A 576,182-nucleotide genomic window follows, 5' to 3' on the forward strand; every position below is an offset into this window, starting at 1 on the left:
GGGCCGGATTTGGCGGAACGTATCATGTCCTGCTGTGTCCCACAGTCCTAAGCTGATCTGGATTCCATCCATGAATACATCAACGCCAGTGTTTTCATAGACAGTTGGTCTGTAGCTGTCTGGGAAAGTTTCAGAAGTGAATCGTACAAGAAGTGCAGTTTTACCCACCGCACAGTCCCCGACTAGTACGCATTTCACTGAGGTCTCTGCCAGCCCATTCATCCTTCTGTCTCTAGTGGTGTAGTTATTGTAAAATACAGTCTAATATTTCGAAACAAGTCTCAGCGGTGTCCAACAGATGATGAAGTCATTGCTGTATTTTCAAGTCTGGAGAACTGTGAGGACTAAGAGTAAAAAACCTGCATTCTGAAGTCTTCCACACGCTCTTCGTCTTGTGATGTGGTGATTTACTCTTCAGCTCTGTAATCCAGTTTAGGAACTGAGGTCATTATGTACCATTAGAGATATTTATGACAAATCCAGAAGTGAGAAGTCACCCAGTCGTATCTTTCGTTCGACCGTTGTACTCTTTCTGGCTCCTGCACAACTGAAGGAATGCAAAAGTAAAATTACTATTATGCAATCAAAAACAACAAGAAATGTTTTCATACAATGACATTTTTCATATGGAACCTTAAAATAGATTTAAAGAAATAGCTCACTGAAAACACGGTCCAAACCTGTATGACTTTGTTTCTTTTGTATAACACAAAAGAAATTACAATACATCGAAATACATTCGTTTGTGTTCCACAGAATTAAGCAAGTCACATAAACTTGAAATGACGTCAGCATTTCTTCATCATTTCCTCATCTTCGTTTGTGACCCTGACCACAAAACCAGTCATAAGGGTCAATTTTTTTAAATTGAGATCCTGAATAAATAAACTTTCCACTGATGTATGGTTTGTTATGAAAGGACAATATTTGACTGAGATATTTGAAAATCTGGAATCTGAGGGTGTAAAAAATCTAAATATAGAGAAAATCGCCTTTAAAGTTGTCCAAATGAAGTTGTTAGCAATGCATATTACTAATCAAAAGTTAGGTTTTGATATATTTACAGTAGGAAATATTTCCATGCAACATGATCTTAATATCCTAATGATTTTTGCCATAAAAGAAAAATAGATCATTTAGACCCATACAGTGTATTTTTGGCTGCTTCTACAAATATACCCGTGTTACTTAAGACTAGTTTCGTGGTCCAGGGTCACACTTATGTTATAAATATGTCTTTGAAACATTAAAGAAATATTACATCATACAACAGACAATCACTAATTTTTTTTACATTCTCCTCATTTTTCATAGATGATAGTAACATACGATACGATGTCCGCTATACTACAGAGCACTGTAAACCTTTCTCGTTATAAGGCCTGGGACAACGCTTCCCATCAACAACGGCCCTGCTATCGACTAAAGTAGAATTTAAGAATTTTTGGCTATGAGCGTTCTAAAAATCACTCATTTTTTTACATTCTTTTTTTTCATAGATGTAAAATATGATACGATGTCCCGCTATACTACAGAGCACTGGAAACTCCTCTCATTATAAGGCCCGGGACAACGCTTCCCGTCAACAACAGCCCTGTTATCGACTAAAGTAAAATTCAAGAATTTTTGGATATGAATGTTCTAAAAAATAATGTTTAACTGTAAAACCACAGCATATTTGTTTGCTTATTTAATAACTCTATGTTCCAGTGCTGGGAAGGACAGTTTTGACATAAGCTCATAGATGATTCTCGAAATGGCAATGGCTTGAACTTCCGAGGCCTACATGGCTGTCATGAGAGAAAAGTGCACTGATGATTCAAACAGCTGCTCCAGTTAATACCACAAAAGGCCAAATGATTGTAAGATTTTCTGTGAGAAAACACTTTTCGACTCTGGTATAAAAAATACTGGAAACATTGTCAGACAGATTATTCTTAGGTAGGCCTGTAATCTAGCAAGTGTTTAATAGTCTCTACGGGTTCGATACATTTCGGTGCCAAAATAGAAAATACTGTATTATAAGCAATTTCAACAATTATATCTCAAGCGACAGCTGAAACACATCAGGATTTTTAAAGTCTTGTGTGTTTCTTGAAAGAAATACTATGAGTATTGGAAAAGTAATCTAAATTTAGAGGATTACAATATGTTCGGTGATGAAGTACACTCCATATACAAACACACACAATGTTTTTAGGCTCTGAAGCATCATAAGGTATAATAAAAATATAGATTAAAAAACAGCATTGTATTATTATTTTTAATGTATTTTTAAAATAGATATGTTAACAAAAAGTATCAAACTTTTTTTTTTTTTTTTTTTACTGAAGGCCTTGTTAACCATGCTACATTAAACCAGGGAACAAGAATATTTCAATTTTTTTAAAGACATGAAAATTATTATCATTTTTTTTAAATCTCAATTTCAATTAGCATTTATAAAATTATTTGTCTAAATTTGAACTGGTTTAGAACCTTACAGATAACGAACACTACAAATACCAGGTATAAATTGTTGATCAATTCATGCAGACAAGTTTATAGATAGAAAATACATTTGTAGATTTATAAAATGGATCCACAGGCAAAATATAGTTATTAAAAATATAGTATTACAAAGAAAGCAACTCACCTCTTTGAACTCGTCAACCGTGAGATTCACAAGCGCAAATAATGCTCAGTTAAGCATCTTATTTTGTTTAATTTACTTAAACGTTAAGAAAAGATAAGACCTTAGTCCGGTGCTGCATATTTCTCAAAACTAAACTGTTAAACTCAGGAAATTCAAACACTATTGAGCACGGAGAGATTATATATGCCTTCACAGATGGAGCATATGTTGCATCCTCTAGTAGAGGGAAGTGAAATGCGAGGCTGGGCTCTTTTCTCTGTAAAATCGTACATCAAATCTCTTCTAAGCTTCCGCTGTGACGTTCTCCGCACATCTACGGTGTCGAGTCTCACTTCTTCTGCAGTCAAGAACTCATTATGCATGAAACAGTCTAATCCAGCAAGGAAAATAAACAAAGATACAAATAAGTACAAGATCAAGCCCTATGTTAACCCTCATGTCCTGATAAGATTTATTGTTTATTCTTTGTTTGGGGTACCCAGTGCTATCTGTATCCAAGTTAAAAATTTCCAGTTTAAATTATTTTAGCACAAAGTAGAGACATTTTAGAGAGGACTGTCAAACAGTATAGTATTGAAACAGCCATGAAGTGAAACAGAATAATTACCACAATATCAGAACACTTGTTTAGGTTATAAAAGGCCATTTAGTTCTTTCTTGGACTTAGAATTTGTGTTTACCACTGATAAACAAACACAATGCTGTTTTCAGATTTTCAAGGGCATTGAACGTTTCTGATCAATACAGCAAACACGTTGTTTGTTTAATAAAGCCTTCTATTCAATTTTAGATGGCATGAAGTAATTCGGTCAACAGTGTCGCCCTCTGATGGCGAGGAAGTGCACTCCATTCACTTCAACAGCTGCTACTTTCATCATGGAGGAATCTGACCTTTACTAATTGAAACAAACGACAGCTACTGAGCGTTCAACATGCTGAGTTATATTTTCCCCCACCAACGGTTTCTACTGATTAAAGGGGAAATGTAGAGAAAAAGAAACGAGGATGTAGAATTATGTTCAGCTGTGATTTTGAGCTCAAAGCGCATTCTACGCTAAGCCAACTTTTAAGTTAAGCTTGTGAGATTTTATTTTTTTTCTCGATTCCATGTCTATTTATAAGTATATACTGTACATATAAGGGGATAAAAATGCAGCTGAATGCCTTTTTTTAGCACAATTGTAAACTTGGTTTAAATTCAGTATTTGCTTGCATTCATTGTGTACTTCATTAAAATCATTAAAAAATGTTGTAAGTTAATAAATTTTTAAATTTCACATTTAAAAATATAGTGTTTAATCATTTCTAAATATGTATTCAAATGAAAAACTTAAAAATAAGTAAGCAGGTGACCTGCAATATTCTAGATACATGTATATTTAGTAAAGAGCCATACAGGACCTAGTGGGTAAACCATGGCAATACAAATTAAAATGTTTTTTTTTTTTTTCCCCGACCACAAAATGACTCTAATTTGCCTATGTGCACTGGAATTTAAAACTCCTTTCTCTATTTAACCTTAAATACTACACTAATTTTAATATAATTAATATAAATATATTAATGGACCATAATTATTGGACAAATAGTATTCAGGACTAAATGATCTCCTTAAAGGGGTCATCGGATGCAAACTTCACTTTTTCATGTTGTTTGAACATTAATGTGTGTTGGCAGTGTATGTACAAATCTACCCTATAATGATAAAAATCCATGCAGTGGTTTTTAATTAATCTGTAAAAATAAAATTCCCTTTTTCAAATCGAGCCATTCTCAGATGCCTGTCGGTGTGCCGTCACATTGACAGAGGCCCCTCCCATGACAGTTGATTGACATGAGCTCTTACCTCAGACCAGCTGTCACAGTCCAGTAACTTTCGTTGTTTCGATGCCGTTGTTTGAATGCGCCTGCCGATCTACATATATGCGTCTATGTTCTCGCAAATCATTCGTGATCCAGCTTCACTTACAGCAGAAGTGTGTATAAGCGTTTTTTATGAATCTTTGCGATCGCATTTCCTTATAACGTGGTAGTTAGGAAGTTTAGCAGCTAAACGCGACTAAATGTGGCTAAAGTAAACAAGATCGTCACTCCACAGAGAGAAGAGAGGGGCGGGGTGAGCAGAGCTCATTTGCATTTAAAGGAACAACCCCTTAGAATGAGATGATTTTTGCAGAGCTCATTTTGGCAAGGTAAAAAAGGGGGTTTTACAAAACTATTGAGAATTTTTAATCAAAGTATATTAGAGACTTCATTAAGACCCTAAAGAATCATATCAACTTGTGGAAAATGGGCATCCGATGACCCCTTTGAAATATTAAATGAATATTATTGAACTAAAATATAGAATATTTATTTAACTGAAAAATAGTTAAACTTTATGGTCACATTATCAGTAAGCAATACCTGCGGGTTAAATACAAGAAAACCAAATTAACCCTTACGAAAATTAACCATGGTTTTATTATAGTTAAAGTGGAGTAACCATGTTCTTTGGCGCACTGATTATGGCGCATTTGTATAACCATAGTTTTTCTACAAATACCATGGTTAAACTATGGTTAGTGTAGCAAGACCATGGTTAGTTTGTGGTTACCATGGTTTAACTATAGTAACCATGTTTTTTTGGTATTATCTGTAGTAAAGCCATATTTAATTTTCGTAAGGGTTGCCTCTCCATCACTCTCCAGAATAAAATTATACTGTAAATGTCATCGACGTAGATATCAAAGCATAATATGCTGTAATGTTTACCAAAAAATGCTGCAAATATCTGTATAGTGAAGCTGTCGTTTCTACCCTACTTAAACACATTCAAATATACTGTCAACGCTGGTTTGTTTTGAGAGCTTCGTGAATCACGTGACCGCGTGGTGGTGACGCCGGCGAGATCAAAGATTGTCGCAGCTCTGTTTTTCAACGGCTCTGGCATTAATGTGAGAGCTACATTTTACGATTTACGCCACATTACGTGCGCCAGTTGAATTTAGTATTAAAACGTACAACATTTGAAAACTGAAACTTTGTTTAAAATCGCAAGCAGGGTTGCCAGTTTGGCTTGAGATTTACATGGGCGGAGTGAAAGCGTGTCTCACGCCAAATGCGTGAGAGTTGGCAACCCTGGCTAAGCCCTAGAGAGCTGTGCTGAATAAATTACATTTTAATTTCAAGAAAAGAATCATAGCTTGTTCGTTAAGACTTTATTTTTCCTTCAGTTTTTCAACCATAATTTCTAACAAAAATAAAACAAATTTTACATATAAAATCTTCTGAGGTTCAAAATATACAATTTCACAAAAATATCTTTTTTAGGACAAATTCTTACAGGTAAGAATTGTGATTTGCATAGCAGCATTAAGATGTTTATAAAATATGTGTGGTATTAACATTTTAAACTGGAAATATAAAAAAAGGCTGAGCTAAAAAATAAATACTAGCACAGCGAAGCAACATAAAATGTTCAATTCTGATCTAGGATCTGTCCGAGCTGCTCACAAAGAAACTAAAATGCAAAGCTGACTGAGGATCAGCATTTATATTTCCAGAAACTCTATTAACATATTTCTATAGATACCCCTACACTGAAGAGAATAAGCCGTTCTCATTCCTATCTACATACACAACATCCTATGTCTGACGTTGTACTACAATTACAAACCAGAAGTATGGATCAAAAATAAAAAAAAAAATGTACAATTATAAAATTAAATATCAAACAAGTACCTGAATAACAACACTTTTGTTCTATACGGTCTGGATAAGGAACAATGTGTGGCCGTTATATGTATTATGACTTTGGATTATGTATAAAAAAAACAAATTACATAAAAGTGATTAGGATCTGCTGATCCCTAATGTCCTCATAAAGAGGCATCAATAAACATTCAATAAAGAATAATATGTATATACAGGTCAATACAATATAAAACACTAAATATGTAGTACCTTGATTTTTTATGACTCTGGTAAACTCTTACATAGTTACAGAAAGACATAAAAAAAATGGTGTATGTAGTTAAAAGACAAAAGAACAATATAATTACTGGCCCTATTAGGACACTCTGAATTAAGGCAGTGGAAGGAGAGAAATCTAAATGTAAATGTTCACTGTAGCAGCTCTTTGTGCAGTGTGACCAGCACCAATCCGGTCTTAGGCTCAGTAAAACTGTGAGAAAGACGGAAAGAAATTACAAAATGTACACATAAAGACAATGCGTAATGCAAGTAAAAAAAACATCTAATTTCAAAATGTCACAAATTAAGTGCCTAGAATGTTTCTTTTTTTTTTTAAGATGTTTTTTTGGCATATTTGCCTTTATTATGATAGGACAGATCATACAGGACAGGAAGCAAAGAGGGAGAGAGAGAAGGGGACGGGATCGGGAAATGTCCTCAAGTCGGGATTCTGTATGTCGGTGCACTGGCCACAAGGCTATCGGCGCAAACACCTACAATGTTTATGTTAATGTATATTATACATTTTTTAATTGTTTTACCTTGATTAATTTTTTTTTTTGGAGTAGTTCAATTCCAGGACAAAAATTTATAGATAATGTGTTTTTTGACATACCCTAACTGCCATGAACCGGAATACACAGTTCACGCAGAGCTAGACAAGTTCAAACTCGAGGGCACTATAGAAGTCCACTACATGGAGAGAAATCCTGAAATGTTTTCCTCAAAAACCATAATTTCTTTACGACTGAAGAAAGACATGAACATCTTGGGGGTGAGTACATTATCTGTACATTTTTGCTCTGGAAGTGAACTACTCCTTTAACATATATATAATTTATATTTAAAAAAATATTCATTTCCATCAGCATTTAAAACTATAAACTATAAACAAAAGATTAGGAACGTTACAAACAATGAACACTTTGTGTATCAAGTCTGGATTGTTGATAACTTTATGATGATAAAATAACCTAATTTAGAAAAACAGATCCGCTGAGGTTACTAAGAATGTTTGAGAATATTTTAATGAAAGACCAAGATATATACATGAACATGTATATTTTTAAGTGTGACTTAAAGGGACAGTTCACCCAAAAATGAAAATTCTGTCATTAATTACTCACCCTCATTTCATTCCAAACCTATAAGACCTTTGTTCATCTACAGAACACAAATTAAGATATTTTTGATTAAATCCAAGAGCTTTCTGACCTCCACAGACAGCAACATAACTGACACTTTCAAGGCTCATAAATGCAGTAAGGACATCAAAGTCAATGAAAACTATTTTAAAGATGTCTTTACTACCTTTCTGGGACTTAAACGTGTCAGTTGTGTTGCCGTCTATGCAGAGTCAGAAAGCTCTCAGATTTCATCTTAAGGTAATAAATGACCGAATTTTCATTTTTGGGTGAACTATTCCTGAAGTGTGTGTCCAAACATTTTGAATACTTCATTAGCAGGACCTAGAATGTATTTACACTAAAAGATGTTCTGTTCTAAGTGACAGAATGACAGCAGCAGTATGCTGTACCTGTAGTGATGATTTTTGAGGTAGTCTAGTACAGCAGGCCTGAGGCGTGCCACTCCCCCTTGGCTGCGATTGCCTCTTCCTGTGATGATTGACAGCTGAGGCTGACACAAACCCTGACTGAATTCTACAAAAAAACAAAAAAAAACAAACAACAAACACCACATCCATTAAAGATAATTTTAGGCTCTGAAACAAAAAAAAAACATCCAACACCTGTACAATCCCTCTGCTGTATACAATAGAAAAACTATTGTATTTAGCAATATTGTATGTATGTTTGTGGTTCACGTACCTAAATTCTTATCTGTGAGAACCTGACCAAGATGATGAAGGGCTTCATCCACATGCAGTCCATGGAGATCTAGAATATTCTGAGGCAGGAGTGAAGCATTCACTCGCTGGAATATTTGCATGGCTGCTCTGTGATTCGCCTCACGCATCTTCTCACCATGCATGTGACCCTAGCAATTTAAACAAAGTTGTACATGGAAACTTTCTAAGTATGAATTCTGATCAAAGGATAGCACTGAACTCAGCATGCATTTTTTAAAAAGCTAACAGACATAGGAAATAAAGCTCAACAGTAAGGGTCTTGAAAGTTCAAATAAGATTTAATACAAAAAACTCGGTAGAACCTCTGACACCCAGAATGGAGACAAATCAGTAATTCCCCAGTTTATGAAGTTTAGGAATTTGCAATTACTGCTTGTAAACTTGAAAAAATGTAGATTTCTATAGAGTGCACTTTGTGTCTTAAAACTATTATTTTGTTTTTCAAACAGTTTTTCAGCACACATTAATAACATTCATCTCTTGAACCTGTTGTGCGTAAAAGCTGGCCACGTCCTTGCGTCCTTGACGATGAGCTTCAGCTGCCTTGTTAAAACACTCTATCTGTTGACGTCTCTGCAGTGTTGCTTCTGTGCGGAAGTCCTCATATTCCGGATCCTCCGAATCCTGAAATTGAGCCGCTTCCACCTCCCCATCTTTCGGTTTCCATTTCTGAGTGAGTGAGTCAAAAAGTGTCAGCACAGGGTTTTTGTTTCATTTCAGTATGCTGTATAGTCTCATGTAGCTCACCCGCTCTTTGCTTGGAGCTCTGTGTGCACCATTACGCTGAGGGGCAGGTTCAGGGGCCACTACGTTTTTGACTGGCCCGTCATCAAGCAGAGCATGCAAAAACTGTTCGGTCTGCTCCAGAGAGTAACTACACAAACAGATGGTGAAGAGATATTTGCTTTTAGGTTATTTCGGCTTTCTTAATAATTGTTTCTTGTCTCACAAATAAAAATAAAAAAGCTTAACCGAGAAGCTCAAACCAAAATAACATTATTACAACGAACAAATCATTATCCAACAGTTCCATCACGATGTTTCATATTCTCACTTGTGATCTCTGAAGATGTCCCTGAGGAAATGTCTGTCTATGGTGGGGAACATGGAAAACAGCTGGTTCTCTTTCAGCTTGGCTGCACCGTCTTTCTTATCCAGGTCCCTCCGACTTGACCTGGACTAAAACCCAAAAAACAGCTCATTTTCACTGTTATTTTTTTCACAGTTCTAGGCAGTGATTATGTGTGCTCCTATGTGTGACTTACCTTCTCCATGCTGTCTTGCATCACCTGCTCTTCAATCATAATGTCCCTCAGTGAGACAGGAGCATAGGATGCACTCCAGTGATCCATAAAAGGAATTTCTTCACGCGAACCTAATTGGTCCCTCAGTCTAGTTTTGCTTTCTTGCGATTCACCCCAGTGGACAGGACCTTTGTTACCATGGAGACACAAAGAGAGATGAGGAGCAAAGAAAAGAAAAAAATATTTCCAGAGCAGTTTTCACAAATTGGGTACAATTTGGTGTCTCATGACATTTTTAAAAGCATTAGATACACAAATCCATTACTTGTTTTTGTTGTGAGAACTATTAGATATGTTAGATAAAGTATCATTAATATACATACTCTACCAGTCAAACATTTTTGAACAATAAGACTTTTAATGATTTATAAAGAAGTGTTTTCTGCTCACCAAGCCTGCATTTATTTGATCCAAAGTGCAGCAAAAACAGTGACATTTTTAAATATTTGTACGATTTAAAATAACTGCTTTCCATTTGAATGTATTTTAAAATGTAATGTATTCCTGTGATTTCTGAATTTTTAGCATCATTACTCCAGTCACATGAACCTCCAGAAATTATCCTAATATTCTGATGTGCTGCTCAACAAACATTTATTATTATGATGCTGAAAACAGCTGAGCACAATCTGAGTTTCTTTGATGAATAGAAAGTTTGGAAGAACAGCATTGATCTAAAATAGAAATCTTTTGTAACACTATAAATGTCTTTATCATCACTTTTGATCAATTTAAAGCATCTTTGCTAAATAAAAGTATTAATTTATATTATTTCTTTCAACAAAGAAAATTTGAGTGGTATAGTGTGTTACAACAGCGTTTTATTTCAGATAAATGCTGGTCTTTGAACATTTGTATTCATCAAAGAATCCTAAAAATAAATGTACTCAACTGTTTTAAATATTGATAATAATAATAATAATAATAATAATAATAATGAAAAATGTTTTTAAAACAGCAAATCAGCATATTTGAATGATTTCTGAAAGATCATGAGACACTGAAGACTGGAGTAATGATGCTGAAAATACAGCTTTGAGCACAAGAATAAATAACATTTTAAAATGTATTCAAACAGAAAGCAATTTTTTTAAATAGTAAAAATATTCACAATATTACTACTCTTGCTGTATTTTGGATCAAATAAATGCAGGCTTGGTGAGCAGAAAAAAAAAAAAAACATTATATATATATATATATATATATATATATATATATATATATATATACACACACACTACCGTTCAAAAGTTTGGGGTCAGTAAGACTTGTAATAGTATTTAAAGAAGTCTCTTATGCTCATCAAGGCTGCATTTATTTGATTAAAAATATAAAAAAAAAAAACAGTAATATTGCCAAATGTTTTTACAATATAAAATAATGTTTTTTATTTTAACATACTTTAAAATAGAATTTATTCCTGTGATGAAAAGCTGAATTTTTATCAGCTGTTACTCCAGTCTTAAGTGTCACATGATCCTTCAGAAATCATTCTAATATGCAGATTTATTATTAGAATGATCAGTGTTGGATAATATCAACAGTTGTGCTGCCAGATATTTTTTGGAACCTGTGATTTTTTTTTTTTTTTTTTTCAGGATTCTTTCATGAATAACAAGTTTAAAAAGTACAGTGTTTATTCAAAATATAAATATTTTATAACAATGTAAATTATTTATTATTAACTTTTAATAAACTTTTAATTATTAACTTAATACATCCTTGGTGAATAAAAGTATTAATTTCTTAAAAAAAAAAAAAAGAAACAATAAAAATGTACTGATCCCAAACTTCTGAACGGTAGTGTATATATATTATATATATATATATATATATATATATATATATATATATATTTTTGTATATTTGTATATTTGTATATTTATATATATATATATATATTTTTTTTTTTTCTCTTCTTTTAACTTTTTCCACCTCAGATGTTTCCAACAAAGCATACAAAAAAAAAACGTAAAAAAATAAAAACATAATCAATTGTAGTAAAACTGTATTTTAACTACTGACTAATTTTCATTAACAAATGTGTAAACAGTGATATCCCGAATTTTTCACACTACAGTGGCCGCAAAACAGTCACTACCATCATACACCTCTGACTGCATCCTCTCCTACATATCATTTTTTTAATATTATATGCATTTTGTCTCTGCAATTTTGATAACTTAATGCTTATTAGTAAAAAACAATAATTAAACATGATAATAATTTAAAATTTAGATTAAAAAACAACTTATAAAGGATTTAAGTTGACCTAATTTTGTATATGTCGAAAGAAAAGAAAGAAAGGACCATTAAAATATAGATCTGGGTCTGACTGCCCACCATGGCCACCCAAGATTAAACTGGAAGAGATGTAATTCCTGTCTTAATGCTTTATTGTATCACTACTGATTAGTATATGATGTACATCAGTAATCACTTTGAGTTTGTGTGTGTAAATAAGCTGTCTCACTCTCTTGCATTAGCTGATAGGACAGAGCTGCCTGTCTGTGCTTCTCCTGCCAAAGACAACAAACACTAGGTAAGTTTTACATGAATTCAGAATCAGTCACATCAAACACCCTATGCTGATTTTGTAGGTTACATAAGAAAATCAAAATATATGAATTTACTTGGATAGTCTCCTTCCACTTTTGGTGCAGCAGTTTGGCCAAGTTCAGATCTATCTGCACTGCACAGTCATCTGGTGAAAACGCACCTGCAACCAGATGGAGTTCAAAGAAATTTTAAAACAATGTATGAGTATTGATGTGGTTACTCTTTTCAAAGTAAGAGCTTTTCACATTACTGTAATAAAAACAAAACTAGAATGACAGTTTTAAGCCGAACTTTAATGAAGTTCACTTCCAGCACAAAAAAAATTACAGATAATTTACTCACCCCCTTGTCATCAAAGATGTTCATGTCTTTCTTTCTTTAGTCGATAAGAAATTATGTTTCTTGAGGAAAACATTTCAAGAATCTTCTCTATTTAATGGACTTCAATGGTGCCCATGAGTTTGAACTTCCAAAATGCAATTTAAAAGCAGCTTCAAATGGTTCTAAACAATCCCAGCCGAGGAAGAAGGGTCTTATCTAGTGAAACGAATGGTCATTTTTGAAAAAAATTGACAATTTATATACTTTTTAACCATGCTCATCTTTTCTCGTCTCTGCGATGGGCATGCGTAGTCTTTGTAATCCAGGTCAATACAGTTAGGGTATGACAAAAAATTCCCGTTTTTTGTTTTGTTTTTTTTTTCTTATTTTCTTCTTTAACGTCAAAATCCCCCTACGTCGCTGTTTTACTTTTTAAATTTTTTTTTTTTTTTTGTAAAGGGTGTTTGATCATCTTTGCATGTTCACTTTGTAAACAGTGGGTTGGTACTTCTGCAGCGATGTAGGATGATTTTGAAGTTGGGAAAGAACACAAGATGGGAGTTTTTACCCTAACTGTCTTGACCATATTGAACCAGAAAAAAAAACATTCACGCAGACTTAGACAAGATGAGTGTTTGAGGTTAAGTAGTATATAAATTGTCAGTTTGTTTAGAAAATGACAGATTGTTTTGCTAGACCCTTCTCCCTCGGCTGGGGTCATTTAGAGCCATTTGAAACTGCATTTTGAAAGTTAAAAATTGGGGGCACCATTGACGTCCGTTATATGGAGATAATTCCTGATTTTTTTCCCCCTCAAGAAACATAATTTCTTATCGACTGAAGAAAGAAAGACAGAAACATCTTGGATGACAAAGGGGTGAGTTAATTATCTGTAATTTTTTGTTCTGGAAGTGAACTTCTCCTTTAATAAACAATAGTTTAGTGCAATGGTTCTCAGTTCTGTTTAAATAGGAAAAAACAATGCTTCATGAAAACCAATCATATAATCACATAGTTTATCAACTTTGAAAAGGAGAGAAAACACTTCCTAATATCTTTTGTTGCTGTTGTTTAAGACTATGGGTCCAATAAAAGTTTACCATTTTTGTAGCAAATTCATGTCACTTAGAAGGTAGCCAAATTAGTAAAATTCCATCATGTAAATGTAGGTCATGTAAAAACCATGAATAAAACTTCTGAAGGTTTGAAAAATATAGACCCACACTACACTGAATACGAGTTAGTGGTTTGGTGTTATTTTGGGTCGCCACTTGATGTCACGTGAATGTTTCACTGATTCACTGAATCGTTTATTTGACATATTGATTAGATGTTTTATTACCTGGACTGACCCCAACAGGTCCAAAAAGCTCAGTGAGCTGCAATGCAAGTTCAGTTGGAAGTTTCAGCTCCAAGGTTTGAATATCCATTGAACTTGGCTCCCTTCCCCCCTGTGCAGTTCTCTTTCTCTCCTTTTCTCGTTCCTTTCTCTCCTCCTCCTCTTTACGCTCCATTTCGTCAACCTGCCACAGCAGTGATTGTGTTATGGCATTCACCTCTGCTCTTGTCTCCTCATCCTCCTTTTCCTTCTCTCCTGCATCCTCTTCACTCCATTCCTTCAATGCTTCCTCTAGGCATTGAACTTTCTCACCTTGTGTCACTAATGCCTCTTCCTGCTCTGGACCTTGCTGACCTGTGTTGTCTGTCTGTTGCTCATTAGCTGCTGTAACCTCCAGTTGTACTTCAGCGCCTTCTGTCGCCTTTGTCTTGTCCATGCTTGCCACATCAGAACCTTCAGCTTCACTTTGTGAACTCTGACCTGGACTCCAATCATCATCAGCTTGGCTGACGTCACTAAGGTTAGTTTCTTGGGACTTGGGACTGATGCTACTTGCTGAGCTGTTGCTGAAGTCATCAGAGAACACAGGTCTAGCCTGGACACTTTCTGAGCCTGTCACAGTTGGTGGTTCTATAGATGGTTCACATGACTCTTCTTTAGGAACCAAAGACCCCAAGTCAACTTCTTCATCCTCATCATCTTCTTTATACAGTCGTTCTCCAGAATCTAGTAACAAGTTGGTTGTCCACTCCATATCTTGATGGCACTTCTCATAAAGGTCCTCCAGAATATCGATGGAGACACGTCTGAAATGGCGGTGGAGAATCTCAAGGTTTTGCTTTTTAGAGTTAGATTCTCTAAAGTCATTCTCTTCCACCTGAGAACCCTTCTCATGGACCACACGGTACGGCACTGCCTGTTGGCAGGCAGACTCTTGTTCATTTGTTTTTGGGGTGAAACGCAATGAGTTTCCCTTCAAAACAAACACACCGCTACTAGATAAGTCAGAATCTAATTCAGAACACTTCTGCTGGTCAATTCGCCAAAGCAAGGCAAAGTCCTGAGGTTGCGTTTGGGTTTGGGTTGAGGCACTGGAACATGACTCCACAGGCAATGAAGCTGGTTCCGCTGTAGGTGTAAGATCAGGGGCCAGATGTGAAATAACTGGAGATTGTGAGCAAGGTGATGAAGTGCTTTGATTGGTGAAGGTAAGCGCCAGTTTACAAGATTTCCCCACTCTTCGGCTAAGCCCTCTTCGTCTCTCCAGACTGCTCTCAGAGTCTACGGCAACCTTTGAACACAGAGTCTCTTGGACATTTGGGCTTAACCTGCATTTATCTTCTGACAACACATTGTCCTCCTGCTCAACCTCATCCTGTGTGATCTTCTCAGCAGACACCTGACTAGACTGCTCAGTTGGGTCTGCTTTTGGTTTTAATGGACTTGAAGAATTAGAGTAATCTTTGCATGGGTCAGTGCACTCTGGGAACGTTCTCTCCAGCACACAGTCTGGGAGTTCAGGCCAAACCACAGTCTCCAGTTTCACATTACCCTCTTTTTCACCAAAGGAAGGGAAATGCAGAGTAGCACGTTCACTTGGAGCTGGACTTTGGTAAGAACCTGGAGGAGGGTGTATTCCACATTGCAGTAGATCTACAAGTTTTTGAAATTCAACTGTATTCAGTTTATCAGTATCAGAATGCTTGTCTTCATCAGCAAAAGTGTTATCTTTATGTTCAACAGCACTGGATTCCAAAACAGTGCTCTTATTCTTTCGTCTTCCTTGACGCTGACCCTGAGATTCCAGTGGCCAGTCTCCCACAAAATCCAACAGCTCTGGCCGCACTTTGTCTTCAGAAAGAGACTCACCTTCACATCCCTCCTCCTTATCTTCCCCTGTAGAGTCAACACTGGGGTCAAAATTCACAGGTTGATCAATGGCACTAGTTCCTAGGGCACTTCTATCTTTTACTCTGTCCCTCCTTACACGTTGAGCAATGGACTCTGAAAATGCCACAGGCGGCTCTGGATACGTTTCATGCGCTGACACTACAAATTCTTCAGTTGTCCCGCTACTCAAATTTCCCAATTCTTTTTCCGTGTCCACAAGGCAGGCATCTAGCTCTAAGTCTAACCCTTCAGCATCAAGCAGATCAGACTGAGGAGTCCCAGACCCTTCCGGAATGTTCTCATGAAACAAGACCGATTCCTTGGAACTGTAGGAGCCCGTTTCACCTTCTTCCTCACCTGTAGATATGGTACTGTAAGTCTGGCTAACAGAGGACACATCGGGCAGAGATGAGGAAAGGTTTGTGTTGAGTTTGCTCAACCCAGAGTCACCAACAAGATCTGGATGACTGAGGCCAGGGGGTAAAGATTGCCTGGGAAGGGAATGAGAGGAATACATATTGTTGTTTAAATATATAAGAAACTGCTACAGCTACATGAACATAGCTCATGTTTTTTTATATTAAAACACAGCAAAAATACTGCAAAGCAAGATTAATTCATATACTCACTGGGGTTGCTCAGTTACTAAGTGGGCTGAATCCACAATACTTGGCACTGGTTCCGGTCTTTGTGAATTCATGATGCTCTGGACAGAGACAAATCGGTCATACCGTTCTAATATGCGTCGGATCTTCTCCTTTGTTACTTGATGCCTTGTGCGCCTTTATAAAGAGGGCAAAACACAGAGATTTCACAAACCTTCGTGATCGTGAAATGACTTAAAAGCAATGGATCACAGTTGTAAGTTCTACATACATTAAGGGCAACTTGGTCAGACTCTTTAAAGAGAACTGTTCATGAATTGGTAAGTAAAGACCGATATTTCTGGATTGTGGTTATGTTAAACATACTTCTCCAGCTCTCTGGGTTTAGTTTTCCACCAAGTATCTGGCTCACGAAACAGCACCTTATATCTGTGTTTCTGTGCCTAGGAAAAGGAAAAAGTAGGCCTACAGTCAGTTCAATGGATGAATGTCTCTGTACACTGTAAAGTATGCAATTTTCTGAAGTTAAACTAATAAATAAGATCTACAGCAATGTATAATTGTGTATAATGAATCATAATACATTACAGTAAAATGTTCAAATTGAAAAATTAAACCTGGAAGAGCCACGGCTGATTTTTCACAATATGAAAACATATGGTCATTGTCTGACATTGAACATTAATAACTTATCTCATACTACACGTTTTAAAATAAATTGCTTACCATGGCAACGTATGGTTTCATCTCCCAACATTGCATATTGGTGTTGTCTATTATGATGGGTGTCTGGCCTTTTTCAAAAGCCTCTTTTGCTGAAATAGTAATCACCACAAAAAATGCAGAAAGATTATATAAAGTTTAAAAAATAAAGTGTGTAATTTTTGCCATCAGCGGAATAGCCAATTTCAAGCCAATTTCAGCCAATTTGACTTTTCAAAACAAATTCATCCGTCTGCCATATCGTCCCTCACCAAACTCAAACTACTGGTTAAGCCAATGTTGCCATGTCACGTTGATCAGGTCTCCCAAACAATCAAGCAATGTTTTACAGTGATATGAAGTTGGAGAGTGAACAGTTTCACAGAAATTAGCATACAAATTGCTGACTTATAGTTGTTTCAGAATACTAAGCTGGTATAGATAGTCAATTATAAAAAAGACCTGAAAAAAAAAAAAACTGGACACATCACCTACCAAAACAGACTGTGTTTTCAATGGGAAGTTAAATAATTTAACGCACAGGGGAATAACTAAAAATAACTGTATACACCTGACATTTTGCTTTGGCTTTAGCTAAACAGGCCTGTAATACTCACCTCTCTGGTGATTCCACTCGTGGGCCTCTCCTAGTAAATTTGGCTCAAAATAGTACTGTCCATTTTGAGTAAAATAATCATCAGTGCTTAAAACAACTCCTCCAGGGTTCTGCGCCAACATAGCACTGGACAACAAAGAGAGACAAAAACGAATGCACTTTATCTATGAACATACCCTACAAGCAGAGTGGACAGTATAATTCTCATCAGTCAGGTGAGCATGGTCTCCGAGTGGAGTCATTCTTAAAATCTAATTAAAATTTAATCGAATCTAATTTCAGTAAAATCCAATTAGAATATATGTGCTGATATTCGTTACAGCAGTGGTTTTCAAACCGGTCCCGCGAGCACCCCCAGCATTGCACGCTTTCTGTGTCTCCCTCATCTATCACACCTGATACAACTCATCTGCTCATTAGTAGAGACGGCAAGACCTGAAATGGTTGTGTCAGATAAGAGACACCTACAAAATGTGCATTGCTGGGGGTGCTCGCAGGACCGGTTTAAAAACAACTGCGTTACAGCATACTTTCGATAATAGTCATGCATTATTGCTTTCACAGTCTGTATGCATACCAGACTGTGAAAGCAATAAAGCATGACTTTTATTTATTTATAGTTTACTCAAAAATTGTCACGAATTACTCACCCTCATGTCATTCCAAACCCATAAGACCTTCATTCAGCTTCAGAACACAAATTAAGATATTTCTGATGAAATTCAAGAGCTTTCTGACCATGCATAGACAGCAACGCAACTACCACTTTCAAGGCCCATAAAGGTAGTAAGGACATCGATAAAATAGTCCATGTGACATTAGTGGTCCAGACATTAGTGGTTTTACCTAAGAACGCTGGCACCACACTCATCTGTCATGATACTCTCATAAAGACAGTCGAAGACTGACACAGAAGAAAAGAAAAAGTTAAAAAAAAAGATGTTATTTTTGTTTTCTTTGTGCACAAAAAGTATTCATGTAGCTTCATAATATTATGGTTGAACCACTGATGTCACATGGAATATTTTAATAATGTCCTCACTACCTTTATTGGACCTGAATGTGTTGCTGTCTATACAGGGTCAAAAGTTTTTTTTAATTTGTGTCCCGAAGACGAACGAAGGTCTTACAGGTTTAGAATGACATGAGAATGAGTAAACAATAACAGAAATTTCATTTTTGGGTGAACTATCCCTTCAATGTTTTCTATTTATTTAAAATAGAATTTAGTTTCCTAAATGTTATTAAAAGTTATTGTCCAAATGCCAATCTGATGTGATTATCTTCTGATGAAAATTAAACTAAAAACAAAAAGGTTATCTTGAAAACCTGTTGTGTAATGCAATACAATATTGTGATAATATATAAATACCATGAAAAAAATCTTTAACAATTATAAAAATAAAAACATCTAACACCACCACATGGCATAATTCCTAACCATGAAGCATTACCAAAGGACAAGCCATCTAATTCTGTTAGCACCAATCTAAATTGCTCAAAAATCCATTCTCAAGTTATTATAACTTCCCCCTAAGGAAATCTATTTTCTCTACATAATGGAGTGTTGTACGTCATGAACTGCTCTCATGGATTAAATTGTTGGACTAGAAGTACATTATACTCTTTTATTTCTACCAAAATAGAAGAGGTTTCCTTTACACCTCTTTCCAAAAAAAAATAACATATCCCAGATATGTGTGTTCTTGTTTACTTGGCAAGGGTGGTTTTGCCTGATCCAGGAGCCCCTCTAAGTAACACCAACAACTGCCCTTCCAATTTAAGTCTGTTTCTGGGGGGCAGAGTCCATGACTCCGGTACAGTTGCAGAAGGCTTCAAAGGCGCTTGTCTGATAGGTCCACGAGCCAACCACTGAGAAGCAGGGATGGGATTAGAGTTCCAAGGTGTGGGGTTAGGAATGACAGGTGTAATGAAGGCTGGCCCCACAGCCCGGGGATGAAACTCAGTAGCCTGAGTGTTCCAGAACATGGCAGGTGTACGTAGTGCTTCCTGATGCTGCTTTGGGGCTGTGTGGTTACGGAGTTGCTCAGGTCTGCGGTAAACCTGGAAGGCTGAGGGCCGTGGTTCAGCAGAGGTGGCCTCCAACGTTAGGTGACTAAAGTCAAGAGATATGGTGTTGGTCTCAGGCATATGAACCCCACCAAAACTTAACTCATTCACTGGTGAACTACCGCCACGGGCCTCATCGAGCCCGGGGTCAGAGTACTGATCAGCCTGCTCTGGTAAAGTCTGGGTAGCTGGAAGCTGAGTCTGGGATGTAAGAGTCAGCGAGGAAAGAGGGATTGATTGAGAAGGAGGGGGCAGAGAAGACAGAGGTATGGAGGAGACCGCAGGATGCGAGCTAGTTTGTGTCTGCTGTAATGTTAATGTTTGAAGCTCCTGATCTAGGAGAGCATCGAACTCTTCTGTCAGGTGTGTTTCAGTAGGACTGAGCTCTGCTTGAGATGCAGGCTGGTTTGAAAAGGCAAAACTCTGCGCTGTTCCACTCAGTGGGTTTGTCGGAGTGGGGTTGGTTCCCAGGAGGGCGGCAGCCTGCTCAAACCCTGAGACAGGAGGAGGAGGTGGGGGTGTGACCTCAGCAGCATCTGACAGCTCCAAAAGGGAATCCATCGCATTGTCCACTAATGCAGAGAGGAAAAAAGATTATTTCAAAAAAGCAGATTGAAGCAGAAACTTTTTGCACTCTAGCGGTTAATAAACCAAACTGCATGCGTCTTGCAGAAGAACATTGTAGTCGGAGCTACTTCTCTCGGTTTACGTCTATGACAAATCATGCAGGTACTAGGCTACTCCACAGCAGTTCCTTCCAGAACCAGTCTGAAATAGCCTTAATATAAAAACTTATTTTAAGTGTACTCTAGTGATTCAGGATAAGCCAAAAACATGGTTTGGAAAATGGATTCATGATTTACTTGCGTATTCTGTAAATTTTGTACATTTTAAACACAAAACGTCACAGACTGGAGCTTTAAGAACAAATATTTTTATGTAAAGAACATATATTTTTAATATTATTACAATTTAAAAAAATCTATTTAAATATATTTTAAAATGTAATTAATTGCAATGACAATGCTGAATTGTCAGTAGCCATTGCTCTTTAGTGTCACAAATCATTCTAATATGCTAGATTTGGTGCTCAAGAAATAATAATATTTCTTATTATTATTAATGGTGAGAACAGTTTTTGCTGCTTATTATTTGTAGAAACTGTTTAAAGGTTTGGGATGAGTAAGGTTTAGAAATTAACTTTCAGCAAGGATGCATTCAACTGATCATAATTTCAAATAAATTATCTTGCTTTTAATTTTTTAATTAATCAAATAATCCTTGAACAATTTAGAACAGTTGACACAAAATATATTAAGTAGCAAAAACCATAAATATTATAAACTACATCATAAGAACTATGATATATATTCGAGTACCAATAAAAATTAATTATTTTGCATCAATTCAGCAATATATAAATTACATTTTAAAATACATTAAAAAAGAAAACCGTTGTTTTGGTTTGTAATAATACTTCACAATATTACTGTGTGTAATGTATCTCTTTTCTTTTTGCGCCATTGTAAAAATGTGTCTTACAAAAACATTTTAAAAACGTTAATTGTCATTATCATTATAATAATTATTTTAATTAACTTGTATGTCATGTCATTTTTCATTTTAAGAATGTAATTACATCATGTCAAGACAACGTCAACTCTCAAGATTTTAAATATAATATAATGATATAATAATAATAATAATAATAATAATAATAATGTGACCCTGGACCACAAAACCAGTAGTAAGTAGAATAGGTATATTTTTAGCAATAGCCAACAACACATTGTATGGGTCAATATTATTGATTTTTATTTTATAAAAAATAATAATAAAAAATAATAATAAAAAATAATAATAATAATAATAATAAATATATATATAGGATATTAAGTAAAGATCATGTTCCATGAAGATGTTTTGTAAATTTCCTACCATAAATTTATGATTAGTAATGTGCATTGCTAAGAACTTCTTTTGGACAACTTTAAAGGTGATTTTCTCAATATTCAGATTTTTTTACACCCTAAGATTCCAGATTTTCAAATAGTTCTATTTCAGCCAAATATTGCCCTATCCTAACAAACCATACATGTTGTTGCATGGTACATCAATGGAACACTTATTTATCCAGCTTTAAGATGATGTATAAATCTCAGTTTAGAAAAATTAACTGGTTTTGTGGTCCAGGGTCACATATATAGAAAACATATTAATATTAAGTAACTACATAAATCTGGGTGAATGTGGAGCTTTTGATGTAGCTGGTGTGTAGATGGTCTAAGATTGCCATTAGGAGGTCCAACTGGTCTTTAGCCATTTCTGACCATTAACAAACCTTCTACCAGTTGGTTGTACCAGATCAAGATGGGAAAGCTGGCTTTGGAACATAGTAGTAGGTCAGGCAGCTTATGACCATCTTGCACCAAGTGAAGACCACAGAGAAACCAGCTACCACGTTCCAAAACAAATCTACCAGCTTGGTTTCCCTACAGATAACAGTAACAGATCTATTTAACTATATCTTTTTGGATTGCGTGCTGTCTCTTGCAATGTTCCCAAATCTAACATGAATCAGCCACCTGCTAAAATGACTGCCAGAGGTGTCCATTTACACTTACCTTTAAAATCTGCTTCTGAGAGCACCATGTAAATAACTTCTGGATCTAGATGTGAAAACATCTCCTGCATGTTCTGGATGATTTCATCCCGGCTTTGAGATTCCAGCTGACCGCTCCTGAACTGCGTGGATCCAAAGTTACTGTATGAGGAGTCCGGCCGGGTCACAATAGATCCATTTGGCCCGGGTGCTCGACTCTCGGAACCGCCGTATTCAGCCGCATTCCACGGGGCTCGAGAGGGACTCTGTCCGTTTTTCTTTTTCTTTGGCATTCTGCTGTGACCCCTTCACAAGACACCTACGATAAATCCACTGTTTACAAGTTTTACTAGAGGAGGAAGCAAAGTAAAAGAAAACCAGACGAACAACTCTCAACATAGAGTAAAAAAAATACTGCAGCGCCTCTAGTGGATGGAAACAGAATGACTCCGGCTTGTTTTATTGATAGGCAAAGCAAAATTACATAGATAAACAGAAATAGAACGGGATTTAATGCAAGTAGGCTAACACAAACGAGGAATTTGTCTTGGTGAAGCCTCCAGGACACAGGTAAGAATACAAGATTAAATAAGAGTAAATACACAAACTGCCGTTCAAAAGTTTGGGATCAGTAAGATTTATAGATTAAGATATAAGATATCTTTATATAAGATTTATATAAGATTTAGATTTTGTTTTTTAAGAAGTCTCTTATACTCATCGAGGCTGCATTTATTTGATCAAAAATACAGAAAAAACGGTAAAATTAACATTAAAATGTTATTATAATTTAAAATAACTGTGTTCTATTTTAATATATTTTAAAATGTTATTTATTCCTGTGATCAAAGCTGAACTTTTAGCAGTCATTATTCCAGTCTTCAGTCAGTGTCACATGATCCTTCAGAAATCATGCTAATATGCTGATTTATTATTAATGTTGAAAACTGTTTTTGCTGCTTAATATTTTTTGAAACCTGTGATACTTTGTTTCAGGATACTTTGATAAATAAAAAGTAAAAACAAAACAAAAAAAAGAACAGCATTTATTCAAAATAGTAATCCTTTGTAACAATATGAAAATGAATAAATTCAGCAAGGACCAAACATCCAACATTGTGTATCAAATCAGCATATTAGAATAATTTCTGAAGAATCGTGTGACACTGAAGACTGAAATAATGGCTGATGAAAATTCAGCTTTGCATGAAAGGAACAAATTATATTTTAAAGTATATTTAAAGTATATTAAAAATATATTAAATTGTAATAATATTTCACAATATTACTTTTTTTTCTGTATTTTTATATCAAATAAGTGCAGACTTGGTGAGCATAAGAGACTTCTTAAAAAAAAAAAAAAAAAACATTACAAATGTTACTGATCCCAAACTTTTGAACTGCAGTGTATGTTAAATATATAAGTATAAGAAGTGTAGGATTACACCAAAATGTAAATTAATAACATATGTTTAAATATTTGAATATTCTTTTAACAAAGTTATTAAAAAGTAATTCTGTTAAGCTGTTTTATCCCATGTCTCAAGAATACTATTATGTGTTCTTTATATATCATACATGTTTGGAAACATTTTTTAATTTTAGTACATTTTTAAATGTTTTTAATGTTTTAAATGTTTTTAATGGAGTCTCTTGCTACATTTATGTGCTCAAAACAGTAACAGTAAAAACACTAATATTGTGAAATAATATTACACTGTAAAAAAAACTGTTTTCTATTGTAGTATATTTTAAAATGTCATTTATTTCTGTGATGCAAATCTACATTTTTTAGCATCATCTTTTTAGTGTCACATGATCTTTTAGAAATCATTGTAATATGCTGATTTTCTGCTAAAAAAAATCTTATAAATGATCATTCAATATTATTATCAATGTTGAAAACAGTTGTGCCAAGAAATGTTTATGCAGAAAACACGATATACTACTAAACTTTACTAAGGATTACATTTTAAATAGTAATATAAATTCACAATATTAATTCTGTTTGTACTTTATTTTTAATCAAATAAATGCAGCTTTAGTGAGCATAAGAGATTCATTAAAAACATTTAAAAATCATGTTTCACTGTGAAATTCACTCTAAATTAACTATTAAACATTACATTGTTGCACTATTATTTTTACTAATTCTTATATACATTTCTTATGTATTAGATTTGGGGGGAGTAATTAAAAAAGGTATACTATGCTGTTGTAGTCTACATATACGTTTTTTTCACGACATGTAGAGGCTCGTCTTCTCTGATATTTACGGTACACCAAGTTCAGTGTCGCGAGGCGTTTCTTTTCTAACCTGTATGGTAATATTTCTCCCTCCATCGGCGCGTTGCAATACCGTCTTTCAGCCGATGGGGTCGCTGCGCCTCCACTTTCCACGCGAGGACGTTCACACAACCCTGTATGAAAGAGACGGAGCTTTGTGCCCGAAACTAAAAAAAACACCCAAACCCGAACCCGAACCCGAACCCGACTCATGAATTAAAACAACGACTTGTCTGTGAGGTAATGACCGGGGAATGATTTGTAAGCGGTTGTGTTGCAACTGGGGTCGCTCGAAGGAGTTTAATTCACACAGTTTGTGTGGGATGATCAAGTTGGTGGTCGCTGTTTGCCTCGCTGAGTGAACTTATACAGAGAAAACAAGTAAACAATTCAGATATCTTACCGTCTAAAGTTAGGATAACGGTCGGAGTGGAGTAGTGTCGAGTGAGAGATATGGAAAAAATGTTTTTGGGGTAACAGGAAGCGGCGGTTTGGGATTTTAGTAGGTAAATGTGAGTGTTGGCTGGATGTTTGTTGAATAGTTTGAGGCCTGGAGCTGACGGCTAGGCCACTAGCCGCTCAAAGAGCTCTTTTACTCTCTGAGGCGCTTTTAAACGATGTTTTATTAACCAAGTAGTATGTTTATGTCTGAACGTGCATAATATGTGGAGACCATTGTCAGGAGAGCTTTAAATGTACAGATAGTAATGCGTTTTAGAGTAAAAGCGCGGTAGCGGAGCGGGTCTCGTTAGCGCCCCGGCTAGTATTGCTATTAGCTTCATTAGCTTCGTGCTTTTATTTGGGATTTTCCCGCAAACTGTCGTCTGCAAGGTTTTCGTGTCATTGCTCGGTTTTAGGGGTGTTGGCTACACGTCCAGAAAGCATGAGACAGAAGTGCACAAGGTGTTTTTTAGTGTTTTTGTAGTGGTGTGGTGGGTTTGTGTGCTGAACTTTAGTGTTGTCGCCTATAGAGGCCAGTAGAGGACCGTCTGTCTGTCTGGAGAAGGATGATGGAGTTCCCGCAGCAGCCTCAGCAGCAAAGACCAGCGGGGGACGGAAAGATCATCTACCCACTGGGTGTCAAAGAAATCACTGATAAAATCAGCAACGATGAAGTCGTCAAACGACTCAAGGTAAGAGACAAAGTGTTGACACATGCACACACATCACTGGAATAAACACATTGAGCTTTATATCAGGTTTAATTCAAATAAGTTACCAGTTAGACACTGTATTGGAAAACACAAGTGCATGACTTGGGTGTTATTTATATAATGTCCTGTCTGTACAGTACTTCATGGCGTGCATTCTCACGATTTCCTGTAACGGGTTAAAGGCCAGCTGTGAGCTTTTTGTTCTAGATAAATCCACTTTTGACTCATAAACGGCGTTTGGTGAACGTACATGGATCAGTAATAGTGCACTAATGATGTTTGCAATATGCAGCTCATTTTCTATATCTAGGGCTATGAACATGGAGGCTAAAGGTTAAATGAGTAGCTCACCCAAAAATGTGCTGAAAGATGACTCACCCTTAGGCCATCTAAGATGAGTTTAATTCTTTTTCAGAACAGATATGAGGAAATTTAGCATTACATCACTTGCTTACCAGTGGGTCCTCTGCAGTGAATGGGTGCTCACAATAATCCACAACACAATTCCCTTCCGTCGCTTAACATCTCGTGAAGCTAAAAGCTGTGTTTTTGTAATAAACGAATCGATCATTAAGACGTTTTTACTTCAAAGCAATGCTTACGGCTACGACTTGCTTTCACCAGTGAAAAACATCATCTTGTCTGAAGCAGGAGAGGAATACACACAGATCAAACACCATCTACAGTCAAAAACAGTTTTAAACAAATATGAAAGTGGATTTTGATATGAGAAGACAACAGGGGATGAACTTTTTCCACTGGAGGAAGTGTTATAATGGATTATGGAATATTTTGGCCAGAAGCTATGGTTTAAAGTTAAAAAGTCTTAATGATTAATTCAGTACAAACATGCAGCTTTTCACTTCTCAAGATGTTGACTGATAGACTAGAGTCAAGTTGTGGATGATTGTAATGATTTTGTCAGCTGTTTGAACTGTCTGACGCTACGCATTCACTGCAGAGGATCCATTGGTGAGCAAGTGATATGATGCCAAATTTCCTGCCAAATGGCCTGAAGTGGCGAGTATATTTTGTTAGCCTACTGTGATCAGACCTTGCACTTTGGATATTTTCTTTCTATGAAAAAAATCATTAGATTTGCACTGAGGAAGTGAAGGGTTTTATTTGGGTCAGTAAGCAACTAATTTCTTGCTGTCATTTTCAGTGCATAATTGATGTTTGTGTTCTTTCTATTTGTATGCATGTGTATGGAAGTCAGTGGAATAGAAAGTGTGGTATTATTTAGAAGAGCTTTCAAAACAAAACTTTGTTTATTGCTTTTTTTTTTTCTTACTGTTTATTTTTAATTTTTCAGATTTTTTCTGAAACAGTGCATTACTTGTATGATTAAAGAATGGGTTTCCCATTTTCAGAGGCTTAAATGAAAGATTGTTTGCACTTGCATTAAATGTGTGGTTAATACTTACTCAAAAGTACATTTTTAATGCTGCTGATTATGTTAAGAGATACCCTTAGCCCATGGCTCAATACATACCTCGGTTTTTAACCACACTTTTTTGGTTTGGTTCTGATGGCTTGGCACAGTAGGGTTTTTTGTTATTCGATGCTTGGATGACAGGAAGAGAAAGAGGTTAAGGAGGGGGAAAATGCTATTTTTTTGTTATTGCAATGCTCTTGCTTTATTTGACTTAAAAGCAGAATATACTTGAAAATAAAACCCCCATCTCAGGTTCAATATTTCATGCATCGTTAACAGTGAGCTGCTTTGCCTGCTGCAGTATTTTATCCTCTTTGCGTATGTCTTCAGCATCTCTGGCCTCTGTTAACAGCTTTTACAGACTTTGCAATATTTCGACACAAATGAAATTTTGGGAAATTATCATAATCCAGAACAGAGATTGGCTGAACTAAAACAAACAAACAAAAAAGAAATAAAACACACCAATTATTTAAATGAAAAATTAATAAAAGCGCAGTTCACAAGCCAAATGGTTCAATATTATATTGAAAACTGTGGCAACCCAAATATATATACTTTTTTTTTTTTTTTTTTTTTTTGAGCCCATGTCTCTGAAAAACACTCTATACATCCCTGTATAAATTGGATTGATTTTAATAACTTTATAGCTTTAATGTATTGAAGTGTGCTGTAATAACTTTTTGTGAAAAAATGTACTCAAACATTAAATAATGAATTCAGTTAAGTCAGATATAATAATTATGTAGTTTAATGCATATTTTTATTGAAATGCTTCTCTCTAGAGTAAATTTTTTTCTAACCTACTCTGGAGTGTTTGGTAGGGTTGGCTATCATTCCTAGTTTTGATTCCAATAAATTAAAAAGTCAATAAAAATTAGGTCAAACATTTTTATTCTGTTTTTTTTTTTTTTTTACCAAGCTTTCTGTTGCAGCTAAATAACATGTGCAAAAACCAGCGACCTACAGAACACTTAGGGCTAAGAAGAACTATTGCCTATAGTTTTAACAAAAAATACCACAGCAAAAAAAACAAATAATGACTAATATCAATTTCAGACATTAAATTTGAGGCAAGTAAACAGTCAGTAATAACATTGGAACATGCAAATAAATTAGCAAGAGCATAAATAAATACAATTGAACAAATTACAGGTACAGAAATTTCAATCAAAAGCTTAAAAACACTGCATTGTCTCTCTTCATAAATAAAATATAGATTAACTGACTAAAGTTACGAAAGATATTCAGTCAAGATCAGTGAATGATTTTTTTTTGTTCATGCATTAACATTAATGACAGGTAACACGTTTATTAGGTTAAGTTAGGTTACTGTCTCTTTAACACCTAACGCACACGGATCTAAAAATGCTTTTGCACATGTGTTTTCTCTCTCTCTCTTTTAAAAAAAAGCGTTGTCTCTCTCATTTGTTTGCTTTCACTTTTACTTTCAACAAAAAATGGCTGTGTTTATGATGATATACTGACGTATTTTGTGCATATTGGGCGTTAAAAATGAAAGAGAAGTCAGGTCCGCCCCGGAACAACTTTTCCTGCAGTGGAAATGCGTGGAACGGTTGGAGAACGGAAAACCTGCACCGGGACCGTTGTTCATGCTTGCGTTTCAGATGTGTGTGGTTCACACAAAAAGTGCCAAACTTCATGTGCTTGAATCGTTTGATTTTAAACTTTAAAATTGCATTAAAATGCGAACGCAGGAATCGTTAAGCGGAACCGTAATGCGTGTCTTATCGAATACCCTGTTCTTGGAAATTTGGATTTTGCTGTTTAGAACCGGTTCTCGATACCCAACCCTAGTGTTTGGACAATGAATGACTTTCCTGAAGTAAATGTTGCATTGCATTGTTCACAAGCTGTATTATTGACATCTTTCCCTGGTTAAAACAATGATTGAGTGATTACATGGGACCTGATTCTTTTCGTTAAGTTGTAATGTTTCTTTCAACACAACTTCTGGAGTTCATTCAGGTTTATTTTGTGTTAACTAGTAGTAAAGGTGAAAATGTGATTTGTTCATGTGCAATCCACGCTGCTGCTTGAACTGAGGCAGATAGGTACAGCAATCTGCATCAAAGCGACACTTATTGTTTGAAATTTGTTATAAAATTGACAATGTAAAAGTTTGGACATGGTTTATTGGAATGATTGGATGGAGGGTGAGCTATGTTTAGTGACGTTTTGTTCAAGCATCAACTGAAAACAGTATTGACTAAAAGATCTTTCATCATAAATATGAACCTCAACTGAAAGAAAATTGATTAAAAGTGATTGGTTAAATTTGATTAAAAATGATATTATTATTATTATTATTTATTTATTTTTTTTTTTTTAATAAACTTTTAAACTTTTTTTTTTTAAATGTAAGAGCAGGCCCAGACATTTTTTATCTTGATTCTGCAATGTCTGTTATGCTGCTAGATGTTGCAAACTGGTATTTATCGTTGTATGTCAATCTGTTATCATCTTAAACGGTGGTTTGAAATGCAAATGGCTCTCCCGAAGTCTGCTTAAAAAAAACCTTTTTTTTTTTTTTTTTTTTTTTTTTTTTTTTTGGCTGGAGAAATCAAGTAAGCATGCCCTAGTGTCACTGTGTCTGGCTGGTCAGGAAGCTCAAACAAACTAGTCAATGTTTGATGGTATCGCAGTGTTTATACACTTTACTGAAATTAACCTAATATTGCTAATATTAATAACTTGCTAATATTAGTAACTAAAGTTCAGCGTATGAGACAAGGGAGCTTCCTTCACTGTAGAAATAATAGTGGCATGTAAAAAGTCATTTGTTTTCTGTGTTCATCTCTGGATTGCTAATTCTTACTTATATGTTATTGCGAATGAAAGTGTGCATGGGTTTTTTCCCCACATTGTTTGAAATAGAAATAAAAATGTAATGTAGTATAATATAGTGGAGATATATTAGTGCATTGTTGCACTGCTTCATCCTTTTGGTCCTGTATTTCTGTGAAGTGGTGTGCGATATTGACAAAGACAAGACCCGGCATTAATGAGTGATTAATTGAGTCTTTGACTGAAATTATTAATTCAGAATAGCTGTGTCTTTTAGAAACGAACCATGTGGCTGTGTTTATGAATGAATTATTGAATCATTGACTCTAATGATTAATTTAGAAACACATTCTTGAAACACTGCAGTGTTGCTCTGAGATGTACAGAAATGTTCTGTTCCGGCTTTGTTTTCCGTTTGACGGAATATTGTGTCTAAAACGTGATTCACTTAATGTTAAACTTAATGTTTTTTGAGCTGTTGTAGCAAAGTTAGTATCAGATTCGTGATCACGCTCACATGCTAATGTTCATGAAAACGTGTCTCTTGCTTGTGATATTACTTAAGTAGGGCCCTATGAAATTTTTTCCCAAATTCTGTTTTTTCCATTTTAATCTTTCTGGATTCTGTTTTTTCCCATTTTAATTTTTCTCAACTCCTTAGTTAAATAAAGTTTTATTAATCAAAGAGCATGTCTAATTAATTAAAATCATGAAACTTTAATTAACATTATCACAGTATAGTTAACATTATCCCTTTAATTAACATTAATTTAATAAAGGTTTAACAAAAATGACATGTTTAGGGCCCTATGAAATGTTTGTTGTTTTTTTCCTCACCATATGTTTTATTGTTATCAAATTCTATGTTTTAACATGTCTAATTTGAATGCATACTTAATTTATTCAAATTCTTAAAATAGCCTTATGAAAGATTTTTTTTAAACTCAGAAATTCTGTTGTGTATTTAAAATGGTTAAAATTCTGGTTATCAAATGAAGGCATAATACATTTCATTTATCTTTTAATTATTGAAAATTAAGCAAGCTTTTTTTTTTTTTTGGCTAACAAAAGAGAAATTACAATTAAAATTAAAACATGGAAGAAAAGTTGTGGGATTATACCCTAAAAAATGTTTGTTTCATTTTAGTAGTAGTAGTAGTAATAGTAGTAATATATATCTGGCACAATGTCTTCAAGTTAAACCAGACTTTTATTTTGACGGGTTGCCATGTCTACCTTTCAGTGTGTGTAGTAAACAAAACCTCTTGTCTGCGCCATTCATTAAAACACGCGGAACATATAGGATTCACATTTAAATGTTATTTTTGCGGCGTAATATTTGCAGATACTAGTCCATTTGGCGGTTTGATGTAAGTGTAGTGACCTACTTTTGATTAATTCATTCAAACTTTGACAAATTCTGTGACATTATTCAGTAAATTCCTTTTTTATGACTGGATTTCGCGATTCCGTCCGTGTTTTCGTCCACATTTTCCGCATCACAGAAATCATAGGGCCCTACTTAACTATGTGATATCTTATTAAAAAAAAAAACTATACAGGGTTTTTTTGCTTTACATTACTTGAATTATATAGCATTCTAATAGGCTTCAACGTGCAATGAATGCTTTGGACTTACAGGACTTGTTTTTTGTTTGTTTTTCAAAGTGATATACTTGATGTCAGTTTGCATATCAGTAAAGCAATAATTACAATATTGTGGACCATAAATGTCACACATTTCTACTGCTAAGTGTTTGTAAGCCATTAACTTTAAGTGTTTTATACTTGAACACTTTCATATGCAACTAAGAGAAAAGTGCAACTTGTAAACTCTCTCTAAAATGTTAATTGCAATCCTACATGTCAACTTGTCATGTATTGTTTCTTAATGTGTTTTGTGTTGTTACACAACCATTATGGCAGTTTTGAATGGACAGATATGTTTTCAACACATCACCATTAAATATACCCTTTCAGCTAATATTTTCTCCACTCTACAAACAAGGATTTTGTGGAAAATGAGATCTCATAAATTAAGTTGTCCGTTTTGTGAACTAAACAAAAAATTAGGTCAGCCCGTTCCCCCCTAAATCCAGTGGTGATGGAAATAAACGGGAAATCCGAGTAAAATATAGCCTAGTGCCACAAGTTGTTTTTTCTCTCACATGTATTTGGTAAACTAAAGAACTCTGGGCTTTTTGTAGCAGTCAAATTATACAAATTTCCAGAGATTCTTTCACTCTAGCTTTGCTTAGTATTCGCTTTTTAAAATGGTAAAAATTGTGTTTGTTAGGGAGAGTATCAGGGCCTTTTGTAGGAAACTGGAATGACTGCTGGGCTTCCTGCTTATGTCAGTGTGCTGTTTTGACTGAGGCTGAAGCTCAACTGCTTTCGCTGAGCTCAGAGCTCAGGCTGCCCTTCCCCCACTTCACCAAACATGTGCTCTCACTCACACACATACACAGGCGCCAGAGAGAGGTAAAGTAGAGAAAATAATTTCTCCTCCTGGGTCCTAGATTTATAAGTGTTAAGTGCTTATAACAACAAAATACTCCATGGCCATCTCAATTAAATATTGTGCTCTTCATGCAGATTAGCCTAATTATATATCTGTACCAAAGTATGACTATTGCTTTTATGAAGAAGTGAATCCGTTTAACAACAGATCTAATCCCCACCCTGAACTTTAAAAAAAAAATAAAAAAAAATCATTAATTCCATTTCATATGTGTCACAATAAGGAAGAAAAGATCTGTCACTGTTTCCATTTCATTGTAATGGGCCATTACAATGTTATTTTTGTCAGTCAGTAATTATTCCAAGTCTTTATTTTAGCCAGGCAATAGACTTGAAATTACTATTAGGGAATTTTCTTTCCAAGCATTTAACATGTTCTTTTTTTACTTTTTTTACTTGATTATAGTGGACCTAAAAAACAAATTTCTTGATCAAAGCTTTCTTTAATCACTTCATTCCAGCTCTGTTCCTCACAAGTAAGAGAAACCCACTATGAACAATCTTGGAGTGAAAAAGGAAACACTCTGACTTTCAAAAACCATGCTTCTTGCTGCTGCGTAAATCACAGCTCCACCACCGTTTCCACTTCCACTCAGCACCACATATATAATATGGAACACTGTGAACACAGACAAGCAGTGTGATGCAAACATTGAAACATTCTATGCTATACAATGGCATTATTCGTACACCTATCAAGTTTTCAAAATAAAGTCCCCAGTATCCTATATTTAGATATGATGCATTGATTTCCAAAGTCAGTGCTTAATAAGCCTTATTTGTGTTCTGCTGAATTCAAGGTCTGTGTGTTTATGGGCTATACACCTGTTGCAAAACAAACATGTTTTTTGCCTTTGACCTGAAAAAGATGATCGTTTTTATTTTGCCAAGCTACAGTTTGGCTTTGATGCAGTAAAAGTTAGTCTATGTGAGCTGTTTCAAGCTGCTTGTCTTTACTCCTCTGTCTGTATTGGCTGTGTAAGGCCATGTTTACACTAGTGCGTTTTCATTTTGAAACACAGGCAGACAGTGCTGAAAGCCTCTAATGCTTATCATTAGGGGTGGGGGGAAAATCGCATATGATTCACATATGAATCATGATTCAGTTTCTAGCGATTCTCGTTGATTCACAAATTTCAAAAATCATTTTATATACAGTATAATTACCCAACAATATAATTGCGAGAGAAAGCATTGAAATAGATTTTTTTTCCTCCCATCACACATTTACTCCCTTAGAGGTTCTGTAATGCATATAATTTCCTGTCGAAACACAGTATTTGGATTCAGGTGTTAATTGGTGTGTTTGACATCCAGTGTGCACAAAAAATTTGATGAGATATCATGAATTGATATTTAATCGAATTGTGACCCCAAGAATTGATAAGAATCGAATTGTGAGGTACCAAAAGATTCCCACCTTTACTCATCATATTGTGTGTAAATCAGTGGAAAATGTATAGAAATTGTGCTTCTGTCTACAGAAATGTGAAGTTAACTTGTAAAGATATCAGTTTTTCTTCAGATGTGTTCACATTGGGCTAAAAGCCTTAATGGACGCTGTTGACCCAGGAGACCCAATCAGGGAGCGAATGTGGGCGGGCAGCCAGCCTCATTTTCAAAAGTTTCATTTTTGGTCAGTTCCCTGAAACGCTACCCAAAGTAAAACTGTTGTCCTGTCCTGTGCCCAAGTATTTACTAGGGATGTAACGAGATCCGATGTGTCTCGTGAGATCTCGTGGCGATATCCTCATAAAACATTGTGCAGTGTTTACATTAGAGCTGCACGATTAATCTCAATTAAAACACCCACGCAATCTTATTCCTGAATGACAACGATTTAGCGATGTGAAACAGTCCTAATACACATCGCAAGTGTCAGTGGAGCTTGAGAAGCACGTTTTGTCGTTGCCCATGTTAATGAATCAGAGGGTCGGGGTAAATGTGAACGCAGAAAGAGCAGCACAAACAGTCTTTTCAACCACATTATAATCATTATTTCTGTGTTACAGACATTTAAATAACAGAAGTACTTGGATAAAAGTTTATAGTTTGGGTATAAACACATTGTCTACAGTAGCGATCAAAACGAAATCTTAAAGGGGTCATTGGATGCTAAGTTCACTTTTTCATGTTGATTGAACATTAATGTGTGTTGGCAGTGTATGTACAAATCTACCCTATAATGATAAAAATCCATGCAGTGGTTTTTAATTAATCTGTAAAAATAATATCCCCTTTTTCAAATCGAGCCGTTCTCAGATGCCTGTCGGTGTGCCGTCACTGACAGAGGCCGCTCCCACAATAGTTGATTGACATGAGCTCTTACCTTAGACCAGCTGTCACAGTCCAGTTTAGCGGCTAAATGCAGCTGATGTATACTAGACCGTCACTCCACAGAGAGAAGAGAGGGGCGGGGTGAGCAGAGCTCATTTGCATTTAAAGGAACAACCCCTTAGAATGAGATGATTTTTGCAGAGCTGATTTTGGCAAAATAAAAAGGGTGTTGTTTTACAAAACCATTGAGAATTTTTAATCAAAGTATATTAGAGACTTTTCATTAAGACTCTAAAGAATCACATCAACTGTTGGAAAATGGGCATCCGATGACCCCTTTAAGAAAAGTTTAAAAATCTCGTCTGGTCTCGTCTCGTGGGATAAGTGTCTCGTCACACCCCTAGTATTTACTCTAGGTTTTTACTGGCCATTCACACAGAACACGTATTTGCATCTAAAACGCGAGATGGAGTGCTCAGGAATGGTTTAAAAATGCGAGGTGGAGAATGCCTACTCTGCCATGTTGCCATCAAATACAAAAACAAAAACAAAAAAGCTTGCAGCACTTGCCCTGCCTCTCTGGTCTTCTGATTGGTCCACTGTTTTGGAACTGACATTGATGAGTGGCGTGTACAAGTTTAAATTATTTTTACTTGACGCAGCGTCTTAATTGTGCCACTCACGTGCAAGAAGACGCAAATGCAACAGTCATACATGTCTGTATAATGCCGTCTAAACACACGGTAATTGGTTTTTAATGGGAAAGTATTAACAGGATTAAAAACTAAATAACCGACATGGGAAAATTATGGTGGTTAGAGGTTCTGAATTTCTGTTTCGATTATTCATTCAGCCCTACCTGAAGTTTGTACAGCTTGATGAGATGGAGGAGAGAGTGGTGTCAAACCGCTGCCTGCCACAGGCATGGTTTTGAGGACTGTCACTTTTACTTTCTTGTTCCCTCAATCAATGTTGTGTCTAAGAGCAGTCATCTGCCACTGCAACAGTGTGTGATAAATTGGTAGCAATTCATATGTCTGCAAAATGTAGTAAAACTATTTGTGCTCCTAACTACTTTGTAACTATAATAATGTAATACTCTTACCTTTTAAAAAAGTAAGGTAGGTAGGTAGATGCATTCACTTTATTGATGTAGATTTAGTGAATGTTAATGTAGCTATTAACCTGAAAAATTGTGTCCAGGTGTTGTCGTATTTTTAAAGGAGAAGTCCACTTCCTGAACAACAATTTACAGATTATGTACTTACCCCCTTGTCATCCAAGATGTTCATGTCTTTCTTTCTTCTTTGAGGAAAACATTTCAGGATTTTTCTCCATGTAATGGACTGATATGGTACCCTTAGTTTGAACTTCCAAAATGCAGTTTAAATGTGGCTTCAAACGATCCCAAATGCTGTTGTAAACGATCCCAGCCGAGGGAGAAGGGTCTTATCTAGTGAAACGATCGGTTATTTTCATTAAAATTCAAATACTTTTCAATCTCAAACGCTCGTCTTGTGTTACTCTGCCTGAGTTGAGTGGGTTGAGTACATTACCTGTAAATTTTGGTTCTGGAAGTGGACTTCTCCTTTAAATAGTGGTTATGTCTTAAGGTATTTTGTTAAATTCATGAGAAATGCACAGGGGTTTTTTTTGTTTTGTTTTGTTTTTTAGGTTTTACAGTTATGCAGTGTGGTTTTAGGTTTTGTGTCTAAAGTTTGGATAAATTAGCCTTTTACAAAATTAATAAAATGGTTTGAGATACTTTATTCAGTCTTTAAGGGAAACTGTAAACGGGTTTTAAATGATGCCTCTCTGTCTTATAGCTGGTGGTTAAGACATATATGGACATGGATCAAGACTCAGAGGAGGAAAAGCAGCAGTATTTGGCTTTGGCTCTCCACTTGGCCTCTGAGTTTTTCCTGCGAAACCCCAACAAGGATGTACGGTTACTTGTGGCCTGCTGTCTTGCTGACATCTTCAGGATTTATGCTCCAGAGGCCCCATACACCTCACATGACAAGCTCAAGGTATGACATGTACTCCTCAAAGGACAAACTTCATATCTCACATATGACTTTATTAATAAACTGACCTCTTTCTTACGGCTCACAAACTGGTCACGCACTTGGACCTCATGTCGAGCTGTCGTTTTCCCTTATCCTGCACACAATCACATCACCCAAATGAAACACAGAATTGAGATTATCTCTACAGTTTTTTTGTTTTTTTTTAAAGAAGTCATTAATTTTCTTTTCTTTCATCATCTAGGAAATTTTTCTCTTCATTACACGGCAGTTGAAGGGATTAGAGGATACCAAGAGCCCTCAGTTCAACAGATATTTTTACTTACTAGAGGTGAGATGTTTCATTCAATCAGTCACAGTTTATTCATTTCATTTAATCATAGTTTTTCTTCATAGTTTCACAAATAACTGGTTGTTTATTTATGCGTGTTTTACATTTACTTTCAGGCACGTTGGATTATAAGCCAATATTTGTTTTTATTTTTATTTTTAGCATGTAGTCTGATTGCCATAGCTAAAATTTTACATTTTCATTTGCACAGAACCTGGCATGGGTGAAGTCTTACAACATCTGTTTTGAATTGGAGGACTGTAATGAGATCTTCATTCAGCTTTTCAAAACCCTCTTTTCTGTCATCAAGTGAGTTTAATTTTAAGTGAGTGTAATCGTCTCTTCAGTTACGCAACTGTACTCTTTTTGATCAGGACTTTTCCCTTTTCCAGTAACAGCCATAATCAGAAGGTGCAGATGCACATGTTGGACCTGATGAGTTCGATCATCATGGAGGGAGATGGAGTGACGCAGGAGCTGCTGGACACAATCCTCATCAACCTCATCCCTGCTCACAAAGTAGGCAAACATCTTATTACGTCCCAGTCTTATTTCCTAATCCAGTCTCAGATGGCTAACCAATGTCTGGTTGTACCACTTTCTGTGCTTTAGAACTTGAATAAGCAGGCATATGACCTGGCCAAGACTCTTCTGAAAAGAACGGTTCAGACCATTGAGACCTGCATTGCCTCAGTGAGTCACAAAATAATCATCCATTTGTATTTTTGTCCTTTCAGAATTTGATGCATTTCAATGATGTAATGAATTCAGTTAGTTTGAGTAATATGACAGATGTTGTATTGACTTATTCTCTTTCTTCTCTGTAGTTCTTTAATCAGGTGTTGGTGATGGGAAAGTCCTCCGTGAGTGATCTGTCTGAGCATGTATTTGACCTCATTCAGGAGCTCTTTGCAATCGACCCTCTGCTTCTTGTCTCTGTGATGCCACAACTTGAGTTCAAATTGAAGGTGACGAAATGCACATAGCTTACTTGTGCACCAGCTTGCATACAAGCACTTATTGGAAGGCTGATCTGTTTTTTGTTGTCTGTTTAGAGTAATGACGGAGAGGAGAGGTTGGCTGTGGTTAAACTGTTGGCTAAACTCTTTGGAGCAAAAGACTCTGAACTGGCCACTCAGAATCGCCCACTTTGGCAGTGCTTTCTGGGAAGGTCAGAGCTTCCTGCTATTTAAAAAACTGGAATATTTGGAATATTTATCATTCAAGGGTTTATGGAATTCTGATTTTCTTTTTGTTTGCCTCCCAAAGGTTCAATGACATCCATGTTCCTGTGAGACTGGAGTGTGTGAAGTTTGCTAGCCACTGCCTGATGAACCATCCAGACCTTGCCAAGGATCTTACAGGTGTGTTCAAGGTTAATGTGATGTCTACTGATCTTTTTATTTTAGGTATTGCTTGACTTTTAAACATCTTGTGTAACTGTCATATCAGATTTTTTGAAGGTGAGATCTCATGACCCAGAAGAGGCAATCAGGCATGATGTCATTGTGACCATCATCAACGCAGGGAAAAAAGATCTGAACCTGGTGAATGATCAACTCTTGGGCTTTGTCAGAGAGAGGATGTTGGACAAGAGGGTGAGGAAAATTGACTTTAAAAAAAAGAATGAATCGTTCTAGATGATTAGGGTGGTTTTATTAGTAGTGCATCTGCAAAAAGCATAAATTCTTTAGAGTAAAAAGTCATTTTTCTGTTTTTAAAATTATTTTTGTGTGCGCACCGTTCTTCATGGCTGAACAATTTGGGTATTCACATTTGGCTCTTTATAAGAGCCAACTCAAACCTCTTTTAGTAACAAACAGTGTTCATACAAGGTGCTTGAAAGACTTGAATTTGACTTTTTGAAATTTAAGGCCTGGAAAACCCTTGAAAATAGCAATAATCCTAAAGAGGTAATTTAAAAGTGCTTTAATTATTGAAAGACAATGGGCCTCATTCATGAAACACGAGCAGGATGAATTTGTGTGTACATTTTTAAAAAAGCTGTTCTGATGTAAACTTTCGAATTCATGAGACTGTTCATATTTTCAAAATTGCTAGTTGGTACGAAAGAAATGTACACCTGCTCTCTACCAAATGTATCTGTGAAATACGCATTTAATTTTGTCAGTAAGAACATATCTTTTCATGTAAAATTCACACTATTTAAAAAAAAAGAAGACCATACCTTTTTCGCTTATTTCAGTTAATGTCCAAAAACAATCGAGCTAAGCCAGTAGTAGTACTGACATTGTTGCATAAACATGGCTGAAGACGTGGAAAGGGGAACGGAAAAAACGATTCACTTGAGTGAGTAATTTACGCTGGAACTACTCTGATTGATTCAAACTAGTGACTCGGATCATTCATTTCAAGCAATTCACTAGCAAAAAACGGATCAAAATAAAAGAGCCATTCATTTCGAATTTTGACATCGCTTGTAAACGATTCTAATAAGCACTCAGTGATGGGTGAAACAAAGCTTTTTTGAAACTCTGAATCGGTTAAATCATTGCTTGTCAAAATGATTCACTCTTTCCAAGCGCTCCAAACAGATTGTGTATTGCGAATAGTTTGATTGAGATCAGAATGGCTTCATGAATCATTTTGCCAATTGAATGAATCAAATCAAATGATTCGCTATACTCGATTTGAAGTCCCGATCTAAATCAGATGATTCGCCATACGTCCTCCAAGTCCTGATCAGATTTTTTTTTTAACGGTAGAAAATATCAAACCGTTAAGGCAGTACAGTTTTAAAAACAAAACAAAGAAAAAAAAAAAAGTATACACAAATCTGTGGTTTTACTATAGAAAAAATATAGTATACTTTGTAATACTTTAGTGGTCATACTTTGCATGTGCTTCACTGTATTTTTGCCATTTTTTTTTTTTTTATTAGTATGTTTTTATTTATTTATATCTGTTTTTAAGAATTTGAAATATAAGACATTTGTTCGATAAGTGAGCTCTTTGATTGAAGTCCTTGAAAATCAGAGAAGTAGTGCTTAATATCCTTGAAAGTCCTGAAATGTCATTTTACAGTATCTGTACAAACCCTGAATAAAGTGAACAGAATTTAAAAAAAATAAAAATAAAAATAAAAATCTTAGTCTACATTCCCAATATTTTTGACATTCAATACCGCTATAAAATTTAGAGTTTTTTTTTTAATTTAAAATTATTAAATATGTTAAACATTACGTTACAACATATTAAAAAAAAACAAAAAAAAACATGACCTATATTCTGGTAAATACAATAAATTGCATTGCGATTTGATAATCACACTCAACTCATGTTACAATATTGATTTTATTTTGATATATCATGGAGCACTGGTTCAAATCCACCTAAAATGTAAATGAAAAGGGAACTGAGAAAAAAAAACAGAACCCCACATATCCCTGAGTTTCAAGACCTCTGGTTTAGATGAAATTAAATTATGTTTTGTTTTAGTGGCGTGTGCGTAAAGAAGCGATGATGGGTTTGGCTCAGCTTTATAAGAAGTACTGTCTGCACCATGAGGCTGGGAAGGAGTCCGCTTTGAAAATCAGCTGGATCAAAGACAAACTCCTACACATCTACTACCAGAACAGCATAGATGACAAGTAGGAGCCACACACACACAGGGTTGGGTATGGTATCGAAAATCCATTCCGATTCCAGGAATCGGATACTACTTGTGAAATTAAAATTTCGATTCCGCCTATCGATTCCTCTTTTTTTTTTTTTTTTTTTTTTTTCTCTCTCTCTTTCTTTTTCATCTGTGAGGACCTAGCGATCTGCCAGGTCCTAATGGCTAATGCTAATGGCTACACTTGCGATAAGAAGTTGAAAAAGCAAAGTAGCCTATAATATTTGTGATAAGCAAAACATGTTGCAATAGATGTGTCACCACCAATATGGCAAAGCATTTTAGTTGAAAAGATCGTTAAAGATCACAAACACGATTCAAATACCAACGTGATTCTGTTCCTAAATTACAATTATTCATCTGTTTGATTCCTCAACCTGTTTTTTGGCAGCATACGATCAATCAAGATTTGAACATTCAAATCTGTGCTTGTGCTGCCGCAGACCTAAAGAGAGCCTCCCACTGTCATGTATATGAATAAAACAGTTTCACAGTCTTTTCAACCACACAGTTCATTATTTCTGTTACAAACATTCAAATCACATAAGTACTGGGATAAAAGTTCACAGTCTGGATATAAACTCTGATATGCACGGCAGAGATCAAAATAGAGTAAATCGTCCTTTTGAAAGCTAATTTGACATCGATAAAGATTTATCGATTACGTTTTTATGCCAGTATATGGCAAAAAGGGGGCTGTTAATAATGTATTTATCTTTGATCATTCATCCAGTAATGAACCAAGTAAATCTTGAGTGAATTACTGAATCATTTATTTATAAATTAGGCCTACATGTGAATTTTTTTTTTTTTTTTTTTTGTTTAGTTGTCTAATGTTTTTTTTTCTTCAGAATCATAAGAGAACCACAACTTCCATTTAAACAACAACAACCCAATTTATCCAGAATCATGCAGCTCTATTTTGCAAACAGCTCTTAAGTGAATCTTGTTTTTATGTAGCCTGTTGATTTTTGTTCATGGTATTCAGCTGCAACTAAATGTTTAGCAAAAAAAGAAACAGAATAAATATGCTTGACTTCCTCTTTTATTCACATTGGAATTGAAACTGGGAATCGAAAAGAATCTGAATCGGAATTGATTTAATATTTTAACGATACCCAGCCCTACACACACACACACACGTGTGTACACACAAATGATTTCATGTGCTTCACTGACTAATTTATTGACATAAAAACAGTGAGGCATGTTTCATATGGAAACCCCAGGTTCATAAATTGTGTTTGTGTATTAGGTTGCTGGTGGAGAAGATCTTCGCACAGTACATGGTTCCTCACAGTCTGGAGACTGAGGAAAAGATGAAGTGTCTGTACTACCTTTATGCCTGTCTGGACACTAACGCAGTCAAGTGAGTCTTAATCGACTGTTTTAAAAGCTGATCAGATTGCCAAGAGAGAGTCTGGTTCTCATCTGACAGTTTTGGACAGTATCGCTGTACTTCTATTAACAGCACTCATCTCACTGATGTGTTCAATTATGTTTTTCAGAGCACTGAATGAAATGTGGAAGTGTCAGAATATGCTGAGAGGGCTGGTTCGAGAACTGCTGGATTTACACAAATTGCCTACAGTAAGTTACAAAAACTCTAATACACTCTCACTTACATACATGGCTCTATTTTTTCAACATGCACATACAAACACACCATAAAAAGACAGTGATAACTCACTCACCCTCATGCTCTCCTTATTTGTTAAAGTTATAGTTAACCCAAAATTTGTATTTACTCACAGTTGTCTTGTTTCAGACCCGTATGCAGTCATTATTTTTCAGAAACACAAAATGTCTGCATACTGACAGCTCATGGTGGTGACTAGGTCTACAGTATATGAATATAAATTGAATTGTGTGCTACATTCCAAATCCCAGGTCATACTGTAGATCTTTGTAGGGAGCAGGCTATTGTTTGACATAAATATACATTTTTCAACATATTCTGTTTTCTGCTGTATTGGTCCACTATATTGTTTCAATTAAAATGCAGCAAACTCATCACTGCATGTGCTGTTAGTTTAACAGGCTTTTGGGAATACACTATGCACCAGTTACATGTTATCACATTAGCATAATTTCCATATTAACATATTTGTGGAAGAACGATTGCAGCATTTTATGTAGATACTTGCGTAGAATCTTAGATATTTTCCAATTTTGTTTTTAAAAATTTCCCAGTGATGTTAAAAATGGTGTTGAATACCAATATTTTTTAAGTTATTGTATCAAACTTAAAAATTCCAGTATCATGACAACAGACAGATATTTGTACATGCTGATAATTTTCAGCTTTGCTGAAGCTTGCATTTATTTCTAGGTGAAGTGTTTCTTGCATGTCGGTATGAGTCCTTTGCGTATTGTATAATTTTACTAAAAATGTTCTGAGGGACATTGAGTATGTGTTGTCAAAGTGAGTTATCATTAGCTAATAATAACTCAGAACTATATTGTGGTGGTAATCAAATAAGCATTTTGCTTTTATTTTGTGACTGTATATAATGCTCACATGGATTTTGTTTCTGTGGATAAGTGACTTGTTTTTTCTCTTCCTGCAGTCTGAAGCAAACACCACAGCCATGTTTGGAAAACTTATGACCATTGCTAGTAAGCATAGCTATATATATGCCTATAAATGAACAGTTATTAAAACCAGCAGGTTTTACAACGTGTAACTCGTATCTCTTATTCTCAGAGAATCTCCCAGACCCAGGTAAAGCTCAGGACTTTATGAAGAAGTTTAATCAGGTTCTGGGCGAAGATGAGAAACTTCGTCTTCAGCTTGAGCTACTCATCAGTCCCACCTGCTCATGTAAACAGGCTGAACAGTGTGTGGTGAGTATAACAACACTTTCTCCTCCAATCACATTCAACACTGTACTTTCCAGGCTCACATGAGAAGTGTTCATATATAATGTATATAACGCATATAACGCATAAGACCTGTTCCAGTCAACAATATGTTGTAGTATTAAAGGGGTAGTTTACCCAAAAATGAAAATTCTGTCATTTAATTACACAATCTTGTGTTGTTCCAAACCTGTAAGACCTTAGTTCGTCTTCGGGACACAAATTAAGATATTTTTGATGAAATCTGAGAGCTTTCTGACTCTGCATAGACAGCAAGGGTTCTACCATGTTTAAGGCCCAGAAAGGTACCAGGAACATCGATAAAATAGTCCATGTGACATCAGTGGTTCAATCGTAATTTTACGAAGCTGCAAGAACGCTTTTTGTACACAAACAAAATAATAATAATGACTTAATAATAATAATGAAAACAATAACAGTTACTTTCCTCTAAATATAAACAAAGCACGATGCACGTGTGTTCTACGTCAGCAGCAAGCGTTGTTTACATGCGAGGAAAGCGTGCAATGCGTTGTAATGCTCTCCAAAATAGCACTAGGGTAATGCTGCTATTGAAGTTGTTATTTTTGCGCACAAAACACATTTTCTTAGCTTCATAAAATAACGATTTAACCACTGATGTCATATTGACTATTTTGTGGATGTTCTTGGTACTTTTCTGGGCCTTTGATGTGGTAGTACCCTTGCTGTCTATGGAGGGTCAGAAAGCTCTCCAATTTTATCAAAAATATCTTAATTTGTGTTCTTAAGATGAACGAAAATCTGATGGGTTTGGAACAACATGAGTGTGAGTAATTATTGAAAGAATTTTGATTTTTGGGTGAACTATCCCTTTAAATATTAAACGGATATGTCACCTGAGAGTGGTTATTTATTTATTTATTTGTTTATTTTCAGAGGGAAATCACACGGAAGCTCACATTCCCCAAGCAGCCCACAAACCCATTCCTGGAGATGGTGAAATTTCTGCTGGAGAGAATCGCACCGGTGCACATCGACTCTGAGGCCATCAGGTAGGCGATGAGGTCAAATAGAAAAAAAAAAAAGGATATTATTTTATTTTTATTTATTTATTTATTTTTGTGAGGGATGAGTCCATTAATTTCCACAAATGCTGTCGATTAAGTGTCCTTACTACAAGAACAAAAACTACAATGCCCAAACAAATTCCAATTTGAGCACCTGCAGACAATCAGCCCTAAAAATCAAATCCAAAAAGCACATCGGAAATGATGTACAGGATGAAGCACAGTCACAGAGAATGCATGCACTTTGTTTAAACAGCAATATCGGATATGGATTCCTATCAGTGCACCTGCAGATGTAAAGTGAGAACATGAATGAGAGGGGAAGAGAAACTGACTGAGTGGGAGAGAGATAAGCGCAATATGGGCCATGTGCTTTTTTCCTCTCAATGGTTGTGTAACAGTCTGAATAGCTTTTTAAGGGTGAGACATCTAGTGAGGGTAAAGTGTAACTGCAGGTATTGTGTAGACTTTTTGGATCACCAATAATGTGTGTGCATGTGTGTGCCTAGCGCCCTGGTTAAGCTGTTAAATAAGTCGATTGAGGGCACTGCTGATGATGAAGATGAGGGAGTAACCCCTGATACTGCCATTCGTGCTGGACTTGAGCTGCTTAAGGTACTTTTTGTAACTGCAAATGCTCTATTTTAAATATGATGGAAAAACAGGATTTCTAGCACTTTTAAAATGTAAAGTTTGAAGTACAATGTAGACATACAATCACATTAATATAAAAATATTACTATCAAAATAAATATCTGAAAAAAGGGCTCTTTTAATATATTTTAATGTAAGTTTGCTGTTTTATCTGTCCTTACCTCAGGTTCTGTCATTTACTCACCCCACTGCGTTCCACTCAGCTGAGACGTACGAGTCTCTGCTGCAGTGTCTGAAGATGGAGGATGATAAAGTGGCAGAAGCAGCAATACAGATCTTCAGAAACACAGGACAAAAGATTGAGACAGAACTGCCACAAATTCGCTCGTATGAACAACTCCCACATGCATACACATAAACTCTTTAGAGCCTGGACCAAAACTTTAAATTCACTCAGTCTCATCAGCTTTATTAATACCAAATTCAAAAGTATAGTGTGGTAAAATGTTGTTCTGTTACTCTTTGTGCAGGACTCTAATTCCCATACTACATCAGAAGGCAAAACGAGGCACCCCACATCAGGCCAAACAGGCGGTCCACTGCATCCATGCCATCTTTCACAACAAAGAGGTCCAATTAGCTCAGATATTTGAGGTAAATCTAAGTGCATAAATGCATTTCTTATAATGACTGTCAAATCATGTCAATAGTACAATAATGTTTTTTTCAACATGAGAATTTTTCAAATATTTTTTTTTTCTGTCTCTCGTTCTAGCCATTGTCTCGCAGTCTAAATGCAGACGTGCCTGAACAGCTCATCACTCCGCTTGTCTCTCTTGGACACATTTCAATGCTGGCCCCGGATCAATTTGCGTCACCCATGAAGTCGATCGTAGCCAATTTTATTGTGAAGGACCTTCTGATGAATGACAGGGTGAGCATATTAATGTGGTGTTCTGCTTTGAGCATGTATGAATGCTTTTATTGCCTTGCATGTTAAATGAACCCTCTCTACTTCTCAGTCTGTGGGAAACAAGAATGGGCGGCTCTGGACAGCTGACGATGAGGTTTCCCCTGAAGTGCTGGCTAAGGTAAAATTTCTTAAAGTAATCAGTTTAAAAAACATCTCGTGGTGATTGGTGTGTGTATTAATGTGCATGTGTGTTGCCAGGTGCAAGCCATTAAGCTGTTGGTCCGCTGGTTGCTGGGAATGAAGAATAATCAGTCTAAATCAGCTAACTCTACTCTCAGACTCCTCTCAGCCATGCTGGTCAGTGAGGGAGACCTCACAGAGCAGAAAAAGATCAGGTACTAACTGGGTGTCAAGAGTGATTATGTGTGTAAATTATGAAAGCTGCCTGAATATGGTTAATAGGCCACTAACACATGTGTTTGTGGACACAGCAAGTCTGACATGTCTCGGCTGAGGCTTGCAGCGGGGAGCGCCATCATGAAACTGGCACAAGAACCCTGTTACCATGACATCATCACTCCAGAACAGTTCCAGCTCTGTGGACTCGTCATTAATGTGAGTTCAGCACAAGACTACTTGGACACACTTGGAACACAACATTGAAAACAAGATTTTCAGTTTTAAAAAATTAAATGATTAGGAATGTAACAATATCAAAATCCCACAATACAATAATATTGTGATATGAATGTCTATTTAAAAAAAAAGACAAAGAAAATTTTAAATGTTGTACATTTTAAAGTTAAATTATTCCGTCTTTGAGAGTTCAAAATTAAGAGCTCCAACTCATGTTCTTAACTAAGCAAACTTAAGTCAGTGAATTGACTTGTACCTGAACTTTAAAGGGGACTCAACCCTCTTTTTATTTGTGATATACTGTTTTTTTAAATTACATTCATACTGGTGTTTTAGGAAGCCAAACAAATTAGAATATAATAAAAATAATAACAACAATGACAGTAATAGCCATATTTTGTAAAACAGTTGCACTGCAAAATAAATGAAATTGACTATATAGGTATGTATTTTTTTTGCTTTACAGTAGAAAAATTACAATACTACTTTCCTAATTTCTGTACTTAAAAGAAATATTTTGAATTTGGACTGCAGTGACGTTACTCATTTAAACTAGCAGTTCATACTGCACTATTTAAGCTTTTTGATGGAAACTGCAGTAGAGCTTTTATTTTAAAGGAAAATTCCAGCTTTAATGAAAACAGGCTTACAAAAATGCATCTCAGCGCAAATCTAGTGAAATGCTGTAATCATCTGCCATGAAAATAAAGTGTAATTGGTGGCCGTTGCATTCCCAAATGCACTAAACTCACAGCACATGCATTTATTCACTGTGAGCGGAGACGTTCTGAGATGCGGAAAACACTGGATCATGAGCTGATCGCCTCAACAATGTGTGCACTTTGCTTTGAAGTGCGCTGCAAAAATAGACTTGATGAAGGGATTAAGCAATATTGTGCTTTTGGTTGTAGTTTGTTTGAGAGATACTGTGCCGAAGCATGACCCAAACACACATTTATGTTAGAAAAAGAGGTTTAAAAATATTTTAGAAACTACACTTTTTGCCCAGAAGACCTATCATTTTATATCGTCACCGTGACCATGGTAATATTAAGACAGTTTTGCTATCACTATATCACGATATTGATAATATCATTACATCCCTATAAATTATTCTTTTCAGGTAATAGCTAGCTTTAATATTCTATACTGCTTTGTTTAAATAAAATTAAAACTTCTAAACTAAAAATAATCATTTTAAATGATACAGGTGAATTTAGGAATAATAAGCATGTATTTACAGTATGAAAATTCATGATTAGATTTGCTAAGGATTACATTTAAGTGTTTACATTTAACTTTACTGTCATCTAATGCTCACTTAATCTACAGTTAAATATCCAATATCGACCGATGCTGATAAAGTGAAAATATTAGCTTGAATATTAAAGATTTTCCTCGTAGATGGTGGTACTAGTAATGCCAAGGTCATGAGTTGCCAAGCTCAATATAGCTACAGGCACTATAAATGTAAAATGAATATCTTAAATGCAGTGTAGTTTGTTCTGCCAAGTCAATTATATATAAAAATCTTATTAATTAAATAAGATTATTAATTAAATAAGATTAATATCATTAATTACTCACCCTCATGTCATTCCAAACCCATATGACATTCATTCATCTTTAGAACACAAATTAAGATAATTTTGATGAAATCCAAGAGCTTTCTGACCCTGCACACACGGTCTTGTGAACGAGCAGCAGAGACGGACACAGAAATTGTTAAAGTCGTTGTTTTTTTTTTTTTTTCTTTGTTCAGAAGATGAACGAAGGTCTCACGGGTTTGGAACGACATGAGGGTGTGTAATTAATGACAACATTTTGACTTTTTGGTGAACTGTCCCTTTAAAGAACATGAAATGGGAGTTTTTCGACATACCCATACTGTCATGAACCAGAAAAAAACAGTCCAGGCAGAGTAAGACAAGACGAGCATTTGGCATTAAAAAATATATAAACTGTATTACTTTTACTAAAATAACCAATCGTTACGCTAGATAAGACCCTTCTTCCTCGGCTGGGATCGTTTACAACTGCATTTGGGATCATTTGAAGCCGCATTTAAACTGCATTTTGGAAGTTCAAGATCAGGGCACCATATCAGTCCATTATATGTGGGAAAATGCTGAAATTTTTTCTCAAAAAACATAATTTCTTTACGACTGAAGAAAGAAAGACATGAACATTGTGTCCGACAAGGGGTTGAATAAATTATTTGTAAATTGTTGTTCAGGAAGTGGACTTCTCCTTTAAGACTATTTCGTAACAAGAAACATCAAATAACATCAAAGTTACAGAAGTGTATATTACCCACAACTTCATCTTTTCAGCTTTTTCCTTCCCTTTTTTTTTTTTTTTTTTTTTTTATAGGATGAGTGCTATCAGGTGCGGCAGATCTTTGCTCAGAAGTTGCATGTTGCTCTGGTAAAGCTGTTGTTGCCACTGGAGTACATGGCTGTGTTTGCATTGTGCGCTAAAGACCCAGTGAAAGAGCGCCGTGCTCATGCCCGACAGTGCCTGCTCAAGAACATCAGTGTCCGCAGAGAGTACATCAAACAGAACCCCATGGCCCATGGTAGATACAGTTTCTCGTTTTTGTTATCACGCATGCCATACTGTGGCAATAACTTGAGTTAAGGCAATTTCCTGAAAATACTGAATGACCAAGATCTAAAAATCTTGTTTGATTTTCAGAAAAACTGCTGTCACTCCTGCCAGAATATGTGGTGCCATACATGATCCATCTTCTAGCTCATGATCCGGATCTTACCAAACCACAAGATTTGGAGCAGCTCAGAGACGTCAAAGAGTACGAGTTTTAAAGACAGTTTTAACACACTTTTGCACTGCACTTCTAAACACTGACAACTGAATCTTTTCTTTTGACGCAGACACTAAGGGTTTTCATAGGATGTATGTTTTAAAATGAATTCAGACTAATTCCGATGACTTTTTTTTTTTTTTTTTTTTTTTAGGTGCTTGTGGTTCATGCTGGAGGTGTTGATGACAAAAAATGAGAATAACAGTCATTCGTTCCTGAGGAAGATGGTAGAGAACATCAAACAAACAAAGGATGCTCAGGCCCCAGATGACCCAAAAGCAAATGAGGTTTGTCACCATTAACTTGTTTACACATAATGTTTATGTATTTCTGAATCCCAGTGTTTTTTACTTTGTTTTCATGTTTTTACAGAAACTGTACATTGTATGTGATGTGGCATTATTTGTGATTGCAAACAAGAGCACTTCATGTCATCTGGACTCCCCAAAAGATCCCGTGCTGCCTAGCAAGTTCTTTACCCCACCTGATAAGGTAACAACTGTTCTGACTATCCGCAGTGACGCTTTACATGTTACCCTACTATGAAACTCATTTTGTCTGTCCCTCTCTACAGGATTTTATCAATGATAAGGAATATCTGTCACCAGAAGCCAAAATAGTTCTGCAGACAGGAAAAATCCAGGTAGGTTTTTTCACCTCTGCAACTATATGTGACCCTGGACCACAAAACCAGTAATAAGGGTCAATTTTGTGAAATTGTTTTCTTCTGAAAACAATAAATAAGCTTTCCTTTGATGTGTGTTTTGTTAGGATAAGACTTAGCAATGCATATTACTAATCAGAAATTACGTTTTGATAGATTAATGGTAGGAAATTTACAAAATATCTTCATGGAACATGATCTTTACATAATATCCTAATGATTTTTTGGTTTAACAGAAAAATTGATAATTTTTGCTATTGCTACATATATACCTGTGCTACTTACAACTGGTTTTGTGGTCCAGGGTCTCTCATGTGAATAATACCCTGATGAATTTCTAGAAGCAATGTAGGTGCTCTTTATTTTATGCAAAAATAAAGTTACAGTTTGTAAGAGAAAGCCAGTTTCAAACTGAATATAAAAAATTAATCTAATTTATCTAAAAAAAAATTAAAACAAAAATATACACAACTGTCAGTTTAGGGTCAGTAATAAAAGAATTTGAAATCTTTTCGAACAATATAAAAGCCCTTGTTTAATGCAAATATATCAAGTATGTGTATTTTAAAAAAAAAAAGTTGAAAGTGTGTTCAGAGTTCAAAGTAGTGGGAGATATTTTGCGGGGATCGATGATGTAAACATTTGTTTTGTTAAAAAGATGCAATTAAACTAACTAACAATTGAATGCTTTGACTCCATTATGTTCCACATACTTGCTAAAATGTTTCAGCCACCACCAAAGCAGACAGGTGTTCTGGGGACAGTCAACAAACCTTTAACGGTAACAGCTCGTCGACCGTACATTAAAACCACCACCTCTGACACCGGAAGCAATGCAAGCACCAACTCCCAACCCAGCTCACCCGCAACAAATAAGAGCAGGTTTGTCAGAATTTCTTTACTTTTCATTCACTATGATGGCATTTATCCAGCATTGATTATTCTGTTCTGCAAATAGTATTTCACATTTGTTCTTTCTGTATCATAAAGGGATGTGAGTTCTGAGGCCTCAGAGACGGGAGCGAGGGAGAACGAAGAGAATCCTGTAATCACAAAAGCAGGAGTTGTAAAGAAGGTCAGATACATGTCATGTAAACGCTTAAAAATGCTGCACATTCACATTTCTGTCATCCCTTATTCAGTTTTTTTTATATACCTTTAGGAGGAGCCTGCTCAGCCCAGCGGAAAGAAGCGTGCTGCTCCTGCAAGTGACGGCACAGAGAACAGCATGTCTTCAAACCCTTCAGTGGGGACACAGCCTCCTGCCAATAAACCACGACGTGGTCGACCCCCTAAAAGTGCTGCAGGCGGTGCCACACCAGATAAAGAGGCTGGAGCTACGACAGGAGGAGGGGCAGGACGGGGCCGGAAGAGAGCAGCACCTGCCCAAGATCCCGCCACCGCAGCCTCAGCTGATTCAATCAGTGGCAAGACACCAAAACAGCAGAAAGAAGCAGAACCGAAAAGAGCAGTGCCACAGAGACAGATTGACCTGCAAAGGTAAGTGAGTGCAACAGAATGACTTTTTTTCATATGCTATGCATAGTATGATAAGAATCAATTGTACTTTTATTGGAAATGAATCTGTCACTAGACCAGGGATAGGCAACGTCGGTCCTGAAGTGCCAATGACCTGCAGAGCTTAGTTTCAACTCTAATCAAACACACCTAAACAAGCTAATCAAGGTCTTCAAGGGGGTGTTTCATAAAACAAGTTTACCAAATAAGCCAGGCTTATGCCAGTCAGTCTGATGTATTGTCACTTGATTTTGGCTCAAAATAAGTCAGACTAACTAAAATAAGCCTGGCTTATTTGGTAAACTTGTTTTATGAAACACTCCTCAGGATTACTAGGGCTACAGGCAGGTGAGGTTTTTTTTTTTCAGGGTTGGAACTAAACTCTGCAGGACATCAGCACTCCAGGACGTTGCCCATCCCTGCACTAGACTTTCCAAGTTACCATCTGACATTTCTACATATGCCTTCACACCAATTCTGAAATTTTTTTTTTTTTTTTTTTTTTCTGTATGCTAAAAAAAACTTTTATTAATATATATTATTGTAATATTTAATTGTTGGGAGATGTTTCTGGTACCAAGAGTGCAAGTATTAACAGCTTTGGTGGCAGGGATAGAGAGTAGTGAGATGTTATAAAATGGAAAGTTATGGCCCTAATTATATAATTATAATTATCTTAAATCATAATTAGCATAAAGAAATTAATTAATACTTTCAGTCAGCAAGTATGCATTACATTAGACTTTCACATTTGTTACAACTTTAAAAGAGTCCTGTTCTTTTGAACTAAAGTGTCAATTCACACAAATATGTGTATTATTTATATTATTTAAAACATACTATTTATATTTTTTTTTTAAACAAAAAATCTTTCTTAAAAAGAAAGAAATGTTTCTAAAATGAATGAAAAAAGAAAACGGCTATTTTACATTATTATTGTTTTATTATATCTGGATCAAATAAATGCAGTTTTAGTGAGATTCTTTTAAAAACAAGTATTAGTTTACTTATCGAAAAAACATTTTTTGATAATTTATTCAACCCCATGTCATCCAAGATGTTCGTGGCTGTCTTCAGTCAAAAAAAAGTTAAGGTTTTTGAGGAAAACATTCCAGGATTTTTCTCCATATAGTGGACTTCAATGAGGATCAACAGGTTGAAGGTCCAAATTACAGTTTCAGTGCACCTTCAAAAGGCTCTACATGATCCCTTCAAAAACCCAAAAAATGCAGCGGGTCCACCAGACCCACAAACACTGGCTGAGTAACAAAAATATGAACACCATACAAGGGTTAAACCACAAATGCTCACCTTGCACTAGCTATGCACGTCTGTTACTTCACACAAATTGGAATGTAATCACATTGGAAAGGTCACGCATGGTTAGTTCTTCGCCTGTGTACTCCAGTTCAACAAGTTAGGGTAGGGGAAGAAAACTCCATGTCATTTTCTTCTACAACTTCAAAATCGTCTGACATCATTGTTTTATTTTTTTTTTTTTTGCTTTTAAGGGTGTTTGACTTTCTTTGCACGTTCTCTTTGTAAACACTGGGTCTGTATTTCTGCTCAAGCTAGGCCAAGATATGAGCATTTGTGGTTAAAAAGTACAATTCTTTTTATTTATTTATTAATTTTTTTTTTTAAAATGACCAAATCACTAGATAAGACCCTTATTCCTCAGCTGGGATTGTGCAGGGCCCTTTGAAGCTGCATTTAAACTGCGATTTGGAGCTTCAACTAATTCTTTAATAGTCCAGTGTCCAACCCCAAAATTTTAAATGGTGGTATATTCATGTATCCTGCTATTTCTTTTCTCCATTGTGCCATTCAAAGAGAGTTACATTTATGGGGGTTTTGAGTTTATTTTAAAGTTAGTTAATAGCACACATAAATTTGCTTGTAGCCCCATAAATGATAAACCCTCTTCTATTTGTTTTTCATTGAGCACATCAACGGCCAGAGTGCATTTAACTTATTCTTACATGCAAATCTTTTTTCAGAGAATGACACATTTGCATTTAATTTGCATCAGTGGGAACCGTGTTTTTCAGATTGGTGTGAACAGCTCATAACTCTGTCATCTTTAGCTGTTATTGAAGTCTTTTATTTGAGGTTGAGGCAGGTGTTTCTTTTGTCCAAGATCAGTGAGGGTAGCACAGCGAGATCAACAAGTGTCCCAAAAGACATATGGAAGTGAAGGGGAGACAGAGAGAGAATTTGAGTCCAGCCCAGAGTATGTACTCTCACTCACGCAGCTACAGGAGCAGCATGAGGAGGCCATTCACAAGCAGTTGAGGGGCCCAACAGTCCCCAAAAAGAAAGAATCTACCCATGCAGCAGAACAGGGCGAGCTGTCAGTGAGTGTATGAGAGGGAGCCTCATTTGAAATTTTCTTGTAGCAATTAGTTTAGAGCCTGGTTTCTCAAGTCTGGCTCTCGTTGTCCACTTTTCTGTAGAGTTTAGAGATCAATCTCGACCTCAGCAGGTTGCATCAGTTGACATCACTGTTCCAACGAGCATAGTGTAAAGTTACCTTATGTCAAACTTAAAAACATTAGACATTAAGTAAAATGATACCTTACATTTTCAAAACAAAAGGCATTTTGTTTTGTTTTTTTTCCTTCTTTTTTTGCCATAATTGACAAATGTTAATGTGAAGTGTGATTGACAGGAACGTACTTAAGTTGTACTTTAAATTCTGCAGGAAAGTGGAACTTGAGGGCCAGAGTTGAGAACCCCTGGCTTAGTGGAATAGTTTACCTAAAAATTAATTTAATTTAATTACCTCAAAAGGGAACCCCAGGTATTAAGGGTGTGTTCACACTTGTAGTTTGATTTGTTTGGTTAATTTGGTCCGAACCAAAAAGGAAAATAATACATTTGGAACTGGTCTACTTAGCGTTCACATTGGCATTTTTGACAGCCAACCTAAAGATACCGAACCTAAAGGCATAGTGATATGTTCGCGACCTGACTGGTCGGGCTGAATGACGTGTATTTTGTGAAGGAACTCGCCAAATACCCCAAACGAAAGGAAAAGGTGCGTTTGACTTAAAGCAGCACTGCGGGTTTATGACATCAAAATACCCATTCACTAATCGGTCTGCTCAGTGCCGCTTTAAGCTGAATACATCTAATGCTGTCTGCTGGACTAAGCGTGTGCATTGTTGCGTGTATATGATTTTATTTTTACCACCTGTGAAATTACAAAGAGCTCATAAAAGACACTTTACCTCATCATTGCTCCACGTTTTCCCTCTGCTCATTTTGTTTTGGATACACCGCTTGTTCCCTTCATGAGATCATTTCGCATAGCATCGCATCTTGTCATTACTTCCTGTTTTTGGTTCGTTTAGAAGTATTTGGTCCATGTTGCATTCTTTCTTCATTCGAACCGCACCAGAGTTCGTTTGGAAGCGGACCGAGACCCATCTTTTTTAGCAGTCTTGGTCTGCTTGTTTGTGCACCAGGGTTCCGATGTCAGCGTTCACACTTACTCAAACCGCACTAACAGATCAATCGCACCAGAGTTCGTTTTAATCAAACCAAACATGACACGTGTGAACACACCCTAAGATTTATATGGCTTAATATAACATACATGATGTCTCTTTCTGAAATATGTAGTAGAAAACCCATGAAAGATTTTTTTAAATCCACATTTTATACATATTTTTGACTATGGGGAGCACCATTATTTCAATGACTTGAAATGGTTGCACTCGGTGAGCTACTAGCACTACCTGTTGCTATTTTTACCTCAACACAACTCGTAAAATACTGATACAATGCCACATTGTGTGGCTTTTGTTTGTAATATTCAGTCAAAGGGCAACAAGAGAAGTGATGTAAGTCTTCACTGCTTTCCTACTGATAAGAAGAGAAGAAAAAAATGGGAAGATGCCTGTGGACGAATAAAACTTAGTAAAGATGTGCGTCTTTGTTCTCTCCACTTCAGCCCTGATGCCTTTGAGGCTTTTAGTAGATTACGGCTACTAAAAGAGCTTACAAATGGCAGAGACTAGAAATGCTAGATGCCATCCTGGAAGAATGTAAACATGCCAATGCTTGTCATGACACCGCAGCCACTAGAGTAGCTTCTCAGTGCAGATTTCACTCGAAATTCATGGGTGTTTAGACTCTTAGTGGGGAAAACTGATTGTATGGCATTTGGTTTAAGCTTCCGCTTATATCCATTGCCACCTGTAAGCCCTTTCAATAGCTGTAGTCATCGTATTCACATTTTATTTTCCAAGTTGTGTTGCGGTAAAAATAGCAACAGGTAGCACCAGTAACTCACAGAGTGCAACCATTTGATGTCATCAAAATAATGGCACCCCCATTAGTCCAAAATGAGTATAAAACAATGTTAATTTTTTAAATAATGTGAATGTTTAATGGGTTTTCTATTACATATTTCAGTAAGAGACCATTTGTGTTATATTAAGCCATACAAGTCTTAATACCCGGAGTTCCAAACTTTGAATTATGTATAGGCTTATGTTTTCTATACAACAGTAGCATCATAGTAGTCATCTATATGTCTTGTTTTATATTCTTTTATATAGTTTTAAGTCTTCTGATATCATACAACAGCTTTCTCTGAGGAACAGACCATTCTTCACCATAATGCCATACTCTGCTGTAATCTAGATTGATTTATTTAGATGTTTTTCTGATTTCAGGTAAAGCGTCGGTGTGTGAAGACAAGGACGGTCAGGCAGTAAAAGGATCGGGTGCTCCAACGAAGAGACGCATCCACTTATACATCAAACGCTCTTCACAAACCTGAACTGTCATTACCCCACAGCTCAAGACGAATGAGGAATGAATTCTTTAGATTCAGATGTTCAAACTTGTATGTAGAAACAGATCTGTTTCTCTTCATTCGTTTTATTTTCATTTTTTGTTTTGTGTTGAAATTGTTCTCGTTGCTCTTTGCCTCTCTGTCCGGAGCCATTTTTAAAAACAAACATTTGAAAGAAAAAAAAAATCTGTTTTAATCTGCTATAAGGTTGCTTATTAAATACCTGGAAAGATTTTTTTACTGTTTTATCTCCCTCTCCTCTTTTAATCCTCTATTAAATCCAAATACTGTCCACAGATTTCTTTGATTTCAAGAATTTATTGAGGCTCACGTCCTGTATTCGATTAGTTTAACTCTATAAATTTAAGTGCAAAGACTACAAGATTGTATGATTTGATAAATGCTGCTATTTATTATACTGTTGCAAGGGGCACTCTGTAGTTGCTACATGAAGTTTGTTCAAATTGCTTCACGTTTAAATAGAAAAACTTTCATTTTTCCCCACGTTTATATCTTTTCCCAAGCACATTTACACTACAAGATTTTTAATGTGTTTTTTAAAGAAGTCTTTTCTGCTCAACAAGCCCGCATTTATTTGATCCAAAGTACTGCAAAAACAGTACAATTTTGAAATATTTTTACTATTTAAAAGAACCGATTTCTATTTGAGTATGTTTTAAAATGTAATTTATTCCTGTGATTTCAAAGCTGAATTTTTAGCATCATTACTCCAGTCCTTCAGAAATCATTCTAATATTCTGATTTGCTGCTCAGAAAACATTGTTGAAAACAGGCGAGTAGTTTAAGTTTCTTTGATGAATAGAAAGTTCAGAACAGCATTTATCTGGAATATAAATCTTTTCTAACATTTTAAATCATCACAATTTAAAGCATCCTTGCTAAACAAAAGTATTCATTTCTATCATTTCTTTTCCCAAAAAAAGAAAAAAACTATACCGACTCCAAGCTTTTGAACGGTATAGTGTTACAAAGCTTTTTATTAGTTAAATGATGACCTTTGGATCTTTCTTTCATCAAAGAATCCAGAAAAAAAATGTTTTAATTATTGATAATAATATTTCTTTAACAGCAAATCAGCATATTCAAATGATTTCTGAAAGATCACTGAAGACTGGAGAAATGATGCTGAAAATTTAGCTTTGATCACAGGAATAAATTACATTTTAAACAATACTCACATAAAAAGCACTTATTTTAAATAGTAAAAATATTTCAAAATTGTACTGTTTTTGTATTTTGGTTCAAATAAATGCAGGCTTGATAAGCAGAAGTGATTTTAAAAAACATTAAAAACCTTACTGTTCAAATTGACTGGTAGTGTATATTTCACATGCATTTTCAATTTAGCATCTACTGATGTAGATGTCCAAACAGGCACAGAGCAGAGATTCACAGACCACATGAGTTAAAATTTTTCACTTTTTTTTTTTTTAATTCAAAAGAATATGACAGTTTCACAATAAATAACCATGCTTGTACGGCTCGAGTAGGTTTTTTTCTGCCTTGTTTTGTAAAGGAGCTTAAAGTGACTAAAGCCAGAGCCCATGACCTGCATTTCTCCTTTGACATAAGTTTTTGTCCTTTAATTCACTTCTTCGTGCAATATTGAACAAGGTGATCACTACAGGAAGACAGTCTTCTTGTTTTTTGTTTCATTTTTGATTTTCATACAAAATATAAATCCAGCCATCGATGGTGCATTCTAGAGATGAACAGTACTTTATCTCCCCCCTCCCCAAAAAACTTGGCTGTATGTACATGAGAAAGGTGTACGAAAGCAACTAGCTGTGAAAGTGGGGGGGATTTGGAAAACAGATGGTATATGGGAATGCTAGCAGTTAGAAGTAGAGCTCATAGCAAAGGGGGAATTAAACTTTTTAGCAATTCACCCATAAGAAGAGAACGGGTAAAAACAGGTTCACAAAGCATTGTGTGGCAGTACTCGCTCTTGGCCCGTTTGCTTCGAAGCATCGTTGTAGACTAGAAAACTCTAGCTGTTTGATTCATGCTTGCAACATCGGTTATGTGCGAAATATGCTCGAGTGGAAACTTGAATACGATTTCGGTATAAGAAACGCACCTCGCCTTACTCTCGCACCAACATACTTTGATGCCAAACTGAAGGTATCTCACCATATTGATTGTTCCACAAAAAAGCCAATCGTTTTAAAAGAACAGAAACTCTTATGTCTTCACTTTCTCATTTCTAGATGTACAAAATGTTTAGACTTAAATGCAAGTTGTTTCATACAATACATTCTTCAAAAAAAGAAAAAGAAAAAAAAAAAAAAAACTCGAGGCAACTCAAGGTGTATCTGTCCGTTATCAAGTTGCAACCCCTACAGCTGCCTTGAAACGAAAAAAAGTGTTTGTGACCAATCCCGCATCGTCCGTCTTTTCAAAAAGAGGGAAAAGTGAGAAGGCAATCTTGCTTTCGTTAAAAAAAAACACAAAAAATAACACTTCACCCAGTAATTTTGAAACTGTGTCTGCACTCATAACATAACACCATGTCATCTGGCCATATCAACTGTTGTACAGACAGATTAGTGCAAAGCCAAAGAAACATTAAAAAAAAAAAAAATTCAACTGAGCAAATAAAATCACACATTTGTTCATTGTAAGAAAGTCTCAAGTAGAAGGGGTATTATTAATCTCAAAGATTTTAGTTTTAAATGCTAAATATCCCACTGAAATAAGCAGATCCCAAACCAATTTTATGGTGTACAGGTTGAAAAAAAATAACATTCCTGCTATTTTGTCTTTTAAATGTACACAACCTTAAATATACTAATTTACATGTACTAACATAGTTTCACAGATGCAAGTGGCTTTCTTTAAGCATGAAATGACCGTCTTCGTTGGGTTTCTTTAAAGGGAAGGTGGCTGCCTAAATTTAAGTGGGAAATGATTGTAGCAAGGCAAAAACTAAAATTATGGAAAGGAAAAAAAAAAAAAAAAGACTGGACCAGACAAGGGATGTGAACATTTGCTATGAGAGACAGAAGATGACTCTTGCCGTCTGACTGCTGTCTTGTAACCCAAACATTCATTCTGAACACAAACCAAGATGGGTGACACGTGAGTGTGTGGATGGGTCATGAAGCAGGAGGGGTTCGAGGAAAATATGGCCTGATGAAGAGAACTGGATGATCAGTTGCTTAGTAGCAGCTCTGTCGCTGTCTCCACGTCCCATGATTTTGAGGACAAGGCTACTATTACTGCATTCTGTTTGAGAGAGACAAAGACAGAATGGAACATTTGTAAGCAACAGTAAATTTGTGGAATTAACTCTTAGATGATACACCAATTTGAGTAAACATCACTGAAAACAGCTGAATAACAGCCATCTTGACACAACAGAACAACACTTTAACTCATTCAGAATAACTTTGTTGAACTGAACTGAAATTAAAGAATAATTTAATTATCCTTTCAATAGTGCCTACAAACTAGTATTCTGCATATTTTCTGTCAACATATACTACCGGTCAAAAGTTTGGGGTTGCTTGTTTTTTGCATCCTTGCTGAATATATTTTTTTTATGCATTAAATTGACAGCAAAGACATGTATAGTGTTACAAACGAAATGAATGCTGTTTTAATTTGAATTCATTACTGTATCACGGTTTCCAGAATAATATTAAGCAACACAACTGTTTTCAATACTTATAAGTTATTGAGCACCAAACCCAAGTATATAAAACTGCAGACCGGAGATCTCCAAAATGGGGCAGGGTCTCGTCGCGCAAAGACTTTCCCCATTGGCTCTGGCTTCAGCCTATTGTTATTGACTTACATTTCAAAACTAAACTTTATAAAATAAACAGTTTGTAGTTGTTCTCAAAGAAAATAAACTATGCTATATAAATAAATATGCTCAGTGAGAGCAGAGCTCCAAAGCTCGTGGCCAGTGGTTAATGATATAAACGGGAATCGCCCACGAGCTCTCCCGTGAGCCGTCCCAGTGAAGCGCAGTGGAAAGGTTTTACTTTATCACTTTGTTTTAAGCAACAGGGGCATCCCAGTTCTTGAAATTCACAGGGTAGGAGGGGGTAGTGATGCTGAATGTAACTAAAAAGGACCAATTTTCCGGTGAGGTCTGGTTGGGGAGTTACAAAACGGCCCGACGATCTCATATCGCATAATCTTATTAACTGTTTATCTGCCACGCTATTCAGCGCCAATCCCAACGTGCAGTCAATTTCACTGGTTAAGGTTAGGGTAAGGTGTGGGGTAGGTTTAGGGGTTAGCATTTGTGTATCATAGTGTAGGAAATCAACACTGCGACTGACACAACCAATAAAATCTTCAAAATCAGCTGTGGGGCGGAGTATAGTTTAGGAACTATACTCTCATTCCAGTGTAATAATCAAGGAACTTTGCTCCCGTACCATGGGTGCAGCAGGCGCGATGATATTATGCAGCACCTGAAAGTGACCGGCACTAAGTTTGTGTAGATGCAGAGTTGCAGCCAGCAGAGTTGACGGCTGCGTAATATCATTGCGCCTGTTGCACCCATGGTACGTCAGCAAAGTTCGTTGATTATGCCAAAATTAGAGTATAGTTCCTAGCCATATCGACCTAGAAAATCGCAACTTTTAATTTTTCGTCCGTCTTTATACACGATGTAACTACAAAAAAAGTCAAGTTTAAATAGGAAAAATATCAAAACTCTTTATTTTTAAGCGAGATGCTAACGGTCTAATCGAATTCAATGATCTATGCTAAGCTATGTTAAAAGTGCTACCGCCAGACCCGGCGATCGGCTGAATGGATTCAAAAACAGTAAAACTCAACTGTTTAACTCTAGGGGAGTTGGAAAATGAGCCTATTTTCAAAAAAAAGTGGAGTGTTCCTTTAAAGGATCATGGAAGACTGGACTAATGGCTGCTGAAAAGCTGAAAATTGAGCTTTCTATATTAAAATACAGTTACAGTTGAGGTCAAAAGTTTACATACACATTGCATGTTAATTATTTTACCAAAATAATAGGGATCATACAAAACGCATGTTATTTTTTATATTTAAGACTGACCTAAATAAGATTTCGCATAAAAGAGATTTACATATAGTCCACAAGAAAAAAACAACAGTTGAATTTATAAAAATAACCCCGTTCAAAAGTTTACATACACTTGATTCTTAATACTGTGTTGTTACCTGAATGATCCACAGCTGTGAGGTTTTTTTTTTTGTGTAGTGATAGTTGTTCATGAGTCCTTTGTTTGTCCTGAACAGTTAAACTGCCCACAGTACCTTAGAAAAATCCTTTAGGTCACACAAATTTTTGTCTATTTGAACACTTTCCAACAATGACTGTATGATTTTGAGATCCATCTTTTTACACTGAGGACAACTGAGGGACTCATATGCAACTATTACAGAAAGTTCAAATGCTCAAGGATGCTCTAGATGGAAAAAATGCATTAGGAGCCAAAGGGTGAAAACTTTTGAACAGAATGAAGATGTGTACATTTTTGTTATTTTGCTTATATATATATATATATATATATATATATATATATATATATATATATATTTTTTTTTTTAGTACTGCCCTTTAGAAGCTACAGAACATAATTACATGTTTCCCAGAAGACAAAAGTTAAATTTAAATTTACCCTGATCTTCAAATTCAAAAAGTTTTCATCCCCCAGCTCTTAATGCATTGCATTTCCTTCTGGAGCATCAGTGACCGATTGAACCTTATGCAATAGTTGCATACGAGTCCCTCAGTCATCCTCAGTGTGAAAAGATGGATCAAAAATCATACAATTACTGCTGGAGAGGGTTCAAATACACAAAAATGCAGAAAAACCAAAGAATTTGTGTGACCTGAATGATTTTACTGAAGAACAGTGGGCAGTTTAACTGTTTAGGATAAACAAGGGACTCATGAACAACTATCACCAAAACAAAACAAAAAAAAAAAAAACAGCTGTGGATCATTCAGGTAACAACATAGTATTAGAAATCAAGCCAGTATGTAAATTTCTGAACAGGGTAATTTCTATAAATTCAACTATTATTTTCTCTTGTGGACTATATGTAAACATCTTTTATGTGAAATATCACTAAATAAATAAAAAATAACATGCATTTTATATGATGCCTCTTATAAATAATTAACATTTTGCAGATGCTGCAAGGTGTATGTAAACTTTTGACCTCAACTGTATTTTACATTCTAATAATTTTTCACTATTACTGTTTTTACTCTATTTTTGATCAAATAAATGCAGATGAGTTAAGAGATTTCTTTAAAAAAAAAAAAAAAAAAAAAAAAAAAAAGAAAACAAACAAAACATTTTACCAACCCCAAACCTCTAAACCAGGGGTGGCGAACGTCGGTCCTGGAGAGCCGCAGCCCTGCATAGTTTTGCTTCAACCCTAATCAAACACACCTGAACAAGCTAATTAAGGTCTGAAGGGTTACTAGAAAGCAACAGGCAGGTGAGTTTTAATTAGGGTTGGAGCTGAACTCTGCTGGGTAGCGGCTCTCCAGGACCGGAGTTCGCCACCCCTGCTCTAAACCATAGAGTTTTTTCTGTCAACATATGTGAAAACATTTACCTAAAAAGATGGATTCAGTTTCATTGTGTAATACATGTCTGAGTGAATACTTCACAGATGCTAGTCTAGGGGTCTGCAACCTTTTTGACTTTAGCTTCAAAATATTAAGGTTGAACCACTGATGTCACATGGACTATTTTAACGACGTGCTTACTACCTTCTGGGCCTTGAATGTGTCAGTTACATTTCTGTCTGTGCAGGGTCAAAAAGGGCAGGGTCATTTTCATTTTTGGGTGAACTATCCCTTTAAAGGCAACACATGCCAATAGTGCCACACATCCCTAAGGTTGCAAACCCCTGCTGTAGTCTGTGCATTTGAATTTTTAACCACAGTAGCAGCTGTCCACTTTCAGCACTTACTTTGTCAAAGCCCATTGCACAAAGTTTGTCTATTTTGCGTGTGTACTCGGGACTGGACACGGGAGCACCAGCGTAAACGTGAGACCAGAGACGAGCCGTTTGTTTGAACATTTCTGGATTCTGCTTATACTGCAAAAAACAACAACAGTGACGTAGTTGAAAGGGTTTGCAATGCTTTGTTATTGTACATTCTTATTCTAACAGGCACGTCTACCTGATTGGCTACCACAGCGTCTTGAGGATCATCTGGCTCTGCTGCAGCTAACAGAGCCTGTAGTGAGAGCAGAACTGTTCGCAGAGTCATAGCAGCAGCCCTGTGCACAGGAAGAGAAGACAGAATAAGATGATGAAGAAAGAGTACAGAAAAGGGAACAAGAACAAGTTATATTTGGGGAAAGAAACAGCACCGTGTCAGACACGGTTATGTGCTTGTTGACAATAAACTACACTGTCATGCTTATTAATTATAAGCACTCACCACTGGTCTTTTAAAATGTCCAAACATATCGCCCCAGTAACTGAACTTATATTGGGATGCCAGATCTTAGTAATAAACCGCACCTGAAACATATGAATGAAAAAAGGTATTTTAACTTCAAAGTCCTCTGATCTTTCAAATCAAGTCAACTTTAACAAACTTTGCTTTGTTAATGCACATTCCTGCTCTTATAACTCTTCTATAAAACAAAACAAAACAGCTTGAATTATTACCCTGATAAAACAGGGTTTATTTTCTATACACAGTCTGTTTACAGAACAGGACTGACACAGTAGATCCCTGTCTTCAAGTTCACATAACACGAGTGAAGTTACAAATCTTCAGTGTGTTATGTTGGTCCAGTTCAGGATGGAATACACTACAGAACTAAACAGATTTTAAAACACCAGTTGTCATATACTTGGCAACTTTTAAAGGGTAACTGAGAAAAACTGGGCCTCATACACTAAAGGACTGAGAATCAAACTACCAGACATTCAAGCTGTTACAAACATGTGCCTTGTAGACACATATAATGATCGAATTATGTGTTTTTAAAATGATCAAATATATTTGATATCTTCCAAATAGACAGAATCATAAAACCCTTTCACACAGTAGTAATACCAGTAAATTGCAGTAAAATTACCAAAAAGATTTAAATGCAAAAAAATCTTCACACAGGCATTGGCATTCCGTCTTTTTACCGGAAAAGCACCATTCACACATCAGTTTCAAAATACCGGCACATTCTGTGACATCATTAACCGGAAATGACCTAAAAATAGCTGCGCCTCCTGGTGTTGTGTGTAAACATGCTAACGTCGTCAGTATTTTGATGAGGTTTCATTTTTGTGTTGATTTTGGCTGATTTTGGCCCAGAGACATCATATTAGACGACTTTTGCAAACAGCTCTCTGCATCAGAATGTTATGATTGGCAGAGAGTAGACGTCTTACGCCAGCACGTTCTGAACTTGTACATGCTCATACCGAAAATCTCATTCTGTGTTCACAGAGCACATTACCGGTAATTTACTGGCAATGTTACACTTCTCATACTCAACTTCTTTGTTCCACAATTTACCGGTATTTTTGAAACGGTTCTGATCTCTTAACCATAATTTGCTGGTTATTTACCAGTAAAGACTGTATTTGTGAAAGGGACTATATTCTGAATCTAAAAAAAAAGAGTGTGTCCATCATACACTACACAATTTTCTATAAAATCTGTCAGCTCCGACTGACATCTGCAGACTGGTTCTGATTTTCAGCAACTATCTTTGACTACTCCAGATTTTAAACCTTGAAATCCAGGCAAAAGTCATGTAGTATTCTAACCTTTAACCAAAGGTCAGTAAAATCACTTCCTGAACATCCTTTTCATATATTCACTGGGACATAATTGAAGTTTTACTTGATTTAAAAGATAAGTCCACTTCCAGAAAAAAATTGTACATATAATTTACTCAACCCCTTGTCATCAAAGCTGTTTGTGATTTTTCTCTCTTCAGTTGTAAAGAAATTATGTTTCTTATGGAAAACATTTCAGAATTTTTCTCCATATAGTCGACTGCTATGGTGCCTGCGAGTTTGAACTTACAAAATGATCCCAGCGGAGGTAAAAGGGTCTTATCTAGCAAAACGGTTATTTTCTTAAAAAAAAAAAAAAAAAAAATTGTGTACTTTTTAACCTCAAATGCTTGTTTAGACTATTTTCTGCGATGCGCATGCGAACTCTGTAATCCGGTCAATACAGTTATGGTATGTCAAAAAACTCCATCTCATTTTCGCCTCCAACTTCAAAATCGTCCTGAATCACAGAGACTACGCTTGTGCATTGCAGAGAATAGATATATAAACTGTAACATTTTTTTTTAGAAATTAACCGATTGTTTCGCTAGATAAGACCCTTATTCCTTGGCTTGGATCATTTAGAGCCCTTTGAAGCTGCATTTAAACTGTATTTTGGAAGTTCAAACTCGCAGGCACCATAGAAGTTCATTATATGGAGAAAAATTCTAGAGAGTTTGTTCTTGTCATTTCCAGTCAGGTAGGTGAAATATTAGACTAATATCTTAATACTGCTAATACATATATTTACCACCTATTAACTTTACTTCGTAAAAATTTTGCGCCCTTTCCTGCTTACTAAGTCCTTCTCTATATGATTTAGCAGCTTTCTATATTTCTATTTGATTTAGCAACGGGTTTTTTTCCTGTGGTTTAGACAGCATAAATTAGCAGAACAACGTATTCAGTAGTACTTTAACCGTCCAATCACTGCTGCCGTTTACATCCGAGTATGACCAGTATGGCCACGCATCCGGGTAACCGACCAAATCATGACATAAGTGCAAACCTCTATTGAAAATCCTGAATTACTTAAAAATACATCTGATTAATTTTACCTTAAACATTACTAATATTACCTAAACATCAAATATCAAAAAAGATTACCTTGGGTGGGTTAAAAGGATATGTCTCAGGAATCTTGATTTCTAGCTGGTATCTGCCCCCTGCAGTGATAAAAGGCTTGTAAATGATAATCTTAAACAGAACATTAATATATTTTATATAGAGAACACTGATGAAATAGCCTCACTACCTTCATACGGTGTGTCTGGTGGTCCTGCTATTTCTCCCTTTAACTCTGTGAAGTTTTCATCCACCAGATCTACTTTTATTTGATTCTTACTTGTCTGTCGTTAAGCAGAACAAAAATAGAAACAGGGGAAAAAAGATTATTAACCCAGTTAACTTTTGTGCATTTAACATAACTGTGATAGGAACAAGATGGCAGCAACAAGCCTTTAGTTAGTGAAACAAGCTTGTTTCTTTACTTCAGCTGCCCAGAACAAAGAAGTGACCAGTTAAGTCTGTGAGACTGTTTCAAAACAATAAGCAGCCTAGGTAGACAGCAAGAAAGGTGTCTCTGGTTCCACAAAAATGCTGTCCAGGTAGGCTCCTCAATATGGGTTGAAACAACCATAGTGCTGCACTACTGAAACTACTTGAACAACCTGGCAGCCCTGCTAACTGACACTAACACATTAAACATGTCTGGACACGACCAATAAAAAGTATTTTTAAAAAAGAAACCTGTTTATATTAGACAAACACGAGTGCTAATATTATAACATACTAAAGAAGGGTTAGTGAAGCTAGCAGGCTAACTATGTCAAATAGCAAGTTAGCTCCACAGCTAAAGAACGGCGTGTGCAGTCAGATATATAGCAGTACTTTAATGTGTCCATAAATGGTTTTCACATTTCAGTCAAAGCTTTCGACTTAAAACATCAAAAGAAGCACATTTGTCATATCTTTGACTTCCGTATCTAAAGGCCATCATATGACAGTTCATGCTAACATTAGCATAGCAGGCTAAGCTAGCTCATTGGCTTCTGGATGTTTATCCCCAAAGTCCTTTTGTTTGCTCTTAACGGGCAGGAAAATAAAGTAAAGTAACGTTTTGCAAACCTCTTCGCTTTTCAGCACTTCTTTGAACTCTCGCTTGATCCTTTGCACAGCGATATTTGCCATGGCTGATTGATTCCTCTCTCTCTCACTCTCTCTCTTTCTCTCTTCCGCTGTTTTTGAGCCTCCAGTCCGCAAAGACTGATAGTGCTTCACTTTCACACCCCTCTCTCGCTCTCTATCTCTCTCTCTCTCTCCTAAAACAGATCGCTGAGCTCCAGTACAAACACTGGCGAACACAATGAGAGTCTGGAAAACTCAAACACTACACTAGAACACTGCGTTTGTCCTCTTTGTTGAATCAGGTGGAGATATTACGCAGCAGAAAAGCAGTGCTCTTGACAGATCCAGAATGCATTCAGATCTAGTATCAGTCCCATATGGCATGGTCTGTCACATGATATCGTGCTACTAAAGCTTGGATACATACTGTCCAAGTGTCCATCCTCACCCCTGCACTGTTTTTGCTAAGATATTGCAATATAAATAGTAATAGTAAATAGGCATAATAAATAGGCATTTTGAATGAATTCGGCAATGTGTAATTATCTGTTAAATAACACAACCACTCAAAAAGTTGGGGCAAGTGATTTTATTTATTTATTTAAAATAAATTTATATTTTTATTTTGCAAGAATGGATTCAGTTGAAAAGTGACTAAACACAATCAAAAATGTTTTTTGTTTTCTAATTAATTTTCAATTTTATTTGAAAAAACACCATTCATTTAAACTTTCAGTTCATCAAAGGATCCTGGAATTCATCAACAAAATCATGATTTCAACAACAATATTAAGCATCACAGCTACTTTCAGCATTGGTAATAATAAGTATTGTCTATTGAGCGCCAAATCAGCATATTAGCATTTCTGAAGCATATTATTTGATTATTTGAAGACTGGAGTCATGGCTGCTGAACATTTAGTTTTGTCATCACAGGAATCAATTACATATGTGACCCTGGACCACAAAACCAGTCTTAAGTCGCTGGGGTATATTTATTGCAGTTTTTCTTTTATGCCAAAAATCATTAGGAAATTAAATAAAGATCATGTTCCATGAAGATATTTTGTAAAATTCCTACTGTAAATATATCAACTTAATTTTTGATTAGTAATAACAGCCTTTAAGGCGATTTTCTCAATATTTTGATTTTTTTGATTGCATGTATTCAAATAGTTGTATCTCGAACAATCTCCTATATCCAAACAAACAATACATCAACGGAAAGCTTATTTATTTAGCTTTCATGTGATGTATAAAACTCAATTTCGAAAAATTGACACTTATGACTGGTTTTGTGGTCCAGGGTCACATATATAAAATAAAATTTTATTTAAATACGTATTAAAACAGAAGGCAAATTGAATTATTTATTTCACAATATTTTTACTATTACAGTGTTTTTTGATTAAATAAAACACAGTATAGCTTGGTGACCATAAAAACTTCTTCCAATAACATTAAAAAAAATCTTATTAACACCAGATGTTTAAATGGTAGTGTGCATAATGGATTATATATTGTAATCAGTCGTTGTTATTGTAAAAGGTTGACTATTTTAGTATGTAATGTTAATCATGTTATATGTGTGTGTGTGTGTGTGTGTGCACCTGGTATTTATCACGTTATGGGGACCAAATGTCCCCACAAGGATAGTAATACCAGTAAATTTTGACATTTGTGAGGTCCCCATGAGGAAACAGGCTTATGAATCATGCAGAATGAGTTTTTTTGAGAAAGTAAAAGTGTGCACAGTCTCCTGTGAGGGCTAGGTTTAGGTGTGGGGTAGGTGTAGGGCGATAGAAAATATGGTTTGTACAGTATAAAAACCATTACGCCCATGGAATGTCCCCATAAAACATGTAAACACAACAATGTGTGTGTGTGTGTGTGTGATGTGAACTGATGTGAAATTAATATGAATTAGGCTAGGAGGAATATCTTTACTTTATTTAAGGCATAACTGCTAGAGTGATAAAGAGTCCTAAATAATTAATAAATATGTTTAAATTAAATATGTTTAAATGAATAGATATGTTTAAATATACTCTTTAAAGAGTCAAACTTTTAAGACACAATGTTGATGACTTTTGTCTATAGTGGATTTTATTTTGATATACAAAATCAACATGATTAAAAAAAAAACTTATTCTAAGCAGGACGAAATATCGCTTGACATGAATATTTTTATTCATCTTCAAAGGACCTTTTAAATGACTGGCTTTACAGTAAGTAGTTATTGTTTGCAAAGCATTTTAGAAAAAAATATTTATAATTCTCTATTCACCATGGATTTAGACTGTCAAAGAATTGTATAGCTGTTTCCGGAAAGCATTATACAATAAATCTCAGTCTAATAAAACAAACTTGTCTTGGTAAAAGAACAAAAAATGCAACCTGCTAAACCTGTCTGGAGTGCAGGCAAATGAACCTATAAAACTAGTCTATAATTAGTCCATAGCCTTCTCTCTATTGCTCTATTGTCACTTATTCAGACAGGAAAGATTATTTATGCAAATAAATATTTACAGTTAATTGTAACTGTCACTAAGACTTTACATAGGTATGTGCTGGTTGTTAGTGAGTTTTCATTGTACAATGTTGATTTAGTAATTTTGGGCATAAATTAATTTCATGTTAGAGTAGCCTACTTTTTTTCTTTTTCAAAATTAGCCTGTTCATTTCTATATGTGAAACCCTTAATGCAGTTTAGATAGGGTTACATACACACTTCACTCACACAGACACACTCCTGTGACAGGCAGTGATGGGCACTGCAAATTTACTTTACTTTTCATTATTTACAGCATGCAGCACGCCAGCAAAATGTCGATACCCAATAAATAGATGATGCGCTCTGCGAACGGTGAGAAAAGTAACGGCATTTCAGTGTTTACCAAAAATATGCGACATTTCACGTCATGTAGCGACGTGGCTCTCATCTGTTAATTCCGCCACCCGAATGTACGAATCCTACCATGGTAAAGGCTTCCTTCATGTATAATAATGAATTAGGTCCAGTCGGCCTGACTGATTTGCAGAAGTGTAGACGCTGACGCGCTGAAGTCTTACCTCATGAATAACAATTAGGCTGCGCAATTGGACGCCTCAGGACAGATACAAAGCAACGTCAGCGCAGGCTATTTAACATTCATGAGCCAAGCCTTCGCCATAGTAACATTCCTACTTTTCGTTTCCCAGATCCTTATCAAAACACAGACGGAACATCAGCCGGAGCTGGGGCCCATTGCCAAACACCAGTGTACACAGGGCGCATTTGCACTGGAGGCTTTCAGGGGTCAATATTCACATTGCTGTCCTCCTGGTTTGAAGCGAATGGTTTTAAATCTCTTCTAGTGAGTTGTCGAAGTCATCGGTAAGACATCTGTGTATCCACATCTTGTTTGTTTTGCACTACGGTAAAAATCTATTCCATTTATGTTTTTGAAATGCTGTCTCTGTTAAAATAATTACACTGCGTTGATGAGTAAATAAACAATCTTTCTTTGAAGACGCTAATAATACCGCAAATTGCTTTAAGCAAGAATATTTTCGGCATCTTACGATGGGAAAGCATGACTTTTATTGTTTGTGTATTACTTAAACAGTGTACATTTTGTGTTCATGAGAGTGTTTCGTGTTCAGATAGGCAGTGTTTCAGAAGTCAGCCGGCTGAGTTGAAGAGGAAGCAAACAAAACAACCAAGATAAAACAAAACGTAGCCAACTGATAAGACAAGAAATTTGCATCAAACGTTTGTAAGGCGTCGTATTATTTTCTGGAAAATTAGTAATTCACTGTTTTGAGTAAACTTCCCCTTTCAGGTAACCCTTTGATTTCTCTTCATTTGTTTACAGTTTCCAAGTTTCGGTCATGCCTAAAATGCCAGATACATTCGCTTATTAAAAACACACGGATCAAAACGGAGAGGTTTTGACAGCATTAAAATGTCTAGATGGTGTTAGAACTAATTGTTGTAGCAAACAAATGTATTTAGGAATGGCTATTTTCACTGCCGTATTCGATTTAGGAATTAACTTAAGAGTACACCCACTCCAGTCGCGCGAAGTTGATTTAACGGGAGTGCGCAGTGAAGTAAAACTTTCAGAGCTTGCACTCATTAGTTACCTGCATGCAACTGACAACCTTCACACTTATCATGTTAACATATTAATGCAGCCTATGAAATAATCATATTTTTACTCATGTTAACATTTAATCAGGAGAATTTTCAATTTGTGTAATATAAATTAATGAATACTATTTGTCATTTAATCGTCAGTTTTTCGTGTGTCTTGGGCCAAATCGAAACTGCAACAACATAAAAGAAATCCCTGAACAATTTGGTGTTTGGACATTTCTTTTCTTTTTTTTTTAAATGATATTTCAGGTTGTTCAATCATGTTCATGAAGTAGTCAAACAGATTTGATCCATATACACTTTTACTCATAAAATAATAATGAGTAGCCTACTGCCACATTAGATGAAGCTTGGGAAAGGAGAAAAAGTCTAAATAACACAATGTTTTTAGTGTAGATCATCAACATAGTCAGTTCATTGGGTATTTAAAGTAGCCACAGCTTTGTGTTTATTTGGATTTCAAATGTGAGTCATGCTAAAATCCTATAGACCTTCCCAGTTTTGAGTCTTTATATTTAAAATAATTCAGTATTATTGAGGGTGTAGCTTTTATACATTTCTGGAATCTATGTGAATTCTGTGTTTTATTCAGGAGAGGATGGCAGAGGGAGGTTATGACCCCTGTGAGTGCATCTGCTCTCATGAACATGCCATGAGGAGACTCATCAGCCTGGTAAATTCTCCATCTCTTGTTTTCTCTATCTTGTTTTTGCATTTCAAATAACTATTTGTAATAATGATATAAAAAAGCAGAAGAAAAGAACTTACTCTTGATTGTGCAAGTAGAAATTGATATTTTGAATTTTAACTTATTGATACTGATCCATATGAAAGAAAAGTGAATGACTATGATTGAGTTTGAAATTGAACCTGTCCTTACATTGGATTTCCCTTCTTTTCTTGGAACAACGTTGGTTATTAGAGTAGTAGTTTTTACATTTTCAAAGGGGGTCTCATGTGCATTTATAAATGAACACAAAACCAAAAAAAGTTTCATTATTTGAGTATTCCTGTAAATAACCGTGAACTAAACTATGCAATTAAACCTCCATTTACAGAATTTTGTGCGGAAAAAAAAAAAAAAAAAAAAAATCATTATTGGGTATTTTTCTTGTGATTCTATAGCTATAGAAAAGTGATGTCAGGAAATTTTATAATAGAGAGAAAGAGTTTACACTAACTATATGAATTTTACACTGGCTAGCGAAGCTATGATACTAATAAATAATTGCTAAAATGTTTGTTTTGTAATGGTGTGAAAAACCACTTAATTTGAATAAGTCTGTTGTTTCATTTGGATGTGTGCCAAACTGACAGGGCTTGTCTGTTCCAGTGGTTTGTCGATTTTAAATCCTGTAGTGGCCTATGTAACTACATATCTTACGTAGTTATTTTATCTTTTAAACTGATGCTACAAGTGTGGAATACTTTTGCTATTGTAGTTTAAATGAATGGCCAATAGAAGGCGCTAGTGCTTCTTTGGTTCAGTTAGATCAGCCAAGGAGTAACATTTGGTAAATTTTAAGTTTTTTGTTTTTTTGTTTTTTTGTTTTTTTTTGAGCCAAAATTTAAAATCCAATAGGTTTTGGCCTATTGAAGACAAGATATAATGCTTTTTTTTGGGGGGGGGGATATATATATAACTATATATATATATATATATATACATACATACATACATACATATACACACACACACACACACACACATATATACACACAGTGTTGGGGGTAATGCATTACAAGTATCGTGAGTTACGTAATAATATTACTTTTTTCAAATAACTAGTAAAGTAACGCATTACTTTTGAATATCTAAGAAAATATCTGAGTTACTTCTTCAAATAAGTAACGCCAGTCACTTTTTTCCCCATTTATTGATTGACAAGTCTCCTGTCGGAAAAATTGGGAGTAAACATGATATTACTGTATTCTAGACTAAATGTGAACATGCATTAATTCATCTCACTCACAAAAAAAAACAAATTCAGTATTCCTCAAAATGAATAAAAACAGTGAAATGCAAACTCAGAAAATGACCCAACCCTGCAATGATTAAATATGTTAAATAAAACAAATATTCTTTATGTATTTAGTCCCATTTTATTAACCAATGTCTTTGCTGCTCACCTTCAATGATGCAATTCAACCATACTAATAAGCAAAAATTACTTTAGCTAAACAAACATTTGTGCTTCCTCTTTTTTTTTTTATTTGTAGCTGAAGAGTGATCTATCGCATAAATTAACTTTTCTTTCAGCCTGAGGTGAATTAATTTCACTTTTGGTGTAAAAGGGCTTTACATTAGAATTGTTTTATATTAAAAACAAAAAAGCAAGCCCTGCCCAGATTTAAAAAGTAACGTAAAAGTAATGTGACATTTCTTTTCATAAAAAGTAAATAAGTAACGTAATTAGTTAATTTTTCAGGGAGTAACGCAAAATTGTAATGCATTACTTTTAAAAGTAACTTCCCCCAACACTATATAGATATATAGATATATCTAGAGAGAGAGAGAGAGAGAGAGAGAGAGATGGATGGATGTATGCATGGAACTGTGATTTTACAGAGGGATACACACACAGATTGTTTCTAATTAAATTTGAAATCAGTAAATGTTTTATGAATTAATATAATGTCCACATGTCATCCATATAGTATGTTCTTTGATTAGCCTTTGTGATTCATTTCCAAGCTGCGACAGTCCCAGTCCTACTGTACAGACACAGAGTGCCTTCAGGAGAGTAAGTCTGTCTGTCCAATAAATAAATAAAAAGCATGTCACACTATAGCACACATTCTGTATTTTTTAACATTTGAGTCTTGTGTGTATGCAGTGCCAGGCCCCAGCTCCTCCGTAGAAGGGGACATCACTCTACCCATGATTATTATGGGATGGGTAGTTGTAGCTCTCGTGCTCTTTCTGCTCCGCCCAGCCAGCTTGAGGGGTCCTTCAGCCAGCGGCAAGCCCTCCGGCCCCCATGGCGTAAGTCATGACAGATAAATTCCCTCATAATGATGGTCAAACTGTGTCAATTATCACTTGCATTACTGGTCAAAAGTTTGGAATAATTACCCTATGTATATATATATACATACAGTGGTGGCCAGGCAGTTATTTCTATCTTTTGCTGTAGTGTGTCAGTAGGAAATATCAGTTTATATTTCCAAACATTTATTTTACCATTAATTGTAATAATCCAGTGAGATTTTTGTTTGCACAATGAGTCTGACATCTGCCAGTGCTTCACAGAGATCTGATCTCATCATTATCCAGTCTGTCTGGAATGACATGAAGAAACATAACAAACGGAGACAGACTAAATTCAGAAGAACTGTGGCAACATCTCTAAGATGCATCAAGAAACCTACCTGCAAAGCTACAGTACTGTTTTTAAGTTTTTAGGCACTTGTTTAAAAAATGTTGTAAAATGAGGATGAAAAATAGTATTTTATGTAGATTTTCTTTATCATTTAACTTCTATTAACTAAATTAAATCAGCATTTGGTGTGACCAGATGTTGCTGCAGTTCTTCTGGATTTAGTCTGTCTCTGTTTGTTCTGTTTCTTCATGTCATTCCAGACAGACTGGATGATGATGAGATCAGATCTCTGTGTGAAGCACTGGCTGTTGCCAGACTCCTTGTGCAAACAGGAATCTTGCTGGATTATTACAATTAATGGCAAAATGAATGTTTGGAAATGTAAACTGAAAATTCCTACTGACACACTACAGCAAAAGAAAGAAATAACTAACTTAAAAACATTTTTAGCTGGTCAGAATACTAGTATGTTCTCCAAAGCTGCATTTATTTGATTAAAAATACAGTAAAAACAGTAATGGAGTGAAATATTATTATAATTTAAATAATGGTTATTGATATCGATCAACAGTTTTTGGTGCTTAATATTTTTGTGTAAATCATGATGCATTTTTTTGATGAATAGAAATTTAAATAAACAGCATGTATTTTGAATAGAAATGTTTTGTAACATTACAAATGTCTTTACTGTCTCTTTTGATCAATTTAATAAGTCCTTGCTGAGTAAAAGTATTAATATTTCACTTACCCCAAACCTAAATGTATTGCATAACGGTTACCACAAAAATATTAAGCAGCAAAAAACGTTTTTCAAGATTAATAATAAAAACCTGGTTACCTGAGGACTAAATCAGCATGTTAGAATGATTTCTGAAGGATCATGTGACACTAAAGACTGGAGTAATGACTGCTAAAAAATTAGCTTTGCCATCCCAAGAATAAATTACATTTTTTAAATATATTAAAATAAAACATTTATGTTAAATTGTAATATTTCATAATAGTACTGTTTTATGCATTTCAATCAAATAAATGCAGCCTTGGTGAACATAAGAGACTCAGCATAAAACATAAGATCGTAATTATTCCAAACTTTTCACCAGTAGAGTATAAATGATCAGTAAAATGTGAAAGAACAGTAATCAGAAAGTGTAGCAACTCAACATTGTCAATTTACATTACTCCTTGAGTTGTAATTCTTGTAGTCACTGGATGGAATTTTTTCTCCTCATTTAGAATCCTGGCAGAGAGCCACCAGCACCTCCTGTGGACTAGAGGTTTTCCACAGCAAAAGATTTGATCTTTTAATCCAGCTTCCACCTGATCAGCTACTGTGACTAATATAACTTGTTCATTTCCTTAATCATCTGTCAGTGTTTCAGATTCCAGATTCTTTAGTCCAATGAGGGGAGGGGCGGATCTACGCGTATACTTTGATAACAAGGTGTTTCTACAATGTGTTACATTTCAAAACAAGAAGCAAAAAGAGAAAGTTGTCCTAGTGGTGAAAACGCTGAATGGTTGGAGTCTAAAGTTTCCTGGGTTTACATATCTCTGTCTTCGATTTTGTACTTATTATATTTTTATTATAAAGCATTATTATGTATTTAACAATATAAGCCTATATAATGACATTTGCCCTAGATCAGCCTGAGTTCAAACTGCGATCTAGAGTAAAGGTTACCTACAAATTAGGTGTCGTCAAAAGATTTGGGTTATTTTTGAGTAGACTGAGGTGAAGAGGATAACGTTTCTTGTTTGGAGGTACCCAAATACATTCCAAAGCTACGATGACTTCACAGACATGATGTCAGTGGTCCATGTAGGAGAATGAGCCTTGACTCTGCATTGACTCATTCTAAACACAGATGTAATTGAAATGATTCAAAAAGTTAAGATTAACCAAGACCACTTCTTAAGTAAAACTTTTGTGTGAGAGGAAATAATAAAATGGGTGTATTCCAGTTTTTGCTTGTAGTCATGGCTGTGTGGATGTTGTCATGCTCTGGGATCTGTTGACCACAGAGAGGCGGCTGATCTAAAGCAGACCTCTCCACCCTGAAGACTTTTACAGTCTGTTTACCCTTTATGTATAAAAATCGCTAGAGCAATTGCTAGCGTAGCCAGTTGAACGCCATTCTTAACTTGCATTTGCTCAGGAATCATTATGTAGCTACACTAACTAAAACAGTAAAATAGTATGGGTAGCTGTCGAATTTCAGTGAAAAAAATATAAAAAAAAAATATATATATAAACAAAGTAATCTTTCAAAATAAGATTTAAATTGGGAATTTTGGTAACATTTGTGAAGAGTGAGATTTCCTTTTAGTGTAAATCTACAAACAGTAGCACTTTAGTTGTGGCATCTTTACATTTGTGTACAGAATGCAATGAAAAACACCAAAGAGAGGATGTAAATCTGCCCCATTTCGAGTGTGGTGTCACTTTCTCAAACTTTTGTCTCTTCAGTTCTCTGAGAATGTTAGAATGTCTTAATTGCACAAAAGTAAGCTGGTTCATGTGGCTGGACTAATGATTTCTGGGTAGATCTGTTAAGGTGGTGGTCTGGATTTCAGGGCATGTAAATTCTGTCTATGTACACTGTTCTAATGAAACTGCTCTATGAGAAAGGGCTTGATCTATGCACTTTTGGTTACTACAAATAAATATGAACAACAGCATCAGGTCGTGACTTTTCTTTTTTCTTTTTTAAATGAGGTAATATGAATATTTACTGGTGGTGGCTAGTCTTTTTTTCGTATATGACTGGACTCTCAAGAGTAATTTCTGCGTCAAACAGACCACTAATGCGTTCCGTTGATGTTACGTCACCGAGATGTCTCAAGTCACTGATTGGCTGCTTCTGGCGCGTCTGCGTTCTCCACACTTAGCGTTTCGCTGTAATGACATTCATGTCAAATGAAAAGTCGGAATAATCAATTTTGGCGTATTTGTTTTAACAATAACTGAATTAGAATTAAATAATGAGAATAAACCCTTCTAGTCTATGAACGATTATTTGTTCTGCTTAAATAGAAGTCAAAATAAAATTTCGAACGTTCTAACAAGACTGTTAGTTTGAAAAGAACGACTTAATGACCCGGAAGCAGAGTTCGGCCCCTCCCCTCTCTGATGTGTTTACGTTGCTATCCCCCTCCCGGTGGGTGTGTGTTCGTAAATGTGTGTGTGTGTGTTCTGTGGGAGTTTATGTATCAAGGATATAATAGTTTTATTCATTCGCGAACAAGGCACCTCAGACGGAGGAACCTTACCTGCATACTGCCCTGAGTCAAACAGAAGAGTGTTTTAGCTGAAGAGCTTCACTGTGAGACAAGGTAAGTCTGTATAGCTATTGAAATCTGTTGTATACTTCAAAGTATATCACATTGAATTTAAAGTTGTGATTTTGTGACTGAAGCTATGATACAGAATCTAAAACTGATCGTATTCTATAAATCTTTAAATGATAAAACCATTCAGTTCTAAAAGTTGAAAGAGTTCCCGTGTTCATGAGAAGATCTTCATTCAAATCATGAATCATTTAATGACATTTTACCTGTTAAAAACATCAACAGGCAACAGTTATAAACTTTTTTTGCGAATACAAAGTTTGCGTTCTTTCTATCTGTCTTTGATGTGTAGCATCTGGTTCTTTTTATTAGTTATTCATGGTTGTTAAAGCAGAGCCACTTTAACTACTTGAACGGTTCCGTCTTTTGAGTCGGATTTTTTTTCTCAGTGATTCTTTCGATCTGGTTCGCAGAACCGCTCTAAACGATTCATTCGGATTGTACCAATGGAGTGAGATGTAATTTACTTAAACTTATACATTTATTTTATAATTAATTTAACAATACTTCGTTTTATTAACATACACGGGAGACAGAGTTCATTTTAGAACTGAGAATAATTTTAATATCATTCATTAGGAGACCGCTGAATATATATAATATAAAAGAATCATTGAATCAGATTTTGGGATGAACTGTTCAAAGGAACCGAAACATCGCAAAAGAGTCGAATTTCTAATCACTACTCCATCCCCGGGGGTCAGTAATATGATACTTACCACTGACCACCTCATGAGGCCCTGGAACTCTGTGAAAGAGAAGGAACTGCCCTGAGAAAAGTTGGCTGGTTTATAAGGGGCCATTCATAATTTGTCTCATAATCTGCTGCACCTTGATTCCATCTGTCTCTTTTTTTCCAGATGTTTCAGATTAAGAAGATTTGCTGTATAGGCGCTGGGTATGTTGGAGGTCCGACATGTAGTGTCATTGCAAGCATGTGTCCCGAGATCACAGTCACAGTAGTGGATGTTAATGAATCCCGGATCAAAGCCTGGAACTCTGATACCCTGCCCATATATGAGGTAATACAATTAAAGGAATAATAGGTTTAAACCCTGGTTAAAGGTGGACCCTGATACACTACAAGTCATTAGTTTTTGAACAGTAAGTTTTTTTTATGTTTTTTAAAAAAGTCTCTTTTGCTCACCAAGCCTGCATTTATTTGATCCAAAATACAGAAAAGCAGTAATGTTGTGAAATATTTTTACTTTTTTAAAATAACCTCTTACTATTTGAATATATTTTAAAATGTAATTTATTCCTGTGATCAAATCTAAAATTTCAGCATCATTACTCTAGTCTTCAGTGTCACGTGATCCTTCAAAAATCATTCTAAAATGCTGATTTGCTGTTCAAGAAACTACTACTACTACTACTATTATTATTATTATTATCAATATTTAAAACAGTCAAGTACTTTTTTTTTCAGGATTCTTTGATAAATAGAAAGATCCAAAGATCAGCATTTATCTGAAATAAAAAGCATGGAGTCAGTATAAAAGTACAGTTCTTATTTATTTAATATATATTTTTTACTTTTAATTAATGCTTTCAATTGATCAACAGTGATGATAAAGACATTTAGAATGTTACAAAACATTTCTATTTCAGATGAATGCTGTTCTTCTGAACGTTCTGTTCATCAAAGAAACCAGAAAAAATTCTACACAGCTGTTTTCAACATAATAATAATAATAATAATAATAACTCTTTTTTTGAGCAGCAAATCAGAATATTAGAATGATTTCTGAAGGATCAGCTTTGAAATCACAGGAATAAATTCAATTTTAAAATATATTCAATTAGAAAACAGTTATTTTAAATTGTAAAAATATTTCAGAGATTTACTGTTTTTGGTGTACTTTGGATCAAATAAATGCAGGTTTGGTGAGCAGAAGAGACATCTTTAAAAACATTAAAACTTTTCACTGGTAGTGTATATTTTCTTCATTAAAAATATTTTTACTATTACGTAAGTGAATAGTACAGTATACAAGAAATACTTCATCCATTCACAGATGTTTCTACTGAGAATTCTGTATTGCATGGTGAATCAAACGTGTCTTTTCTACTTGCTGTTGTAGCCGGGCCTGAATGAAGTGGTGTTGTCCTGCCGTGGGAAGAACCTCTTTTTCTCCACAGATATTGACTCAGCCATTAAAGACGCAGATCTGGTCTTCATTTCTGTGAGTGTAGCCAACTATTTTAATGTGGTTTTTGCATGTAGGTCTGTACACTGACCCTAATATCAAATGTCATAATATCTCTGTTCAGGTAAACACCCCAACTAAGACATATGGTATGGGCAAAGGTCGTGCTGCTGACTTGAAGTTTATCGAGGCATGTGCACGACGGATTGTGGAGGTGTCGGACGGGTATAAAATTGTTACGGAGAAGAGCACGGTGCCAGTCCGTGCAGCTGAGAGCATCCGCAGGATATTTGATGCAAATACCAAACCCAGCCTCAACTTGCAGGTATGTTTGTGTGAGCAGCTGAATATTTCTGTGCTGATATATGGGGAATCAAAAAGCCTCCAAAAGCCTCAGGCTGAAGCAAAAGTAAATTCACATATAGTAGAATGCAGAATAATAAAGTTCAAATAAAAAAAGTGAATTTTTGCTTATTAGTATGGTTGAATTGGATCATTGAAGGTCAGCAGCAAAGACACTGGATAATAAAATGGAATTAAATACATAAAGGATATTTGTCTTATTTAACATATTTAATTATTGCAGGATTGCGTCATATTCTCAGTTGCATTTTACTGTTTTTATTCATTTTGAGGAACACTGAATCTGTTTTTTTTTAATCAGTAAATGGGGAAAAATATAATTTGAAATTACATATCACATAAATTACATTTTAAAATATATTAAAATAGAAAACAGTCATTTGTAGTAATATTTCACAATTTTAATGTTGTTACTATACTTTATATCAAATAAATGCAGAGCATAAGAGACTTTCTTAAAAAACATCTTACTGACTCCAAACCTTTAAATGGTAACGTGTGTGTGTGTGCGCACAGTATTTAATTGTATGTATATTTGTGTAAGTGTGTGTGTGTTCACTCAAATAGGACACAATGGGGGTATTAAAAAGTTAAAGGAACTTGTTTGTCTGATTTATATTGTAAAAATATGCTTCTACATTAGTTTGACATTTTACTTAGCCATCATCTATTTGCAAACATAATCTGGATTAGGCTTTTATTTTGAAAGGGATTTCCTACAAAGTTTGCCAAAGTTTTTGCGTCTCTCAAGTGAACTAATAAAACCAACTGGATTTGCAGACCTTAAGGATTTGTTTCACAGTTTATTCAGCTTCTCTGTGTTAAAAAAATGACCTTTTCCCGCCTTTGATTACAGGTTCTCTCTAACCCAGAGTTCCTTGCGGAGGGTACAGCAGTGAAGGACCTGAAAGACCCAGATCGTGTCCTGATTGGTGGAGATGAGACTCCAGAGGGTCAAAGGGCCATCAGTGCTCTCAGCGCAGTTTATGAGCGCTGGGTCCCAAAATCACGTATAATCACCACCAACACCTGGTCCTCAGAACTTTCCAAACTGGTATGTATAGTCTAAATGTAAGATTTTTAATCGTAGCCATAAAGAAGCCAAACATTTCTAATAATTTGATATGTAATACCTATTTTTTTGTGATGTATAAAAAAATGCTTGTGTTTTTAGGCAGCAAATGCATTCCTGGCTCAGCGCATTAGTAGTATAAACTCCATCTCTGCCTTGTGTGAATCCACTGGCGCTGATGTCGAAGAGGTGGCCAGAGCCATCGGCATGGATCAGCGCATCGGTAGCAAGTTCCTCAAAGCCAGCGTGGGTCAGTGCATTTATTACCATTAGCATTTGATATTCCCATCTTAATTCCTCATTATCAGTGTTTTTTATGATATGATGGAATGAGATTCAAGCAAATGAATGAGAGTTTTGCTTCAGTTGTCCTTGTTTTTGTGTCTACATCAGGTTTTGGAGGAAGTTGTTTTCAAAAGGATGTGCTGAATTTGGTGTATCTGTGTGAGGCACTGAATCTACCAGAGGTTGCGTCATACTGGCAACAGGTATACTTCAGTTTGAATACTTAGCATAATATTTAGTAATTCTTGATGGCTTACATTGGCTTTGCATGAGTCATTATTCAATGGAAAGATGCATTAAGTCAGGCTTAGCTTCACAAAATATAATGGTTGACTGATCATGTCACAGCAACTATGAATATGTGAAGGTGCACCTGAGAAGAGAATGGAGATACAACTATTTGAAAATCTAGAATCTGAAGGTGCAAAAAAATCAAAATACTGAGAAAATCACCTTTAAAGTTGTCCAGATGAAGTTCATAGCAATGCATATTACTAAACAAAAATTAATTTTTGATCTATTTATGGTGGGAAACTTAAAATATCTTTATGGAACACAATCTTTACTTAATATCCTAAAGATTTTTGGCATAAAAGAAAAATTTATAAATTTGACCCATCCAATGTATTTTTGGCTATTTCTACAAATATACCCGTGCAACGTAAGACTGGTTTTGTGGTCCAGGGTCACATATTAAAATAGAAAAAAAGTTATTTTAAATTATAATAATATTTCACAATATTACAGGGCTTTTTTTTTTTTTGCTCATGTTTACTCAAATAAATACAGCCTTGTACAGCCAAATAAATACAGGCTTATTTAAAAAATTTAAGTATTTATAAAAATTAGTTTGATTATTTTTGTCTAATCTTTTACTCTCTGCTTTCTAATGTTCAGGTGATTGACATGAACGAATACCAGAGAAAGAGGTTTGCCTGTCGGATCATCGACTGCCTGTTTAACACTGTTACGGGGAAGAAAATCGCCTTGTTGGGTTTCTCCTTCAAGAAGGACACGGGAGACACTAGGTACACACAGGGATACTTTGAACCTGTCTATTTTTATATATGACAACTTTATTGCGTTCATTTGCTGACAAGTCAAAATCTGTGTCTTTCACTTTTACCTACAAAACAGACCATGAGATGTCAGAGCATAAGTTATCCATTAACTTTGATTGTGCAATGAAGGTTACACATAGATTTCTTTAGTTTGAACTGTATCCTACAAAAATCAGGCAGACTTAAATTTTACAATACATGCATACACGCACCCGTGCCACCCATGACCTTTATCTTGAGTCATGTATATGTCATGCCTATGCATGTGGATTCAAGCCATTTTTTTTTTTTTTTAAACTGCCATTCATATTTTATTTCAGTCAGGAATGGGGCAGGAACACAAGCGTAAAGTGATGTTATGCAGCACGATTTAAAAATGACTCATGGTTTTAAATTTCTGTCATTAATTACACACCCTCATATTCAAAACCAGTAAGACCTTTGTTCACTAAATACTTCAGTCCATTCTTTCACAGTGATTATTAGTGATATTGCTTCTAAGTAACTCAATATTAACTGGTTATTTTTATTTATTTATTTAGTTCAGTCTCAGTCTTTTGGACACCACTGTGATATTATGAAAGCTTCATTAAACTGACTGAAAATATAATACAATTTTATATATTGTAGTATTTAAAGATATTAGTAATTTAAAGGAGAAGTTCACCTCCAGAACAAAAATTTACAGATAATTTACTCACCCCCTTGTCATCCAAGATGTTCATATCTTTTTTATTCAGTTGAAAAGAAATAGTTTATTTAGGAAATAAATTCAGGAATGTTCTCCATATACTGGACTTCAGTGGTGCCCTTGAGTTTAAACTTCCGAAGTGTAGTTTAAATGCAGCTTCAAAAGGCTCTAAACGATCCCAACCGAGGAAGAAGGGTCTTATCTAGTGAAACAATCGATTATTTAAAAAAATAAATAAATAAATAAATTGACAATTTATATACTTTTTAACCTCAAATACTGGTCTTGTCTAGCTCTGCGTGAACTCTTCGCATTCCGGTTCATGACAATTAGGGTCAAAAAAACGTTCATCTCATTTTCTCCTCCAACTTTAAAAGTTGGATGTAGGATGATTTTGAAGTTGGAGGAGAAATTAAATGGGAGTTTTTCGACCCACCCTAACTGTCTTGAACCAGAATACAGAGTTCACACAGAGCTAGACAAGACCAGAATTTGAGGTTAAAAAATATAAAATTTATATAAATTTACATAAAGACCCTTTTAAAGACCCTTCTTCCTTGGCTGAGATCGTGTAGAGCCCTTTGAAGCTGCATTTAAACTGCCTTTTGGAAGTTTAAACTCAAGGGCACCATTGAAATCCATTATATATGGAGAAATGTTTGCCTCAAAAAACTATTTCTTTACAAATGAAGAAAAAAAAACATGAACATCTTGGATGACAAGGGGTGAGTAAATTATCTGTAGATTGTTGTTCTGGAAGTAAACTTCTGCTTTAATATATTACTAATTTTATTTAAAGGAGACCTATTATGCCCCTTTGTTACAGTATGTAATATTAATCTTAGGTGTTGTCACAAATCTGGTCGGTGCTCTGCGGACCTCTCGCCTCTCACTCCACGTTACAGAATACTCCGTCACTTGCACTGGGAAAGTCCGGAGCTTTATAGGAAGCCTGATTGGTCACGGGGGCTGACGCAATCAGTGCGGTGGAGGATGGGAGATGCAGTCCGAAGTGCAAAGTAACAGTCAGAGTGAAATGGAAAGGTGAGAGTGACATCTGGTGGTGAGCGGTCCGCAGAGCACCGACCAGATTCGTGACAGGTGTCCCCAGAATGTGTCTGTGAAGTTTCACCCCAAAATACCCCACAGGTCATTTATTGTCCACCTTTTTCCTCAACACGGAAGTAATCCTATGAGTGAAACTTCCCTATAGAGAAATTACAAGAAGAATAACAACTTGCAGTAAACGGTAAAACTGTTTGTGCTATAAACCAGTGTGCTCATAATTAAGATACATTAAAATAATATGGCAAGACAACTAATTTGCAATATCAAGCAGCAGAACCAGCTGTTTTGTACAGCTAAAACTAGCTGGATGCGGATGAGACCGGAAGCCACACCCATAAAATTTACAAATGGCTCACTTTCCCAGTAAAAAAAAAGATGGATATCATTTCGAAAATGCCCATTTTGAGTGGAAACAGAAACACGCTGTTTTCGTGCATGTCTCTTTAAATGCAAATGAGCTGCTGCTCCCTGCCCCCTTTTCCAGAACAGAGCTGTGCTTTTACAGGTTGTACCTCAGATACTCTGCCAAAAACAACTGTTTGGTTTTGATTATCATTGCTATCACGCTAAAATCATGCGTTTTAAAGCCATATCAGTTTAAACTTCTGATATACAGTTTTCTGAGCGCAAACATTTAAAGCACACACACAGAAAGCAGCTGTCACACGGCATGTGTGTACTAAACTAAGTTCTCTTTCATGTCTTATTGCGCTTAAACTGTCAAATACACACAAATTTATGTTAAAAACCTGAGTTGCAAAACAGTCGGTTATGTCTGTGAAGGCAAACAGCTGGAAAAGAAATCACGTTTATATTAGATGTGTGTGGCAGCAGTGTAATATACAGTAAATAAATCAATAATTCTACTGCTCTCTCATCTTCTCTGAGGCTGGGGCTCTAAATAGTGTTCTGTGCTCATCTGTGCAGCCAAAGACAGAACAGTTAGCATGCTTTGCTTGAAGTTTCGTCATGGTGTTGGTCTCTTGCGAAAACACAATGGCACAACTTGGGTGGAAATGTGCAGATTAGGGGCCGGGAACATCATAATAAGATCCCCTTACCACTTTACACAGAAGAGTGAAATCTGAGCAGCTCTGGGGTTTTTTTTTTCACAAGCATGCAGAGAAAGACGTACCAAAACAAATTTACTGGGTTGTCCTTTTTCACGTTTTCTGAGTTGGTAGATGCACTGGGGACTCGATTATAGCACTTGAACACACAAAAACTCATATTTCCATGATATGTCACCTTCAACAATGTTACATTTATGACTTTGACATACTTTTACCTCAACTGTTTGCTACTTTTCCGTGTTATCCTAATCTGGCTGTAAATGGAAATCTTGTGTTGTAAGTCCTTCCTGTGTGTGTGTGTTTCAGAGAGTCCTCCAGTATCTATATCTCTAAGTATCTGATGGACGAAGGAGCCAAGTTGCATATTTATGACCCTAAAGTGCTGAAGGAGCAGATAATCCAGGACCTGTCTCAACCCAGCATCTCCGGAGACAACCCAGAGAGAGGTATGTGTGTTGAGAAGATAAAACCATGCTTTAGGTAAAGTGTATTTGAATGATGGGAGAGGAAAGGAGTGCTGTGTCATGCTGAATGTCATGTAGGAGAGGCGCTCTCAAATAGGAATGCAGGAGAAAGTTTGTGTTTGAGTGTCTAATTTGCCATGACTCATTCTCTCTGCAGTGTCTGATCTTGTCACGGTGACGTCAGACCCATATGAGGCATGTGAAAGTGCACATGCCCTGGTCATCTGCACAGAGTGGGACATGTTTAAGGTAGATGGCACAAACACACACACACACACACACACAAAACACAAACTCCATGCAGATTTAGAAGCCACTGACATAATATTTGATTCATACTTTGAAAATAAAGCGTTTTGATTTACAAAAGCAGAAATGTCACTTTCCCTATTGGAACAACACAATATCAGCGCCATATTTATTAATCATATACATGTATTTTTGTGCTTTGCAAACAGTGCATTAATGGCAATGGTTTACAAAAAGGTTCATTAGTTAACATTATTTAACTCCTTTGGTTAACATGAACTAAGAATCAGCAATACTACTACAGCATTTATTAATCTTTGTTAATTTCAGCATTTACTAATTAATTATAAAAATCACAAGTTGTGTTTGTTAACATTAGTTAATGCATTGTGAACTAACACAAACAATGAATGACTGTATTTTTTAACAAACATTTATAAATAGTGTAATAAATGTATTGTTCATTGTTCATTCATGTCAGTTAATACATCAATGTTAACAATTGATACCTTATTGTAAAGTGTTACCGCATTAATTTCCAGGTATTCTGGACATCTTCTTACTGTTTTAGAATTAATAATTGTTTATAAATGTATAAATCTAAAAATATTAATAATTAGTATTTTTTAACAATTTTAAAATAAAATAAATTATAAATCTAAATGTCAATATATTTAAAATACTAATTAATACAGGTTTAGTTTTTATATTTACAAATGTTTACTTTTTACATTTACATATATAAATGTGTAATACAAAACTTTTTTTTAAACAATCATTTTAGACTGAATACAAAACAATATTACAAAAGTAAATTAATTAATGTTTGGTCATATATTTATTCATTTAGAAATGTAAAAATGTATAATACAGTAATGTAAAATAATATAAATAATAAATATTTGGTTTATATATTTATTAATTTAGAAATGTAAATACATTATTATACATTTAAAATATTCTAATATTGTAAATAATAATTTAATAATAATTAATAATAAATGAACATTATAAATAACACAGTAATTATATAATAATAGAAATAATACCATTAAAATATTATATACAATAAATGTTTGGTTTTTTATATTTTTATTAATTTAGAAATGTAAATACATTATTATACTTTTCCCATTACATTTACATTTCTGTGGGGGGGTTTTTGTTTTTCTGTTGGGTCAAGTAACAGTATTGCTGGGGTAAGAAATCTGAACTATTAGCCAACAAGTCCTTACTATCAATATTATAAATAATAATTTAATAATAATTAGTTAATATTCTAAATAATACTATCATTATATAATAATAAAATAAATAATACTATTACAGTATTATAAATGTTTGGTTATTATACATTTAAACTGTGTGTGGGATAATAAATAATATAAATAAGAAAAATGAATATTCTAAATAATACTATAATCATATAATAATAATAATAATAATACAAGCAATACTATTCCAAATTATAAATAATAAATGTTTGGTTATACATTTTTAAAAGTAATATACATTTACATTTTTTTAAGTGTAAATTGAAATTGTTTTTTGTTGGGTCAAGTAACAGTATTGGTGGGGTAAAAATATTATAAATAAATAAATAAATAAATTAATTAATACTATAATTAATACTATAATTATATAATAGTAATATAAATATTATTATACTATTGTAATATTATAAATAAATATTTGGTTTATATATTTATTAATATAGAAATGTAAATACATTATTATACACTATTAAATCACATTTTTTACAAAAAAAAAAATATTACATTTACATTTCTAAGTGTAAATTAAAATGTATGTTTTTGTATCGAGTCCAGTAAAAATATTGGTGGGGTATAAATCTGAACTAATGGTCAACAAGTCCTTACTTTTGTGCTCTGCCATGGTACTGAATGATTACCAAATTCATATATTATAGTTTATGTGGTACTACAATGTAGTTGCAAAAAAACAAACAAACAAAAAAAAAAGAACAATGATATGTCTAAAAAAGATTAGTGAATTATTCCACATGTTTGTTTTTAGGATCTGGATTATGAGAAAATATACCACAAGATGTTGAAACCAGCATTTATCTTTGATGGTCGACGAGTCCTGGACCATCTGCACACTCAGCTACAAAACTTTGGCTTTCAGGTGAGTGGATAAAATGTTTTGGGCTGTACCCAGTTTGTCACGTTATTAAGTGGCATAGTTTAATGTTGTGTGTTTCGCATAGATCGAGACCATTGGTAAGAAAGTGACGACCCGAATCCCCTTCACACCAACTGGAGGAGTTCCACGAATCAATGAACCACCCGTCAAGAAACCCAAAGCATAAACACCACCTCACACACACACACACACACACGCATGTGCACTTTACAATGATTAAAGTCTTTTGCTGAAAAAAACCAAAGTAACGTGTGACCGTTGCTGGAAATCTGTTTGTAAAAATGCATTTGCTCTGTGTGTGTTCAACTATCTTCAAAAATTATTTTTAGGACAGAGTGATTTAATGCACTTTGTCATGTCTTAGTTTTTTAAATCATTCTCAATTTTTTTTTAGAATTTTCTCATGTCTGTGCCATTTTGGAAAATTGTAACATGTACATTAACTGTGCACAAAAACAGTAATGCATTTTAACATCCCAGTACTGTTTAGTAGTATATTATTGTTTACAGTTATCAGTGTTATAGATTTTAATGGCAAAATCATCTACTTATTTGAGAGCGAGGTTTGAAAGAGCAACATCAGAAGGAACAGAAACTTTGATGTTAGGACCAAGTGGGGCATAAAAACACTGTAAAACATTTGCCTTAAATTTGGCATATGATAGCGTTGTCAAAAAAACGTTTGTGTCAACCAGTTATTAATCCTTTATTAATCCTCTGATATGTATTGTTTGACCTGCACTGTGTATGATATTGAGTCACAGTTGTAGCTTTTATACAATCATCTCTTACTGTACAGGTTTGTAATAGTCATGTGCAATTATTGCAGAAATGTATTTCTTAAATAAATATGGACCAATGAAAAGAAGCAGTATTGTCTACTCATTTCACAGGTTAAAATATGGAAGCCAATAATGGCTGAAGCAAAAATACACAATTAACATGATCTTTGACAAATGATGCACAACATATAGATCTTTCACCCGTTTCTAAAACAACATTATGTTTGTAGAGCTACTGCAACATAATGAATTTTATTTTGTAATATATTTACTTAAAGCGACAGTTCACCCAAAAATGAAACTTCTGACATTAATTACTCACCCTCATGTTCCAAACCAAGACCTTCGTTCATCTTCAGAACACAAATTAAGATATTTGTGATGAATTCTGAGAGCTTTCTGACCCTGAATAGACAGCAACGGAACTGACACGTTTCAAGTTATTTTGATTTTCTTTATGCACAAAAAGTTAGTTTCATAACATTACGGTTGAACAAATAGTCACATGGACTATTTTAACAATGTCCTTACTACCTTTCTGGGCCTTGAACGTGTCAGTTGCATTGCTGTCTATGCAGGATTTCATCAAAAATATCTTAATTTTTGTACTGTACATGAATGAAGGTCTTATGGGCTTGGAATGACACGAGGGTAAGTAATTAATAGCAGAATTTTCATTTTTGGGTGAACTATCCCACTAGTTTTTATACTGTAGACAGATGATGTTCAGTAGGTTTACTCTGCTGCTTCTGTGGTTCCTTCGGTCTTCCTCTTTTCCAGCAGATTCTTCAAAAAGAACTCACCTAAAAAAAAAAAAATGACACAGTATATTTAAACAAATACAGTTAATGATTCATTTTATTGAGCAAATGATTCATTTTATTGATGGAGCTGTTGTTGCCCCATGACAAAAGATGGGGATTTAAAGTCGCATACTTAAGGGCATCTTGCACCAGCCAAGCAACTGTCATTGAAAAAAAAGGGATAGCTAACAGATACCATTATCTGGGTATTAGCTGAAGCTCCATGAATTAAAATTTGTTAACCGGTTTACCTGCTTTGTAAGAGGAACGCACAAGTGGCCCACTGGCTGTGTAGACGAAGCCCATCTCCTGCCCAACCTTCTCCCAGTATGCAAACTTCTCAGGAGTAACATACTCTTCCACCTTCAATCAGACACACATTTTCAGACTGATGCATTCAAGAACAGAAAATAACACTCTCAATAACAGGCGTGTGATTTAACAGAAAGAAACTAAAATGATGTATGAAACTGAAAACGTTGCCTGCTGCTTTTGAATTATTAGCTCTGGAACACTTCTCACTCTGGTAAAATTTGGTCCTGCTTAGATCTGCCCAACATGTAAAGTGGCCAATCAGAGTTTGTTTCTATGCAACATCTATAATAGATTACTTAAAGGGGTCATTGGATGCTAAGTTCACTTTTACATGTTGTTTGAACATTGCAGTGGTTTTTAATTAATCTGTAAAAATAATATTCCCTTTTTCAAATCGAGCCGTTCTCAGATGCCTGTTGGTGTGCCGTCACATTGACAGAGGCCGCTCCCACGATAGTTGATTGACATGAGCGTCTTACCTCAGATCAGCTGTAACAGTCCGACCTCCATGTTTTGATGCCGGAGCAGGGATGTAAATTAGTCAAGAATATCTCTGATTGAGCGATTGAGGTGTTGTGTTGCTGGATGTAATAATGAACATAGTGGTCGTCATGTACTCCTGACATCTCAGCCACCGAAGATGCAGTAGATTACATTTGTTTGTGACGGGAATGCGCCTCCTGATCTACATATATCAGTCTATGTTCACGCGAATCATTCATGATCCAGCTTCACTTACAGCAGAAGTGAGTATAAGGGTTTTTTTGTGAATCTTTGCGATCGCCTTTCCTAATAATGTGCTAGTTAGCACGTTTAGCGGCTAATTGCGGCTAAATGCGGCTAAAGTAAAGAATCTCTCCGAGCAGCTCGTCACTCCACAGAGAGAAGAGAGGGGCGGGGCGAGCTGAGCTCATTTGCATTTAAAGCAGCCTCGACCGGAATGAGCTGATTTTGGCAAGGTAAAAATCTCGAACAATGTCATCTTCGCATTAAAAATGACGTCACTGAGCAAATTACAGTTAATGACAGTTGTCATAAACATGCATAAAACCTCCTTCATATTCATGACATGTGTCATGTCACGATTATGAAGGTGCTATGTCAGTCTTATGCACACCTCTTCAAGTAAAGTGTTACCGCCGGAGCAGGAATGTAACCTGACAAGAATATCTCAGATGTTCATGTGAATCCAGCTTCAGTAGACAGATACAGCAGATACAGAAGAAGTGAGTATAAGTTTTTTTTTTTTTTTATGAATCTTTGCGATTGTCTTTCCTAATAACATGCTAGTTAGCAAGTTTAGCGGCTAAACGAGCCTAAATGCAGCTAAATTAAATAGGCTCATCACTCCACAGAGAAGAGAGGGGCGGGGCGGGGCGAGCAGAGCTCATTTGCATTTAAAGCAACAATCCCTCAGAATGGGATGATTTTTGCAGAGCTGATTTTTGCAAGGTAAAAAGGGTATTGTTTTACACAACCATTGAGAATTTTTAACCAAAGTATATTATAGACTTTTCATTAAGACCATAAAGAATCATATCAACTTGTGAAAATGGGCATCCGATGACCCCTTTAAAGCAACTGTGTGTTTAGTTTTTTACCTTAAAATATCAGCTTCAAAATCATTCTGTTGGTTGTTGGTACACTGACTTCTGATAAGGCAAATGGCTTGCGTTTCTTTCCCATGCATTTCACTTTTTTGTTTTTGCCTTAAAGGGGTCATCGTTTGCAAAGTTCACTTTTTCATGTTGTTTGAACATAAATGCGTGTTGACAGTGTGGTAACACTTTCCTTGAAGAGGTGTGCATAAGACTTACATGACACCTTCATAATCGTGACATGACACATGTCATGAATATGAAGGAGGTTTTATGCATGTTTATGACAACTGTCATTAAGTGTCATTTGCTCATTTATGTCATTTTTAATGTAAAGATCAGTGTTGGGGAGTACCTAGTTACATGTAACGGAATTACGTAATTTAATTACAAAATAAATGTAATTGTAATTAGTTACAGTTACTGAGAAAAAATGTGTACTTAAATTACAGTTACTTTTGAAAAATGCCAGTGATTACAAAGGGGGTTACATCTGAATTTTTTCACACACCCACCCCCACTTACAGACTCAATTGACTTCTTTCTTAAATTGCATTGACTGCTTTAAAATGAGACACCAATGTTTCAGGAGTTTAGGACACAGAATAGGACACACGCTTATTTGATAACTGTTTTATTTCCTATTTAGGTTTATGCATAAACTTTATTTTTTAAGATTGTTTTTTAGTGTTTTCTGTCATAACTATGCAAACATTTGATTTCAAACCCAGTATCATAGCTATTAAACTATTTCTTGTTATGATGTTATTTATGTTATGATCTTGTTATGACATATAGCGCAACTGCGTTCACGGTGACCCGAGTTCAATTCCCGTCTCGAGGTCCTTTGCCGATCCCGCTCCCCTCTCTACTCCCAGCTCTTTTCTGTCAACTCTGTACTGTCCTATCACAATAAAAGGCATAAAAAGACCAAAAAAATAAGTAAAAAACAAAAAAACAAACAAAAAAAAAGTCTGAATTTGTGGTGGCTGTGCTCTAAATTTAATCATTACACAGCTCAGACTCAATTGGGGCAACTTAATTCATAGTTTTTCTTGGTGGAAGCTTTGCGTTTGGTTAGCTAATAGAATATTAAAGCTTAATTCAATATTATGTAGACAATTTCTTAATTCTGTCATCCTGGTATCGTGGACTCGCTCTATTGTTTCATACAAACGCAGTTGCTGCCTTTTTTTTTTTTTTTTTTTTTTTTTTTGTACGCTGTAATGGATTATAAGATAACTAACAAACTAGTACTACTACTTAATATTTCTGTGGTGAAATGTTGTGTAAGAAAACTGGTATGGCTGCACCGTATCCCTAAAATGTCTAGTTTGAACTTGCCATTGGCTAGCAACTGATTTCTTCACGGAAGCTTTGTGTTCAAATATTTCAACTCAGATCAGTGTCTAATTATTTCCTTTTATGGCAAGCAGCTGTGTAATAAGTGAGATAATGTACATCCAGCCAGTTGTTATCACAAAATAAAGATGTATGTTATCCCTTACTTATTATAATCTTAATTCAAGTAATAAAGGATTTTGAAAGTGACAGTAATCAGTGTTGAACGCTACTGTAAGGTTAACTCTGCCTGGTTTGTATGTTTCAAAATGATTAACAGTTGAAAATATTAGAAATTTAGAAAAGTAATCAAAAAGTAATTAAAAGTAATGTTACATTACTTTTATAAAGTAATTGAAAAGTTACACTACTTATTACATTTTAAATAGAGTAACTTGTAATCTGTAACCTATTACATTTCCAAAGTAACCTTCCCAACACTGGTAAAGATGACATTATTCGAGATGCCTTTGTTATGACAACTTGACATAAACCAATACATCATAACCCGTCAGTGTCTTTATCATGACAACTTGACATTACCAAGACATCATAACCTTTCATAAATCTGTCATAAACATAGCATAGCAGATTCATTATCGAACTTAATAAACTACTCAGCTTTATGGGTTAATATTACATTAAACCGTCATTTGGTTGGTTTTGACAGTCGTGAATTTTTTTCGGACCACTTTTTTTTCAGTGGTACAAATTGAATTTATCCTTAAAATGGCATTAAGGCTAATACTCTGTCAAATGATTTTATAACAGTGTCATTAATATTTTTCTTGACCTGAACTACAGTGGTACAAGTTGAATTTGTCATTAAAATGTCATTAAGTGTTAATACTCATCATGAATATATATTTTTTTTCCCCCTCCAACAGAAGGTCAGATAATAGACCATTTCAAATGTTGCAAAAAGATTAACTGGTGTTATAGAAGTAAATTTAATCATCCAATAATAATAATAATAATTAATAAAATTAATAAAATTGTATTTTATTTCAGAGCGAGAGTGATTCACCCAAAAATTTAAATGAAAACAGTACAATGGTGGGTTAAGTCATGCAGAGTTTGGTCCATATCACTGCAAAAACAGTTAAATACAGCATCCCACACATTTATATTTTCTTGACATGCTTTTTTACATCATGGAAAAGTCTACCCAAGACACCACCATAATGGCGTATACCTAACCAGTGGTGCCACTCTATCATTGTGATAAAAATGATTTCCTCTATGACACCATATGTGACCTTGGACCACAAAACCAATCAAAGTGTCAGTTTTTTGACATTGACACTTATACATCATCTGAAAGCTGAATAAATAAGCTTTCCATTGATATATGGTTTGTTAGATAGTGTGCAAAAAAATCTAAATATTGAGAAAATCGTCTTTAAATTTGTCCAAATGAAGCATGATCTTAGCAATGCATATCACTAATCAAAAATAAGTTTTTGATATATATTTATGGTAGGAAATTTACAAAATATCTTCATGGAACATGATCTTTACTTAATATCCTAATGATTTTTGGCATAAAAGAAAAAAATGACCCATACAATGTATTGTTGGCTATTGTTAAAATACACCCGTGCCACTTAAGACTGGTTTTGTGGTCTAGGGTCACTTATTACCAATTTGTAATTCTGCCATGCACGCTCAATATGCTGAGTATGAGCAACAGTCCCTGGATCAACAAAATGTCTTTTATGGCAGACAGAATACTGACGATATCGGTACTACGTAAGCTGTCTCTTATAGGCACGCCATTCATCTGAAAGGACTGTGCTGTATTTTATTTTTTTTATTTCAATCACTGGAATCCAGTTTATGTCAAGTTGTCATAACCAAGGCATCTCGAACAATGTCATCTTCGCATTAAAAATGACGTCACTGAGCAAATTACAGTTTATGACAGTTGTCATAAACATGCATAAAACCTCCTTCATATTCATGACATGTGTCATGTCACGATTATGAAGGTGCTATGTCAGTCTTATGCACACCTCTTCAAGTAAAGTGTTACCGCCGGAGCAGGAATGTAACCTGACAAGAATATCTCAGATGTTCATGCGAATCCAGCTTCAGTAGACAGATACAGCAGATACAGCAGAAGTGAGTATAAGGTTTTTTTTTTTTTTATGAATCTTTGCGATTGTCTTTCCTAATAACATGCTAGTTAGCAAGTTTAGCGGCTAAACGAGCCTAAATGCAGCTAAATTAAATAGGCTCATCACTCCACAGAGAAGAGAGGGGCGGGGCGGGGCGAGCAGAGCTCATTTGCATTTAAAGCAACAATCCCTCAGAATGGGATGATTTTTGCAGAGCTGATTTTTGCAAGGTAAAAAGGGTGTTGTTTTACACAACCATTGAGAATTTTTAACCAAAGTATATTATAGACTTTTCATTAAGACCCTAAAGAATCATATCAACTTGTGGAAAATGGGCATCCGATGACCCCTTTAAAGAAGTTCACTTTTTCAAGAACAAAAATTTGCAGATAATTTACTCACCCCCTTGTCATCCAAGATGTTCATGTTTTTCTTTCTTCAGTTGATAAGAAATTATGTTTCTTGAGGAAGACATTTCAGGAATTATCTTAATATAGTGGACTTCAATGGTGCCCCCAAGTTTGAGCTTCCAAAATACACTTAAAATGCAGTTTTAAAGGGCTCTAATCGATCCCAGCTGAGGAAGAAGGGTCTTGTGGATCTAGCGAAATGATCGGTTATTTTCTAAAAAAAACACAGTTTATATATAACAAATATATTTATATTTATATTTTATTTATATTTATATTTACATATAATAATTATATATAAGGCCTCTAAAAAGAGTTAGGGTATGTTGAGAAACCCCCATCTCATTTTCTTTTCCAACTTCAAAATCATCCTATATCACTTTTTTGTAATATTACATTTTTTTTCTAAAGGGCATTTGATCTTCTTTGCACGTTCACTTTGTAAACACTGGGTTGGTACTTCTGCAGCAACGTAGGATCATTTTGAAGTTGGAGGAGAAAATGAGATGGGAGTTTTTTGACCTACCCTAACTCTTTTTAGAGGCCTTTTAAACTGCATTTTAGAAGTTCAAACTCACAGGCACCATAGAAGTCCATTATATTGAGATAATTCCTCAAATGTTTTCCTCAAAAAACTGAATTTCTTTACAACTGAAGACAGAAAGACATGAACATCTTGGATGACAAGGGGGTAAGTAAATTATCTGAAAATTTCTGTTCTGGAAGTGAACTTCTCCTTTAATTATTATAGTGTAGATGTGACAGGAAGTAAAGTGGAAGAGTTTTGTTGTTTTATTATCGACACACCTTGAGATGGCGTTTGGTTGGTTGCATGTACTGCCCCAGTGTTAGACAGTCCACCCCAGCGTCCCACAATTCTGCAAGAACACAAAGAACTCTCGTATACTGATATATGCATATTTATGTACCTCCTGTGATATATCGAAAACATCTCTAACTCTAATATGATCTACCTTTCAGAGCTGCATGTATCTGTGCGTCTGTCTCTCCAAGCCCCAGCATGATGGATGTCTTCGTGAGTACACTGGGTTTCACCTTTTTAGCATGCCGTAAAACACTCAGTGATTGGTCGAAGTTTGCACGGGGGTCACGCACATGCCTTAAGGTCAAAGAGCAAAGATTAAAAGTGAGATCTGCAATGAAATGTCTGAGCTTTAAATGATTCTAATTCACTTTATAAAATGGACTAGATATTTCTGCCATCTGGTGGTGATTATATATACCAGAAACAAAACATATAAAAATAAAAAATATTTATCCAATGCCATTCAAAAGTTTGGGATTAGTAAGATTTATGTTTTTTAAAAAATTCTCTTATGCACATCAAGGCTGCATTTACTTGATCAAGAATACAGACACAACTGTAATATTGTGAAATATTATTAGAGTTTCAAATAATGGTTTTCTATTTTAACATATAATTTATTCCTGTGATGCAAAACTGCATTTTTCATCAGTCACTGGGACAGTCTTTAACATCACATGATCCTTCAGAAATCATTCTAATATGCTGATTTATTACTTTTATTTTCAATGTTGTAAACAACTGTGGTGATTAATATTTTTTGGAACCTGTGATTCTTTTTTTTAGGATTCTTTGATGAATGAACAGAAATCGTTTCTAACAATATAAGTCTTTGCTATCACTTTTTATTAATTTAAGACATCCTTGGTGAATAAAAGTATGAATTTCTTTCAAAAAAAGAAAGAATAAAAAATTACTGACCACAATCTTTTAAAGAATAGTTTATATAGTTATATAGATTTCTATTTTAAATAAATGCTGTTTTTTATGTTTTATTCATTAAAAAACCCTAAAAAAAAGTATCACAGGTTCCAACAAAATATTAAGCAGCACAACTGTTTCCCACATTAATAATAAATCAGCATATTAGAATGATTGAAGGATCATGTGACACTGAATACTGGAAATGATGCTGAAAATTCAGCTTTGCATCACAGGAATAAATTTTAAAATATATTCACCTAAAACAAATATACACACACAAAACAGTTATTTTACATTGAAATAATATTTCACAATATTGCTGTTTTTGCTGAATTTTTTTTAAATTAAATAAATGCAGCCCTGATGAGCATAAGAAACATCTTTAAAAAACATCAAAAATCTTACTAATCCCAAACTTTTGAACGGCAGTGTATATTAAATAAAATATAAAAATAAAACTGAAATAAATAAATAAAAAAATACTTTTTGAAGGCAAAAAACATGTGCGCTTCTGGAGTTACAAACAGCATTAAAAAACATTCTTTAAAAAAATAAATAAATAAACAAAATGATTTTAAAAAAAGCTACCGACACAGACAGAACTTTTTATGCAAGCACACAAGATCCAGACTGTACCAGCACAATTGCACTAACCTCTGTAAATCTCTGACGGTCTCTACATTGTGAGCATAAACATCAAGCCCAGACAAAGCAATTTTCTCCACTGCTGCCAGATCACCACGGAAATCAGGTGTCAAACACTCTACCAGGATTTTAGGGTTCCTAAGAGATAAAAGATCATGTTTGAGAGAAACAGATGAATGAGCTGATTCCAAAAGGTCAGACAAACTCTTTATTTCATATTTGTACCTTTCTTTAAGGTTGGACACAGTCTTTGCAAAGTGTTCAGCCCCACCATCAGGAATGTCTGTTCGTTATAATAAAAATATGGTCAGAAGTCAATAATAATTTTAAAGACGCAATGAAAACAAAATGAAAGTTTTGAGCTTCCTCGTCCATGTCTATTCACTTCTATATGTCATTTATTGTATATGTCATCTACTTCTAAGTGTCTTCTATATGTGATAATCTCATTTAAAACAAACTTCCTCTTAAAGGAGAACTCCACTTCCAGAAGAACAATTTACAAATAATTTACTCACCCACTTGTCATCCAAGATGTTCATGTCTTTCCTTGTTCAGTCGTGAAGAAATTATGGTTTTTGAGGAAAGCATTTCAGGATTTTTCTCCATATAATGGACTTCATTGGTGCCCCAGTTTTGAACTTCCAAAATGTAGTTTAAATGCATCTTCAAAGGGCTCTAAACGATCCCAGCCGAGGAAGAAGGGTCTTGTCTAGCGAAACGACTGGTCATTTTTTTCGGAAAATAAATACTTTTATACATTTTAAGCACAAAAGCTCATTTAGCACAGGCTCTGGGATGCACGTTCATGACACTACATACTATTGAATCGCATCGAAAGGTCACGCGGGGCACCAATGAAGTCCAATATATCGAGAAAAATCCTGAAATGTTTTCTTCAAAAAACATAAATTTCTTTACGAATGAAGACAGAAAGACATGAACATCTTGGATGACAAGGGGGTGAGTAAATTATTTGTAAATTGTTGTTCTGGAAGTGGACTTCTCCTTTGAGGGAGATCATGGCTACAATGTAACTTAATGGATGAGCCCTTTAATGTTTTAGTTTTAAAATGAAATACATCAATGAGGAAAACAAAGTGCATGGCAAAAATTCAAGGCATTTCATGGAGTCTTTGCTGTTTTTTAAACATTTTTTCTCACCATCTCTATCCACTGATGTGAGTACTACATAGTCCAGACCCCATGCTGCAATGGCTTTAGCTGTGTTGTATGGCTCCTCAGGATCAAGAGGTGGCGGACGTCTCGCTGTTTTAACTGAACAAAACCTACAGCCACGTGTGCATGTGTCCCCCATTAACTACAGCAAGAGTATGGGAAATCAAGTGGAGATGTTTAGTCAAGAGCATAACGTCAAGATATCGTCCTGGCTGCTTTGCAGATCCAATACACTTACCATAATTGTTGCTGTGGAAGTGGCATACTCTCCTCCGCCCCAACATTCCCCAATATTAGGACAACGGGCCTCCTCGCAGACCTATAGCAATAATAACAGCTACTTCATGTACCACTGGCTTATAAGCATCATTTTAAAATAACAGAATGTCCAAGCTGCTTTTTTACATACAATAAAAGTGGATGGTAGCTATTGTTGTTTAGAAAGATTTACAGTCAATAGGAAAATAAAGTCTGTTTATCACACTAATACTATAGCTATATACACTAATGTATAGGCTTGGGGTGTATAATTTTTTTTCATGTTTGTGAAATAAGTTTCTTATGCTTAACAAGGCTGCAATTGTTTGATCCATCTAACAGTGTCACATAATCACATATTTTCAGGATACTTTAATGTATATACAGTCATGGCCAAAAATATAGGCACCCTTGCAATTCTGTCAGAAAATGCAATGCTTCTCTCTGTTGCAGTTGCAAATGTTTTGGTACTCACGTTTATTTTTTTCTTTTGTTTGCATTGGAACAACCCAAAAAAATAGAGAAGAAAAGTCAGATCTAATACAATTCCACACAGAACCCAAAAAATGCACTGGACAAAATTATTGGCACCCTTAACTTAATATTTGGTAGCATCCCTTTGGAAAAAATAATTGAAATCAATCGCTTCCTGTAACCATGAATGAGTTTCTTACACCTCTCTACTGGAATTTTGGACTGCTCTTCTTTTGCAAACTGCTCCAGCTCATTCAGATTTGAAGGACGCCTTCTCCCAACTGCTGTTTTGAGATCTCTCCACAGGTGTGCTGTGGGATTCAGGTCTGACTCATTGCTGGCCATTTCAGATCTCTCCAGCGCTTTGTTTGTAACCATTTCTGAGTGCTTTTTGAAGTGTGTTTCGGTCACTGTCCTACTGGAAGACCCATGACCTCTGGTGGAGACGCAGCTTTCTGACACTGGTCACTACGTTGTGCCCCAAAATTCTTTGGTAATCATCAGATTTCATGATATCGTTCACACAGTCAAGGCATCCAGTGCCAAAAGCAGCAAAGCAACCCCAAAACATCTTTGAACCTCCACCATGTTTCACTGTAGAGACTGTGTTCTTTTCTTTGAAGGCCTCATTTTTTTTCTTTAAACAGTGCCATGATGTCCTTTACCAAAAAGCTCTACTTTTGTCTCATCTGTCCATAGAATGTTCTCCCAGAGAGATTGTAGTTTTGTCACATAAGTTTTGGCAAACTCCAGTCTTTGTGTCAGCAGTGGTGTCCTTCTGGGTCTCCTACCATAGCGTGCCTTTTCATTCAGATGGCGACGGATAGTGCGTGCTGATGCTGTTGTACCCTGTGTCTGCAGATCAGCTTGAATTTGTTTGGAAGTTAATCAGGGTTCTTTATCCACCATTCAAACAATCGTTCGTTGTAATTTTTCATTAATTTTGCTGTTCCGTCCACGTCCAGTGAGGTTAGCTACAGTGCCATGGGCTGTAAAACTCTTGATGATATTGTACACAGTGGACACAGGAACATTAAGATCTCTGGAGATGGACTTGTAGCCTTGAGATTGTCCATGTTTTTCCACAATTATTTCTCTCAAATCCACAGACAACTCTTTACACTTCTTTCTTTTCTCCATGCTCAGTGTGACACACAACACAAAGGTTGAGTCAACTGGTTGCAAGTGTGATTACTATATTGCCCACACCTGTTAGTTCCCACAGGTGTGTCTAAATAGAAAATTACAGGAGCATCACATGCTTGAAAAGGTGCCAATAATTTTGTCGAGTCCATTTTTGAGTTCTGTGTAAAATTTTATCAAGTTTGACTTTTCTTCTCTGTTTTTTGTGTTGTTGCAGTGCAAACAAAAACAATAAGCATGTGAATACCAAAACATTTGCAATCGGAACAATTTTCTGAGAAAAGTGTTGCATTTTCTGACAGAATTTTAAGGATGGTGACTGTATAAAAAAATTTTTGAAACAGAATCTTTTCTAACACTTTTTTCTTACTGTCAATTTTAATGCATCCTCATTAAACAAAATTATTTTTTCTTAAAGCAAAAAAAAAAAAAAATCTTGCTGACCTCAAATAGGAGAGTATGCAATGCTCAAGTCATATGTCATATATGATGGGTTTTTTGTTCTTTGTGGAGCTTGACAGCCTCTTGTCCTCATCCACTTTCAATGTATTAAAGAACTGTGTGCATTGTGACCACTGTGTCAGGAAATTGTGTGAAGCAGTTGAAATACCAGGCATGTTTTTAGACACTCACTGTGTGCAGGTTCAGTTCTCTAAGTGTGTTCTTCAGTTTGTTGTAGTTCTTTCCTATAGGGATCTCTGTTTTTAGCCATGGTGGTAGCCTCAGCCTGGCAAAATAAACACAGCTGGTTATATCATATGGACTGGACTCCATCTATCTGTGTGTCTGTCTATCTGTCCATCTATCCATCCATCCATCCATCCATCCATCTCTCATAAAAAGTATTACATCTTAATTCTATAAAGAATAATGTATCATTTTTTGTTATGCAAAAATCTCTAAAGCTGATGATACACAGGGCAATTTTTAGAGCAAAGGGCTGGGCAATGCTGTCGTCAACAGGCAATCAGGTGAAACAGATCCCACGACCTATTATCCAGATAATTTGTTGCCCATTCTCAATATAAAAAAGTGCCAAAGCAAGATCGATTAGGCAACACTGGCAAAAAGTTGCCCGGCAACATTGCTCAACAGGTTGCCCCATGTATCATCACCCTAAGGGCACAATCAAAACTTTGCTGGAAAAACTGTCGCACACAATCTACTACATGCTTTCTGTCATCTGAATGAAAGTTTTCAAGTAGAAGGCCTTTTAGTACAAGTCTAAAAACATCCCCCTTTGTGCAACACGTTTTATTTTTTATTTATGCATTTACTAATTATTATTTGATATTATTAGAAATATTTCAAGATGAGCAATTACTGGACTGAAGCAACATAGGGTGTTTTTATAAATGGTGAAGAATAAAAGGTAAGTATAAAATATGATATATCACGTTTTTGAGGAATGTTTATTTGTATGTCTCAATCATTATTGTACTGCATTGCTTTGATCATAAAATTAAGCTTAAGTTTAAAGGCAACATATCATAAAAATCTGCCTTTTTTCGTGTTTAAGCTCTAAAATCGGATCCCCTGTGCATCTACCAACCCAGAAAACATGAAAAAGAACCACCAAGTAAATTTTTTTTTGGTAAGCTTTTCTCTGCAAGCTTGTGAAAAAATGAGTCGCTCAGATTTTGCTCCCCTGTGACGTAGAAAGGGGATCTTATTACAATATTACCTCCCCTTAATATGCACGTTTCCATCCATTGTGCCACCATTGTGTTTTCGCAAGCGACAACGGTGTACCAATTCTAACGCTGTAGCAAAAGTTCAAGCACGAGCACAGAAAAAAATTTTGAGTCCCAGCCTCAGATGAGAGAAGAGAGCAGTGGATTTATTTATTAATTTACTGTATATTACACTGCTGCCACACAGATCTAATATAATCATATGATTTCTTATCCAGCGGTTTACCTTCACAGACATAACTGCCTGTTTTTGTAACTCCTGTGTGTTTTTAACATACACTTGTGTGTACTTGACAGTTTAAGTGCAATAAGACATGAAAGAGAACTTAGTTTACTACTCACTTGCAGTGTGACAGCCACTTTTTTAATATCATGCTGTACATTACATTAATTCCATAAATTGTTCTTTACCAGACAGTATTGACAGTGGCCCTCCAGGACAGAGTTTGGACTGATTTTGTGATTCACTGTAAATCAAGGGTGCTCAACCCTGGTCCTGGAGATCGACTTTCCTGCAGAGTTTAGCTCCAACCCTGACCAAACACACCTGAACCAGCTAATTAGGATCTCAATGAGCACTTGATAATTACAGACAGATGTGTTTGATTAGGGTTGGAACTAAACTCTGCACGGAAGTCGATCTCCAGGAACAGGGTTGGGCACCTCTGCTGTATAACCTAATTCCTTTTTTTGCCACGTTGGTATGGTGTTGATGGCTATTCTAATATAATGACGCTTTGATAAAAACCATGGTACTGAAAGATTTCCATATTCATGCACCAAAAAGACAGAGACCATGTATATGTTTACCTTTCTCCCTTATGTCTTTTCAGGTTGCCTCTGTATTCCTCCCACTTGCTCTTTTCTGACAGATCTCCAGATATGAAGTCCTGCAGGTTCAGTCCATCCTCTTTAATGTCTTTCTTCCTCTCATTGAGCGTGGATGACGTGTTGGCAGCAGTGGTCAGTCTGCTACAGTAAACCTGGGACCACAAGCACAGACAGAATCAGAGCACTCATATTTAATATAATATGTGACCCTGGACCACAAAACCAGACTTAAGTCGCTGAGTTGTATTTGTAGCAGTAGCCAAAAATACATTGTATGGGTCAAAATTATTGATTTTTCTTTTATGCCAAAAATCTTTAGGAAATTGAGTAAAGATCATGTTCCATGAAAATATTTTGTAAAATTCCTACTCGAAATATATCAAAACTTAATTTTTGATTAGTAATGTGCATTATTAACAACTTCATTTGGACAACTTTAAAGGCTATTTTCTCAATATTTTGATTTGTTTGCACCCTCAGATTCCACATATTCTCATAGTTGTATCTCAGCCAAATATTGTCCAATCCCAACAAACCATACATTAATGGAAAGCTTATTTATTCAGGTTTCAGATGATGTACAAATCTCAGTTTTGAAAAATGGACCCTTATGACTGGTTTTGTGGTCCAGGGTCACATATTTAAAAACTTTCATAGTACGATCATCATCAACCAGTTCAGTTCGCGCAGACATAAATATTGAAACACTGTTAATAACACAACGTGCGTAGAAAACATTAAACGCAGTTTAATATATTATACACTGTTATATTGCAGTAACTTCTGTGCTGGCCTGCACTGGTAACGTAGTCGACACTAAACTAGTTGGCATTATATTTTTGTGCAAGCAGTCATACAACTAACACAAAACCAAGAAATCACTCACATTAGACCCCTCAAAGCATTTTGACTGTAAAATCAGATGATTAGACGAATACCGAACCACAGCGCCACAACTTCTTCTGATTAACGCCATGACTTTAGATCCAGCTTGAGCTTGTCATTGACAACAATCGCTCTGACATCGACTAACTCACACTGGACGTTCATGAAAGACTTCAAATTTATATATATATATATACCTGGCCGACCTGTGCATACATTTTCATAAATGAAATACATAACAATAAAAGCTTATTTTATAATCTGTATGACAGTTCACCTCATTAACTTTGCTTCACTAATTTGATTTACAATCTCTGTAATCGTTAGGTCGTGCCTTGGAGACTGGCGATGACGCAAAACGTACTGGTTACATTTACGTCATGACGTCCTTCCTCCTTCCTTTCCCCCTTAATCGGCGAGGTAAGAACATGGCGCATCCTGTTCTTGTGTATTTTAATCAACTACAATCTGCATTAATGTCAAATCCATCGGGTTTTCTCAGTGTCCCAGGATTTTGTTTACATATCCATGAAAATATCTGTAGTTGTATTAGTGGCAAAAACCCGATGCTGTTTGATTATCGAAGTCTGTCTGGTCAGTGTTTATCTGTTAGCCAGATTTGCAGGCCGAAGCAAGCATAACTCATTCATTAAGCACATTGAAATAAAGCCATGCTTGTCTCATTATGACATTAGTAATGTTAAAGTAGCCGTAAAACCGACTGAAGAGTCACAAAAAACGACAACTTTGTTGTCAGAATGTAGTTAACAGTTAATTCCGATTGATGCCACCGGGTTTGCACTAGGCTATCTGGTTTTCTGTACTGATAAATGAAGACACCGTGACGATAATTCAAGGAGTTGTATTAAAACAAGTACATTACAGCATTCGCTGACCGCTTTTGTGCTTGTTTTATTCAGAATGAAGACCATTCTCAGTAACCAGACAGTGGACATCCCCAGCAACGGTATGTCAAAATTCCTGTGATACGTCATAACCATTCTCACACATTTTCTCCCTATCTGTCTTTAACTTTTACTAATTTTTGACTGTTTCCTTGCAGTCGAGGTGTCCCTCAAGGGGCGCACAGTTGTTGTGAAGGGACCCCGTGGAGTTCTCCGCCGGGAGTTCAACCACATTAACCTGGAGCTCAGTCTTTTGGGCAAGAAAAATAGAAAGGTTAGCACTTTTGATACATGGAAACTAATCTGCATTAAATAGAGCACAACTCTACCAATAGTTAAATTTATATTTGCCCAAATATCAAATGCTTGAATCTGGCTACCTTCTGAATATGATTCAAAAGTGTGTTGTGCAGTTTTGTGAGGCCTATGCTTGTTTTGCGTACTATGAATGTGCCTGACAATTGTCATTAATTACTCACCCTAATGTCGATCCAACCCGTAAGACCTTCATTTATCTCCAGAACACAAATTAAGATGTTTTTTAAGAGATCTGAGAGCTTTCTAATCCTCCACAGACATCAGCGTAACTGAAAGGTATGTAGTAAAGACAGTCCATGTGACAACAGTGGTTCAACCAAAAGCTATGAGAATAATTTTTGTGCATAGAAAACAAAAATAATGGCTTTATTCAACAATTTTTCCTCCTTGGAACTTGTCAGTTGTGTTGCTGTTTGTGCAGGGTCAGAAAGCTCTCAGATTTCATTGAAAATATCTTAATTTGTGGTCCGAAGTTGAACGAAGATATTACAGGTTTGGAACAACATGAGGGTGTGTAACTAATGCGTAACTGTTCCTTTAAGAAACAGAATTTCAGCAAACAATCTGTTTGTTTCAGCTGCGTGTGGACAAGTGGTGGGGTAACAGGAAGGAGTTGGCCACAGTCCGCACCATCTGCAGTCATGTCCAGAACATGATCAAGGGGGTCACCCTGGTAAGTTTTTGATTTGATTTCGGTACCTTTGTTCTTGGACAAGGAGATCCTTATGCTAACTGTGTATATCATCTCTTTAATCTCTTTGCAGTCTTATTAAAAATTAAAAAATGTGAACTGTCATGTGATGTATGTTAATTTTATCCCACAGGGCTTCAGATACAAGATGCGATCTGTATATGCCCATTTCCCCATTAACGTGGTTATCCAGGAGAATGGCTCTCTGGTGGAGATCAGAAACTTCTTGGGTGAGAAATACATCCGCCGTGTCCGCATGAGGCAAGGTATGTATATAGGTTTTTTTTTTTTTTTTTTTTTTTTTTTGGTCTGTATTAATGTACTGTCTGTCACCACAAAGCCCCTAATTATACTTTAAAAATTCCTTCTTACACTGATGCACTGATACACTTGTTTGTGTAGGTGTGTCATGTGCAGTGTCTGCTGCTCAAAAAGACGAACTGGTTCTGGAGGGTAACGACATTGAGCTGGTGTCAAACTCAGGTAAGCATCTTCAAGATGGTACAGTGTCAGCCTTTGACTAGAGAGGTGCATGCAACTCAAGACCCCATGGACATACACTACCAGTTCAAAAGTTTTTGAACAGTAAATGATTAATGTTGTTTTTTTTTTTTTTTTTTTTTTTTTTTTTGCCCCTTGCATTTATTTTATCCGAAGTACAGCAAAAACAGTAAAACTTTGCAATGTTTTATTTAAAATAACTTTTCTACTTGAATATATTTTAAAATGTAATTTATTACATTTTTATTAATTTCAAAGCTGAATTTTTAGCATCATTACTCCAGTCACATGATCCCTCAGAAATCATTCTTCTAATCTGATTTTCTGCTCAGAAAACATGTTGAAAACGGCTGAGTAGAATATATATATTTTTTTTTTTTTTTTTTTTTTAGGTTTCTCTGAAGAGATTTTAAAAACACTCAATATTACTGTTCAAAAACTTTTGACTGGTATTGTATAAGACCTGTTTGCACAAGGGTCTATGAATTGTTTGCATTGCTAATTCAAGTTAAAATAGTTCAAGTTAAGACTGTTTGGATTCAGTTAGAGGTTGATTAGCTGTTTTAATTAATCCCAGTTTTATATGCTAGAAAATATCTTTTTGAATTATCAGAAGTGACTCATCCAACATTTTCTAAAAATAGCAATTTGTTTGTCCAAATGGCTATTATTTTACTGGACTGATTGTGGAAACCCTTAAACTAAGCCTAAACTGTACTCTCCCTCCCCTCACCTTGTCTGTTAATTTGCACTTACCTGCAGGTCCTGATGAAGTATTGTTTAGACTGTTTTGCCAAAAACATTTTTAGCCTCCTTTCCCCTTTCTGAAATTCTTAACCTTTGGTTGCATAACCTGAGAAGTGATTGAAGGACTGTCTGTGATTGGGTAGAGTGTGTGTGCGGGCATGCATGAGAGAGAGAGAGAGAGAGATGTGTATGCAAGTTGTGTGTGTGAAAGGGAATTTGTAGTTTAGTGTGTGTGTGTGCATGCCTCACCTCCCTAGCATCTCTTGTTTCAGCTGCCCTCATCCAGCAGGCAACCACAGTGAAAAATAAGGATATCAGAAAGTTCCTGGATGGTATTTACGTCTCTGAGAAGGGCACTGTAGTGGATCCGGAGTCGTAGAGAACACGTGAGGTTAGAACCATCCGTCGTCCAGTGCGTCAGGAGCCGCCGCTGCCCCTCGCCTCTTTCAGCTCTTTTCTGTGCCACTTGTCCTGCTTTTGTCATTGAACTTGTCTCTTCAGTGTTTTTCATGTTCATTGTTAAATCTGCTGAGGTTTCTTTGCCAAAGTGCCAAATGATACCATGTTTAGATTGAATTGTCCATGTCCTACACATCAAATGGCTTTACTGCACTTCATCTTTTATAGGGCTTTATTGCACGTTCACGTTCATCTAAGCATGATGACACTTAACAAGGCGTTTGACTCCACAGATATAACCACTGGCTTGGTTTGCATGTTACATGACTGATTTCTGTACAGCTTGTATGGCACGTGGGAGTTCTTGGGTGCACCGCCTTGTCATCATTTAGACTGGTTTGTCTAACACTTTTTCTCTTTGGTTTTCTCCATCAGCTGCTCTGATTCAGCAGGCCACCACTGTGAGAAAGAAGGACATCCGGAAGTTCCTTGATGGCATCTATGTCAGTGAGAAGGGCACAGTGGTGGAACAGCAGGACGGCTAAGGGCTTACTTAGCCTCTGTAAAATCTGTCAATAAAGACCAACTCCATTTTTCAACCACATACGTGTGCGCATGTTTTATTAATTTTAGCACAGTTACTCCAAATAATGCATGGCAGGTTTTATTTTGGAGGCGTCTGTGTGTAGCGAAATGTGGGCTGTTTGTATTTGAAAATCTTGTCTTGTACTTGCAATTCAGGCAGTTTATGTACTTTTAACGCATTTTAAATCTGCATAGGATTTTTTTGCATTACCCAGTGGAATGAGAGCTTATGAGACTTTGTTTTTCAACTTAAACTATAAGAAAACACCTAATTTTTTACTGTTAAATCAAGTTCCTTTTGAGACCTTTTTTTTTTTTTTTTTTTTTTTTTTTTTTTTTTCATGAGAAATTTCAGTACATCATTGCATCAAATTTATAACCGCATGTAATGTAAAATCAGTGGATTTAATTAAATGCCCTAGAACTTATAACTCAAATGAAAATTTTGTTGCTTTCCTTTAGTTATATGTGACACTGGACCATTTAAGTTGAACTGGTATATTTGTAGCAATAGCCAACAATATGTTGTATGGGTTAAAAAATTATCAATTTTTCTTTTATGCCAAAAATCATTAGGATATTAAGTAAATATGATGTTCCATTAAGATACCGTAAATATATCAAAACTTAATTTTTGATAGTAATATGGATTGCTGAGAATTTCATTTGGACAACTCTAAAGGAGATTTACTCAATATTTTACTTTTTTTGGCACCCTCAGATTCCAGATTTTCAAATAAAAAAATTAAGTTAAAATTGGGTTTGTCTGTCAGTCAATATGTTGACAAGCAATGTAACTGTTTTTTCCAGACATTTATGGAGACTAAAAATGCATTTAAGGCAAGGGGTTTCAAACTGTCCTACAGGAAAAGAAGCACAGGGGCATCCATGGAAATGTTTAAAGAAAATGTTTAAAAAATGTCAAAATAAATCAATAATAAAGAAAAAGTTTAAAATTAACATAACACTTTACAGTGAGGTTCATTAGTTAACTACATTAACATTGAGATGAACTAAGAATAAACAAGACTTCTAGCATTTGTTCATCTTAAAATTAATTTCAGCATTTACTAATGCATTATTAAAATCACAAGTTGTGTTTGTTAACATTAGTTAATGCACTGTGAACTAACATGAACAATGAACAACTTTATGTTTATAAAAAGTTTAATAAATAGAGCAATAAATGTATTGTTCAATGTTCGTACGTATTACCACACACACACACACACACATACATATATATATATTTTATATAGAAAATAATAGATTTAGCAGTACAGTGTCATAATGAGTAGGAAAAACGTAATTAGTAGAAACTAAATATTTTACAAACAACATTTAGACATTTTAAATAATACATTTTTTTTTTACAGTAAAATGGGTCTTTATACAAGAAACTATACAGAAACCTTTAAGATTTTAGAAAGAAGGTCGCTCGCACGAAGATATTACATATGAAATAAGAGATATTATTTTTATTAATATGAATTTATTAATGAATCTTTTAATAATATATTTAACACATATATATTTTTTTGCAATTTTTTTAGTTCTTAAAGTACACATTAGAATTCCATTATTAACAGCTGGTGTTATAGTGTTATTCCATCAAAAAAATTTAACATCCTTAGAATTTTATTTTACAACGTTTAGTATCAACACCCTCCAAAATAAAACATATTACGAAATGTTTTGGTGTCAAGCACTGAGCTCAATCTGCTCCGCGCCTGTCTGTTTCTCCCTCCATCTGCGCGTCATCACGCTGCGCCTGACTTGAGTATCATTGGCGCCAAAGAAGACTGGAGAAGCGTTACTGTCCCGCAATTTGTCAAAAAATAAAGAAACGCTATTGACACATGCTTAGAAATGGTGAGTCACCTTATTAATGAACCATCGGTATAAATAATAACACAATCAGAGACGAGCTCATTGCAGCTGATCAGGCTGTTTGGCTAAAGAAAGTGCTGTTAGCTCCAACTTGCAGCTTTCCGTGTTAGTTAACAGACTAGTGCTACAAAAACAATAAAACATACCAAGGCTATGTATGAACTTGGCAGTTAATGTTTCCATCCTTGGCTCTCACGAGTGCATTTGTTTACTTTTTGGTCGTGCAACATTTAAGCATTTAAATTAACCCTAACTTAACGGTTAAGATCGACTGACTGCCAATAGACAGTCCATTATGAGCTGCTGTAATACTACGTAACATTACATTACAGATGTTTACGTTTTGGTGTAAACGAAACACCTGCTTCCTGTTTGTTATTGTCAACTTTGAAATGTAAACATGCAACAAAACATGCTCAGCCTGCGGTTACTATGGTACTTGCTTTGGATAGCACGTTTAGTAGCTTATGCCATTATAAAACAATAATAAAACTGCTTAAAATGCCATTAGTACTTTTATATATATATATAATTCACGTGTTTTTTCAGGACATCCGGAGGTTTTTTGCATCCACCAAACCTGCAGCCCCCAAACCTTCAAATGGAAGCACCAGCACGGATGAAGAGCCGAAGAAGAAACAGAAATCAAAAACCAAGGTATAACAACAGTCCAGTGTCTTAAAATTGAATGACAGATTCACAAGGCTGTGATTTGCGCAGAACCTATTAATACAAGATGGCATTTACAGTGTCGTTTCATTTTTATTTTCTCTTTATTTACATGAATTTGCATGCTGATGTTTTATGCATTCTGCACTGCCTCACAATCTCCTTTCTCTCTTTAGGTCACAAGTCCCACATCTGATGAGAAACCCTCTGGAAAACGAAAGAAAAGAGTCATAATTGATTCAGGTTCATAAACAGCATTTTTCAAATATTGGTGAAAATATTATGATGGCCGCCGTGTTCACAATTGTGGTTATCGAGTACTTTTTTAACACCTGCTCTGTGAATCATACTGATGATAATGTCACACTATTTTTAGATGTTCTCCTCTCTCATCTTATCTTAGACTCTGAGGATGAAAAGAAAAAGGAGAAGAAGACCAAGAAGGTCACTAAAGAGACTGATGCCCCCACAGTGAAGAAACACCCAGTAACTTATGTGTCTGATTCTGGTGAGGGAGTCAACAATCAAATTTCCACACATGTATAATATAATGCTTTGAATCAATTGTTATAACTTGTAGACAATAATTTATACTCCTCTTTATTTTTCCAGATTCGGATGATACGTTTATGACTCTGAAAAAGAAGAAACCAAAAGAAAATGGAACAGCTAAAGGCAAAAAAGAACCAGATTCAGGAAAAGCAAAACAAGCGAAAGTCTCATCCAGTAAATCCCCGACCAAATCCCCAAGCACGATCTCAAAAGGAGGGGTGAAGAGCTCTCAGCCTACCATCTCCCCAAAGACTGGACCAACGCCACCAAAACAAATGCCCACTTCTGTAATGGCCTTCTTTGGGAGCTCAAGTGTTCAGAGGTCAGACAAGAAAATGGTGGCCAGTGCCAGCACTAAAAGGAAGGCAGTGAGTAGAGTCGATGAAAGTGTATTTGTGCTTAAACTGTAGAAAAATTCTAACTCATCGCTGTTTGGTCCTGTCCAGCCCACGCAGGAAACTGATGAGTCGCTCAGTGATGAAGCCATTGCGAAAGAACTTCAGATGGATGAAGACATGGAGGTTGGTTCAGGACACCAGACACATGTTACTGTATTAATCAGAATTTGTTCATATCAGAATTGTGTAAGGTTACATTCTGTTATCAAAAGCTTAAATGAGAATTAAGAAGTTTAAATATGATTCAGAATTACTAAAATTAATTCAAATAAATATCAAGCACAAGCATCTGCACGAGAGATTTCCAGAAGAGCATGTAAACGTGCGTATCTTCATAACCATGTGTACAGGAATATTCCAACAGCTTTTTTCAGAATAAAGGCTTATCCAGAATATACTTTAATTGAAAAATGTTGCATGCAACTGTGATCACTGTTTTTCATAGCTAGTTTACTATCATATAAAAAAATGAGTACATTTTCTGTATGTACACTACCAGTCAAAAGTTTTTGAATAGTAAGATTTTTATTGTTTTTAAAGAAGTCTCTTCTGCTCACCAAACCTGCTTTTATTTGATCTGTAGTACAGCAAAAAGCGTAGCATTTTGAAATATTTGTACTATTTAAACTATATTTAAACTGTTCTCTTTGTATATATTTTAAAATGTAATTTATTCCTGTGATGTCAAAGCAGAATTTTTAGCATCATTACTCCAGTCACACGATCCTTCATAAATCTTTCTAATATTCTGATTTGCTGCTCAAAAAAACATTTATTTTTATTATGTTGTTGAATATAGCTGAGTAGAATGTTTTTCTTTTTTTTTTTTTTATTGAATAGAAAGTTCATAAAAACAGCATTTATCGGAAATAGAAATCTTTAGTAATTTTTTTAAATGTCTTTAGAAATGCTAATCTTTGTTTCTTTCTATTCATCAGAAAATCTTGAAAAAATTCTGCTCAACTAGTTTAAATATTGATAGTAATAATAATAAAAATGTTTCATGAACAGCAAATCAGCATATTAGAATGATTTCTGAAGAAATGTGACACTGAAGACTGGAGATGAAAATTTAATGAAAATTTAGCTTTGATCACAGAGGTAAATTACATTTTAAAATAAATTCAAATAGAAAGTAGTTATTTTAAATAGTAAATATATTTTACAGTATTATTGCTTTTGTTGTGTTTTGGATCAAATAAATGCAGGCTTGGTGAGCAGAAGACAATTCTTTAAAAAACATTTAAAATGTTACTGTTCAGAAACATTTGACCAGTAGTGTATGAACACATAATGCATAACCTGTGTATTTTTGTGTTAGTTGGAAAAGCAGATCCATGATGATGAGGAATTTGCAAGAACATTAGCCATGCTGGATGAAGCTCCCCAACCGAAAAAGGTTGGTGAGCAGTATTTGTCTCTATATTTTGTCCTAAAACTACATATCCTTCTGATTTAAACATGCATATTGTTCATTTTTGTCCTAACTATTAATTTATTCAAAATACATTAAAAATGCAAATCAATTCAAATTGAAAAATGACCTTATTATGAGTATTATTAATATTAAGTTATGCTTATTAATATTTAAAAGTCTTGTCTCCAAAGTCATTTGATGTGGCCCATAAAGTAGATGTGTTATGCTGGGTTAATTTTTATTTTAATTATTTGCTTTATTCTTTCTTAGGCTCGGGTGGACACTGTCTCCCCCTCCAAGAGCAGCTCTCAGGCTACTGCCCCAGACACCAAACCCAAAAAGGACCCGTCCCCTAAAAAGAGTCCTGTAAAGGCCAGCTCCAAACTGGCTCAGATGAAAAGGCGACAAGAAGAAGTGGAAGAGCAAAAGAAAAAAGACAAGGTTAAGATTTCTCCTAAGAAAGAGCCAATCTCACCAACTAGCTCAGAGCGGGCAGCTACACCCAAAACAGGAAGTGCTTCTGCAGGAATGACAAAATCAAGGAATTTTTCCACACCTAAAAGTGACGGTGAACCCAGTAAAATCTCACCAACAAAACCAGAGGTATATCATTTGCATACGTGGCTTAATTTAGGTTTAATTTGATTAAGGGTCTAAGTTAAAAGAGAGTACAAAATATTTGGTTTTATGTTAAATGCTTTTCACAATATATGGTGTTTTAAAGCAGATTTACAAAAATAGGGCAATACCTTGTTTTGCTGTGCTAGTGAGCAAACCAAAAGGATCCTGTGTCTCTGTTATTTCAGAATACAAGTCCTGAGGACCTAGAGAAAAAACGGGCAAATTCATCAGCGTATCGTAACTATCTGAACAGAGAAGGACCACGAGCACTGGGGTCTAAAGAGATACCACAGGTAAAAACACCTAAGCAACTAAAGGGCTATCATCTCATTGCTATTTATGATTATCTTTTAGGAATCAGTTTATACTTATCCTTTAAACTGCTTGAACAATGTTATGTGTGTGTTTTAGGGAGCAGAGAACTGCCTGGAGGGTTGTGTGTTTGTGTTGACCGGTGTGTTAGAGTCTATGGAGAGGGATGATGCTAAGTCACTAATAGAGCGATATGGCGGCAAAGTCACAGGAAACGTCAGCCGAAAAACCACTTACCTTGTTCTGGGACGAGACAGTGGAGCCTCCAAGACAGAGAAGGTCTCAATTTAAATTTTTTCTCTTTATTTGAACATGAGTGTTGCTTCTCCGTTTCTTTTTCAATATATTTCTAATTTACCTTATAATTGAATTCAATGTAATTATTGTAGCGATGTGCTAATGTAACTTCAATGTTTATTCCTTAGGCGGAGAGTTTGGGCACTAAGATCATTAATGAAGATGAGTTGTTGGAACTCATAAGAACAAAACCAGGCAAGAAGTCAAAATACGAGATTGCGGCAGAGGCAGAGGTACGGCAGCTCCCATCAATCCTTGTTTTTTCATTTGCACTCATTGCGCGCTAGGGCTGCACGATATATATAGCAAAATAAAATCCATATAGTGATATAGCTTAAAGGGATAGTTCACCCAAAAATTAAAATTCTGTCATTACTCACCTACATGTCGTTCCATACTTGTAAAACCTTCGCTCATCTTTGGAACACAAATTAAGATAATTTTGATGAATTCCAAGAGCTTTCTCAAAGCAATGTAAATGAAATGTTTTCATATCCAGAAACATAGTAAGGATATTGGTAAAATAGTCCATGTGACATCAGCGGTTCAACCGTAATTTTACAAAACTACGAAAACACTTTTTGAGCGCAAAGAAATTAACAAAACGAATGACTTTATTCAACATTTCTTCTCCTCCATGTCACTATCACCTGCCATTATCGAGAGTACCTTTATTAGTAACTATTAACGCGTTGGACCTTGTTTACGAGCAGAGGAATCTACAGGCATGCATTGTGGGGAGAAGAATTTTTAAATAAAGTCATTATTTTTTATTTTTTTGCACACAAAAAATATTCTCATAGCTTTGTAAATTTATGGTTGAACCACAGATGTCACATGGACTATTTTAACAATGTCCTTACTACCTTTCTGGGCCTTGAATGTGGTAGTTGCATTGCAGGGTCAAAACTCAGATTTAATAAAAAAATATATTATAAAAAATATATCATTAAAAATGCTTATTTATTTATTTTTATTTAGTACTGACCTGAATAAGATATTTCACCTAAAAAATTTCACCTTTACATATAGCCCACAAGAGAAAATAATAGTTAAATGCATTTAAATGGTCCTGTTAAATCTATTCACACTAAGGACAACTGAGGGTCTCATATCTGCAGATATTACAGAAAAATCAAACGCTCACTGATGCTTTAGAAGGAAACACAATTTGCTTTTGTCTTCTGGGAAACGTGTCTTCTGTAGCTTCTGAAAGGCAGCACTTAAAGAAGAAAAAAAAGATATTTAGGCTAAATAAGATACGTACACATTCTGTTCAGAAGTTTACACCCCTGGCTCTTAATGCATTGTATTTCCTTCTTATGCATCAGTGAGTGTTTGAACCTTCTGTAATAGTTGCATATGAGTTCCTCAGTTGTCCTCGGTGTGAAAAGATGGATCCCAAAATCACACAGTCATTGTTGGAAAGGGTTCAAATACACAAAAATGCTGGAAAACTGAAGAATTTGTGGGACCTGAAGGATTTTTCTGAAGAACAGCAGGCAGTTTAACTGTTCAACTGTTCAGGACAAACAAGGAACTCATGAACAACTATCACTAAACAAAAAAAACAAACAAAAACATACTGTAGCTGTGGATCATTCAGGTATGTAACCTATTATTTTCTCTTGTGGACTATATGTAAACATATTTTATGTGAAATAGCTTATTCAGGTCAGTACTAAATAAAAAAAAAATAACTATATAATAATTAGTATTAGTATAATAAAAGAATGATCCCTCTTATTTTGGTAAAGTAACATTTTGCAGATTCTGCAAGGTGTATGTAACCTTTTGACTTAAACTGTTTCTATTTCTGTAGTAAAAGAAGTTTGGATTAAGTTTTGTAATACTTGTACTCCCTTTCTGAACACCTAAATTTTTCCCAAAATATTTAGTCCTAAAAGTGTGGTTTGTACTCAAAAAAGTAATTTGTTCAGCTTTATAAAATTATTTTTATTTTCTGTTTTTGCAGTGTATTTGCAGATGCACTAACAAAATCACCCTAGTCAATAAATATTTCCAAATATAGCTATTCAAGTCATTTGGTCAAAGTGTCCTCTTTATTTTAATGTTGAAATATGTGTTCCAAAAAAAACTAAATGTGTCTGTTTTTTTTTGTTTTTTTTTAATATTGTGCAACCTTTTCGCACACACTGGAATTTGGTTCATTTGGTACAAGCTGTCTGTCTATTTTCCATATTACAGAATAAATCCTCTAAAACAAGGACTCCAGTCTCTAAGGGCAAACCCACTACTCCATCCAAGAAGGCCACACCACAAGGGCCCAGCCCCAACAAGAGAATCCCTTCAGCAGGAAAGTCTAAGCCTGGCTCTGCTTCTAAATCTCGAACACTTGGCGCCTCTCGTTCAGAGGTCAAAAAGAGTTTGAGCTTTGATCAATCCAAGAGCACATCCCCTGTATCCCACTCTACCCCTGAGAGTGAGGGTAGCAGCCTGTTGTGGGTGGATAAGTACCGCCCCCGTAGTCTGAAGAACCTGATTGGGCAGCAGGGGGATCAGAGTTGTGCTAACAAGCTTCTGCGTTGGTTACAGAACTGGTATAAACATCACAGCGGCAACACAAAAGCACCATGTCAGTATTTAAAATTTGCTCCTCTTTTATGTTCGCAGGCAGTGAATATTTGGGTGGTTGGAATATAACAAGATTTTAGTTTAGAGAATGTGTATATATATATATATATATATTTTTAGTCATGTTATTTAGACTTTTATCCACCTCTATTAGTTCATTTGAAATAGCTTGTCATAGTACAAGTGCAATTGTCCTAAAATATCAGATAATATAAACTATAAGAAAAGAATTGGAAGTGTTGTTTCAAATGGTTTTATTTGGAGTTTAGCATACTACTCATACTACTGATTCTGCTAAATTTCATGTCAACTACCCATTTTTTTTTTTTAATAGTTACATACTAATTTTTAACAGTAGTATGCACTTAGCAGTATATCCTGTGTAATATGACTATTCCGACTATTCTTAATGTGTTTTTTCCAATGCACCGTGGTTAAAATTCTATTTAACCAATTTTCATTGTTTTTGTGTCTTTGTCTTTTTGTGAAGTAGCCAAATTTGGCAAGTTTGGGAGTAAAGATGACGGTTCTGGATTTAAGGCCGCATTGCTTTCTGGGCCTCCTGGTGTTGGGAAGACAACTACTGCTGCTCTCGTCTGTGAGGTCAGTTCATTCTCACTCATCATTTATAAATGAACATTTTGTTTGACTGTTTCGAAAAAACCTGCATAATCGTTTTAAAGTGTTTAACATGGGATCAAGAATTAAATCATTAGTGAGTGATTGTAAACGCGGTGTGTCTGTTTTTACAGTTTCATTGCATCGGTTAATTCGTTAATGGTGTTCCATATGTGTTTGTAGGAGTTGGGTTACAGCTACGTGGAGATGAATGCGAGCTGCACCCGCAGTAAGAACAGCTTAAAGGAAGTGATTGCAGAATCACTCAACAACACCAGCATTAAGAACTTCTATACTGGTAATTAGTTTAATTAATAGCTAATTAATCAGGTAGCATCTGTGAAATGGCTTGGAGTTTAACCTCAGTGATTATAATGTAAACACTGTATGTTTCTGTTTAATGCTGTCAGGTGCATCTCAGACAGTGAGCAGTAAACATGTCCTCATAATGGACGAGGTGGACGGGATGGCGGGAAATGAAGACAGAGGAGGAATACAGGTAGGCATACACACACACACACATACTCTCTCTCATTCAATTGCATTATCTGTCTTTACCAGAGGTGGTGCTCAAGGAGCAAAAGTGCACTAGATGGTGTTTAAACCTTATGTGTTCTGTGGCTGTGTGCAGACTGGAGCATTATCTTAAAAATACTGAATAGGACACAGTATTTGTTGTATACTGCTGACATTTTTACAAATAGACCAATTTGGAGTAGACGTCACAGTTGCGTCACTTGCATTGTGGTGGCAGAAAAATACTGATAGCAAGTGGAGGGGAAGAAGCAGAATTCATGGAATAAGATAAAAAATGTATTATTGTGCTTTTGGATGTCAGAATCAGAATGCAGATCATTTGTATAGAATATTGTCATCAAAGACAGTATTTGAAACTAAATGCAGATGTTTAAACAGACAGACTACGGATGAAACCTGCTATGATTACATTACTTTCAAAGCATACATTTTTTTTAATGGGGTCATCGGATGCCCATTTTCCACAAGTTGATATGATTCTTTAGGGTCTTAATGAAAAGTCTATAATATACTTTGGTTAAAAATTATCAATGGTAGTGTAAAACAACACCCATTTTACCTTGCCAAAATCAGCTCTGCAAAAATCATCCCATTCTGCAGGCTGCTTTAAATGCAAATGAGCTCTGCTCGCCCTGGCCCTCTCTTCTCTCTGTGGAGTGGTGAGCCTGTTTACTTTAGCCACATTTAACCACATTTAGCCGGTAAACTTGCTGACTAGCACATTATTAGGAAAGGCGATCGCAAAGATTCATAAAAAAACCCTTGGCTTATAGACCACGCTATGGTATATAACGTGTGTAACAGTTGCCATTGTTCCACAATGAATGTTTCAAACAGTAGTAAGCTACATTTGTTACAGGATCTCATCACATTGTCAACTGCAAGCTCACATTTATTTTTGAGTGCAACACCTAAAATTCAATCAGCAACTGATGGATACAACCAAGTCTTTGCCTTGCATTCTTCATCTATCAATAATCCATTACACTCAACTGTGCGTCACAATACATGAGATAAGATCTGTTCTGTTTTCATTTAATCCCAAATTGAATTCAGAGAGTGCAGTCATGGTTATTTTGAACATTTTTATGCCCCCCTCTGTTTTTTTTTTTTCCCAGTTTTGATTAAAAATGCTTTGCATAGATTTGGCATCCTTTTATTCATCATGAAGGTCAAGTCATTGCAATGTGGGATACACTAATCCATACAATACGCTCTGTTCCATGCTGTTCATTTTGGGCAAATGTATTAGGTGTTCTGTGCAGACAGAAAATGTACATATTGTGTGCAAAATATAGACTATATAGTGCAGTCTTGATAAGAGTAGTGTGGCTGTATACCATTAAACTGGTACATGTGCACACCAGTGTTTCCAGTGCCATTGTGACTCTTGTGACTCTTCTTGACTGTTGTGCTTGTCCTTTGACCCACACAGGAGATGATTGGTCTGATAAAACAGTCAAAGATTCCCATTATCTGCATGTGTAATGACCGCAATCATCAGAAGATCCGCTCGCTGGCCAACTACTGCTACGACCTGCGGTTTCAGAGACCCCGCGTTGAGCAGATCAAGGTGCTCACTGACATTTAAAATGATTCAATCAGTATTTTATATAAATTCTACGTAGTTATATTTTTGATTGGTGTCACATTTGCTTCTCTAGTTAATGACCTAGAAATAGTGCAGAATCTTAGGTATTTCTTGTTCATTTTTGCATCGTAACTTTTTTTTTTTTTATTTATTGAAATGTTTATTTCCAGGTTTAAACATCCCAGTTTTTTTCTGTAGAAATAACAGTAAATTATGCATGATTACAAGCAACTACTTACTAGTTATTACTTATAATACTGTAACCAGGGCACCTTCACATAAAGTGTATTAAAAGAAAATCTTATTTTAGTCAATATCACACTTATTGCAGTAAAAATGTATTAAGCTTCCTCTATGTCTGTTTAGGGGGCTATGATGTCTATAGCTTTCAAAGAGGGTCTGAAGATCCCACCCCCAGCACTTAATGAAGTAATTCTGGCGTCCAATCAGGATATTCGGCAGGTATGATGTTAAACAAATTGGTTGTCTTTGTCACTGATTCAGTGTCTACTATAGCAGCCTGTATTAGCACTGCAAAATTATTGTATTTTTATTCCTAGATACTGCATAATTTGAGCATGTGGTCTGCTAAAGACAAAGTCATGACCTATGACCAGGCCAAAGCTGATGCTAACAATGCTAAGAAGGACATGAAACTGGTACATGTGCACACTTTAAAATGCATTTTACAATACACACTGTACAATCATCATGCATTGATGACGAGTAGACTGTGCAGAATGACATTATCTGTTTGTTGTTTTCAAACGCAGGGTCCATTTGATGTGTGTCGGAAGGTGTTTGCTTCAGGAGAGGAAACCGCCCACATGTCTTTGATTGACAAATCAGACCTTTTCTTCCATGATTACTCTTTAGCACCACTGTTTGTTCAAGAAAACTACCTGCATGTCCGTCCAGCTGCTGCAGGGTAGGTTTTAGACTCGCACACAAGGACAGTTTTCTATTCCAGCTGCAGATGAAAGTGTGATGGTTTAATTGCAACAATTGATGTTTATCAGGGGAAACCTGAAGAATCATTTGGTGTTGTTGAGTAAAACAGCAGACAGCATTTGCGATGGAGATTTAGTGGACAAACAAATCCGCTCCAGACAGACATGGTCTCTTCTTCCCACACAGGTAACATAGTTTCCTGCCATTATCTTCTCATCAGTGTTAACCAACAAATCCTCAGTCAACAGCTTTGATTGCTGTAGCAGCGTCGAGATAATCAAGCCGTGAAGTGGCCATTTTCAAAATGACATTTTTGAGGCAGAAATGATGAAACAAAAATTCCTGGTGCAGCACTGATTTGTAACATATTACAAAATCTGTTCACATAGGTAAAGTGTTTACACATAGATTAGTGAAAACAAAACGTTTTTCATAAACCGGTGCTTATTTTTTTCCCCAGGCGATTTATGCAAGCGTGTTGCCGGGGGAACTGATGCGGGGGTATATGAGTCAGTTTCCGACCTTTCCCAGCTGGTTGGGCAAGTTCTCATCAGCTGGCAAACACAGCCGCATCATACAGGAGCTTGCTTCACACATGAGCCTAAAGTGAGAAAACACACATAAACACTGTTTTCTCACTATTTCTTTTTCCATGTCTGAAGTATGCACTCCTTAAACCATGTTTATGCTTCCCTTGCCTCTTTCTCATCCTGCAGAACGTTAAGTAGCAGGGAAGCAATAAATCTGGATTACCTGCCGTATTTGCGCTCAGCAATATTAGAGCCTCTTCAGTCGCAAGGTGCAGAGGGAGCCAGTCAGAGCGTGAAGCTCATGGATGATTACAACATCATCAAAGAGGATGTTGATAACATGATGGAGATCAGCACATGGGGTGCACAGCCAGATCCTTACTCTAAACTAGACTCCAAGGTGTGTGTGATGTTTTTTTTGTTTTGTTTTTTTTGTGAGAATAATGTAGAGTTCTCCTCCAGGACAAGAAACCGGTGGTCCAGTTGACAGTTCATTGCTTTGACAGATGCCTGTTCAGTCTGAGTTAATTGTTTTAACGGTAGAACATCTGGAGGTGCTGTATGCCACACTTTATCCCCATCAGCTGTTTTCTTTTCCTTTCTGCAGGTGAAAGCTGCATTTACAAGAGCCTACAATAAGGAATCCCATCTTACGCCATACTCCTTACAAGTGGTTAAGAAAAGCCGTAAAGGTGCTGTTGACCCTGAGCTTATAGGAGAGCTTGATGGTGAATCCCAGGTCCAGGAAGAGGAAGAAGATGATGGGGTTACCGCAGATGCAATGATCAAGGTAGATATCAAAATGGATGGCAATTCAGTGGCTCTCATTTCGATTTTCGGTCAGTTTTACAATCATGTTGACCTCAGTAACATAACATTTGAAAAACATTTAAAAGGTAAGTTCATCCACATTGTCAGTTTTCATCAGTGACTTATCTTCATGTTTTTCAAAATGCGTAAGACTTTTGTACAACTTTGAAACAAAAAATTAAGGTATTTTAATGATAACTGAGAGAGTTCTATCCCTCCATCAATGCAACCAGATCCTTGATCCTTCAAAATGCTCATAAAGACATTTAAAGCATAATCCATATGCATCAAGTTTCAATGGTTCACCCAAAAATGAAAATTGTCATTAATTACTCACCCTCATGTCGTTTCAAACCTGTAAGACCTTCGACCCTCTGACCCTGCATAGACAGCAATGCAACTACCACATTTAAAGCCCAGAAAGGTAGTAAGGACATCATTAAAATAGTACATAATATAAAACATCATTGGTTCAACCTTAATTTTATGAAGCTTTATGAAATTCATTTTATGAAGCCTTGAACATGGCGTTGGTGTGTATACAGGGTCAGAAAGCTCTCGGATTTCATAAAAAAATCTTAATTTGGGTTTCAAAGATGAATGAAGGTCTTATGACATGTGGGTGAGTAATTAATGACAGAATTTTCACTATTGGGTGAACTGTGGAGGAAAAATTGATTCACAAATTTCAAAAATCGATTTTCTAGTTTATTAAATGCTAATAATAGCATGATGTTGTTGAAACAAAACAAAATAAATATATCCTAAAAAAATATATGTATTAATTATTGATCTTTTGTTATGATAGGAAGTGATTCAGGACTACCTATACTTTAGACTGGTGTTTTTTCATATTAAAATACTGGTGCTTTTGAGGTCCAGTGTGAATAATGACCCCAAGAATCGATTTGAATCGAATTGTGAGGTACAGAAAGTTTCCCACCTCTACTATCCCATTAATCCATGTCTTTTGAAGAGACACAGTTATTTTATTTAGTGGTCAGATTTAATTTAGAATATTTAGTTAATATTGAAATGTTAAATAGTTTACCCAAAAATGCTAATTGTCAGCATTTACTCATGCTCATGCTCCAAAGCTGTGGCTTCCTTTGTTTCTTGGAAAATACAATGTAATTTTTTCTTTTTTTCCATACCGTTGTAAAGAATGGAGACTTAAGCTTTCAGGCATAAAAGTATAATAAAAGTTATTTATATGCTTCATGCTCTATATTCCAAATCTTCTAAAATGATTGTGACCGGTCCACCAAGTCAGCGAGTCAGTGAACCAATCTTATCAAACAGATTTGATGATAATTTTGCATTGGTTTTGAAGCTTGAAATCTTAAGCACCTGTTTTTAATTGGGAAGTAAAGAATTGTTAAAAATGAAAGGAACAACATGAGGGTAAGCAAATGATGACCTTTTTTCAACTTGGGGCAAACTATTTCTTCAAACAGTAAACAGTTTAAAGTTTGTCACAGAGTCTTGATAATTTGAATCCCACAGAATTCAAACTCTCATTTTAAACTTTTTGTTAAATGTAATTTTTTGACTGTAATTAGGCATAAAAACAGCATAATAAAGTTAACATACTTGTTTCTTCAAAAAAAAAAACAGCAACGCTACAGCCAGTTATTCTGCTTTAGAAATGTGCATTCCATGTTAGAATGTCTGTTTTTGTTTTGGTCTGTATGGTTCCGCCCATTGTCAGTTGAACCAATATTATTTTGACACCCCGGGTTGCCAGTTGGTGGAAAATGCAGCGTAATGAAGCCATGGAAGGCTTGTTAATGTCAACGTGTCAACGGATCATCTCTTCCTTTTTACTAGTTATAGCGTGAAATAAACACAACATCAGAGGGCATATTGTTGAACATCAGAGGGCATATTGTTTTAGCTGCGGAAAAACTCAAAACACACCATTTTTCAAATTGAAGTCCACCAGTGATAAACATCTCTACTGTCTGGTCGGACAGGAATTTTACATTCATTAAGAGTGGTCAGATCACCTGTCAGTCAACCTCCTTGCGAAGGGTCAATTGCACTCCTTCCTGTTGGGTGTTTATAATGTGACAACCTGCATTTTACTGCACCTTTATGTCTACATGTAATTTGTGATATGCAAGTTTATTAAATATTTTGGCCAATTTGATTGATTGTTAACAATGAGTATACTTTACTGACCAAAATTTCAAACGCAACACTTTTGTTTTTGTCCCCATTTTTCATGAGCTGAATTCAAAGATCTAAGACTTTTTTTATGTACACAAAAGGCCTATTTCTCTCAAATATTGTTCACAAATCTGTCTAAATCGGTGTTAGTGAGCACTTCTCCTTTGCCGAGAGAATTCATCCACCTCACAGGTGTGGCATATCAAGATGCAGATTAGACTGCATGATTATTGCACAGGTGTGCCTTAGGCTGGCCACAATAAAAGGCCACTCTAAAATGTGCAGTTTTACTGCTGGCCATGCAAGAACTGGGATGTTTTCAGCTTCCAGGAAGCTGTACAGATCCTTGCAACATGGGGCCGTACATTATCATGCTGCAACATGAGGTGATGGTCATGGATGAATGGCACAACAAAGGGCCTCAGGATCTAGTCACAGTATCTGTGCATTCAAAATGCCATCAATAAAATGCACCGGTCTTCGTTGTCCATAACATACACCTGCCCATACCATCATAACCCCACTGCCACCATGGGCCACTCGATCCACATCATTGACACCAGCAAACCGCTCACCCACACACGACGCCATACACGCTGTCTGCCATCTGCCCTGTACAGTGAAAAACCGGGATTCTTCCGTGAAGAGAACACCTCTCCAAAGTGCCAGACGCCATAGAATGTGAGCATTTGCCCACTCAAGTTGGTTACGACAACGAACTGCAGTCAGGTCGAGACCCCGATGAGGACGTCGAGCATGTAGATGAGCTTCCCTAAGACGGTTTCTGACAGTTTGTGCATTAATTCTGTGGTTATGCAAACTGATTGTCTGAGCTGTCCAGGTGGCTGGTCTCAGGTGATCTTGCAGGTGAAGATGCTGGATGTGGAGGTCCTGGGCTGGTGTGGTTACACAAGGTCTGCGGTTGTGAGGCCGGTTGGTTGTACTGCCAAATTCTCTGAAACGCCTTTGGAGACGGCTTATGGTAGAGAAATGAACAATCAGTTCACGGGCAACAGCTCTGGTGGACATTCCTGCAGTCAGCATGCCAGTTGCGCGCTCCCTCAAAACTTGTGACATCTGTGGCATTGTGCTGTGTGATAAAACTGCATATTTTAGAGTGGCCTTTTATTGTAGCCAGCCTAAGGCACACCTGTGCAATAATCATGCTGTCTAATCAGCATCTTGATTTGCCACACCTGAGGTGGATGGATTATCTCAGATTTGTGAACAATATTTGAGAGAAATAGGCCTTTTGTGTGCACAGAAAAAGTCTTAGATCTTTGAGTGGGGGCAAAAACAAAAGTGTTACATTTATAATTTTGGTCAGTGTACAATTACCATCTGTAAATTCATTCACAGAATTCCACTTTTACTCCCAAAATCAGCATAGAAAACGCAGATACAGTCTGCATATTCCATCAGGTCCTACATATAGGCAAGATTTCATCATAAATCATTCAAAATGCTACACTATTATTTACCTGATTTCTGTTTTTTTTATTTTTTCATTCTTACAGCAGAAGAAAGCTAAACCAGCAAAAGACGTCAAACAAGAGAAACCAGGGGCTTCTGGGAAGGGGAAAGGCAGAGGTAAAGGAAAGGCCATGAAGTGAGATAAACACGAGCATACGAGACAGAAACTCCTCCTCTCTCTCTCTCTCTGTCTGTTTTCACAAAGATGTGAGTGGCTGAATGACATCAGCTCTATAAACAGAACTTTTCTGTCTGTGAGTCATACTTGTGCACTTCCTGAAAGCCATCACTCAGCTTAAACTGCTTTCAGCAGAATGGACACTGCAGGGACCAGGAGCTGGGGGTGGACCACACATTTTCACAGAAGTTATTATATAGTTCACAATTCATCAAGGGTATCAGACTTAACACATGCATCATACTGTTAACACGTGGCATTGACGCTATATTCATCTCAAAGGTAAACAGTATTAAGGGCACTTAATGTCACTGTAATCGTGAAACCCTCATGACAAAGTACACGAGTATTTTAATATATTAGCCTCAGTTGTTCACGATTTAACACGCATACATCCTCTTCCAGACTTGGATACCAACTGTACTTGCTGCATGTCAGCTAGCAACCACACATTGTGTAAATATGTATCTGCCATATTAGCTTTTTTCCCTTTGTTACTTTGAATACTTGCAGATAAATATATATAAATAAGCCCTTTCTTAGTGTTTTCTATGGCAGTGATTTTGGATACAGATTGATAGTGTCTGATATTAGCCTGAAGATTATTCTGTAAATGACTAAATGTGTGAGATTCAAGAATTAAAACAAGAATTATGTCGTAGAGATGTATTGTGTTTGCTTGTTACAGTTATTTGCATTTTTTTTTTTTTAATAAAAATTGCAGTATTGCACTTTCAATACTTAATTTGTAGTCTAACATGAAGACATCAACAGACAAGTATTTACTGCAATAAAATAATTTATTTTGTATACAGGTAAATTTACAGTAGAAAAAGACAAATCTATGAGTGGATGAATGTTGATTGTCATTTTAAAGAACAGTGAAGCACTGATTTACATGTGGTGCATCTGACAACATATACAGACATCATACAGATATAACTGTTTATTATTGAGCTACAGTCAGAAAATATTCCTATATATTAGTCTTGCTTAAAATATTTTTTGCATGATTAATGACAGCCTAAACATGTAACTAAACACTTATGAATAACTATACATAATGTAAGCTCTTAGTACTATGCCGGTTATATGTTCATGTAACTCGCGACGAAGGCTGGAAAGTGGACATTAATGGTACAAATCTGTGTAGTGAAGCAATACAGTACAAAAAATATGATAGCTGATATGTATGTGTAAAAGAATCACAGTTTAGCACAGTGGTTCTCAGCGTTTCCATAAAGCTTGAAATTAATTGCGGATAATACCTATACTCTAATATTGGCAACCTTGGTAAATGCGAGCAAAGGCGGCTATGAAAATAAATCTGCATTGTTTATTTTTCTGATCTTTTATTCAAAACATTCACAATATTCTAACCTTTCATTGAAGTAAAATAATTGAAAATGGGGAGAAACTCACATTATAAAATAAATGTTTTTCTCCAATTCATGTTGGTCATAATTATTGGCACCCCTAGAAATTCTTATGAGTAAAATATCTCTGAAGTATATTCCCATTCATGTTTACATTTTTGTTTTTGACTAGGAGCATGAAATTGTCCAGCCATGACTTCCTGTTCCACAGTATTATAAATATGAGGAACACAAAGGCCAAATTCCCTTAATCACCCATTACAAGGAGTAAAAACAAAGAATACAGCTCTGGTGTGCAGAACAAGATTGTCAATCAACTAATAATGGTGCAAATCTGCCTGGATGAGGACGCGTGTCTATATCGTCCTAATCCACGGTGAGGAGAGTTTGAGTGGCCAAAGACCCTGCAAGGATCACAGCTGGAGATTTGCTGAGATTAGTTGAGTCTTGGGGTCAGAAAGCCTAAAAAATATATCAAACAGCCCCTGCTGTTGTTCAGGAGGGTTTCAAGAAAAATCCTCCTTACTCATCTAAAAACTCCAGCATATTCAGTTGTCAGATACGACTGGAACTTCAAACTGGCTTCTATTGTTTAGATGAAACTAAAAAAAGAGCTTTTTGGCAGCAAACCCACCCAAACAAGGATAAAAAGTAGCCCAAGGCCATGGTTAAATATACTGCTGTATTTTTAATGTTGTGGGTCTTCTTTCCTGCTGGAGGTCCTGAACATCTTGTTTAGATTAAAGGCATCATGGATTCTATCAAATACCAACAGATAAAAGATCTCAACCTTACTGCCTCTGTAAGAAATCTTATAATGGGTCATGGTTAAATGAAGCTTCTGCTATGGCCTGTGAATGGAGCTGTGCATGGAGCTGTGAATCTGAAGGAACCTGGAGAGGTTCTGTATGAAGGAATGGACTCTGATCTCTTTTCAGGTGTTCTCCAAACTTATCAGGCATTATAAGAGAAAACTCAGAGCTGTTATTTTGGTAAAAGGAGGTTGTAACAGTTGGGTGCCAATAACTGTGGCTATGTGAACTAGAGAAAAACATTTATTTCATAATGAGATTTTTCCCCCACTTTCCATTGTTTTATATCAATGATAGGTTAGAATTTGTGAATTTTTGAATGAAAGATCAAAAACAAACATTGCAGATTTATTTTCACATCCACCTTTGCTCATATTTGTCAACCTGGACCACAAAACCAGTCATAAGTAGCTCAAGTATATTTACAGCTATAGCCAACAATACATTTTATGAGTCAAAATGAACGATTTTTCTTTTATGCCAAAAATCATTAAGATATGAAGTATCTGAAACCAGTAAGATATTTTGTACATTTTTCTAGTGTAAATATATCAAAACGTAATTTTTGATTAGTAATATGCATTGCTAAGAACTTCATCTGGACAACTTTAAAGGCAATTTTCCTCAATAATTAGATTTTTTTGCACACTATTATTCAGATTTTCCAACAGTTGTATCTCAGCCAAATATTGTCCTATCCTAACAAACAATAAATCAATGGGAAGTTTATTTATTCAGCTTTCAGATGTACAAATCTCGGTTAAAAAAAAAACCCTTTATGACTGGTTTTATGGTCCATGGTCACATTTACCAAGGGTGCCAATATTAGTGGAGGGCACTACATATATATGAATTAAACAACTCTAAATTGTATAAACTGTATGTATATATATTGAGGGAAAATAAGTGTTTTCAATTTACATCTAGTAAATAATTATCATTTAAATAATTTTAAGTCATCCTACAAATGCCCTGGTTGAGAACCACTGGTTTAGCACTAGTCTCTATTGGCTTCTCCCACTTTACACACATTTAATCCAAGATATTTTTGAGATTAGAAAACACTACATTTTGGGATTTTTCTATCTTTTTTTTTTCATAAATACTTGTAGAATCTCCATCTGTGTCTAACACTCAGTAATACATCTGCTGCTTGAGGTCTATGCGAAACGTCTTGACAGGACAGTGACATTATCAGCATGATGGTAGTCTTTTTGAGAGTACTTGTAGAGTAACTGTCCCGCTGGTTTGTCTAAGGAGCTCAACAGCTTCAGAATGAGTGACACCCTCCAGACTCTGACCATTTACTGTCAGCAGCTGAACACCGCGTCGCAGACGCCCGTCCTCCACCGCGGCTCCCTGTGGAAACAGAGCACTGTCACATACGCTTCATGCTCAAATACACAAATAACATGATTTTCTCAGTCAGATGACTGTATTTCAGGAGGGGGTGTGTGTACATGCTATGATACGTGCAAACTGAATGTGTGTTTGGACATGTATTGATCTCTTTGGCGCGCTGCAGTCGAGATTGACTGAACTCGCAGTTTTTAGTTACAGTCTCTTTCTTGTGTACCTTGGGAAATATGTTCTTGACATAGATGGGCAAGTCACCATGGGAACTGCCAAATCCTCCTACAATGCTGAAGCCAAGCCCAGCAGAGCCACGTTCAAGAATGATAGTCTGGAACTGAGAACTTAAACACACACAAAAGACATATAGAATTTAACCCATTTTTTCCCCAGACACCCTATTGGCAAACAGGGCAATGATTAATCTCTTAGTACAGTTAGAAAAAGGAAAAAAGCAAGCATAACACTTCTATTGAACAGCGTGTCTGAATAGTCTGGGTGCCCTGGAGGGGAAGTCCTTTATCAGAGCTTTAGTGTGTAGAATTCTGCTGACTCAAACGCCTCTACAGAGCTGCACACGCAAACTGGCTCTGAAATATCCACAAGCAGACGTTTCAGTAAAAATGTGCAATTTTAATATATCTCGTGAACTCATTGAAGGCCGCGCTGGGATGAAACCAGTAATAACTCTTAAATGAAAGGATAAATCTGGACCATTGTCAGCAGACCAGGAACATAATTGACTAAAGTCCTGTATGATATAACCTAAAAGTTTTGTCCCAGGACCTATGAATTTAATTGGCTTTCTAAATCTTATTAGAGTTCCTTAATTTAATGTATAGACCAGCGCAACTGGTATGAAGTGCCCCACATTGAATATTATCATCCCTAAAAGGATATACCCTACTATTCAGAAGTTTTGGGTTGCCAATATTTTGTAGCGTTTTAAAAGGTCTCTTATGCATACCAAAGCTGCATTTATTTGACACAAAAATACAGAAAGAAACAATAATACATTCGAAATATTGCAAATTGTCACATGATACTTCAGAAATAATTCCGTAGTTTGGTGCTCAAGAAACATTATTTCAAAAAAGAGAAGTAAATAAATACTGATGACAAACTTTTCACATACTTCACATACATAAATGTGCTGCCCACATACACAATACATTATAATTCTTTAAGAAATACATAAATATATGATTAAAAAACATAATAAATTAAATAAAAATGATTATTTCTCAATACAATTTAAACCTATTATAAAATATAGTACTTTTATAGTATCACTATTAATTTAAGCATTTTTTATGTATTATAATGTAATTATACAGTTGAGGTCAAAAGTTTACATCCCCATTTCAGAATCTCCAAAATGTTAATTATTTTACCAAAATAAGAGGGATCATACAAAATGCATGTTATTGTTTATTTAGTACTGACATAAATAAGATATTTCACATAAAAGATATTTACATATAGTCCACAAGAGAAAATAATAGTTGAATTTATAAAAAATGACCCCGTTCAAAAGTTTACATACACTTACTGTGTTCCACAGCTGTTATTTTTGCTGCTGGTTTTTTTTGTTTTGTTTTTTTTTTTTGTTTAGTAATAGTTGTTCATGAGTCCCTTGTTTGTCCTGAACAGTTAAACTACCCACTGTTCCTCAGAAAAATCCTTCAGGTCCCACACATTTTTGGTTTTCCAGGATTTTTGTGTATTTGAACCCTTTCCAACAATGACTGTATGATTTTGAGATCCATCTTTTCGCACTGATGCTCCAGAAGGAAACTTTTTGAATTTGAAGATCAAGGTAAATATAACTTTTTTGTTTGTCTTCTGGGAAACATGTAAGTATCTTCTGTAGCCTCTGAAGGGCAGTACTAAATGAAAACATTTATATTTAGGCAAAATAAGAAAAATGTACACATCTTTATTCTGTTCAGCAGTTTTCACATTATTAAGAATCAAGGTCATGTAAACTTTTGAATGGGGTCATTTTTATATGTTCAACTGTAAACATCTTTTATGTGAAATATCTTATTCAGGTCAGTACTAAATAAACAATCACGCGCATTTTGTATGATCCCTTTTATTTTGGTAAAATAATTAACATTTTGCCAATTCTGATGCAGGATGTAAACTTTTGACCCTTAACTGTAAATATTCATTTCAAGTACCTCTGGTGGTTGTGGGTATTGTAATTCTCTGAGAGTCCATGTGAGGAGTGAATAGCTCCATCTGCACAGTCACTTGGCATCACCTTTAATCAAACACACAGATTGTGACATTCATGGTAAGATGTGCTCTGTGTAGAATGACTGAACACTTGATTATGTTTTGAAATGATTTGATATGCGTGTGACGATACATACCTGCAGTGTGACGGCTCCGCTGCTGTTTCTCAGGAGAGTACTTGCCTCAGTAACTGAGAGACGTTCAGTTGATGTACCGTTAATGCTGATGACCCTGGCACCCAGCTGAAAAATCAATTCACAGTTGATTATTTTTGAGGGTGGTGGGAAGCAATTCCCATGAATGAGTTTTCACTTTAGTGTCTGTGACATTTACATTTTTGGTAGTAGGAACTAGACATTTATATAAACCAGTATCTAATAAAAAATGAATCCTGTATAAAAACTAGCTAGTCAGACATCAAATGTCTGTATCCATTAAAATGGTCATTTTGGCCTGTTTCATCATGACCTCCTTGACTATATACACTACCTAACTGATTTTTAATGTTTTTAAAGAATTCTCTTCTACTCACCAAGCCTGTATTTATTTGATCCAAAATACAGCAAAAGCAGTGATATTGTGAAATAATTTTACTATTTAAAATAACTGCTTTCTCTTTGCATGTTTTAAAATGTAATTTATTCCTGTGATCAAAGCTATATTTGCAGCATCATTACTCCAGTCTTTAATCACATGATCTTTCAGAAATCACTGTAATATGCTGATTTGCTGTTATTATTATTATTATTATTAATATTTAAAACAGTTGAGTACCTTTTTTTCAGGATACTTTGATGAATAGAATATATATATATATATATTTTTTTTTTTTTTTTTTTGGGGGGAAACAAATTATAAAAATTAATACTTTTATTTAGCAAGGATGCTTTAAATGAATCAAAAGTGATGATAAAGATATTTATGTTACAAAGGGTTTCTATTCATGAAAGAAACCTAAAAAAAAACTACTCAGCTGTCTTCAACATAATAATAATAATAAATGTTTTTTAAAGCAAATCAGAATATCAGAATAATTTCTGAAGGATCATATGACTGGAGTAATGGTGCTATAAATTCAGCTTTGAAATCACAGGAATAAATTACATTTTAAAATACATTAAAATAGAAAACAGTTATTTTACATAGTAAAAATATTTCAAAATTTTACTGTTTTTGCTGTAATTTGGATGAAATAAATGCAGGCTTGGTAAGCAGACTTTTTTTTAAAAAACATTAAAATCTTACTGTTCAAAAACTTTTGACTGGTACGGTACAAAAATATAAAATCATTAAACATAATCAAATTTAACAGATTTTCCTAAAATTATTTATTTAATTTAGTTCATTGCAGTCAAAACTTTTTTATTATTAGCAAAATTTAAAAATATTTAGAAATAATAACATTTTAGAAATTTTTACAACCTTTTTACTTCCTCAACCATTCAACCCTGTTATCCAAATCATTGTACAAAAAAAGTCAAAATACATATTTGTATTTTAATTTATTGGAATAATAGATCTATAAACACAGTTTCATTTAGGCTAAATGAATAGAAAAAAAAAGGTAAAATTGTGAAACATAATTTAAAACAACTGTTTTCTATTCTAATATATTTTAAAATGCTATTCTTTCAGGATTCTTTGATGCATAGAAAATTCTAAAGAACAACATTTAAAAAAAAAATCTTAAGTTACATAAATGTCTTTACTGTTACTTTTGTGTCCATGCTGGATGAAATGATTCATCTTACAGACCCCAGCGTTCTGAATAGTAGCGTACGTATAGTTTGATGTACATCGTAAGATTTACGATGATTAACAATTTCTTTTCTCCTTTTTTTAAGATTTATTTTAGGCATTTTTGCCTAACAGTATAGAGTATAGACAGTATAGAGACATGCCAGAAAGCCATATGGGAGTGGGAACTGGAAAAGAACCATGAGCCGGGCTCAAACTTGGGTCTACAAAGTGGTACAATATTTTAGAAAGCTGTCCACAAGGCTACTGGCTCCATCATAAACATTTTCCAAACATATGAAAAAGGGGAAAAAGGCTTTTAGCTCCTATAACATATTCTGTACCCATCAAGTGTCAAGCATTCTCTACCTGCAGAAGTCCTGCGCGTGCTGCAGGTGTGGTCGGGTCCAAGTTGGAGATATAAATCATACCATCTCCTTGTGTGCCTCTCAATCTCAGCTCCACAGACTCACATTCATGCTGGGACAGAATCACAGCAACCTTACAGTTACTTACTGCAGAAACATTGCATTACTGCTTTCAAAGTGCAAATCCAAACCCACCTTCTGAACGGTGACAGTTCTGATGTCCACATTTTCATCCACAGCTGTGGAAACAGATGAAAACATTGACTCACTGATGAAGAGGACTGAATACTGAATAGTGAATAATTGCATGATGTGACAGATACTCTTACAATCATGTGCGCTGAGAGAGGAGAGAAGAGGGACGTCCACCTCGCCCACCTGCCACAACACAGTCAGAACACAGACACTGTGTAGATTGTGCAATGTCTAGATCTGAGATGAATATCACTGAGACAAGTTGTGTTTGTGTGCTGTAAAAATGTGTATAGTATACACACTGTGTCAAAAGTGTTTGGGGTTGATTATATTTTTAAAATATTTTTAAAAGAAGTCTCACCAAGTGCTCAACAGGATTTAATCAAAAATACAGTAAAATCATATTCTGAAATATTATTATTTAAAATAACTGTTTTCTACTTGAATATATTTTCAAATATAATTTATTCCCGTCATTGCATCAGAAATCATTAATTGATTTGGTGCTCAAGAAACATTATTATTATCACTGTTGCTGCTTTTATTTTTGTGGAAACTTTTTTTTTTTTCCTGATTGAAGACATAAATAGAAAATTCCACAGAACAGCATTTATTTGGGAGATTTTTAAATAACATTAGAAATATCTTCACTCTCAATTTTGATCAATTTAATATGGAAGAAATAAAGGTAATTGACTTTTTCTCGCAATTCTAACTTTTATTCTCAGAATCGCGTGATACAAATTCGCAATTGACTTTTTCCACAGAATGCCGTGATACAGCCTTGCAATTCTGACTTTTTTTTTCATCGCAATTGTAAGTTAAAAAGTCAGAATTATATATAGAATTATAATTTCATTACTTTCCTATGCGCTGTGCATTAACTTCTAACGTTATAAACTGTCATTTTATTAAGAAGTATTTCAGATGTTTTTTTTGTTTTTTTTTATTTGTTTTAATTGGTCTTCCTTTTCTTTCTTTTCATATTATTAGTCTTTTGTACAATCTCTTTAACTATCAAAAGCTTTTTTTGTGGTATTTGTGGGTTCAAACTCACTCCAAAGAATTCCACCTTATTTGATAAAATTACAGAAATCTGATAACAAAAAATCATGTCAGAATTGTGTCTTTTTCTCTAAGAATTGTGAGATATATATCACTTTTTTCCCTCATAGAATTGGACATTGTAACTCACAATTGCAAGTTTATATCTAAGAATTCTGGGGGGAAAAAGCCTGAACTGCAAGATATCTCAATTCTGTTTTTTTTTTTTTTTCTTGAGTTTATATCACGCAATTCTGAGAAAATTCTGAGACTTCATTTCTCTGAGTTTGGAGTTTATATTTCGCAATTCTGTCTTTATAATTCACAATTGCAAGTTTATTTCTCACAATTCTGAGAAAATATCATAATTACATGAATCATGTGCTGTGCAATACCTTCTAACTGTCATTTTATTAAGAAGTATTTCAGCTGTTTTTTTGAGAATTTAGTTTTAACTGCTAATCATTTTGTTTTAATTGGTCTTCCTTTTCATATTATTAGTCTTTTGTACAACATCTTTAACTATCAAAAGCTTTTTTGTGGTATTCGTGGGTCTCACTGCAAAGAATTTCACCTTATTTGATAAAATTACAGAAATCATGTCAGTCATTGAGCAATAGCTAAATTTGGCTTTTTATTTCCGTTCTTTCGGGAATCAATTCTGTCCATTTTCTTGTCATAATGGCCTGAACTTAACCAAACCATATTTTGATCCCTTTATAAAAATATAAGAATTATAACACATGAACATTTATTTGTTTTAGATCACCAGGTTCAAAAGGTACTGGAATGATCTCTTTGTACTGTATAAAATGTTCACCTGATCTCCATATGAGTAGTGTGATGAAGCTTTAAAACGTGCCACCTCCAACAGCACAGACCCACTACACCTCTGCAGCACACATACACAAAGAAAGAGGATCATAATTAGCCTTTATGAAGGAAATGCATTAATTAAAATATTCCTGAGAGAAATGTATTTGCCTGCACCTGCAGCAGTGCGCTCGCATAGTCCTGCGATGCAGCTCGGATGTCCTCTCCATTCACAGACAAAATCTGGTCACCTAGCAACAGCCTTCCATCCAAGTCTGCAGCCCCTCCCCTTGTTATCTCAGACACAAAGATTCCAGTGTCATTCCTGCAAGACATGCAGACAAATATGAATTCAGATGAATCGCAAAACAGCTGACTCTATGTATTATTTATGATCTATAGTGTGCAGTTTTCTAATGTAATTATACCCCTTTAAAATAGCCCACCTTTTTCCCACAATGCGAAGCCCCAGTCCCTGTCCTGTTTTGAGCATCAGCTCCACACTGAAGAGGTCCCACATGTCTTCAGGTGTATGGTTCTGGAGTGTGTGTGTGGAGTGGTTCTCTGTCACAGGGTCTCTGTAGATACACAATCGCACACGCTGCGGACTCAAGCGCAGGACGCTCAAGGCCTCCTCATGAGTGGCCATTCTCAGATCAATGCCGTTCACCTAGATAACAATAATTACACTTAAGAGCTACTCAGAGATCCTTGGATGGGCAAAGCAGATTAAATATTTTACCAGTTCGAATATTCAGTTAGGGTTTAATCTGCACTGTACCTTGTTGATGTCAATCTAAGGCATGACAGTTCTCGACAGTTAGAATTGTTACTCTGTATACTTGATTGTAAACATCTAGGGTCAATGGAACTTCTTTGTGAAGAGATCAATAAACTACATTCTGTACAACTTCACTAGTAAATGCTAGACTTCCGTACCTCTAGTATATGATCTCCTGCCCACAACCGACCATCTCTGTGTGCCGCACCATCCTTATTCACTTCATGAATCATTATTATGCCCTGACAAAGAAAGAAAGAAAGAAAGAAAGAAAGAAAAAGAAAGGAAAGGAAAGACAGAAATTATGTGAAAGCATTTTAGTGAAAAGTTGATTTAGTAAAAAATTGACAGTGATTCTTTAACAACACCATGCACTCGAGCTGGCATGAACCTAAAAATACTGCAGAATCTTTAATAATTTTTCTTTCCTTTGAAATGTTTTAAAATCCAAAAGCTTTGTTTATTTCCACATAAAAAAGCCCTAGGGAAAGAAAGACATTGTTTGAACTCCCATTTTTTGATTTCTGGTGATTGCAGCATGTTACTTCTATATTTATTTTTAATTTAAAGGAATATTTTATAAGCTTTATCAAGAGCAATTCTGGCCTTCTGTCAAATACTACAACATAAAAAATAATTTAGACCCATCCCTCAGTTCACAAAAACGAGCAAACAGCATGGTTTAGACAACTTTACAGATCAAATAATAAGTGTTTTTCTACTAAATAATTAAAAGTAAAAAACAAACAAGCAAAAAACCCTTCATGTTTTAAAACCCTACTGTCAACATATCCCACTCACTTCAACTGTGAATGACTTTCGTTTGATTTGCTTTTAATTAAAGGGGTCATCGGATGTCCATTTTTAGTTGATATGATTCTTTAGGGTCTTAATGAAAAGTCTATAACATACGTTGGTTAAAATTTCTCAGTGGTAATGTAAAAAACACCCTTTTTACCTTGTCAAAATCAGCCCTTTTTAGAGTGAGCCGTTCTGTTGCATTTGCCTTTAAATGCTAATGAGCTCTGCTCACCCTGCCCCTCTCTACTGTGGGGTGACAAGCTGTTCTGTTTATAGCTGTTTGCAGCCCTTGTCTTTAGACACATTTAACCGTGAAACTTGCTAACTAGCACATTATTAAGAAAGGCGATTTGCAAAGATGCATAAAAACCCCTTATACTCACTTCTGCTGTAGGTGCATCATGAATGATTTGCACGAATATAGACGCATTTATGTATATCGCAGTGCACATTTCCTTCTAAAACGAAAGTAACGTCAATCCTCTGCGTCAATACAATGGCAGTCAGAGTGTTACAGCTCAGGGCGGGTCTAAGGTAAGACAGCCTTGTCAATCAACTATCTTGGGAGTAACCTTGGTCGGTGTGGCGTCACACAGAGAAGAAGCTGAGAATGGCTTGATTTGACAAAGGGGATATTACTTATAAAAATTTAAAAAAATACCACTTGGTGGATTTTTATCATTATAGGGTGGTTCTGCCAACACACATTTATGATCAAACAACATGTAAAAGTGAGTTATGCATCCGATGACCCCTTTAAAGGCATAGTTAACCCAAAAATGAAAATTCTATCCCCCTCACGTCGTTCTAAACCCGTAAAACCTTTGTTCATCTCTGGAACACAAGTCAAGATATTTTTGATTATATTTTGCACACAAAGGAAAAAAAAAAAAGACTTTATTCAACAGTTCTTCTCCCTTGGGTCAGCATCTACTGCCATTATTGATAGTACCACAACACATTATATTTGACCTGTAATATTTCTTTGAAGGATAGTTCACTGAAAAAATTAAATTCCAACTTTATTTTTTAGCTTTGTCTCCACGCAAAAGCATTGTATGGCTTCTGAAGTCACATGAGCTACTTATATAGTGAATTCCTATAGCTCAAACACTAAAGCATGGCAGCAGCAATGCCAAGACCATGGGTTTAATGCCCAAGCAATGCATGAACTGATAAAACGGATATCTTGAATGCAGTGTATGTTGCTTTGCTTTGGAATGCATAACAGCATGAACATTCTGCTAAATATCTTCTTTTGTGTTCCATGTGAGAAAGAAAATCATAAAGGTTTGGAATGACATGAGTGAGTAAACGATGACATGACATTTTCTAGGGCTGGGTTTTGACAAATTTCATGATTTGATTTGATTTAGATTCACAAGCTTGTGATTCGATTTGACATCGGTTATTTTGGATACATATCAGGTACAGTACATGACAAATTTTCTCAAGGAAAAGAAGCTCAACTAATGCTGTAAAATATACAAGAGTCAGTTTGTACTACATTACTATAATATTGAAGGTTAAAATTAACTGATTGGTATACAAACGCTTAAATTACATGAAGCAAATAAATAAAGTTTTGATAATAAAATTATAATTACATAATTATATTTCTACTCCAACTCGTTTTTTTGAAATATAAACATTTAAAAGATGGCTGTCATATAAAAAAATGTACGGATTTATATAAACCAACTAAACACTTAAGAAATTATAATGAATATGTTATTTGGTGCATGTATTTAGCAAAATGCTCCTCTCTATAGAGTTTATGGTCACCGAATATGTTTTATCAGAGGTAAATGTGACGTGTTTGCATGGTTGAAACACTGATTGAGCAATTACATGAGACAGGATATGGATTTTGGTGAGTTGTATTCTGTCTTTTAACATACATTCGGATATTTATTCATATTTATTTTGTTCTGAAACTGGTAGAGGAGAGGAGATGATCAGTTCACGTGAGCTTCGGGCTGACGCTTCTCTACAGCAATCTGTCACGTCACATGAAACAGCGCCAAAAAGCATTGTTGTTTGAATACTGTAATAAAATGGACAAAAATTTTAAATCTGAAATTTTGTTTCATATCAAAAGTAAAGCACAATGCTTATTTGAGATTTATTGGATGGGAGGTGTGCTACAATGTTCCGTTCATTAACTAAAACAGGCTAGACTAACTGATTCTTGGGATTTAAAAATCGATTTAGAATGAGAATCGAGAAATCAATATTTTTTACCCAGCCTTAATATTTTCATTTTTTGGCTGACTATGGCAACTAAAGCAACTAATCTGATATTCAGATTTACACTGAAGATGCTGTTTCAACACTGTGAAGTCTAATAAACTTGGTTTTATTTACAATTTCTCACCAGTGCTGTGTTGCAGCCTCCTACTATGCTGAGGCCAAGCCCTGTGGTGCCCTTGCAGATATCAATATTATTCATACAGCCAGGTATGATGGGACATGTTAGGGGGTCAGAGCTCACAGAACACTGGGCAAAATAAGAAGCGCTGTGAGGCCCCGTGCAAGAGCTCTGATTGGCTGTGGAGCCGCAGTGGATGTTCTCATCAGCTGATGAAATGCCAGTTGATGGAGGAGTACAGTAGCTGGGGGACATGTGACTGGCAGGATGACATGTGGGTTTATGATTGGATGTGGCATTGATTGGAGCAGGAAGACCGATGCTGAGATTCTCTGAGGAGCAAGACTTCAGTTTATCCTCTCTGCTGATCCTTCCATCCTATCGACAAACAGAAACGTGAGGATAAAGAGAATGAGAATGAAGCAGGCAGATGTGCCATGTTTTTGTCTAATATTCGATTTGACTTTTTTTTACCTGCGACAAAGCTAAATGTTGACCTTCTTTGACCTGCATGGCAGGAGATAAAACAGGACAGTTGTCCATCTAAATAGATAAAACTCTTATTAGATGACAAGTGACAGAAGATGTGCAGTAATGCAGATATGTGGTAACAGAAAATTCAAGAGTATTTCATCAAAATTAAATAAAAAAATCAAAGAAAAAAAAATCAATAACTCGTCAGAAACAAGCAGCTAACTATGCAAATATATTGTAATGAACATGTTCATAATGGTTTTTTCGACAATGATTTGATTGGTTAATGAAGTACAGCTCTATAATTATTGTGTCTTTTACTATTTTTAATAGTTTTATTAAGTATTTTAGTTTATTTATTCATGTGTGTGTGCCTGGTGTTTTCTACATTATTGGACTAAATGTTCATACAAGGATAGTAATACCAGAAATTTTTGACCTTCTGGGGATATTTGTTTTTTTTTTTTTTTGGTCCCCATGAGGAAACAAGCTTAAATGATTGTTTTTGAAAATGTAAAACTGCAGAAAGTTTGTGTTAGGAGTGAATCTAGGTGTTGGATTAGGGTAAGGGCACAGAAAATATAGTTTGTGCAGTATAAAAACCATTACACCTATGGAATGTCCCCATAAAACATGGAAACCCAACGTGTCTATGTGTGTGTGTGTGTTTGTGTCTTCATTGCCTCCTTTACTGGTCCTGTAGTCATTTGGTTCTGTGCAGGTTTATTCCTGTTGAGAAAATTAAATATGTGCATCAAAAAATGTGACACATACATAGGGTACAACAGGGCTAAAGGCACCCCGGGGTAAAAGGCGCCCTTGATATTATTTTCCTCTAAACCACTAGATGGCACAAAAAAATGGCACAGAACTTTCTAAAACATTAGCTTTTCAAGATGCACATGCAAATTTGTGTGATCCTTGATGTGATCGCAGGCTGCAGCACAAAGTTGATTCTGTGCTTGCTTGATCTAATATTTGATTTTTTTTTTAAATGTAGATTTAAGTAGCAAATGAGAATCACTAAAATGGATGCATAGATTTTGAGACAAATGTCTTCTTAATGATTTTCATTTTTGTTTAAGATAATTAAAGCAACAGTTCTTAAATAACGAAAGAATATGTAAAAGTATGGTATTTAGGGTAAAAAGCACCATTGCTGTTGGGGCTAAAAGGCTCAATAATTAACATGATAATTAATAGATGGATGACTTTTCCATTTGTTGACATGACATGTTTAGATTCAGTTGGTAAATATCATATATTATGTTGGAAGTCCATCTTAGACATAATCACCATGTTTAGAATGAAACCATCATATTTAAAAACATGATATTAACAATATCATATAATAAAATATCATTTGTTCTTACTACTGTACATCTATATTAAATTATTATGGGATCTCCTGCAATGCTTTCAGAATATTTACTTTTTAAAATGATTTTGTTTCTGTATTAAAATTTAAATTTTTTATATTAACATTTTAATGACAATTTATTTTTATTTTTCAAAATAAGCAGAAAATAGTACAAACTTTGCTAATGTGATTGTTTTGAACAAGTATTAACTTAGACATTAAAAAAAAACATTACTGTGTGCCTTTTGCCCCATGCTGGCAAGCCTTTTACACCGTGTGTGGGGTAATATAACCGTATATATTTTTTCTGCAATAACACATTTTACACATTTTTTTAAAGTGTGCCTTTAGCCCCGTTGTACGCTACTAAACACACACTATACATAGATATACAGTAGGATGCAAAGCCTGAGACCTTGTGAAAATGCGTCTAGTTTGATTTAAAATTGCATACAGTATTCATGTGCATATGCAGTGTGTTTGAGTTGGCATAGACCTAAAATAGTGCAGAATATCTTCCTTTCTTTATTTCTGCTTGTTTCAAAAAGTCAAATACACATAATCTATGTACATAAAGTGTACACTCTTAAAAATAAAGGTGCTTCACAATGCCAACGAAGAACCTTTTTTGTCTAAATGGTTCCATAACCACAAAAGGTTCTTCGTGGTGAAAGAATCTGAAGATGGTTCTTTAAAGAACCTTTGACTGAATGGTTCTTCGTGGAACCAAAAATGATTCTTCTATGGCATCGCTGTGAAGAACCTTTTAAAGCACCTTCATTTTTAAGAGTCTATATTAAAATGCATGCAGAAGACAGCTTGTGTTAATTTGCATTCATGTGAAGATGTCTCACCTTGTGAGCAGAATTCTGACTTTAGCTGGAGCATTGCTGATGATTGCTGTTGCATTCTGGTGGCTGCGTCCATACAGCACTTGTCCATTTATCTGCAAAATACACACATAAACATTCTGAAGATTAACACTTGACCTTAGATAAGACACTGTGATTTGCTTTTTCAGTTATATTGGGGAGACTGGAGGCAATTGTAAAATTTTTAATATCGTCCTTCACATAACAAACGCAAATCTACAACATCTATAATAGTTAGAATTCGATGGCATCAGACCTTAGACAACAGAATGGAAATACTGGTCATCCCACACTGCACCCAAAAAAGCTCAAAATCATTATTTGTTGAAATGAGCATTATTATCATTAGAAATTGTATGTTATTAATTATAAGCAACATATACAGCATAAAGTCTTGCTTGCACAAATTGAATGTTTCTATTGGCCAGAGTTCAGGAGGTCGTTCTCACCTCCAGTAGTTCATCTCCCACCCTGACCCGACCATCTGCGGCAGTGGCCCCGTCTGGTTTGATCTCTGACACGTACACACTCATTCTACCACGTGCTCCATCTCTGTTTCCTGACAAACACAGTCCCAGTCCAGAGCTGTGTGAGCCACAGTCCAGATCAAACATGTGCAGCTCTCCAGGCAGACTGCCATACCTCTGCTGCATGCGGCCTGCTCACACACACATACATAAACATGTAGAAACATCCAGTGGACACACTAATGGAGACACTGACTTGTATGCATAGCTAATGATACTTCTGAACCCCCTAAGCTTATTATTTGGTATGTTTATTACGCAGGTTTCCTAGTAGGGATGGTTCACTGCTCTTTACAATGTAGGTGATTTCAGGTTTTCCTGTCTTTAAGTCCCCTTTATGTAGGTGAAACCTGAGCCACACATAAACATACTCCAGTAAGAGGCCTGCTCCTGCTTCTGCTCCTGCCCGCTGTGTTGATGTGAAGCCTCTTCTGGCAAGGGTGGTCTCTCTGGAACCCTCTGTACTCCATCTGTTTCTGTGTTGACTTGCCTGGAGGGCAGTTTCAGGAGGGGGGGAGCTAAATGTGGAGGCTTCCCCAACTTCCAGTCTTCTGTACGCTACAACAGCACCATAAAAAGTGATTATATGCGCCAGAAAATACATTGTTTAATCAGTTCTCATTTAAAGGGATAGCTCACCCAAAAATTTAAATTCTGTCATTAATTACTCACCCTCATGTCGTTCCAAACCCGTAAGACCTTTGTATTTTTTATGAAATCCAAGAGCTTTCTGACTCAATAGTCAGCAACGCAACTTCCACGTTCAAGGCCCAGAAAGGTAGTAAGGACATTGTTAAAATAGACTACTTTTTGTGCGCAAATAAAACAAAAATAACGCTTTTATTCAACTGTTTTTTTGTCATGGTAGAAATTGTTAAATGATTTTATTTCGGTTTTCTTTGCGCACAAAAAGTATTCTTGTAACTTCATAAAATTAAAGCTAAATCATGTCACATGGACTATTTTAATGATGTCCTTACTAACTTTCTGGGCCTTGAATGAGGTAGTTGCGTTGCTCTATACAGCGGCAGAAAGCTTTTTTTGAAAAATATATCAATTTGTGTTCCCAAGAAGAACAAAGGTCTTACGGGTTTGGAAATTAATGAGGGTGAGTAATTAATGACAGGATTTTCATTTTTGGGTGAACTACCCCTTTAAATCTGCTCAAGAGTATTTTACAACATGGCTGACAAAAAATAAGTGTGCATAATTGTATTAAATTTGCACCTGTAGTGTTTTTTAAAAACTTGTAGATAATATAAAATTAATAAAATAAAAGACCACTTAAGTGAACTTAGGTGAACTTAGTACACTTTGTAATAATGTCAAACTAAAAGTCTTACTTTAAAGTCGAGGATATATAATGTTTTAAAGGAACACTCCACTTTTTTTGAAAATAGGCTCATTGTCCAACTCCCCTAGGGTTAAACATCTCACTCAAAAATTACCAAAGAGTTTCGATATTTTTCCTATTTAAAACTTGACTCTTCTGTAGTTACATTGTGTACTAAGACAGACGAAAAATGAAAAGCTGCGATTTTCTAGGTCGATATGGCTAGGAACTATACACTCATTCCGGCGTAATGATTAAGGAACTTTGCTGCCGTACCATGGGTGCAGGAGGCGCAATGATATTACGCAGCTGGCAACTCTGCCGGCTACAACTCTGCATCTACACAAAACTTAGTGCCGGTCACTTTCAGGCGCTGCGTAATATCATTAAGGCAGCAAAGTCCCTTGATCATTACGCCGGAATGAGAGTATAGTTCCTAGCCATATCAGCCTAGAAAATCGCAACTTTTAATTTTCCGTCAGTCTTCGTAAACAGTGTAATTACAGAAGAGTCAAGTTTTAAATAGGTCAAATATCGTTATTATATATGGTCATTTTTGAGCGAGATGCTATCTGTCTAATCAGAATCAATGATCTATGCTAAGCTATGAGCCTATTTTAAAAAAAATGGAGTGTTCCTTTAATGTCTTTTGTTGAGCTTAGTGTGTTGACTAACATACTAAAGCACATGTAAAGTAGTTTTAACTGGTGTTTTTACGTTGGTAACGTTAAGGTTACTGTATTTAATGTACTAAACTGCAACGTCATCATTACAAATGTGTAATTACAAAAATATTACAGCACATTACATACAAGTTTCAAATGAAATGACAAGTTTACTGTTTACTATAAATGTTGTACATTTAGCAGTACACTTTAATCAAATGTGACCCTGGACCACAAAACCCTTTTTTTTTTAAACTGATTTTTATACATCATCTGAAACCTGAAAAAAGACATAATGAAAATCTGGGTGCAAAAATATCAAAATACTGAGAAAATCGCCAAAAATGGTCCAAATGAAGTTCTTAGCAATGCATATTAATAATCAAAAATTAAGTTTTGATATATTTATGGTAGGAATTGTACAAAATGTCTTCATGGAACATGATCTTTACTTAATATCCTAATATTTAAAGAAAAATCGATCATTTTGACCCATACAATGTATTTTTGGCTATTTCTACAAATATACCCGTGCTACTTAAGACTGGTTTTGTGGTCCAGGGTCACAAATAAGTTCTGTTTTTAACGTTATGCTAATGAGTACCTTCACAAGGGTAGTGTTCGGTGTGCAGAGAATATATGTGGAGCCCATAAAATGTTATTTATATACATATATTGGATTATTACTATGCAAACAAACATTACAGACCTTAAAGGGGATGGGACTGAAGGGGTAGGTTGGGGAGAGATTATTGGGGATCTCGGGTTCCTAAAGAGGAGAGAAACCTTTAAATCAAAATATACATCACCTACAAGACACTAATGATAACCAGCATAAGCAAAAACACACCTGATGATTTTGAGAATTTGATCTTGACATCTTGTCATCAGAGCAGCTGTCAGTAGCTGAAAACTAGGCATAAAGAGGGAATAAATGTTTTACCTACTCATGTTTTGTCTCGTCTAGTGTATATCCTAACTGATTATGTGTGTGTATGTGTACATTATCTGTGCATTACCTCAGGACTCTGCACTAGTAGTTCTACTTTGTCTCCTGCTCTACGGATCGCTTCGACCGTTTCTTCATGAGTAAAATCACTCACATCTACACCTTGAACCTGCCAACACACACATTAAAAATGTAATGTGTGAAATTCTTTCTCCAGAGTCGCTCATTCCTTTTAACATACTTCTACTTTCAAGTTAACTAGTTTGCCCCAGATTTTCTTTAAACTAATCTTGTTATCTAGTTTATTTAGGTCAGCGTAGGAGTGATGCATTAGCTTATTATGACCAGCAGATGGAGATCATCAAACATCATCCAAATCCAATCAGAGTTCATCAACACTAACTTGTCTCAGCCTCAAGCCTTCTGATGTATATTTCACACCAAAATAGCAAGCGCAGATTAACATCAGCCATTCCAATCTGACTATATGACTGTATTTTCTTTTTTAACTCACTTTTATCTAGTTTCAAACCTGTATGACTTTTTTCTGTGAAGCACAAAAGGTGATTTTTTTATTCAGTGTAATTAAAGTAAACATGGATCATGATTGTCAAGCTCCAAAACATAACGTTTGGGATCAGTAGGATTTTCAGTGTTTTTTAAAGAATGTCTCTTATGCTCATCAAAGTTCTGTTTATTTGATCAAAAATACAGAAGCTTTTCATCAGCCATTACTCCAGTGTTCAGTGTCACACAATTCTTCAAAAATCTTTCTAATATGTTGATTTATCATCAATGTTGGAAACAGTTGTGCTGCTTAATATTTGTTGTTTGGAACAAATTTATTTTGAATAAATGCTGTTCATTTTAGCCTTTTAACATCAAAGTTCCAAAAGAATATCTGAAAGAATATCAAGCAGCACAACTGTTTCCAACATTAATAATAAATCAGCATATTAGAATGATTTCTGAAGAATGATGTGCCACTAAACACTGAAGTAATGATGCTGAAAATACATTTTGCATCACAACAATAAATTCTATTTTAAAGTATATTAAAATAGAAAACCACTATTTTAAATGGCAATAATATTTGACAATATTACAATTGTTTTCTATTTTTAATCAAATAAATGCAGCCTTGATGAGCAGAAAAGCCTTCTTAAAAATATTAAAAATCTTACTGATCACAAACTTTTGAACGGCAATGTATATTTATATACACTGTTACCTGCTTTCTGCTTTTATGATTTCTTCACAACTTTTTTTATCATTTATGTTCATTATATGAAGCAGAGAATTCATAAAAATTCTAAATGATAAAATATCAACATTCTAACTGATAAAAATGATCCTTTTGTGCCCCAAAAAGGTAATACAGTTTTGGAACAATGGAACAAATTTCAAATTAGTTTTCAAGGTTTACGGGATTAAATCTTTATAGCAAGTAAACTAGATAATAATTATATTACTGATTTGTGTATTGGACAACACTTCATTTAACAGTGCCATTGTTATATGTTACATATACTTAATAACAGTAGTAACAGCAAATTATGCATAATTGGAAACAATTAACCCTAATCCTAACCCTATAAGTACATGTTGTTAATTAATATTACTCAGTACTTAACCGTGTAATTACACAGTAACACGAACAAAAGAAGGACATTTTGTACTTAAACTAAAGAAGGAATAGTAGCACGTTATCTTGCAGTTCTGTTTCATTATACTTACTACAATAACTGGGAGATAAGTAGGTACTAACCCTTATAGTTACCTTATATTAAAGTACATTGTAAATATATTATTTTTTACTATAGTTGTAAGTTATTTTCTGCCAGTATCTGTATAAATATTTCTGTTTTGTTATTTTTCATAAACACACACAAACACATACACATTAGGGTGACCGCACAGCATTTTCATCCCTTGTCCCGCACGTTGCATATTGAGAAAATGTCCCGCATTTTCACCAGTCTGTTGGTTTTAACGATCAGATTAAGAAAACATCCATGCGTTCTTTTGCCTTTTTAAAAATAGCTTTTTACTGCTCTTTACTTTTTAATAGCTCTTTACTGCGCAAAGGATTTGTGGACTTCATCAAGTGATCTAGCACCACCGACGGAAATGGTCGAGCGCACACGGAAAAACGCGATATTCTCCATTCATTTGAACCATTTAAAAAAATCGATGCTGCTTTCTCAGACACGACTTTCTGTGGGGTGCATTAATCTTCTCTCGCAGGTGGATTCTCTTTACTCTCATTAAAAAAACGCGCTTTCTGTCGCATATGACAATGGATGTAATCAGTATAGCATAACAGCAGAAAATGTATCAGTCTCACACGTGTCCCGCATTGTCCCGCAAAAACACACTTATGTCCCACAACAGCTCTATTGCCAGGTGGTCACCCTAATACACACACCTGAAGAATTCGGTCTCCTTCTTTCAGAGTGCTGTTGCGTGCAGCTGGACTGTCCTCTGCGATGTGTTTTATGAAGATGCCCCGTCTCATTTCTCCATTGCTCAGTCGACTGCCCATTCCACGACCCCCGACCACACTGAAGCCAAGACACGTGCCCCCAGCCCTCAATAATGTTACTCTAGGATAATAAACACAACCATATCCACATTACACATGAACATATTAAAAGTGAATATCTCAATGTTTTGTTAGTTTATGAAATACCTTCTTGGCTGACTCCATGAACTATGATCCTTCCCATGTGTCTCTTCTTCATCTTTTTTTCTGTCTTTTTCTCTCCCTCGTCTTTGTCCGTTCTCACTCTGCAAGACCGCTCTTTCATTCTTCACCTTTTGCTCTCTTTCCAGACTTTCACTGCTCTCTCTTTGCTTTATCTGATTGTGGCTATCTGTTCTTTCATTCTCTTCTTCATCTTGAGTCTTTCCATTCACTCCTTTACCATCCACTGTACTTTGTTGTTCGGAAATGCATTCTCTAACACAAAGCAAACAAGCATTAGAACACCATCAGAAACAAGAAAACAAACAGACAAAAAGATTTTCAGACTTCTTACAAGGGTTTAAAAGGTAGGTTCTGTGAGTGCTTGGGCTGGACAGTAGTTGTTCTGTGTTTTTCCATTTCCTCTTTTGATTGGGCATGGCTGGCTCTGTGCATGTCCAGGAAGGCAGCAGGTACATATGTCACACTGATACAAAAACACACAAGAAACAGCAAAAATGGGTTTAATTAAAATTGTTTTGATAAAAAAAATCCAATTTCAACAACCAAAGAAATGTGCTGCTGGCTAGAACATTACATTTTCTAACATTTAAAAATGTTTTAATTAGTTTTAACGGACAAAATCTGTAAAGATTACAGCACTTATAATTGAAAAATCTAATTAAAAAAAAATCTTAAATAGTTAAAGAATTAGTTCACTTCCAGAATAAAAATTTCCTGATACTTTACTCACCCCCATGTCATTCAAGATGTTCATGTCTTTCTTTCTTATGTCGAAAAGAAACTAAGGTTTTTGAAAAAAAATTCCAGGATTTTTCTCAATATAGTTGAAGGTCCAAATTGCAGTTTCAAAGACGAGGGAGAGAAAAGACAGATGAAAAGATGAAGAAGAGACATGAGATGGGAAGGATCGTCGTTCATGGAGTCAGCCAAGGAGGTATCCCAAAAACTAACCAAACATTGAGGCATTCACTTTCAATATGTTCATATGTAATGATCCCAGCTGAGGAATAAGGGTCTTATCTAGTGAAATGATCAGTCATTTTCAAATATACTTTTTAACCACAAATGCTCGTCTTGCACTAGTGCAACTTCATGCATTACATAGTCACGTTAGAAAGGTCATGCATGATGTAGGCGGAAGTACCAACCCAGTGTTTACAAAGCAAACGTGGAAAAAAGTCAAACACCCAAAAACAAGGTAAAAGTTGGAGGAGAGAATAAGATGGAGTTTTTCACCCTACCCTACCTTTTTTAACCGAAGTACACAGATGAAGCACTAACTGCGCGTGAGCTTTCCAACGTGATTACGTAATGAGTGAAGTTGCACATCGCAGAGCTAGTGCAAGATGAGCATTTGTGGTTAAAAAGGATATGCATTTTTATTTTTTGAAAATGACTGATTGTTTCGCAAGATAAGACCCTTATTTCTTGGCTGGGATCGTGTAGAGCCCTTTAAAGCTGCATTGAAACTGCAGTTTGGACCGTTGATCCCCATTGAAGATGGAGAAAAATCCTGATATGTTTTCCTCAAAAATTTCTTTTTGACTGAAGAAAGAAAGACATGAACGTCTTGGTTGACATGGGGGTGAGTAAAATAGTTTTTATTCTGGAAGTGAACTAAACCTTATACTAACAATCAAAAGTTTGGGGTCAGCAACATTTTTGGATGAAGAAGACATGAATAATGCATTACATTTAGTGGCAGTAAAATCAGCTATAATGTTACAAGAATTCTATTTTTTAAGTAAATGTTCTTTTGAATGTTCTATTAATCAACAAATCCTGAAAAAAGTATCACATTCCTAGTGAAAAATAAATATATTAAAATGCATTTAAAATACATTTATCTCATGCTAAGTATACTACAAATACTTTTACATAATATGTACTTCATAAAAATACCCTGCAATTGTATTTTAGTATACTAAACTAGTATATTTAAAGTCTACTAAATTGGAACAACTAATTTTGTACTTAATGCACTTTAATTGTGTGGAAGTAGGGCTGAAGTCCATCTAAAGGTATACTTAAGTATATTTAATTGTGCTAAAGTGGAACTATTGCAAGTATACTGTAGGTACACTTAAAAAAAATTGCATTTAAAGACATTATTTAAATATTACACAATCCTCATCAATAGTGACATTAAAACATATTTTAGGCTTAATATTAAGAAATGTGCATCGTGCACAAGTACTTCAAATAAAGTTTAATTACAACTTTTTTACTTTACAACTTTTTTTTAATAATTTTTATATCAGTAAATATGGTAATTGACTTCAGTTATACTTAGTATAAAATAAATGCACTTTTACTAGGGTTGAAACTGTGATACTTTGAGGATTTTTGAGGATGAACAAAATGTTTAAAAGAACAGTTATTATAAAAAGCGTAACTGAAAATAATAAGAAATCTGACCCTGGACCACAAAACCAGTCTTATACGGATTGCACGGATATATTTGTAGCAATAGCCAAAAATACATTGGATGGGTCAAATTTATTGATTTTTTTTTTTTTTTGCCAAAAATGATTAGGATATTAAGTAAAGATCATATTCCATAATGATATTTTGTACATTTTCTACCGTAATTATATAAAAAATTAATTTTTGATTAGTAATATGTATTGCTATGAACTTCATTTGGACCAAAAGGCGATTTTCTCAATATTTTGATTTTTTTGCACCCTCAGTTTCCAGATTTTTCAAATAGCTGTATCTCGGGCCAAATCCTAACAAACCTAACATCAATGGAAAGTTTATTTATTCAGCCTTCAGATGATGTATAAATCTCAATTTCGAGAAATTTACACTTGGTCCAGGGTCACAAATGTTTCTTTAGCACCAAATCAGGATATTAGAAGGATTTCTGAAGGATCATGTAAAAGTGAAGACTGGAGTAATGATGCTGAAAATTTGGCTTTGCCATTAGAGGAATTAAAAAAAAAAAAAAAAAAAAAGATATATATATATAAACCAACCGTTATATTAAATTGTAATAATAATTCACAACAGTGCTGTTTTTACTGTATTTCTGATCAAATAAAGGCAGCTTGATAAGCTTAAGAATTTTCTTTTAAAAATATAAATATCTTACCAACCGCAAACTTTCAGAATGAATGAATGAATGAATGTTTGTTTGTTTGCTTGTTTGTTCATATACATCTAAAAAAACTTGTTTTGTGAAACAATGACACCACTTGTTTGATATATAATAATAAATTTTATTGCGAAAGCTTATCCTGTATTTATTTGAATTAAATTTAGATAAAAACTAGACGTCAGTGTTAGTTTCCCATTTAGATAAAGCTTGGTAAATGTGTGTATGTAAGCACCTGAGATCAGGTCCAATCAGTGAATGTCTGCGCAGCATGGCTCTGGCTTGTGCGTTGGTCAGGTTGGTGGTAGATTCTCCATTGATGGCAACAATTCCATCCCCCACTGCCAGTCTCCCATCTTTACTGATTGACCCGCCATGAACCACAGAGCGGATTATCATGCCTGAACCATCCCTTAAGGCACTCACTGTCATTCCTACACACACACACACACACACACACACACACGTATCATGTACATAGTCTCCTTACGTTATGTACTTCTTTTGTCATATGAATTTTTAATTTGATATTTTCATTCATTACCTTTTACATCTTTGCATCATGAACTGTTTTACTGTTTAAATTCAAATTTAAAGTTCCTTTCTCACAAATTACCCCATATGAGTTAAAAAAACCTTTTTTGTGACAGTGGAAATGTATAACTATAAGGGCTTTCAGATATAAACCTACACCGACAAATATTCACTGAAGCAAAAAGTGTGACAACTAGCCCTAGGCTCTCCCAACAGTGAATATTTTAAGAATATATAACTTCAGTCATTTTTATTTAAACAAGATCATCATAACCAACAAGAATGTGAGTTAAAGTGTGGGTTTGGCCAGGTTCATAGTTTAACCACATCAGACAATTTTGCTCTAAACTGTCATTTCCACACCCTGTGAAGCCCTTAACTGTCCGTATTTATAATTCAAACTCTCTTATTCAAAGCAAATGTAAGATTATTTCTAAGTAACAATGAAAGTGTCAGCGTACTATGTAGAATAAGTGCATTTGAGAGGGTCTTAATACCCCTCACTCACCTTTATGGCATATAAAGTGTTGGCTTTGACTCAGCGTTGTATTAAAATCACAGCATGTGCCTTCAACAATTCATTTTACGAGTATTACGTTGAGCTAATGAGCTTCAAACAGTGCTGATGACTTTATTGTGGGTGTAAAGTGAATGGTCGGCTTCGTACACATTTTTGCGGCTACAGATCTGTCTAAATTGCTCTCAATTAAAAACCACGCAAGACTATATTAGATATAATAAGCAGATGATTTATGAATAATTAGGAGTCCATGCAAAGAAAAAAAACACATGCAACATGAACACTAACAAGCAAGGAAACACACACCAATCATGGAGACAACACTATGGTCGTAAAGAATTTGAGATTTCATTGATTTGAAGTTTTTATTTTCAATTTGAACATCCATTTATCATGTTTCTTGTCTGAACAGTCAAATTACAGTACAATCATAGTGCGCTAGTTACAGAAGTGCACATCTGACCATGTAAAGCACAGCACAGGACAGAGATGACACATGAAAACACCAGAACAAAAGACACACAACACATAATGATTTATAATCTCTATTCCATCATCCGACATAAATAACTGACTCATAAATTACTGACTGTAATGTTAATAAAAAAAAAAAAATTAAGATGAAGTGAGATGCTGGAATTGATGAATTATATAATACTCATGCAGAGCTTTGTGTCAAATCGATGAATATTCATTAGAATAAATACTTGATCAAAAAGAAAGAAAAAGAGAAAGATCAAGTTTTAATGAAAACCATGACTGGTATATTCTTCTCTGAGCTTTATGATTATGCCAAAGAGATGGTGTAGCTGCATAGATACTGTACACTGCAGGGCTCGACAATTATGATGGCCTGAGGCCAGTGTGAGGGCTTCGGGGCAGTTGACAGGACTGTCACTTACCCTACTTACTTATTGGGTCATGTGTTCTGTGATGTATTTAACAGTATTCCTGCAAAATCCTCCTAAAATCAGTAATATTGTGAAAAATTTTTACTATTTAAAATAACTGTTTTCTATGTAATTTATTTGTGTGATCAAAGCAAAATTTTCAGCATCATTACTCCAGTCTTCAGGGTCACATGATCCTTCAGAAATCATTCTAACATGCTGATTTGCTGTTCAAGAAACATTTATTATTATTATTGTCAATATTTAAAACAATTGTGTACATTTTTTCAGGATTCTTTGATGAACAGAAAGATCCAAAGATCAGCATTTATCTGAAAGCTTTTGTAACATTAACATGTAACATTTTTGGGAAAGAAATAATAGAAATTCATATTTTTATTTAGCAATAATAAAGACATTTAATATGTTACAAAAGATTTCTATTTCAGACATATGCTGATCTTCTGAACTTTCTATTCATCAAAGAAAGCTACTTATTCTACTAAGCTGTTTTCAACATAATAATAATAATAATAATAAAAAAACTCTTTTGGAGCAACAAATCAGAATATTAGAATGATTCTGAAGGATCATATGACTGTAGTAATGATGATAAAAATTCAGCTTTGAAATCACAGGAATAAATTACATTTTTAAATATATTCAAATAGAAAACAGTCATTTTAAATAGTAAAAACATTTCAAAATGTTACAGTTTTGCTGTACTTTGGATCAAATAAACGCAGGCTTGATGAGCAGAATAGACTTCTTTAAAAACACTAATCTCTGGATAGTAGTTTATTAATAATTTAATCAGTTAGATTAATAATTTAATGATGAGTTTAATGACGCTCAAGAAACATTTCTTACTAGCAATTTTGAAAATAACTTTATTTATTTGTCTGTTTGTGTGTTTAGTTGAAACTGTTTTGATAAATAGAAAGTTAAAAAAAAAACAGCACTTGTTTTTATTTTTAAAATTTTAGTTTTTTAAATAATTAAATACATAAAAATACTGGAAATACTGTGAAAATAATGTTCAGGGAAAGTTGAAATCTGAACTAGTAGCCTGACGGGGCCAGCCAAAAAAAAAAAAATAAAACAATTGTTTTTGTTGAGCCCTGTAATGCGTCATGTACAGTACAACTTGACTGAAAACATCAGAGAAAAATATATTCTAAGAAATCACAACTCTGTTAAAAAACATACATACAAACTAATGCTAGTTAGCAAAAAAGATATGTAAAACATCATATCATATACTAATACAAAACTTTACATCCCTACGTAATATATTGCATGTGTAGTTTTCTTTTTGTGAGGTGTGTTTGAAATCCACACCCAGAGTTGTACCACAGACAAACACATACAACATCTATACACACATACAATCACACATTACAGATCTCTCACAGAATTCACCTCTCTGTGAAATATACTGAGGATGTATAAGAAGACAGACAGGAAGAGTGTAATGAACAGGGTTAACATACCCAGACTGGAGTTTCCCCTGACTATAGTTATGGTTCTCTCATAGCCACTTGAGGGGATGGAGACATGCTTAGCATCAGCCTCCATCTTGCTGTTCTGAGAGTGGGAATTTGTCTAAAACACAAACAGAGAAAGCATCAGGCATCTTTATTCAGTGAAACGGCCTATTTTCGGTACATGGAAAGCAAAAAGGATCTCTGGAGCTGCTAAGAGCCCTTTTAAACATCTGTCCTACAGCAATGCTTCATTTCCAGTGCTGAAAGTGTTTATTTAGTACACAGGCATCCAGCTCTCGAGAGAGATCCCAGGCGAGTCGGTGCCAGTGAATGTGTGACTGAATGACATTCATAGCAACAAGAACAATCCTCTGATGAGCAATTTCTTGCACTTTTTTTTCAAAGTTGTCAACAGATGATGTCAGATACAGTCCTTGTTGTCAAGACAAGAAATGCAGTTTTCTAATGTTCACTCACTTCTTCCAAATCCTGACCTGAAGTATCCAAACCGGAACATAGCTAAGGTCCAAAATAACCTCTTGCCAAAGGTCAAATGCAAGTAAAAATGCATTTATTTTTGAACGATTTTCAACATTTAAACAGAAGTCTCCTATGCTCACTAGGGCTGCATTTACTTGATCAAATACAGTAAAAAAGCAGCTATTATTGCTTCAAAATGTAATAAGTCATTGGTAATTTTACGGTTTCTTAACTAGTTGCTTATTAGCATGCATATTACTAGAATATTAGCCATTTATTAGTACTAACTAAGTACATATTAATGCCTTATTCTGCATGACCTTATTCTACATCCCTAATCCTACCCAATACCTAAACTTAACAACTATATTACTAACTATTAATAAGCAGCAAATTAGGAATTTATTGAGGGAAAAATCATAGTTACTAGTGAATAAGTGTTCCCTATTCTAAAGTGTTACCAAATTATTAAACAAATTGTCAAATAGAAAACTGATTAGAAAAATTTTCAGTCATTACTCCAGTCTTAAATCATTCTAATATGCTGATTGGGTGCTCAGGAAACATTTTTTATTATTATCAATGCTGAACAGTTGTGCTTCTTAATACTTTTGAGGAAACTGATTTTTTTTTTTTTTTTTTTTTTTAGAAATGAATTTACATTGCCAGTCAAAAGTTTTTGAACAGTAGATTGTTTTTTTAAATGTTAAAAAATGTTGAAATATTTGTACAATTTAAAATAACTGCTTTCTATTTGAATATATTTTAAAATGCAATTTATTGCTGTGATCAAACTAAGTTTTCAGCATCATTACTCCAGTCTTCAGTGTAACATGATCCTTCAGAAATCATTCTAATATGCTGATGTACTGTTCAAGAAACTTTTTTTTATAATTATTATCATCAATATTTAAAACAGTTAAGTAAGTTTTTTCAGGATTCTTTGATGAATAGAAAGATAAGCATTTATCTGATCACTATACCATTCAAAGTCAGTACATATATATAGACATACATACATACATACATATATATATATATATATATATATATATATGCTTTAAGATGCTTTAAAGGAGAAGTCCACTTCCAATTCACGTATATGTACTCACTCCCTTGTCATCCAAGATGTTCATGTCTTTCTTGAACATGCAAAAAAGATCAAACACCCTTAAAAAAAAAGGTAAAACAGCGATATAGGACGATTTTAAAGTTGAGGGAGAACATGAGATGGGAGTTTTTCGACATACCCTAACTGTCATGAACCAGAACAAAAACAGTCCGAGCAGAGTAAGACAAGACGAGCGTTTGGCATTAAAAGGTATATAAATTGTATTATTTTTATAAAAATAACCAATCGTTTCATCAGATAAGACCTTTCTTCCTCGGCTGGGGGTGAGTAAATTATTTGTAAATTGTTGTTCTAGAAGTGGAGTTCTCCTTTAAGTTGATCAAAAGTGATGATAAAGACATTTATAATGTTACAAAAGATTTCTATTTCAAATAAATTCTGTTCTTCTGATCTTTCTATTCATCAGAGACCTGAAAAAAAATCTACTCAGCTCTTTTCAACATAATTAATGTTTTTTGAGCAGCAAATCAGAATAGTAGAATGATTTCTGAAGGATCATGTGACTGGAGTAATGATGCTAAAAATTCAGCTTTGAAATCACAGGAATTAATTACATTTTAAAATATGTTCAAATAGAAAGCAGTTGTTTTAAATAGTAAAAATATTTCCAAAATGTTACTGTTTTTGCTGTATTTTGGATCACAACCTTTGACTGGTAGGTAGTGTAGTGTAATGCTGTTCTATAAATATATTATTGTTAATTTTTAATTTATGTTTGTTCATTAAAAAAAACATTTATACAACCTGACATAGAATAGTATATGCAGAAATGGACGTTAGCCCAGATGAATAAATATCATATAACCATCATGTTAGCTTCAGAATCTTACTGTAAAGTGTCTGGTAACAGATAAGTGGAATAATGTGCAGTGTTTATCACCAATATGCAGATGAATAAACAGATGTACAACAAAAAAAACTGCAAAATACATGAAATTCTACAAACAATTTTTTCACCACTGGCAGACGTGACAAAAAAGTTAATAATATACATCAGTGCAGACAATAACAATAATAACAAGACCAAATGAACGAGTACTGTACACACTTGCGGTCCGGAGTAAACCAAAACCCTCATGTGAATAAGAGATGATGTCACACAAATCCTGTCAACAAATATCCTCCCCAGTTAAACCCTGGCAGCTAGAATGACCACACTAAATTAGGTCAGTGGAAAAAAAAAAACACTTTCTCTTTCGCCTACTAACTGCTTGAGTGCAGCTTGTTCAAAACAACCACTGTTTACAAAATCGACTGCTGTAGGAACCCACGAAAGTATATCATTTTGAAATAGGAAATCTAAACTTTACACTGTGCTGTAAACAAACAACCAATCGGGTTTAAGCTTGAAAAACAAATGTCAAGAGTCTGTGAAAAGAAGTTGGTTCATGTAGCTCAGATGTTACTGCACCACAGCACTATTACGAAACAGATCACATTAGTATTAAAGCAGGTAAAGCAATATGTAGCCTACCTGCAAAGTGCCGTGCTGGTTGTTATGTTCTGAGTGGCTGTTGCCTGTTATATCAGCTCCTGTGTCCTGAATGTCATTTTCCTGTCAATGACAATGTTGTATTAAATCTTCTACTCAGAACTCCTGTCCTACTTCTCTCTTTATCTGGACACAATCTCATACGCACTCGACAGACTCTTAACTTTGCAAGAAAAAGTAAAAAACAAGTTCCCAGCACTAGCTAAACCATGAGTCGTGGGACACATAAACACAAACGCACCACTTGTTTTAGAAGGCTGGTGTTAGAATTCAAGATACATTAATTATTGAAAGATTCCAGTAACCAGAGACTCATGAGCCACAGTTAGCGAGACCCAGCTCACAACAAAGACCACCATCAAACTAAAGTGGATCTACACTAATAAAACTGTAAAATAACACCCATAAAGGCCAAAGACATTAAACTGACTTGGAATATACAAACTGACAGAGGCAACGCAATGAGATATTCTAAACAAAAATGTTCACATAGTGTGCAATGAGCATCCTGGAGTCTTACAAAATAAACTAACATAAAACACAATTTGAATCGTCTACTAGCAATGTGCAGCAGTGCATACATGTACTGTAGGAAAATTGTCAAAATGGCTAAATCACGTTTAATATTGAACTATATATATTTTAAATACACACAATTAAAAAAAAAAACATGGGTTTACAGCCCATTGTACTGTAGCTAACCACCCTGGACGTGGACCAAAGAGCAAAATTAATGAACAATTACAACGAACGATTGTTTGAATGGTGGATAAAGAACCCCGATTAACTTCCAAACATATTCAAGGTAAAAAAAACAAAACAAAACACTATATATATATATAGTATATATACATACATATATATATATATATATATATATATATATAAAATGTAAAATTTAAATAAAAAATAATGAAAAAATAAATGTCTGAATCTGAATATTTTTGCAGCAATCCTAGCTTTATTGGAATGAACCCCAAAATAATAATAACAAACAAAACATTTTCATCTCAAGTAAGAATATTTAACCTGTTTTTGGCCAAAAATATAAAAAAAGAAAATGCAACACTTCTCTCAGAAAATTATTCCAGTTGCAAATGTTTTGGTATTCACACGCTTTTTGTTTGCACTGCAACAACACAAAAAAACAGAGAAGAAAAGTCAAACTTGATAAAATTTCAACCAGAACTCAAAAATGGACTGGACAAAATTATTGGCACATTGTTAAAATTGTAATTGAAATAATAGTTTTTCAAGCACCTGATGCTCCTGTAATTTTCTATATAGACACACCTGTGGGAACTAACAGGTGTGGCCAATATAGTAATCACACTTTCAACTAGTTAAAATGGAGAAAAGTTGACTTAACCTTTGTGTTGTGTGTCACACTGAGCATGGAAAAAAAAAGTGTAAAGACTTGTCTGTGGATCTGAGAGAAAAAAATGTGGAAAAACACAGACAATCTCAAGGCTACAAGTCCATCTCCAGAGATCTTAATGTTCCTGTGTCACTGTGTGCAATATCATCAAGAGTTTTACAGCCCATGGCACTGTAGCTAACCTCCCTGGATGTGGATGGAAGAGCAAAATTAATGAAAAATTACAACAAACGATTGTTCAAATGGTGGATAAAGAACCCCAATTAACTTCCAAACAAATTCAAGCTGATCTGCAGACACAGGGTACAACAGTGTCAGCTCGCACTATCCGTCGCCATCTGAATGAAAAGGCACGCTATGGTAGGAGACCCAGGAGGACACCACTGCTGACACAAAGGCATAAAAAAGCAAGACTGGAGTTTGCCAAAACGTATGTGACAAAACTACAATCCATCTGGGAGAATGTACTGTGGACAGATGAGACAAAAGTAGAGCTTTTTGGTAAAGGACATCATGGCACTGTTTACAGAAAAAGAAATGAGGCCTTTAAAGAAAAGAACACAGTCCCTACAGTCAAACATGGTGGAAGTTCAAAGATGTTTTGGGGTTGCTTTGCTGCTTCTGGCACTGGATGCCTTGACTGTGTGAACGGTATTGTGAAATCTGATGATTATCAAAGAATTTTGGGGCGCAACGTAGTTAGTGTGAGAAAGCTGCGTCTCCACCAGAGGTCATGGGTCTTCCAGCAGGACAATGACCCGAAAGACACTTCAAAAGCACTCAGAAATGGATACAAACAAAGTGCTGGAGAGTTCTGAAATGGCCAGCAATGAGTCAGACCTGAATCCCACAGCACACCTGTGGAGAGATCTCAAAACAGCAGTTGGGAGAAGGCGTCCTTCAAATCTGAATGACCTGGAGCAGTTTGCAAAAGAACAGTGGTCCAAAATTCCAGTAGAGAGGCGTAAGAAACTCTGAGTTTGTTTGGGTGTAAGAAAGAGGTGGGTTCCAAATATTAAGTTAAGGGTGTCAATAACTATGTCCAGTGCATTTTTTGGGTTCTGTGTGGAATTGTATCAGATTTGACTTTTCTTCTCAGTTTTTTTTATTGTTCCAATGCAAACAAAAAAAATAAATAAATAAAAAATAAACATGTACCAAAATATTTGCAACTGCAACAATTTTCTGAGAGAAGGGTTGCATTTTCTGACAGAATTGCAAGGGTGCCGATATTTTTGGCCATGACTATATATATATATATATATATATATAGTTAACATTAGTTAACTACATTATTAAAATATAACATAACACAATAATAATACATTATTCAAATCCAAAATTTTATCTGTTAACATTAATTAATGAACCCGAGCTAATATTATCTAACAATTTGTTGTTCTTTTATTAATTTGATAAAAGTTAATAATTAATAAAAGTTGTTCTTTTATTAATTAACATTAACAAAGATTTAAAAATACTGTTACAAAATTTATTGCTTATTGTTAGTTAATATTAGATAATGCATTAATTAATGTTAACTAATGAACATTATTGTAAAGTATTACCAAAAAAAATAAATAAATAAATAAACAAAAAGACAAACAATAATATACAGTCAAATGAAAATTTATTCAGACACCTTTAACATTTCTCACATTATCACAGTTTATTCGCTATAGTTTAGAAAACGGTAATAAAATATGACAAGAACTCACAGTTAAACTGTGTCAGAACAAATTCATCTTGATAATGCCATCCTTCTGTTAGACTGTCTCACAAATGAATTAGATTGAATAGCTGTCAGCAGTCAGCTGTTAAATTTAAGTACACAATTAGATAATACCAATTTAGGTCAACCAATTACCAAGCAATGCTTAATTTTGTTCAGTCCGTGGTGTAAAATGTTCGCATTAGCAATAAAAAAAAAAACACTTAAGCAAAACATGGACAGGTCAAAGTGTTTGAATAATTTTTGGTCCTACATTTTTGGATGAATAATTTTTTGGATAAAATATGTCACAGTTTACTTTATTTTGCTGTCCTCACTTACATAAGTGAACTATAGTGTATAGTAAAAAAATATTAAAAAATATATCTGGTGTCTGAATAATTTTTGGTTTGACTGTATGTAACTGTATTAATGGATTTATATGAAAATCTGAGTAAAAGCATTTGAAAAATGACAATACATAATGAAGGTATAGAAATATGTTTCCAAGAATAATAAAACCCCTCAGACATTAAAATGCCTGCAGCTGAAGAAACTATAGTTACTTGAGTAGTCAAAACAGCCATTAGTCACTGACAACTGATGAACATGCTTATCATTACTGCAAATTATACAAGTCAAAGTGGTACACACTGAATTCTCTTCAAATAAATCTTGCCTGACATTTTATAAAGGCCTGGATGACTCACAACTTTCACAGACATACAATATCTTGGATTCTAGATTTCTCCTACACTGCTTAAGATTGTAATTGTTGCTGTCTATCTTGTGAATGTTGCTAATTGTGAAGTGAACTGAGAAATTTACCGGTAAGGGTTTGGTGACTCCGATTCGTACAGTGCCCAGAGCAGTGCTCTTCAGGACATGAACGGCCTGAGCCAGACTCGCATGGCTCAAGTCAGTCCCGTTCACGAACATCAACCGGTCGCCTGGCAACAAGCGGCCATCTCTCTCTGCCAAACCGCCTGCTACAAGAGAGCGGATCACTATCACAGTATGCCCTGGGTTCATGGGGTCCTGAGAGAGTTTGAGAAAGTGACAGCGCAAGAGAGAAAGAGAAGAATAGTAATAAATTAGGAGTCACTGCTGCCATGTTGTAGAGGGATTTCAAACCAACTGGGACTACCCAAACCAACTGATGTGGAGCTCATACTCTGCTGCTCTCTTGTTGTAGTAGTATTGATACACACACACACACCTGGTAGTCTAGTATACTGAATCCCAGGCCAGAATCGCCTTTTTGCAGCTCATAGACTTGAATCTCGTTCTCCCACATGGCCTGATGGGACAGCACAGGAGCTTCTGTCTTCCAGTCATCCTCTCTGCGTGCAAAGAGACCCCCAAATGATTTCTGCTCGGCCTGTGAGAAAAAGCAGACAAGTCAGTATTATTTTGTTAAAATAGTACCGTAATTTTATGAAGGTACGAGAATACTTTTTGAGTGCAAAAGACACACTTTTGAATGCACGTTGAGGACGGACATGGGAGAGAAGAAATTGTTGAATAAAGTTGTTGTTTTTGTTTTCTTTGCATAAAATTAAGGTTGAACCACTGATGTCACATGGACTATTTTAACAATGTCCTTACTACCTTTTTGGGCCCTGCACATGGTAGTTACACTGCTGTCTATGCAGAGTCAGAAAGCGCTCAGATTTCATCAAAAATATCTTCATTTGTGTTCCAAAGATGAACGAAAGAATTTTCATTTTTGGGTGAACTATCCCTTTAAGTACAAGTAGTGCTCACTTAATACAATTAAGCACACAAAGGTAGTGCATTGTTCCTTTTAAATATCATGATGCACAAAGACACAGGAAACCTTTTCATGAAATTCTGCTAGTAGTTCCTTGAGAGTGAGTTGCACGTCGTCATCATCGTCATCATCTTCCTCGCTGATTGTGGGTGGGATGAGACGACTGCAAACCACACAAACATTCACGGGAAGCTCCTTCAGCAAGCTCACAACTTCCTTATGTGTCTCACCAATCAGAGAGAACCCGTTCACCTACAGACAGAACAAACACATCAACTTCGCTTGTTCTGCTGAAATGATCCTCTGGGCTTTTCTACTGACAGGAAGGGCTATTTTTAAGTAGCTGTCATGATTGATATTCATGTGCAGTCAGCACTGAATAAAGTGCTATGCATAGAAAACAGAACGCAGAAAGAAAGATGAGCCGTTCGGTTATTATGCATGCATGTTTTAGCAAGGTTTATGATAAGGGATTACAACAGCGTAATCTATAAACAACAGTATTATCTGTGTGTAATGCTTGTTTGACTTTGAAGTATAACCAAATATAATTTCCATTCATATTATTTTAAGTAAATAAATTTTTGTGTTTGTATGTGTAATGATATGTGAAATATTCTATATGAATTATAATATAATATAATATAATATAATATAAAATGAACCTCTAGCAGTTCGTCTCCAGGCCGAATGATTCCCGTCTGTCCAATTGGACCCTCTGGCAGTATAGAGCAGATATAGTGATGACCTTCTTTAGCCTCCAAACTCACACCAAGACCACTGCTCTCAGAGAATTTCTGTACCTGGGCCACCTGCACACACACACACACACACACACACACACCCCAAAGACAAACATACATACAATGTAAATATAAATGCTTTAAACACAACGCATTAAGAGCCGGGGGGTGAAAACTTTTGAACAGAATAAAGATGTGTCATTTTTCTTAGTTCGCCTAAATATCATATTTTTTTCATTTAGTACTGCCTTTCAGAAGCTACAGAAGATACTTACATGTTTCCCAGAAGACAAAAGTTAAAGGAGAAGTCCACTTCCAAAACAAAGATTCATAAATAATGTACTCAACCCCTTGTCATCCAAGATGTTCATGTCTTTCTTTCTTCAGTCATAAAGAAATTATGTTTTTTGAGGAAAACATTTCACCATTTTTCTCCATATAATGGACTGATATGGTGCCCTGATATTGAACTTCCAAAATGCAGTTTAAATGCAGCTTCAAATGATCCCAAATGCGGTTGTAAACGATCCCAGCTGAGGAAGAAGGGTCTTATATAGCGAAATGATCGGTTGTTTTCATTAAAAAAAATACAATTTAAAAGTCTTTGCAAAGAAACATGCAAAGAAGATTAAACACCTTTAACAAAAAAGGTAAAACAGCGATATAGGACAATTTTGAAGTTGAGGGAGGTCATGAGATGGGAGTTTTTCGACATACCCTAACTGTCATGAAGCGGAAAAAAACAGTCCAGGCAGAGTAATACAAGATGAGCGATTGACATTAAAAAGTATATAAATTGTATTATTTTTATGAAAATAACAAAATTGGGGCACCATATCAGTCCACTATATGGAGAAAAATGCTGAAATGAAATTTCTTTACGACTGAAGAAAGAAAGACATGAACATCTTGGATGACAACGGGGTGAGTACATTATATGTCTTTGTTTTGGAAGTGGACTTCTCCTTTAAATTTACCCTGATCTTCAATTTTTTTACCCCCCAGCTGCATCTTGTTTCCTTCTGAAGCATCAGTAAGATTTTGAACCTTCTGTAATAGTTGCATATGAGTCCCTCAGTTGTCCTCAGTGACAAAAGATGGATCTTAAAATCATACAGTCAATGTTGGAAAGGGTTCAAATACCCTTAAAGGATTTTTCTGAAGAACAGCAGGACAAACAAGAGACTCATGAACAACTATCACTAAACAAACAAACACAGCTGTGTTGTTTACATATAGTCTTGTGGACTATATGTAAACGTCTTTTATGTGAAATATCTTATTCAAGTCAGAGCTAAATAAAAAATAACATGCATTTTGAATGATCTCTCTTATTTTGGTAAAACAATTAACATTTTGGAGATTCTGCAAAGTGTATGTAAACTTTTGACCTCAACTGTATATATAGATATATAAATATACAGTAGACATGGACATACATAAAAAACAGGCATATATAGAGACGCATACTGACATAAACATATGCTGACACACACTCTCAAATCTCAGCCATGGAAAGTAACTGTCAGCTAAACAGGAGAGAATACAGATGAGACGCACCATGACTTCATATTGGGCACCCAGTTTGCTTTGCCACTTCTCCTTCAATATTTCCTCCTCTTCATCAGACAGCTTGCAAACTAAAACAAAATTTCCAAACAACAGACAGCTAATAAATAAATGACAACATGACTGAGGAGAAGACTAGACTAGAAAAGACAATGTATGTTTTCATCAGTTACACTGTGAAAGAGTCAGAATTTCTTTTTCACATTTTAGTTATATCTACATTAGAAATAATCAAGCAAACTGAAGAAATCTTAAAGGAATATTCTTTGTTATTTACAGTTTAATGTCTATGGACAGTATTTGTGACATGCTGTTGATTACACTTGATTGCATAGCAGAAACAAATTGTAAATGTAAATAATAATATGCTTATAATTTAATGATGTACAGTTAGGAAAGCAAAATAAATATAATTATCAACTTTTGATTAAATGCTTGTCAAATTCAAACAGTATTTTGGCATAAAAGCTAGAAAAGACATTATAGCTAAACTACAGATGGTGATTAAACAGCTGTCAAAGTGAACAAAAATATTCAAGATAAAAAAAAATATAGCCCAGACTACATTAAACACAAGACAAAGGATTAGTTCTCCGAAAAATGAAAAGTTGCTGAAAATTCACTGACTCTCAGGCCATCCAAGATGTAGATGAGTTTGTTTCTTCATTGGAACAGATTTAGAGAAATTTAACATTACATTACTTGCTTGACAAGGGATCCTCTTCAGTGAATGGGTGCCGTCAGAATGAGAGCCCAAACAGCTGATAAAAACATCATAATAATCCATAATAGATGGACTGGAGTCATGCTGTAGATTATTATGATGTTTTTATCAGCTGTTTGAACTCTCATTCTGATGGCACCCATTCACTGAAGAGGATCCATTGGTGAGCAAGTGACGTAACACAAAATTTCTATTAGATTAAAATGAAAAAAATCCACATTATTTTATAGATATTTTGGACTATAGGGGGCACCACTATTTCTGTGGACGTCAAATTGGTTAGCTACCGACGCTACCTGTCACTATTTTTACCATAACACAACTCGGAAAATAGAATACTGATACGATGCCACATTGTGCGGCTTTTGGTTGTAATTATCAGTTGAACAACAGCAAGACAAGCGATGTAAGTCTTCACATGCTGACGCTTGTCATGACACCACAGGCACTGAAGGAGTTTCTGAGCATGGACTTAACTCAAAATCTGGGGGCATTTAGACTCCTTGTGGGGAAATAAAAAAACGGATGGTATGGCATTTGGTTTGGCTTATATCCCTCGCCACCTGTAAGCTGTGGTCATCGTATCAGTATTTTATTTTCCCAGTTATGTATTCTGAGTTGTGATGGAGCAAAAATAGCATCATAGTAGCGCCAGTAGCTTCCAGAGTGCAACCATGTGACGTAATCAAAATAACGGCGCCCCCAATAGTCCAAAATATGTATAAAACAATGTGGATTTTTTAAATACCATAAATTTTTCATGGGTTTTCTACTACATATTTCAGTAAGAGACATCATTTATGTTATATTAAGCCGTACAAGTCTTCCCTTTAAATCACAATTATATCAACTATTAGTTTTACTAGTACACTAACAGACCTAAGGTGCAAATTAAAATGAGTGGCTCTAATAATTAATTAGTCCATTGACACAGAATTGTAAATAACCAAGAACACAATGTCATCTGTTCTTACATGAGGACTGGTTTCTGTTCTCCATCTTGGACTGTAAATAACAGGCTTGCGTTGACTCAACTAAGGTCACAGAAAGAACAAACAGAAACAGAAGCTGTTATTAGAATCAAAGTAGGGTCAAAGAGATACTAAGGCTTCATACAGAGAATGGGCCAAAGTGAAACAGAACTCATAAATCAAACACAGTGTGAATGAGAGCAACTAAACAGAAGTGAGAAGAGTTTCACTAACTGCACTCTCTGTTGAAGTTGAGGTCCCGGCGTTCAGTATAGAAAACTTTCCCTGGGGGCAGAACTGGCTTTGGCTCTGGTAGACACGGAGGCAGTGGAGGGGGAAGGAGACCCAGAGGGGTTAAGGGTCTTTGGGACATTGTTTGTGTTCCAGATGGTAAGCCCTTTCTCTGAATAGAGATCTTCACTTGTTGGCCAGTCATGTGCAGGATCTCCTCCACTTTCTGTTTACTGCAGTCATACTGACTCTGACCATCCACCTAAAACCACACCCCAAAATAATCATTTAACAGTTAATATAATACCTACATTGCCTTGCAAACAATTCAGACCCCTTCATGTTTTGTTATGTTGCAGCCTTATGTTAAACTGCTTTAAATTACTTTTTCCCACATAAATTTACACTCCATATACCATAATGACAAAGCACAAAACAGATTTGCAAATTTATTCAAAATAAAACAATGAAATAAGTACATTGCATAAGTATTCATACCCTTAACTCAGTACTCCACTGGAGCACCTTTACAGCCTCAAGTCTTTTTGGGGATGATGCAACAAGCTTTGCACATCTGCATTTGGCAATTATCTTCTATTATTCGACTCACCTTTTCACCTCTCAAGGTCTGTCAGCTTGGATGCGGTCTGACAGACATTTTCAGCTTTCTCCAGAAATATTTGATTGCATTCAAGCCCAGGCTCTGGCTGGGCCACTCAAGGATATTCACAGAGTTGTCTATAAACCACTCTTGCTGTGTGCTTAGGGTCATTGTCCTGTTGGAAGGTGAACCTTCTGCCCAGTCTGAGGTTCTGAATGCTCTGGACTGGCTTTTCAATAAGGCTATCTCAATAATTTGGTGCACTGAGCTTTCTTTCTACTCGGACGAGCCCCTCATTCCCTGAAAAACAGCCCCACAGCTGCTACCAGCACACTTTACTTTTGGGAAGGTAGTCTGCAGGTGTTAAGCAGTGCTTAGTTTTCTTCAAACATGATGCTTGGATTTGAGGTTGATCAGAACAGAGAATCTTGTCTCTCACAGTCTGAGGGTCCTTTAGGTGCTTTTTTTGCAATTTTGCAAAGTGAGTTTTCATGTGTCTTCACTGAGGAGAGGATTGAATTTGGACACACCCCCATAAAGACCGGACTGGTGGAGTGTTACAGTGATGTCCATCTGCATATATGATCATGGAGCTCAACTAGAGTGACCATCAGCTTTTTGGTTACCAGTATAACCAAGCCCCTTCTCATCAATTGCTCAGTTTGGCCAGGAGGCCATCTCTAGGAAGAGTCCTAGTTGTCCTCCATATAATAGAGGCTACATGCATCTGTGAAGCCTGTTTCCGAGCTCTACAGGCAGTTATTTTGACCAGTTATATTCTTGCTCATATGCATTTTCAGATGTTAAGTGTGTGCCTTTCCAAATCATACTCATTCGAATGAATTTTCCACAGTTCCAAAGTGTAGTAACATCTACAAGCAATATGAGTGCTGCTGAGCTTAATGTCAAGTCTTCCAGAAATGAGTATGAATACTTATGCAATAGAATCATTTTAGTTTTTTATTTCTAATAAATTTGCAAAATTGCTACTTAAAGTAACTATATTATTCACAGTTATTGTGGTCAAGCTATTGCTGGCTTGACCCATATGTTTTTTAGAATAAAACAGGCAATTATAGCAATTTAACATATCTGAAAGCTATCCTTTATCATTTAATAAGTTTTACTCTAAACTGGAGTCTAAACTGCTAATGATCAGGCTTCTCTTTAGTTTATCATTAACAACAATTTAGAACATGAATTATATTTTCACAAAAAACCCATTATAACATAGCATTATAATTATAATAGTGTCACGTTTAGCTTCATCTTTATTTAGTGTGAAATAACACCAGATGATGTGCTTGTGTCTTTCAGAATTTCTGCATGTTAAGATAAATAGTTCCAATCCTAAACAACCATATGCTAACACAGTTCATTTTTTCACTTCAAAGCTCATGGTACGTATTGATTTTCATGCTAAATAGCTCTTGCTACAACATCAGTATTGAAAATATTGATGCTTCAGAAATGATTTGCCCATCCCCAGCTGCTTTGTCCGTCCATTTTATTACAAAGCAAGCAAGCATTTTTCAGAAATGTGCCTTAACGTAATAGTAATGTTGCTTGTGGTCATTTTAACCTTGGCAAAACACATCTAGGAAAATATAATTAAGAAAATTACATCTGACAGAAGTGTATTTCCACAGTGTGTAAACCAGTCAGAGAATCTCATCATGTGAGAAGTCATTGCATTATTTAATGTTTCATATCTGAGGTCTCTAAAACCCCAAACATAATTAATGCAAAACTTTTCATCGAGCATGTTTGAAGTGTGTTATGAAGCAAGTTGAAATTCTCTTTATAATAAGCTCTCATTAGAAAAGTCATTAAGTATTAACGTGATACTTCAATGTTAAGTGTTTTTTCAAGTTGCCGAAATGGCCCTGGGGTCTCTGAGACCCCAAATAGAGCATGAGGGTTGGACTAATGACACATTTACACAAATACAAACACAAAACTAGCAACAATGTAATTAATCATACATAGCACTACCATTCAGCCTAAAACAAACAGTACAATGTAAACAGCCTTCCCACACACACACACACACATGACAGAAACAATAACAGGATTAATAACTGCTATAACAAAATGTATTCTTTACATGAAAAGTAAAGACATATAAAAAATAAAGATCTGTATTAAACTCACAGCAATGATGTCATCTCCAATGTGAACTCGTCCATCCACTGCATTTCCTTTCAGTATGCTCTTTACTTCAAATCCACTGGATTCTAAAACATCCAATATTTATTTGATCCTTCACATTTAACATTCTCAGACTGAATATTAAGAAAATTATCTCTTGCTAAATAAAAACAGTAAGAAATCATACTGTACCTTTGTTCAGATTATCCAGAGATTTGGAGATGTTGACACCCAAACCATTTTTGTTGTTATTGAATCTGACACCAAACTCTTTTTCTTTTTTTTCTACTAAATCCTGCAGAAGGATAATGCTTTGTTTGTTATTGGCACAACAAATTAGCACATCAAACAAGACATAATACAGCAGCATTTATGACAAAACGTAATCAAGATTAAAGACTTGCGTGTGATTAAATTTCATATTTTACAACAAACTCTAGATCTTTCTATTATGTTGACTCTCTCACTTAACCACAAGCTCCTTGTGTGTCATTGTCAGTGTCAATCAGTGTTTGCTGTGATTTTATTGAGCGGTTTAAGGAGTAATTTAAATTTAATTCATTTTAAATGTAAATTTTGTCATGTTTTATTTACCTTTATGTCATTCCAAACCTGTATAAAAAATTAAAAAGAGCAAAAGAAAGTCTTTAGGTTTGGAATGACATCAGGGTGAGTAAATAATGATAAAATCTTTATTTATTTTATAAGGATTGTTACGCAGCTTTTTATCATACAATAACAGTTTATGGTGACCTTTAAAACTGACAAAAAAACCATAAAAGCACTATAAATGTGGTGAAGGAGAAACAGGAGGAACAGAATGCAATTCCTAAAATTTATTCCTTGGAGGAACGAATGTCAAACATGTTAAAAAATACATGAAGGTGAGTAAATGATAACAGAACTTCATTTTTTTAATGGGCTATCACAATTTACATATACAGTTGAAGTCAAAAGTTTATATACACCTTGCAGAATCTGCAAAACGTTAATTATTTTACCCAAATAAGAGAGATCATACAAAACGCATGTTGTTTTTTATTAAGTACTGACCTAAATAAGATATTTTACATAAAAGATGTTTACATATAGTCCACAAGAGAAAATAATAGCTGAATTTATAAAAATGACCCTGTTCAGAAGTTTACATACATTTGATTCTTAATACTGTGTTGTTACCTGAATGATCCACAGCTGTTTTGTTTGTTTAGTGATAGTTGTTCATGAGTTCCCTTGTTTGTCCTGAACAGTTAAACTACCCACTGTTCTTCATTCAAAAAAAATCATTCAGGTCCCACAAATTCTTTAGTTTTTTCAGCATTTTTGTGTATTTGAACCTATTGCAACAATGACTGTATGATTTTGAGATCCATCTTTTCACACTGAGGACAACTGCGGGACTCATATGCAACTATTACAGAAGGTTCAAATGCTCACTGATGCTTTAGAAGGAAACACAAGGCATTAAGAGCCGGGGGGTGAAAACTTTTTGAATTTCAAGATCAGGGTAAATTTCACTTATTTTGTCTTCTGGGAAACATTTACGTATCTTCTGTAGCTTCTGGAGGGCAGTACTAAATAAAAAAAATATGATATTTAGGCAAAATAAGAAAAATGTACACATCTTCGTTCTGTTCAAAAGTTTTCACCCCCTGGATCTTAATGCATGATTTTTCCTTCTGGAGCATCAGTGAGAGTTTGAACCTTCTGTAATAGTTGCATATGAGTCCTTCAGTTGTCCTCAGTGTGAAAAGATGGATCTCAAAATCATACAGTCATTGTTGGAAAGGGTTCAAATACAAAAAAATGCTGAAAAACCAAATAATTTGTGGGATCTGAAGGATTTTTCTGAAGAACAACAGGCAGTTTAACTGTTCAGGACAAACAAGGGACTCATAAACAACTATCACTAAACAAAAAAACACAGCTGTGGGTCATTCAGGTTACAACACAGTATTAAGAATCAAGTGTATGTAAACTTTTGAATCGGGTCATTTTTATAAGTAATTTTTTCTTGTGGGCTATATGTAAACGTCTTTTATGTGACATATCTTATTCAGGTCAGCACTAAATAAAAAACAACATGTTGCAGATTCTACAAGGTGTAAACCTATTACTTCAACTGTATATGTGAATACACACAGAGACACACAGACACACATTTACGATCAGAAGCATTTTGCACCTGTTTCTTTTGTGAGTCCTGTTGCTGGGCAATGGTAGGTGAGAGGTCACCATCAGTGGTTTCCCTGGCAATGATAAGTCTCACATGGGAACCAGCAAGACGGAGCTCACGTGCCACTTCCTCACTCCCCATGGTGGACACGTCCACATCACCAATTCTGAGGAGAAGATCACCACTACGTAATCTCCCGTCCTGTGCGCACAAACATACAACCACAAATGTCAAGGAATTTTCATTTGCATTTAATTTTAATTAGTTTGTACAGTCCAAAAAAGTACTTAATTAAATAATAGTGTGTCTAAATCCATGATGATTCTCTCATACCTTTCCGGCTACACCATGAGGAAGAATGGTTTTAACCATGGTGCCAGTACTCCTCCCTCCAATGATGCCAAAGCCTAGACCTGATCCGTCATTCTGCAGCTCAATATGATGAATTTGTCGAGGCTGTGGAATAAAATTTAACGAGTGGAATAAGCCTAATTATAATATAAGAGAGACTGGGGCTAGTTATCACACTTACTCCAGTGAATATTTCTCAGGGTAGGTTTATTTTTAAAAGTCATTTTCTGTATAGGCAAATGGCTTAGTCATGGCTTCAAAAGCTATTGAATTATTGAATACAGCTACAAATCATTTAATCACATGGGAGAATATTGATTTTGATATAAAATGTTCCACATTGAGCAGACAAAACACAATAAATGTAACCACATGATGCCACTATATCGAGGCAATTATACAGGAATACTTTGACAACAGACTTTGCTCGGGCATTTAAGAATGACCATAACAACACTTCAGATGTTCTGCAACAAGATTGGTCTGCTGGTTAGTCAGGTTATGCTGTCCCATAGCGCAAAGTCACATGACTTTTTTAAAGAAGTCCACTTCCAAAACAATATGTACTCACACCCTTGTCATCCAAGATGTTCATGTCTTTCTCACTTCAGTCGTAAAGAAATTACGTTTTTTGACGAAAACATTTCAGGATTTTTCTCCATATAATGGACTGATATGGTGCCCTGATTTTGAACTTCCAAAATGCAGTTTAAATGCGGCTTCAAACAATCCCAAATGCAGTTGTAAACGATCCCAGCTAAAGGAAGAAGGGTCTTATCTAGCAAAACAATTTGCTAACGATTTTTTTTATTTAAAAAATACAATTTAAATACTTTTATTCTCAAACGCTCATCTTGCCTTGCTCTCCTTGAACTCTGTGTATTCTGGCTCAAGACAGTTAGGGTATGTCAAAAAACTCCAATCGTATTTTCTCTCTCAACTTCAAAAATCATTTCAAAATCATCCTACATCACTGCAGAAGTACCGACCCAGTCTTTGCAAAGTGAACATGCAAAGAAGATCAAACACCCTTAACAAAAAAGGTAAAACAGAGATATAGAACAATTTTTGTAACAATAGCTGTTTCCATCACCCTGTTTTAATGTACATTTTAAAGTATGACATCAGAAATGAGTGCTGGGAAAAAAAAGTTTTTTACACTCACTTGAGGTGAATAAATTCCTCCATGTGCATCAAGAAATTATGTTTTTTGAGGAAAACATTTCAGCATTTTTTTCCATATCAATCCATTATGATTGATATGGTGCCCCGATTTTGGAAAGCTTTTGGATTTTGGAAAGCTTGTTGTGACATCATTGTGGTCCATTAGACCACGTTGTGACATTGCATGCGGAAAACAACGTTGTAGTCCAAAGGAGCCGTTCGTTGTAGTTCTTAAAAAGGGATTTGGAGTGGACTTTGAGATTTGTAACTTTGTAGATCTTTTTTTATGCCCAAAGATACACACCACACACTGACTAAAGTTCAAAAAGTGAAAAAGCATAATAGCACCCCTTTAATAGGAGTAGACTCGTTTCTCCACCATTACCAGGAAATCCTCTGCTGTCTCTTACTCTGCTTTCACAACAAACAGCAAACCTAAAAACCTCACTTAAAAAGCTAATGTATAACATCTAAAATGTTAGATGTACTGCACTTGTGGAAATGTAATCAAATTACTGTGGATCAATAACAGATTTAGGCTGCATAGTAAAATGGGTCAGCTATACAGCATTACAGTGTAAAATATGAGGCAAAATATGAGACAGCTCTAAGACACTTCAGGGGAACATTTAAGTCTCTTAAGGGTGTTTTACGCACTATGCTAAGTAGAATTGGTAAAATTTAAGAGATATAATAAATAATTTTAAAACAAAGGTTTTTAAGGAGACTTACACTGAATTGACGATAAAGGCCAGAGAGATTCTTGGAAAGAGTGTGGCTCTTCTGTGGGGGGTTGGTTCTCTGGCTATAATTAAGGTTACCACAGTAGCAGCTTCCTGAAGAACCCGGAAAGCTTGTTCCTGTGTTACAGAGGATTCAAACAGCTTGCCATTCACTGCTAGAATCTGATCACCCTCATGTAGATGTCCATCACTAAGACAAAAGAATGGGGTAAAGAAATGTCCAGAATAATGTGCTTCTTATCAATTACGGTTTGGTATCCTGTACTTGCATCCTTGTCAGTACCTGTATGCTACCGAATCTGGCTGAATCTTCTGTATGAAGATACCATGACCTCCACTGCTTTCAGTCTCCAGACCAATAATGCTGATGCCCAAAGTACTTTCGCCCTTCTCCAGGTCAAATCTAAGCACAGTCCGACCCTGAAAGAGCAATAAATACAAGGGTTAAGAAAGAATGGATTCAAACTACTGATTTTAGGAGATGTAGTGTTCAAATTATAGTATTTATGAGAGTTTGCGCGTTCAGTTTGTTACAGCACATGTATCTCAGTTAGTCTAAAGGTTTTTGTTTTCTGAATTATGCTGGTACCTGGGCCATGGACTGCAGCACTGAAATGTCCTCCGTGATGCAAGGGGCAAAAGTCACATAATTGAAGGATCGACATCGGTCATTGCCCCGCTGGGCTGAGAGGTAGGAGTCTCTGTACCTTAGATTGCATGAGGGGCGGGACGTGCTCATACCATCTGGTTCATCACTCATAGAAAGAGGCGTTCTGGGGGAAACCTGTACAAATACACAGCTAGAGTAATATGGGTTGCACTCTCTGTTTGTAAGGCCTTACTGGGATGTAATTTGGCATGTTCACAATATTAAAGGAGAAGTTCACTTCCAGAACAAAAATTTAAAGATAATTTACGCACCCCCTTGTCATCCAGGATATTTATGTCTTTCTTCAGTCAATAAGAAACAATGTTTCTTGAGGAAAACATATAACAAAAAGTATATAAATTGTCAATTTGTTTTAAAAATGACAGATCGTTTTGGTAGATAAGACCCTTCTTCCTCGGCTGGGATTGTTTAGAGCCATTTGAAGCTGAATTTAAACTGTATTTTGGAAGTTCAAACTTGGGGGCACCACTGAAGTCCATTATATGAAGATAATTCCTGAAGTTTTTTCCCTCAAGAAACATAATTTCTTATCGACTGAAGAAAGAAAGACATGAACATCTTAGATGACAAGGGGGTGAGTAAATTATCTGTAAATTTTTGTTCTGGAAGTGATCTCCTTTAAGACAAAATGTATTGAATAATATAGTGTTTACCTTTACTGATCTTTGGTCACTTCAGTTTTAGCCTTTTAATCTCATGTCAGTATTAATGGTAATAATACATCAAGTATAAACACAATACAGGAAACACGATATATAAAAATTATGGTTATTAACAAACAATTTACTACAACTTTTGCCTCAATAAACCACTAATTTGCTGCTTGTTAATAGTAAGGTAGTTGTTATGTTTAGGTACTGGGTAGAATTAGGGATGTAGAATATAGACAATGTGTGCTTTATAAGTACTAATAAACATTCACTAATAAACTAATAAACATTCAATATGCTAGTAATATACATGCTAATAAGCAACTAGTTAACAGTGTGAATTGGTCCCTATACGAAAGTGTTACCAATTTAAATAATAATGTTTATAGTATCACAAAAAATCTCTATTACAAATAAATGCTGTTATGTATGTATATATATATATATATATATATATATATATTACTGATTTACTGTATTTCTGACCAGATAAATGAAGCCCTGTTGAGACTTTCAAACTCAAAACAAAATCTAAAAAATGTTACCAACACCATACTTGAACAGTATTTTTAAGGCAACAACATACTGGCAATATATACAATACACAGACAAACAATTGACAGGATCGATGTGAAAAAGAAGTGCAGTCTTTAGATTTGTTTCATGCTGGAGAGCTGCTAACAGCTCAGTTATTCACATAACATTCTCTCCTAAAATAAAAACAAGTGTAAATGTGAACACTGCAATAAAAGTCTAAATGATTAAATTGTGTCGGGTAAGGCATTTGCTCATTGTTATAATTCAGACAGTCTGCCAAACAACCATTTATTCCAACTTGGTCAAAAGCCTGTGTATATATTTAGTTTAAACAAGGGGTTATATTTCAGTCTTTCAAGTTTATTGGTGCAATGCACAAATATTTTGTAGGGTACAAGCCATGGCCGTTGCTTAAATTGATTTAAAATACTGTGCTTTTTAGTAGTTTTACTTAGCTTCTATATTTAATCTGTATTTAACTGACTTTAGTGTTAGTGCAGCAGACTTAACTGTAGACAGAGCATTTGAGAGTGTCTGCCACTTTCTATTTGGCGTGTGGTGTTCAGGTTTAACATACTAAATTATCTTAATCAAAATATAAACACAAAAACATCATGTTTAGGGGTAGGAAAATGAAAATCATTAGCTCAGTATAAAAAGTCCAAATGAAAAGTTGAAGGAAAGTCCCCACCATTCTAGAAACGTGTGCGTGACTTGCCGACCCCGGTCTCTCTCCTTTCAGCACAGATTAAGTGGTCAGCTCAGGTAAGTAGCTTATACAACCTCAGTTTTGTCCTTGCTGCTGTTTTCAAAGAATCATCTCTTTGAAGGTGAAGTCCACTTCCAAATCAAGGATTCACATATAATGTACTCACCCCCTTGTCATCCAAGATGTTCATGTAATTTTTTCTCCATATAATGGACTGATATGGTGCCCCGATTTTGAACTTCAAAAAGGCAATTTAAATGCGGCTTCAAATGATCCTAAATGCAGTTGTAAACGATCCCAGCCGAGGAAGAAGGGTCTTATCTAGCGAAACGATCGGTTAATTTCATTTAAAAAATACAATTTAAATACTTTTTAATCTAAAATGCTCGTCTTGCCTTTCTCTCCCTGAACTCTGTGTATTCGGACTCAAAACAGTTAGGGTATGTCGATATTTATCGTATTTTCTCCCTCAAAAATGATTTCAAAATCATCCTACATCACTGCAGAAGTACCGACCCAGTCTTTGCAAAGTGAACATGCAAAGAAGATCAAACACCCTTAACAAAAAAGGTAAAACAGCGATATAGGACGATTTTGAAGTTGAGGGAGAACATGAGATGGGAGTTTTTCAACATACCCTAACTGTCATAAACCGGAAAAAAACAGTCCAGGCAGAGTAAGACAAGACGAGCGTTTGGCATTAAAAAGTATATAAATTATATTATTTTTATTAAAATAACCGATTGTTACGCTAGATAAGACCCTTCTTTCTTGGCTGGGATCGTTTACAACTGCATTTGGGATCGTTTGAAGCCGCATTTAAACTGTATTTTAGAAGTTCAAAATCAGGGCACCATATTAGTCGATTATATGGAGAAAAAATTCTGAAACGTTTTCCTCAAAAAACATAATTTCTTTACGACTGAAGAAAGAAAGACAGGAATATCTTGGATGACAAGGGGGTGAGTAAATTATTTGTAAATTGTTGTTCTGGAAGTGGACTTCTCCTTTAAATACATCACACATTATACACACAAGCATTTACCAAGGATATGGTATGCAATCAGACCTCTCCTTACAAATAATATTCAAATACATAAATGTAGATTTCGATTTAGAATGCTCATCTGAATATACTGTACATTTTGTTAAAATATATTTTTATGACTAAAACAAGGTATTTAAAGGGATAGTTCACCAAAAATAAAAATTCCATCATTAATTCATGGTACTTTCGTGAATGCACATCAAAGAGTGACAGAATAAAGTTGTTATTTTTGTTTTCTTTGCACACAAAACGTATTCTCGTAGCTTCATAACATTACGGTTGAACCATGTCACATGGACTGTTTTAACAATGTCCTTGCTACCTTTTTGGGCCTTGAATGTGGTAGTCGTAAGTGTTGCTGTCTGTGCAGGGTCAGAAAGCTCTTTCATCATCTTCATTTGTGTTCTGAAGATAAACGAAGGTCAGTTATTTCAAATATAATTTATGAACCAAATTTATTCAGCTAATTTACCATTTAAAATAATATTCATACTGATGAAATTTGTATGAGAAGACAAATTATATTTTTATTGAATGCATTACTTTCATCAAACTCTTGGGGATATGGCGAGACCTAAACAAATTCTTCTTAAACTAATTCTTGAAAGAATGAATTGTTTGGCAAGCAAAAAGTCAAACCCAGACTATTTCAGAAAGATGACAAAAACTAGTGTACAAAAAAAGGTCTATCTTGGCTGACCATATGCCACAACAGCAGGCAAACAGCACAGCTGGCAATTCTGTTTTTATTTCTCCTCATTGAAACCTATAATTAAAATAAGCGTTTGAAGTATAACCAATGTAATCAACTATTTTCCTTTATAAGTAAAGGCCTCATTACATTTGCTCCCAAACACATGGGTGAGAAAACAAGCCTATTACATCACAGAATCCAGACAGGAAGTGATAAGCTTGATTAAAGAATGACTCATATAAACAACTTATGCTTATGATTATCCACGGCGAGTAGCCTGACCAATGCACAATAAGCACCAGGATTATCTGATATATAGTTTTGCTGAAGTAGCTACATCTCATGGCATATTAGTAAACCCATAAACATGCAGTTTTTCATGACAAACAGCCAGTTTTAGTGCTTCATTTACTGGAGTTGCTCATCTGGCGTCTGCTGCTCCTCTCATTTCGGCCTGCTAGAAGATTCTAACACAATCAATAGTGGTTGCACCAAATAAATCTGAATGTAACATCCACTGTGTCTATTTTTATGATGATATCTGAGAAGCTAAATTACCTGCGCTGCTCTTTGAAAGCTTGGGATAACACAGGCCGTTTTCAAGAGAACATTTCACATCATTACTCTGCACCATAACACGCAGATAGACACACACATATAACTCACATACTGTGAACCCAGACCACCTTCGAGACTCTTTAGCCTAGTATCCTTGAATAACCTCTCACGCCTCCCACTCATATCTGCTGGGCTTCTTTGACCTCTTTATGCTCTGGAAATGTAGTCCCCTGGGTCATTGTGGTTTTAAACTAAGCACAGTAAAAGTCAAATGTCAAATACAAGCTCAGCTTGAAGTTCAGTGCATTTAACTAATTTTACACGAATATTCAAGGGAGTCTCCAATACAAGTTAGACTCATTCGACAGCATTTATGGCATTATTTCCAAAGCATTTCTGGCATTATTATGGCTTTTTTTTTTTTTCAATTTTCAGCATCTTTACAATGCTGTCTTTGAACTTCCGTTCGCAGGAGCTCTTCTATGGCATTGCTGTCTAATATTTATTAACTGGTGAAATGGATTCACTTATTGTTGGGTTAATGAAAGTTATCATGTGTATGTTTGAAGCAGTAGTCATAACAAATGTCACAGACTGACGGGAAGATTTTAAAATGAGTGGTTAACACGGGGAAGGAAGGATGTGACGTGAGGCCAAGTATGGTGACCCATACTCAGAATTTGTACTCTGCATTTAACCCATCCAAGTGCACACACACCCGGAGCATACGGACAGCCATATTGCTATCACTGTGGCACCCGGGGAGCAGTTGGGGGATCGATGCCTTGCCCAAGGGACTCACCTCAGTCGTGGTATTGAGGGTGGAGAGAGTGCTGGTTATTCACTCCCCCCCACCTTCAATCCCTGCCGGACTTGGAACTCGAACCCACAACCTTTCAGTTACAAGCCCAACTCCCTAACCATTAGACCATGGCTGCCTAACTCGTAAGGTCTTACCTTCATGCTGTGGAAATGCAAACTAGAAGGCTAAAGACAATGCGTGCAGTGCTGAAAAGAGGTGTGGCTACATAAGATCTATATGAAGAGTTCAGATGCAAAACCAGCTAAAAGCCATCTCGGTCAAAAATGAGATAATGATACTGAGTGAATGCTCTTGACACATATTATACGTCCATCAAATACTTTTTCTTCAAACTCGCTAAAATACCAGCCTCAGCCCAATCAGAAGTACCAGTGCTTACATAGAAACCTATTCATCTGAGCCTGATAAAAATGCATTTTTTAAAGAAAGATGTCAGATGGATTTAGCTGGTTTTGCATCTGAACTCTTCATATACTTTTATACAGTAATAAGACATAATTTTAAGGATGTGAGGTACACTTTTGTAAACAATAAAATTCCGCTGGCGAAATGCAGTCATTTAAAGGGGACATCGGATGCCCTTTTTTTACAAGTTAGTATGGTTCTTTAGGGTCTTCATAAGACGTCTGTAACATACTTCTGTTAAAATTCCTCAATGGTTGTGTAAAACAACACCCTTTTTACCTTGTCAAAAACAGCTCTGTTCACAGCAACCTGTTTCGGTGCATGTCTCTTTAAATGATAATGAGCTCTGCTCACCCCGACCCTCTCTTCCCTGGAAGAGGAGAGGTGATTTGCAAATAATCATAAAGTATATGTGAGACTTCTGGATGTACAGCTGGATCACAAACAGTGGGTACTGATCCATGCTCCTGTTTTTAGCAAAACCTGCTTTGAATTGTCCGTTGTTCAGAAAGCAGTCTGGAGTAAAATGATTTGCGCAGACATAAACAAATTTAGGTAGATTTTGACGTACATTACCATCAAAAACAAAACTAATCCTCTGCATCCTCACCTGTATTGCTTGCGAGACATTGTTGTTGCTACATCTGCTCAAGCGTGGAGAAAATGGTGGACAGTGTACAACTGGCTGTGGGTGGAAATATGTTAATATGGGACAGGCTGCCAGTGGCAGTGGGCGGGGCTTGAAAATCAAAACAGCTTGATAACTGGGACTGTTCAGGTTTTTGGGGGATTAAAAAAAGGAGTGAATTTTGCATCCCATGAAAGGTGAAATATTTCTCCATGTAGATTTTTCAACTAATTCAAGTTTGACTATTTCAACATTTTCTAACTTTAAACATCCAAATTGGCCACTTTAATCAATATAAGCTGATTATTTTGGAAGTGACCTCAGTACGCAATGTTTCATTCACATTACACTAGTGATAATGGACAACAAGCCTTCTTAGCTCACGAAATTTCAAATAAGTTTAGCTAATATGACTCTTCTGTTTATTATTTGAACTGTAAAGCTGTTTAAACTACAATTTTTAAACTATAATCTTTATGGTTAATGGTTTCTTGGTAACACTTTACTATAGGGACCAATTTACACTGTTAACTAGTTACTTGTTAGCATGTATATTACTAGCATATTGGCTGTTTATTAGTACTTGTAAAACGCATATTCTGCATGACCATATTGTACGTCTCTAATCCTACCCAATACCTAAACCTAATTTACTAACTATTAAAAAGCAGCAAACTGAGTGTTTATTGAGGCAAAAGCTGTAGTTAATGGTTTGTTAATGCGTGAACTTGACCTTAAAATAAAGTGTGACCGGTTTCTTTATGGTTAATGGTTTTCATTGTCATGGCAACAAAGTTGTAAAATTAGCTATAACTTTACACACTTTTTCTTTTCACACTAAAATCATGTTAAATGTCTTGTGGCTTTACTATTGGAACAGGGAGCATATTAAAGGATTAGTTCACTTCCAGAATAAAAATTTCCTGATAAATTTTTGAGGAAAACATTCTGGGATTTTTCTCCATATAGTAGACTTTAATGGAAACCAATGGGTTGAAGGTCTAAGTTTCAGTGCAGCTTCAAAGAGCTCTATACGATCCCAGCCAAGGATTTATATACTTTTAATACATTTTTAATGCTCGTCATGCACTAGCTCTGTGATGCACTGACCTCCGTGACCTTATACATTACGTTAATCACATTGGAAAGGTCATGCACAGTTAGTTCTTCGTCTGTGTCCTCTGGTTCAAAAAGGTAGAGTAGAGCGTAAAACTCCATCTCATTTTCTCCTTCAACTTCAAAATCATCCGATATCGTTTTACCTTTTTTTTTTGTATAAAGGGCGTTTGATTTTCCTTGCACATTCGCTTAACACTGGGGCAGTATTTTCGCCTACTTCATGCTTGTGTGATTATATAATGTGTGAGGTTGAGCTAGGGCAAGATGAGCATTTGTGGTTAAAAAGTATATAATTTTTTTTTTAAGAAAATGACCAGTCATTTCGCTAGGTAAGACCCTTATTCCTCGGCTAGGATCGTGCAGAGCGCTTTGAAGCTGCACTGAAACTGCAATTTGGCCCTTCAACTTGTCAGATCCCACTGAAGCTCACTATATGGAGAAAAAATCCTGGAACGTTTTCCTCAAAAACCTTCATTTCTTTCTGACTGAAAAAAGAAAGACATGAACATCCTGAATGACATGCGGGTGAGTACATTATCAGGAAATTTTGGATGTGAACTAATCTTTTAAAGTTATTAGACTGGTCCCATTCACTTTGATTTTAAGTGCCTCACTTAACCCATATTTTTTCTTTTTTAAAGCAAACAGGGACAACATTATGCCACAAACATCGTCATTTTAACTTGATCTGAAATATTCCCATAAGAAAGGTTTTTTTCATGTTTAGTTTCAACTAAAAATAGGCTCTAAGCCAGAGATTACGTAATCAGGCAGGTGAATCAAAGCACTGTTCGCATCAGGGAATATCTGAAATGATGCTCCCTGGGTGTATAAATGCTCTATAAAATATACTTGCATGTAAATCGCAATTTCAGGTAATAGTTGGATATCAGCATAAAATATGCTTTTGTTGAACACGCTTATGCATTTACTAATTATGCAACTACTATCAGCCAATTAGATTTAAAAAACTGAGAAATTTATTTACACTGTTTAATATCTCTTAGTGTCAGTGTTTGCTTTTTTTTTTTTTTGGGGTCATGCACTGTGATGATTCTGTTAATCTCTGACCTGTTGTTGCTGATGCTGTTGTCCAGTCTCTTGCATGACAAGTATGTGGTGGAACAGGGGACTCTGTAAGACACTTTTAAGCAGACTGAGTTTTTCCTCAGCAGGCAGTTCTCCCCTCTTCTTCAGCCTCTCTTGCAGCCGCTCCACCGCCAGCAAAGCACGCTTTGTGTCTATACACACACACACACATACACATAAATATATTAATAACATGGGCACATGCAATGACATCAGCTCATACTCCAAATGAGAGTGTGCAAAACAAGCTGCATGTAATATTCATACATATGCACGTTAACTCACAAATATTTAATATCATAAGTTGTGAAAGAAGACGCATGATAGCTAAAAATAACATTGTGGTAAGGCTTCACACATACCCATCATTTTCAACTCTTTGGGCGCTGAATTACCACCACTCTGTTTATGACATCTGCAACAACACAAGCAAATTCATGTCATAATAGCAATCAAACTTTTGAATAGACACAAAACCACAAAAACAAACAGGTTTGTCTCTTTCTCACCTTACTCAAAAGGGATTTACGTGAATTGCGGCATCTTAATCACTAACTGGCATGCACACCTGACAGTCCTTACCTGTGACGGCAACGGTGACGTTTGGCATGAAGTGAGAGTGACGCAATTTGCCAGCGCTCTGTAACTGATGACGGGCTTTATGAATGGCACTGACGGTTCACTTCATATCTCACGGATCGCTCTGGTAACGCCTGCTGTAATCTGTTATTCGTGCTGATGTAATCTGGGTTGGAGTCTCGCACCTCTACGGGAGGTTCTCGCGATCTAGACGCGCTCATCGTGTACTGCGCGAACGCTCGTGTTTGCGCTGCGCTGCTCCGGTAATGCGCTTACCGGGGAGGCTTAGCAGCTGTAAACGGACTTAAACTGTGAACGACGGTAATTACCCGGGACAGATGTCCTTACAACCTACCTGATAGGGCTGTAAGCGCCTGGCGGTGGGCGGTGATGTGGACAACAATAGTAACTAAGGGAAAACAAAGCAGAAGGGTTTATTTTAAACGGGCGAATCACAGTTAAGCTGTTAGATGTGTAAATATGAAAATAAATATGTATGTTCAGTAGTTCTGAACCAGAGGGCCTCGGCAAACCTCCAAGGGGGTCGTAAGATTTAAAATAAGTCATTTATATAGCCTACAACAGCGACCTAACTGGAATCATGCATTTTATTTGTTTAAAGAATTTGCATAAATTAACAAGTGTACACAAATATATTATTTTCAACATAACATTAAACATATCAGGGTGCGAATTAAGATCTGGAGACCAAAGGAGGTAAAAAAGGCTTCATTTCAGTAACCACAAAAGTTATTTTAACATAAATTGGGGGTTACCATAGCAACAGATTCTCGGTTAATAAAAAAACTGTACTATCAGTATTTACCAAGTTATTATAGATTTACACCTCACAAATATATCACAAAAATCGTTAGTGTTTTGTTTAAAATGTCTTTAAGATAGTTAAGGGCCGTATTGCTGCTTAAACCTCATAGCGGATAAAAATATCTGAAAACATTAGGTGATCAATTTTTGTTGTCCGTCATATAATTGTACAAATGTAGCTCATAAATGCATAATTACGATTTTAAAGCAAGCTGTCCATTATGAATAGAACATGGGCTCAGTTTCAAAGATAAGGGCAACAAGAGCAATAAATCCGATTGCTAAAAATAGGTAAAATCAGCATGTTATGGTTCAGGTGTAACTGACAGCTGCGATCCCGTTTTATCGCTTGTTGTCTATCAGTCTACATTCGTTGCGTTCTCACTCTGTACCGTAAAGATCAATAAACGCTGAATGCTCAGCCCACATTTACCTTCAGATCAACAGGTTTCCCCCGCAGCTCATGAAAAACTGCCTTTCGAGGACGCCTCCTCGGATGATTAAAAGCCGGGGGTCAATTTTAAACATTTTCAAATGTCGAAAGTCGCATTAGAGACAGCCAACATTATTTAGACAGCCTAGGCTTTGCGTGAGAGTGATAACTGGCTGTCACCGCGCATGTCCGCGATGCGCCTTTGATGCTCGTGAGTTTAATGTAAATGGATGTTCAGGCCTCTCCCCCCTCATTTAATGAAATAACAGAGACATCAGCTCTTATTACTGTTGCTCATGAGAGACATTTAAATTAGTGTACTATGTCTACAAATTATAATTTGCCAATGTCATATTTCCTATTATGCAATATTTCCTCATTACAGTAGTAAAACCGATGGAAGCTAAACGGCAATGAATATATAGCCTAACTAACTGCAGGACCATTCCATGAAAAGGACAATTTCTTTGTTTCCCTCATACAGCAGATACATCCAATGAAACCTATTAAACATCTCCTTCATATTATTCCACATTTTGTTATGCAGACATGGCTTAATAATAATTATTATTATCATTTTACATCCGTTTACAATGTGAATGTAATAAAAACAAACAAACAAACAAACGACAACAACAACAACAACAACAAAAAAAACACATAGTTATAAGTGCATCCCATTTCTCATCTTTGAGATGCTTTGATTGGAGTCCATGGGAAATTAAGTACTACTAGTCAAAAGTTTTTGAACAGTAAGATTTTTAAAATGTTTTTTTTTTTTTTTTTAAGAATTCTCTTCTGCTCACCAAGCCTGCATTTATTTGATCCAAAATACAGAAAAAAAACAATAGTGAAATATTTTTACTATTTAAAATAACTGTCTTCTTTTAATATATTTTAAAATGTAATTCATTCCTGTGATCATTACTCCAGTCTGGCATGAGTGTCACATGATCCTTCAAAAATCATTCTAATATGCTGATTTGCTGTTCAAGAAACATTTATTATCAGCAATATTTAAAACAATTGAGTACATTTTTTCAGGATTATTTGATGAATAGAAAGATCCAAAGATCAGCATTTATCTGAAATAAATGCTTTTGTAACATTATCATTCAAAAGCAGTAATTTTTTTATTTTTTGGTAAAGAAATGATAGAAGTTAATACTAATTATTTAGCAAGGATGCTTTAAATGGATCAAAAAAAGACATTTATAATGTTACAAAAGATTTCTGTTTTAGATAAATGCTGTTCATCAAAGAAATTAGAATAAATATAGAAGAAGAAAATAAATATGGAAATACATTTAGTGTTTTATAGCATCATTTTATTTAAAAGGCTTTAAGTTGTATCTCTGGGTTATTCATCAACAATTACCATCATAACTCCTTATTAGAATGATGTAAATACAATTCTGTGGGGTATTAGGGGAAAAAAATCCATAAATAATCATGCTGCTTTTGTGATTATCTTTGTCATTTTAATCACTTTATTTTACATTTTGTTACGTTTGTCACTGAACAATATTAAAATGCTTAAATTTCAACCCTGTTACCATGATTTTTTTTTTTTTTTTTTTTTTACAGTAAATTGATTAATAAATATTAAAAACTGGACATGTGTAGAGTGTAGATTTACTATATTTTATAACACATTATAGTGTCCTGGCTACAAGGCCTAGTATATTGACAACATGTCAACCCTGTTACTTTTAGGCTAGGCTACTTAGACATCCTATCCCATATTAGATTAAAAAATGTTAAAACTAGTTTGGGATGGCATTGGAGTTTATTACGCAAACACGTGCGTAAAAGACATTTAAAGGAGGAAAATAAACATAAAAAAAAAGAAAAGGCACACTGCACCGATTTCGCGGAATGACCCCGCAGGTGATAGGAAGGTCGACCCTTCAGTGCCGTACGCGCTCTCGGCCAGCAGAGCGTGCTCAAGTCCTCCAGTCCTCCCAGCTCCAGATTCACCGCCCCTCTCTTATCCTCCCTTTCTTTTCTCTTTCCCTCCCACCCTCCATCCTTGAATCAAGCATCACTTTGCTTCCAAATTGGCTTGTCATTTTCTCTCGGCGCTCGTTCCCTTGCTGTCGGGTCGCACGGACGATCTAGCGATGGACTGGCGCTGATCTCGCGGATTGTGCCATCGCTGGACCCACTCTGCGCATTTTCCTCTTATTCCAGAAAAACACTGATCGGGATACAACACAGGGCTCTGATCCCCCGTGTCCACCATAGATCCAGTGGGTTTGGGGGACGAAGGATACTCGATATATCCTGTTCCTCGCTGTGGTTCTTCAGGAGGCTTCGAGCCTCATCAAGGCGCATCTGGGAACGAAAGCTCAAAACATCATCTGCGTGTTTTATTCACACACGGACACACTGTCACGGGAATTAAGGAGCATTCTGAGACCACACAGCCCGATGCTGCTGAACACATCCGGAGCTGACTATTATTCCAGTGCTTTATAAGATGCGGTGAGTCGATGCTTTTAAACGAGGTGACGTTATTTCTTAAGAGCCAATAAATCAATAACCGATGGACGCTTTGAATGGCAGCGGCAGCGAGATGCTGTAGTTCACACTCCTCAAACTCTCCACATCCTACAGCTGAATTATGTCGTGTGTGTGCGTGTGGATGAGTGTGAGGGGCTTTGGACACAGGATGCTTTTTGCCGTGTGTCGTGCGTGGTGTTTTAATGGGCGTCGGTGCGCGCGCGCGCGTGTTTGAGTGTACAAGTCGCTGTCTTCAGCTCTTGACGTAACGAAACGATAGCTTTCATTTGTTTATTAGAGGCAGAACTGAAATAAAATGACGTTATATTGATGGCCTATATTCACAGGGTCCTTTCAGCTTTTATATAAGGAGAAGATTGTCAACGCCTCGTTCGACTTAGTGTCTTTCTCGCTGTATAAATGCATGTGTGTGTTTGTGTATAAACAGGCGATGCGTTGGTTTGAGAGAATCTAGAAGAAAAACAGCAGAGCATCTTAAAAATAAACAGCCTTGGAAACGTCAACAGCGATTCATGCAACTAAACACCGTCAGATCTGTACCGAGATCATATGACCTTGATTCATTGAGTAATAAAGACACATCTCCTATTCATGTCACCCTGATGTCATGAAAATTGCAGTACATGCTGGATCATCATATATATGATATAACCAGTCATGCTGGGCCGTTTGTCACTTGTCAGTAATGGTTATAAAAATAATAACTAGAGTCAAGTCACTTATAGATGTTAAGTGTTTGTTTACCTCATCTGGATGACCCATTTTGGAAGGAAAAGATCAGGGACTGTGTTCCACTGATTTGCAGCATAGTCACCATGCATGTCTGGCTTAGAATAGAAAAAGACAGACAGGACGAATTGACAAATTACCTTACAGATTCAAATCAAAGGCCTTTGAAAAATACCAAATTGTTAATATTCTGTTTATCTTATAATTGCAAATTAGAGATTTGATTCCAAGCTTGGTCCCCAGTCGAACTCAAAACTTAAACTTAGAGTTATTATTAGGTTTATCAGACGAAGTAAAAGTTATTCGCTTCAAAACATTTCTGTGCTAAGTCTACATTTAGCAAAAAGAGATGCATTAGACAGTTCACCCAAAAAAATGAAACTTCTGTCATTATTTACTCACCCTCGTGTCGTTTCAAACCCTTATGATGTTCTTTCTTCAGTGAAACACCAAAGGAGATGCTAGATTGGATGACAGCCTCAGTTTGCTTTTATTTTATGGAAAAAAGATGCACTGAAAGTCAATGGTGACTGAAGCTGTCAGTTCCTTATATTGTGCGCAACATCTTCTTTTGTGTTCCTCAGGAGATACAAAGTTAAACAGCTCAGAAACGACGTGACAGTGAGTAAACGATGACAGAATTTGCATTTGTAGGAGAACAGTCCCTTTATGATTCGATTTGGCAGAATTATGTGATGCCACTTGCAATTTACTTTCTACTTGCTCTTCAAAGAGCAAGAAGCTACTTAGTTTAATAGTTTAAATAGTTGGATAATTGAAAGTGTATGACATTTAATGCAAGAGAACAGGTCAATTTAAATGCCAGTGAAGTGAAAGATCATTTACGAAGCTGGTAAAGTTTGCACAGCTATGTGTTGGTACTGGTGGTTTTCTTTGTATAAATGGGACGTTTTTAGATTTGTGTGAGTTTCTGTTTTCTGTCAAGATGTTCCCTCTGTTCTCTTGTTTTGTCAGTGGGTGGTGTGCTGAATTTCGTAGAGAGTTCACACGCAGGGTGGAGCTGTATTTTTCAGATTGGGTTTTATGGTTTGCTCTATTTGCCTTGATGGGGGTGTTTTGTATTTCCACTCTTAATGTCTTCAAGCTAAAGTGTGTAATTTCTGCACCACTAACATCACCAAATGGAATAACAAAAATAATGATTGTTTCAGATTTCGCCACCGTCCACCCTTGGTTGGCCAAACAGATTCAAACTATTGCTTAATATAATGTGTTTGTGATGTCTGGATAACATTCTTTTTAAGTTTCCATAACCTTCATATAACCAAGGACATACTTAAAGGGATAGTTCACCCACAAATAAACACCCTGTCATCATTTACTCACCCTCTTGTTATTCCAATTGTCTTTCTTGAGTGGAACATAAATTAAGATATTTTAAGAAATGTCTCAGTGTTTTTTAATTTGTCCATACAGTGGAAGTCAGTAGTAACCAAAACTGTGTAACTAACATTTTTGAAAATATCTTATTTTGTGTTCTGCAGATGAAGGCGGTCATACAGGGTTGCAATAACCTGAGAGCAAGTAAACATTAATTCCTTAAATGGTAAAAGAACTATCCCTTTAAAACAAACTGGACGTATCATAAATAACATTTTCATAACATGATGGGAACATAGATCCACATTCTATATGTTTGTTGGAATATGTTTTGAATGTCACAGCATGGGTCAAAGTGTAATTTGCAACACTTGCTTATTATCAAACAGAGGCCGGTGGGACACATGCTCCGACAGATTTTTTCATCATCAAAGGGCGACAAGCACAGCATGAAGGATGCCTTTCGCTTTGTATTACGGGTCTGATTGCATGAATATACAAACAGCGTTTTGTGACTGCATCCTGATGTCATAGATCTGTGATAGAAAGTCCATGTGTGCGTTCACAATTGTTCAAATATAAACAAATGAAATCCAGTTCATCATACTGCTCTAGAACAATGCATGATTAGATGTGTAGCAGCTGTTCAAAGCACACTGAGTGCATGTGTTTGCAGCAGTGTTCTAGCGAGTGCTCCTCTTCTCATTCTTTGAATGTCCTTCAAACTAAAATAGTGATTCGCATGAATAATAATGAATAATCCTCATCTCGATCTCTTTCTCTCTCTCTCTCCCTTTCACTTACAAATTCATCCATTTTTATACACACTCAGTACAAGAACTGAGAGCTGCTGAGTGTGTACAGGCCATGTTTAAAGAAGTGTGTGTGTTAGATCTGATTGAATAAGGAGGTCACCAAACAATGACGGTGGGATTTGGAATGGACTTCTGAAGGACTTTGATTATTTTAGTCCCAACAGGAAATTGAGAGCAACGATCCCATGTGTGGAAGTGTGTTCATGCTTTCATTTTCATCCATTTGCAAGGTTAAAAGGTTTTTAGTGGGCTTAAGTGATGAGATGAATTATTGCGGTGTAGTGTCACAAGGGTGTGCCATAAAAAGTGGAAAATGTTAGTCTTTTATTATTATTATTATATAGAATTTTCAATATTTGAAAGATTACTTCACCCAGAAATTAAAATTCTGTCATTAATTACTCACCCTGATGTCGTTCCAAACCTGTAAGACCTTTGTTCATCTTCAGAACACAAATTACCCTGCATAGACAGCACTGCAACTAGCACGTTTAAGGCCCAGAAAGGTAGAAAGGATATTGTTAAAGTAGTCCATGTGACATCAGTGGTTCACCCTTAATTTTATGAAGCTACGAGAATACTTTGTGTGTGCAACGAAAATAAAAATAATGACTTTCTTCAACAATTTCTTCTCATAGTGCCTGGACTTAGAACCTGGTTGTGCTGCTCCTTATGAACATGTGTCGAAAACTGACACGGAAGAGAGGAAACTGTTAAATAAAGATGTTATTTTTGCTTTCTTTGCACACAAAAAGTATTCTTGTAGCTTCATCAAATTACAGTTGAACCACTGATGTCACATGGACTATTTTAATGATGTCCTTACTACCTTTCTTGATCTTGAACATGGTAGTTGCGTTGCTGTCTATGCAGGATCAGAAAGCTTTCGGATTTCATCAAAAAATACCTTAATTTATGTTCCAAAGATGAACGAAGGTCTTGGAACGGTGGAATGAGGGTGAGTAATTAATTACAGAATGTTCATTTTCGGGTGAACTATCCCTTTAAAAAGAGGTTGAAAAATAATATTAGTAATAGTAGGTTGGAAATCTAATATAAATATTCCGGTTTTGGTTTCATTGTTATCTTAACGGGTCCATTGACAATTCTTTTAGCGCTTGTAAGAAATAAATATTTGAAAACAACAACAACAACAAAAATAACATTATTGCCAAATTATGAGATAATCAATAAAAAGTCTGTTTATACAGACTTTTAATAGCTTAATAGTCCCTTTGCAGGCATCATAAATGCATTCTAATAACTATCATTGTAAGCACTATATATTAAATACTAAACCAACGAAAAACATACAATGTTTAATTTATTTTTGTGAAATACTACTGACAAACTTATTGTGCGTCTTTAACTACACATTGTGAGTCAATAACTGCACTGATTTCTCAGTTAGTTGTAAGTTGTATATGTTTAATAATTCACTAATCAAATAAGTAGTTGTTCCAGACTACACCAGTTATGCTGTCTGATTTTTTATATTCACTAAAATAATTTGCTTAACAAGTTGCTGACTCTCAAACTCATTTGTTTGATAGTCAAACTACACTGGTAATACTGTAAATGATTTCACTAAAAACAACCGCCCCATAAGAATCATTTGATCGGTAACACTGGTCATGCTGTCTGTTTTCAAGACGCTTTGACAAATGAAAAACATTTCTGCTTTTAAAATGCTTGATTTCTTTTCCATTCATTTGCACTTTATTTGAACAAAAACACATCCTGTGTGAACGCTAAAGAAATGTGTTTGATCAGAGTGTGGTGGAACATAATTATAGAGCGTTTTTTAAAACCGTCATGTTGTTCAGACAATCCACCAGCTAGTTGGGTTTGAAAATACGCTGTTTTGCACAACCCTACATATGTGTGTGATGTGTGAGGTCTTCACATATGCAATCGCTAGCATGTTCAGAGCATGCTATGAGTCACAGCGTGTGATGTCAAGTGCTTCAAGCAAAAGTCAGAGCAAAAATAGTGATGGTGATGTCACCAAACACAGCTTTCTCACAGTGGTGTGTTTTAATGGAGTCCCACAATCCCATGAACCCTAACAGCATGACAAGACAAACGTAGTTCTGTAATTCCAAAATATGTTCAGCAACATATTAGAATTTAAATATGAAAACTAAAAAACAGACAGTTTTATTTGTGTATTTAACATATACTAGCCTTATTGCTCTTATTGTGACTTAATCAACCACTCATTCCAGCTAATAAGCAACTTGTTAGACTTTAATAAGCTGAATAACATCTGATAAAGTCACATGAGCTGGAGTTGTTAAAGATCAGGCTACAGAATAATAGAGGTGTAGCAGTGGAGAGGCACACCTGTGGGATTGTTGTGGCGTAGATTTGCATGAATGGAAAATTTGCTTGTAAAATTCGCTCATTATCATCATGCTTCCTTTAATGCTTTGTCGTTTTGCACAGTGAAACCGTTGTGAGAAATGACTCGTGCATTATGCCCTTGCCCACAGCTTAAAAGACCATAGTTATGTCATTTTACAGGCGACGAACAACAGCGAAAACTAGAGATCATTATATAGATTTTAATGCAATTACATTTCTGTCCAGTTAAATATTTAGTACATGCTTTATCAGTTTGCAGATCTCTAGGAATCGAACCCACGACCTTGACAGCAAAAGATAAGTTAATGGTGCTATGAATCAAAAGTACCAAGCATTTCTATAACTGTTTTACATGCGAGTCTCTTTGCGAGTGTAGCTCAGCATGACACTAATGTTAAATCCTTATGTCTGCCGGTCTCTAGACTACCCTCAGGTCTGCTGTAGTGACAGGTTCAGGGAGAGTAAAGCAGCCTCTGAGATAAAGCAGCTCTGTGATTGATTGATCACCCTGAAGTTTGATTGCTCCATGCATCGATTGCTCCCGGCTGTGTTGGCAGCGTTCATTGTTGAAGTCAATGGCAGCGTTTTTTTTCCTGATCAGTAATGAATGGCACAGGAAACGTCAACCTCCAGTTGTTTCCTATTTCAGCTTTTGGACAATGTGAGCTATTTCAAGAGTGAAAAAATAGCTCAAAGTGTTTAGCTTAGCAATGGGTGCTTTTTGTCCAAAGTGCTCTTGATTGGTGTGGGGTATTTTTTTTTTTTCTAAACATTTATTGTTCATTCACCACAAAACAATTTACAGCAGGCATCTGCACCCTGTGGGGATTTACCTTATAGTGTGGCAACAATTTAAAGAGATAGCGCATTCAAAAAGGAAAACGCTGTCATCATTTACTCATTACATTACCCTCGCAATTCAGTCCAAACTGGCACGGATTTCTTCTTTCCTTCCCTCAAAAAATATTTAGGCCTACATATACGATTTATGTATTGAATTGCATATAAAATGTTCATCTGGAATTATAAAGTTTTCCTTAGCTAGCCACAATGGACATATTATGCTGAGTCTAAGCAATTAAGCAAATAAAACATTTTGAAAATATGATTATTTAATTACAACCAAATAGATGCAAATAGGTAATGGTGAGAGCACAGAAAGCTTACCTGTTTCTTACTTGTTTCCTTTATGTATGACTGACAAATATAAGTAACATGAAATTTATTAGTTTGTAATTAGTTATAATCCAAATGGATGGATTTTTTTAAATATGGAATTCACATACATAAATCTAAATTTTATGTCTAAATACTCATACACACACACACACACACATTTGTTTTTGTGAATTGTGGGGACTTTCCATAGACTTTTATAGTTTTTATACTGACCAAATGATATTGTCTATCCCCTGACCCAACCCTAAAGAAAACATGTTTGCATCATTACACTTTCAGATAAACATCATTTACTATTTTTAAAAATTTCTTAACATTGTGGGGATCAAAAGTTCAGGTTTTACTATGCTATGCTTTTGGTCCCCACAATGTAGCAAAAACAAGTACACACACACACCACACACACATGGTTTGCATCCCCCTTTCAGAATAATTAAAATTGTTACTTATTTTACCCAAAAAATAGGGGATCATACAAAATGCATGTTAATGTTTATTTAGCACTGACCTGAATAAGATACTTCACATAAAAGACATATAGTCCACAAGAGAAAAAAACATGGTTCAAAAGTTTACACTTGATTCTTAATACTGTGTTGTTACCTGAATGAACCACAGTGTTTTTTGTTTAGTGATATTTGTTCATGAGTCCCTTGTTTGTCCTGAACAGTTAAACTGCCCACTGTTCTTCAGAAAAAAACGTTTAGGTCCCACACATTCTTTTGTTTTCCAACATTTTTGTGCACTTGAACCCTTTCCAACAGTGACTGTGTGATTTTAAGATCCATCTTTTCACATTGAGGACAACTGAGGGACTCATATGCAACTATTACAAAAGGTTCAAATGCTCACAGATGCTTTAGAAGGAAACACAATGCATTAAGAGCTGGGGGGTGAAAGCTTTTTGAATTTGAAGATCAGGGTAAATGTATCTTATTTTGTCTTTTGGGAAACATCTTCTTGTAGCTTCTGAAGGGCAGTACTAAATGAAAAAATATGATATTTAGGCAAAATAAGAAATATGTATACATCTCCATTCTGTTCAAAAGTTTTCAACCCCAGCTCTTAATGCATGGTTTTTCCTTCTGGAGCATCAGCGAGCATTTGAACCTTCTGTAATAGTTGCATACGAGTCCATCAGTTGTCCTTAGTGTGACAAGATAAATCTCAGATTCATACATTCATTGTTGGAAAGGGTTCAAATACACAAAAGTGCTGAAAACCAAAGAATTTATGGGACCTGAAGGATTTTTCTAAAGTACAGTGGGCAGTTTAACTGTTTAGGACAAACAAAGGACTCATGGACAACTATCACAAAAAAAAAAAAACACAGCTGTGGGTCATTCAGGTAACAACACAGTATTAAGAATCAAGTGTAAACTTTTGAACCATGTTTTTTCTCTTGTGGACTATATGTAAACATTTTTTATGTGAAATCTCTTATTCATGTCAGTACTAAACAAACAATAACATGCATTTTGTATGACCCCTTTTATTTTGGTAAAATATTTAATATTTTTAATGATTCTGAAAGGGGGATGCAAACTTTTGACCTTAACTGTTTATATATCACATTTTTTATCATTTTTTAATCGTGATAAAATCCCACCTAACATTAAAGTTTTTAAATATACTATTATATTGCAATAGTTTCACATTCAATCTTAAAATAAATGTAGAAACAACATGGAGACAGTATATTTTTAATATTTTTAAAATATTTTTTATGACTGAAGGTGAGTGTCATTGATACCAGTATTACTGATGAAAATTCTATTTTCATAATATTTAACTATTGACTATAACCATTCAACATTACAATTTTAATTGAATTATCAATTTATTATTTATTAGACTTTAAAAAAATAACAATTTAACTGAACTTAAAACAATCTTCACATAAACCCATTATTTACCTGTGCCCTTCAACAAGTAGGAAATGTACAGAAATTGATTAACGTTATCAAACACTAAATAATAAATATAGATGAATCCTCAAAGCTACAAAAGTAATAGTTTTTCTCTTTTTTCTTTTGTTCTTTGATTAATAGATATCACAGCAACTGGATTATTAGGTTATTTGGCTGCTATTACTTTAAGAGCTACCACTGCTGAACGTGAATCTTACACCAATGCTCGTAGTTTCATTTGCGCTTTAATAGAAATGATACAGGCTACAGTGCGCGCTGCCGCATTTGTGTGTGCAACTGAAGCACGCATGCTACGAGCACAGTATAATGGCTGACAACATCTCATCTGAGCGCAGTTCAGTTGTTCTACTGAACCTCCCTTGTCACCTGTACCTTTCCCACACTCGTTTGACTAGCGCCTGGCACTGAAGTGAATTTGGAGTGCGTGTCTGAAATGTCTGCCATTTGATGTAGTCATAAAGATGTTCTGTGACTAAATAAACACTTCTTGTCAAGAAAAAAAAGAGATAGAAGCAGCAGTTGTGAGTGGGTTGGCCAACCCTAGCCCTGCCTATGCGTTAAATATTTTTAATGCCGTTAAACTGGAAAAATGAATCACCTGTGTTAACATGCTAATCTTGACAGCTCTTATAACGATGAAAAATGCTCTTTTCCATACAGTGAAAGTACATAGGAAGCAGCATGACCAGTCCCATGAAATGGGACTTTGACAGTTAAAAAAATTAGGCATCGTTATTGTCCCTCTCGCAGCTGGCAGTGTATCGTCACCATAACAATAACTTGCTGCTGTTGCTGCCCATATGACTCATGAACTTGCAGGTTTTCTGAAATAATATGATAGCTTTGTGTGAGGAACAGATTGAAATTTCAGAGTTTATTTATAGAAAGTCTGCTGTAGCTCTGAAATCTCATTTGAGTTTGTGTATATTCAAATACGGCATGTCAAAACACATAACGCTGGCTTCGAAGTTAATGATGCTAAATGCCATAATGCACCAGATTTGAATATGTAAATGAGATCTGGAGCACTGTTATGAGTCCCTTATCATTCTTTTTTGTTGCTTTAGAGCTCGGCAGCTAAATTAAACTAAACTAAATTTCTTTTAGTCAGGAGCATCTTGAAGGTAAATAATTTTCATTTTTGGATCAGCTATTCCTAAACATCATTCTTTGTAAGAGAACAAACATATACATTTGAAACATATGCATGGACGAATTGTTCAGAATAAGACGTATAACATGCATTTACAAAATAGATTGAGTGAATTTTCATTTCATGCCTGTTTTGACAATTTTCAAATTGTCAAAGTTCAAACCAACTGTCAAATGCTCAGATTAAGTGCTTTTTTTTCAAAATTTGAACAGAATCACATACACATTTAAAAAGAGTGCTTGTGAACTTGCGCATTGATGTGAGCTGAGTGACAGTGGGTGGTATATAAAGTGCTGTTGTTAATTTAAACGTCACTAAGCAGTGGATTTGGCTGTCCTTAGAGACCAGCTTACTGGGAGGTACCAACTCTGTCTGTCATATTCCTTCGCTCTCTTTCTCTCTCTGTCTCTGTCCCTCTCTCACGCTCTCTATGTGTGTTTTTTTCTCTTTCTGGTAGCCATCTGTTATCCTTGTGTTTGAATCTTAAATAACTGCTGCTCTTCTGGAATATTCCCCACATGGATAAAGCCTCCTGCATAGTTCTCTATATACAGGGAAGAAAAAAAATCATGAGAGAGTGAGAGAGCGTCCATTACATTGTTTTATTGAGCCACAGAGAAATGGAAAAGAGGAATCTGCTGGGCCAAAAGATTCATCCTCTTCCAGCTTTTTGCCTAATTAGCCATTAAACCAGTGAATGAGGGATACGCTCTTCTAGTGTATGTGTGTGCGTGCCCCTGTTCAGTCCTATGATATGTTGTTTTTGGCCTCCATTAACAGTTCATCGTCATCGCTCACATCTATAGTATAGTGTTATATTGCTTGTGGGAACTGAGATTTCAGCAAAGAGATTTTTTTTGTCAAGTACACCACTGAGGGTCTGCCATCAAAACCTGTATTTCTGTTAAAATGGTGAAGTTTGGTTTGAATAAGAGTGTTCATGTTAAAAAAAGAGAAGAATTTAGCTAAAACACACATGGAAATGTATCTTTTGTAATAATGTTGATTTTATAGAATTAAACAAACAAACAAACAAACAAAAGAACACGTCTGTACCATTTTCATCAAAAGTGTATTTTTTTTCTACGTTATGTTGATATAACCATCAAGGAAAAAAAATTATATTATTATAGTATCATTATGATAGCACTTTACAGTTAGGTTGATTAGTTAAAATTAGTTAGTTAATGAACTAAGAATGAACATACTTTTACAGCATTTATTAATCTTAGTTAATTTCAGCATTTACTAATGCATCATTAAAATCACAAGTTGTGTTCGTTAACATTAGTTTATAATGCACTGGGAAATAACATGAACAATGACCAACTGTATTTTTATTAGCTAACATTAATACAGATTAATAAACAGTGTAATAAGTGTATTGTTCATTGTTCGTTCATGTTAGTTAATACATTAACTAATGTTAACCAGTGACACCTTATTGTAAAATATTGCCATTATTATTAATGTTATTTTACAAATATCATCAGTTGATTCTTAATAATTAGTAATCATCAGATTACTGCAATAAATAAAAAGAAAACATGATTTTAAATGTTTCTGGAGACTTGCACCACATGACATTTTAACCTGAGCTAACTTTTTGTCATAAATTATCTTATATCTCAATATAATTTTCGGTTTTAGTTTTTTCTGCATGTTTGTTTTTAAAATATGAATAAATAGCTTTGTTAAAACATTTTTTTTTCTAAGAAATAATAACAAAAGTTTATGCCAAACTGCATAATATTGTTTTGTGGAATTTTATTTTATTCTTTATTTATTTTTTAAAAATATTCTTTTAATGAGGCTTTTAATGAGCCCATATATATATGTATATGCAACCTGCAAAAATAAATACTAGCTGATTTTTGGTTTGAAAATGCTAAAAATTCATATAAAAAAATAAAAAATTAAAAAAGAAAAAAGAAATAAAATGTTAGTATTAGCATTGTGTTTTCTGGTGTTCTTCAAAATAATTGTATTTTTATTTAATACTTATTTTTTATTTTAAAATATAACAGTATTATCACACTTCATTATATTGTTTATTATTTTATTTAAAAAATAAATGGTAACACTTTATTTTAAGGTGCCCTTGATAAATGTTACATGTACTATTATAATTACAATAATTACAATACATAATTATGTGCAAGTACCCCTAAGCCAAACTGTAACCTAACCCTAACCATATAGTAAGTACATGTAGTTAATTAATGTTACTCAGTACTTAAATGTATAATTACACTGTAACAAGGACACCTGAAAATAAAGCGTAACCAAATAAACAAACAAAATAAATTGTAATAATACTATTATTAATTGTTTTATTTAATGAGTCACACTATGTGAGCACCAACCCAAATCTCCAGATGCTCTCATCAGAACCACACCAAATACATGTGACCCTGGACCACAAAACCAGTCATAAGGGTCTTTTTTTTTTTTAAATTGAAGCTGAATAAATAAGATTTCCATTGATGTATGGTTAGGATAGGACAATATTTGCCCAAGAAAAATCTAGAATCTGAGGAATCAAAAAAATCTAAATATTGAGAAAACCGCCTTTAAAGTTAAGTTCTTAGCAAGGTGTATTACTAAACAAAAATTAAGTTTTGATATATTTGCGGTAGGAAATTTACAAAATATCTTTATGGTACATGATCTTTACTTAACATCCTAATGATTTTTGGCATAAAAGAAAAATACAATGTATTTTTGGCTATTGCTACAAATATACCCATGCTATTTAAGACTGGTTTTGTGGTCCAGGATCACATATATATGACAAACAGCAGAAAAGCATTATGTCATTGACCCTTGTGGTCCTGTCCATAGTATCCTAATTGGCCGTCTGTGGTGCATTATCTGTTTGTGCACGTCCGCGTGCAGCATATTGAAGGTCAGGTATTATGTGTGACATAATGAAGCAGTGAAATCGAGGTGTCTTGGCCTTATCGTTGCGGTTACACACAGCTGACTGGTTACCAATGGACCGACACCCCCATTAGTTCTGCCGTGTCAGGGATGCGTGCGTGAGCACGCGTTTGAATGTGTGTCACGTTTATGCTGTTTCCAGGATATGACTCTTTAATTTTACGCATGAGGGAACTGGATGCACCGCTGTAGCGTATATCACGAACGCACACACGGACACACGACAAGTAACATTAACTTATATCCTGTGGCTGACACAGTTCAGCCTGATTTATTTAAGTCTGGCTCAAGTTTAGTCTCTCTGTGGCGAGTAACTCAGGTTGATGTGCAGAGTTCGTTCTGTTGGGATTATTGCAAAGCTCCTGAAAAACAGTTTCCAAATTGCAGATTCCCAGTGCTTTTTTTCCCAAACGGTGTCCATTTTGGCAAAAAAGACACAATAATTTTCTCCTCATGATCCTGTAGTGCTTCATCTCTATATTATGTCTGGCTCTCACGGCTGTCGTTCTTCCTCTCCTCTCTTCTCGGACAAAGCACAGTCTTTCTCCTCCGCAATCTCTTCTTGTTATTGCCTGAAGCTGCTGTAGCATTTTGCTCTCTCTCTTTCTTCCTCTCTCTCTTTCTATGCGCATTGAGCCATGTCCATGATGCTCATTGCCTCCAGTCCCGTAATACACCCAATTACAGAGGGAAATAGAGAGAGAGAGTTAGAAACAGAGCGAGAAATGTGACCACCCATTGTGAGAGAGAGCAATGAGAGGATAGACGGATGGGAATAGAGGACATATGCTGTGTTGTTTTGTCAGAATGAGGGTTTAAATATCAGAAACTGGGTGTAAAGGATGTTTGGGCGGCAGCGATGCTATTTACCTTATAATGGTGGAGCATGAGGTCTCTCCCGCCCCCTTTTGCCTGTGCTTCCTGTCACGGATGGTGCTGTCAACATGCGCGTTTATAAGAACAACCGGGACAAAATACGGAAATAATAGACACAATGAGTAAAAAAAAGGAAAAGAAAAACATAATGAGCGATAACACTATGAACAGAAGAAAACATGTATATTTTGTGTTAGAATGGCATTCAAAGAGTGAAGCTTATTCATCACTGTCTTCTGCGCACAGACGCCCGCATTTTAAATCCATTACACACTGAAAGACGCCATTAAACAAAAGCTCTGTGGATTGTTATGAAGCCCAGTTGCTCATCAGATGTCTCTGTGTGTATGTAATAACCACATTTTCAAATGTAGCTCTAAAGACCTGTAAACTCTTGGACGAACAACAAATGGATGTCTTCCTAACTGACCGCTTTTAAACGGGAAGATAGTTGTGCGGTTATGTGTAGCACTCTAAAAAAAAAAAAAAACTTGAATCAGCATCCGCCCACATTCAGTGCAGTGTTTTACAATGACTTGATCTTCAGGCTTTTATGTTTTCACATTTCCTCCCTCTGGAGTGGTGGTGGGATAATGGTTAAAGATCAGAGCTGGTAACAAAAGATTGAAGGTTCAATCCGGGGAATTAGTGACACAGGAAAGCAGAGTTAGAAAGATCGCAGACCTGCTCTGTTAGCGCAGTGCCCTTGAGCAAGACACTTCACACCGGACCGCTCAAAGGGGAACTGCTCTGCAATTAGTGCTCTGCTAAAACAACATATTTTCACGATCGAATAGTCTGTTGCCTGAACGACTAGTGTTCTTAAAGAAGCACTGAATAATTAGGCTGGTTTCGGTTTCACCTGACCCAGATCCGACGTGCGTTTATATAAGATGCATTCCAACGTTTAAAAACAGTTCGACCGAGTGAAAAATGGAACAGAATGCAGAGATCTGAAGACTTTTTTGAAAGTCTGACTATTTTTAACATGAACTGCATTGTGATTAACAGGGTCCCTATGCAGTGTGCACTGCTCCAGTTGAAGTTGAAGTTGCCTTCACTTGACAAAATGTGTTGATTTGATTACATAATAATGGCAATATATACATGTCAAAGTCAGACATGCCGCTTTGCCAGCTGTGATGCCTGGTTACTGGTTTAAACTTGGCCCAGGTTTTTAAAAGATTTTTGGGTCAGCACACTTTAATAGCTTCAACAATTGATTGCCAATTAAGTTTAGAGTACAATGAATTCAGGTATAAACTGTTTATGTAATAAAATATGTTTTCGTAGTTTGTGTTGTCCCTTATCAGTGCAAAATTATCACAAATTAAAAAGGATTCATGCCAATATTGTCCAAAACCCCACTTTTCTAGGGCGTTTCCAAACTTTTGGAGGGCAGTATATATATATATTTTGGGTCAAGGTATTTTATCTTCGAAATATTATGCTTTTTAACATTTGTGACTATTATAGCACCAGCTGTGATCCAATCTCCATAAAACATTGCATGCTTGTTTAGAATCAGGTCACATGTGCTCAGCAGGTTTTGTGAGATTTTGGGTAAATTTGGACAGGCCTCTTTTCTAAACGACTGAGCTTCCCAAAGGGCAAATTTCGACATTTTTTGATAATTATTGACGTAGAGAGTCCAGAGAATTGTACTGCAGTGTTTTTTTCCAGATTGAGTAAAAAACCTAGGACTAGTTCACAAAAGTTTTTTTTACATCTTCTCAATCATTTTAACAAACATTTTGATTGTCAGCAGTGGTGCTACAGTGGCCTGGAATGAAGAATTCTATCATATAATATGATAGAATAAATGTCCTTATAGACACTTCTCGTGCTTAGTGATTTTCATGTTGATATGACAAATGGTTGCATAGCTATAGACTTTTTTTTTTTTTTTAAGTTTTTTTCCTCTTATAGCACTACCAAGTAACCAAGCTCTGCAATTTTTGTCAAGTGACCTCAGTTTGCTGGAGATATCTCATTCTATTCAGGAGTTATAGGCATTTTATTAATAGTGACCCTGCCCCTTTTGAATGTTTTGGCGTCCCTTTGCATCTTTTTTTTGATAATTATTGACTTACTTAATACTCTCCAGAGAATCTTTCTACACTGGTTTGGTTCTGATCGGGCAAAAAACCTAGGACTATTTCGCAAAAGTAGGTTTTTCAAAAAATCCAAAATGCCTGAAAATTTTGCCAAGGGCTCCAACGACATAAGACACTTCAGCCTGCGACTGATGGTTTAGAAGTTATGAATGATTCTGTACTTTCGATTACTGTACTGTCCCTGTCAGGCCAACTGGGGCGATCCTTGATGATGTTGTCGGTGGTGTCTCTCCAAGTTTCAAGTCTGGTCTGCATGATCAGTTTTACATGGAAATTGCTGATCCTTGGCCGTTCTGTGCGCTTGAACCCCTAATTACCATACATTTAACTGTAATACAATAGTTGCATTGTAACTGTTGTCTCTCACGCACTTTATACCCTAGAATAACCGAGTACTATAACACCAGAGCCTCACATTAAATTCACTATGTTTATTTTACTCAAGCATCTTTAAATGCTGGAGTGATGCACAATGACTGGTGGGAAAAAAAATTTCCCTTCATTTCCTGTAAAAGGATGTATCAATGTTCCCTTTTCCCTGTGCCATTCGGAGTGCCCTTTGAACTGAACATGTTTGCTTCCTTTGGATTGGAATCTCACAGAATATGGTGGAAATTGAATGCACCAATGCTTTTAGAAATGCATTTTATCCCTTATCCCAACTATAGCTTCAACCCTGCTCCTGGAGACCCACTCTCTGGGAAAGTTTATTTCCAAACTGCTTCAGCACACCTGCCTGTGTATTTCCAAGCAATCTTGAGGACCTTGTGTCAATTGGCTGCTTCAGGTGTGTTTGATTAGGGTTGTAGTATAAACCCTTCAGGATAATGGGTCCCCAGGAAACAAGGTTGAAAACTTAAAGGGATAGTTCACCCAAAAATGAAAATTCTGTTGTTCAACTTCAGAAGACAAATGAAGACATTTTTGATGAAATCCGAGCGCTCTCTGACCCATAGACAGCAAGGGTCCTACCACGGTCAAGGCACAGAAACATGGTACTCTCAATAATGGCGGCAGACTGTCCCAGGAGAGAAGAAATCATTGAATACAGTCATTATTTTTATTTTTTTGTGCACAAAAAGTATTCTTGTAGCTCCGATTGAAGCACTGATGTCACCTGGACTATTTTAATGACGTCCTTAACTACGTTTTTGTGCCTTGACCGTAGTAGGACCCGTGCTTCTATGGAGGCTCAGAGAGCTCTTAGATTTCATCAGAAATATCTTAACTTTTGTTTCCGAAGATGAACGAAGGTCTATGGGTTTGAAACAACATGAGGGTGAGTAATTAGAATTTTCATTTTTGTGTGAACTGTCCATTTAAGAGTTGTATTTTAACAGATCAGAAATAATTCTGTATCTGATAAACTGCATCAAATTAATTTGGTTTGAAGTCATGATGTAACAGAAGCAGTAACAGATCTTTTCTTCCTTATTGTGATGTTTATCAGTGAAATAGATTATCAAAAAAAAAAAAAAAAAAAAAAAAAAAAAACACAGTTGGGCAGTGTGTTGGTTCTGTTCATCAGTTGTTAATTAGATGGAGATATATCTGAGTTTGATCGAAGAAAGCGATTCGTTTAAAGGGATAGTTCATCCAAAAAATTTATTCTGCCATTAATTAGTTAGCTTCATGTTGTTCCAAACCTGTAAGACATTTGTTCATTTTCAGAACACAAATTAAGATATTTTTGATGAAATCCAAGAGTTTTCTGACAATCCATAGATAGCATTGTAACTGAAATGTTCCCAGGCCCAGAAAGGTAGTAAGGACGCTTTTAAAATAGACTGTGACATCAATTCAACCATAAATAACCAGCGAAGCTACAAGAATACTTCTTGTGTGCAAAGAAAACAAAAATATCAACTTTACTCAACAATTAAAGGTCTTGCAAGATTTCAGTTAAATTGCTCTCAATGGAGGATCAGATAGCTCTTAGATGTTATTATAAATATCTTAATTTATATTCTAAAGATGAACAAAGGTTTTACAGGTTTGGAACGACATGAGGGTGAGTAATTAAAGACAGAATTTTCATTTTTGGGTGATCTATCCCTTTAAGCCAACTAAATGATCGGTGAAGTCTATCATATGTCACTAGAGAATAATCTGTCCCTTAACCAGAAGATTGACTGGTGCCATTTTGATTTAAAAAAGTATGATGTAATGAAAAATTATATTAACGGTTCACAATAAAATCAATTTAGATAATAGATATAGTGAGTTTCCCTTTCATGTCGACTTTAAAGGTGAAGTGTGTAATTTCTGCGCCACTATTGAGTTCCAGATATTGATTGTTTTCTGGACTGGACTGGACTAGATGCGAAGAGGGGCCTTGGAAAAACGATCGCAATTTCAACCGAGGGGCCTGTGATGAAGGTTTTTCTCATAAAATAAAGAGTTCTATCTCAACATCACACTATTGGCAATAATTGGCATGTTTTGAGAAGGTCTCAAAGCCTTGAAAAGGGCTCAGCGTTGGCACTCTTTAGAGAAACCAGCCTATGAGCAGTTTACTTCTAGTTGTCTCTGCATTAAATTGGCATAGGAAAGAGTCTTTTAACAGTGAAACAATCTTTATAAAGGTAAAAATTGTATACAAATTCACAGATAATAAAAGATTACATGGAAACACTAAAATTATTTAAATCAAATAATAAAAAATGCTTCATGTGGTAACATCTAAATTAACTAAATGAGCCTGACGTCATTTAGGTTACACTTAAAGTGTATTTGTTAGCATCAGATTGGTTATAAATAGCTGCCTAAGATAATAGCTGCATGTTACCATTTTTACAGTTTTCTGCTGCATGGTGCTGATGCGTGTATCATTTGACATTTGAGTTATATAACTTGCTGTTTGCTATGCTGTCAAACCAGTGCAAACTGAGTAAATGTGTGTTTCAGAGTGAGAAAATGGCATTTGAAAGGCAGGATGCATCTTTCACTATTAAACGAGTGGCAGGTGTTTCCAACTTCTCCGTACACACACATACACACTCACACGGGCTGTCAGGACCTCTGTCTTCACAGGCCACTGAGCTAAATGCTAAAGTAGTCCTATTGTGTTCCATTAGTCGTCACTGCCAGGGGTGCAGAAGCTTTTGTGCCCAAAACAATACACGCACACACACACCGGCAAAACAATGAGGCCGGGCGACTGCCATTCCTTTGAGACACAAAAAGTGGAGACAGACTATAGAGTGTGTGCGTGAGTTTGAATGTGCTTTCTCATGACTGCGTCGCAGTGTTTAATTGTATAACCATCTTCAGTGTCCACTTGCACGCGTCATACTTTGGTAATTCGCTTCCTTTTCTCCATTTTTTTTCTTAACTCTCAGAGGTCTTCATCCGTTGATAAGCGAAACCCTGCAGAATTGGAGTCGAGCTCTCCAAGACAAACATCCATTCTGACACGGAGTACATAAAGTCAAGTTCACACTTAAACACACACACATACACACACACATACCCTGCTGAGGGACTATGAGAGTATTTGCTGTTAGTAGCAGGGCTCTTGGGTAGAACTGCATTTGGACTTGTTTAATTCCAGGAGGGAGCGACACACTATTAACAATAACTGCTCACCAACAGAAAAACAACCTGATTAGAGATGAACAGAGGGAGTATGTAAAACAAACAGAGCACATTCGATAACAAAAGCTCTAGCTCTAGCTCTAGCTCCATAATGCCTGTTGTAAGCACCATATGCTGTTTTATAGGCTGCTATGTCTTCCATATGTTCAACCACACCCTCCTACATAGTAACTCTTGCAGATTTCCACTTGTATTTAAAGTATGTCTTTGTTAAGTGCTAGGATAGTGATTGTGTATGTGTGTGCATGTGGGATGCATAATTTAGCGTAGCATTGGGCTCTGTCTGCACACTCAAACAGCGGCAGCATTGAATATTTCATCACACGGATGCTGCTTTTGCTCTAACGGTCTTTGAGCTGTGTATGTGTGAGGGTGAGTGGTGCACGGAGGCTGCCCAACTTTTGACACTGTGCAGCCCCACTTGCAGGAGGAGCAAAAAGTGTATATTCATGTTCCTGAAAGGATGTTTTCTTTCTTTCTCTGTCACCCTCTCCACTGCATCTCTATATATTTTACGGCATGTTTGGCTTTGCCCAAAAATGAAAATCTGTCATTAATTACTCACCTTCATCTTGTTCCAAACCAATAAGACTTCCGTTTATCTTCGAAACAGAAATTAAGATACTTTTCATAAAATCTGAGAGCTTTCTGACACTGCATAGACAGCAACACAACCATTTTCAGGGGCCAGAACGGTAGTAATGACATTGTTAAAATAGTCCATGTGACATTAGTGGTCCAACTGTAATTGAACCTTTGAGAATACTTTTTGTGTGCTAATTCAACAATTTCTTCTCTTTATATGCATGATGTTATACTGCTCAGGCCCCGCCCATGGTCGCTGATGGACTGTCTCGTATTAGCATATTTGCAAATATATTATATATTAGCATATATTATTTAAAGAGACATGCCCCGAAATGGGTCGCTGTGAACAGAGCTGTTGTTGACAAGGTAAAAAAGTGTTGTTTTACATGACCAATGAGGAATGATGACATTTCATGAAGACCCTAAAGAATCATACCAACTTGTGGAAAATGGGCATCTGAAGTCCCCTTTAAATTTCAACATTGGCATTGTACACTTACAGCCAGATTTTTCTAAGCATACGTAGCTCGCATATGCACACTGATTTTTTCCACTAATTAGTTTTTCCACAAGGTGGCAACACTGCGCACTGTTGTTTTGCAATCGAAAAACAAATGGAAAAGTCAGAAAAACAGCAAACTACTGAAGAATTACTCTTGTCGCCTTGCGACTGTGACAGTTGACATCGGTAAGCGGTAGCAGCGACTTTTTAAAAAAAATTATATTTAACAGTCTAAAAAATGAAAAAAGGGTGAATAACAATAAAAAATAGCAATGTGAACTATCTATAAAATTGCATGTTAGTAAAATATAGGGTACACTGGGGCTAAAGGCACACGCTAAGAAAAAAATTGCTTTTCACTGTGCCCAAAGTGTATGATTGCAGAAAAATGTTTGTACTGAACATTTATGGAGCAACAGATTATGTCTGAAAATAAATCATACAGTTTGTTCATTTTGATTTAAAATCTTATAAATGTATGGGTGGCAACGCTTTTACCCAAAACATAGGGGTACTATTTTCTGCTTATTTTGATAAATAAAATATATATTTTTTTGTCCAATATATATACTCTCATTAAAATATGTTAATATAAAACATATATTTTACAATACAGAAACAAAATCATTTTAAAATGTAAAGATTCTGAAAGCATTGAAGGAGATCCCATAGTAATTGAATATAGTATAGTAGTAACAACAAATGATATTGTATTATATGATATGATATAATGTTTTTACACATGATGGTTTCATTCTAAACATGGTGACTAAGATGGACACCCAACATAATATATGATATTTACCATCTGAATCTAACAATGTCATATCAACAAATGGAAAAGTCAGCCTTTTATTAATTATCATGTTAATTATTGTGCCATTTACACCCAACAGCGGGGGTGCTTTTTAAAACTGAAAATCATTAAGAAGACCTTTGTCTCAAGATATATTCAAGATTGTTAGATCAAGTAAGCACAAAATCGACTTTGCGCTTCTGCCCGCAGTCGTGTCAAGCATCAACTAAATTTGTATGTGCATTTTGAAAAGCGGATGTTTTGAGAAGTGCTACACCACGTTTTTCTGCCATCTAGTTTAGAGGAAAATAATATCAAAGGCGCATTTTACCCAGGGGCACCTTTAGTCCCGTTGTATCCTATAACAACATTTGAACCACTTTAAAGAGTTTATTTTTTAACATTTGTATTGTTAGATATTCAAGTAAGTTGAAACCCAAAACTTACATTTAAGTGTAATCCAGCATTTTCTTTTAAAAAAAAACCAAACAAAAAATCCTATCACCAGCGCGCAATGAATCTTGGGATAGTCTTGGCTGCAAAGGATCCATTTGTTGTATCTTTTGCGGTCTGGGAAATGATGGCCACATTTGAAGGAACCTTTGAAATTGGACAGCAGAATGTGGCACATTCGGTCTTGGAATGCAGCCTTCCAAAGATGCAGCCTTTCAATTGCGGCACAGCTAAAAACTGACTGTCGAGTTGACGAGTGTTTGTATTATAGATACTCGCAGCTCTAGATTAAAAGAGTACAAAGACATTTGGTCTCATTCACTAATAATTGAGTGGATTATTTGTATTTATACACAATCGAGAACCTCTCCCAAAGCATTTCCAGCTAATTCACAACATGTGCGTATGCACATGAATTTGTTCTTAACCTTGTTCTGATGTTAATGAATTTGTGGGATTCTGAATGAGCGTTTGTGTGCCTGAGGTTATTCATTTGCATAAAACACGCCCAAAACATCTCCATATAGGGGTTTTCTGCACAGCCTTTACTTTAGAGCTTTTCTTTGCTCTCAGCAAATATATGATGCTCTAAACTTTGAAAGGCTACGTATTTGGCTCGCAGGCCCGTCTGTCAATGACTTTATTTACATTACATTTACATTTAATCATTTAGCAGACGCTTATATCCAAAGCGACACAAATGAGGGAAATAGGAAACAGGCAATGCTGGTGTATGAAGGCATGCAGGGTTTCTTACCAACTTCAAAGCCAACTTAACTTTATTTCATTATAATAATGAACATTTCTACATTTTATGTACTCCTTTTATCCATTCCTTCAAAAACCAATTTTATGAGGCTATTTCCAGATTTTTCCATTAACCACCATTCCGCACACAGTATTGTGGGATATCATTGGCTGTGAATTATTGTGAAATATCCATGCTCGGTCTGAAATCGCTCACTCGCTCACTTGTTTATATGGCAAATGCCGCCAAGTGCACTACATGTAGATGTAGTGAACAAAAAAATTCAGAATTCAGGAACTGATCTGAATATGAATAATGATGATGATAATAATCTTGTCACTTTGCAGTAATACTTTACATACATAATTTAACATTTTTGTGGCTTCATGAATGATATAATGCAAAAAAAAAAAAAAAAAAATATATATATATATATATATGGGCCATTCTACAGAATTGGTCCAAACTGCTGTCCCACAACCAAAAAACACATTTAAAAGCATTTAAGACATTTAAAAAGCATTTAAAGTATTCAAATCTTAGATGTTTACTAATATCCTTTTATTATCTCTTAAAACCCACAATAATATTTAAAATATTAGTAAGCTTAATATATATAAAACCATCATTTATTGAGTACTTTTAATTGGCAGGTGCCTCTCCCAAACTCTAACCCCTAAATTTCAACTTAATTTTACATTTTTTTTCCATTGTTGTTTTTAAAAGTATCTCTCTGTTATATTTTCTTTGTAAATTATGAATTTTTATTTGAACAAAAAGTGTTATGTCACCACCGAAAAAGTGTGTTTAAGTCCATTGTCAGCCGGTCCATTGGCCCTGATTTTAACTACACCCCTACATTTATGATTAGGAAATAGATATGCCCCATTATTTTAAGGTAAATGTGTTCAAAAGTCAAAAATATCTGTGTGTAACTTTAAGAAACATCACTATCGAATGTAGTTATGTCATCATTGTTTTGGTAGTGACAAAAGGGAACACATAATCCTCATATTTGGGGGAAATTAACAAAATTTTAGTACAGTTATGCAAAGTTTTTGTATTTTAGTATGTTTTAGTATGCAATTTAAAATTCTGTAATGTGTGGTCGCAACCAAAACATTAGCGTCACTACCGAAATTGTGCAGTCACTACCGAAACATGGGTTCCCCTTCAGTCGTTTCACTACGACGTTACATCCCCTATGTAACGTCTCCGTTCCCTCCTTCAGGGAACGAGGGTTACGTACGTAACCTAGACGTTCCCCTTCAGTCGTTTCACTACGACGTTACATAGGGGATGTAACGTCGTAGTGAAACGACTGAAGGGAACGAGGGTTATGTACGTAACCTAAACGATGTTCTGTCAAAAATAAAATATACTGAATTATCAACTAAGATGTTTTCATATTTTTTGGTTCAATGTATATTAAAACTAATGAATCCTTAACTTTGAAATCAGTATGATCAACTTTGTCTTTCAAAAAGAAAAATTGGATTCAAAATGCAAAAAATCTCATAAATTACACTTGAAATACACTTAAAAATGTAATTGTTATTGATTTACCTCTAAAAAAAAGTAGCAAAAAATATATTTACAATGTAGTGTTTCGGTAGTGTGAAATTTGGGGGGGAGGATAAACATACCAAAACTTTCTGAAAATACAGTATGAGAATTAACTGCACAACTACTAGAAATGTGTGCCTTGGATATTAAACAATTTGCATACATACAAAATTTGTGGAAAAATACACTTTTTTTCAAGCCATTTCCAACTTTGACTTTGAATCAATTCTGTAGAATTGCCCATATACTGTATATACATTACAACTTTGTGGTTTCATGCATGATATAATACAAAAAATCTGTCTGACCTACGTGTAAATTATCAGCTGTACACAGTAAATCAGAAGGCATTATAGAAAAATGAGCTATATAAAGAATAAACTTCCAGCATCCCACATGGTGCCTTGCCTTGCCTATATAGGGAACAGTTAGTGATTTTGGACTGTTCTGCTCAGAAATGACCAGATGGAGTAGGCAGAATGTTACGTGAGCACTGGATATAGACATAGTACACGGTTGCCTTCCTACCCTTGTATACTGCCTGCGAAGACAGCATTTTTCAGATTTCGTACCCAGCTTTTATCTCTCTCTCTTTCTCTCTCTGTCATACAGTGTAAATTTAGTCCCGGCATAAAATATTAGTGAACTGGAGGAGAAAACACGTAAATATTTCACCACTTCACCCAAATCCACAATAGTGAATATTCATCTTGAATAATTAATGAAATGGCCTTAATTATCAGCTCCATCATGCTGAATCAGGCTGAGCATATTGAGCACTTTTAGTGTTGCATAATTAGAGAGCTAGATCACATGTTGGCAGAAAAACACAGGGTAGTAACTGGAAATCATCATTTAGAAGAATCAGAGGTGGTACTGTGGTACAGTTATGGTAATATTATATTATAAGCATTGTGTTCCAGGCATAAATTTCTGTAAATAAAACTGGTAATCAGGAGTGAACTTCAGTTCTGAATTTGTAAATTAACATCTGCTGAATGTTGTTTTATCATCAGGGAACACTGCAAATGAGAAAATTCTTTAAAAAAGCAACTTCCAGATGACAATGCACACATCAGGCATATTCATAAAACTAAATTAAAGCACATTTATGTGTAAATTGTTTGTGTATTCATTAATGATTGACAAACAAATTCACTTGGTTCATCTTAAATACAGCCAGTTGAATGTCTCACATGAGCTATCAGAGATCACTTTCTAAAGGCTTTTATCATGGCACTAAGCAGTCGATGCTACCTTAACCTTTGGCCATGTTAGCAAAGTTATTCTTCTAACCATAGCTTTAATCCACGTTAGCCTTGAGATAGCGATTGAAGCTTTTCAAAACCTGAAGCAGTGCTATTCCTTTAGAATTTATCCACAATACTACTGTACAAGCCCCTGCGTCTCTATACACCCACTGGAGACATTCAATTCTATCCATGTTAGCCATTGGCTGAAGTAGTGTTTAGCCTGTAGCTGACTCTAGATGAATGTGGAGTGACAGGACTGTGCCAGTGCCCCACTCTGCCCACTGAAGTACCCAGCAGACAGCAAATCAGGACAAAGCACTTCAACAGTGAGTGCACAAATAAGGGTGTTTGATATCTGATAAAAACAAAATGAAAAATAAAAGGACAAAACTATAGCTTCATCCAGCATTTTTCTTTGTGGAATGAATTGTTGGATGAATGATTTACATTCATGAAATGTATTGTTTAATAACATTAGGTGGTGGAAATTACATTTTAATATTGACATTTTAAAAATTACATTGTGGTGGAAATTGCCTTACTTCATAGCCAGCATTTTATGCATTTGAAATACACAATTAGAAAACTGATTTTGCATAATTTGATAAAGTGACAGATTAATAAGAAATGTCACACAACCAAATATACTTCTCAGAAGTTACATTTATTTATTCTTTGGTTTATTCACAAATGCCATTATATGCTGACAATTTTGTTTTCTTGGCAGCCTTGTAAACCACCTTCTGAAAAACTTGAGAAAATCACGCCACAAGAGTTGTAATGAGTGTTAATTAGTTTTCACACAATAAATATTGAAATGGTTTGTGTAGATGATAATATTCTAGTCTTACCATTTTAATTGCTCGATTTCTTTTATGTTTTTTTAAAGATTGAAAGTCTGGATCAGGGACAAGGGTCAAACCATTTGAGTTCGGCATAAAAGGCATTTGAAAAGCAAAAATAAAAACGGTGAAGGCATAGTAATGTGACCTTCACAAACAGAAAAAAAGTCAAAAACTCCTCGTTTTAATAAAAACGAACCACTGCAGCAGAATTCTGGGTAAAGCTGCAGGGAGGAAAAAAACTACCAATACAAGAATGCACTTCAGTCACTCAAAGCCAAACACTTTTAAAGTAAATATGTCTCATCTCACTAAATTGCTATAAAATTGTTATGTTGCAGTATTTTAATTACAGTTTTTCCATACGAATCAAGTTCCTTATATTTCTTTTGCATTGTCTGTACAGCGTGTACATTATGTATTCATGCAAGATTGTATAAGTGCTTGTATTTTTATGCACAAACGTTGTCATAGTCTTTTATCAGTGATTCGGTTTGTTATTTTATGTTTGTGCATGTGTGTGTATGAGAAACTGCCAGAATCTGTAGGCATATGAATGTGGCTTTTGTGTGTGTGTAAGAAAGAGAGGGAGCGAGAGAGACCGGAGTGCTTTAGAAGTAGATTGTGGGACATAATAAAAGATAAATCAGAGAGACTCAGTCGTATTGGCAGTATGAAGAGTGAGCCAGAGACAGACACAGAATCTATTATGAGAAAAGGCTAAAGGAACTCAACCCAGCGCACTCAGCGTGTACGCGTATGTGTGTGCCTTCCAGATTAATAGTGATTTCAGCATGCTGAATTCTGAATTATTGAAACATGGGGAAAATGAATAAAGATTTATGCCTCTTTGAGGCACAGAAAGAGTTTCATAAACATGCCCTCTATCAGAGCAAAAAGTCACCCGCACCATCATTATAAATCAAAAACTCCCTTTAAAGTTTTTCTGTTCTTTAGTGAGAGACAGAGAGAGAGAATGGGTGGGGCTTAGGGGTGGGGCCAGCTGAAATTTGATTGGCTCATTCGCTGGCTCTGTCATGACTTGGTATTGGCAATGAGATGCCAAACCAGAGACCCTCTGGCTGAAACTACAGTAAATGAGCCGAACCGTCCCAACCGTGCAGGACAATTTGAACTATCCTGCGTGAGCTACAAATGTTGTTAACTCGAGGGGGATGTGAACCACACAACCCCTTTGAGTTCCTGCTCTGAATTCTCAGTCAAACACCACAAACAGCAAGGTGTTTAGTTGTAAGAAGTCTTTTAAACCTCAGTTTCTCCTTTAAACTAAAGGGCAGTTGCTGAAGGGCATTCAGAAACAAACAGTAGACTCCAGACCAAACATCCAGAATTAGAAAAAAAGTAGAGATACAGAGATATTAGAATTCTGGTCCATACTTATGAATTGATAATTATTTTAATGTTAGTTAAATGATAATAAATGGCAAGTATTACAATTCTATGCTATTTTGTCCAAATACATAAAAGCTAAAGCAATTTTGTATTTTTTTTTATTCTACAAGTGAATTTAGGCATCACAGTAGGCTCTCACTAATAATTATTTTGGTAATTGAGTAATCGGTTGATAATTCTGTTGATAAATTGATTAATCAGATAATTCTAGTAAATTTTTTGTGGTAATACAAATAGACCTGCACGAACAATAGCCTTTAAAATTACTTAAAATACATAGCAACGAGGGAATAATATTTCGTTCAAATAAAGTATCAAACGCAAGTAATCATATGGTTTTATTGATCAAAACTGTTAAAATACATCATGTATTAACATTAGAACTAATGTACAGTGTGCATTATATCAAATGCCTGCTAGGTTTATCACTTTACCTTACAAATCTAATGAAACGACACACGGTGCGTTCCAAGATGAACGTTATAAAAAACTCAGACTCACAGCAATATGCAGAGATGTAGTTTGAGACGCTCCAAACATGTAAACCTGCATCACATTTAATTTTAATCTTAATTCACATTTAAGTGTATTTATTTAATGGAATCGTAGCATTTGCAAATTCACAATAGCATGATGGATTACTGTGATTTTTAAATAGGTTTTATATATCATACAGCCTTGCAAAACGGTCTAATAATTTGTTTCATGGATTCTCATCCGTACAATGCGCCACATGGTATTTTTGCAGGATTTTTGAAAATTGAGATTGAAAATTACAAAAGATTACATGTTAAAGGTCTCTAAATTATTAGTGTTTTATTACCAACATTTTCGAAACATGAAACAAAGACGTGCAAAGCCAGTGAGTTTAGTTCACCAGTGTCAAGCAAGTACAGTTGAGCTTCTTTTCACCATATTTGATGTGTTCTATTCTATATGTGTTATGTGTGAATAAAAGGCCAAATTAACACCTCAGAACATATAGTATTAAACCACTCATTCATTTGGATTACATTTACAATGTCTTTATGAACATTTAGAATCTTGGTAGTGTGGAATGTCAGTGGATGGACTAAAATAATGAGAGAATATTATTAGAAATATCCTCATTTGCAATTCCTAGTGAAATCAGTATGTTTTTAACAAAATGTCCATCAACCACGCAGCATGGAAACGTATTTGTTCCCTTATTGTGAGGAGGGAAACATAAAAAAGAGGTCAGTTCTTTTTTTCCCCTCTCTGCATGCCACCAAAAATGCATGAGGAGGAATGTGAGGCATAAAAATAGGAGATATGGGGAGAGATAGAGTGATTGAGATAGAAAGAGACACAGGGAGGAATGGGGAGAGCGAGATGGTGGGGGGATACATGGTCGTGTCTTTCTAATTGTGTGTCATTATTGTGAGAATCCCTGATTTGAGGGTTCAGGCAAACTCTCATTTAGAAAGAGAGAGAGAGAGAGTGAGGTTTCTGCTCTCATTACTGGACACACAGAGCTGCAGGGGTTGATGGGAGCTCGTAAGGTCATGCCATGCCAGACAGAAATTGCCAGAATGAGACTGAGGCATGCAAGCATTTTTGTGCCATAAATTATAGCCAAACTCTACCAAGTATGTACGGCACCCCCGCAGCACAATCGAGTCAAAAACTGCCATATGGCATTATAGATTATCTGAGTGAGAACGGGAGTGACAGCAAGCGTGTGTGTTGGGGGAGGGATTGCATATCAGCACGTACAGTAACGCAGTCTACCGCACTCTTAGAGTAAGTTCATGACTGCAGGAAATGAACTTGGAAATTGGCTGACTTTACTTGTCAGTTTCTATCAAATATGGATCCATCTACAGTGGCCCCAAAAGTATTCAAACACTTCAGCTACACTTGAAATTTGGCGTCACTTTAAATAACAACTCATCACACCAAGTGGCATATAATTTAAAGAGAGACAACCCAAGCGTACTTTTAATTCAAAACATGTTTGTTAAGTTTTAAAGAGTGATGGAAACTATAAAAACACTGTAACATTTACGCCTCAAAATGTCCTGCCTCTCTAGAAAAATGCTGTTATTAAAAATAAGCTGACAACAAAATGCCTGACAACACAGGGAGGTGTACTTTAATGCATGGCCGCCCACATTTACACGCCAACGCCACCTATTCAGTGTTCAGATACTTTATCTGCCCAGTCATGGTGAGATAATGAAGTAGGATCAACAATGTTGTTCCTAACACTAACTGATAAGTATAAGAGCAAAATAAGGGGAAGTTGGTCAAACCTTGTGCTCTTCCGGACTGGGTGCTTTTGAGATGATTCACGATGGTCTAATTTTCCAAAAATATACTAGTTGACTAGTTTATGTGCACTTTTTTTTTTTTTTTTTAATCTTTAAGCTTATTAGAAGCAGTGCTTTAATTTGCATGTAATCAACAGTGTGCTGAACTACTGCGATATACAGTCAAACGAAAAATTATTCAGACACCAGATATAATTTTTGATTTTTTTTTACTAGTGGGTGCAGGACACTATAGTTAATTATGTAAGTGAAGACAGCAAAATAAAGTAAACTGTGACATATTATACCCAAATATTATTCAGACCCTTTGACCAGACCATGTTTTGTTTGTGCATGTGGTTTTTCTTTAATTGCTAATGTAAATTTTTTACACCACAGACTGAACAAAATTAAGCATTGCTTGGTAATTGGTCAACAAAGTATTGATAGTTGTGTAAATATTTTCATACTAACAGTTGTCTGAATTTTTGGTTAATTGGAATCCATTACATACCTTTCAAATCAATGTTATCTGACATTATCAAGATGAATTTGTGCTAACACAGTTTAACTCTGAGTTCTAGTCATATTTTATTACCACTTTCTAAACTATAGTGAAAATGTTGAAGGTGAGAAATGTTGAAGGTGTCTGAATAAATATTGGTTTGACTGTAAACCAATAATTAGGCCTGACTGATAAATTGGCAGTATAATCTATGCTATTTTGTGTGAAAATGTATGAAAAATGGATATTTGTTTTAGATTTGCCATGATGACAGTTATTCGAACAGTAAAAAGACATTTAAATATAAAAATAGTGGAAATGAACATGAACATGCACAGTTGGAAATGAACATGCACAACTAAATATACATTTCTTCTAAAGAAATCTGTTATGCTCATGAAGGCAGCATTTATTAAAAAATATAGCAATACTGTAGACTGTGTGCTGTTTTAAATTATTTTTAAATTTAATGTGATGGCAAAGCTGAATTTTCACATCATTACTTCAGTTTTCAGTGTTACATGTACTTTTAGAAATCAGTCTAGAGAAACATTTCTTTTTATTAGCAATATTGAAAACAAATCATGATACATTTTTATTTTAAGATCATTTGAGGAATGATAAAAAGAATAGCATTTATTTAATAGAATGTTTTGTCTTTGTCACTTTTGATCAGTTTAACGCATCCTTGCTAAATAAGAGCATACATAAAAATAACTTCTTGAACTTACTATGAATATTGAATGAATTTGACAAAATATTAAATATTAACCCAAAAATGCTAATAATGGCTGATAGTTTGCATAGTGAAACACTATGCGAAGTTATATATTTTAATTCTTCCTGTTTAATGCATCGCTACTACAGTTACACACAGTCTTTGTCTAGTGTCACAGTATGAGCATTGTGTTTTTAAGATGCCATGTCACATTAAAACCTGTCAAAAAAACCACAAAAACCCTAATCTCAAGACCCCCTCATTCTGTCTTGTTCTGTCCAGCTGTTTTTAAATGCAAGATAATCATCACAGTTACTTATGTAAACACCTCCAAAGAAACTTGTCCTATCTGTGACAGGTAAAATTTGAAATCAGCTATAATTATACAGAATGTTTTTAAGACTTAAGAACAATTATACTCTCAGTTGGTCACACCAACTCACTACTTTCTTTGTTTTTTTTTGTTTTGTTTTTTACTGTATTTTTGCACATCCCTAATGTGTATCACCTGCCACTCTGTAAATTCTTCCAAAAGATTCAAACTTTAGAAATGATGGTTGAAGTTTGTCATCTTCAAAAATAACAATGTTGGATTATCATAATTTGTATCTGCTACTCTTGGCATGAATGTTCTGTGCAATGATTGGTAAATTGACTTGCAGCCAACTACAGATTGCTCACACATCATGTGTTCTTTAAGGAACTGAAAGGCTAATGAGTGAATAGTGGAACCCCTGACGGTCTTCCTCAGATGCCCACTGGTTAATCAGTATTATACATACTAGAGTGGCCACACATTGGTTATGCTGAAATAGCTAATTGGGTCATTAAGTGATTAAGATTAGCATATGGTCAAATGGATCATGCTAAACAATGAAATAAGTGAGGAACTGACTCATGAAGCATGAACATATTCTGCAGTGTAAAATCAAAATTACCTACTCAGAAAGAAAGTTCACCCAAAAAAGATCATTTAAACACGCTGGTTTCTTTTGTGGAACTGAAAAGAGAAATTTTCAACAGTCTTTTTTTTTTTCCAAAACAGCACTGAACCCCATTCACTTTTTTTAGAGCTCAAAACCATGTAGAAACAAGGTAAAATAGCAGGTTGCTTCAGAAAAACGTTAGTTTTAGGGTTTAGGCGGTACGCGACATTTTATTTCCAAACTGCAGGGAAATTTAAATGTGCTTTTTAGCGCCACTCACTGGACATTTTACTTTGAAACTGCCATGAAATGTGCAAAAAGCTATGGAAGCCACTTTCTGCCACTGAATAAAAAAAAAAAAAAGGTTATTGCGACTTTTTATCTCACAATTCTGACTTTTTTCCTCAGAATTTGTAAGATATAAACTCGCAATTCTGAGAAATGAAGCCAGAATTGCAAAATATAAACTCACAGTTATGACTTTTTTCTCAGAATTGTGTGATATAAACTCACAATTGCGAGAAATAAAGTCCGAATAAAGAATAAAGATAAAAAGCTGCGGAAACCGGTTTCCACCACTGAATAAAAAGTAAAAAAAACTTATTGCAACTATTTCTCTCACAGTTCTGACTTTTTTTCTCAGAATTATAGTTATAAAGTCAGAATTGTAAAATATAAACCTGCGGTTCTGAGAAATGAAGCCAGAATTGCAATATAAACTCACAATTGCAAGTTATAAAGTCAGAATTGTGAGATATAAACTTGCAGTTCTGAGAAATGAAGCCAGATTTTCAAATTCTAAATTCAATTCTGGGTTAAAAAGTCAGAATTGCAAAATATAAAATATAAACTAGACTTTTTTTCCTCAGAATTGCTTGATATAAGCTCAAAATTGCGAGAAATAAAGTCAGAATTGCGAGATAAAAACAATTGTGACTTATTTTTGCAGTTCTCAGAATTGCGACTATTTCTCAGAATTGCAAGACATAAACTTTTTATATCTCTCAACTGTGAAATAAAAAATCAAATTGCCTTTTTTGGTTTTTATTCAGTGGTGGAAACAGGCTTACATAAGAAGAAACGTAATAGCGTGAAAAACTGAGGCATTTTTCAAAATACGTTTTTAGTTTACCACAGAAGTCCTAAAGGTTTAAAACAACATGAGGGCGGATAACTGATGTCATTTGTCATTTTTGGGTGAACCATTATTGTAGAAGAATCATGAAAACTGACTGCTGTAAACTATTCAACCAAGCATCATTATTTAAAGTAAAGTGGACTAGTAATTATGTGTGTTATTTTTTTATTTTTTTAGTATCAAAGTACTTGTCACAGACATACTCGCATTTGTGCATATATGGTACACATGATTGACTGCCAGACTGACTGTTTACCATAAACACAAAATTCCTTGCTGTGTAGTTGATAGTCATAGATCTAAGACACACACTAATTTGACCGGGACTTTGCTGGTAAAATGATTACATGGTCATTTGATCACACACACACATGCTCTTTACTGGTACCGGGGCCATATTTCCATATGTTCCTGTTTATAATGTGGGACATCTGCTCGAAACCCTCCTGTTCACTTTAGTTAAGCAGCCATCAATCACTCAGACAAAGAAAGAGAGTGTTTAAGCTACGTGTGTTTATGTGCATAAGAAGGAAGACAGAGTGTGCGACTGTGTGTTTCTAATGACTGAGTGGCATTGTTGAGTGTTTATGTAAGTTTAATGAGACAGTGGCTGTATAGTGCTTTATTTTTAATAAGGTAAAGATGTTCAGTGGAGGCAGGCCATATATAACTATCTGTGTGTGTGTGTGTGGGAGAGGGAAAGAGGACAGATGCATTAAGCTGTTGTAGGAGGCATTAGCAGAGCACCACATGTGTCTTCTCAGGAGTATTGTCACAGGATTTTCATCCTATGCTGTCATGCCCCTGTTTTTACTGTTAGACATTGCATAGCTACTGGCATTTTCGGATATGTGGATGTTTAGAAATACACTTTTGACGTTCAACTTTTTATTATCTCTAACAGTGTATGTAGTTTTCAACACATTTCAATTATATATTGTTTCATAGCACTCTGTGCCTATTTTTAACTTTTCTTCACCTTTGTGTTGCTAAGGCTTACTTGCCTGATTGGAAATGATGTACAAGTGATATTTACTTACACAATAATTGTTTAAATAGTTAATTTACCTCCTGTTTAGGTCATCATTTATATTTTGTAATAGATTTCGCTAACACTTTGGTATAGGGACCAATTCTCACTATTAACTAGTTGCTTACTTGCATGCCTATTATTAACATATTGACTGTTTATTAGTACTGACAAAGCATATATTCTGCATGACTTTATTCTACATCCCTAATCCTAACTAATACCTAAAGTTGACAACTACCTTACTAACTATTAATAAGCAGCAAATTAGTTTATTGAGGCAAAAGTGGTAGTTAATGGTTTGTTGATAGGGAGAATTGGATCTTAAAATAAAGTGTGACCACTTCCAGAACAACAATTTACAGATAATGTACTCACCCCCTTGTCATCCAAAATGTTCATGTCTTTCTTTCTTCAGTCGTAAAGAAATTGTTTTTTGAGGAAAACATCCCATCAAATGATCCGAAATGCAGTTGTAAAGGATCCCAGCTGAGGAAGAAGGGTCTTATCTAGTGAAACGATCGGTTATCTTCAGAAAAATAATACAATTTATATACTTTTTAATGTCAAACGCTCGTTTTGTCTTGCTCTTCCCGACCTCTGTTTTTTTCCGGTTCATGACAGTTAGGGTATGTTGAAAAACTCCCATCTCATGTTCTCCCTCAACTTCAAAATCGTCCTATATTGCTGTTTTACCTTTCTTGTTGAGGGTGTTTGATCTTCTTTGCATGTTCACTTTGCAAAGACTGGGTTGCTACTTCCGCAGCGATGTAGGATGATTTTGAAATGATTTTTGAAGTTGATGGAAAAAATACGATCAGAGTTTTTCGACATACCCTAACTGTCTTGAACCAGAATACAGGGAGAGCAAGAGAAGACGAACGTTTGAGATTAAAAAGTTTTTTTTTTAATGAAAATAACCAATCATTTCACTAGATAAGACCCTTCTTCCTCGGCTGGGATCGTTTACAACCGCATTTGGCGCCGCATTTAAACTGCATTTTGGAAGTTCAAACTCTGGGCACCACATCAGTCCATTATATGGAGAAAAATGCTAAAATGTTTTCCTCAAAAAACATAATTTCTTTACGACTGAAGAAAAAAAGACATGAACATCTTGGATGACAAAAGGGTGAGTACATTATCTGTAAATTGTTGTTCTGGAAGTGGACTTCTACTTTAAGATTGAACGTCTACAACAAGAATGAAACAAAACTGGTATGGATATAAAGCATTTAAATATTAGCTGAAACAAATGATTCAATTTCAAGACACTTTGAATGCGACTTTTATATAAACAAGTTTAAATCTTGAAAAGTTAAACTACTTTCTAACTCTAGGAGCATAAAAGTGCCTGAAGTTAAAGGAAACACCTACACGCTCATTCTTTTTTTGTCAAATGATTAACTGCTTGCATGGTCAAACACACACACAACAATCAATAATCTCTATTAAATATTATGGATTTGTTTTTCACTGTCATCGACTTCATTACACAGACATGATTCAGAGACCAGCTAGGTTGTCAAGAGATATGACAGATCATTACATCTGGGTTCAGCTGTATCATTTTCTCTGCTTTTGAGCTGATTTGTTATTAATGAAAAATATTATGCTTAACTAACCTTAAAAAAACATCTCACGGTTAAAGACAGCATTCACAACTCATTTAACATGTCACACAAAATGTATTCCATAGTCTTTTGTCGGCGGTTTTTGTGTTTATCTGTAGTATTTTTGATTGTTGGACTACGCACACATGCAACTAGAAGTATTTCGGACCACGAGCGCCGCATATGAAGTCAAAAGTAGGTCATCCTTGATGTTACTGGAGATCTTTGCGTTCTGTTTTCTAGCTGTCTTTGAGTACAAGAACACATCCTGTTCTGAATGTACTCAGTTGGTTTGGGAAAAAAGTAAGTTATTACTGTTTGATTATGGAAATAAATATATTTTTGACTAATGTGCAAGGATGCATCTTGCGCAAGCACCCCAGCGACATTTAATGAGAAAATAAACAGCGTCGTTTTTGATTTCCTGTTGTTTTTGAATCGTAACACTGTGTGCAACAAAAGTGACCTTTAGCTGTAACATTAACATTCTCTTCGCTTGCTCTGTGTTTGTCCTTCCTGCTTTAGGTGTGCGCGTCAGAGAGGAACTCCATGGCTAATGTGAGACGCATCTTCAGCGAGTCAGTGCAGAGGTCATCAGGGTCATCGGCGGTCATGTGGTCCACACGCCTACTTTTCTTCTTCGCCCTCTTCACACCCGCCACGCTCGGTAATACGCACACACACACACACAAAAGCCAATTATTTCCTTGTTGTGTTGTTTTCGCCGAGATGGATAAATGAGATGTCTTACTGCTTTTATTTGATTAGTTGGCCCCCAACCTTGAAGTGCAGACTGTCAGATGAAGACGAGCCAAATGAGAGCGAAGCGCGCAGCTCTCAAATCTTCAGTGAAAATTCCACAAAGTTTTTGCGTCTTATTAAAAGTTTTGGAAACTATTAATTGAGACATCTCCTCTCGCAGCAATAAATGATTCATGAGCAATCACTGAATTTCACAACCACTGCACATCCGTTATGATCAAAACATTCACACATACGCAGAAACGCGCTCGCACGCATATGGGGGAGAGAAATTCGAAACACACAAACAAAAACAACTCCAAAGCCTTTTAATAGATGGCTGCTTTTTGCCAAACACCATAGTGAAATATGAAATATAGCTGGATTATTTTCCAGTGAACGAGCCATTTTATGGCCCGATCCATAACTATAAAAATTGTGTGTGAACCTGTTAAAAGTGCGTGAGATAGAGTGCAGATGTAAGGGGATCTGACAGATCAATAAGCATAGATGCAGACGTCTAGACGCTTCGTGTGTGTGCGCCACATGTGAGCGCGACCCCGTGTGCGCCAGTCGGTCCCTCAAGGGGACCTTTAGCGTAACCGTTTGAGCTCAGAGGACACTGGGGGATTGGCCATTGGGGGAACGGTTTAAAAACATCAAGACACAAGCGCTCCCTCATCGACGTTCTCTGTATCTCTGCAACGCACACTTTCATTCAGCCACTCTCCTTTTTTTCTCACTGTCATCGATTGCCTCTTTTCCCTGGCACTCACCTTCCACCAGTCTCAAGGGCGCTAAAACACAGTTCCACCTCGACAGCAGCCTTCCTGCCTCCACTCAATTCTATTTAAACCAATAACCTACATTATAGCCATAAGCCATTTCACTTCTATACATCCGCCCTGCCCACACACTCGTGCACAGTCATTTCTGCTGGCCTTTGCTTTCTTTTAGAAGCAGAATGGCTCTTATGTGAGTATGTGCGTGCATGTGTGTGTTGTTAAATCTCAATGGAAACGATTGCGATGGCGACGGTTAAATCCTGGATCCTGATTGGATGATGATGTGGCGTCTCTGCTGTCAGTATGTATGCTAATTGGAGGCAGCAGCAGAATATGAAATTAAATCGTGCACACAGTCAAGTGTCATTCACATCCCTGAGATTAATTTCATAAGAGCGAGTGTGTGAGTGTGTCTGTTTCTGTCTGTCTGTGCCTGTGTACGCATTAGAACGCAGTTTATTGTGTTGGTGTTTGTCTATGGCTATACGTCATGCGGGGCAAGGAGTGTGTTGCTACGGTAACAGGAAAGGGGTGGCGTAAAGAATGTAATTTTTGATTTAAGTGTCTGCGTGTGTGTGTAATTTAAAGAAAGGTTATTACTGAGGACATGATAACTAGATAGATGTGACTTTGGGGTGCACATATGAGATCTTTCTATTGTATAATGAAGAATAGTTCTCCTCACAATAACTACATGCCGTCTTTCTAACACACTACTAAACTGGATTATTTTATGTTTGAGAGAGAGAGTGTGTGAATGAAAGATGAAAGATGTTGTGTTTAAATTTGTTTCGTAGTTTGTTCAACGTAATATTTCTCTCTCTCTGTCTGTTTCTTTTGCAGTTTTAAGTCGTGCTCCAGTGCCGATGGCTGTGGTGCGTCGAGAGCTGTCATGTGAGGGTTATCCTATCGAACTGCGCTGCCCGGGCACCGATGTCATTATGATCGAGAGCGCCAATTACGGGCGCACAGATGACAAGATCTGTGACTCGGACCCCGCTCAAATGGAGAACACTCGCTGCTATCTGCCTGATGCCTACAAGATTATGGGCCTCAGGTACAGAGAAACATTCACATGCTTTGTACTCTATTGTTGTCTCACAGGTTGTGTTAATATGTGCGTGTTTGTGTGTGTGTGTTAGTGTATGGCTACGTACACACTGCAGCTAAATGAGTCATTCCATCACGGAGGACCATTTGTGTTCGCAATGTTTGGTGAAATTATAAACCTATTAGAATAAAAATGTTTCTTTGGAATATGTAAAAAATTATGTGTATTTTTATTTGCGTGTAGCCAGTCACAGAAAATAAATTCACTCTAAAATTAAAATTCTGTTATTAAGTACTCACCCTCGTGTCGGTCCAAACCTGTAAGACCTTCGTTCTTTGGTACACGAATGGTTTCTTAAAGAAGAAAAAGAGCTTTCTGATACTGAACTCACGGCGAAGGAAGAAGTCGTTATTTTGTTTTCTTTGCGCACAAACAGTATTCTTGTAGCTTCATAAAATTAAGGTTGAACCGCATGAACTATTTTAACGATGTCCTTGGTACGTGATTGTTGCATTGCTGTCTATGGAAGGTCAGAAAACTCTTGGATTTCATAAAAAAAAATCTTCATTTGTGTTTTGAAGGCCTTACGGCTTTGAAACGACATGAGGGTGAGTAATTCAAGACAGAATTGCTACAATAAACTGTGTATTGGTTTGCCCATTCACACTGGATTAGTCACATTTATATGAAATTAAATCAAGTTTTAGTTTCATTGAATTGAACTGTATCTGTGAATTTTGATTAATCTTGTCACACTGCTTATTAATTAAAAAAAATAATATAATTTATATTATTTATTATTAAACAGCAAAATGAAAAGGAAATTATGTCATTTAAGTTTTGAAAGGAGACTCTCAGCATTTTTACATAATTAGTTTAATCAAGCTTGTTCAGATTTCTCAAGCAGAAAGAAACAGTTTTATGTAATTTGTTCTATTTATATAAAAGAATCATATTGTTGGCTGTTGAATACTAATGGTAGGAGGCCATAACATATAAGTCTTGTTATTGTTAACTGAAGGTGAAACTATCAAATTGTTTTAGGCTGTCAAACGTTTAGTCGTGATTAATCAAAATCCGCATACAAAATAAAAGTTTGAGTTTGCCTAATGTATGTGTGTGTAATTATTATGTATATATAAATACAGAGAGTTATAAAATAAAGAGAGTTATGTTATGTACAAATTATTTTAATTTATATATAATATAAATTCTATAAAAATTATAATAAATGCATATACTTGTAAATATTTCTTAAATATATACATGAATGTGTTTGTATTTATATATACATAATAATTACACACAGTACACACACAAAAATAACATAGAAAATAAAATAATAGAAATATAAAAAAAATGAAAATTAATGACAAAAGCACATAACACAATTGCTAAAACTTAAACTAAAATTAGAACGAAAGCTGAAAATATGAAAATGAAAACTTATATTAACTCTTTTCCCACCAGCATTTTTAAAAAGTTGCCAGCCACTGCCAGCATTTTCTGCTAATTTTCGCAAGAATTTTATGGCCCCCAGAATATTTTGTTATATGAATATCTGAAAATACAATAGAGGGTTTGCACTTATGTCACGGTTTGGTCAGTTACCCGAATACACAGGCATACTGGTCATACTCGGATGTAAACAACAGCATGGATTGCACTGTTAATATACTACTGAATATATTGTTCTACTAATTTATGCTGTCTAAACCACAGAAAAAAAAACATGTGGAAGCTGCTAAATCATATAGAGAAGGACTTAGTAAGCAGGAAAGGGTGCAGTATTTTGACAAACTAAAGTTAATAGGTGATAAAGATACATATACGAGCAGTGTTAACATATTAGTCTAATATTTCACCTAGCTGACTGGAAATGATAAGAACAAACATGAATGTTGTCAAGATTCTTGCCCTGGAAATCCTGGTTCAGTTTTCTTCTTGATTTTTAATAACTTTTGGTAGTCTATAGTACTGCAAATGTTTTCCCTGGTCTGACTAATTAGTACAGACCAAAACATGAAAATAATTGACCATTTTCAGCAGCAATGATCAGCAAAATTTGCGAGTTCCGTTCAGTTCAGTGGCATTGTTTACATTCAGTGCCGCCAATATGGCCGATTGATGACACGTTGTGAAAACCCTCTATACATCAAAATTAAGAACTACTTTAAAAAAAAAAGTTTTATTCTAGCTTCAAGCATTCTTTTTTGTATCAACACTTGAATGTAGGTAAGCTGAGAAAATCGTTTTTATCAAAGACTACATCTGAATCATAATTAGTATGATGATCAAAGCATAGATGCTTCTCAGTCCTTTACCACTTCCTGGAGTGACATTTCACTCAGTAACATTAGGCAGTTTTCATTTATATGCTGTTGATGATCACATTATTTTTCAAATGCATATGCTTACATATGAGATCGCTCGTTTCTGTGTCTTCCTCGCAAGTGTTTTTCATTGGGAGATTCTGGACTCATTTAGGAGATGCGTAATAGCGCCTCCTAGCATATATAAGTGAAAACATGGCAAAAATGGAAAATTCTGTGTTTGGCGGAGAAGTGTTGTCTCGTAAATAACGGAAAACTCAGGCATAATAGTTAAAAAATAAAGCATTAATTTAAATTTGTATGTTATATATGTTATTTAGATTTTATGTGACTGACTGAATGCTTAAAATGTAGCTGAAATTTACTTTACATTTAACCTTTCCATAATGACTGTGACTGTGAATGACTGTGAGCACAACCACATTCTTCAACCCAAGTCACTGCTGAAACATTCAGGCAGTGACAATCGCAGCTAGTTGGTAATGCAGTAATGTTGCTACTGAGTTATCACTGTGTCAACTTGGAGTGAATCCTGCATTCCATACACACATGGAATAATAATTTAGGGTATTTATTCCCGCATTTAAATGTGGTTGTCACTCCCAAAACTTTGCAGTGTGTACATGGCCTGTGTGTTAGGTTTCAGCTGAGCTCATTGTGGAGTGCGAAACTGTCAACACTTTGATTTGTAGGCGTAATTAGCACATAAGAGCGTAATAAAAAACAGGAAAAGACATTGTGCTTCAAAAGCAGGTGTTTGCCATGCAGAACAATGTGAGCGTATATTTGTACAGCGTATATTTTACACAGCACACGGAATTAATCAGACATACTCATTTGAGATCGTCCACATTACATAACAGCCCAAACATCAGCCTTCGAACATATTAGCCATTTCATTTGTTTGGCAGGACAAATGAAGTCTTTGCCTCCAAACTACAGAGGTACAGAGAAAAACAGAACCCACGCAGAACAAAACCCCATTAGCATCTGCGTCATCACAAGAAACATTATCGTTTCGTTTCCAGCTAACGTTGAGAGCACAGCCTGCTATCTGTATGACCTTGACTTTGACTGGGCATGACAACCTGGCACCCCATGGCACAAGAAGAAAGATGTGGGGAAATGGGCTACGCATGAGAATAATCACAAACTATGAACGGATGTGTCGTGCTGCGTAACGGCATGCCTTGCCCTCATAAAAGATTCATAAAAGTGCCGGCTTCTACTGTATGTTTTTAATTTGGAACTGGACAGATTTGATTATACAGTTTTTTGTTCATTCACAATGACTCCCAGTGTGTGTTTGTGTGTGTGTAATCAGTGGAAACGTGTAAGGGAGAGAGCACCATATCCTGCCCTGAGGTTGCCTGTTATACCACCTGCCAGCTGCCACACACACACACACTCATACACACTGCCTCAGGGTAGACCAGACTGTAAGATCCAATTAGCAAGGCCATAGACCATGCCCAGAGTCAATGTGGAGGAAATTACCATTTATGAATTCTCTTTCATACACACACACACACACATATACCTGTAACACATGCTTGCGTTCTCTTGTGAGATTCGATTTAGATGTTTAGATGCTGGCAGGCTGCTTTTATCAACACACGAGAGATAGATTTTCAGTTTCTATAACTCTGAACTGCTAACGTGCAAGGGACGCTTGGTATGTAGCAGTGTATAATTCCTATAGAGGAATTAGGAAACGTTCCATGAAACGGAAGACAAGAGAAAGATTTTGCCTTTTTTCTCTCTCTGTCCTGCTCGGCTGCTTTTTATAGAAGCTGTGGCTGGAATCACACATCATTTATCATTCTCCACCTCATCTCCCGCTCTCCCTCTCTCTCTCTGTCACTCGCTCTCTCTCATTTTGTCTGACCTTTACATCTCACTCAGTTTGGGCTAATGTATTCACAGAGTGTGTGCGTATGTGTGTGCCATGGCGGGCTAATGCTCTAATCAATGAGGGGAGGTAATTGGAAGGTGATTGTTTGGGAGCCCCTTATCCAAGATCTATTGGCAGACATAATATATTACACAAAGAGATTTCAACTAGCAGGTCTGATGCAATTCAGAGGAGAGAGAATAGAACTGATTTCACACGATGCATGCTAAACAGCTGTTCCAAAAATGAAAATGACAAGAGAGCCTGTGATTGGTCAAGGTATTTGATTTTCTCAAATAATTGATGATGGTACACTGCGTGTGGAAACGATGTTGGTTTTGTTCAAAACAAAAAAAGTCATCTAATATCATATTCGTTCCCAATTCAGTAGTATGCAAAATATCATGCTTCTAACTGTAATGCAAAAAAAATAAAAAATTATGCTGATTTTAATAAAAACAATTCTGTCCATTAAGGACAGAATTTTTAATCACTGTATTACAGTAATATATATTTTTGCACATTACAGTAAGAGATATTGGGGGTGAATGTGCTTAACTGTCATGCCAATATAAATAAATAAATAAGTGGCATATACCAGTAATATATCAGTTTTCTTATATAATATATCATTTTTTATTTTCTTTTGATTATTTCTTTTGAGCATAAAATACAATATGACCAGCACATTGTCACACAAAAATAATTTGTTACACAACAATAAACATATATAACAATAAAATATCTAATTTCTTAATATTTTCTTTTGATTTTAAAGTAAAATATGATATGACTGGCATATTGTCATATTCACCCCTAATGACCAGTTAAATCGAAATTACAGTTATTTAAATGTCAATAAAAATAAAATATAATATCTAATTTCTTATTATTTTCTTTAGATTTTTGAGTAAAATACAATATGACTGACACATTGTCATATTTGCCCTTATTTAACCAATTAAATAAAAATTATAAAAATACATAATATCTAATTTCTTATTATTTTCTTTAGATTTTAAAGTAAAACATGATGAATGGCATATTGTCATATTTGCCATTAATGACTTATTAAAATTAGTTGTGTAATTTACAGGTCAATAAAAATATATAAAATCTAATTTATTAATATTTTCTTTTGATTTTAAAGTAACATACAATATGACTGGCACATTGTCAAATTCACCTTAATGACACATCAATAAAAATACTTGATATCTAATTTCTTAATATTTTCTTTTGATTTTAGAGTAAAATACAATATGACTGGCTTATTGTCATATTCGCCCGTAATGAGCATTTAAATTAAAATTAGAGTTGTGTCATTTACACATCAATAAAAATACTGGTAACACTTTATAATAACTGCACACTATGAATCATTAATTAAGCATTAGTAAATAGTCAACTCATCCTTTATAAAGCATTGTCCCAATGTTAATAGTCATTAGTAAGCAGTTTATAAATACAGCTATAAATGCCTTGTTCCTGATTTATAAGCATATCTATTACAAAGGAGATTTAAAGGCTCAGTTGTCTACCTAACAGAAAAAATAAACAAACACAACACAGAGGGATACGGAACTCAGAAATATAATATAAACTATATTTCTGTGTTCTGTATCCCTCTGTGTTGTGTTTGTTTAACTTTTCTGTTTGAAAGATAAATGAGCCTTTAAATCTTCCTTGTAAATGCTTTACAAGGTATAAATAGTTCTCATCTTAGATGAGCTCACAAAAATAGATAGCTGGCAACTACTAAATGTTTTATACTTGACTTAATCATGAATTACAGCAGGAATAGGTCTGAGCAACATGTTACACATTATCATGTGTCTAAATAATAAGATTTATAAATGAACATTTAAATAGTTTTTTAATAATTTACTTACACTTTCTAAATTATCTTATGAACCACTGACAACTAAAGAACTAGTTTGTAAATAATGTAATAATTTAGAAATGATAAATTGATCATTAATGAAGTATGAAAATACAATTATTAAACATTATAGATATGCTTAAGAACAAAACATGTATAGCTGTATTTATAAACTGCTTACTAATGCCTATTAATGTTAGAACAATGCTTTATAAAGGATGAGTTGACCATTTACTAATGCTTGCAAGTATGATTCATAATGTACAGTTATTATAAAGTTTTACCAAAATATTATATGACATCTATTATTTTCTTTTGATTTTAGAGTAAAATAAGATATGACTGGCATATTGTCATATTTGCCAACAATGACTAATGAAATCAAAATTAGAGTTGTGTCATTTACAGGTCAATAAAAATACATCATATAACATCTCATTTCTTATTGTTTTCTTTTGATTTTAAAGTAACATATGATATGACTGGCACATTGTCATATTATATATATCATATTTGAATATATTTTTATTGATGTGTAAATGACACAAATCTAATTTTGAATTAATTGGTCATTAAGGCGAATATGATATTATATTATAATATCTAATTTCTTAATATTTTCTAAATATTAAGTATTAATAAAAATATGATACTTTTATTGATGTCTAAATATTGATGTATAAATGACACAAATCTAATTTTGATTTAATTTGTTTATTAAGGCGTTTATGACAATATGCCAGTTATATCGTTTTTTGCTGTAAAATCAAAAGAAAATATTAAGAAATTAAATATTTTCTTTTGATTTTAGAGCAAAATACAATACGACTGGCATATTGTCATAATCGCTCTTAATGAGCAAATGACCGTTCACAAAAAGCTCAATTGACAGGAAATCTGACCAATCATAACACTGAATCTGCCGTCATGTCTGACAAACAAATCAGACAGGAGAGTAGATTAACTTTGGTGGACTTAAACTTGAAAAACATTGTGTATTGCCATCTTTTCACGGTTAAATTTAAACGTTATGATGTTCATTCATGTTCATTTCATGCTTTAAGTAAATATGAAAAGACAGTTTGTTCACCTGTACAGCTTAAACTGAGACAATACAGTGTTCTGTCACGACACAATAAAGAGACACAAAACGGTATTTATTGTTTGAATTCTTAAAAAATGACAAAATCTAAAAGCTGAGACTTTGTTTCATACCAGAAGTAACCTGCTCTTTCTCATCTGTTGGCGTGTTGTCAGTTTACTCTTTGCTCTGCAATGTATTTTTCAGTGCGTGAGAACATGATGTGTAGTGCGAGAGTGACATTGTTTGTCAGACATAGCAACAGTAACTAGGGAGGGAGGGTTTTTGCGAACAGTCAATGTGTCATTTACACAATAAAAATATATAATATCTAATTTATTATTACTTTCTTTTGATTTTAGAGTAAAATACGATATTACTGGCATATTGTCATATTCGCCCTTAATGTCAAAATTAAATCAAAATTTTACAAGTAAATAAATAAATAAATAAATTAGAAAATATATATAGCTTTTCTCTTTTTGGAGCTTGCATCTGTATCTTATATGCATGTACTGTTGTACTGTACATTTACAAATTTATGTCAATTTTTTTTTTTTTTTTTTTTAAATAACAAAACTAGCAATACTATGTACTGTAGCAAATTCAATACAAGTTCATTCAGATTCGTCAGTGTGCTGCTCATGCTTATTTATTTATTGATTAGAGATTTCCCTTCCTAACCTTCTATTGATTGTGAAGAAAGGAGATTTGTGGTTTTGCCAACATGTGACGTAAACTAAAAGCTACTGGCTGTTTTCAGAGGAGACAAAGTCTTCAATATGTTCCCAACTTACTGTTACAAAGTATGTAAACACTAAAAAGAAAACTGCACTTGGCAAACCATTTCATGGCTTTTAAGCCTATTTTATTTTTTTTTGTCGACATCTTACATCTTTATTCAATGATTTCGACAAAGTGGGACAATGTGGAATTCTTTCTTAAAGCAGATGGTTTTTAAATTTATTGCTGTCACTGTCGACAATCGAACCCATTATCTTGACATTGCTATTATGATACTTCGCTGTTGAGGTACAAGGACACTCATAACTATAAAAAAATACTCCACCTTATCGGACCCTTGTCATCAAATGATTGCAAATCATGATATTCTGTGTGTGTTGGTGAGCGAAGTAGGAAACAATTACTCACACACATACTGTAGGAAACCCTCTGACATCTCAGTCAGGTGATGTTTTTCAAGGCCAGTGTCTCTGTACGTCTGGATGATGCTGATGTATTCATGTGACACGCACTGTCCCAGTTCATTCAGTCATCTCTTCAGCATGTCTGATTGGACCGTTCGCATACACCCAAACAACTGTGAACACAAATCTTAAACACACAAGACCCGAGAAAACATATTTATAGGTGAGGGCATTGAGGAGGCTAATGGCTGTTTTGTGCATGCAAATCTTTACCTTTAAAGAAAAAGACAAAAGAATCTCCTCTCCTTCTAAATTAGGTCATATCTGAGTGTAGCACACTGCCACACAAGAACTGTCGCCCCGGAAACCAGAGATGCCCCACAGCACTCTGGGAGTATGACTGTCACACTCACTCAGCACAGCAATTAGGGCCCACACACACACAGACTCAAACTGTAACACACACTTAACATACCTGCATCTATACACAAATGGCAAGATACCAATTCTATATAATATCCCACTGTCTGACAGGTTGAAAAATAAGAGGCAAAACGCATGCACACACCTGAGTCCGTCAGACAGCCGCTTGTCATATAATGATTTCGTGAAGCTAAGGTTGGAAACTTAAAAAGCTGAAGTGTGTGTTTGTGTGCGTATGTGTGCATTTTAAGTGCCCCATGGGTTTGGACTGGAAGGTTTCCATGGTTACCCGTTAAGGGAGATGTAACTGCGCTTTAAGATTCTTGTGTGTGTTTGTACATGTGTCAGTTGTGTTTTGTGTGTGTGTGTTTGTATTTCTATAGGGTGTAATAATTATGAAATATGACAGAGATGTCATGTGCTGGTCATCCGTATGAGTGCATGTGTTCCTGCCAAGCAGGATTTGTCAGAACTGTCTTTCCCTCAGCTTTTTTGTGCCAGAATTTGTTCTGCTCTGTATTTTCAGCCTTACATGTACATATGACCTACATAAGACTTACATTTGAACAACAGCATGTGTTCTCCTATGGGGAGCCCACATTTTGAGTCTTTCAGCTTCATTGAGATTGTTGAGTAAAAGTTCTTTTTTCTCTCATTTGATGAAAATGGTATTTTAGGGCTCATTAATTTTTATTGTACATATCGAACAAGTACATACGGTTCATATGCCTAATGTCAGACTGATATTGAATGAATTGAACAGATAGTTTTGCTTTATCTGTCTGCATATATCGTTTTCTCTTTCTCTCTCAGGTGTAACAACCGAACTCAGTGTGCGGTCGTTGCTGGCCCTGATGTTTTTCCTGACCCGTGTCCTGGAACGTACAAATACCTGGAGGTTCAGTACGAGTGTGTGCCATACAGTAAGTTCTTGCACACATACAGATTAAAGTAAACTTTGTACAGCTTCACTATTGCTATTTCTCATACTTAGGGACTTGAACAAACCTCTAATTTTAAGTATTAAACTTTGGTGCATAACTCATTCATTTGTGCTACAGGCTATAGACATGAATTATGTTGAAAATTGTGTGGCTTGTTGAGAAGAGGCGTGCTATTATTTCTAAAAGATCCATGAATGCGTCAAACTTAAATTAATATTCTGGGTTTAATACAAGTTAATACAATCAACAGCACTTGTGGCATAGTGTTGCCATTGTGTTACTATAAAAAAATATTTAGATTTGCCCTCAAGGTTACAGTGGAAGCAAAAGGCAATTTTTTAAGAATAACAAACAGAAATGTAAAGCTTATAATTTCATGAAATCACCTGTATTAATTCATTTTCTGTGTATTGTTTGACCTGTAAAGATATTTTTAGCATTTTATAGCTGTTTTAGTGTTTTAGGGGTTTTAAGAAAGTTTTACATTTTTAAAATTGAATAAAACATTGTTAATGCCCTGTGGCCATGCATTTGAAACAGTCAGTATTTTAACATTTACAAACTGATCACATTCACATGCACATCCTCGCTGTAACCCAGATTTACAAAAAAAGGTAACACTTTACAATAAGGTGTCATTTGTTAACATTAGTTAATGTATTAACTAACATGAACAAACAATGTACAATACATGTATTACACTATTTATTAATCTTTGTTCATGTTAGTTCGCAGTGCATTAACAAATGTTAAAGGAGAAGTTCACTTCCAGAACAAACATTTACAGATAATGTACTCACCCCCTTGTCATCCAAGATGTTCATGTCTTTCTTTCTTCAGTATTAAAGAAATTATGTTTTCTGAGGAAAACATTTTAGGAATTCTCTCCATTTAGTGGACTTCTTTGGTGCCCATGAGTTTGAACTTCCACAATGCAGTTTAAATGCAGCTTCAAAGGGCTCTAAACAATCCCAGTTGAGGAATAAGGGTCTTATCTAGCGAAACGATCGGCTACTTTGGTAAAATTACTTTTTAACCTCAAATGCTCGTCTTGTCTAGCAGCTCTGCATGAACTCTGTATTTTCCGGTTCAAGACAGTTAGGGTAGGTTGAAAAACTCCTATCTCATTTTCTCCTCCAACTTCAAAATCGTCCTACATTGTGGCAGAAGTACAGACCTAGTGTTTACAAAGTGAATGTGCAAAGAAGATCAAACTCCCTTCACAAAAAATGGTTAAACAGCGATGTAGGATGATTTTGAAGCTGGAGAAGAAAATGAGATGGGAGTTTTTCAACCTACCCTAATTGTCTTGAACAGGTTAAAAAGTATATAAATTGTAATAAAAAAAAATAAAAAATAACCGATCAGTTTTCTAGATAAGATCCTTCTTCCTTGGCTGGGATCCTTTGAAGCTGCATTTAAACAGCATTTTGGAAATTCAAACTCGCAGGCATCATAGAAATCCACTATATAGAGAAAAATCCTGAGATGTTTTCTCAAAATATTTTTTACGACTGAAGAAAGAAAGACATGAACATCTTGGATGACAAGGGGGTGAGTAAATTATCTATAAATATATCTGTTCTGGGAGTGAACTACTCCTTTAAGCTCTGTCGACAACTTCATTTGTGGAATAAGGATGATTACCACAGAAAATGTTTTAGCTTTATCCCTACCTTTTTTTGAATAGCAGAAATTGCGGCTATAGAAACACTTGGAATGTGAAGATTGCATTTTTTACATTAATTATTCAGTAACAGCCTGTTTATTATTTGAATTGCTCTTTTTGAGGTAGGAATTCTTTTCTTGGTAGATGAAAGCTATGCTTTACTGATGTAATTCCATTGTGATTCCTGTAAACACTGCTTTACCGATAGTTACGTCATGACCCTTTCTGGTATTATCGCAAGTATGGTGTGATATTTCCCAGGTTTACTGGCTGTACTGAGGTTAAGTCGTCATGACAAGCTGGTTGAAATATTGGATATAACTTTAGCCAGATGGCCAGTACACGATTCACATGCCAACACATATAATGTGTGGCTGTACTTCAGTCTTTTTTTGCCTGGCCGTCTGTACTTTGTAAGTGCCTCATTGTACCTGCAGTTTTTGGTGTTCTTTTTTAAAGAAACTGTGGTAATGGACATTAAAAATGAATATTTACACCACAAATAATTTCGATTTTGAGCTTGGACATTGAAGACAGGAGCATTTTCTGAAATGTAGCCCTCACAAGTACAGAAAAAAACTAGTGCACTCACATGTACTTATATAAAGAGCCTCAAGACCATAATAATGACTCCATTAGTTCAGGTTTTTATTCACTGAGTCACTGTCAAATTTGAATATCAAATTGATTAGAAACTTTTGTACTTTCCTAACAGCTTAGCATTGCAGTGATTGCTACCTGGCATCTCAATCAGATCTGTCACCAAATATGAACTTGTACCTGACAGAAAAATACATATGAATGTACTTCTGTCGCATTTATCTGCTGTCGTCCGACCTCGTCCCTTGCCATGACTCACGGGAAAAGAGCCTGTCAATCATCTGAGGGTTGAGCGATGTGGTTTCAAGTTCTCACGGTTTCTGTGGGGTTGGTGTTCCAATCTGGGGTGGCCATGGCAACGGTGACGATAAATCAGTATCGTATGACTGCGGCACTGGCAGGAGGAAAAGCCTGAATACACTTACACACTTTGTCTCACCTACACATTCGCATACACACACATACTGATTCACAAATGGGTGGAATAGCAGAAAGACGGTGGAATTTCTTGCACAGAGCTAAATGACACAAAGGACACACAGGCAGGATGCACACACGGTTCTTTTTGACCATAAATCGTCCTGCGCACATGGGGTCGTGAAGTGTGTGTGAGTGCTCATAAGTGCATACATGTGTGTTTGTGACCATCTGGTCAGAAAAAAGCCTTAAACATTTTTCCACAGGCCCACTAATTAGTGGGGAGGTCCATCATACGTACAGACATGCACACAAACAGTCTCACATGCACACACACAGGCAGGTAATTTAATTACTTCAGTCTTAGAAACCCATGGGAATATGTTCCAAATGTTTTCTTGAGGTTTTCCTGGCTTTCTCTTCTCCCCTGTGATGGAGGAGTTGGCAGAACTCCAGTCAACCTTTCTGCTTTGGCCTCAATATGGGATGTCTGTTTTACCTACACACTCAAAAAACATCACCTCATATAGATACTCAGTACCTGCTCCTTAGATCTGTGTGATTAACTACTGTCTTTATGGAGGGAATAAAGTAGTTTTTAATCCTGCGTCTCTGTAAGTCGTCTTATTTACGTTAAATTGATAGTTCATCCAAAAATGAAAATTCTCTCATCATTTACTCATTCCAAACCCAGCTTTTTTTTCTTCTGTGGAAGGCGAAAGAAGATAGTTTTAAAAATGTTCCAGCTGTTTTTATCTGTACAATGTAAGTCAATAGGGTCAAAAATAACCCAGCTGATTTTCATTGTATGGACAAAAAGAAAAAATGCAGACATTTTCTTTTAAATTATTCTTTCTTTCATCTTCTCTCAAATTATTTTCTTTTGTGTTACACAGACAAAAGAATTTGATCTATGTTTGGAACAATATGTGACCCTGGACCACAAAACCAGTCTTAAAGGTGCAATAGGAGATCTTGGAAAATGCTAACTTTGGCCTGATAGAACCGAAAGCGAACGTCCCATCCTCCCAGCAAATCGCTGTCCAAAGCCACGCCTCCCAAACGCACACAGACTAGACGACCAGAGACAGCATTACTAACATTACTACAATACATTGTAACAGAGTTAAAAAGTTAAACAGCCCAAATAGAAAAACTGTGTGGTGCTAATAACTGCACAGGAGACGGGAAGATGGCGGATTTTTCCTGAGTTTAATAAAACGCCTCACGCGTCGATACAGTCATCCACATACATGGGGATCGCGCAAGGAAAAATGCACACAAGCATGCATTCAACTCAGGTCACAATGTGAAAGGAAATATATAAAATAAAGAGAGACAGATGTCGGTAGAGCGAGTCATCTTTACCTTTCCAGAACATACAGACACACGTTATGCACATGTGCTGTTGTCAGTCTGCCACAAAACTAACGTAAATGCTCATTTCTTGGTCCTACGCCTTCCACAGGATGTATAAACACATTGGATGTATAAATACATTTAGACCACTTAACTTAATGATTGCTATCGGGATGTGAAGAGACTTTCAGCCAGCGCAACAAAAAATTTTTCTGAAGACAATCACCTATTGCACCTTTAAGTAGCACGGGTATATCTGTAACAATAGCCAAAAATACATTGTATGGATTAAAATGAATAAGAATAAGAATAAAGATCATGTTCTATGAAGATACTTTGTAAATTTCCTACTGTAAATGTATCAGAACTTAATTTTTGATTAGTAATATGCATTGCTAAGAACTTAATTTGGACAACTTTAAAGGGGATTTTCTCAATATTTAGATTTTTTGCACCCTCAGATTCCAGATTTTCAAATAGTTGTATTTCAGGCAAATATTGTCCAATTCTAACAAACAATAGGAAAATTGACCCTTATGACTGGTTTTGTGATCCAGGGTCACATATCAGGGTGAGAAAAATTGTTACAAGAGCCTTAGCATGGTTAGCCCTACTATTTTCGATACTTAGGGACAGTTGTGACCATTGAATGATCATGTAGAAATACTGAATATTTTGTATTGTACTACATGTTGCTGTTTTTGCACTACTCATACTGCTCAAAATGGCAGTTGATAGTGCAGAAGCGTGTGAAATGGGATGTATCTTGATTTTTTTGGGCAATCTTATCTGTTTGTTTGAGCTTCTCTGCCAGCCGAGCATAGCAACAATGGCTCAGCCAATAGCGTGAATTTGGGGAGGGGCTATCTGTTTGACTGACCAATGACAGACTGGGAGTGTTTTGAAAACCTGTTTGAAAACAATATTTTTGCAGCTCTGTTTGATGTTGGCATGAAATGGAAATCTCTTTCCTAAATGCATATTATTGATCTTTTTGTGCACAGTTTATCGGTGCATGCATTTATTTTTTAATTCTTTAGTCAAAATGTCAACCTTCCTGTGATTTTTTTCTGGTGATGTATGTTGGACTTCTCCAATCATTTAGTCTGCTTAAACCCTGCCTCTTATTTACAATTGACTGCAAGCTTACATTCAGATCTGCCATCATCTAATCAACAAATGGTAATTAGAACCATGATTTCACTCAGATGTCTTTCACAGTACGGAACAAAGGATATGTCGCTACCTCAATGATTCTGGTAAACTTACAGTAGAAATCTGTTACATCATCCACACCTGCCTGTCAGTTAGTTGTGATGGATGTCGTAACCTCCCAGTGGGCCTAGACGCATCCTGTCTGTTCAGGCACTTCTTTATTCATTATAAATGACAGCCAATGACTATCTGTTATTGATCCTTGTACAATGTGACTGAAGCTCGACTAGGTGTGTGTGTGTGGGAGACATAATTGCTTCTAAATCAGATCTCCTGGAACCTCATTCACACACTCACACAGTCTCTCTCTGTTGTGTGGTGGCTTATTTATTGAGTGATGCATTAACAGTTCATCCTCATGCATATTTCATAGAGAAGTACACACACACAGACATATACACAAAGGAACATAAATTGTAGCGACTGTCTAGATTGTAATTTTTTTCAAGGCAAGTCAAGCTCTTATTGTCAATGCATGAATACAATGAAATTATTTTAGTCTTCCACTGTTGGCTGCATATTATTTAAAATAAAGAAATTTAATTAGAGATGAAAAGATGAAGGTGAACAGTATATAAAAATAAGAATAAAAGTGTATGTAATTAGATATATTTGCAAAGATAGAAATATACAGAAATAAAACAAATAAGATATTAAAATTGAAGTAAATTAAAGATAATTTGAAGTGTGTGATTTTCACATTAATAGCGTCTCAAATGGAATTGCATAAACTACTAGTACTACTTTCTAAACCACGCCCCCTTTTTTGCCATTGGTCAGCCAAACAAATAGTCCAACCCCTAACTTACAATTTGTATCAGGCTTCAAGTTTTAATACTTGCAGTAAAACCAATTTGGAGTTAATTATATATCTTGTACAAAATAAATATATAAATAACAGTACACATTAAATCTGTGTCTTTTATTCATCGATCAAAAAGGCTGGCCAAGAAGGCTGCTCTGTATCTAAATCATAATACTCAAGGAACAATTTTTGTGAAACAAACCTTATATCTTTCTTTTTTTTAATATTCTGTCTCATTACGTTCATTTTTCTGGTTAACAGTTATAATATCACTTGGACACCCTATATTTGTTTTCAAAAAATTATGATCACTTTGTTAATGGAATTTCTAGAGTACAAATGAAGCACATTTTACTATATTCACAAGATTGGGTTAAGATACGCCACGCATTACATGCATATGGAATTGAATTACTGTGAAGTATTTAATATTGCATCATTAATCTGTTGTTTCTCTCTCTCTCTCTTTTTCTCTCTTCTTCGTCCACCCTTTTGTGAATGCAGAAGTGGAGCAGAGAGGTAGGTCCATTACTTAATGTAATTTAAGTGTGTAATTCACTGTCAGGCTGTTATGGTGTTATTTGATACTAATGACAGATTGGCGATCAGTAGCTCATAATGGTTTATATTAGGAATGCGGAGGAGAAACTTGATCTCAGACCAAAGCTGTACTCCCTGAATTAGACCTCTATTTCGCACTGTCTCCTCTCTCAGTGTATCTGGTGGTTTACCATGTATCAGATGAACAGGGAGGTGTTGCCACTGTTTAAAACTTAAGTTGCCGATTGTTCTGACCACAAGACATGGCAGTGTGAAACTGATGTCTTGCATTGTTATATCTCCCGAATGGCCTGGGGTGAATCTAGACCGTCAGACCCTAACATAATAACTTAATTTTCTGCATACCTAGAGATGACGCATGAACAGTTATTAAATTTATCAAATGGCGAGAACACTCAAATTAAGTGAATTGGCATTTTAAAATTGGAGCTGTTTATGTCGCGTTGCCTTGATTTGGAATAGAATGACATGCATATTAAAAAGCAAATTTTAAATTGACAATAACAGAAAAATTGCAGTCATTTTGACTGTAGTTAGGAGCCTCTCAAGGTTTTTCTCCAATACCAGTCACCACTGGCTTCTTGACTGCAGTATTTGAAACATATTTTTCCTGTTAAGCTGCTTTGAAAATATATCCATTGTAAAAAGCACCATTCAAAACATTGAATGCTTTAATATGAATTCAGAAATTAGAATGGGAAAAATACGCTCAAAAGTGATAGCAAATAGAAAATAACAGATGAATAAACACAAATATACTTGAGTTTATCATAGGCCAAGAGAAGTTCCTGGATTGAGACATATTGTGGAAAATTAATGCATCTAAAACAATAAAAGGAAACATCCATTAATAGTTAAAATACCAGCCACACTTCCCATGAGGATGTCCCTCATTCTGGGAACGGAATGGTGGGAAACGGGCCGATACTGTGGCAGACATTCTGTGTGACTGTTTGTGCGCCCACTTCTCTGTTTGTGTGTGACCATGTAAGCATATCGGCATGGTTTGCAAGAGTATCATTATAAATCAAAGAGAACGAAAACATTAGACGTTCACACACACACTGAGAGGGTTTAGTCACAAGACTTTACATTCGGAAGATATGCATGACAGCCCGGCCTGCTGTACGGATGGTGGCTAACCTTGATTTTAAGCCAGTCTCAACTGTGCTTATTGGTCATTGATTTTTCACAGTGCTTCAAAATGTAATTTGAATTACCCCCAGAAAAATTTCCCAGGCTTAGAAAATACCGTTGCTATTTTTGTCAGCAATGTATTGTGGGTAAGTTCATGGAATAGAATGTTAGTATTACAAGATGTAATTCTGGAGGACAAATTAAGGTTGATTTGCATAAGGCTTAACAGATGATTATTTTCATCTTCACATTTAATGTACCAGGAATAATAGGGTGATGATTCTTAACCACCCCCACATAAGTGTTCACACCGTGTGAATTTTCCTCAGGGTTAGAGAAGTTGGTGAGACAGATTCTCAGAACCTCCTGAGGGACTCTGCAGGAGTCATGAACTATAAATCGGGTTACTAGTCATCAGATATGATTTAATAGATGTCTCTCTCTCGCTCGGGCACAAAGCGTATAGCTTTTTGATAACTTTGGTTACAGACCACTGCAGTTGTTAGTGTGTTATATGGATCAATGACTTAAAAAAGGGTGTTTACAGTAAAGAAAAAGAGAAATCTTTTTAGAAAACCGGTTTAAAAACACACATGCCAAAGTACAATAATGGTCATCTGATATAACTATCAAGTAAAAAAATGTTTGCTAATGCCATATTTTGTATTTTCCAAAACAGGTAAATATATTTCAGTCTAAAAATATCTAAAAATACATACAAATGGAGAGTCACACCACATGACGTTTTACAATTTGACTTAATCTTGCCTTGTTATAAAAGGGTAAAATTATATGATATTTTAAGAAACATATTGGACTTGTCACAGTCATGAGAGTCTGCATGGGCCTTTTCATATTTCTGAATGTTGGTTGCACCACATGATTTTTTTTTTTTTTGTTGCACAAAATCACACTTTAGTGGACAAAAGTTTCGTCTAATTATTTTTTTCAAAGACATCATACAAGATGTTCATGTCTGTCTTTCTTCGTCGTAAAGAAATTACGTTTTTTGAGGAAAACATTTCAGCATTTTTCACCATATAATGTACTAATGTGGTGCCCCGAGTTTGAACTTCCAAAATGCAGTTTAAATGCAGTTTCAAATGATCCCAAATGCGGTTGTAAATATTCCCAGCCGAGGAAGAAGGGTCTTATCTAGCGAAATAATCGGTTATTTTCATGAAAATAATACAATTTATATACTTTTTATTCTCAAATGCTCATCTTGCCTTGCTTTCCTTGAACTCTGTGTATTCTGGTTCAAGACAGTTAGGGGTATTTCGAAAAACTCAGATCGTATTGTCTCCCTCAACTTCATTTCAAAATCATCCTACATCGCTGCAGACGTACCGACCCAGTCTTTGCAAACCAAACATGCGAAGAAGATCGAACACGCTTAAAAAAAGGTATTTTGAAAATTTTGAAATTGAGGGAAAACATGAGATGGGAGTGTCATGAACCGAAAAAAAAAACAAAAAAAAAACATTCCAGGCAGAGTAAGACAAGATGAGCGTTTGACATTAAAAAGTATATAAATTGTATTGTTTTTTGGAAAATAACCGATTGTTCTGCTAGATAAGACCCTTCTTTCTTGGCTGGGATCTTTTACAACCACATTTGGGATAGTTTGAAGCCGCATTTAAACTGCATTTTGGAAGTTCAAAATCGGGGCACCGTAGCAGTCCATTATATGGAGAAAAATCCTGAAACGTTTCCCTCAAAAAACATAATTGCTTTACGACTGAAGAAAGAAAGACATGAACATCTTGGATGACAAGGGGGTGAGTACATTATATGTGAATCTTTGTTTCGAAAGTGGTCTTCTCTTTCAGTAATAATGTCATAATCATTTTGTCAACAATTTTTAAATGTAATCTTAGTGTTTAGACATCAGATAGTCATAATCTTGTGTCAAACTGGCTGAATGACACTTTCAATTAAACCAAACATCTAATCTCAAGGAGAAGTCTTTTTAAAAATATGGTTTAATAACACACATGCCAAAGTCCTTAGAAATGTGCTCTTTGTATTCATGATGGTTTGATGTAGTTTTGATTTTTTTTGGTATCATGTTCAAGTAACGTGTCAATCTGATGATAATGATTATAATAATAGTCATCCAATATAATATATATATATTTGCTTATGCCTTATTCTGTATTTTCCAAAATAGGTAAATATATTTAAGTCTAAACATATGAATGGAGAGTCATACCATATTACATTCTTGGCTCATCATATAAGGGTAAAATTATCAGACATTTTAAGAAACATATTGGCCTTGACACAGTCATGAGCGTCTGCATGGGCCTTTTTTTCATTTTTCCACATGTTGGTTGCACATGATTTTTTTGGTTGCACCGCATGACTTTGATTTAGTGGACAAAAGTTTTGTCTAATAATTTTTTTCAAAGACATCATACAATATTACTCTAAAGTACCTAATAATAGTGTCAGCATTTTTTTGTCAGACATTTTTTAATCTAGTCTTAGTCTTTAGACATCAGATAGTCTTAGTCCTGTGTCAAACAGTCTGAATGAAACTTTCATTTAAGCCAAACATCTCATATGGAGATTGCTAAATTTCAGCTTACTTGTTTGTCGGTGCTTTCAGATAATCGTCGGAGCTTCCGTAATAAAGAGCGAGCATGTGCGGGTTGCCAGATTGGAAAAATTAAACAAAAAAACAGGCAGAAAATGTATCCTTTTAACAAAGAAGCTCTGATTTGGGGATTTGAACTCTTGATATCTGGCAGCCACACACATAAAAATTTGCGTAGTAGAGGCATGTACAGCTGTCCGCAGTAATATTTTGTCTGCTATTGTCGAAGAAAATAAAAAGAGATTTTGGTATGTTTTTATTTTTTATTTTTTTAAATACATTTTAGTCTTTTGTTGTCAACAATATTGTATGACGATATAGTAACAGGTATTGTTTATTGACTTTATTGTTGTCTTGTCATTGACCTTTTAGGTAAAAAAAAATTTCGTCATAGTTTCCGTTACCAAAATTAACACTACTATAATAACAAGGACGTCTTTCTAGTAATAGCTTTCTTTTAAAAGCGTTTTTTTTTCATTAAATCAGGACAATTGTATCACCCTGACATTTTTGACTTTGTGTCCTCAAAATAAATTTTAGTTTAGAAATGAAAAACATGCTCCTCATAAAAGAGAGTGCAGTAGGCCATTGTGTGTGTGAACTGCATTTTATGTGTTTTTCTAACTGTATATAATTAATAGATAAGACAAAAAAATGAGTATTGAATTATGTTTAAAAAATAACTGCAACTCACTCCCTCTCTTCCTCTTTCAGTCTTTCTCTGTCCAGGTGTATTGAGAGGTGTATACCAAAGTGAACACCTCTTTGAGTCAGACCACCAGTCTGGATCATGGTGTAAAGACCCCCTACAGTCATCCAACAAGATCTACTATATGCCCTGGACACCTTATCGCACAGATACACTGACTGAGTATTCATCTAAAGAGGACTTTATTGCAGGTCGGCCTACCACGACATATAAACTACCCCATCGAGTGGACGGCACTGGGTTTGTGGTGTACGATGGTGCACTTTTCTTCAACAAGGAACGTACACGCAACATTGTTAAATTTGACCTGCGAACTCGTATCAAGAGTGGAGAGGCGATTATCGCTAATGCTAATTACCACGACACCTCGCCGTATCGCTGGGGTGGGAAATCTGACATCGACCTGGCAGTGGATGAAAATGGACTGTGGGTAATTTACGCCACCGAACAGAACAATGGACGAATTGTAGTCAGTCAGCTCAACCCCTACACACTCAGAGTGGAGGGGTCGTGGGATACGACATACGATAAGCGATCTGCCTCCAATGCATTTATGATCTGCGGAATCCTGTATGTAGTGAAGAGCGTTTACGAAGATGACGATAATGAAGCGTTGGGGAATAAAATTGACTACATGTATAACACAGAGAAGAGTCGTGAAACACACCTCAGCATTCCGTTCCCAAATTCCTACCAGTACATCGCAGCTGTGGACTACAATCCCCGAGATAATTTGCTGTACGTGTGGAACAACTACCATGTTGTCATATATTCTCTCGACTTCGGAAACAATGACAACCGACTGGGCTTTGGTGAGTTTCCCTTTAATTTAAACAAATCTGTGCCACATGTTTTGCCTAATGTGACAATCCACTGGTAATCTGAGCCAGTCATGTGAAAAATTTAGGACACCCTACTGAATTCCATGGTTTTCCGTATCAGGACATCATTAAAAAAAAAAGGTTCTTGGCTGGTCTTAAAATTTCGAAAATAAAACCTCAGATGAACAACAACACATGACAAACTGCACCGTGTCATTATTTACTGAACAACAATAAAGCCAAAATGGAAAAGCCACGTGTGACAAAGTTAGGACACCCTTACCGTTAACATTGAAATTAAGAGGGTAAATAACAGTCAGTCACCGCTAATCAAATACCTTTGATTAACTGATCATCAGCAAGTCTGAGCACCTCTATAAAAGCATAAGCTTTGGCAGTTTGCTGGTCTGGAGCCTTCAGGTGTGTGTTAACACAATGCCAAGGAGGTAAGACATCAGCAATCATCTTAGAGAAGCAATTGTTGCTGCCATCAATCTGAGAAGGGTAGTATGGCCATTTCCAAACAATTTGAAGTTTATTCACCAGTGGAAGACATTTAAAAAACAGACACCTCTCCTTCCAGGAGTGGATGTCTCAGAATGTTCACCCCAAGATCAGACCGTGTAAAGCTCAGAGAAATGGCAGACAACCCAAGAACTACACCTCAGACTCTACAGGCCTCAGTTAACATGTTCAATGATAAAGTTCATGACAATCCCATTAGAAAAATATGGGACAAATATGGCATGTTTGGAAGGCTTGGTAGAAGAAAAAAAAACACTGCAGCATAGTTTAGGTCTGCAAAGTTGCATCTGAACAAAACACAAGTCTTCTAGAATAACGTCCTTTGAACAGACGAGACTGAAGTGGAGATTTTTGGCCATAATGCACAGCGCCAAGTTTGGTGAAAACCTAAAGAGCATATCAGCACAAACACCTCATACCAAAAAACAAGCATGCTGGAGGAGGGCTGATAATTTTGGGCTTGTTTTATAGCCACAGGACCTGGACACCTCACAGTCATTGAGTTGGCCATGAACTCCTCTGTATATCAAAGTATTCTAGAATCAAATGCGAGGGCATCTGTCCGACATCTAAAGTTGGGCCAAAATTGGGTCATGCAACAGGACAATGATCCCAAGCACACCAGCAAATCTACAACAGAATGGCTGAAAAGAAAAGAATCAAGGTGTTGCAGTAGCCCAGTCCAAGTCCAGAGCTCATCCTGACTCAAATGCTGTGGTGAGAGCTGTGCATAAGCAAATGCCCACAAACCTCAATAAACTGGAGCAACGTTGAAAAGAAGAGTGGTCCAAATTCCTCCAGAACGATGTGAGAGACTGATAAAGTCACACAGAAAATTAATGCTTCAAGTTATTGCTGCTAAAAGTGGATTGACTCATAGGGTCTTCTAATTTTGTCACACATGGCCTTTCCCTCTTGGCTGTATTTTTCTTACATAAATAATGACACTGTGTGATATGTCATGTGATGATGTTTATCTGAGGATTTATTTTCCAAATTTTAAGACCTGCCAAGGACCAGATCATTTTTATTATGTCCTGATACAGAAAACCATGAAATTCAATAGGGTGTCCTAACGTTTTCACATGACTGTATAACATTTAATTAGAATTAAAAATGCTTCAACATTTGTGCCAGTATTTTAAAATCTTAGCTGTTTTTACACCTAACTTGTCTGAGCACTCCGAGCAGTCTCAGGATTATTTAATCTGTGAACACCACAAAATTATCTGAAATGCCACTAAAAGCAACTGTGGTTTGATTGTTTTGTCCAGTGTCGCCTTTTACTCCACTTAGAACACAAACAGCACTGAGTTCATTTGCAGCTGGTTCCCTTTCTGGTTCACTTTTTTTCTGGTGACAACCAGAAAAATTGATCAGTGTTTTGACTGGCAATATGGTTTTAGCCACTATAATTAGTTTAAACTGACACACGTACTGTAGCTATCAGACTTTAATGTTTAAAACACTACAGTTTATATACAGTCAAAACAAAATTTATTCAGACACCTTCAAAATTTCTCACATTATCACAGTTTATTTGCTATAATAGCACTCTGACACAGAGTTGAGCTGTGTCAGAACAAATTCATCCTGATAATGTCCCAAATTTTTATCAGTTTTACTGGTAGTCCACTGTATTAAAATTTTTTAGGTATAATAAATCACAGTTTACTTTATTTTGCTATCCTCACTTACATATATTAACTATAGTGTCCTGCACCCACTAGTAAAGAAATATGAAAAAATATCTGGTGTCTGAATATTTTTTTGGTTTGACTATATATATATATATATATATAGTAACTAAACCATATATAAGCTTAATAGCAAAAATTGAAACTGTAAAGCATGATAAGAGTAGTCCATACATTTTGTGTACTAAAGTACATCTAATATCTTTGGAAGTTCTTCGATAGTTTTTGTGGAACAGGATCAGACCAAAATATAAATCTTTTTATTCATTACACAATGTTCCCTTCCAGTGACTTGTTTAGTCAAGAACTGCTGCAACCATTGAATCTGTGCGTTGAATTTGTGGACAGGATCAGGTAACAAATAGTTCTGTTGAGTAGTTTGTTTTCAGAGAACCAACTGATCTAGTTCAGAGACCAGACTGATCATTTGTTCTCCAAACAAACTGATTCATTTGTAATAGCTTACCGAAGAGGGAGACTGGGAATCAGTGTATAATAATGGCTGAAAGTTTGGTCTGTTTATCAAACAAATCATTGCTTAAAGGGTTATTTTACAAAAAATGAAAATTCTGTCATTAATTACTCCACCCGCATCTCTTTCCAAACCCGTAAGTAACCGTAAGTGAATGAAGGTCTTACGGGTTTGGAACGACATGAGGGTGAGTAATTAATGACAGAATTTTCATTTTTAGGTCAGCTATCTCTTTAAGATACTTTAAATATAGCACAAGGACTACTTTTGTTGTGAGTTTTTTATTCTTTATTTTTTTGAGTAAATAAAGCCAGAATTTTTATTTGTGAGTGAGCTGCCCCTTTAAATCTGTGCTGTCAGGGGTGAAATTTATTGCTCCCCCACACAGTCAGAATTTATTTTACAAGTATTGTACCACTCTGTGATTGTCAGTCACAAATCTACTTTGAAGAACTAAACTGGCAGAGTTAGAAAGCCCTGTCATTTTCGCTCACTCATACAAGTATTCATGTCAATGATAAAAGAGACCTTCAGGATTTTTTCCCTGACTTACATTTTCAGAGAATGTTATTGTATAGGTTATCACAGTCCATTAGTCAGGTTGTTTTTCACGTTGTTTTATTCCTTCTTCACATTTAGAGTTCAGGCACACTGCTTATGCTGTATTGTATTGCAATTTTAGTCAGCTTGCCAGCTCAGCTGAAATGCAGCTGAATTAATCATTATCTACAGTGTAAACTAACAGTTATTATCTCCAGCATCTACTGACATCCCCATTAGAGCAGAGCAGAGTGTATCTCTTTGCTCTTAACTGGGTCCAAATCGAGCATATTGTATGAGATTTGCTTAATAAATTGCAAATAGATTCTCACATGCACTGTCAGTTTATTACAGAACAGCTCACACAACAAGCAAATGCTAAATGCAACTAATACACTTTTCATCTCTGAATATTTGTACTGTATGTTTCTGAAACCCACACACTGATTTGTGCACACACTTTCAAAACAAATCTCAAAAGGTGTAAATAGCTTTAAAAAAACATAAAAAATTATAGACCTCATCTGCAGGTGCAAATATACATAGGTGCTTGTTAATGACCCTGCCTGCATTCATTTTCTTTATTAACATGCTCCACATCAAAGATCTTGTAAAGCTTGAGTAAGAGCGGGTGTGTTAGCCACCTAAACTAATGCAGATCAAATGCTGTCTAGTGGTCATATCAAAGAGAATATTGCTATAACAACACCATCTTTGTGTAGTTCAGCTTTTAATTAAATTTTATCTTGGTTTAATTAGTTTTTCATTTTGTCTGCATGTCAGCTTTGAAAGAGAAAAACATCTACATTCTGTCAAGTACAGCAAAGGAGAGAATGTTCTAGAAATAGTGGCTTGGTATGAGACTTAACTGCACGATTCTTCATAAATTAACAATCACGATTTTTTTGCTTAAAGACCACAATTCTAAAGAAAATTGTTCTTTCTGACAAAATGTTCTTTGCATTTCTTTTCAAAAATTCAAAAAGTAAGAAGTACAGGTATGTGAATGAAAATATGGAAATATGTTAGTTAAAAACCCACATTTAAATGACATATGTAAGACCAACTTAAAAACACCTGGGAAAAAGACAAATTCATTTTTACTTATACAGCTTATATGCTGCGCTGTGGGTGTTTTAATTGAGATCTTTAAACAATTAATTGTTAAAATTAACTCTTTTGTTACCACAAAAACAGACATCCTTACCAGTGCTGTCATAGCCATAGATTCCCCACAAATACTATAGTTACTGAGTTATTGTTACTACAATAAAACTGTAGTAACTTGGTATTATCTTAAATCCCTGTTGTAGCATGTTGGTTCACTCTGCAGTCATTGTGTCAATGCCCCAGGGCAGCTATTTTCAAGTCACGCAAGCACACCTCCAATCCACTGGAAAGGAAAAAGACTGAAATGTCAAAAACTATGTGCCATTTCGATAACATATGTCAGTTGTACAATAAAAAACTGACGGCAGTGTTTGCATGCAGTGCAAAAAGAGCAGGCAATGGCCAGTGACAACAAGCTGATTACATCTTTTTATTGAAAGGCATGACTTCATTTTCTACAGCATCCAAATTGGTAACTTTAGTTTAAGTAGATCTGTTTGATGCAGAATGCATATTCATTTCTTATGGTTTCATAACAACAACTGCAGTATCTATTATATTTTGATGCTGGGAATTTGCCCAAAAATGATAATTCTGTCATTAATTACTCACCATCATGTCGTTCCAAACATGTAAGACCTTTATTCTTGAGGAAAACATTCCCAAATTTTTCTCCATATAGTGGACTTCAATGGTGCCCCCCCATCTCAAACTCTCGTCTTGTCTAAGTCGAACTCTGTTTTTCCCGGTTCAATAAGGTCAACACAGTTAGGGTAGGTCGAAAAACTCCCATCTCGTTTTCTTCCCCAACTTCAAAATCATCCTACATCGCTGCAGAAGTACCGACCCAGTGTTTACAAAGTGAACATGCTGAGAAGATCATATGCCCTTTACAAAAAAAAAAAAAAAGCTAAAACAGCGATGTAGGATGATTTTGACTTTGGAGAAGAGAACGAGACGGGAGTTTTTCGACATACCCTAACTGCACTGACCCGGATTACACAGACTATGCATGCGCATTGCAGAGAGGAGACAAGACGAGCGTTTGAGGTTAAAAAATAAATTATTGTCAAATTGTTTAAAAAATGACCAATCGTTTCGCTAGAAAAGACCCTTCTTCTTCAGCTGGGATCGTTTAGAGCCATTTGAAGCTGCATTTTGGAAGTTCAAACTTGGGAGCACCACTAAAGTCCACTATATGGAGAAAAAAATCTGAAATGTTTTTCTCAAGAAACATAATTTCTTAACGACTGAAGAAAAAAAGACATCTTGGATGACAAGGGGTGAGTAAATTATCTGTACATTTTTGTTCTGGAAGTGGACCCTTCTTTAAGGTGAAACAACTTGTGCAGTGGTTCAACCAAAACAAAAAGCACAAAAAGTATTCTTGTAGCTTCATAATATTAAAGTAGAACCACTGAAATCACATGGACTATTTTACTGATGTCCTTACTACCTAGTAGAAATACTTAACTAGTTAGTCTTAAGTCAGCACAAAATAAAATTAAAATTTTTTACAAAATATAATAACTATTTTAAAACCATAATTTCCAAGTGCATATGAAAGTGCTACCATATAGAGTGCTACAGTTTAAATATCTGATACAGTTTTATCAGCTATGAATAGATGATGGGCTTAGGTTTTGTACATGTGCTGCACGTTCCTGAGCAAAGTGTGTTTCTCTTGGAAGAGTTTAAGTGCTTGAGAAAGCTCTGCCATTCAGGTCAGCTGGGAGGACGTTGAAGGATTCAGATCTACAGGAACAGTAAAGAGAGAAGATAAAAAGATTGAAAGAGATTATATTTGCCCGGTTATGCGCTTTCCATTCCTCTTTGTATCTCTGACTTTCTCTTGCTACTCACTGCTTTCTTTTTCTTTTTATAGGCCTTTCATTGTCACTCTCAGGTGCAAATTTAAGCTTTTGCACTACTTTTTTTCCCAATATTTTAGCATTAAAAACTGCATCGTATTCAATATTGTGCATAATTCAGATTAACCAGCCACAAAATACATTGGCTAATGGGCTTGTTAATTAACACCAACACAAAATGAAATTTAGTCTGATTTTTGCATTTGTCTGTTCACACCAATGCTTAAAGCGATAGTTCACCCAGAAATGAAAGTTCTGTCATTAATTACTCACCCTCATGTCGTTCCAAGACTTTCGTTCATCTTCAGAACACAAATTAAGATATTTTCGATGAAATCCAAGAGCTTTCTGCCCCTGCATAGGTAGCAATGCAACTACAATATTTAAGGCCCAGAAAGGTAGTAAGGACATCGTTAAAATAGTCCATGTGACATGAGTGATTCAAAGAGATGACAAATAATTTATTTAAAAAATTCAGTTGATTTGATGGCAGATGAATGAACAGCAGTTCATTCAAATTAAAATGCCATCATAAAATTAAAATCATCATAAATAATTTTTGTACTAAACAATCATGTTGAATGTTAAACAGCCATTACTGATATTAACACAATTAACAGTAAAGTGAATTTTGTTGAAAATAAAAACAAAACACATTCTGTGTACATTTTCTATTAATCATGGTAGGAGTTACTCATCATAACGGAGAAGAGTGTTATAACTGGGCATATATCCAGACCGGCTGTGCACTCAAGCATATAATCAACATTTTTAAAGAGCCAATTCAGGTGTGGATCACAGTGGTGAAGTAATGCTGTACATTCCCAGTAAAGTATTCCAAATGCAATAGTCTGCTGCAACCTCCACAATGTAGCAATCAGAACAGACCAACACGATGGGGAATTGTGGCTTGCAAATTGTTAGCTTTTATTATTATCAACCTGTTTTGCATAGATGTATTGGTGAATATGGTGTTAAAACAATACAGATAGCCTTTGCAAATCAGTATCTGCACTATCTGCCATTTATTTTCCATTTCAAAATATCATCTTTTTCTTTTTTTTCTCTCTCATACACAACTCTTCTTTCAAAGATCACAGACACACACTCTAAGCCACAGAAAAAAATTGCTTCTAAGATTTCATTAGAAATGAAATTAGTTCTGCTACGTTAAGCATGTTCACACAGAGGAAATAAAAAACATGCACACATGTGTTTCACATGTAGCACTCACCATCTCTCACTTAAATACATCTTGAAGTCTTACTGCAGAGGTGATAGCAGTTTAATCTGCTTTACTTTAAAGCACGCTCTCTACAGACTAACTCTCTCACTCTCGTACCAGAATCCTCTTCCTCCTTCCTCCAGGTTTGCTTTAAAGTCTGATGCTAATGTAATATGTTAGGATTGGCACCGCAGATAGTTTAAGTGGAATAGCCTCCGTACTCTAGTGGAGTGAAGACTTCTGTTCTCTGCTTTTATTAAATGAGAGAATGTCTTACATACGGTTAAAACTCTCTCCATTGGCAATTACAGCTCAGCACAGAGGGAAAACTTTATTTAAACCGATCCGCAGGAACAAGAATGCACCTGGATTTGCCAGCAGGGAGTTTAACACGCAGATCAATCAGTAATGGAGTGATGTTCACACTCACACTTGTATGTACACACTTCAGAGCTCAAAAACATTCTCACATTAACACACACACATACACGGATACAGGGTCCAAAATTAACTTAATGCTACACCTGCCAATAGTGGGAGAATTGGAAACATTTACTGCTCAATAAATGTTTCTTACTCAAGTGCTACTGTATTTTGCATATTGTTTATTTTCATAAAAAATGTGTTTGATATTTAATGCATTATAGTTTTGCCCATATGAGAGTAGGACGAAGTTGTTTTTCCTTGAAAAATTGTGACAAACAGCACAGATCATTGAGTCACAGCATCATACACAAGCTGGCGTCTGTCTCACAGTGATACTGCACCTGTCACAAAAATATGAAGACACGTCATTATTTTGTTACTCATATTTTTTGTTGCAAATGCAAGGAAAATAAAACTTAAGGCCTATGGTTCTCAAAAAGGGGTCCTCAGCAAACTTCCAGGGAGACCTTAATATGACGTAAAAGAATTTAAAATAAACCAAGAAAACAAATTTAGGGGTTCAAGCACGTAGTGCAGAAACCCTGTTGTAATTGTTAAAATGTTAACGGATCAGCGATCTCCATGTAAAACATGGATGGATTTTGTAGACCGAACTGGAAGTCGTAGAGACTTCAAACTTGGATGGATGGTAGTACTCACACCGTCTACAAAATGACCAATACTCACCCCAATCGGCCTGACGGGGGAGCTACAGTGATCAAAACTATGAAATCGCTCATAACTCCTAAACCACCAGGTACAGCCTCAAGTGTCTTATATTGCTAAAATTCTTGGATTGCGCTGGACAAAATGCATGCCGTGAAATTTTAGGGTATTTTGAAAAATGTAATTTTGCAAACTAGTCCTAGATTTTCCACCCAATCGGAACCAAACCAGTGCTGAAAGATTCTCTGGAGAGCGAATATCAATATTTATCAACAAAAAGATGAACTTTCGAACTCACCGTCGCAAAAGGGGGCCAAAACTTTTGAAAGGGGCAGGACTGCTTTTAAAAAAAAACTCCTGAATGGAATGAGATATCTTCGCCAAACGCAGAATACTTATGCAAGAGCTCAGTCTGAGGTCACAGGAAAAAAATCGCGGAGATTGGCCACTTGGTGGCGCTATAAGAGGGGGAAAACATAAAAACGGTCATAACTGCACAACCATTTGTCCTATCAACATGAAAATCGGTGTGCACGGTCTTGGTCCAAAGTGCCACATCTGTCTACAAGGACATTTGCTTATCTCAAAAAACATGACCGCCATTGACTGATGAATTTTTGGAATGAAACTCTGTGTGCCTTTTTGAATCATGGCCCCTAGGATCTTAGAGAAATTTGAAAGAAGTCAGCTTCAACATCAGATTTTCAAGGGTAAATGATTGTATGTTGCATGGTTTTTCGCACATATGCACAATATTCGTATCATACGATAGAACTCCAGATTCCGGACTACTTTGCCTCTAGAACCACTGCTGTCAATTAAAATGTTTGTTAAATTGTTGTTGTTTGCGAACTAGTCCAAGGTTTTTTACTCATTCTGGAAAAACACAACACTGCAGTTAAATTCTCTGGACTCTTCAGGCCAATAATTATCAAAAAATGATGAAATTTACCCTTTGGGAAGCTTTAATGGGATCATTTAGAAAAGGGGCCTGTCCAAATGTACCCTAAATCCTATAAAGCCTGAAGGAAAACTCAAAACTTCACAAAAACGACTGAGCACATGCAACAGGTGGTTCTATTCAAGCATGTTTTAAGGGGATCGGACCACAGCTGGAGATATAACAGTCATAAACATTTAAAAACATATTTCTATGGTAAATTACCTGGACTTTCCAAAAATGCTTTTTTAATCATTGATTTATGTGGGTACAGCCTTGTTAAAAGAATATGTAATGTCTTTTTCCTTGTATGCTTAAATGCCTTAAGCGATTGAACCTTGGTAATCGTTGCTTGCAGCTATATTAAAATATATATTTTTACATTTTATTTCAACCCCTTAACAACTGCTTTTTTTCCCCTCTAAATCCAGGTTTCCAACACTTTTGAAAAACCTGGATATATGAGGTAGCCTAATTTTGAAAGTGTTTTTCTGGAATTGGAAAAATGTTAAAATCCATGCCCATTATTATAACAACAAAATACATTTTAGCCATGCCAAGCTCTAAAATATTTTATTATGTAAATTGTGTGAATAAAAAGGCTTTAAAATCCATTTCCTTAATCTTTATCCAGGATGTTTGAATATTGCTGTGGACAATGGGGGGGCCTTGGAGTCAAAGCAATTGAGAACCACCGCTTCAGGCATTGTAGATAAACCTTTAATTGTGAATTTTCCACTGAGAACAAAGTAATTAAAAGATGTTCTTCACTGGACTTGAATAGCATTGATTTGAATAGCTCACATCATTTACATCAGTGAGGGTTAGATTCTTTATAGCGGTCATTCTTACTGATGTCCGATTTGTCAGTAAATCGTTATTTTAAGTTAGATCTTTTCACTGAATCAGTTTAACTGTTTTACAAAACAAGTCTAAACAATTTGTTCCTAAATCAGTATAAGCAGTTCTCCTAGCTCAGTGAACCATTTCATTTGGACACATCTGTCTTGTGAGTTACTGACATATTGAACTCAGAAGCAAGTATTTGAAGTGTTTTGAAGATTTGATTGATGGGGTGAAATGTAAGTTCATAGCTGAATTATGAAAATGTTATGAAATACACTGCAAATATATCACAAACTTGACTGTAAGAAAATTTTATCAGCACACATATGAAAAGAGTTGTTTTTAATAAATAGCATTTTATTAAAATGTCTTTTTGAGCCAATATCTAAATATAAATCATATTAGGTTTCTAAATGACTTTATGGTTTATATGAGCTGAATCTTGGCTGCAAGAAACTGAACTGGGACATATGAATTTACAGTTAACACTGTTACTACATCAGTTTATTTAGCAACACCCATTTTTACTCACATCTGCTGTTTAGCAAGTATTAATTTTGGACTTTGCTCACACATACAGTTAGGTAAGTGAAAAGTTTACATACACCTTGCAGAATCTGCAAAATGTTAAGTATTTTACAAAATGCATGCTTTTTGTTTAGCACTAACCTGAATAAGATATTTCACATAAAAGATGTTTACATATATTCCACAAGAGAAAAAAATAGCGGAATTTATAAAAAATGACCCCTTTTCAAAAGTTTACATACACTTGATTCTTACCTGAATGATCCACAACTGTTTTTTTTTTGTTTGTTTTTTTTAGTGATAGTTAATTTAGTGATAGTTTTAGTTCATGAGTCCCTTGTTTGTCCTGAACAGTTAAACTGCCTGCTGTTCTTCAGAAAAATCCTTCAGGTACCATAAATTCTTTTTTTTTTTTTTTTTGTGTGTGTGTGTATTTGAACCATTTCTAACAATGACTGTATGATTTTGAGATCCATCTTTTCACGCTGAGGACAACTGACTCGTATGCAACCATTACAGAAGGTTCAAACGTTCACTGATGCTTCAGAAGGAAAGATGATGCACTAAGAGCTAAATCAGATCAGGGTAAATTTAACTTATTTTGTCTTCTGGGAAACATGTAAGTATCTTCTGTAGCTTCAAAATAAGAAAAATGTACACATCTTCATTCTGTTCAAAAGTTTACACCCCTGACTCTTAATACATCTAAATAAAAGATATCTTATTCAAGGTTAGTACTACATAAAAAAATAACATGCATTTTGTATAATCCCTGATGTTTTGGTAAAATAATTAACATTTTGCAGATTCTGCAAGGTGTATGTAAACTTTTGACTTCAACTCTACACACACACACACACGTTTACACAGACTGCTGACCTAGAGCATCTTACCATGTAGATCTGAGAGGATAAGAGTGCGGATTACAGCGGTAACCCCACCAAGGGGACTTACATTGCTATTACCATACTGCTGATAACAGGAGGAAGAGGAGTGGAGACTGGGCTTACATCTTTCCTCTCTCCTTGTGCTTTTTGCATCTTTATGATTATAAATTCTCTTCATTTTTATTATTTTTTGTTTCTGAACTCACTCTTTGTAGGACCTACAGCCTATCTCTTTGTTAAACAGTGGACCCAAAAAGTGTTTGGACACTGAAGTCACACTTAAAAATGTGTGAATGTCACTGCATTATTTACAAAATATCAAACCAAGTGGCATTTGCATACAAATGATTCTAGACCTTTTCTCAAAACTAATGTCACTGAGCCATTTTTGCAATTACTTTTAACCAATTGGTGTCAGTGACACCAGTTGTGTTTGGACACATTAAACAACCACAATGCATACAAATATTTTGTGCCCAAATACTGTGTCTTACTTCTTAAAAACATATATATTTTATAGTTTAAAATAGAAATTTTATGACAGATACACTACCATTTTTTGAAATGATTCTGCATTTATTTCATCAAAATACTAAAACAACATATAAAGAGTTCAGATGCAAAAGCCTCTAAATCCATTTGACATTTTTCTTTCTGGCTACTTTTTATAGATTTCTATGTAAGTACTGGTACTTCTGGTAGGGCTGAAGCTGGAATTTAGCGAGTATGAAGTAAAAGTATTTGATGGATGTATAATATGTGTCGAGAGCATTCACTCAGTATCATTATCTCATTTTTGACCGAGATGGCTTTTAGCTGGTTTTGCATCTGAACTCTCTAATATATATTCCAAATATTTTATTACAGTTGGACATTTCTGTTTTTACTGTATTTTAAAATGTAGTCTATTTTTGTTTCCTGAAAGCATTATTAACAAACACTAATTCTCTTGTTACCAGTGCAGTGACTCTGAGTTGCCCGGAACCATACTTACAATTAACATTCACAAAGAGCATCACAATCTTGTGTGATTGGAACTACAGCTTTCAACCTGTGGTTAGCAGTATAGTTTCTCTTCAGTATGAAGTGAACTTCAGTAGATCATGCTCTTCAGCAAAATAACGCTAGCATGCAGTGCATTCTATATTCTTCATCCCTTTTGAAAATATATATTTTATTCTATATAGTTTTACCATATCAACAATGAGCACCATTATTGAAAGTGCACAAATGCATGAATACGTAAATGAATCTTGTAGTATGACACAAGAGGTAACAAAAATAGTTTAGTGGTCCTCAAATGCCATTTTCGTTATAGCAGCATCTCAGAGAGATTATGTTGTGAAGAAAGCTTCTAAATGAATGAACTGCATGTATTTGGGAGTAAAGTGTACTCTATTTAAATACTGCATGTTATTTAACAAAATGAAAGGTTTTCTATTGTTTATGTAAATAAACTATAATAAACTGACATTAATTGTGATCTACTGTAGAATCAGTTAATTGCGAAAATATATTACTCTACAACCTACATGTGGTGTCTTCAATAACAGTCCTATATTGTTGAACCAAAGTGTGAGTAAACACAATGTGAACATTTACTATATCAGTGAATTGTACTAAAGTGTTTAAGCAGTGAGTTTCTTTGGTGTGGGAAACACCCCTGATTTGGTGCTCAAAAAACATTGCTTATCATAAATACTGAAAACAGTTTTTGTGGAAACTGATTTTTTTCTAGTCTTTCAGGAACAGAAAGTTAAAAAGAACTGTTTATTTGAAATAGAAATCTTTTGTAATATTAAAAATGTCTTTATTGTCACTTTTGTTCAATTCATTGCACCCTTGTTGAATAAAATGATTAAATCCTTAATATAAATTGAATATAAACTGAACCCAAACTTTTGAACATAGTTTACTTAAAATAAATGTCATTGGTTTGATATTTTGTTATATAGTGCAAAGACATTAATAAAATGTTTTAAAGTTGATTTAAAGGGATAGTTCGCCAAAAAATGAAAATTCTGTAAGTAATTGCTCACCCTCGTGTCGTTTCAAACCCGTGAGACATTTGTTCATCTTCAGAACACAAATTAAGATATTTTGATGAATTTTTGAGCTTTCTGGCCCTGCATAGACAGCAACACACCTACCACGTTCAAGGCCCAGAAATGTAGTAAGGACATCGATAAAATAGTCCATGTGACAAGTAAAACTATTCTTTTAGCTCCAAAACAAATTACAGTTGAACCACTGATGTCACATGGACTATTTTATCAATGTCCTTACTTCCTTTCTGGGCCTTGAACGTATAATTTGCGTTGCTGTCTATGCAGGGTCTGAAAGCTCTCGGATTTCATCAAAAACATCTTAATTTTTGTTTTAAAGATGGACGAAGGTCTTACGGGTTTGGAACGACATGAGGGTAAGCAATTAAGGACAATTAAGGATTAACTATCACTGTTTTTTCTCTCCATTTATCCATCTTTGGTAAATTACTAGGTTTTAAATTTTATCATAAACAGCAGCAAAAACTCGCACCAATCACTGATTCCCTGTGCGGTTGCCATGACGCTGTCTTCTGACTGGTCCTGATCAGCAAGGTGACATTGTTTCCTGTCTCTGTGTGGGCTGAGGCATATTTAACAGGACCGTGTGCGTTGAGAAGCCCCGAAAGATTCGCCGTTCCGGTCACAGCTGAAAGTATGACCAAACATCAAATGACCCGATTTCATACAGCGGTTTTCCAACGAGTCAGATGTCGGAAATAGACGTCCGATTATACATTGCCTTCTCTTTCATGTTAGTCTAGAGGAAGAGATGGGCTTAACAGACCGCGCTGGAAGCCCACTCTGAAGTCACGCTGCCTTTAAAAGTGTTTCGAGTAATAGAGGATAAAATGACCTTTACCCTCAAGGAGTGAGTCAGCCATCTTTTCACCGATGCGGAGAATAGAGGACTTCCTTTGATCGGACGCCAATCAAAGCACCCTTTCCGTTGGAAAACACACACGTTGCCCTCTATCTGTACCCCTATTGTGTCTGAGTGGGCTGTATCACGGAGATGACAATCTAGAGACACGGAGGGCACGGCAGACAGGCGGTCATCGTCGAGAAAGGAGCGATGGAGAGATTTGGAAGGTGGATGAAAGGGCTGGTTTGTCATTTAATGGCTTCTGTGAGAAAAAAGGAAGGGAGGGTGCCATGCCTGTCTGTGAACGTGTGTGTGAGCGATTAGTCACTGTAGAATGCTCTGCTGCTTCCCGAGTCTTGCCTCAGTAGCTCCTCACACAGACAGTTACAGAAATAGAAACAGGAAGTGCTTTCATTTCACTCAGCGGCCCTTTAAAATCACAGTCAGATTTGCCGCACAGAGGGAGGTGGGGGGGAGAGAGGGAGAGAGAGAAGAGAAAAGAGGGCAGGAAAAGTGATGAGAGGAGATGTGAGGGGATATTTGGATCAGTGCATCTCTATAATAAGCCGGAGCTGTCTGGTGGGATATAGTCTAAGAAAGAGGAACTATCTTTCATTCGGAACTGCTAACGAGGGCTCATGCTGCCTTATGATTGCACAGTTTTGTTAGTGCACATTTACAGGTATAATTTATGCACCGGCAAGTACATCACGCGCTAAATCTATTAAGGCAGGGTCAGTGGCTGATCTGCGATGTAGGCAATACTGCAGGGATGTTACCCCAACCCAGACAAGCACAACTGCTTTCAACATTGATAACAATGCAAAATGTTTTTTTGAGCTTCACATTAGCATATTAGAATTTCTGAAGACACTGAAGACTGGAGGAAATTGCTGCTGAATTGATAGGAAGCATTAAAATAGACATACATACACATTAAAACAGAAAATGGTTATTTTAAGCTCTAATAATATTTTTCAATATTACTGTTTTTGCTGTAATTATGTCAAATAAATGCTGCCTTGGTGAGCATAAGAAATTTACCAAACTTTTAACAGTAGTGTATGCTAAAGTAACTTGCAGATAACCTCGTAACAAATTGTTACTGCAGCATTTTTGCATTGTTTTGCAAATTAGAAAACAAATTAGAGCATGGAATCAATTAAAACTGGTTGTGCCAGTCAATTAATTTCAAAGTTCTGAGTGAGTTATTCAGATTTTCATGTAGGCATATTAACCCTTAAATGCATACCTCGGGTCTTTGTTGACCCAGGACATCATTTACTACCCTCTCCCTCCTTCATTTTTTTAAGTTTGACACCAGCTTTTATTATTCCTCAATATATTCATTATAAACAATAAAACAATAAAATTAATTTTTGTAGAAAGTGTATAGGGTCGCTAGAGACCCGAGGTGTGTAATAGTGTAAGTATATTTTTTGTGCGCAAAAATATGTAAATATCTGATGACTAAATATGACTAAATACATGCAGTTATTCCTCAAGATGGCACTGTTTGATAGACAATAATGACATGATGTTTCACTCGTAATTATTGCAAGCATAAAACAAAAGAATATCATCAGCAAAAATTGAATTGGTTTAAATGGCTTTACTGCAGAGCAATTACTTTATGCAATAAAATATAAATGTCACTGTTATTTGATTGTGGATGTGGTGAAAAAGCTGCCAGCTGAAGTCAGTGAAAACTCTTGATGGCGCAGGCTGGTGGGTTGTTAACGCAAACTGATGATATTCACGGCGTTAAACTACTTGCCACAAGCTGATTGGTTCATGTTGCATATGCACCCAATAAGCTTGCTACTTTTTATTTAAATGGCTGGTTAGCATCCACTAGAGAGTTTCGCAGAGCACTTTCAAAGTTTCTCTGAAACCCTCTACCTTCCCCAGCTCCACCTGTCTAGAGGCCAGTTTTTACTAAAAGGGGCAAATTAGCATGAGAGCGCAATTCCAAAACAGTGCTGATGGGCGTGGATATTTCTGCAGGTAATTTACTAACAACATGCAAAATTTACTAACACAGATGCAACATTTCATTTACATATCAGCCAATGCAATATACCAAGCGCAGTGCAAATTAACGTAGTTGCAAATAAAGTAATATAGAAGCCACAGTATATTGAAAATTAAGGGTTTCAAGAAGTTTTGATAGATCTGGTATTGCGTGATTCCTAGTTAAGGGTTCCTGATGAAAATTAAAAAGCAACAACAATTGCAGCCATTTCAAGTGCAAAACAGTAAGACATGCTTTTTTGGGGCGTTAAATAATGGTGCAAATACCAGTAATTTGACGAGCGCAAACGTTAGTAAATAGGGTTGCGTGATTCATTTGAATACTCTTAGCATCTGAAAGGGAAACTCCTACAAATGCATATTCAATAATAAAAAAAACCTGTGTCCACATCTTTTCAGCACATTTTTAGTAAACCCTGACAGTAGGGTACAACGGGCCTAAAGGCACACCTTCAGAAAAAAATGTGCTGTTCACTGCGCCTAAAATGTATAATTGCAGAAAGTATATATATATGTGTTTGTATTGAACATTTAAGGAGCAACACATTTTTGTGACAATATCGTACAAGTCGTTTGTTTTGATTTAAAATCGTATTCACGAGTTTGCCTGCCCATCCAGTCCTAATGGGCAATGGTAAACAAACTTGGCTTGCTGTCCTTAATGGAGGCTTGAACCCGAGCACAGAGTTCGAACACCAACCCCAATCCCCCCCCAACCCATGTTTAATATCATGTTTTTAAATATGATGGTTTCATTGTAAAAATGGTGATTATCTCTAAGATGGACACCCAACATAATATATCATATTTACCATCTGAATCAAACCATGTCATGTCAACAAATTAAAAAGTCAGCCAACTTATATCATGTTAATTATTGTGCATTTTAACGCTAAAAACCTTTTACCCCGGGGGACCTTTAGCCCCATTGTACCCTACTATTTTAACACTGCACTGGCGCAAGCTGTTAGTAAAACTGGCCCTAGATCTGCTACAAGTTATTATATATGCTACTTGTGCAGCAGCAGTATGTTTTAAATACTGACAGCACTGTATCGGCGTATGTATTGGCAATAGCAAGTTCCTGTACTTGCTTTTCGGCAGCAACAAAAGTAATCTACAACAACAGTAATAACTAATAGCAGCAATTCAGCAGCGTAGCAGATCTATTCAACCAAGACCAACATTGCCATTTGCATTACCATGCTAAAATCTTCCAAGGGTTATCATGAAAGGCCGAAAACATTTCTGTATATAAAACTAGTTGCAGTTAAAAGACATTTTCATTGGTCCTAGAACAGAGCCTTGTGGGATCTTGTTGCTGCTTTCTTTTCATATCCACTTTTTTATTAAAGTACATCACCATGGCCAATTCACAGACAAACATGAAAATGGAAAAAAGTAGCTGTCCTCTAGTGTTCTTCTTCAAACCTCTTCACAGTTCTGTCCTTTTTTCCAGCAGTCGCTGCAGCAACAAGAGCATCTCCAGATAAACATGGCAAGACAGAGAGACAGGGAATAAGAAACAAAAAAAGAGAAGGATGCTATCTCTTTAGTTTTGCTCTTCGGCTCTGTGTGTGTGTGCCAGTACGTGTCTATCCACATGCACATGTATTGTAGAAAGAACTCTTACAACATAGTTTAGTCTAGCCCAGGCTTTAAGGGATGTTTACTCCCTGCCATGTGATATCCTCAGCTTCCGACGCCGATTCTTTCTCACTCTATATCAATAAACAAAGCTACATATATGCATTTGACTCCTATATGCCTGATTTAGGCCCTCAGGTGTGTGCTTGTGTGTTTGAGAGGGAGACAGACAGGAACAGAGCGTGCCAGTGGGGAGTTATGACGTTTAAACATCATCTATCTTTGCCTCTCTGAAGTCCTTGCATTCAGGGATTGGGCCTGTCAAAACATACACTCCCAACTGCTGCACAGGGCACAGAGACACACACATTTACACACACAAACACTCTGCAGAAACCTGACTCATTCAGTCATCCCTGAAACAGCAGAGATGCCTAGAGAGAGACAGAGATAGAAGATGTCTCTGTTTTAGCACGACTTTTGGCCAAATGTCTGTGCTTAAACAGCAGCTAAAAATATGCATGTGAAATGAAAATAATTTTAGTATTTTTAATTGATATATATATATATATATATATATATATATATATAATGATAATTGATATATTTTAGTTTATATTAAAATGTATATATAATACATAATACTAAATATATTTGATTAATTATGGAATTGGATATATTTATGGAATTTATTCTACAACATAATATATTCTATAATATAATGATTCTATAATATAATAATTTAATATAATCATTTCTATCTATCTATCTATCTATCTATCTATGTAAATATATTTTTTTGTATTTTTAACTGATATATAATTGACAGATACATGGCGTTTTAATTTAGATTAAAATGTATATATAATACATCTTATGAAATATATTAATTAGTTATTCATATATGAATAATATATAGATATAATTCTTATATTATATGTAATTTAACCAATTAACTGATATGTAATTGACAGATACATGGCATTTTAATTTATAAAATCAAAATAAAATATTAATATAGTATTTTTACATAATAGCTGAAATATTTTAATTTATTTGATTAAATATTGAAATATATTTGATTAAATAATATAATAGATATAAATAATAAATTATATGTAATTTATCTAATTAAATGTATTATATTATGGAATAAAGTATTATGCTATAATTATTGTATTATAATATTGTATTGTATTATCATATTGTATATATATATATATATATATATATATATATACACTTTAAATATATTTTTATATTAAATATTAAATGTATGAATATTCATATTATATTTGAAATATATATATATATATATATATATATATGTCTCATGTTCATATGTATTGTAATTATTAAATTTCTCTCTCTCTTTCTTCCAGATCCTCCTTCTTCAGTCTTGCTTCCTGATGCACTTCCTCCCGTACGCAGCTCCACGACTCCTCCACGCCCGTATACGGGCACGCTCCGCCCCTCTCTAACTACTACCACGACAACCACCATGGCTCCGCCTCGCCGCCATAACAACATCCTCCCAGAAGCCCTGACACGGTCGCCTCCCTCCCTGCAGACTCCGGTCGCTGTTGACTATTGTGCCCCACGTCTCACTGCTGAAATCTCCTGGCCACGGACACACCAGGGACAAGTTGCTAAGCAACCGTGCCCACCTGGCACCATAGGTTAGTAAGAGAGTGATTAATCTATTATTAGGGGCAGTGTGTGCATGGAGGTTTATTTTGTTTAATGTGTATTGAATACATCAGTGCATAGGCTTAGCTGTGTGTGTGTGTGTGTGTGTGTTGCGCTCTTGGAAAGATCTGATACACTTCAACACTGCAGCAAGGCTCCTGATAAAATGAATGAAAGAATTAATTTGCAATTCTAGCCTGTAATTAATTTATCATCCTAGTGTTTAGAGCTAAACTTATCATTAGTAATTCTTTATAATTATGTTCAACAATAGGAATTACCACAGTGCAAATAATGACATTGTAATTTATTATTTAACCTAAATATAATGGCCCCTAAAAGTATTTGGACACTTAAGGCACAATTAAAAAGATTCAGAATGTCTCCACATTGTATAAATACCAAATCAAAGTGTCATTTATTATTAGAAAGATAACGATTTCTAAAATATTTGTAAAATACTGTATTTTACAACGGACCCTTTTCACAAGACTGTGATGACGCGTTTCAACGATCATCATCATCATAAATCTTTAAAAGCTTTTCATATTTCATTTTTTTTTTTTTTTTTACATTTATAACACTATATTTTGTATTATATCAGCTTTTCATTAAGTTACAAAAAAACTGGTTAACGCTGTTTCTAATGCCGCATCTATGGGAAGGATGTTGTTTGACATCGTTCTCTCTTCTGACTTTTTTTTCCTTTGATTGAAAGTCATGAAAACACTATCATGGACTTTTCATTTTGCTATTTGAGCAAATGGGAATGCAAAACATATGTTTGTGGTACTCTCCCATTCACTGCTCTCGGATTTTACCCAACTATGACGACCTCTGAGAATGAGAAACCCAGAAATGTGAGAAACGTCCATGAAGGGATACACTGTTAAAAATAAAGGTGCTTTAAAAGGTTCTCCACAGCGATGCCATAGAAGAACCATTGTCCACAAGGAAGCATTCAGTCAAAGGTTCTTTATAGAACCATCTCTTTCTTACCTTTTTATAATCTGAAGAACCTTCTTTCACCACAAAGAACCTTTTGTGAAACAGAAAGGTTCTTCAGATGTAAAGGTTGGAATCATTTAGACCAAAAAGTTTCTTCTTTGGCATCGTGAAGCACCTTTATTTTTAAGAGTGTAGTTCACCCAAAAATGAAAATTCTGTCATCATTTACTCACCCTAATGTCATTCCAAACCTGCATGACTTTCTTTCTTCTCTGGAATTAAAAAAAAGGATATTTTAAGAAAATATGTCCTTTTTTATGTCCATACAGTGCATATGTAAGTCAAATGGTGACCAAAAATTATAAATCATAAAAGGACCATAGCAGTGGCCATTTTTTAATGAGATTTAAGAGCTGCTTTGGTGGAATTATAACTTAATGTAGACTTAAATTTTGGTATGTTCCTCACACAAATACAGTGTACACGTCAAATGGACCACTTTTATGGTAAAGTTAGTTAATTTTCATTTTACGGACAAGAGAAGCACTAGCTTTCTGTTGAACATCTCATTTAGAGTTTAATTGAGTGATTAAGTGATTAGTTCACTTCCAAAATAAAAATTTGATAATATACTCACCCCTAAGTCTTTCAAGATGTTCAAGTCTTTCTTTCTTCAGTCGAAAAGAAATAAAGGTTTTTGAGGATCAAGGGGAACAATGGATTGAAGGTTAAAATTGCCGAGGAATAAGGATCTTGTCTATTGAAACAATCTGTCATTTTCAAAAAAAAAATGTATATTTTAATGTACCTGTATGTAGGTACTTCTGCCTATGCCACGCGTGAACTTTCCTATGTGATTACGTAATGCGTGAAGTCGAGATAAAAAGTCATATACATTTTTATTTATTTATTTATATTTTTTAGAAAAAAGACCAGTCGTTTTGCTAGATTAAAACCCTGGTTGGTATTGTGCAGGACCTTCAACCCGTTGAATGTTTTCCTCAAAAAAAAAGAGAATTTCTTTCTTTTCAACTGAAGATAGAAAAATATGAACATCTTGAATGACATGGTAGTCCAAGTAAATTATCAGGAATTTTTTATTCTGGAAGTGAACTAATCCTTTAAGGGTTGACAAACTTGTTCAAATCACTGTATATGGACATGAAATTTAAGCTATGTAAAAGTTATGAGTGCTATATATTTGTGTAAAAAAAAAAAAAAAAAAAACGTTTCCTGTTGCCGGTTAGCTTGTTCAGGTGTTCTGTCATTGCCACCTCATTATGTGGGCAGCTGCCAGCTGTTGATTGACACATCATGTATCACTTGTAAATCTCTTGCCCTGCTTGTATGTGTGATTGTTTTGACAGCAATTGCAAGGCAATGTTTCTCTCAGTGTGGATGTGCATATGCTTGAGCGAATGTGTGTGTGTTCACTTTGTGCTGTGTTCATGTTTTCCTTTATTATTATTTTTCAGGTGTAGCCACGTTTAATTGTTTGCTTGGCTACTGGGATCCGAAGGGACCAGATCTGAGCAACTGCACCTCACCGTGGACCAATCACATCACTCAAAGAGTGAGTAAAAACACGGCACCATGGGAAATATGCTAATGGAGTATCAACCTATTTAAAAAAATTAGTAGAGAGCGATATGCCTATAGCAAATATTCTTAAAGCATAATTTGGCCTGAAGGTTTTTTTTTTTAACAGAAGGCACGAAAGCTTATCACAAAGAGCAGCCTGTAGCAAAACAGCTTAGCGGAAGTTTATTGTACAATAAATGAGCCAAAATTCAACTGTCAAGATCGGCCGCAATTTATTTCACTTTGTGGCAAAATTACGACGAGACAGCAGTTCTGTGAAAACTGTGTCGTGCAACAGCAGCTTGAAATAATGTGGCATATGTGTGTGTGACTGTGCATGTGTGTGTAAAGTGTGATGATGACTGAAGCTTAACGGTAATGTGAAATGGTTTCCTTTGTACTACAGAGAGCAAATCAGAAAATAGGGAGAATCACAAATCTATGGAGCCATTTGTTCATCCACTTATTCGGCCATCAAGGGACGGAGAGAATAAAATCAATATGCCCACGTACATGTCTCTCTCTCTCTCTCTCTCTTTCTCTCTTTTCTGTAGATGAGATCAGGGGAAACTGCTGCTATAGTAGCACGGGAATTGGCTGAACAGACGAAGGGAGAGTTGAGACCTGGAGATGTTCCATCCACAGTCAAAGCCATGGCACAACTGGTGGAGCTACTGGACGTACAGCTGCGAAATCTCACCCCTGGGGGAAAAGACACAGCGGCACGTAGCTTAAACAAGGTATTCAAGCTGTTAATAAACCGCACATGCTGTGTTGGTAGTAATTACACAATTATTACACGTTTATTACATGTTAGTTACATTGCTGTACTTAAAGTTTAAGAAAGCGCATTGTGTTCATGTGTATTTTTGTGCAAAAAGGAGTGGGAGAAAAAGCAGTGCTCTAATTCTGTGCAGAGTACAGTGTTTTAGGCAGTAAACCTGTGGCAGTCCACAGATCAAAGGCTTTAAGGCCCAAATGGGAAAACTTCCTGTTAAAAACAGCTACTGCTCGATAGACAGAAATCCTTACATCCACACACACACACTTATAAATAAGGACACACAAATTAAAACAGCTCATGAAGCCCCGGTGAGTTTTTCCAATTAACAAAAGAAGCCGAAACATAAAAGAATAACAAAAAAAAAAAACTTCAAAGTCGTGACACACACACACACAACGACTGCATGGCATTACACATACAGACAGATGAATTTGTTAGAAACATAATTAACATCCTGTCAGATGTCTAATACACAGGAATATATATTTTATGCATATCAAAACTGGCTGTTCATGACCCCAAAACAAGTCACAGGTCTTTTTATGGACAGCGTGGAAAAAACTAAAATGAAAATAATAAAATGCAACTAACTAGAGGTGTAACAGTACAGTTAATAAAAATGTAGAATTTGATATTACATCAGAGCTGGCTTGATAAAGGAAATAGAAATACTCATTATTCTGCTATATATAATATAGAATTGTGCTCTGTCAGAGATTGAATACATTTAAAAACATGTATTTTATACATTTACGTATTGTACATTTGAAAAATTATCACTTACACAAGCAGTCAAAAGTTTTTGAACAGTAAGATTTTTAATGTTTCTTTAAATAATTATCTTTTTCTCACCAAGCATGCATTTATTTGATCCAAAATCCAGCAAAACAGTAATACTGTAAAATTTTTACTATTTAGAATAACTGCTTTCTATTTGATTATATTTTAAAATGTAATTTATTCCTGTGATCAAAGCTACATTTTCAGCATCATTACTCCAGTCTTAAGTGTCACACGATCCTTCAGAAAACATTCTAATATGCTGATTTGCTGTTCAAGAAACATTTATTATTTTTATCATTTTTATTATTATCTGAAATAAAAAGCTTTTGTAACATTATACACTATAGCATTTAAAAGCTTTTTGTTTAACTTTTTTTTGGAAAGAAATTAATGCTTTTATTTAGCAAGGATGCTTTAAATTGATCAAAAGTGATGATAAAGACATTTATAATTTATCATTTATTATTAATCTACATAATAATAATAAATGTTTTTTAGCAGCAAATCAGAATATTAGAATGATTTCTGAATGATCATGTGACTGGAGTAATGGTGCTAAAAATTCAGCTTCAAATTACGGGAATAATTACATTTTAAAATATATTTAAATAGAAATTAGTTTAAATAGTAAAAATATTTTAATATTTTACTGTTTTTGCTTTACTTCAGATCAAATAAATGCAGGCTTTGTGAGCAGAAGAGATTTTTTTAAAAAACATTAAAAATCTTACTGTTCAAAAACTTTTGACTGTAGTGTATGTCAAAATATTTGATTTGGTTTAAAAATAATTTAGACCTTATATTAATTTAATGGTAAAATCAGACATGAACAAAACTAACAAATACATTATACATTATATTCAGCATTATTTAGTAGTTCAGTAGCTTACACCTAGTATTAACAACAATATTTTGGCAAAAATGAATGTAGGTTGAAGCTAAATTAAGCAGATGACAGCGTAAAGATACTTAACATCCATTCATCCTCAAAAGCATACGTAACTTTAATGGCTGTATATTATATATCCGAAGAGCATGAAATGACTTAAAATAGTTTAGATTTTAAAATAGCACAAAATTGTGAATTTTTCTATTTACTTGTTTCATGTTAACTATTTTGCATCTGGTTAAGCCTTTGCAGTTTATGATCTTATTGATACATTTCTATCTTTGATTTTAAAGACATTTTGTTTACATTTGCACAATAAATTATTACAATCTGCAAGATCAGTAAGAACATCATATGGTCTAAAACAAAGTTTCTGGTTGTCGCCGACAGACAACTTCCTCTGTGCATTAAGCTGAAAGAGGAGAAAGTATTTTAACGTCAAAAAAATGACACACATCACCTTTAATGTGTCTAAACTTAGACCAGTGAATCTCACTCATTCTCTCAGGGCCAGCTGAACACTGTAGTGTCTGAATATCACTTTACAAACTTTGAACAGCCAGCCTGTCAGTTTCCTATTACCAGCATCCAGCTAAAGTTATCAGTTACACAAACATCAGCTCATCTGCAATAAGACACAGTCAGACACCTCTGTCCATTCAGGCTTTATACATTTCAGTGTTGTTTGTTTGTATATTTACAGTATTGTTGCCCTGGCAGACATGTAGGAATGTTTTGTGGGTACAGTGTCAGTTTCATGAGTCCACATGGTGACTGTAACTCAGTAACATATTAATTTAGTTCCTAATTCTGCTCTGATACATAATATAATTATGATCCCGTCATATTTATTACTAAATGATTGTAGATTATTTCAGCTAATTAGGCTTTGTTTCATTTTGGGCTCGAATGATTAAATATGCGCTTTGATTTTTCATGTGTAGTTTGTGCGTTTGTGTATGTGCGTTATTGTAATGTTTTAATATTGTGTCTTTCAGCTCCAGAAGAGAGAGCGATCGTGCCGTTTCTTCATACAGGTACTTCATTCTGCCCTTATTCTGGATGTTGTGTATGTGTAGGCACACATTGTGACTGTTTTTATTCATGTTCCATATCACTTCAACATCTACATAGATGGGTGAAGTTTTCAACATAAATACAGCTTTATACTTGTGTGGAGCTGTATCTGTCACACCATATGAATCATATTGGCTGTTTGTGTGTGTCTGTGCGTCTGCGCTTGTGCCCATGGGCTGCATTTTTTGCATTTATAAAAGCAGAGCAATTTTTTCTCCTGAGAAAGCAGTAGTGATGTCAGCACTGGTCAGCAGTGTCACATCAGGCGACTGATAAACACACACACACACACACAGAGACAGTGAAAAAAAAAGCACAGAATAATGTAGATAAGCCTAAGAAAAGCTCAGCAGACTGAACGAAAGGAAAAGCATGAGAAGAACTGATTTAGAGGAAGAAAATGACTGATGCATATCTCAAACCGAGCCAGGCCGCTCAGTCAACCCTGCCAGTACATGACAGATTTATACTGATTTTTACTCCATGAAATAATTGAGGCCTAAATGTTGCTCCAGTATTCTGTTTTTCTGGTTTAAAGGTGCACTTGGTCATTTTTACTCATTTAAATATTATTTACACCTAAAGAGATGAATTGAAAAGACATGAGACAAAGACAAAGTCACATTAGCAGCCTGATAAAACCTGATTTATTTTATATCGAGCAGGTCAGCTGAGGGTTAAAAGGACGGTTGACCAAAAAAATTAAAATTCTGTCTTTAATTACTCACCCTTATGTCGTTCTAAACCCGTAAGACCTTCGTTAATCTTCACAACATAAATTAAGATATTTCTGATAAAATCCGAGAGCTTTCTGACCCTGCGTAGACAGCAACACAACTACCAAGGCCCTGAAAGGCAATAAGGACATTGTTAAAATAGTCCATGTCAGGGCTCTACGCTTACTTTTATTTTTAAAATCACTTGTGCTCCTAACTTCAAAAAATTTAGGAGCAACTCATCAATCAAAAAATCTGCTCAAAAATGTCTTTATTCCCCCCCAAAGTAAGCCTTCTTATTACAAGGTGATTTTTGACTCCTTAAAGTGATTTACAGGGGAATTTTATTTTCTAACTTTAGTATGTAGTAAATAGTATCTTTTTAAATATAGATTTATATATAAGCTACTTAAAATTTCTAAATAAAGCAGCAGAATAAGAACAAGTAGAAGAATAAGAAGAATAAGAATAAGTTATCAATCAAATGAAATCAGTGTTAACAAAAATAATTTGTACTACAGAGGTGGCACAGAAGAACATAACAGTGGCTTGTAGGTATATTTTAAGATGTTTAATGAGGCTTAGAGGTGGCATGAGTGCAGTCAAATTCATAAATTCATGTTGAAATTAATGTTTCAAATATACAGTTTTTAATATAGAAATATTAAATAATTTAAATAACTGAAAAGGTACTTTAAAAATGAAACTAAAACTGCCTGTAGGTGGTGGCAAGTCACTGATTTAATTACTGAATCATTCATTCATTTGATTCGTTCGAACGGCTGATTCATTTAGGAATAAAGCAAGTGACTGTCTTTATAAATGGGAAATTGAATCATAGACTCACTAGATTTGTTTAAAAACGCATGTTCATTCATAAACGAAACACCGCTGTGTTTAAATGGAGATGCGCAGCGTCTCAGATGTGGCTTGTTTCAAACTATTTTTGACGACAAAATAGAGCAAAACCAGGCAATAGTGTTATAGTCAGACAATGCAAGTTGCTTATTGTATAAATCAATATCTCATTTACAGACTTAAAAGCTGTCACTCATCGTGATCTCACAAAGTTTCATTATAATCAACGAAGCTCTCTACACTGCACGATGAACATCTTAATTACACTCTCTCTACGCTTTGTTTATGAAAGGATTTGTGAGATATTAAAAATATTATAATATAAAATTCTTATTGGGTGACAACTTATTTACATTATGTGATGCTTCTTTTTAAGCTGTGTACATTTTGGGCTATTTTTAGAAAACAAAAATGGTTCTATCTACATCAGTCTATGGAATGCAAAAACTTTGAAGCTCAGTATCTCAAAAGGCAGACAGAACCTTATAATTCTAAGGTGACGATATGTCTGTGATACATTACTCAACATTGCAAAAACACATAGAAATCTTTGAAGCTCCCCTTCAGAAACACAAATATGCTGATCGGGTCAGTCACACTGGTGCTCCTAAATATTTTTTTCATAGTCGCACATGGTATTAGACTGAATTGGCCACACTGTAGAGCCTTGCACCACTAGGTAGCATTAGTCCGAGACGACTGCTATATTGCCCAAAGCGACTTGAACCCAAAAAATGACAAAGTTCTTGTTCAAATACTCTGCTGAGGTGAAATGAGTCTATGAAAACATCAATTGATCCTGCTGATTTAGACAGAGAGAATTACAGGATTCCATGACAACTGTCTGAAGCCTCCCAGTGCTGACATCAAGCAAATATGGATTCTCAGTGGTCATCTAATATGTAATGCAGTGTGTGTATGTGTGTGTTGCTTCACGCTGGATTAGCTCCTCAGCTTCAAAGCACTTCAGTTCTGCTCCATTTACCAAGTCTGTGGAGAGTATTGCTGCTGTGTGTGTGTGTGTGAGGAAACAGAATATAAGAGTTTTTAAAAATCTCTTATCTGTCTCCGCAGTGCGAGCCCCCAAGTGCACACACACACACACACACTTTCCCCTGACCTCTTGACACACTCTGTCAGAAGATTTCATAAGCAGTTTTGTGAGGAAGTAAATATAACTCTTCCTTTTTACCTCCTATCCCAGTCGTCTCTCATCTCTGTCTCTCCTTTTTCTCTCTCTCGTAAAAGGGTCATTACTTTAGTGGTGTCAAAATGAATATACTCATCCCGCCTTTAACACACTCTCTCTCGCACACACACACACACACACACACACACACACCGCTCTACTGTAACTGGGGCAGAATGATTCAACCCAATGGCCAGATTAGCCTGCAGCAACTTAAAGACAAACGACAAAACATCCCTCTGTCCATCCCTACGGATGAGTGCACTACAGTGAGAGACGTTAATTACATTACAAATCTCTTCACCACAGATGCATTATACACTTTATATGTGCCGTAACTGTTAATAATGCAAGGTTATGAACTTCCATAGAGACGTGATCTATTTTAAATAAAAGGAATTTGACCTGGAATTACTGTTAGCAGCATTTTTGTGAAAGTGACAAATATATTTGGCCTGCTTTGTGAATTTCATTGTAGTCCATATGTTTATGTTGCAGCACGCTGCACTTTTTCAAACGGAAAGCAAAATTGTGGCACAATATACTCAGCAAGCTTTTTAATAAACTAGCACCTTAAGTCTTAAACCTTCATTTGTATATCCACGTTGAGGTTTTAATATCCCTGTGATAATATTCTCTGCCAAATTGAAAAGGCTTAATATCTTATTATCGCACTTTTCTTTAAATACCCTTATATTAGTTTCCGCCGCACAGCCGGGACATTTCATTTTCCTATATAGAGCTCTTATAGACCCATAAATTACCCCTTGCCTTGTGTGAACCTGTGTGTGTTTGTGTGCGTGGATGTGCGCGTGTGTACGTGATGACAGCTTCTTTCATTTTCACAATGTCTCACGCTCCCTGTGGATCTTTCTTCAGTTTGACAGGTTTATACTCCGGCACAGAAAGCGTGTAGTGTGTGAGTGCGGGTGAAAGTGGAAGAGAAATGGTTTATGGGAGAGGTGGGCACTTTGGGAAATATGTCCTTATTGTGAAGTTCAGATGTCAGAATGTATGTGCGTGCGGGTTCAGAAGTCGTCCCTCACCTCTAGAACGCTGACATCTCTCTTTTTCTGTCTTCTGCAGGCCATGGTAGAAACGGTGAATAACCTTCTGCAGGTGCGATCCCAGGCGGCGTGGAGGGAGCTGTCTGTGGCCGAGCAGCTGCGGTGCGCAACAATGCTTCTAGACACGGTGGAGACGGGCGCCTTCATGCTCGCAGACAACCTACTCAAAACCGACACTATACAGGAGAGCACCGACAACATACGTGAGTCGTCACACATGCTTATGTTTACACGCAAATCTCTATGCACGTATTTCATTGAACAAATCGGATTTCACCCTTGTGTCTCCTCCGGCTTGTTCTGATTTCACCTGTCATGAGGAGACAAAAAACAAGTTAAACAACAGATGGAACTTTTTTGTAGGTAAAATCAGATGCACATGCAAGAAATTCCTAAGCTGATTCGTAATGTGATAAGAACCATAGAAATATAGGTGATTTCACAGACCTGTTGGATAATGTGGTGGGTTTATGTAAAATAATAATAATAATGTCACAGTTTCTTCACATACCGTGCATGAATCTTCAAAACATCCATGTAGGGTTTTTATTCCCCGCTATCATTTTTAACACTTCCAAAGACACTTTTCAAGAGGTGTAAAAATGCATTAATGCATTGCAATGTATCGCTGTGTGCAGTGGAACTGAACGCATCATTTACAGAATTTAATCATTGTTGTACATTACAATTATTTTTTTATTTGAATAATACCAAAGGTAACCAAAATGCAAAATACAATTCTTGAACATTTAGATGTAAAACTTATACCACTATAGCATAGTAAGCATTTTGTTTTGCAAACAGTAATGAATCAAAATTGAGCCAGATCCTGACCAATTTTGTGATCACTTGCATTATTTAGTAAAGAGTAACACTGCAGAAAAAAAAAAATATATATATATATATATATATATATATATAAAGTCTTTAAACAAGAAAACATTTATTTTATAAACAACACTGCATACATTTTTAGAGAATTTGTAAGTATGATGTTTTGTGGAAAAAAATATTTTATTTTTATAATTATTATTTTTATTTTTATTTTGCAAGTGTGCATTAAATTGATCACACAGTGAAGATTTTTACATTGTTCTCTTTTAAATAATCGCTGAACATATTGAATTATTAAAAAATTATCATAGTTTTCACAAAAATATCAAGCAAAACAACTGTTTTTAACACTGATAAAAATAAAAAATGTTTCTTCAGTGTCATATCAGCATATTAGAATGATTTCTGAAGTATCATGTGACACTGAAGACTGGAGTAATGAGTAATTGCTCATTATTTTTATTACTGGAATAATAATGTTTTGCAAAATTACATTTTGTACGGTATTTTTGTTCAAACAAATGTGTTCTAGTCATGAAAAAAAATCTTAATGACCCCATTTTACTGAAAAGTACTATATATATATATATATATATATATATATTGTGATTGTTTTTTTTAATTTGAAATAATAACATTACAGAGCTTGAGTGACAGCATGAGTACCAAGGAAGAAAAAAAGAAACACCAAACCACAAGTGCAGTGATTAATACTTAAGAGTAACTTTAAAGGAACATACAGGAAAACCTCTGCAGCAAATTACCATACAGAATAATGAATCTTCAATTTAAAACAGTTCTTTCAAAGCTTGGGCTATATTACTCCAATAGGTGACAGTTTGTATTCTAGCCCCATTAAATTTGCAGTGCTACATTCTAAACAAACAATATGATGAAAAGAAAGCAGCCAGAATTTTCTAAGATCCATGTCAGGTGTAAACCATTGCTGTATAATTGTTTTTTAGCAGCAGTAAAGCCAGTAATTAACAATCTTCTCTGAACTAATATAAACTTGTAAGAAGAATCCTCATTTAACAACATAACACAAGGATCAAGATCAAACTGCAACTTTGTTATATACTTTAGCACTTGAGATACTAAAAGTACTATATTTTTGATTATTTAAAAGAGTTAGCAACTCAGTTGTACTGTAACCCTTATTAAAACTTGTTATACAGTTTATATATACAGTCAAACCAAAATTTATTCAGTCACATTTCTCACATTATCACAGTGTGTTCATAGAAAAGTAGTAGTTTTGAAAATGGTAATAAAGTATGACAAGATCTCAGAGCTAAATTGTGTCAGAACAAATTGATACATATCTTAATATTGTCAGATAACTTTGATAGAAAGATATGTAATGGATTACAATCAACCAAAAATTCAGACAACTCTTAGTATGACAATATTTACACAAATATCAATACTTTGATGACCAATTACGAAGCAATGCTTAATTTTGTTCAGTCTGTGGTGTAAAAAGGTCACATTAGCAATTTGAAACATTTAAGCAAAACATGGTCAGATCAAAGTGATCAAAAGAATTATTGGGTATAATATGTCACAATATACTTTATTTTGCTATCTTCACTTACTTAAATGAACTATAGTGTCCTGCACGCACTAATAAAGAAATGTCATCTGGTGTGTGAATAATTTTCAGTTTGACTATATATATATATATATATATATATATATATATAAAAGATGCACATAAACACTGCTAGAGGTTCATATGTAAGACCTGATGCATAAAAAACACATTATCACATTAGAGGTACACAGCGGGGACACACGCTTCAAGTGCACTCGAGCCAGATGTAACGAAGCGTGTCTGTGAAAAACACAAGAGCGGTCCACATAGGGGGTCTCATTCTGTCTGACTCATGCAGAGGAATCCATGCCTTGTCTTAAGAAACAGGACAGAAGTGGTCAGAATGTGTACTGACTGACACAGGACTGCCACAGATACACAGAAACTATGCGCTCAACATGGCATCATTTCTCCAGCTTGATGGTATTTATAATTATGGATCAATACAAGCATTCAATCGTGACATTTGAAACCATTGCTGTGTTAATTGTGGAACACTCTAGCATACCGTTAACTGCTCTCATGCTGTCAGTCAGTGCAGGCAGGAGGCAGATTCCTTCAAGCTGCTTGGGAATGAATGGGCCCTGTGAAAGTGTGAGATAGTGCGGATAAAAAATGAATGCAATCTATAATCAATATTCAAACAAGTGCTAAAAAGAAGTACCCTCCACAAATATTGGCACCCTTGGTAAATGAGCAAAGGTGGCTGTGAAAATAAATCTGCATTGTTCATCCTTTTGATCTTTCATTCAGAAAATTCACAGAATTCTAATCTATCATTGAAGTAAAACAATGGAAAATCTTATTATGAAATAAATGTTTGAAATTAATATATAAAAACACTTTTTAAATTGTACATGAACTAAACAGAATTACAGAAAACATAACTTTAATTTTTAAGTTTTACCCACCCACCCCCCACCCCCCAAAAAACATAAATGGACAGAAACGATGTGTCTGAATAGTGTGTAATGCAACCAACCACAGTTCAGTTAATGTACATGACATTTAGAGGCAAGGTAAATCTGAGATCAACAACGGCACAGTAATAAACCAGCATGTAGCAAAGTGGTTGCAACATATAATTTAGCAGCCATCTCTGTGAAACATTGTAAAAACAACACAAATGCAATTACAATCTGTATCAAAAGACTTAAATGGATAGTTCACCCCAAAACATTAATATACTGTCATCATTTACTCACCCTCATGTTGTTTTTTCAAACCTGTAAAACCTTCTTTCCTATATGCAACATAAAAAAAATAATTTTGAGACATTTATGGGCGCATTGTCCCTTTAAACAAACTCTTCAGTGCATTTCCAAGAATCTTTAGCATTATTTTACACATTTTGGCAAATCCAGTGACTAAATGTTCTCTAGTGCGGGCCATCTGACACGAGTTCTCTGGGAATCCAGTTCAGTCTGCTGAATCATAAATGCTCCAGAGGTGTCAAAGTGATAGTCACAATTTACTGCTAAATGTAGTCGTAATGGCACTTTTATGATCCTGCATCTGTTAGGAATTTGAGAAAAAAACCTGTACGCACTGTATGTGTCATAGCACCACAAATTATCCCATCTAAAACTGAAACTATATTAAAACTATAATCAGTTTCCAAAAATACAAATGAAACCTTCTATTTCTGCATTAGGCAGATGATTTTATCTAAAGTGACTTGCAGTAAAGGACCATAAGCAGTTCATCACATCAGTATTTATAGAATACAATGTCAGGTGTATTAGAAAGCTAGATTAGAAAACAAGCTAGAACAAAGATGAAGTACAGAAAAGCAGAAGTGGACATTTTCCTTGGTTTAAAGTTGTGCGGTAGATGAGTGTCTCCAGCTGCTTTGTGAAAGTTGTAATGGTCTCAGTAGATCGGATTGAGGTTGGCAGCTCATTCCACCAGAGAGGAGCAGGGATTGTGAAAGTTTTGGAAAGGGACTTTGTCCCGCTCATAGAGTGCTGCTCATTCTATGACTGTAACTTGTAGGAGTGCATTGAAGTAGGGGTGTGTGAGTCCAGTGGCAGTCCTGAAAGCCAGCGTCAAAGCTTTATATTTGATTCTGGCAGCAACTTTGAGCCAGTGGAGTAAGATCAGGAGAGGTGTGATGTGGGTCCTCTTTGGCTGATTGAAGACCAGACGTGCTGCCGCGTGCTGGATCATCTGCAGAGGCTTAGTTGCGCTGGCTGAAAGGGCCGGCCAGTTGAGCACTGCAGTAGTCCAGTCTTGTAATGACAAGAGCTTGGATGAGGAGCTGCACCACGTGCTCTGACAGGAAGAGTCTGAATTTTCCTGATGTTGTAAAGTACAAACCCGCACGACTGGTCCATTTTTGAAATGGGGATGGTCAAGTGCTGTTAGTCATTAAACACTAACTCCACACTGTAAAATACAAAAAAACAATTTGTTGAGCCAACTTAAAATAATTTGTTACCCTGCTGCCTTAAAATTTTAAGTTCAGTCATCTCAAATAAGTTTAGACAACTTGAAATGTTAAGTTGTACTAGGTGACAACTTAGATATTTGAGTTGACTAAACAAAAAATTTGGTTTGTTAAACTTAACAAAAACTTAACTGGGCTTGTTACCCAGCTGCCTTACAATTTTAAGTTGAATGAACTCAAATATCTGTTAGTACAACTTAACATTTCAAGTTGACTAAACTTTTTTGAGTTGACTGAACTTGACTGAAATAATTTGAAGTTCACTCAACAAATTGTTTTGTCCTTTCTGTCGACCACACACTCTAAAGAAAAAAAGAAGTTCCGACATCATTTTAAGGTGTTCTGTTGACATAATGCTGATAATTACATTAACTTAATATTGCGTGTAATTTACAACCTGATCTCATGACGAAAACGTACCTGTGGGAACCTTTTCGCAAGACGTGAAATACTGCCATGTATGTTTCGTGACATTCAATGTGAAATGTCCAATGATCTCTCATGTTTCAGCTCTTTCATAATGAGTCATGTTTTTCACAGGATTCGTACCCAAGGATTCCATATCCTAAGTCCAATTTCATCCCGGCTGAGCTACTGAGCAAGCCTGTTACATCTGAAAAGTGAAACATATGGAGCTGTAATCATAACTGTGTATGTAAACGATTACAAGTGCTCACTGTTTCTGTTGGAAAGTGGAGTGATATGTAGTTATTGGTACATATTTTGTGTCTTGCGAAAAAGTTCCCACAGGTACGTTTTTGTCATGAAATCAGGTAGGTAATTTAAACTAAAATGTCTGTGTTTCAATACTCTACTAATGTAATAAAATTGTGTGGATAACTTTGAAAATTGAGCAATAGATTTTTAGTTTCCAGTGTGGTTTGGATAAGACTGGATAAGGAGAACAAACGTTCAAGATAAGCTTTATTTTATGTGTTTGTTTGGTAAAGATCTGTTTGACTTTAATGCGGCTGTGTTTGACATTTAAAAGAGTTTCTGTTCTGTTGAGGGTTTTGTGGTTGCCATCGTGCTAAAGTTAGGTTGTGGGTGGCTGCAAGAAGATATAAACTACACTGACTCATGAGCAATGATTGTGCTAATGTTAGTGGCAAGTAATATCTTACTTTTTCATTAAATTAATGTGCTAAATAAGTTGATTTTAGCATGTGCTACGGTAGAAACATGATTTGAACAGAAATAGATCAAATTAATTGGATCCAGGGCCACTACTTAATTATGTTGAAATTATTTGGAAGAACTTAATTTTTTGAGTAATCAGTTTAAAAATTTGCTTATGCTATGAATAGTAAATTCAAATTATGAAACAACTCAGTGTTGTTTGTTGGTTGAACATAATTTTACTAGAAGTTGTTAAAAAGAATGACGCAAATGGTTGTGTTTTAAAGTTGTAAGTTATGTGTGTGGAAAAAAAGTGGACTGAACACTGAACCTTGAGACATCCAAGTAATTAGCTGACTTAGACACCCATGAAAAACAAGAAATGAAGAGAAAGGCACCCTTATGTACTCAACCGAAGCACAAAAGGAAATAAAAATGTTGAATTTTTCAATATAATAGTAACTCTTTCTCATGCTTTTAATAAAAAGCCCATGAATAAAATAAACAAAACATACTGAACTTTTGCTGTCAATCACACACTCGTACACAAATACAATGACAAATTCTGTCTCATTTCTGTGCCCACACACACATACACATATAACCATGACATTAATCAAAACATTGCTGAAATTTTATAGCTGCAGCAATCACTCAAAACAATGAGCTCATGCACACACACACAGTTTTTCAGCCAGGGTTTAAAATTAACATTCACCAAAAGCCAAATGCAAATAAGAATTGGCTTTGGCAAAAACATAACAGCCAGTTGGTCTTTTCTAGGAACTGCAAAATAATGCTTGATTCTTTCTATTTAAGCCGTGAACAGTGGCTGCTGAGTGACCAACATCTTTTATCTCAATGGGAAATTTAGTGGAATAAGTATTTTTAGGAAGCCAACTATTTTTTACATTTTGTCTTTTATTGTCCAAAACTTTATGTAAAGATATGTTTATGTGGACACGTGATCATGAAGACACACATTCATGACATTGAAGGCACAATATGTAAGATTTTGTTATCAAAATATCCCAAAACCACAAGAACAGTGCTATATATTTTGCAACCTGATCTTATGATAAAAACAAACTTTTTTTTTGCAAGATGCAAAATATGTACCACCATGTACGTGACATATTCAATGTGAAATGTCCACTGAGTGGCGCTAAGAGTGTTTTTGTTTTTTTCTCCAGAACATATGGTTCGTTTTATGTGACGTTGTGATCTGCATCCTTGTTTCACTTCTGTGGCTTTCAGCGCCACCCTGCTTCATACTACAGTGACGTTAATAAATCTTTAATACATTAGCTTATCCATAAACGTGATTTCTGCCTAATACCATCAGGTTGCATCGCTGTGGGGATATAGACGACAACTCCTATGATTCCACACTCAATCACGGCATCATCAAACTATGCCTTTGTCTCTTTATTTGTTTTGAATATGCACCATCTAGTGGTGAAAATTTCATACTGTGCCTTTAAGAATAAAGAAGTTTTTACAATTTAGGTAATATTTCATTGAGAGATACTTTGCATGATGGACACTCTGACTCTACTCTTTAAAAAGTGTAATAATCATGCTACAGATGTAAAATCCAACCTGTTACATAAGAGTTTTGTATTATTTCACATATGCACAAGTGATACTTAATTTCGTACAGCCTGCAGAGCTTTAAAGCTCTGGTCCCTGATAATTGTAATGAGAAACCAGTACAGTCTTTAGAATTGCTCTTGGAAAGTCATGCGGTTTTGGAGTGGCATGAGGTTGAGTAAATGATGACAGCATTTTCATTTTTTGAAGAACTGTTCCTTTAATTTTTAGCGTTTACGTTGACAGAGAAAGACAGTGAAAGAATAGAGAGAGGAAGAAAGTGAGGGAGCCGGTGGCAAAGATTTGAAATGTAATAAGGGAGGACATGAGAACAGCAGGAAGAACAATACTAAGGAGGAGACAGAATGAACGGAACATTACCAGAGACAGACAAATGCAGTGCGAACTGACTGAGTGGAAAAGAGAGGATGAAAGGGAGAGGAAGAGAATAAATGAAAGAAAACAAAAAGATAGAAAGGAGAGAAATCGAGGAGGGGGGATGGTGTTCAGGGATCCATGCTAACTGCTGTATTCTGCTCCAGTGCTTTCACAGCGCAAAGGGGGAAATTTATCGTTCCTGGCAAACAATTTATCCGCCATTCCACCACTCAAGGCCAGTTCACATGCATCTCGTTTGAGAGGAATAGCTCTCCATGGGATTGCCCTCTAGCCTAGCTTTTTTTCCCCTTCTCTCTGCGTATTTCATCACTTGTGTTTTTGTGCATGTTTTTTTTTTTTTTTTTTTTTTGGCATCTGATCATCTGCCTTAGTTGTTTGGCCTTGATGTTTTACAGGGTTGTTTTTGGAGGGTTTCAATAGAGGATAAGCAACATCAAAAAACTTCACCGACATCTGTGTGATCTCTTTTATGCAAATATGTGTGGCTAACTGAGTTACCGGTTAGCATTCCCATTCATCTCAATGTCAACTGCTCTTCTGGTACTAAACCCCTCAGAAGTGGCCAATCTTTGCTATCTCTGCTTATGGGCACTTAGTTCTGCCAATCACCTGAGCTGTAAATGCCAAATAACTAAGTACTCTGAAGCCAGAGGGAAATGGCTGATGGCATCACAAGAACATGGACAGTTCCAAACCTTTCACTAGTATTATCATTGGCTGGGATGTGAAATACACCAGACAGGGAAAAATATAAATTCTTCTCAGGCATTTAAGAGCCCTTTAAAACTAAATTGGGCACTGGTAAAACATTTACTGTAATATAATTAAATTAGACTTCCAAATGGATGTCAGTGGTAAAAGAAGCTCACAGAGTGTAGTTAGTCTTTTGAGTCCACTTAGACATTTGTAATGACTGAGCCAAAAAAAAATAAAAAATAGAAATGGTGTCTTGGAAACTTAATGAATGTATTGATATTTTTAAACTAAAATTGAAATACAAGTAAATTTAAGATAAAATAAAACAAATTTAAATGGCAAAAGCCATTAACAAAATATCTAAAATGTAAAATTTAAATAAATTTATTAAATATAATAAAAATGAGTTAAAAACCTAATTTAAAATAATAATAAATAATAAATAATAATACTACACAACAACCATATTTGGCAACCCAGCACTGGGTAAATATGATCCAAAGAAATAAAAAATAAAATAGAAATGGTGTCTTAGAAACTTAATGAATTTAAATATTTTTAAACTAAAATTGAAATACAAATAAATTTAAGCTACATATAAAAATAAAATGAAAATTATTAACAAATAATTAGCCGTTAACAAAATACCTAAAATGTAAAATTTATATAAAAATGTTAAATATAATAAAAATGAATTAAAAACCTAACTTAAAATACTAATAAATATAAGAAATTATGTGTGTGAAACAATCATAGCTGGGTTATTTGGCAACCCAGCGCTGGGTAAATATTCAACAGAAAACATACTGGGTTATTTTGACCCAACTGGTTGACATTAATTGTCATCATAAAATTCTGACAACATTAAAGAGGTGCTATTATGCTTTTTCACTTTTTGAACTTTAGTCAGTGTGTGGTGTGTATCTTTGGGCAAAAAAAGGTCTACAGAGTTACAAATCTCAAAGTCCACTCCAAAAGGAGATATTTCGTTTTTAAAAAATCTCTTTTCAAGAACTACAACGAATGGCTCCTTTGGACTACAAACAAACAGCGTTTGTTTTCCGCATACAATGATGTCACAATGTGGTCCATTATAATATCATTAAATTAAATCCCGCCCACGGAAATTCAAATTGTTGGAGGGTGTGTAGAGACAAGGTGGGGGATTAGCCTAACTTTAGCGATGCAGCGTGGAGAACCGCTTCAACGAGTCGCAGCGCGGCGGGTATAAACACAAGCATTGACTAGAGTGGCCGCTTTAGAGCAGTAAAACACAGCAGACGAGTACAGTACAGTATTTTTAAAATGCATAAACTTGCACTAGAATAGACTAGGCTAATCAGTAATGATGTTCTCTGATAATGTTAGGGTGCTTTTAGCCTTATGCTGGAGCTGGTTTCGGGCAATGAAACTAAGTATGTAAATAATTAAATACATTAGCACAAAAATATCATGTATTGGCGATCTCACAGGCTGATGATAGGACCCAACACTACTGTAGTTTATTATTTACTCACCCTCCGTGCATCCTAGGTGTATATGACTTTCAGACGAATGCAATCGGAGTTATATTAAAATTTATCCTGGCACTCCCAAGTTTTATTAACCCCCCGGCCTCCTGTAGCGAATCGATGCGTTTTCGTAAGAAAAATATTCATATTTAAAACGTAAGAATCACTTTAATCTAGCTTGCGCTAACAGTTGTATATGGAACTTGCTAACCAATCACAAAACATTTTGTTTTTCGGAAGCGGGCCTTCATTAAACCCGGAACTAATTGAGCCTTATGTGCCAGGCTGGGATAGATGTATTGCAATAATGTAAATTATGTTACAAAATTTTTTTTTTCGAACCGCCAAGCATGAAAGCATGTTCTAGTACACCCCCAAAACAAAATCAAGACTTTGTAAAAGAGCATAATAGGACCCCTTTAAGTAATTTTGTACTATTTCTAATAAAATATCAATTAAAAGTTCTTTCAACCAATAAAATCGATTAGGGGTTGATAGATTTGAGCAAACTGCATTGTTCATTAAAACAACATCTGTCAGCCAGGACTAACCATGCTAACCAGCCAAAGTTTTACTTGGCCCTAGTGCCATCTCACTGGTCCAAAATCTCCTCAATGTACAGTGTCTTCACATTAAAAAATAACTAACTTGATGTAATTGTGCCACGTCATGTCACTTTCCAGTTTGTACTATAGACAGACTGAACACTCGGTTAAGACACTGTGTTGCACACAAAAAATCAGTCATGAAACATGGACTTATGCAACCATATTTTATATGTCCTTTACATAAGACTCAATCAAGAAATGAATATGCAGAACTTCTTAGATGCTTTTCAGCACTGAGCACAAATCCTTTTTTGCATACATAAGCCTTTCAGTAAAAAGAAAATAGTGTTTTTTATCATTATGTTCGTCGTTTTTTGATCTTCAATCTCAAATCTTAGCCGAAAGCTAATCTTAATCTCGCAGACAAAATCTCTCGCCATTATCTGTTTATTCAAATGAGAAACTTATTCCTCCTCTCAGTCCCTCTCTCTCGCTCTCCCTCCGTTAAGGCTTTCTTTATGCTACGAGCTGTTCTTGTTAAATGAATGTGTACACCAAAGTGCAGAGAACATGTAGGAAATTGCTTTTTTTAGAGACCGAATGCAGATATTGTCATATTTAGGTGACAAAAGATGCTCTCTAAGTCTTTTAAAAGCAGAATACCAGACGAACGATCCAAACGACTTGTCAGGTTTGAATAAAGCATGTTCATAGATTATGCTTGTGTGTTACAGCGCACAGTTTTCTGTGAAGACTAGATTCAGCTAATTAGGTTAGCACAGTGTGAGCACCCCTGCAGCCTCTGTGTGTGTGTGTGTGTGTGTGTGTGGATGTGTGTGTATCTGCTTTGAAGGCACCATATCTGCTGTGCAGTGCTTGAAGTGGTTTATATAACTGGGCCGTTCTGTTCCTTATGGATCTTTTTCTCTCTCACACACACACCGTATCCCTCTGATCATTACCCTGGGGGGTGTAAGTTTATTACTTCAGGTTTTCTTTGTGTTTTCTGTGCGAGTATCTCTCTTTCCGCCTTTCTTATATGTCCTTTATTTAGGATATTCTTTTCTCAGACCCCCAAAAAAGTGTCTAACAGGTAATCCACGGTGCGTTCAGCTCTAAGACAGGACTGAGGAGGGTAAAAGCACTCCAAATCTGTCACAAGCTCAGTGATTCAGTCATCTGTAGATGAGAGTATACAATATGTTACATTTCATCCGAGAACTACTTAAGAAATTTGCACCATCTGACTTGTATAATTAGAACTCATTTCGCGAACATCACTTTGATTATTAGAGAGGTATAGTGTGATGTAGTTTGTAAATAAATTACTGTAATGATGACAGAAAAGTATCATCTATTAAATGAGATCAGAATGGTGTTAAAAGTTCGCTTCTAACAAGGTTTTTCTTGCCGTTTGAGATGTGACAGAAATCTGTGTTTCATGAAACGCACACATACTGAGCTGTATTTTTATATTTTATATTACAAAACCTGGGCAGAAAATTACATAGACCGCCTGTAGCTTGGCCTAGAGACCACCTGCAGATATGAGGGAAATGATTTTAATAATGCTCACACACATACACACATAGATTCAGATGTGATTTAAAGATGTATAACTTCATAACACGTCTGTTGTATAACTCATCGCTCCCCCAAGGGAACTGTAGACTTCACATGCTGATGTGATATACCACATACGCACATGCACACACATACTTTCATGTCTCAAAGTGAATTTATAAAGCTATTTGGCCCGCCAAATGTATCTTTCATCTTAACTCAATAAATAAACATTGTTCGCCATGCAGTGTCTTAAGCGAATACAGGACAATCAATACACTGATTTATAGATGATGTTTGATAGATTTATGAGTTTATACACTTTGATTTGGCATTTTTTTTCCTTTTTCATGTGAATGTTTTTAAAAAAATCATGAATGTTTAAATCCCAAGGCTGTCTGCATGTTTTTGCTTAAAGTTTGTGTATTTTTTTAAAAGATGTCTTAAGGAATGTATAGAGCACATTTACAGATTTTATTTACCTTGCTTAATGTAAAAATGTATCTTTATGTATTTATTAATTATTGTATTCATAATTTATTACATTTATTTGTATTTGCTTATGTTTATACACTATCAGTCGAAAGTTTTTAAACAGTAATTTTTTTTTGTTTTTAAAGATGTCTCTCCTGCTCACCAAGCCTGCATTTATTTGATCCAAAAATACAGCAAAAGCTAAATTTTCAGCATCATTACTCCACTGTTCAGTGTCACATGATCTTTCAGAGATCATTCTAATATGCTGATTTGCTGTTCAAAAAAAAAAAAAAATCTCTCTCTCTCTCTCTCTCTCTCTCTCTCTCTCTCTCTATATATGTTTTATTATTATTACCAATATTTAAAACAGTTGAGTACATTTTTTTCAGGATTCTTTTGTGAACAGAAAAATCCAAATATCAGTATTTATCTGAAGTAAAAAGCTTTTGTAACATTATATACTTTACCAACCAAAAACTTGGATTTTTTTTTGATCAAAGGTGATGATAAAGACATTTATGATGTTGCAAAAGATTTTTATTTCAGATAAAGGCTCTTCTTCTGAACTTTCTATTCATCAAAGAAACCTGATCTATTCAGCTGTTTTCAATATAATAATAATAATAATAAATGTTTTTGAGGAACAAATGAGAATATTAGAATGATTACTGATCATGTCACTGGAGTAATGATGCTAAAAATTTTAAAAACAGCTTTGAAATGACAAGGATAATGACGTTTTAAAATATATTCAAATAAAAAGCAGTTACTTTAAATAGTAAAAAGTACTTTAAAGTTTAGCTGTTTTTGCTGTACTTTGGATAAAAAAAATGCAGGCTTGGTGTGCAGAAAACACTTCTTTAAAAACATCTTTAACAAATCTTCAGTTTAAACAAATCTTTCTGACTTTAGTTAAAGGCCCAAGGTAGCAATAATCAGTTTTTATTGTTGACTAAAACTGTAAAAAATTATTTGCATTAATTAAAATGAAACATAAATTAAATAAAATTGAAGAGAAATAAAATAAAATGTATTGACTTGGAAACAAAAAGTAAAATATTATTATATATTAAACAAATAAATAACTTTATATATTAAATTTATTGTTAAAACTAGAGTTTTAAAAGGATTCCATAATCAGCATTGGTTTTTGCACACCATAAGAAGATAGTTCACCCAAAAATTAAAATTTCTGTCTTTGATTACTCACCCTCATGACGTTCCAAACCCGTGAGACCTTTGTTCACCTTCGAAACACAAATTAAGATATTTTTGATGAAATCCGACAAAGACAGCAAAACAACTACCACGTTCAAAGACCAGAAAGATAGTAAGGACATCGTTAAAATAGTCCATGACAGAAATGACAGAATTTTTATTTTTGGGTGAACTATTCCTTTAAAAGACCAATGACTACCATGAATAGTGCAACTGACTCTTCACTTAGCTCCACCCCCTTTGTCACTGTTGCTAGCCTTATAGAACATCTCTTAGAAGCAAGTTTTTCAGTATAATATTCTTGTATTATTCTTCGTGGGCTGTAATGAAGTGTGAGATTGCAAAGCACCTTTTATCTTTTTTTTAAATAAATTGTTAAATTAAAACCTGTGACTCAGTATTGAGACAAACGCTTATCACAGACAAGTGAAAAGAGAGAAGCTTCATTTGAAATCGATTACAAATGATAACATTAGCGTAAATGAACAGAACTGCTTCTAATGTCTCTGCAACACACCATCTGCGCTGCTGTGAGCTTTTTAGTAGCTGTCACCTCTACTGTGACCTGAATCCATACGTAAATGAATTAACATTAAGTTATTAACATTAATTTACCTTGAAGCGAACGTGAGTGTTCTTACGGATGTGTACTTCAAATATATTCATTTTAGAATGAGGGGTGACACAGAGTTTAATCCGCAGCGTTATCCTCTCAAGATTTTGACAAATGGTAAAATGCTGTCTGTATTTTCTTGTCTCTTAAATATAAATAGACTAGTGTTTTATCAGTATTTTTTCATAGTTTCTGTTTCACAGAAACTACAAGACTTCCACTGGAAAGAGGCTAAACTTACAATTCCTCCAGTCTGATAGGGGGCAGTATTTAATTATGTGCATGTTTCTGTTTTGCAGAACTGGAGGTGGCACGTCTAAGTACAGATGTTAATCTGGCAGATCTAAGCTTTCCTCAATCTGGACTGACCGGCAACTCCATTCATCTCTCTGCCAATACACTCAAACAGCAAGGACGCAATGGTAATTTGTCATTGTCCATCTGCGTCTAATTCCCTGTCTCACACTTTCCACACTGACTGCTTCTGTGTTTTCTATTCCCCAGGTGAGATCCGCATGGCACTTGTTCTCTATAAGAACCTCGGTCAATACCTGTCCACAGAGAACGCTAGCGTGCGCCTGGGCAGTGAAGCGGCCTATCCAAACTATTCCCTGATAGTCAATTCACCTGTTATTACAGCAGCTATTAATAAAGACAGCAACAAGGTCTACCTGTCTGAACCTGTGGTCTTCACTGTCAAACACATACAGGTATTATATACTCTTACAATTTCATCTTTCATGGTCTTTCATAATCTTTGCTGTGTGAATTTCTGTCGCTAAAATGTATCGCTAGAGTGTATGATGCATCTCCTCATTCCAGCAGTCGGAAGAGAACTTCAATCCGAACTGCTCTTTTTGGAGTTACTCCAAACGCACCATGACGGGATATTGGTCCACTCAGGACTGCAGACTACTAGGCACCAACCGCACTCACACCTCCTGTTCCTGCACACACCTCACTAACTTTGCAGTGCTAATGGCCCACGTGGAGGTCAAGGTATGTCTAACACTTATGTTATCAATAATCATTGCATCAGTGAAAGTACTAATGAAAATGTCTGTTAAATAAGGATTTACTGATTTGTTCAGTGAACAAAAATAGTTGACTAAAATATGACAAGAAGAAAAAACACTATGTTTCAATATATATTAATGACATAATATATGAACAGGTGAATCTGATAAAAAAAAAAAAAAGTTCTTCCTAGTTGGAATATGTAACTCGCGTTACATTTGGTCTGTTACAGCTTTTCGTGCACCAGAATTATTTATATACTAAAATAACACTGCAGTATTTATTAATATTTTCAGTTAGCTTTTATTTTTATATTAACAGTTTTACTTTTATGTTCTTTTGTTATTTTTATTATTTTTTATGTTTCTATTTAGCTTTATTTTTTTAATGAATTCATTAATTTCTTTAACTTACATTTCAGTTAAGCCAACTTAAACTTATTTCAGGGAGTATTTCATTTCAAATGTATATATGTATATTGTATATGTAGTTTTAATAATTCTGTTTTACAATAAAGTTAACAATAAAAATACTGTTTTGCACATTATCATCTGCTGATTTTGTTGCCAAAATTACATGCCATTTCAGTCAGTAAAATGGACAAAAATGAATGAGCTTGTTGGCGTAGGTGGCCTCGTGGGGAATGGGCGTCCTGAGTGCCAGCTCACAGACCTTTCCTGATCCCGTCCACCTCTCTCCCACTGCACTTCCTGTCGTGTTAATATCCTATCATAATAAAATTTTTATTTTTGGTGCTTTTATGCCTTTATTTAGATAGGACAGTGTAGTTTGACAGGAAGCGAAGTGGGGGGGAGAGAGAGAGAGAGAGAAGGGGGTGAGCTGGGATTCGAACTCGGGTCACCCGCTGTGCAATGGCATTGTATGTCGACGCGCTAACCACAAGGCTATTGGCACCGACAGCCAAAAATACATCTGAAAAAACATGCTATGGTAAGAGACTAAACTGAAAGGACAGTTACATCAAAAGACAAAAACTACTACTTATAAAAAAACAAACAGTGCCCACTATAGACTAAAGAAACAATTTGTTGAGTCAACTTAAAATAATTTGTAGTTCAGTCAACTCAAAAAAGTTTAGTCATCTTGAAATGTTAAGTTGTACTAAGTGACAACTTAGATATTTGAGTTGATTCAACTTAAAATTTTAAGTTGTAAATTTAACAAACCAAATTTTTAGTTTAGTCAACTCAAATATCTAACTTAACATTTCAAGTTGACAAGTTGAAGGAAGCAGGGTAACAAATTATTTTAAGTTGACTCAACAATTTTTTTTTATTGTTTTTTACAGTGTAGAAAGCAAACTATAGATTAAAATTAATCATGACTTATTGCGACTGTGACTTAAATCAACTCAAAGCAGAAGTTCACTTCCATAACAAAAGTTTCCTGATAATTTACTCACACCCATGTGATCCAAGATGTTCACGTCTTTCTGTCTTCAGTCGCAACGAAATTAAGGTTTTTAAGGAAACCATTCCAGGATTTTTCACCATATTGTAAACTTTAGTGGGGATCATTGGGTTGAAGGTCCAGATTGCCATTTCAGTGCAGCTTCAAAGAGGAATTAGGGTCTTATCTAGCGAAACGATTTTCTGAAGAAAAATGAAAATTGATATACTTTTTAACCACAAATGCTCATCTTGCACTAGCTCTGCGATGCGCATGCATTATGTCAAATTGGAAAGGTCACACACAGTTGGTTCTTTGTCAGTGTACTTTGTTTAAAAAAGGTTGGGTTGGGTTGATCTCATTGTCTCTTCCAACTTCAAAACCGTCTGACATCGTTTTACCTTTTTTTGTAAAGGGCATTTGATTTTCTTTGCACGTTCACTTTGTAAATACTGGGTCGGTACTTCCGTGACCTTTCCAACATGATTACGTAATGCGTGAGGTCAGGCTGGTGCAAGACAAGCATTTGTGGTTAAAAAGTATGTACATTTTTATTGTTTTAAGAAAACGGCCGATCGTTTCGCTAGATAAGGGATCATGTTGAGCCCTTTGAAGCTGCATGGAAACTGCAGTTTGGACCTTCAACCCGTTGGCCACCAATGAAGTCCATTATGTGGAGAAAAATCCTGGAATGTTTTCCTCAAAAACCCTTATTTCTTTGTGACTGAAGACAGAAAGACATTAACATCTTGGATCACATGGGGGTGAGTAAATGATCAGGAAATGTTTATTCTGGAAGTGAACTAATCTTTTAAGGTTATAACTTGTTTTATAATTTTAAAGCTGGTCAAAGCTGGTCATTATTAGCTGATCCATCAACAAGTTAGCATCTGGTGGGGAAGAAGTTGATCTGGTAGGCCGTCTTGATCAACTTGGTTTGAGATGGTATAACACCTTTGCCTAAATGGAGGTAAAATGGTTGAGAACCTTAAGTTTGTGGACAGTGAATGTCATGTCGAGTTTCATCCATACAAATTTATGTGGCCTCAGCAAGCATAAGTTATTTATTAATGCCTAGTGAAATGGTGGTCTTTGAATTTAAAGCTGTGCTTCTCTAGGGAGTTCTGTTAAGAATGGAATACTTTACAGCTAACCTGAGATTTACAATCAGACCCAGTATAAAAGTTTGAACTGCACTCAGTAGCACTGCAATAGGTTACGTCATCCACCACTAAGAGAGACCTCTCAGGTCTCCTGAAGCCACTCGGCTCTTCCCTTGGGCTGTAAGACTGTGTAATGTGTGTTATTTCAGTGAGGACACTCACACTCATTGCTCACTCATCACTCACACACGTACACACACACATAAAATCAGTAATAAATGGACAAAAACAGACATGGAAAGCCCAAATGTAGTGTAAACTTATATGTGTACATGCATGAGCATGTGATGACGTTTATGCTTGTGTGCGCATGTCAACAGAATACGGCCGAAATGATTTATGCACAAAACGTAAAGGCAAAAGGTCAGGATATACATAAATGTAAATGTTGTGTGCAGAGGGGAAGATTGACCTTAAACATTCACACACACACATACACGCACATCATTTGGACCCACACCCTTGAGGCTGCATTAATGGATGTTGCGTATACGTATGAATGATTAATAAAACCATTTAGTGTGTGTACTTGTGTGTGTGCAGGCTTGACTGCACACATTCACTGAACACAGAGTCTTGTCATAGCCGCAGTGCTCCAAATTTTTCACACTACCGCTGAAATGAATGGGCCATTCCGACACAGACCAAGGCCCAAGCCCACAGTCTGGGGCTCTGCAGAAATGGAATGCTCGTCATTCACAATGTGACACAATATGTGCAGTTATTATAGATTTGTATTCATTTGATAATAAATTCAGCTGACAAAAAGATAGTTTAGTACTATCAGCTGTGTTTATCCAAGTGTATTTCACCCCTAAATTAAAGCAGAAAATTTAAAGAAAATTTCATCTGGGCCCTCAGCAGAACACATAAATGCATCTTCCTGTCTGAATCCACCAGTGAGGAACTTCCTTAGTAGGCATGGGCTTTTTGAAAAATTTTGTAGTTGAATACATATAAAAATGTTAAATTTACAAATTTTACACCAATGTAATGTGATGCAAAAAAATCTTATGCCATAATTTATTTAAAATAAGTTTATTTCATATATAAGTCCATTAACATATTTATTGACATATAACATAAGACTTACTGATATAAAATTCTAATAAAATTTTATTTGGAGTATTTCTTTATTGCACAATGCACATTTCTTAACATTATGCCTAAAATGTGTTTTAATATCACTATTAATAAGGATTGTTTGACCTCTGTATAATGTCAGTCTCTAAATGGAAGATATTTAAAGTGTACCTGAAGTATACTTGCAGTAGTTTCACTTTAGCACAGTCAGATATACTTCAGTATATCTTTAGTTGGACCTCAGCATTACTTTTGCACAATTAAAGTGCATTAAGCACAAAATGAGTTGTTCCAGTTTAGCAGACTTTGAGTATACCAGTGTAGTAGAATTGCAGGATATTTTTTTTATTAAGCATGTAAATATGTAAATGTATTTGTAGTACACTTGGCATGAAAGAAATATATTTCAAATATATATTTTCGTATTTTTTTCACTAGGGTTTGTACACAATCGCTCAAAGGTTTGGTGTCAGAAAGATATTTTTAAGAGAAATAAGAGAAAATATATAAAATAATAAATACAATAATACAAAATATTTAAAAAAAATATTTATTAATACAATGTATTTAAAAAAGCTGTTCTTTTAAACATTTAGTCTTCAAAATCCTAAAAAATATGAAGAAGCACAACTGTTTTCAGCTGTGATAATATGAAATGTTTTTGAGCATTTCTTAAGGATCAAGTGACACTAAAGACTGGACAATTCAGCTTTGCCATTACAGGAATAAATTATATTTGAAAAATTATTACAATAGAAAAAAGCTTTTTTAAATTGTAATAATATTTCATAATATTACAATTTTCACTGTATCTTTAATTTAAAAAAAATGCAGCTTTGGTGAATCTGAAAGACTTCTTAAATCTTAATCTAAAAATTTTGAACAGTAGTGTATTAGTCTACAGAATTACTTAGTTCGTAAGGCTGCTGCTATTTACATTACATACAAATGGAAAGTTAATATTTTATACTTCACCTAGCGTAGTTGATATGAACCCTGACTAACATCCTTCTGTCCTCTGTCTCTCTGTGTTCCTCAGAAAGCAGACCAGGTGCATGAGCTGCTGTTGGACGTCATAACGTGGGTGGGGATCCTGCTGTCTCTGGTCTGTCTGCTCATCTGCATCTTCACCTTCTGTTTCTTCCGCGGTCTCCAAAGTGACAGGAACACCATCCACAAGAACCTCTGCATCTCCCTGTTTATCGCCGAAACACTCTTCCTCACCGGGATCAACCGTGCAGACCAGCCCGTATGATACACGCACACACTCTCACACACCAGCTCCATATGGAAAGCCCCACATATACACACTTGATGGATTTAGATTTATTGCGGAACACACACACAATTCCTTAAGTCGTTAAGTTGGGCACCTGACTCTTGTTAATTACAGAAATGGAGAGTGTCTTTGACCTCTCGTTAATAACAAAAACCTCATTGTGTCCTCGGAGAGAGAGAAAGAGAGAGTGAGAGAGGAGAATATAAGCAAAGACAAATGGAAAATGACAAAGATAAAATGCTGGAAATCCGTCGGGAAATTTCTGAAGTGATAACAGAACAGACGGTTAATACTCAAAGCAGCGAGTCACAGATCACACAGATACTGCTAGATAGTTTCAGCACCTTTTGTGCTCAATGTGTATGTCTTTGTTACAGATCGTCTGTGCGGTGTTTGCAGCCCTGCTGCATTTCTTCTTCTTGGCTGCGTTTACATGGATGTTTCTGGAAGGCGTACAGCTGTACATCATGCTGGTTGAAGTGTTCGAGAGCGAGTACTCACGCACCAAGTACTTTTATCTCACTGGATATGGAGTGCCTGCTGTTATAGTGGCCGTGTCTGCCGCCGTGGACTATCGCAGCTATGGAACTGAAAGAGTGTATGTATATGCCAGATAGAGTTGGCAATATAATATGCTTTTATAGGGGCTAGTTATCACAGTTTTTTTTTTTACATTTTCACCATTATCGTCAAAACCACCCCCACCCCACCCCCCGCCAAAAAAAAACAGGAACATGCATAATTTGTGGACAGTAAGTGCCATTAAGTTTTCAGCTAAACAGTAAAACAATTGTAAATCACCAAATAATTCATGAAACTTCAAAAATTGTAAACAGCATCATAACATAATGTTGCAAAAAAATTATATTGATATAGCAAATAATTGTAATCAATAAACTCTGCATTTACAGTTGAGATCAAAAGTTTACATACACCTTGCAGAATCTGCAAAATGTTAACTATTTTACCAAATTAAGAGGGATCATACCAAATGCATGTTTTTTTTTGTTTAGCACTGACCTGAATAAGATATTCCACGTAAAAGATATTGACATATAGTAAGAGAAAGAATAGTTGAATTCATAAAAATGACCCTGTTCAAAAGTTTACCTACACTTGATCCTTGATACTGTGTTGTTACCTGAAAGTTTTTTTAGTAATAGTGGTTCATGAGTCCCTTGTTTGTCCTGAACAGTTAAACTGTTCTTTTGAAAAATCCTTCAGGTCCCACAAATTCCTGGGTTTGTCAGCATTTTTGTGTATTTGAACCTTTTCCCAAAATGACTGTATGATTTTGAGATCCATCTTTTCACACTAAGGACAACTGAGGGACTGAGTATAAAAAATGCTCACTGATGCTCCAGAAGAAAAACTATGCATTTAGGCAGGGGTGTAAACTTTTTATCAGAAAGAAAATGAGAACATATTTCTTATTTTGCCTAAATATCATTAAATATAATTTCTTTTGCTTAGTACGGCCCTTCAGAAGTTACAGAAGATACTTGTTTCCCAGAAGACAAAAGTCAAATTTACCCTGATCTTCAAATTCAAAAGTTTTCACCCCCTGGCTCTTAATGCATAGTGTTTTCTTCTGGAGCATCAGTGAGCATTTGAGCCCTCTTGGTACAAAGCTACTTCTTTGTACCTTTACAAGTACATTTTAGTACCTTACGAAAGGGTACCGTCCAATTGACAGTGCCAGAATTGACAGTGATAGTTGCCAGAAAGTACAGCTATTGCTTGAAGGGCAAACAGCTATTGCCTGAAGGGCAAAATTTATTTAAAAAAATCTAATTGAAGAGGGCTTTGAAAGATACCATTTGAGTGAAAACATTTATGCAACTGGACTTTGGACTCAAGAGTCTACCCTGCATAATTAAAAGTACACTTTTTTTACATAATTATTCCACACAATATTATACGACATGATCCACTAGAAAAAAAATAAATTAACAATAAAAATCCACTAGAAATAAATAAAGGAATCACTGATTATTCATTGACAGAGCTCTCAGTAGATTTTAGAACTGACATAAGGGGGGAGGTAACACTTTAATTGGCCAAGCAGACATAACTATCAGCCAGTTATTCTGTCTGGCCAATGTACTGGTCTATCACTAGTGTGATGTCCAAAATGCATCTGTCGGCTTCCAATTTTGCTTGCAAAGACCCAGCTGCCTTCTTACGAGCAATGTTGCCTAATGATTAAGGAAGATTGTAGGTTCAATCCCAGGATTTAGTGACACAGGAAAAGAGTTAGTGAGATCACAGACGTGCTCTATTAGCACAGTGCCCTTGAGCGAGACACATCACAGCCGACTGCTCAAGGGGGAATGGCTATGCAATTAGTGCCCTGAAAGTCACTTTGGATAAAAACACGACTGCTTTGTGGCAAATGACTTCATGGGCACAAATAACTTGACTCAAATCAATTATTAATTCAGTCATTAAAGGGATAGTTCACAGAAAAATGAAAAGGCTGTCATCATGTGCATGCCATTTTGTCCATCAAATAAAAGCCGGTGGGGTCCAAAACTTTTCAACTCCAAAAAGGACATTCATTACATTATTTCTTCAGCATCAAATCAACACAAATGATCATGAAGACTGCTGAAAATTCAGCTTTTCCATCACAGGAATAGATTACATTGTAAAATATATTAAAACAGACATAGTTTTAAATTAGAATAATATTTCAGAATATGACTCTTTTTACTGTATTTTTGATCAAATAAATGCAGCCTTGTTGAGTTTCAAAAACAAAATCTTACCCACCCCAAACTTTTGAACCGTACTGTAAATACACCAAGTATAAATAAAATTAAAGTCATGTCATCTACAAACATGCTTCTCTCTCTGACAGCAATAAGCCACAAAATTGCTTGACTTCTGATCAGTGAGTAGAGGAAATCAGAAATCCCTCTAATGCTGTCAACTCCAGCAAAATGTTTTGCAAGTGCCAAGCACATCAGATCAGGTTGTACTCAAAGTCGCCTGTGCGTTCACGAGTTCTGAAATAGGCAAACTGGTGAAATTGCCCTAATTCATATTCATAAAGAAAACTGTTCAGCTGGCATCACTGCAGTTAGTGGCCAGACACAGCCGTAAGGGATGTTCACTCAGATAAATATTTCAGCAAAAATCATCATTTAAAGATGAGATGCTGAATGTGGCATATGAATAAGTGGTGGTCACTCAAGCACACAGTCTCACCAGACCACAGAATTAGGTCACACTCATTTAAAAACAAGAATTGAATCGAAGGGAGGGAGAGAGGGAAGGAGACGAACACTATTTTACTGCAGGTCCTGTTAACCTGAGCCAACACTGGAGATCTAAACAAGGGCGTAGGGATCCTAATGCACATGCCACTTTTAGAGCATTCTTCCCCCCACTTTTTTGGCAGATAATCAGTGCTTTTCATGCCTTAATGTGTCCCCCGCACATAAACCATAAAGACCATGGTAAAGATGAGCATAAATTAAGGTGTTGTCATAGCAGATGGTTGGTGAAATCAGTGCCGGGCTGGTAAGTGCAAAAATATAGCACAAAGAGCATGTCTGCGTGGCCTAATCCCCGCGCACATGAATTGGAATTCCTAAAATATTTATAATCCTATTTGGTTTCTGCATTCTCTAGCATATGGTATCTGTTCTTTAAAGAGGGAGCATGTCTGACTGTGTTGGTGGCCTGGAACACACACACATATACGCACACTCAAACAGCGATGCTTCCACTCCTGCTGGGCTGTAGAGGTGATTTCAGTATAGCAGAGATGAGGATTTTAATAATTCAGCTCGGGGTTGTCAATCACCCCTCGAGGTTCCGAATGTTCCATGGCCAGTGAGCCCTTTTTGAATCGACCAAACACCAGAACATAACGTGAACATTCCTTCCTGGAACTTGCTTTGATCTTAATTGGAAAGGTTTGGAGATCAGTTTCATTTAAAAATCTCCTCTCTTGCTCTCCTTTTCTGTGTAGGTGCTGGCTCAGGTTAGATACTTACTTTATCTGGAGTTTCATTGGGCCTGCTACTCTCATCATCATGGTGAGTTTAACACACACAAACACACACACTGGGGGTTTAGAGAATGATAGCGCAAAGCCGATTCCACACTGGCGCATACACACCCACACCCACACGGGGGGTTCAGATAATAGTCTGTCGAGGGCATTTTCCCAATTACGGGAAAGTCACAGTCACCCCACTGGACAAGCTGCGCATCCACATTGCTATATATAGAGAAAGAGGGAGCATCTGTCTGTGTATGTGTGTGTGTGGATGGATGTTGGGTTTGCTTTATCTCGATTGTTTATTGTATATATATAAGTTTTGAGCATTTGGGATATACTGCAGTTTTGTGAGAAAATAGGGCTGAAATCTCAGCTGAAAAACTGCTTTAAAGAGGTCATTAACTGCCTGTTCTCTGAGGTCCACTTATAATGATATCAAGAGTTTTACATCAAAATACATATTAATATATATGTTTAATAGGCTATTTTCTGTCCTGTTTTGACCCCACTCATCAGAACGCTTTGTTTGAATAGGCGTGGCGGATTGTAAACTCAGAAATAAACAACCACTGCTATGATTGGCTAATTGTTGTGTATGTTTGACATGTCTGACCTACATCCTTTATAGATGGATGCTGCTGTGATTTAGGCTAAAAACACAAAATATTCACTCAGTACATGTCAAACAATCTGTAATAACAGACAAAACAATAATGACCACATAATAAAAACAGTTACTCACATTTGTGTGGTGCGACATGACTGTATCGTCTTTTAGTTTAGTCTTTCTAAAAGTCCTGCTGCGAATTGTGCTTTGTTTGTAAACGAATCCACAGTAAAAATGAAGTGAACAAAGGACCAAGTTCCCACTGATGTGGTCTGGAACTTCCTTGAAAATAAAGTTTATCCTCTCTTTCCTAATGTTGGGATCAGAAGGATCACAACTTGGCACTGAACAGTGTCCTGTTGTATTTGGATCCATCTTTATCGTTTGGTTTCTGCATTTGCCTGTCCTGTTATTTACACTAAATGCACAAATCGGTGGGTGGGGCTAAACAGGCAGTGATGTGGAAGCAGGCGTTGATCATCTGTGGAGGCGGTGCTTATCCACACTATTACATCATAGAGTGGTACATTCCACAACCTGTTGTTTTGGCAGATTGGCTTCAGTATAAGCTGTTTTTAGATTAACAAAAATGTTTAGAGTTCTGAAACTTACAGGATGATTTTTTAGTACAATAAACTCTTAAATGTCAAAAGGTCAAGGGAATTGTGATTTCTCAGTTCATGACCCCTTTAACAGCAATTCAGACAACCAAATTTTTGACATGGAGATAAATCATATTTACCAGTAGGGCCAGGCGATTTTTCCAGTTTTATAGATTAATTTGAATTTAATGTTTTGCCACGATTTTTGTTTTTAGAAATTGAGGAATCTGAATTTTTTAATAGAAATATTATCAAACGTTACACACTTTGATAATATGCCAATGATAACAGTAAAGAGAAAAGACGCTTCCATGTTTACATAGAAAAACAATGGAAAAGCAGCGTAATCGAATAAAAAAACAGTGAAGAACTACTGTATGTCTGATATTTCATGTTTGCATCGTGATTGCATCATGGTGACAGGCTCAAATGCTGCTGTTTATTGTTTTTACAGAAAATTTATAGTTAATACTAACTATATGACTTTTTTAAAGCATTTTCCTAATTTTCTTAACATATAATATGTATAAGACAAGTTTGTACAAGATGTAGTTGTAGTTCATGCATCTTTTCTGCAAAGATATATAACAAGTGATTTGTTTAACATATACATCATGTTAACAACTTCACGTGTGGTGCACTTGGAATAGAATTTTCTTTAAATAGAGGGTTAATAAAGAAAAAGCTAACTGAATCATGTTGTAGTTACATTTTCAAGTTGACTAGTCAAAATAGTAGAAAAAAAAATGAGACTTAATTTTTTTGCCATATCACCCAGCCCAATTGACCAGTAAGAGATTTAAAGAATTTCAAAAATTTCAAGCATTTATACAGTTCACATTTGTTTTGTTTTTTTCCAACTGTGTACACATAATGTGTGGCATAATCCAAACACCGTTATTAAAAAAAAAGTTCCCTTTGCATATTGGTTGTTTAATGCAGTGAGTTGTCTGTTAACAAACAGGTTGTACACATGCACTTTTCTTGTACAGTTTGTGCATTATACAAACAATGAGATATTAACCCACATATCTTATGTAATATGCTGTAAGGTAAAGATGTACTTGTACTGAAAAAAAAAAAATCAGTTTGAGAGTTGTGATTTTTTTTTTCTGCACATAATAATGTGTGCAATATCTGTTTGGAACAGCCAATATCACATTTATCAACATTCTATATAGTTCAGTCAGTTTATTAACTATATATGATTTTCTTTCCAGACAAAGGCATATTTTTTTAAATTAATTAACATAAAATGAGCATTTTTAGATTCATTGGCTCTATCACTTTTCTGTTTTGGCCAAGAATGCTCATTTTGGTGCATCACTATTCCCATGATAATATTTTATTTTTTCGGCATAGAGATGAGGGCACAGAAAGGTGAATCCTTCGTTAAGCTATTCTCCATTGTTTTTATTCGTTTAAATTTGTTCATTCTAAAGATTCTATCCTGACATACAAGTGAAATTTACACCCAATAAGGATTTCAGAAATCAATGGCAGAATGAATGGCAAAATTCACTGGTTAATAGTGTGAGAGTCCAGTTATTGCATTAGTTTTATGCTTTTATGGTTTTCTGTTGCAGCTAAATGTTATATTCCTGGGCATTGCACTATATAAGATGTTTCACCACACAGCGATTCTCAAGCCTGACTCCGGTTGCCTGGACAACATCAAGTAAGGCATTTATTCTGTTTCAAAGTGTGTGTGTGTACTTTATTGCTTTTCTTGCTTACACTGCGACTGTCTTCATTTTCACTAAACACACAATTGTCCGTTAAATCTGGACCGTTCCTTAGAGGTGTTTAAATGAGAAGAATGTTCTACTGCCTATCTAAAGTTAGATGCAGTTTAAAGTCTCTTTTATCTGTCACTTTCTTCTTGATGTTTAGGTTCTCATGGGACCGAATCAGTAATGATTAAATTACAAAAAATAAAAAATTAAAAAACTTCACATAAATAGCATTCCCTGTGCTATTTATTCAAATTAAGTCAGCATCATCTTTAAGAGCTAGGACACGTGGGGATGGCATATCAGGGTGTATTGATACACAGCCAGGAATGTGGGGGATCAGAAAGTGTGTAATGCGGAGAGCATCATCTATACACTACAGCCCACTGGCAGACAGTACATACTGAATCTAGGTTAGTTAGCGTATTTCAGTAATTGATTATTCTTTTTGATGTTGAGAACACAGGCAGAGGAGTCACTGTTTAAATCGGTGACCCAAATGTGGAAATTTTGATGTAGTTTTAGTGTTCTGCACAGAGATTCATGTTATACACTGTTACTGTACTCTTATTTGATTGGACAAGAGGCAATAAAAGTGCTGATATGTAGTACAACAGCAGCGGGACTTTACCGCTCTTCAGGTTACACCGATGCGCAAGTGACTGTTTAATGAGTCATTTGAATGGTTCAAAACATTGATCAGTGTTGGGCAAGTTACTCTGAAAATGTAATTAAATTACCGATTACTGGTTACTCCATTGAAAAGTAATCAAATTACTGTTCTGATTACTTTATTTCAAAAGTAATTAGTTACATTACTAGTTACGTTACTTTTTTTCTGTACATCCACGAAATTTTACGTGAAATAGTAAGTTTGTGTGTTGCCTAACATCCCAGTATAAACGCTCCTGATAAAATATTTGTTATTAAAGCATCAACATTCACAAACCACTGTTATTTTTAACTAAAAGCACTAGGCTGCTGCATGTGGTTGCAGAATGCACGGCATTTCGAGCGGTGAGTGGATTCTCTGATTGTCCATTGCGTTCCAGAAATCAACATTGTTCAACTCTGCCAACACGTGTTATAAATAGAAACTCTGCCTATGCTTACACGTTAATCATTTTTGTTTCATATTAGTTGTTCTTGTTGCTTTTGTGCAATACGTGAATAGCAATTAATTTGTTTTTGACATTTTATGTTTAGATAGCTCTATTTTGCGGGAGTTCCGCAAATCATTTTATTCTATCGCGTACTGCACACACATGAGTCTCTGCTCACCTGCAACCGCACTCGCCCATCAAGTCTCGTCCCGCGCCGCTCTCTGTTGCATCAAGTCCAGCGGGAGCGCAGGTCTCTAATCCACTGCCACTGGACTCGACAACATAAGTTGATGTGTTGCTCTCTGCACCCGGTACGTTCTCAATAAGTTTTAATGTGCCGCGCTGCCTTTTCAGGTGTTTTAAATTGGATGTGGAGTTTTTCACGGTTGAAAAGGTTTTCTTCCCCTCTAATTGACAATGCACAATAATGTTCTTGCCTTTGACAGAAATAAACTAAAAATAATGATTGTCTTTCCTGCTACAGAACATGTACTTTCCTCTCTCCATGCTGACTTTGTTGTCATTGGTAGTATCCGCCTCACAGGCGCTTACTAGTCAAAGTAGGTCTCAGGTAGAGGATGTCGCTTGTGCTTGCCAGCACCCTTTTTACAATCTAGATGATAAAACACATTCTGTCGGCAAAGACGCAATGCAGCGGTAACACATGCTTGTAACTATACTCTAATTACTAATTTGGAAATTATAATTTGTTAAATTACTCCGTTACTAAAAAAATAATCAAATTACGGTAATGCGTTACAAAGTAATGCGTTACTGCCCAACACTGACATTGATTCATTTTGAGTGAGTCATTGAATCATTTACTCAACCAAATTGTTAAAAAGCACAGATTAATTCAATAATAAACCAGTGTTAGGGCTGGGTGATAAATCAATAACGATAATTATTGTGCAACATAAATTTCCTCGTTAAACGATAACTGGCGTTAGATAAATATTCTATATAATGTTTATGCTGCAAAGGTGGAACAAAAGAGCTCTAGTCATTTAAAGCGTGCCACTCATTTAAACACCATTTATCCGTTCGGATCAAAGTTCAAACGGCGGCACGGCATGAACTTAGTAGAGCAGATGCGTTCACTCGCTGGTGAGTCTCGGTCACTAAACAGCACTGTGAGATCCAGTGTCAACACTCGAGTTATAAGTGAAGCTATCTACACTGTATGATGAATAAATCTCTTACGTCTGTGATGCGTTATGCGGCAACTGGAGTAGATTTCGGCATGTGTTTCGACCCTATGTACTGCACACGTCTGCGGCGCGTTACTGCTCTGAAGCAGCGCTGCGGCTCGTTGAAGCGGCTCTCCCCGCTGCATCGCTAAAGTTTGGATAATCCCCCACCTCGTCCCTACACCCCCCCAAACAATTTGAATTTCCATAATTCGAATAGACCGTGTTGTGACATCATTACATGCGGAAAACAAACGCTGTAGTCCAAAGGAGCCGTTCGTTGTAGTTCTTGGAAAGAGATTTTCTAAAAACGAAATATCTCCTTTTGGAGTGGACTTTGAGATTTGTAACTTTGTAGATCTTTTTTATGCCCAAAGATACACACCACACACTGACTAAAGTTCAAAAAGTGAAAAAGCAAAATAGCACCCCTTTAATTTTTTATTTTAGTTTTAGTTCACAACTGGAGCAAACTGAAACAACTGTGTATTGCTCACAGTCATGCAGTGGATGATTCTGCTTTGGCTTTAGATCAAAAACAGACAAAGTGACTGTCAGTATTGTGTCTACAATAGTTACTCAATATAAACTTCCACAGTTAACAGTAAGCAAAACTGCTCAACATGTTTACAAGTTACAAAATGTTATTATAAACAGAACAGCTGCAGTTCCACCAAAAGTATTTAGATCTTCATAGCCACACTTAAAAATTTACGAATGTCAGCATGTTATATAAACCTGCTCTGTGCCAATATAATTTAAACACCTCTAATAATAACAATTAAGTGTTAATGTGTAACTGTATTCCGTTCAAATGTTTGAGGTCAGTAAGATTTTTTAATAGTTTTCGAAAGAAGCCTAATCAAGAAAGACAGAAGGCTCACCAAGGCTGCATTGATTTGATAAAAAGAAAGTAAAAACATTTATCTTTATCATCGACGTGAAAAACGTTTTCGTGGAAACTGTGATACACTTAGTTTTCAGGATTTTTCTGATGAATATCAAAGTTGAAAAGAACTACATTTATTTGAAATAGAAATATTTTGTAACATTGTAAAGGTCCTTACTGTCACTTTTGATCATTTCAATTTGTCCTTGCTGAATAAAAGTACACATTTCTTTCAGATAATAACAAGTCTTACTGACCTCAAAGACTGAATGGTGGTGTGTGTGTATATATCTCTATCTCTTTATATATATTTATTTATTTTTTTCCACACAGTGTCTATGGCAACCATGCACTCCCATAGACCTACCAGAAAAGCTTTTCTTCTCAGTATACAGTGCATACTATAGTCCAATTGTAATTATCTAACCCTAACCTTAGTACTATTAGTCTGTTTGTCACCAAATCAGTAACAGCAAAAAAGACTTTGTAATGAGCGGAGAGAAATGCCTCTGCTAGCACAGGAGGATACAAGATGGCCGATGTAATAAGTAAAAGTTAAAGTCTGGTCCAGTCAAAAATGTAGCCTCAGCACAAAATTCCATCCGAAGTTCCGAAGCTGCCGTGCACAGAATAGATTATCCGGGCTCCTGCAAGGTTATTGGCTACTGAGAGCTTAACCCCCCGCCCACTATCGCAGCTCTCACTTTGTCATAAGGTGCAGGGCTTCCTAAACTTACTGGCAGTCTGGCTGTTTGGTTTTTTTCATCTTACATGATCACATTCCATCCCCCAGTATGTACATTTGTGTCGACTAAGAAAATTCAACCATATTTCACCATCCACATCATCATCATAAGTAGACGTTTTCATTTTATTTGTTTGTGTTTTCCATCTCTTGAGTTGGTTTTGTTTTATTTATGATGTTTATGAATCATTCATCAGCCTCATCTGTCTTTTTTTCTTTGTTGTTTCCTTTTCCATCCTTTTTTTCTGTTTTACATTTCAGCATTCTGTTGAGGCATGGCTTGTTATGGATAGTCACTGGTAAGGGTCTCCAGCCAATCAGAGTGCCAGTTCTCTAAATCACGCATTCTGATTGGAGTGTTTTAGCTGTGTAGTTCCTCCACTGTTTGATTGATTCTCTGAATGTTAAAATGATTTAAGTGATTCATCAATTCTCCAATGTGGCTCTTTGAAATGAACAATGTAATTATAATTCTTCATGAGTGCGTGTTCTCTTTCTGCATCAGTCCCGAGTTGGTCCAGAATCGATATTTCTGTCTGTCTGTCAGTCTTTCCATCTTGATCCACCATTATTTATTTATTATTATTGTCTCTGATGGAAACAATAATTCATATTTACCGTCTCTATGCATAAAGTTTCTCCCTGTCTGTCTGTACGTCTGTCTCTCTCTTTCTGTCTCATACTTTCTAATGATCTTGTTTCAGTGCCAAACATTAGCCTGTCACATTAGAGCAGTTCACAGTATAAATGGGTTGCAAGCTGATTATGTGTGAGTCTAAGTGTGTGTGTGTGTGTGTGTATGTGTATGTGTGTGAATGACCCTAAAGACTAAATGACATCACTAAATGAGTGTGAGGCTCAGTGCTAAGTACAGACTAGTAGACATTATGGCTGGAGCCAGCTTGACATTTGACTGCTGTAGAATAAAGCCTTTCTCCGAGACAGTTTATAATATGATCCTACTATTGTCAAACTGAGGAAACAGATACAGTCCAATAAAATAAATAACATTTTTAATATGCTTAGATAATATAAACTAGCTGAGGTCGCACATGTGTCAAGTGTGTGTGAGTGAGAGTTATGCATCTGTTATCTGTTTAACTTCTCTGTATCTATCTCTGTCTCTTAGGTCCTGGGTTATAGGTGCCATAGCTCTGCTGTGTTTGCTGGGGTTGACCTGGGCGTTTGGGCTGATGTATATCAATGAGAGTACAGTCATCATGGCCTACCTTTTCACCATCTTTAACTCCCTGCAGGGAATGTTCATCTTCATTTTTCATTGCATCCTGCAGAAGAAGGTGAGACAAACACAAACTCGCATAAGTTTGATTCTTCAGTTGACGCTTCACAGGGAGTTTGATTGATAGGCGATCTGACCAATCATAATGTCGAATCTGACTTTTTTTGTCTGACAAACAAACCAAACGAGAGTAGATTTACATCGGTGGACTTGAACTTGAAAAATGGTGTTTTGAAACAAGATAGCTTCTGATGTTCATCCATGTTTATTTCATGCTATAACTAGTAAAGATAAAGAGATCGGTTAACATGCCATTTGAACCGAGGTGCTATAGCGAGCTTTCACAACACATTAAACATTTATTGTTTAAATTAACCACAAATTACAAACTTTGAAAGCTCAGACTTTGTTTCATACCTAAAGTAACCTGCTCTGTCTTGTCTGTCGATGCACTGAAAGTTTTTTCTTTGCTCTGCGATGTATTTTTCACTGCGTGAGATGTGAGTGCGGATGGCTTGTGGGACATAACAACAGAAACAAAGTGGGGTGGGTCTTTGCAAATTGTCAATTGATGGCACTTTTGACTACTTGTGAGGTTGAAAAATACGTTTTTCAAGCTGTTTTACACGCATTTATGGCATTAGATCATGGCAATATAATTTTTTAATTTCAAAGCTGAATTTTAGCATCATTACAACAGTTGCATGATCCTTCAGAAATCATTCTAATATTCTGATTTGCTGCTCAAAAAACATTTATTAATATTATTATTATGTTGAAAACAGCTGAGTAGATTTTTTCAGGTTTCTTTGATGAATAAAAAGTTCAGAAGAACAGCATTTATCTCAAATAGAAATTTTTGTAACATTATAAATGTCTTCACTTTTATGTCATCACTTTTGATCAATTTAAAGCATCCTTGCTAAAAAAAAAAAAAGGTATTAATTTCTATAATTTTTTCCCAAAGAAAAAAAATATACTGACTCCAAGCTTTTGAATGGTATAGTGTTTAATTTTGCAAAAACTTGCAGATAAATGCTGATTTTTGGATCTTTCTATTCATCAAGGAATTCTGAACACAGTGTACTCAACTGTTTTAAATATTGATAATGATAATAACAATAAATGTTTTTGGAAGGATTTTGAAGTTGTTTTTCCTGAAGGATCATGTGACACTGAAGACTGGAGTAATGATGCTAAAACTATAGCTTTGATCACAGGAATAAATTACATTTTAAAACATTAAAATAGAAAGCAGTTATTTTAAATTGTAAAAATATTTTACAATATTACTGCTTTTGCTGTATTTTGGATCAAATAAATGCAGGCTTGGTGAGCAGAAGAGAATTCTTTAAAAAAAATCTTACTGTTCAAAAACTTTTGACTGGTAGTGTATTAAAATACAAAACAGTTATTTTAAATTGTAATAATTCACAATATGACTTTTTTACTATATTTTTAATCAAATAAATGTAGCCTTGGTGTGCATAAGAATCTTAATCATTAAAAAAAAACATTGAACAGTATTATATAAAAGTTAAAGAAGTAATATATAAAATGTCACAAAAAAGTTCTTATGAAAAAGTGCAAGTAGAATTCCCTGATTTTCCTCATAAATATATAATAAGTATATGTTTTTTATAATGTAATCTTCTGTAAATATAAGAGCTACAATAAAAATAAATTGTAAATATATTTGAATCTGTCCACTAAAGCTAGAATGATTGTTTCTGAAATCATTCTAGCTGACAGAAAAATGCCTCTAATTTGAAGAATCATCCATGTTATGCAAACATCTGCAGTATTGCAATCACGTGCACATACGCATACTGAGGCTCAACTGACCTCTTTCCTGGGCATTTTACTGAGGGTTTACTGGCCTCTCATTAGTAATGATCTCATTAATCAACCCTTCTGTCACATGCATGCTCAATTAGAGACCCTCAGCTCATCAGATTTATTTAGCTCATGATAGATTTTAAACCTTTTAATTATCTGATGGCCGACCGGTGGATTGCTTCCAGAGTCATTTAGCATGAAAATGCTCATATCCACATTACCCTGGAGCATTTTAGCTCTAGAGGGAAACAGATATTGATTCGAGAAAAATAATATGTGTATGTGTGAATATTTCTATGTATTGACGGACAGAAAGATTGGACTGTTGTGGAATTTGATTATCTATTCTGCTAACCAACCTTGAAGCTGAAATGCCAATTTATCTTGTTTCTTTCACATTAAGGCAACTTTTAAGCTTAAACTGAATGATATCATAGATTTTTGGCTAATCTACCTATCTCCCTAATGGATCTTAACGTAATATATATATATATTCTCTCAAAGACCCACAAGAAGCTGTTTTTACAAGACGAGGGACTAATCTGGGCTTATTTGGGTTTTGTGGAGACAGCAGTGATGTAAATCTAAAGCTGTAAGTCCTGTTTGGTTGAGGTCTTTGAGGAGTTGGGTGTGCAGTCATCCAAAGAGACGGAGGAATAAAAGCATTGAAATTTTATTTGGCCGATCTTAGAGAGTTTTCTTTCAACAGCTGCGCAAACAATAACACGGCGTCCATGTTAACAACATTAAAAAGCAATTATAGCTGTATTATTGCTGATACAACAGGGAATTTGGTACTGATATTGGTCATTATTGTTATTATGTCTAGATTTTTGGATGGAGCGATACAAGTTTTAGTCCTTGTTGTTTGAGAATTGAGGTAAAGGTCGTGATGCTGAATGTATGTGTGTGTTTTTCCTGATTAAGTTTACAGCGTTAGAAAGGTCGTCCAACATGCTAACTATTGAAGTCATGATAATGATTTGAGGGTATCTGCCATCCACACAAAAGTTCACTTTGCTGTTCACAAGCACACACGCACACAGCACTGATGTGCTTGCGCAGACGCACTGTAACCTGCAGGAGCGAAGATGAACTCAGTAAACTCTTTAACACAAGGACACAAGAAGTGGTCAATCGATTAAAAAAAGTGTAGTCTAATTACAAGAAATGCTGTCTAATTAATGAAATCACAATTAATCACACACATCAATATTTGCTAAGGAAATCTCCCAGATGAAGGCTTAATGTAACTATCAAGTAGAAAATAACTTTTTCCTCAAAGCTTTAAAGGATTAGTTCACTTCCAGAATAAAAATTTACTGATAATTTACTCCCCATGTCATCCAAGATTTTCATGTCTTTCTTTCTTCAGTCAGAAAGAAATTAAGGTTTTTCAGGAAAACATTCCAGGATTTTTGTCCATATAGTGTACTTCAATGGGAGCCAGTGGTTTGAACATCCAAATTGCATTGTTTCAATGGAGCTCTACACATTCCTAATTGTGGAATATAGGTCTCATCTCATGAAACTAAATATATAGATATACATATACACACAGAAGGTCCCTTAGATTATAAAAAGGTGAGAAAGAGATGGTTCTTCAATGAACCTTTGGTTGAACGGTTCTTTTTGGAACTGAAAATGGTTCTTCTATGGCATCACTGTGAAGAACCTTTTAAAGCACCTTTATTTTTAAGAGTGTAGGGTTGAGCTTTGTGTTACTTTTGATATGAAACAAAATCTCAAATTTCAAATTCTGTCCATTTCATTAGGAAATTCAAGCAATAAATACGGTTTTTGACACTATTTAATGTGGCGTGATAGATTGTGGTAGCTAAAGTGAGTAGGCAACTCGCCTGTGCGTAATCAAACGCGTAGCAAAACATTCGTTACAGTTTCGTTTTTTTGTTCTGGGTCTCATGCTCTGTTGCCACACTGGAGCGCACTTGCCACCAGCTGGACAGGGGTGGGAATTACAGTTAGAAGTTACAATAGGTCACCTTCAGTGTAATCTGTCAAAATGACAGATGACCTTCAGGTTTTTTCATCACTGATGACAATTTTCAGTTAACGTGATATATATTATATACTTTCTAACCAAAATGCTCGTCTTTCACTACTTGACTTCACGCATTACAGTAAGCATAGGCGGAAGTGCAGTTAATTATTTGTCATGCTGTCTGTGTAAACAGATGATGGCGTTGCTGTCAAACAGTTGATTACTGCCGTGTGTGTATCCTGTGTGTATAATGTGGCGAAAAGTCCTATGTGACGGTAATAGTGTGATTAAGGTGTGTACATGTCTATACTGCACTTAAATAAAATACGAATACTTTACATGTCTTAATTCGATTTGTGTTTACTTCGAGTATGACTTTAGCCGGATTAAGGTAATCAAAAATCTCTGTTTACATGGTAGATTCTTAATCAGAGTATTGTCTTAATCGTGTTAAAAACGGAATATTGTTGTCCATGTAAACATACTGAGTGAGTGATCTTTCCACCTTGATATATGTAATGTGTGAAGTTGTAGACATGCATCGCAGAGCTAGTCCAAGATGAGGTTGGTGCAAGATCTGGTTGAAAAGTATGTAAATGTAGATTTATTTAAAAAAATGACTGATTGTTTTGCTAGATAAGACCCTTATTCCTCGGCTGGGATCATGTAGAGCCCTTTGAAGCTGCAGTGAAACTGGTCAAATCACAATACACACAAACATACAAAGTCTCAGCTTTCAAATTTTGTAGGTTTTTTATTATTTTTTTATTAAAACATTAAGTGATGTTTTATTAACAAATTTCGGGAGGAGCACGCGCAGATAATTAACACGGCCAATTCACCATCAGTAATCACACTCTCTAAGCAAGAGAGAATCCCTATAAATAACCAAGCAGTCCTACCTCCTCCATCTCTAGTCTTTTCAGCATCCCTCCTCCACCCCGTCTCCTCACCTTCAGCCTGGGGGAGCGCTTATTGGGTTCGGGCCAAATGCCGAGCTCGTACCCCTCTCCCTAGGCAGGGGGGGGGTGCCCCGGGTTCGGGAATGATTTCCGAGCTCGGAGTCCTCTCCCGGACAGCACGCCAAACACGCTTAATTTGTACTCTGTTTATTATTTGTAAGTGGGAACTCGTGAAATACCGTTTTGTAACTCTTTAATGTGTCATGACAGATCGCTGTATTGGCTCAGTTCAAGTGGTACATGTGAACCAATCGTCTTCCATATTTACTTAAAGCACAAAATAAACATGGATGAACATCAGAACTTATTTTATTTAAACTGTAGAAAGTTAATCTACTTTCATGTCTGATTTGTTTGTCAAACAAGATGGCGGATTTGGAGTTATGATTGGTCAGATCACCTGTCAATCAAGCTCTTTGCGAAGCATCAATTATTTGGACAAATTAAACTAATAGAGTTAAATACAACATTGATCAAAACAACCTTGGTTTACCAACCTGTATGCGTGTGTGTGTCTTTGCAGGTGCGTAAGGAATATGGCCGATGTCTCCGCACACACTGCTGCAGTGGGAAAAGTGTGGAGTCAACCATCTCCACTTCAACAAAGACCAGTACAGCCCGCACACCTGGACGCTATTCCACCAACTCACAGGTAACACAAACACCTGCAGGGGATCCTCCAAAACCATCTCAAGTGATTTTTCTAGGCCGGTGACTGGTGAAGCTGTCAATGGTCAATGCAGTCATCAGCTTGTTATTTCTTTGCACGGAAAGCACTTTAGCTCTGGCGTTTTCTTATTCATGGATGAATACAGTCCCGCATGACCCAATTTCCCATTCAGCCTTATTTTAAATGGTGCACTCAGCATTCTGCTCACCTCGCTATTCGTGAATATAATCAGAAAGATTTTCACTGCCGTATTCCAATTAGTGGCGATAACTGTAGACAAAAAAGGAAAACAAACCAACCTCACTGATCAAATGGCTGTAATATGGATGATATAAGATACTATATATAAAATAAGTTGCTGCATTAGACTACCATTGACGCATAATACAGTTTCTTTGGACACTGGTTTCCTTTCAGTTAGAAACTAAACATCGACCCCCTCTCTTCCTCTGTTGTCAGAGTCGTATTCGTAGGATGTGGAATGACACTGTCAGGAAGCAGTCGGAGTCATCTTTCATCACCGCTGATATGAACAGCTCAGCGACTCTCAACAGAGGTAAAGCTAAACACACACACAAACACAAACATGTGTACACATGTACACAGTATTCATACACATACAATATTGACAGAAACTATATACTAGGGGTGTAACGGTACACAGATGTCATGGTTTGGTACGTACCTCGGTTGAGGGTCATGGTTCGATACAACAGAAAAAAACAAATCTGCTATGCTAGGTTTCTTTTCATTTATTTTAAACAGACAGTAGTACAACTTACAAATTTTGTTCCACCTACATGTGAAAATATTATATCAAATTAATGTCATATATAGGCTATAAAATCTGCAGTACATATATACATACAAGGAATAAATACTTGAAATATATTTTAGTTAACTGATAGACAAGGGACAAAAACTGTGCGACACGTAACATTGCTTATATTTGCTGAGTTTCAGTTCAGTTTTGTGACAGAAAGGAAACTCAAATGGCAGAAAGCGACATTCTATTTGTTTTTTGTTTAAGTTGATTTTGCTGGTATGATGAAAGTTGACGTAATCGCGCTGGCGCACACAAACACAAAACATAACAGTTCCAGGCTTCTAGCATTGCTAACTTGACAGTGCAGTTGGTACTTTATCAGAATAAAACACAGTGAACCAAACATCAGCACGCCCGCAACGACTGAAGTACAAAGTCTATAATTTACATAATAAATAATAGTTTAGCATTTGGATGCAACGCAAATATGGAAATATTTGGATTTGTGCAGAATGAGCGAGGTAGGATACAAGAGCGCAAAGCTCCATTTTGCAAACAGTTGAGTGCACAACTCGTTTGTCAGTAGTCGCGTTTCCATTACAGATTTACGCAAAACTTTGGCGATATTATATAAATGTCAAAAAAAAAAGGATTGCGAAATGACAATGTTTTCATTTACTGATGTTATGCGACTAAAACGTAATTTGTTCCTCTAGATCCCAATGGATTTTGGTGGGATTTGGATGGATTTTTGGCTTTATTTATTCGAAAGAGGCGTATGCGTGTATCTTTACAGAAGTAGCGCAGAGAGCCGCTTCAGAAACTGGTGCAACGCTGCTGGTATAAACATAACTTCAGCTCCGGTGACCATGTGTTATGCGCCACAGATGTGTGCAGTGTATATAATCTAAGCATTAATATCAGGAAAAGCCCCTTAAACTTGAGAGCGGCTACGTATGAAGTGTTTCTTGGAGTTAATAGTACAGTAGAAGAATGATCATATGACATTTACATATGCCATGTGACCTGTAAATGCGAAAAAAACGTTTTCATTGCAGTTCTGTGGAATATTCCTTTTTCAAACTGCCTGAAAAACCACCTCATGCGTAATTTTTTTGCGATATATGGGAGTTTTCGTGAAATTGACGCGTTTCCATTGGGCGCAATCAGCACATGGTCACCGTCTGTGCGCAACTCCTGGCATTCACTGTTCTTCTGCTGGTGGTTATCAAACAGGGTTGCATTACTGTGGGCACCCCCTTCTGGATTGAGGGTAAATTGCCTGTATTCGTTGTAAGGCCTCATGCACCAAACCGAGATGCCCGTACTGTGACGATTCAGTATGAATACATGTATCGTTACACCCCTAATATATACACACCCACACACATAGACACACTCAAAACAGGTTGTTTGGATTTGATGTGAGAAAAATTTACCCTAAAAACAGAGATTATGTTCCTTCAACATAATTCCTGGGCACTTATTTGTTGCATGGAAAATGCTTTAGCATTTTAACACTTCAAAAACAGATTTTTTTGGTTTTATTATATGAAGGTTTTTATCATTTTATTATTTTACCCTTGTCCTTGAGTCAGACTTTTAATCTTAATTAATTGGTATAGATAAATCTTATAAAAATGGGTCATTGCATTTTAAAAACTATGAAAATCTAACCAAAGAATTGTATAAAGATAAACAATTTCAGTATTCATTGTTATACAACAGCTGTCCCTCAGTTGTCATTTCTGTCACAACAATTTACCATTTACCACTAATAAACTTGTTACCAAGGATACAAAATTGTCAGTGAAGAGCATGTGTAAAGAAAACAAAGATGAAAAGGTGAATATGAACAGAATACTTCTAGTGTGCATCATTTCCAGTGAAGCTGTATTTTTTTGCTTTGAAAAAACTGAAAATGTTTTTTGTGTGTTTAGGATATATAAAATCTTATCAAAATATAGGAGTCAGTTGGTTTATTCCAAAAGGTTGAAAATTTCATTTCCATCATAGGTATTTACACCATAGAATGCTATTAAACAATACATATTTGGACTGCAGGATTCTCTTGAGGCATGTATGTCCACTGTTGGACATTGTTATTAGACAAATGACAAAGTAGTGTTTTAACAGCGTTCCCGAGGCCAAAAGTGCTCACAGATAGAGAATCGTATGGGTGTGTGTGTTTGTTTAATGAGAGAAAGAAAAAAAGACTGGAACGAGAAAAATCTGGAACGCAATGGGAAAGCCCTCCAACTTTCTGACCCTGGAGTCCAAATGGATCAGACATCTGTGTATGTGCTCATGTTCTGCTCATTCTCAAACCCTGCCTGCCTCTGTTATGTCCGAGCGCTAATATGATTTGCTCCTCCGAGCTCCTTTGTCTTCTCCGTCCTGTTTAAACAAGAATGTGAGCTTTTAAACGTCTTCCAGCGACAGAGCCATGGAAAAACGCTCCTAATCAAGTCACACTGGCAGGACAAAATGTCAAACATCAACAGCTGTCCAACATAAACATCATCTATGCTGTGCTCTGCACTGATATTACACTCCACTCGGGAGGTTTTACATTCCTGTCCACCCGAACTAACATGCTGATGTTTAAAGCTGTTGAAGCACAAGTTTACTGACTCCTTGTCTGCATCATTCTAACTGTTTATTGTACATCTTTTTTCTGTCTCTTTGTTGCTCCTTCTTTCTGTCTTCTTTCAACTTCCTGGCTCCATATCTGTCTCTCTTTCTTCCTTTCTCTCTTTCTGTCTCTGTTTGTGGGTGTTGTAGGTACCATGGCTAACCATCTCATCTCCAATGCTTTGTTACGTCCTCATGGCACTAATCCTTATAACACACTACTGGGAGAGTCTGCTGTGTACAATAACCCTACTGCCAACATGTTCAACACCCAAGGTTTGCTTCTCACATACACATTTACAAACCTAAGCACTTTTTGGATGGTAATTGTCTCTCAGGTGGTGAACTGTAAAATTTACATGACAACTCCTTGAAAAAAGAGTATTCAAAAATGAAAATTCTGTCATTTCGATTATGTACTCAAAACTGTATGACTTTATCATTTTCCCCTTACCAATATTCACACTTTATTTATCTGAAATAAAAACCTTTGTAACATTATACGCTATATATACTATATATACACAGCCCTTTTTTGGTGGGAAAGAAACTACTGAAATTAATACTTTTATTTAGCAAGGATGCTTTAAATTGTTCAAAAGTGCTGATAAAGACATTTATAATGTTACAGACGATTTTTATTTCAGATAAATGCTGTTCTTCTGAATTGTGTAATCATCAAAGAAACCTGAAAGAATTCTACTCAGCTGTTTTCAACATCATCATAATAATAGGTGTTTTTGGAGCAGCCAATCAGAATATTAGAAGGGTTTTTGAACGATTGTGTGACTGGAGTAATGATGCTAAAAATTCAGCTTTGAAATCACAGGAATAAATTACATTTTAAAATATATTAAAATAGAAAGCAGTTATTTTAAATAATACATATATTTCAGTATGTTACTGTTTTTGCTGTACTTTCGATCAAATAAAAGTTCAAAAACATTTGACTGTCTCTATATTAAACATCTTACTCACAAAAATATGGGGTATTTCCAGAACCATAAATTAAAATAATCAGTGTTTAAATTTTCACCTATAAAAACTCTATTTAACTTACATGATATTTGAATAAATTTCATATATTATCAAGAACTCTTTAATTAGCCATAATCCTCTGTTTTACCCCAAATTTTGATTTATTCAGTATTCATTTATAAAACTATCAGAAAACAATGTGGTAGTGGTTATGATAATTTTATTGTGTAAAAAATAAAATATCAAATTTGATATAATTTTACATATGTGACCCAGGATCACAAAACCAGTCATAAGTGTCAATTTTTCAAAATTGAGATTTACACATCACCTGAAAGCTGAATAAATAAGCTTTCCATTGATGTATGGTTTGTCAGAATATGACAATATTTGGTCGAGATGCAACTATTTGAAAACCTGGAATCTGAGGGTGCAAACAAACCAAAATATTGAGAAAATTGCCTTTGAAGTTGTCCACATAAAGTTAGTAACAATGTATATTACTAATCAAAAATGAAGTTTTCATATATTTACAGTAGGAATTTTACAAAATATCTTCATGAAACATGATCTTTAGTTAATTTCCTAATGATTTTTGCTATAAAAGAAAAATCAAGAATTTTGACCCATACAGTGTATTTTTGGCTATTGCTACAAATATACCCCAGCGACTTAAGACTGGTTTTGTGGTCCAGGGTCACATATAATATAAAAAAATCTCTTGAATAAAATCTTTAAAAAATCTTTTTGTATCCTACATAACAAGCAATAAATATGCCTAATTTATCAAATGCACCAAAGTTAAACCAAAGTTGGTTTATTTCATATAGATTATACATGGTGAAAAGTTTATTTTAAACATTGATTATTACATTATCTCATGTTTTTGTATGACTCCATATGTGGAGTACATCCAAATGGGTGAATCATATCGAAAAATGTATGTAAAAAAATAAAATAAAAAATCTACACAGCTGTGAATTTCTTTGATGTCCATTCTATTTTAATTGACTTCCTTAAATTCAAGTTCAAAAGACTATTCTGCATCCTGTTTGTTACATTGGGAAATGCATTACATTTCCTAACAGTACGCACACACACCCAAGACAATCCAGAGTTAGAAGTGATATCCTGCATACATACTTCCTGTGTCTTTTTAATGAGCTTGTTTATGTTGTTTCTATGTCCATCTGTTCTGTTTAATAATTCGGTGGTATAGGAACATTTCAGCCTAGCATCTGTCCTAAACTCAGCAGGTTAGCATTCAGTCACTAATGCCCGTCACAGTCTGAGCTGAATATAATACTTCTTTCTCTCTCTGTGGACATGTTCCATAAGCATTTATGTATGTAATCATTCTCTCTCTCTCTCTCTTTCTCGCTCTCTCCTTTCATGCGGGTCTGCAGCCTCCTACAGAGATTCAAGTATGATTCATTTACTTTCACAACAGCTCCACGTTTATAATATATTCTCCTCTGCTTCTCTCTTCTTTAATCTTCTCCTTCTCCTCAACCCTCCCGTTCCCTCCTCTTCTCCCTCCCCCTGTTAAATCTGCATCCCTCATCTGTTTCTTTTTAATAAAAGTTAATATCCTATTTGACATCATCTCTCATGACACATATATGAACTGATTCGTATTACCATCAATCATAAATACTGTATATGTAAGTGTTGGAAATGAGCTTCTGTTGTCATTTCCTGTGTTTCAGAAGGCATTCTCAACAACGCACGGGACTCCAGCGTTATGGATACGCTGCCGCTTAACGGTAACCACGGCAACAGCTACGGTGTGGCGGCAGGCGATTACCTTACCTACAGTTCTCGTGGCAGCGAGCCGCCAACTACGCTCGAGAAAAAGATCTTGAAGGAGCTGACGGCAAACTACGCTCCGTCATACCTGAACACCCAGGAGCGGCAGGGAAAAGCCCACCAGGGGACCTTGACCAACAAACTCAACAACCACCTGGCCAACGGAGGGGTCGCGGGGTCATCGTCCATTGCCAAAGACGACGTCATGGTGCTCGACAACCCCGGAGCGTTCCATCGGCACGACGACGGGGGCGGGTTAAGTTTGGAGCTCATTAGGGAGGAGTCACAAGCGCCGCTCCTCCCACCGAGACCGCCCCCTCCGGAAAACCACGCCCCCATGCACACCTTTTCAGCCCACCGGCGCCTGCCGCAGGAGAACAGCGAGAGCTTCTTCCCGCTGCTCCCCAACGACACACACTCCTCACACACGCACACGCACACTCCCCGCGCGCACACGCACTCCCCCCTCAGAGACTCGCTCTACACCAGCATGCCCACGCTTACTGACCTCCCGCATGGCACCGATGACCTCATCAACGGTCTCCATGACGACGAAGACGATGAGGATGATGACGGCGAGGAGGAAGAGGGCAGCGAGCTGCACCTGGCCAACGGCAAAGGCGTGGTCATGGAGACTGACGACGTGTACTACAAAAGCATGCCGAACCTGGGCTCCAGGAACCACATACAGGAACTAGAGAGCTACTATCAGATGGGACGCGGAGGCAGTGACGGGTTCATCGCCCCACCCGAGAAAGAAGACTCGTCGCCTGAAGAACAGCCACCAGACCCCTCACAGCTGGTCACCAGCCTATAGACACCGACGCGCACACACACACATTCTCACTCAGCGTGTGTGTGTGTGGCACAATGCACAAGGCATGGGATACACTACCTACCGCACTGATAGAGAGACTGATTCCAGATAGCCCCCCGATTCCAGTACATACAAGTATCCTGTCACCGAAAATCCTGCTCCAGTTAGAACCAGTAACCAGAACTAGTAACCCATTCCTATGCTAGAACAAGGACTACCGCGTGTAGGCAGGTCTTGTGGACTTTTTATTCTCGTCCATCTCCTTGGAAACCGATCTGCTGAGTGAAACTCAGAATCGGAGACGTGGACAAACGTTTGCTCCCTGGATCATTTGCATAGCTCTCCTTCATCCAATGGCTGTCTGATTCTCCTCGAAACTCGCCGCGGCGAGCGTGTAAACAGACTGCGGAAAACTAGCTGCCGTTTTAGATGACCGTGTATGATAACGAGACCACCGACCCAGACTTTTGAACTCTTCTGTCGTACTGAACTGCATTACCCACAAATCTCTAGACTTGATTCTCTGCTGCACACATTCCTTCTCGTTTAGCACCGTTTCTGAGCGTGAAATCACAAAAGGCGCATCTGTTCTTAAAGACTGAGGACGCATCTTGTTTTCTTACGTTTATTTTTCTGTATCTCAGTTATGGGAAAGGTAATCTTCACTAATTACAACGAAATGGAACTGTTTTCCATGTAAAATGTACAGATTCCCGATACTGCATATGATCGTATGCGTTTCATGTTTTTTGACATATTTTGCCCCTCGTATGTGTTTTTGTAGACTAGACCAATCCCACAATGCTGTGCGGGTCCTCCAGAATACTCTCCCTTATAACGCACAGCACAAACACACGCACACATATCTACATACAGACACACACACTCTCGTTTGGAAGGATGACCATGGCCTCCTCCTTCTTTTTTTTCCGAATGCAACACTTTGTCATTCTAATCTCACTGTGTCGATGATAACCAAGAGACTCTGGGGAAGTGACTGTTGTGTGATTGACAGCTATTGCAGATGGGATCCCAATGATGCTGGAGTATGTCATGAGTTCTAGAACGTTTACCCTTGAACACGCCGTCTTTTGTGTGTAAGAGCTGAAATCGTACTTTGGATGCAAGTTCCAGCTTATTGAAATTCCAGTCGTACATGTTGACACAGCTAAAAATTGTTCTCAGGCTAAAAGGTTGGTCTTTTATTGTGACGATTTCACATATCGAGTTGTGTTTCGAAGAGCGTAAGAATGCGAATTGGAACGGGTCCGAGCCGAACTGGGGAAATCATGATTACGAATCATGTGTGGCGCATGTGTAAACATATAAAATAACCATGTATAAGAACAGGCTAGAAGGATAGGACTTTAATGGAGTGGTTTGGAAGATGGAAACAACCTTGTAAAGGTCGGTTTCTGAAACTACTGTTTACTTGTTCTCAAACTGAGACTCCCTGTAGCTTGCACATCTATCCCTTGTTAACCCACCCTGAGAAAATCGACTGCATATTTATTCCTGTGATTCAGTCTTGGTTTTTTTATTTTTTATTTTCCAACAGATCAGAAATGTAGGATCTTAGAGAGCGTCGGGAAATGAACGGTATCGGCACTGAGACCTTTTTTATTGTTATTATCATCAATATTATTATTATTACAATATCGATGAAATTATTATTTATTCTTTTCATATGCATTCTAAACTGAATGAACTCATAACTAATATTTGTTGTAACAGTGAAAGTTGTTTGCCAACAAATAAAATGACTGAATTAATATTTACAATATTTCACAAGGGAGCGGTGTGAGTTTCTGCTTCTTTTTAATTTCAATTACGGAGCGCCACTTTCAGAACGGTCACGACTCCTCTGGGCAGTTTTTCGGGGAAGAATTGTCATGGAGTAAATTGTACTGTGGATTGTGATTCTCTGTTGAAAATCCTTTTGGACTAGACTTAATCTCTGTCTGGGAAACCAGCCGGAAGACTTGAACAGTCAGTCTTTCTAAACTGACCCAGTTTTGGGACCGGCACCAATCAAACGAGCACGGTACCGATTAATTATGCACATCTGAGAAGAGCGCCAGCACAAACAGTGTAATTACGACCTATTGATTTTCATGTCTTTCCATGCAAACAGACACACGTCCGTCTGCAAACACGCCCAAATGTCAGACAGCCTGCGTGCGTGAGTGTGTCTGTGAGAGTTCGCTCTGCCAAATGTTACCACTTTCATGAATATTTATAGGTCGTTTTGACAGGCACTTGAGCATTTTGAAAGGAAGGGAAGATGCAGCTTTTCCCCCCCAAGCAGACTATATAGCTCCATACTCTAGAGCCCTGTCCTGCCTTTGACATGAGTATGCTGTGTGTGTGTGTCTTCTGTAGGCAGTCGATGAAATTGAAAAGTTGATTTTTTGAGGAAAGAAACTGTTCGCCATTTAAACTCTTAACCAACCATGCCTACAGCCTACATACCACCCAACTCAGAAGAAGAAACCTAAAAGACAAGCAGTTCTCATCATTTTTGACTCAAAGGTTTGCCAATAGGTCCAACACAATATTCAAAGACCCCACCCCCATATTGTATATATCCAGTATTTCTGGTTTCATTATGGGCTCATTTTCAAACTTTTCATTAACAGAAACTAAGAGTGTTGATATATTTATATAATATATATATAAAAAAAAAACAGACCAGAACCCTAGGAAAAAAAGTAATAGATTTCAAATGCATTTATTTTATACTAAATATAGTTCAAATCTTTTAACATATTTACTGACACATCACTCAAAACCTAAATTAAATTTTAAGTACTACTTGTGCACAATGCACATTTCTTAATATTAGGCCTAAAATATGTTTTAATGTCACTATTGATGAGGATTGTAAGATCTTTAAATACTATTGGTCTTCAAGTGTACCTAAAGTATACTTGCAATAGTTTCACTTTAGCACAATCAAATATACTTAAGTATACCTTTAGTTGGTCTTCAGCACTACGTCTGCACAAAGTGCATTACATATAAAATTAGTTGTTCCAATTTAGCAGACTTTAAATATACCAGTTTAGTATACTAAAAGTACAGTTGAAGGGTATTTTTTATTAAGTACATAATATGTAAATGTGTTTGTAGTATACTTAGCATGAAATAAATGTATTTTATATAAATGTTAGTAATTTTTCATTAAGGGATTGATCTGATTCCAGATTCTGATTCTGTATGTTTTTCAGTGAAATATTCTGATTTATTTGTATTTTTAGCATTAGAATAATTTTTTTTATAGAATAAAATAATTTTATTTAAATTAGTTTTATAATTTTATATTTAAAATGATTTCAAAAATGTTTAAGTAATTATGGTAATTAATATAATTTATTTTAATTACATAAATCAAATTATTAATTTTTTTTTAATCTTTAAAGGGGTCATCGGATGCCCATTTTCCACAAGTTGATATGATTCTTTAGGGTCTTAATGAAAAGTCTATAATATACTTTGGTTAAAAATTCTCAATGGTAGTGTAAGACAACACCCTTGTTACCTTGCCGAATTGAGCTCTGCAAAAATCATCCCATTCTGAGGGATTGTTCCTTTAAATGTTAATGAGCTCTGCTCACCCGCCCCTCTCTTCTCTGTGTGGAGTAACGAGCCTGTTTACTTTAGCCGCATTTAGCGCATTCAGCCGCTAAACTTGCTAACCAGCACGTTATTGGAAAAGGTGATTGCAGAGATTCATAAAAAACCCTAATACTCACAAATGATTCGCACGAACATAGACGCATTTATGTAGATCGGGAGGCGCATTCCCTTTACAAACAAATGTAATCCACTGCATCTGCAGCGGCTCAGATGTCAGGAGTAAATGCCAACCACTGTTCATTATTACATCCAGCAACACAACACCTCAATCGCTCAGTCGGAGATATTCTTGTCTAACTTACATCCCTGCTTCGGCATCGAAACAATGGAGGTCAGGCTGTTACAGCTGGTCTGAGGTAAAACGCTCATGTCAATCAACTATCGTGGGAGCAGATGACGCCACACTGAGAATGGCTCGATTTGAAAAAGGGGATATTATTTTTACAGATTAATTAAAAACCACTGCATGGATGACTCATTTAATTATATTAAACAAAAGGGATAGATCACCCAAAAATGAAAATTCTGTCATTCCTGTCGTTCCAAACCTGTAAGAGCTTTGTTCATCTTCACAACACAAATTAAGATATTTTTGATTAAATTCTGACCCTGCAGCAACGCAAATACCACATTCAAGGCCCAGAAAGGTAGTAAGGACATCGTTAAGGACAATCGTTTTTATTTTTAATACTGCTTGAAAACAAAAATAGTGACTTTATTCAACAATTCTTCTCTTCCATGTCAGTTTTAAACGCACATGTATAGTGGTACGGTCAGGAATACGTGTTGATACCTGACACAGAAGAGAAGAATTGTTGAATAAATTTATTTTTGTTTTCTTTGCATACAAATACTATATTCTCGTAGCTTTATAAAATTACAGTTGAACCACTGATGTCACATGGATTATTTTAATGATGTCCTTACTAACTTTATAAGCCTTGAACTTTTCAGTTGCTTTGCTGTCTATGGAGGGTCAGAAAACTCTTGGATTTCATCAAAAATATCTTAATTCATGTTCCGAAGATGAATGGTCTTACTGGTTTGAAATGTTATGAGGGTGAGTAATTAATGACAGAATTTTAATTTTTGGATGAACTATTGTTTTAAACTATTCTCTTTTTTCCTTTGTATTTAAGTATGTATTTGCCATTTTAGTATTTGAATTAACTTATTTTTTTTGTCTTTAAAATAATAATTAATTTTAAGTCATCCTGTTGCCCCCTTGAAAGATTTGCTGAGGTCCCCCAGTGGGCCCCCAGCCCCCTGGTTGCGAGCTACTGATCTAGACAGATGGCAGAGACTGCAGTCCTCTTCCTCGCCTCCTTCTCTCTCGCCTTTGTCTCAGGTTAATTAAATGAGACTGGAGAAGATGTGGGCCGGATCACAGCATGGGCTCTGTGATCACTTAGTGCTGCCTATGACATTTTTACCCAGGCTGCCCACTCTAACATCAAAAGCATTTTAACCACACATGCCCATTCTTGTCACAGTGCACCAGGCATGACCATGAAATATAAATACCCTCAGTATGCTGGGTAAATATGATCATGTCACAAATTAAATCTGCACACATTGTGAATGTCCATGCTGGATATGACTTGTGATAATTGGATAGCGTTAATCTCCCCCTCTCAGTTACGGATTTTGGCTTGTCCCAGGCTCAGAGGTTCAAAGGCCAGCAAGTAATCAGGCAATAATGTTATAATTCGGACATAATCTGTTGAAATGATAGAAAAATGATTAATTAAATAATTAATTGTAATTAAAGTGATTTAATGACATAACAAAACATAGCATTTAGCTGTGTTTATTATGTGCACAACCAGAGCATGATTTACCTAATTTACAGAAAACTCAAAATTGCAACACCCATGAGGAAACACTTCATATTATGTAAGTAATCTAATTCTACTCTGTCAATTTTTGCACAAATTATTTTTACACAATTTTACAAATATGAAACAGTGTGAAACATGTCATTTTTACACATTTTTAAGTTTCCTATTTGATAGCGTTTATTTTTATTCATCTTTTTTTTTTTAATAACATTTTACTCTTTTTTTTTTTTTTTTTTTTTTAAATAACATTTATTTTTGCTAGAAAGGCAGGGCTTTAAGCTCTTAACAAAAAATAAAAAATAAAACAGCTTTTTAATATTTAGTCTGACTTCCTGAATTTGATGATCAACATTTTTAAAGGTCAATTACCACCTTTTACTGATCATTTGAAAAAGAGATAGAAGAAAAATTGTTATTTTGACACAATTTTACAAATACAGAACAGTGTGGAACACGTCATTTTTACACTTTTTTTAAGTTTCCTATTTTATGGCGTTAAGTTTTATTCATTTATTTTTGTAACAAAGGCAGGGCTTTGAACTGTAGACATGTTGCACAAATGGCAAAACTCTTTAAAACAAAAATAAAACAGCTTTTTAATATTTAGTCTGACTTCCTGAATTTGATTATCAACATTTTTAAAGGTCAATTACCACCTTTTACTGATCATTTGAAAAAGAGATATGAATAATTTTGTATTTTTACCTAACTTTTACAGTAGTTTAACTATTTCTGTCATTTATTATATATTTATTTCACATAATTTTACAAATACAAAACAGTGTGGAACATGTCATTTTTACACATTTTTAAGTTTTTTCGTTAATTTTTATTCATCATTATTAAATATATATACAGTCACATGAAAAAGTTAGGCCACCCTATTGAATTCCATGGTTTTCCGTATCAGGACATCATTAAAAAAATTGTCCTTGGCTAGTCTTAAAATTTTGAAAACAAAACCTCAGATGAACAGCAACACATGACAAATTGCACCGTGTTATTATTTACTGAACAAAAATAAAGTCAAAATAGAAAAGCCATGTGTGATAAAGTTAGGACACCCTTACTGTTAACATTGGAATTAAGATGGTAAATAACAGTCAAGCACTGCTAATCAAATACCTTTGAATAACTGATCATCAGCAAGTCTGAGCGCCTCTATAAAAGCATAAGCTTTGGCACTTTGCTGGTCTGGAGCCTTCAGGTGTGTGTTAACACAATGCCAAGAAGGTAAGACATCATCAATCATCTTAGAGAAGCAATTGTTGCTGCCATCAATCTGAGAAGAGCAATACTGCCATTTTCAAACAATTTGAAGTTTATTCACAAGTGGAAGACATTTAAAAAACAGACAGCTCTCCTTCCAGGAGTGGACGTCCCAGAAAATTCACCCCAAGATCAGACCGTGTAAAGCTCAGAGAAATGGCAGACAACCCAAGAACTACACCTCAGACTCTACAGGCCTCAGTTAACATGTTAAATGATAAAGTTCATGACAATACCATTAGAAAAATGTGGGACAAAAATGGCATGTTTGGAAGGCTTGGCAGAAGAAAAAAAAACATTGCAGCACAGTTTAGGTCTGCAAAGTTGCATCTGAACAAAACGCAAGTCTTTTAGAATAATGTTCTTTGAACAGACGAGACCGAAGTGGAGATGTTTGGGCATAATGCACAGCGCCAAGTTTGTTGAAAACCTAAAGAGCATATCAGCACAAACACCTCATACCAAAAGACGCATGCTGGAGGAGGGCTGATAATTTTGGGCTTGTTTTATAGCCACAGGACCTGGGCACCTCACAGTCATTGAGTTGGCCATGAACTCCTCTGTATATCAAAGTATTCTAGAGTCCAATGCAAGGGCATCTGTCCGACATCTAAAGTTGGGCCAAAATTGGGTCATGCAACAGGACAATGATCCCAAGCACACCAGCAAATCTACAACAGAATGGCTGAAAAGAAAAGAATCAAGTTGACGGCAATAGCCCAGTCAAAGTCCAGAGCTCATCCTGACTCAAATGCTGTGGTGAGAGCTATGCATAAGCAAATGCCCACAAACCTCAATAAACTGGAGCAACGTTGAAAAGAAGAGTGGTCCAAATTCCTCCAGAACGATGTGAAAGACTGATAAAGTCACACAGAAAGTGAATGCTTCAAGTTATTGCTGCTAAAAGTGGATCTACAGGCAGTTGAATTATAGGGTGTCCTAACTTTGTCACACATGGCTTTTCCATCTTGACCTTATTTTTGTTAAATAAATAATGATACAGTGTGATATGTCATGTGATGATGTTTATCTGAGGATTTATTTTCCAAAATTTAAGACCTGCCAAGGACCAGATAATTTTTTATTATGCCCTGATATTGAAAACCATGGAATTCAATAGGGTGTCCTAACTTTTTCACATGACTGTATATATATATATATATATACATATATACACACATTATTGTTAGAAAATCAGGGCTTTAAACTGTAGACATGTTGCACAACTTACAAAACAGCTTTTCAATATTTAGTTTGACTTCCTGAATTTGATGATCAACATTTTTAAAGGTCAATTACCACCTTTTACTGATCATTTGAAAAAGAGATAGAAAAAATTTATAATTTTGTACTTTTTACTTTTATTTTAACAATTTAATTGATTTCTCATTTATTATATATTTATTTAAACATTTATATACATTTCATTACATGTAAAAAGTACACCCTAAGACAATTTAATTTAAAAAAATTACACTTAGATATATATTTCATTATCTTAAATGCAGCTTAAATGTAAAAGAAATGCCCATTTTCTGTGTAGAAAACTTATGCATCACTATCAAGTGCAAGTGGTTCAGCAATTAGTAGAATCGACTCGAAAATTAGTAGAACATCAAGAGGAAGGTCATACATGAACTTTAATAAACAGCTCTGGTTTGGTCATAAGCAATGAAATACATGGCAGCATCAAAAAAGCAGACTGAACTCTTCAGAAGGAAGGTTAGTAACGCTTAAAATCTGAAAAGGGATTTAAAGCCATTTTCAAGCTATTTCAAATCCACCATTCCACTGCGCATAAAATAATCTACAAATGGAGAAGCTTTCACAGCACAGGCCATCTTTTCAGGTCGGCCATCCCATCAAATTCACCCTAAGTACAAAATTCAAAATGCTTCAGAAAGAGTCAAAGGACTCCGTCATCAAAGGATCTACATGTTGTAAAACATTTCCAACTGGTTAAACTTAAATGAAAGTTTACCTGCTGCCTTAAAAACTTGAGTAAACTCAACTAAACATGAGTGAACTCAATTTAAATAACTCACAAATAGTCAAGAGAACTGATTACTTTAAGTGTCATTTTTAACACATTTAAGCTTGAGTTCAAAACCCAAATGACAATTGAAGTTAAAAGTTAAAGTTGAAGTTAAAGAGAACAAATAACATAGTGGGGCTATAATGTTTTGCAGGCAGCTCTGGAAACAATCAATATACATGTGAGGCATTAGAAAGAGATTGTGCAAACCTGGCCAGTAAGGAAGAAGCTTCTGCTCTCAAAAAATCTAATGTAATCCAACACCTACATGTACTCCGGACATTGAGTCAAAGGTGGAGTTGTTTGGCCACAGTTTCAAACGTTACAGTATGTTTCTTAAAACCAAACACTACATTTGAGAATAAGAAACTCATGCCAACTGTGAAGCATGATGGGAATGTTATGGTTTAGGGGTGTTTGCTGCTTCAGGGCCAGACAAACTTGCCATTATAATGTCAACTATGAAATCCACATTATACCAAAGAGTGCATGAGGAGAAAGTAAGGCCATATGTAAAAAAATAAAAAGTAAAAAACCAAAACTGAACCTTCCAACAAGATAATAACCCAAAACATGCAGAAATGGAGGATTTAAAAATGGTTAAGTACAAATCTAGTTCGGAATCCAAATGCTGAGGTGTCCTGAAATGGACAACATAAAATTTTATTAGCAAAAACAGATAACTCTAATTTTTTTTAAATCATGTATTTTGTTTAGTTATTTTTATTTAATCAAAATAACCCAACTGCAGCTTGATTGAGATTAACTGGAATGCACAATGAAAAAAACATGATTTTCTTTTAAATGGTTAAAAACTGAGTTATCTGTTTTTGCTTATTAACTCATCATATTAAGGAAGCTCCATGAATATGACGAATATATCGAATATCATGAATATATTTTTACTATTATAAATACTTGTTTTCTGTTTGAATATATTTGAAAATGTAATTTATTCTTGTGATCAAAGCTAAATTTTCAGCAATATTACTTCAGTCTTCAGTGTCACATGATTCTTTAGAAATCATATTAATATGCTGATCTACTGTTCAAAAAAATCTACTGAGGGAAGAAATTATAGAAATTAATAATTTTATTTAGTAGCATGCTTTAAATTGATTAAAAGTGATGTTAAAGACATTTATAATACAAAAGACTTCTATTTCAGATAAATGCTGTTCTTCTGAACTTTCTATTCATCAAAGAAACCTGAAAAAAAAATCTACTCAGCTGTTTTCAACATAATAATAATAATAATAATGAATGTTTTGAGCCGCAAATCAGAATATTAGAATGATTCCTGAAGGATCAAGCAAACTTTTGACTGGTATTTTATGCCTTTTATTTTGTGTAGCTATTTTTAATGAATAAAAGACTTTACAGCTATTTCTATGTGTTAAATTATACCCTTCACCAATCAATGAAGTTACAGTATCAGTATGTCCACATGTTGAAAAGGGAACTTTTTATGAGGTGTATTACTTTTTCTACAACATATTTATTATGTAAATAATTAAATTCTATTTTCTCAATTTGTACATAAATTGTAGTGTCGAAAGCATTTGTCAGGCACTATCGTTCAACCCTGTTACTCAAGGTTATTTATAGAAAAAAAAACGAATGCATTTTTTTTTAAATTGGAAACAACACTATCTCAAAGACAAAACCTTTCTTGGAGTGTATAGTGTATTACTTTTTCTACAGCATAATAATTCATAACATAAATAATCTTATTCTATTTCCCATTTTTCACAAGAAGAGAGAAAGTTTATTACTAACTTTAAACCAATATTTGGTCATATTCATCAAAGAATCCTGAAAAAAGTATCAGAGGTATATATATATATATATATATATATATACAAACGGTACACAGATGTCACGGTTCGGTACGTACCTCGGTTCGAGGGTCACGGTTTGATACGATTTCAGTTCAGTTCACTTTTGTGACAGAAGTTTCAGTTCAGTTTTGTGACAGAAAGGAAACTCAAATGGCAGAAAGCAACATTCTATTTGTTTTTTGTTTAAGTTGATTTTGCTGGTATGAAGAAAGTTGAAGTAATCACGCACAAACATAAAACATATCAGTTCCAGGCTTCTAGCATTGCTAACTTGACAACGCAGTTGGTACTTTACCAAAATAAAACACAGTGAACCAAACATCAGCGCGCCCACCTCACTGTGTCCCCGTTAGAACACGACTGAAGTACAAAGTCTATACTTTACATAATAAATAATAGTTTAGCATTTGGATGCATCGCAAATATGGAAATATTACAGTAATGTTACACTCCTTTGTCAGTGAGAGACGTGTTCAGATTGTCTACTGGCGATTATTAAACAGATTTGCATTACTGCAGACGCCCCCTTCTGGATTAAGGATGAATTGCCTGTACTTGTTGTAAGGCCTCATGCACCGAACCGAGATGCCCGTACCATGATGGTTCAGTACGAATACATGTATCGTTACACCTATGTATATACAGTATCTCACAAAAGTGAGTACACCCCTCACGTTTCAGCAATCATTTTAGTATATCTTCTCAAGGGACAACACTATAGAAATGAAACTTGGATATATTTTAGAGTAGTCAATGTGCAGATTGTATAGCAGTGTATATTTACTGTCCCCTAAAAATAACTCAACATACAGCCATTGTTGTCAAAACAGCTGGCAACAAAAGTGAGTGCACCCTAAGTGAACTTGTCAAAACTGTGTCCAAAGTGTCAACATTTTGTGTCAAACCATTGTTATCTAGCACTGCCTTAATCATTCTGTGCATGGAATTCACCAGAGCTGCACAGGTTGTTGCTGGGATCCTCTTCAAATCCTCTTTAATGACATCATGGAGCTGCTGGATGTTAGACAAATGATGCTTCTCCACCTTCTGCTTGAGGATGCCCCATAGGTGCTCAACAGGGTTCAGGTCAGATCACCTTCACCTGCACCTTCCTCAGCAAGGCAATTGTCATCTTGGTGGTGTGTTTTATGTAGGAAAACTGCCGTTCTGCCCAGTTTCTGAAGAGAAGGCATCATGTTCTGCTTCAGAAATGTACAGTACATAATGGAATTCATGTTTCCCTCAATGAACCACAGCTCCTCAGTACCAGCAACACTCATGCAGCCCCAGACCATGATGCTACCACCACCATGCTTGACTGTAGGAGAGACACAATTTTCTTGGTACTCCTCACCAGGGCATCACCACACATGCTGGACACCATCTGAGCCAAACAAGTTTATCTTAGTCTCATCAGACCATAGGACATGGTTCCAGTAATTTACGCTCTTGGACAGGTTGTCTTTAGCAAACTGTTTGCAGGCTTTCTTGTAAGCTAGCTTCAGAAGAGTGTTCCTTCTCGGATGACGCCAATGCAAACTGACTTGTTGCAGTGTGCAGCATATGGTCTGAGCACTTACAAGCGGACCTTCTGCTTCTGCAAAATCTAACGCAATGCTGGCAGCACTCATGCATTTGTTTTTTGAAGCCAGGTTCTGCACCTGACGCACAAAACGAGCACTCAATTTTGTTGATCGACACTTGCGAGGCCTATTCTGAATGAAACCTGTGTTGGAAAACCTCTGTATGACCCTGGCCACAATACTGAACCTCTTATAGCCTAGGCCATCTTTTTGGAGAGCAACAATTACAATTCTCAAATCTTCAGAGAGTTCTTTGCCATGAGGTGCCTTGTTGAACATCCAGTGGTCAGTATATGAGAGAACTGTACTCAAAGCACCAAATTCTAATTGCTCTAAAATGATTGCTGAAATGTGAAGGGTGTGCTCACTTTTATGAGATACTGTGTGTATATATATAGAGAGAGAGAGAGAGAGAGACACAGAGAGAGAGAGGGAGAGCACAACTGTTTCCAACATAAAAAAATCAGCATATTACAATGATTTTTGAAGGATCGTGTGACACTGAAGACGGAGTAATGCTAAAATTGTTATAAATTATAAAATAATAAATAATATTTGAAAGTACATTAAAATAGAAAACTTATTATTATAAATTGCAATAATTTTTCACAATATTACTGTTTTTTATGTATTTTTGGTTAAATTAAATGCAGCCTTTGTGGGCATACGAGTTTTCTTTTTTTAAAAAAAAGCATTAAAAATATTTTTTTAATCTTTTTTTTTTGCATTTTAATTAATTCATTTATATTAGTTATAATTTATAACAATCTTTTTTACAGGAAAGTATGTCAAATCACCAGTAAAATCGGGCAAAAATAGTATTATAGTTTTTTTTTAGCTCAAATCTTTTTTTTTTTTCAGGTACTAAAATGTAAATGTAAATGCAAATTCTCAAATGCCTCGTATTTCAGTTATCAACTGGAATTAGCCTGAGTAGAGCCAAAGTACCTCTGAAGCAATCATATTTTAAGTCTTTTCCTCAATACGTTTTGCATATTTGATACCTTAAACTAGCCTCCGGTCTTTCTGAACAGGTGCAAAGGCAGGCGGGGAGTGTTCTGTGAGCACAAAGGGTCAACAGGCTTTATTGTAAATGCTGATGGGGGTGAGCTATACCTACCTCTCTCCCTATATGCTATCTCTCGCTTATTAAACTTTATCTAACTTCCATTTTTCATTCTCTTTAGGATTTGGGGAAATGCAGAGTAACCATGGAAACGGCAACAGCAGGCTATCAGAGGCAGAATCATAACAGTGCTGCTAGAGCTCTCGCAGCCAGCAGAGTTAAGAGTCGTGTGCGAGAGAGAGAGAGAGAGAGAGCTGGCATTCTGGGTAAAGGAACAACAAAGGAAGGAACAGGAGTCTTACTGAGATAACAGAGTTCTTAGCATCACTTATGCACTCTAACATTCCTATGCTCATGTCCACACACCCTCGCAAAAAAGAACTGCGGTTTCACAACCCCGAAAAAGTGTGGTAAATTAGATGCAGTAGTACGGAACGCTACGGCATTCATTTAATTTAACACATGGTGTAGAGTTAAACAACTGCAGTATTGCATCCAAATCATCACATATTTGTTGGAATACTGAAAAACATACTTCTGCATGGGAGATCATCTTCTTTTTTGCCTGTTTATTGACAGTGTCAGTGAACAGGAAATGACAAGGAGAGATTGGGATCAAGATATGTCAGCGGTTGTCATCACAATTCCCCTTTAGAGACCCAGAGTGAAGTGTCTTGCGCAAGGGTACAAAAGCGATGGATATCAGTAACACTCGAGTTTATAGTCCATTAATAATGTTTTAAATGTTTTAAATAGCAAAACAAGATCGACAAAGCAATAAACATTATGCAAAATGACGCTATGTAGGCTCATCTGCTGCTCTCTTTCAACATCAGTCATCATCATAAGTTGGAAAGGAGGCGAAACGGACAGGTAAGACAAGACAGGTTTATTTATATATCATATTTCATATATACTGGTAATTCAAAGTGCTTTACAAAGAAAATAAAAAGAGAAGTTTAACAACATTTAAGTTCACTGAGTCAAGTATAAACAATAGCACTGTAAAACCATATACTTGAAATAAACGCAGTAGTGTACATAAATAAAATTTTCTTGGTCTATATTATTTCCATATAAGGGAATTAGTATTAGAATAAGTGATCTAACCTTTGTAAAATACCATTCTTGTTTTATGGTCTCATATTATATTAAATCATTTCTCATTTTTTAAAAATGAACATTTATCTTTGATATATGGTGACTAATGAGTCAGCTTCATGTGGATCAGGAAGGCATTCAATCTTTTCTACATTTAAGTTAGTAGTAATTAGGGACCCGTTTTGCGAGAATTAAATTTGTCAGCAGAATTAATTATGACCAAATTATAGGAAACCTGACTAAATGAAACCTGAGTCTGAAACATTAGAATTTTTCCTCATCAGATCTACATAATTGTACTGTTTTGCTCTGAAGAGAAATGATTGATATTGTGTAACTGTGTCCTTTTGTGTCCTTTGTCTTTTTACAGCTGAACTGAATTATCCAGCTGGGTCAGTCTGTGAAGTGACAATGAATAAACTGAGATTTGATCATGGCTAACCAATAACTAAATATGAAGTTTGTGGAAGTCTTCATGGTAAATGTCAAAGAAAATGATTAATTTCTATATGAACAAACACAAATCCTTAAAGAAAGATGATAACCATGAAATAAAAAATGTTTTTAAAGGTTGACAGCATAAATCATTCGTATAAATCATAAATCATCACAGCGGGTCCTTTGCTGAGAGCAAGTATCATGTAATGTGTGTCGTTGTAAGAAACTAATTATTCAGTACAGGAGATAAAACATTTGGATTTGCAACACAAAAGGCAACATTAGCAGTAACTTGTAAATAAGTGGAACTTTTTTTGCATTAATTTTTAATGTTCACTGTTCATGTACACACAAACACACATCAGTTTCCCACAGGGAAGCAGAATACTTGAGCTTCAAAACAGTTGATGTTTTCCATAAATAGGGTAAAAAATATCACCTGAAACCAAAAACCAGAAAAATGTTGATTGTAAACCATAGGATAACTAAATATTACATGAGCTGTTTATTTCATATTTACTTAAATTACATGAGATTACTTTTTTAAATAGAGTGTAAAATGTTTTTTTGTGTAAAATGTTTAACACATGAAGATAAAATAGACAATGTATAAAATTAATTAAAAACCAAATCTGTACTAAATTAGGAAATTAGGTAACAAGGTGGAAAACAGCACCAGGTTTAAGATAAGTTGAGGTTTATAATTGATTAACTTAGAGTTCCCAGTAAAAATGAAAGAAAATATGATTTATATATGTATATATATATATATATATATATATATATATAAATTTATTTATTTATTTTTTATTTATTTATTTTTTTTCTTGTTACAGTAACTTTGGTAAGAGGGTTGAATGGTTGCACATGATAAATGATTAAGAACAGTTCAGGTCTATAGTCACTGATCAACTTCCTAAATTAAAGAAAACATGATTTATATATATGTTTCTTACAGTAACTTTGGCAACAGGTTTGAATTGTATATATATATATATATATATATATATATATATATATATATATATATATATAATTTTTATTTATTTATTTATTTTTACAGTAACTTTGGTAACAGGTTTGAATTGTTGCACGATTAAGATCAGTTCAGGTCTATAGTTGTTGAGTTCCTAAATTAAAGAAAATATGATTTAAATATGTTTTTTTTTTTTATCTTACAGTAACTTTGGTAACACCATTGAATGGTTGCACATGATAAATGATTAAGAAAAGTTCACGTCTATAGTCGCTGATCAACTTCTTAAATTTAAGAAAACATTTTTTTCTTTAACTTTCAGTAACAGGTTTGAATTGTGTATATATATATATATATATTTTTTTTTACAGTAACTTTGGTAACAGGTTTGAATTGTTGCACATGATTAAGATCAGTTCAGGTCTATAGTTGTTAATTTAGAGTTGCTAAATTAAAGAAAATGTGACTCTAAGTTGGCTATAAACCTGAACTGATCTTAATCATGTATCATGTGCAACCTTTCAACCCTGTTACCAAAGTTACTGTAAGAAAAATATACATCAGATTTTCTTTAATTTAGGAACTCTACGTTAATCAGTAACTATAAACTTTAACTGATCTTAATCTAGATGCTGTTTTCCATCCTGTTACCTAATCTAGTATAGATTTGTTTTGAATCAATTTATGAACTTTATACTTTGTGCAAAAAAGAAAGTCATAGAAGTTACTTGTCTACCTGCCATGATTCTACCTGACAAGAAATTTTAATGTGACCAGAAAGCTCAGCTTTTTGAAAATAAAGAATTAGCTTTCTTCAAAGCGAAGGGTTTCATATGCTTCTGGTTTCCATGGTGATTATTTAATACACCTGTTGTCGTGGTTTCTGTTTGACAGAAGAGCTTTCAAGAGGTCAGAGGTGACTGCCTGAGCCAACATTACAAAATAAAGCACGAAGCCTTGAATGATGCGGTGTGCATGTGCAGATGTGCCACGCCTGCCCATAAAATAATGCTTTTTGCTAATGCCTTTTTAAAGTGTCTATTTGTGTAAAGATTTAGATATAAACATGTTGTGTTTAAGTATTGATGTGCCTACAGGCAAAAACATCTCAGTGTGAGAGACGATTTTGTCTCCATATCACAGTTGGCAACCCGTGTGTATATGAGTGTGTGTTCTGTTTCTGCAGTTGGCAGCTTGTGTAAAGCAGATTTTCTTTTTTCAGCTCATCAAACTCGATCTCTTCATGCGTCTCGTACATGTCACCTCACAAACATTTTTTATTCCGTTAACCCTTCGTTCAGCGGAAACCGCAGAGGACATTTATATTTACGGATATATACGGATAAGGGCTGGGATGGAGGCGCACGAGTGGGTCAGTGCACGGGTCAGCTGGTGCTCGTAGCTTATTGGTTTAGGCTCTGGGACAGTAATTCAAATGTCACAGGTTTGATCCCAGATAGCAGGACATGTGAATTAGAGCATTACTAAAGGATCTTTATCTCTATTGCGCCCTTGAGTGAGGCACTTAACCTCACAGTGCTCCCGGCCAACTGCCCCTGCCATTAACGTCCTTTATGTAGCTTTGGAAGAAAAATATCCAGTAAATAATCTTTGGTATGTGTTTGATTGAAACAAGATTGAAAGATTGCCTTGATTTTTTTTCATGAAACGCTGTTCTGGCCCATTTCATTTCTGCAATCTGATGTACTTCAGAGTAAAACGTGGTACAGAATGAGAAAAAACATTGAGTGGGACTGATTTTATCCATCGTAAATCGATTGGATTGTAAATAGTGGGCGTTATATACCAAGATGGAGCCAGATGGCTGGAGACGGGGGGTTGAATAATATTGGTGACATCAGCTGAAAAGTTTCATGTTTTTTTTTTTTTTTTGTGGAATACCATGCTCTGATGAATAAAGCTGTGTTCACACTGATAACAATTTAAGTCTCTGTGCTGTCTGCTCTCTTATTGGTACAGTAGTTTCTACATTATATCCCTGTTGATTTGCAAAAAGTATGATGAACATTTCGGTCCACGTATTAAATCAAGTCTGCCTGGAAAAATGCTGGGTTAAATACAGCCCAGCGCTGGGTGAAATATAGACAAACCAGCAGACTGGATTGTTTTGACCCAGCGCTTTGGTTAAATGTTTAACACAATCTTCTTGGTAGTTTTGTTTCAACTCAACTATTGCTTAAAATGAACTAAAAAAAGGTTGTAAATTAAAATTCAGACTGATAATTACTGCACTGTAAAAAACAATTTGTTGAGTCAACTAAGAATAATTTGTAACCTGGCTGCCTTAAAATTTTAAGTTCAGTCAACTCAAAAAAAGTTCATTCAACTTGAAATGTTAAATTATACTAAGTGACAACTTAGATATTTGAGTTGATTCAACTTAAAAATTTTAAGGCAGCTGGGTTACTTACCCATCTGTTAAGTTCAACAACACAAATATCTAAGTTTTTACTTAGAACAACTTAACATTTCAAGTTGACTAAACTTATTTGAGTTGACTGAACTTAACATTTTAAGGCAGCAGGGTAACAAATGATTTTAAGTTGACTCAACAAATTGTGTTTTTTGTTTTTTACAGTGTGGAGGCATCAGCAGTAATCAAAAGGTGAACATTTATTAATAAGCAATTAAAAAAATGTTTAAATTATTTATTTAACTTATTAATAAATGTTCATATACTGGACATATTAATAAATGTTAATTTTCAATCTATTTTGGGTTCATTTTAGGCAAGAAATCTAGTAATTTCTAAGCAATAGTTGAGTTAAATAAAACTACCCAGAAGGTTGGGTTAAACAATTAACCCAACTGCTGGGTCAAAACAACCCAGTTGCTGGGTTTGTCCATGTTTCACCCAGTGCTGGGTTGTTTTTAACCCAGTTTTTTTTAGAGTGTAGGAAGTAGCTGTTTGAAATGCCAGATCAAAAGTCATAGGAACTGTTGCATTTACATGATTTAACTCAACTGTTGCTTAAAAATGACTAGATTTATTGCTTAAAATGAACCCAAAATAGGTTGGAAATTAACATTTATTAATATGTTCAATATATGAACATTTAGTTGAATAAAAATGAAATAATAAACATTTTTAAAATTGCTTATTAATAAATGTTCACCTTTTGATTATTGCTGATGCCTCTAGTACTTATTTGTCTGATTTTTAATTTACAACCTACGTGGCCAGCCATATAGTAATGTTTAAACAATAGTTGAGTTAAATAAAACTACCCAGTTTTGAACAAACCGCTGGATCAAAACAACTCAATCAAATCAGAGTTTGTCCCTATTTAACCCAGCATTTTTTAGAGTGCACTCTGTAAATTTCAATTTGTTAACTTTCCTTGAAAAAATCTTGCAAACGTATTGCCTCAGAAATCTAGTTAAGGTTACTTAGTCTATTTAAGTTTTCAAAAATTGGCTTCTGAGTAAACTTGAATATATTGAGCAACCTTAACTAGATTTTTCTGAGGCAATAATGTTGCAAGATTTTTTCAAGTAACATTAAAATACTGAAATTTAACGTGCACCCTGGTTTCCTCAACAAAACATCAATAGGATTTTTCCATTGGCTTTTGGATTATTGCAGAAAATATGCTCTGTGACAGGGAGTTTATGATACACATTTTGTTCATCAAGATACACATATGAACACAACGCAACACAAGTCATATGAACTATAAAGTTTGAGTTAGAATAGTTTACAAGAGCATGGAGTATAAACACAATAAGACTGAGAAAGCAGACTAGTGAGTAGATGAGGCATGAGGACGTTCAATGTCCCTGACAAACATGCAGTCTTATTAGCCATTTGTTGTGACCACATTTTTGAATATAACATTCAATTTGAAGAAGCATACAACAGTGTCTTGTTTGAGACAAATTTGTTGACTGTTTTCTTTTCATCATTTTCAGTCACAAGGACGGTGCACATTCCAGTGTAACTGATGTTTGTTAGTCTTGGTGTCTTAGTTTCTGTAAGAAACGGTAAGAAAAGGTAAGCAGAAATTAGACAACTAATGATCTGTTTGATAATGGTGATTCTACTTGTCTTACCTTTTTCTTTGGAGCTTCCTAGTAGGAAGGGCCCGCAAACAAAAAGCCACATTTAGAAAAAACTGAGAAGGAGAAACCTGAGTGTGATGGTTGAGTTGGTATAGCCAACATTTTTGTCATTATCTAAAGTCTTATTCTTTTTGTGTAAGTTTACTTTTGTTTGAACTTTGTACTTCGCGCCTCCTCCAAAACACATGAACGCGCACAGGTGTTGGTGCAGGATTGAATGCAACGCTGTCAGATTACCTCATGTCTCATTCACCAGTGAGAAAACTTTACAGTACTATGTGTGTGATATTACAATAATAAAGTCTTCAATTCTCGCTCAGTCATGTAGAAATAAGTACACATAATACACATAGAAATAAGTTTAGACCACCTAACTTAGCGAGTGCTATTGGGATGTGAAGAGACTTTTAACCAGCATAACAAAAAACGTTTTTGAACCAAATGACGTACCCTGCCTTTAAAAGTTTTTTGGCTTTTAGTATGAACTTAAGACTATAAGTTGGTGTGCTCCAAAACAATGACAAATTTTGCGTTTAGAAGACATAAGCATTCAAATCTCACAGTGTCTAACTTCCGCCAATATGGATCAATGGTTTTGATGACATCACCCTGCACCTCAGCTTCTCATCAAACTTAGTGTCCAATCAAATGCTTTCTAGAATCTGAAGCGTCCCGCCCCCTGCGTTATAAATAAACGCTGAAGCTGCAGCTGAAATCTGTCACTTTTTCACAGAATTTGTATTTTCTCTATGGGGAATGCACTATATAGGGGATAGGGAATGATTCAGAAAGGTTAAATATGCATTCCGTTGGGGCGAATGAAGTGGTTTTGGGCTGTGTCCCACAAACTGCCACAGCGTGCACACAGTCTGGTTCGATCCAGAGACACAATAGCACAGAGCAGATCTCAAAACATCTGACACATTTGAATTCTACACAGAATGCCATATTTTATAGCAATATTGATGAGAATGTGGCTGTCATACTCAAACCGAGGCTTCAAGCTGTGATATAAAAGAAACACTACTGGCTATTTTAAAAAAAAGGGGGTGGGGCTGTTTGATATGTCCTGCCCTGTCTTCCTGTTTCAGTTGAAATTACGTGAACACATTTCGTCCCTAATAGCAAAGGTACATCTCTGAGATGTCTATTTGACATCTGCATTTACATCTGCAAGACATTTTTTTGGAGTGTTTGCTCATCTGCAATGCGTCTATAGGACGTTTCCTATCAAATGTCAAATAGACATCTATTAGACGTCTTTAAGATGTTTATGATTTAGAATGTATGTAAAACTGAAATCTTACAGACATCTACCAGATGTTTGTACACAGCAGATCCTTTCCAGATCAAGTGATCTTTAACAGACATCTTACGTGTCTATCTGGGATAGCACTTCAGTGGACTAAGGACAGTGGAATTGGACATTTAACTCATTGTCCTGTAACACTCTAGAGTAACTTTAAACTTTAAACTTTAAAATGGGACTGCTTTGGGATCCTAGGCGGATCATGCAATGTCCAATCCGTTCTGAACCTCAAACAGGATCATTTGGCTCAGACTGCTTTTTTGGGGCACTCTATCTGGTGCCTGAACGTCATATAAAAATCATATAATCATTTAAATCATATAAAAGCTCTTTTGATTTGCTAGATTTTGCAAGATATCATGATAACACGCTATTTTTTAGCATTGAGGGAAACAGCAGAATGGGACCTTGCAAAAATCTGCAACTCTCATTGAGTAAGTGTGTCCTAATTTGTATATAGATGCAATATTTTATGCCATTTTGTAGTATAAATAATGTGAGAAGTGTGTTTACAATAAACTTCTGAAGAAAAAAAAGTGTGGAATGTTGGACACTTCATGCACTCAACAATTGCAGCTAGGCTTAAGTTGTAGGGGTGAAGGAACTCTAATGTTTGGTAGCAAAATACCTTACATTCCTTCTTAAAACCTTATAAAATTCTTACACTCGATTGTTGAATACGCAGTATGAATGCACAGTGCATAGTGCGTCATTTGGAACACAGCTGAAATAAATGATGTCCTGTCGCTTTGTCTCTGCAAAAAATGTGAAACGTTTTTCTTTTCTTTTGTGATGTACATATTGCATGAACGGGCTCCTTGAACAAGGGGAAAAAATGTAGGGCGGGACTTGATTTTGTCTGTTGGGAATTGATTGGATCGTTGTTGTCTGTTAATTGCTACGATTTCATGAGAGTGACAGGTTGCTGGAGGGGAGGAATTATTTCCCAGTTCTCGCGCCAGTGCACGTCAGCAGAGAATAGATGTCGTTGCGAGGGGGAGGGGAGGTTTGTGTCTTTGATTAAAGATTACGAGGGTACATAATTAAAAAAATAATAATAAAGACAATACTGTGAGCAGATAACTCATTTATAATAAACACTGCAGTACTGCATGACTTCATGGTGGCTTTAAGACCATTAGAAAGCAGTTAAGAAAGCAAATACGTGGATTTAATGTTGCATCATAAAGGTGACCGGATAGACTATTTTTAAAACATTTCCTAAGCCTTCATAAGCATCTGTTTCCTGATTTTCATTGAACACAGCTTTGAGTGACTATTGCCTCTGCAAAACAGTGCTTGTGTGTCCTGCTGTCAGGTCAAGTATATTGAGTTTGTCACCCACACAATGGGTCCAAAAAGGAATGAGAGGTGCAGTACGACAGAAAATGCCACATAAAATTTTGTCTTGTAAGGAAAACAATAAGCAACATCTGCACCAGTGTGTGTGTTTAGGACCCTGTAGCATTCCCACGGCATCTGTTCTGCTGCAGTTTGACAGAGAAAGAGAGACCGAGAAAAAGGCAATAGAACCATAATGCATTTTCCGAATATATGTAAGGACGTTGCTACTCCATTCAGACTCGCTCCCATGTGAACCTAAAAGCGTATGTTATGAAATAAAAGACACAGATAAACACAGCAGGGCGGCCGTGGGTCAGAGGATTTGCCTCTCATGGCATCTATTTCAGAAAGGTCACATGTGTCCGGGTGGGCTTCCTGCTGCTTATAGATCTTCATAATGAATCTGGATTAGACAGGGTCAAGGGATCCCACCATCAAAACTCTTGAGATGCGGTTCTTGTTTTAAAGAACTTAAAAATGTTGAGTTTTCTGAATTTTTTACTGAGAAGAAAGCACGAATGTATCCGCTTTTATGCTACGGTTTCTGTTTCACTGGCATGATGAAACCTGGGTTTAACTGAAATCAAATATTCATGCTTTATATATTATTTAATATTTATAAATACATTTCCAACCACAGCTGTTGTCATTTACTAGCAACTGTACATCAAACACGCATGATTGTAGTTTTTTGTTTTTTTTCCCAATATTCCCTTATTTATTTACACTACTAAACAAAGGTTTGTGAATGTTTCATGATCTTAAAATGCCTTTTGATCTGAAGATTGAACATTTTTGTCAATATATGAATACTAGGATATTTTCTGTCTGCTTATTATAACTTGTTGTTGTTGTCTTTAATTTTAATTAATTATTTTCTTTACAATAAATGAATTAATCGGAAGCATATGAAGGAGCATACATATATGTGAACTCCATGTCAGCTCATAACACTCTGGAACTGATAAGAAAAGTAGGACAGAAAATAGTTCAATAATCAATCCACCCCTACAAGTTAATCCCGTTTTGATGAGTTTACTATTGACTTCTAGTATATGCACGTAAATGTGCCAAACGAAAACTTCTTAACAGCAAAACAGCAACACTGCCACCAAGTGGACACGAGATGCACGGCAGTTGCGGTCAGACGTCCAATAAAACATCATCAACCGTTTTTAAACGTGTTGTTAGGTTTTTATATAGCTAAGCAGATTCCTTTGTGATAGTTCGGTTCTCAATCAGCAGTTTTGCATTGTATCTGGCAGTTTAACCTTTGCATTGCATATTAATAGAAGTTAAGGGCAGGTCACAACACCAGGATGTCATAGCTCATAAACATTTCCACCGTTTCCTATAATGGGATGAATTATTAGTTCATTATGACTAACAGCCTATTCTAAACGCAGGAAGGAACATACACATATGCGGAGCTTATCGGTAGAGAGAATACAGCTGTCTCTGCGTTTAAAGAGGTCAAGTTGTCTGTGTGAAAGGTTGAGGAGGAAACACCCGGTGTCAGAAAGACGCCATTACATGTAAATGATATTGTTCTGCTGTTAGCACAACCATGCAGGTGTTTTAACGCACCCAAACTGATGTAGTTAAAAAAGAATTAGTTAAAGCAGCGTGTGAATCGTTCTTACCACATTCTGAATGACCCATATGTTAATTTAGGTTGTTCAACTTTAAAGCACTCGTTTTAGGAAATAGAGGGTTTTCACAACACGTCATCAATCGGCCATATTGGCTGCACTGAATGTAAACAATGCCACTGAACCATAGGGAACTTGCAAATTTTGCTGCTGAAAATGGCCAATTATTGAAATGTTTTGGACTGTACTAATCAGTTGGACCAGAAAAAACATTTGGACTATTATAGACTGCCACACTTCTAACAAATCAAGAAGAAGAGTGCAAAAAACTGTCTGAGGAACAAAAGGCATCTGTGGTTGACTAAACCAGGATTTCCAGGGCATAAAGTTTGACAACATTCGTGTTTATTCTAATCATTTCCAGTCAGGTAGGTGAAATACTAGGTTAATATTTGAATTAACACTGCTCTTTTGTCTCTATTAATTTTAGTTTGTCAAACTATTCCTGCTTACTAACTATTCCTGCGCCCTTTCCTGCTTACTCCTTCTTTATATGATTAAGCAGCTTCCACATGTTTTTTTTCTGTGGTTTAGACAGCATAAATTAGCAGAACAAGGTAGTACATTAACCATGCAATCAATGCTGTTGTTTACATCCGAGTATCTCCAATATGGTAGGGTGTCCAGATGTCCCCGTTTTCCGGGGACAGGACACCAAAAACCGGGACTGTCCCCATTACAGCACATTCAAAACAACTCAGCGCGACCTGACAGAATCACTGAAATATCACAGCCATTCAGAATAGAAGTAAACTGGAATTGACAAGTTAATAATCTAATCTTATGATCATAAATATTAAACATTTTTTACATTATTAAAACTATATACAGAGTGACTGATACCATCTTTGTCATGGAAAACACTTGTTGGTTTGTATTGAGTTTGTGGTTTTAACGTTGCTTAAATTTATTTTCAAGATCTGAGGTAAATGATCTATTGTTGCTTTCAGTATGGCTATAAATGTCACGCAGTATGATATTGAAACTCACATTAGACACTTTTAACATTGAATGAAGCACATAATCAGTACCTGAGATTATAATTGTCATAGTTGTAACATGTTGTTGTTCCAGCCGCGACGTCACAGAAATAGAAACCGTTTCAAAAATAGAAATTTCGCGTGTGGCAGTCACGGCTAGCTCTGATTAACATGGAAAAGATACCTTTTATCACACGTCGCGACATCGCACATAGGACACTGTGTTTCACTCACGCAATTACATTTGCGTAATGCATATATTTTGTGGTCAAAATGAGGCTAAAATACAAAAAATGCAAAATAATATATAGGGATAGAAAAGATCCATTTCCAAAAGTGAATATACACAGTTGTGAAAATGTTAAATAGGCCTACAGTTTGCAAATAATATATTTGTTAAATAATTTTATTTATCATATGTTGATATTTTGACCACTGAGCTAGGAAATGTCCCCGGTTTTCATTTCAGAAATCTGGTCACCTTACAATATGGCCACGCATCCAGATAACTGACCAAACTGTGACGTAAGTGCAAACCCTCTATTCTCAGATGGTTTGAATGAAAATTCGGCATTTTGCTAAGGTGACAGCACTTTTAGTATTCTGTGTGTTATTAGTCTGTTGTGTTTTTTAATTATTATTACTATTGTAATTTATTTGTTTGGTCATTTATTTATTTAAGTTGATATAAGTATTATTTGGCCAGGCCTAATATTTGTGTGAACAAATTCTAAAAATGATATTCAACGAGCTGTGCATACAAACCACAATTATTTGACAGAACGATTAGTTACAAAACATTCAATCTTCACGAAAGCACTGTCAAATATATCCATTAATCATAGTGTCACTGTTGCTTTTTAAAATTATGTATATGCGTGATCATTTAGCATATTAAAAAACCACCTACCATAAATTATTCATCAGTTAAGTTGATTAGGTCATTGTCATTACTGACAGACTCTTAAAGATAATTTTTTTCTTTTATAGGATGAAGACACCTACTGGTTTGTTTCATGTGTGTGTGTGTGTGTATGATCATGTGCAGGAGTGTGTGGCTGCATTGCTATGCTGGTAATGTTGCTGTGGTGATTACCGGCGCTTTGTGCCCCAGTATTTTGGGTTAATCAGCTGTGGGATTGTTGGCATGGTGACTAATGAGGATGAAACCCAGCACTGACAATATTTTTTATATTCTTTGTACTGACTTCAAATATGTATTTCTGCAATAATCATTGTTACAATGCATTTGAAAACCACAAAGGTGCCAAATTAATGAGATAATGCAAACATCTGCCTTATATGTTACCCTGAACCAGAAAACCAGTCATTAGGGTAAAATTTTTATACATCATCTGAAAGCTGAATAAATAAGCATTGATGTATGGTTTGTTAGGACAGGACAATATTTGGCTGAGATACAACTATTTGAAAATCTGAAATAATGAGAAAATCGCCTTTAAAGTTGTCCAAATAAAGTTCTTAGCAATGCATATTACTAGTCAAAAATAAAGTTTTGATATATTTATGGTAGGAAATGTACAAAATATCTGTGTATACAATGTATTGTCTGTGTGTACAATGTATTGTTGGCTATTGTTACTTATGACTGGTTTTGTGGTCCAGGGTCACATTTTTATATATATATATATATATATATATATATTATATATAAAAACTTCTATTATTTGATTGAACAACTGAATGCGGTCACATGTATAACAGAAAGGCTGGTGCAATGGAAAGTGACCTCTGTGTGTGAAATGATAGACTAGTGACAACAAACAGGAAGTCAAGTTTCCATTCCACTCACTGACCTCAGAATCAGAAAAACTACTGTATGAAAGAGCGAAATAAAAGTGAAAATACCATCTGATGCTTTCAGACGAGCCAAAAAAAAAAAAAAAGACTGGTTTCAACAACCATCCAATTTTCCCGAAGGACCAATGTCCACCAGAGGCAAACTGAGGATGTGATGGTCCTTGATGAATGAAAAGGAAAGAAAAGCTAAAACGAATTGTAGAATGTTTTGTTCCAGTTTAAATGTGGTTACGGTAGGTGCAGCGGTAAAGTCTCTCCACTAACTCTTTGACCTTCCTCAGACATTCACCACTTGTGTGTTGCAAACCTAAACCTAGCATCTTTTTCAAAAAAGTGCATTTTTGTTGTACATCTTAGAAATAACACTGTTTTGGGCAACTAGGAATGGTTTTAAAAAATTCTGCAGTTTAAAACTTAACATTGTGAAACATTATAATGTAGAAAATGTGCCATTTGTATAGGCCATAACATTAGAGCTTGTGACACTCTTTTTGTAGTCTAAGTGAGGTAAAACTGGACACCTTTAATGGGTGCCTTAGAAAAGGAGTTATGTAGCCATTACCCTTTTTACTAAAAAAAGCCTTTTCTGTTTTCCGGCCATCACATTAATGAGGACTGACTGTGGGGAGCAGAGACTTCCTTTCCAAAACAAATGGAAATAAGATCAATTGCACACTATTGGGAAAGTTCAACAACAAAATCTATTCTAAAATAATCAGAATAGATGGAAACAATATCCAGGGACATAAACCCTTTGTGCACTGCACAAAACAAGATCAGTTTCTTGTAATCTGCCCTCATGTGGTACCTCAACTGTAAATAAATAAATAAAGCTGAAAGAACGATGGAAAAAATCAGCTGTTAAAGGATGTGATCCAAGATGTTTATGTCTTTCTGTCTGTCGCAAATAAATCCAGGATTTTTCTCCATATAGCGGATTTTAATAGTGGCCAATGGGTTGAAGGTCCAAACTGCAGTTTCAATGCAGCTTCAAAGGGCTCTACATGATCCCAGCGAGGAATAAGTTTTATCTAGTGAAATGTTTGTCCATTTTCTTAAAACAATTAAAATTAATACACTTTTTCACCACAAATGCTTGTTTTGCACCAGCCCGACCTCACACTTTACATAATCATGTTGGAAAGGTCACACGCGATGTAGGTGGAAGAACCGACTCAGTGTTTACAAAGCAAATGTGCAAAGAAAGTCAAACACCCTTTACAAAAAAACAGGTAAAACAACGATATCGGGTGATTTTGAAGTTGGAGGTGAACATAAGATTTTCACCCTACCCTACCTTTTTAAACCGAAGCACACAGACAAAAAACTAATCGTGCATGACCTTTCCAACGTGATTATGTAATGTGTGAAGTCATAGATGTGTGTTGCAGAGCTAGAGATGCAAGATAAGCATTTGTGGCTAAAAAGTATAAACATTTTTTAGGAGTTCAAGCACATAGTGCTGAAACCCTCTTGTAATTATTAGAATGGTCACGGATGAGTGATTTTCACACGAAACTGATCGTGCAGACCAAACTGTAAGTCGTAGAGACTTGAAACTTGGAGGGATGGTAGTACTCACACCGCCTACAACATGACCAAGACTCGCCTCAATCGGCCTGATGGGGGCTCTACAGCGACTGAAAGTACAAAATCGATTATAACTCCTAAACCATCAGTTTGCAGGCTCAAGTGTCCTATGTCATTGGAATCGTTGGCTCATGCTGGACAAAATGCACACCTCAGAATCGATCGTGAGCCTTTTTTGGGTATTACGCATTTTTTGCAAAACCTACTGTTATGAAATAGTCCTAGGTTTTTCACCCGATCGGAACCAAACCAGTGCAGAAAGATTCTCTGGAGAGTGAATATCAATAATTATATAAAAAAATTGAACTTTCGACTCACCGTGGCAAAGGGATGCCAAAACGTTCGAAGTGGGCAGGGCCGCTATTAGTAAACTGCCTATAACTCCTGAACGGAATGAGATATCTTCACCAAACTTGGCACACTTATGTAAGAGCTCAAGCTGAGATCACAGGGAAAAAATCGCGGAGATTGGCCACTTGATGTGATGCTATAAGACGGAAAAACATAAAAATGGCTATATCTAGGCAGCCATTTGTCCTATCAACATGAAAATTGCTGTGCACGGTCTTGGTCCAAAAAGTGTGTATGGGGACATTTGCGTATCTCAAAAAAACATGGCCGCCATTGGCCAATGAAATTTGAGCACCTATTAGACAAGGTTAATAGCGGCTGATTGGAATAAAACTCAGTGGACTTGTTTGACTCGGCTCCAAAGGTCTGAGAAATGTGAAAGAAATTGGCCACTGGGGGTATTGCAGTATTGCATTTTTTTGAGGTGTAAACGATTGTACGTTGCGTGGTTTTCCACACATATATGCGATATTTGTATCGTGTGATAGACCTCCTCGTTCCAGAAAACTTTGCCTCTAGATCCACTGCTGTCAATCAAACTTTTTTAAATGATGTGAAAAACGTACTTTTGCTAACTAGTCCTAGGTTTTTCGCTCAGTCTGGAAAAAACACCTCTAAAAACCTCTCTAGGTCAGTAAATATCAAAAACATGTTGAAAAGTATACCCTTTGGGAAGCTATGATGGGGTCCTTTAGAAAAGGGGCCTCTCTAAATATACCCAAAAGCCTAAACGAAAACTCAAAACTTTATGAAACCCACTGAGCACATGCGAATGGTGATTCTGAACAAGAACGCAAAGTTACAGGGAGATTGGACCACAGCTGGCACTATAACAGTCATAAATGTAATAAAAACATCATATTTAAATGGTAAATGACATGGATTTAACAAAAAAAAAAAAAACATTCTTGATTTAAGTGGTTACAAGCTTGCTAAATAATATGTAATGTATTTTTTCTTATGTGCTTAAATACCTAAAGCGCTTGAACTCCGGTAATCGCTGCTTGCAGCAATATTTATTTTTGTTTTTAGAAAGTAATTGATCGTTTCACTAGGTAAGACCTTTATTTCTTAGCTGGGAGCCCTTTGAAGCTGCACTAAAATTGCCATTTGGACCTTCAACCTATTGGCCACCATTAATATCCACTATATGGAAAAACATCCTGGAATGTTTTTCTCAAAAACCTTAATTTCTTTGCGACTGACAGAAAAGACAGAAAAGGCATGAACATCTTTGATCACATGGTGTGAGTAAACTATTATTAAAAGGAATCTTTTATTCTGAAAGTGAACTTCTCCTTTAAAATAAATAAATGAATGTTGCTTGTATAATTGAATAACGTTTTATAGACTGTAAGATGTTTTACCTTTTTAAAAGACTTCAGCATCAGAAATACAAGCATTAACAACTGGACAAAATAAATAATGAATGCTCACACCTCCATCCTCTGCCCTGTTTGTGTGATAACCTCATAAATATTCTTTACATAACAACAAATCCTCCTCTACATAAATATAAAATACTAAGAAATCCTTAACACAACTGCAGTACACTAGGAAGGTCTCCAGGCTCTAACAGATGGAGAAACATAACTCCTACTGATTTATTCATTTTCAAGACTAGATTCATAAACAAGGCTCCAAAATCCAGTAGGGATCAGCAAGCACCAAGGTACACTAATTTTCAGTCATGTTAATGTTCCCCTTGGTAAACCGCTTGTAAGCCCAGGAATCCGAAAGACTTTATATTCAGTAAACACAAGACCTTGCAGTAATTTTATGAATATTTCATTTTCATTTATTAAATCACATTTAATAAACTGGAGATTAATTTCCATAACTCTAAGGGGGGTAAAAGTGCTATATTGTTGAGAAATATTTGACTAGAATATTTTGAATGGCCACATCAGAATGTCAGATTTTAACAGTTCAATAATGCTAAATGATTTTTAAAAGCAGGCTAATTTTGGGACAAAACATTCCAAACAAAACAACAGGCTGCAAAGCAATTATGCTTTTTTTTCCATCGAGTCTGGGCCTTGAAAATGAAGACACTGTATTATATGAAATCTTTCAGCCTACATGCACATTATCAATTTGACACAAAGCAGAAGCCTTGCAGAGCCGTCACGTGCCATCAAAACCACCATTAAGAACCTTCTGATGAAGACATGAACCGTAGCGGTTCACACTCACATTTATGCATGACAAGAGGTGCCTAGCAACAAGAGGTGTTCTGATCAAGTGCGTCTATTCATTTGAAAATACTATTTTTTCTGTCTGTGCCAGAACTGCTTCTGTGTAAGATCATTTGTTTTTTATAACTCAAGTCAGGATTTCTTCAGACAATGCAATCAGACAATTCTGTTTTCCGTTTGAATTTACTCCATAACAGTTCATTCTCTATAACAAGATCTGAAACAAAGGACTTGATTTAGAATCTGCTTTGGTAAACCTATAAAACAGAAATTGTGACTTAAATATTAATGATCTTAAATGATTAAATAATTAATCATCTCATGATGATGATTTTTAAATGAAAATGTACTCACCCTATGAAGTCCATCTAAGTATAGATGTGTTTGTTTCTTCATCAGAACAGATTTGGAGAAATTTAGCATTGCATCACTCACCACTGGATTCTTTGCAGTGAATAAGTGCCGTCAGAATGAGGCATTGTGAAGTAAAAAGCTTCATGTTTCTAAGAAACCAATCCATCAGATTAAGGTAATTTAACTTTAAACCATTGCTTCTGGCCAAAATACATTTGCAATAACCCATACGGTCCATAATATAAAAAGAGATGGAAGAAGTCCATCTCTAATTGTCCTCTCACATCAAAATCCACCAACATATTTGTTTAAAACTGTTCTGGACTGTTTTCGCATGTGGATATTTCTGTCCTTAGATATCATTTTCCCTGAAGAAAGCAATATTGTAAATAAAGGATTTTAGCTGGAAACAACAGTTTGATGGATTTGTTCATTACAAACACACAGCTTTTCACTTTACAAAGTGTTAACTGATGGATGGAGTCGTGGATTAATTGTTCATGCTTTTATTAGCTGTTTGGACTCTTATTCAAGAAACATTTTTATTGTTATTGCACAGTTGTGCTGCTGATTCTGAAATGAAACTAAAGTTAAAATAAAATAAAAAAAAACAACAACAGCATAATCCATAATCATAATTTTTGCACCTTTTGTTATGTTGCAGCCTTATGTTAAAGTGAAAAACAGGTTTGTAACACCTTTGCAAATTTATTAGAATAAAAAACTGAAATTATTCCATTGTGCAAGTATAAAGCTCAACACAGCAAAATATGGAGATAGCTTTAATGAAAACCTAGTCCAGAGCTTTCAGAATCTCAGACTGGGCAGAAGGTTCACCTTTCAACAGGACAATGACCCTAGTAAGCACACAGCAAGAGGGGCTTATAGACAACTCTGTGAATGTCCTTGAGTGGCCCAGCCAGAGCCATGGCTTAAATGCAATCAAATATTTCTGGAGAAATCTAAAAATGTCTGCCAGCCCCCATACAAGCTTACAGAGCTTGAGTGGTGAAGAAGTGAGGTGAAGAATGGCAGATAATTGCCAAATGCAGATGTGTGAAACTTGTCACATCATACCCTAAAATACTTGAGGCTGTAAAGATGCTTCATCTAAGTTACTTTATTTATTTTTAATAAAGTTGCAAAGTTGTCACAAATCTGTTTTGTGCTTTGTCATTATGTTGTATGGAGTGTAGATTGACGTGGGGGTGGTGAAATAATTTAAAGCAGTTTAAAGGGGTCATCAGATGCCCATTTTCCACAAGTTGATATGATTCTTTAGGGTATTAATGAAAAGTCTATGATATACTTTGGTTAAAAATTCTCAATGGTAGTGTAAATCAACACCCTTATTTTACCTTGTCAAAAATCAACCCATTCTGAGGGATTGTTCCTTTAAATGCAAACGAGCTCTGCTCGCCCCGCCCCCTCTCTTCTCTCTGTGGAGTGACCAGCTGTGCTCTAAGCGATTGTTTACTTTAGCCGCAAAACTTGCCAACTAGCATGTTATTAGGAAAGGTGATTGGATTCATAAAAAAAAAAAAAAAAACAAAACCTTATACTCACTTCTGCTGTAAGTGAAGCTGGATCACGAATGATTTGCGCAAACATAGATGCATTTGTGTAGATTGGGAGGCACATTCCATTCACAAACAAACGTAATTCACTGCATCTTCAGTGGCACAGATGTCGGGAGTAAATGACGACCACTATGTTCATTATTACATCCAGCAACGCAACACAACACCTCAATCACTCAGTCGGAGATATTCTTGTCTAACTTGCATCCCTGCTCCGGCATCGATGGCGGTCGGACTGTTACAGCTGATTTAGGGCGGGTCTGAGGTAAGACGCTCATGTCAATCAACTATCGTGGGAGTGGCCTCTGTTGGTGTGACGCCACACCAGAGCTTTTGAGAATGGCTCGATTTGAAAAAGGGGATGTTATTTTTACAGATTAATTAAAAACCACTGCATGGATTTTTATCATTATAGGGTAGATGTGTACATACACATTAATGTTCAAACAACATGTAAAAGTGAACTTTGCAGCCGATGACCCCTTTAACAATGATGCGATATAAAACGTGAAAATTTAGCAAGGAAATGTATATACATATATAAATAATAACACATAAATAACTTGGATGTGGTTTGACTGCTCTTGTTTAATCTTTAAATCTAAAAAAGAAGAGCTTAAATGTCCATTTTTAAAGCACTAGCAAAAAGTAAAACGTAACAGTAGAAAGAAAATATTTACAATCCGTTCACATTCGTGTCACTCAGTACAGTTCTAAGGTGTGTGTATGTGTGTGTCTGCATGTCTTTACGGTTTTGGCAATAATACGCTAGATCAGATATACAAACATCACACAGATATCAGTCTTGTCACTTTGAGCCTTTAAAGCTGCATGTGTGTCACTTCTTGGAGGGAACTCCCTCAGAGTAGTCCTCCAGTACTCCGTTCAGATGATCATTATGAGTCTTAAACCGTCTCTTTTTCTGGCTTCCAGGTTTCTTCCTCTTTTGAATGGGTGCCTGCAACAGCCAATCAAAAATCACGTTAACCTCACGGCAACCACTTACTCACACACAAATATGCATAAACCAGCCAATCTGGAGTGAGTTTTGTGTTCGTTTCTCTGCATGTTTATCTGTATGTTTATCTGTAGGTGTGTAAGAAATAGAACACACTATTTTCTTTGGTCCTGTCTCCTGCATGGATGATATGCCCTGTTTCTTCAGGTACTCTTCGATCTTTTCCTCATCTATGGAATCAACAGGAACGCTGCGCCACAGCTTTTGGAACTCTGGAGAATGAAAGACACTGACATTACTATAGAGAAGCTCCACCTGAATTACCAGAACTCTTCTTATATTATAGACCAGGGGTGGTGAACGTCGGTCCTGGAGAGCCGCAGCCCTGCATAGTTTTGCTTCAACCCTAATCAAACGCACCTGAACAAGCTAATCAAGGTCTGAAGGGTTAGTAGAAAGCAACAGGCAGGTGAGTTTTAATTAGGGTTGGAGCTGAACTCTGCAGGGCTGCAGCTCTCCAGGACCGAAGTTCACCACCCCTGTTATAGACGGTATCCAACAATGCTACATCAGGTCAAAATTAATCACTCTTAAATAATAATGATCCTCACATACCTTCATCAACAACAAACTGACAGTGTTTGTCATTGTAGAAAAGAACCTTCTTCTTATCTGGCCTGGTCACAAATATAATCTGATCCCCAAGTGCCTGAACAAAATAAAACCAAAAATTAATATTTTAAATCTTAAAACAGCTAATTTGCTTCTTTATTACTAAGAACTACACATTAAATACAGAAAGTCAGCTGGCAGATAAACTATTTCTAAATAAATATTAAACACAATTTAGGTGCAAATTAGATAAAAGTTATGGAAGGCCGTTTGTCACTGAATAAAATAATAATAATAATAATAATAATAAAAAAAAAAAAAAAAAAAAAAAATTACTGCAACTTCTCTCACAATTCTGACTTAATTTCTTAGAATTGCGAGTTTATTTCTCAAAATTGCAATTCTGACTTTATAATTCACAATTGCATGTTACAAAATCAGAATTGCAATAAGCAGACATGAACAGGCAATTCAGGCAATTCTGAGGAAAAAAGTCACTTTCAAACTGTGAGCTATAAAGAGTCAAAATTGTGAGTTTATATCTTGCAATTCTGATTTTATTTCTCAGAATTGCAACTTTTTCCTCAGAACTGCGCGTTTATTTCTCAGAATTTAGTTTGTCTCGCAATTCTAACTTTATAACTCGTAAATGCGAGTTTATATCACGCAATTCTGAAAAAAAAAGTCAGATTTGTGAGTTTATATCACAATTCAGACTTTATCAGAATTGTGACTTTTTCCTCCGAATTTTGAGTGTCTCGAAATTTTAACATTAAAACTCACAATTGCAAGTTTGTCATGCAATTCTGACTTTATTTCTCATAATTGTTACTTTTTCTCCAAATTGAGTTTGTCTCACAATTCTGACTTCATAACTCGAAATCGAGTTTATATCATGTGATTCTAAGGGAAAAAGGCCAGATTTGCAAGTTTATATCATGCAGTATTGACTTTATTTCTCAGAATTGCAAATATTTCCTCAGAATTCTAAGTTTATTTCTCAGAATTGCGACTTTCTCTGAATTGTGATTTATTTTTTCTTAAAATTGCAAGTTTGTCTCGCAGTAGACTTTATAATGTAATTGTGAGTTCATATTGAGATAAGAAAAAAGTCAGATTTGCAAGTTTTTCACACAGTTCTGACTTTATTTCTCAGAATTGCAACTTTTTCTCATAATTGAGTTTATTTCTCAATTGTGTTTAACTCGCAATTCTGACTTTATAACTTGTAATTACGAGTTTATATCTCACAATTCCGATAAAAAGGTATTTTTTCAAATCAGACTTTTTTCCTCACAATTGTGAGTTTAGATTCTTATAATTCTGACTTTTTCTCAAAATTGTGAGTTATAAAGTATGATTTTGAGGGGGAAAAAAAGACTGAGATGTAAACTCACAATTGCGAGATAAAAAGTCACAATTACCTTTTTTATTTGCTATTCAGTGGCAGAAACAGACTTTCATAAAAATCAGTATTTGAAAATGTTAAATTAAACGAATGAATGAATGACTGAATTGTTTAATGATGCCTCAAAACATTCTGAAGAATCTGTGTACCTGATGCTTTAAATGCTCTGTCTAGAAAAAGTTCCACCTATTTTTTTTTTAAACTAAAATTTTGGAAAATAAATAAATAAATAAAAATACAGTATGATGTTACTTTAATAGCTTTGGCTGAGTTGGGTAGACCCTCTTCAACGTCGTCTAGTAACACTCCTCCTAGACCCAGCTGATCGTGTTTGTCCAGTAGTCTTAGCAGAGCTTTCTTATCCTTCAGATGATACTTGGGTTTAAAGGCATATTTTCCTTCCCGCACATCAATCTTAGGATTACTTGCTAATGCCTGGAGGGAGGGAGAGAGGCAGAGAGAGAGATTGAGATTTCCTTTTTTGAATGTTCTCCTGCCCTTGAAAAGGAATATTATGTGTTATTACATGGCTCCCTGGAACATATGATTTTGATTGGTCAATCATGGCATTCTGTGGTCAAAACAAATTGTAATATGTGAAGAATAATAATACGTGGCCTCACAACCATATGTAAATCAAATAAGAAATGTTCCTACCACCCAAGCAATTCAAGTACCACCTACACGCAAAGCATATTTTTACAAATTGTGCAATCAGTGCAAGTCCAGCTGCTACTACAGAAAACATGCATTACCATACCACTCCAAGAACACACAAAACATGTTCTTTTTCTATAGAAACAAACTAAAACCAAAGCAAAAAAAGAATTAAAAAAAGCAAAAACAATAATCATTTATAAAATTATTAATAATAATAACTAATAAATAAAACTAAAGACGACGTCAAACCAATTTAGGGGCAATTCACACAGGATGTGCTCTTGTTTTCGGCCTGTATTTTATTTTTATTTTAGATACGAGACAGATTGACAGCTTTACTCTCTTAGATATATGTGGTCTTCAGGACAGCGATGCAATATAATTATGTTCAAAGACATGGAAATAAAACAATATTGACTTTTAAAGCTGCTCCGTCTATTCCATGCTTGACTCGTCTGCAGCAGTAATGTCACTGAAGTATCTTAATTTGGTGCCTTTTTCAGTAAACAGTGATACACATGACTAAATATGATTAATTAACATATAATGTAATCATTTTAATCACTAAAACTTATTAACTTAAAATAAACTTATTAACATCTAATTTAATTAACCCTAATTTTGTATAAAAACAGCTAAACTTATATAATTGACTTGTCTCATGCAACTAATTTCAAAAATGTGTTAGTTCAATACTCATGAAGTATTCTGCAGTATTTTTCTTCTATCATAAAACAAACCCCGACAGGGTGTTCCGAGAAAATTTGATTTTTATTTGATTGTTGTGAATTAGGCAGAATTTTTTTTTTCCATGAGAAGTTCTCCTGTGCCTATGAATACAAAAAAATCCAAGCAATTATTAGTAAATGAGAGCAAATGTCTTTTTCTCATGCCCACACACACACCTCGCTCATAAGCCACTGCTTCTGCTTCATGCCAATGTCCAGCAGCTTAGTCTCATCCAGAATTTCATCCAGAGTCAAATGATGAGTGTCACCTCTCTGGTGCCTTGTCTGGAAAGGAAAGAATGGAAAGATAAAGAGATGTAAAAAGAGAGAGTTTAAACTTGTCACAGCTACATCTGCATCTGTGGATTATAGCCTGACAGCCTTTAATTACTGTCATGTTAGAGAGAGTACATCATTTCACTGTGGGGAACTGCCAAGGCTGACACACACACACACAAAGTGTGATACAGTGTGTACGAAACAACAGTAAAATGACTCTGACAATGCACATTAGTCACATTAGTGCAAAATTTCACAGTGTTTATTTAGTTCAAATGGAGAAACTTTAGGGGAAAAACTGTTTCAGTCCCTTTTGTCTGTTTTTCAAGCACACAACATGAAAACCTTCACAAACGAACAGAAGAAATCCTCATTTTAGATCACAATATTGGTACAAACATAACCCTGGCAATAGATGTGCTGAGATTGAAAGGCATTTCCCATGGCATTTGATGGAGGGAGCATGTGTTTAATGACAGTGAGGATTGCTCAGCTCACGATAATTTCATTCCCATGAGTCTTCCTCTGGGAATTGTCTTCTGAATTGCAGAAATCTCCTTCTGAGTTAAAATAAACCTTTTCAATAAAGATCTGTGTGTTATGTGCACTAATGTGAGATAGGAAATGATCATAAAGCAGCAAGAAAAACGACAAATGACAGACACTGCAGCAAATGTTTGCATGTTGAACAGACCACCAGATTGTGGAAAAGTTAGAAAATGTGTGTATTTTTGTATTACCTTCATGTAGTTGACAATTCGGGCCAAAACTCCAAATTTGTATCCTGAACTCCCAGAAAGTGCTTTGAGATTGAAGGAACCATTGCTGGGATCTGAAAAGAGAAGACATAAAAGACTATAATAAGTAAGTGCTGCAACTAGTAGACTATTAATGCAGAACTACTATAACCAATCCTTTCAAATGACAATGAAAGTAATAACACATGTTGTTTTCAAACACAAAGTTAGTTTCTGGCAGTTATATTCCACACCATTTACAATTCTTTCTGCTGTCAGCAGACACTTTCGTACTAAAGAAACACCAAAAACCAAGAGTGAAATGAAAAAGCAAACAAAACGGCAACAAAAAGGTCTATTTTGACAAAGCGCAAAGTGAAAAAGCACTCTAGCCATTCAGATGCCTTAATTCATTCGTTTGATGTAATCCATTTGACAACACTTTCTCTAACGAAAAGTAAAAGCTCTGACAAAAACAGATTTCATCCGCATGACAGCAAACCAGTCTTCTATTCTATTCTAACTTAAAAAAACAAAACAAAAAAAAAAAAACATACACAATAGTTTGATACGCAGTATAATGACAATAACAGAGCTGCACTGTTATTATATTAATTCTAGGTAAGCACAGTATAAATATTAAACATTCATTTCAGCAACTGTTATCACTTCACATCACTTGTTTGCTCAGCTTGTTTGTTGCTGCTATGGATTTTATATCTTCTTTGAGCTCAAAGATAACATGATATCAACAGCTGCCTGCTATATGGGAAACCAGTTATTTATGCATTCTTAATAAACATAAGTTGCAGTAAATTCCTCACATATTTTGCATTTTGTCTGGGCGCATTTTTTGGGCAATACCATGCTTATTTTATGCTCATATGTGGTTATATTTTATGTTTAATTACTGAAATGATTATGTATGTTTGTATTTTTGAGGATCTGTGTTTTATGTAAGCAGCCTGGCTCACAATGAAATAATATTACCTTACCTTATTAACCCAAAGTTTATATCTTTTTTAAAAATATATATTTTTCATCCCCAGTGTAACTAGGCTAGTGAACAATACTCAATTATAAAAAGATACAAATTTAGATGTCACACACACATTTTGTATTTCCTGCAACGCTTTTTGTTTCTAAATCTACAACGCCACAAAATCATATGTACCAGAGTTGTTAATATGAGTTTGCAGTCTGATTCAAGTTATGATTTAAAGACTACATACCGCAAAATAACACCTTTTTCTACTGAGATGTCCCTGTGGGCTGCACACAAAAACAAACATACAGCACAACGAGTGCAAGTCTGGCTCACAAAAAAATGAGTTGGTTCTTTTAATAAATTGTTCAAAAGACTCGGTAGTTGTTATTTTGAATCAGTCTGACAAATACCTCACTGAATAAACATCCAAGTTCTCATTACTTCTTTCAGTGAGGTCTCAAAATGAACTTTTTGGCGCACTAAAGGTTAGTGAAACATAAACCAGAGTGGTTGCTTATACGAAAAAAACGCATTATCTAAAGATGTTATTTTTATGCTGCATCTGAAAGCGGAAAATGCTGCCTGTGCAGGCAGCATACAGAGGTAGGAAGGCATCAAGGCACATCAGAATCCTATGATCGTGTCACATCCTGTCCACTGAGATACCTTCATCTGATCAAGTTTTGAAGGATGCATAGATCCATCCTTCGCTCCCATTTATATCCTTTGTGTTTGATTCTGTGACAATAAAAAAGCGAATGTTGTGGTTGGAGTTCAGTATGTGTTTAGAAGCATGTTTCTGAACAACTTTTTCAACTTTGGATTTCATTTCAAAAAATTATTGTAGTAATTAAATATTACATAGAGCTCTATTTGTTTTGCTGTAGGTCATTAAATGCTGCCCCAAAAGCCTGTCCGAAACAGAAGGTACCTTGCGCAAACACTGCGTGTCTTAAAGGACACAAGGCAAGTAAGCTGCCCAAGCTTTTGTGCACAGACTTAAGATGTGGTCACACTACCGAAACTTTGCAGGCTGCATTTTCCAAGCCAAAACACGTTCTATGTGAATTGCATTTTAAATCTACTTAATATTGTGCAGTGTGGATACAGTACAGTAGGCTGCAAATGAGAAGTATAAAACACAAAAAGTACATTATTCAGAATGGGGTATTAGTAAATATATAAACATAAGGTCAGTGACCATATTGGCTGACAAATAATTGTCTAAGAAATAACTGCAATAATGTCGATTAATTGTCTGGTTTTGGATACTGACAATTTTTTTGAAAACCAATTTTACCTTCGGAGACATTTTCATATAAACCCCCACCCCAATCTTTAGATTATTCTTCTAATATTTCGAGAATCATGAACAGTGAATTTGCTGTGCCAGTACAGTATTTTGTGCTATCACGTCTATTCTGTCCTCTCTGCGACCGTTCTGGCCACATACACACTGCAGCTAAATTCGGTTGTCAGTTCACCTTTTACTCCTCAATCATGTTCTGTACACACACAATTCAATAAAATACAGGAGTGACAACTGCATTAACTCCCGAAAAATACAGCTAACATTAGTGACAACCCCTTTTACAGAAATGCTATGCAGTATAGAGCCCTGCATTTTAGCTGACTTTTTATGCCCCTAGGGCTGGACTTCGGGCCAATTTTCATGTCATAGCTCAGACATGGGCCGAGAATCAGGCCTGTTTTAGGCTTCTTGTTATTGCTACATTTTAGACATCCATTAATTACGGTGATGGAAAAAAAAAATTGCTGAGCTGATGGAAACAACAATTTCGCTTTCACTTTCGAGACTCGAATGGCGTTTAGTGTCTCAGCCAGCAGTAGTGTCTTCAGAGCAGCTGTCACAAAGCACTGGCAAAAGTAATTACAATGAATGAGAAATAGTAAGGAGATATTTTAATTATTTATTAATAAATAAGCAAAAGATCCTGACTCGCAATCTCCTCTTTGGACGCGTCTTTTTGTGGATTGTATAATGAAAGAGTTTTTGTTTTCGATACGTTTTATTTTATTAAGTAATAATTTAAAGCTTTCTATCTATCTATCTATCTATCTATCTATCTATCTATCTATCTATCTATCTATCTATATCTATCTATCTATATCTATCTATCTATCTATATCTATCTATCTATCTATCTATCTCTATATCTATATCTCTATCTATCTATCTATCTATCTATCTATCTATCTATCTATCTATCTATCTATCTATCTATGTATCTATCTATCTATGTATATATATATATATATATATATATATATATATATATATATATATATATATATATGTATGTATATATACACATACATACACACACATACATATATATACACATATATATATATACACACATATATACACACACACACACATACATATACGTGTATATATATATATATATATATATATAGTGTCTGTGAGGCATGTATGCGCTGAGTTTGTTCATTTTTGTGAAGCACTCCTGTAAAAGAACAAGACTGCAGAAAGCACATCATGTTTGTTTTCTTTATTTTATAAAAGCTCTGTTTGTAACATTTTGTTGATATAGAGAGTGCACACAAATAAAAGTAGACCCTTTACAGTTCTGAATGATGTATTACTCTTACCTTTGTGAGCAAAAATAACAGATCATTTTTACATAGTTTCCACTAAAAAAAAAAGCGCATACTTATCTAGGTTTAACATTTAAACGGACATCGTTTTATACTTGAATAGTTTTATATCTATAGGTTTTATTTTAGGCAAGTCGTGATGATTTGAGAAGGCAAACTGATCAAACAGAACAACGGGCATTTTGTCACTATTACTTTTGTCACAATAACAGATACTAAACATGTGAAACGTTGCTATAGTTTCCAAGCTGTCAATCATCACAGTTTAGTAAGTGAGTCTAAATGATGTTGTCACTCCTGAAACTTACAGTGTGTACATGGCCTATATGAAAGCACTGCCTTTTTTGTCGTTTCTAAAGAAGCGCAATAGATGAAATAACCGTGATCGGACGGTTATTTAATAATCGTGACAGGCCTACATATCAGGGCAATGGGCATCATGAATTCAAAGGAATGTCCAACAATAATAGCCAATAATCCTCTACAGTTTCTTTGATAAATAGTATTAGCTGGGCAGAGTAGGATGTTTAAATTTAATGTTTAGTAGGCTGACAGCCGAGGGAAAGAAACTGTTCTCGAGTTTGCTGCTGTGACAGCGAAAACGTCTATAACGTCTCCCAGATGGGAGAGGAGTAAACAGTCCATTGCCTAGGTTAGATGCATCTTTGATAATGCTTTTCACCCTTCGTAGGCAGCATTCTGGTAAGTGTCTTTTGGCTCATTTCCACCGAGCAATGCAATTCAGTACAGTACAGTACGATTCGAATCGGGACAGAACACCCTGATCCGGCTCGCGTTTCCACTGACAACAGTACCCTTACTTGACAGGAAAGTAGTGATCAAAATCATTCTTGTGCATAGAAAAAGAAAGCATGACATTGGCTGTGTGTATGTGTGTGAAAATATAAATTTACAAAATACACTGTTAGATTTTTTTGTATGCCCAATCTGATGTAAACAAGCCCAACACAAGTGAACAGCATGCCAGAACGGGTGAAGACGACGCTTCATTTCCCTTGTACAAACTAGTTACTGCTCTACTTCGGGCCATCAATGTAGATGGGGATGTGCGTGTGGTCTTTCCTAGTCCCCCGGGGACTGTTATAATGTTTGTAATGTTGTAATGTTATAATGTTTATGTGCCCAAAGTGGAACGTAACCCTGTTAACGGCGCCACACGGCTCAATTATCAGCTCAAACTGCAGCACAGCATGAGGAGATGCGTTTACAGGCTGGTCGTCTTGATCACGCAACCATCGTTGGGAAATCCAGCGAGAAGTGCTTGAATTCAGTGAAGAACACAAATGTCTCTGTGACTTAGTTTAAAGCCAGATGAAACAGCGCTGACGCTCTCAACAGCACAGACAAACATGAAAAACATGTGCCATGAACAATCCCGTTAGAAGGCTTTTCCATGGATTTACTGTAGTAACAACAACCGCACCATGGTATTGTGGCAGAATGTGAGATACACGTAGTAATTTTATTATATTATTAATGTAGACATATATTAAATGTATTAAAGGAATAATGGTTATTAAGCTATACCATCTGTGCATTTGTTTACACTAAAAGTGACCCTGGACCACAAAACCAGTCGTAGGTACCATGGATATATTTGTAGCTCGACATTAATACTTGTCTGCTTGTCTGGGACAAGTGGAGTTTGTAAAAGGACAAGTGAAAGAGAATTTTACTTGACCGACCAGACAAATAACCTAATTAAAACATCAATAACAAACAATAACTAGGGCAGCACCAAAACTTTGGTGAGAATGATTCTGATTTTATTACATTCAGTGTAAACAGTGACTGATAATGGACAGTATTAAAGGTTGCGTCAGTTGAGGCAACATTTTAGACGCATTATTGACCGTTTTTGCTAATGTAAATTGTTCTAAGGAAAGCCACGGTAGAACAGTCATGCATCTCCGAGCAATACGCAGCGGTATTTCATTACTGAATGATTCAGCATTTTTGAACGAATCAGGTGAGTCAATGACTCAGTGAGCCATTCATAAAGTTGATTTATTTATTGAATAAATTAGCTGTTTAAATGAATTGCATGAATCAGTGACTCACTCATTAAGACAATGACTTTCCGCCACCTACTGGTGGTTTGGTTACATATTTAAAAGTATTGCATTTTTCCAACATTTCAGATCTACATGTAAATAAAAGTAAAACATTAATCTTATAACATTATTTATGCATTTGCAATTTTACTGTGTAGATGCATTTATAGAACCTCTTATCTTCATTAAACAGTCTGAGTAAATACATCTAAATGGCACTTTTGATGCAGCTTCAGTGTTTCCTCTGCAGTGGAAAGATGGAGTTTATTGATACTGATTTCATTTTAATGGCAACAACCATAAAAAGTCTAATTATTTTAACTAAATGTTTTGATAAAATGTAAGAATTTGACGTAAATGATGATGCATACATTTTGTAAGGTTAGGAAAGTATTGCCCTTCATAAAGTTAAAAAGTAGAAATCAATTTAAGGCAAATATCACAAATATGCTGATTACAATAAGACTTCATAGAGCAGTGATGAGATTATTGCTTCAGAATGGGTTAAGTTAATGGCAAAAAGCTTTTTTTGCTCCGGACAAGTAACTTTTTTTACACAGAGAAGTGAATCACATTTCAATCACATTTCAAGGCTTAATGTACAGCCCTGTATTGTATGAGTAAAAATTATCAATTTTTCTTTTATGCCAAAAATCATTAGGATTATTTAAAGATCATGTTCCATGAAGATATTTTGTACATTTCCTACCGTGAATATATCAAAACTTAATTTCTGTTCAGCAATATGTATTGCTAACTTAATATTTTGATTTTGATATCCTGAATTTGCACTCTCAGATTCCAGATTTCGGCCAAATATTGTGGTATCCTAACAAATCATACATCAATGGAAAGCTTATTTATTTTGGCTTTCAGATGATGTACAATTCTCAATTTAAAAACAACTGACCTTTATGACTGGTTTTGTGGCCCAGGGTCACAAATGTACTGTATTTAGTACTACTTGACTGTTTTTCATACAAATATCATAGAAACCATACAGTTACATTTAACCAAAATTATGAGATGCTATTAGTGTTTTTACCAGTGGTTAATTTAAAAAAAAAAAAGTAGAGTCCTTCCTCAAACACATTTTATATTTACATTTTTACCCTAATATTTACCCTTTACATCCGCATCATGCTATCACAGTCAGAAAACACTAACCTGTTTCATGATTAAAAAAAATTTTTTTTTTATTAAGACATAATGTCTTTTATTAAGACATGATGTTTAGGCGTTAAGAACGAAAAAATGATTTAAGTTTATTCATGCATATTTTGATATAGAGTAAATATTATTAGTGTTTTGAATATTGTACCTCAGATTTGTAAAATGTTCACCTGTTTGGCAAGTGTTTGTCATGTTCTGACAAAAAAAAAAAAAATGTTTTGCCCATATCACCCCGCCTTATGTGAATCTAATGCCAACCTGAACAAAAACTAAACAATGACATCATATTTCTCACATTTGCTTTTTGATTATCAGCACCCATCCTGTTTTCATACGAGTTATCTCCATCTTAAGCTCTTTGTAACCGTGGCAAAAATAATCGTTTCCTCAGTGCATGTAGCCCTAGCATCACATCCTCTTCCTCCTCCACACCCTGCTCTCAAACCCTGGCAGCTGGAGCACAGCCAGTCTTAGCCGCATCTTGGCACTGACTCATGAATGATTCATAGTGTGGGCGGGACCTAATGAGAGCAGATGCGTTACAGTAGGTTGGATGGCTGATGCTTTGAAAGACATTACAGCCAGCCAATGGCATTGAAGCAAAGACTCTCTAAACAGCCAGTGCAATACACGGTTCCAGAATAAGGTGGGGCAGGGAGAGAGAGAGTGTGAGAGGCAAGAAAGACAACACAGAGACGAGCAAGAGGCTGCTCCATCACCCTGCATCCCAGACACTCACACCCAGGTACGTCCTGCTTTTATAAATCACACAACACATGCAAAATACAGATTAAAACACCACCATCTCTGCTTTATATAAACGTCAATGGATTCCTTTAGTAACTGAACTTTCATATTGAGAATATGCACGACGAAGGTGTGCGACCACAACTAAAATCTATATGATACATGCACATATTGTGCCACAAACATACGAGGCAATCCAAAAGCATTTGGTCAAATGTGTTACTTTTGTACACACACTTACAAGCAAGATCAAGGCAGTTGAAGCTGACTGTGTAGTCCTAGAGTATTACACCAGAGAGCATCAAACTGACTGTGTACTGAAAATATAACAAGAAAATCTCATTCATTACCACCTATAATTCTCAAAAGAGACAAACATTAGAAAATGGCTTGGAAAAAAAATGGTAGCACCATACTGAGAGATGCTCGGGGTTGTGGTCTCTGGAGACCAGGACAAGCAGGAGCCATCTGTCTGTTTCAGACGAGACTCTGTTTGTCTGTGGGGGGAGTCTACAAGAGTTAAACTAAGGTCACAAGACCAGCTTTTTTTTTATATAAAAATGAATAACTGTGAATAATTGAAAGTGAAAAAAAGTTTAAATCTCTCTGGAGATGGAGGAACTCTCTTCTGTGAGTCATGGCTGGATCGAAAGTGAAGCTGTATTCCTGCAGAAGCGTATGTGCACAATCAGACACGCGTGAGAAATGCTTTCGCATGGCTCATGTTACGGTTAACCTAATTACTCCTACAAATGCATTCCTGATGTGCACCGGATCCTGCTTTAGTGATGTATGCAATACAGAAAATCATAGATCATCAGAATGAACTTCAAACACCATATAAGATTATCAAATTATCTGAGAAAGCCTATAAAATGTGTTGTACGTTAGCTTCCACTCTGGTCTAAACCTACACAACACACAATGTCCACTCAAGCAAACTAGGTCAGCTGATTCATTTCAATTCATTTCTCTAGTATAGCACAATCGCATAATACATAATATGCAAGATTAAGATTAGTCCATCCCAAACCAAAATATATTGAAAGTATGCTAAAGCTGCCAGGATTATATTTCTAGCAGATTTACAAAGCTGTACTTTCTTATATGTGACCCTGGACCACAAAACCAGTCTTAAGTAGCACGGTTAGGCTATGTTTGTAGTAATAGCCAAAAATACATTGTATGGGTCAAAATTATACATTTTTCTTTTATGCCAAAAATCATTAGGTTATTAAGTAAAGATCATATTCCATAAAGGTATATATTTTTTTTTTTCAAATAGTTGTATCTTGGCCAAATACTGTCCTATCCTAACAAATACATCAATGTTAGCTTATTATGAATAAAATATAGTGAAAGCTTATTTATTCAGCTTTCAGATGATGTATAAATGTCAATTTAAAAAAAAACTGACCCTTATGACTGGTTTTGTGGTCCATGGTCACATATCTGTACATGCTTTTTGGGCTAATATAACAAGTACACTACCATTCAAATGTTTAGTAAGATTTGTTTTTTAAAGAAAAAAACAAAGCAAGGCTGCATTAAAGGGATAGTTTACCCTAAAAACTTTAAATTCTGACATTAATAACTCACCTTCATGTCGTTCCAAACCTGTTAGACATTCGTTCATCTTCAGAACACAAATTAAGATGTTCTGATAAAATCTGAGATTACCTTCATGAACAATATAGTTATTTTTGTCTTCTTCGCACACAAACAGTATTTTCGTAGATTCATAAAATTACGGTTGAACCACTGATGCCACTACCTTTCTGGTTACCCTGAACATGGTAGTTGCGTTGCTGTTTATGTAGGGTCAGAAAGCTCTCAGATTTCATCAAGAATATCTTAATTTGTGTTCCGAAGATGAACGAAGGAATTATGGGTTTGGAACAACACGGCGGTGAGTAATTAATGACAATTTTCATTTTTGGGTGAACTATCCCTTTAAATAGAATAAACTGACAGTAAAAGACTTGTTTAAAAAAACAAAAACACTCTTTTGAATTTTCTAAGCATTAAAGAATCCATTGCAGTTTTCACAAAAAAAAACTGAAGCAGCACATCTGTTTTTAACAGTGATAAGTAAATTAATATTTCTTATTATTTCTGCATAATGGCAAATTCAGCTTTGCCATCACAGGAAAAAATTGACATTTTAAAAAATATTAAAATACTGTGCACTGTTGCAAAATTGTAGTAATATTTCACAATATTACTTTTCTTACTGTAATTCTGATTACATAAATGCAGCCTAGGTATGAAGGGTGTTCTTTCATAAATATTACAAACTCCAACTCCAAACTTTTGAAAGACGGTGTAATTTTTACACCATGCGTAATCACAACGCATGAACCTAAAAATAACTTGTATTGAATTGTATTAAAAAAAGAACTATAAAAAAAAATAACAATAATTTTAACATTATCACAAACTGTAGGTGCAATTTTATGACAGTAAGTCCCAATACTTCTTGTCTTCCTACTGTTCATGCACTTTTCATACTCATCTCTAATCTCTGAATAATTATTCTGAATTATTCTGAAGTTGTGATCTTGACTAAGATGCATCAAACTAGAGATAACTCTTTTTAACATAACATGGTATACTGAAAACCTAAATTTACGCTGCGAGATACTCAAAAACAATGGGCTGCAATGTAACGAACAAAGACGTCTGATTGACAGCTAAAGCATAGCATAAAAAACTGACTTTTACCGTGCTCTAATGTATGTACTTTTTCCGTCAACACCAAAAAACAAAGCAGTATGAAGAAATTGCCATTGAGTCTGTCAATCATCCTGCCTCCAGCTCTTTTCCTATCTTTATGCCTACCCACACGCAATCTTTTTACCATTCCTTCCTCTTTGATAACTGACTGTATTTATCTGTGTCTTTGCAGGATGAACATGTCCAGCAGTTCTGCTCTGATACAGCAGATCTATCCCTTCCACGATGGCTGGAATGTTGCCTGCTTCATCATCCTCCTTCTCTTTATCCTCACCATCCTCTCCCTCGCAACACTGGCATTTCTCTATGAGCTGCTGGACTGCGGGTGCTTCACCAAAACCAAAACCGTTCGTGACCTGCGCCGCCAGCGTGACGAGGTGGTTTAGTTGTAACCATGGTGACAGCGGACACAGTCTCCATAGGAACCACAACAGTAGATTGGTGGAAATGGCTGCAGATTTGGACAGAGCTCTTCACCAGATTGGAGTCCCTTAAAACACGCCAGACTTGTACAGAGAGAGAAGCACACTACTCCCACTAGCTCCAAAAGCAATACACAGCACAGGTGTCTCCATGGCTTAAAATATTACATGAGATTTAAACCAGAAAGAGAGGGGAAAACTTGCTTGTATTTGAATGTCATTGTCTCTTTATAGTCTGCGTTCAGTATTTCAGTACTATTGTGTGATGGCTATATAAAATTGTTTAATTTTTTTAGATGCGTTTAAATGAATCTTTCCCTTTGTGTGGGATGACAAAGTTTACATGTTAGTATTATAAAATTAATATTCTACACACAGTATGATTTGACTACTTAAAGCAAATATCACACACTACATTCAAAGTTAAGGGAATGTTTGTATGTGTATGTTTACATTTACTTTTAGGTGAAATTTAATATGTGAATAATTGTTATGTATAATAAGAGTTATATCCATATTAAGCAGCACAAAAAGGGCAATTGTTTCATCTTTACAATGCCTTAAAATTGTGTATTTAAAATAATATAATAAAAATCATATAAGCACGAGAAACGTGTGGTCACATACAATATCAACAGCTGCTAAAAATACCTTTAAATTCATCTACATGCTCAAAAACAAGCAGAAACAGGTCTGTTCTTGAGCTCTGCTCAACTATGATCACATACAAAAACTAGCTACACCTCTAATAAAGGGTTCAGCTGCTGAATCAGAAGAAAAGCTAGATAATATTGCTGGCCTAAAATACACAAGCAATCATGAGAGCTAAAGATAAAGACTGAAAATGTAATGATTCATTTTTTTTTCTTCTGATTTTCAGAATTTTTCAACATAGCTGGTTTTATTAATATGGCATACTGATAAACAGCACCTTTTTGTGGGTTGCTATAGAAAATAACCCAACAACAGTATATTCTCTAATGATGACACCCCGTTTTAAGGACCACTTCTCCCTACTAACTAGTTACTTATTAGCATACTGGCTGTCTATTAGTACTTATAAAGCACATATTAATGCCTTATTCTGCATGACCGTATTTTAGATCCCTTAATCATACCCCACACCTAAATGTAAAGGCATAGTTCACAAAAAATTGAAAATTCTGTCATTAATTGTGCCCCTGGACCACAAAACCAGTCATAAGTAGCAAGGGTATATTTGTAGCAACAGACAAAAAAAAAGAAAAGAAATTCAAAAAAAAAAAAAAAAAAAAAAAAAAAAAAAAAAAAAAAAAAACACTGTATGGGTCAAAAATGATAGATTTTTCTTTTATGCAAAAAATCATTAGAAAATTAAGTAAAAATCATGATCCATAAAGATATTTTGTACATTTCCTACCGTAAATGTATTAAAATCATTTGCACAACTTTAAAGGCAATTTTCTTAATATTTTGATTTTTTTGCACTTTTTTTGCAAATTTGAAAACTATATACAGTCACAAAGTTGTTGAATCTGTGCCAATATCATGGACTATAAGCATCACTTGGCCACCGAGTGTAGATTGGGTTCCTTCTTAATGCATCCTATAAATGGTGACATATGTCTTTCACACATCCAGTCATTTTTTTCTTCTTTAGTAAATGCAATAGGTGGTGTTAAATTCTTCTTGCTGAATAGCTTCTTGCATTTTTTTCTTATCATATAACAGGTTAAGTGAAAATATTAATATGCAATAGTGATAAAGCAAAATGCTCCTCTTTATAATTATTTTTCTATCTGACTGATGAGCTTATGGAAGCTGAATGGTTATTTTGAGGTAAATGTATTGTTACGTGGCAATGTTTACAAGCTTTACATGTTTTTTTTGCAGTTTGAAATACTGAATGAGTGATTACATGAGACATTTCAGTATATTCTACTTGAGTCTCTCTTATAAGAACAAACTTTTTTGATGTTAACTCATGTTCATTTCGTAAAGAGAAAGATATAACGGGTTCACTTGCCGCTTGAACAGAGACGCTAAAGCGATCGCGCATGCCGCAAGAGCGCGAAGATAAATGAAGATCTTAGGGGTGTGGAATGACATGAGGGTGAGTAATCAATGACAGAACAATTCCTTTAACAACTACCTTACTAAGTATTAAGTTGCAAATTAGAAACTTGAATATGGCTGCGTCTGAAAGCTCTAAAATGCTGCCTACGGAGGAGGCATTCCAAGGTGGGAAGGCATCAAGGCACGTCCGAAATTCTGCTTCATTTCCTGTCTACGGAGGTACCTTCCTCTGATCGAATTTTGAAGGCAGCATAGATGTATCCTTCGCTGCCTTCAGTCAGACATGCCCCTTTGCCAGCTGTGATGCCTGGTTACTGGTTTAAACTTGGTCAGCACACCTTAATAGCTTTAACAGTTGATTGCCAATTAAGTTTAGAATACAATGAATTTAGGCCCAGATTATGCAGAGCTGTAATAGCTGCTAACGGTGGATATTTTGATGAATCGAAAATGTACGTTTTTTCTATGTATAAACTGTTTATGTAATAAAATGTTTTTGTAGTTTGTGTTGTCCCTTATCAGTGCAAAATTATCACAAATTAATAAGGATTCATGCCAATATTGTCCAAAACCCCACTTTTCTAGGGCGTTTCCAAACTTTTGGAGGGCAGTGTAGGCTACATAAACAAAGATATTTGGGTGAAATTAAACTGGTTACTTCATAACAGATGAGATCTTGACCATGATATACTTTTTGAATAGTATTAGTATAAAAACCATAATACTGTTTGTAATGATAATATTTTATAAAAATGTTAAAAGGGTTTAAATGAGTAGTAAATAAGAATAATATTTACAATATACTACTACCAATAATGAAACAGCCTATAATACTTGCATCAGTGCTTTTATTTTTTAAATCAAAAATATCTGCCATTCTCGGTGTTCTTCTTTGACGCACAGACCTTCAGCGGGCAATGACATAGAGGTCTTTATGTATTATTAAAGCATTTATACATAACGTACAACTTAAACATTAGGTACCCACAATGTTACATTACACTGCCTCTGAAGCCTGGCCAAAACTCTTCCCGGATTTGCCTTCACAGTCTTCGAAGTCATTACTTGATAGGTCAGCTGCCTAGACTTTCAGACGCAGCCTATGTGTTCCCTATTTTAAAGCATTATCTAGTTGCTTTTTAAATATATTGTCAGGATAATTATGCAACTTTTAAAATAACTCTGGCAAAATTTCAGTAAATACATCCTGGTTTTACATTTTAAGCCTCACTGACATAAATGTAAGAATCAACAATGTTGTTCTAGTTACTGAGAGTGGTTTTACTCTAAACAGGATGAGAAGCTAAGATGAAGCTGATATGAAGCTGCTTTCATTTTAGAAAAGCACTTCAGCAAATCAGATTGCACTGTACCGGGCTCCCAAAAACGATAAATTCAATTGCTTGATGCTGTTCCTAGTGCAAACAGCTTCAGCTAACTTATGGTTGAGCATCTCCCAAATCATAACATTGTAAAATTGGTTTAAATAAGCCAATGCCATTTAAATAATGTTAAAATGTCAATACAATAAATATCACCATACGATATAGAAAAGCTCAACATACACTACCATTCAAAAGTTTGGGGTTTGTAAAATTTTTCTAATTTCTTTTTTAAAAAGATGATTTTTATCTGTCAATGTAAATTTATTCCTGTGATGACAAAGCTGAATTTTCAACAGCCATTACAGCCATAATTTTCAAACCATTCCAATATGCTGATTGGGCAGTTAAAAAATATTTTGTATTTTTATCAATGTTGAAAACAGTTTGCAGAACTTTGATTCATCATTCAATTCTTTGACGAATAGAAAGTTCAAACAAACAATATTTAATTGAAAAAAATAAATAAAAAATAACATAACACATCTACTCACTGACCTGCGTTGTTTTTGGAGGATGATGATGTCTCTTTATCTGGTTTGCTCTTTTTCTTCTTGGAGGATCCAGAGGCCTCAGAGGCTGCTGGTCTCTTCTCTACGACAGGAGTGGACAGAGCTCTTTTTTTAAAGAGCTCTCGCTCTCTCAGCAGAGCTTTATCCATCCTACACACACATATAACACAGTTAATCATTTGATTTGACTGATTTTGAGTGTACAGCAATTCGTTCATTCATTTTCAATGACACTATTAATAATGCTAGCCTATACATCTCTACACAAATGATAAAGCAGGTTTGGCTTGTTTGACTAGTATGGTGCAAGCCTAAACTATGAATTAGTGGACTATTAATAATTGAAAACATGACAACATGTAATCACAAATCAATGCACTAATAAACTATAACCTATATATTGAAATAGAATCATAACATCTCCTGAGATGATATGCACTGGTTTAGACACATTTATTTCTTTTAATAATAATAGTAAAGCCATAGTAATAATCAACCAGTTCCTATGTATGTGGCAGATGAAGTTACGTTGGCTGCTTTTCATTCAATATCTGGTTCAACTGTTTCAATTAAAAATAAACACTTTTTAGGTCTGTAAAGAAATTTGTTATATCACTTATATATACATAGTGGTGGATGTCCATGGACTGTGTATCCACTACTTTCATATCTCTCATCTCTAATTAACAGACAATCTAATGCACAAACCAGTAGAGATATCTGAGGCCAGATGGAAGTTTTTCCACATCTAACATACTAAGATAAATTACTTATTTACAGTCAACGCCGAGTAGATATTAAATATCTAACACGTTTAAACGTCTATATTTCAAAAGACATTTATTATAAACAACAAACGCCCTATAGCCACAATTAAAAACCAAGCCAGAAACATGTTACATCACATTAAGCATGCAGCAACACATCCACAATTTAATGAAGTAGCTTTGAACGTTACCTGAATATCTCACTGCCTTCTCTCTCAGAGAGAAACAGTTCAAACAAAACTTAAATATTATTCTCAGCGACCATATGCTGTTAACTTATTGATGAAGCTAAATAAGAAGCTTGTCAGAGAATGCTAGCGATGCTACACGACTACAACAAGAACTTCCTGCGGAAGAGTGCGGCTCTTCTTCTTTGTTTTTAATAGTGATTAACACAGGTGTCCAGTGCCGCCTGCTGGTCAAAAATATTGTTATGTCTCTTGCGCCGTATGAAATGCAAATTTACTGGTTTTAGTCAAATATTTTCCAACTGTACACTTGGAAAAAAAAATAGTTTAAAAAAAATAATATTAGATTCATACAAACATGTTAAAAGGCTATGAAATCCGAAACCATTTAATATCTGTTTGCGCCTCTCATCGTTACCAGTAGGAGGCGCATGTGGAGATTTCTTTGCATAACAGTTTCATGTGCTTCTCAAGAAAGAACTAGCATGGCAGCTACAGAAGCCCATAAAGTGATTGTTTACGGTGGCAAAGGTGCTCTAGGGTCTGCATGTGTGCAGTACTTCAGAGCTAAAAACTGGGTAAGTTTTCTCAACCCATAAGACAGCTTATGTAATTGAAAATAAATTGCTCATTAGTGTGCCATCAGACATGCTTCATGAATTTTAGTGATAATGTTGTTAAATATTAATTCATTTGTCACAGTTGCCAGTTATTCATTTATCCTTGAATGTACATTTGTGGCCTGTCATATGTCAGTACAGTGGATAATTTAATTCCAGTTGTGTTTTGTAATTTACAGTGGGTGGCCTCTATAGATCTCAATGCCAATGAAAATGCCAATGCCAGTGTTACAGTGAAGATGACTGAATCCTTCACCGAGCAAGCCAGCCAGGTAGGGAGTACTACCATTCTTTTAATTGCCTAAAATTGACAAATATTGTCTGAAATATTTACATGCACATTATTCTTAATTTCAAGTGTTGTCTTCAAGCATGTTACATCTCTGTCTTTCTTTTGTATTTAGGTGACAGCTGATGTTGGTGAGCTGTTAGGTGAAGATAAGGTTGATGCCATCTTGTGTGTGGCTGGAGGTTGGGCAGGGGGCAGCGCCAAGGCCAAAAGTTAGTGCATACATAATATATGCACACACATAAGCCACACATTTGAATAGTGATTGTGTTTTTTTAACATTTTAAAATAGTAACATATATTGAGCATATAAAATAGATTTAAATATACACTACCACTTAAAAGTTTGGGATGTGCACAGTTTGTGAACATCTGTGATCAAAGCTGAATTTTCAGCATCATTACTCCAGTCTTCAGCGTCACATGATCCTTCAGAAATCATTATAATATGCTGATTTATTATCAGTGCTGGAAACAGGTGTGCTGCTTAATATTTTTTTGGAACCTGTGTTTGTTTTTTCAGAATTCTTTGATGTATAAAAAGTTAAAAAGAACAGCATTTATTTAAAATAGAACAATGAATTTCTAACAATATACACTATTGTTCAGAAGTTTGTGTCGGTAAATATTTATTATTTCTATGAAATAAATACTCAGCAAAGATTTGTTAAATTAATAAAAAGTGATAGCAAAGGCTTATATTGTTAGAAAAAAAAATATTTTGAGTAAATGCTGTTCTTTTGAACTTTTTATTCTTAAAAAAAATCCTGAAAAAATATCACAGGTTCCAAAAAAATATGAAGCATCACAAATAGTATTGATAATAAATCAGCATATTAGAATGTTTTCTGAAGGATCATGTGATACATAAGACAGGAGGATTGGCTGATGAAAATTCAGCAGTGCATCACAGGAATAAATTATATTTTAAAATATATTAAAACGGAAAACATTATTTTATATTTTAATAACATTTATGATAACGGAATACTCATGTTTTTTTTTCCTGTATTTTTGAACAAACAAATGCAGCCTTGATGAGCATAAGAGTCTTCTTTAAAAAACATTACAAGTCTTACTGATCCTAAACTTTTTGAACGGCAGTGTATGCTAGCATGATATAGCATGCCAAGTTAGCATGTATTTAAAGGAGAACTCCACTTCCAGAACAACAATTTACAAATAATTTACTCACCCCCTTGTCATCCAAGATGTTCATGTCTTTCTGTCTTCAGTCGTAAAGAAGTTATGTTTTTTTGAATAAAGCATTTCAGGATTTTTCCCCATATAATGGACTTCATTGGTGCCCCAATTTTGAACTTTCAAAATGCAATTTAAATGCAGCTTCAAAGGGCTCTAAACGATCCCAGCTGAGGAAGAAGGGTCTTATCTAGCGAAACGATTGGTCATTTTTTGAAAAAATAATTTTTTAAAATCATTTTTAAACACAAAAGCTCGTGTGGCACAGGCTCTGGGATGCACATTCACGATGCTACGAATTAGTAATGGGTCGTTCTTGAACAATTCTTTCATTTTGAACGAATCTTTAATGTGACTCAGGAAGAACGAGTCGTCTCAGGGAGTGATTTGTTCAGTCGTGCATGCGCAACATCCTATTAGGTTCTGTACTGGAATTAGTTCACCTGTTTCGAGTCTTCAGGTTTTTTGAGTTGTTCGTTCATCTTATGGGGCTGTCACATGATGAACAAACGACTCAAACCCGAAAACTTGTCAGATAAGAGGTGAGGTGAGCTAATCATAGACTAAAGACCCAGGTAAACAATGAATTAATCTTTTCTGTTTCTTATAGCATTATAGTTTTGTCTTGTTTGTAGTGTGATCAACGTTTGTTTAAGCAGTAGATGGAAGGGTTAGGGAAGTAACACGTAACATTTTAATTATATTTTGCTAAAATGAAAGATTCGACTCAAAATTCCGAGTCGGTAAAATTATCCGAACTTTCCATCAGTACTACGAATCACGTGTAAGTTCATCATCTGTGTACTGAGTATGGCGAAAAACTCCATCTTATTTTCTCCTACAACTTAAGAGGAGGACATCGTTGTTTTTGTTTGTAAACAGCATTTACAAACTTACTTGCACTTTCTTAGTCTTTGCACGTTCGCTTTGTAAACACTGGGTCTGTAGTTCTGCCTACATTCCGCATGACCTTTCAACGTTGATTCAATAGTAGGTAGCATCATGGACGCGCATCCCAGAGCCTGTGCTACACGAGCTTTGGTGCTTAAAAAGTATTAAAAAAAATGTATTTTCCGGAAAAAAAAGATAAAAACCATTCTTCCTCGGCTGGGATTGTTTAGAGCCCTTTGAAGCTGCATTTAAACTACATTTTGGAAGTTCAAAATCGGGGCACCAGTGAAGTCCATTATATGGAGAAAAATCCTGAAATGCTTTCCTCAAAAACCATAATTTCTTTACGACTGAAGACAGAAAGACATGAACATCTTGGATGACAAGGGGTGAGTACATTATTTGTGAATTGTTGTTCTGGAAGTGGAGTTCTCCTTTAAATCTATTAACAATATTGTTAAAAATTAATATAGTAATTCTAATATATTTACATTTAAATAATATTAAGTCATGCACTTTGGAAGTTTTCTGAGGCCCCCTGGCTGAGAACCACTGATCTGACATGCTGAATCTCAAATCAGGATTTTTTTTATTTATTTATTTTTGCATGAATTATACTCCATGCAAATGCATTCACATTCTGTCTGTGCAAGTTTACTTTTTTTGTCATTGCTTTCTGAAATGTTTTGCATTCTCAATACTATCACAAGGGGCGCTAATCTCTAAAGTCTAATTCTGTCCTAAAAGTGAATATTTTTAATTGTTTTATTATATTACTTTATACTTTGTATAAATATATTCTCTGTGCCTCAGCTCTGTATAAGAATGCTGATCTGATGTGGAAGCAGAGTGTGTGGACCTCCACGATTTGCAGTCACCTAGCAACCAAACACCTGAGAGAGGGGGGGCTGCTCACACTGGCGGGGGCTAAAGCAGCACTGGGTCCAACAGCAGGTATGTATACCTATATTTACTACTTGACATTTAGAACATCTGTAATAGAAAACTGCATATGAGGAGTTCAGATGCAAAAGCCTCTAAATTCATCTGATGTATTTTTTTTAAATGAGCATTTCTTTCTGGCTACTTTGTATAGGTTTCTATGTAAGTACTGGTACTTCTGATTGGGCTGAGGCTGGAATTTGCCGAGTTTGAAGTAAAAGTATTTGATGGATGTATACTATGTGTCAGGAGCATTCACTCAGTATCATTATCTCATTTTTGACTGAGATGGCTTTTAGCTGGTTTTGCATCTGAATTCTTCATAAATAGATGTATGCGTGTGTCTCATACACACCAGCATATGTATAAATACGTTCTCTGTAATTGTCATTGTAGGATGCATTGGTTATGGTATGGCAAAGGCAGCAGTCCATCAGCTGTGTCAGAGTCTGAGTGGGCCAAATAGTGGTCTTCCTCCAGGATCTGCAGCAGTTGCTATACTTCCGTAAGGAAGAACAATATAATAGCTTGTTTTCATTCATGCATGTCTTTTTGTTTTTAATGACAACTAATAATTACTACTTTTAGAGTGACTTTGGATACACCCATGAACAGAAAGTTTATGCCAGATGGTGATGTCAGTTCCTGGACACCACTAGAGTGCATAACAGAGTAAGTTTGTGTGTTAGGGAACATTTGTAGTGTGTGTGTTAGGTGGTTGCGTAGGTTGTGTGTGTATGATCAAACTATGATGTGTTTTCTGTATTCTAGGCTCTTCTATATGTGGACGACAGGAGAGAATAGACCTCCTTCAGGTACTCTGATGCAGCTGGTTACTGTAGACGGTAAAACTGAGGCTACACCAGTGTCATGAATCATATGATGTATGGTAATCAAAATCCTTCTGACTAAGCCAATAATCCACTGCTGTCTCTGCATTAATGATACTTTTTTTATCCTATTGCCCTTTTGTTTGCATGTAAACATCAAAATACTGAAACTATTAAAGTTGTAGCTATTAAAAATAGGATGATTGCATAAAAATGTCAAAGATAATGTTTTGTAAATGGGATGGCAAAAATAGCAATGAAACTTTTATTTTGATTAATTTAGCTTCTTTTTTTCTCTGTCAAATATCCTTGTTACAGTCACAGTCTGCTTCTCACCATAGGGGGGCGCTGATGATTAATTTAATTACAGGTTCTCCTTTGGGTGCTTACAGTCAAAAAAGTGATTATGATAGGAGAAGTCTAGAATAGTGAGTCAGCATTGAAAAAGTGCTTTTATGAAGTAATGCATTTTTTTTTTTCTTCTTCTTCTCAGTTATTCAATTAGAGGTACTGAAGTATTGCCTTCTTCCCTTTATAAACTGGCTTTTATTATAACAAGGTACAAGAATAAATGGTTCATGAAATGAGTGTTTAATTTTGAGTAATTTAGATGAAATGGAAAAATGATAATGGGTTTCTGAGCTACTAGCTACTAGAAAAGGGATGCACTCGATGGTAAAAAAATTCAATTATCCATTAAACTCAATGAGTTCATTTTGCAGAAATTATGAAATAGAATTTTTAAATGGCAATGGAAGACAATAATTGATAACTTTTTTTTTATTTTGACATTTTCAAAACATTCTCTCATATCTAATAGTTATGATTGAGATAAAATCATGTCACAAATGTTGTCTAGGGTGAAACCATGACACAAATGAGATGTTCAGAGATGCCGTCTTCTCGTTGCCTTGAATAATGTATCATGTCACTTGAAAATGCTATTTCAGGAAAGAATTTATTGTGGTCTTTGAATTTAGGGTGCGCCTTTCTTTGTAAATCTATACTGAACATCCAGATGAGTGTGGAGAAGTGCTGTTTGCCGCCTGGAAAGTCAAGACATGTCCTAATTGGTGTCAAAAAATGGAAAAGTCTATCATTTACACACTACCATGTTGTTTCAAACCCACATCACTGTATTTTACGGAGCACAAAAGGAGATTTTACAAAATTTTCATGTTGGTCTGTTCTTTGAATGAAAAAAATGACTTAAAAATGACAAAATGCACAAGGTACTATAAAAGTATGTAAAATGAATGTAAAGTAAATAAAATTAAAATAAAAGCACTGAATATGATTTGCTCATTACTCCAAGTCATCATGTCAAGAAAAGATTTAAATGTACGTTATTCAGTAAAAATCACCTCTGCTTTAACTCTCAAATGGTATTCATGTGATTTGAATATGCATATTCATATTTGGTGTCACAAATCAGAGACAGGCCAGCACAAGAGTGCTAGTCAAGGGTAAATGCAGTTAACATGCATTTGCAATACAAAAATAATTTACCCTTTTATTTGTAGTTTATTAATTTATTATCAATCTTTTTAAACATGGTAACATTTAAATGTTCAGTGACATTAGTTAATTTATTATGTATTAATGAGGGCTATTAAGTTTCAGAAAGTAACAATAATAACTTTATAGTAGGGCTGTCATGATTCCTCGATTCAATTCGGATACACGATTTTAAAGGAGAACTCCACTTCCAGAACAACAATTCACAAATAATTTACATTACTAATTCGTAACATCGTGGATGCGCACCCCAGAGCCTGTGCTACACAAGCTTTTGTGCTTAAAAAGTATTTTTATTTTTCGAAAAAAATGACAGATCGTTTCGCTTCTTCCTCGGCTGGGATCATTTAGAGCCCTTTGAAGCTGCATTTGAACTTTTGGAAGTTCAAAATCGGGGCACCAATGAAGTCCATTATATGGAGAAAAATCCTGAAATGCTTTCCTCAAAAACCATAATTTCTTTACGACTGAAGACAGAAAGACATGAACATTTTGGATGACAAGGGGTGAGTAAATTATTTGTAAATTGTTGTTCTGGAGGTGGAGTTCTCCTTTAAAAAAATCCTGGACTGCAGTTTGCCCGTGTTGACTGGCTGCAGCATTTCTGTCATAATGAAATGGCCAACTATTAAAGATTACGTGGACATGCGAATTAAATGTTTGGTTGTTTGGTCGAAAAGAAGGATTAGATCGAGCTATGAAGTGAAGTGGCGCCTTCTGCAGTCATTTCTTATAATGCATAATGTACATTAGTTCTTGTTATAATAAAGTGTGTATGTATGTTTTGTTTAATAAAACCATAAGAGTACTTGCTTTTAATGCTTTAATTATCCACCTTTTCCCTCAATGCAGAAGTAAGCCTATGGGTGAGACTTCTGGTTCATTAACCTCTATAGATAAATAAAAGAATAACAGTGTGCAGTGAACAGTGAAACAGTTTGCTCTATAAACCAGTGTGCTCATAATTAAGATAATACATTAAGTAAATAATATGGTAAGACACACTAATTGTTTAGCTGTTTTGTACAGCTAAAAATAGCTAGAAATGGATGAGACTGGAAGCCACATCCATAAAATTTACAAATGGCCATGCCCACTCTTACGGAAAATAAAAGATATTATTATTGCCTCATTGCGATTATATATGCATTTTAAGATATTTTAAAGGTTATTGTTTGCTTAGGTCTATTTTTATTACCACAAAAAAAAAAAAAAAAAAAAAAAAAATCAGATTACTCGATTAATCGTCAGAATAATCGACCGATTACTCAATTACCAAAATGACAGCTCTACTTTAGCATGTATTATTAATCTAGGTTAATGATAATTTCTGCATATATTAGTACAGTTAACATTTTAAACTCTATAAATCACTGTTTCTAACAAATCACCATTAACAAATGAGCATGAATTCAAATTAATAATAGTATATTTTATAAATGACATTAATGGTTTCCTTTATTCTGTAGCCACCTCCATGTGGGAAAGTATATTTGACACTACAAACCAGTTTGAGCAAACTTGATATTATTGTAACAAAAAATATAGTGGAAACTTAAAGACAAACTGTGATTCAAAAGTAAGCAAATATTTAATATTTGAAAATAAGGCTATGAGGGATAGAATTACAGTGTGTTCAATGGATTGTACTGTAGTTTAATAACATACTGGTTGTTCAGCTGATGAAACATGTTTCCAAAAAACTTTCAGTAGACAAGAACTCCACAAAACAGTTGCGAAATTTGTGAGTCTTGTTGAAAGTCTCGTTTTCATCTGTGTAAAATTTAGTATGCCATCTATCAACTAAGGTTTATGACGTTTGATGTCATTGAGTGATATTGCAAATGTACACATATAAGATAACTGTGGCCTTTAATAGATTATGCTTATGTTGTTTTAGAAGCTTGATGGATTGTAATATTAATTTCACATTTATCCACTTTCAAAGTATGGAAAAAATTCTGAAAAATGTCTTGTGTGTTCCACAGAAATCATATGAATTGGGAACAGCATGAGCGCAAGTGTATGTTAATCAATTTTTCATTTCCATTTCTGTAAATGTAAACAAACTAATGACTATATAGTGCATTATGATACGATGTAAAAATGTTACACCATTGCACCAGTGAGCTTTTTCAAGGTTTATTAATATAATGAGATTCCACATGATGCAACAGCTAAGAACCCTTTCGCAACATTCATGAGCAGGTTTTGTTTGTTGCTGGATTTTGTGCACCTTCTGTAGGCCTGCACAAAACCTCCCATTCTACCTCATTCAGTCCTTCTAGATTAAGATCTGAAGACGCTGTGCACTGGAGTGAATGTCAGATGATATTTGCTTGTAGATCTGCTGGATGTGCGCATCTGAAAGCAAGCAGACTCTGGCCATAAATGGATGTAAACAATCAGAAACAGTATTCAAATGATGCTCTATTTGGTATTAAGGGGGTCGAATGAGTGCCAAGAAAGCATTTACCACAAGCCTGAGCTGAACCCATTGATCAGCCTGTTTTGATCCTGCTATCTGCATAAAACAGCAGATATTTCTTCTTGGCTTGAATCACATAATTTTGATGTGTCAGTTGTATCCATACTCTGTTCGTTCATTCAGTCCTTGTTTGTTCTTTCTTTCTTTCATTCATTCATTTATTCGTTTGTCATGTTCGTTCGTTCTTTCTTTTGTTTGTTTGCTCATTCATTCATTCTTTCAGTCGTTTGTTCTTTTGTTCGTTTGTTCTTTTGTTCGTTCCTTCGTTGTTCCTTAATTCGTTCGCTTGTTGTTTCGTTTGTTCATTCATTCGTTGTTTGTTCTTTCTTTCTGTCATTCATCCATTCCTTCATTTGTCATGTTCATTCGTTCTTTCTTTTGTTTGTTCATTCATTCATTCCTTTGTTCATTTGTTTTATTTCGTTTGTTCAATAATTTATTCGTTCATTTATTTGTTTGTTTGTTCATTCATTCTTTTGTTCGTTCATTTATCATTTGTTCGTTCTTTTGTTTGTTTATTCATTTATTCGTTTGTCGTTCTTTCTGTCATTCATTCATTTGTCATCCTTTTTTCATTTGTTTGTTCATTTGTTCTTTCATTTTTTTGTTGATTCATTCGTTCATACGTTTGTTTTTAAGTTCGTTCACTTGTTCTTTCCTTTGTTCATTCTTTCATTTGTTAATTTGTTCGTTCATTTATTCATTCATTCATTCGTTTGTTTGTTCATTCGTTCGTTCGTTCGTTCATACAATCATTTGTTCTTTCGTTCGTACATTCATTCGTTACTTCATCATTTGTTCATACGTTAATTTATTCCTTCGTTTGTAATTTGTTCTTTCGTTCCTTCGTTTGCTTGTTTTTGTTCTTTCGTTTGTTCATTCATTCGTTGTTTGTTCTTTCTTTCTTTCATTTGTCCATTCCTTCATTTGTCATGTTTGTTCGTTCTTTCTTTTGTTTGTTCATTCATTCATTCCTTTGTTCACTTGTGCTTTCCTTTGTTCATTCATTTGTTTGTTGTTCCTTCATTCTTTCTGTCATTCATTTAATTCATTCATTCATTTGTTCCTTTGTCATCCTTTATTTCATTCATTTGTTATTTCATTTTGTTTGTTCACTCATTTGTTCATACCTTTGTTCCTTAGTTTGTTCCCTTGTTCTTTCGTTCGTTAGTCCTTTCTTTTGCTCGTTCATTCATTTATTTAATTGTTCATCATTTGTTCATTCTTTCATTAATTCATGAATTCTTTCCTTTGTTCACTTGTTCAATTGCTCTTTAATTCAGTCATTCATTTGTTAGTAGGGCTGCAACGATTAATCTAAGGATGTGGTGAGGCGCGTTTAGTCGATGAAGCCGGTACGTTGATTAGTAGTAAAGCTCCATCACGTGCGTTCAGTACACAGAGCAAGTAATACACAGAGCCGTAAAGCACTGACAAGCTACGCCAAATCGGCCGCAAAATCGAGTTCGATTTTGAGCGCGATTTTGGCGTAGCTTGTCAGTGCTTTAAGGCTCTGTGTATTACTTGCCGCTCCAGCTGAACGCACGTGATGGAGCTTTACTACTAATCAACGTACCGGCTTCATTGACTAAACGCGCCTCAGGACATCGTTCGATTAATCGTTGCAGCCCTATTTGTTAGTTCATTTGTTCATTTGTTTGTTCATGCATTCTTTCAATCTTTTGTTTTTGTTCTTTCATTCATTCCTTTGTTCATTCTTTTATTTGTTCATTTATTTGTTTGTTCATTTATTCATTCATTCATTAGCTTGTTTGTTCATTCATTCATTTGTTCTTTTGTTTCGTACATTCATTCGTTACTTCGTTCGTCATTTGTTCATTCATTTCTTAGTTTGTAATTTGTTCTTTCATTTGTTCTTTCATTCCTTCGTTTGTTTGTTTATTCTTTCATTTTGTTTGTTTATTCATTTGTTCATACGTTCGTTTCGCTTGTTCTTTCATTCGTCAGTCCATTCTTTCTTTTGTTTGTTCATTCATTGATTTAAATTTGTTAGTTCTGTCATTCATTCATTCATTCATTCATTCATTCCTTTGTTCATTCTTTTATTTGTTCATTTATTTGTTCGTTCATTTATTTATTCATTCATTCATTCATTTGTTCTTTCATTCGTACATTCATTCGTTACTTTGTTTGTCATTTTTTCATTCATTCATTCATTCCTTCATTTGTAATTTGTTCTTTCATTCGTTCTTTTATTCCTTCGTTCGTTGGTTTGTTTGTTTTCGTTCGTTCATTCCTTCTTTCGTTTGTTTGTTCTTTAGTTCATTCATTCATTCCTTCATTTGTTTGTTCTTTCATTCTTTCATTCGCTTAGTCATTCCTTTATTCGGTCGTTTATTCATTCATTCATTTGTTTGTTTGTTCATTCAGTCATTCCTTTGTTTGTTTATTCATTCATTCATTCATTTGTTTGTTCATTCAGTTGTTCATTCATTCATTTATTCCTTGGTTTGTTTGCTCTTTCATTCGTTTGTTCATTCATTCATCCATTTGTTTTTTCATTTGTCATTTGTTCTTTCATTCAGTCATTAGTTTGTTCGGTCATTTGTTTGTACATTAATTTGTTCATGCATTCCTTTATTCATTCATAAATAATTAGTTAATTTATTCATTTATTCATTCTTTTAATTAACTGGATTATGCAGCAGATGACTATAACTCAGTATAACTCTGAATCATCATTACATTTACAGTAGAGAGAGTTTTGTTGTTTTAGGGATTCTTTTTTAGATAATACTTTGTTTTCTTTTTGCTTAATTTTCATCATCATCAGCTGTGTTTCTCTATAAGACACCATTAAGTAGTTGAGAAATTAATTTTGAAATGTTTTTACTTGAGGTTTAAATTACAGATCATGTTGGTGACTTTTTTTAAATCAGTGCTATCTGCAAATATTGGATGGTGAAAATACAACAGCCTTTTTTAGAACTACAAATTAAATATTTATTAATTGTTCTTACTGTGAATTATGATGCTTGAGTTCAACATTGTATCAGTTATCAGGCATGACATGAAAAAAAGTAGAATTTCTATATTTGTTTATCTATATGCATATCAAAGGGAATAAAGCCAGGGTATTCTTTTTCATTTTTGAATTGGTATTTTGAAATAGTATTTGAATCATTAGGTCACTAATGAAGGAAAAATGTCATACATTTCCCATGTATTTTAGTTCAATAAAGGAAGTTATGCGGCCTCCCATTCTGCTTTTTTCATTTGCCATTGTTCTCATGAGAGTTCATTCATTCATTTGCTTATTTGTAATATTTCTTTGATGTACATTTTGCACGTGAGACATTGAATAGGACTATAGCTAAATTCTAATGCTTTCCTTCATATTAATTGATAAACTCTGTCACAAATTCATTCAGGAATTTTGTGGTTGATTTATAATGAAAAGATTATTTCAGAATTTCAAGAATTATAGTATGTCATTGTATTGCAGCAACAGCAAGAGAAACTAGGAAAAAATATTCTCTCTCTATCTCTGTTTTTTTCTTTGCCTGTTATTGGGCTGGGCAGCCCATAATTTCAGAGCTGAAAGAACGAGGTCACTGAGTTGAGGTTGCTATGGCAACGTCACATCTAAAGAATAGTGAATGGTAGGAGCATACAGCAAGCAAAGCTGAAGTTGTGTTTGTGTTTCTCCTGAGTAGATGAATGTGCTGCTATTCTTCCTTCTTCTTAGCCACTGTTTACTCTTCTTTTCTTCACATATTTAAAACACAGACGTTGGCTTTTTTGAATCTTTACTACTAATTGGTTGTCAATAACACTTGATAATTCCTTTGTGTGTCTGTGGTTGTAATGTGAGCATTGTACTGCAAGTACAATTTATTTTACATGGACGTCACTTTGCGTCAAATCCATATAAAAAAACAAATTGGAAATGCATTTTCTAAATAATGTTTCATTTATATATAAATCAGACAATATTTTGAGATGAAGTTGGCAGAAAGCTATGCTGAACCTGCCAAAAACCTTGTAAATGAAAAGTGCACATTTTCTATTTTTAAATAGAGAAAATAAAACATAATTTTCCAAGAACGACATTTACTTTCAGCATTATATTCATGATCCCTCTTATTTTGTTAAAATTATTAACATTTAGCATATTCTGCAAGTGATATGCAAACTTATGAGCACAACTGTGTGTGTGTGTATGTGTGTACCTGGTATTTATCACATTATAGAGACCAAATGTCCCCACAAGGATAGTAATACCAGTACATTTTGACCTTGTGGGTACATTTTTAGGTCCCCATGAGGAAACAGGCTTATAAATCATGCAGAATGAGTTTTTTTTTTTTTTCAGAAAGTAAAAGTGTGCAGTCTCCTGTGAGGGTTAGGTTTAGGTGTAGGGTAGATGTGGGGTGATAGAAAATACGGTTTGTACAGTATAAAAACTATTACGCCTATAGAATGTCCCCATAAAACATGGAAACACAATATGTGTGTGTGTGTATTTCCACCTATATATTGTAGTGTCTGTGGATTATTTTTAGAGAATCTGAGGTTGCATTAATATTTAATCAAAGAATTCAACAATAAATTCCATGTGGATCTCTCTCTCTCTGACTCACTCTGTCTCCATCTTTCTTTCTCTTTGATTGTCCATACAGTATAGATGCATACGTGTGTGTTTGGGTATAGGCATGCAGCAATTGCACAACAAAAAACACACACTCATACATGCTACTTAGTGGAATTGCTTGTGCAGGGTCAGAGAGGGTGATGTCTACTCTAAATGATGAGCAACGTCCGGTGGCATTCATTATAATCTTCATCTCCCTGTACTGGAAATTCCCTGAAAATTTACCTACATTATGTTTCTCTTTCACTTTTTTTCTTGATGGGGCCCTCACATATGCATTTCATTTCAAACATTTGTGTTTGACGCTTTGTTCTTTAAACCGTTTTTATTACACATTCTAATCCCACTATATTAGGTGCCCTTAACTTGTACTTATTGCATTCATATTGTATTGCAAAACACTTTTGCTGCTAGTGAGGTGGGATAGCGGTAAGGTTAGAGACAGGTTTGGTGGTAGGTTTAAGGGTGGGTCAACAGTGTAATTATAAATGTAATTACAGAAATAATAATAGATGTAATTACATGCAGGTATTTTTAAATATGTGCAATGTAGAAACATCTATGTACACAATAAGTGCATTGTATCAAATGAATAATTTAAATGTAAGTACAATGTAGTTAAGGCCACTTAATATAAAGTGGGACCCACATTCTATTATCGGGTAATTTGAAATGGTAAATAATTTTTTTGAATGAATTAAACAATTTCATATGTCCTTTTGTTGAAAGAAAGCAGCAAACAAGCATGAAGTCCACAATTCATACAAATCCCGGTCTTGTTCAAAAATCCTAATCTTAAAGCCAGGTTGCCTAGCATGATTTTAGAATCCTACTAAATTTCTCATTTGTAAAAGTTTGGGTATCAAATTATTGGATGATTTATCCCATCTAGCAAAAATAAATAAATACAAAAAAAAAAATAATAATAATAATAATAATAAAAATAAATAAACAAATAAATAAATACATAAATAAAAATAATGAATAATATGTTACAAAAGATGCTTAAAAAACAGTTTTATTGCTGCATTATAATCTTGATTCCTTATTTTTTGTTGTTGTTTATGTATATCATATACCTTAAAGTGTTATCTCTGATTATGCATCTGGTTAAATTGTTATTAATTTGATGCAGTCATATGTATACATCTTTTGCAGAAAGAAAGGAAAAAAGAAAGTGTCTTGTGTGAAAAAAAAAAAATTCAAGTGACCTATAAATTTGTATTACGTTTACATCATAAGATTTTAGTTTTATTTATGCATTTATTTTTTAAATCATATAATTCTGTTTATTTGCAAAATTGGTTAAAATTGAATTCTGAATCTCTCATTTTCAGTGTTGACCACATATTTGAACCCCACTGTAAAAAAATAAAATTAAATAAACTAAAATCAAATAAAATCTGTGTATGGATTGTATTTTTATTGTATATATTTGATATTCTGCATCTAAACTAAACTAAAAGTAAATATTTTTTGTTGTTGTTTATGTATATCATATACCTTAAAGTGTTATCTCTGATTATATGTATCTGGCTAAATTGTTATTAATTTGATGCAGTCATATGTATACATCTTTTGCAGAAAGAAAGGAAAAAAGAAAGTGTCTTGTGTGAAAAAAAAATTCAAGTGACCTGTAAATTTGTATTATGTTTACATCATAAGATTTTAGTTTTATTTATGCATTTATTTTTTAAATCATATAATTCTGTTTATTTGCAAAATTGGTTAAAATTGAATTCTGAATCTCTCATTTTCAGTGTTGACCACATATTTGAACCCCACTGTAAAAAATAAAATTAAATAAACTAAAATCAAATAAAATCTGTGTATGGATTGTATTTTTATTGTATATATTTGATATTCTGCATCTAAACTAATCTAAAAGTAAATAAATAAATAAATAATTTTAAAAAAGGAGTAAATAAACAAACAAATAAATGAATGAATAAAAATAAACTGACATCTTTTGTAGAAAGAAAGAAAAAAAAAGTCTTGTGTGAAAAAAATGAAGTAATCTATAAATTTGTATTCCTTTTACATCATGAGATTTCAGTTTTATTTATGCATTAGTTTTTTAAATCCTAAATATTTCTGTTTATTTGCAAAATTGGTTAAAATTGGATTCTGAATCTCTTATTTTCTCTCTTATTTACACATTTGAACCCCACTGTAAAAATAAATAAAATAAAATAAATAAAATGCACTGTATATGGATTATATGTCGTTGTTTTTATTGTATATATCTGATATTGTGCAGTTAAACTAAATTAAAAAAAATGAATGAATAAATAAATAAATAAATAAATAAAAATAAACTCTTAGAGTGTGTGAAAATGTGAAAAAATGACATAAGAAATGTGTGAAAAAAATAAATTGACATAAATTTGTATTCCTTTTACATGATAAGATTTGAGTTTTATTTGTGCATTTCTTTTTTAAATCCTAAATATTTCTGTTAAAATGAGATTTTGAATTTCTTATTTTCACCGCAAAAATAAAATAAAATGCACTGTATATGGATTATATCTGATATTGTGCAGCTAAACTAAACTAAAAAAATAAGTAAATACATAAATAAATAAAAATAAACTCCCAAAGAATGTGTGAAAAAATGAATTGACCTAAATTTGTAAACTTTGCATTCCTTTTACATCATATAATTTCAGTTTCAATTGTGCATTTCTTTTTTAATCCTAATTTAATAAGTAAATAAATAAACAAAAATAAACTCTTTAAGAGTGTGTAAAAAAATATGAAAAAATGAATTGACATAATAAATGTGTGAAAAAAATGAATTGACATAAATTTGTATTCCTTTTACGTGATAAGATTTCAGTTTTATTTGTTCATTTCTTTTTTTAATCCTAAATATTTGTTTGTTCGAAAAAAAAAAAAGATTCTGAATCTCTTTTCACTGTAAAAAAAAATAAAATGTATATGGATTATATTTTTATTATATATTATATTTATTATTATTATCTTTTTTTATCATATATCTTTGATATTGTGCAGCTAAACTAAACTAAAAATGAATAAGTAAATAAATAAATAAAAATAAACTTAAAACGTATGAAAAAATGAATTGACAAATTTGTGTTCCTTTTACATGATAGGATTTCAGTTTTATTTGTGCATTTCTTTTTTTAATCCTAAATATTTTTTGTCTGAAAAAAAAAAAAAAGATTCTGAAGATTTACTGTAAAAATAAAATAAAATAAAATGCTCTGTATATGGATTATATCCTTTGCTTTTTATCACATATATTTAATATTGGGCAACTGAACTAAACTAAAAATAAATAAATAAAAACTCTTAAAGAAAGTCTTGTGTGAAAAAATGAATTGACCTATACATTTGTATTCCTTTTACATCATAAGATTTCAGTTTTATTTATTTATTTATTTTTAAATCCTGAATATTTCAATTTATTTGCAAAAATTGGATTCTGAATCTTTTATTTTCAGTGTTGACTTACCCATTTGAACCGCACTGTAAAAATAAATAATAAAATAAAATAAAACCTGTGCTCTCCTATTCAAGAAACAGTCCTTGGCCTTCCCAATAGTTCTGCTCTTCTCAATCCTCTTGCCATTTGCTATTAACTAAAAGGAAATCAGAGAGTGACATCTTGTGGTCATCTTTGATCAAGTCACCATAGAGACCGGGAAGGAAAATTGATAAACACAAAGACATGGATAGAGAGCCCTCTCATTATCCTACTCACTCTCTCTCTCTCTCCATTTATCCAGCAGTGGAGTGGGTAAATTCCATTCCTTTAGACCCCCCTCTCCCCCCTCGCCTTTCCCCATGAGACACAACGCACACAAAGAGCCCAGCAACCACTCTTATTAACTGACCTGAGGGGGGAGGGGTGCGTGGGTGTTTGTGTGCGTGTGTGTGTGTGTGTGTGTGTGTGCATCTCTGATCCTCTTTACTAGTATACCTACGGTTTACATTGTGAAGCCACATGAGTATTGAACTATCAATCACACATGCACAAAATGAAGCAACAGGCACAGTGTATATGGATGCGTGTGTGCTACTCTACACTATTTAGTAAAAAGAGGGAGTGTCTTGATTTTGGCCATGAGAAAGAGAGACTAAGAAGAAAAAAAAGAAAGTGAAGTAAAGGAGGTGAACTTTTGGGGCCCTGCTTTCCCCCTAAAACAAGAGAGTAATAGAATCCATATGGACACGCTCTCTCTACATGTCTGTCCTATCTGTCCCTCATCATGTAAGAGAGATTTCAAGTGTAAAAATGAGTGGGAAATGTATAGAAAGATTAAATGATCTTTAAAAAAAGAATAAAAATCTGTACATGTCTCCAAACAATAGGAGAGAGTGAGAGATAAAGAGGGAGAAGCACAGAGAGAATGAGTGTGTGTGTGTGTGTGTGTGTGTGTGTGTGTCTGTATGTATGTGGGAGAGCAAGTCTCTTGTGTGAGTCATAAAGAAAGAGATGGAAAAATACAAGTAGAGAAACACGCGGGCGCGCACACACACACGCACACACACTTTAGTTGCAGCTCTGCATTAAATATGTGCAATGCTGTGTGCAATTCATTTGCACATTAGCAAACTATATTATGCTACAGTAGCGCACACTGCAGTAGTTATTGATGACAAGTATTGGGGGATTTTATCCGAAATATAAAAAAGCACACAGTGATTGCATTCCATTGAATTTTGCTCTAATTGGCCAACTTGTCAGACTGTACTGTAAGGAAAGACCCTCCAATTTACAGAAGCCTCTCTCCTTGCCTCCCTCCACCCCCTCCCTCGTCTCTCCCCCTTCCCCTCGTGAAGTCCTCCCTCCCCCTCTCCTCTCCTCTCCTCTCCTCTCTCCTGCTCTGCTCTCCTCTCGTGATTTGACAGTCAGTCGCATCTCTCCGTGTGTCCGGGAGCGCGCGTGTGTGTGTATGTTTACGATCGTCGTGCTCCACGTGCTGCGTGTGGATGCGCTCCTCGCGCGCTGTCGGTAACAGAAACCATGACCGGCGCGCCGCGCGACCCCTTCTACTCCTCTCCGTTCGGTCCGTTTTACCGGAGACACGCGCCCTACCCGGTGCAGCCGGAGTACCGGATGCATGAGCTCAACAAACGGCTCCAGTCCCGGCCTGAGGTGAGTGATCACGAAAAATAAAACAATAGCTACATGATCAGGACTTTGCGTTTAATGTTTTATATACGATCCGCTATGCGTTCTTAAAGTATGAAGCAAACATTAATTTTAGATACGAGATTATTGATCAATAGACTCCTCGTGTAATCTATAAGAAGAACTTTTCTGTCCGTTAGGATGATTTTAAAGATTTTAATTACTTTATGGTAAAAGTGTTTTTGGGAATTCTAATTTGCTCTTTTCCAAAAATGACTTAACATCGTATTATTCATTTTGTGTATAATATCTTAACATTCTGTTTCAAGTACTGCTCTCTTTTCGATTGCGTTATATAGAACTACTGAGCCTTTTCAAAATAATTGGTTATGATGGAAATAAGAAGTGAACGGCGATGCACATCTATGCCGGAATAGCAGTTTGAAGATCAGAATTTTAATCAGTTTTAATATTTTAGCGTCATGATCTTATGTGCAATACCAAACAAGTTCTAGAATATTTATATTTTCTAAGACACATCATGAGTTGACTACTGCTTATCTCTAAAAACTGAATCTCATTGTCATCACATCATCACCAAACATTATTTTTGTTGCACACAAAATGAAAAATCCAAATAATCACATACCACAGCACACTTGATAATCAGATCTTTATTATCAGATGTTATACATTTTTACATTTTTTTTTTTTTTTCTTGAAGTAGCAGAAAGTCCCTGTGGAAAAATCACTTTAACATATTCACTTATTCCTCTCACATCACCACAGTGTGACCCCACTGTTCACTTACAAACTGAACTTATTCAAGGACTTTCTCTGAATAGGATTTAACAGAGCACACAACACATTAGTCCTTGGTTTGGTAAAACCAAAATACCAAATACGCTATTGATTATATGGTGGTTTTAAGGAACGCAAACAGCAAGGTGATGTTCTATAATGTATATGTGGTAGTGTGATTTATCGTAGTGCACCCCATAAGACAGAGACCGGACAAACAGTGTAATGTGACCCGTATTGCACTACCATGTGTATGATGTATATATATATTAAAAAAAAAAAAAAAAAAAAAAAAATATATATATATATATATATATATATATATATATATATATATCCACCAGATATAATTTTTGATATTTTTTTTCTTTTGAGTGCAGGACACAATAGTTCATTTATATAAGTGAGGATAGCAAAATAAACTGTGACAAATTATACTCAAAATTCTTTATACAGTGGACTAGCAGTAAATTTGATTTTTTTTTTTTTTAAATTGTCCAAAAATTTAATTTGACACTAACCATGTTTTGTTACATACCCTTCTATCAAAGTTATCTGACATTATCAAGAGGAATTTGTTCTGACACAGTTTAACTCTTGAGTTGTTGTCGTATTTTATTACTTTTTTCTAAACTATAGCAAATAAACTGTGATAATGTGAGAAATATTAAAGGTGTCTGAATAAATTTTTGTTTGACTGTAATTAATTTGTGATTATTAAGATGAATTTGTTCTGACACAGTTTAACTCTGAGTTCTTGTCATATTTTATTACCATTTTCTAAACTATATGAATAAACTGTAATAATGTGAGAAATGTTGAAGGTGTCTGAATAAATTTTGGTTTGACTGTATATATATATTCTTCTCCCTCAATAGGTCTCGTTTTAAACTGCAGCGCAAGCTGTGTTAATATTTGCTTTTCCTGATGCCGTCGGTGTGTGCAAAAATAATCCACAATAAATAGTACTTTTAAAATATTGCCTACACTCGGAAAAAGCAATGTGAATAAGTGGAGGAAAATAAAATGTATCAGCAAAGGTATGAAATGCTGTTCAGCACACCTGGAGTCATAATAATTTGACAGACACCGCTAAGAGAGACTGAACTATTGGAATGATGACCTATAGAAACAGCCCTTTCTCACAATCAAATAAGTCTCTCACATGTTTATAACACACAAAGATTGAAGTGTGAGAGCTGTCAAAATACAGTTTATTGTGGCGTACAGACTAGTATAATAATGTCCGAAACAATCAAGTGAATCGCAGTAGCAGGCCAGCGGTAGTTGGCTGGATTTGTGGTGTAAATTGCTGCCCTTAATGGGGCGAGTCAACATGGGTGTGTGTTTATAATAAACAGAAGGCTTTGAAATGATAATCACTGTGGCAGGCCTAATTATGGTCATTTTGGGTCATTCAGAGGCCAAGTACTTCTGTGCCTCTCCTCTGTCTCACTCAGTGTTAAATGTGTGTTAATGTGTGATCCCGCAGGACTGTGATATTCTGTGGTGGGATGCATTCTGCACTGAGTTCTTTGAAGAAGATGCCACACTGACTCTCTCATTCTGCCTGGAGGAGGGACCAAAGACGTACAGTAAGTGTGTGCAGAGCCATAACCGCCATAGACTAACTATGTGCCATAACTGCCATATATTATGTTCGAGGTGCTAGATTCTTCAGCTTTTACTCTTGGTCTCCCTATATATTTAACATTTGGTTGGGTCAATAACATGTATTTTATTTAATTTCTTTTTTTTATATTATTTTTAATATTATTATTATTTTTTTTGTTCATACATACAATGAGTAATGTAATATCATAATAAAGAAAAGAAGGATGATATTCTTTACTGTAATCTTTTATTGTTATTACGCCAGAAAAACGTTTCAGTAAAACTGCTGCCCTGCTTATTAATATTTTAAATAATATTGCCAAAAACAAAACGTAAAACAGAAAATTATATCATAGAACCCCTGCAGTTCTTCATGACAGTGTGTTAACGTCAGTAAGTCTTTTTAAATATTAGCTATTTTAATCTTTTTAATGACGTGCAAGGTTAGTTCAGCTTATAAAACATTATGTGGAGCGAAAAATAATTTTTTATGATATTCATAAAATACTTTTTCCCTTTAAACTATTTTAAAAAATAATGATTCAGATTGTACATTCAAATAGAGTGTGTAAAAACATTTACTCTTCATTTTTAAATTCATTACATTTTTTCAAGATTTTTAAAAGGCAGCGGGTATTTGCACAAAGTGTAAATAGTGATAGGACTCTGTTTACAGTAAGTGAAAATAGCAGTATTTTTACCGATATGCTATTTACACTAAGTGCAAATAGCTGTAGATTCTATTCACACTATGTTAAAATAGCAGGTTTTTCTGCTATTTATACTACTTATTGCAAATAGTGGCAATTATCCACACCTCAGTATTGTAGGACATTATAAAACAGTATGCAATAATACCGTATTAAGTGTAAAATATAATTTTAAGTCAAATTATTAAATGCCACCTTACTGGGACAATAATGCCCTCCCTACACCTACCCTAACCATACCCGATACTTTATTTTCAACTTTTTGTTTATTTCCTTCATTTTTATTGAAAATAAATACCTTTCCGATTTGATATGAGATTTGAAATGGGAGACGCTTGGCAAAAGGTGGTTTCGAACTCGGGTCAGTTGCGTCAGAAAGAACACATGATCTTCCATCTACACCACTGGAGCTGATGTTTGACATTCATCTTTTGCAGTGTTGACTAAGCCAATCACATGTTGGTGGGTGGAGTTAATGTAAATAGCCTCTGCCAACAAAGCGGGCTATTTGCATGTGGTGTAAATAGACACTCAGTTTTTCAAAACATACAAAATCACCATAAATACAGTGAGTAAGAACTTGGCACGTATGCTTTCAACAAGATTTTTAAGTACATTTGTGTCATTTTGCATTCTTGAGATTACTTATTAATAATAAAATAAACAAGAATAAGATCTGTCAGCATATATGTGCTTCAAGGAGATTTTTAATATCAGAAAATCTACACACTTTGAATTACCATCTCTCGCTCACTCTTTTCTCTTTCTAAGGTAGAGTTTGAATTTAGATTCATTTCAGTCTGTTTAGAGTTAGACAGGGACACAGTTGTGCTGGATTTCACTCATTCTCATTCATTCCTTATTCACTGTGTATGTGGTGAGATTTGATTGACAGGTCTGGGGTGTTCAAATAAATATGGGCCTGCAGACTTCACACACCTCTACTGCAGTGATTGACAGCTCCAGAGCACTAACTGTTCTGTGCGCACGTACAGCCTGCTGGACTTAATGCCTGCGGCATTCAGTAGCCTGTTTGTTTCGAACTCTTAGGGGACCACACACAGAGACACACACAAACACACACATTTACGGTTGCCAGTTAAGGTGTTCGGCCAGTGTGTCGCCCAACTTTGAGTCTCTTTCATCATATGGCCATAAATAAATAAATATCTCTGCGCGGAGTCTATACCATCCTTTTCTTTGCGTTTGGAAATCAGAATGAAATCTCCCTCTCCACATATGTTTCTCTCACTCTCCTTCCTTCTTCCCCAGCCATCGGGCGCACCCTGATCCCTCGCTACTTCAGTTCTCTGTTCGAAGGAGGAGTCTATGAGTTGTTTTTTGAGCTGAAACAAACAAAGGAGTCGTTCAACAACTCAACTATTACTGTCGACTCTCATCACTGTACTATGACAACGCAACACGGCAAACCTACATTCACTAAGGTACTGCACATGTCGGGCTCAGTGAGTCTTTGCTTCCTCATTTCGAGCACTAATGTATTCCTCATTGTGAATTCTGGGCTGGAACTGCACAAAACAAAAAAGGAAAATATAACCCCCACTCTCTCCCTCTCCCTCCTGCTCTTTCTCGGCTTCATCCTCACTCTCTCTCTCTCTCACCCTCCCTCCCTCCCTTTTTCTGCCTCTCTCTCTCTCTCATCCACAAAAAACGCTTTTTTTACTTATCCTATAGCTTTATGCGTTAAAACTGTAAGATGATCTTGATGAAAAGTCTGCTAGTTCTCTCTCTTGTCTTTGAGCAAGTATATTCACTTGCTTATATAATTTGTGTCATATGACACAAATACTTTGTTCCCAAAGCTGCTGTGATGGTAGAACCAACATAACGTGTGATTTTCTAAATGTCCTATGCAATATTCATATGGTACGCCATTACGATGCAGAATCATTCAGTTGTCAATTAGAGAGAGAGAGTTTTGTCCAACTTTGCTTTTTAGTAAATGAACATTTGTGAATTAAATATCGATTTGGAAGACTGTATGTTGTAGCTAAGTTATACAGATACAGTTCCCAAGTGTGTGTGTGTGTGTGTGTGTGTATACTGGAGGCATTGATCAGAGCGTGTCTGCTGGGATTACATCCCTCCCGTTGCTATGCCAACCTCGCAGCTACCCTCCGTTCCCCCGGCAACAGAATGTTGGGGTTCAGAGTTCCACACAGAATCCTGCTTGTGCTGGAAATACTGCTTTAATGAGAGAACCGTATAATTTGATTTGTTTCAAATTAATGAAAAACAAAAAGTAGTTAGAAGTAATGTTATGCACTGGTCAAGTCAGTGTTATGATTTCATGATACAAGATTATAAATTGTTTTTTTGTGTGACGTCTGTCTTATTAAATTCCCAAAGTTTTAAAAAATGTATTAAAAGACCTGATTCTTTTTCTTTTTTTTTAGGTGTGTACAGAAGGTCGTCTAATTCTCGTGTTTACCTTCGATGACCTCATGAGAATTAAAACATGGCACTTCACTATCACACACTACAGTGAACTCATTCCTCGCAGTGTCTTGGCTGTAAATGTGAGTTGCCTTTCATGTGAATAGAAAAAATAGACCTTAATATTTCTCACACAATGATATGCAAACTGGATGACCTTCTACATTGGCCTGAAAACAGAGCACACTGTTTTGAATACTGTATCCCATAATACAGTGTGCTAGATCTGACCTCTGATTTCTATTGCAGGAAATAAAGCAGAAGTAATATGAGCAGTATTAACAACTCTATCCTGATTATTAAAAAAAAACTGCTAACAGACCAAAATGACAGTTATACACCAAATTGGACTTAAAATTCAACAAATTCGAGATGATAACTGGACACCACTCTGAATCTATATAAGAATTACATTTGCATTAAAATGTAGCATTCAGTTGTTTAAGAGATTTATCTTTGCACAGTTCATATTGTCCCATATACTACCATTCAAAGGTTTGAAGTCAGTAAGATTTCTTAATAGTTTGTTTAAAAACACAAATACGAAATATTACAATTTAAAATGTTTTTTTCTCTTTTAATATATTTTAATTGTAATTTATTCTAATGATGGCAAAACTGAATTTTCAGCAGTCATTACTCCAGTGTTTATTCTCACAGGATTCACTCTAATATGCTAATTTAGTGTTCAAGAAAACTGTAGTGCTTATTATCATTATTATTATTATAATTTATTTTTTTTTTTGAAACTATGACAATTTTTAGGGGTAATTTCTGATAACAGAAGGCTAAAGAACAACATTATTATTATTTTTAAACACTTTTTTGTAACTATATAAGATTTTTACTGTCACCTTTTTTTTTAAATCTAATTTTACTCTTAATTGGATTAAAAATATACATTTACTTTTATTTTTATTTTCTATATACAAGCCTCTTCAGCTCAACAAGCCTGCATTTATTTGATCCAAAATACAGCAAAAGCAGTAATATTGTGAAATATTTTTGCGGCTTTCTATTTAAATATATTTTAAAATGTAATTTATTCCTGTGTGCGAAGCAACATTTTCAGCATCATTACTCCAGTCTTCAGTGTCACATGATTCTTCAGAAATCATTCTAATATGCTGATTTGCTGTTGAAGAAACATTTTTTATTATTATTATCATCATTATTTAAACAGTTGAGTCGATTTTTTTCAGAATTATTTGATGAATAGAAAGATTAAAAGATCAGCATTTATCTGAAATAAAAAGCTTTTGTAACATTATACACTATACCATTATAAGCTTGGAGTCAGAATAATTTTTTTTTTTTTCATTACATAAATATAATGTTATAATGTTTAAAATACAAAATATAATGTTTAGAATGTTACAAATTATTTATATTTCAAGTAAATGCTTTTCTATCTTATAATAATAATAATAATAATAATATAAATAATAATAATAATAATAATAATAATAATAATAATAATAATGATAAAAACATGTATTCTACCGAACCGTCACAGGCATCTCGGTTCGGTGCATGAGGCCTTACAACGAATACAAGCAATTCACACTCAATCCAGAAGGGGGCGCCGGCAGTAATGCAACTCTGTTTGATAACCGCCAGCAGAATGTTGTTGTACCGAATTAGTATCGAACCGTGACACCTGTGTACTGTTACACCCCTAATATATATATATATATATATATATATATATATACTTTTTTTTTTTGAGCAGCAAATCAGAATATTACAATGATTTCTGAAGGATGGTGTGACTGGAGTAATGCAAAAAATCAGCTTTGAAATCAGAGGAATAAATTACATTTTAAAATATATTTAAATAGAAAACAGTAATTTTGAATAGTAAAAAATTCAAAATGTTACTGTTTTGGCTGTACTTTGGATCAAATAAATGCAGGCTTGGTGAGTAGAAGAGTCCTTTAAAAACATTACAAATCTTACTGTTCAAAAAGTTTTGGCTGGTAGTGTATTTTTGAAAAAATTGGCAAAAATGTAGTAACAATTTGAAATGTTCATTGTTGCATGTTGAACATTGTTTCACATGCTATTTTGAAGACAATATGCAGTGTACAGTATTCAAAGTAGTAACTCTAATAACAAATCAAATAAACAGAAAAAAACAGAACATGATGCTAAGCAAATGCCAAGGTCATGAAATTGATTGCCAGGGTGTATGTTAATGGTTAATTTTATGTCTTAAGTGCAATGTAAGTTGCTTTGGATAAAATGTCTGTCAAATTAATTTTTTAAAAATGTCAAATACCTTGCATGTAAACTAGGTTCAATTCTCTTTGTGTTAGTAATTTTTTAAGTGACTCATACTCTCAGTAATTGTTAACATGAGTAAAACACTACATTTACTATGTCTGTTGAAATAGTATGAATAATGTTGAATATTATTCTCACAAGTCAGTTTCTCTTCACATGAGCCATGTATTGCTCATACGAGTGCAGTATTGCTGCGTCTAAATAATTATAAAATATAGCTTTTTAAGCCTAAACTGTGGATTACATATGTAACCTTTAAAATACTATTTTAAGCTTTACAATATTTTCATTACAAGTAATCAAAAACTAATGTGCTATTTTCTAAATAATAGATTTACACTTATGTGGGTTCTGTTCACCATGGATTTGGCATGTTAGCAAACTCAGGTATTTTCAGATGCATTCACAGGTAGTTGGTTATGGTACAACAAAATGCATTTCAGCCCTTTTTTTATCAATCAAGGTGAAAGCATCCAAACCTTTTAGCTAAGCTGTCAGGATGTTGCTATGGAAACATATCCTGTAATGAATTAGAGCTCTATCTGGATGGAGCACAAAATAAGAGAGAGAATAAATGGACTTGTGTGTCCATGTGTGTGTGCGTGTGTGTGCGTGTCTTTGTCAGGCACAAGACCCTGGAGCTCTGGAACAACTGTCCAAAAACATCAGTCGAGTGGGACTTACCAACCTCACGCTGAACTACCTCAGAGTATGTTACAATTACGTATACACACGTATAAACACAACCACACTCTCATAGAGATGGTCATTTTAAACGTGTTAAACAACTGAGTGAAAAGATTCTTTTGTTTCTGTGTAGTTGTGTGTGATTCTAGAGCCGATGCAAGAGCTTATGTCTAGGCATAAGACGTATGGACTGAGTCCCAGAGACTGCCTGAAGACCTGCCTCTTTCACCAGTGGCAGAGGATGACAACACCACCAGGTCTCACACACACACACACCAACCCTAAACGTACACACACACACAGGTTTCCGTGTTTTATGGGGACTTCCCATAGGTGTAATGGTTTTTATACTGTACAAATTGTATACTGTATCCCCGTACCCTAAACCTACCCCTCATATAAAACTTTCTGCATTGTTAGATTTACAAAAAAAACCTTCTGTATGAATTTCTGTATGTAATTCTGTATGATTTATAAGCTGTCTTCTTCATGGGGACCAAAAATTTGTCCCCACAAGATCAAAAATGCCTGGCATTATTATCCCCATAATGTAGGGAATACCAGGTACACACACAAGCCTCACGCCTCAAAAATTATTTTAATATCACAGAGACAGTATTATATTTTTTATTCATATTTTGAATTCATTTGTTATATTTCCAGTTTTCATTGCAATTGTAGTTACATTTTCAGTCGTTTTGTTGAGTGGTTTTGTCACTTTTATTATTATTTCGTACCAAACTTTCAAGTAACTGAACTGTTTTTATGGTTTTAGTTAATTATAATAACTCTAGCCTCCTACATTCTTCATTAGATCTCATTTCATGGCTTCTCTTAGCTTTCTTTCTCTTTTAAATACAGTCTGTTGTCAAAGATTAATATAGAAACACCAGCATTGTTTAGCTTAGTCTTTCCCCCCAGCGTTTAATTTCTCTCTGTTGTTCTCCTCTTAAGAGCTACACAATGTCATTAAATTTACAGTAGTTTGTACATTGTAAACATATTTCATATTCCTTATTAACATTTCAAAGTACTGAGCGCAGGCTGTTAAGGGTTTTGTGATCTGCGGTAATTAATGGAGGCTTTGACCTTGTGTTATTATTTATGTGCTATTTTACTGTTCTTTTTAAAAAATAACTACCTCCTGCTGTTCTGTGACAATAATTCCTTCGCTTTGACTGAAAAATAATCGTATTGTTCTTCTCAGGCAACTCTCTCTTTCATTGTTCCTCTTTTTTGTTTATAATTCTCTTTACTGTTTTGCATCCTCATTATTATTATTAAAATGTTCTTAGGAAATGTTAATCTTTGTTTCTGAATGACTGTACACTGGTGTCTTTTAACTGTTATTCATTTCTTTCGTTTCAGTTGGACCCTCGCCCAACTTCAAGACAGAGATATTTCCCTCTAATTCCAAAAAATGTATGTATGCTCTTCTATGCGCTTTCATTTTTTTTTTTTTTTTTTTTTTTTTTTTTTACAGTTCCTTAAACATTTTGGTTAGGGTTTCTTCTAGACTCATTATAATAATCAATCTAGAATATTCCAAAATGTAACCAACTGCAATGATGTAATATTTGCATGCTGTATTGTGATTTGTCTTCTCTTTTGCTTCCATTTGAATACTGAATTGTGACTGATCTTGCAGTTCCTGCATATATGTTTTGACTGCACAAGGCTGAATTTAAAAAGCATACTGCTGTTATGAGTGCTATACTAGTATGATATTTCTAATTCAGCCTATGCGAAGATTCCTGCGTGCAGCTGACTAAAAAACGAGACACATACTCAGTGCCATGACAACAGCAAAGCCGTTTCATTTACTCAAATTCGAAGGCTTATATATAAAACGAACACTATTCTGTTGTAGCCGTGCAAGCAGTGGCATTTCCCTCAGGAAATGTGAATTAAATTGGTTCTGTTCTCTATAAATGCTAAAAATATAATCAGAATATAATCTGGACCATTGTTTTCTCCTCTTTTGTTGGTTTCACTTGCAGTATTCATTTAGTTTTTAAAAGACACATCATGCTGTGTATTGGCACCCATCTGTTAATCCATCTATCCACCAATTTTTAAACATTTTTACTGTGTTTTTATTGGTTTAACAACATAAAATACAATTCATGGAATACAATGTTGCATTATGCTGCTTTTATCTTTTGATTGACAGCAGAGCCAGCCAAACCAGCAACAAAGAGACGGAGGAGGAGGAACTCAGCTGGTAGCGCGTCCAATAGCAGCACAGGAAACAGCAAGAAGCGCAGCCCAGCCAATAACTTCAGCCTACCCTCACAGGTACATCACATACACACATATGTTTACCCTAAAGCTATGTTCGGAATGTATATATACACCATACTACTGTACTACTCTAGTATTGCTGCAGTATATAGTATGTATACTATGGGCAGTATGCTGTCATTGTTAAACACACCCCTAATAAATTCAAGTAGCATATACTGAAAGAAAAAATAAATAATTGAATAATTAAAAACACAATAATTACTTACAAAAAAGGTTATTGTGACTTTTTAATCTCACAATCTGAGTTCAAAAACCTCCTAAATGGACCAACTTTAACAAATCTACATTTGTGAATGTGTTCACCATGACCCGCCATTTTTAGTGTTATGGATGAAGTATAAAAGGATAATATTATTTGCAATCTTGAACTCTTCTGACAGATTTAAAGGGATAGTTCACCCAAAAATAAAAATTCTGTCATTAATTAATCACCCCCATGTCGTTCCAAACCCATAAGACCTACGTTCATCTTTGGAACACAAATTAAAATATTTTTGATGAAATCCGAAAGCTTTCTAACTCTGCAAAGACAGCAATGCAACTATCAAGTTCAAGGCCCAGAAAGGTAGTAAGGACAACGTTAAAATAGTCCATGTGACATCAGTGGTTTAAAGGGTTACTCCACCCCAAAATTAAAATTTTGGCATTAATCACTTACCCCCATGTCATTCCAAACCCGTAAAAGCTTTGTTCATCTTCGGAACACAAATTAAGATATTTTTGATGCATTCTGACCCTCTCATAGACCGCAGTGTAATTAACATGATCAACGTCCAGAAACATAGCAAGGAGATCAGTAAAATAATCCATGTGACATCAGGGGCTCAACCGTAATTTTACGAAGCTATGAGAATATTTTTTGTATGCAAAGAAAACAAAAAAACAACTTTATTTAACAATTCGTCTTCTCCGCATCATCGTTTTGGAGAGTGTCTACTTAACGCAAACAGCGTATGCTGTTCTGTGTCAGCTGCACCAAACGGATATGTTGTTTTCGTTCAAATCAAAGTGTAAATAAATATAGAAAACATATCCACGTGGTGCAGCTGACACAAAACAACATACATGTGATTAAGTGATTAATGACAAAATTTTCATTTTGGGGTGGAGTAACACTTTAACCGTAATGTTATGAAGCTACAAGATTATTTTTTGTGCGCAAAGAAAATAACAACTTTAACCATTTCTTCACTTCTGTGTCAGACATACGTTGTGGTCCTTTATCTGAATGCATGACGAAGACTGACACATAAGAGAAGAAATTGTTGAATAAAGTTATTTTTGTTTTCTTTGTGCACAAAAAGTATTTTCGTAGCTTTATAAAATTACGTTTGAACCACTGATTATTTTAACAATGTCCATACTACCTTTCTGGGCCTTGAACATGGTAGTTGCACTGCTGTCTACGCAGGGTCAGAAAGCTCTCGGATTTCATCAAAAATATCTTAATTTGTGTTCTGAAGATGAACAAAGGTCTTAAAGGTTTGGAAAGACACGATGGTTGAGAAATTAATGACAGAATTTTCATTTTTAGGTGAACTGTCCCTTTAATTGGAGTTGATAACTGGACAGCATTCACTGAATTAAACATGAAGAAAAAAATGAAGAGACAGTTGTAGATCGTAAAAAATGGAAATTCTAAAATTAAATATATACTGCACAGTATTCAGTACATAGTAAGCACGAATTCCATTCCGAACGTAGACGCAGTCACCTACACACTTGCAGAGAAGCAGTGGTCCACACTGAAAAGATCATATAGGAGAGATATACTAATAAGTAATATATGGAGAATGTCTGGATGTCTGTACATGTATGTGCGTGTGTGTGAGAGAGAGCGTGTGTAAAGAAATAACATAAAGCAGTATAGAGAGGGAAAGACAGAGAGCGGCAGAGATCTTATCTTTTTCATATTGTAATATTTCCATGCAATGTATTATTTATTCAAATACTTCTATTTAAAATCAATACCTGAATTCTATTGTTTTATTGTTTATAATAAATAACAATCAGTTTCCAGTGTGATTGTAATTTGTAATGTTAGAGTAATTTTTGTAATATGTAGTCATTTGTCTACTCTGATTAATTTGTTTGTAATTGAGACTAATTAGCCGTAATTGATTTGATGATAATTAGTATTGTCCGTCTCTGGTCCCCAGCCTAAACGTGTCGCCGGGGAAACGAGGGGTGGCGGGTGGCTGGAGGCGGAGCTTAGGTAGGTGAGTGACACATGCAGACAGTTATCACGCAGCATGTGCTGTCTTAACGAGCTACTTAGCAATGCAAATTTACTTAATTAGCACATATGTTGTTATTTAGGTGTTCTTTATCTGAAAAAAAAATCTAATTAAAGTCTAAAGAGCTAGTGTCTGGAGACAAGTTTGTGTGCATGTGTGTGTATGTGTATGACTGCGTATTTCTATGTATGTAAAATTATTCCTTTTTTAGCACATTTTCTACTGTATGCCTGCATTAGCTATATTACAAGTTCAGGTTTTGGAAAATAACAGCCATAAATTATTCTGCTTCTGTCGTTCTTCTCTCTCTTTCTACTCCCCCGCCATTCTCTCTCTCACTCGACCCCCTGCATCTCTGTTTACGTCAACTCTCTCTCTCTCTCTCTCTTCTCTCTTGCTGTAGGATGTGATGGTGGTAGGGGAGCCCTCTCTAATGGGAGGGGAGTTGGGTGACGTGGACGAGCGTTTGATCACACGCCTAGAGAACGAACAATACGACCCCGTCAACGGTCTCCATGATGACGGTCTCCATGACTACACCAACTCACCGACACTTGGAAACGGCAGCTCTTGGAATGGCCAGCACCCTAACAACCAGGACAGTAAGCCTGATACCATGGCAACGCAGCAGTTGGAGTAATGCGATCTGACAGTGGGTAGCTATGGCAACGGTGCTGTCAAGGGATGGGGGTATTTTCAACTGTAGAGGAGAAATTGCGGAAGAGGAGGTGTGTGTGCGCGTGTGTGTGTGCATGCTTGCGTTTATGTTGGTGTGACATGGTATTCCATACTTGAGACATACAGCTTCAACCATTTAGTTCAAATATTCAAAAAAAAACAAAAAACAAAAACAAAAAAAAAAAAAAAACACTGCAAGCCTTGTAAATATACAGATCTATCAATTCATTTCATATCAGAATTTTTCAGCCCTTTTTTAAAGCTCGGTGGATGTCTCGGCTTCATTCTGTACCGTACTATTTTGTTTCGCTAGAACAAACGGATGACAAAAAAAGTCCCATTGTGAACGCTATAGCGTTTTGAGCATAATTGCAGATATCTTTATTGCTCTAAAGTTTAATGCATATTGTAAAACACATGCAGATTTGTGCTGTTAGTTGTGTATTTTATGTATGGTTTTCAATAATTTGCATTAATAAAATGTGTTTGGTTATGATATCAGACTCTGTGTGTTTGGTTATTGATTTTGGTGTAATAAATATGATAAAATTGAATAATCAAGGACACAGAGTGTTTTTTTTTATTGTTATAATCAAAATAGATATACTCTGATGTTAATGCAAAAACAATCACTGAATCTTTTTCCCCCTCTAGTGGTCAAAGAAATATGGTACAAATTCACTGGATAGTTCACCCAAAAAATGAAAATGGTCATTTATTTATTTATTTAGAATGCGGTAAAAGAATAGCAATTACAAGTACAACGATAATATAAAAATAAAACGCAATGAGGGTTACATACAATAATCTAAAGCATACTATGTTAGCTTTTAAGAATCACACACAATAGAATTATTAGAAGTGCTTAAATCTTTCTTGGAAAAGTTTATGAGTGCAAAATTTGGCAAGAAATAGCAACAAATTAATAATAAATTTAAAGTGTGAAGGATCTAGTTTTAGAGTAACTAAAAACACAATTTATAGGGTTATACAGAAGTGTGAATAAATATAAAAAAAATTAAAAATGAGAAAAGTCAACCCAGAATACTTTACAGTAACCAAATTGTTTTTTTCAAACAGAGCATTTGTTGTCATTTATTCATATATATTTATATATACATTCAGTTGAAAAGTTTACATACACCTTGCAGAATCTGCAAAATGTTAATTATTTTACCAAAATAAGAGGGATCATACAAAATGCATGTTATTTTTTATTAGTACTGACCTGAATAAGGTATTTCACATAAAATACCATAAAAAGCATAAAACATAACATAAAAAACATAATATAAAACATGGTTGCATTTATAAAAATAACCCCGTTCAAAAGTTTACATACACTTGATTCTTAATACTGTGTTGTTACCTGAATGATCCACAGCTGTGTTTTTTGTTTAGTCATAATTGCTAATGAGTTCCTTGTTTGAACAGTTAAACTGCCTGCTGTTCTTCAGAAAACTCTTTCAGGTCTCACAAATTCTTTGGTTTTTCAGCATTTTTTTTTTTCACCTGGGGGTGAAAACTTTTTGAATTTGAAGATCAGGGTAAATGTAACTTTTTTTGTCTTCTGGGAAACATGTAGGTATCTTCTGTAGGTTCTGAAGGGCAGCACTAAATGAAAAAAAAAAAGATAATAAAATAAGAAAAATGTACACATCTTCATTCTGTTCAAAGCTTTTCACCACCGGCTCTTAATGCATTGTGTTTCCTTGAAGCATCAGTGAGCATTTGAACCTTCTGTAATCGTTGGATATTCAGTCCCTCAGTTGTCCTCAGTGTGAAAAGATGGATCTCAAAATCATCAGTCATTGTTGGAAAGGATTCAAATACACAAAAATGCTGAAAAACCAAAGAATTTGTGGGACCGGAAGGATTTTTCTGAAGAATACAGTAGTCAACATTTTAAGTGGATCAAAAACTTTCATCAAAGTTGTCCTAAAACCAAAACAATACCTATTCTTGTCCTAGGACAACTTTTCTGATCCACTTCGAATGTTGACTACTGTAGTATAATCATGACAAACAGGACGTGTGGCCTAGTATAATGTACTTAGAATTTGTGCTCTGCATTTAACCCATCCAAATAGTGAACAAACAAACTCACCCACCATGAACACATGCCCAGAGAAATGGGTAGCCAAAGCAGTTGGGGGTTCGGTGCCTTTCTCAAAGGTCTCCCCTCAGTCATGGTATTGAAAGCACTGAATATTCACTCCCCCCACCTACAATCCCTTCCGGCACCGAGACTCAAACCCGTGACCTTCAGGTTACAAGTCCAATTCTCTAACCGTTAGGCCACAATGCAAGGAGCTCATAAGCATCTATCACTAAACAAAAAAACACAGCAGTGGATCATTCAGGTGACAACGGTAATAAGAATCAATAAGAATCAGTAATCTTTTGAACGGGGTTATTTTTATAAATTCAACTATTATTTTTTCTTGTGGACTGTAAACATCTTTTTTTAGAAATATCAGGTCGTTACTAAATAAAAAATAACATGCATTTTGTATGATACCTCTCATTTTGGTAAAATTAACACTATGCAGATTCTGCAAGGTGTATGTAAACTTTTGACCTCAACTTTTGAGCTCTTTTTTTTCTTCTTTTTGAGAAATGTTAGGCAGTATTGACAGCTGACTTAAAAAATCTCAAAAGAAAGCTGGGAACGACATAAGGGTGAATAAATAACGACAGAATCTACATTTTTTAATATTTGTGAATTTATATTATGTTATAGGCCTATTATTTTGTCACTGAGAAGTTGCTTTTCTGTTCTGCCTGTTTCGATCAGCTGTGCTCGAGGGAAAGAGAAGACTGTGCATGAGCACTCAGTTCTTTATGTTGTGTGAGAAGTCGTTTTGTTTTTCACATAATTCGAGTAATGGAATTGAACGTGGCTTCTGAAGTAGGCCTAACGTTACCTCTGAACACGACATAATCCATATTTTAATGTTCATTATGCCGCAAATTTGCAATTTTTACACAATTAGTCTAAGAACTGTCATTAAAACATTATTCAAACGTAGTTCAGAGGGTTGCTTGTATGTGTATAATATTTACCAGCTGTATTATGGGAAATGTAGTCATGTGTAATGACGTACGCCGTGACGCCTGAATGTTGTGTCTGCGGGGAAGATGGCGGACTCGGTAGCGGCTGGTCTTGCGGACGAAAACGAGACTGAAAATGAGGATAAGGAGAGGGAGAAACGACTCTTTAGCGGCGTCAAAAAGACGGAGAAACAAGCCGCTGCGTCAGACCTTACAGAAACTCTGGGATTTTACGAGAGGAAGGCGAAATGCAAAGAGAGAAAGAGCAATGTGTCAGGTAAGAGTGACAGACAGCGGCACTGGGCGCTGCAAGCAATGTTTTCAACCTAGTGAGCTGTCTGTATAGACAGCATGTATGGGCACCATAACAAACGCGTTATGATGCTCTTGGTAAACAGTGTTTTATATAAACGTTACCCTCTAGGCTCGCTTAAATACAGAGCTGATTGCATCAATACAGTCTGAAGCATCATCAGTCACTAGAGCTTATATAACTTTAACAAGATCAGAAACTTCAGCATATATCGGTTTATTTAAGGGGCCGTAAATACCAGCGTGGCTCATGTGACACATTCAGCCGCTTGTATAATGAGCCTAACTTTAGAAGCATGAGGATCAAGACAGCTGATCAGGTGTGAAGATGTAAATAAAAGACCTGAGCTGTATCAACGTCTTCCCCGAAGTCATCACCATCGTTATGCGTTTGCATTGGCATTTATTTAAGAAATGGAAGGAGATTGAATCTTACATGTATTTAATAAAATTGAGAATAACGATGGTGTGTCATAGATCTGTGTACATGAAGTTGCTTATAGGAGCAGTAACTCATTAACATTACGTAATACAATAATTACAAGTAAGTATCACATTCATTTTTAAATTTGCATGAATTAATAATGCGTATTAAAGCAATTTAGAATAAAGCAGTGTTCCTGCAGGGAAATTAAAAATTGTGGGTTATACTTTATATTAGGTTTCTTAGTGTTTACTTATGTCCAAAAAAATAAAGAAATGTTAAGTACAAAGCACGTATTGTGTTCATGGTGTATTGCGAAACACTTTTGCTGCTACTGAGGTGGCAGACAATAAAAGGTTATATAATTATCTAATATTTAATTTAATGAAATTAATTACAGATGTAATTTAATGCTTGTTGTGTGTGTGTGTGTGTGTTTTTATTTTTAATAAAAATACAGCATAAACATGCATATACACAATATATACCAAATATATAGTAAAGACAGTTCATATAGAGTGGGTCCAAATTGTAATTTCTCTGCCTGGAAAAATTCATGGAAATTAATAAGATCCAAATATAAGATCTCAAACATATTTAATTGGCTATTCATCTTCATGCAATAAAACAGTCCTTATAATTAACTGGAAAAGTCATAGAAATTCATTGGTAGAACCCTGTACATTTTTATGTACAGATGATGGAGATGAAAAATACATATACAGTGATTTAAAGCAATAATTTTAGTCTGGGGACTACCAGATGAAATATTTGCTAACATAAGGTTACTTGATCGAAGATACTGCTACTAGAATTGCAAAGACTGTTTGCTCACACAATCTAGTTAAAACTGTGATGTTAGACAAGGTTTTTTAAACTGGGGTTTGGAAACCCCTGGGATTTACTAGGGAACTGCAGGCCAGGGCTTGGAAATAGATGAAAAGCTGATTTAAAAAAAAATGTAATGAAAATATAAAATAAAGAAGTAATTTTAAAAGGAAAAAATATATATTTTGTCTATGTGCATGTCATGTGACGATGCAAATAAATATGTTGTTAGATTATTGAAATAAATAAAATTGAATTGAACTTAAAACCTCAGTGGGTACTTTAAGTATTTTATTTATTTATTTATTTTTCCCAAAAAGAGTGACAAAATTGTTCCTTTATAATTAGAACATGGAACACAGGAAGCCAACATTTATCCAAACAGCCTAATTTTAAAATAACCTACTGTATAAAAAAGCAATGGCCTCTGTTCTGTTTTTTTTTTTTTTTTTTTTTTTTTTTTTTTGCTGAGCTCTTCTTGTCACAAGTTTAGAGGTTGTCATGAGGTTATGTTTATTGGATGATACATTTAGTAATTTTGTCATACAACCCAGTTATAAGACGCATACACAGGAGAAGCTGTTATCTCTTTAGCTCTCTTACTCTTTGTCCACTCTCTGTGTTTGTTTTCCCATTTAGTGTGTTCATCCTCAAGTTTATCCTTCTCTATTACTGTTAAAAATAGAAAGTAATGTGTGCGTTGGCCAAAGAACACATTTACAATGTGAGCTGTTCAACTCAGGTCACTGTCTTGCCCTTATCAAAACACATTTGGCCTTAGGTCAACGTAAACATGCCCTAAAAACAGTCAAGCACTTTCTGTTCTGCCTAAATGGAGCATTTATGTCACTGATCTGCTATGTTGTAAATCAAGTTTGTACTATCACAGTACAACTGTGTCATGCTTTGTTATAAACATAATGCAAAGTAAATTAGCTTATTGGGGCTTTGTGAGAAGATTGCTTGAATTAGTTTTTAGGTTTGTACAATGATGTCCACATGTAGAAAATCTGGCATTTAAATTCAAATTCGAACTTTAAACGAGATTTAAAGTTTTGAAAAATGTAAAATAAGGAATGATGAATTATTAAAATGTAACATTTGTCTTGTTTTTTGTTTGCTAATTTACACCTTTTAATTAATAAATTATCTAAAATTTAAAATATACCATCTCATATTTATTTTCACAAGAGGAGATTTCTAAAACCCATTTTGGGATACCCCATAACTGTTTGTATTTTTTAATGGTACGTATTTGTTTGCTGTGTGTATATGAGAGAAATGGATAGCAGTTGATGCTGGTACACTTATTTAACTTCTTTTTTCACACACGCAGGTTTTGAGCTTCCATCCTGTGTGTACAGAGGATAGTGCTAAATAATGATGAGTAAAATGCTTTCGTTGTGTTGGACTACACATTCATGTGTGTGTGTTTATTTGTGTGCAGATCTCTCTCTTGTGAGGTTTATTAGTGCTGAGTTGACTAGAGGATATTTTCTGGAACACAATGAGGCCAAATACACTGAGCGGAGAGAGAGGGTCTACACCTGCCTGCGTATTCCAAAAGAACTGGAGAAGGTACTAAACACAAATGCACAAAACTACACAATCCATACACACATGCACTCATCTTTCCTGCACAGTATCTTTTATTACACTGTGCATTCAAGGAGAAGTCCACTTCCAAAACAAATATTCACATATAATGTACTCACCCCCTTGTCATCCAAGATGTTCATGTCTTTCTTTCTTCAGTCGTAAAGAAATTATGTTTTTTCAAGAAAACATTTCAGCATTTTTCTTCATATAACGGACTGATATGGTGCTCCGATTTTGAACTTCCAAAATGCAGTTTAAATGCTGTCTTCAAACGATCCCAAATGCAGTTGTAAATGATCCCAGCTGAGGAAGAAGGGTCTTATCTGGCAAAACGATCGGTTATTTTCATTAAAAAGTATATAATTTAAATACTTTTTAATCTAAAACCTGAACTCCCTGAACTCTGTGTATTCTGACTCAAGACAGTTAGGGTATGTCGAAAAACTCCAATTGTATTTTCTCCCTCAACTTCAAAAATCATTTCAAAATCATCCTACATCGTTGCAGAAGTTCTGACCCAGTCAGTGAAGTGAACATGCAAAGAAGATCAAACACCCTTAACAAAAAAGGTAAAACAGCGATATAGGACGATTTTTAAGTTTAGGGAGAACATGAGATCGGAGTTTTTCGACATACCCGAACTGTCATGATCTGGAACAAAAACAGTCCAGGCAGAGTAAGACAAGACGAGCGTTTGACATTAAAAAGTATATAAATTGTACTATTTTTATGAAAATAACCAATTGTTTTGCTAGACAAGACCCTTCTTCCTCGGCTGGGATTGTTTACAACCGCATTTGGGATCGTTTGAAGCCGCATTTAAACTGCATTTTGGAAGTTCAAAATCGGTGCACCATGTCAGTCCATTATATGCTGAAAAATGCTGAAATGTTTTCCTCAAAAAACATAATTTCTTTATGACTGAAGAAAGAAAGACATAAACATCTTTGATGACAAGGGGGTGAGTAAATTATATGTGAATCTTTGTTTTGGAAGTGTACTTCTCCTTTAAACCTGACATGTTTGATTTATCTGCCATCAAACAGAAATACAAAAATATATGTATGAGATTTTTTTGTATACAGTAGTCAGTATTTGAAGTGGATCAAAAAAGTTCATAAAAGTTGTCCTAAGACAAGAACAGGTACTGTTTTGGTTTTAGGACAACTTTGATGAAAGGGTTTGATCCACTTAAAATGTTGACTACTGTATAATCATACATATTTTACATATATATTTATATAATTATGCACACACACACACACACACACACAGTCCCTAAACTGGAGCAAAACATTTGTGTCCCAAATTCACTCCACTAGTTGTTGTGTCAGGGCTCTTAAAGGGATAGTACACCCAATGAAACCCAATAGTGAAGTTGTCCTAAGTTGTCCCTTTCTTCTGTTAAACATAAATTAAGATATTTTAAAGAACTATAGTAATAGGAAAGTTGCTGGTAGTCATTGACCTCCATAATATAGAAAAGTTCTATAGAAGTCAATGGCTGCCAGCAACTTTTAAAGGGATAGTTCACCCAATAATTGTTGCCAATAAATATTGTCAATAATTGTTCACCCTTGTGTCTTTCCAAACCCGTTAGACCTTTGTTCATCATTAGAACAAAAATCAAGATATTTTTTTAATGAAATCTGAGAGCTTTCTGACTCAGACAGCAATGCAACTACCATGTTCAAGGCCCACAAAGGTAGTAAGGACATTGTTAAAATTGTCCATGAGACTTTATTCAACAATTTGTTCTCTTCTGTGTCAATCTGAAGTGAAGAACTTGTTGAGTAAAGTTATTTTTATTTTCTTTGCGCACAAAACGTATTCTCGTATCTTCATAAAATGATGGTTGAACCACTGATGTCATATGGATTGTTTTAACAATGTCCTTGCTACCTTTCTGGGCCTTGAATGTGGTAGTTGCATTGCTGTCTATGCAGGGTCAGAAAGCTCTCGGATTTCATCAAAAATATCTTAATTTATGTACTGAAAATGAACGAACGTCGGATGAGTATTTAATGATCGAATTGTAATTTTTGGGTGAGCTAGCCCTTTAAGTTACCAACGACAAGTTTTATCTTCTACTTTTATTAAACTTCATGGTGATTTTTAGTCATTTTGGAGCCTTTGAGGTAAGTTGTACCACATTCAGGTTATCACTGATCTTTCTTTTTTTCCTCTGTAGCTCATGATGTTTGGGTTTTTCCTGTGTCTGGATGTGTTTCTGTACGTGTTCACTCTGCTGCCTCTCAGAGTGCTGCTGGCCCTGATCAGACTGCTGACACTGCCCTGCTGCGGCCTCAGGTAATAAACACGTGGTTCTTAGGATATGCCTGGAGGAATATTCCCTAAAGTAGTACTTTCATAATATTCTGATAATTTTAACGGGTTGAAACATCTGATCTGTCCAACTTTTTCTTTCAGTGTCATCATACACAAATACCAACCCACACACACTTAAGCCCAAAATGACTGTGTATATAGGTGTAGCTGCTGTTCACTGTATATTCTTCTGCCTGCAGGGCTAGTATATGCCCCTACTGCAAAAAGAGCAGGTATGCAGAAAAAAAATGACTGCAGCTGCTTTAAGCACACACACACGTGCTGGTTTGATTGCAACAGCTATGTTCAAACACACGTTCATACACACACGCACACACACGGCTGCAGTTGCCATAGCTGTCTAATTTTGCACTGTAGTGTTTTGATTACACCCTGGACTACTAAAATCATCTGAGATCATTCCTGGAATTCTCTTGTTCTTCTCTCAGTGTTTAGGGTGTACTTGCATGATCGGTCACAAGATGGCAGTGCGGTCACATTCAAGTGAATGCTATGATAGGAGGAGAAACAGTTATTAATGTATTATAATAAAAATGTAAAATGTGTTGTTAGGGTTGTAAAATGCATCTAATAATGGGACTTAAAGGTGAAGTTCACTTTCAGAACATAAATTTACAGATTATTTACTCCCTCGTCGTCCAAGATTTTCATGTCTGTCTTTCTTCGGTCGTAAAGAAATTGTTTTTTGAGAAAAAAAAATCAGGAATGTTCTCTGTATAGTGGACTTCTGTGGTGCCCATGAGTTTGAATTCCAAAATGCAGTTTAAATGCAGATTAAAAGGGCTCTAAATGATCCCAGCCGAGGAAGAAGGGTCTAGTATCTAGCGAAATCTGTCATTTTTTTCTGAAAATAAAAATTTGTATACTTTTTAAGCACAAAAGCTTATGTAGCACAAGCTCTGGGATGTGCATTCACGTACTATTGAATCACGTCGAAAGGTCACACAGAACGTAGGCGGAACCACAGACCCAGTGTTTACAAAGTGAACACGCAAAGACTAAGAAAGTGCAAGTAAGTCAAACGCTGTTTACAAACAAAAAGGTTGTTTCTGAAGTTGTAGGAGAAAATGACATGGAGTTTTTTTGACATACTCTACCTTTTTGAGCCGGAGTACACAGACGATGAACTTGTGGTGATTCGAAGATGTGATTCGTAGTAGTGATGGGAAGTTCAGATCATTTTACAGACTCAGACCTTTGAGTCTCATTCAGCAAAATGAACTAATCTTTTTTCGAGTCATTTCGTTTATTTTAGCAAAATCAGCATCACGTGACAGCCCCATAACATGAATGAACGACTCGAAAAACCCGAAGACTTGAAACAGGAAAACTAATTCCAGTACAGAACCTAATAGGATGTTACGCATACAACGACTGAACGAATCACTCCCAGAGACGACTCGTTCTTGAGTCACATTAAAGATTCGTTAGAACGACCCGTGGACGCGCATCCCAGAGCCTGTGCTACATAAGCTTTTGTGCTTAAAAAGTATACAAATTTTTATTATTCGAAAACAATGACTGATCATTTTGCTAGATAAGACCCTTCTTCCTCGGCTGGGATCGTTTAGAGCCTTTTGAAGCTGCATTTAAACTGCATTTTGGAAGTTCAAATTTGGGGCACCAATGAAGTTCATTATATGCAAAGAATCCTGAAACGCTTTTCTCAAAAAACATAATTTCTTTACGACTGAAGACAGAAAGACGTGAACATCTTGGGTGACAAGGGGGTGAGTAAATTATTTGTAAATTGTTGTTCTGGAAGTGGAGTTCTCCTTTAAGCAAATAGCATTTAGTGCATGCATTACAATACCTAATGTATTATATGTTCGTTTCTTGTCCAAAATATAATTGGCAGAAGCCAGTTATGTTTAAAGGAATCTACATTTTTTTTGCATTAAGAGTAAACATTTAAATATTTATACATACTGTTAGCACCCCATTGTAAATACTAAAACTGTGTGTATTTTGTCTTGTAACAAACACGTTCATTGTAGGATAGTAAAGTACACTGTCATTCAAACAATTGGGGTTGGTGCGATTTTTGAAAGTTTTCTTTAAAGAGGTCTCTTATGCTTGCTAAGGCTGCATTTGATCAAACCTACAGTAAAAACAGAATGCTAAATTAAAATATAATGCAATTTCTGTATTTCAATACATTAAAAAATATTATTTTTGAAATATAAAGTCATGAAATTATTCTAATAATAGAAAATTAAAAAGTGTCCTTGTGGAAAATGCTATTAATAGGAAAAAAATTAAACAGTACTGTATGATATTATAATAGTGGCTCAGGTCATTTTTACAAAAATTAGTTACATTTATACAAAAATCAGGTTTTATATTTATTGACGCATTGTATCATGTAGTAAAGCTTGTAATGGAATTGTTGTTACAGAAAATAATTACACTTGGTCTTGAAAATATTTTAATTATAATAAAATTATTTACTAGGGCTGTCAAACGATTAATCGTGATTAATCGCATACAGAATAAAAGTTTGAGTTTGCCTAATAAATGTGTGTGTACTCTGTGTAATTATGTATATACAAATACAAACATTTAAGAGAAATATGTTATGTACAAAATATTTGTATTAATGTATAATATAAATTATACAAAAATTATAATAAATACATCTACTTGTAAATATTTCTTAAATATATACATGAATGTGTTTGTATTTATATATACATAATAATTGCACATATATTAGGCAAACTTTTATTTTGTATGTGATTAATCATTTGACAGCCCTATTATTTACATAAAATTTATGTAACCGCTTAGAATCAAAATTCATAAATTAAATATTTCAGTAAATGAATACTAAACATTTTAATGCTGTGTATGTGTTTGGGTACATTTACACTGCTGATCTTCCCCCAGCTCACGTCATGTTTTTAGCATGATGCATGTACCACTGAGTGTGTGACTCAAGATCACTAACCCAGTGGCTGTGTGTGGAAGATCTTGCTAATAGAAGAACTGCTTTTTGATAATAATAAGCTGTTCTTCCATTGCGTAATTCCATTCTGTGGAGCCAGTATAACTAAAAGTAATTTTTTCTTTTGTATGTGTGTGTGTGCAGTGGATCTCGTATCTTGCAGCCCGCTCAGGTGTGTGATGTTCTGAAGGGTTTCATCATGATTCTGTGTTATTTCATGATGCATTATGTGGATTATTCCATGATGTACCACCTGATCCGGGGTCAGTCAGTCATAAAACTCTACATCATCTACAACATGCTGGAGGTACAGTATCACAACACTCTCATTTGTTACTGTTATATTAGCAGTAGTTGAATGAACACTCTCTGTTTCTCCTCAAGGTGGCAGATCGCTTGTTTTCATCTTTCGGTCAGGATATTCTGGATGCTTTGTACTGGACTGCCACCGAACCTAAAGAGAGAAAAAGAGCTCATATAGGAGTCATCCCACATTTCTTCATGGCTGTTCTCTACGTCTGTATCCTTCACACTAGCTTTGTTTCAAATGCCAAATAGTCATATTTGGATAAAAGTAAGGATCATTTTAAACAATTACAATTATTTTTAGAAATTTTAGCATATATAAAATGTGATGAATACACTAATAAACACAAAAATAAAGATTTAGTAAATTAAACTGCACAGTTTCAAGTTACGCATGAAATCTGTTTAACTACACTGAAACTGCTTAGTTGTATTAATTCATTTTTTTACTATTTAAATTCAAGTTTTGACATATATTTGATGTAATACAATCAGTCATAGGTTATAATTTTCCTTAACTGATAATGCAGTTCTTCATGCCATTCTAATTATGGTTCAGGCCACCACACTGAACGTGGCTTTCAATTCACACAACAAGTCACTGCTCACCATTATGATGTCTAATAATGTGAGTACAAACACATTAGCATGCCATTAACATTGCTTATTTGGTCAAATTAATTTAAATACACTGCAAATAATCCTAATTTCTGGATCTTAGTTGCTCTGTATTATATTATGCAGGAACACACACTTTCATGCCTGCCTTTGTAGGATATATGGGCCATTTTACAGAATTGGTCCAAAGTCAGAGTTGGAAACGTCTTGGAAAAAAAAAAAAATTCCAAAAGATTTGTATGTGTGTAAATTGTATAATATCCAAGATACACATTTCTAGTAATTGTGCAATTAATTCTTATATTGTATTTTCAGAAAATTTGAGTGAATTTTGTTCTCTCCCCAAATTTGTCACTACCGAAACAGTAATAATAATTTAATTAGAAGGGTTGTATTGACCCATTAAGATTTTGCTTACATCTGGATTGTAAATATATTTTTTTGCTATTTTATTTTTGCTATATATTTTTTTTTTTCAGCAGTAAAGTCATAATTCAATTTTTAACAACATTTCAAGTTTCAAGTGACATTTGTTGTATTATGAATCCATTTTTACTTTGTAAAAGGCAAAAAGTTAATCATACTGATTTCAAAGTTAAGGATTCATTCTCTCTCTCTCTCTGTCTCTATGTAGTTTGTTGAGATCAAAGGAAGTGTATTCAAGAAATTTGAGAAAAACAACCTCTTCCAAATGTCCAATAGTGGTAAGTCCATATATATTGTACATGAAACATGTCTTTCTCAAATTGTCACTGGTGAATTGTCTCACTGTTCCTTTCTGTCTTTCTCACTATAGACATTAAAGAAAGATTTACGAACTACACACTCTTACTAATCGTCTGTCTCAGAAACATGGAGCAGTTCTCCTGGAATCCAGGTATCCAGTTAACAACTGACTCATTTTTGAGTGTGTGCATACTCATGACATTGGTGTGTTTATTAATCATTGTATATTGTTTATAGATCATCTGTGGGTGTTGTTTCCTGATGTTTGTATGGTGATCGCCTCAGAGATCGCAGTGGACGTTGTCAAACATGCCTTCATCACAAAGTTTAACGACATCACAGCAGATGTGAGTATGCACGGTATACCAGCCTCAAAATACTGACCAAACCTAAAAGTAGAAAAATACCACTTTCTGTCTGAGCTATATAAACCATCATATACACAACATGAATGGTATCATCATATTACTTAATATTGTGATACTTCTGCTGGTATCATACTGTTGTAATTGTTAAAATATGAAGCAATATATGAGCTTTGAATGAAGTAAAAATAAAGTCCTGTAACTTGTAACAGTTTAAAGGGAAGGTTTGTAAGTGTTATCTGATGCTATTGAAAAGACAAGACGCTTATATATATATTTACCTTAAATAAACTAAAGAAAAACAACATGAGAACTATGACATGACCTATTTAAACCAAAGGGCTTCCCCGTGCACTGATACTGGACTGTTCTTTTTTTTGTCTAAAACAAAAACCTCTGTCCCAGTCAAGAGGAAGGCTTTACAAAGAGAGACAGGTTTCCTTTGGGAGTGTGTCTGAAAATCAGCACCGCTCTCAGTGTCTTGGATAACCCTGACAGATCCACTGACCCAGATCTATCAGCACATACAGAGCCAGTAGCAGAGCTCTCTTTAGCAGTGGGATGGTTTCACAGATTCTGTCCAATGCAGAGCCCCTCTACTTGTTGAGATAGTCATAAGATAAAAGATAAGTGACACTACAAACTAAACAGTCATTAAACATGTGTCTGAAAGAGGAAAAGAGGAAACATATGTGGAAAAATAGGTGTAGAGCAGGCAAAATGCACTGTGGATGGGGGGTGGAGAGATATGTAATGACAGAAAGAGGAGTGTAGTTACTGGCAGGGATTAGAGACAGATCTGCTTAGTTTAGGCTGGAAGATTAGTGTCACAGCACACACATGCACACATTTCTCTCTCTCTCATACAGTATCTTTCCTAGAGGTGGACACTAGAATTTTTTTTTGGTTAATATCCAGCAATTTTACCATGTTCAATATACATCTTAAAGTTTATGGTTATCGTTCATGAAATTGCTAATGAAATTTTATTAAATGCAAGGTGTGTGTGTTTTATTTTAAGAACCAGCATTTCAACCAAACTCTGAATGTTATCAAGTGCAGTACTATTTAAATTTTTGGGGTCAGTAAGATTTTTATTTTTTAACAAGTTAAATTAATATTGACAGGGGATGGAATCACACAGAACAAAGCAAAAACAGAAATTCTGATATGGGACACGCATTTCAAAGCAGAATTACTATCTGAAGCATTGTTTTTTTGTGAAACAAATATGTTAACTTAGCATGTTTTCTAAATATCTGCAAACATATTATTATATTTTTACACTTTAGTACAATCAAAAAATTGGATTTCTACACTACCAGTCAAAAGTTTTTTTTGTATGTTTTTTTTTTTTTTTTTTTTTTTTTTTTTTTTAAAGAATTGTCTACTCACCAAGCCTGCATTTATTTGATCCAACGTTTTCCATTTTTTTAATACCATTTTCTATACCATTGAAAAGTTTGGAGTCCGTGTATTTATATATATTAGCAAGGATGCTTTAAATTGATCAAAAGTGACGATAAAGACATTTATAATGTTACAAAAGATTTCTATTCCAGATAAATACTGTTCTTCTGAACTTTGTATTCATCAAAGAAATCTGAAAAAATTCTACTCAGCTGTTTTCAAAATAATAATAAATGCTTTTTCAGCAGCAAATCAGAATATTAGAATGATTTCTGAAGGATCATGTGACTGGAGTAATAATGCTGAAAATTCAGCTTTGAAATCACAGAAATAAATAACATTTTAAAATATATTCAAATAGAAAACAGTTATTTTAAATAGTAAAAATATTTCAGAATTTGACTGTTTTGCTGTACTTTGGATGAAATAAATGCACCCTTGATGAGCAAAGAGACTTCTTTAAGAACCATGAAAAAACTTTTGACTGGTAGTGTAAATGAAATAAATGCTGTTCTATTGAAACTTCTATTTATCAAATAATAATAAAAGAATGTTCTTGATTGTCCTGTGAGGAAGAGGAAAATGCTCTGTGACATCAGGAATGGACCAATACAAAATCTGCCTACTCCAACGCTTATGTCCATCCCTCTGCCTTTTGCTGGTGATGAGTAAAAAAGGACTTTGTGTTTTAGCTGTTCAGCAATTTGGGCTGATGGCTGCAGCCTCAACAGAATGTCAGCCTTTTTCTTCTGTGGCCGCTCCAGCTCTGCTAAAAACTTGTGTCCCATTTCATACATCTTACTGCTCTCAAAGCCCTAAATGCCCTTCGGGGGTTCGAGCACACTCTACACAGTGTATGGCTTCCTCTTGGGCATGGGCAAGTGGAATGTCTATAGAGGACATCTGCTTAGCAGCTGGATGGGCTTCGCTGAATACTTTTGCCAGATTTTATTGAATCTGGATATTTCTTTGCTGTCATCTGGAGTTCTACCAGTAGAAGAGTGCTAGCTTTCGATAGCCAAAATTGTGTAATGCAGTTCTGTTGCACATTTGCTGTATTCTTAGATAATTACTCAGCTCAATTGCTCCTTTCACAGGGGTCAATAAAGGCCTCCTGTAGCGAATCGATGTGTTTTTGTAAGAAAAATATCCATATTCAAAATGTAAGAATCACTTTAATCTAGCTTGTGCTAACTGCTTTGGCAAGGGGCGTAGCAGGACAGAAACCCCATCTAAGGTGTTTGCCAATCGAAACGCACTATGACAGCTAACCAATCACAACACATTTTGTTTTTCGGAAGCCGGGCCTTTATTAAACCCGGAACTAATCAAGCCATTTGTGCCAGGCTGGGGAGAAAGGTATTGTAATAATGTAAATTATGTGAAAAATAATGCATTTTTCGATCCACCAAGCATGAGAGCATGTTCTAGTACACCCCCAAAACAAAATCAAGACTTTGTAAAAGAGAATAATAGTACCCCTTTAATGTTTAGTGAGACAGGTCCCGTAATGTCAGCTACTGATGCAGTGTAAACCTATATTGAAAGGAAATGTCTCTGGGTACTGACACAACCTATGGTATAAGTTGTTGTCACCTATGTCATTATTCGATAAGGCTTAAGTGTTTTCTTTAAAAAAAAAAAAAAAAAAGTGATTGTTCATAGCATCAGCTTTTGACACAATGTCTTGTTCCCTTATCTCAGGGAACCGAGGTTACGCTAGTAACTGGACATGTTTTTAACACTGAATAATAGGAAATGGTTCTTAAGTGCCAAATCAGTATTGAATGAATATTCAGCTTTGTCATCACAGGAATAATTGTGACCCTGGACCACAAAACCAGTCTTAAGTAGCACAGGTATATTTGTAGCAATAGCCAAAATTACATTTTATGGGTCAAAATGATAGATTTTTCTTTTGTACCAAAAATCATTAGGATATCAAGTAAAGATCATGTTCCATGAAGATATTTTGTAAATTTCATTTGAATTGAATGTGCATTGATTTGAATTCACTGACAAAAGTAAATTCGACTGAAGTTTAATTCAGAAACTATTAAAAGTGGTGAGACAGGCAAGGATTATGAATCAGTTTGACCTACAACAGCCAATGGCTAAAGAAGTTGGCCATGTAAAGCTGTTCGACCCTCTGACATTAATTAACTTTGTCAGTCTGTCAGTTAGTCAGGGCTCAGATAGTGGAGAAAAGATCACTTAAACTAGGTATTTTCTGCACCGCCATCTGTGTTTGCAGTCCGAATTGAACGTCATGAGATGAAGGGGCCAGGGGCCACAAACATACAGCGTAACCCGAGTAGCCCATTACATAAATGTATGACTCTTATGAATTGGCTCTTTAATGAATTATTTTAAAAGACTCTTTTCACTTTCTGAACCATTCTAATGAATCTAAATCGCTAATTTAATATTTGACTAAATTACTGAACTGTTAGTAATCATTACTTGTAACTGTGTGTGTGTGTGTGTGTGTGTGTGTGCAGGTCTACAGTGAATACAGAGCAAGCTTGGCATTTGATCTGGTCAGCAGCAGACAGAAAAATGTAAGTGCATGTCCTTTTTATATCAGAAATCCTTTTGAAGCAAGACTGAAATCTGAATGTTCATGTCAGTATGTCAAATTCTGTATCAAAATGATTATTTTAAAGGGGTCATCGGATGCCCATTTTCCACAAGTTGATATGATTCTTTAGGGTCTTAATGAAAAGTCTATAACATGCTTTGGTTAAAATTTCTCAATGGTAGTGTAAAAAACACCTTTTTTACCTTGCCAAAATCAGCTCTGCAAAAATCACCCTGTTCTGGTCGACATTGCTATATATGTTAATAAGCTCTGCTCGCCCCGCCCCTTTCTTTTCTCTGTGGAGTGACGAGCTTGTTTACTTTAGCCGTGTTTAGCCGCTAAACTTGCTAATTAGCACGTTATTAGGAAAAGAAAAAAAAAATAGAAAAACTTATTGCTGTAAGTAAAACTGGATCAAGAATGAATCGCGCAAACATAGACACATATCTGTAGATCGGGAGGCGCATTCCTTGCACGAACAAACGTAATCCACTGCATCTTCAGCGGCTCAGATGTCGGGAGTAAATAATGACTATTAGTCCATTATTACATCCAACAACAGTTCGTGTCCACGTCCCTGTTCCGGCATCGAAACAATGGTGATCAGACAGTTACTGCTCATTCAAGGCATGTCTGAGGTAAGACGGCCATGTTAATCAACATTCATCGTGGGAGCAGCCTCTGTCGGTGTGTCGTCACACAGACAAGATGCTGAGAATGGCTTGATTTGAAAAAGGGAAAATTATTTTTACGGATTAAATAAAAACCACTGGGTGGATTTTTATCATTTTAGGGTGTGTACACACACAGCCAACACACATTTATGTTCAAACCACATGTAAAAGTGAACTTTGCATCTGATGCCCCCTTTAATTATTTTAATTTCAACAAATGGCTTGTCTCCTTTTGATGGGTTTGATTACATTGTCTTTGAAGAGTATTTCATCCAGCTTTATTAATAAGATGCTGATATCTGTGTGTGTTTTCCAGGCATACACAGACTACAGTGACAGTGTGTCCAGGAGAATGGGCTTCATTCCTCTTCCTCTTGCTCTGCTGGTAACCTCCTTCCTCCCTCATTATTTCATAGTGATCACAATACTAAATCCATCACACAGTACAATGTAAAGGCAAAAACATAAATCCTTACATTGTTTGCAGTCATTTGCAGTTTGTCATTTTGTTGCACTGCTCTTGTTATCATGCATTATGTTATATTTAACACTTAAAGTAGACTGACATCTGACATATATTTACATTAGCTACAGTTGAGGTCAAAAGTTTACATACACCTTGCAGAATATGCAAAATGTTAATTATTTTACCAAAATAAGAGGGATCATACAAAATGCATGTTCTTTTTTAGTACTGACCTGAATAAGAAATTTCACATAAAAGATGTTTACACATAGACCACAAAAGAATAGAAATCGTTGAATTTATAAAAATGACCCTTTTCAAAAGTTTACATACACTTGATTCTTAATACCGTCTTGTTCCCTGATTGATCCACAGTTGTTGTTGTTTTTTTCCAACAGTGACTATGATTTTGACATCCATCTTTTTACACTGAGGACAACTGAGGGACTCCTATGCAACTATTACAGAAGGTTCAAACACTCACAGATGCTTCAGAAGGAAACACAGGAACCGGGGGGTGAAAACTTTTTGAATTTGAAGATCAGGGTAAATTTAAACATCTTCATTCTGTTCAAAGGTTTTCACACCTGGCTCTTAATGCATCGTTTTTCCTTCTGGAGCATCGTTGAGCATTTGAACCTTTTGAAATAATTAAATATGAGTCTCTCAGTTGTCCTCAGTGTGAAAAGATAGATCTCAAAATCACACAGTCATTGCTGGAAAGTATTCAAATAAACAAAAATGCTGAAAAACCAAAGAATTTGTGGGACCTGAAAGATTTTTCTGAAGAACAGCAGGCAGTTTAACTGTTCAGGACAAACAAGGGACTCATGAACAACTATCACTAAACAAACAAACAAAGCTGTGGATCATTCAGGTAACAACACAGTATTAAGAATCATGTAAACATCTTTTTTATACTGACCTGAATATCTTCAGGTCAGTACTAAATAAAAAATAACATGCATTTTGTATGATCCCGTATGAACATTTGCAAGAATCTGCAAGGTGTATGTAAACTTTTGACCTCAACTGTACATTTTTAAATACTTTTAAAGCCATTTAACATGAAGGAACTGTGATGTGTAGTAACGTGTTATTACAGTTATACTCATGTAGTATTTGATTGACAGTTGATCCGGGTTGTGACCAGCTCAGTGAAGATCCAGGGCTCTCTGTCCATTGTTTGTGTTGTGCTCTTCTACCTGGGGTATGAGTTTTTTTTAATAAACTATGCTTTTTAACAGTAGCATATGTGATCTGAATGAGGTGCTGAGCCTGCGTTTGTGTGTTTATTTAGTATGATCACCCTGAAGGTGCTAAACAGTATAGTGTTGTTGGGGAAATCCTGTATGTATGTGAAAGAGGCAAATATGGAGGAGAAGCTGTTTCAAAATCCCCCCTCCGCAGCTCCCAGCAGAGTGTCCAGCAGAGCCCACCGTACCAAACACACACGAGAACCACCAGGTAACATACACGCACACTTTCTGACCCGCACAAAAAACCCTGAGAAGATAGTTTGTGTTATAAAGGTTTCATTCTCACTAACCAATTGCATCCACACCAATCTAAAGGTGATCCAGCAGAAGAGGGCATGTCTGCATCAGTCACCACTCAGCCCACCCAAAGGGATGACTGCCCCGCCCCTCAGATCCCCACCAGCGAATCAGATCAGTTTCTCACTACACCAGATGAATCAGAAGAGAAAAGCCTTATTCAGGACGATACCGAACTTAAACACAGGGCGCCCAAAAAAGACTTGCTGGAGATTGACCGCTTTACTATCTGCGGTAACCGTATCGACTGACATTGATGCGTGCCCTCAAGTTTAAGAGTGACGCCAGGTATGCACTGAAATGCCCGCCCTCTCTGCCAGCTTGATTTGTTTGACATTTGAACCTGAGCTCGTTGGAACGGGACAACGAGAAACTGCAGGATATTTATTAATAAATGATGCACCTAATTTATTTAAGACTTAAAAACACTCACAGACAATCACACCAACACAGTTTAACCAATTGGAATCCGCCCAGTGAAGTTTCTACGCTTTCAAAAGGTTCAAGATCACCAGCGGAGCTCACCTTTGGAAGGCAGGGAGGATCTTGGTCCGATGGTCAATGTACTTACCTTTCAAAGGGGGCATCGAATTAAAAAATGAGAGAAAGGGATGGATTATATTGCTATTTTACAGATTCACAAGATTCCATACACATGTGGGAAAAAGTAGGAGTTTTTGAACAGTAAGATTTTTTATGTTTTTTTTAAAGAAGTCTCTTCTGCTCACCAAGCCTGCATTTATTTGATCCAAAGTACAACAAAAACAGTAAAAATCTTAAATATTTTTACTGTTTAAATATAACGGTTTTCAACTATTTTGTGAATATTTTGAAATATAGTTTATTTCTGCAATTTCAAAGCTGAATTTTCGGCATCATAACTCCAGTCACATGATCCTTCAAAATCATTCAAATTTCCTGATTTGCTGCTCAGAAAACATTTATTATTTTGTTGAAAACAGCTTAGTAGAATTTTTTGATGAATAGAAAGTTCAGAACAGCATTTATCTGAAATAGAAATCTTTTGTTACATTATAAATGTCTTTGTCATCACTTTTGATCAATTTAAAACATCCTTGCTAAATAAAAAATATTAATTTCTATAATTGCCCTGAAAAAAAAAAAGAACAATTATACCTACTCCTAATGTTACAAAAGCTTTTTATTTTAGATAAATGCTGACCTTTAGACCTTTCTATTCATCAAGGAATCCTGAAAAAATTTACTCAACTGTTTTAAATTTTGATAATAATAATAATAATTTTCTTGAACAGCAAATCAGCATATTACAATGATTTCTTAAGGATCATGTAACACTGAAGACTGGAGTAATGATGCTGAAAATTTAGATTTGATCACAGGAATGAGTTCGATTTTAAAATATATTCAAATGGAAAACTGTTATTTTAAATGGTAAAAATATTTAAACATTTTGCTGTACTTTGGATCAAATAAATGCTTGGTGAGCAGAAGAGACTTCTTTAAAAACAGTAAAAATCTTGCTGTTCAAAATCTTTTAACTGGCAGTGTATGCTGTGTTAAAAAACAAATGTCAAAAGTTCTTGAAGTTCTTTTTTTTTTTTCTTCATTCATAATTTCTCTATTTGGAAGTGTCCCTTCAATTCTCAAGTTCCCTCAAAAGACTTCTAAGTTTAAAATATTACCATGTTCATTGTCAGTCAGTACTGAAATGTAATTTTGTAGAATGTGTACCTAATTTGTTTTTGTATCTTTGAGTGAAAGCAGACAGAAAGCTAAAATACCGGATCACTATTTTATTTATTTATATTTTTAAGAGAGTTGCTGTTTCAGTTACAAGGTTTCCAGTGACAAAAAAAAAGTTTTTTTTTTTTTTTGGTTTTTTTTTTTTTTGCATCGTTTGAGGTAATGACCTTTTAAAAGGCCATTGTGAGTATGTGATACTGTGATGAAACGCATGCTTGTGATATTTGGATTGACTGAAGTGCTTAAGTCGGCATCTGAATGAAAGGATCAAAGATTAATGCAAGTCGCATGGAATCAGAAAACTGAATAAGTCCAGTAGCGTAACATGATTTGCCAGCTAAAATGAAGGAATGCAATATTTTCCAATTAAAATGGAAAGTCTGTTTTTTCCCCGCAAATTGTACCAAGAATAGCATATCAGATGAGCAATCATACATTGGTGCTGGTATTGGGAGCAGATGCTGAATAGTCATTTACCAACATTCCAAAAGTCAGAATCTTGACCAAAGCAAAGTTAAATATACAACCTTTTGCTAATATCTCGGGTGTATTTAAAAAAAAAGGCCTACTGACCCCAAATAAACAGTTTTTACAAGTCAATGAGCATCAGAATCCAGTAATGTAAGCTAATAACAATGAGTCCAAGTTTCATAATATCCAACTTATCAGATGCCCATGATCAGTAATAATGCATCATGTGTAGTGCTTAAAAAACTTATTGGAGTGCTTTATCATCCTAGACGATGTTTAATATTTTTGCTTCGCATAACAGACCATGCTGTCTTAAAAAAAAATTGTGAACCACTAATGTCTCTTAGTAGTACTGGAGGTTAGAATTTAAGTTTATTTTTTTCATCAGTAATGACAACTTTTTTTTTTTTTTTTTGACTGGTTTTGGGATTTGTATTTCTTGTATTACAAATGTGTGGCTGTAATTGCTTTGCTTTGTAATATCATTATGGCGGCATTCAGGCTGACAATTTACACTCAAGGCAGTATGTTGACAGTCATCATAAGGCTGTCATATTTTGCAAGGTGCTCAGTTCTTTCAAAAACAAAAGGTTGTTTGATTTATCATTTAGAAAATATCAACTATGCCAAGGAATTGTTTACCCTCAGTTAGCAAATTTATGCAAACTCTGAATCACATTTTTCAAAACCTCTTCAGAAGCATTCACTTGACTTAAACTGCCAAAATGATATCAAAGAGCATTTCTCATTGTTTTTGCATTTGAAACATGTTAGAAATACTTTTGCTCGTGTTTAAAAGAAAGAGACCATTATAAGCAAATGTTTGATTTTGTTGTGGTTTTCAATGTAACTGCCTGTGCATTCCCATAGGTTCAGTCAGCTTTGGACTCTTGAAATAGGGCTGAAGTTTGACTGTACTGGATATGGATCAGTACTCAAATAGATGATTTTGCTTGACTGAACCTCTCTAATTCATACTCATATCCGTTTATTTGGAAATACAAAAAAGGTCCAACGAGTCAAGTTGTTACTATACTGCTGTTTTTTTTCTCACTGGTCAATATCATTTTGTTGTTTTGGTGTGTTTTTGTAAGCATTATCGGCTTCAGCATCCAAGGTTCTTACAAAGTTGTTTTTTCTGTAGAAACTGAAGAGGAATGACGATGTCAAATCCCTTGTATGGGATGTTTCAGAGACAGAATTGAGGAGAGAAATCAGGGCGTTGTGTTAATTAAAGTTTTGTTGTTTTGTAGCTTTGTTGTTATTGTTGTTTGTTTAGGGTGGAGCCCTAATATACGTTTTCATTAAGTGTTTCATAAGACACCAGATAATTAATTTTTATGTTTCAATGCTGAATATTATATATAGTTGAAGTCAAAAGTTTACATACACCTTGCAGAATCTGCAGAATGTTAATTATTTTACCAAAAATAAGAAGGATCATACAGTTGAATTTACAAAAATGACCTTGTTAAAAAGTTTGCATATGCTTGATTCTTAATGCTGTGTTGTTACCTGAATGATCCACACTTGTGTTTTTCTTTTTTTTTTTTTGTTTATTGTTCATGAGTTCCTTATTTGTCCTGAACAGTTAAACTGCTTGCTGGTTTTCAGAAAAATCCTTCAGGTCTCACAAATTCTTTGATTTTTCATCATTTTTGTGTATTTGAAACCTTTTCAGTAATGACTGTATGATTTTAAGATCCATCTTTTTACACTGAGGACAACTGAGGCGCTTATATGCAACTATTACAGAAGGTTCAAATGCTCACTGATGCTTCAGAAGGGAACACAACGCATTGAGCCAGGGGGTGTAAACTTTTGAACAGAATGAAGATTTGTACATTTTTCTTATTTTGGCTGAATATCACTTTTTTTTATTTAGTACTGCTACAGTACTAAGCTACAGAAGATACTTACATGTTTCCCAGAAGACAAAAGAAATTAAATTTACCCTGATCTTCTTAATGCGTTCTTCTTAATTTTTCCTTCTGAAGCCTCAGTGAGCATTTGAACCTTCTGTAACAGCTGTGTATCATTCAGGTAACAATTACAGTATTAAGAACCAAGTGTATGTAAACTTTTGAACAGGGTCATATTTTTATAAATTCAACTATTATTCTTTCTTGTGGACTATATGTAAACGTCTTTTATATGAAATATCTTATTTAGGTCAGTACTAAATGAAAAATGCGTTTTGTATGATCCCTCTTATTTTGGTTAAATAATTAACATTTTGCAGATTCTGCAAAGTGTACGTAAACTTTTTGACCTTAACTGTATATATACGCACACAGACCAAAACTAAATCACTAGATTACTAACATATCTTACTCTTGAAAGAGCTACAAGAACAGTTTTTTTTCTTTTATATGGCCTAATATTCTTTTATATTATCTCTAAACATCACATTTACAGCTGAAGTCCTAAAATCACTCAAACACTCATATTTACAAAGCATAAAGGTTCAGAGACATTATTAAATTATTGATTTTTTTTTTGCACGTAATTTTAATAAAGTGCCTGGTTGCACAGCCAGTCGTACCAACATACTGCTTTCTCACCAATGCTTTAGTGATTACAATGGAAATGAAACACTGAGAACCTAATATTCACGCTTTCGCTGGATATCTTTTAATATGTATTTTGCATTCTGCTAAATATTCTTTTTAACTGTTAAATAAAATATAGGTTAAATTTGTGCATAAGTCATGAACCTAACAGTCCATCACATTCTGTCTTGAGCAGTGGCGTGTGCATGAGGTGATGTTGTTGTCAAGGACCTAATTAAATCCAACCTCTCCGACCCTTGGCTAAAAATAGTCACCAAAAGATTATGTAACGCTAAACTGATCTGTGCTAATACCGTAGAGATCTAAACATTAAACCGATTGAGATATTGACTTGGAATGTGTGTAAAATTAGATCACAGAATGAATGAATACCACTATAAGGCAAGTCTATTTAAAACCTGATTAGAAATCTCAAATACCTAGGATGTACAAAATCTCTATAAAGCTCTTCTCTGCTTAGTTGATGTTCACAAGTCGTGTCTTTAAAAATGTCACGCTGACTTGTTTCATTATATTTCTATATTTACAATTGAGTTTGTTCTTCATTTGCTTTTAGAACCAAACATGCTCTGTCACAAACTGGTTTATTCATTTTGCTTTGTGTGAGAGAAAGCGCTTCAAAGTGCTCTGTCATACAAATCCTCAGAGCTCTTTTTATCTCTTTTTCTCTGAGATGTGTGTGTGTGTGTGTGTGTGTGTGTGTGTGTATGAGAGGCCCTTTAAGACATTATTCAAACTATATTCGCGCGCACACAATCAAAGCATTCACACACACCATCAAACTCTCTCTCATACACTACTATACTGTCTCTCACACATTAGCAAAGCTCTTTCGCGCAAACTATCAAACTCATTCACACACGTTATCAAACTTTCTCTCTCACACTATCAAGCTCATTCACACATATCAAACTCTCTCGCACAGTTCGTTTTTCAATTTGAAATAAGAAGAAGCAAGAAAATGGCTCCTTTATTTGTTTTTTCGTTTGTTCAGAAAAACGAAAAAATGAGATTTCGGCCAGATTTTTCATTTGTTTTTTTGTTTTTTGGTTCACGAGTAGAGAATGAATAAATGACAAAAGTGGGCTTTTCCACATTTTTCCACAAGTGGGTGGTCCCAGTGACATCCTCTGTTCCTTCAACAAAATAATAGTCTTTTATTTATTTATTTTTATTCTTTTTTATTGCAATCTTTAGAACAACTAACATACAAGGGTGATAACATAAATTGTATCAAAATATGATAAACAAAGACAATTTAAAAATAATAATAATAAAATAAGAAAAGCAATAAGAAAATCACCTGTCGATAACAAGTACAAATGGTCACAAATTATTCAAGCAATAGATTTAAAATAATAAGATTTTAAAATAATTTACAGCTTTTGTCGCTTTGTTATTTCTTATTTCTTTTAACGTATACAGGTTCCTGTTTCTATTTTAAAATGAGAAAAATTTTGTGTTTGTTTTTTTCAACTTTCTTCTACATTGTAAAAAACAATTTGTTGAGTCAACTTAAAATAATTTGTCTATCTGCCTTAAAATTTTAAAGGTTCAGTCAACTCAAAAAGTTTATTCAACTTTTAAGGCAGCTGGGTTACACATCTGTTAAGTTTAGCAGACACAAATATGTGTTACTTAGTACAACGTAACATTTCAAGTTGGCTAAACTTATTTTAGTTGACTGAACTTAAAATTTTAAGGCAGCAGGGTAACAATATATTTTAAGCTGACTCAACAAATTGTGTTTTTTATTTTTTACAGTGTATACAACCTAATATTTCACAGAAATATTTATTTCAGAAATATTAATCTGCACCCAGCCTGTTTTATTTTGCTGTATGGATTTAATCTGAGTGATGAAAGAAGCACAGATCAATGTTCAGTCAAGTCATAACTTTTCTTTTCTTGAAACGGCTTGTGAAACACCGACTTTTCACAAGCCTATAAGCGTTATTATCTAGTTATTTATCAACATTTTACTTAAAGGTCTAGGCTGTGCATACTTATAACTTAAATCCTGGCCAAATGAAACGTTCCCGCGTCTATGATATACAGTACAGTAAAAAAATCTCCATCCTCGGAACCTTCAGCCGAATTGTATTACAGTATTTGCGCTGAACATCGCTTGTCCAAAACTAAGCATAATGTCTAAAAGAAAAGTTATGACTGCTGTGTATTTACGCTTAACTGAACATTGATCTGTGCTTCCTTGTGCTGTCTAGTTTGTAGCACAGCGTCAGATTTAAATCCATACAGCAAAATAAAACAGGCTGGGTGCAGATTAATATATCTGAAATAAATATTTCTGTCAAACATTTAGGTTGCACAGAAGAAAGCCCATTCAGAGGACTATTATTTTGTTGAAAAAAAAAAATAAAAATAAGTAATGATAATAAAAAAAAAAACTAATTTAAAAACAGAAACAGGTCACCTGTATTAAAAAAAAACAAGAAAAATAACAAAGCGACCAAAGCTGTAATTTATTTTAAAGCCTTAAATATATAGTTTGAATAATTTGTAACTATTTGTACTTGTTATGGACATGTGATTTTCTTATTGCTTTATCTTTTTTATTATTATGTTTTTAATTGTCTTTGTTTTTGTTTTTTTTAATGTAATTTATGTTATCGCCCTTGTAAGTTTGTTGTTCTAAAGATTGCAATAAAAAAGAATAAAAATAAATAAATGAAGGACTATTATTTTGTTGAAGGACTGAGGAACTGCTGATGATGTCACTGGGATCCACTTGTGTGGAAAACAAATTTTGTCCTTTATCCATTTTCTACCCGTGACTCCCCCAAAAAAGAAAAATCTAGCCGAAATCTCGTTAAAACAGAAAAATAAGCTGTTTTCTTGTTTCTTCTTATTTCGTTTCAAATTGAAAAATAAACGATCAATACTGTGCAAGAGAGTTTGAAAGCATGTGTGAATGAGTTTGATAGCGCGTGCAAGAATGAGATTAATAGTTTGCCTGAGAGAGTTTGATAGTGCATGTGTGAATGAGTTTGATAGTGTGCAAGAGAGAGTTTGATAGCGCGTGCAAGAATGAGATTAATAGTTTGCCTGAGAGAGTTTGATAGTGCATGTGTGAATGAGTTTGATAGTGTGCGAGAGAGACTTTGATAGTGCGTGTGAAAGCTTTGCTAGTGTGTGAGAGATCGTATAGTATGTGTATGGGAGAGAGTTTAATAGTGTGCGTGAAAGCTTTGATAGTAAAAAAGTTTGAAATATGTCTTAAAGGGCCTCTCATATGTGTGTATGTGTTTATGTCAATTTTGGTTGTGATGTCTGACTTAATACAAACTGTGGCCTCTTTCTTTCTCTCACTCTCTGTCCCTGTTTGTTGGTATTCATGTCCATGCACACCCAGCCGCACAGACGCTTTTCAGCTGGTCCAAAAGTAGTTGTGGGACATTTCAGTAAAGAAGACCATCATCCAGTGTCTTGGCAGAGGCCGGAGTTACTGCTTTTTTGCCCATTTGACTTTGTGACTGTGTGAAAAGAGAATATTACTGTGTATTTTTGTAAACAACTGATAATTAAAACTTCCAGTGCTCTAAAATTGTGAACGCAACTTTATCACAAGTTATTGCATCATCATTCTTTGAATACTGAGTCTGATAAACACAGTAGGTCTAAGAAATAAAATATTTTGTGAAGTACATATAAAACATTTCATAAATGGAACAATACCAAGGCCTACATATCTGCGCAATATGAAGAGAATAAAGAAAAAAATAGATTAAAGAATCTAAAATAAACAGGATTTATAGCAGTTACATACAAGTGATATGATGTTTAAGATCTAATTAAATTAATGAAATTATGATCAACCAATGCATAATCATTCCATTATGGCCAAGTTCACACAGGAGCGGAACTGTCAGTCATACAGCTACATTCACACTGTCAGTTTTTGGGACTGACAACCCATTTACTTACGGGTGTGAGTCTCGAAATGTCCCGTTCACACAGCAGCTTACAGAAGTGTATGAACATGCATCGGGAGTCAAGCCCCTATTCCTTACCAGTATCCATAGCAACTGTGACCAAAGTAATATCAAAGATGGCCAAGATGGAGAAACAGCTGATCATAGCTGTACAGGGATAGCCATTTTTAAATAAATTTAATAGCAGAGCTACATGCAGCAAGCGATTTTTAGTGCTGGAAATCCGTTTGTCCTTTGATGAAACTTCCACGTCTTCATTGAGACTGCGGGTCATGGTTGCTTTGGTTGGAAAGAAGGAGAAATCGATGCGCCTAGCGTTTTTCACGCATTTTAGGCGCAATATTTGAACGGCCCCTAAGAAGATAAATGTTATGTTTTATTGTTCATACCACTGTAATTCCATCAGTATACGATTCTATAATTTTTTTTCATTTGTACAAACATATGTCTGCTGTTACCAACAGCACCTCAGGGTAGCACTGAGACTAGAGATGATGTGAAACGAACAATGTAAGTATTGTCTAAATATTGTCCTCATAATCCATAATTTGTACTTAAATAAATGAATGCTGCTTTGCGCCGTCTTGTTTACGGTTACTTAGTATTCGAAAGCGACTGCAAGCTGCTGTTTGAACGGGACATTTCGAGAATCACACCTTAGTAAATACGGTTGTCAATCCCGAAAACTGACAGTGTGAACGCGGCCTAACTGTAGTGTGTGTGAATGTAACCGTATTAAGGACTCAAATACAGGACTGACAACCGTATTCTGCTGCTGTGTGGACGTGGCCTACGAGTCCTTAAATATTCGAGACGCGACTGTGAGCTGCTGTGTGAATGGGATGTTTCGAGACTCACACCTGTAAGTACATGCACTTGTCAACCCCAAAAACTGAGTGTGAACGTATAGCCTATGTTATGATGCTCTTTGCAGTTAATTTGAATTTGTTCCAAATTAATAGGCTACAAACATAGGCGGATTAGCCATATGGGCAATTGGGCAAGTGCCCAGGGGCACCATGTCCAGGGGGGACACCAAATATTGGTATTCTCAGGGGCATTCTCAAATGTCTGTTTAGCCATGGCCTATATATACCCTTTCATCAGAACGTACTAAATCCCCTGAATATTTTGTTGAAGGTTTTTTTTCTCCTGCTTGAATCAGTTCACAGTCTCTGTTGTTACTGACATCCAAATAGTTTCTAGTTGCTCCCAAAGACCTGCTTTTGATTAACCTTTTGTGCAATCTATCTTTGAATCCATTAAATCCGAACAATAATTATATTTTAGCATTGGAAACACTACTTTGACTAAAGATCTTACACATACTGGTGGATTAACCATTACAGAAACATTACAAATGATTTTGGTAATCACCAGTACAGTTTGGGGCAGCTGTGGCACAAACCTTACATTGGGTGGTGGTCCAATAAATTTGTTATGCGCAGTCAGGGATGGGCAGTATTTCAAAAACATGTATTTTGTATTTTGTATTTAAATACATTTTATCTTAGTATTTTTGTATGCTCAAAATACATAAAATACTTTTTGCCAATCAACCTCTTTATCAGACTGCTGATTTCCTATATCAACAAGTATACAAAATACTAAATACAAAAATACTAAGATTAAATGTATTTAAATACAAAATACATTTGACTTTTTCCAAAGGTATTTAAATACAAAGATTCAAAATAGTATTTAAAATACATGTAATTGAAATACTGCCCATCCCTGCAACAAGACAGTGCAAGACAATGCACAAACAAGACTCACATTTCTGAAAACACCCGTTTTACACCTTTCTTTAAAGGGAGTAAACACTCAGATTATTTTGTAAATGAATGAAAAATGAACTGAGGACAATAACGACTCTAAAAACACTATCCACACTTTCTTTGTTGGCCATGGAGTCTGATGAGATGAGCAGATTGGATTATTATTATACCTGTAACAGTTGGTTTTACTAGTTAAAACATGTTTGAATTTGATCTAATCTTAGAACACTGTAAAAAGTGTTAACCTGATTTTGTAAGGATTTCTGCTTGATCTTAAAATGACTTCTGTTGATGTAGCCCTCTGTTATCAGATAAGTTTATTAATATGAAATTCTGCAAATAAACAAAGTGTAGATGGAGTATTGTGGGAGGTGGGTGGGAGGGGGCACTTTGGGTGTCGTTGACCAGGGGCACCAAAGAGTCTTAATCCTCCACTGGCTACAAAAATAAACAAGATTACATTGTCAGTTTGGAACTGTGCGTGTTGTGTAAAGTGCTGTAGGCTATTTCGGCTTCTTCCATAAAGGAAAAGACTTGACAAACTACTTTGACTTAGCTTGATTCAACAACACGTGATTTTCCTCTAAAGCCATCTCTAGTGCGCGTTTACTAGATTCCGCGGGCCAGCAGACAGAAGAGGAGCACGCAGCGGGAGGCGCAGGTCAGACAAACACTCAGCTCATCCTGAGCTATCCAGACCGGAGGGATGTTTACCATGAAGCCATCACAAGGAAACGGGGAATAATCCCATCACCTGGAATATATTTTTCGTTATTGATTTCTTTTCTTTATGTTCTTTTTTGTCTAATTTTTATTTTTGATGTCGAGGACTAGAGAGCATTCCAAACAAACATACTTTTATCTCACTTTATCTCTCCTCCACTTTTCGTTCCATTCTGTTATTTATCAAAATCACCTCGCGTAAAGGACTGATGGACATGTGGTGGAAAGTGGGGCTCGTGCTGGTGATGTGCTCGGGTCTCCCGTGCAGCGAAGCCCGAGAGGAGTACAGGGATTCGTCTCCGCGCAAAGCGATGCTCAGAGCGCCCGTAGAAACATTGGACTTCGGCTTCGTGCCGTCCGTGGTGTACGAAACGCACGCGTATTATGAACCGGGTCCCATCGGTGTTCTTTTTCACATGGTCCACACGTTTCTGTACGTGGTTCAACCCAACCCCTTCCCCAAAGGTGAGATGCACACTGGCACAAGAACGCGCGAGGTTTTCCACATGCTTGTGCGTGTATTTGTGGGTCAGTTTCAAATGGCAAACGTCCACATATTCTTACAGAAGTGTGTTGTAGACTTTAGACAGATGAATAACGCAGGTGCATGCTCTAGTTCATTAGTATCAGATAAAGGACTTCTTATGGCATGTTATGGCAAGCCGTTTTACCATTTATTTCTTAAACCTACCTATCTTTGGTAACACTTTAAGTAACACTTCGGTAACTTGTTAAGCTGTCCTTGTAACAGAGGAACTACACATACTACAAGTATTGAGTAAAATGTGTTAACAATATGTATTTATACACTGAAAATAACTGACGTAGAAATAATTTTCGCTCAGAAATAGCTAGCAAATTTCACAATTATTTAAGAAGAAACACAAGTAACACATTGAATTAAATGTGAAATAATAAAATAGTATTTTTTTGAAACATACTCCAGTAATCTTTATTTGCAACTTCAATAAATAAATAATTAAATAATTAAATAAACAGGTTGTTTGTAACTGTGGATAATTTACTGTTATACTATAGTAAGCACATTTAGCAAGCACAATGTAAAATACACGTTACATCTTTCTATGTTAATAATGGCCAAATTACTAGTAATCTTGTAAAAAATAGTAAACTAGTAAAATAGTATGTTTTTAAATTTCACTTGCTATCATTATATTCAGGCATACTTGCAGTAGTGACTAATATGCATTCAGTTACTAGCATTGGGCGATGTCTACAGTGATACATCGTGATGGACAATGATATTGGGAGGATATGCATTCTGTGGAGCCACTAAAGGGACATGGTTAGCTGCTTGCTAGCGGTAGCCTGGTAAATTACAGTTCATAACCTTTCACTTACCACATAAACAGAGTAAGGAGAGATGACTGATAGGATGATTTTGGGAGGAGTCACGATGCCGGCTCAACATCGTGATGTCTGTCAGCCATCGCGACGGATGATGACATTGTCTATCGGCCCAACCCTATCAATTACCAGTAATAATATGTATGAATTGATTTCTTTGCTACTAATTATTAGTCCAGTAGTGATAAAAATTCAGTTGTTGCTAATGGCTAATAATAACTACTATTAACGTGTACTTTTTATTTCATATTAGCGGATTTATAGATAAGTACATCTGAGACACTAGTATCCATCTCATTTGTTACCTTTAAAAAACTGGAAATGTGTAACTAATTGAACAGATGTTCGCTACTGGAATAAGTACTAATACATATACATAAGCATAGGTACTACTCATGTATTTAGAAGTGACACCAATGATCAATTATGAAAACAATGATCATGGATAACATTACTATTTAATTCAAAATTGACTTTGACTTGATCACTTTTACACATGTCCAAAAGAGTTTTTTCCGTTACATTTTGTGATTGGCTACAGTGTAATCACACATGCACAATGTAGCACTTTCTTCCTGAATGAATCAGAATGCAGGGGCTTGAGAAAAAGTCAAACTATTTAGCTATAGCTATTTTTAACCTGACAACGCCAACGCCATATGTTTTAATTTGGCAAGTTTTGTAACAGGGCAATAATAATAATGATGATAGATATACAATAACAGTGAAGCACAAATGTCTGATTTACACAGACACGTATATATTTTTAAACAATCTGCACCACTAACATAAAAAAACTAATACTAATTAGATTTAAGGAATAAATGTTAAAACAGCTTGCCATAACAAAAAGTGAAATAATTTGATATGAGGTGCATTGTTATGCCTGGATGCACTAAAGGATCCACTCATGATTCATTCACCATTTGCTTTCTGAACCTGCAGAAAGTATGGATATGTTGGAATGGACATGATTACTATACACTGGATAAGACTGCACTGGTTTTGTTACTGTACTGTTTGTAGTAAGTAGTAACAGAGTTCTGGAAAGTTCATTAATGTACAGACTTCCAGGTGTAATTCAAAAACTGATGCTCAGTTTTTTTCAGTGAGGTAATGAGGAGTACATAGAGACTGGAATTATGGGCAACATACTGTATCTTAGTATAACTGTTACATTACAGTGTATAGATGAGAACAGGGCTAGCTGTTACAGGGTTTGGCACAAGTCATATTTTAATTGGGGCAATTTGTCACATTTTTATAAATATCACCAATAATAATTTTAATTAATTGTTTTGTGCTTCACAATTTATTTATTTATTGTTAGTTTATTGTTTATTGGTATAAGTTTTACAAGAAAATACAATATCAGTCTATATTATCTATAATTTATATATTATATAGTTATATACTATCTATAATTTTTAGACTTTATGGTATGTGCAGAAATGAAAATTTCAAACCTAAGAAACCCTAAGAAACTTTTACTGAACAAAACTGTGATAACTAGCCCCAGTCTATTTAAGGTCAGGCTGTTGGCAGGTGGATTTCTTTGTGAGGTCAGCATGTTGAGCATAGAGGAGCACTTCTGTGTGTGTGTAAGTGTGTTTTTAAAGTAGAATAGGATTGCACGGTTAAGTCCCTGCTGGCTAACCAATTAGCCGATCTGCTCTATGAGTCACCTGCCCAATCAGGTAAGCTGATAATCTGAGCGCCATATGCTCCAAAGGTACACGCAACGCAGTGCTCCTGACAAAACATACCGCCCAAAACAGCCATTTTACAACATTTCTGACTTTAAAACACCAATTTTAATTAAAAAAACATCACATTGTAAGAAATGGGATGCTGTTTTAAACCTGTAAACATGTGAGTGTGGATTTACAGACAGAAACACATCAAACACAAGCCACAAGCAACAGATATTATTCCCTCTGCAATCTCTTTAGTACCGCTAAATCATTCTTTGCAGATTTGTAACTCCTGATCTTATAGAAAGGTATTTGATGTAGAGATGAGGCTGGATTACTGGATTAAACAGCAGTAACATATACATGGTTCAGGTATAAAGCAATATTTCTCTATTCCGTCTGTCTGTGATTGTTTTTTTTTTCCAGATTAGTCACAGCTCACAGGTTTGAACACATTTGGAGCGTGTTGTCTGTGAAGGAATAGGTGGATTTATGCGTGATAGACATAATACATCTTAATATCACGACATTCATTCTGTCTGAGGTCTAGGCTTTAATCCGGGGACTCCCTTCGTCTCAGCCCAGATAAAGCTTAATATCACTGATCACTGGATTAAAAAAAAAACTGCAGTGTAACTGAAGGACAGGAAGATCAGCACCCAGATATGACCCACTTATGCGCCATTGTGTGTGTTTAGTGCTACTCTCTCTTTTTGGACAATGTGTCTTTATTTGTCAACATGTTATATAATATCACACTATACTGCTTTCGAAGACTTCAGCTGTTGAGTGTATTTGAGTAGCTTGTTGTATCTTTGAGAAAAGGAGGGAAGGAAGTGAGAGCATGTGAAAAGGGGGGTAAGGATTAAATAGGGGAGGAATGGGGTTTGAAGAAGGGTGAAAAAGGGGAAAGAAAGCATTAGAGAGGGAGAGGGACCACTTAACTGCCCAACAGCAAGACCAGTGTAAGAGGATTAACTATATGCCATTATAACCAGTGATACCCTTTCCTGTTCACACAGGATTTCTCTCGTTCGCTCTCTTTTTCTCTTACACACAAAAGCACAATTTGACATAAAGAATTGCCATATCTCACACAAATATATATGCCTGGATAATTATATAATCAGATATGCAAGCACTTAGACTCATCAGATGCAAACTTCATTTTTACATGTAGTTTGAACATTGCATGTTGGCAGTGTATGTACAAATCTACCGTATAATGATAAAAATCTATGCAGTGGTTTTTAATAAATCTGTAAAAATAATATCCCCTTTTTCAAATCGAGCCATTCTCAGATGCCTGTCGTTGTGGCGTCACACCGACAGAGGCCGCTCCCACAATAGTTGATTGACATGAGCGTCTTACCTCAGATCAGCTGTAACAGTCCGACCTCCATTGTTTTGATGCCGGAGCAGGGATGTAAGTTAGACAAGAATATCTCTGATTGAGCGATTGAGGTGTTGTGTTGCTGGTTGTAATAAACATATCGTCATTTACTCCTGACATCTGAGCCGCTGGAGATGCAATGGCTTACATTTGTTTGTGAAGGGAATGCGCCTCCCGATCTACATAAATGCGTCTGTGTTCGCGCAAATCATTCGTGATCCAGCTTCACTCACAGCAGAAGTGAGTATAAAGGGTTTTTTATGAATCTCTGCAATCACCTTTCCTAATAATGTGCTAGTTATGAAGTTTCGCGGCTAAACATGCTAAATGCGGCTAAAGTAAACAATCTCAGAGCAGCACGTCACTCCACAGAGAGAAGAGAGGGGAGGGGCGAGCAGAGCTCATTTGCATTTCAAGGAACAATCCCTCAAAATGGGATGATTTTTGCAGAGCTCAAGGACAAGGTAACAAGGTAAAACAAGGTAAAAAGGGTGTTGTTTTACACAACCATTGAGAATTTTTAGTGTAAGTATAGACTTTTCATTAAGACACTAAAGGATCATATCAACTTGTGGAAAATTGGCATCCGATGACCCCTTTAAATATAAATGGGTAATTTTCAGGCAATATACTTTAACATCATGTAATATAACATTATTTAGAGGATTTTAATATTATTATTTCAGTCAAACTGCACCAGAGCTTTTTTGGAAGTGAGCTGAGGTTGTTTATTTAAAGGTATTGTTCATCCAAAAATGAAAATTCTGTCATTAATTACTCACCCTCATGTCGTTCCAAACCTGTAAGACCTTCATTCATCTTCAGAACAAAAATTACTGAAGTCACATGGACTATTTTAACAATGTCCTTGCTACCTTTCTGGGCATTGAACATCTCAGTTCAGTACTGCTGTCTATGCAGGGTCAGAAAGCTCTCAGAATTCATCCAAAATATCTTAATTTGTGTTCCCAAGATGAACAAAGGTCGGTCGTACGGGTTTGGAATGACATGAGGGTAAGTAAGTAATTACATCATATTTGGGTGAACTTTCCCTTTAATATTTTTGTGGAAACCATGATACATTTTAAAGATTTTTTGATAAACAGAAAGTTCAGCAGCATTTATTTAAAATGGAAATCTGTAACATTATACATTTGTAACATTCCATATGTCATTACACTTCACTTTTGATCAATCTAATGCATCTTTGCTGAAGAAAAAAAAAAAATTCAAAAATCATACTGACTCCATATTTAAATAGTTGATATTAAAGGAGAAGTCCACTTCCAAAACAAAGATTCACATATAATGTACTCACCCCCTTGTCATCCAAGATGTTCATGTCTTTCTTTCTTCAGTCCTAAAGAAATTATGTTTTTTGAGGAAAACATTTCTGCATTTTTCTCCATATAATGGACTGCTATGGTGCCCTGATTTTAAACATCCAAATCCATGGCTTCAAACGATCCCAAATGCAGTTGTAAATGATCCCAGCCAAGAAAGAAGGGTCCTATCTAGTGAAACGATTGTTTTTTTCATTTAAAAAATACAATTTAAATACTTTTTAATCTCAGACGCTCGTCTTGCCTTTCTTTCCATGAACTGTGTCGAAAAACTCCAATCGTATTTTCTCCCTCAACTTCAAAAATCATTTCAAAATCATCCTATATCATTGCAGAAGTTCTGACCTAGTCTTTGCAATGTGAACATGCAAAGAAGATCAAACACGCTTAACAAAAAAAGGTAAAACAGCGTTATAGGACGATTTCGAAGTTGAGGGAGAACATGAGATGGGAGTTTTTCGACATACCCTAACTGTCACGAACCGAAACAAAAACAGCAGAGTAAGACAAAATGAGCATTTGACATTAAAATATCCCATCCTTACGCTAGATAAGACCCTTCTTTCTCGGCTGGGATCGTTTACAACCGCATTTGGGATCGTCTGAAGCCCCATTTAAACTGCATTTTGGAAGTTTAAAAATCGGGGCACCATATCAGTCCATTATATGGGGAAACAAGCTGAAATGTTTTCCTCAAAAAACATAATTTCTTTACGACTGAAGAAAGAAAAACATGAACATCTTGGATGACAAGGGTGAGTAAATTATTTATGAATGGTTGTTCTGGAAGTGGACTTCTCCTTTAAGTATTTATGATGTATTCTATCTACAAGCTTTTACAGAGACTGCAGAGGCATTATTTGAATGAGCTAGCTCAGTGTGTTGTGAAAATGTTATATTGTTTTGACTGGGCAGGTATTTGTGACCTGAGGTAAAGCAGTACTGCTATAGTTAGTGTTGTACAGAGCAGTCTTGGCCATGGTTTTATATTTTGGGTCATGTTGTGTTGATCTCCTTGCAAGGTGTCATGCCAGAAAAAAAATACCTACTAAATTTAGTACAACTGTAAAGAAGCTTATCCTTTTATGTAAAGGTGTTTTAGGGTTAAGTGTTTGTTTATGTTCGGGTGTGAACAATACAGTTCTAAGTTCACCGTTGCAGTACACTGAATTGCCACTAGGGGACGAGAGGTTTCGAAGACATTTTTATTCACTCATTATCACTACATACATGAACATAAACTCAAAGAGTACTGGAAATCATGCATACTCACTAAATCAGTAGGGAGATCTCATGGAGATCCGTAACCTTTATTGCAGAATCTTGTTTTATTTAATTTTATTTTATTATTCAATTTAAATGGTTTGATAAAGATGCTTAATAATGTCTTAAAATCATTTTATGGAAAAGTTTGTTTCAGAGAGTTAAATTTAACTTTGTTTGATTTTTCCACTACTACCATCAGTAACACACTTAGAGGTGAGGTGTATAAGTGCATTAAGGCTATGTTTAGTTCAGATGAGGTAAAACGTGATGGGTGAGACTGTGCCATAGGGTATTATTGTAAGTATCTAGTAGCTTTTAAACCAGTTTTAGTTCAGATAAGGATATATATGAAGAGTTTATTTGCAAAAACAGATACCTCAGTTTTTTTAAAAAATAGTTTTTATAATTATGTTGATCATGTTTTTATAGTTTTTTATGGTTTTATTGCGTTAGTTAGCATTTCTCTTTTTTTTTTAGTTATTTTTACAGTTTGATTGAGATTAATTAGAATGCAGAAACATGATTTTTGAAAATTGTTAAAAAATGTTTCCCAATCACACTACTATATGTTTAAAAAGCCATGTCTTTTGTTAAAAAATGATGTTCATATCACGCACAACCCTGGTATTCAGCCGTCCGATTTTGTTGCTCAATCTACTCTGCATTTAAGCATGAAAATTAACTCAAATATAAATTTCATAGTTTTGCCTTCAGTTAGGTTAGGTTAAGACATTTGGGTGTGTGCCTCAAAAATAATAAGTGTTAATTGTGACAATACTTGTTTTATTTGTGTTCGAAAAAACATTGTCAACTATGACAGTTTAACTTAAACGTATGTTTTGTTTATGACAATATATTTCTAAACATACCATATGATCAGTAGTTCTAGGCTTCCATGCTGAGTATAGGCCCAAAACACTAAAAATGTCAACTAAGTTACCTGCAAACTGTGTGACCCAGTAAAGGTAACATGATGGACAGTAGTGTGGTATTTGGTATATATGGTAAAATACATATGGTATTTTATGCACATATTCCTACAGATCACCTTTATTTATATAGCACTTTATACAATATAGATTGTTTCAAAGCAGCTATGTAAGGTCATGTTTGGGTTTTTGGGAAAAAGGAAAAAAAAATTCACATTGTCAATTTTTAATGTACCCCTAATTATAGAATGACCCATATATAGCATCTTGTTAAGTAAAGGCTTTTTCATGCCTTTCACTTTTTTCTGTAGTAGTAGTAGTAGTACTCGTCATTGATATTTAATGGATATTGGTTTAGAGTGTGGAGAAGACTATTGTAACTTTCAAATTTATATAACCTAAAACATGATTATAAACATGACACATATGTATGTGTTACACAAAAATGTAGGCCGAGCAGATGGTTTGTAACAGATGCTAACATACTGTAGCAATAGCATTAGCACTGACAACAAGACTCATGATGTCATATGCACTCCACTGTTAACAGCACTTAATAGACACCTGCAGTGCTTTACGCAGGCCTGTGATTAACATGAATCTAATCTGTTGTTTTAGCATAACAGTGCATGACCCAGAATCAGTAACTGTTGTTTGAATCTAAGAGCACGTGTATACTGCTTTAGCCACCTTCATTCACACAGTAATGGCCATCATGCATCCTAAACTAATGTCAACAGATACCTGTGAGCTAATCTGAAAAATTTGTGTTACAGATCTCATTATTAAATTGGTCCAGCAAAACATGGGAGGAATCAAAGGAGATGATTATAAAAAGGTTGGTGTGCATTTGGTTGTGCTAAGAATTTTTGTGCCACTGTATATTAGGGCTGGGTTTTGACAAAATCTCATGATTCGATTCGATTCTGATTCACAAGCTTGTGATTCGATTCGATTTCCAATTCAATATCGATTATTTTGGATCGATATATTAGGTATAGTACGTGTTACATTTTCTAATGCAGTACAATATACATGAGAGTCGGTACAACATCACTATAATATTTAAGGTTAAAAATGACTGTTTTGTATACAAACACTTAAATTATACTCATACATAACTTATACATAACTATATTTCTACTCCAATTCGATTTTTTATTTAACTCCTGTTAGCACACGTACATCTCGGAGACGTCTATCTGACGTCTGCATTTACATCTGCAAGACATATTTTTTAGAATGTTTGCTCATCTGCAATAGGTCGTTTCCTTTTAGGTTTTCAAATAGACGTCTATTGGATGTCTTAAGATGTTTATGATTTAGTAAATGTATGTAAAATCATAATGTAATGTTTGTACACAGCAGATGCTTTCCAGATCAAGTGACCTTTAACAGACATCTTGCAGACATACGTGTGCTACCTGGGACATTAAAATGGTGACTGTCATAAAAAACATAATAAATATGATGCATATATTTAGCAAAACGCCCCTCTCTAAGGTTAATTTTTCTAGCTGTCGAGTTTATGGTCACCGAATATGTTTTTTCGGAGGCTGTTTACAAGCTGTTGTACTGTGGACATCTTTGTGTGGTTGAAACACTATTTAAGTGATTACATGATTTCAGTAAGTTGTACTTGAGAAAGGATACAGATTTCAGTAAGTTGTACTTTTTCTTTTAACATACCTATGGATGTTTATTTATGTTTATTTCATGCTGAAACTTAAAGCGGAGGAGACGATCAGTTCAAACAGTGCCAAAGTGGTATTTATTGTTTGAATTTGAATTCGGAGACTTTGTTTTAAATCAAAAGTAAGAAGCACAAAGCGTATTCATGATTTATTGGATGCGAGGTGCGCTACAATGTTCCGTTCATTAACTGAAAACATGCTAGACTAATCGATTCTTGGGATTTAAGTTATTGGTATTGTTGCGTAAAAAAGAGATCAGATTAAAATAGAGAAATCAAATTTTTTTACCCAGCCCTGCTGTATACTATATATAAAAATACGCATGTATTGTATAGAACAGTTTATATGGTATCACATGCTCCAATCACAGTTTCTTTTTCTTTATCTTCGGCATGCCCACTGACGATGTCTCTTCAACTCAACGGCAACGCAGCCAGAGAATGTTGTATTATTACTACAGGTACTGTTTTAAAAAAAAATAAAAAATTATCTCACAATTCTTACTTTTTTCACAATTGCGTGTTTATATTTTTACAATTTTAACTTTTCTATTCAAATCTTGTAATTCTGTCTTTTTTCTTGAATTTATCTTACAATCTTTTCTTAGAATAGCGAGTTCATATCTTGCAATACAGAACTGTAATATAAAGGCAGCATAATGACATATGCAAGAAAAAACTGAATTGTAAAAAAAAAATAAAATAATAATTGTAAGATAAAAGTCGCAAGTACCTTTTTTATTTTTTTGTCTTCTATAGTTATCTAAGTTACTGATATTTGTAACTAAATATATAATGAGATCCAATTTGTATCTGACCTGTATATCATTTGGGGGATTTTTCAACAAATATTAATTAATGCTCTCCCCTCTTCCCCAGGCTGCCTACTATGAGCTCGGCTTCATAATCCTGTCAGCACTGGGACTGATATTTGTGCTGTCAATGCCGATAGTGGGCCTGTTTTTCTGTGTGTGCCGCTGCTGTGAGAACTGTGGGGGTGAGATGCATCAGAGACAGAAGAAAAACGGCGACTGTCTACGAGGCTTCTACATGGCCACACTCATCGCTACCTCTGTCTTCCTCGCGTGAGTCTTCTTGCTTGTAAAAGTCAATTCTGGAGCATCAGTGAGCGCTTGAACCTTCTGTAATAGTTGCATATGAGTCCCTCAGTTGTCCTCAGTGTGAAAAGATGAATCTCAAAATCATACAGTCATTGTTGGAAAGGGTTCAAATACACAAAAATGCTGAAAACCCAAAGAATTTGTGGGTCCTGAAAGATTTTTCTGAAGAACAGCGGGCAGTTTAACTGTTCAGGACAAACAAGGGACTAATGAACAACTTTTACTGAACAAAACAAAACAAAACAAATAAATAAAAAACACAGCTGTGCATCATTCAGGTAACAACACAGTATTAAGAATCAAGAGTATGTAAACTTTTGAACATGCTCATTTTTATAAATTCAGCTATTATTTTCTCTTGTGGACTATATGTAAACATCTTTTATGTGAACTATCTTATTCAGGTCAATACAAAATAAAAAATAACATGCATTTTGTACGATCCCTCTTATTTTCGCAAATAATTAACATTTTGCAGATTCTGCAAGGTGTATGTAAATTTTTGACCTCAACTGTAGCTTTCAAAATATGGGGTCAGAAAGTTTTTTCTTTTTCTTTTTTAAAGAAATTTTATTCAGCAAGGATGCATTAAATGAATCAAAACTCTCCTATATTAAAAAAAAAAAATGAAAGTGGAGTTTCCAATATCATATAAAAATATTAATATATAATAAAATTGTTTATTAAATTATATAACATGATATATAATTAATATAATACATAATGTAATTATATATCATTTTTATGTAAATAGTCAGACTTACAGTTAAAAGAGCCAATCACTTGTTTGTTTATTCTGGAATATGCATTAGCTGGACAAGCCTGAATAATTAGGAAGCACATTTTATGAAATTATTGTTGTCAGATTTTATTATGATTTGACGTTATTTATTTATTTATTTTTACATTGCTTATTCAAACTGTATTATTGAAATACTTTTTAAACAACACATACTAAACACACACACACAAAATATATATATTATATATAAAGTAATCACTGATGAAATACAGTATTATGCATTGTAAAGAATACTTCAAAATATGCATATTAGTAAATAAATGTGTTGCTGTGTGGGGGGCAGTTTGCGTGCAAATGTGAGCAGTGATTCTAGTTAAAGTACATTAGACTTCTTTAGATCTAGAAATAGATTAGAGGTCACAGGTACACTGAACCACCATCATCCTATCATTGCACTCTCTCTCCTCTGTGTGATAAACACAGGCTGTGCTGCTCCACACTAATCTAGACTACCAGGCTAGTTACTGGGTCTGTGTGTGTGTGCAGATGTATTTTCTGTTTTCTGTCTCATTTGGATAATTATTAATTGTTAAATGACACCGAAATTTTAGGAAATAAGAGATAATGATTCAAATAAATAAGAGACAGTTTGTGCACATAGTCAAACGGTCGGTGTGCAGCATTGCTAGAGAGTGTAATGAACACACCTGCAGTGGTCTAGAATGACACACACACAGACACATTCACACATGTGACACTGATAGCCCTGAGTCTGTCCAGAGAGAAAGTCCCCTCTTTATTTCTATACCCCATCCCCCTCTTTCTTTCTGCCTCTCTTTTTCTTTTCTGTTTTCTTTCTGTGACAGTGGTGACAGCAGTTGCTTGGGTCACAATGAGCGTTTGTGAGGCATAGACTGTACTGTGAGTCTAAGTATGTGTGTGTGTGCCTTGATGGACTTTCAATGACTTACTGAGAGGTTTGCAGTAATTGTGCAGGACGAGGCCTGGGAGCAAAGAACATGACTGTGCAAATCTGCTCTGTTTCTTTCTTCACTCTTTTCTTTTTCTTTCTCTATGGCTTCCTTTGTTGAATCACATTTCCCCTTTATTAAATTTTTTTTTTTGAAGAGAGAAAGAAAGAATGAGAGAGACAGTGAAAGAGGAAACGGTAGAGTGGGGCAATGGGGAAGGAGGTTTGTCTGGCAATAATCTGTAATCAGATGCCACAATTTAATATGTATCTGCACCACTCAATTAGTAAAGTTTTATCTCTAGTTTGTGGCTATAAGCCACCAGTCTACTGAATGTGTTTGTACTGACTCACCTGGTTTTGTGTTTCAAAGTGACATTTTAAAATACATATTTATATACATATTTAAATGTATATTTTCAAACAGTTTTTAATGCGCTATCATTTAAAGGTGTAAAAAATAAGTTGTAATATTCTTGAAAGAAGTGTCTTACGGCCGCTAAATCATTTTTTGAGGATTCTTTGAAAAATTGTTGAAAATAACAGCATTTATGTGAAATGGATTTTTTTTTGTAACAATGTAAATGAATTAAAATATTTTAAAATTACAAAAATACATTTATTATATTTGTAAATATTTAAATGATTTTTTAAATCAATATTTTTATTTTTATTTTAATATTTTTATATGATAATTAATATTTATTATTTAATATTGATTAAGAAAATCTGTGAACAGTACCTTGCTCTACTGCTCTGTCGCCAAGGAGGTCTATAATACTCGGAGAAGGCTTTCCGTTATCATTCCCATTTACAGCAGTGCTGTTGTTTGGCTAGTGCAGGACCTGCATCTGAAATCTAAGTTTGAAATCAGCTATCTTTGTTCCAGGTTTTTCAAAACTAGTCATGTGAGCAGTAAATGCCACAGGACTAATCCTCCTTTTCATTATGTGTACTTTTTAGATACAAAATATGCAAAAACTCATATGCCAAATTAATAAGATGTCCCATATCTCAATATTCATGATCCAGTAGTCAAACAAATTCCCTTAGGGTCATAGGGTCTAAGAAGCCATCAGATTTGAAGAATCTTTTCAAACATAATGCTGAATGAGAAATAGTTAGGGCTGGGCGATAAATTCGATAACGATAATTATGCTGCGACATAAATTTCCTCGATAAACAATAACAAAAGTTCGATAAATGTTCGATACAAAGTTAATGCGGCAAAGGCGGAACGAAAAAGCGCTAGTTATTTAAAGCGCGCCACTTGGACCGCAAAATTATTAGAGCAGATGGGTTCATAAAAATTATGATACATTTCTGTATTTAAATTGTAATTTTGTCTGCATTGCACATGAAATTAGTCATAGCCCACAGCGCAGTTCAGCTGAATGATGTGTACTTCAACGGTATGCTTTACGCAAAATTAACAAACTGTACACTGAAACAAAATAACCATAACAACAACACTGATATAAGAGCTCATTGTTTATCTGTCAATCAGATGCGCTCTCGGCCACTGATCTGTGCTCTCGGCGTTTTCTTTCAGAATTAGCATTGGCTTAGAAAAGGTTAATAAATAGCAGTTTATTTAAGATGGAAATAGGATCAAGGCCCTCGATCATGATCTATTCTGTCGTGCAGCGTTCAAAACTGTGGACAATATAAGGCCGTTCCACCGTGTGAATCGTTTTGAACTGGTTCATTAAAACGATCTATCCGAAAGCAGTGTTGGGAAGGTTACTTTGGAAATGTAATAGGTTACAGATTACAAGTAACTTGATTTAAAATGTAATAAGTAGTGTAACTTTTCAATTACTTTATTAAAGTAATGTAACTTATTACTTTTAATTACTTTTTGATTACTTTTCTAAATTTCTAATATTTTCAACTGTTAATCATTTTGAAACATTTAAACCAGGCGGAGTTAACCTTACAGTAGCACTTAACACTGATTACTGTCAGACTTTCAAAATCCTTTATCACTTGAATTAAGATTATAATAAGTAAGGGATAACATACATCTTTATTTTGCGATAACAACTGGCTGAATGTACATTATCTCACTTATTACACAGCTGCTTGATAGATTATTTAGCGTTAGATTTAGATAAATTATTAGACGCGAAACACTGATCTGAGTTGAAATGTTTGAACGCAAAGCTTCCATGAAGAAATCAGTTGCTAGCAAACGGCAAGTTCAAACTAGACATTTTAGGGATACAGTGCAGTCATACCAGTTTTCTTACACAACATTTCACCACATAAATAATTGGTATAATAAGTATAGTATAATAATAAGTAGTATAGTTTGTTAGTTATCTTATAATCCATTACAATGTACAAAAAAACAAAAAACAAAAAAACAAAACATATATGAAACAATAGAGCAAGTCCACGATACCAGGATGACAGAATTAAGAAATTGTACACATAATATTAAATTAAGCTTTAATATTTTATTAGCTAACCAAACGCAAAGCTTCCACCAAGAAAAATTATCAAGCATATAGCACTGACTTAAGTCGCCCCCGAATGAGTCCGAGCTGTGTAATAATTTAATTTAAAGCACAGCCACCACAAATTCAGACTTTTTTTTTTTTTTTTTTTTTTACTTATATTTTTGGGCTTTTATGCCTTTTATTGTGATAGGACAGTAGAAAGATGACAGGAAAGAGCTGGGAGGAGAGAGGGGAGCGGGATCGCAAAGGACCTTGAGATGGGAATCGAACTCGGGTCACCGTGAACGCAGTTGCGCTATATGTCATAACAAGATCATAACATAAATAACATCATAACAAGAAATAGTTTAATAGCTATGATACTGGGTTTGAAATCAAATGTTTGCATAGTTATGACAGAAAACACTAGCATCTAACAATGCCTTGGAAAAAACAATCTTTTGAAAAAAAAAGTTTATGCAGAAACCCAAATAGGAAATAAAACAGTTGTCAAATAAGCGTGTGTCCTATTCTGTGTCCTAAACTCCTGAAACATTGGTGTCTCATTTTAGAGCAGTCAATACAATTTATGAAAGAAGTCAATTAAATCTGTAAGTGAGGGTGGGTGTGTGAAAAAATTCAGATGTAACCCCCTTTGTAATCACTGGCATTCTTCAAAAGTAACTGTAATTTAATTACATATTTTTTTCTCAGTAACTGTAACTAATTACAATTACATTTATTTTGTAATTAAATTACGTAATTCCGTTACATGTAACTAGTTACTCCCCAACACTGTCCGAAAGAACCTTTTTGTGGAAACGAATCAGATTTTTAATCACTATTTGCGAGCAAGGCTGCATCCTCAAGCTCAAACGAGCTCAGTAGCGACTCTTTTCATTCAGTTTATTATTGTGAATCGATGTTCAGCGACGTTTGATGACAACAGCCGAGATATGCAGCCTTTCGTTTAAGAGGCGCCCATAGATAAGATTTGCTGAATTGAAAACGGCTATGGATGGAGAGTCGATTCCCCTTGATTCCCAATGCCTCGGAATCGAGGAATCGATTCTTTTTGGAATCGACTCCCAAGCCTAGCGTTCACTCGCTCATGAGTCTCTAAACAGCGATGTGAGATCCAGTGTGAAGCGCTTGAATCCAGCGACGAACACAAATAACTCAGTTTAAAGCCGGATGAAACAGTGCTGACAAACACGAGAAAAACTGTGCGCAACAATACAGTCAGAAGACTTTTTCATCTACAAATTGCCGTCATTTACCATAGATTTACTGTAGTAGCAGTTAGTTAACTGCACAGTCGTATATTGTCTCAGAAATGTGGGTATATTTGTGTCGAATTTTATTAAATAATGCAGACATGTATTAAATGTATTGAAGGAGGAATAATGAAATATAATTACAGTATTTTTTGTGATTACGCTATAGCGTTTATGCATTTATACAAAATGTATTTACCCTACAGTTTTTCATACAAATACCTAGAAACCATATTACATTTTTACCATGGTACTGAGGTGCTATATTTGTGGTTTTAACATGATCTTAATGTATGCTACTATTGAAGAGCAATGGGTAAAAAAAAAAAAAAAACTCACACAGTCAGAAAAATTACATTTCACCATATAAAAATGAGGTTGCTACAATTTTTATAGATATTACTGATTTTGGTAGCGAACATAAATTTACAAGATATGTATTTTGTTAAGGAAAAATGGTTGGATAAAAGGGTAAAGAATAAAAAAAACAAACAATAAGTGTTTGTCATGTTCTAACCATAAAGAATTGTTTAAAGCCACAATTAACCATCTGGTTTTTACAACTTTTACACTGTAGCAAAAATCTGCCTTTAAACTTGAAAGAAATCCAATTTTTATTAAATTAAAATTATTTTTTGGCCATATCACCCAGCCCTACAGTCAGTCAATCAATTAGTACAAATTAGCTATTTAAATTTTCACGTAAAAAACTGTGTCCAGATGCTGTAGTTTCTACTGGGGGCTGACAAGGCCAAGCGAAAGGTACCCTGACCTTTAACCCTTGAATAACATTACTCTGTCAGGCTGTTCTTAGCAGGACAACAGTACCACACTGTGGCCATCTGATGTCACTGCATGTCACTGACAGAAATATATAAAGTAGGCATGTCTGAATTGTGAATATCTACTGTATATTGAAATCACAAACTCCCTCCCTCAGAGTGTGTAGTGTTTCTATCAAATGTAATTGCTGCGCTGGCTTTAATGGTGATAGATAAGACCAGACTCTCTAATTTACCATTATTCCAGATTTTATTTCACAAAATCTATGTGTGTGTGTTGCTTTGTTTACAGAGTGGGAGTGACAGTCGCCTACGCAGCAAATCAGAACATCACAAATCAGATCAAGAGCACCAGACGCTTGGTCAGCACTAACATAAGAGACCTGAAATCTTTTGCCAGCTACACACCAGCGGTAAGTCATAAAAAGATTCAGATGGTATAGTAAAAGTGGTAAAATGTGTAAACAAAGCTTAAATGAAATATTACACTGTTATTGTTAGCTGAAAAGCTAATCAGATTTTATCAGATTAGGCCTGATCATAAGCATGATGACACACACAAACATATTTTTACACACCAAAGCTAAATCTGTTTGTCTTTGTTCTTTTTATAGCAAGTAGACTACCTTTCTGCACAGTACACAACAGCCAAGAACAAAGTACTGTCAGACTTAGACAGTAAGTATTTTATCAATGTGAACATTCACTAACATCAGTTTTGCCAGATTGGAAATGTCCAGGTATCATACGAGAATCTCAAAATTATCGTATTTGGAAGAAAATGATCGTATCGTTTTTAGGATTCTTTGAATAGAAAGTTTAAAAGAACAGCATTTATTTAAAATAGAAATATTTTGTAACAATGTCATTGTCTTTATTGTCCTTGATCAGTTTAAACCCATATAAAAATGTATAAAAATATAATATAAAATCAGTTTACTGACCCCAAACTTTTGAACATTATTGTTCTTTATGTTGAAGCTGTGTTTACTAATTTATTATCACTGTGGTTTGTCAGATATTGGGACTCTGCTGGGTGGACAGATTCATAATCAGCTGGAGAGAGAAGTGATGCCTGCTTTTGACAATGCTCTTCGCATGACAGCAGGTGCAAAACCAAATACACACTTCACTAAACTGGTCTTACATTTTAACATGTGGCATTTCACTGCAATCCTGAATAACCTAAAAAAAAGTTTAAAATCAGAAATAGTGAGATATAACATTTTAATAATGAGAAATGAAACCGCAGCTGTTGGATATAAAGTCACAATTACCAGAAACATTTGTCACATTTGTAAGATGTATTGTCAAATTTTGAGGTTTATAGTCACAATTAAAGTCATGAAGTTTAGACAGAATTGGGTTTCCATATATTTCAGCTTAAGTAATTTGAAATAATTAACCATTTACAATAACCAATGTGTTAATGTAAGAACTGAGTTCTTACTCTTATGTGGAGTTTCATAGTTTAATCTAATAGAAAATCAGACTGCACCGACAAACCCTGAATGTCATACCCTAATTGTTCACCTTCACGGTTTTTCACTTTCTTGCTCACACATGTGCACACTGTAGAAATACTGTATATTTAACCATAGGCGTAATGGGACTATTTGACTATTGCGGGTGGGACTATTTGCCATGGTCGACATTGTCCCCATCACTTTTTAGAAACATGGCAAGGACGTACATGATGCAGATGAAACATATGACATTAATTTCTGTTAAATAATCTGCGATTTGGCACTGGAATCTTTTTTTTTTTTTTTTTTTTTTTTTGTTAAACCAAGCTGAAAGTTCGCTGTGATGTTTTGATGACATAATGTTCTCTTGTGGCTCTTGCACAGTTTCACACACCAGCGGTTTAGTCAATCGCTTAAACGTAGCGGAGACTATCTATTCACTCTGGTTAGATCACAAAACAAAACACAAATTGTGTCCCTGCTCTGCATATACAATTACTGATGAACATCTCTGATTTTAATAAGGGGAAAAAATTAGACATAGGTGGATTAGAACCCAAAACCTACACGCCTAATGCAAATTCTACCACTAGACTGTTTAGGAATATGAATGTTTATTGCATATCTGTGCATTTATTCACTGATATGAAGAATTTCGGGCCTAATACTATCATAAAGGCAAAAATGGCACAAAAAAGAAAGAAAGAAAAAAGAAAGATATAAAGAAAATAAAATAAAGTTACGTCACTGTATTTAAACATGTTAAAGACTTGAGACTCAGGATTAAAATCTCTTTTGTAAAAGTGGCCTGGACCAGAAGGTAGCAAATGACAGAAACCAAACAAATGTAAATTAGACACTTTAAGGAAAAGTAAGAATAAAAAGTACCAACAAATACTTATTAAAATACTCACTGAACCCATGATCTTGATGTTGCTTCTACCATGCTCTACTGTTTGAGCTACAGGAACACCACAAAACACACTTACTGATATTATTCTTGTTAATGTGTTCCTTTCTTTTTCTGTTGCTTGTGATTTTGGATAAAAGTTAAAGTGGAGGGTGCTATTAAAGGTAAAAGTCAGTGGTTTCACCCACGTGTTTTGTGAAAGTAGAAATTGTGGTTGTTGTGCATCCTCTTGTATTGTTGTATATCTTTATGCATTGCTGCCATATTTTTTGCATTTCATCATATTTTTGTTTGTTGATGAAATGAGAACCTATATGGTTAACACAAAATCTGAATAGAGGGGAAAACACATTTCTCATCAAAATGTTCTGCAGGGTTGCCAGGGTTTTACAACAAAACCCTTCCAATTGCTACTCAAAAATAGCCCAAGGGTGTTTCGAGAAGGGGTCCCATTTTTCCAGGGTTCCCCTGGTAAATGAGCAATTCAGGGGCTAAATATGATGTTATTGGGGTCAATTCAACCCGCTGACATCCAAAACAACCCACGGCAACAGTGTTAAAATAGCCCACTTCCGCGTGAAAACCGTGGAACAGGCAACACTGATTTTCTGGCCAGCATAGCTGTTCTGTGATCAGTTGTGTATGTGCAGTAGTGAAATCCCTCCCAATGATTCATTTATGATTTGCACGTAACTGTGTTATAATAAAAGTTTTTTTGTGTGTACAGCTATGCGGGAGGCCAAAGAGTCATTAGAGAGTGTGACTACATCACTGGAGGTTCTGCAGGAAGGGACAGGCAGACTCTGGAACTCACTTCAGTCTGAACGTGCATCTCTCTCAAACACACTCAATGACCCGGCCTGCTCTAATGGAGATGTAACACACACCTGCAACACCATTCGCGGGACACTCAGCCAGCTTGCTCTCAGCGCAAACTTTCATGGGGTAACACTTATACACAACCCATATATACTGTACATGTGTGTATCAGGATATATAGGAAACTTAATTGTACAGTGGCTAAACCAAACAAACATGGAGCTAAATGGGATGGTTAAGAATCTGAAATGTGTGGAAGAACAATATGTTGGTCTGTGTGGTTTCATTGTAACTCCTGTGTCAACCAACAGTTGCCTGATGTTAAGGCACCTTTGGCCAATCTGGATGCTGTGCTTAAAACAGACCTCAGCAATATTGTACAGAAGGTTAGATGGGTCCATCTTTATCATGCATTCACTATAAGTCTTCTGTAATGTACTGTGACAGTTTTTCACCTCCTTTTCTTTTTGTTTATCTCTTTAGGGCTACTCTTCTTTTAACGACACATCAAGGTTGGTCAGCGAACAGACGAGAGAAATTGTGTTGGGTAAGGGCACTCTCTTTATTCATCTGTCTAGCTTTGTCCCAAAACCTGTTGTACTGCTTTGCTGCCTACATAGGAAATGTTGGCTATGATGCTTTAATGTGCTGCCTTCATAAACCCATTAGGTTTTGCAACAGAGCGTCTGTCGGTACTATTATTAGGCTTTCTCTTTTCTCTCTCTCCATGCTAATCTCATGTTCTCTGAAATGAAAAAAAATCACAGAAAAACACTGAATATTATTCTGCTGTTGTTCTCGTATTTGTCCCTGTGCATGCGGGAACCTGTCTGTCTCTTTAAAATTGAAGCTCTACCCAGTAAGTTTTGACTTGACATTAATCCTCACAGAGATGTTTTAGTGCGCAGATGAGAATATTTATCCAAATAAATATCCATCCATTTTCACGAACACATATTTACTTCATTTTTGTCTGTCTGTTGTAGAAGTGAAAGGGCTGCTGGATAGGTCTGGTGGAGAGATAATTGGTTTCACAAAGATGTTCCCGATAGAACCTGCACTTGCGAACTTCACAAAGTTCCTGACGGAAAGTCAGAAGAACATTGAAGCGTACTATCCACAGATTGACCAGCTGGACTTCTACAGGTACTTCTCTAAGCTCTTTTTCTGGGATGTTATTTACGGGAGTGACAACCAAATGCTGCAAGAAAATGAGAAAATTCTAGTAGCAACAAATAAATGTACGTTAAATGGTAATAGGGTGTGCAGAACCAAACTGAACTGATTTAACCCAACCTTCTGGGTAGTTTTATTTAACTCAACTGTTGTTTAAAAATTAGTATATGGCTAGCTTAAAATGAACCACAAATCAGACACATAATTACTAGAGGCATTATCAATAATCAAAAGGTGAACATTTGTTAATAAGCAATTAAAAAATGTATTATTATTTATTCAACTTATTAATAAATGTTCATTTATTGAACATATTAATAAATGTTAATTTCCAACCTATTTTCTGTTCATGTTAAGCAAGAAATATAGTAATTTTTGAACAATAGTTGAAGTTTGGGTAAACATTTAACCCAACCACTGAGTTAAAACAACCAAATCACTGTGTTTGTCCATATGTTTTTATTGTGAATTATTCTAATTAGGACTGGCAAGCGATTAATCGCATACAAAATAAAAGTTTGAGTTTGCCTAATATATGTGTGTGTACTGTGTGTAATTATTATGTCTATATAAATACAAGCACATTTATGTATATATTTAAGAAATATTTACAAGTATATGTATTTATTATCATTTTTATAGAATTTATATTAGATATAAATAAAAAATATTTTGTACATAAATAATATATTTCTCTTAAATATATACATTAATTTGTGTGTATGTATACATAATAATTACACACAGTACACACACACATAGTAGGCAAACTCAAACTTTTATTTTGTATGCGATTAATCACGATTCATCGTTTGACAGCCCTAATTCTAATATGCTTAAACATGCTGATCTGGTGCTCAAGCAACATTTCTTATCATTATTAGTGTTGAAAGTAATTGTGCCGCTTAGTATTTTGATGAAAACCATGATACATTGTTGCTTTCAGGACATTTTGATGTATAGAAAGTGAAACAGATGAAATAGAACTATTTGTTACATTATAAATGTCCATACTGTCACTGCTGATCAATTTAATGCATCCTTGCTGAAAAAAATTATTAATTTCTGTAAAAAACATTTGTACACAAATTCAGTGTAGACTCACTTCACTCAGGATGTCTATCTCTGTGTTTGTGTTTTAAGATGGATAGGGTGTGTGGTGATTTGCTGTATGGTTGTGCTGGTTCTGACCTTTAATTTCCTGGGTCTGCTGTGTGGATCATGTGGCTATGATAAAAATGCCACACCCACCACACGTGGCTGTCTGTCCAACACCGGAGGAAACCTGCTGATGGCGTGAGTTATTATGAGAACACCAAAACAATATATACTGTATACAATAACACAACAGCTTGCCACGAAGTGCATATGAAAATATATCTGACGATAGTTAAAGTTAGATACTAACATTCTTTTTCATTTTTTGATTTTCATTGTGATCAGGTCTGTTGGCTTCAGCTTCATCTTCTCCTGGGTGCTTATGGGAGTTGTCGTCACCACATTTGTTGTTGGGGGAAACATAGAGAAGCTTATATGTGAGCCTCTGGCTAACAGACAGATTTTTAAGGTACTGGTTCACCACACTATGATAAGAAACAGCAGTTGAACAAATTAATTTTGTTTAATAATAAATAACTAATATGTACACACACACACACACACACACACACACATGTCTGGTTTATTATCTTTGTGGGGACTCTCCATAGGCGCAATGGTTTGTATACTGTCCACACTGTATTTTCTATCCCCTTACCCTAAACCTACCCCTAAACCTAACCCTTACAGAAAACTTTCTGCATTTTTACTTTCTCAAAAAATCTCATTCTGTATGATTTATAAGCTTTTGTACCCATGGGGACCACAAGCCGGTCCCCACAATGTCAAAAATTTCAGGTTTTACTATCCTTGTGGGGATATTTGGTCCCCACAATGTAGCAAAAACAAGTACACACACACACACACACACACACACACAAAAACTCTACATAAGTAACTATCAGCTATCTTGGGTCACATCTTGCACACTTGTTAGTACAGATGTCAGTACAAACTCTGTGTAGTTTTTGGAAGGGAGAAGAGAAACAGACGAGTATAATCTTACACTGGAGTCCTTGTATTTATGTTAAGCTTGTGGTTAAGCTTAGGGAGTGTGTGTGTGTGTGTGTGTGTGTGTGTGTGTGTGTGTGTGCTTGAGCAAAAGTTTAAAACAGGGTTGGAAATTTATAAGTAAATCTTGGTTAGTTTCAGATCATATACACAGCTAAGCATTTACTTAAACACTTCTGACCTCAAACACATTTAGAAGATCTATTCCACCTAGACCAAATACATTAACAACATCATTTACATTACCATGCTAAAATCCTCAGAGTTGTCATGGAAGAAATGAATTTTAGCAAGTATTAAAGGGAAAAAAGCTTTCTGTTAGAGCAGACCCCACACAGCAAGCATACAGATTAGTTACAACAAGTAGTTCAGTTTGCAACAACACAAATGTGTAAATTGAATTTATGTAGAACATGACAGAATTATCATCTCTAATTTTTATGATGAGCATATGGAAAATTGACTTTTTGACAATTACATTTTTTTTTAATGATGTTCAGATCATTGACACACCATATATGGTCCATCCTGCCAAAAAGAACTTTCTTCCTGGTATGCTGTTTCAAGATCCAAACATCGACCTTACTATTGGCAGCATGTACAGGTAAGTGTGTGAGCAAAAATCAATGCAAAAAATCAGGTACAAGTAGTTCATCTTGAAGAGCAATTCTGTCATCACGTACTTGCTCTCATGTCGTTCCAAACCCTTAAGACTTTGTTCGAAATACAAATGAAGATATAATGAAACCTGAGAGATTTCAGTTCCTCCGTTGAAAATCCATTATACTAAAACCAGGGTTCCAATGGGTCCTTGAAATCCTAGAAAGTTTGTGAATCTAAAAAAAAAAAAAAAATCAAGGCTCTGGAAAGTTTTTAAAAAAAATTAACATACATAGATACTGGTGCTTGAATTTATTTGTTTTATGAAGTTTTCTGGAAAAAAATCCATATTGTTTCCTCCGGTCCATTAATGTGTTATTTCACCAACACTTTGTGGCCTATGCATGCTAGCTTGCTTGATTTTAGGGTGAACATGTCCTCTTTTCCCCAGACATGTCATCTTTTTGGACCTAAAAAATGCGTCCGGCTGGGATTTCTAAATTGCCCAAAATGTCTGGGATTCGGCTTTTTCTTTCCGCAGTTGCCATTCAGTGTGTGCGTTTTTGTGTTAAATCCCTACACGGGACTGTTTTCTTAAAGGAGAAGTCCACTTCCAGAACAAAAATTGACAAATAATGTACTCACCCCTTGTCATCCAAGATGTTCATGTCTTTCTTTCTTCAGCCGTAAAGAAATTGTTTTCTGAGGGAAACATTTCAGCATTTTTTCTCCATATAATGGACTGGTATGGTGCCCCGATTTTGAACTTCCAAAATGCGGCTTCAAGCGATCCCAAATGCGGTTGTAAACGATCCCAGCTGAGGAAGAAGGGTCTTATCTAGGAAAAAGGTTATTTTAATTACAAAAAAAAAAAGTAAATACTTTTTAATCTCAAATGCTCGTCTTGACTTTCTCTCCCTGAACTCTGTGTATTCTGGCTCAAGACAGTTAGGGTATGTCGAAAAACTCTAATCGTATTTTCTCCCTCAACTTCAAAAATAATTTCAAAATCATCCTACATCGCTGCAGAAGTACCGATCCAGTCTTTGCAAAGTGAACATGCAAAGAAGATTAAACACCCTCAACAAAAAAGGTAAAACAGTGATATAAGATGATTTTGAAGTTGAGGGAGAACATGAGATGGGAGTTTTTCGACATACCCTAACTGTCATGAACAGGAACAAAAACAGTTCAGGCAGAGTGAGACAAGACAAGCGTTTGACATTAAAAAGTATATAAATTGTATTATTTTTATGAAAATAACCGATCGTTTCGCTAGATAAGGCCCTTCTTCCTCGGCTGGGATCGTTTACAACCGCATTTGGGATCTTCGAAGCCGCATTTAAACTGCATTTTGGAAGTTCAAAATCGGGGCACCATACCAGTCCATTATATGGAGAAAAATCCATCTGCACAAGGGTGACTGTAAAATATATATTTTAGGTATGGAAATAAAATATTTTGAGTTTTGATATGAGACATGGTCATTGAGCTACTTCGGGGTCTTTTAGTTGTGTTTGACACACGAAAACTGCAAAATTGCATTTTACAAGGTAACATGATGTAACCTTGCTCTCACTTGAAATGTGGCGCCACATTAAGTCCTTGAATTTGAGGGTATTGGACCTGGAAAGTCCTTGAAAGGTCCTTGAATTTGAAGTTAACCAAGGTGTGGATGGATTTTCAGTGGAGGGACAGAATTCTCTTACGTTTCTTTAAAAATATCTTCATTTATGCTATGAAGATAAACCAACGTCTCATTTTCTGGTTTTGGAATGACGTGAGGGTTAGCAATTGATGACAGAATTATAGTTTTTTGGGTGAATATTCTAGTAAATATTTTATTAGACACTGAAGGATGTTTATGTGAGAGGATATGATGATTTACTTCTCTGCTTTTTACTTTTTCTTTTGCTCATAGAGATTGTTATAATAATAATGGTTTGTATTCTGCACTACAACTGGAAACCAAGTTCAACTTCAACAGGTTTCTCAATGCCACAGTGGTGCGTGAGCAGATTTAAGAAATACAAAAAGCATTTCATATATTTTTGTGTATGCTGAGCATTAATTGTTTAACCATGTGTTTGTGATTTCTTAACAGTATAGCCCAGAGCTGGCCAAGATATTAAACAGTGTGAATGTGGATCTCCAAGGGATGTTTCTTCTGGAACAGGAGGGCAAGGATAACCTCATTGGCTTTGCCAACACAGGCCTTGGAGACATCGACTATCAGGCTTATCTAACTGAGGTAACCAAAACACTCTCATAGACACTTATGGACACAACAACACAAGATATTTTAATAAAATTAATTTGATTGACAGGTGAATAAAGGAGTTACAGTTGTGGATCTTTTGTCCTACGCAAATGAACTTGAAGCTCAAGCAGACCAACTGGTGAGTCAAATACTCATTGATGAATTCATGTATAATATTTGAAGATATTAGCAGTTCATTTGGTTAGGTATAACTTACTGTATGTATCAAACTGAGTGACATCAGTTAACACCCAAGAGGCCAGTCTCTGGAACATTTTGAAACTTTTCATAGTGATCTCCCCACCAGTGTAGAGGAACACAAGCACTTCATTCATGAGGGGAAAATACACAGCTACTGGATGTGTGCAGCTGCAACGTGTGCATGAGATTATGGGAATATGACTGAGGGTCTTTTACAAGCACTTGGGCATAAAATATTGGTCTGAGACGTAAAGCTGTATGTTAATAGTTAATATTGTTTTATAAGTCAATTTATACCTGTATTATTGTAAGTCATTGCATTTTAAAGTAGGTGGATGATTTAACTTTGTTCCAGTCATAAAATCTTACAATTTAAAAAATTGAAAAAACATTTTAAAATCTATAATATATATTCTACATAAAGGGTGAATAAACAAAACATTTCAATATGTATTGAAATAGAATATATATAAATTCGCAGAAATTTCAGCTGTTACAGTGCCATTTCCATGACTAACAATATTGCAATACTTAAGAACAATTTAATTGTATTGTTTAGGATTACAATTACAAAAAATCTAGCAATTACATTATTGTGTTTTACATTTTATTTAAAAAATGTTTAACATTTTCAGCATAGAATGCTGTCAGTGATGTGAAAATGTTTCAAATATTTTTATTGAGGTAAAATTCATAACTTATAGTTAACATTGAGAATTGGACCTTAAAATAAAGTGTGACCAAACAGTGTGAGTAATATTTAATATGTTTTAATGGAAGAACAATTTTATACTTTTTTTATCACTCTCTCAATCTCTTTCTTAGCCACGTGGGGCTCTTGAGAATGCGCTCAAGGGACACGCCAGTAGTATAAGACAGATCCACAAAGATCAAGTGGTGCCAATGGAACAGGCTATGGTAAAACATGCACACAAACATATTCAATAAACATTGTTTTTTATTTACTATAAACTGTATTTTCTGTCCCCTAACCAAAACCCTACCCTAACCTTCACACAAAACTGGCTGTTTATCCTGGGTAATTATTTTTAGGGGAACATTCGGTACCCATAATGTAGGGAATAACAGGACCACAAACACACTTACTTAGATAAGGGGTAAATGAGAGCATTCCATAGACTTGTGTTTTTGTACACTTTTTTTACATATAATGATGTCCCCAAAAGGAGGATTTGTAAGATTTAGCTCATTTCTGGGCAAACATTTTCCACAAAATATGATAAAATCTTGTAGGTACACAAACAAACACAAAATTGTCATATACGGTTTATGGGAATTCTCCATAGGTTTTATGCTGAGCTAATCATATTTTTCATCCCCATTTTTCAACATAACGCCCACAGAAAATTGTCATTTTTTGTATGTTTTCAAGCCGTTTGGTTTATTAGGACACAGGAGATTTTACTCTAAGCTTTATTCTTTATTCTTTTTTTAATGGAACCAAAGAAATTTGTGAAAGCAAGGGTAAGCCAACAGTTGGTATTGTGCTGTAAAAATCCAAAAATTAATGTTCTTCTGAAAACTGTGTTTTAGTAACTGTGGACATCTTTCGTAGTTCAGATGTGTTCTGTAAATGTTTGTGTTTGCAAGTGTAAGTGTCCTCTTTTTGGCTCATTGTGTTTGTGCTATGTGATTTTTAACAACTGTAATTCAATGACTAAAGAAATTGGTTCAAAAGAGCACACTTGAAAAGATTTAAAAGAAATAGAATCAGAGAAACCAGTTACCCACTGAGGGTTGACCAGATTGTAAATGATTTATATAGTATTTATATTTATTTAAATAGAATGTATATGTTTTTTCTTGTAGGGCACTCTAAGTCAAAGCACAAAACTGCTTCAAAAATTATCCAGAGAGCTACCTGTAAGTATAGTAAATACACACAACTTTATGTAAAACTTTCTAAATAATACCTGGTACTTTTTATATTTATGTAATGCAATGGCTATTGTTATACATTGTTAAGAGTGAATAAGGTCTTCAAATCAATTTATCAGTAGATTATTTGAATAATTATGTGATATTCCTCTTGGTTTTTCTTTTAGGTTAAAGTGACAAATGTCTTGAATGCCATCGAGGCAGCAGAGTACCTCATCGCCAACAATGCCTCGCATGTGGTCAAACAGGTACAAATACAGTTTTATCTTGTTTTAAAGATAAAAATACATATGTATATATAAAAAAAAAAATATATATATATATATATATATATATATATAATTTTTTTTTTTTTTTTTAAATAGGTCAGTTACAAATGTGTTGTGTATATGTTTTTTATAATTTGTTCTTGTGGTTGTGTTATGTCACAGGAGACTGATAAATTTATTAAGAACATTGTGGGATATTTTTCACAATATACGGAGTGGGTCAAGCACTCTGTAAGTATGCTAATATAAGCTGAAGTCCAGCATTTTCTTAAAGAACAGAGCACTTTGTTATATGACACTAAATGCAACTAAATCAGTTAAACTAATGTTTGTTCATGTATGCACAGCTGGAAATGGAGGTCGCCCAGTGCAAGCCCATCAGCAACATCATAGACTCGATAGAGATCGTAACCTGCAGCTTCATTATTGACTCAGTGGTAAGATAGAAAACCACTTTCACACATATAGCACATACCAGAAACCATACTCATGAGACATACTGCATATAACATTGAACATGTGCAGCATATGCATAAATGTCCCCAACACACACAAACAGAACAAGGCTGTCAATGTTCTTACTCTAAGCCCCAGATGCAGCTGAAAAAAGACGTCATTACAGTGTGTATGCTTGTGTGTGAACTTAAACCATGAACTTTTAGAAATATATACTCCAAAGGCAAACACACACACTCACTTTAACAGAGCAATTGGGATTTTCCAAGCTCTGGCTTCTGCTGTTAAATTAAAGGGCTAGTTCACCCAAAAATGTAAATTCTGTCATTTAATCACCCTCAGTTTGTTCCATACCCATATGACTTCTTTTTTTGATTAAGACACAAGATGTTAGGAAGTTCACAATGCTCTGAAAGATGCTTGAATATAACACATTAGCCAGATGGACTACTATGTGGTTCATTAGTTCCACATTAGTTTGGAGCTTGACATGCACTGTCAAGTTTGGGTTCTTTGAAAACTTTTAGTTTCTTTATAAGCAGCTTCTTTATGTCTCCAAAACCTGTTTTTTTTTTTTTTTTGGTAATTGATTTATTGAACTTTTTTTCTACAGAACTACAGCTTCTGTATGATCAATTTTGTATGCAGTTGCACTGCATTTTTGTCGAAACTGATACATTTTTTTTCATTATTTGATAAATAGAAAAGAACAGCATTTATTTAAAGTAGAATTTTTTTTAAAACATTACAAATGTCCTTATATTAATGTATTAATGTAAAATGTAACAACTTTTAAACAATAGTGTATGTAATGTCATAGGTTAATTTTTCACATTGTAAATTCAAAAGCTTTCATATAGTATGTGTATTCATATATGTATGGAAGCCCATTTCCACCACTGAATAAAAGTAAAAAAGTACTTACGTAAAAAAGACTTTTTTCTCGCAATAGCGAGTTTATATCTTGCAATTTCTCAGAATTGTGAGATATAATGTCAGAACTGCGGGGTATAAACTCACAATTGCGAAAAATAAAGTAAAATAAAGATATAAATTTGTAATTCTGACTTTTTTTTCTCGCAATGGTGAGTTTGTTTCTCACAATTCTGACTTTTTTTCTAAAACTTGTGAGACTAAATGCGAGCTAAAGTCCAGTTCTGAAGAGAATAAAATGTTCACAGAATTGCGAGTTTATATCTCAAAATTCTGACTTAACTCACAATTGTGAGTTTATATCACACAATTCTGACTTAATTTTTGTATCTCGCAATTCTGAGGAAAAAAGTCAGAATTGTGAGAAAGTCACAATAACTTTTTTTTTTATTTTTACTTTTTAGTTTTATGTTTTATTCAGTGGCCGAAATGTGTTCCATATATATGTGCCAAAATAATTTCAAGAAAAATATTTATATGTGCTGTCTATTGTGCATGTTTGTTTTAGAACACTTTCTGGTTTGGTCTGGGAGGATGCTGTTTATTACTCATTCCCAGCATCATCATGTCGGTAAAACTCGCCAAATTCTACCGCAGGATGGACACTGAGGACGTCTATGATGAGTGAGTGAACACTTACTTGCTGAATTTAGACTTAATCACCACAAGATTGCATTATCTGTCACATGTGAAGTGAAATATGGCAGCTTTTTCTAAAAGACAACACATTCAGTACTGCAACTAAACTAAAAATCCTTTCACTTTTAACATTCAAGGAGGACTTTCACTCCACATCTTGGAAACAACCTTGTTTCCTTCTTTCAAGAATCCTCTTATGTCTCTTATATTCTCAAGTCCCACTTTTATTTTCCATATTCTCCATTTGTTTACATTCTAATAACAAACCACTTCTATTTTCACATCTTTTCATCTACATCTTTACTTTTTAACTAATCATTGCACACTAAAATCTTAAATACCTTAAATCTTTATACTTTTTTTCTGAAATCGTTACTCTACTTACTTTCAATCCTACATCTCATGTTCATTTTACAAGCAACTAATGTTTACATTCATTGTTTTATTTACAGTAGTATGGATGTTGTTGTCAGTGGTTTTCATAGTGAGTCTTTATATGGCATAAACAACCCCGTGATGAGCAGGTAGAGTTTATTTCCCGCTTTGTCTCTGCATGATGAAATCAGTATTAGCTGAAATTAACTGTGTGCATCTACATGTACAGTATGGATGTAACATTAACATGAGCTGATTTTGGACACCAAAAGTATGATTATAACATTACATTATTATAATATATACAATAAATATTTTACTAGGTTTAAAAAAAAAATGAACAGATGCGTCTTACATACTGTACATGATAATTTTCTGTTGCCTGAATGTGCTTTAGCATGTTAAACTCTGATTAGGGTTTTGATGTTTTTTATGTTATATTTTATGTATTTAGTTTTAAACAGACAAAATAGCAGAGGTTTCATTGGTCAAAGTATGAAAATAGTTGCATGAACTTCTAAGTAGGTAGACTTGTTTTGAAAATTGATTGATCTGTTTATGTAATTCACTTACTTTTTACTAAAATTTAATGAAACTAAATAAAATTCACATAAATAGTGAATAAGTAATAGCATGACTTGTGTTTCCCAGCATGCATCTCTATCTATATACAGGTGCATCTCAATAAATTAGAATGTCAAGGAAAAGTTCATTATTTCAGTAATTCAACTCAAATTGTGAAACTTGTGTATTAAATAAATTCAGTGCACACAGACTGAAGTACTTTAAGTCTTTGGTTCTTTTAATTGTGATGATTTTGGATCACATTTAACAAAAACCCACTAATTCACATCTCAACAAATTAGAATACTTCATAAGACCAATAAAAAAACTTTTTAGTGAATTGTTGGTTTTCTGGAAAGTATGTTCATTTACTGTTTATATACTCAATACTTGGTAGGGGCTCCTTTTGCTTTAATTACTGCCTCAATTCGGCGTAGCATGGAAGTGATCAATCTGTGGCACTGCTGAGGTGGTATGGAAGCCCAGGTTTCTTTGACAGTGGTCTTCAGTTCATCTGCATTTTTTTGGTCTCTTGTTTCTCATTTTCCTCTTGGCAATACCCCATAGATTCTCTATGGGGTTCAGGTCTGGTGAGTTTACTGGCCAGTCAACCACACCAACACCATGGTCATTTAACCAACTTTTGGTGCTTTTGGCAGTGTGGGCAGGTGCCAAATCCTGCTGGAAAATGAAATCAGCATCTTTAAAAAGCTGGTCAGCAGAAGGCAGCATGAAGTGCTCTAAAATTTCTTGGTAAACAGGTGCAGTGACTTTGGTTTTTAAAAAACACAGTGGACCAACACCAGCAGATGACATTGCACCTCAAATCATCACATACTGTAGAAACTTAACACTGGATTTCAAGCAACTTGGGCTATGAGGTTCTCCACCCTTCCTCCAGACTCTAGGACCTTAGTTTCCAAATGAAGTACAAAACCTGCTCTCATCCGAAAAGAGGACTTTGGACCACTGGGCAACAGTCCATTTCTTCTTCTCCTTAGCCCAGGTAAGACGCCTTTGACGTTGTCTTTGCTTCTGGAGTGGCTTAACAAGAGGAATACGACAACTGTAGCCAAAATCCTTGACACGTCTGTGTGTGGTGGCTCTTGATGCCTTGACCCCAGCCTCAGTCCATTCTTTGTGAAGTTCACCCAAATTCTTGAATCGATTTTGCTTGACAAGCCTCTCAAGGCTGCGGTTCTCTCGGTTGGTTGTGCTTCTTTTTCTTCCACACTTTTTCCTTCCACTCAACTTTCTGTTAACATGCTTGGATACAGCACTCTGTGAACAGCCAGCTTCTTTGGCAATGAATGTTTGTGGCTTATCCTCCTTGTGAAGGGTGTCAATGATTGTCTTCTGGACAACTGTCAGATCAGCAGTATTCCCCATGATTGTGTAGCCTAGTGAACCAAACTGAGAGACCATTTTGAAGGCTCAGGAAACCATTGCAGGTGTTTTGAGTTGATTAGCTGATTGGCACATCACCATATTCTAATTTGTTGAGATAGTGAATTGGTGGGTTTCTGTTAAATGTGAGCCAAAATCATCACAATTAAAGGAACCAAAGACTTAAACTACTTCAGTCTGTGTGCACTGGATTTATTTAATACACGAGTTTCACAATTTGAGTTGAATTACTGAAATAAATGAACTTTTCCACGACATCCTAATTTAATGAGATGCACCTGTATATCCTCTGCATGACAGTTTTCTGTTCTTTTTTTGGCGCTAAATGAAAGTATATATTTTGTTTAGATCTGTCCAAATTACACTGCCGTTCTAGACCTTTGGATTTTTTTCAGCTATCCATCCTATGACACAATGAGGTGGTATCCTCGGGCCTCAGCCCCCCCAAGACAGCCCGACTGGTGACACAAATTCACACACACAAACACACTTTCATACGGGGTATGCAACCTTACATGCCTCCAACAGGTACAAAACCTTTCAGCAGTTCACCTGTTCGCCCTTTATTGACCTTCTTTCTGCCTTTCCATTATGTAGATACGTCTCATTCATTCATCTGTTCATCTTGCTTTAAAATTTCTGTTCTTAAGTCTAAACTTCTCATCTGACATCTCTTCTTGAATGTTTCTCACTTTGCGTTCATTCATGGTACACCACCATTACTTTATTAAGACATTTGTTGTCCTTCTTTCCATCTTTCTACTTTTTTGTCACACGTGTCCGGAATTTACCATCATTCCATGTTCTACAGTCCTGTGTATGTTCCTCATGGTTACTTTCAATTAATGTTTCACTGAAATCATATGTGTTGACATTGATCTTTCACATATTCTTTCAGTAATGTAGCTTTGCATGACTTCCCATGACTCCTCAATCTTTGGCTCATTTATGCCTTACTCTTCATCTTTGTATAAACTAAGTAATTAGAAATATTGTCATTTTAGTGATGTTTGATCAAAATGTTCTTCTTTTTCTTCTACAGTGGTACTGAGAACTAGAACTAAAGAGAGCTTAGCAAGGTAAGACAATCACAGTGTCTGTTTTTAATGTATTTTTTAAGTCTAAGTTGATTAATTGATTGATTGTTGTTTTGTTTATTCAGGGATTGTCATTCTCAATTAAGATTATGAGGACGACAACTTAAAACGGAAAAAGGGAATATAATCTGTGAAAAATTATTCCAGTTTCTAACAATAATACAAACTCAGACCTTAACTTGAGTATTTCAAGCGTATTCTACGTCATACAGTTCATCATATATGGTAAACAGCAGTGTGTTCTTTTTATACACTTTCAACAAGTTTTTGAAAGTTTTATATGTATTTTGTTAATATCTGTTTTATAAAACGTCTTTTTGTGGGTACATCTAGATTTTGTATTGGACTTTTTATCACTTGATATAAAGGGGCAAGGTCTGTGATGTCAGGATGTGCACTGTGATATTGTCTTGTTGGTTATTAATCGAGAAACCATGGAATGCTGTTTCTGTACCAAACATCTCAAGTCCGTAGGTCAAAGGAGATTCTGAAGTATTTACAGTAGAAAGTAAAGTGAAGTACTTCATTTATCAATTTATATTTTAGTTCTTCTGTGAAATGTTACAAATGTTGTTCTCTGAATCAAGTGTTAGTTTCAGAAATGTTTCTTAGAAAGAGAAAATTTAATAATTATATTAAATGCACTGGAAAGTTTTATTGTCTTGAAAGACAAATTAAGCCAATGTTCTAAAAGACTGAGTGATCCTATGTGTGAAATGTCAGTACTTTTGATACAAGACAATAATTATACCACTAAAAAAATACTATGATAGATCAGTTTTGTTTTTTTTCTCATCTTTTTCTTTTTTTGAGTGTCTTATGTATTTGATTTTCTTTTTGTGTCCACATCAGTATAAGAAACTGAAAATAGTTTAGTATGTCCAGTGTACAATGTTCTGTAATTTCTTAAAATGGTCATACAATTCCACATGGTTTTCTATTGTACAAACCAAAGGTTTTGCTTCAGTTTTTGTGAATGAAATATAAACTAAGTTCCAAATCTGTTACTGATATCCACAAATCCGAACATCTCTCTCATGGCCCGCTGTGTGCCACTGTAAGCACACACAGTTTGTTTTTTTGGCTCTCATACAGTACAGATCTCCAGGATCTTCTTGTTACCCATGTTATGAGACTCACAGGCACTTGTACCAAGTGTTTTGGATTTTTACAATGTAAATCCCACTGGAGGCTGTGTGATCGTAAAAATAAAACAATAAGCTCAATATAGTTTGTGGTGTGTTTAGTAAAAGGTACAAATATTGTAATTAAATGTGCCACTTTTGCATCCTTTTTAAAGACAGTTTTGTGCTTGTATCTCAAGTTTATCAGTTTATTTAGTTCATTTCCTTTCAATAACAATACAGCATGGTAGTATAAATGTTATAGTGTAACAGTTATTAATCAATCAACTAAAATGAGTAATGTACACTAAATAAGGTCATATATAATCATGTTAATAAGAATATACATTTACAAAGATTATGTACATATGAAAGCTTTTTTACAGGAGTGATCTATTTACTTTATTCAAACAATATAAAAACACAGAATAGCTAAAGAAAGAAATGTTCAGGAACAGTTTCTTGTCCCTTTTTGTCCTTTTCCATGAGTGTACATTAAATCTGATTCAGTTTCATAGTGGACCTGTGTGTCCCACAGCATCACTCTTTCCAGCCCTTTTATTTATTAGACCTGTGCTTCAGCTGCTGATGTTCAGTTCCTCCTGTAGTTTTTGTATGGCCTCTGCCATAAGCTTGCATGCAGGCTTGTGCTTGGGCCAGTGTTTCACCTGACACTCTCTACAAAGAAAATTCCAGACAAATGATTTATTAATAATAATATAATTCTGAACAAATAATAGCATATAGTATATTACCCTGCTCTTCATCTAGTTTATAACTAAAATGATAGTTCACTCAAAAATGAAAATTCTGTCATTATTTACTCTCCCTCATGTCGTTCCAAAACCCTTAAGTCCATGGTTTGCCTTCGGAACACAAATTAAGATATTTTTGATGAAATCCGAGAGGTTTCTGACCCTGCATAGACAGCAACACAACTACCATCTTCAAGGCCCAGAAAGGTAAAAAATGACATACTTAAAATAGTCCATTCATGTCCAATAGTCCATAGTGGTTTAACCATAATGTTATGATGCTCTGAGAATACTTTTTGTGTGCAAAGAATACAAGGCACAGTGCAACCGGGTTCTACGTCAGAGCACCGGCTCCTTCATCGGCAGCACCACATACATGCGTCGTGGTACATGCGGTGAACATGCGGTGAAGACTTGACACGAAAGAGAAGAAATTGTTGAATAAAGTCATTATTTTTGTTTTCTTTCTGCACAAAAATTCTCGTAGCTTCGTAACTTTGACGTTAAACCACTGATGTTACATGGACTATTTTAATGATGTCCTTAAAAGAGAAGTTCACTTCTAGAACAAAAATTTACAGATAACGTACTCACCCCATTGTCATCCAAGATGTTTGTGTCTTTCTTTCTTCAGTCGTAAAGAAATTATGTTTCTTGAGGAAAACATTTCAGGAATGTTCTCCATATAGTGGACTTCTATGGTGCCCGTGAGTTTGAACTTCCAAAATGGAGTTTGAATGCAGCATCAAAGGGCTCTCAATGATCCCAGCTGAGAAAGAAGGGTCGTATCTAGCAAAACAATCGGTTACTTTACAATATATATACTTCATTTTTAAACCTCAAATGCTTGTCTAGCTCTGCGATGGGCATGCAAACTCTGTGTAATCCGGGGCAAAACAGTTACCGTATGTTGAAAAATTCCCATCTCATTTTATTCTCCAACTTCGAAATCATCCTACATTGCTGCAGATGTACTGACCCAGAGTTTACACATTGAATGTGCAAGAAGAGTCAAACATCCTTTACAAAAAAGGTAAAACAGTGATGTAGGACAATTTTGAAGTTGGAGGAGAAAATGAGATGGGAGTTTTTCGACCTACCCTAACTGTATTGACCCGGATTACACAGAATTCACATGCGCATCACAGAGCTATGCAAGACAAGCATTTGAGATTAAAAATTATATAAATTGTACATTTTTTAAAAAATAACTGATTGTTTTGCTAGATAAGACACTTCTTCCCTGGCTGGGATCATTTAGAGCAGGGGTGGCGAACTCCGGTCCTGGAGAGCCGTAGCCCTACAGAGTTCAGCTCCAACTCTAATTAAAACTCACCTGCCTGTTGCTTTCTAGTAACCCTTCAGACCTTGATTAGCTTGTTCAGGTGCGTTTGATTAGGGTTGAAGCAAAACTATGCAGGGCTGCGGCTCTCCAGGACCGACGTTCGCCACCCCTGGTTTAGAGCATTTTGAAGCTGTATTTAAACTGCATTTTGGAAGTTTAAACTCGCAGGCACCATAGAAGTCCACTATATGGAGAACATTCCTGAAATATTATCCTCTTGAAACATAATTTCTTTACGACTGAAGAAAGAAAGACACGAACATCTTGGATGACAAGGAAGTAAGTAAATTATCTGTACATTTTTGTTCTGGAAGTGAACTTCTCCTTGAAATCCCTTTCTGGGCGTTGTCAGTTGTTTTATTGTCTATGCAGGGTCAGAAAGCTCTTGGATTTCATCAAAAATGTCTTAAATTTTGGCTTTATGGGTTTGGAACAACATAAGGGAGAGTTATCAATGACGGAATTGTCATTAATGTGTGAGCTGTCCCTTTAAGGAAATTACTGAAGTAACTTATTAGTCACTTAAAGTGGCCAAATCTGAAAGACCGAATCATTTTGTCAGAAAACCAACACGTTGTTATACCTGTTGCAATACCACTCTCCCTGACAGCGGGAGCAGCGTTTTACACCTGTTCTTCCACAGGCTCCACACTTGGGTTTGTCTGGGATTAGATTTTCCATCACATCTAGATTATATGTTTGAGCCAACCTGATCAGAAGGATGCAAATAAATAGTTATACAGTATATATGCATACTGTTAGATTTTTACATTTTATGACTGTACCTCATCTCTTCATCCTTTATGAAGGACATTTCCAGACAGACATTAAATCTCACCTGCTAGCTTGTTCTCTTAATTCACTTTCAGAGGGGTTGAAGACTTGTGTCACTTGGTATTTAGCAATGGCTTTCCACTTGTTGCTATTTTCCATTACAATGTTATTCCATATCTCTGGTACCTGAACAAACAAGGATGGTGTTTTGCTGTTTTTGATTTTGTCTTGTTTTTATTAGTGTATGTGATCAGACGGACATATAACAATATAGCGTTCAATAGTTTGTAGGATTTTAGTAGGTTGGTAAGATTTTTATTTATATTTTTGAAAGTTTTTTATGCTCTTCAAGGCTGCATTTATTTGTTAAAAAATAATATTATATTATAAAAGTTAATAATACAATAATAAGAATAATAATAATTTTGTTCTATTTTAATATATCAGTGTCACATGACCCTTCAGAAATCATTCATGCTAATTTGCTGCTCAAGAAACATTTCTTATTTTTAATGCTGAAAGCGTTTGTGCTTTTTTAAAATGAAAAAAGGATCTGTTTTAGGATTCTTTGTTGATTAGAAAAAACAGCATTTATTTAAAATAAAAATCTTCTGTAATATTAGAAATGTATTTAGTGTCACTTTTGATCATTGTAATGTATCCTTGCTGCATAAAAGTATTAATTTTATTAAAATAAATAAATAAAATCTTCCTGAACCAAAACTTTTGACTGGTAGTGTATGTGTTTGCTGGAATACCTGCTCCAAGATGAGATCTTTTTTAGGGGCCGCTGGATCTGTGACAGCAAGTTGACTGAGAAAATGCTTGAGATCAAGTAGATTTGGTAACTGATCTATCACAACCTCTGTCAAAAACCCACGAAGCTGCATAGAAAGAATGATAATGATGTGATATACTGTACATACATACTTTATAAATGGTCTATATACAAGATGAGAATGATAAAATCATTCAGCATGTTTTAAAGCTGATTGTTTGCCTTGCACTGCACGTGCCCAATACTGGCTTATCCATCAATGATATTTAAAAATCTATTTTTGCGCCTAGCAAAAAGTCTTACCTTTAAGAGCTGTGATTTGTTAAAGCTATTGAAATCATATTTTCTTTGGCAGTCTGGTTTGAGTAGTAGGTTCAGTAAAGCCATCCACACCTGGCCGTCATGTTTACTCAACTTAAGCTGATCTTCAGGCAGGACGGTTCTCCACCTCCCCTCTATGTATTTCTCAAGTGTTCCTACACAGAAAAAAAACAATCTGAGTCAAAAACATTACTGACCCATCCAACCTTAGCAACAGCCCTTGATCTTCTGTAACATAAGTCTATGGAGGTGTTTGGATAGACTGAAGGCCTTTTATGGATTTTTTTAAAAATATGGTCATTCCAGCCTGCAACTGTGAACGTGACTTTCCTCAATTAAATTTTGTACCACTTTATAAGCACTTTATATAGCTGTTTTATGATTTGATTCTTATGTATTCTAATTGTGAGAGGTTCTTGAATGAAAAAAAAAACCCATATAATTAACAATTATACAAAATATATATATATACACAATATACATAACTTGGAGACTAACCTCTGTTCCAGGGGCAATTTTCCACCAACTGTACCAACACACAGGGCATATTATGCGTGCACAGCATCCTCGAGAGCACACTCAAACTCAAACTACATTAAAAGGAGAAATTTCAACATTCATCTGTAGGCATATGTTTTATAACTAGTTTTATGTAAAATGTTTAAAGGACTAGTTCACCTAAAAATTTAATTTGCTAAAAATATACTTAATCTCAGGCCATATACAGTAAATGAGTGTTATCAGAACAGATATGGAGAAATTTAGCATTACATCACTAATGGATCTTCTGCAGTGAATGGGTGCCGTCAGAACGAGAGTTCAAACTAACACGTCCTCCAGTAAAAAAAAAACTTACAGACATATTTGTTTTGAACTGTTTTCACTTGTAAACAGAGCTTGATCTGTGCATACTTCTCTCCTAATTGAGACAAGACGTCTTTTACACTGAAGAAAGCAATATTATGAATAGAAAACTTGTTTTATCCGGAAGTTAAACAGTTTGAAGTTAAAAAAGCCTTGATGGATTTGTTTATTACAAACATGCAACTTTTCACTTCACAAGACGTAAACTGATAGACTAGAGGTGTGTGGATTACTTGTGGAGTACTTGGACTCTCATATCATTCTAAATTTCTCCAAATTTGTTTCGTAGAATTAAGGAGCAAAGTCATATATTTTGGATGAAGAAAATATTCAGCAAATTTTCATTTTTGAGTGAACTATTACTTTAATATTGTCTCTTTAAATAACAAGTAGCTTAGATACCTCTCAATGTGATCAGTGATGTAGCACAGTACTGACAGAGCCTTGATAGAAATTTCAAACTCTAACATGTCACTTTGTCTTTGCAGATCCTGCAACAAACAGTGTACAAGTTCTGGTAAATGTAATGTAAATTATGCTCATGAGAATGAATTACAATTATCTTGTAATGCTGTAGCTGTAAAGTTAGTGTTGTTCACCTGTACAGATCCTGTGTCTGACAACTGTGTGTGTGTAATTCGGTCCCCACTTGGGATCTCTCCAGAGACAGAGCGTCCTGCCAGTAATGTGAGTTTGCGATGACAGTAATCCACTAAATCAAGTACACTATCACCAGCAGCCTCACTGGACTCCTGCATGGACAACACATCAACATTTAGGCATTCTTACATTGCTATCACATTAGAATGTTGCCCTAGTTTTTGGGTCGTCTACTTTTTTTTGATCACACATTTATATAAAAACATGTTTCTCAGGGAACACATGCTTACCTTGTGGTACATAATTGTCTCCAGCAGGTTTATAATAGTGGCTTCATGGTGAATCTAAAATTAGGAGAAAATGCAATGACCCAAAGAGACTGGAGGAAAATGTATTTAAATCAAAGCCTGATATGGTTTTGAAAACCTGGTAACTTGAAGCTGAGGCCACTTACCACCATATATAGTAGAAATGTGCTCTTTGGATTAAAGTCCTGGAGTTTGCAAATTATTGGAAACACTTTATGTTTCCAGACTTCTGTAAGTATCATTGCATGTACCAGCGTGGGTATCTGGAACAAGTCCAACAACAGCAGCTGTCACTCATTTAAAATATTTCATCCCTGTGTGCTAAAACATCACCTTTTTCACAACATATAGGTGAGAGATGTGCCAGTGGGAAAGCTGATCTATGATCAACAGTGTTACTTTTAAAAGTAATGCATTACAATATTGAGTTACTCCCTCTCTCACTCTCCTTCGGCTTGCTCCATTTTTTATCAAGGGGTCGCCACAGCGGAGTGATCCGCACAGCCGATTTGGCACGTTTTACGCCGGATGCCCTTCCTGTATTGAGTTACTCCCTAAAAACCTAAAAAAGTAACTAATTACGTTACTTAGTTGCTTTTTTTGGAAAGTAATGCATTACTTTACTTTTGCGTTACTTTTTAAATCTGGGCAGGGCTTGCTTGTTTGTTTTTAATATAAAAAGTTCTATTTTCGGTAAATGTAAAAGCCTTTTCACACCAAAACCCTCAGGCTTTGAGAAAAGTAAATTCATGTCTGTACAGTAGACTGCAAAAGAAAAAAAAGTCAATTCTTAAGCAATAAAAAAGGAAAACAAATGTTAGATTATCTTGAGTAATTTTTGCTTATTAGTATGGTTGAATTGGATCATTGAAGGTCAGAAGCAAAGACAGTGGTTAATAAAATGGGATTAAATGCATAAAGGATATTTGTATTATTTAACATATTTAATTATTGCAGGTTTGCGTCATTTGAATTTTTGAAGAGTTGAATTTCACTGTTTTTATTCATTTTGAGGAATACTGAATCTGTTTTTTGTAAGTGAGATGAATTAATGCATGTTCACATTTATTCTAGAACTAACATCTTACTCACGATTTCTCTCAACATGGAGACATTAGAGCCTTTAATCAGTAAATGGGGGGGAAGTAACTGGCGTTACTTATTTGAAAAAAGTAACTCAGATATTTTCTTGTCAATTAAAGTAATGCGTTACTTTACTAGTTACTTGGAAAAAGTAATAATATTACGTAACTCGCATTACTTGTAATGCATAACCCCCAACATGAAACACTACCATTCAAAAATTGGGGTTGGTAAAATTTTGTAGTCTTGTGCTTACCAGTGGTGTTGGTTTTATCCTAAATACAGTACAAACAGTAATACTGTGAAATATTTTTAACTGTTTTTCCATTTTAATACATTTAATTAAAATCAGTTTATTCCTGTGGGGGCAAAGCTGGATTTTCATGTCACATGATCCTTCAGAAATCGTTCTAATATGCTGATTTTGTGCTCAACATTTCTTATTATGTTGAAAATAATGTTGTGCTGCTTATATTTTTGTGAAAACCTATATTCCTTTTTTCAGGATTCTCTGATGAATAGACATTTCAGAAGAACAGTATTTGAAATTAAAATCTTTTGTAACATTATTAACGTCTTTACTGTCACTTTTGATCATTTTAATGAATGAAATGAATTAATTTGATTACCTTTCCGAGAGAAACAAAGAGGTCTTTTATGAATTCCTCCTGATTGGCACTGGCATTCAGAATAGCTTGCATATTCAGCTTCTCAATGTATTCATGTTGACGAAACCACCTTTTGAAAAGAAAAATACATGAAATAGCAACGGTACCTAGATTAACATGTTTATCTTAGTTTACCGGTATATTTACATTAGATATTCTCGTACCTTGGGCTTCCGATATCACGCAATGACATCTTCTCCAGACTTTGAATATAACCTTCGGCTTCTCCATGCAGAAGTACTGAATCCATCGCTTTTGAATGTCCTCTACTGTATAATGTAAAGTTGTAATCTTTTCATCCACGCACTATTCTAACTCAACAAACAGCGATAACAGCTTCCGTTTCGTCACTATGGTTACAGGTACACTGAGTGCGGAAGTGACGAACTCTAATGCCACTGACTGTTTAGTTATTTAAATGGCAGCGCTCAAAGAGACACGGTGAAAACGGTAATTCAATACAAGTTTTTTTATTGTTAGCTTGATATTTAATGGACTAAATAACTGAGGTTTCATTAACCATAAAATGTGTATAACAAACGGCCAAAAGCTCTTTATAAAAGCTCCCCTTTTAAATGCTATTTATTTTTTGTTTAATACCACTTTTCACCTGTTTTTTAAGGCTTTAATTGAATAAGAACCCTTTTTAAGTCTCCTAAATATGGAAGCCCAAATTATATTAATTTTTCTCTCAGAAGTGTATGATTTCACTGTACAAAGTACATCAATATTAAAATTTATTTAGTTAAAACGCACTGTTTATTTTCCTATTTTCTGTTCTGATTTTCTCAGTGAACATGGACTCACGATTAATACATTTGTCTGTAACTGTTTTATTTATATGACATATGACATACTGTATGTTTAATGCAAAATGTACATTACAGTTCATTCATTTCATTCAAATCTAAGTCCTAAAAATAATCAGTTTGGTGGACAAAAGTCTGCCTTGAGTTACTACAGGGTAGTAGGACATTGATAGGACACTACACACATGCATAATAAAGTACAGAAAGGTAAGTTTTACAGCACGCATGTTACAAAGGCAGTATTCCATAAAACAACACACACATACACTAAACTTTTCCTTCTTTGCACTCTCATCCTTGTTTCTTTATTTTCCTTACCTTTAAATTATAATATTTACATAGCTGGTTTCTGCAGTATATAAAAGTACAAAGCCATTTTCACTGTTTAAAAATTCAAATTTCCTGTGACTCCTCATAAACCATATCAGCAGAGTATGTGTAATACTTCACGCAAACCAGACACTGAAACGCGTTGGTTAAAGGCAAAGCTGACAAAACATGAATGGGTTCCAGGTGAATTACTCTCCTTGTCTCTTCTCCTGAAACTAAAACGTCTTTCACATCAATAGTCAATAGCCCACTTATGTTAGCATGTATGATTATATAAGGTCCATGAAGGATCCATGAATGTAACCATGTCCTTCCCCTCAAACCATCAACACACACTCATCTACACATAAAACCATCTACACAAAACACAAAGATCAACAAAATCTCATGGCAGTTTGTAACTATTTTACATTTTGGTGGCTAACTTCAGAGTAGGAATTCATTCATATGTTCTCTTTTGAAAATCTTCGTACAATCTTCTTACATCCCAGCAATGTTTAAGTTTAGGGGTGGGGTTAGAGGTGGACCTTCATATTTATTTTTCCTAAAAATGGTACGTTTTTCATTTTGTTCCAATCGACCATGTGATTTCGTACAAATTCATAAAAAATGACACTTTGTTATAATTTTCCATGATATTGGGTTGCTTTTCGCACTCATGCACTCCCAAAATCACTTACACACTAGTCTCATCTAGACTAAATTGCTCACACACACACACACACACTCTTCTCTAAATATTCCTACAATTAGTTCTTTCAGGCATCACCAGACTGGAGACTAGAGGCCCCCCAGTCTGGAGGGATGTATGCACTCTGTCCTGCTCAAAGACCCCTTTGTGAGACTTGTATTTATAAAGCCAGCCTGCACCTCCAACACCTTCTTCTGAGTCCCTTCTAAACCTCCATCATGAGAGCCGTCTGCAGTGCTGCTTTTCTTCTGGTCTGCTTTATTTGGGCTGCTAACGCTCAGGCTCAGAACAGCAGTAACCAGGCGAACAGCATCAACCACATCGAAAGCACCCAAAACAGTCGACAACAGCAGCCGCCGCAGAAAGGAAGCTTGTTGGATGAGCCCATTCGTTTCAGCACCAAAGCAAAAGATAGCTGCTCCATGGTGATCTCCGGTCAGACCAACTTCACCAAACTGCGTGTCTCCTGCAAGACCAAGGGCAAGTCGTACTGGTGTGATTTCCTTGGCAAACCTAACCTCTGCAAAGCGTATAACAACAACCCTCGGCACTTCTTCACTCAGATCATGTGGGACTTGAGGAAGCTCCACAACGCCTGCCAGGGACCACGGGTATACAAGCCGCAGATGTGCCGCTCTGCTTCGGATGAGGTCCAAATGGCGTTCCATGCCTCTTGGCCCAAAATCTCCGTCCCAAAACCTACCCAGGCTTCTCAGAACCAGCAAAAGCAACAGCAGCCAGTCAAGTCCAGCATTACCCCTACCAAACCTACAAGCTCAAAGCAGCAGCCTAAACCCCAGCAACCAGTCAAACCAGTCAAGACTGCCATTTCCAAGCCTGTTTCACCACGTAAACCTGTAAAGACCACCACAGCGAGACCCACCGTGGCGGAGGAGAGTCAAGCAAACAAGATGGCAGAGGAATACTGCTGGAAGAGTCTCCAGGGCGTCTGCGCATACTTCATTAGCTGGTTCCAGAATTAATTCAACTCCTCTGGTAAGTTTGTTGTTTTACAGTAAATAGCTAGATTTAGTGCTTGTAAAATTGTATGTGGAAACTAACTCTAAATAATGTGTAAGTAAGAGCTACTAACTATACCTGACTGTTCCGCAAATAAACTTGAAGGAAGTACATCACTTTGATGTACAAACTGCAGGTATTTTACACAAACCCAACTCCTGTAATTGTTAACTTTGTGGTGAGGACTAGTACAAGACTAGTAGTGTGTATTCAGCAGATGAAAGACTGTAATTCAGAAGCTTTTCAGTATGAAAAGTTGTAATGTATGCAGTGGAAAGCAAACAGAAAGATGGTTAGCCACAAATTTAAGTTAGTGAATCATCAACTGCTGCTTTACACCCACACCCAGCACCTTGCCAAATTTCAACAGGATATTTATGTTACACCTCCGCATCTTTCCAAAATAGCTAAAATACAATGTATTATAGAAGTACATATTATTTATATCCATTATTGCTCCTATTTTAATCTTTTGATCCTTTTTCTCCTCTTTGTAGGTTATAAGTGTCAGAGACTTTAGATTGTCTGACCACCGGCCAAGTGTTTTCTTCAGAGACCACGACTCTGTGTGTGTGTATGTATGTGTGTGTGGAAATATGGTTATGACTGCACTTTTGTGGTTATGTGTGTTTTTCTATGTGAGTCAGTGTACATGCTAAGTGACAACAGGAATGAAAGAAAGAAATTTGTAATATGTTGTTTAATTAAAAAAAAACATATTTCTTAATTCTCTGTGTATTGTGTCTAAATAAAAAAGTTTTTTTTTTTTTTTTATTCATTTATTTATTTTTTTGTGCTTTAATTTCATATTAAACTACATAATGCAATGCAGTAGACATGCAGTGATGCACACGAGAACAATAATTGTGTTGGGATTGTGTTAGGATACATTTTTCACAATAATGGTTGCAAGAATGACCATTGATAATTTTTGAAATACTCTTTAATCTCATGTTCTCACGTTCTACACTACCAGTCAAAAGCTTTGAACAGTAAGATTTTTAAAATTAATGTTTTTTAAAGAAGTCTCTTCTGCTCACCAAGCCTGCATTTATTTGATCCAAAGTATAGTACCATTCTTAAATATTTTTACTATTTAAAATACCTTTAAAATGCAATTTATTCTTGTGATTTCAAAGCTGAATTTCTAGCATCATTACTCCAGTCACATGATCCTTCAGAAATCATTCTAATATTCTGATTTGCTGCTCAAAAAAAAAAAAAAAAAAAACAGTTGAGTATATATTCTTTCCAGGTTTCTTTGATAAAGAGAAAGTTTAGAAGAACATCAACAGCATTTATTTTTGTAACAATATAAATGTCTTTATCATCACTTTTGATCAATTTAAAGCATCCTTGCTAAATAAAAGTATTAATTTCTATGCATATACTGACATGCTTTGAATGGTATAGCTTTTTATTTCAGATAAATGCTGATCTTTGGAGATTTCTATTCTTTGAAGAATCCTGAAAAAATGTACTCATCTGTTTTAAATATTGATAAGAATGGAGTAATGACGCTGAAAATGTTTGATCACAGGAATAAATAACATTTTAATATATATTCAGATAGAAAACAGAAGAGCCTATATGTGACCCTGGACCACAAAACCAGTCATAAGGGTCTTTTTTTTATTGAGATTTATACATTATATACAAGCTTTCTAATGATGTATGGTTTGTTAAGACAGGACAATATTTGACCGATATATTTTGATAAATTTACATTAGGAAATTTACTGAATATCTTCATGCAACATGATTTTTACTTAATATCCTAATGATTTTTGGCATAAAAGAAAAATCAATAATTTGGACCCATACAATGTATTTTTGGCTATTGCTACAGATACACCCGTGCTACTTAAAACTGGTTTTGTGGTCCAAGGTCACAAATTTACACGTTAATTTACAACTAAAAATATCTATAATCCTGAGCTGATCTAATTTGATTAGCAAAGATTTCAATAAATAAATATTAATAAACAAAAATCAAAAATCATTAAAAATGACCAGAATTCTCAAGACTACAAAAGTAGGGGGAGGATAGCTCCAAACCCACTTGAAATAAGCAGCCTATGACTTTTGTTTCACTCGACATGTCAGAGCACATCAACACCACTAGGGGGCAATGTTACATGTCAGTTAAAAAGACTTAAATAACTGGTTACAAAATCCATGTGATTTAATGGTTATTCATTGGAGGTCCAGCAATATGTTAGCCTTGCTATTCATCTCAATGGCAGTTACTTAGTCAAGATAAAACATTTTGAGCAGATCTTCCAAGCTGAGCAATTACTCTCAAGCAGCTGGAACATTACATTATGAGAACACTGAGCACCATAACGTTCACAATCCCAAACCTTTTATTACTGGCTTTCCTAAACTGTGAAGTTTAAAAGGCAGCAATCAACTTTTAAGAGCACTCAAAAAGAATTAGAGACGCTAGTAAAACATCTACTATAGGCCTTTAATATAACATTAGCAATTTATAATTTGCTTATAAGAATATGTATTTATAGGCCTACATTTAATTTTAAATGTCAGTCAGTTGAGAAAGATACTTTATAAGCCAAACAGCAGAATTAAAGTCTATCCATGAAATGAAAATTCTGTCAATATACTCACCCTTACATTGTTCCAAACCTGTATGACTTTCTTTTATCTCTGAAACACAAAAGAAAATATTTTGAAGAATGCCTGTAACCAAACGCTGTCGGTTCCCACTGACATCCATTGTATAGAAAAAACTACACTGGTCAAAGGGAACCGAAACTTTTTGATTATCAACATTCTCTCTTCTTTTGTGTTCAGCAGGAGAAAGATATGCCCACATTTTGGAATGAGGGTGAGTAATTACCAACAGAATTTTTATTTTTGGGTAGATTATCCCTTTAAGTCAGGGCCTAATGGGGCCATGCTAACCAGACAAACTTCAAACCCTAGAGCAACAAAGTCAGACAGGAAGTTCTAAATGTCTCACGACCATGTTGATCTATAGACAGCTTCTTTTTTCCATAGTAAATTCCATAAGCTCTCAGCCAACATTTAAACAAAAGAAAGAAGAATGCATGTATTTGTATTACAGAGAGCTCAAATCCCACTAGATCCCTGTAATCCAGTGGTTTTCAAACTGGTCCTGGAAGCAACCCTGCCCTGCACATTTTGTATGTCTCCCTCATCTAACACACCTGATTCAACTCATCAGCTGGTTAGTAGAAACTGCACAACATGAATTGAGTGTGTCTGATGAAGCCGGGCTCTACAGGATTTTTAGCCCAATTTTCCCCTCCCGAGGATCGGAGCAAAAATCTTGTCGAGCACCTCGATCTGTCCCGATGTTCAGCACGAATTATCTGGTAATGTGAGACGGTCACAGATAATAAATAATTTTACAGAACTAAAATTTGTAAACATTAGTTATTGAAATGACGGTCTGTTGCGTAATCTCATGTGAGGCGCTACATCCGTTGTGATAATCTTATATATATAATATAATAATATATATATATATATAATATAATAATATCTTGTAGTGTGTGATTAAACTGCATTTTGGAAGTTCAAAATCGGGGCACCATAGCAGTCTATTATATGGGGAAAAATGCTGAAATGTTTTCCTTAAAAACATAATTTCTTAACGACTGAAGAAAGAAAGACATGAACATCGTGGATGACAAGGGGGTGAGTAAATTATTTGTAAATTGGAAGTGGAGTTCCAACTGGAAGTGGAGTTCTCCTTTAATCGGTTAGGATTTTCAAAATCCTGTAGTGTGAGCCAGGCTTTACCCAAACAAACCATCCAGACACAACTCATGCTCTATGTCAGCATTGTACAATCATTTTCTGGCTTCAGATCTCCACAGCCTCTTCGGAGAGACTCAAGTGCCTCATTAATTCATTAACCATATTATACTATATAATTTTGCACCACCACTAATATTATTAGTCAAACCATATTATTTATTTATTTTTAATAAAGCACACAAAATAGATGAGGCTTGTTCATGAGCTTGATTCTCCACCAGACACTAGCACAGTATCAATAAAAACCATCACACATTCATTAACACACAGCTAGATTCATTGCATTACTGATAACCAACACTGATAGATGTAGCTGTAACAACAAAGAATTATTCCTTGGTTGTAAAATTTCTCATCTCTTGATCTCTTAGTAAATAAGTAATAAAGATGCACACAAGGAAATTGGACTTTCAGGGATGAGTCATTGTATAACTAACAACAAAATTTCAGCATGCATATCCCATGCAAAACTTTGTGCAAACAAGTAATATATATATATAATTTTTTTCGGTTAACTTTTGATTTATTTCAAGTAAGGAAAATGTTTTAATATTTTAATTTTAGCTAATAACCATTGCATAAACACCTGTAAAGACTAAATGTAAAAACCTGAATGAATAAACAAATACATTTTAAACTCTCTTAGTCCTGCTCTGTCTCTCTGTACCCCATTTCTAACCCCTTCCCTTCAGAAGTGACCTATATTCATTAAGCTCCAGTTAACATTCCAAAAGTTACTAGATGCACAACACCTCAAAAAGACAAAGAGAGTTTTTGCACTTCTGTTGTTTTACTAATACTTATCTTACACTATGCGTGTGCAAATAGGTTGCAATTTCAATATGAACAATTAATCAATAAAGCACAAACAAAAAATTAAGAAGGAGGGAGTGGAATGGCGGTTATGCTATAAAATTAGGCCACAAAGACACAATCACAGGGACCCCTCACCCCTACCACATGAGTGCACACTCACAATGACCCATTAACAAAACATTTTTACATACCAGAACATATTACACAAGCATAATGGTGTTAAGTATATGCAGCCATATAGCATGTCTAACCATGACTGCTACATACATGGAATTTAGGAACAGGTTATTGTCTTGTGAAGCCCCAGGGGACCAGCTGTTTGGAAGAAGGCCCTGCATCCAAAAAAAAAACAACAAAAAAACACACACTTTGGGAAGAATGAGTAACTGCTATTTGTCTGTCTCCTCACTTGCTAGAGGCCAAAAATGACCAATTTTTTTTATTATAATTGTAAACTAATTATGATAATAATTCAGCGTAGGGGCTCTGGGCCCATAATCCAGCTTTAACGTAACTTAACGTAACTGTTTTTGAGCATGAACCAGTGGATACATTCACATTTTATAACCCTTATGTTGAGTTCTGGTCAATCAAACTGATCTCATTGTTTATACATATTATTATGTAACGCTTAGAAGTACAAATCATACATTTTTGTATGTTTTTATTGATGCTGAAACATACAATTTGGACGGATTTTAACGTTTCAACTAAAAATTGCTACTTTTTTTTTTTTTTGCTAAAAAATTCAAATATTTATGAATCTCCCTAAATATGTATAAATATTCCTAAAGATTCATCAGTATTGTAAGTTAAAATGCTGAAAATATGTCAGTATTGTACATTTAGATGTAAATCAGTATTGTATGTTTTAGTGTTTGTAAAAACGTACACTACCAGTCAAAAGTTTTATAATTTTTGTAAGATTTTTGTTTTTAATGCTCACCAAGCCTGCATTTATTTGAACCAAAGTACAGCAAAAACAGTACATTTTTTAAAATATTTTTACTATTTAAAATAACTGTTTTCTATTTGAATTTAAAATGTAATTTACTTTAATGTGATCAAAGCTAATTTTTTTATTTATTTATGTTTTCAACATAATAATAATAGTTTTTTGAGCAGCAAATCAGAATATTACAATCATTTCTGAAGGATCATGAAGAGTAATGATGGTAAAAATGTAGCTTTGAAATCACAGGAATAAATTACATTTTAAAATATATTCAAATAGAAAACAGTTATTTTAAATAGTAAAAATATTTCAAAATGTTACTGTTTTTGCTGTACTTTGTATCAAATAAATGCAAGTTTGGTGAGCAGAAAAGACTTCTTAAAAAAAAAAAAAAAAAAAAAAAACCATTGAAAAATCGTACTTAGAACCATATTTTACATAAAATACAAACAAATTATCATGAGAGCACGTTGGGTCAATCTGACCCGGAAAGGATTTTCTTGTTCTGCTGGTCTACAAAGTAATTGCTTATAAATGTCATTATGCTAACAAATATTGGATGCATTCTCAGCTTCTTTCATCATTATGGTGAACAGTGCCAAAATTATCCACATTATCCTCATTATCAATGAGGCCTATGATAAAACAGTTCTAAAAAAATAATACAAAACTTGTGGTACTTATGGTCAGTTTTGACAGGTAAGACCAAATTCGGTCAGGAATTATCAAGGGTTAAAAAAAAGCCTCAGGTCCAGGGACATGACAGCTGAAATTCCTATCTTTTAGTTCAGCCCCCTCTAAAAATGCAAATACATGAATGACGTAGGCAGTGGATTCCTGCATGTGTGCAAGAGCTCATCAAAGGGCTTTTCTCATGTGAGAGAATCTGATTGTCCTGTAGTAAGTGGGTGTGTCACTTGACACATAAATACCTCCAGTGAGTTCATTTTGACTTGAACTAGTCAGGGAATCTCATCACACATCTGTCCTCGTAACTCTTATTGGTAAGATCAATTAACTTTTTGGTTAACTTAAGTCAAAGTCCAATATGAGATTTGTTTTCGTACCTCATAAAAATATGTTACCTACTTACTTATAAGTCTATCAGCCTGTTGCATCTTTTAAAATGTGATACATAACATATTATCGTATTTAATTATTATTTCATAGGTCGTTGCATCACTGAAGGAAATGTCTCTCCGTGGGACTCTCGCGCTCCTGCTGTTCCTCGCGTGTCTTTCACAGCTCATCTTCACTGCTGAAAGCATTAGGGGAGCGAAGAGGAAAATAGCGACGCAGGAGAGACGAGGTGATAATAAGGTTTCCATATTCAAAGGAAAGTTCACAACCAAGGACGAGACGCAGTGCTCGTGGGTGGCGCGCGGAGAGGACAAGTACATCATGAATGTTACATGTAATACTGGAAACCGGAATGGATTCTCCTGTAAATACACTGCCAAGCCTGCAACGTGCACTGAATATGGGTCTAATCCGGAGGGCTACTGGAAGCAGATCGCCAGATCAGTTAAAAAACAGAAGAAGCTTTGCAAGGATCCGCGCGCAAAGATCCGAGCGGGCATGTGCAAGAGCGCGCCGCAGGATGCGCATTTCAAGCTCACTGAAACGTCACAAGCGAAACCCCCCAAGACAGAAAAGACACAGATAACCAAGAACACAACGCTTCCGGACACTAAGCGCCAGTGCACGGAGCGCATTGACCACAGTGAACTAGCGAAAGAGAAGTGCGGAGATTCCTGGGCGAGTCTCTGCTCGTTTCTCTTTACTGTTATTCAGAGCGGAGACTGTTAAGCGTTCACCGTGTATGCATACATTTGTGGGTAATTTTGTAATGGGCTACTACTGTTCTTTTTAAGGTGTAAACCATTGCGTTTTTTTATTGTAAACACAGAACACGCACTGTACTGATTCTAACAATTAGGAAGGTGTTTTGACCATTGTGGCACTAAACTGAACACATTTTGAGGGGTGAGAACCAGAAAGGCGTAAGTGACATTTCACCAAAAAATTACCATAGTTTGATCTGACTTTGTGTATTTGTACACTCATGGACGACAGTATATTTTGCCAGTATTCAGAGTTCATCAAGAGCTTGATACACATATCTCCATTTCACCCAAAATGTCACTTACGCCCTCTGGTTCTCACTCATCGATTTATAGTTTTAATGTTGACATTTCATCGGATAATAGTGATATGTTATTTATGTTATGTTGAATATTACGTTTTTATTTATATTTATTAAAGGGGCATTTTGAGGGGTGTAGGAAAGGTAAATACGTTGGGAGTTATTTTTATTTCTAAGTAAAATGTTTAAATAGACCCTTAGGGTACGACGAACCCCTCAGGGGCTGAAGGACCCCAGTGGCTTTTTGTTGTTAATTTCATGTTTATTATCGGCCTAAATCATTTATTTTATATCATTCAATGAATTTGATTTGAACAAGGGGCAAGATATACCTTTTAAATCATTTAAAATTATTTTGTGTTAACAGCTAAATTTACAAATATGTAAACTTATTTCTTATAATAATAAACTGGATGAGGCTTCATCCTCACTATCGTCTTCATCATTCATATCCAGATGTTACACTCTTTTACCAAATGTACATTATTTTCTTTTGTCTACTGTAAGATACAAGACACACATTGCATTGTAACTATTTATGATATGCAAAATAAATATTTTTATGTATCTGTGTTGAAAGACAATAGTCACAATATGTTTCATTTAATAAAAGCTTGATTTTTAAAATGCAGCTTTAAGGCAGAGATGATGAACAAATATAGCATTTTTATTTGGGAAGTTTTAAAATGATATAAGTTAAAATCACACAACCATAGCAATAATGAGCCTAAACGGGAGATAAATCTTATCCTAACTTAATAACCATAATAACCCTCCGGTTCCTGGGAAGTATTTAGAGGATGTTGCCAGATCCTAATATTCTAAGAGTCTTTCCACACACACACACACGCAAACACTTACTCACTCACACCCACATAAACTTTTATTGTCCGCGGAGAAGCGGAAGAGATAAGGTGACCACAGATTCCAAACAGGTCTATCTCTGTCTCTTTCTCTCTGTGTGTGTTATGGGGAGCTAAAGTTTTGTGTGAGGGTTAGGGTTAGAAGTAGGGTTAGTGTAAGGGGATAGAAAATACAGTTTGTACAGGATAACCTGTAAAAACTGAAAACCTTAATACCTAATAAAAACCTCTGCAGAATTTCCCATAAAACATGGAAACCAGTATGTGTGTGTGTTGACTGAAGTAATCTGAGTAGAAGCTGGAAATCGTCATTGATACTTTTCCTTTATAAGAGCATTCTTGGCAGTAATGCATGCATTTAAGTGTGTGTGTGTGTGTGTGTGTGTGTACTTGTTTTTGCTACATTGTGGGGACCAAATGTCCCCACAAGGATAGTAAAACCTGAAATTTTTGACATTGTGGGGACCGGCCTGCGGTCCACACAATGTTAAAAAATTATTATAAATAGTAAATGATGTTTATCTGAAAGTGTAACGATGCAAACATGTTTTCTGTGAGGGCTAGGTTTAGGGTTAGGGTTGGGTTAGGGGATAGACAATATCGTTTGGTCAGTATAAAAACTATAGAAGTCTATGGAAAGTCCCCACAATTCACAAAAACAAACATGTGTGTGTGTGTGTAAAAAGTTTTGCACAGGTTATTGCATTTATGTAATTAAATAATAAAATGCAACCTATGCCATTCACCTGTTAGGGGTTTCATAATAAAGTATGTTCTCAAAAGGAACCTTGACAATAATCCTGTGACCATGATTTGTGAAGTAATTAAATACATTCCATTTATATGACATCATATCAGCGCATGTGACAAATCATCATTTGGGGTCAAAAAGCCAAGGGTTTATAATGTGTGTACATTTGTTCTGGAGGTACTTTGCTACTGTGCATTCATAATTGGACTCCCTGTCTATGGTTAATATGTAATCTTTTGTGTTACTTACAGAGAACAATGCTATTCAGTAATTACAGTTCAAAAAACCTCACCAAATCATTCTTTTATACAGTCATGAATGCATAATTACAAATAATAACAGTCTCTATACGCTGCCGAGTCACAACAGAAAACTATGGAATAAAATATTGTCAGGCATATACCAAATTTATTAAATTTAGCTGCAGTGCATTAGTGTAAATATATAGTATTGTGTGTGTGTGTGTTTCTCCTTTTTTTCCAAATATGATTTCTAAAAATGTTGATTTTAGTAAGGCATTCTAAAACACCTTGTTCCTTTATATAAAATTATAAAATCCATACCAGACTGAAACAGTACACCCTAATCAATAACCAAGCCTTTAAAACACATATAGGCACATTTCCAAAGACTGTGTAACACTGTGAAACTGATGAAAAGAAAAGCACACACTGTGAAGTGTAATATGTGAGGTGCACCAGATGTCACGTGCATACACACACACACACACACACATGTTTGTTTTTGTGAATTGTGGGGACTTTCCATAGACTTCTATAGATTTTATACTGACCAAACGATATTGTCTATCCCCTAACCCAACCCTAACCCTAAACCTAGCCCTCACAGAAAACATGTTTGCATCGTTACACTTCCAGATAAACATCATTTACTACTTTTAATATTTTTTAACATTATGGGGACCGCAGGCCGGTCCGCACAATGTCAAAAATTTCAGGTTTTACTATCTTTGTGGGGACATTTGGTCCCCACAATGTAGGAGAAACAAGTACACACACACACCTTTGTCCTACAAAAAATCTTGTGAAATGTTCCATTCCCACTGAAGTACACAAAACTTCATTCTTCTCACCTAAAGGCCAAATAATTGCTTGTCACGTGACTGTCCATGACATTTCCTCTAGCAAGAATACTTTTTCTTTCATCTTAGTTTCCCATGGGCACTCAGACTGACTTACACAAAAGCTGAACATACATGTTCATTCTGTGATAAATCCTCAAATGGGTGGTCTAGCGTGTGTGAACATGTGTAAGACAACAGACGGTGCAGATGTGAACATGATGAGCAGGGAGCATAAACAACACAGGTTTACAGCACTGGATTGAAAGAGGATCAGTGGAAAGCACATCTTGTAGACATTTACTTCCTACTGACTTGACATTTCATTCTTAAAGGAATAATTCACCCGGAAATGTTTGGAATAATATGAGGGTGAGTAAATGATGATAGAATTTTGGGATGAATTACTATTTCACAACACTACCCCTGACACCTTTTTACATATTTAGTTTTAAATATTTAGTTTAGAAAGAACATTTGATCAAAAAGGGTATAATCCTTAAATATTATAAAGTAAAACAGATATGACTTAGTAACCCTAATATGATAAAGTAACCCTGACCCTGACATCAAAGTAACAATTATCAATGATTACATTTGTTAGAATGACTGTAAGTACAACTAAATCTAAATCAATTTGCCCACACTTACACAAGCACACGTGAGCATGTTTTTGATTGGCCGATACTGTGGATCATATCATGTCCGTGGCCAATAAGCAGTACTCAACATCTGATAACAGTTACTGCTATCTTTCTTTCTATCATTCCTACACACACCCAAAACAATATTTATATTGTGCAAATGATACTTTACAGTTCGTGTGATCACACCACATTCCACTCCAACACACACTTAACGTCAACACAGTTAACGGTCAAAGTTTACAGTCGTGTCATCATACAGTCAAGACCAGTTTTTTGGACCTTGCCATTTTTAAAATCTTGTTTTTAATATATCTTGTAATGTTTTTTTGTTTGTAACATTGGTAACACTTTAGTATAGGAAACAGTTCTCACTATTAATTAGTTGCTTATTAGCATGCTTATTATTAACATATTGGCAGTTTATTAGTAATTATAAAGCACATATTCTGTGTGAACATGTTCTACATCCCTCATACCTACAACTACCTTACTTACTGTTAATAAGCAGTAAATTAGTAATTCATTGAGGCAAAAGTCATAGTTAATGGCTTATTTACTGCGAGAACTGGACCTTAAAATAAAGTGACCATAACATTTGTAATATAATTATATTAAATAAAAATTACAATTTACAATAACTGTATGCTATTTAATATATTTTAAACTGTAATTTATTACTGTAATGGAAAAGCTGAATTTTCATATGATTATCAATGTTGAAAATTGTTGTACTGCATATTAATTGTCAATTTTGATCAATGCAATGTCTTTTTACCAGAAAACATATTTGTATCTTCTGTCTTATGAACACACACTTTCTAACAGTTGTGTGAATGTAAACACACAAACATGCAGTGCTAAAAACATAAGGGAACACATAAATCACTCACTGGATCTCAATGAACAAAATATCCAAGTTGGAAATCTTTACTTATATACATTTAGTAATTCGTTGACAATAAAATGATGTGACAATGGTCAGAGGAAACACAATCGGCTTCAGATGCTCTGATACATAGCGTTTTAGAGGATTCAGGTCAGAGGAACTTGAGGGCCAGTCAAAGGCATCAATGCCTCATCATCAGGAAACCGCCTACTCACTCTGGCCACATGAAGCCGGATATTGTCATGCATCAGGAAGAACCCAGGGCCCATTGCATCAGTGCAAGGTCTGACAGTGGCTGTGAGGATTTCATCTTGGTACCCAATGGCAGTGAGGGTACCACTGGAGGTCTGTGTTACCCTCCAAGAATATTCATCCCCAGACCATCATTGACCCACCACCAAAACTGTCAAGCTGGATGATGTTCCAGACAGCTTAACGTTCTCCTTGAAATCTACAGACTTATTCATATCTGTCACATGCTCATTGTCGACCTGCTCTCATCTGTGAAGAGAACTGGGCACCAGTGGCAGCTGCATGGTTTTGGGTTGTGAGCACAGGTCCCACCACAGGATGTTTAGCCCTAATGTCACTTTTATGGATTCTGTTTCTGACATTTTGGACAGTAACATGCATACGAGTAGCCTGCTGGGGGTCATTTTGAAGGGCTCTGTCCTGTTCTTCTGCACACAAAGAAACCAGTCCCACTGCTGGGTTGTTACCCTTCAATGACCTTGGCACCTGGTATCTCCTCCATGCTCTTGAAACTGCACATATAGATGTGCCATCCTGGAGAAGCTGGACTACCTGTGCTACTGATTGGGCTGCAGGTACTGCCTCATGCTACAAGGAGTGACAAGGACCAAAACAAGCTACAAAACTGGAGATAAATCAGTCAGGAAGGGTAAGGAGAGAGACATTGTCTGTGGCTGACCACCACCAGCAAAACCATTTTGTTTGTCAGGCTGTTGACTCTTCAGTGCACCTGTTGTCACTTTCATCTGCATCAAAGCAGTACAAACTGATTTACTTGAGACCTAGCCCCTTTAATCAGCAATGCAAAAGTGCTTGAGGGGGAACCCCCCCCACCACACCCAGAAGATGATTTCTAACTGTCCTTGGAATTTCTTGCCCCTGTGAAGGTCTGTATGCCACTGTTCCTAAGTTTAATTTACTTTGTGTTACGCTGTGACAATTAAGTGTTCTCTCAGTTCTCACAATTATAAAATAAATGTGTTTTTTTTTCTGTAGTTCATGTTGGTCACAATTATTGGCACCCAATTATTGTAATGTCCTCTTTACCAAGATAACAGCTCTGAGTTTTCTCCGATAATGTCTTATGAGTTTGGAGAACACCCGACAAGAGATCAGAGACTATTCCTCCATACAGAATCTCTCCAGATCCTTCAGATTCACAGCTTCATATTGGTACTTCTTCTCTTCAGTTCACTCCACTCATTTTCTATAGGATTCAGGTCAGGGAACTGGGACGGCCATGGCAGAAGCCGAAGTCAGTCAAATTTGAAGTTCCAGTTGTGTCGGACAACTGAATATGCTGGATTTTTGTTTCTGGATGACCAAGGAAGATTTTTGTTTTTTTTAGGCTTACTGACCCCAAGACTCAACCAATCTCTGTAATTCTCCAGCTGCGATCCTTGGAGAGTCTTTGGTCACTCAAGTTCTCCTTCTCAGCTTTAGGACAATAGACACACATCCTCTTCCAGGCAGATTTGCAATACTTTTAGTTAATTGGAACTTTTTAATTATTGCCCTGATGGTGGAAATGGGGATTTTCAATGCTTTAGCTATTTTCTTTACAAACACTTTTTATTTTGTGATGCCTACCAATCTCGTTCTGCACGTCAGAACTACATTCTTTGGTTTTGCTCCTTGTGCTTAAGGGAATTTGGCCTTTGTGTTCCTCATATTTTTAATCCTGTGGAACAGGAAGTCATGATTGGACAATTTCATGCTTCTAGTCACCCTGGTGTGCCAACAGAATTTTTTAAATTAGAATACTAAAAATTTTTTTAAATGAATGATCAAAACGATAGACAATTTAGCCATTTTGTAACATAACAAAATATGAACTATAAGAGGTTTAAGGAGGAAAGAAGGACAAGGAAGTTTTCACTGTATATTGCACTAAGTGGAAAACCATGAAATCAATATTGCTGATAAAACTTTCACATATTACTGCACACATAGTTTAGGCTGAACTGAAATTGAGAGGAACAGAGGTAAATCTTAAAGCTGTACCTAATATTAGCTCTTTTAGCATTAGGATCAATTCTACAATATCTTTGAGCCAAAAGAACAGTTAGACAGGAACACAGTGCACTTCTCATAGTATCAAATACAGTTCAGACATCACTGTGTGGGTGTGTGTAAAGGGTAGGTTCAAGTCTATTCAAGTTGCAGCTCAAACAGACCCAGGTATTCACTGGAAGTGAGCAGACTCTTTGCGCACACATATTTGCGAACACGTACGTGTGTGTTCACCTGTAGAATATCTCTTCCATTCAAAGATCATGTTCTTACATGACTACTGTTGCACCTGGATTGCCGGAAGAACTCAGAGATCAAAGACTTACAATTTCCGTCAGAAAGAGGGGTTTACCGTCACACAAACAAATAGATGCATGGGTTCATCCACAAAGTCTCCACAAATACTGAATATTAATATCACATGTATGATTAATATGTCATGAATGCTTCCATAACAGTATTGTGTCATTACATCAGAACTGCCATCATACAGGCTTAATTCATGATGACAGTAATACTTCCTCGCTTTCATTTACTCACACACATGGGAGATGTGTATTGTTTGGTGGGCTGGGTTTAACATTCATTGTTCCTTTGTGTGGCTCGAGGTGGCCTGACAGTCCCACCCCTGAATTCAGACAGTTCTATTGGCTGACATCCTGCTCTAAAATAACACCTATGGACCCCTTTCACAAGCCTGTGATGACGCGTTTTAACGGTCATAATTATCATAAATCCTTTCAACTTTTTTATATTTTGATTTTTAAAAATACGTATGTGCATTCATTTTGAACGAATCTTTAATGTGACTCGGGACGAACGAGTCGTCTCGGGGAGTGATTCGTTCAGTCGCGCATGTTTCGAGTCCTCGGGTTTTTGGAGTCGTTCGTTCATCTTATGGGGCTGTCACGTGATGAACGAACGACTCCAAACCCGAAAACTTGTCAGATAAGAGGTGAGGTGAGCTAATCATAGACTAAAGACCCAGGTAAACAATTAATTAATATTTTCTGTTTCTTTTCTGTTTTCTGTTTAATCTTTTCTCTGCATTATAGTTTTCTCTTGTTTGTAGTGTGATCAACGTTTGTGTAAGCAGTAGATGTGTTAGGGAGGTAACACGTAACATTTTAATTATATTTTGCTAAATGAACGAAATGACTCGAAAAAAGATTCGTTCATTTTGCTGAACGAGACTCAAAGAGTCGGTAAAATGATCCAAACTTCCCATCACTAGTAAACAGCAGTTGGTGCCTTTCTGACTGTGACACTGAAAATAGCATGTTGTTTTATTTAATGCTGTCCTGAAAAAGCTATTTTACATAACAGATGTTTACATGCTCCACAAGACAGAATGACTGAATTTATAAAAAATGCCTCATTCATAAGTTTACATAACCTTGAATCATAACTGAATGATCCACAACTGCTTTCATGTTTTGTGATAGTTGTTTGTGAGTCCCTGAGCTGTTAAAATGCCTGCTGTTCTTCAGAAAAATCGTCCAGGTCTTGCACATCCTTTGTTTTTCCAGTATCTTCTGCATATTTGAACCCTTTCCATCAATGACTGTATGATTTTAAAATCCATCTCTTCACACTAAAGACAATTGTGGGACTCATACACAACCATTACAAAAAGCTAAAACATTTACTGATGCTCAAGATGAAAACACAATGCATTAAGAGCAGGGGTGTACATTTTTTTTCTTTCTTTTCTTTTTTCTTTTTTAGGCCCTTCAGAAGCTCATATATTTACATGTTTTCCAGAATAAAAAAAAGTACAATTTACCATGTTCATCAAATTAAAAAAGAAACATATACCAATACCTTAGCATTACACATTATTCTAAAGTATTTAGATTAAGTTACATTATTTTGCAAAAAAATTACTTATATCACCCCATTTTTTTTTCTTTGGAGGACAGGTGCAAATAAGGCTTGTCCTCACTTGCGGTACATTCTTATGCATATAGCGATACAAGGAAGAAATACAAGTGCCAATTTTACTGGAAATTTATCTTACAGTACCTTGCCAGGGGAAAAGTATATAGCATTATGATCCTTATTTCACCAGTATTAACTTGTAAAACAACAGGATCGTTTCATTTTATTTCATTTTCATTAGGAAAAAACAGTAATCATAAAACTAATCTAGTAACAAACTACATGTAATGTAATCGCAAAATGGTAAGCATTAATCATCTAATTTCTTTATTTCACATATCATGCTATTTGATGCCTACTGTCTGCTCAGTCAGTTCGTTCTTTGACTACAGCGCCCCCTTGTGGCTAACACTGAGCTGCCACAGCAATTATTCTTTCCATTTTAATTATCCACCAACGTCCTACAATATGAAATCATTAAATTGTAGCCTGTTTGAACTTAAAACAACCATGTAATTATTTTTTTTAATCTTAAAACATCAGTTTCAAAATCATTCTTTTGGTCCACTGACTTTTAATAAGACGAATGGCTTATGTTTTTATTTCTCTGTTTCCCCTCAAACAGCTTTTCTGGTAGTGTGTAGGTTTGGTGAGCAGACACAGAATTCCTCAAAAAGGGTGGCTTGCTTAACGGCAGCAAATGCACAAAACAGCTCAGGGGTCATGATGTGGTAGGTGACACAGAGAACACACAGTCTGTTTGCTTTTACTGCATGAGCGTTTACTGTGAACATTATGGCAATGAAATATTAAAACATTTCTGTAGTAGCACCTTTTTATTCAGCTTTTAAGGAATGTTAATCACCTTAAAGAGGACAAATTCTCTTGTTGTAATTCTATATCACGTTACTAATCACTGGCAGTATGTTTAAACTTCAATAGTGGAATGTTAATGAAACAGCCTTCTTTTTTTCCCTGACACCAAAAGTACAGTCAGTGAACCTTTCCGTCAGCTACCACAAATCAAGTTTAAAACATACACAGACAGATCAACAGTGAAATAAACTTGCTAACGTTGCCAATTATCAGACTGGTTGTTATACTATATTGCTATACACTGTAATGTCAAGGTAGTTAGTAAGTATACAAACAATAAATAAGTGAAAAATTGCTGAATACATATAAAATTGCTTCATCGAGTACAAGTCTTTGGTCTTAATAGATATTTTTGGAAATCTTATAAGGCTTGAGCTTTCATCTTTAAAAAGAAATGAGTAGCACTTTCTGTTTTCTGTAAGAAACTGCGTTAGTCAAACAAAGAAGGGTTAGTATATTTTTCTCCGAGTCTTTAAGTATGAAAAAGAGAAGGCGTTTCATATTTTAGTATTTTTTTCTCTAAATCTATTACACATTTCATGAAATACGAATGACAAAATATATCAAAATTATTGCTTATTTGAATTAAGTAATTCTGTTTTATGCAGAGCATCTTCACAGTTGGACAAGAGATCCTTCTATTGATTTGGAATGTCATGTTTTTGCAATTTGTCCTGAATTGGGTTTAGAAGGGGACTAGGCCCTCGTCCCATAGACGTTCCTCCTGAGAAGGGAGTCATGGGATCTGACCCAGGCAGAGAGAGTGGCAGAACTTATGCATCATCACCGCCACACAGGAGTAGCAGGGCTTTACGGTAGTCACCGGAGGTATCACCCTGCAGTAACGGAAAAAACACATTTAGTTTTGGTGATATACAAGCAAATTTATAAGCCATTAATTGATAAATACTAACAACAGTATGCATGAGTATACCTGAATCATTTTGTGGAGAGAGGTTGCAAACCTCTTGCGGAACTCAGCACGTATATCCAACATGTCCACCTCACTGCGGGAAACCATGATCCTGATCAATGTCTGGTCGTCAGTGCCTGCCCCCTCCAGGATGAAAGTAGATTAAAAGCAAGAGGTAAATTCACTGCAGGGTTATTATAGTTACCTAAAAATAAAATCATAATATACAGTTGAAGACAAATATTGCCTCATTCAAAAATGTACATACCCACGGCTTTTAACTGTCTGTCATTACCTGAATGATCCATGACTCTGCTGTTCTTCAGAAAAATCCTTTAGGTCCCACAAATTATTAGGTTTTTCAGTATTTTTGTGTATTTGAACCCTTTCTGACAAAGACTGTATGATTTTGAGATCCATCTTTTCACACTGAGGACAACTGAGGGACTCATATGCAACTATTACAGAAGGTTCAAATGCTCAGTGGTGCTTTAGAAGGAAACAGAATGCAGGGGGTGAAAACTTATGGAATTTAAAGATTAGGGTAAATAAACTTATTTTGTCTTCTGGAAAACATGCATCTTCTTTAGTATGGGATTATTTTTGTGCCAATAAGAATGAACGTAACTTTATAAAACTGAACGTAACTTTCCAAGAAACGATCAAAAATATGCCACTGCAAAAGAAGAAAAACACATTGAAAATTAAAAAATGAACTCAGTCGCACGAATTTAACATGCTCTTCAAATATGCTTCATTCTTTGTTAATGATTTTCAAAGAATCGTTTTCGCGAATCATGGATTCTGAATGCGTTGTCACAGCTTTCGCTTACGCTTCGCAAATTTTCGTTTGCTGTTTTAGCACAAACCTCTCGTGGGGGCGGGCTTAACAGCGATCTACTCTGATTGGCTAATGAGCTTTTGATGGACAGTTGCTCTCTGACCTGGAAGCACGGACGGTGACGTCAGTGGCGCACATATTGGAAAGTTGTTGCGGTGTGCAATACGTCGTGCTTTGTTTATATTAAGTATTAATGTTATTAGTATTTCACCTACGGTCGTCTCTTAGTTTCTAAAGATGAGCTCCCAGCAGAGACACGGAGCGGCATCATCTTCCACCTCAGCATGTCCCTCAGGGCAGCTTGAAGTAAGTTCGTGTTGCTAAAGTAACGTTAATCAATAACATCGATAAAAGTTTTATTCATGTACAGTGTGCAACAGTTCTGATAGTTTCTATAAACAAAGCACGACGTATTGCGCCACTGACGTCACCGTCCGTGCTTCCAGGTCAGAGAGCAACTGTCCATCAAAAGCTCATTAGCCAATCAGAGTAGATCGCTGTTAAGCCCGCCCCCACGAGAGGTTTGGGCCAAAACAGCAAACGAAAATTTGCGAAGCGTAAGCGAAAGCTGTGACAACGCATTCAGAATCCATGATTCGCGAAATCGATTCTTTGAAAATCATTAACAAAGAATGAAGCATATTTGAGTTCATTTTTTCATTTTCATTGTGTTTTTCTTCTTTTGCAGTGGCATATTTTTGATCGTTTCTTGGAAAGTTACGTTCAGTTTTATAAAGTTACGTTCATTCTTATTGGCACAAAAATAATCCCATACTTTAGCTGCTGAATGACAGTTCTAAATGAAAAAAAAAAAAAAAGGATATTTAAGCAAAAAAAAAAAAAAAAAAGTAAACATCTTCATTTTGTTCAAAAGTTTACACCCCTGGCTCTTAATACATTGTGCTTCCTTCTAAAGCAGGGGTGGCGAACGTTCGTCCTGGAGAGCCGCAGCCCTGCATAGCTTTGCTTCAACCCTAATCAAACACACCTGAACAAGTTAATCAAGGTCTGAAGGGTTAGCACAGGCTACAGGCAGGGGAGTTTTAATTAGGGTTGGAACTGAAATCTGCAGGGCTGCAGCTCTCCAAGACTCTCAATGAGTTTGCCACCCCTGTTCTAAAGCATCAGTGAGCGTTTGAACCTTCTGAAATAGTTGCATACGAGTCCCTCAGTTGTACTCAGCATCAAAAGATGGATCTCAAAATCACAGCCATTGTTGGAAAGGGTTCAAATACACAAAAAATGTTGAAAAAACAAAGAATTTGTGGGACCTGAAGGATTTTTCTGAAGAACAGCAGGCAGTTAAGGTCAAATAAGGGACTCATGAACAACCATCACAAAACAAAAAACAGCTGTGGATCATTCAGTTAACAACACAGTATTAAGAATCAAATGTACGTAAACTTTTGAATGGGGTCATTTTTGTAAATTCAACTATTATTTTCTCTTCTGGACTATATGTAAATCTCTTTTATGTGAAATATCTTATTCAGGTCAATACTAAAAAAATAACATGCATTTTATATGATTTCTCTTATTTTGGTAAAATAATTTACTATATATATATATATATATATATATATATATATATATATATACAGTAGTCAACATTTGAAGTGGATCAAAAAAGTTCACCAAAGTTGTCCTAAGACAACTTTGATGAAAAGTTTTGATCCACTTCAAATGTTGACTACATATATATATATATATATATATATATATATATACACATATATGTACACATCATTTATGTGAAATATCTTATTCAGGTCAGTACTAAATAAAAAAAATAATAACATGCATTTTGTATGATCCCTCTTTCTTTGGTAAAATAATTAACATTTTGTAGACTCTGCAAGGTGTATGTGACCTTTGACTTCAACTGTGAGTGTGTGTATGTATACATATATTTCATTTAGTATAACCTGAAGTAATAAAATCACTAAAATTAATAAAACTTATATTGACAATTAATCAATGATAATAATAATAATAATAATAATGAAAAAAAATAAATAAATTACAACAACTTTCATATTAAAATGGAAAATACAAAAAACAAAAAACTGTAACAGTATTCAATGATACTAAAATAACACTTGTTTTTTCCAGTTCTTTTTTTTGGTACAGAAAATTTTCTAATCAAAGAGATAAATATTTAAAAGAATATATTTGTTGTTTACAAATATTAAAACAAAGATTCACCTTCATGGCACCGTAAAGGCTGTCGGCAAAATAACCTGGCACACTGCGGGCACACTTCACTGAGGAGGCAGAGAAAAGAGTGTGTTAAGACAAAACAGACACACATTGAGAAAAAAAAAACATGATTCTAAGTGCTGCATATGGCTGATTCTTTAATTATAAAAATTATTCTCTCCCCTAATATAATTTAAAAAATTTAAATAATTAAAAAATTATAGACATATGACTTTTCTTTCTCTATTTTGACCCTAACCTCTACCCATACGTTTTAGCTTCTAGTGTTAAAATAAGGAAAATTCTATTTTGAACTTAACCATAATGGATTGACAAAGAGATGTGTGTGTCTTACCCACGGCCAGCAGTACTTCTTGCAGAGTTCCTGATGTCTCTCTCTGGATGCTCTCTTCTATCTCATACCCTGAGAGCTTTCTATACTCCTCAAACACTGCAGAAAAGGACAGAAAACAAATGAATATAGAAAAACAAAAACACCAATTCCATTTCCTACATGCATGCGTCAAACTTACCTCTCCTAAGGTGAGCATTACTACGGTTTCCCAGTATAGTGATGAACTGGCCTTCATCAGTTCCATACTTCTGTTCTCCTGCTGCAAACAGAGCCTACACCCAATACAAACAGTTTTTAATTTTTTAAAAATGACAAACTGATATTACACACAACAAGCACTAGATGGCAGCATTTCACCTCACTTTACATCAAGTCCAAATTTTTATTACACAAAGGTTTGAGAAAGCAAATTTTGAATCACACTCAACATGACTATTTTAGTTTAAACAAGTATTTGCAAATATTTTGTTGCATTGGACTTGATGTAAACTTACCTGGGCATCACTTTGGATGAGGTTTTCTTGTATTCCCTGCTGTCTGCTTGCCTATAGAGAAATCATATAATATCAAATAAATTAATAGTAATACTACAAAATGACAAAAAAAATCCACAATTAAGTCTTGGGTCTTTTTACAGCAGACTGAAATTTCTTTATATGAACTATTTACATACGCAGATACATTATCGTTGATTCAAATCTTGTATTTTCTTTTTTATTGTTAATGGACTACTACATACTTGAAGCAAAACAACCAGCATCCTCTGGAAATGACCTCCAGTATCACCAGTAACATCCTTCTCCAGGTCATGATCATGCTCTATAATAAACAGACATCATGAACACTGAAGCGAGTGTCACTCAACACATTGCTTTACTGGCAAGTATCAGAATTAAGAACTAAGAATTAAAATACTAAGTCAAAGACTTATAATATACAACCAACATAAAACACAGTTACCTTGCTTGTATAAACTTTTGATCTCGTTAACTTCATTAGGTGACCTAGATGCCAAGATCTCAATCAACACCTTCTCATCTGTGCCTGCACCCTAAGACAACAAGAGCAAATATAGATTATACAGATATAAACTGATGTCTATTATTATTTAAAGTACTTTTACAAAACCAGTTCTTGGTATGTACCTTAATAGCATCTCGCAAACATGTTACTTCATACTTGATGGGAGGAGTCATCAGAGCTACTATCAGACTCTCAAACTTTCCACCCAGCTCTGACTTCAAATCATCCACCAAATCCTGAAGAGAGATGAAAAGAAAAAAAGAAATGCACGCATCTTTTAAAGATTCTGCATAAGTTGAAATTAAACAGCGTTTACGTTTATGGCTTGAGTACATAAATTATGCTGATGATATTACCTTTCCATGCAGGGTTTTGTATGCAGCTTTGATATCCTGGCGCTGTGCATTACTGCGTGCTGTCAGCAGCTGGAGAATGGCATCCTCATCAGTGCCTGAGTAAAAAAAATAAAAAAATAAATAAAAAAAAATAAAATCAATTCATGTTGATGACCATTATATAAGAAGTACACTGAACCCATCTGTTACATGCAGATGCAGTCGTTATTTATTCATAAGAATTAGATAAACTGATTAAACTAGCAAATCTCATTAATTAATGTCTAAATACAAATGCATCTAGAGTATATACAGCCTTAATTTTCCAAAAAATAATAAATTAGTCAGACTAAATATGTAAGACCTCTGCTATTATTCAGCGCTACAGAGTCTAATTTGCAGTTATACAGGTTGTATTGATATAATGCGTTTTGTTGCATTACAGTCATGCATTTGAAGGTCCACTGATATTTGATGTGTCCAAATCCTCATTTAATATGTTTGACAAACTCACCGAGTCCTTTCATGGCCTTGTAGAGAACTTCAGAATCATTATTAGCATTGAATCCACTTTGCGCTTTCACTGTTCCTCTGCCAGCCTAAACCAATTAGAAAATAAATCAAGTGTTAGTTTCAAGTTCTTTTTTATAGTATGTATATATTTAATTTTAGGAACTTCGCTAATTCATCCATGAGTCACAAGTTCACAAATACTCCCACATTTCCTCTGCAGCCAAAGGTCTGAGTCGGAGTCTGTAAGATGATGTGCATTTAACTTTTACATGCAGTAGTTTTTCAAATGGAAACTTTGAGCAACTACCACAAATTGGGTTTTGGGGGAGGCAGGGAATGACACCAAAATAATTGGTTGCAGACTTGCAATCCAGTTCATACAATGCTGCATATACCTTTTAAGTCAAAAGTTTACATACACCTTGCAGAATCTGCAAAATGTAAATTGTTTTAACAAAATGAGAGGGATCATGGAAAATACATGCTATTTTTTATGTAGTGCTGACCCGAATAAGATATTTCACATAAAAGACGTATACATATAGTCTGCAAGAGAAAATAATAGTTTATATTTATAAATAAAAATGACCCTGTTCAAAAGTTTACATACGCTTGATTCTAAACACGGTGTTGTTACCTGAATGATTCACAGCCATCTTTTTTTTAATTTTTTTTTTAATGACAGTTGTTTATAAGTCCCTTGTACTATATGTACTGAACAGTTAAACTGCCCACTGTTCTTCAGAAAAATCATTCAGGTCCCACAAATTCTTTGTTTTTTTTTTTGTTTGTTTGTTTTTAAGCATTTTTGCGTATTTTAACCTTTTCTTTAACCTTGATTATTAATATGCATTGCTAAGAACTTCATTTGGACAACTTTAAAGGCGATTTTCTCAATATTTAGATTTTTTTTGCACCCTCAGATTTCACATTTTCAAATAGCTGTATCTCTCAAATATTGTCCTATACTAACAAACCATACATCAATGGAAAGCTTATTCATTCAGCTTTCAGGTGCTGTATAAATCTCAAATTGACACTTATTTTGTGGTCCAGGGTCACAAATATTGTATACTTACTTAAATATTTCCTAGAAGACAAAATAAGTTAAATTTATCTTCAAATTCAAAAAGTTTTACCCCCTGGCTCTTAATGCATTGTATTTCCTTCTGGAGCATCAGTGAGCATTTGAACCTTCTGTAATAGTTGCATATGAGTCCCTCAGTTGTCCTCAGTGTGAATAGATGGATCTCAAAATCATACAGTCATTGTCAGAAAGTGTTCAAATAAACAAAAATGCTGAAAAAACAAAGAATTTGTGGGACCTGAAGGATTTTTCTGCAGAAGAGTGAGCAGTTTAAGTGCTCAGGACATGAACAACTACTACTAAACAAAAAAAAACAACACACAACAACAATAACACAGCTGTGCATCATTCAGGTAACAACACTGTATTAAGAATCAAGCGTATGTAAACTTTTGAACAGGATCATTTTTATAAATTCCACTATTTCTACTTTTGTGGACTATATGTAAATGTCTATTATATGAAATATCTTATTCAGGTCTGTACTACATAAAAAATAACATGCATTTTGTATGATCCCTCTTATTTTGGTAAAATAATTAACATTTTGCAGATTCTGCAAAGTGTATGTAAACTTTTGACTTCAACTGTGTGAACTAATGTAACATTGTTTTCCATTTTCAGAAAGTGTTGTTCAGATTTACTTATCTGCATCATGCTTGAGACTTAAAAGAGTTAATTCTGTCCACTCAAATTCAGGAAGTTATGTAAGATATCAGAAAACGTCTTTGATTACTAACTGGTGTAACTGAAGATAATGCCGATCATGTGATCTTTTGGGTAAATCACACGCGTTTTACAATGTTTCATACAATAAATGTTAACCCAGAAACACTCTGTTGGTGTCTGTTTGTGGATCAAAGGAGTTACAGGAAAACACAGGCACACTGGTTTGTTTTTATCTCAGATCTCAGTCCCCTGTGTGGCAACCACACTACTGAAAAAAAGCCCTCAGCAAGGCCTCATTACAAAAGCCACACAAATACATACTAAAGCCCTTTGCTGAACCTCACTGTCATCACTCTCTTATTGCTTTGCTTCTACGCAGCATTTGATTTACACCTACTTAACACTATAAGACATAGGCTACTTCTCTACTATAGAAGATGAAAAATAGTATGTGAAAAGAGTACTATGTCCAAATTTTTAAAAAAGTAAGCGCAAAGTAGCCATATGACTTACTACTTCCATTGAGATTCTGAAATGCATACAATGGACACGTCACTATCTCATGTAGCCAGTGAAGCAATGTAACTGATGCTGGTAGGTCACATGACAATGGCACAATGGCAAATGTAATACACTGGGATTACATTCATACCATACAGATGTACATAGAACACAGCTGCAAAGTAATTAGTCATATACTCTTACTTCTTTTATTATAGCTTTCTGTGGCAGGAGTAGTAAATGTAGTATGCTATAAAGCGATTCTGAGTATGGCATGTGTGTCAAGGCGATGACGTAAGGTCAAAGGTCAGAAGCTGTTAAGTGGCCAAAAAATGGTCCAATAAGCAAAGTGAACTTGTTTATTGTGTACAAACTTGCAGGTCAAATCAGCTGCTGTCTGCCACACAGCTTTCACTAAGTCTTGCCAATTACTACTCACAGCTTTTTTAATAGATAAACTAAATGACATTCTGTTGTTTGAGAGAGGAAATGTATTGTTCATCTCAAGCCAAAGTTAATGTCTCAGCCACAGGAATGTGCTGAAAACCTCAGGCCTGAATACTTGCTGTGGTTATCTAGGAATCTGAAGCCATCCATTCGAAATCTAGCTCCAAACAGAACAGATTCCTACGTTCGTGTGATGCCAACATCACGCGTTATAGATTTAATCTGTGCAAAACAGACAATTAAGGAAAAACTTGCAGATTCCTGAGGCATGGGATAAAACCTATCCTACAGATAACCTATTCCAGTCACAAATTTACATTTTCATAGCATTGTTTTAAAGCAGCTTAACTGTAATAAACTGGGAAATGACAATCTTAATGTTTCATTTTAGGTAATGGTGCTGGTATTTTCCATTTTACATATCTGGCTGTGGTGACAATTCGCTAGATGAAGCTTAAGTGAATGCTAACTTATATAAAATATTTGACAAAATAGAAGCAAGGCATTTCACCACAATATAGCTGAAAAAACCTTAACAGATTACTTCATCTACATAAACTTTTTTCAGTTTTGTAGCCTTTTTTTGCCAGTACTCAAGGCTCAGTGTGAGCTGTCAGCTGGAGTCATGTTACTCAGCCTCTTTCCACACAATAGAGTGAACAAACATATTTGACATATCCAAATATATGGAAATGAAAGCAACATTAATTTACCTACAGCAACAAGTGTCCAGGTGTTTTCCAATCTCCCTGGTTTAAAAAAGCTAAAAAGAACTTATTTTTGCAATGCAACTGGAGCTTTCATTCTATAATTGATACAATTTTAAATGAGGCTGAACATTTGGTCTGTATGCAAGTATGGCAGTAGCAAAACTAAAATTACTGACCTTGTCCTTCATTCTGAAATATTATTATTATTCGCCACGTCAGCGGAAATAATCCATCAGTTTACTTTAACTCAGCGGAATAGGGGTGAATTAGAGGAATTAGGAGGCGAGAGGATACAAGAGTGGAGAAACTGAGAGGGAGACGGACAGGAACGCCCTTTGGGTTGCTTAGCCCACGCGAATGAGTCATCGTTGCTCTCATTTACAACTATTTTGTTTCTTTCAACGTTTGAGAAAACTTAAACTCTCTTTGAAATAGTTGTAAGTCACAAAACATGGTTGCATAAACATCGTTTCCAGAAACATCACTCGCAAAATGTGTCGCCTACATTGCTGGATAATTAAGAAGCATTGTTTCTGTAGTAAGTCTTTGACAGCAAAAGAACAAGTAACGGCTTATATGGTTCCTGTGCCTTTTTTTGTTTTTTCCTGCGCAGCTATTATGGGCGTCGACACAGACAGACATTTTTTTTTTTTTTTTTTTACTACAAATCTCAATATAAGTTTAAATATAGGCAAAAAGTAAGGCATATTAAAACGTACTAACTTACACGCTAAAAAAGTTGGTAGACTTTTATTATAGCAATAAACAGATAACTTACCATCTTTGAGATTCACGTAATACTTCAAAGAGCTCGAAGCTAAAACAAATCAAAATAACAGTAAAGTAATAAACACTGATGTAAATATGATGCATAATGTTACTATAAAATGATAAAAAGGCAAGTGTATTAAGTATTGAGATGGGAAAAAATGTTTTTAGACAGGTAATGTACCTGTGTAATTTACTCAATAGAAATATGAGTACGAAAAGTTTAAGGATTAGTGTTTAAGTGCCGTTTTCATTCACTTACCGAGAGAAGAGTTTCGGTTTAAGAGCAGAAGTCTGCAGTGGAGACCGAAGCAGGAGCAAGAATGAGGAATGAAATACGCTAGTAGGAGGATTAAACTTCACTGCATGTTGAGCCACACCCTGGCAAATAACCCAGTCGCTGTGACTTATGGGTAGTTGTGTTTCTGCTTTCTTGTTCTATTTTAACACATCTGTGCATACGACAGCCATGAGTCACATCTGAGGACCAGGCATTTCAGAAGAATACAGTACAGAGAACCATTTTTGCAGAATGTAATAATTTATAATGCAAAATTATAAACTTTTGCCATCCAGGAGACTGGTTGTGAAATCTGATCCGGTTGTCTCCCACCCTGTTGGTCAACAAACTGCTGTTCCAGCAGGTGCTTTCATTGTTTCATAAGACAAATGGAGAAAAACTATTTGCCAAGCAACATATTAAGTCTAATCAAACACAAAAAGATGGGTGTCACGTTACACTATTTTTTCTTTTTTTGAGAAGTAACCCATTGTTGATCATTTCCACATGGATGCATGCAAAACTTGCTGATCAAATTACAAACCCAAACACAACTAAAACTGCTTAATGTTCTTAAAAAAAAAAAAGACTCAGCATGAAATTAAGACTACACCTGCCAGTTTGCTTGACATTATTGTTTTCTCTTTTTTTTTTATTTCAAAATCATTTTTAATAACGTACTTGATCTTTGTACATGCATTTGCAATGAATGGGGGACTGGAGCTTTAAAAAGGGCACAAAACAAATGCATCATAAAAGTATAGTAAAAGTTGACCATATGATCCATGCAGGATATTTCAAGTCTTCTGAAACCAACATAGCTTTAGATTTTAGATTTTTTTTTTCACTGGAGGAAGCATTAATATGAATTACGGGCTGGTATTATAGCTTTATGTGATGAAGGAAGTTAAGTTTTCACCCAAAAATGAAAAGTTGGTGAAATTTACTCATGATCAGACCATGCAAAATGTGAGTTTGTTTCTTCATTGGAACAGATTTGGAGAAATTTAACACCACATTGCTTGCTCATCAGTGAATCATCAATGAATGGGTGCCATCAGAATGAGAGTTCAAACAGCTGATAAATCATCACAAAAATCCACAAATAATCCACATGACTCCAGTCCCTCAGTTAACATCTAGTGTAACAAAACGCTGTGTGTTTATAAAAAACAAATCCATCATTCACCAAATTAATTACAAGATGTTTTTAACTTTAAACCATTGCTGGCTAAAAGTTGAGTCCTATATATCCATAATAATACTTTCTCCAGTAAAAAAAGTTAATCTTGTCTAAATCAGGAGAGAAACATGAAAAGAACTGTTTACAAGTAAAAACAGTTCAAAACATTTTTAAACAAATATGTCAAGAGATTTTGACAAAAGGGATTTTTATATATATACCCTTTTTTTAACTGGAGGAAGTGTCATTATGGATTATTGACATTTATTTTGGCCAGAAGCAAATGTTTAAATGGATTTATTAACATCACTACAGATGTTAATAGACTGTCACATGGATTAGTTGTTGGTTATTGTGATGTTTTTATCGATCACTGAAAAGATTTTAATAAAAAGAAAGATTAGAATTGGATACTGTTACTCCTCTCAAGGAAACCTATAGTGCTATTGCAGTACTGTAACTAGTGCTCCCTAACATGGCCCTGTATGTTTTTAAAATAAAAAAATTAAAAACCTTTCAGGCCAAATGTTGAGATTTTCAGTGAAAAATGAATAAATGGTTTCAGAATTTTTTTTGTCTTTTGTCATTCAATCCTCATTCTCTTTCAAGATGAAGAATCATCAGGATATTTGTCGAAAATGAATCTAAGAATCAAATTATGGTAATAATCAATATAGCAAATCATGTATCTTTGAGTGTGTAAACAGGATTCACAACACACAGAAAGAAGAGGGACAGTAAATCCACTTAAATCTGACATATTTAAAAGATACCAAAAAGTGCAAGTCATCTGTTGTTATTTCAACAAAACCACTCAGGCCAAAGTAAAGTGTTATGTGAGTTGGTGAAAAGTTGAATTTTGACCTTCAGTTCTGATTCATGCAGCTTCGAGTTATTGAGTGCACTTAATTCATACTTTGTCCATACTTTAATCTAATGTAAAATGTCACTGATTATTTCTTTTAATCAAATGATTCATCAGATCTGGAGAACTCTGGTAGCTTCCAGAATCTGCCGATGGCGGACCGGTCTATTGCTGGAGAATCTCAACCAACCAACTTTCCCCATTTCTCCCTCTTCAATGCGTTGACTTTTTTCGACACTCTAAATATACAGAACAATTTCACTAGCAGGGTGAATATGTGTGTCAGTGGTTCATAAATAGCTCATCTATCTGAGCGGACACCCCTCCGGTCTGCGTGAATGGAATATGACCGGTCGCATATATGATCCTCGTGCTCCTTCAGTCTGGTTTACGTTTTCTCGGGCGGCGCCTTTCAGAACTCTAAGGAGTGATACCCAAGACCGTCTGCAATCATGGAATGGAAACCTATGGAAATAAACCCTGAGGTTTACCGCTTTATCGTGATTTAGCCTCGCTAGCTGATTTGTGTATCGTGCATGCTTTCGCTTTCTCTTGACTGAATATGACCGACATTTTTGTGCGCTTGTATTGGTTTCAGATGCTGAATAAGGTACGTTCGCTGAGTCATAAGATGAGGTGATGATGAGACTGTCTGCTGGACAAGTCTGTGGCGTCTGAGACTGAACTGTCATGGACCCGAATCTAAAATGAAAGATATGAAAGGGCGTGGGCTTAACGTTACACACAGCATCACCTGCTATGCACAATAACAATAACACGCAGCATTTTTATAAGCATGCTTAACGCTGTAATTAAATTTTGCATAATACCACAGTTAATACATTAGTCGTTTATAATACACGGTGATTTCAAACTTTAACATATCAGACAATGATTTTGTTTGATTCGAATAGATAACGTCTCAAAAAAAAAAATGTAATTTTTGTAAACCACTTTTCTGTATTTCTGTGTAGGTATTAAGTAAGTTGGGTGTGGGCTCGAGTTGGCGTTTTGTGGATGTTTTGGGTCTGGAGGATGAGTCTTTGTCAGGGGTGCCATCACCCTGCTGTGCCATGATGCTGCTCTTCCCTTTAACGCAACAGGTACGTACGGACGCACGCAGGCACGCACACGAGCGCGCACACAAAGCATTACATTACAGTAAACGCGGGCGTGGTCGTCTGTCACGTGAGAAAACGATACGTCAAAAACTCAAATAGATGCTCAAAGTTATGTAGTTTTATTTATAACTAAAGGTTTTAGAGCTTTGTTTTTTATTAGCAATTTTTGGCTTACTAGTAGTATTTTTAGTTGCAATTTAGAGCGTCTTTACAATAACTTTCTTACTCGCAGAATGTACCATATGTGACCTTGGACCACAAAACGAGTCATAAGGGTCAATTTTTTTTTTTTTTTTTAAACTGAGATTTATAAATGATTTTAAAGCTGCATAAATAAGATTTCCATTCATGTATGGTTTGTTAGGATAGGACAGTATTTGAAAAACAAGTCAAATAAGGTGCAAACAAGTCAAAATACTGAGAAAATCACCTTTAAAGTTGTCCAAATGAAGTTCTTAGCAATGCATAGTACTAATCAAAATCATGGAACATGATTGTTACTTAATATCCTAATGATTTTTGGCTTAAAAGAAACATTTTATAATTTTGACCCATTCAATGTATTTTTGGGTATTGCGACACACATACCCGTGCTACTCAAGACTGGTTTTGTGGTCCAGGGTCACATATTAATTACTTAACTTTAACCCACATCTCTCTTCTTTCTTTTAGCATGAGGAGTTTCGTTCCAAACAGTCTGTTGACGACTCTAAAAGTGTATATTTTCTGAAACAAACTGTGGTCAACTCTTGTGGAACTGTGGGTTTGGTACATGCTGTGGCCAACAACCAGGACAGTATTGATTTTGGTCAGTGGAGACATGAGCCATAAACTTTCTCTCATGCACAAGATGTTTACTGATGCTGAACAGAACTAATGACCTTCTTGATTGAAAATGGTATTTTTGTAATTTATTTATCCTTGCATAATTTGACTAGCTAAATAAATTCGACATCCAGACTGCTACAAATTACATATGCAGTTGAAATGCAAAGCTACAAATAGACTAAGTTTAGATTGGTGAGAGGCAGCTTCATGATTTGACACTTGGTTTGTTTTCCCTTCTGTTATAGACAATAATTCTGCCCTGAAGAAGTTCCTGGAAGCCACCTCAGGGATGTCTGCTGCAGAAAGAGCCAAGGAACTTGAAGAAAATAAGGTATTGTGTTCATTGAAAGCCACACTAAACATGTGATTTGCCACATAATCTTTGCCAAAAACAAAGATTTACTTCAAAAGTGTCACAAAGGTCATGTGACTCAAAGGGCCTGTTTAATTTTTGTGCAGTATTCAGCTCAACCAGTAGGTGGTACTATTGTACTATTTTTATTTTCCATGTTTCTGTTGTTTAATTGAAATAAATGCAGTCAAACTTAATTTGTGTTTTTAAAATTAAGTTACTGTTTTTTTCAGGCCATCCAAGAAACTCATGATGCGGTTGCTGATGAAGGACAATGTCGGGTAAGACAAGAATGACATGCGTGCATAAACACTATAAGCAATGACTTTGTTAAATTAATCATTTTCTCCATGTTTCTTATTTTAACAGCCAGAAGCAGACAACGTCAATTTCCATTTCATTACATTTGTCAATGTAAATGGTCAGCTTTATGAGCTGGGTAAGTGGTTGACATTAATTGTGGTGTAGTGTCTGTTTATGTGCCAATGACTTGCGTTTAAGTGTAAACTCATTTTCAAATGTCTGTGAGATAAAAAGTGAGTGTTTTGTTGCCTCAGATGGCAGAATGGATGGACCTGTGAATCATGGGTCTACAAAACCAGATAGCTTTGTCATGGTAAGCACACATTTTCCTAGGTATGGTTGTTTGTAGTTGAGGGCAACTGTAGCATGTTTTGTTATGAACTGTTATGTCATTATGGTCAGAACGGTAGATTTAGAGCATTCTAAAGGAATGAGTCATCTTCCCGTGACTGAGTAACTGACTTCATCTCTCTGTAGGATGCTGCAAGGGTGTGCCGTGAGTTTATGGAGCGAGAGAAAGGGGAGGTGCGTTTCTCTGCTGTGGCTCTCTCCAAGGCCTGAGAGGAGCCAGACCACTTAGCTTAAACCATGAGTAGTTCTGGAAAAAACCCTTCAAGCACTTACTATACAGAGCACAGAACCCAAACCTGTAACATCCCTTGATACATGCTACACAAACTGCCTGCCTGTTTGACTGTGAATTGACACTGATTTCTCTTTTTTTCTAACTTATTATTTTATTTTGTCTGTATCAGTCTACTACTATGCTCTTTGTAAACATCAGTATTGTTTATTTTTAGCTTTTGTTGATGTACCTCATTTAGTTCTAGTTCTGATATTTTGGGCACTTTTTTTTTTTTTTTTTTTTTTTTTTTTGCTGAAATTTAATGTGAACTCGAGCTTGGAGGCGTGTGTTCAAAATAAACAAAACCGAGAAGGGTAACTTGCTTTTTGTGTAGTGTTGTTTTTGACGTAACAGTGCTGGAACTATGACATCACTGACAGTAGGCGCGTTTCTATTACAGATTTGCGCAAAACTTTGGCGGTATTTTATAAATGTCGATAAAGGATTGCGAAATGACAACGTTTACATTAACCAATGTTACGCGACTAAAACGTAATTTGTTCCTCTCGTGATGCGTCATGGCAACGGAGGCGTATGCGTGTATCTTTACAGAAGCAGCGTGGAGAGGCGCTTCAGAAACTTGTGCTGCGCTGCTGGTATTAACATAACATCAGCTCCGGTGACTGTGCAGGAGCCGTTACACGCCGCAGATGTGTGCAGTGTACGTAATCTAAGAATTAATATCAGGGAAAACCCCTTATACTTGAGAGCGGCTACGTATGAAGTGTTTCTTGGAGTTTATAGTACACTGAAGAATGATCATATGACGACTTACATCCCTGGTGAAAAAAACAGCATATGCTGTTTTTTTCACCAGGGATATGCCTTGTAAAATGCGGAAAAGCCGTTTCCATTGCAGTTTTGCGAAATATTCCGAGATATTCGAATTGCCTGAAAAACCACCTCATGCGAGCGTAAAAACTTTTTTTGCGATATATGGGAGTTTTCGAGAAATTGACGCGTTTCCATTAGGCGTATTTTCAATTCGCAGTTTAAATTTGCGCATCTTGAAGGGTAATGGAAACGCAGCTACTGACTGAATTAAAGGGTTACTCCCAAAATGAAAATTTTTCCATTAATCACTTACCCCCATGTCCTTCCAAACCCGTAAAAGCTTCGTTCGTCTTCGAAATACAATTTAAGATATTTTGGATGAAAACTGGGGCGCATGTGACTGTCCCATTAACTGCCACTTAAATACCACTGTTAAGACCCAGAAAACTATGAAAGACATCGTCAAAATAGTCCATCACGGCAGATGGACTATTTTGACGATGTCTTTCGTACTTTTCTGAGGCTTGACAGAGGTATTACCTGGCAGTCAATGGGACAGTCACATGCGCCCCAGTTTTCATCCAAAGTATCTTTAAAGGAGTCATCGGATGCTAAGTTCACTTTTACATACTGTTTGAACATTAATGTGTGTTAGCAGTGTATGGTATGTACAAATCTACACTGTAATGGTAAAAGTCTATGCAGTGGTTTTTAATTAATCTGTAAAAATAATATCCCCATTTTTAAAACGAGCCATTTTCAGATGCCTGTCGTTGTTGCGTCACACCCACAGAGGCCGTTCCCACGTTAGTTCATTGACATGAGCATCTTACCTCAGATCAGTTGTAACAGTCCAACCTCCATGTTTTGATGCTGGAGCAGGGATGTAAGTTAGACAAGAATTTAGCGATTGAGGTGTTGTGTTGCTGGATGTAATAATGAACATAGTGGTCGTCATTTACTCCCGACATCTGAGCTGCTGAAGATGCAGTGGATTACGTTTGTTTGTGAAGGGAATGCTCCTCCCGATCTTGGTATATCCGTCTATATTCTTGATTCAGCTTCATTCACAGCAGAAGTGAGTATAAGGGTTTTTTTTATGAATTTTTGCGATTGCCTTTCCTAATAACGTGCTAGTTAGCAAGTTTAGCAGCTAAATGCAGCTGAAGTAAACAGGCTCCTCAATCCACAGAGAGAAGAGAGGGGCGGGGCGAGCAGAGCTCATTTGCATTTAAAGCAGCCTCGACCAGAATGAGATGATTTTCCAAGTATATAAAACTGCAGACCGGAGATCTCCAAAATGGGGCGGGAACTCCAAAAGTGGGCAGAACCTCCAAAATGGGGCGGGGTCTCGTCGCGCAAAGACTTTCCCCATTGGCTCTGGCTTCAGCCTATTGTTATTGACTTACATTTCAAAACTAAACTTTATAAAATAAAGGGGTTGTAGTTGTTCTCAAATAAAATAAACTATGCTATATAAATAAATATGCTCAGTGAGAGCAGAGCAGATTGCGCATGCGTGTCATGCCTGTCTGTCAAAGGGAGGAAGCCACGCCCTATTTTGAAGCGCCCACCCTGTTTTGGAGTTCCTGCCCCCATTTGGAGATCTCCAAGCTGCAGTTATATACCCCTCTGATTTTTGCAGAGCTGATTTTTGCAAGGTAAAAAGGTTTTTTTTACACTACCATTGAGAATTTTTAACCAAAGTATATTATAGACTTTTCATTAAGACCCTAAAGAATCATATTAACTTGTGGAAAATGGGCATCCGATGACCCCTTTAAAGGGGTCAAACTTTTCTACCTTGCCAAAATCAGCTCTGCAAAAATCATCCTGTCTGGTCGATGTTGAATGTTAATGAGCTCTGCTCTACTCGCTCTGCCCCTCTCTTCTCTCTGTGGAGTGACGAGCCTGTTTACTTTAGCCACGTTTAGCCACAAAATTTGCTAACTAGTACGTTATTAGGAAAGGGGATTGCAAAAATTCATTAAAAAAAAAAAAAAATCCTTATACTCACTTCTGCTGTAAGTGAAGTTGGATCACAAATGATTCGCACGAAAATAGACGGATATATGTAGATCGGGATGTGCATTCCCTTCACAGACAAACATAATCCACTGCATCTTCAGCGGCTCAGATGAGTAAATGATGACTACTATGTTCATTACATTCAACAACAGAACACCTCAATCGCTTAGGAGCCATTCTTGTCTACGTCCCTGTTCCGGCATTGAAACAATGATGATCGGACTGTTACAGTAGGTGGTTGTTGCGTACTGCAGTATGTGTATATACAGTTTATTTTTTTAGGTGTGTGTGTGTGCGCATACACACTATTGTTCAAATATTTGGGGGCAGTTTTAAGAAATTGTAACTTTTAGTCAGTAAGAATGCATTAAAGTAATCAAAAGTGATAGTAAATTAGTTTATAATAAAATATAATAAAATATTTCTATTTTCATTTTGAGCTGGCTATTCATAAAAGAGCCCAGAAAAAAAAATGGTTTTCACAAAAATAATTAGCACATGTGTGTTCTTTATTCTTTTTCCATCACAGGCTTAAATAAAATTTTAATACGTGTTAAAATAGAAAACTATTATTTTAAATTGCAATTTATATATATATATATATATATAAAACACAATTTTTTGTGTATTTTTGATACAAGAAATGCAGCCTGGATTAGCCTAAGAGACTTAAAAAATGGTACCAAACATGCATATGTAAGGGATAATGCATGGCTGACTGTGTATTACATGATTTGAAAGGAATAGTTCACCTAAAAATAAAAATTACCTTGTGATTTACTTACACTGCAGCCATCCTAGGTGTATATGTCTTTATTTTTTTCAGATGAATACAGTCGTTATATTAAAAAATGTCCTGGCTCTTCCAAACTTTATAAAGGCAGTGAATGGCTGTTGAGATTTTCATGAGTTCATGACAGAGCTAACTGCACAACATTGCCAATAATGCATAAAATGGGCCCAAGATCATCTGGATTAGGCTGTGGATCATTGGAAGTTAGTGGCCTGCTGTGAAGAATCAATATTCTTTGTGCATTACATCAGCCAGGCACTGACACTCTGATTGCTAACTCTTTGGACACTTTTATGCCAATAACAAGTAAAGTCTCCATTATCCTGTAGTTCGGAAGACTGGTTTCTCCTAGATTTTCCTATGGGGTTTTATAATTGGATTTTTCAATTTAAAGCCTGTGGTAAACACAACTTAACAATACTTTGACGTTTGTTCTACAACATCAACTGCACACACTGACATCCCAAACTGTCTTAGTTAGATCATGCCTCCATGCCAGAAATATCAGATCCAGCCCCACATACCAGATCCTGTCAGAAAGTATCGGTTTTGTTTGGTAACAGAACAACTTGTCAGCAAAGTTGTCTATACCCAAAACCCATTAACAGCAAGTCTCAAGTCTGCTATCCAAAACTCTATTAACAGTATTCTATCAGAACACAATGCAAATACATACAGTGCTCAGCATAAATGAGTACACCCCACTACATTTGTCAGAAAACCTTTAGTTTCCTTTCAGGATCAACATTTTCTATGAGAAACTATACTACAAAGTACTCCCACAAATGTGGGCCATTGATTGCAAACAAGATTTGTTAATTTGCACACACAAAAAAGTTATTTTCCTAACAAATTCATTCAAGCCCATGTTGCAAAAATGAGTACACCCCAATTATAGTCTTGGGAGAAAAGCCACACTTAAGACTAAAAAATTCTAATTAACAGGCATTCAACCACAGGTGAGTCTAATGATTCATTTAAGAGGTGTCCAGCAGACAGGTGACTATAAAAGGGCATTACTTAACAAAGAAAAGCCCTTCCGATTTCATGCTGTCAGCAATGGCTCCCCATGGAAGAGAAATGTCACAAAATCTGAGAAAGGAAATCATTTCTTTACACAAAAAAGGTGAGGGCTACAAGAAGATCAGCAAAGCTTTACATATCAGTCAAAATACTGTAGCAAAAGTGATCCAAAAATTTAAGAAATCTTACATCTTACAGAGACGTCCAGGCCGTCCACGGAAGTTAACATCTCGACAGGAGCGTCTTCTGATGAGAAGGGTTGAAGAAAATCGCCATGCAAGTTCACTGCAGTTAGCTAAAGCAGTAGAAAGCCAAACTGAGAGTGACCGTTTCCTGTGACACCATACAGCGCACACTGCAGAGGAATGGCATGTATAAGTATCGTCCACAAAGGAAGCCTCTCCTAAAGCCCATGCACAAAAAAGCACGCCTAGAATTTGCTAGGGCCCATGCTGAAAAACATGAAGATTACTGGGACTCTATACTCTGGAGTGATGAGACAAAGATCACTGTTTTTGGCACTAATGGTTTTAAAACTGTATGGTGTCGTAAAGGTGAGGATTTCAAAGAAAAATGCCTACAGTGAAACATGGTGGTGGCAGTGTCCTTATGTGGGGCTGCATGAGTGCTGCTGGTGTTGGGGAGCTGCATTTCATTGATGGTATCATGAACTCAACAATGTACTGCTCTATACTGAAGGAGAAGATGCTGCCATCACTCCATGCACTTGGTCGTCGTGCACTTTTCCAACACGACAATGATCCAAAACACACATCTAAAGCTACTGTTGCATTTCTGAAGAAGAACAGGGTGAAGGTGATTGAATGGCCAAGTATGTCTCCTGATCTGAACCCAATCGAACACCTGTGGGGAATTCTGAAGCGACAAGTTGAGCATCACTCTCCATCCAGCATCCAGGCTCTAAAAGAGGTTATTCTTGAAGAATGGAAAAAGATAGATGTTGCAATATGTCGCCAACTTGTTCATTCCATGCCTAGAAGACTTGGTGCTGTCCTTAAAAATCACGGTGCTCATACAAAATACTAGATGTAGTAGTTTTTGTTGCGGGGTGTATTCATTTTTGCTTCAACCAATTTGAGTAAAACTGAAGATTTTGTGATCTAAATTGGATTATTAACCTTAATTTCATGTTATGGAGTTAAATAAGTGTTCAATAAAACTCAGCCTTGTGAAAAGTTTGGAAATTGTTCTTTTGTTCATTGAGCTACTGATTAAATTTGTACTTTTTAAAGGGGGTGTACTCATTTATGCTGAGCACTGTATGGTTGCCAGTGTTGGGCATGGGCATGCTACTTTAAAAAGTAATAATTACTTTTTAAAGTAACATGCCCAACACTGGCAACCATATGTATTTATGTTAGTTATAGTTACTAATTACTTCTCACAAATAGAGTTGCATCATTATAAAGTAACTAATTACCAGGGAAATTAACTATGGTGTTACTTTAAAAAATGCTCAAATATGTCAAATAACTTGAATGTCCCCAATATTAAATATGTTAAATGAATGAAATGGACACTGAATTGAATGAATTATTATTATTATAAAACAATAGAACAGTGGCAATAGAATTGCCATTGGCTAGTTTTTGTTTTGTTTGTTTGTTTGTTTATCCACCAGACTAATATTAAATATCTATGTTTTTTTTAAATATCTGAAAGTACATACAGCATCAATCAGTCAAGCATTATAATATGATATTATAATAATTTAGCATTAAACTTTAGTTATTAGACCTTTAGCAATTAGAATAAAGCATTGTATGAATGCATATTTGTTATGTTGACTGAACTTAGGACTGGTGGTGGTGCTTAAGATATTGTTTGTCATTTAGTGTTTCTATAAAAAAGGGAAAAAACTATAATAAAACTACTATGAATTACACTAACAGTAACAATATAAAATGCACTAAGGATTAATGAGCTGGGCTCATGAATGAATATTAATCACGTTGTCTGCGTTCGCTCGAACTGATTCGCTGAAATCAGAAGAAGGACGATAATAGGTGAGCGCCAGCCAATGAGATTGCCGTTTGCGCATTAGTTCTGCTCACTACTGGAGAAACCGGCAGTATTTAAGAGCTGAAGAAAGCCAAAGGAACATCGTTATTTTGGCAGGACCATACAACAAAGAATATCGTATAAATATAGTGCGTCAATTCTGCATAGTATATAATATTCTCTTGCTCTGTATCTTTCTTTACTTGTGTGTGATACTACGGTTCTTTGCGTATTAGTCTACGGTTTATCAAATACAAGTACGCTGCGCATCAGTTCAGATTAACTGAAAAATAAACAAGTTAAAAACGATGCATTTCATTGTCAGTAACGGTAACGGCGTTGTAACGGGGGAAACAGTATTTAGTTTGAGTACTCCTTACTGTAAAAAATAACACCATTACTAATACCGTTTATTTATAGCGCCGTGATTCCCATCACTGATGGCTGCTCTCTCAAAGCAACACAAACACAGGATGCTACTCAGCCGATCACTGAGCAATGCCAAGTGGAAGGTCCTCAAAACCAGTTAAAACACAATAAACACCTTTTATACAAACCAAGTTTACACTTTAAAATATATTCCTGTGATGCAAAGCTGATATATATTATATTAAAGGGTTTACCATCACTTTTAATCACTTTAACACATCCTTGCTGAGTATTTATTTCTAAAAAAAACCCCTGACTTTTTGTTCCTTTTCATTCCAAAGACTAATTTGATTTAAAAAAAAAAATACAGAATATTGTTTTTTGAAGGATCACATGGCACTAAAAATTAAAGCTTTGCACCACAGGAATAATTTATATTTGAAGGTATATTAAAATAGAAAACCGCTGACATTTTTATTACGAAAATTTAAAAGTATTAAAACAGAAACCAGGAAAATTAAAACTGAAAACAGAATTGTGTACATTTTTTTTTTTTTTTTTTTTTTTTTTTTTTTTAATTTTGATGATTAGAGCTCATGAAAGTTAAAAATCCAGCATCTCAAAATATTATTATTATTATATTTACATTTAAGTTTCATTAAATGTCCATCCCTACAGTATAAATTCCAGGTATCTCTTGTTCTCTGAAGCCACAATAATGAGGAAGACTGCTGACTTGGCAGACAATCATTGACACCCTCCACAAAGAGGGGATGAGGGGGTGGCTGTTTACAGAGTGCTGTATTAAATGCAAAGCATATTAAATGCAAACTGGAAGGAAGAAATTGGGTAAGAAAACTGAGAAAACTGTCAAGCAAAGCCGATTCAAACACTTGGGAGAGCTTCACAAGGAGTGGAATGCATGCCGCAGTCAGCGCATGTAAGCTCTAATCATCAAAATGAAAACAAAAAAACACTACAAATGTTTTACTTTACATGTAATGAATGTAGAATATATGAAAGTTTCAGTTTTTGAAATGAGTTACGAACAAAAAATGAACTTTTTTAAGATATTCAAATTTTTTGAGATGGACCTGTGTATACAATCACATGATCAAAATAAATAGAGGAGACCAAGGGGCACATATGCGTTTAGTTTAAATTCAAAGAATAGATGCAACATAGATGCATAGACATCAGGGGTCTCCAAACTCGTTCTAGGGGGGCAGGTGGCCTGCAGAGTTTACCTCCAACTTGCCTTATAACATACCTGCCTGGAAGTTTCCAGCATGCCTAGTAATTAGTCAGGTGTGTTTAATTACGGTTCGAATGTAACTCTGCAGGACACTGGCTCTCCAGGACCGAGTTTGGCAACCCCTAGACTATATTGAGGAGTGGAAATGAGCCAATGAATGATCCTATGCTGTCATCTACTGGTTATAGTGGGAATATCATGTTTTTTTGTGTGTGTTTTCCAACAGGTCTTAGAAATTTTCCACTTAAGCGAGATACATTCTCCATGAAGTATCTTTATAAATAACATAAAATAAAATAAAATATATTAAACTGATAAAAAAATATTTAAAGTGAATTTTACATAGGCCTATAATGTTCCCATTCAATATAAAATATAAAAAATATGAATCATTTAGAGACAAATAAATAAAAAATACTATAAATTAAAATATATAGGTGGGCGCCAACACTGATCTTGCATACTCCTCAGCAAATGTACAGTTGTGTCCCTGATCTGCATCCATTCATATAAAGTTGGCTTTGCTGAAAGGCATATGATGACTGTGTGATAACTCATGATAGGAGATGCAGGCTGCCCCGTTGTCTCTGTGGAGTGTATTTTGGTTCATTCTGGGCTCCAAATTGTGATAAATAAATAAATGAATTAATTAATTTACTGAAATCATGACAAAATCAAATCTAACAGCACATTCAGTGAGATGTGAAATTATACTTTAGAATCTGAAAGGATGCTATTATTTTGAGTCTAAGAGGAGACCATATTAACGTGTTAACACGGGTGCTCCTTGTGCATCTAGTGTGAAATTGGTCTTTTCGATGGAGACATTGCTGTTCAGTTTTACTTTGAGTCTGCAGAAAAAAATCTTCTGGTTGATAATGTCAATGGGGAGACAGCAATTCATGTGTTATATAGTGTTTTGTTAAATGTACTGGAGATATTTTGTCTTCTGATATATCACACATACATTTTTTTTTGTTCAGAAAAATCATACCAGTTTCTGTGACCGTGCTACTGTAGCTTATCTTTCTGCTTTCTTTTTTAGGACAGTCTTCTGGAAGCTAGCAGAAGTGGACATTCTTTACTTCACATCTTAAAATGGGTAAGCAGTTCTTTCATTTGCTTAATTTCCGTGACTTTCAACACTGTAAATGACTCTGCTGCCTACTCTCAGAACAAGGTATCAGCTTCACTGCATTGCGTTATATCTGTCAAGATACTTTAGGGTGTCTTGAGAAGACAGGCCAAACAATGTCCTATCACTTAGCTGGGACACCTTTTGCATTGGTGTGCAGGAACCTCTCTATTTGCCGTACTCAGCGCCACTGGACCTAGTGTAGCCTACTGGTTGTTTGAACCTTAAGGAATTTTTTCAAAGTTATTTACAATTTAGATTTGTTTGTACAAAAATAATTTTTGAGTAGCCACTAGAGGGCGTCATAGTACCATGAATGATCTCTCAGTCTCATTTATTTTGATGTGCAAGGCATAGAAATGCCTTTACATGGATTTGCAGGATTTCAGGTAAAACAAAGTTAAAGTTTTAACATGTTCAGCAGAGATGTTAGCATTTGTATGGTGGAAATGATTGAAAAATATTTAGCACTTTTCTGCCTGCTCAGTTTTTGTGTCTGAGTAATTGTGAATAAGTGAGAGATAAAGCTGTTTATTTTATGCTTATTGTTTTGTTAATACAATTGAACTCTTGAGCTTTTCTAATGTAATGTCTAATCACTTTTTGGATGGTATTAATCTAAAACCCCACTTTTTTCTTTTCTTTTTTTAAACTCATTCTGCTTTAATGCCGCAAGCTCTCAGCTGTGTCTTAATGAAGAATGACCTTTCTGGTTCATGATTCTAAAAAATCTTGCTTGATTGAACCAATCTTCCCCCTCTCTCGGTATCTTTCTCTGTTTGCCATTCATTTCTTTCTCCCCTTGAGGCTGAGGCCATGAAGAGACAGCAGCGGGTACTGGGTGAGAAAAGGCTCTGTGCATAAATGTGTGTGTGTAACTGTAGGTGGGTAACGTAGGGCCAGTTTGGAAAGTCTAGAGGCAATGATCATTTGGTTTAATCTGAGCCTTTAAGATTACAAAAAGCTCCTTGATTAAAAACCCGGATGGTGCATCATGCCTGTACTTGTTATGCAATCTGTCCCCCAAAATCAGACAGCCATGAAACAGACACAGGGACAGACTGTGCAGTGACATCACTGAAACATTGGAAAATGAACATGGGCTCCTGGGAGCATTTGGGTCATGATGTGAAGTTCATTTTTTCCCTCAAATCTATTAAACATAAAAAAATGGAATTCATACAAACAGTGAATTGAATACACCTCTTCTATAAATGGCATGTTTTAAATTTCTGTATTAAAAATGCTTCAAATCAAAATGTTTATGATAAAGTTTACGATAAGTATATTATCTGCACCCACATTATCTAATAAACGTGTGTTTCACATTTGCAACTTAATACACATTCTGCATCCATGTATCAAGGAGGACGTAAGATATATTCTGTAATTTGGTGGCCGTTGCTGGTTTGAGCTGAAATGAAAGGGCAATAAGAACACAGGCCTGTCTCTTCAGGCAGATGCTGACTCCAAGACGTTTCACAGTCCAGAAACAAAATGGCTGGTCAGTGCTTTGAATGAGTGAGTATTAGTGTTTTGACTCCAGAGGATGAGAGAGAGATGCTAATTAAATCTAACCCCACCTAAGGGCTTCATACTGACCTCATGTGTCAGTCAAGGAGACTTAGGGAGGCTGATTCAACATCTTCAATTATATAAGGCTGCACTGGTCTGTGACGACTAGCCTGTACCAGAATGCCCCACACTGGATGAATCCCACTGGACTTTCTAATGCAACTCTTGAGTTTTACCTCAAGTAAACATTGTGATTCGGTCGAAGGCACAAGTCAAAGCCGAGGGATATTAGTAACACACAACTTCAAATATTCTTTACTTGGGGTAAACATTTTGTGAGAGAAATCCCAAAGTTTTTCCAAAAGAAAAATACCAAAGAAATTATCTCTAAGATAGACACCCAACTTAATATATGATATTTACCATCTAAATGTAACCATGTCATGTCAACAAATGGAAATGTTGCCATCTAATAATTGTCAAGTTAAATATTGTGCCTTTTAGCCCCAACAGCAGGGTCTTTTTTTTTTTTTACCCCAAATACCATACTTTTACATATTCTTTCGCTCTTTAAAAACTGTTGCTTTAATTATCTTAAAACTAAAAAACATTAAGAAGGCCTTTGTCTTAAAATATATTCAATAATTTTAGCGATTCTCATTTGCTACTTAAATCTACACAATTTTAAAAAACATCAAATATTAAATCAAGTAAGATCAGCCACATTTGCACATGCATCTTAAAAAGCGGACCCCACGTTTTTCTGCCATCTGCTGGTTTAGAGGAAAATAAAGGCAGAGGTGCCCTTTAGCCCGACACCTTATTGTAAAGTGTTACCCAAATGTCTGATCTCGATAGAGGAAATAAACCAGAGAAGATTTCCAAATCAAAGAAAGTGGAGGTCAGAGTACACCTACCTGTAATATAGCCTGTTACTTAGTTCAAAGTTGTTTGCCAGCTAGAGTAAACTTTTCCATAAACTCCAAACAAACTTCGTTTGACCTGATTTAGTTTGAAATGATGTTACACCAGTTTCACTTGATTTTGATTTCACTTGAAGTATATTGGGGCCTTAAAGCAGTCATTCTCAACCAGGGGTCTTAGCCAACTTCAATTAAATCAGAAAGTTTATTGTTAAATATCCGCCCCAGAGACGGATCCCCAGTGAAGACCTCGTCACCTAGATGGCCGTCGGCATAAGACCACGGGAACCAGATGAGTCCTCTGCGTCTGGCCAGAGGAGAACTGGCTCCCCGACTGAGCCTGGTTTCTCCAAAGGTTTTTTTCTCCATTTGTCACCGATGGAGTTTTGGTTTCTTGCCGCTGTCGCCTCTGGCTTGCTTAGTTGGGGACACTTTCTCTTCACACGATATTGTATTTTATTTTATTGTATTTGATTAACTGCCTTTACCTGAAAATTGAGTGTTTATTGTTGCCCTTTTGCATTGTTGATGTACTATTTCCTACTGTACAGCCGCTTTGTCACAATTCTGTATTGTTAAAGGCAATATATAAATAAAGGTGACTTGACTTGACTTGACTTAAAGGGGTGCTATTATGCGTTTTCTCTTTTTGAATTTTAGTCTCAAAAGTCCACTCCAAAGGGAGATATTTCGTTTTTAAAAAATCTCTTTTCAAGAACTACAGCGAACAGCTTCTTTGGACTACAGCGGTTATTTTCTGCATGCAATGATGTCACAACGCGGTCCATTAGAATATCATTAAATTAAATCCTGCCTACGGAAATTACAATTGTTGGGGGGTGGGTAGGGAGGAGGTGAGGGATTAGCCAAACTTTAACGATGCAGCGCGGCGGGTATAAACACAAGTTTTGACTAGAGTGGCCACTTCAGATCAGTAACGCGCCGCAGACGCGTGCAGTACAGGGGGTCGAAACACATGCCGAAGCCGCGATCTACTCCGGTTGCCATGTCGGAGCCGCAACGCGCCGCATACATGTGCAGTGTGTGGTAAGAGATTTATTCATCATACAGTGTAGATAGCTTCACTTATAACTCCTGTAGCGAATCCATGCGTTTTTGTAAGAAAAATATCCATATTTAAAACATAAGATTCACTATTAATCTAACTTGCACTAACTGCTCTGACAAGGGCGTGGCAGTACTGAAACACAGTCTAAGCTGTTTGCCAATCGCAATGCAATGGGACAGCTAACCAATCGCATTTCCTTTTTTCCGGAAGGCTGGCTTTTATTAAACCCGGAACTAATCGAGGTTTTGTGCCAGGCTGGGAGAAAGGTATTGTAATAAATGTAAATTATGTGAAAAATAATGCGTGTTTCGAACCACCAAGCATGAGAGCACGTTCTAGTACATCCCCAAAACAAAATAAAGACTTTGAAAAGGAGCATAATAGGACCCTTTAAATTAAATCCCACCTACGGAAATTTTAATTGTTGGGGGATGGGTAGGGATGAGGTAGAGAATTAGCCTAACTTTAGCGATGCAGCGTGGAGAGCCGTTTCAACGAGTTGCAGCGAGGTGAGTATAAACACAAGCATTGACTAGAGTAGCCGCTTCAGAGCAATAACGCGCCGCAGACGTGCTGAAGCCGCGATCTACTCCAGTTGTCGCGTCGTGTGCAGTGTGTGGTATGAGATTTATTCATCATACAGTGTAGATAGCTTCACTTATAACCCAATTTTTTTTTTTTTTTTAATGCATAAACTTGCACTAGACTAGGCAAGGCTAATCAGTGATGATGTTCTTTAATAATGTTAATGTTAGGCTGCTTTTGGCCTTATGCTGGAGCTGGTTTTGGGCAATAAAACTAAGTGTGTTAATAATTAGCATGATAATATCATGTATTGGCGATCTCGCATGCTGACGGTAGGACCCAGCAGTACTGTAGTGTATTATTTACTCACCCTCCATGCATCCTAGGTTTATATGACTTCCTTCTTTCAGACGAATGCAATCAGAGTTATATTACAAAATTATCCTGCCACTCCCAAGCTTTAGAATGGTATAGATGGGTGTTTCTCTTCATCACTTCAGTAAAGGCCTCAGTAAAGGCCTCCTGTAGTGAATCCATGCGTTTTTGTATGAAAAATATCCATATTTAAAATGTAAGAATCACTTTAATCTAGCTTGTGCTAACAGTTGTACATGGAATTTGCTTCTTTGACAAGGGGCATGGCAGTACCGAAACACCGTCTAAGCTGTTCACCAATTGCAACACAGCGGGACAGCTAACCAATCACAACACATTCCGGTTTTTGGAAGGCGGGCCTTCATTAAACCCGGAACTAATCGAGCCATTTGTGCCAGGCTGGGAGAAATGCATTGTAATAATGTAAATTATGTTAAAAATAATGCGTTTTTCGAACCACCAAGCATGTTCTAGTACACGCCCAAAACAAAATCAAGACTTTGTAAAAGAAAGTCCCCCCCCGCCCTACCCTCAATAGCTATTATTTTCAAAGAACATATATTTTATGAAACATCTGGATGATGTTTGAGAATTGTGGTTAATTTAATCTATGAATTAAAAAGTTTGAATATAAGCAGTGTTGGCATCATTACTGTTCAGCAGAAATACTGAAATGGGTGGAGGTGCATTTAAATATTGTGTTGGACAACAGGGGATTTTGAGTTAAAAAGATTGACAACCACCATTTTAGAGCATCTGCTCTCTAGTAACAGAAGCGCAACTCTGTTGAGATCAGGTAAAAAGCTGTCCCACACTTCATATTCAATAGAAAGCACTATCACACTTTCCACACAAACAGATTTGTGTTGTAGACGCCGCTTTCTCTCAATCAATACACTACTCTCTTGATTACATCTCTTTTTTCTCTCTCCCTCCTTTCTTATTCAGCACTTTTGATTTTCTAGAGAGCAAATGTTGACATTCGCCAAGTAAAAAATATGGTTATTTGCAGTGCAGTGAAACGGATATGAAACACACATGCACGCATATCAGTGAATAGGAAATGATAAGTGCAGAGGGGAGCTCTAATATTCAGCACTAATATAGGAGCTAAAGCGATTATACATGTATGTCAAATCTAATGAGAAGGTGAGAGGAAAAAATGCCTCTGTCTTTTAAACAATCTTCTTCATCAACATATCAATAATACGCCATGAGTTAAAAAAAAGTTTAATCGAATCAAAGACTTTTGCTCAAATTGAAACTTTATTAAAGTGTTTGAAATAAAGATCAAGTGAGTTTTAATTGATATGCTTAACACCCTGTAACAGCTTTTGAATCAAATTAATTCTTGATCAGATGAATTTATGTGTGTATCAGTGCCTCTCATGAATAAAAATCAGCTTATTAGACTAGCAAGGTTTGTTCAAGGGGACTAAATCTCTTCTTAATTGGCTCTATCCTATGAGTGTGTATTCAGACTCATTACACTGGTTAAACAGTCATATACTCATCTGAAGTGTGTTTGTGTGTGTTTTCTTTTCTCATTTACACTACACACAAGATTTCTGTATGTAACTAGACATAAAACATTTAAACTAGGTTTTAATATAAGCCTAAATAAATAAATAAACCTTTCGCAAATGCACAACCCCTTTGTTATTGTTGATAAGTCCAATAAGCCATGGCGCTCTCACGCCACACATCATGTTCTCACACAGAGAAAATACATAGTGGAGCAAAGAAGAAACTGACAACATGCCAGAACAGGTTACTTTAGGAATGAAACAATGTCTCACCTTTAACCCCTTAAATGCATACCTCAGGTCTTTAGCGACCTGGGACATCATTTACTACCCTCTCCCTACCTCATTTATTTCAATTTTAAGTTTGACATCAACTTTCTTAGTATTCCTCAATCTATTCATTATAAACAATTGCCTATACAAGAAAAAAATAACAAAATGTAAAAGAATATCTGTTTTCTGATTATTTTTTGTAAAAAGTGTATAGGGTCGCTAGAGACCCCAGGTTTGTAATAGTGTAAGTATATTTTTCGTGCGCAAAAATATGTAAATAACTGATGAGTCAATACGTGCAATTTACCTTTATTCCTCAAGGTGTCACTGTTCGATGGACAATAATGACGTATACTTATCGTAAGCATAATACAAAAGAATATCATCAACAAAAATTAAATAGGTTTCAATGGCTTTAATACAGAGTAGGGGTGTAACGATACATGTATTCGTACGGAACCGTCATGGTACGGGCATCTCGGTTTGGTGCATGAGGCCTTACAATGAATACAAGCAATTCACCCTCAATCCAAAAGAGAGCGCCCGCAATAATGCAACTCTGTTTGATAACCACCAGCAGAAGAACAGCGAATGCCAGGAGTTGCGCACTTGAAAACAAAGTCCACTAGACAGTAACAATGTGCTCATTCTAAAAGCGTCTCTCACTGACAAAGGAATATAACGTTACTTTAAAGCAGGGGTGCCCAACCCTGTTCCTGGAGATCGACTTTCCTGCAGAGTTTAGTTCCAACCCTAATCAAACACACCTGTCTATAATTATCAAGTGCTCCTTGAGATCCTAATTAGCTGGTTCAGGTGTGTTTGGTCAGGGTTGGAGCTGAACTCTGCAGGAAAGTCGATCTCCAGGACCAGGGTTAAGCACCCCTGCTTTAAAGGCTTGCGCACTCAAATGGAGCTTTGTGCTCGTGTATCCTACCTCTCTGATTTGGCACAAATCCAAATATTCCATAATTTTTACATATTATCGATGCATCCAAATGCTAAGCTATTATTTATTATGTAAATTATATACTTTGTACTTCAGTCGTGTTATAACAGTGACACAGTGAGGCAGGCACGCTGATGTTTGGTTCACTGTGTTTTATTTTGATAGAGTAAGTTACCAACTGAACTGTAATGTTAGCAATGCTAGAAGCCTGGAACTGATATGTTTTGTGTTTGTGTGCACCGGCACTATTACTTTAACTTTCCTCATACCAGCAAAATCAACTTAAACAATAAACAAATAGAATGTCGCTTTCTGCCATTTGAGTTTCCTTTCTGTCACAAAACTGAACTGAAACTCAGCAAATATAGGCTACGTTACGTGTTGCACAGTTTTTGTCCCTTGTCTATCAGTAAATTAAATATAAATATTTATTCCTTGTATGTACTGCAGATTTTATAGCCTATATATGACATTAATTTGATATAATATGTAGTATTTTCACATGTAGGTGGAAAAATATTGTAATTTGTACTACTGTGTTTAAAATAAATGAAAAGAAACATTTTTTTTTTCTGTTGTACCCGAAATCGTATCGAACCGTGACTCTCGACCCGAGGTACGTATGGAACCGTGACATCTGTGTACCGTTACACCCCTACTACAGAGCAATTACTATTATAATAATAAAATATAAATGCCACTGTTATTTTATGGTGGATGTGGTGAATAAGCTGCCAGCGGTAGTTTTGAGAATATATTTGAGATGGCGAATATGAGCCAGATGCTGATTGTACTGTGGAAGTGCGCTCTGAGGATGACGGCGATGGTAAAATCATCTGCCTAAATTAAACCCTTCTAAGTTTCAAAAGGTAACAAAATCTGCTTTATTTTATTCTTCTGTAACTGTTCTTAAAATATCAAGAGAGTTTTTTGCTATTGTAGAAATCAAAGATCCATCCATGCTGGATATATAAGTCCAGGTCGTTAAAGATGTATGTAATGATTGGCGAAACATTCATGCATTTAAGGGTTAATTTTTTTTCATTTTTTAAAGAAATTCCAACAGTAAACCTTAATGTGTTGTGACAGATCACTGTAGCGCCTCAATTCAAGTGGCACATAAACCGATCATCTCTTCCTCTTTACTAGTTATAGCATGAAATAGACATGCATTAACACCAGAAGGTATCTTGTTTTAATGTGGAAAGTCATCAGTACACACCATTTTTCAAGTTCAAGTACACCAACGTTAATTTTCTGGTTTGTTTGTCGGACATAAATGGCAGATTCAGAATTATGATTGGTCAGATCACCTGTCAATCAAACTCCCTGCGAAGGGTCAACTGAGGTATGGAGGGGTTTAATATTGCTTTTATTGGTGCAGCATATGGAGTAGATTTTATTAATGTATCTTTCTCTCTTTATATATAAAGACAGAGAGACTGGATGAATGGATAGACAAAGCCATGAATCATCTGAACATGCCAACACATGCAACTGACCAATGCCAGAAGGGTCGCTGAAATAGTTTCAAGATCAGTTTTCAGTTGACATCTTCAAAGCAGACAGATGTGGGGTGTCAGATATGGTAGCCTGAATTGGTCAATCAATCAAGGGATAAACCCTTTAGGATGGAAGAAGGCGAAGAAATGTGTTATGGGTCACTGGAGTCAGAAGATTTGAGCTGTTCCTCATGAAGCGACCCAGTTCAAAAGTATGCTTAGACCCTTAATGCTGATCGGATTAGTGTCCGATGGCGAAAAAGCTTAAATGTGTCAGAAAGCAGTGGAGATGGACAGCAATCCATTTGCTCAAACCACTTGAAATGGTTTGAAGTGGATTGTGGGCCTGTGCTGGCACTGACAAACATGATTGGAATGCAAGAGAAACCCATGTTGCATTGTGGAGAGATGAACATATTCAGCCAGTATTTTTAGGAAGAAGTTCTAAGCAGAGTAACAATAGAAGAGTTACAGAAGGAGAGTAACAATAATGGTCTCCATGTTTTATAGGGACATTCCATAGAATGTACAAATTGTATTTTCAGTCCTCTTACTCTAAACCTACACCTAAACCTACTCCTCACGGAAAAATTTCTGCATTTTTTAGATTTTCAAAAAACTTTCTATAAAACATTCTGTATGATTTATAAGCTTGTTTCCTCATGGGCACCAAAAAATGTCCCCACAAGGACAAGGATTTTGGATGTTGCCATCTTCATGGGGACATTTTGTCCCCATTATGCAGGGTATACCTAAACCACACACAAATAACAAATAATCTAACACTACACACGTTTTAATGTCTTGGCATTAAATTATAGAAAACTAGTTAATGTTCCTGACATAATGGCTGAGGTGGTAATTTTGACAACATTCTTGCTTGTGATCAATACAATTATTATTATTATTATTATTATTATTATTATTCTTTTTTTTTTTTTTTTTTTTTGGAATTGGATCAAATATTTGATGTGGTTTCCATTTACAACTATAGAATTTTACCCAACTATGATGACTTTCGCTTCTGAAAACCCCAGAAATGTGAAAAAGGTCCACATTATTTATTTTTCACATCCCAATCATTTCAGTCTTAGCTTCACAGTTTGTAATTTTTGTGAATTTACCAGGATTAAAAGTAGGGTTTGTATGGAAGCTTATTTTTGGCACAGGGGTCAAAAAAAAGGAATTGTGACTTTATATCAACTCGTAATTTTGAGAAAATATGTTAGAATTGCAAGATGTCAACTCACAATTACGAGCAATTCTGACAGGAAAAATCTACATTATGAGATTGGAATTGGAAAAAAACAAAACAAAAAAGCAGCTGTGAGATCTAAAGTAGGACTGTAAGTCTCTTAATCCTGAGTCTAAATCTCACATTTCTGAATATATATTTTGCAATTCCGATTTTTTTTCTCAGAGATTCGCAAGTTTGGCCCTGTCCCAAATCGCACCCTAAACCTTTGCCACAAAGCTTGCCCCAGTGCAGGCTCGCTAGAAGTGCGTACCGAGGGGCATAGACATAGTGGCCCATAAGACCGCAGGTGCACATGAAGTGTTTCATTCGGGACAGAGTCTTTATGTCGTACAATTTTAATTTGTATCTTGCATTTCTGACTTTTTGTATTCTCAGAATTGTGTACAAAAAAGGCTACATTTAGATGGTGTTGGTAGCCTTGAGGTCAAGTGTGTTAACATATAGTGCTGTCATGCTACCGGTGACCCAAGTTCGAATCCCAACTCATGGACCCTTTCCAATGTTGCTCCCACTTTACTTCTTGTCTGTTCTAGACTATCCCATCATGATAAAGGCATAAAAATGCTGAATTATTAGAGAAAAAAATCAGTTACCTTAATTAGCACTTTCACTTAATGTTTCTGTGAATACTGTCTGAATACATTTTTAGGTAGCTACTTTCTTGCCTCTGAACCCATCTTTCCCACAGTGTTTTATCCTCTTAAGTCTAAAATTGTACACGGTTTTGTGTGACTTCTGTTTCTCTGTCTCCCACAGTGCTCACTGTTGCTAGAATAATCACATTATCCACAGAGTGCCATGTGCACAGATGCTGCAGACTCACAGAGCATGTGGCAGTGCAGCTGAGCTTGACATTTGACTCAACTCAACTCCACAACAGTGCATTTACATTTGCCACATTCCATCCGTCCCCATTGGGCAAGAGGAGACAACAAATTAACACAGATTCCCAGCGGCGAGCCAATGAGGCGGGAAGAGAGCAGCATTATTGTGAAATGACACTGGGGCAACAGGGGCATATGTATGTATGATCTGTATTTCCGTTGTTGTTCTGTTTTTAATGAGGAGATAAAGACGGAACACATGGTTTAGCTTTATGCGGAAATAAACTAATAAATTTGGAAAAAAAAAATGCAAAAACATATTCAGCAGAAGTGGTATTTTGTGGATGAGGGAAGGAAAATGTGTAATAACCTATAAGCGTGTGCTTTGGATTCGATTTGAAAGTCTTACTTTGATCAGCTCTCTTGTAATCCCCTGGCCACTGGATTCTGTGAAGGAGCTCTATAATCTACAGCTCAGCCTCGTTTAACCACTAGAAGCATGGAGTTACAGAGTACACTGTAAGGCACAGTGCACTTCAGTGACATCAACTTGGTAAAAGTAAAAATGTGTATAATGTATTATGCAGTTCATGCATCTGGGTCAGTTTTTTGTCTCTGCTCATTTTTTGTCCTGTCCATTAATTTATTCAGAAATACATTAAAAATGCAATAACTAGAATACACCTCTTATATGAAGTTCATGTTTTGATTTAACTATCAGGAAAACAAAAATCATTATTCAGTCGAAGGTTCTTTAATGAACCATTCGTGTTAATACATTAACTAATGTTAACAAATGAGACCTTATTGTAAAGTGTTACCATTAAAAAATGACTGTGAAGGTCGGCAAGTTAATTAAAATATAAAATAATGTGACGTTTATGACAAGGCAGGGTTACTTCAGGTTATAAAAGGTTGTGCGATGCTAATATTTATACATGAATAATTAATTATATAAATGAAACTTTTTTTTTTACTTTTTTAATATGATTTTTTTATATGTAATGAATAAGACTTGTATAATAACGTGTTCAGGGTGTAAGGAAATGTTATGTTTCACTTGATAGGAAAAAAATAATTATATATATATATATATATATATATATATTTAAAGAAAACATTAGGCGTAATCTTATTTCTAATATAATATATGTAATATTATTTCTAAGAAAAATATACAATTTTAACAAAACTGTATTTCTTTTTGGAATTTGGCATGACCAACAAAAATTATGAAATAAAAAAAAAGCAGCAAAACAAAATGACCCCTGCAGAATATCAAATAATGTGATGTTTATGACAAGGCAAGGCAAATTATTCATATTTATGAATTAATTAATTATGATAGAAATTAATTTTAAAAGCTAAAATTACTTTTATTAATATGATTTTTAAATTACATAATGCCACACTGCATCAGTCATTAAACTTCTTTGGAAATGACATAAAAGTTTTTAAAAGATATATGAAACCATGTTGAGTGCCAAGGTCCTTACACAGAGTTAAGGAATTCTCATCCGAAATTTTTGCATGTTAAAAAATAAATATGACCTCACATCACATTTACACACTGACTCTGAAACTCCGAAGCTTATAAACGTCATAAAAAAATTAGATCAGATTCAATTTTCTGCATTTTTCACATCCGTAGCAAGCATTTTGAGAGGTGTTTTGACAATTCAGAGCCACCGTGACATTTTGTGCGTCACAAATTTATAATACAGAAAAATGCACTCAATGTGCAAGGACCTTCAGTTTAGTTTGTATGTACTTGTGCTGGTTTGTTGTCTTTGTGTTGTATGATGAAGTTAAACGGATGTGATTAGATCCACCTTCGCCTGCCAAGCCGTTACAAAACCAACATGAATACAAAGAGTACATTTTTAAGAAACTGTCATGTGTTATCAACACGATTTTTCCTTTCTTTTAAAAGATTTTTTCCTTTTTTATTGCAGACACCCTTATATCATTGACCCATGTGCCACTTTAAGCGACCCTGTCACAGCTCTGTCAGTCGTCACATCAATTCAGTGTTTTAGAAATGTTCTATGTTGTGAGATGCTGCTGCAGGGCTTAAACTTCAAACACACGCAAAACCACAGGAGAAGACTGTGGTGGCTCAGAGCTTACACACAGGCTTTTGTTGGTTTTTCCAGTGGCCATTTGTCGATGTGCAGACATTGAAATGTTATTACTACCTGTTCTAAAGGATTAGGAAGCTTGGGTTTCTATCCCATAATGCACCACTGCAGACCACATAATATGTTGGAAAGCAGGCTGTTGTTGACGTGTGCTGTTGTTTGTATACTGCTAATACATATTGTTTTTAGACCTGCAGGAGGTTTATAATACCTGGAGAAAGCAATTCATCTTAATGGCAGTTGCTCAGCTGGCGCAGTATGCAGCCTGCTTGCTGCCATCTTTTGCTCAGGGGGATTCAGTTCCACATACAGGTTTTTCTGAGCCAATCACCTGAGTCATAATTTGGATGCAATTAATTATGCTAGATCCACAATGAAATTATGTTATGCTTATTTTTTATTCTCATTTATAGAGAAAACGTTTTTTTTTTTCACTATATATGACAGCTGTGACTAGGGCTGCCTCTTAATAGTTGACTGTTAGTCGATGAGAAGAGGCTTGGTCAACCAAAATTGTATTAGTCGCAGGAAAAGAAAAAATTAAAAATCCACAGAAAGCAGTGTAGTCACGCAGTCCGTGACGGACAGATTGCAGGACATCCAAATGCCTGTCTATCATTCATTGACCTCAGGCTTATTATCTGAAATATGTAAATAGGACCAATTTACATGGCTGCTCAATCTAATGTTAACCTACAAAAATGTGCACTATTCAAGTGTTTGTGCAGAGTGTGGAAGCTGAATAGTAGCGTGCTTACTGCCTAACAGATGGAGGCGCTGGTGTGGTCACTTGCTCTTAAAATACTCCGTCATTTTTGGTCATACAGATCAAGAGTAATACATCTTTCGAATCTGTAAAGACTCTGATTTAAATGATTTATTAAAAGATGTGCGATTAGTCGACTAATGCTTAACCTGAACGACTTTCTAGTCGACCAGAAAAATCTTTCGGCGAGGGCAGCCCTAGCTTTGACTACCATGTGCAGTTTTACTCTTTCTGTGTTTTAAAGGGGTCATCGGATGCCCATTTTCCACAAGTTGATATGATTCTTTAGGGTCTTAATCACAAATCTCTAATATACTTTGATTAAAAATACTCAATGGTTGTGTTAAACGACACCCTTTTTACCTTGCCAAAATCAGCTCTGCAAAAATCATCTCATTCTAAGGGGTTGTTCTTTTAAATGCAAATGAGCTCTGCTCACCCCGCCCCTCTCTTCTCTCTGTGGAAAGATGATCTTGTTTACTTTAGCCGCGTTTAGCCACTAAACTTCATAACTACCACGTTATAAGGAAAGGTGATCGCAAAGATTCATAAAAAACGCTTATACACACTTCTGCTGTAAGTGAAGCTGGATCATGAATGATTTGCACAAACATAGATGGATATATGTAGATCGGGAGGCGCGTTCCATTCACAAACAAATGTAATCTACTGCATCTTCAGCGGCTCAGATGTCGGGAGTAAATGACGACCACTATGTTCATTATTACATCCAACAACACAACACCTCAATCGAGATATTCTTGTCTAACTTACATCCCTGCTCTGGCATCAACACAAGGAAAGTTACTGGACTGTGACAGCTGGTCTAAGGTAAGAGCTCATGTCAATCAACTATCGTGGGAACGGCCTCTGTCGGTGTGACGGCACACAGACAGGCATCTGAGAACGGCTCGATTTGAAAAATATTTTTACAGATTAATTAAAAATCACTGCATGGATTTTTATCATTATAGGGTAGATTTGTACATACACTGCCAACACACAATAATGTTCAAACAACATGAAAAAGTGAACTTAGCATCCGATGACCCCTTTAAGCATTGTGAATAATCAGTAATATTTGGCTGAACTGCTTGAAGTGAGTTACTTTGACAGCAAAACAAACAAACAACAACAAAAATACCCTAATTAACTGGAGTAATGGGTAACAGCTCTTATTTTCTTAGGTGAAGATTTTTTGTCCTTCCTGACTGGACATGGTGACAGAAAAAGAAGCTTTGTTGGAAGGAAGGATACTTGGCTGTAGGCAAGTACCTTCCTGTTAAGGGTGAACAAAATCTTTGAGAAATGTCAAGAGATGATGTCACAGTGCCAGTTTATTTAAAACTTAAAGATCAGGAGATGAAGTAAAAGACAGAGGAAATTTCAGACTTGCAGTAATTCTGTCAAAAATCACACACACCCCCGGCCCACTGTCTATACTAGGTCACGCTGAGTAAAGTGTTTTGCTGATATAGTCAAATTGATAGCAAAGCAGTGCCAAAGCTGGCATATCTATGACAAGAAATGCATTGTGGGTGTATATTTGCATATATGTGTGTATGACAGACAGTGTCAGAGAGAGTCCCAATTACACTTTCCTCAACTCTAAATTGCTCTGCACTGCCCCTGAAATGGATTTTGACCTTGGTAGTGCAGAAGTCAGGGCAAAAGCTTTCCACTTTCTTTGACCTTATGATCTTGCTGTCACTTTCATGAAATAATACAGCTGAATGAGCAGAATCACATTCAACAAGGGAATCACGAAATGACTGGCTTTAAAAAGTAAAGAGTTTGATTTCTGCGACACTACTGGCACCAAACAAAATTGCAAAAATAACTGTTTTAAACAATTACCATTTCAAACAGCCAAATGTTGCCTCAAGCTCATGCCAGTGTTTGAGCCTAGAGTGTGTGTGTGTTTCTTTCCAAAGAGGGGGCTCTCAGAAGTAATATAGAGAGGCCTAGATATTGGGTTTTTAACCACAAAAGTTACCTCAGGTTAGTCAATAAACAGACATTCGTGACGATAGACCATTTGCCTGAGAAATGTTTTTACTTATTAGTAAAATAATTAGCATTTGGTCAACTGTGTTATTAGCACCAATAACAATTTGGGTTGCTTAAGATAAACCTCAACCAGATTGCACCATGAACAGGGCCAAATTTACCCCGTGTTGTGATGTAGACAAGGGTTTTACAATATTGCTGTTTATTATAAATGATTCATACACACACATCTGTATAAATAAAAATAAAATAAAATAAAACAACGATCCAATCAATTTCCAATCCTAAATTCTGATCCAGGTCCCATCCTAATTTTCTCTTGTTCATAAAATTGTTTAACTCAGATATACTGCACACTGATCAGCCAAACAAAAATCTCCAAACAATCCATCCAATGGATGCTATTAAAATTAAACTATCCACTTGTTCCTTACACCGGGATCATTCTGATGTCTGTACAAAGCCGTGAACGAGCTGTTTAAACCAATTATGTTAAAGCGAACATTCTTTCACTCCATCTGTCCTTAAGTGGGTGGACTGTGTCCACTGTAGACAAGATAGCGGCAGTGATTTTAATTTCTATTTGCTTTTGATGCGACATTTGCATTTAGCCATTAAGCGACTGAACACCAGTGCACCAGGCCTATGGTAAGAAGATGACTATTTGTCGATGTCTTGTTCTGGAGGCAGTATTTATGCAAACAGTTGTGCCTGGGTGACATCACCTCGCACCTCAGATCCAAACAAGCTGTTTTCTGAGGGTTATTACATGAATGCTTTTTTATTGATGATGAGGACATTTTAAGTTATGAAACTTGGATGATGTATTAAGCATACAAAGACCTCTTCTATGTCAAAAGATCAACGGAATTGGTTTCTCATGTCATGACCCCTTTAAGTCTTGCATGTTACATGCTCAGTCAGATTGAGATCTGGGGAATTTAGAGGCCAAGGCAACAACTTGAACTCTTTGTCATGTTCTTCAAATTATTTTGCATTGTGGCAGGTTGTATTATCCTGCTGAAAGAGGCCACTGCCATCAAGGGATGTCATAAAAGGTTTTGCAGCAGAACATTGCCCACAACATTGCCTCTGCCATCCTGGCTTCTTCCCATAGTGCACAGAACACACCACAAGACTTGCCGTTTTGGAGATGTTAACATAGTCTTCTGGCCATCACTGCTTGGCCTTTGTCAAAGTCATCTTTTTAAACTTTTTTGGTTGATTCCAACACATGAAATTCCAAAAATGACTGTTCACTTGCTGACTAATATATTCTACCCCCTGACAGGTGCCACTGTAAAGATATAATCAGTGTTACTCGCTTAAGTCCTTACTTGCAGTATAAAACTCATATACATCTGGGATGGCATGAGGGTGAGCACATGATGAGAGAATTTTTCTTTTTGGGTGTACTCCTTTAAGAATCTGCCATAAAAACTGATTGTTTCAGATCTTTTAAGCATTATATATATGGGGGCCACTCAAAACTCATAAAAGCTCATAAACAGACCACATGTGTTTGTGTGCCCAGCAAGACAAATCACTTTACTTAAACTATTAACTGTCCTCATCTTGAACACAGTACACACTTATATCAATGACAGTTGTGGAAATGTTGTGGAAAGTGTCTGCTGTTTGCCAGAGGGGTTGGATGTGGAGGATGGATCAGAACTGTAATCTCACCTCTCTTAGACAACAGGTGTTTATCTTCCAGCAAAAAGAATAAAAATTACACATCTAATGAATCATCCCTTACCCTTTTTTAAATTTGTACCCGTCCCCCAGATATTACAGAAATCTGTCTTTTACACATCTTTGCCCATCAATCTCGTTTACTGTGAGCCACACAAGGCGAGATGTGATTCAAGTCCATTACGACAGATTGGAATCTCCATCATCCCATAAATGGGAGGTGTGTGAGAGCACAATTTACGCAACACTTCTCTGTTACAAACCACCTCCACACTTAATGTAGCAGCCACAGCTTTGATTGAAATTTTAATGACTCACTCACATCTATAGATGTGTTTTTAATGCAACAGATCTATGGATAATTACAGTACATAAAGCACAGAATTAGGAATTAGGAGGCGAAATATTAAATTTTTAACATCTAATATGTGCCATAATAACATGAAAATGTCAGTAACACTTTACATTATGTTTACTTTGTTAATATTAGTTAATTCATTACTGTAAGGACCACGAGCAACAACGAACAATACTGGTAGCATTTTACAATCTTGTTCTACATGTATACTGTATTATCTACTTACTCAGTAATAACCCTGAACCAAAACCTAAACTAACCTAACCATAACCTATATTAAGTCCAAATCCAATGGTTAACTTATATTACTCTGCACTTTCTACTACATATATCCGTCTATGTTCGTGCGAATCATTCATGATCCAGCTTCACTTACAGCAGAAGTGAGTATAAGGGTTTTTGAAATGAATCTTTGCAATCGCGTTTCCTAATAATGTGCTAGTTAGCAAGTTTAGCGGCTAAATGCGGCTAAAGTAAACAGGCTCGTCTCTCCACAGAGAGAAGAGAGGGGCGGGACGAGCAGAGCTCATTTGCATTTAAAGCAGCCTCGACCAGAGTGAGATGATTTTTGCAGAGCTGATTTTGGCAAGGTAAAAAGGCTGTTGTTTTACACAACCATTGAGAATTTTTTAACCAAAGTATATTATAGACTTTTCATTAAGACCCTAAAGAATCATATCAACTTGTGGAAAATGGGCATCCAATGACCCCTTTAAGTGCACATACTGTAAAATAAAGTTAATCCACAATACATTAATACATTGATATACTGATACTATAAACAAAGGTGAATAAACAATAAGCAATTTTACATTTACATTTACTGTATAAATTTACACAAATTGATAAATGCTATATAAAAGTAATTGCTGGTTCATGATATTTAATGCATTAACTAATGTTAACATAAATAACATTATTATAAAGTGTTACCATTCCATTAAAATATCAACAAACATTATCAAATATGTCTTTCTGGATCTTACTCTTGAAGGAGGCCAATTCTAGATCAGATTATGATCCTAAACATTTATGGATTAGATCTTCTGGATGCCAAAGACATTAGTTCTTGTGCAGTTTCACCACATTACACATCTTTACAAGCTTTCTCAACATTAACATCAATATATACACTAGGTGTCCCACTGAAATTACTGTCTCAAATGAAAGTGTTCAGTGTCAATATGAAACATAATGAATCTGTATTTATTGTACACAGTATAAGTGAAAGTCTGTGTGTGTGTGTGTATGTGTGTGTGTGCAGTGTGGAGATTTGCTGTGAACACGATTCTGCTTTTAACAGTTGGCAGGTTACCTACTGCGGATGTGAATGCCGAAGCTGGCCTTTTAAAGCCCTAATCTCACTGTCTCTTCTTGTGTTTGTGTGTCTGTGTGCATGTGAGCGAGAAAGAGCAGGAATCTGCAGAAATGTCATGCCCATTTAAAAAAATGGTAACTGAAACATGCCCCTCAGATTTGTTAATCGAGTGGATTTTGACTGTAACTACCTAAAAGAATCAATGAAAGGCATCATTGTATCTAAAACGTAGAAGAAATCTACATTCACATGTTTACATTGGTCAGTCAAATTGTGTTTTTTTGCTGGTATGTAAAACAAGCTATGAAAATGTTCCTTTATTTATTTATATTTTACAGCACTTGGTGATCACTGAATGTCGGTTTGGGCTTGGATTGACAACCTTTTTAAGTAGACATTAAAATAGAATCTTTCAGTAGATGATGGAAGATTTGTGTGTGAGTTTGTTTTATACATCCCGGTGGGGACTTAAATCTGAATACACACACACTCATGGGGACTTGTGTCACGGTGGGGACCTAAATTGAGGTCCCCATGGGTACAAAATTATAAATATACAGAACGCATTTTTTTTTTGTTGAGAAAGTAAAAATGCAGAAAGTTTCCTGTGATGGGTAGGTGTAGGTGTAGGGTTAGTGCAGGGCGATAGAAAATACCGTTTGTACAGTATAAAAACCAATCACACAAAATGCATGTTATGCATGTTTTTATGTAGTACTGACACAAAATATTTCACATAAAAGATGTTTACATATAAAATATATTTAAATAATAGTGTCAGTAGAATATAGTAATAGTATAATTTATAAAAATTACCCCGTTCAAAAGTTTGCATACACTTGATTCTTAATACTGTGTTGCTGCCTGAATGATTTTTTTTTGTCTATCGTTATGTGTTCATGAGTTCATTGTCCCTTTTCAAATGCTCATCGATGTTTCAGAAGGAAACACAATGCATTAAGGCCTGGGGGGTGAAAACTTTTTGAATTTGACAATCAGGGTAAATTTAACTTATTTTGTCTTCTGGGAAACGTAAGTATCTTCTGTAGCTTCTGAAGGGCAGTACTAAATGAAAAAAAAAAGACATTTAGGCAAAATAAAAAAATGTACTTCATCTTCATTCTGTTCAAAAGTTTACACCCCTGGCTCTTAATGCATCGTTTTTCCTTCTGGAGCATCAGTGAACTGAGTCCCTCAGTTGTCCTCAGTGTGAAAAGATGGATCTCAAAATCGTACAGTCATTGTTGGAAAGGGTTCAAATACACAAAAATGCTGAAAAACCAAACAATTTGTGAGACCTGAAGGATTCTTCTGAAGAACAGTCAGCAGTTCAACTGTTCAGGACAAACAAGAGCAGAACAATCATCACTTAACAAAATAACAACAAACACAACAAAACACAGCTGTGGATCATTATATAACAACACATTATTAATAATCAAGTGTATGTAAACTTTTGAACAGGGTTTTTATAACTTCAACTTTCATTACTTTCTCTTATGGACTATATGTAACGTCTTTTATGTGAAATATCTTATTCGGGTCAGTACAAAATAGTAAAAAATAACATGCATTTTGTATGATCCCTCTTATTTTGGTACAATAATTCACATTTTGCAGATTCTGCAAGGTGTGTAAACTTTTGACTTGTAACTGTATATCTTTAAAAGTCGGATTTGGACCAGAAATGATGACATAATTATGTAATTTTGGTTGGGAATAATTGATAGTTGAGTTCATCATAGATTTTTGTTGGACTGAGATGAAAGATGACCCCTAAACAGGGTCTAGCATCTGTGGCGTATTGTGTATTGTGTGCAAAAAAGTGAAAGATCTTTAAATTATCATACTAAATGTTACATCAAATTACCTGTTTTGAGTCGCTTCCTGCACCTCGCTGGCGCTATCCGTCACGTGGTTCTCCCGGAGCGATGTCCCATATGAGAATGTACTGCTATTTCTCACAGATACTTGCACTGCATCCGAAGATCACTCAACCAGGAATACCCAAAATAACAGTGCAATAATCTACAAATATTGTCACTGCCTAAGAATGTGAGCTTTAAAAAGCAGACGTGTGTGGGAAATTGAACAGTCTCATCAGTTCTCGCGCTTCATCGCTTAAAAGTTTACCCGGAGCCGGAGTCTACTGTCACTCATTTTCTTGTTGTCTGGGAACATGTTTGCAAATGAAACAACGGTGTTTCTTTCTTGTTAAGGCATGCGTACTGGGTTGATGAATGTCTTCAACGTGCTTCAAATATAAGCGCGCGTAATCTGACTGGAGTCTGTGGACGGGCTCGCGCGTCTCTCGGCGGACCGGAATACATTGTATTAACGCGAGCAAAACATCTGTCGATGCCTGGGAGACGGCTGCTGAATACTGAGAGAGGAAGAGCAAAGCCTGGAGCACAGAAAATAAGCCTCTGTAGGGTTAAACACGACAGCACCCGTCCTGGAGAGGACAGAGGATTCTGGAGGGTGATAGTGGCCGTGAACTGGACATCACTGTGAACCTTCACCCGGGACAGAAAGAGAGAGAGAGTAATGGTCTTCGTGATGGCATCAAAGTGGCTTTTATGTTTCTGCTTGCTTTGGCTGTGCGTGACAAGTAAGAGGCTATTGCATACTTGTATTCAATTTTTATTTGTTTTGTCATATTTAGGCAAATATGCAGAAATGGCAACACAGGAACAGCATGCAGCCTATTTTTTTATTGGTGACTTTGGTAGCATGGTGTTTCTCTTTCTTTCTCACTCTGTCTCTCTCTTCTAATGGATGTTTGAGAGCATAGTGTAAGACTTGTTGATTAAGTTTATTTTTATTCATTGTTTAAAAAGTAGGTCAAACACTATTCTTTTTGTTACCATGTTTCTGAAACTTCACGGAAGTCATGCATACTTTTTACACAGCTATGCTCTGCAAATCTACCGTATTGATTCAGAAGACTTGAAATATAGTGCTTGAGTTATGTGAACTGCTTTTGATGCATTTATGAAGCTTTTTTTAATAGATATTTTTTATATAGTCCCCATCCACTTTTTACTGTATGAAAGAGAGCAGCATTAACATTCTTTACAACTTCTTCTTTTGTGTTACTTGCAAGAAAGTCATACCAGATTGTTTTTTTTGTTTTTTTTACCACATATGCTATAGGCCTATGTTTGTGTAGGTGTAGACAAATATATGATTGCGTGTAAACATTTAAAGCACTTGTGTGGAAAAGTATTTTTGGTTAAGATGTTTTCCGAGCTGAATTAATTTTTTAGCTAGTCCATATGACCATAGGCTCTTTTTATATTTCTGGCAGTAAATTAAGTAAAAATAGAGGTAAATGGAAAGCCATTTCAGCATTCCATTTACACTAACAGCAAACGATAAAATGCAATATTAATGGGAAAGAAAAAAACTACACTTGCTATTTTTGTAATAATGCCAGTGTTATATAACACAAAATAAAATGATATAAATGTACAATAAATAATGTACATAAAAAGAGAAAATGTTTTCTATATTTACATGCTAAATTAAGTCAAACTGTTAAACGAGTCCATAGATTTAGATTCCTTTACTTTAAATATATAGAGATGTTGGTTTGGATTTATTTTAAAAGCATTCTGTTTATTTTTTACGGAAATATTATTGGTCCAGATCTTTGTGAATGTTGGTGCCCACAACCAGGAAGAAGGTCTAGCCTAAATACTGTCAACATCAATATCTTAAAAAATGATCAACTGTATATGTAACAGATCCCAAAATACAGGATTGAGATCAATGTGCACACATAATCAAATAAGGATAGCATGTAATTTGATTCATTTGCTATGTTCATTAAATTACATGTGCACATTGAGAAAGACAGATAAAATGAATATGTAATCTGAACCAAAAGCAAAGGTAGAAAACAGCAACCATGATGCCACAAAATTGTTCGTGGAATTACTGGTAAGATCTGGTGTTTACTTGGTGTAAACAGTATACAGGTAAAATCAATTTTCCAAGATGCTCAGAACATACAATCTTTTTTGTGCATTGTGTGTTATGGTTATGTCTGTATAATGTAATTACTATACAGTGCTGTGGGATGAGAGCCATAATGTGAAGTATGAGAGCACTTAACATCCATTAACATCAGAGCAAGCATGACAAAAACACACAACCTCTTCACAGGCAGATCACTCACATGCACATAAATTACAGCTCAGCTGAATGGCCACAAACACACACATGAAGTGTAAATGATAACTAAATAATTTATTTCATATTTAATTATCAGCTCTTTCAGGAGTTGTTGCTTATGTGGATGTGTCTCTTGTACACGGCCTTTTTACTAAACATAAGAGTAGCGTAATATGGGAAAAAAAGATCTACAGGGCTCATAATTGAATATGATGTCACTGTTGATGTCAAGAAGAGTAAAGATCATCACTCTACTGTCTGTATGTGATGTAAAGGCTGGCTAACAGCCTATAAGACGGCAAAAGGTCAATAAACCGTTAGATACATATCAACAGTGCAATACAATTCTAAAATAAATTTAGGTCTAGTTTTACAGAATGATTCCAGCATCAGTAAGTGTACTGCACTTAAAAAAAGTTGTTTCAACTTAAGAAAGTAAGTATTTGTGCTGCCTTAAAATGTTGTTTACTTCACTCGAATATCCACGTTTTCATGTAGTACAACTTAACATTTCATGTTGAATAAACTTAAAATTTTAAGGCAGCATGAACACTTCTTTAAGTGGAAACAACTTTTTTTTAAGTTGTTCTTTTTTTTAACAGTGTACATGCTTGAGCAGCTGTAGCGACAATGTCTCGTAAGCAATGCAGGTTTTCTGTAGTTGGATGTAAAAGTGAACATAAGAGTAGGGTGTTGTTTTACATGACTATTGAGGAATTTTAACCAAAGTATTTCAGTGAAGACTCTAAAGAATAATACCAAATTGTGGAAAAAGTGCATCTAATATCCCATTTAAATATAATTAATTCTTCCATCATTATTGTGAATGCTCCTTAACTTATCAGTCTGTGCATTATTGGTGGAGATTTTTAGTGCCTGCTTCTGCAGTTAATATTGTCACGCCAGTTGGTGATGACAAGTGAGCCATTGAATTATTCAGTCAATTGATTCATTCAAAAACACTGATTAATTCAGGAACAAAACACCACTTGTATTTAAACTACTGTTCAAAAGTAATAGTATTAAATTTATTACATTCATTAAATGTTTTCTGTTTTAATATACTTCAAAATGTATTTTTTCCCAGTGATGGCAAAGCTGAATTAAGCCTTCAAAACTCGATCAGAAGAAGGTACCTCTGGAAACAGGAAGTGAAATAGAATTTGTATTCGGACGTGCATTGATGCCTTCCTGCTTCCTTCCTGCTTTTGGAGGCAGCATTCCAAAGCTTTCGGACGCAGCCATTCTTAAATGCAGAGTTGGTGTAATATTTCTATTATCAATGTTGAACATGGCTTTGCTGCTTAATAGTTTTTTAAATCCGTGGTACGTGATATTGATGAATAGAAGATCAAATAAACAACATTTACAATAGTAACACTGTAAATGTCTTTTCTGTCATTTTTGATCATTTTAATGTATTCTTGCAAAGTAAAACAATTAATTTTTGTTTAGAAAAATTTCTACTGACCCAAACTTTTGAATGGTAGTACATAACAGATTGATTTTGCCGTGTGCGTGGAACAGTTTTCACTGGTGGAAATTAAAAAAAAAAAGTAAAATAGTAAATTTTTGTTTATTTCTAAACATTCTCATAATGTTAAAAAGAGATTTTGGTGCTCTCTGTACTGTGTTTGAATCCACAGCAGTTCATACAGACATTGAAAGTCTGACAAATAGATTGAATCAATAAAATGGATATTAGAGTCAGATGCTGCTGCAGATGTTTTTTGTGTCTGATGAAGCATTAAGCTGGAAATGGTGGTCAAACACAGATGGGTCTGAGATTAAATGTAGTAGTTCAGACACACATATACTCACTTATTGATTGTCTTTTCAGAGTCATCCATGGCTTTTGCATGGGTATAACATCCTTGAGGACTGAGTTACACACAAACACAGATCAACTGATATGAAGTGGATCTGAACCTTGCTTTGCTTAAAGGGACAAGCCATGCAAAATGACTAAAGCTCAGCATAGCCACAAAAGCTCAAAGGTGTGTGTGTCTCCCTGTGCGGAACGGATCATACCAATTGAGTCTGACACAATCTTGGATTCATGATGGAACTAGGTGTGTGTGTGTGTCAGTGTTCTCATTTGAGAGGAGGAGCGCAGTCGCTGGAGATCTTATCCCACATGCAGTGGGGAGGAAATGGCGTGTGTTTTTGTGTGTGTGTGTGAGTTGCTACCGTCTTGGCCAATCATTGTTTTGCCATGTCATTGGCACACCCCCTCCACAGCATTGGTGGGCTTATGAGATATGATGGGATAAGATGCAGAGAAAAATCATTCTGACATGTTTGTGTGTTTTTGCTCTGCAGTGAAAGCAGATTACATGCAGCTTAGCAGACACTTCTGGCCTTTTCATGATATTCTCAAAAACTCCAGGACTAAAAAAAACACTGTAGTAGATGGTACTGCTTTGTGACCGTAATGGCTTTCGATGATTATTTGACATTTAATGACACATTTGTGAAAGATTTTGGCAAACAGACACTAGATACAAGCTATAACAGCCTGGAAGGGATCATATCATATCATTTTAAAAACGATTTTTTGAAGTTGTAAATAAAACAATGATTATTAGAGTATGTTTTACATGAAAATACCATTTCAGGTTTTTTCTCTTCAAACTTTAACAAAGAATTATACAATGCCTGCTTGCCCTTTTTTTCAAATTGTGAAATCCACTAGCAATTTCTATGGAAGCCAGTAACTGTGATTTTTTATCGTAAAATTCTGACCTTTTTCTCACATTTTTTCTCAGAAAAGCGTGATGCAAACTCACAATTCTGACTTTTTTTCTCATAATTGTGAGATGTAAACTCGCAACTGCGAGTTATAAAATCAGAATTGTGAGATATAAACTCGGAAATCTGACTTTTTTTTCTCAGAATTGCATGATATAAACTCGCAACTGTGAGTTAAGTCAGAATTGTGAGATACAAACTTTCTGAGAACATATCAGCCTTTTTCTCCCTTATAATCGGACTTTATAACTTGCAACTGTGAGTTCATGTCTCACAATTCTGAGAAAAAAAGTCAGAATTGCATGATATAAACTTGCTACCGCGAGTTGTAATATGAGAATTGCGAGATATAAACTTGCACATCTGACATTTTTCTCAGAATTGCGTGATATTATGAGTTTATATCTCGCAATTCTGCCTTTTTTTTCTCAGAAAGAAAGTCTGAACTGCAAGATACAAACTCAAAATTGTGGGAAAAAAAGTCAGAATTACAAGTTTGTATCTCGCAATTCTGGCTTTATTTCTCGCAATTGTGAATTTTTATCTCACAATTCTGGCTTGATTTCTCACAACTGTGAGTTTATATCATGCAATCTGCAGTTGTGATAACGCAATAACTTTTTAGTGGCGGAAACGGGCTTCCGTAATTTCAGAAAATTGTTGAAATAGAAAATCAGCAATTTTTTTTTCTTTTTTTATGTTTGATTTTTTTTTATGTTGTTATCCACTAATTCTTCTTCCTGTTATTTATTTATATATTTATTTATTTATTTTTGGCAAAGCAGTCACAATTTTATTTATAGTAATTTATAAATAGTCAGATTTATATAATAATCCACTCCTAAATGTGCTGCTCAGTGTGTTGAAGTCAAATGTCAAATGAGCTGTTTTTTCAATCTTACAACATCTTTGATCAAAGAAAGTTCTCTGTGTGGAAAAATCCATCAGCACATTCATTGATCACAAAGAAAAAAAAACAAAAACAAAACAGTTACAACTTTCTTTTATGTTCCAGCCAACATACAGTCAGCAAAAGATATTGCACTGAAAAAAAGACTGGTATTGGATTTATTTGGAAATCAATTTAATAAATGACAAAAAGGCATTTAGCATGTGTTGATCTTAAAACATTTTTCAATCTCCATGTAAATTTGTTTGTGTGTGTGTGTTAGGGTCTCTTGCTGCAGATGCTGAGGAGAGGCTGGTAGATTTTCTTCTTGGTCCCGAGCGCTACAATAAACTTATCCGGCCTGCGGTTAATAAGAGTCAGCAGGTCACTATTGGCATCAAAGTCTCTCTTGCACAGCTCATTAGTGTGGTAAGTGTTTCTCATTTACACACACACCGAACACAAAATATTAGAGCAGAGTTGGCCAACTCTGGCCTTCAAGACTTACTGTCTACTGTACTTAATTTAGCTCCAGCCCTAATCAAGTCAACACAGCTGCCTGGGATGTTCAGTTAATCCTGAAGACTTTCGATTTTTCAGCTGTCTATCATTCGAGCATATATTTTATACAGTACAATTGCATTAGAGCCATGGTGCAGCAGTAACACACCCTTGGCACATTAGAGACTTAGGGCAGATTGACACTGACAGGTAAATCACATTGACACTGTGTTCTAACCAGGCGCAATGCCACTGTATGACAAGCGACAAAACAATTTATTACTATTTTTGTCCTGTTGCACTGGGTAGCCCCACCCACTGCAGAATCTCATTTGTTCAAATCTGTGCTTCACACAGCTGTTTATTAAACAGCAAATACATTCAGACTGTCTTTCACTTTGAGTGAGGATGGAGACGCTGGAAGCCTGTTGCGTCATGTCTGGTTAGAACACATTGTTAGTGCTCACACGGGTCATGCAGGTTTGAGTCTGGATTGTGTCATGTCCTGATCTCATCATATCCGTCATACATCATGTTCTGTTCTTTTTACAGAATGAGAGAGAACAAATCATGACTACGAATGTGTGGCTGACTCAGGTAAGCCCACCTGCTATGACTGTGCACACATCTGGGTGGTGTTATAAAACACAGTCCAATGAGCTGTCCCACATGAGTGTATGTGCATGTGGCAGATTTGAGTTGTAATCCAGTTATAGTTTACTTTTAGATTACGTCTAAATGTGGTGGAAAATCCTGTTTAACTGAGTGAATGCGTTTAGCTTTTAAATGAGTTTGGTACAAATACTGGTACATTGTCTCACCCAATTTGAACAGTTTTAACCACGTTCTTCTTTCTTTGTAGGAGTGGAATGACTACAGACTGGTGTGGGATCCGAATGAGTATGAGGGCATCAAAAAACTACGAATACCATCGCAGCACATCTGGCTTCCTGATATAGTACTCTATAACAAGTATGCCATAACTGTGACTAGTACATTTATATACCTGTACCACATATATACTGTAGCATTTAGGTCAGTAACAGTTTTAATCTATGTATTTATTTATTTATTTATTGTGAAGGTCTCTTATGCTCACCAAGGCAGCATTTATTTGATCAACAGTAATATTGTGAAATATTATTACAATTTAACTGTTTTCTATTTTAATATATTTTAAAATGTAATTTATTCCTGTGATGCAAAGCTGAATTTTCAGCAGCCATAAGTCTCCAGTCTTCAGTGTCTAGCAACATTTCTTAACAATGTTGACAGCTCACTTTTACAATCACTTTTGATCAATTTAATGCATTCTTGCTAAATAAAAATATAAATTTCATAGACAGATAGATAGATAATTCATAGATAGTACTGGCACATTATTTTCAATGATAATATGAGCATAATATGATATTGTGATTTGCTATTTGTTGAGTAGCTCAAATGTTTGTTTGACTTGCCAACAATATAGTGACCATGCCACAAAATAAAGATTTTTTTATTTTTATCAATTTATTTTTTTATGTATATTTACATATAAAATATAAATGATTTAAATATTTAGATATGAATAGAAGATAGATAGAACAAAATTATAGAGATCATATGTTTACATACACCTTGCAGAATCTGCAAAATGTTATTTTACTAAAATGAGAGGGATCATACAAAATGCATGACATTTTTTATTTAGTACTGACCTGAATAAGATATTTCACATAAAATACTTTTACATATAGTTCACAAGAGAGAATAATAGTTTATAATACTTTATAAAAATGACGTCATTCAAATGTTTACATACACTGGATTCTTACTGTGTTGTTACCTGAATGATCCACAGCTTTTTTTTTTTTTTTTTTGATAGATGTGTCATGAGTCCCTTGTTTGTCCTGAACAGTTAAACTGCCTGCTGTTCTTCAGAAAAATTGTTCAGGTTCCACAGATTCTTTGGTTTTTCAGCATTTTTGTGTATTTGAACCCTTTCTAACAATGACTGTATGATTGTAAGATCCATCTTTTCCCACTGAGGACAACTGAGGGAATCATATGCAACTATTACAGAAGGTTCAAACTCTCACTGATGCTCCAGAAGGAAAAACGATGCATTAAGAGCCAGGGGCCTCATTTATCATAAGTGCGTAGAAAAGGTTCTATATTTTATCCTTATATTTGCACACATTCCTATATATAAGTACAAGTTGGTAAATCTCACACTTTGCGTGAAACTGTTCTTACACACTCATTACGCACACATCTGTGCATACACACTGTTGATAAATGAGGGCCCTGGGGTTTAAATATTTGAACAGAATGAAAAATGTGTACATTTTTCTTATTTTGTCTAAATATTTTTTTTTTTCATTTAGCACTGCCCTACAGAAGCTACAGAAGATACTTACATGTTTCCCAGAAGACAAAATAAGTTAAATTTACCCTGATCTTCAAATGCAAAAAGTTTTCACCCCCCAGCTCTTAATGCATTGTTTTTCCAATCATCAGTGAGTGATTGAATCTTCTGTAATTAAGGGTGCATATGGGTCCCTCAGTTGTCCTCAGTGTGAAAAGATGGATCTCAAAAACATACATTGTTGGAAAAGGTTCAAAAACAGAAAAATGCTGAAAAACCAAAGAATTTGTGGGACCTGAAAGATTTTTCTGAAGAACAGCAGGCAGTTTAACTGTTCAGGACAAACAAGGGACTCATGAACAACTATCACTAAACAAAAAAACAAAAATAAAAAAATAATATGCATTTATATGGTCCCTCGTATTTAGGTAAAAAATAATTAACATTTTGCAGATACTGCAAGGTGTATGTAAACTTTTGAACTCTTACTTTATGAGGAAGGACTAAGGGATCTAAAATATGGTCATGCAGAATAAGGCATTAATATGTGCTTTATAAATACTAATAATCAGCCAATATGCTTGTAATATGCATGCTAGTAAGCAACTGGTTAATAGTGAGAACTGGTCCTTTAAATAAAGCGTTACCAATAGTTTTACTGGAAAATGATTGTATGCGATGAGCGTCATACACTCCACTGATATGCTGTATAGCCTATATTTACATTCAGTATAGTTATACAAGCATCTGATGGGTGTCTTTTTGTCTGATAAATTTAGCACACTTATGTGTGTTAAGATTTCATTTTGACAGCTTTTCTCAGTTCTTATTAAGGCCATGAGCCTTGTAAACTTTTGGGAGGTTTTGAGACTTTGATGCATTGTCAGTGTTTAGTGACAAACTCAATACAACAAGCAAGCTGTCACTGTTCCAAGAGACTGGCTAATTATGCTAGAAAGTTGCCAAAAGCAAGAGCAGTCTCCTCCCTGGTTGCTGTTCTATCAGGTCGTTCACGTCTACACTCTTGACAAAGCTCAGAAGAATGAAGAAAAAATAGGAAGAATGACAAGCAAAAATGTTTAAACTGTTTGATCTAGGTCAGATGTGTGTTCCCAGTGGAAGCAAGCAATGGGTGTTATATAATCCCCATTTTAGTTGATAAAAATGGAGGATGCACTTGCGCATGTTCGTTGCTGAAATGGATAAATTGGGTGGGATGAGACTTTAATTTGCTTAAGAGGCATTTCCTCATGTAAAGAGACACTGGTGCATGTAATCCTTTGCTAAAATAAGCATTGTATTTCTATGCTAATTTTAATTGAAAAGCTGTACACTAATAATTTTTCAAGGGCACAGAGGGAGAGAGATCCTGGATTAAAGATCTGTTAATTAATGCATACTAATCAGGAACTGTGTGTGATGAGGAGGCGTTCTCAACATCTCATTTACATGGATTTTTCAAACTGGGGCCCACAAAGAAGTGCATGAAAAAAAAAGATTCCTACAAAATGTTTAGAGCAATCACAGTTAACTTCTTGTATTAATTTAATATATTTAACAGAATAATATGTTACACACCAAAATGTGTATTTTTTAATATAGTTTCATTTTCATAAAATCATGATCTTAACCACAATTATTTTATTGGACTGACAACCAACTAAAATAATTAAAAAATAAAATAAAATAAAAATAAATTGGTTACACTTTATTTTGTGTTCTTACTGTGTAATTATACCTTTAAGTATTGAGTAATATTAATTAACTACATGTACTTACCATATGGTTAAGGTTAGGATTAGAGTTTGGCTTAGGGTTACTTGCATGTAATTATGCATACTTTATTGTTTAAAGGACCTTAAAATAAAGTTTTACCAATACATCTTATTTTCTACATTGAACATTAATAAAATATTGCAATAGTAATTTTTAAAAGACGTTAAATGATTTAGAAATTAAATATTATTTAGAATAAAACCATTTTAAAAAAATATAATAAATAATAATATTAAAAGGTGTTTATAAATAAAAAAAAAATATATATATATATATATATATATACACAAAATACTGAATTTTTAGGAAGGGGGTTCCTCGCATGACTGTGTTTGTGTTTTGCAATTCTTTGCATTAAGTTGTGTGAAAACCCCTGTGCCAATGCATGCATTTTGGCATTGTGACTCACTTTATGCACTTATAATGTATATTCTCTTCTCTTACAGTGCAGATGGTGTATATGAAGTATCATTTTACTGCAATGCAGTCGTCTCCAACACTGGTGATATTTTTTGGCTCCCTCCTGCCATCTACAAGAGCGCCTGTGCAATTGAAGTCCGTAACTTCCCCTTCGACCAACAGAACTGCACGCTTAAATTTCGTTCTTGGACCTATGACCGTACAGAACTCGATCTTGTCTTGACGTCCGATTTTGCCAGTCGTGATGATTACACACCAAGCGGTGAATGGGATATTGTGTCGCTCCCTGGCAGAAAAAACGAAGACCCCAATGACCTCACATACCTGGATGTCACATATGACTTTGTGATCAAGCGCAAACCTCTCTTCTACACGATTAACCTCATCATTCCATGTGTCCTCATCACTTCTCTTGCAATTCTGGTTTTCTACCTTCCATCAGACTGTGGAGAGAAGATGACACTTTGTATATCCGTTCTTCTGGCTCTTACTGTGTTTCTACTCCTGATATCAAAGATCGTTCCGCCAACATCCCTGGCTGTTCCATTAATAGGGAAGTATCTGATGTTTACTATGGTGCTGGTCACATTTTCTATTGTGACAAGTGTGTGTGTGCTCAACGTTCACCACCGATCTCCATCGACACACCGCATGCCCGAGTGGGTCAAACGTGTGTTTCTGCATAAGCTTCCTGTTTTCCTTCTGATGCGACGGCCAGGAAGGTCTAATGTACGGGAAAGGTTTCGACGGAAGCATCAACGGAAATCATTCTCATCTGATGCTAAGGGCATAAAGTTGGATGGAGACTCATTCTTCTTAAGTGATGACCCTGGGCGTGTGTGCGGGGCCTGGAGGGTCGGCGACCTTCCTGAGGGTTCAGAGTTCAGGCAGAGAGTGAAAGTCAGGCACGACCCAGATGTGGATGAGGCCATTGAGGGTGTGAGGTTCATTGCTGAACATATGAAGATTGAGGATGATGATGAAGGGGTGAGAAGTATTTTTGTGTTTCATTGATTGATTGATGTATTGACTTGTTGAGTTTGAGCAGAGTTGTATCTCACTGCACAACAAGTAGTCCGATTTCAAAGTGTATCACTCTTAAAAACCAGTCCTTTTAGTGAATCAAAAACATGTAGTTCAACCAGTAGTCAGATTCTTGCATGAATTACTCTTATGGCCAGGTTCTTTAACAACAAGTGTATAACAACAAGTGTATTCTGATTCTTGACTGAATTAGTCTTAGGAGCTGTTTCTTTTTAGTGAATCAAAAAACATGCAGTGGAACCAGTATAGACCAGTATGACTCTAAAGAGTCAGTTCTTTTTAGTGAATTAAAAAAAAAAAATGTGTAGAGCAACCTGTGTAGTCAGATTCTTGAACCAATGACTCTTATGAGCAGGTTCTATTTAGTAAATGAATAAATATACAGCACTATTAGTGTTGCCTGATTCCCAAATAAATGACTCTTATGAGTCAGTTCTTTTTAGTGAGTCAAAAAACATGTAGCGCAACAAGTGTAGTCTGATTCTTGAACAAATGACTCTTAGCTGGTTCTTTTTAGTGAGTCAAAAAAACATGCAGCGGAACCAGTGTACACTGATTCCCAAACAAATGACTCTAAAGAGTCTTCTTTTTAGTGAATGAATAAAACTTAAGCACAACCTGTATGGTCAGATTCTTGAACAAATGACTCTTATGAGCAGGTTATTTTTAGTGAATGAATAAACATACAGCACTACCAGTGTTGTCTTATTCCCAAATAAAGGACTCTAATGAAACAGTTCTTTTTAGTAAATCAAAAAACATGTAGTTCAACCAGTAGTCAGATTCTTGCATGAATTACTCTTATGACCAGGTTCTTTTTAATGATTGAATAAACATACAGCATTACCAGTGTTGCCTGATTCCCAAATAAAGTACTTTAATGAAACAGTTATTTTTAGTGAATCAAAAAACTTGAATGCAACCTGTGTAGTCAGATTCTTAAACCAATGACTTTTATGAGCATGTTCTTTTTAGTGAATGAATAAACATACAGCACTACCAATCTCGCCTGATTCCCTAATAAATGACTATTATGAGCAGTGATGGGAATAACGGTGTTATAAATAAATGGCGTTACTAAAGGCGTTATTTTTTTGCGGCGTTACTATAATTTATTATAATATTATTATAATTTTATTTTTCAGTTCATCTGAATGAATGCACAATGTACCTGTATTTGAGGAACTGTAAACTCTGAAGGCACGTGACTATCCGCTGCTTTCTCTCACACACACATAAAGAAAGATACAGAGCAAAAGTGTTATATACCATGCAGAATTGACAAGCTACATGTAAACGATATTCTTTGTTGTATTTTTCTGTCAAAATAATGAAGTTCCTTTGGAATTCTTCAGCTTTTAAGAACTCCCGGTTTTTGCAGTAGTGGGCAGAACTAATGTGCGAACGGCCATCTCACTGGCTGGCACTCACCTTTTATCGTCCCTGTTTTTATTTCAGCAAATCAGTTAGAGCAAACGCAGAAAACGTGATTAATATTCATGAACCCAGCAGCTCATTAATCCATAGTGCATTTTATATTGTTATTAGTAGTAGAATTCATAGTAGTTTTATTACCTTATCAGTATTATTTTTAGTTTTTTCCCTTTTTTATGGTAACACTAAATGACTTAAGCACCACCACCAGTCTTAAGTTCAGTCAACATGACAAATATGCATTCATACATGCTTATTCTAAAGTTCTAATCACTAAAGTTTAATGCTAAATGATCATAAAATCATAGTATAATGCTTGACTGACTGATGCTAAGTGTACTTTTTAGATATTTAAAAAAATTGTGCCATTAAGCTTTAGTCTGGTGAGTAAACTAAAAAATTAAATAGACAATGGCCGAAAGGTGTCTGTAGAGGGTTGAATAATATTTACAATGGTTTATTAAATTTGATAGGTGTCTCTCACATTGACCCACAGCAACATTAAAATAGTGTACAATGTTTTATAATGATAATTGATTCTATTTAGTGTCTATTTCATTCATTTAACATGGACATCCAAGTTATTTGACATATTTGAACTTTTTTTTTTTTTTTAAATAACGCAATAGTTACTTTACCTGCTAACTAACTCAGTTACTATTTGTGAGAAGACACTAGTAACTATAACTAATTACTTTTGTAAAATAACATGCCCAACACTGTTTATGAGTCAGTTGTTTTTAGTGAATCAACATGCAGCGGAACTAGTATAGATGGATATTTGAACAAAAGACTTTAAAGAGTCCGTTCTTTTTAGTGAATCAAAAAATGTAGTAGAACCAATGTAGTCTGATTCTGAACAAAAGACTCCAGTAGCTAGTTATTTTGGTCAGTCACAAAAACATGCAGCAGAACCACTATAGATGGATTTCAGAACAAAAGACTCTAAAGAGTCAGTTCTTTTTAGTGAATCAAACAAATACAGCTTACAACTAACTATAAGATTGAATTCATTAATTCAGTGTAATGCATATTATATCAGTACAGTTCTACAAAAAGAAATGAATAGTAATGAATGAAATGTTTATTGTAGTTGCAAACTATTAGATTGCATTTATGCTGTCTCTTTATTGAAATTATCAAATATTTTGCCAATTAAATTGCTTTTCCCTCCAAAAAAAATTTTTTTTTTAAATACTAAAATAATCAAGTTGATCAAGCTGATTCATTCTTTACAATTACCATGCCTAGACCTGAGCAACTAAGTCTAAAATATGGAGCAAAACTGCAGTGCTGAATTTTATTAGTGACCAAAATACCAGGATTGAAAACACTGCTAAAGCCCCATGACTACGCATATATATAGTAGTAATTAATGTTTTTGCTTGCATGTGCCATGCAGATCATTGAGGACTGGAAGTATGTAGCCATGGTGATAGACCGGCTCTTCCTCTGGATTTTTATCCTGGTGTGTGTCGTCGGCACACTCGGACTCTTTGTTCAGCCTCTCTTTCAGAGCTACAACACCCCCGTGGCAGAGGAAGAGTGAGTCACATCTTTCTTTCTCTACTCCTTCTCTTTAATTCATGATAGAAGAGTGTTTGGAGGCAAGTGCCTTCAGGATTTTTGTAAACTTCTTATGCATTTAACAATAGCGTCACCTTCAAAGTGGAAAAGTTTGCTGATGTTTACTGATGCATTTGCTTCTCTCTGTCCCTTTCCTACCTTTTCCCATCATTTTCTTCTCTTTCCCATGTCTTCCTTTTGCAGATATGGTGATTTCTAAAATATCTGCTGACTGATCCTGTGACTTTTGGACGTACTTGTTGACCGAGCTTTGACATATCACAACACATATTTAGCAGAACAGAACCATTGTGGGGCGAATTCACTAAACAGCTGCATTAGTGTACGCTGTTTCAGCGCAATAATATGAATTATTCACAAACCACACGCAATCCAGTTCAAGCAGCCCCAAAATAGCATTTTGCATTCAAGTTAATTATTTTCTGTGTAAACTGCCATTCTATGCAAATTAGGCTTATAGCATGTATATTCAAAAAATGAGTGCTTTGTGCCTAGTACAAATAACGCTGCGTTATTACAAGCAGGCTGTAAACACAATTTTATGTAAAACAGATATTTGTTTACATTTTTTATTGATCCTGCTTGCAGTAAATTATCAAATGATGATTAATTGGAGTAGAGTGTTATAATCAGCCATAAAATCAGCCATTACCTGATTTGCATAATTCCTTTAGATGCAGATAAACACATCAGCAGGTTCAGTTCCTTCTTAGTGAATTCCCCCTGTGTGTCACATGACAAACACTCTCAAAGCTATAAACCAATGATCCTGTTCCTTTAAGAATTTCTCATTTAAACAATAATAGCAATGTATGATAGCTGTCAGTGCCACTCAGTCATCATATCTGCAGCCAAATCGTTGTATAACTATAATATTTATATGGTTTATGTAGTGTTCACTTTTATATTTTTTCAAGGCACACATTCACTATCAAAGAAGGTTTACAGGGTTTCAAGAGCAGAACATTTATTGGAGACCTTGATGCAAGGACTGATTTTCAAAGACTGATTTTCTTTTTTCTCCTCCTTGCTTGACCTCACACAAATGCATTGACACCAAACTGTAGTTCACTCAGTGTTGTTTGATATGAACGTTTGATTAATGGCTGTGAGTGGTTTTCCGGAACTGAATCACATTTTAATTGCCTTAAAAGAAAGTTTCATGCAGTGATTGAAAAACACTTCACCACCACGATGATCAATAGACTTTTCAAAATAAGAATTGTAATTATAAAAATAATACAATAAAACCTTTTTCCTTCCTTTCTTTGTATTGCTTTTCATGTGAGAGCAGTTATTTTCATATTTTCTGTTTCTTCTGTTTTTTTCCCTTTAATGCATTCGATCCATTTACATGTACTCAAATGCACAAGCCCTAGTAGACAATCTTACATTGCTGATATATGGTTTATACATTATATGAAACACTGGTGCGTATCTGTTTGAATATGTCTATATGTCCATGTTGCCACAGGTGTCAACACGTAGACAAACCTTTACCATTTTTAACTGATTGAATAAAAGTGCCGAGTAACATAATGAGTGTAGATGCCTTTGCTAATCTTTCTTCCAGCATTAGCATGCAAAATATTCTATTGCCATGGAAACCACTAAGACATGGGCGTGTGTCCGTTTTAAAGTGGCCTTCCCCATGTCATTCATATTCCCTGTAAAGGGATAAATCCTTCAAGTGGTAACACTCAAAGCTAGAGCTTTGTCATTTAAGCTTAAGAAATAAACAATTTTCCTTTTAACCCTGCAAGGCCTGACAAGTGACAAAAAAAAATCAATGAGATCTTTCTTTTATAGACTACTTACATAAAATGCATGTAAAAATAGAGTGGAAACTGATATCTTCCAATAAGATGATATAAAAGTGCTTGGTTTTATGGAGCTCTGTAGTTTTAATACAGAGAGACAAACATATAATGCAATGCAATACAGTGATGACTGAGAGATGTACAAATTAGCTGGTGCTGGGCAATGATTAATCGCAATTAATTACATCCAAAATAAAAATTTTGTGTACATGATATGTATGTGTATACTGTGTATATTTTTTATGAAGACACACACATACAGTATATATTTTATGTATATATTTATATTCATATAATTTATATTATATATAAATTTATTTAATATATAAAGATTTTTTTAAATATATACATGCATGTGTGTGTATTTATATATGCATAATAAATATACACAGTACACATTATCAAGTTCAAGTTCAATTTATGTACAGAAAAACTTATTTTGGATGTGATTAATCGCGATTAATCGTTGCTCGGCACATACATAACACAACATACATACTCACACAACATTCCTCAAATGACTGATGTATCATATTTTGATATTTGATACTCACCTTTCAAGATTTTTCTAAAAGTATGATTTATGGATAATGATGTAAACCTGGCTCAAGTCCAGTAAGTGCTCATTGTAAAATATTACTTATAGTGCTGTCAAAAAAGCACGGTAATGCAGGCAATTAATTTTTCCAGTTTAACGGCGTTAAAAATATTTAATGCAGTTAACGCAGGGATTAGGGTGGTCATATTTTAGGTTTCAAAAAAAGAGGACATGTGGGGTCGGAAAAAACTTTTCAGTTTTATCATCGTTAGAATGCAAAATGTTTCAATGCAAGCATTTCAGTCAAATGTAATTTATGCAATATTTTAAACCTTTAACCCACGGGAGAAAATAAACCAGCCACAACAGTTTAAAATCAGCCCAATTCTGTGGAAAAGAAATGCAGATTTGGCAACCCTACATCTAACACAAGCTGTATCCAAAGCGGTTTAAATACTCCACATATTTATAGCGACTCCCTGATGCACGAAAATTATATTCAATATTTGAAATCCTGGACACAATTTTTTAGGTCCAAAAAGAGGACATGTTCGGGGAAAAGAGTACATATTGTCAACCTAGCAGGGATGGGGCCGTAGGGTTGGCCACCCCACATACAAATGCTGCTTCTGTATCATCACTGTAGACTGTATCATGAATAAAACTATGTGCATGCGTGTCAGATCCGTGTCACATTCAGCAGCGGCAGCTCTTAAAGTAATAGCATCGAAGTTAATCAAAGAACAAAAGAAAAAAAGAAATCAATAACTTTTGTAGCATTGAGGATTCATCTATATTTGATTCTAAAGTATTTAGTGTTTGATAACTTTATTCAATTTCTGTACATTTCCTACTTGCTGAAGGGCACAGTTAAATAATAAGTTTATGTGAAGATTGTTTTAAGTTCACTTAAATTAGAATTTGTTATTTTTTAAAGTCTAATAAATGTTAAAATTGATAGCTGTCAATTATAATGTTGATGGCTATAGTCAATGGTTAAATATTAGGAAAAAAGAACAGTTTTATAGAGACATCAGTAATATTGGTGATACTTGCCTTCAGTCAGATATTTAACAAATATTGTTAAATATTGTAACAATATGAGTAACAAATATTAAAAAATATACTGTAATTATTTTGTTTCTACGTTAATACAAAGATTGAATGTGAAATTATTGCAGTATGAAAGTATATTTAAAAACTTTAACATTAAGTGAGATTGATCACAGTTAATATTAGGAAACATTAGCAATTATTTAATTAATTTTGTAATTGATTGACATCACTAATTAATAATATTCCTTTTAATAATATTTTTTTTCCTATATATATATACATATATATATATATATTATGGAAGCCCGTTTCCGCCACTAAATAAAAAAAAAAATTGTGACTTTTTATCTCACAATTCTGACTTTTTTTCTCTGAATTGCGAGATACAAACTTGCAATTCTGATTTTTTTCTCAGAATTGTGAACTATAAACTCGCAATTTCGAGTTATAAAGTCAGAATAGTGAGATATAAAGCAATTGCGAGATCTAAAGTCAGAATTGTGAGATATAAACTCGCAATTGCGATATATAAAATCAAAGTTGTGAGATATAAACTTGCGAGAAAAAAAATCAGAACTTTTTATCTCGCATTTCTGACTTTTTTTCTTGCAATTCTGACTTTTTAATCCAATGTAATGGATTGCGCCGGCGCCGACCCGAGAAGTGCAGTGTTGCACTTTATATGAGATGTAAGTTTGCAAGAAATATAGCCTATGCAACAGCCAGCCATTATGAAGAAACATTATTGTGACTAATTTACAGAGCAGTACATCAGACGAACATTTATTCTGCATGATGGGACAGACAGTGAAGACAGGCTGAGTTGAAAAGTGGCTTTTCAGGGCTGCCCACGCACAAATATTAAAGCATAAGCTCTCTTTTTACCCATGATCAAAAAATAGGAAAAATCTGACTTAATTTTTTTTTTTTCTTTTCCATTTTTCAAACAGAACGAAATCATTATCATCATCATTATCATATTTAGGGCAGGGGTCACCAAACTTCTTCCTGGAGGGCCGGTGTCCTGCAGAGTTTACCTCCAACTTTCCTCAACACACCTGCCTGGAAGTTTCAAATATGCCTAAGACCTTGATTAGCTGGTTCAGGTGTGTTTGATTAGGGTTGGACCTAAACTCTGTAGACACTGGCCCTCCAGGACTAGGTCTGGTGGCCCCTGTTTTAGGGAGTCTGTTAAAGCTCAATGGGCTTAGGGAGGTGAGAGAGATGTGAACTCCCACAGTAAATTTCCCTGCTGGTGTCGCTGTTGGATAGTTTTACTTTAGAAAAACAAGTGATTTATATGTCTTTTTATGTCAATTTTTTGTAATATTTGTGTTGTTTTGTGTTTGTATGATATAGATTTTTTCTCATCCAGTTTTTTGAGGAGGCACTGCCTCCCTTGCCTCCTGTTCTTACTGAAATACACCTACAAATGGCGGTTGATGAGCCACTTAATGGACCCTGAGTAGTGATGCTATCTGGAATATAGCCTTTGTTACCGAAAACTCTCAATATGCTAGGAAAATGTCTAAATGTATTTCTAATAATCCTTGAATTGTGAGAATGCAATACTGGGATCTCTGCCATGAGGCACCATGCAAGACAAATTAACCATCTTAGTGAAAATTGGCACCAGCATTTGACCCAGTGAAACAAAGGCCAAAATCAGAGTGTGATGTATCAAAGCTGTCCTTACCTTCAATTTAACGATTTTTCACAATAAACTGAAACTACTCTCTTCTTTTGTCAGCCTTGAAATATTCTACTTCAGTAGTTTGTAAATGAATTAGACTTCTTTAGAGTCATGCTTCTATGGTCACAGATATTTTTCCATCTGTAAGATCCACAAAGTATTCATCTCCAGTGTGTAAATGTGCATGTGTAAGCCTGTCTGCACATGTGAAGAGAGACACACTGTCTTTATTTATGGTCTATGTCTATTTATCTTTTCATTGCTTATTTCACTGTGAGTAAATGTAAGTGGTTAAATGTACACATAAAACATATAAGACCTAATTGAATGTCTTCTCGTCTACTCATCTACTCATACATTCTGCCACATCAACAAATTACACCCACTTCTCAGCCTGGACATAAACCATTACTGATGTGTTGTTTAAATCTCTGTCAGGTATTCATAACATCTAGAGAAATGTCACAAGAATCTGTTCTTGTGGTAAATATGCACTTAAGCTGATCTTAATTTCTAAATGACTAAAAATGATTTGAAATAAGGAGACAATTAGAGCCATGTGGGAATATTGTGGCCGTAAAGTAAGTGGAACGAAAGAAAATCCATGAAATATGTTATTTGTTGAGAGCTGAAAGACCATATTTTGTATGGTCTGTCGGGTCTATTTATATATTTATTTTTTTATTTGCACATATATTTTCAGCTGCCCATAGCGATGATGTCGGGGGGGAAGATTTAACATGGTGGAAACTTCACTGCCTCAGCAGAGACAGACGCTGTTGTCTGCAATGCTGCTGATCAGCAGAAATGCCCCTCCATTGCTTATAGCGTGCTGAGATATCGACGTCTCTCATATTTACTGTCAGATTGTCACATATGCACTGCTGCATTCTAAAATGTGGAGAAAGGAGCAATGCGTTTGTTGGTTTCAGTGTATATCTTAAATTAAATATTTAGTATGAGTAAAAATAATAGTGTTTATTATCTAAAGAGAAACAGTAGAAATTTATGTGTTGGATATAAGACCTTTTAAGGTCGGATTTTTAGGGGGGGGGTTTTGCTCAATTTATATGCACAGTTAGACTTTCATTTTATTTTTAGCTCAATTAAATTTGTATCATCCCTAATAGTTTGACCTAACAGCTTTTAAAACTATGTTATACAAAAAAAAAAAATTTTTTTTTTTTAAAGAAGTCTCTTCTGATCGCCAAGCCTGCATTCATTTGATCCAAAATACAACAAAAGCAGTAATATTGTGAAACATTTTTACTATTTAAAATAACTACTTTGTATTTGAATATATTTTAAAATGTAATTTATTTCTGTGATCAAAGCTTCAGTGTCACATAATTCTTTAGAAATCATTCTAATATGCTGATTTGCTGGTCAAGAAACATTTTTATTTTTTCAGGATTCTTTGATAAATAGAAAGATTAAAAGATCAGAATTTATCTGGGGGAAAAAAAGCTTTTGTAACATTATATACTATACCATTCAAATGCCTGGAGTCCTTATATATAATAATAATAATAATAATATTAATAATAAATGTTTTTTTTAACAGCAAATCAGAATATTAGAATGATTTTTGAAGGATCGTGTGATTAATAGATGCTAAAAATTCAGCTTTGAAATCACAGGAATAAATTAAATTTTAAACTGTATTCGAAAAGAAAACAGTTATTTTAAATAGTTAAAAATATTTCAAAATATTACTGTTTTTGCTGTACTTTGGATCAAATAAATGCAGGCTTGGTTAGCAGAAGAGACTTCAAATTACATTAAAATCCTTACTGTTCAAAAACTTTTGACTGGTAGTGTACAGTATGTTTGAAAATATGTTAATTTAGACAATGTATTTATGTATTTATAATATACAGAATAAATTGCATTATGAAATTTCGTCACCAAGTGTATAAAAGTTCACAAAGCCTCCAGAGCTCTATAGATTATTCCCGAAACTTTGCTTTCGTTGCGTACGGCATTTCTGTGATTGTTTTGTCAGAATTATCAGTGCAAACTGCTTGGCCCTTTAGCCAAACCAGTCTTCTGCGGATTTGCCAGACGGCTTTTTGCCTGTTGTTTTGCTCTGATTTTACAGATGGAATACTACCCATCTTCAAATGTTGAGAGAGAGAGAGAGAGAGGACGAGAAAGAAAAACTGAAGAAAGCAAGTGACTATAAATACTATTAGAAAGGGGTAATCTGAGGAGCCTATGCAACACACACACACACACACATACATACAAAAATAATTTCATTAGCTTGCGAGTCTCTTCCAGATATCTCTCATTAAATATTGTCTTAAGGTCACATGTCCCCAGAGGCTTATGGAGAGACTAGCTGTGCTTGCTTTTGATCACTCTTGCTGCCGTTGAAGATTAAAAATAACAGAGAGCAGTGACGTTAACTGCTAACACTAACCACACACAGCTGTCATTTCACAACAAGCATATAAGAACACTCTGTTTGGACTCTATATTCACAAGGTCAAATTTGCAGGCATGCTTTGATTGGATAATTGCTGCCTTTTTGTCGTATTTCTGCTTTGATTAAAAAAAAAAGAAAAGAATTACGCACTCAAATTCAAAGACCTACGTTCATCACTGGAACAAAAATGAAGATAATTTTGATGAAATCCAAAAGCTTTCTGACGCTTTCTGAGCAAGGGAACCACCACAGTCAAGGCACAGAAACATTTTATGTTCCACTGAAGAAATTCTGTCATACAGGTTTAGAATGGCATGAATAAGGACAGGATTTTTTTTCTTTTTTTTGCGTGAAGTATCTATTTAAGACTAGCTATTCCTAAAGATCCCTTAGATTGACCTGTCATTGCTATATTATTTTAAAAAGGACAAATTTATGTTACAACCATACAAGTCACTACCAGCACATCTCTTTACATATTCTTCACTGTCCATAAAACTTTTATGGTGATTCGGTTCTCTCCAGTAGCCCATGGCAAGAAGAAAAAAAAGTGAGTGAGAGATGGGGGACAGAAGAAGGAAATCCACTTCATCCTTTGACTGTCACAGCCAGTAAAAGTCATGGTGGCCTCTGAGCTTCCTGTAAGCTGGTTAAAGACTAGCAATACTTGAGGCTATAGACTCTGAGTCACTATATTATGAAGCTGCAAAATTGTGTTTGTCGTTGTGTATCTTAGCATGTGTGTTTGTAATGTTGTTCTCCACTGGCTGAAGTGATTTGTTATTCAAAAACGGTTTAGGTCTTTAGGTCTTAAGGTCAAAAAATGCCTGTGAGAAATTTAAAAAGATGGGATTTAAGGACAAACTTTTTTCTTACAAACGCAGTGGACTAGGTGGACTATATGAAATGTACTCACCCTCAGGCCCTTCAAGATGTGGATAAATTTGTTTCTTCATCTGAACGTGCAGATTTGGAGACATTTAGCATTACATTACATCACTTGCCTACCAATGGTAGTGAATGGGTGCCGTCAGAATGAGAGTTCAAACTGCTGATAAAATACATCACAAAAATCAACAAGTAATCCACATGACTCCAGTCCAGCAATTAACATCTTCTGAAGTGAAAAGTTATGTGTTTGTAAGAAACAGTTATATTAATATAGCTGCAAGCAGCGATGACGGGCCCAAGCTGTCAGCACAATTGCCAACCTGGTGCCATCAGGAAAACGGTGCATGCATTTACAGTAACCCTCTGGCAGTTTAGATTTAAGGGTTACAGCAATTGAAGGGTTACAACAGATCAACACACACACACACAAACACATGTTTGTTTTTATGAATTGTGGGGACTTTCCATAGACTTCTATAGATTTTATACTGACCAAACGATATTGTCTATCCCCCAACCCTAACCCTAAACCTAGCCCTCACAGAAAACATGTTTGCATCGTTACACTTTCAGATAAACATCATTTACTATTTTTGCCGGTCCCCACAATGTCAAAAATTTTAGGTTTTACTATCCTTGTGGGGACATTTGGTCCCCACAATGTAGCAAAAACAAGTACACACACACACACAGGGAGAGAACAATATATAATACTTAGGCCACACTTTACCATGCAGTTTCATTTGTTAACATTAACTATATTAGTTAACATGAACAATAATTATATAGCATTTATTAATGTTAATATTAAATTAAAAAGTATTAATACATTCTTAAATTGTAAAGTTGGATCTTTTAACATTAGTTTATGTACTGTAAATTAACATGAACATGAATATTTTTATAAACTAACATTAAAAAATATAATAGATGCGGTAAAATTATATTGTTCATTGTTAGTTCATGTTAGTTAATGCATTAACTAATGTTAACAAAAGAGACCTTATTTTAAATTGTTACCAACACTTTTTATTATCTACAAACAGTTTTAAATAGTATTTTAATACTGTATAAACATTTGTGAAACAATTATATACAAATATATAATCAGTAAAGTACATATTAACTTATTTTATGTATTTGATTCTTATTGTAATTATATGAACTGAACTTTTGAGTAGACTCAAAAGATTTCTTATCAGTAAGAGAGGTTAGGATATATAAAACATTTAATGATTTTTCCTTTAAAGTTTTTTTAAAGAAATTATTTTACTGCTCTTTAAGCATTTATACAATAATTATGTAAAAGTATTCTGACAGTACAGTACATATCAGCTGATTCTTTGCATTATTTTTCATTTTGATACACTGAGAATGAGCTGAATAGGATTAGAGTTAAAAAGATCCCTTGTCCCATGAGGTCATCTTGTGGTCACCCCTGGTATTACAGTCTTAATCTCCCAGTTTACATGTGTGATATTTTTAATATTTTTGGGGCCTCTGAACATGATAAAATTATGAAATTAACCATGTTTCCTAAGCATGACATGTTCTTCATATGTAAAAAGTTTTGAAGAGTTTGGATGCTCCACTTTAAAGATATAAGAAAATGACTGTGATGTTTTTTGCTGTTACTTCCATAAATCGCCATATCAACACTGTTCAAAATATCCAAAATATCCGCTTGCAATTTAGCGTCTTTAGGATCTTGGCATCAGACAAAGTTTGGTGTGACCTACTTGTTTCTCCTTGGTGGAGTATTTATTAATTATTAAAAATAATATATTTAATTTATTTACAGCCTGATTTTTCCAAAACTCTACTTTTAAATAAAAATAGCTGACTTCCTGTTGGTCGTAGCTAATGGGTGTAAATTAGAAAATTGTCTGGATTGATGAAAACAATATATGTATTGAGTTTGGTGACTGTAGGAAAAACCCCAAGCCAAATAGAAGGAGCTATAGCTCTAGCTCCCCTTTGCTGGAGGTAATGGGTGGAGATAGACACCCACACCCTAACCCTACCCCTTACCCTATCCTAAACATAACTCCACCCATGTACCTCCTAATAGTCACATCTATGCGATCGACATCATACAGTGAACAAACTGCTGAAGTTTGATCAAAATCAGACAAAGTGTGCAAAAGTTATTATACACTTTCTGTTCTGCATTTCTCGCCAACACGTTCTCACTCCCAACTCGTCATATTGACGCTTGGTCAGGACTCTT

General features: G+C 35.3%; 23 protein-coding genes across 41 annotated transcripts in view; 15 read left to right on the forward strand and 8 right to left on the reverse strand.

The window, feature by feature from the left end:
- Positions 1-2,901, reverse strand: part of rhoh (ras homolog family member H) — a 3,924-nt gene extending 1,023 nt beyond the window's left edge. The window contains exons 1-2 of the mRNA XM_051111116.1: positions 2,636-2,901; positions 1-547 (exon numbers count right to left, since the gene is read on the reverse strand). The exon at positions 1-547 is cut by the window's left edge and continues 1,023 nt beyond it. Coding sequence (XP_050967073.1) covers positions 1-222 — 222 coding nt within the window. The 5' untranslated portion in view covers positions 223-547; positions 2,636-2,901. The remainder of the gene's footprint in view (positions 548-2,635) is intronic.
- A 2,919-nt stretch (positions 2,902-5,820) lies between these two features.
- Positions 5,821-22,869, reverse strand: n4bp2 (NEDD4 binding protein 2). Of its 2 annotated transcripts, none has more exons than XM_051115115.1 (16): positions 22,490-22,869; positions 19,510-20,437; positions 17,797-17,921; positions 17,204-17,292; positions 16,844-16,920; positions 16,502-16,654; positions 13,986-16,363; positions 12,397-12,482; positions 12,237-12,282; positions 9,725-9,891; positions 9,514-9,638; positions 9,207-9,333; positions 8,946-9,128; positions 8,419-8,587; positions 8,127-8,250; positions 5,821-6,800 (listed from the first exon to the last, which is right to left on the reverse strand). In XM_051115115.1, exons 1-16 carry the CDS (start codon positions 22,758-22,760, stop codon positions 6,740-6,742), a joined length of 5,109 nt encoding a protein of 1,702 aa, XP_050971072.1. In that variant the 5' UTR covers positions 22,761-22,869; the 3' UTR covers positions 5,821-6,739. The 2 variants fall into 2 exon arrangements, with proteins under 2 accessions (XP_050971072.1, XP_050971063.1); XM_051115106.1 differs by having other exon boundaries at positions 12,204-12,282.
- A 1,978-nt stretch (positions 22,870-24,847) lies between these two features.
- pds5a (PDS5 cohesin associated factor A) lies at positions 24,848-57,110 on the forward strand. 3 transcript variants are annotated; one of them, XM_051106775.1, is made up of 33 exons: positions 24,848-24,993; positions 25,725-25,886; positions 36,777-36,980; positions 37,222-37,308; positions 37,520-37,617; positions 37,701-37,827; positions 37,921-38,001; positions 38,136-38,276; positions 38,364-38,479; positions 38,578-38,672; positions 38,761-38,906; positions 40,768-40,919; positions 42,201-42,314; positions 42,454-42,535; positions 43,516-43,564; positions 43,653-43,792; positions 44,726-44,841; positions 45,366-45,471; positions 45,677-45,837; positions 45,981-46,104; positions 46,226-46,384; positions 46,473-46,541; positions 46,622-46,758; positions 46,855-46,978; positions 49,373-49,577; positions 49,697-49,811; positions 49,978-50,110; positions 50,196-50,315; positions 50,398-50,466; positions 51,218-51,369; positions 51,478-51,562; positions 51,650-51,987; positions 56,691-57,110. In XM_051106775.1, the coding sequence occupies exons 2-33, from the start codon at positions 25,761-25,763 to the stop codon at positions 56,692-56,694; spliced, it is 3,975 nt and encodes a 1,324-aa protein (XP_050962732.1). In that variant the 5' UTR covers positions 24,848-24,993; positions 25,725-25,760; the 3' UTR covers positions 56,695-57,110. The 3 variants fall into 3 exon arrangements, with proteins under 3 accessions (XP_050962732.1, XP_050962749.1, XP_050962740.1); XM_051106792.1 differs by lacking the exon at positions 56,691-57,110 and adding an exon at positions 54,128-54,389; XM_051106783.1 differs by lacking the exon at positions 24,848-24,993 and adding an exon at positions 24,996-25,134.
- A 1,887-nt stretch (positions 57,111-58,997) lies between these two features.
- Positions 58,998-68,091, reverse strand: ube2kb (ubiquitin-conjugating enzyme E2Kb (UBC1 homolog, yeast)). The gene is made up of 7 exons (XM_051106805.1): positions 67,727-68,091; positions 66,855-66,948; positions 66,707-66,765; positions 64,248-64,330; positions 63,984-64,083; positions 63,770-63,898; positions 58,998-60,061 (listed from the first exon to the last, which is right to left on the reverse strand). The coding sequence occupies exons 1-7, from the start codon at positions 67,787-67,789 to the stop codon at positions 59,987-59,989; spliced, it is 603 nt and encodes a 200-aa protein (XP_050962762.1). The 5' UTR covers positions 67,790-68,091; the 3' UTR covers positions 58,998-59,986.
- Positions 68,092-70,901: 2,810 nt separating this feature from the next.
- Positions 70,902-77,872, forward strand: smim14 (small integral membrane protein 14). 2 transcript variants are annotated; one of them, XM_051125559.1, is made up of 5 exons: positions 70,902-71,145; positions 72,460-72,540; positions 74,563-74,611; positions 74,705-74,853; positions 76,427-77,872. In XM_051125559.1, exons 2-5 carry the CDS (start codon positions 72,466-72,468, stop codon positions 76,463-76,465), a joined length of 312 nt encoding a protein of 103 aa, XP_050981516.1. In that variant the 5' UTR covers positions 70,902-71,145; positions 72,460-72,465; the 3' UTR covers positions 76,466-77,872. The 2 variants fall into 2 exon arrangements, with proteins under 2 accessions (XP_050981516.1, XP_050981439.1); XM_051125482.1 differs by having other exon boundaries at positions 70,906-71,102.
- A 350-nt stretch (positions 77,873-78,222) lies between these two features.
- On the forward strand, positions 78,223-89,924 carry ugdh (UDP-glucose 6-dehydrogenase). The gene is made up of 12 exons (XM_051125130.1): positions 78,223-78,526; positions 79,402-79,563; positions 80,626-80,727; positions 80,816-81,016; positions 81,911-82,108; positions 82,229-82,376; positions 82,520-82,614; positions 83,309-83,439; positions 86,611-86,750; positions 86,926-87,017; positions 89,055-89,165; positions 89,248-89,924. The coding sequence occupies exons 2-12, from the start codon at positions 79,402-79,404 to the stop codon at positions 89,347-89,349; spliced, it is 1,482 nt and encodes a 493-aa protein (XP_050981087.1). The 5' UTR covers positions 78,223-78,526; the 3' UTR covers positions 89,350-89,924.
- lias (lipoic acid synthetase) lies at positions 89,864-105,693 on the reverse strand. Its single transcript, XM_051125236.1, has 11 exons — positions 105,413-105,693; positions 104,506-104,678; positions 102,635-102,728; positions 100,365-100,445; positions 100,112-100,268; positions 99,173-99,230; positions 98,957-99,085; positions 97,527-97,672; positions 97,360-97,430; positions 91,020-91,131; positions 89,864-90,768 (listed from the first exon to the last, which is right to left on the reverse strand). The coding sequence occupies exons 1-11, from the start codon at positions 105,500-105,502 to the stop codon at positions 90,701-90,703; spliced, it is 1,179 nt and encodes a 392-aa protein (XP_050981193.1). The 5' UTR covers positions 105,503-105,693; the 3' UTR covers positions 89,864-90,700.
- A 67-nt stretch (positions 105,694-105,760) lies between these two features.
- rpl9 (ribosomal protein L9) lies at positions 105,761-109,574 on the forward strand. Its single transcript, XM_051125361.1, has 8 exons — positions 105,761-105,831; positions 106,332-106,378; positions 106,475-106,590; positions 107,212-107,307; positions 107,459-107,591; positions 107,728-107,808; positions 108,846-108,964; positions 109,408-109,574. The coding sequence occupies exons 2-7, from the start codon at positions 106,333-106,335 to the stop codon at positions 108,950-108,952; spliced, it is 579 nt and encodes a 192-aa protein (XP_050981318.1). The 5' UTR covers positions 105,761-105,831; position 106,332; the 3' UTR covers positions 108,953-108,964; positions 109,408-109,574.
- Positions 109,575-111,290: 1,716 nt separating this feature from the next.
- Positions 111,291-127,850, forward strand: rfc1 (replication factor C (activator 1) 1). Of its 2 annotated transcripts, none has more exons than XM_051118796.1 (24): positions 111,291-111,429; positions 111,997-112,104; positions 112,293-112,359; positions 112,520-112,624; positions 112,729-113,036; positions 113,115-113,189; positions 114,388-114,465; positions 114,754-115,086; positions 115,290-115,397; positions 115,516-115,695; positions 115,842-115,946; positions 117,922-118,309; positions 118,802-118,911; positions 119,110-119,224; positions 119,337-119,425; positions 120,899-121,036; positions 121,421-121,516; positions 121,615-121,713; positions 121,828-121,982; positions 122,074-122,191; positions 122,466-122,611; positions 122,722-122,935; positions 123,143-123,325; positions 127,035-127,850. In XM_051118796.1, the coding sequence occupies exons 1-24, from the start codon at positions 111,427-111,429 to the stop codon at positions 127,128-127,130; spliced, it is 3,417 nt and encodes a 1,138-aa protein (XP_050974753.1). In that variant the 5' UTR covers positions 111,291-111,426; the 3' UTR covers positions 127,131-127,850. The 2 variants fall into 2 exon arrangements, with proteins under 2 accessions (XP_050974753.1, XP_050974745.1); XM_051118788.1 differs by having other exon boundaries at positions 118,799-118,911; positions 127,035-127,849.
- Positions 127,851-127,978: 128 nt separating this feature from the next.
- si:dkey-92j12.5 (multiple PDZ domain protein) lies at positions 127,979-188,642 on the reverse strand. Its single transcript, XM_051124287.1, has 44 exons — positions 188,509-188,642; positions 185,168-185,220; positions 184,788-184,957; positions 176,465-176,659; positions 176,159-176,295; positions 175,867-176,065; positions 173,951-174,073; positions 173,627-173,818; positions 172,036-172,053; positions 171,634-171,736; positions 171,445-171,527; positions 168,693-168,951; positions 168,462-168,521; positions 166,755-166,834; positions 165,117-165,263; positions 164,518-164,703; positions 163,897-164,058; positions 163,506-163,715; positions 159,571-159,651; positions 156,491-156,602; positions 153,289-153,487; positions 150,285-150,416; positions 149,936-150,205; positions 149,672-149,849; positions 147,314-147,412; positions 147,145-147,207; positions 147,004-147,063; positions 144,668-144,854; positions 144,219-144,427; positions 143,752-143,843; positions 142,221-142,266; positions 141,538-141,606; positions 141,070-141,441; positions 138,050-138,133; positions 137,557-137,780; positions 137,288-137,435; positions 137,118-137,189; positions 135,388-135,436; positions 135,254-135,297; positions 135,060-135,170; positions 133,091-133,195; positions 132,896-132,978; positions 130,933-131,053; positions 127,979-130,715 (listed from the first exon to the last, which is right to left on the reverse strand). Exons 2-44 carry the CDS (start codon positions 185,172-185,174, stop codon positions 130,551-130,553), a joined length of 5,706 nt encoding a protein of 1,901 aa, XP_050980244.1. The 5' UTR covers positions 185,175-185,220; positions 188,509-188,642; the 3' UTR covers positions 127,979-130,550.
- A 39-nt stretch (positions 188,643-188,681) lies between these two features.
- Positions 188,682-325,555, forward strand: adgrl3.1 (adhesion G protein-coupled receptor L3.1). Of its 6 annotated transcripts, none has more exons than XM_051123744.1 (24): positions 188,682-189,129; positions 225,106-225,247; positions 226,950-227,163; positions 236,732-236,841; positions 243,432-243,446; positions 247,942-248,748; positions 268,404-268,700; positions 271,134-271,231; positions 271,794-271,979; positions 274,694-274,732; positions 278,622-278,805; positions 293,519-293,641; positions 293,724-293,929; positions 294,042-294,218; positions 298,932-299,141; positions 299,549-299,769; positions 303,154-303,220; positions 305,982-306,073; positions 311,185-311,353; positions 316,622-316,750; positions 317,228-317,324; positions 320,319-320,444; positions 322,553-322,570; positions 322,856-325,555. In XM_051123744.1, the coding sequence occupies exons 2-24, from the start codon at positions 225,130-225,132 to the stop codon at positions 323,770-323,772; spliced, it is 4,620 nt and encodes a 1,539-aa protein (XP_050979701.1). In that variant the 5' UTR covers positions 188,682-189,129; positions 225,106-225,129; the 3' UTR covers positions 323,773-325,555. The 6 variants fall into 6 exon arrangements, with proteins under 6 accessions (XP_050979701.1, XP_050979790.1, XP_050979873.1 ...); XM_051123833.1 differs by having other exon boundaries at positions 322,859-325,555; XM_051123916.1 differs by lacking the exon at positions 322,553-322,570.
- A 30,178-nt stretch (positions 325,556-355,733) lies between these two features.
- gtf2e2 (general transcription factor IIE, polypeptide 2, beta) lies at positions 355,734-378,078 on the reverse strand. Its single transcript, XM_051117708.1, has 8 exons — positions 377,897-378,078; positions 376,925-377,088; positions 362,209-362,300; positions 361,367-361,474; positions 360,054-360,236; positions 358,397-358,490; positions 357,938-358,053; positions 355,734-357,781 (listed from the first exon to the last, which is right to left on the reverse strand). The coding sequence occupies exons 2-8, from the start codon at positions 377,085-377,087 to the stop codon at positions 357,662-357,664; spliced, it is 876 nt and encodes a 291-aa protein (XP_050973665.1). The 5' UTR covers position 377,088; positions 377,897-378,078; the 3' UTR covers positions 355,734-357,661.
- smim18 (small integral membrane protein 18) lies at positions 369,686-373,596 on the forward strand. The gene is made up of 2 exons (XM_051117716.1): positions 369,686-369,829; positions 372,740-373,596. Exon 2 carries the CDS (start codon positions 372,741-372,743, stop codon positions 372,951-372,953), a length of 213 nt encoding a protein of 70 aa, XP_050973673.1. The 5' UTR covers positions 369,686-369,829; position 372,740; the 3' UTR covers positions 372,954-373,596.
- A 255-nt stretch (positions 378,079-378,333) lies between the features above and the next one.
- qdprb.1 (quinoid dihydropteridine reductase b, tandem duplicate 1) lies at positions 378,334-383,565 on the forward strand. Its single transcript, XM_051121399.1, has 7 exons — positions 378,334-378,471; positions 378,693-378,785; positions 378,918-379,014; positions 381,707-381,847; positions 382,232-382,340; positions 382,424-382,507; positions 382,607-383,565. Exons 1-7 carry the CDS (start codon positions 378,379-378,381, stop codon positions 382,707-382,709), a joined length of 720 nt encoding a protein of 239 aa, XP_050977356.1. The 5' UTR covers positions 378,334-378,378; the 3' UTR covers positions 382,710-383,565.
- A 12,557-nt stretch (positions 383,566-396,122) lies between these two features.
- Positions 396,123-410,660, forward strand: ldb2b (LIM domain binding 2b). Of its 3 annotated transcripts, none has more exons than XM_051109064.1 (10): positions 396,123-396,411; positions 398,681-398,783; positions 400,785-400,957; positions 401,930-402,052; positions 404,881-404,964; positions 405,076-405,199; positions 406,311-406,364; positions 407,116-407,240; positions 409,409-409,464; positions 409,890-410,028. In XM_051109064.1, the coding sequence occupies exons 1-10, from the start codon at positions 396,280-396,282 to the stop codon at positions 409,894-409,896; spliced, it is 981 nt and encodes a 326-aa protein (XP_050965021.1). In that variant the 5' UTR covers positions 396,123-396,279; the 3' UTR covers positions 409,897-410,028. The 3 variants fall into 3 exon arrangements, with proteins under 3 accessions (XP_050965021.1, XP_050965099.1, XP_050964939.1); XM_051109142.1 differs by having other exon boundaries at positions 409,409-409,468; positions 409,890-409,983; XM_051108982.1 differs by lacking the exon at positions 409,409-409,464 and having other exon boundaries at positions 409,890-410,660.
- Positions 410,661-413,295: 2,635 nt separating this feature from the next.
- On the forward strand, positions 413,296-433,827 carry tapt1b (transmembrane anterior posterior transformation 1b). The gene is made up of 14 exons (XM_051114232.1): positions 413,296-413,495; positions 416,230-416,360; positions 418,573-418,691; positions 421,822-421,984; positions 422,062-422,197; positions 422,514-422,611; positions 423,236-423,305; positions 423,398-423,478; positions 423,565-423,674; positions 427,604-427,663; positions 428,674-428,742; positions 429,957-430,033; positions 430,124-430,290; positions 430,398-433,827. The coding sequence occupies exons 1-14, from the start codon at positions 413,306-413,308 to the stop codon at positions 430,628-430,630; spliced, it is 1,704 nt and encodes a 567-aa protein (XP_050970189.1). The 5' UTR covers positions 413,296-413,305; the 3' UTR covers positions 430,631-433,827.
- Positions 433,828-441,305: 7,478 nt separating this feature from the next.
- prom1b (prominin 1 b) lies at positions 441,306-477,030 on the forward strand. Of its 7 annotated transcripts, XM_051110880.1 has the most exons (29): positions 441,306-442,067; positions 450,372-450,433; positions 451,723-451,749; positions 452,168-452,373; positions 458,917-459,037; positions 459,239-459,302; positions 459,643-459,732; positions 461,141-461,164; positions 461,728-461,945; positions 462,131-462,205; positions 462,303-462,366; positions 462,806-462,965; positions 464,139-464,291; positions 464,439-464,562; positions 465,605-465,708; positions 467,626-467,710; positions 467,809-467,955; positions 468,032-468,103; positions 468,991-469,083; positions 469,633-469,650; positions 469,996-470,049; positions 470,232-470,312; positions 470,496-470,564; positions 470,681-470,770; positions 472,231-472,346; positions 472,814-472,885; positions 475,103-475,235; positions 475,750-475,786; positions 475,870-477,030. In XM_051110880.1, the coding sequence occupies exons 1-27, from the start codon at positions 441,812-441,814 to the stop codon at positions 475,170-475,172; spliced, it is 2,715 nt and encodes a 904-aa protein (XP_050966837.1). In that variant the 5' UTR covers positions 441,306-441,811; the 3' UTR covers positions 475,173-475,235; positions 475,750-475,786; positions 475,870-477,030. The 7 variants fall into 7 exon arrangements, with proteins under 7 accessions (XP_050966837.1, XP_050966852.1, XP_050966844.1 ...); XM_051110895.1 differs by lacking the exon at positions 472,814-472,885; XM_051110887.1 differs by lacking the exon at positions 461,141-461,164 and having other exon boundaries at positions 441,307-442,067.
- Positions 477,031-477,149: 119 nt separating this feature from the next.
- On the reverse strand, positions 477,150-484,765 carry zmynd10 (zinc finger, MYND-type containing 10). Its single transcript, XM_051110949.1, has 12 exons — positions 484,589-484,765; positions 484,386-484,494; positions 482,820-482,936; positions 482,656-482,709; positions 482,365-482,517; positions 482,168-482,256; positions 481,400-481,491; positions 480,884-481,056; positions 480,561-480,686; positions 479,867-479,988; positions 479,612-479,737; positions 477,150-477,606 (listed from the first exon to the last, which is right to left on the reverse strand). Exons 1-12 carry the CDS (start codon positions 484,672-484,674, stop codon positions 477,507-477,509), a joined length of 1,347 nt encoding a protein of 448 aa, XP_050966906.1. The 5' UTR covers positions 484,675-484,765; the 3' UTR covers positions 477,150-477,506.
- Positions 484,766-484,837: 72 nt separating this feature from the next.
- On the forward strand, positions 484,838-487,950 carry fgfbp2b (fibroblast growth factor binding protein 2b). Its single transcript, XM_051118306.1, has 3 exons — positions 484,838-484,874; positions 486,317-487,250; positions 487,772-487,950. The coding sequence occupies exon 2, from the start codon at positions 486,473-486,475 to the stop codon at positions 487,235-487,237; it is 765 nt and encodes a 254-aa protein (XP_050974263.1). The 5' UTR covers positions 484,838-484,874; positions 486,317-486,472; the 3' UTR covers positions 487,238-487,250; positions 487,772-487,950.
- Positions 487,951-493,756: 5,806 nt separating this feature from the next.
- On the forward strand, positions 493,757-495,576 carry fgfbp1b (fibroblast growth factor binding protein 1b). Its single transcript, XM_051114784.1, has 2 exons — positions 493,757-493,856; positions 494,023-495,576. The coding sequence occupies exon 2, from the start codon at positions 494,044-494,046 to the stop codon at positions 494,659-494,661; it is 618 nt and encodes a 205-aa protein (XP_050970741.1). The 5' UTR covers positions 493,757-493,856; positions 494,023-494,043; the 3' UTR covers positions 494,662-495,576.
- Positions 495,577-504,131: 8,555 nt separating this feature from the next.
- anxa5b (annexin A5b) lies at positions 504,132-514,998 on the reverse strand. The gene is made up of 13 exons (XM_051117568.1): positions 514,872-514,998; positions 514,620-514,658; positions 510,429-510,513; positions 509,936-510,030; positions 509,702-509,815; positions 509,517-509,607; positions 509,296-509,375; positions 509,051-509,101; positions 508,735-508,828; positions 508,557-508,652; positions 508,208-508,266; positions 505,183-505,305; positions 504,132-505,084 (listed from the first exon to the last, which is right to left on the reverse strand). The coding sequence occupies exons 2-13, from the start codon at positions 514,620-514,622 to the stop codon at positions 505,022-505,024; spliced, it is 954 nt and encodes a 317-aa protein (XP_050973525.1). The 5' UTR covers positions 514,623-514,658; positions 514,872-514,998; the 3' UTR covers positions 504,132-505,021.
- A 2,307-nt stretch (positions 514,999-517,305) lies between these two features.
- Positions 517,306-520,489, forward strand: uchl1 (ubiquitin carboxyl-terminal esterase L1 (ubiquitin thiolesterase)). The gene is made up of 9 exons (XM_051121460.1): positions 517,306-517,422; positions 517,536-517,547; positions 517,912-518,040; positions 518,731-518,866; positions 519,132-519,217; positions 519,472-519,519; positions 519,608-519,677; positions 519,796-519,854; positions 520,019-520,489. The coding sequence occupies exons 1-9, from the start codon at positions 517,390-517,392 to the stop codon at positions 520,100-520,102; spliced, it is 657 nt and encodes a 218-aa protein (XP_050977417.1). The 5' UTR covers positions 517,306-517,389; the 3' UTR covers positions 520,103-520,489.
- A 30,069-nt stretch (positions 520,490-550,558) lies between these two features.
- chrnb5a (cholinergic receptor, nicotinic, beta 5a) lies at positions 550,559-566,737 on the forward strand. The gene is made up of 7 exons (XM_051108473.1): positions 550,559-551,203; positions 556,695-556,840; positions 557,465-557,509; positions 557,775-557,884; positions 561,485-562,445; positions 565,339-565,481; positions 565,707-566,737. Exons 1-7 carry the CDS (start codon positions 551,140-551,142, stop codon positions 565,720-565,722), a joined length of 1,485 nt encoding a protein of 494 aa, XP_050964430.1. The 5' UTR covers positions 550,559-551,139; the 3' UTR covers positions 565,723-566,737.
- The last annotated feature ends 9,445 nt before the right edge of the window (positions 566,738-576,182 follow it).

Source organism: Labeo rohita, chromosome 1 (assembly GCF_022985175.1).
Source record: "Labeo rohita strain BAU-BD-2019 chromosome 1, IGBB_LRoh.1.0, whole genome shotgun sequence".
In the NCBI taxonomy this organism is placed as follows: Eukaryota; Metazoa; Chordata; class Actinopteri; order Cypriniformes; family Cyprinidae; genus Labeo; species Labeo rohita.

Bases quoted from the DNA above. Each gene is read 5' to 3' on its own strand.
- n4bp2 (XM_051115106.1), bottom strand. From the start codon at position 22,760: ATGCCAAAGAAAAAGAAAAACGGACAGAGTCCCTCTCGAGCCCCGTGG. The intron at 17,922-19,509 runs GTAAACAAGAAC...TTTGTTGTCCAG, and splicing joins GGCAAAACCACCCTTGCCAA to TGCTATGTTGGCGCAGAACC. The intron at 9,129-9,206 runs GTGAGCTACATG...TCACTCACTCAG, and splicing joins GAGCTCCAAGCAAAGAGCGG to AAATGGAAACCGAAAGATGG.
- gtf2e2 (XM_051117708.1), bottom strand. From the start codon at position 377,087: ATGGATAAAGCTCTGCTGAGAGAGCGAGAGCTCTTTAAAAAAAGAGCT. The intron at 361,475-362,208 runs GTAATACAAAAA...TTTCCTTTCCAG, and splicing joins GAATTGTCAACTACATGAAG to ACAAGGCACCAGAGAGGTGA. The intron at 357,782-357,937 runs GTGTGTTCTATT...TGGCTGTTGCAG, and splicing joins AGACAGGACCAAAGAAAATA to GCACCCATTCAAAAGAGGAA.
- anxa5b (XM_051117568.1), bottom strand. The intron at 509,102-509,295 runs GTATGTAGTAGT...ATTTCTCTATAG, and splicing joins TGCTGGTTGTTTTGCTTCAA to GCAAGCAGACAGCAGGGAAT. The intron at 508,829-509,050 runs GTAAGTTTACAT...TATTGGGTGTAG, and splicing joins TCATCCAAAGTGATGCCCAG to GCTCTGTTTGCAGCAGGAGA.
- smim14 (XM_051125559.1), top strand. From the start codon at position 72,466: ATGGCAGAGGGAGGTTATGACCCCTGTGAGTGCATCTGCTCTCATGAA. The intron at 72,541-74,562 runs GTAAATTCTCCA...TTCATTTCCAAG, and splicing joins TGAGGAGACTCATCAGCCTG to CTGCGACAGTCCCAGTCCTA. The intron at 74,612-74,704 runs GTAAGTCTGTCT...GTGTGTATGCAG, and splicing joins CACAGAGTGCCTTCAGGAGA to TGCCAGGCCCCAGCTCCTCC.
- fgfbp1b (XM_051114784.1), top strand. From the start codon at position 494,044: ATGTCTCTCCGTGGGACTCTCGCGCTCCTGCTGTTCCTCGCGTGTCTT.
- uchl1 (XM_051121460.1), top strand. From the start codon at position 517,390: ATGGAATGGAAACCTATGGAAATAAACCCTGAG. The intron at 518,041-518,730 runs GTACGTACGGAC...TCTTTCTTTTAG, and splicing joins TCTTCCCTTTAACGCAACAG to CATGAGGAGTTTCGTTCCAA. The intron at 519,855-520,018 runs GTAAGCACACAT...ATCTCTCTGTAG, and splicing joins AACCAGATAGCTTTGTCATG to GATGCTGCAAGGGTGTGCCG.
- rfc1 (XM_051118788.1), top strand. The intron at 112,360-112,519 runs GTTCATAAACAG...ATCTTATCTTAG, and splicing joins AAGAGTCATAATTGATTCAG to ACTCTGAGGATGAAAAGAAA. The intron at 121,517-121,614 runs GTATGATGTTAA...TTTTATTCCTAG, and splicing joins CCAATCAGGATATTCGGCAG to ATACTGCATAATTTGAGCAT.
- qdprb.1 (XM_051121399.1), top strand. From the start codon at position 378,379: ATGGCAGCTACAGAAGCCCATAAAGTGATTGTTTACGGTGGCAAAGGT. The intron at 379,015-381,706 runs GTTAGTGCATAC...TCTGTGCCTCAG, and splicing joins GGGCAGCGCCAAGGCCAAAA to CTCTGTATAAGAATGCTGAT. The intron at 381,848-382,231 runs GTATGTATACCT...TTGTCATTGTAG, and splicing joins AGCACTGGGTCCAACAGCAG to GATGCATTGGTTATGGTATG.
- pds5a (XM_051106792.1), top strand. From the start codon at position 25,761: ATGATGGAGTTCCCGCAGCAGCCTCAGCAGCAAAGACCAGCGGGGGAC. The intron at 37,309-37,519 runs GTGAGATGTTTC...TCATTTGCACAG, and splicing joins GATATTTTTACTTACTAGAG to AACCTGGCATGGGTGAAGTC. The intron at 51,563-51,649 runs GTCAGATACATG...ATATACCTTTAG, and splicing joins AAGCAGGAGTTGTAAAGAAG to GAGGAGCCTGCTCAGCCCAG.
- ube2kb (XM_051106805.1), bottom strand. From the start codon at position 67,789: ATGGCAAATATCGCTGTGCAAAGGATCAAGCGAGAGTTCAAAGAAGTG. The intron at 66,766-66,854 runs GTAGTGAGGCTA...TTATCACTGCAG, and splicing joins ACCAGACACACCGTATGAAG to GGGGCAGATACCAGCTAGAA. The intron at 64,084-64,247 runs GTGAGTGCTTAT...TCCTGTGCACAG, and splicing joins GACATTTTAAAAGACCAGTG to GGCTGCTGCTATGACTCTGC.
- fgfbp2b (XM_051118306.1), top strand. From the start codon at position 486,473: ATGAGAGCCGTCTGCAGTGCTGCTTTTCTTCTGGTCTGCTTTATTTGG.
- chrnb5a (XM_051108473.1), top strand. From the start codon at position 551,140: ATGGTCTTCGTGATGGCATCAAAGTGGCTTTTATGTTTCTGCTTGCTT. The intron at 556,841-557,464 runs GTAAGTGTTTCT...TTCTTTTTACAG, and splicing joins TTGCACAGCTCATTAGTGTG to AATGAGAGAGAACAAATCAT. The intron at 557,510-557,774 runs GTAAGCCCACCT...CTTTCTTTGTAG, and splicing joins CGAATGTGTGGCTGACTCAG to GAGTGGAATGACTACAGACT.
- ldb2b (XM_051108982.1), top strand. From the start codon at position 396,280: ATGACCGGCGCGCCGCGCGACCCCTTCTACTCCTCTCCGTTCGGTCCG. The intron at 406,365-407,115 runs GTATGTATGCTC...TTTGATTGACAG, and splicing joins TCCCTCTAATTCCAAAAAAT to CAGAGCCAGCCAAACCAGCA. The intron at 407,241-409,889 runs GTACATCACATA...CTCTTGCTGTAG, and splicing joins ACTTCAGCCTACCCTCACAG to GATGTGATGGTGGTAGGGGA.
- tapt1b (XM_051114232.1), top strand. From the start codon at position 413,306: ATGGCGGACTCGGTAGCGGCTGGTCTTGCGGACGAAAACGAGACTGAA. The intron at 416,361-418,572 runs GTACTAAACACA...TTTCCTCTGTAG, and splicing joins TTCCAAAAGAACTGGAGAAG to CTCATGATGTTTGGGTTTTT. The intron at 428,743-429,956 runs GTAACCTCCTTC...TTTGATTGACAG, and splicing joins CTCTTCCTCTTGCTCTGCTG to TTGATCCGGGTTGTGACCAG.
- prom1b (XM_051110880.1), top strand. From the start codon at position 441,812: ATGGACATGTGGTGGAAAGTGGGGCTCGTGCTGGTGATGTGCTCGGGT. The intron at 465,709-467,625 runs GTAAGTGTGTGA...TTTTGCTCATAG, and splicing joins ACTATTGGCAGCATGTACAG to AGATTGTTATAATAATAATG. The intron at 468,104-468,990 runs GTGAGTCAAATA...TCTCTTTCTTAG, and splicing joins AAGCTCAAGCAGACCAACTG to CCACGTGGGGCTCTTGAGAA.
- adgrl3.1 (XM_051123744.1), top strand. From the start codon at position 225,130: ATGGCTAATGTGAGACGCATCTTCAGCGAGTCAGTGCAGAGGTCATCA. The intron at 268,701-271,133 runs GTTAGTAAGAGA...ATTATTTTTCAG, and splicing joins GTGCCCACCTGGCACCATAG to GTGTAGCCACGTTTAATTGT. The intron at 278,806-293,518 runs GTGAGTCGTCAC...TCTGTTTTGCAG, and splicing joins GGAGAGCACCGACAACATAC to AACTGGAGGTGGCACGTCTA.
- ugdh (XM_051125130.1), top strand. From the start codon at position 79,402: ATGTTTCAGATTAAGAAGATTTGCTGTATAGGCGCTGGGTATGTTGGA. The intron at 86,751-86,925 runs GTATGTGTGTTG...TTCTCTCTGCAG, and splicing joins CGGAGACAACCCAGAGAGAG to TGTCTGATCTTGTCACGGTG. The intron at 87,018-89,054 runs GTAGATGGCACA...GTTTGTTTTTAG, and splicing joins CAGAGTGGGACATGTTTAAG to GATCTGGATTATGAGAAAAT.
- zmynd10 (XM_051110949.1), bottom strand. From the start codon at position 484,674: ATGGATTCAGTACTTCTGCATGGAGAAGCCGAAGGTTATATTCAAAGT. The intron at 482,710-482,819 runs GTAAGTGGCCTC...TCCTAATTTTAG, and splicing joins CATTTCTACTATATATGGTG to ATTCACCATGAAGCCACTAT. The intron at 479,989-480,560 runs GTATTCCAGCAA...TTGTTTGTTCAG, and splicing joins AAGATCTCATCTTGGAGCAG to GTACCAGAGATATGGAATAA.
- lias (XM_051125236.1), bottom strand. From the start codon at position 105,502: ATGGCGTTAATCAGAAGAAGTTGTGGCGCTGTGGTTCGGTATTCGTCT. The intron at 99,231-100,111 runs GTGAGAAAAAAT...TATAACGAACAG, and splicing joins CACATCAGTGGATAGAGATG to ACATTCCTGATGGTGGGGCT. The intron at 97,431-97,526 runs GTAGATCATATT...GTGTTCTTGCAG, and splicing joins GATACATGCAGCTCTGAAAG to AATTGTGGGACGCTGGGGTG.
- rpl9 (XM_051125361.1), top strand. From the start codon at position 106,333: ATGAAGACCATTCTCAGTAACCAGACAGTGGACATCCCCAGCAACG. The intron at 106,379-106,474 runs GTATGTCAAAAT...GTTTCCTTGCAG, and splicing joins AGTGGACATCCCCAGCAACG to TCGAGGTGTCCCTCAAGGGG. The intron at 106,591-107,211 runs GTTAGCACTTTT...TGTTTGTTTCAG, and splicing joins TGGGCAAGAAAAATAGAAAG to CTGCGTGTGGACAAGTGGTG.
- smim18 (XM_051117716.1), top strand. From the start codon at position 372,741: ATGAACATGTCCAGCAGTTCTGCTCTGATACAGCAGATCTATCCCTTC.
- si:dkey-92j12.5 (XM_051124287.1), bottom strand. The intron at 165,264-166,754 runs GTGCGTCTCATC...GTGTGTGTGCAG, and splicing joins GTGCCCAATATGAAGTCATG to GTGGCCCAGGTACAGAAATT. The intron at 147,208-147,313 runs GTAATGCACAGA...CTTTATGCCTAG, and splicing joins TACTAGTGCAGAGTCCTGAG to TTTTCAGCTACTGACAGCTG.